The following is a 519,642-nucleotide window of genomic DNA, read 5'->3' on the forward strand; positions in this document are numbered from 1 at the left end:
CACGCTGATCTTGGACTTCCCAGCCCCTAGAACTATGAGAAATAAATATTTGTCATTTATAAGCCACCCAGTTTATGATATTTAAGTTATTAAGTATGAAATGTCAGATTTCCTTAAGGACTAAGTTTGACAGCTGATATCTCTGACATTTCACTTTGACACTTCTTGCTTTATTTTTATTGTGAAGGTACAGCCACAGTCTTGCAAATGCACCTTTTGGCTTGTGATTATCTTTCAAAATTTTTTTTAAAGTAATTTTTGTGAAACCCTGGATAAGTCAAAAATTCGTGTTATTTTCTAATATGAATTCCACTGTGGAACCAATGCAGCGCAGAGAGCTCAAAATATCAACGAAATGTTTGGGAAGGATGTGGCTAATGAACACACAGTATGTTGATGGTTTGAGAATTCCATTCTGGTGATGTTAATCTTGAAATGAGCCACCTGGGAGACCTGAGACCAAGGAGGATAATGATGAGCTGAAAGCTGTAGTGGAAGCGAATCCATGTCTGCTTATGCGTGAATTAGCAGCAAGGTTTGACATTACATTCCAACAATATTGGGCCATTTGAAACAAATCGGCAAGGTAAAGATGCTGGATAGATGGGTTCTGCCCATCTGCGAATGTCAGAAAAGAAATCGTCTAGAAGCTTGCCTTTCTTTGCTGTTATGATGTAAAGGTGGGCCATTTCTACACTGTATTGTTATGTGTGATGAAAATGGATTCTTTTTCACAATGGCAAGCATTTGGCACAATGGTGGGATCAAGATGAAGTGCCAAAATACAGTTTGAAATTGAATATTCATTTTACAAAGCTAATGGTGTCTGTTTGGTGGTCCAGCACTGGTATTGTCCACTATAGTTTCATGAAACCTGGTCAGTCCATTACAGAGATGTCTATCGCAACCACGTGGACAAATGATGAGGATGCTTGCAATTGAGCAGCCAAGATTGGTCAACACAGACAGACCAATCCTCTTGCAAGATGACACTTGACCACATATTGCACAAACAACGCTGCTCAAACTACAGAGGCTGGACTTGGAAACTCTCTGTCATCTACCATATTCACCGGACATTGCACCAACTGACTACCACTTCTTCCACACTTTGGACCACTTCTTGGGAGGAAAAACGTTCAATTCTCAACAAATTGTGGAAAACGCCTTTCCCAATTTCATTGCCACTTGCTCTGCAGACTTCTACACTGCTGGTATAAACAAGCTACTGTTAAGATGGCAAAACTGTGTTGATAGTTTAGGCGCATACTTTGATCATTTGTACTGCTTCTTGTATGAGATATAATAAACTACACTTTTGATTCAAAATCAGACATTTCATATTTAATGACCTATATTTTGTTATAGCAGCCCAAAAGGACTAAAACACAGAGTCAAAGTTGGTGACAGGATCTCTTTGACTCTCAGGGTCTCTGCATTTGAGTGCTATGTGTGGCTCCTCCACAGAATGCCCTATGAGGTCAGGGTTTTTGTTCATTTTGCCCATTGCTACAGTCCCAGCACCTAGAATCGTCCCTGACACACAGTAGGGACTGAACAAGTATTTGTTGAATGAATAAGTGCATAAGTGAATGAAATAAAACAAAAAGGAAGCATCAAAAAAACCATAATCTCTTTTCTGGCTCTAGAAGTGGTTGGTGAGGTGATGCCTGGAGATTCTGCAGCCATTTAGAGACCATGAGGAAATAAGACAGAAGGGGAAAAGCCAGCATACCAGGGATGGCAAATCCTAGTGTGGCAATCCAGAAGTTGGATTCCATGTACCACATTCCCCTGGATGGACAGGTGACTAAAGTAATGTTGATAGGCCTCCTGTGAGAGGGGAGAAATGGCTTCTGAGAAAGAAAGGGTATCCATCCTTTTAATACTCTATAGGTGTCTACTATAGGGACACCTGTGTAGCTTGGAGCAGTCTTGCCACCACCTCAATGGAGCATGTCTGAAAATGAAGTCTCGTAGAGGAGATAAGAAAAAGCACAAAACCTGATGACATCATTTAACTCCTGGCTAGAGCCATGCCTGAAACATCTGTCCTTCCCCTTCCAGTTATGTTAATCCAATAAAATCCCCTGCCCCTTTTAAAGTGTGACCATTTGGGATCCTTTGTAAACAAAAGAGTCTTAAGTAAAACAATGGCTTTAAAAATTTTCATTAATTGGCCAGACCCGGTGGCTCATGCCTATAATACTAGCACTCTGGGAGGCCGAGGTGGGCGGATTGCTCGAGGTCAGGAGTTCGAAACCAGCCTGAGCAGGAGAGAGACCCTGTCTCTACTATAAATAGAAAGAAATTAATTGGCCAACTAATATATATAGAAAAAATTAGCCAGGCATGGTGGCGCATGCCTGTAGTCCCAGCTACTCAGGAGGCTGAGGCAGGAGGATCGCTTGAGCCCAGGACTTTGAGGTTGCTGTGAGCCAGGCTGACACCACGGCATTCACTCTAGCCTGGGCAACAAAGCGAGACTTTGTCTCAAAACAAAAAACAAAAAACTTTTTTTTTTCATTGATTGAAAACAGAATATACTATCTCCCTAGGAGAAACCTTTTTCCTTGTAATTTTTTTGTTAATGATAAGAAGATTGTTGCAAGAATTCACAGAAACCACTAGGTAAATGAATAGAATTAACAGATTGGAGCACAAACCTAGGAGACTGGCAAGAATGGTACTAAGCTGAACCTGCATCTCAGGGCTATTGGGGAAGGTAACTCAAGCTACTTTGTTGCTCACATAGCATGCACTCTGTCTCACTTAGGTTCCCCTACAGAGAGGCTTAAGTGCAGGCTGTTATTCCAGGAAGCAATCTTAGGGAAAGGAATGAGATGACTGGAATGAGTTCACCAGGAGAAAAGAGAAAGCCAGTCCAAGAGTTTGCTATAGAGCCGGCTACTGCTGGGGCACCTGGAGCTCACCCATTGGAGACTCGTTGAGGATCCATGCATTGCAGAATTGCCCACCTGTGTTGAGGAAAGGAATACTTATCCACTGGCCCCTGTCCCCCACTGCTCCAGAGCAGGCCCAGAAGAGGTGACTTCCTCCTCGTTTCTGGTTTGCATGTGCCCCAGCGGTCCCGTGGGCTGTGCAAGAGAAGAGCAGGACAGAAAGTAAAAGCTACAGGGTGTAGCGGAGACACTGTCAGGCTACAAGCACACTTAGCTGACTGACTGCGGTAATAGGCAAAGCAAAAAGGCAAGCGGAGAGGACTTAAGACGGATGCAAAATACATCCAACCCATACTGCACAGAAAGATACGCAAGGTGCTCACCCACTCAGCAGAGCGCAAGTCAGCTGCGGTTGCAGCCCTCCCTTCTGTCCACTCAAAGAGAGATGAGCTCAGTTCAGGCCCAGATTCTTGGTATAATCAGCCTGTGTTGGGAAACCTACTTAGATTCCCTCTCAAGAACTAGGAGTCATTCTTCTGAAAAATCTAAAGGGATTTGCCACCTGGGGGACCCTGAACAACAGGGGCAGAGTGACAATGGAGGTTTCTTGAAGGATGCAGGAGACTCTCAAATGTGGCCATTTCTTATTCTGACCCTCTGTGAAAGCTGAAATCATCCCAGTAAAATAAATCCAGACAACCAGGGTTTCTTGGAAGTGAGAGTAGAAAGAAGTGGTACATAGCCAATGGGACTTAAAAATAATTAAAAATGAGTATGATGACAACAACCAAACTAGCCTGACTTTGAATCCTGGCTCTGATACCTTTTAGCTATGTGATAACGGGAACATCTTCCAATCAGTTTCCTCATTTCAGACTCAGCTTGCCAGTATTTTTGCATCAGAAATAATGGATGTAAATTACCCACACAGTGTCTGGCACATAGGAGGTACTCAGTAAAAGACAGGCAGGAAAGACTGAATGAAAGGCAGGCAGAAAGAGAAAAAAAATCATAAACCAAATGGCATGGTGTGGAGAACAGAAATGCTGATTTCACTGACGTTCTCTTAGAAGGGGAGCAAGGGGGGAGTCAGCTTTTCTCAGCAGGAGAGTCAGCACCTGGAAGGGTCCTCGGCTCACAGCTTTATGGTCGGATCAGGACGCTCAGTCCGGCTGTGAACCAAAGCACCCTGGAGATGGGGTGGGCAGCCCTTCCTCCGTACACTCAGGGTGGGAAAGCCAGCGTAGGCCAGCTCTGCCCCACAGCAGCCTCGGTTCAAGGGTTCCAGCCCCAAATCTTCCCCCCACGACTATCGCTAGGTCACTCTGCTTTGGGACATCAGTGAAGGTGGCTCCTTCCCAAGCAGAAGAAGGAGCTTCCCGGAGATGGAGAGGCCACTTCAACTGCCATAGAGAAGCCATTCTTGGCTCCACTATGGAATCCTGGCCCCGAGCAGAGCCCTGCCCCAGGTTCCGGGTGTGCTGTGAGCCCACCTGTCCTAAATGTAGGGAGAACAAGAGGAACAAAGAGAATCAGCACCATTCTCCTTGCAGTTTGGAAATTATCGCTTTTTAAAAAATGTTCTCAGCAAACTCTCTTATATGTGCTGTTCCTTTGACTCATTTCCCTGGCAACAAAGAGGTATGAAGGCACCATCAAAAAGAAGGTACAGGTTGTTTGTTTTCTCTTCCTGTGCTCAGTGGGGCGGAGGGCGGTGGCTGGGCGCAGTCACGACTCCTCCATTCTGTAAGTCACTCACAACGGAGGCATGTGGCTTCTCCCAGTTTTAATAGGGGACAGGGATGGCCCAAGTTGAACCAGAGTTTAAGGAGTCTCCAGCTGCCACAGAGAAAGGCAAGAAGCAGTTCTGCTTCAGGGGCAAAGCCACGTTGGGTATCTTCCTGGCAAATGGCACATCCATCGTGTTCTGTAGCCCCAGAACGCCCCAGGTTGGCAGTGGCTGCCAGGCCCTGTATCCACGAGGCAATGGCCAGCTCACCTGCGCTGGTCACTTGGCTCCTGGGTCTGACAGGGAGGAGGGTCTTCTGCCACCTGGGCCTTTTCCTCGAGCACCTGCCGGACCCTCTGCATCCCTGGGGAGGGCCAGTGAGGGGCCAGTCAGCACTGATGGCTGGTGGGTGGGGACGAACCAGCTGAGGTTGCTGGGGTGGAAGGAGGGAGGGCAGGTGAAGGATGAGGCTGGGGACTGGGCTGCAAGGAGGCTGCTCACCCAGGCGAAGCCGGTGGGCCTTGTCCGAGAAGACGAGGCGGAACCAGCCGGGCTCCTTACACTCGAAGGCCTTGCCAAAGGACAGCAGCACCTTCTTGTCCAAAAAGCGACGCCAGAGCAGCAGTTCCTCCTCAAAGGTGGCCTCGGGCAGGTACTGGGAGGGTGGAAGGGGTTTGGGATGTAGATGAGACCCCCTCCCGCCCCTCCCACGCTGGGGAAGACCCGAGACTCCCTCCCAACCCTCTTCTCCACCTGCATTACCTTTCTCAAGTCAACCCAGATGAAGAAGCCGGCCCCACCGCTCAGGAAGGGGACCCCCAGGGCCCTGAGCTCTTCCGAGACGTAGGTGTGTGCAGCCTTGAGCCGGGCGAGGTTTTCCGGCAGGTACACCTGGTTGATCCAGTCTGTTTGGGCGAAAGGGAAGCCAAAAGATAAATCTCCCATCAGCCCTCTACTCGGACCCGCTAGTCTAAGTGCTGAAAAGAAAAAGGCCACAAGCTGCAGGGACTGTGTGAGTCCCTCCTCTAGCTGCTTGATGGGCGGGGAGGGGAGGGTTACAGAGGGAGGCAGGAAGGGGGTGGGAATTCCATGTTTGGTGTAAAGCACCTTCAATCCAGATACGCGGCCCTGACCGCTCCAGATCCCGCACCCCGTTCAGGGGCCCAGAGTGCAAAGTCCCTCGGGACACGGAATCAAACCAAAGCTTTATCCAGCTCTAAAGTGATGCTTAGAGTCACACGGATTCAGGTTCAGATCCCAGCGTGGCCACTGACAAGGGATGGGGCCTCGGGCAACTGCACCTCTTTGATCCTTTTTGGTTGTTGCTGTACAGTTCTATGAGTTTTAACACGTGTACAGATTTGTGTCACCACCACCCTAGCCAGGATTCTGAACAGTTCCATCGTCCCAAAGCATACCCTCATGATGTTTACAGGCATGTTGGCCCTTTCCTGGCAAATATTGATCTGTTACCCGTCGCTACAGTTTTGCCTTTTCCAGAATGTCACAGAAGTGGACAGTATGTAATGTATACAGTATGTAATGTATACAGTATGTAATCATTTGAGGCTACCTTCTTTCACGCAGCAGAATGCCTCTGAGACTAATCCATGCTGTCGTGGACTTTACTGCAAGTAGCACCCCATTGTGTAGATGTGCCGCAGTTTGTGTACCCACCTATCTGAGGAAGGATATGGGAGTTGTTTCCAGTTAGGCGTGATTATGAATAAAGCAGCTATGAACAGTCATGTAGAGGTTTTTGTGTGACCATCAGGGTCAACATCTATGGGTGGGATTGCTGGGTCACTTGGTAGGTGTGTGTTTAAGTTTCTATGAGACACTGCAGAATTGTTCTCCAAAGTGGCTGAACCATCTTCCACTCCCACCAACACTGGATAAGAGTTCCAGCTGCTCCTCATCCTTGTCAACACCTGATGCTGTCACTATTTTTTAAAACTTTTAGCTATTATAGTGGGTGTGTAGTATCCGGTCTTCATTTTCTTCAACTGTAAAATAGTATGGAAAATATAAGAATTCTTGCTTCCAGGATTCTGGAAAGGCATGAATGAGATGATACAGAAGAAGCAGTTGGAGGGCTCAGCAAACGGTGACAACTACAGGTAACCTTTGCTAGCCACACGCGCTATCTGAACCTAGGAACAGAACAGATTCTTGCAGGGAGAGAGACACTTGTGTTATAACAATTGTATCTTAGTCACTTCTGCTCTATTTTTTAAGTGCTCACAGCTAATAATGAGTTCACATTGATCAAGTGCCTATTATATGCCAGGCACTAGTCTAACTGAATTACAAATCACACTAATCTTACAAGACAGGTGCCATCATGATCCTCCTTTGCAGAGGAGGAAACTGAGGCTCAGGGAAGTGAGGTAATGTGCCACACAGCCAGGAAGTGACAAAGCAGGCTACGAACCCAGTCTGGGTCCAGAGCTGCCGCTCTCAAAGGCCGCCCTAAATTATTCTCATGGGAGAAGTATCCATGGTCCCCAGTCAGTCCCAGGCTGACTCCAAACCTCCCCCCATTTTCAGGTCACCAGGCCCAGGCAGTCACCACGGTCCCGGAGCAGCTGTGCCATCTGATACTGGACCAGGCCACTGAGGCCATGATAGCGGCAGAGGGAAGCCACGGCAGTGGCCACGTCCGGGTTTTCTGTGTACAGCGTGCCAAAGCGGAGCCCAGACATTCCGAAGTCCTGCAGAAAGAAGCACCCTGGGCAGCGGCCAGCCCTCCCCAGAGGAAGCTGGTTCCATCCACCTGCCTGCCCTCCCACCTCCCTGACCCCGAAGCCAGCTGGGAGCTCACCTTGCTGGCCCCCCACATCACATGGGTCCTCTGGGGGTCAGGCAGCCTGCAGAGGACACAGCGTGGGAACAGAGTGGTGAGAAGCACGGGAGCTCACACACATTTGGTTGAACAAATAAAGAGAGGGTTGGATGAACCTGGTTCTGGTTCTGGGTCAAACCCTGGTTTCATCTCTTTGAACCACCAATTCCCATCCATTCTCTAGAGCACGATTCAGCAAGTAACAGTCCCCAGGGCAAACCTACCCTGTCGCCTATTTTTGTAAATAAAGTTTTATTAGAACACAGCTAGCCTCACTCACTGACACAGATTCTACGACAGGGTTGAGAGACCACCTGGCCTATAAAACTTAAAATATTTACCATCTGGCCCTTTACAGGAAAAACTTGCCAACCTCTGATCAGCTCCTCAAAGGGACCTTCCCTAAACACCCCCAGAGACCAGGCCAATTGGGCACCCCAAGCAAATCCTCTCACAGCTCCCTGGACTTCTCCATTTTAGTATTGATCACAGCCATAATCCAACAGCCAGCTGTGTATTTAGCAGCTAACGTGTTTTTTCTGGCTACAAATTAAAGTTCCATACAGGAAGGGCCTATGTCTTTCTTGTTCAGTGTTGTGACCCCAGCACCCAGCACAGTGCCTGGCACGGGAGAGATGCTCAAAACACACCAAGGGTTGTGGACAAGTCACTATTTCCTCTGTGTCCCACCTTCCTAATCCATAAAATGAATGGGAGTAACGATCCACACTCTGTCTTCTCTGCAGAGCTTTGTGAGGACTAGGATGAGAGGACCAATGACAAGGACATTGCCATTGTGGGGCTGAAGGTTCTGAACAAACAGCAGGAATTGTTTGAGTACCTGAAGGTCAGATCTGCAGATTTGACAGATGATCTAGTCTAAGTGTTTCCAGAGGTGTTTTGGCCACAAATTCTTCCTTGCACGAAATCTAATTTTTTTAAAAAAGCCCCATATTTAAACAGCCAGAAGTGTTTGGCACAGGCAAATGGCTCTGGAAGTACTTGCTGAAAAACTGAGTGAGTGAACGAATGAATGAATAAAACTAGAGTTTCTCCAGGAATGAAGGAATCAGCAAAGGAGGCCAGCTTCCCACCCACGCAGCCCTCCCTCAAGGAATCTTAAGGCCTCTCCTTGGAGTTCTCAGAAACCACAGAATAATTTGAAAAACACTGGTCTAGCCCAAGCCTTCCACTGTCTCACTAGGGGATCTGGGGACCAGCGGGATAAGCTGAATGCAAGAGGCCATGCCCTGGGCAAGCGAAGCCCTGTGGGCTGAGCCAGGAAGAGGCCAGAGGGGCAAGGGAGCAGGGGCAGCTGGAGGAGTCAGTCATGAGGGGGGCGGTGGGGGGGGAGCCTCACCTTTCCAGGCTCAGCACGCTGCGGTACCCAACTGCCTTCTCAAACACGGACAGCATGTAGACCTCGTCCACAACCACGTGCAGCCAGTACCTGCAGTGAGGCAGGTGGTGGGAGGAGAGGGCTTGGTCTGCGGGGCAAATGTGTTCCCTGGCGGAGGGGTGACAGAGCACCAGAAACCCAGAGGGACCTGGGTCTAGCCCAGGGCCACCAAATTTGTTCTCTCAAGAAACACCCTTCTTTTGTCAATGTTTTCAAACAAACAGGAAGCCACACATAGAAAGCAGATGACAGTGGAGCTTCCAAAGTGCTGTAGGGGAGAGGGGGACCCCCAGGTACCTCCATGGAGGGGCACGGTTAAGTGCGAGGGCTCGAATGAAAAAGACCCCGAGTCGAGTGTGGCTCCATGCCCCACGTGATTACTCTGAGGCCTGGTGAACTGGGCAGAATAACCGTGTCAGTACTTGGCGGGGGGGCGTGAGGACTGTATGAGATACATGAAGTGCTTAGCGTGGGCCCGGCCCCTGGAGCATGCAATAAATGACAGCTGTTGTCAGAGAGAGAGAGAGAGATGGCAGCCCACAAATCCCAGCTTCGCCACCCACTGCAGGAAGGGTGGGGTGAAGGGGCACAAGGGCCTGCCAGACACCCTGTGAGGGGGAGTGCGGGTCCCTCACCTCTTGGCAAATACCAGGTACTCCTGCAGCTCTCCCGGGGCGTAGACGTCACCCAGAGGATTCTGGGGGTTGATCAGGATGAGGCCTTTGACCTTTACACCCTGAAACCATCCATGGGGCAAGAGACCATCAGCTCTTCCCCAAGGCCAGAGCTGCACCAACAAAGGGGCTAATCGCTGGGCAGCTCTCGGGGGAATGTGAGGGGAACACGTTCGTGCCCCATCGGGAAGCAAATAACTAGGACATGGAAATCCACCTGCAGCATTATTGTGCCAATGATGGAAAGAGAACAAATGCAGAGAATGGGGCCCAGAGGGAGATGTGCCCAAATGCAAGGAAGTCACCTTTGTTGGTGGAATTATGGGGTGGGCCTTTTGCACTGTCAAAATTCCTACAGTGGGCACGGACAGCTTTAATGACCAAGGTAAAGAACATGAAGTAGGCAGATTTGTGAAGAGTGGACTGGAAGGAACCACCGGAGTCCTGGTCTCTGCCTCCCTTCAGGAGGTCTCGGACACCCTCAGAGTGGGCAGGGCCACCCTCGAGTCCCCGCGGAGACTTGTCAAACCACAGACTCCTGCACTCCACACCTGACCCACTGAATTGCAATCAGATGGTGCGGGGAGAGTGGGTATTTTTGGTGAAGGTCTGTACACTGGGGTTTCAGAATCTTTTTCTAAAGGGAAAACCCTCCACGGGCAGGGTCCTGCCTGACTCCTAGAGGGGTTCCGTGCCACCACCCTACCCGCCTGTCCCCATCACAGGCTGCCAACCCCACTCCCAGGTGGAGATCAGCCACAGGAAGAGGGGTCCATGCCCTGCCCAGACCCTCTCACTCCCAACCTTGGGCTGGATCTGATCCCCAGACCTTAGAAGTAGCTTCTTGCAGGGCCATCTCCAGCTTCTCCACTGTGAGCTGGAAGGGGCGTGTGTCTGTCCCAGTGACCTGGAGAAAGACCCACCAGAGCCACCAACCAAATTCAGTGATACTCTCCCCCAAAACCTGAACTCTCAGGCCTCTCCTCCCCTGTAATTTCCAGCCTCCTTGGAATGGTCACTAGAAAAACAAGGGGTGGGCGTCAGTCCCTCTTACTGCCATCCGCCCCACCCCATCACATCAGGGACACCCTCATCACTCTTAGGTTTCTGGCAGAGGCCCCAGGGCCCGCTGATTGAGGCCCAGGGACTTCCATGTTGAGGTCTTCTCTGCCCTGTCCCCACCCACTGCTTCTGGGGCTGGCTCTTGTCTTCTACATTGACCCCAGGGTCTCAGAGCCTCTGCCAAGCACGACAGCCATGTGGCAACAGAGGGCTATATTCCCTGTTCCCCACAACCCCAGGTCCCCAACACACACTTCCTTCCATGTCCACCCTCAAATTCAGACTCAGGAAACTCCCAGCCTACAGGCAGGCCCAGGTCCCACCTGGGTTGCCAGGAGCCCTTACCTTGCTGTCCAGATAGACATAGGCCAGCCGGACGTTGCCATAGAGATGGACGTGCTGTGTGATGGCTCCGTAGTACGGGGTAGGGATCAGGAAAGCCTCTGGGGGCCAGAAGGGACCAGGGCCTGTCACCCTCTGGCTGGAACACACCAGGCCCCCTGTCCATTGGCCCCACCGCCTCTCCAAGCCTTACTGAGCACCTACTATGTGCTGGGAACTGTGCCGAACATTTATTTGCATTTTATGTCATTTGCTCCTCAAAATCACTCTCCCAAGTAGGTACTATTGTCATCCTAACTTTATAGACAGAAAACTGAAGCTAATTGGTCCCTGTTCTTAATTGTTCTAGAATGGGAAAGAAATTGCCTATTATATCCTCACAATGAATCTTCCTTTTATGGATCCAGTCCTGGTTACCACCTCTCCTTGTGTCACTTTGACAAGTTGCCTAACCTCCTGTGCCTTAGTCTCCTTATCTGCAAAATGGGGATGACCATAGAACCTACTCTGTAAGGTGTTGTGAGAATTAAATGGCACATATGTGTAAAGCCTTAAGCCCATACCTAGCCAATAAATGTTACTAATATTATCACTATCAGTTAAGCCATCATGATGGGCCTCTGTTCCTTGCCATTGATAACCCCTGGCCGTGACCAGTTCTTAATACAACAGTGGCTCTTGTACTGGCACTGCTGGCCGCCTGCTCAACAGACATTCCGATTTCCTTGCTGAGAGAGCACCAATCTTTCCAGATATGATCCTGCAACATGACCAGAAGCTTGAGGGGATGAGCCACATCTGGTTTAAGGCAACCCCGGTTCCCTTCCCCAGGGACCGCTTTGGGAACAGGTTTACAGGTCAGTCCTGGTCAGTAACATACCAGGGGCCCCTGCTGGGACTCCTCTGGGGAAGAGCATCCCCAGCCCCTCTCCTGATAAACAAGAGACAGGCACAATCTTGTCCCTTTCTTCCTGCACTAAGACACGCCGTCACATGAGGATGCAACAAACACCTTGCAACCATGAAGCAAAGACAAAGCCCCGGACCCCGACATCACACGAACCTGCCCTGGAACTGCCAACCCCTGGTGTCTTGTTACACCTGCAGTCTAGCATATTCCATCATGGGCCCAAGCACACTGATGCGGCCCTGGAGGCCGGCAGCTGGGGATGCCATGGGCACAACGCTGCCCCCAGTGCAGAGCGGGGCGCAGAGCTCACTTACCCCCCGCCTCACACAGCACCGTGGCCAGAGCAGAGAAGAGGGAGGCACAGCCGTTCAGAACAACCACCTGAGGGTGATACATCCAGGGGACAGAGAGGAATCATTTGTGAGGGAGCCAGGACCCACAGCCTCTGTCCCAGGACAGCCAGGGCCCTCTCCTCCTGCCCTCCAGGGCTCTGTCACAACAAAGCCCAGGAGGACCCAAAGGCCCCTCCCGACCAACGGCCACGTTCATCATCCATGTGGACCCTGCTCCAGACGATCTGAGCAAGGTAGAGGGGGCTGGTCACCCAGAGGGTCTTGCCTGAAGGTGTGGTGGCAGAGGGGCCACAGAAGAAAGTGGCACAGAAATTATACCCAACACTCTCAACATCTAGGATTAGGGGCAAGAAGGGACAAGGTATTCCTAATTCCAGCTGGAAACAAATCAAAACCGAGTAAAAAGAGGATCCCAATCCCACCTTGCCCTTGACCAGCCAAAAGTTGGGAGGGGAGGCGGAAGGACAGGAGACAGCAGAGGAGAGGGCTACTCACATTCTCCGGTTTGAGGGGTGCCGGGCTCTTGCAGTAGAAAGACAGGAACTTGGCCACTTCCTCTCGGAGGCTGGCGGTAAGACAGGCGGGCAGTGCTTGCCAGAGGACCCCCAACCCGCGCCGCAGCCCAGAGCGCCTCTGGCCACTCTGCAGGCAGCTGCCATTACTGCTCCCCAGTTTCCCACTAGGGAGGTGTGGTCGCACCTGTCTCCACTCCTTGGTACCCACCTCCCTTACCCCCACATGCATTGCAGTAGTTCCAGGACACCAAACCCCACCTAGTCTGGAGACCTCAGGGATACCAAAAGTAGCACTCAATATGTAGATCTAACTAATCATCATAATAAACACTATCATTATCATAGCTGTTATTGCTAATATTTTTTGAGCATTTATCTTATGCAAATGTTATTTAGAACATTTTACTCATTTAATCTTCATAATAACCTGTTATATGACTACTATACTACTGCTACTATTATTCCCATTGTATAGACAAAGAAACTGAGGACTAAAGGAAGGAAACCACCTGCTGGCAAGAGGCAGAGTCCACACTGAAGCCCAGCAGAACACAGTACTTTGCAATCAGTCTTGGGATCAAGTCTTGCTTGGCCACCAAGCTCTGAAAACAGCGTCCCCTAGTAAGTGCTCAATGAGTACAAACCATTCATAGTAATATTTCCCACCTCCCATCTGACCATTCGAAAAAGGCCCCAGCAAACTCCCCCAACCCCAACGCTGGATCCTCTGAGCTACTGAGACAGCAGGAACAAAGACGCCTCACCTGACGGCCCTCTCCATGCCTAACACCCAGGGTTGCAGAAACCAAGCTGGGGCGCTCCTGGGCTGGGGTGGGACCAGCCGGAGACACCAGTTCCCTGCAGTTGCTCCAGAAGACCCCGCACATCGCCAGGTCTTCAGGACTAGACCCTCGGCCCACGGCAGGCTTTCCCAACCTGCCACTGTTGAGACTTGGGGCCAGATAATTCTTGTTCTGGGGGCTACGCTGTGCACTGTAGGAGCTGCAGCAGCATCCTGGCCTCTACCCACTAAATGCCAGTAGCCCCCCCCCTTCCAGTTATGACACCCCAAAATGTCTCCAGATGTTGCCACACATCCCCAGGGGGCCAAACTCGCCCTGTGCTGAGAGCCACTGGCCTGTGGCAGCTACTTACAACAGGTGTCCCCTCCAGTCAGGGTACTGCAGCAGGGACGGCTCCACCCACTGCATGTCGGGCTGAGTCAGCTGGGGACAGAGAGGGGAGAGCGGGGCTGAGAGCCGGCACCGCCGCCTGCATGCGCAGCACCGAGGCCTGTGAAGCCAAGCGCTTGTTCTGCGCACCAGAGGCACCAGGTAGCAGAGCTGAGACAAACACCCGGAATTTCTGACTTCTAGTTGAGTGTTTTGTATAACACTGCCACCCGAAAAACTGGAGGGCAGCTCCGCAGAGGCAGCAATTGGAGACCACACCACTCAGCTTCTCCATGGGGTGGCAGAAAAGGCCCCAGCAGTGGGGGCCGTCACCTCAGTCCCACCTCCAACTTCTGGAGGGACTCAGGCTACCGTCTTCCCACAGGCTGAGCTCAACCTCACATTTTGGAAAATGTGGCAGCTTCCAGACAACGCACTCTGTGCCCAGGTTAGTAACTCCTTGGGCATCACAGGCACAAGGTCATAAAAGGGCCAATGCAGGGGCCTTGGGCAGTGGGGCTAGAAGCAAGAAAAGGAATCAGCCACTTCTGCACAACTGGGTCCAGCCTTTCCCTCTCTGTGTCCCTCCCGCAGAGCTCCGCCGTCCAATATGGCAGCCGCTGACCACGTGTGGCTATTGGGCACTGGAACATGGCTGGTCTGAATTCAGAAACACTAGCTTTTGAAGACTTGGTGTGAAAAAAGTATGTAACATATACCATTAATAATTTCTTTTATTGATTACATGTTGAAATGGTCATATTTTGAATATATTAGGCTAAATAAAATACATTATTAAAATTAACTTTACCAGGGTTTTCTTTTACCTTTTTAATGGAATACTTGTAATTATATATGTGGGTCACCTTTTATTTATTTTGGCGCTGAGCTTCCATAGGAGGAGGAGTGGGCTTTAGGTTACGCAGGTCTTTCAAACCTACTCCCTGCAGCCCCTGCCCCATGGGGCTTGGATTTTTCACCTTTGGAAATAATATTCCTTTGGGTTAACCCTGCTATCTCTATAAACCCAAACTCTGCTGCTATAGCCTTGGGAGACATATTTATTGGGTATTTCCAGTGGTTTGCTAGAGATGGTTCACACCAGTTCAAGAAATCTGATTGTGAAATTTTCAGTAATTTCGCAAGCTGTGTTAAAAACAGCTGCTTTTAAAAATTAAATTAATATAAACTTAAAATTAACTAAATTATCTTAACAACAAAGGAAATAAGCATTCTTAACATCACCGCTTCCTGATTTGTTACTACATATCACTGTCTATGCTCTTGTAGTCATTTCTATGTGTCTGTATGGTGGGAAAATGACATAAAGTGCACCAGTGCACCTTTCTTCCAAGTCCGCATGCAGTGATGTCACGTCAGTAGACCCAAATTGGCCACGGTGCCAACTGACACCATAGAAATTGGGAAAGCTACAAATTAGGGCTTTTGTTGTTATTGTTCCCCAGAAGAGCCAGTCGCTAAACACTGACCACATAGCACTGTCCCCCGACCCCGGAGATCAGGGACCCAACATGGCAGGAGGCACCGAGCAAGGGAAAGAGTCTGAAGAGGACCACCGTGGGGGAAGTGACTCACTCAAGATCACACAGAAAGTTGTCCCTGAGGAAGGCCTGGAACCTGGGTCTCCTGACTCCCAGGCCAGCGCCACTAAGGCAAGCAGCAGGCGCTTGTGGCGAAAGCATTCCAGGGAAGACAGCCCCTCAAAGCTGGGGACGCCACCCAGAGTACCCCAGGACTTACCCTCCTGGACAGCAGGTCAAAACAGAGTTTATTCTCGCTGGTGCCCAAGTTAATGATGCCCTGGAGAAGAGAGGTACAGAGGCAGGGTGAGCATGGCAGGGGAGCGCCAATGAAAGGCCCAAAGGGCCTGGGCACGGTGGCTCACACTTGTAACCCTAGCATTCTGGGATGCCACGATGGGAGGATGGCTTGAGGTCAGGAGTTCAGGACCAACCTGAGCAAGAGTGAGACCTCATCTCTACTAAAAATAGAAAAATTGAGCGAGGTGTGGTGGCGCATGCCTACAGTCCCAGCTACTTGGGAGGCTGAGGCAGGAGGATCACTTGAGCTCAGGAACTGGAAGTTGCAGTGAGCTATGACGATGCCACTGCACTCTAGCTCTGGCAGCAGAGTCTCAAAAAAAAAAAAAAATTAACAAAATTAAAAAATTTTAAAAAATTAAAAAAAAAAGGCCCAAGAAGCCCACAGAGGTTGCAAAGCAAAGTGGGAGCTCCCTACAATCCTGCCCTTCCAACCTCTGCCCTGCCTCTGCTCAAGCTGTGCCCTCCACTCAGCTTCTATTTCTGAAGCTCTGTCCAAATGCCATCACCTCCAGGGAGCCTCCCTGAAACCTAACCTGGAAGGATCTTTTCTTCTTCTGAATCCTACAGGTCTTGATCTGTCCCCTCTAGAGCACGGGTCAGATTCTGCTCCAGGTCGCGGGCGCTGATGTATATGCTGTACGTCCCTATGAGGGTAAGCTCCCGGAGGCCACTTGCATGCCAAAGACACCTCTGTATCTCTCAAGGGGCTTAGCGGAACTCAACGCATGTTTACAGGATGAAAGACTGTTCACAGTAAATTGGCACCCTGGCAGGAACAGGAACAGGATGGGTGTAGATAAAGAAGAGGCTCCTGTGTCGGTGTAAACACTCCCCAGGAGATCTGTGCAACATCGCACAACAGCTAGATCCTCAGCCGGCAGGAGAGCGAGAGGCTGGAAGCCACAGCCCAAGCTCTCCCTTTCAGAGTCCCCAGAGAGATGGCTGCAGGCCCCCCGCACAGCCACCTCCCGGCCCCTGAGCTAATGCAGGGAAGTGAAGCACGGAGGGAAGATGAAAATGTAGAATTTGAACGAGCTCAGATTATTACAAGGTAAAAGGCAGTGCTGCTTCCTCCTCTGGGAAGCAAACTGGGAGGCTCCTCCACGCACGGCCAACGCATCCGAACATCCTGGCAGGGATGAGCTCCCTTCAAAACGCACGCACGGCCCAACTGCTTTCACCCTCCACTGCTGAGCCCGGGTATGGGCCACCGTAATTTCTTATCCATGTCATCGCAATAGCCTCCCTACTTCCTCTCTTGCATGCTCTCTTATCGCTACACAGTGGTCCAAGTCACCCTTTAAAAACTGAAATCAGATCAAATTCCTCCTCCCTTGACTGCCTCCTATCCCACTTTGTCTGAAATCAGAAGGCTCACCACGTCTTGTGGCACCCTACAGGACCTATTACCAATGCCGCCCATTATCTGTTTTTTGGAAAATCCCGTATTTGCTTTATTTTTTAATAGAATTTATTTCTCAGAGCAGTTTTAAGTTCACAGCAAAACTGAGTAGAAAGGACAGGGTTCCCATATACCCTCTGCCCCCACATATACTTTCCCATATACCCTATTCCCCACTGTCTTAGTCTGTTTTGTGGTGCTGTAACAGAAGACCACAGACTAATTAATAAATGATAGAAATTTGTTTCTCATGGTTCTGGAGGCTAGAAATCCAAGATCAAGGGACTGGCAACTGGTGAGGGCCTTCTCATTACCTTTCTGATCTCACTGTCTGCCCACCTAGCTTCACTCCAGCCCCAGTGGCCCCTTTGCTGTCCCTTGATCTCATCAAGCATGGGTCCACCCCAGGGCCTTTGCACTGCCTATTCCCTCTACCTGGAATGCTCTTGCCCCCGATATCTGCATGGTTTGCTTCCTGGGGTGGGCAGCCTCCAAGATCCCCACCTCCTAACATCCAAACCCCTTGAGTGTGGGCTGGACTGAGTGACTTGCTGCTAATGAACAGAACATACAGAGGTGATGTCCCTTCCAAGGTGAGGTTATAAAGAGTCTGTGGCTTCCATCATGATCCCTCATTCTCCCTTGGGTCACTTGCCCTGGGGAAGCCAGCTGCCATGTCATGAGGCAGTCCCGTGGAGAAGCCCATGGTGGGGAGAGACTGAGGCCTGCTGATCACCATGTGCGTGAGTTTGGAAATAGAAAGTTCAAGCTTTCAGATGAGACTGCAGCCCCAGCTTCTCGGCAACTCCGCAGAAGATCTTTTGGATTCCCTAGCCCCAGAAATTGTGAAATGTTTGCTGTTTTAAGCTGTAGAGATTTAAGATAATTTGTCTCACAGTAATAAATAACTAATATAATCCTTCATGTTTTCCAGGTCTCTGCTCAAATGTCACCCTATTAAATTTCCTTTCTGTGACCTCCTATTAAATAGCAATACCCCCAGCCCACCCATCATGCACCCTCTTTACCCTGATTTATTTTTCTCTGTAGTACTTATCACCATATACTACACTTTTTTCTCTGTTCACTGTCTCCTCACCTAGAATATAAACTCCGTGAGGACAAGAACTCTGTTTTTGTTCACTGCTGTAACTCCGGCATCTACAACAGTGCCTGGCACCTGGTAGATACTCATCAAATAAAGATTATTAAAGGGTTATTTGTGATAGCTCTCTGACTTCTGAAGGTATAAATAATTAGGACAGATTTTATCAATAATAATAGCAGGTACCCTTTATTGAGTACTAGGTGGCAAGCACTGTGCTAATAATAACCTCATACACCTGCTCCCATTTAATCTTTACCCTTCTGCAGGGCAGGTATTATTATCCCATTTTAGAGATGAACTGAGATTCAAAGAAGCTAAGTAACTAGCTCAACAATACAGAACCTACATGTGAAACATTTGTGACTGGAACCCTAGTTCTGTCCCAACTGCAAAGTTGGATAGTTGACAGATTGTGGGTCAGAATCCACAGAATAGCATTCTATGGGCCGATCAAGGTGGCTCACACCTGTAATCCTAGCACTTTGGGAGGCTGAGGATAGAGGATTATTTGAGCCCAGGAGTTCAAAACCAGCCTGAGCAACACAAGGAGACCCCATCTCTACAAAAATTTTAAAAAATTAGCTGGGTATGGTGGCACACAACCGTGTGCCAGCTACTCAGGAGGCTGAGGCAGGAGTATTGCTTAAGTCCAGGAGTTTGAGTTTGTAGTGAGCTATGCTAACACCACTATACTCCAGCCTGGGCAACAGAGTCAGAACCTGTTTCTCAAAAAAAAACCAAAAAAAGAGCATTCTCATTCTATTGTTCGTGAACTCCTCCCTCACAAATCAGGGTCTATTTTACTATTATTATGATGATTTTTAATGTTTACTTATTTTAAATTTTCTTAAATTTAATTTTTTAAAATTTTTACATATTTTTTTTTCCTTTCTCTTTAGTCCCCAAGAATGGCATAGATAGGGTCTACTTTATTATAATGGGCCATTTTCTGATCCAGGCAATAAATGGGGGACTCTCTGAGCTACATCAGAAGCCCTCTTGAAGGTCAGAGGACGGTAACTCCAACTTGGCAAGCGCAAGCTGGGTGCTGTCCTATTGGGTCAGGTAGGGTACCCCACCCTGCAATCCCTTCTTGGGTCCCGGTGGGAGGAGAGCCTCACTCACACTGGGGTTCTTGTCCTCATCATACTCATCCATGTGGTAGGTCCTGTAGCCCTCCTCAGCTGAGTCCCAGAACCATTTAATCATTCTTCCTCTAGAGGACAGATAGGAGCTGTTGGAGGAGAACATGACGGGATCACCCACTCCATAGAGTTCCGGCAGCTTCTGGTCTGGCTTTCTGGAGCATTCTCCTTGCAGACAATCCCCATAGCTACTGCCCAGGTCCTGTGTGGAGGCCGGGCCCGCACAGGTGGTAGGTGTCCCAGATTCTGTCTGAGCAAGTGTGGACATCTGCAAAGAGACAGAAGCATTCAGTGCACAGTCCTCAAGGCTCTCCCTCGCACCAGGCACCAAAAATGAGTTGGAGTCATGCGGTTCCCCTTTCGCTTATCTGCCCCTTCCTTTAAGTTCATGCAACCATCACTTCCTGTGACCCTTCCTAGTTGTAACCATGTGTGCAATAAGTAAAATCTGATGAGGACCTACTATGTGCCAGGGGCTGTACCTGCTACATTGATTTAACTTTCATATATTGCTGCTTTAGCTTGTTACACTTCTGCAGAAGTTTTTCATTCTGCAGCCTAAGAGGTCATCAACGTTCTTTTTTCCATCCTTGCTGACCTCAATTACAAAAAGCCAAGTTAAAATGTTCTGAGTTAATGCAGACCATTGCCCAGAAGTCCTGCACGTCTTTTGGCATACAGGGTAGGATGAGATTGTTTAGTGATCTAGAACGGATGGTGGGTGACAACGGGGCGGGGGGAGGAGTGAGGGCTTCCACAAGTGCAGGTTACCCGGGGTGCATCTTCACTCTGGACAGAGGGAGGCGTGGGCACCGGGAGAGAGTGGTCTCAACTCGCCGATGTGAGCTCCTTCACCTCTCTAAGCCGTGTATACCCTCATCTGTACAGTGGGTATAAATGTAACCACCTCGCGGATTAGCAGTGAGGATGTAAACATAAGAGATAATGAAAATAAAGTATAGGATAAATCCTGGCTCATAGCCAATGTTAGATAAAATGTGAATCATCATGTCATAACTCCTCACCAATTTTCCCAGACCTGGTGCACAAGCTCCGACACACCAAAGGATGGGTGGTGATCAGTGGGCGGTCCAGAAACCTAGGGGCAGGGGCGGGAGAGGGGGCGGTTAAATTTTGCTCCCTGAAGTCTTCTCAGGGGTCCTCCCCCAATTGGCTGGGCTCTCCCAACAGCCCAGGTCTGAAGAAGGGCAGCACAGTGGATGGAGCCCGAGATGGGCCACACAGCCTGGGACCCGGGGGCGGTAGCGTTCCAGGCTTCGGGTGTCCAGCGGGGCAGTGACAAGTCCACGGCTGGACACCCGTGCCCCGACCAGGCCTCGGAATCCCGCAAGCCCGGGCGGCTGTCGCGCATTGCAACCCCCAAAAGGGCCCTGTGCAGGGCGCAGGACGCCTCGCGAGAGACGGCTCCAGGGTTCCAGGAGGAGGAAGTGTGACCAGTGCCAAGGGCTTCCACACGGAAGCGCAGTGGCTTTTGCTGATGCACAGAGGGAGGCCCGGACGGCTGCCCTCTCTGCAAAGTGGGGGATCACACCTACTTGGCGGAGCTGGGGGAGGCAGGCGCTGGCACTCGGCAGACGCGCGATAAGTGTCCGTTTCCCGTGCCCGGAAACGCCCTCCGGCGCTTTACGGGGTCAGGACAGCCGTGGCCCCGCGCCCCAGCGCGCCCGGGCTCGGGGACCGAGGGCCGCCCGCGTCCGGCCGGGCTTCTGGGACTGTTGGGGACACAGCTCGGCCCTCGCCACCCCAGCCGGAGGACGCCTAGATGGGGCCTGCGCCTTACCGGGCGCACACGTGGCTGCGCCGCGGGACGGGGAAGGGTACCGCGAGAAGGGAAGGGCCGGGGGGCGGAGACCGGCGCGAGGCGGGGGCGGGGCGCAGCTCCAGCCGCGGCTCCCGGTGGCCCGAGCGCGCGGGCCGCCTCCCGGCGGGTCGGCCCCAGCTAGCACGTGGGACACCCCGCCCTGCGCCTTCCGGCCTAGTGCCCCGGGATTTCAGAGGCGATTGGAGCCACAGACGTTTCCTGGCACATGCTGCTTGGCTGCACTTTTCGGAAAAGATTTTCCAAATTAGGGTGAGAGCATCCTTAGGTCTTTCACCAGAGCTTGTGATTTGCAAGGGATTTTCTTCAACCCTCATAGATTCTTTGTTGGAAGGGACTCCTATTACAAATGACAGATTAACGAGAGAAAAACAAGTTTATTATCATGTATATTTCACATATACTTGGGAGACACCATGGGATGTGAGGGACTGAGTCCCGAGTCGTTCTCAAACAGGTGACTCTGAATTTCAGCTTACATAGCGTCTTCAACAAAGAACAGTAAATTTTTTAAATGACAAAATAGGACTTTGGATCTCTACAGGTGGCAACTTGTGGGAAGGCAGATAAATGGGAGACAAAGGCCAGTTAGTAAAGCTTGTTCATGTCCCTTCCTCTGGTACCATCTCCAGGCCATGAGGGGCTAGCGTTGCCTTCAGTGGTTAACTTTTGTTCTCCCTGGTAGAGACGGGGCAGGATACTTCTGTGTTTGTAGATCTATGTCCTACTTTTAGGCAAATAGGGCCAGGGCAGAGAGCTTTCCTGAATCTGCTTCTTGTCTTCAGCTCAACAATCCTGCATATGTGGGGGAGGCCTAGTCTGGTCTCCCGCGTGTTCTACGCAACATTCATTGACCTCTGCCATGAGCTCTCCATATCCTGGCAAGGGGTGCAGTGGGCAATGGGCTCCTGGTGCCAGGGGACCAGGAGCTAGGTCATAAATCTTTGAAAATAAACCATGACTGTGGACTTCTCACTGAGGACAATAGGAGATAGGTAGATATATATTTTGAGGACTGAAGCACTTTTTATCACAGAAGAATAAACAGTATAAAAAAAATTTTTTTAACCTTTCTTTAACACAAAACTGGCATGTCCACACACGCAGGGCCCCTCAGCTGGGTTGGACTTGGTGTGGGCAGGTAGGCTTAGCCTAGCCCCTTGGAATATATATTGTAATCCCGAGGGCTAACAATGTTTTTTAAAAAATCAAAAGGTATAACTAAACCCAAAAAAAGCAATGACATACTAAATAATACTTGATGAATCTGAAAGAAGGAAAAAAATGAACAAAGCATATGGCACAAATAGAAAATAGCAAGAGAGTTGATGTAAAGCCAACCATATTAATAATTTCATTAAATGTGAATTGACTAAAGATTAATTGAAAGATCACTAGACTGGATAAAACAGCAAGAATCAAGTATATGGTGTTTATAAGAGACACACTTTAAATATTAATATAAAGACAAATGATTATAAAAGTGAAAATGGAAAAAATATATCATGCAAATAAGCTGAAGTATCCACGTTAATATCTGATATATTCGGCTTTAAAATAAAAATTACCAAAAATAAAAACAGGCCTTTATAATGATAAAATGATCATTAAGATGACAATCTTAATAGTTTATGCCGATGATAGCAAGGCTTCAAAATACACTAAGCAGAAACTGACAGAACTAAAGAGAGAAATAGACAAATCCACAATTATAGTTGGAAAATTTAACACCCTTCTCTCAGTAGTAGATAAAATAAATAGATCAAAAGACACTTGGGCTAAAAAAAAAAAAGGTGCTGGGGATCAGAAGATTTAAACATTATAAAACAATTTAACATGATTGATGTTTATAGAACACCATACCCAATACTGCAGAATACACTTCTTGTCAAGTGCACATGAAACACTGACTGAGACAGACCATATGCTGTAAACAAATCTGGCCATAAACAAGTCTCAATAAATTTCAAAGGATTGAAATTACAGAGTATGTTCTCCAGTCATTAAGAAATCGAAGTAGAAATCATTAACAAAGAAAGTTGAACAATCCCTAGATTTTTAGAACCAAAGTAACAAATGCTAAATAAACTATATTTTTAAAAGAACTTACAAGGAAAATCAAAGTATTTTGAATTCATCATAAAAAACCAGCATCAAAATTTATAGGATATATTAATAGCTAAAGCGATGCTTAGAGAGAAATGAATAGCTTTAAATGCTTATATTCAAAAAGAACAGCTTAAAATGAATGATTTATGCTTTCATAATAAGAATCTAGAAAAAAGAATGAATTAAACTCAAAGGAAATAGAAGGAAATAAAGGTAATAGTGGAAATAGAGAAGAGAGAAACAGTAAAGAAAATATATGAAACCAAAAGTTGATTATTTGAAAAGGTCAATATAATTGATACACATTTAGATTGGTCATAAAACCTCATTTCACTATTAGGGAAGAAAAAGGATATTAAAAAGATAAGGGAATAAAAAAATTATGTCAATAATTAAACTTAGATGAAATAGACAAATTTTATTGAAAGACACAAATTACCAAAACTGAGGCAAGAAATAGAAAACTTGAATAGTTCTATATCTGTTATGGAAATTGAATTTATAAGTGAAAACCTTCCTACAAAAAAACCTTCCATGGGAGGCTGAGGCAGGCGGATTGCTGAATGAAGGTCAGGAGTTGGAAACCAGCCTGAGCGAGAGCGAGACCCCGTGTCTACTATAAATAGAAACAAATTAATTGGCCAACTAATATATATAGAAAAAATTAGCCGGGCATGGTGGCGCATGCCTGTAGTCCCAGCTACTTGGGAGGCTGAGGCACCAGGATTGCTTGAGCCCAGGAGTTTGAGGTTGATATGAGCTAGGCTGACGCCACGGCACTCACTCTAGCCTGGGCAACAAAGCGAGACTCTGTCTCAATAAAAAAAAAAAAAACAAAAAAAAAACCTTCCAGGTCCAGATGGCTTTATGGCTGAATTCTACCAAATATTTAAAGATTAAAAAAAATTTGTTTTGACACAAACTCCAAGAAATTGAGAAAGGAACACTTCCCTAAACATTTATGAAGCCAATATTAACCATGATACCACAACCAACAATGCATTCCAAAAAATGAAAATTATACAACAATGTCCCTCATGAATATAAAATTCTTAAAATATCAAACCAAATTCAATGATATATAAAAGGAGGATACATCATGGCAAAAGGGGGTTTTACTGCAGGGATGTAAAGTTGGCTTAATCATTTTGATAAAAATCAATTTACCACATTGATAATCAAAAGAGAAAAACTCCATCTCTATAGATGCAGATAAAAGCATCTAACAAAATTCAACCCCCATTCATAGTAAAACTCCCAGCAAACTAGTTGTAGAAGGAAACTTCTGTCAAAGCGTAGGATAAAAATAACAGTAACATTACACTTAAGAGAGAAAAGACTGAACCCAATCCTGTTAAGATTGGTAGCAAGGCAAGGATGTCCTCCCCCATCATTTTTATTCAATATTATGCTAGAGGTTCTGGGCAATGCAATTAGAAAAGACAAAGATATTGAAAAGAAGGAAAATACTCTTTATTCACAATGTGACTGTGTATGTTGAAAATTCAAAGAAATCCCCCAAAACTATTAATACCAGAGTTAAAAAGTGAATTTAGCAGGGAGGTAGGATACTGTTGGGAGATGTTTCTTCATAAATCTTTCACACTTCTGGCTGTCCAACAAGCAGAGGCACTGACTGCCTTTGTTCTAGGCTATCTTTCCAAGGATATGTATTAATATATACAGCAAACAGCCTTGGATGATAGCAATGGTGTCTCCCTTCAGACCAAATGGTAAGTTTGTTTGGCATAAAGATAATGCCTCCTTCAGGGCTAAAGCTCAGGCAGGCTTACTGCTCATCATAAAAGAATCAGGTTCCTTAAGCTTGGGCTTCCTCCTCTGACCTCCACTGCAGGTGCAGGCATCACTTGGTCCTTCCTCTCCACTTTGCCGTACAGGACAGAGCTTGGGGAACTGGTATAAAAGCTGATACTCTGATTACTGCTATTGAAATTAATAAAATTAATAAAGGGCCACAAGGTGGCCAACTGTGGTAGGGGAAAAAAAAAATATATATATATATATATAAAACCAGCCATTGTGTAACAGAGATAAAGGTGGAGAAAAGGGCAAGGAAATGTTTTACAAGTTGTCTAAGACCCCCACCCTTTTGGGGAATTAAAACCTACATTCCTTGCCCCCAAAGGGGCAGGAAAATGTTCTTCGCTGTTTCTTTTCTAGTATCTTAAACTACAGGAGATGGTTCAACAGAATTGCCTGGACAAGGGTCACAAGACTGCCATCACTGGAGATAAGGTCCACCGAAACCATCAATTATAGTTAAACACCAATAGCCCAAAGCCACGACATTGACAGTGGTCACATAGACCTGAGCCCAACTGCCCAAACCCCCCCCCTTTTAAAAAGCTCTGTATTTCTGCTTAAAGCCAGGGTGGCAGTGTTTGAGACCCTAGTTCACTGCCCTCCTCGGTTGCCAGCAAATTAATAAACTTCTCTTTCCTTTATCTCAAACCAAAATTTCTGCTATTAAGAAAATGAAATAAGTCATGGATTGGGAGAAAATGCTTGCAATACATCTGACAAAAGGCTTGCATCAAGAACATAAAAAACTCATAAGGCAAAAAAAGAAACACTCAATTTTTTAAATGGGCAAAAAGTGTCAGATATATTACTACACACACAAGAAGATATGAATGGCCAATAAACACATGAGAAGAGGTCTATCATTAGTCATCAGATATGACTTAATTTGTAAATTAAAAGAATGAAATCTATACACTTACCAGAAGGACTTAAATTTAAAAGAGATTGACATCGCCACATGTTGACAAGAATGTGAGGTGCCCTGAACTTTCATACATTGCTGGTAGGAGTGTGAAATAATATAAACACTTTAGAAATCTACTTGGAAATTAAGTGCATATCTACCTATGATCCAAAAAATCCACTCCTGGATATATACCTGAGGGAAATGGAAATATGTGACCAGAAAAAACGCTTGTGTGCAAATGTTTATAACTTTTGTTCATAATGGCCAAAAACTGGAAACACAAATATCTTGACAGGTAAGTGGATAAACAAGTTGTGACATATTCATGCAATAAAATACTCCTCAGTAATAAAGAGGCTAAACGACTTATATATGTGACAACATGATGAATTTTTATGCTAAATGAAAGCAGCTGGGCACAGAAGACTTCTCTGTATCAGAGTTCTAAAACTGGCAAACTAATCCTTAGGGGAGCATGGAGCAGGGATTGGCTGGGAATGGGCAAGAAAGAATTTTCTGGAGTGATGGAAATGCTCTATACCTTGATTATGGTGTGGGTTACTAAAATGCAAATTTAAAACTTAAATGGTACATACACTTAAGATCTGCGTATTTTATTGCATATAAATTATGCCTTTTAAAATAACTAGTGCCAGGCACACGTATAGCCACCTTCAAGGAGGCTTTGCTGCCATTTGGATTGTAACTTGGCCAATCTGAGTCAGAACCAGGAGATCTGACACACTATCTGAAAATGTGTCTCAAAGCTTTTGACTCCAACAAACACATATATGTATATCAGATCTTCTGATACCTTCCCCAGTTTACAAAGCATGCATGAATACCTCCACAGTGAAGTACTTCAGGATCATCTCACCCTCTTAAATAAATACCAAGACACCACCCATAAGCCTGAGATGCAGACATTTGTTATTGTCTCCTGGTTTTTTAAAAAAGAAAAAAACTCACATATACAATACAAACATTGAATTCTTAGTTGAACTCCCCCTCCCCCCTGAGGTCATATGTTTCAGGTTTATTTACTCAGTCTAAGGCCTGCACTTGGCTTGACATTCTACCATCCAGATCCTGAGTGGAGAAGAAAATAGAAATAGCCTGTCCCTTCTGCAGAAGGCAGGATTCCTTCCATCCAGGGGACAATGTCAATGAGATTGTTAGCTTCCATTACAGATATCCCAAGAGCATCTCTGGTTCCCTTCTTTTGCCTCTCTTCTGGTCCCAAAGAACCTTGTCTGGTACAAAAAAAAAAGGAAGTACCACCTTGAAATTTGTTAATTTAAAAAAAGAATTGTCATTGGAGAATAAGAACCAAACCCGGACCCAGGAGCGAGAGTAACTAGCCAAAGTCAGTTGGTACCGCAAGCTCTGTCATCATCTATAAAACGGTGGCAGTCCCTGCTCTGCCCATGTCACAGCAGCCGTGCTCAGATAGGCAAGGGCTTTGCAGAGAAACTTGCGGGTGGGTGTGATCTGAATGGCTGAAAACACGAGAGGTGGAAATGGAAGACCCCAGATGCTATGCACTGAGTGCATGTGTCCCCCAAATATGTTGCAATTCTAACCCCCAAGGCGATGGTAGGAGGAGGTCTTGAAGACAGAGGAAGACTTCTCACCCTTTTCCCCACGTGAGGTTAAAGTGAGGCAACGAGCCCTCAGACACCAGATCTGCCAAGGCCTTGATCCCGGACTTTCCAGCCTCCAGAACTTGTGAGAAATAATTTTATTGTTTATAGGCCACCCTGTCTATGGGATTTTATAATAGCAGCTTGACCAGACTCAGATACCAAAGCTTGTCAGATTCAGTTTAAATGCCTTTTGGAAAGGCAAAAGTGGGAAGAACTCTGGTATTTGGAAGCAGGAATACCCACAATTGCACCCCCACCCTGCCACTTAGGTGGGTGTGACTTCATAAGGATGCTATGGAACACTGCATCCAATGCCTGGAAAGTGCTCCCTCAGTTAGGAAGTCACTTCTTCCGTTTCCCGGCCTACCCCAGACTATTTTTCACATATAACCTGCCTTAGAATTTAAAAGTAAGAACAGAAAATCATTGCTTCCAAAAATGATTACAAAGAATCTGAAGAAATAAAACAGACCTGGAATTTAAGAGAATATGGAATTTATTAGATATTGAATATAAAATAAACCCCAACCCCAATAAAAACATTTTGCATACACAGTGACAAGCAAAGACTAAAAAGATGCAAAGCTTCCAAAGATAGCAGATGTTCAGCTGAAGGAGGTTGATGACCAGGTGAGGTCAGACTGTTCCTGAAGGTGCCCACCGTTTGCTCAGTTGCAGCACTAGGTCAACACTCCAGCCTTCTGGACCAGAGACCCAGTGGCTTCCTGAGCAAGTGACAGGCTGGAGCTGCTGGTTGGGGTGGCAGATGGCCTACTCCTTCATTGCATCTGCCAGTTGCTTCTCTTTCCAATCCTGCTTCTGCTCCTCTAGCACCTCACAGAACCGAAGGATGGCTACAGGGGCCAGATAGGGACAAAGAGAAATAAAGATATAATGAGTTTGCAGGCAGGTGCCAGACATACCCAGGAGCATGGTCGACCACCAGAGCCTCTTGTTCAGAGATCCTTAACTTCAGCCTTCCATCTTTGGGATGGATTTCCAAGTCTGTTACATCCCTGATGGTTCTTTCTTGAATTTCATTGCCAGATACCTCAATATCTCATGTCAAATCCTGTATCCTGGCTTATGGCCTTGGCCTCTAAGATTTCTATATGCCTCTAGTGTCTTCTTCACTCAGTCTGTTCTTTGCACAGAAGAATAGCCCAAAAGATTTCTGCAACATAAACCTTCACGAGAATGATTCACTGCTATATTCCCAGCAGATAGAACAGTGTCTAGCATCTAGTGGGATGGATAGTTGTTAGAATGAATGCTGTGTTTTCCATAACCTTCAGGAGGAGGATCTAAACTCTATAGCATGACATACAATGACTTCCATGGTCAACTACCCATCCATCTCACCTACCAGACTGCCAGCTTCACAAGGACAGAGTACCACTTCTTGTTAGCTCATGGTCCCGATGCCTCACTCAATGGCAGTCACAGAACAGATACTCAGAAGGTACAATGAATGGATGGGTGCTTGAGATACAAGTCAGTATACAAAGAAGCTTAAAGATGAAAATGGAAACAGGTGGTATAGAAGGTCTGGCACTGCTAAAGGCAAACAAAGATTCCTGTATTCAGTTATAGACGAGATGACTGGGTGTTTTTAAAGAACACCAGGATTGGGAGGTCAGCCCCACTCACCTAGTTTTAGCCGGAGGGGCCTGTCTGCAAAGACGAGGCGGAACCAACCAGGCTCCTTGCACATGTAGGCTTTGCCACAGGACAGCATCAGCTTGTTGTCCAGGAAGCGGCGATGGAGGAGCCGTTCTTCCTCAAACGTACATGGATTCAGGTACTAAGAGAGGCCAAAGAAGCAGAGCTGAGTCCAAGACCCATTTGGCAAGTCTGCCTAAGAATACCTGTCCTCCTTCCCAGAACACACCTTTTTCAAGTTGATCCAGATATAGAGGCCAGATCCACGACAGAGAAAGGGGATTCTCAAGCTCTGCAGCGTGTTAGTGATGTACGCATGAGCCTTCTGGAGCCGGAAGTGATTTGTAGGCAGGTATATTGTGTCAATCCATTCTGGGTGGGTGGAGGAAGACAGCTGTCACAGATCTTGTGGCAGAGACCTGCCAGCAGGTTCCTTCCCAAATGTTCCCCATCTGGGCTTCATGTAAGCTATTTCTAACGCTGTATTATATTTGAGCTGATGGCATCCACACCCAACATACCCCTCTTATCTGGTAGAGACATAGGGTTTTTTTAAACAGCCCAGTAAGAACACTTCCTTTGAGTTCATATATTAATAGCCAAGGCAAGAAGTCAGGATATCCCCCAAAGAGGGTTAATGCTGCTGTTGTCAACCAGGCAAGTAGCAGGTACTCACAGCTACTCTTACTTCCTGCCTTCTAACCTCACACAAGGGACTTGGAGGAAGCTAGGTATATCCAATGGTGACGCACTTAGCCCACTTGCTCTCAGCCTTTGCAGCACAATGTAGAGCCACTTGGGGATCTTTTAGAAGGCCTGATAACCCCTAGATTATCTAAACCAGAATCTTTGGTTATGGTACCCACGAATCAGTATTTAAGCTCCCTGGGGAACCCTCCTGTATATCCAAGGTTGAGAACCGGTGTCGACGGGGCTGAGATCTGGTTTCTGCCAAATATCAAAGGGCCTGGCACCAGATAGGGAAGCATTCTGTTGGACTTCTCCTATTTACCTCCTTTCCTACTCAGAACTAAACACAAATTGTTTTCTAAGCCAGTTAATCTAATGACAGTTTGTTTTGCTATATCCTAGTTATTAATCTAAACCTGCCAGCCTGGTATCTGTTCTATTACAGGGAGTTAAAGGGGGCCTCTTCTAAGCATAGGCCAAGACCTTAAAGGGGGGAGTCCCCTGAAGCCAGCATTCGCTTGATCCAAGGGGGAAGATGAACCGAGGTGCCACAGGTCTAGCCACACCAACCCACCAATATGGCAGCTCTCCTTTGGACACCTCGGAGGATGATGTTAAGGTATATTAGAAGAATCAGGGTGTTTCTTTGTAATGTTTGCCTGAAGCAAGTGAGGCATTAGGGAGGGAAAATACATATTCACATAAAGACTGATTTCTGAGGTTCTTACCTCCAGGTCTTGGAGTAAGATTGACTATCCCCTTTCCAGGCAGGGCACAAGCTCCCCAACATCCAGAAATTAAAGCCCATTCTGTGTTTTTGAATAGCACCTCCATCTTCTATCTACACCCTACTATACTATTTGAGCTGTATCCTGCCCTCCTTCAAACTTCACATCCTGCCATGGTTAAACCTGAGACAGTGGATAGGGTCTCAGTGTATTGAGGGCATGCCTGAGGCCCCAGCAAATCCAGAAGTTCCCTGTGGTCATGAGGTCTGGTCAAGATGCTGGCCTGGGATGGAGCTTGGTACCTCTGTCCCGGAGCAGCTGACACAATTTGTGCTGGGTAATGCCAGAGATACTGTGGAGGTAGCCAAAGGAGCCCACGGCAGAGGCCACCTCCTTGCTGTGGGTGTATAGAGCACCAAACCGGAAGCCAGAGATGCCGAAATCCTACAAGAAGAGAAGGGAGGGAACATCTGGTTGGTCTGCCTTTTATTGTCGGCTCCCCTTCCTTCTCCACCCAAGGACAGGCAGCTGGGGCTCACCTTACTGGTACCCCAGATCACATGGGTCCTGTTGGGATCAGGCAACCTAGAGAATAAATGGGGGAGAGGAGGACCCAAGATTATGGAGGAATATTTGAAGGATGAAGACTTGGGGTCTATAAGGGAAAAGTAGACTTGAGGTTCTTCCTAGATAGCAGGGTCTACAGGGCCCAATGGTCAAGGTTATCCTAGTTAAGGCAGGAAGTCAACATGAGGTATCCCTGAAGAGCTAGATGGAACAGCTCCTGAGTGCCCACTGAAGTCTGGAAACTTTAGCCTGGCCTGTGGCTCTCCTACGGCTGGCCCAAAGCCACCTTTCTTGGCAGTCAGCTCTTTAGATGTGGGCTACCCACCATTTCTAGAACATTACTGCCCCACCTTTGGTGAAGCTACTCTTTCCCTTGCTCTGAGTGCTGGAATCCTACCCTCCATGGCTAAATACTGGCTCCCTTAGGAAAGAGCTTCCTTGTTTTTATTCTTTCTCTGTGCTCTACTCATCATGGAAGTTCCCACCCTGACCTTCTGTGGGGCTTTATCTTGATCTTTGACAATATGCTTTCTACCTTGCCCTCATGTTATCTTGTATATACAATGGCATTTTACACTAGGAGACACTTGGGAGGAAAGATGATGCTTTGCTCATATTCATAGCCCCTGTTGGCACTGAACTCAGTTTCCAGCACCTAAGTCAGTTATATTTATGTCACGTGAACTCACCTGCAAAGCAAGAAGCTTGTGGTTCTCATTCCCTACTCCAGCTGGGACCAACTCACCTTTCCATGCTCAGAACACTGTGGAATGTGATAGATTCATCAAACACAGACAGCATGTAAATCTCATCTATGATCACATGTAGGTCATTTCTGTAGGTTGGGCGAAAGAAGGATATCATCATCTAACATCTAATTTTAACTCTTTTATGGTCTCATCTGGACATAGATCAGATACTCTTACTGTCTAAGGGGCACAGTAAGGTAGGAGGTAGCACACCAGTACATTTAGACCTGGATTGAAAAGGAATAGGACCCAAAAGAATGAGAATGTATCTAATCTTGCAACTATCCAGCAGAGAGCAACGGGAAGAGGCTGGTGTCCCAGAGGGCTTGTCTGGTACAGTCAGAAACTCCCACCCAGGGTCTGAATCAAGCCACCAAGTGGGCCAAGTGCTTACATGCATCATCTCATTCTACCAACAATCCTCTGAGACAGCAGTACCGTCATCTCCATTTCACCGATGAAGAAACTAAGGCTCTGAGACGAGAACTCAATTCCCCCAGACAGCAGGCGCTAGAGCTGGGGTCCAAACCTGCTTTTAACCAATTCTAGCCCACGACCTCCAGCATGCTTCCCCCCGTCCCCATGCCGTAAATGAGGCATGAAATTTGAATAAGTCTGTTTCTTCTGGAAAATGGAAGTTTATCTGCCTTAACTAATAGGCTGTTTCAGGATTCCAGAGGTAACTGATATTAGCATTCTTAGGAATGGGATAAGAAAGTTCTACAGGAACATATCTTCATCCCATGGAGCCTGAGAGTATCTTCAGCCCAAGTAGTTTGGGAAATGGGTGCTGGAGAAAATGCTTATGTCTTAAGTAGAAAACCAACAAAACTATATTTTGACTTTTATAAATGTCTGTTCATGGGCAGAGGCTAGAAAGGAAATGGCAAGAAAGTTTAAGTGTTAAGCATGTGGATGCATTTTCTTTCAATTTCAGTTAGTTGTGTATAACTCTAAGAATATTTAGGGTAAATTTCTGGCTTCTTGACTATAAGTGATGGGAACCCTTTTTACAAACATCATCTAGCCTTAAGGGGTGGAACTCATACCTCTTGGCAAATTCCAGGTATTCCTTCAGTGACTCTCGGGAGTAGACATCACCCAGAGGATTCTGAGGATTGGTCAGCACGAGGCCTCTGACCTTTTTGTCCTAAAAAGGATCCAAATATAACTGATTGAACACATCTATCTCAAATTCATCCAAGGACACTTTATGAGTCAGGACACCCAATGTTTGGCACCTACTAAGGCCTAGATGGGATCTTGAAGCAGCAAGTACCATACTGCCCAGGGGGAAGGGGGAGCAAGAAGTCTGGGGCTGCCATGGTGTCCCCATAGGGCCTAGGACTCCTGGAAAGACATGGCCCCTGGATCACTCTTTCTTCTGGCTAAAGACAGCCCACCATGCCTTGGTGAGCAAGTTACACAGGACTCTCAACACTCAACCCCTTTTTGTACTGGGAGTGGTCACCCTGAAAACAGGGTTCCCTCCTTACCATAAACCTGGCTTGAAGTAGGGTGTGCTCCAGTTTGTCCACAGTGAGCTGGAAAGGATGGGTGTTTGCCTCAGTGATCTGTAAGAGAACCAATATCTGAGAACTGCCTATCTGGAAAGCTTTTAAAAGCATTGATTTCTTATTCCCTTGAACCCCAGACAATTCTTTGCCTTCGTACCAGGGTACCAGTCCCATATGCAATCTAACGCTGATTTTTACCTTTATCCCACCATTCCTTATATGGGTAGAAAGCAAGGCTCCTTATATCTTCAAAGTGCCCCCTAGAACATTCCATCACTTAAGCAAACTGAGCAGGGATATGGCCCCCTTCTCACCTTGCTCTCCAGGTGAACGGGAAGCAGCTCGACTTTCGCATACAGGTGGGAGCTAAAGGCAAAGCCACCATAGAAGGGAGTAGGGACCAGAAAGGCCTCTGGAAGGACAGGGAGACAACATTGTCAGTCCAGGGTCTCAATCAGAACCTGCCAGGCCCCCCAGACTAGCAGCAAAGCTACCCACAGAGAAGGTCAGTGTTGGCAATCCCACGTACCTAGAGATTAATGTCTTGGGCTCAGGCTCTATAAAAGTTGTCTATTCTTATAGACATTATTTGTGGAACAAAACTTTAGTTTCTTTGGGGGTATGCTAAAGGAGGAAAAGGAATATTGCTCAAAATCCAGGACACAAATCAAGCGAGGCTCACTGGCAGATGGAGAACTGGTCATTAGGAAAGTCTCATCTGCTCCAGGGCAAATATGAGAGATCAGGGTCCATGCACAAGGAGAGTGCCACTTAGTGGACCTGGTGATCTATATGTTCTTGTCTCCCCATCCATTTGGCCTAATCCATGAGCTAAGCAAGGAACCACTCCCTTGAGTAAAAGGGGCCAATCTTGGCCACTTCCTTCCATGCAACCAGAGGTCTTTAAGATCTAAGCCTCTTGCTTGGGCACTGTTAAGAGGGAGACTGAGGACAGCCTTTTCAGCCTTGTTTGGTCCAGAACTAGTTAGCCTTTTTGGTAACCTTTTAGTCTTTTTAGTAGGTCATCTATGCCATTGCCAGGACTCTATCATATGATTGAATCCCAAAGCCCAGCTGTTAACGTGATAGATTGGCTCCCGTGGTCATCGCTCTTGGGGCATAACTCCCTGAGGACTATATGTTTCTCTTCCATATGAAAGGGGGAGTCCAAATCCCTTGCTCTCACAGGAAGGTGTAGGGGCAGGAGCCAGTTGAGTGTAGGAGGAGAAAGAGGAGGGCTCAGGGGCAGACGCCAGTGAGGTAGAAGGAGAAGTCAGTGTAGGAGAAGTCCCAGCACTCTGGGGAAAAGACCTTGAGTCAGGATGTTCTTCCCCAAAGCCCTGTGCCCGTGTGCTGCTGCTCATGTGCCAGTATTCCACTGGGCAGGAAAGCAGAGCCCACTGACTTACCACCGGGATCACACAGAACCATGGCCAGCGCAGAGAAGACAGAGCAGCAGCCATTGAGAACCACCACCTGAAGACAGCACACAAGAGGCAGAGTTCAAGCTAACATCCACGTAAGAAGGTGTAGCCACTCTGTCTCCCTTCCCCTGGGAGGGACAGGCAGCTGGAGCCCACTCAGCTGGGCGCCATTGGTCTGTGCTCTGTCCTAGCCCTGAGGGTCTCTACTGGTTCTCCCTGTTCCGAGACAGGTTTTTAGGGACTACAGTCCTCCAGGGTGGCAGCAAGGCTGGGAAACTGACTCACATTTTCTGGATCAAGTTGGGCAGGTGCCTTGCAGTAGTAGGTCAGGAACCGGGCCACTTCTTCCCGCAGGCTGCGAACAGACCCAGAGACCTTGTGGTGCCTAGACCTCCTTCATTCATGGTCTAGACTTAAGTCTTTTTCAAAGGGCAGAGTTGTCCAAACTACAAGGGGTTTTTGCTGCCCAGTTCAACTTCATTTTTTAGAGCTATTGACTAAGGCTATAACTCCCTAGGTCAGGGATAAGTGAGGTAATAACCCAGACCTTTTGAATTATAGGATAATGCAATTTCTACTATACCAGGCTGCCTCCTGAGCTTTTGCTGGAGGCATTTTTTAGAAGTTATTATCCCAAGAAATAGGGAGATAGCCAACCAACAATCTGGTGCCTTTGGTCCTCCCCTTGGATACAGGCAGATGCGTACGGACCAGGAGACTCTAGATCTGGAGGGTCACTTACAATGGCTGCCCTCTCCAATCGGGGTACTGCAGAAGGACGTCTTCAATGCAGTTCATGTCACTCTGACCCAACTGTTGACAGACAGAACGTGAAGGCAGGCAGACCAGGGAAGACCAAGAGGCCTCATCCTACTCCTATTCTGTGCATGAGTTTTGCCCTCCACCTATGTGGCCTTCCAGAAGGGAAATGGGTAAACATACTGCATGCTTTTTAATCAGTGGAGGCCACCTTCTTGTCACAGATTACAAAAGGAAATGCTCAACAATCTCCCCAATCTGGAGGCTCTCCTGGCAGCCTACCTACCATATACCCAACCAGAGAACACCTCTGGACACGGTCAGCAAGGCCGAGAGGTTAGACATGCCATTCTAGAAGCTACCTTTCTAGTCCCTTTCCCAAACTCCCATATCTCACCCCTGTATCTACCACATGCTGAGGAACATTCTAGGGGGACTAGGCCTGGATGGGATAGGTCCCAGCACTGCCCAGAACGTGGCTTACCCTTTCAGTGATCAGATCAATGCAAAGCTTGTTCTCACTGGTACCAAGGTTAATGAAGCCCTGAGGATAGAAGGAATCTGAGATCAGTCCTCCTTCCCCACCCTACATGGACCCCTTTTTAAACATGCCGATAAGTACTCATCTTGGATTGGTTCAAATGGAGATCTCACTGCCCCATCAAGCAATTGGATCCACATTTGACACTTTTAAGTGTTATGGAACTTTCCACAAAATCTTACAAATTCACCCCTTTAGAGGCACATAGATATGTAATAGTTATATTATGTTCCATCTACCAGTTATTGAGTTATTATGTGCCAGACACTAGACTAAGTGTTTTGTGAGAGTTGCCTTTACTCCTGACAAAAGGTTCCATATGATCCCTGACTTAAGGAGTGAAGTTTTAACAAGTTGAATGATCTGCTAGGCATGTGACCTTGGGTGAAGGGTAGAACTCTATCTACCTGACCCCAGAGCCTGGACACTGGTACCCATCTATGCTACTTCCCCACCTGGTATCCATCTATGCTACTTCCCCTTGCACGTAAGACCCTCCAAGTTACTGGAAGAGGTGCAGTCCCTCAGAGGCCAATGGAAATGCCCGACTCAGCCTCCAGAAAAGTTGATGGCCATTGACCACACATGTTTTGGATGGGAGCAGAAGGGGAAGGTAAAGCCAGTGTTGTCCTCTGTCCTGTGGCTATGAACCCTCTTTGCTAGAAGTCTTTTGTCAATTCCCTATCGCTTAGGGTAAATCCACTGCTTGCCACATGGGCTTCCTTTATCCAGTCACTCCAAGCCCTTCCCACCTTCCTGGGGGACCACCACATGTCTGGCTGATTCTGAATTTAAGTACTTCCCAGACCACCTGCAGTGGGCACCTCTTTCATGCTCTTGGAAAGACTGTTCCTATGGTTGACTACACTCTTGGCTACACTGAGTTCCACCAGGGCAAGCTCACCACTGTGACCAACAGCGATTAAGGGCTTGGGTGGTTAAGAGCTTGGGTTTAGGACAGCTGGAGGGTGGGAAGAGTTCTTCAATTTTCTGGAGCATGCTACCTTTTCCTGTGACTATACCCTCATCCATAGGAGGACAACAGTAGCCATTTCACAGGGCTGTAAAGAAAAAACATAGAACTTGGCACAGGATTGAGTAAATCCAAGTGACTGTGGCCTTTGAGGATGCCCCCCCCCCCCATTCTCACCAAGGTGTTCTTGTCTTCCTGGTACTTGTCTCCTTGGTAGGCATTGTAGTCCTGGAAGCTTGAGTGGTATAAGACACAGATTTCAGACCCACGGTTAGAAAGGTCATGGCTGACAAAGGCAGGTTCAATGTCACTCCACTGAAGAACTAGCTGGCCAGGCTGTCTGGATGACTGGGCCCTCTGTGCACTTCTGACATTGCCCCTACACTCCAGGGAAAGGAGAGACACTTGTTGCTCCAGGCCACCCGTGGCCCTAGACTTTAGGAAGTTGACCATCTGGCGTATTAAGTGGTCCAGGAGGGCTTCCTGCTCATGGGTAGACTGAGCCTGCTTCTGTTTTGCCAGGTGTAGCCTCTGCCTGGTCGTCGGCAGCTGCTTGAGGTGCTCATCCACGCGCCTTTGCAAGTGCTGTATCATCACCAGTACCTGGATGCAGATGTTCCGGTCTTTGAGGACCTGGCATGCCTTCTGGCCACAGGGCGCAGGGAAGGTGCCTGACTGGTGACTCATCCTCCAGATATTTACGCTGGCCTTGGCAGGCTGGCTGGAACCTACAGAGAAAGAGACCATGCCCTGGAGCAAACGATACTCTCCCTTGCCCTCAGGTCCAGCATGGCTGGGGACAGGCCTGATCTCAGGCTGGCTCCCCCTGCTTCCATGCCTCAGTCATAGACCCAGACTGGTTCAGGAAGAGTTATCTATTCATTCAAGAGCAATGTCTACGTGGCCCCAAGCCCAGACGCTAGAGTGTTCTACTTAAATGGCATTAGAATGTATTCTGCGGAAGAGCCTGAAGGTCCACTTTGAGTAAAGGGGGAACTGCAGGTAGGTTCTGGTTTTCCACCCTGTGCTTCCCAGAGCAGTTCCTGCCATATCAAGTTCTAAATAAGAAAAAGGGGTGTCTGCTGCTTACACAGCGATCCACCGAGTAAGTCATTCTGATAGAACAGGGGTCAGTCAGCTACTGCCCCGTGGCCAGATCTGGCCTGCCACCTGTTTGAGGATAAAATCATATTGGAACATAGCCATATTCATTTATATATTGATTATGGCTGCTTTTGTTCTATAACAGCTGAGTTGAGTAGTCGTGACAGAGACCATATGGCCCACAAAGCCTGTTTACTGTGTAGCCCTTTACAGGAAAGGTTTGCCAACCTCTGTTCTAGAACATCAGCCCTTCTTTTTGCGTATTCTTCCCCAGGTTGGCTGTACCAGATACTCAGACCTCTCAGTTCCTCCATCATCCTACCTCGCACGGCTTCCTATGAATGCCTTGAATCTATTTGCTGTGATGCTGCCTTAGGCTTCTCTCACTAGTACCCATGGGGGCTAGGTACATGGTTCTCAAACCTTACAGTCCATCAGAGTCATCTGGAAGGCTTGACAGGACACAGAGGGCAAGACCTCATTGTTGGACTTTGATCCAGTATGTCTGGGGTGACACCTGAGAACCTTCATTTTCCGCAAGCTCCTCAAACTGCACTTGGCAAGCTTTTAAAAAATTTATTATACTTCATTTTTGTATTTTTAGCCAAAGCCTAATCCAGAGCAGGCAAGCTTTTAACTTTTCAGATCAACCTTTCTTATGAGAACCAGCCAAAATACTGGATAATACCAAGAAATACCTTTTTTTTTTTTTTTTTTTTTTTTTGGAGACAGAGTCTCGCTTTGTTGCCCAGGCTAGAGTGAGTGCCGTGGCGTCAGCCTAGCTCACAGCAACCTCAATCTCCTGGGCTCGAGTGATCCTTCTGCCTCAGCCTCCCGGGTAGCTGGGACTACAGGCATGCGCCACCATGCCCGGCTAATTTTTTATATATATATCAGTTGGCCAATTAATTTCTTTCTATTTATAGTAGAGACGGGGTCTCGCTCTTGCTCAGGCCGGTTTCGAACTCCTGACCTTGAGCAATCCGCCCGCCTCGGCCTCCCAAGAGCTAGGATTACAGGCGTGAGCCACAGCGCCCGGCCCAAGAAATACCTTTTTAAAGCCTCAGAGAATGAATAAAACATGACAGCAAGAATAAGAAAGCTTGAGGCCAGCGGCTGCCTCGACTTCTTAAAGATAATCCTCATATGCCCAGACACCAAGATCCCTTTCTCTAAAAATCTAGACATATGGGCCGGGCGCGGCGGCTCACGCCTGTAATCCTAGCACTCTGGGAGCCCAAGGCGGGCAGATTGCTCGAGGTCAGGAGTTCGAGACCAGCCTGAGCAAGAACGAGACCCCGTCTCTACTATAAATAGAAAGAAATTAATTGACCAACTAATATATATAGAAAAAATTAGCCGGGCATGGCGGCTCATGCCTATAGTCCCAGCTACTCGGGAGGCTGAGGCAGTAGGATTGCTTGAGCCCAGGAGTTTGAGGTTGCTGTGAGCTAGGCTGATGCTAAGGCACTCACTCTAGCCTGGGCAACAGAGTGAGACTCTGTCTCAAAAAAAAATCTAGACATATGCCCCTTCCACCAAATGCTACAATTCCAAGTTCATTTTCCACTAAGTAATATCCTCCTACACATACCAAACCTGGTTGCTTCTTTTATAGGTTTACCAGCACTTCAGAGTATCAAACACTACCACCCAACCTCTCCAAACTCTTTTCAGTCTGCTCGTGATGTTCCCATAGCAACCTACACTTCTCCTTCATGACATTTCATATATCATTACTTATTCCATATCTGCCCAGGTCAGCCTTTGCTACATCCTTAACACCATGCCTGGCACACAGGCTACTACCAGTTAATCCGAAGGAGAGATACGACCAAAAGGATGTTGCCAAGTCAGTGAAGATATGAGCCAGGAATGGGGACTTTGGCCATGGAAAATGGAACAATGGCCAGATAAAGCCACAGGGCAAAGCTGTACCAAGTCCTAACTTAGGACGCCAACCTATTAGTGATGCAAAGTACTTTACTCACCAGTGTTAGGAATATACTATTAAGAAACAAATTGAACAAATAGGAGTGTTTATGCCTAGACCAACCCTCTGTTCCACAAGCAAAAGCTTTGCCCTGACCCAAACTCCCTCCCCTAGAGTGGGGTTCATTTCAGTGGGGCTACCAACTCTGGTGGTAGGCAGGTTACCCTGTCCTTCCAGATACTTGGATATCAGAGAGAAGTAGTTTGAGGGACAGGTGAGAATACTTTGGTTTTTCCTACCAACAGGTGGTACCCATCATCCCTGTTGGTCATGAGGAGTGCTGGTGGGAAGGGCCAAGATGGTGGTGGTCACCTCCCTTCCATGGGTAAGAAAACATCATCACAGGGGGCTTCTGCCTTCTCCCAGGACTGGGCTCACATATTGAGTGTCTTTGACAGGTGTCACCTTAATAACAAAATCAAAGATGTGACAGCTTTTTTGATGGCTCTGTAGCATCAAAGACCAGCCCATGAGCTCAATATTTAAGCAGTTATTTCATTTCAGCTGGCTTAGAGGCTCTCTGAGACTTCTTACCCTATAAGGTCTTGCTATTAACAAGATCCCACTAGTCTATCCTATCTAGCCAGCCCTCAGCAGGGGACTCCACGCACTCAGGAATCAGGGATCGGGACGGGGCAGAGAAGCTAGAGGGCATCATGGCCCAATAGGCCATGGAGGAGGAAGGATGTTTAAAGCAGTTAGAATGAGAACCTCTCTAGGGAGGTTTATGGAGCAGAAGATGGGGGCCAAGGCAGGTAACTGAAAGAAATGTATGTTCTGATAAGGAAGTGAATACATGGCAAGGCCAGGAGGAAACCTAGAAGCTGGACAACTGCTAAGACTTGCCTTTTCTATAGGAAAAGTCTACTGTAAATGACACTGTTCTGCAAAGGCAATGAGGCCTCTGAGCTTCAGCCCTTAGCTGTCTGGTCTTGAGGTGCACCAACCCTACCCAAGTCTTCCTGGCTATGCCTTGGGTTTTAATATTCCTCAGCTGCCCACCATTTACCTTTTAATCCACACTCAGGTGCCTTCTATAGCAGCTGGAAGCAGGGCCTCGGGACCAGCCCAGCTGGTGCCAGCAGCCTTCTAACAAGAGCTGAAAGACATACCTTGAGCAGTAGAAGCTGAGAAGTGAACATGGAAGTGAAGCAGGAACAGGCTGGCCTCCTAATCACGTGTGCTGCCAGCACATGGGTGCACCATTTATACCAGGATGCTTTTTTTTTTTGGTTGTGCAAAACTATTGTATTTACAAAAATGGCACAAAAGTGAATTCAACAGTCGATGCACATGCACACTTCATTCACATCTTCAACAACAAAAGGCATTCTAAAACTACAGAACTGAATAAGAATACTAGCTTCACCAGGAGCTGTTAAGCACTAGAGTCACATAAATTACACCAAGGCGGCAAATATTGCCCGAGTAAAATTCTACTGTTAAAGCTGAAACAGGTTTAAGGCCATTCAAGTTCAAGCACAGAGATACAAATCTTTCAGAGCCCCATCTATTTGTGTTTGAAATATGTGACCTTCTTCCAACTTGTGGTCTTAAACATCTGTTTTACAAAATCCAAAAGAAAAATACAGAAGAAATCAATACAATAGAAGTTATATTAAATAAGAGTAACATACAGAGCTATAATTAAGATGAAGTAATGAAAGCCAAAACATTAAAACTTTAAAACTTGCTTGTTATTTGTTGGGACCAGCCCTACACTAGGAGTTAGGAAATATATACAATTATTTTCAAGTAGATTACTTATGTAGCTCTAGCATGTTCTTTTCATCAGTGCACTGTCAAACTAATCAAAAACTCTACACATGTATATTCCTTTGACAATAGCAGCACACCCTACTGCTGCCTGCAAAGCTGTCGGTCTCAAACGACTTAGTGAAAGTAAATAAAAAAAGGATAAGTAACATATTAAGGAGAAATAATGGGAATTAGAAGATTCATGCAGTTCAGCTCTTTTAATCAGCCAGCCAGCTTGCTAGCAACAAGGGATGGTTTCCGCTGAGGAAGGTCTTGTGGAGTGGGAATGTGGTCCACCAGTGACCTCCGTCTTATCCGGGGCTGCAGCAGGAAGTTGCTTGTTCTTCATTTTTGCTTTAGCCATGTTGTAATCCCCAGAATCAAAATATTTTTGCCCTTTCTGTAATCTTTTCCTTAAGAAATCAGAACCTCCAGGCTTTTGTCCCAGATGAGGATATCTTGCTTTTAAATTTTGCCTCTTCAGCTTTCTCTGGACTGGTCACTTTATCTTCCATTTCCTTCTGCTCCTCCGCGGAGGCTGCCTCGGGGACTTCCGCAGACATAGTGCTCCCTCTGACCCTGCTTCTCCGGCTCTGCGACGCCCGAGCACTTCCTTCCCAGGATGCTTTTAATGTCACTTTTTCTGGTACCCTACAAGCCCTTACAGCTCTACTCTGCCCTTCAGCCTTCCTTCTTCTTGCCATACACCAGCTTCCTCTGGTGTCTCAGTCCTCTAAACGAGTTCAGATTCTTCTTTCTTGATATGGCAAGCATGATAGGGATTATAGAATATTTACATGCATGCAGGGGAAAGCCAGGTATTTGGGGATATAGATCCCTACATATAAGGAGCAGAACTGAAAGCTCAAGTAAAAGTACCCTGGAGAGGCCTGGGTTCTATTCTATAGTTGCTACTCATTAATTGTAGGATGTTAGAAGAATTACCACCCTCTTTGGGTATCAGTTTCTCCATATGTATGATAAGAAGGAACTTATCTCAAGTAGATGTGATAAAACTAAAGATCAATGAAGATAAGTAACTCCTAGGGTCCCATAGTAGAGTCAGAATTTGAACCCAAGACCTCCCATTTTAGCTCTGGGAGGAAGAGTGAACAGGCAGAAAGCAAGTCTTCGTATGGACTGCAGTCTGGCTTCATGTCACATAATGCCCAGAAAAATCTCAATTTCTGAAAGTGAATTAAAAATCATCCTGTATTGTTGGTGACTCAAAGTCCCTGGTAGAAGCAAACAATTACTCTGGAAGCTGTTACTGTAGACTTTGAGTTTCTCAAAGAATCATTTTTCAAATATTATATCCAGCACACAGAAAATCCAGGCAGGTGAGTAAACTGTATGAGCTAAAACCAGCACGGACAAGAGAAGACCAACCATACTCCAGCTGCTAGAAGTAGATTAGAGGCCGGGCACGGTGGCTACACCTGTAATCCTAGCACTCTGGGTGGCCGAGGCAGGAGGATCGCTTGAGCTCAGGAGTTCGAGACCAGCCTGAGCAAGAGTGAGACCCTGTCTCTACTAAAAATAGAAAGAAATTAATTGGGCAACTAAAAATATATAGAAAATATTAGCCGGGCATGGTGGTGCATGCCTGTAGCCCCAGCTACTCGGGAGGCTGAGGCAGGAGGATCACCTGAGCCCAGGAGTTTGAGGTTGCTGTGAGCTAGGCTGATGCCATGGCACTGTAGCTGGGGCAACAGAGTGAGACTATCTCAAAAAAAAAAAAAAAAGTAGATTGTAAAATAATTGCTTCTCTGTTGAAGGTGATAAAAATCCAAGTTTGAAAATTGACAGTAAATTAGAAGTTATCAAAATGACAGATTTGAAAGAAAACAGGAGAGTCTAGAGGTTCACATACAAGGACCAAAAATGAAAAATCCCAATGGAAGAGTTTAGCAAGAGATTAGATACAGCTAAAGAGAAAATTAGTAACCTGATAGAAGCTGAAGAAACTTTCTAGAATGAGGCATGACAAGAAAGTAAAAGGTAATAGAAGATCTAAAATACCACTCACACTCTCATTTGGAGTCCCAAGAGAAAAATGGGGCAGAAACAATTTAAATAAGACATATTAACAGTGCTAGATAATCAAAAACCAAAGCATGGATTTGAGAAGCCCAAAGACGAACTAGGAGAAAGAAATCTACACTTACAGTGAAGCTATTAAAGACAAAAATAATACCTCAAAGCCAGCCCAGGAAAAAAGTTACCTTTAAAGGAATAGGCAGAAGCTGACTTTAGCAATGAAAGTGGAAACCTGAAGACAGCAAAACGTCATGTCCAATGTACTGAAAGAAGATAACTGCCAACCTAGAATCTTGACCATCACAGGATCAATAAGGCAGCACCAATTTCTGCAAGCAAGCTAGATTCACTCCGAATACTCTACTGATTGTAGCAAGTAGATTTGTCTTTAAAAGCGAAGGCCACTGAGTGAAGGAAACTGGACATGGCACATACTGTGCAGCTCTGCTTATGTGATAAGCAGATGTTGGCAGTGATAAAAATGAGAACAGTGGTTGCCTGGGGAAAGGGGTGGAAAACTGACTGTGATGGGGCCCAAGGAACTTTCTAGGGAGATGGCTGTGATCTACATCTCGATGGGGTGGTAGGTTACATGGCTATAGCTACTTGTCAAAGCTCCAACTCTACATTTATGAATTTATTAGACTTAAATAGGGTTTTATTTTGTTTGTTCATTTCTTGTTTTTGCTCTGTTGCCCAGGCTAGAGTGCCATAGCGTCAGCCTTAGCTCACAGCAACTTCAAACTCCTGGGGTCACGTGATTCTTCTGCCCCAGCCTTCCAAGTATCTGGGACTACAGGCGCATAACACCACACCTGGCTAATTTTTTCTGTTTTTAGTTGCCCGGCTAGTTGTTTCTCTATTTTTTTTTTTTTCAGTAGACACAGGGGTCTTGTTCTTGCTCAGGCTGGTCTCTAACTCTTGACCTCAAGCAATCCTCCTACCTCAGCCTCCCAGAGTGCTAGGATTACAGGTGTGAGCCACCAGGCCTGACCGTAAGTAGTTTTTTGAAAATACAGCTATAGCTAAATGAAGTCTCTGTTAGGATATAAATAACCAAATAAAGTTTGTTTTCAATGCTAGCCCTTTAAGTGGCAAGATCAGGATGGGGCCAGGCCCCAGGTTTACACGAGGATATTTGCTTATTTTACAGTAGGAAAAAAAATGAAGATCCCGTTCCAAAAAAATGACCACAAGCTAATCTAACAAAGACAAAACAGGAGAAAGTATATATAGAGATATAAGATGAGCTAAAGATATTTTGGACCATTCCATGGATACACTTAAGTCTGGATGAAATGAATAATTTAATATAAAAAAGCTTAATTAGTCCTAATCCCAGATGAGAAATAAAATCTAAACAGATCAGTTTCCATAGACATTGTCAAAGAGCTAACTCCCTAAGCAAGTACCTGCCCAGATGGTCTCAATGGGCAAAACCTACCATATATTTAAACAAGTACATTATTCCAGTGCTATTTAAACTGTTGCACGTAGATGTAGCCAGACTTTGGTAGTAGACACTAGACCAGCATTTTCAACCTGGGTCACTTAGCTAGTGAGTGCCCAGTAGCTCCATCCAAACAACTTCGTTTCCATTTAATCCCAACAACTGCTGTGAGGCAAGAATTACCCCCAACTTTCAGACGAGGCAATTAAGGACATAATTCATGACAGTCCGTTGAATTTAACCACTTCGGTGCAGCACTCACTGGCCGTGAAACATTGCCCACAGCCGGCACTCACAGTCTGCACGACAGTCTGTGCTGTGCATTGACAACAATTCCGTTTTGCTCTTGTGTGACGAGGAAAGCTTTAAAGCACTGAAAGCTTGTTTTACTTTACAGGCAGCTTTACTTGTAATGTAAATCAGAATAGGTAACATGTACATATATGTTTCCATTACGTTATTTTTAAATGTTCACAATTTTATTTTGATAAATGAAAAATTAGAAAAGTCATATCATGGCTGTCGGCTAAAGTCACTGCACGTGTTCATCTGTGGCTGTCGACTATAGTCGATGCTAGTACCAAAGTGGTTAACGGTCTCCAGATATATCCTGAATGAGCGGACAGTGTAAACTTCTGTGGGGACAGACCCCGCTGAATCACAATACCAGCAAGGACAGCTAGCATTGGTTGGCACTGCGGCAAGTCAGGCTCTGGTCTAGGTTCTTTGTACCTATTCACCTGCCTTAATCCTCAAAACCGTTCTATTAGCATTGTGCCACCACTCGCCTCCCTTCACAGATAAGAAAACAGGCTCGGAGGAACAAAATGGATCGCGCAAGATGGCGGAAGTAGGATGTGGAAAGGGAAGCTTTAAACCCAAGTTAGCTAGCGCCAGGCCCCGCTGCCCTTTGAACCATCCCTCACCAAGACCTCTTCCTATAAAGGTGCACGTGCCCCCAAAGCTTGGCATTCACTTTTGGGGCTCTGCAAGCCTCCTAAGTCTGTGGGGGGCCCACCACACAGGGGGTCCAGGAGCCCCAAGCAGTGCTCAGTCCAAGGCACCTCTCAATCCACACCCCACAGCTCTCCCCACCCGGCCACCTCGCACTTACCCTCGTCTCTGTCTTCACTCAGCTCTTCTCCAGCCTAAAACCTCATGCCCCAGGAAACCGCCCTTGACTGTCGGGGCTCAGAAACCTGCTCCACAGCCCTCCTCGCTGAACGTGCTACTGCTCTGGCCTGCGCACACTGCTTTTAGCAGCCAGGTGGTTTCGGAGGTAATAATAGGATTCACCTTTGCCCTTCCAGTGGGTTCTTCCCCAGGAGCTCCTTACGCAAAATGGCCTTCCTCTGCGCCATGAAGGAGAAAAGCCTTAGCAAGGCCCACCCAGGGAGAACTAGCCATTGGAACCATGGCTCTCCAACTTTGGAGGGTATTGGCATCGCCTGGAACGCTAATAGGGTGCTAGTAAGGGCCTGGGCCTGTGTGCTTGATCAAGATCGCCAGGTGGTTCTAATAATTACCAACGACTGAGAACTACTGGAGCAAGGGAATCCCAATCCAAGCATGATGAGTTACAAATTGTCGCCCCGGCTTCTGGGGAGGCCACAATTTGAGAGCAGGTCGAGGTGGGTTCACCCAGGGCAGGAAGGACAACTTGACAAGGAAACTCAGGAAGGAAGCATACCCGGGAGGGCTGGGTCCCCATCCCCTCAGGCCCACCTGTCTGGTGGCTTCGGCAAATCTACCTAGCCCTTCAGGGTTTCAGTTCCTCCCTGTGAAAGAGGGAGGTAAGGAAACCTAGCTCTCAGAGGGGGGTGTGAGGACTCAGTGGGAGGACAGATGCCACGGTAAAAGGGCAGGTGGGACTGCCAATACCCGTGTGTCATGCGTCTATTAGCTTTGCCCTGGGCAGCTCTTACAAGGCCAGGAGCAGCCTGTGGTCCCAGACTACTCTTCCTGTGACTTTTCTCAAACTCTGATGGGGGCTTGTTTGAGATACAGATTCCTGGACTCCACTAATGGATGCCGATTCAGTAGGTGTAGAACTGGGCCTGGGAACCTGCATTTCAAAACACGCAGGGCAGGTGCTTCTGGACTGCTCTTGGAGGGAGACTGCTGCAGTAGGTGCCACACTTAAGGAAAGAGTTAGCTGCAGGCAGGCACCTTGCCCCAGAGGGCAGGACCTCACCCATCCCCCTGCACTGACAGCCATCTCTTCTGTCATTTATTTGCTCTTTCCCCATTCCTTAAAAACAAAACTAGGGAGTGACGGGAGTAGTAAAAAATAAAATAAAAAAAATTTAAAAACCTAAAAATACTCCACGCAGCACTTATTAGGTACCAAGCACTGTCTTAGCCTCCAACTATCAAAATGAGGGAAGAGCTCCCTAACTTCAAGGAGCCCCAGAGTAAACTTTCCAATGGAAAAGTCTGACCACATATTTCCTTTGCTCAAAACCCTTCCATGGATCCCTTTCACCTTACAGAGGTTGCAAATTCAAATGCCTTCAGAGACAAAACAGTAGTGAATGTGCGAATCTGACCTAAGGAAAGGGGAAAAACTGGGGAAGACATAAGCTAACAGCAGCCTGCATCCTCCTCCTATATGCATTCTTTTTTTTCAATGCATTCTTTTTTTTATTTTATTATTATTTTTTTATTTAAAGTATTTTTTTATTTAACATATCAGCAACATTTTTTTTCCAGCATATTATGGAGGTACAAATGTTAAGGTTACGTATATTTCCCTTGCCCCCCCTCCCCCCTCGAGTCAAAGTTTCAAGCGTGTCCATCCCCCAGCTGGTGCACATCACACTCATTATGTATGTATATACCCATGCCCTCCCCCACCTGCCCGACCCCCAATAGATGTTATTCCTATATGTCCACTTATGTGTTGATCAGTTCATACCAATTTGCTGGTGAGCTCCTATATGCATTCAATTTTTTTTTTAAAAAGTAAGTCCTGCCAAGCTAAATGGTTTCACAGGTGATTTCAGCCCTATAGCCATCATTTACAACCACTGAGTCGAGACCCTTTAATATGGCAAATAAGAGCTTTAGAACAAGCACAGCCTGGCCCCAGTGTCATTCTTTGCATGCCTCTCCCCCTCACCCTATCCTCCAACAACCCACATCATGGAACCTCCCATAACCCTCCCTGCACACCATGATTTCTTGTTCCCCGGGCCTTTGTGCGTGCTGTCCCCTCCACCGGAAAGCCCTTTCAGAGCCTTGCCCACTCTGTGGACTCCTGCTCATCCTTCAACTCTAAGCTCACTTGTCACCTCCTCCAAGGAGCCTTCCTCCCTAACTCCTCAGGCAGATTTAGGGAACTATGCCCTATGCTCCCATGCACGTTGTTCATGCATGCAATGTAAAACACGAAGTAGGCAGTGCTCCAGGGCCTTGGCTCCAGTGCTTGGACTACTCTCCCCCCTGACCCCATCCCTGCTTGGCTCACTCGCTCACCTCCTTCAAGTCTTTGCTCCAATCTCACCTTCTCCCAGAGGCCTCTATGTCCACCTACTGAATTCTACAACCTGCTCTTACCCCGTCCTACCTTTCACTTTTGATAGCACATTGCTCCTTCAGACATACTATATAATTTACTCATTTATCATGTGCATTGTCTATTTTTAACCCTCTCTCTAGAGAGTAAACTCTGCAAGTGCAGGTGTCTTCAATTTTTTTGTTTACTGGTGTTTCTCAAATGCAGAGAAGGGTGCTTGGCCCATGGAGGAGCTCGATAGTGTTTGTGAATGGACAAGTGAGTGGATGGGTGGATGGATGGATGATACCATAATGCGATTATCTGGTTCCCCCAATGATCTGTAGGTTTCTAAGGTTCTGCCAAGATGGGGTTCTTGATTAATGTTTGCTGAATATTCATTCCTAACTAATCCATCAGTGACTGAAGACGAGAATGAAGGAATCAGTTCATTGTAGGCACTTAGTGAGTGTTGACAGTAGAATAAACATTTGCCCAGGGGGAAAAACTCATTTTCTACAGCTTGACAGAGCTGGGAGCCTCTCTCCTGTGGGCACCCCCTCCCACCCCAGCAGCTGTAACATGGCTTTGCCAAGAGGGGTCGCTAAACACTTATTTTCTTGCCTGGCGCAGAAAACTGAGGGCAGCCAAGTCTGCAGACTCGGAGAGGCAGCGGTGGGAGAGGAATAAAGGCATGGCCGGGTCACTCTTCGGGTAGAGCGGTCGGCGCCGCGTCCGCACGGTGCGTGACCGCGGGAGGGCGGGAAGCCAATAGAGACGCTCGCTCGGCTGACCGCGGGAGGCCAGTGTGCCCGGGACACGCTAGGGGCAAGCAAGTGCAACCCCGTTCTGCTCACTGCAACCCCTGGTGGCTCCTAGGATCTCCGTGTCACAGATGGGGCTCGGCTCAGAGAGGTTGGGTACCTTGGTCAGAGTCACGACTGGAAAACGTCAGTGATGGGATGAGAACCACCCAGAACTGACTGACACTGCTGTTCCCACTCCCCTTGGGGTCTCTGCTCCGAAAGCGAACAGGATTCCAAGTGCAGCGTCCGGCTCGGCCCAAGTTAGGAGGCCTGTGTGTTCTAAAGCAGGGGAAGTGGAGGGAGGCAGTGGGCTGGGGGGAAGGGAGGAGAATTTTTCCTCCAAGAAAATGGACGCAGCTGCCCTCAGACCCCACCTTCCCCCCAGACTGCATGACCTTTGCTCCGTTGACTTCAGTTCCCTGGGCTCCTTAAGTAGCCACTGGGCACGTATAAATCCCCTTCTGAGAGGGGCCTGGCGGGCACAAGGTGAGGCCTGGTGGGAAGAGACTAGAAATGTGGTGGGAAGAGACTAGAAATGGTCCTCTGACCCATCAGTGAAGCCAAGGCCCAGAGAGACAGAGAGACCTCCCTGAGAAGACCCACCCTGGCCTGTCCACGCCTATGGGCAGAACCCGGGAGTTGATAACAGGGCCCTCTTTGTTGGCTCGGGCCCAGGGTTCCAAATAATGGGCCTCCCAACAGTTCAGTGAGGAAAGTGTCCTTGACCCCATTTTACAGATAACAGCACTGAGGCCCAGCGAGTTTCCTCAACCTTGTCCAAGTTCATGCTACTTGCTTTGGCCTGGCTGCAGGCCCGTCTGAATGCAGGCCTGGCATGTTCTCTTCCCAGATTCCTGGGCCACAGTGACAGTACCCTAACAGTCCCGTCAGGTCTGGCCTGGGCTCTAGGTTGCATGAGGTGACCTGCAGTGGGGAGCCAGAGGAGGAGGCATGCCATGAGGACCCCGCTGTGGCTCTGGCCCACCTTCCTCCAGCAGGGACCAAGGGCCGGTTACCCAGTTGCTTGTTGCCCTTTGAGGAACCGTCTTCTTCAAACTCCTTACCCTGCAGGGCCTGAAGGTTAAGTAGTACCCAAAGGGCACTGAAGGTGTCCACTTCTCTAGAAAACCTCCCAGCCCCCTTGGAACTTCCACTATTGCTCTTCTGAATTCTGGGCAGTTGCTTCCTGACATGTCCTCCGGCCTTAGCCCTCACTCAACCAGACCGGGGAGACCTTGAGGAGAGGGGAGGATCATTTGCTGGTCCTTCCTTTTAGCCTACAGGGGACTGAGCATACAGTAGGTGCCAAGCAATTGCCTTGTATTTATTTATTTAGTGTTTACATGGGAAAACAGATCCAAAAAAACCTTTCCCTGTTCCGGGGGAATTTTTAACCAAATTTGAAAATGACATCTGTGTCCTGTTGGACAACAGAGAGGAGCAAATTAGCATTATTCATTCATTCAGCAAATATTTATAGAACCACTGCCACATGTGAGACACTGCTGTAGGTGCTGGCGAGACAGACGGCAGCAAAGCAGACACGGCCCTCTTGCAAATTTATCTTCTAGCGCAGGTGACAGAAAATTAACATGTATAAATATCATCAGGTAAGTGCTATGAAGAAAGCTCAAGCTGGGTAGGGGAGAGAGAAAGTGGGGGTGCTATTTAGATAGGGCAATTGGGCAGAGAACCACAGGAAGCGAAGGTGCAACCCACGTGGATCTCTGGGGCAATAATATTCCAGGCAGAGGGAGCAGCAAGTGCAAAGGCCCCGAGGTAGGATCATGTATGTGCTGCCTCTCAGGAATGCACCCTGTAAGTTTTCCTGAACCTTGATAAGGACTTCGGCTTTTACTCTGCATGATGGGAAGCCGGTGCAGGTCTCCTAGAGCTGTTATGTGAGTGACTAACTGCTGTCTGGAGTTGGCTGGGGACCCCAAATCAGTCAGGACGCCTAGGGCCGTGTGAGGTACATTCTCTGTCTTGGATTCGCTTGTTCTCATTGCTAGAATAGAGCACCTAACACCTTCGCTCCTCGAAAGCTGAGGCCTTCATCTGGGGTTCTTGGAGCCCCAGGGCAATATTCTCAACTGGAAAGCTTTTTCCAAAAACCAATGCCAAGTCCCACATCTGCCTCACTGCTCTTGTCCCTGGGGTGGGCCATGGGATAAGCGCCACTCACTCAGACCCGCTGGCCTGGAGGGTGTGAGGACGGGCCCACTCCAAATTGTGTCTGCATGTACCTTTGGTGTTAGAAGGATGATAAGGACTGTAGCTTTCATCAGACACGGCCAAAGATCGAGAGTCACACACCGAATGCCACCAATGCACAGTTACAGCTCCAGGCCCCGGTGTGTCCACTGCCCCCTCCTGCCAATGCCTTTAGCTGGGCTCCTCCGTCTCATTACTCGGTTTAGATTTATTCTGATGGCAGGTCTCTCTTCCTTCCAGCACTCAGGATGCTGCCAGCATCTAATACCTCTTTAGATTCGAGCAGGCCGTTTTCCCTGCCAGAGCTGCAGCTTGGTGAAGTCAGACTTTTCTGGGCCGTTTCTGTTTGTTTTCCCCCAAGGTCTTCCTGCTTCGGGTGTCAAAGAGGAGCTAGTTCCAGCCACCCATTTCTCCCCCTTGCCCAGGACTTGGTTTACTGCTTGGGACACAAAGAAAAGCATTTTGTTTCATTTTCTGTGGCCACTGTCTAGTCTTTCATGCACACTGCAAAGCCCAGGGGCCCCTTCGAGAGCCTTGGTGCTAGGAGGGAGACCAAGCGACCTCAGCCCTGGGCATGTGGGAAGGGGGGTGAGGAGGTAGGAAGCAGCTGCAGCAGGTGACTCGAGCAGTGGCCTGGCTCCCCAGGAGTGGGGGGAAGTGGGGTGCCGCCTGGCTTTGGCAGGCACTGAACTCATCCATCCTGTTGTCTGGGCCTGTTTGCCAGGAGTCCCTGAGAAGTTCCTATCATTGTGTGGAGTATGGTAAGGCATGTGGTGTCTGATATGGAGTTGTGGTCAAGGGTCTGGGGTTCAAGCCACAAGTTCAAGTCCCAGCTCAGCCACTTGCAAACTATGTGGCCATGGGTGAGTTACTATGCATCTCTGGGCATCCGTTTCTCATCTGCAAAGGAGGGCCAGGGAGGAAGGATTGAGACAGATTTTGTGAAACAATGAATATAAACTTGAACCACCCCCTTCCATATTCTCTTATCTTTTGCTTGTTTTTGTTTGTTTGTTTATTGAGACAGAGTTTTGCTCTGTTGGTCATCATAGCTCACTGCAGACACGAACTCCTGGGCTCAAGTGATCCTCCTGCCTCAGCCTCCCGAATAGTTGGAACTTTAGGCATGCACCATGCCACCTGACCAATTTTTCTATTTTTTGTAGAGATAGGGTCTCACTATGTTGCTCAGGCTTGTCTTGAACTCCTGGGCTCAAATGATACTCCCACCTCAGCCTCCCCAAGTGTTAGGATTACAGATGTGAGCCACCACGCCCAGCCCTCCCTTCCAAATTCTGCCCTGCCATCCATCAAACCATTCCTCCACCTGATCATTTAAACTAGGCATCCTTAAACTACGGTCCATGGGCCACATGCCGCCCGCCTAGGACATTTATCCAGCCCGCTGGGTGTTTTTGCTGCCGTTGCCTGTTCTGCTTAGCAGCCGACTCGTCCCGGGCCCACAGTGCACACTCTCCAACTGTCTGAGGGACAGTGAACTGGCCCAGTGTTTAAAAAGTTTGAGGACCCCTGATTTAAACTTTCATTCTCTCAATGATATTTTTTTGTTGAGCCCTACCCAACTGCACACTCATCAGTGTCCTAAGACTAAAGCCCTTACAGGAATATTCCAGAGGGAGTTCTTGCCATCTCCTCTCACTGTCCCCTGGGAGGCCTGAGCTCACAGAGAAGCCTCACCCACGTCTCCCTTGGGGGAGCATGTAGGAGATGAGTTGAGAGTTTCCATGACACTTTTTCTCCCAGTCATACCACGTTTGTGATTTCCTTCCCACTGGGAGACTTCTTGGCAGGAGGACTTCTCCTTGTCCCCTGAGAAGCCCACTTTGGCCTCTTGGGCTTCTGTTGACCTGGGTCTTCCTCCCAAACCAGACTCTGTGAATTTGGTCTCCTCTGTTTCCTTCTTCCTAGGAATTCTTGGGCAGGGACAAGGCCCACGTATCCCCGCTGTACCCACCACCCATCCCCCTCTGCCATGTCCTCCCAGAGCCGGAGAGAGCTCCTTGAACCCCTGCTGCCTTTCAGAGAGCAATTTCATCATGCCCCAGCCGCTGTTTATTGGGCACATTTATTGAGGCACACGAGACATTGCTGAACACTTAGCAACATTCTCCTCTCATCCCCCCACACCCCGTGGTAGCCTGTGACACAGCCGACCCACAGTGAATAATGCCTTTTGGTATTTGTGCCCTTGCACATGGACTCTGGCCTTGGCCTTGTGACTTGCTTCCGTCAGTGGGACATGAGCAAGCACGCTGCAGACGGAGCTTGATAAGGGCAGTGGGGTGGTCCTCGTGGAATGCTTGCCTTAGAAGCCAGCCGCCCTGCTGTAAAGCTCAGACTAGACTGTGGGGTGACAAGAGGCCACGTGAGGAGAGACCCTGCGCATTCCAGCTCTGGCAAAGCACCGTCTGATTGCAGCTACACGAATAACCCTGGCAATACCGTGTGATGCAAAAGAACCCACCCCCACACACTGAACCCCATTCACACACAGAATTGTGAGGATTAATACATCATTGTTGTCTTAAGCCACTGAGTTTGGGGATGGTTTGTCACACAGCAGTAGGAAAACTGAAATAAGCCCCCCAGACCCAGATGCTATTATTATCATCCCCATTTCACAGATGTTGAATCTCAGGTTCAGATAGCTTGAGTGAGTTTCCCAAGGCTGCTCAGTGAGTCAGCCAATGTGGTGGCCGTGAACACGCACCTCGGATGTCCTGCTGGGAGGAGCCTAATGGACTGACAGCCCCAGCTACTACTTGCCTGGATCCACCGCTGCATTCCCGCTGAGCCACGCCCCCCAGGCCGCCCCCAGCCCGTGAGCTAGCACAGTGGGACGCTAGTCCAGCCTAGTCCTGGGAGATGTGCCATGTCCTTCAGCCTGGCTGAGCTTTCTTGGAATTCTGCTGCAGTGCAAGACGCTTCCTGTCCCAAGCCCCTTCCTTCTTTCTTCTCTTTCTGGGTCGCACAGTCTGAAGGCTCTCCCCTCCTCCTCCTGCTCCCTCCCTTTTATCCGTCACAGGTGTTTCCTGCAATAAATACGTTGCATTTCTGACCCCACACGGTGGGAAACCTGAGGTGCAAAGGCACGGAACCTCTGCCCAACCAACACCTTCCTTTGTTTTCCACCAGACACTTTCCTCTTAGGAAACACAGGCATCTTCGGAATCACCACCATCAAGAAGTTCTAAGGCCTCATGAAAGGAAAGCTCCATGGACAAGAGAAACAAGGTGCAGGAACCTCCACAGACATGCCTGGGGGAGCAGACAGACGCCTGGTGTTCAGGAACTGGTGCAGCCCAGGAGCCCCCACAAAAGAAATGGTGGGAGGCGGGACAAAACGCTAACATTTCTTTTCTTCTCTGCTCCAAGCCCTTTACCTGCATTATTGAATCCTCCCCAAATGTCCATAATCCAAGTATTACAATTCCCATTTTACAGGTGAGGACACGAGCCTCAGAGAGGTGAAGCAGCTTGCCTTGGGTCACACAGCTACCATGATCAAGGCTGAGACTTAAACCCTGGTGGAGGGAAACAGCAGTCAGGTGCTTTCCAAACCCTGGGTGTAAACCCCTACCCCTCATGTGTTCCTGAAGGACCTTGGGCGAGTTGCTTAGCCTCTCTGAGCCTCAGTTTCCCTGTGTATAAAGCTGGGGCACTCATGGTCTCTCCCTTCTAGCAGCATCGGAAGCATAGAGAATGGAGTCGTGTGTGAGTGTGTGTTTAACACGCATTAGCCACATTAGTTCTGACCCCAACTCCCACCCCTGTCTCCAGGGTGGCCAGTTTTCCATTACACTGAGTTGTTTCCATCCCGCTATTGACATGACCAAGATAAGGGGTTTTGTTTTTTCAAAAACCCAAACTCCAGCTGATCACAAATTGCACAGGAGTTGATGTCCAGGCCTGATTCATAATCTGGTGTTGCCTGCGTTCCTATAAAAAGAAAACAACATATCAACAACTAACCCCCCAATACATTAGTGGGGGATGCACAAAATGGAAGGCTCCAAGCCAAGACCCAAAAAAATCCCCTGGATTCTTTCCCCATGAGGGGAGGTTTTCCACAGGGACACAGCCCCGTGCCTTGGCTCAGGGACTTGGGCTGCTTTCTCCTTGAGAAAGCTCCTGGGATAAATATAGCCAAGCAGCAGGCGGCCCCTTCTGGGGCTTGGAAAAGAGGAGGGGTGGGGGAGGGGACTTTGGCTCCTGGACGCCTGTGTCCAGGAGGAACAGGAGGGAGGGAGGGGCTCTGCAATCTGGGGTCTAGGACGAGGTGGGGAGATGGGGCTGTCTGGTGGAGGGAGAAAAAAAGTGGGTCAGGCCTCCCCATATTCATCAAGCTAGGGAATCCTGAAGAAATACTACTTGGGTTCTCAGATTTACAGGGGAGAGGGGAAAGAGCCTGGGCAGGGGTAGACAGCGATAGACCAGGAGGAGAGAGGCAGGTCACCACTGTTACCAGCAAGAAAGACTAGGAGGAGCCCTATTAGTACATTTAAAAACAAAACAAAACAAAACAAAACACAAAACACCTGAAGAAACAAAACAATAAAAACAAGGCCCAAGGAACCCTGATTTGACTGTTTGAAAAGAACCCAGGCCAATGGAAGAACTCAGTTACTTCCAAGAGGCCTGTGTTCTGCAGAAGTTGTCCCCTTGCCCTTTCAGTCCCTGTCCCAGACTCCATCCTTCTCCTTCCTAAGCGATACCTTGGCTAGCCCCTCTGCAGGGCCACCTCCCCAAGCCAGCAGGCAAGCACACAAGCAGAATTAGGGGCACTAAGGAACTTGGACTTGGTCATGGACTCTTTGAAACAAAAGGGAATCTTCAAGAGTGTTCAGTCCCTTGTTTAGGCCTCAACATCCAGATAGGGCATCTGAAGTCCAGAGAGAGTGAGCAGCTTGTTCAAGTCACACAGCAAGTGTCCTAACTGCCAATCCAGTGCTGCTTTATCGTATGAGCTGCCGACGATTCAGGATGGCCAGGATTCCCTTTGCTCTGCAGTAACGGTGGAGCACCTGCTCTGTGCTAGGCACTGTGACGGGCACGTGGGTGTGCGAGGGTGGGAGGCAGCCGTTTTATGTCAGGTGTACAGAGAAAGCCTCTCTGATAAGGTGATGTGTGAGCAGAAACCTGAAGACAATAAAGGGTAAGCCTTGAGGATATCCAGCAGAACATTCTAGGTAGGGAGAACAGCAAGTGCAAAGGCCCTGAGGCTTAGCCTGTACAAAGAATAGCAAAAAGCTGGGTGGCCGGAGCGGTGTATTTGGAGATTAGGTCAGAGACAGAACAGGAGGGACTCTAGGCCCCTGGAAGGATCTTGGCTTTCTGCTGGATGAGGCAGGAAGGCTTTGTGGGGTTCTGAACAAAACTAGGTCTGACTTAGCATTTTAAAAAAATCCTTCTGATTATAGTGTGGAAAAAGATGCTGCTGTGGAGGGTCAAGGGTGGGACCAGACAGGAGGGCACGGCGATAACCCCATGGCGGGGTGGTGACAATGTGGCTCCAGGTGGTCGTGGGAGGGCAGTGAGAAGTGGCTGGACTCTGGGTGGAGGTCAAGCCCACAGGACTTTCTGCCTGATTAGACACCGGGTGGGAGGGGGAGAGGGGCATCAAGAATGGCTGCAGAGATGTGGCCTGAGCAACTGGAAAGATCGAGTTGCCATTTATTGAGGTGGGGAAACCTCAGGGGGAGTAAATGTGGGGGAAGGTGACGGTGACGACTGAGTGTACAGATCCACCCTCAGGTCAGAACGAGTGCTGTGAGGGCCTGCAGGAGGTCACCTGGTGCATTTAGTCTGAAACAGCCCACAGCTGAATTTAGCCCCAGGCTGTGTGGCTGCAAGGAGCAGGCTAGGTCAAGGCCGTAGCATGGGCCAGATTCCATCACCCCAAATTCACTTAGACCCTGTCTCTGCATCCCAGCCCAGCCTGAACACAGCTGTTCCAAGAGACTCATCCATTCCAAAAATAGCATTTAAACAAACTCTTTCATTTCTCTACTATTTAATACTTTATGGTTTACAAAACAGTCTTTCCTGTGTTACTCCACATGATCCTCATCACGAGCCTACGAGATAAGTGGAGAAAGCATTATTCTTACAGATGAGGAAACTGAGGCAAAGAAAGGCTAAGTCCCTGAAGTAAGGCTGCTCAGTCATGCATCCAGGATTTGATGCCACACACACTGCTCAATGAAGGTGGACTCAAGGGTGCCCACAGAATGCCAGTAGCCCCTAGGGGCAGCTGTAATGAAATTGGTCTATGGCAGAGATGTCCAGTACACCAGCCACTAGTCACAGGTAGCTGTTTAAATTCAAATTTAAATTAACTGAAATTAAATACAATTAAATAGTCTTCAGTTACATTAGCCACATTTCAAGTGTTCCATGTGGCTAGTGGCTACAATACTGGACAGCATAGACAGTAGACCATTTCCATTATCACAGAAGATTCTAGTGGATGTGCTGCTACAGACATCCTTTCATTCCCTCTCCTACCCAAACTCCCAATGTCAGAGTTGAGGGCTTATGGGTAGAATGTGGTGTCATGCCAACTTCCATCATTCTCAACTTTGGCCCTGAAAGCATAAAACTCTATCGAATGATTGTTTTTAGATTGACTTACTTTTTAAGCTTAAATACTTATACATGCATTATCCTAAGCACAAAGTCTTGGGTTTGGTATACAAATTATACACGTGCACAAACATGTGATTAATGTTGTTGAATGATTGTATACATATTACCTCAAATTATCTCATGATTGGGAAATGCTGGTATGGTGGAGAGGAATGGACTTTGAAATCAGAAAAGGACTTCATCATTTAACCAGCTGTGTGCCCCTGGAAACATTCCTGTACCTCTCTGAGCCTCAGTTTCCTTATCTATAAAGTAAATTTTCCAGTAAAGGACCAACTGAATTCTTATGAGAATCAGGTAGAGAGCTTTATAGGGAAAGCTAGCACTTTGCCTGGCACATAGTAAGTGCTTATCAAGTATTGGTTCTTTTCCCCTCCTCCTTCTTTCCCTTCCCCCAGGCCAACTTAAGGCCAATGACTTAAAAAATGAAACCAGAAATGGAATGTCCCAAAGGAGGCTATGTAAATACCAATATATTCCTGGAAATCTAGAAGTCCACATGCATGTGCAGGGGTGTGCACATACACACATGCAAGATCAAAGGCGGCCCAATTTCTTTCCTCTCGCTGACTCTGGGCCTCTGTAAGAGGAGGAAGTAAAGGCTAAGGCAGAGTTGTAAACTGTCTGCCAGAGCATTAAAGGTATAAACACACAAAATTCCTCCTGACAAAGGCTGAGATTCTTATTGGATCAAGGCACTTAAGGACATCTCTGTCCAATCATTAGCTGACAAGTAAACTAACAAGCAGAGACTTCAGGGGCCACACATGATAAAGAACACAGACTTTACAGAATTAGTCTAGGCAAGCCACTAAATAAATTGCAACAATAATAAACCCTAGTAAGGGGACAAAAATCTGATTTCTACAGTTGCCATATTATATTATTTAATGTGTCCACACTTCAACAAACTATTACAAGACACGCTAAGAAACAGGAAAATATGGCCTATACATAAGAACAAAAAGCTTTCAATAAAAACTGTCACTGAAGATGTACAGATGTTGGATTTATTAGACAAGGACTTTAAATATATAAATATGGTCAAAGAACTAAAAGAAGCCAAGTATAAAGAATTAAAAGAAAGTATGAAAACAATGTCTCACCAAATGGAGAACATCAATAAAGATAGAAATTATTTTTTAAAAAAAGAAACCAAATGAGAATTCTGAAGTCAAAAACAGAGTAACTGAAATAAAAAAAAATTATTAGAGGGGCTCAATAGTAGATTTGAATAGACAAAATAATCAGAAAACTTGAAAACAAGTCAATTGGAATTATCCAGTCTGTTTAGCAGAAAGAAAATAGAATGAAGAAAACTAAACAGAGACTCAGAGACCTGTGACACATCATTAAGTATACCAACATATGCATAATTAATGTCCAAGAGGAGAGACAAAGAGGTAAAAAGAATACATGAAGAAGTAATGGCTGAAAAGTGCACAAAATTGATGAAAACATTATTTGCACATCCAAGAAGCTGAACAAACTCCAAGGAGCATAAACTCAAAGGGTTTCACACCTAGACACATCATAGTCAAATGGTCAAAGGCAAAGAGTCTTGAAAGCAAGAAGAGAAAAGTGGCTTATATGAGGAATTCTCAATAAGATTAACAGCTGACCTTTTATCAGTAACTATGGAGGTCAGAAGGCAAGGGGATGACAAATTCAAAGTGCTGAAAGAAAGACTTTTGAACATGGATTCTAGATCCAGCAAAACTATCTTTCAGAAATAAAGGAGAAATTAAGACATTCCTTTTTTTAAGCTGAGACAGCCCATTACTAACAGACCTAGTCTACAAGAAATATAAAAGGGAATCCTTCAGGCTGAGATGAAAAGGTACTAGACAATACAAATCCACATGAAGAAATATAGAATATCAGTAATTACATAGGTAAATATAAAATACAGTATAAAGGTATTTTATTGTTTATAACTCTTTTCTTTAACTATCTTATTTAAAAGACAATGGCCTAAATCAATAATTTAAAAACTATTGATGGTCTTATAATGCATAAGTATGCAAGTTGTATGCCAATAGTATAAAGGAGGATAGTACTGATGAAGCTATAGTAGAGCAAAATGTTTGTATATTATTGAAGGTAAGTTGGTATTAATCCAAACTAAAGTGTTTAAGTTAAGGCATTAATTGTAATTCCCAGGACAACCACGAAGAAAATAACTAAAAAAAAAAAAAAAAAAAAAAAATAGTGAAAGAAACAAGTGAATTAAAATCGTATATTAGAAAATATCTATTTAATACAAAAGAAGGCAGCAATAGTGGACTGCAGAAAGAAAAAGACATAAGACACATAGAAGACAAATAGCAAAATGGCAGGCGCAAATCCTACCTTATCAGTAATTACAATAATGTAAATGTAAAAAATGTAAATAATGTAAATGTAAAAAATGTAAAATGTAAAAAAAAAACACTCCAATCAAAAGAATAAAAAATATGACCCAACTATATGTGGTCTATAAGAGATACACTTTAGAATCAAACACACAAATAGATTGAAAGTAAAAGGATGGAAGGAGTTGTCTTATACAAATAGTGCCTAAAAGGTGGCTGGAATGGCTATATGCTAATATAAAACAAGATGGACTTTAAGACAAATTTGTTATTGGAGACAGAGAAGGGAATTTTATAACAACAAAAAGATAAATATATCATGAAGACATAACAATTATACCCATATATGCACCTCACAACAGAGCCCCAAAATACATGAAGCAAAAGGTGACAGAACTGAAGGGAACAATGGACTATTCAACAATAATAGCTGGATGCTTCAATACCCCATTTTCAGTAATGGATATAACAATGAGGCAGATCATCAGCAATGGGATAGAACACTTGAACAATATATAAACCAAGTAGATCTAAAGGGCATCTATAGAACTCTCCGTCCAGCAACAGCAAAATACACATTTTTCTCAAGTGCACATGGAGCATTCTCCAGTATAGACCATATGTTAGGCCATAAAACAAGTCTCAATAAATTTAAAAGGATTGAAATTATATAAAGTATATTTTCTGATCACACTGGATTGAAATTAGAAATCAATGTATTAAGGTTCTCCAGAGAAATAGAACCAATAGGAGATAGATGATAGATTAGATACAGATATAGACATAGATATATAAGAGAGAAGAGATTTATTATGAGGAATTATGCAATTATGGAGGCTGAGAAGTCCCATGACCTGCCAGCTGCAAGCAGGAGACTCAGGAAAGCTGGGGATGTAATTCCAGACTGAATCCAAAAACTGGACAACCAAGGGAGCCCATGGTATAAATCCCAGTCCAACGGCAGGAGAAAACTGATGTCCCAGCTCAAGCAGACAACCAGGAGACAAAAGGGTGAATTCTTCTCTTTCTCCACTTTTTTTCTATTCAGGCCCTCAATAGATTGATTGATGCCCACCCACACCAGGGAGGGCAGTCTACTGAGTCCACTGATTCAAATGCTAATTTCATCCAGAAATAACATGTATTCTGGACACCCCTTGCTCCAGTCAAGTCAACAGATAGAATTAGTCATCACAATTAATAACAACAGAAAATTTGGGAAATTAGATATGTGGAAATTAAACAACATACTCCTAAATAACCAATGGATTAAAGAATAAATCATAAGAAGAAGTAGAAATGCTTTGAGACAAATAAAAATGAAAATGTGGCATACTAAATTTATGGAATGCAGCTAAAGTAGTATTTAGAGGGAAATGTATAGCTGTAAACACTTATATTTTAAAAAAGAAGAAAAATCTCAAATAAATACCTAACTTTCTAATTTAGGAAATTAGAAAAACCAAACCAAATCTAAGACAAGCAGGAATAAATAATACAAATAAGAGCAGAAATAAATGAAATAGAGAATAGAAAAGTAATAGAGAAAAATCAACAAAACTAAAAGCTGATTATTTGAGAAGATAACAAAATTGACAAACCTTAAGCTAGACTGATCAAGAAAAAAAAAACATTTGAATTACAAAAATTAGACATGAAAGAGGGAACATGAGTACCAACCTTGTAGAAATAAAAAGGATTATAAGCGAGTACTATAAACCATGTATTTCAAAATATTATATAACAGAGTAAAGGGACAAATTTCTAGAAAGGAACAAACCACTAAAATTGACCCAAGAAGAAACAGAAAATCTGAATAGACTTATAATAAACAAAGAGACTGAATTCATAGTCAAAAAACTTCCCACAAAGAAAAGCCCAGGCCCAGAAGCCTTCACTGGTAAATTCTACTAAACATTTAAAGAAGAAACAACACAAACTGTTCCAAAAAATAGAAGAGAAAGGAATGCTTCTCAGCTCATTCCATAAGGCCTATATTATCCTGATAACAAAATCAGACAAAGGCATCACAAGAAAAGAAAGCTATAGATTCATATACCCTTTATGAATATAGACACAAAAATCCTCAATAAAATACTGGCAAACTTAACCAAGCAACATACAAAAAGGATTATACACCATGACCAAGTGGAATTTATCCCAGGAATGCAAGATTGTGTTAACATCTAAAAATAAATCAATGTAATACACCGTATTAATAGAATAAAGGACAAGAACCACATGATCATCTTAATAGACATGGAAAAAGCATTTGACAGAATTCAACATCCTTTCATGATTAAAAAAAAAAACACTAAAAAAACTAGTAATAGAAGAAAACTTTCACAATCTGATAAAGGACATCTATAAAAACCCATTATCATTGTTACTGGTGAAAGACTGAAAGTTTTTCTTGTAATATCAAGTACAATAAAAGGATGTCTGCTCTTACCACTTCTATTAAGCATTGTACTGGGTGTTCTATTTAGGACAGTTAAGTAAGAAAAAGAAATAAAAGACACCCGGAAGAGGTGGTGGGGAGAAGTGAAATTATCTCCGTTTGCAGATAATATGATCTTATATACATAAAATTCTGAGTAATATACACACATATAAACTATTAGAGCTAATAAATGCCACAATGTTACAGGATACAAGATCGATATACAAAAATCTATTGTATATTTCTATACTCTATACAAAAATCTAGACTACATTTCTATGCTCTAATAAACAAAGATGGAGGACTCACACATTCCAATTTCAAAATTTACTACAAAGCCACAATAATCAAGACAGTGTGGTTCTAGAATAAATGTAGACATATAGATCAATGGAACAACTTGAGAGTCCCTCAATAAGCCTTTACGTTTATAGTCAATTAATTTTCAACAAGGGTGCCAAGATAATTCAGTAGGAGCAAGAATAGTCTTTTTAACAAATAATGCTGAAAAAACTGGATATCCACATGCAAAAGGTAGAATTAGACCCCATCCTTTTATCATTTGCAAAAATTGACTCCACAGGGATTAGAGACCTAAATGTAAGTGCTAAATCTATAAAACTCTTAGAAAAAAAAAAAAGATAGGAGTAAATCTTCATAAGCTTGAGTTAGCTAATGCTTTCTTAGCTATAGCACCAAAATACAAGTAACAAAAGAAAAAAAATACTTAAATTGGACTTCACCAAAACTAAAAACTTCTGTGCTTCAAAGGACACTGTCAAGAAAGGAAAAATTTTTCTCCCCTCAGAAGGGGAGAAAAATAACAAAGCATATATCTGGTAAGGGTCTAGTATTTATAATATATAAAGAACTTGCAACTCAATAATAAAAAGACAACCCAATTTTTTCAATCAGCAAATCATCTCAATAGACATTTCTCCAATGAACAAACACAAATGTGCCAATAAGCCCATACAAAAATGCTTTCAAAACCACAATGAGATATTACTTCACACTCACTAAAAATGATGGACAATAACAAGTGTTGGCAAGGATGTGAGAAATTGGAAACTTCATACATTGCTGGTTGGATTAGAAAATGATGCAGCTATTTTGGAAAACAGTGTGGCAGTTCTTCTAAAAAGTTAAACATACAGTTACCATATGGCCCACCAATTCCACTCCTAGGTATATACCCAGAATGAAAACATGTGCAGACAAAAACCCGTACACAAATGTTCATAACACTATTATTCATAATACTCCCAAAGTGGAAACAACCCAGTGTATCAATTGACGAATGAATGAACAGAACGTGGTAACTGCATACACCGGAATATTATTCAACAATAGAAAGGAATGAAATCCTGATACAAGTGACAACATTGAAGAACCTTGAAAACATAGGCTAAGTGAAAGAAACCAGTCACCAAAGACCACGTAGTGTATGTTGCATTTATATGAAATGCCTAGTCAAATTCAGAGAGACACAACATATAGATTAACAGTTGGCAGGGGGTGGGGCAGAGAGGGAATATGGAGAGTGACTATTAATGGGTAGCAAGTTTCTTTTTACAGTGATGAGAATGTTCCGGAATTAGATCATTGAATGATTCTGTGAATATACTTAAAACCAAAGAATTGTGTACTTTTAAAGGGTGAATTTTATATGGGAATTATATCTCAATAAAGTTATTTGCTTTTTAAAATGAGTAGTTATTATCATGACCCTGGCCCCAAGCCTAGAAGCCCTTCTAGAATGGGTCCTGAAGGGTCAAGGGTGCTGGTGCCCCCCCCCCCCAGGCCTGAAGGCCAGAGCCCCTCCATCCCTGCTGCACAAGCCACGGGGAGAGGAAGTTGAGCCTGGGCTGCGCTTCTCCCCCGACTGAGCACCCGCTCCCGCCAGTCAGTCGACTCCTGGGTCAGGAAGACAAGCCTGAGCGGGGCAGGAGCGCGGTGGGGTCTCCTGCTGCCCAGCCCTGTGTCTGCACGGCTGGTGCGGGCAGGCGGAGGGCAAGGGCGGCCGACACAGACCTCACCGCCGTGGATTCACACCACCGTCTGGCTGAGCTGTCTGCCTGGAGTCGTGTGTTTCCCCGGAAGCTCAACCTCTCCCAGGCACCCGATTCTTTGGTCCCCTTCACTAGTTCCCAGGTGGCCAAGGGGCCCGGCCACTGTGACGTTCCTTCCCCCAGCGTGGGTGGGGGACCAACAAAGGCTCAGATGCAGGGAGTGGCCCAAGGTCCCTGATAGGCGAGGAAGAGAACTCCAGTCCCCTGGGTCCCTGGCTCCAGTGTACTCGGCAAAACATTTTTCCTAGAACAGTTCTCCCTGCAGACCCTGCTGGTGTCCTGGGTGCCATCCAAATTTATGATTTATGGCCAAATCATTACTCTCTGGCAGTGGCTCATCCCAGCCCAACCACAAGCCGCTCACCTCCACCCTTTCCCTCCCCTACACCCAGTAGCTTCCAAGAAACCACCCCGCCCAGCCTTTCTCTCTCTCCCCCCCCCCAAGGTCAGTTATCATAACTCGGATCATTTTTCAAGCCCAGGGCTAGACACTTTACACACATGATCTGCTTTCATCTCCTCCCCAATCCCATGGGGCGGGAACTCCCGTGATGCCCACTTTCAAGGAGGAAGCCAAGGCATGGAGAGGTGGTGTCAATGCCCAGGATCCCACAAAGCACTGGAGGAAACATCTGCACCTGATCTCTTTGGCTGCACTCTTTCCACCACCGCCTGAAGCCTTGTTCAGAGAATGAGCAGAGCTGACACCCCAAAGCCGGGAGAAGAGTACCCCTCACAGGCGAGACGGGCAAATGGGCAGCCCAGGGGCTACTCTTCTCTGCCCCTGCAGGCCTAGAAGACATCATTCATCTATGCCAGCACTTTTTCCAGGGCTTTCCTGGAAGGCCACACAGGTTGCACACAGGGAGTAGTGTCACACAGACTTTGATGTGAAAGTTGCCCCCTGGAGTTGTACAGTGCACACCCCACGTAGCTGTATCTGTGAGGCCTGACTTGCCACCAGGCCTCGCGTGGGACACCCCACTCCCTTCTCCTAATCTAGTGAATTCTGCCCATCTTGCAAGGCCGGGCTCAAATTCTACCTCCTGCAAGGAAGCCTTCCTGCACCAGCTCAGGTCATCTTGATCTCTTCCTCTGGACCCCGTAGATAAGTACCTCCCACTGGGTACTGGGTGGCTGCTTCTGTGCTTGCCTGAGAATACCTGAGTGTCCTTGAGGATCTCCAGGAGGGCAGAGGCTTCTGTGGAAATTACTTGTTTCTACCTTAGCTGACAAGACTCCAAGAGCTCTATAAATATTTGCTCATTGGCAGATCTCCAGATTCTGAGAGATGAGGCCAAAACCCCAGAAATGAATCAGAGATTTTCAGAGCTGCGGGGGTGGTCTCCAAGAAAGCACGACCTCCTTATTTTATAAGTAGGGAAACTGAGGCTCAGAGAGGGAAGTGGTTTGCCCAGAGTCACAAGGTCAGTTGGAGCGCTGACTCCTTGTCCAGTGCTCTTTCCATTTCCTGGGCCTTGTCTCTCAGCCTGCTTTTCCCCTAGAAATGCCACCGCAGGTTTGCCCATGGGGCCCCCATACTTGTGTACTTGATCTCTAGAAAATTCCCTTCAAGGCCTGGTCCAACCACCCTTAGGTGCCTGAGGACCACCCACCCTTTGCCCCGAGAGGGCCTCCCCACCAGAATAGATGCTATCCTTCTCTGGTTCTATTAAACCAACTATTTTTGAAAGATCAAACTATAGAGGCCCGATTTCCCTCCCAAACCTCGGGTCAGAGCAGCTCAGAGGATTTGCGACCCTTTCCAATCCTGTTGTAGGCTCGCTGAGTGACTCTACAATTATCTGCTCATCCATCCCCCTCCCCCAGCGCGGCTAGGACAGAAGCAGCTACTCCCCAAGGGACCTCGCTTGCTGGAATCCAACCACCTCCCAGGCCACAGTGACTAAGCTGGCCAGCAGTACTGCAGCAGCCACCACCCAGCAACCTGGGGTTTTTCCACTCCAGAAATACTGCAGGATCTGCCCCCGACTGGCCCACCAGAGGAGCAGTTGGCTGAAATAAAGCCAGCCGTACCAAACTCCCATTTCCCCGGGGGCTGCAGGTCTGGCTTTACCAAGGCAAGGAAAAGAAAGCCCCCACAAATGCCGTGGAGGTCTTCATTGGATGGAATAAGTGCTTGGGGATGTTAAGGCCACAAGGAGAAAAAACCTAGCAGGCTAGAGTCAGGGTCCCCTTTTCACCCTAAGAACATTTTTATTGGCAAGAGAGTTGGAGCTTCTGCCATATGATCAAAAAGGACTAAAGAAAACAAAGAAAGGAATATGGTCTAGTACTTACCACACACCAGGCATTTTCACTTCTTAACGTTTCACTTATTCCCCACACTAAGAAATTGGCATGACTGTCCCATTTTATGATACAGAGACTGAGGCCCAGAGAGATTAAATACTTACCCAAGGTCAGAGGAGTGGGATTTGAATGCAGGTCTGCCAGATGCCACAGCCCCGGCTCTTTCGTGTATACCATCCTACTAGAAATTAGCTCCGACCTTAAAAATGAACCCGACCTCATTCCTATTGCAGAAGTCTTTTTGCATGAGCTGGTATGGGGACGGGCTTCCATGTAGACAGGAAAGACGACTGGTCTGGCTCTTAGAGGCTTTGGGTCTGGGTTCTGTTCCCCACTCAAACAGTAAAATTGCTTCTTGTCTTGGGACTGCACCTTCTCCACCATTTTGTTTAGGAAGGAAGGACTTGGAGGTCTCTAAGATGCCTTCCAGGTGCCAGGCTCACATCCTGCCTGCTAGACGGCCCCGTCTCCCACTGGAGGAGAGTGGGGAGAAGGCAGTGCAACGTTGGAGGAAAATGCAGAGGCTTTGGAGTCGGGCTCATGTGGGTGTAAGTCCTGCGTGGCTTTGGGCAACATGCTTAACCCTCCCAGCCTCAGTTGGGGCTAATGTTATTAGAGTATTTAGTGTGTATTGTGTTATAAGTGTATGGTATATTTGGGGGGAAAACAATGATATAATGCACAAATTGTGCCTAGCAAAGGATTTAGCATGTAGTCAGCATTCCATTTAATACATATGCTCAGAAGAGGAGTCACTGGCCTGTCACCAACTGTTTATGGAGCACCTACTGCACGGCCAACTTGGTGACATCCTTTGCCCAGAGCAGCTGGCTCGCGCTTGTGACTCCTGGGCTTCCCCTGCATGTGCAGCCACATCCCTGAGGGCAGAGAAAGGGGAAGGCAGTCGGGCTGCCATTGGCCCTGGGTGCCGAGGCCCAGGAGGTACGGTGACTTGGCATGATTCTTGGGGTTAGAGCCGGAGCCCAAGCTGGGGAACCGCTTTGGAGGCCCAGGCCCACACCTTTTCCTCCCTGGCAGAGTCTCTCCATGGTGCCTCCACTGTGCTCCACGACTCATCCTGGTGGGTCCTCCCAGCCTCCCACCCAGGGGCCACCCAACGGGTGGAGTCCAGGCTTTCAGAGTAAGGCCCTGCCAGGAGTGGCCCTGGGGTCACCAGCCTCCAAGATGGCCCCAAGTGACCCCTCATCCTAGTAGTTGCAGCGCACCTTGTATAGGACCCTCCCACGCTGATCAGGCTTGGTCTGCAAGACCAATAGGACACTGCAGAAGTGGTGATATGTCACTCCTGAGATTAGGTGATAAAAGACTGTGGTGTCTCCCCCACCCCCTCACTCTGAGCTCACTGTTCTGGGGGAAGCCAGCTCCATGTCATGCGGACCCTCTGGCAGCCTAGAGCCCACCCAGCAAGGGCTGAGCTCTGGCTGGCTGATGGGAGGCACCAAGGCCCGCCAATGAGCACAGAGTGAGGCCGGAAACCCAGCCCAGGCTTCAGAGGCCTGCAGCTCCAGGCGGACAGGAACCCCAGGCTAAACCCTTAGCTGGAACCCCAGCTAAGCCCCTCCTGAAGCCCCTGCCCTTGGAAACTTTGAGGCAATAAATGTTTGTTGTCTTAAGCTGCCATTTGAGGGTGCTTGTTTCATAGCAATGAATACCTAATACCACCCCTCCACCACCAGCACCCGGGGAGTCCAAGCAAAAAAGGCATTTTTCTGCTGTATCCCCCTTGGCAAGGCACTGTGATTATTTGGGCCTCAGTTTCCTTAGCAATAAAAAACAGTGCCAAAGGCCTTCTTCTCAGGGTTGATCTAAAGACCAACCAAAATGAGTTCAGAGCCGGGGTGGTCTGTGGTGCAGCAGGCTCCTCTGCAGGCTGTGAAAACCCACCTCCGGCTATTACTGGCCCAGGAGGCTCAGGCTGCGTAGCCCCAAATCCCACTGGTTACATTCGAGTCCTATGGCAACCACAGCGGACCAGGCAGTCCTGCTCTTTTGTTTTTGTTTTGTTTAATTTTGAAGCAGAGTCTCTCTGTCACCCTGGGTAGAGTGCAGTGGCATCATCATAGCTCACTACAGCCTCAAACTCCTGGGCTCAAGTGATCCTCCTGCCTCAGTCTCCTGAATAGCTGGGACTACAGGTGCACACCACAATGCCCAGCTAATTTTTCTATTTTTAGTAGAGACAGGGTCTCGCTCTTGCTCAGGCTGGTCTTGAACTCCTGAGCTTAAGTGATCCTCCCACCTCGGCCTCCCAGAGTGTTAGAATTACAAGAATGAGCCACCGCATCTGGCCTTCTGTTTCTTTATTAAACTGGGTTTGGTGGTGGTGATGGCAGTTGTTCTAGAATCTGGAATGCTCATGATATATAATTAACACAACTCAAAACCTATGATATAGGCCAGCGTGGTGGTCCACGCCTGTAATCCCTGTAATCCTAACACTCTGGGAGACCGAGATGGCAGGATCGCTCAAGGTTAGGAGTTTGAGACCCCATCTCTACTAAAAATAGAAAGAAATTAATCGGCCAACTAAAAATATATATTAAAAAATTAGCCGGGCATGGTGGCGCATGCCTGTAGTCCCAGCTACTCAGGAGGCTGAGGCAGGAGGATTGCTTGAGCCCAGGAGTTTGAAGTCACTGTGAGCTAGGCTGATGCCGCGGTGCTCTAGCCCAGGCGACAGAGTGAGACTCTGTCTCAAAAAACAAACAAACAAAAATCTAAGAAATAAAAAGTATCTTTCCTTTCCCTCCACTCTGAGCTCTGTTCCACTCACAGAGATAACTATTATTAAGACTTATGTTCTTTTACATATGGTTCCTCTGCAGAGATAAACATATTCACTTACTTAGGCCTGTTTCTTTTTCTGGGGGGGGATTTCCCCAAAGGAATGCTTTATTGACAGGTTACCCATTATTCACTTTAAGAAGATACACCACTTCCTGCCCCTGCAGACTGCCTTCTCACCGCACCCACCACAGCACACCACAGCAAGCATCCCCCTTCCCTGGCCCCTGCACCCCGCCGTGTGTGGAGTGTCTGAGATGGCCTGGGACACTTGGTTATCAGAGGACACCTTGAGCCCGGCATCCCGTCCCCTCCAGGGCGTGCAGAGCAGGCAAGGCTTCGGTGCCCTGCTAACAGCCACTAAAGGCACAGAACTGCCCCTCCAGACCACACCTCCTGACACACAGGGCCCTGCTGGGAGAGGCTGGGGGCGTGACAATTTAAAAACTGGAAAGTGATCTTTGTAGCTCTTGAGAAAAAGTGACAGCAGAGTCCTGGCTGATCCCAACATCCACCCTGACCTGACGTTTGGGGTCAGTTCTGCTTTTCATTCATCCTGCGGGCAGTAAACAGGCAGGCTGGAGTCAGGGGCCAGTGGGCCGGCCTGCCAAGGCGACACTGTGATGGGGGCCACGTCTCTCCTGGAGACAGAGGCTTTTCCCGCTCTCGCCCCTTCCCATCCCCAGGGGCCTGGGAGCCCTTTAGGGCAGAGCGGGGAGCCAGTGGGAGCTGCCGCAGTCCTGGAGAGAAGCAGGTTTTATGCACTGGGATGGAGCATGCTACTGAAATAAAATACACCAGCCAGGCAGGCTGCCGCGTGCACTGGACATAAAATTCTACACAGTGCTCACAGCCCATTAAGGAACCCCCATTTTTATATTTTAAAAAACCATAAACAAAGCATAAGGCAATGTAAGGCTTATATTTCAGCTTGAGTCCAAAGAAATAAAATCCTCTATGAGGCTAAAGTTGTTTGCCTAATTTTAATTTTGAAAAGTCCGCTGCATTTAAAAAATAATAAATTTGCTTTCGTTAAAGCTAGATCATTAGTGTAACAATCAGGCAGCTGCTGTGGTAATCAGTTTCCCCATTCAGCATTTTGAGATAAAAAATTTCAATCAGCCAGGGCTTCTAGGTGAGTGTATTCTTTCTGTGAGTCAGGGAAGGAGGAGGTGGTCAGAAAATGCCACTTATTTCACAGAAGTGACTCTTCTGCCCTTAGACATTCTGATGAGCTAACAAGAAGGCCCAAGGGAGCCTGGGCTTTGGCTCGACACCCCTCCACATCCTCCACCCTGTCCACTTCCTGCTCCCTAGGAAGGATGGCACAGTGCTCTGTTTCGTCTACAAACTTTAGTGCAAAACATCTGTGTACAAGACCGTGTTCTCTAATTCACGGGGACGCAGCAGCCACATCTCCACGTGGACGGGCACGACTGTCCTCCTTAGGCCTGTTTCTAACCCAAAAGTAGTAATGATGGACACACTGCTTTGCACTTTGCTTTCTTACAGTGGATCTTGGACTTCTTTCTTTATTGGCGCACATGGATCTACCTCATTCTCTTTCCTTCGATCATTTACCGATTATCTCTTGAGCACCTACTATGTGTTACCCCTGTCCATGAATCACATATTTAATGCGTATTTATTGTGTTCCAGGTACTGTGCTAGCCCAGGGTTTTTCAGTCTCAGCACTACTGATATTTAGGGCTAAGTAATTCTTTGGTGTAGAGAGGAAGTGAGCCCAGCAAGGGACACTGGGAAGGAATGCTCTTGAGTCAGGAAGCAAAAACCTAGAGAGTGTGATATGGAAAAAGCCACCTTGCAGCTTTATAATATTCCACCTCACGGATGGACCGCAATATATTAGGCCATTTCCTTATTGTTAGACATTTAATTGCTCTAACTTTCGCTAGGATAAATAACACTGCAATGAACATCTTTATATGTCCATCTCCACACACAGCTTCAAGTGCATCCAGGAGACGGATTCTTGGAAGAGAATCTGCCACCATCCCGGGTAAATGTCTTTAAATTTTTGATAGATATTGCTAAATTATCCTGCAAAAGTTGATCAAATTTATACTCCCAAAAACATCTAGCCAGCACGAGGTGCTTCTGGAAGACTGAGCACAAAGTGGGTATAACCAAGAGCCTGCGTCGAAGGCCAAACACTAGCCCCACTGACCACAGCGGGACTCTCCAGGCCGTCACCCCCTCCAAGGAGCCCACAGGGCCATCCAGGAGCAGACCTCGGCAGGATGGACAGAGAAAAGGTTGGGAGGAAGGCGCTTCTCTTTTCTCCCGCGTCCTGTCATAGCGTCCGCACACGGGCAATGATTCCCTCGCAGCTGCACTCATTACACAAATATTTAGCAGTATTTGAACAAACACTCACTGCACAGATACTTAGTATAAAGCTCCAGGGGTCTAGGTGGGATGTGTTTGTATTTGAATAGATAATCAGACGGAGTCCTCACTGTCTTCCTCTTTTGACTCTCACTAGAGAATGCTCTTTTAACTCCTCAACCACACACGTTCGTGCGTGGGCGCACACACACACAGACACACGTGGGGTTTGGTGGGGGTTTGTCAGGGTCTCGACCACCCATATGTCAACACTGAACAGGCCAATGTGTTCTTTCAAATGAATTTTCTTGAACGACTTCTCCAGCATTTGTTTGCTGGGGGAGGAGAAGAAACTGATTTCATATGTGCAAAAATTTACTTTATCTCTTTTTGATGTTTAGAACTCCTTTATTCATGTATCCATTAATTGAACAAATATTTACGGGGCACTTCCCATGGAGCAAGATAGGGAGAGAGAAAGGGTAAGTATAAGGCTAGAGCTGACTTATATGGACATGTTTACAAAGCATGGGTCAAAATATGTTTCGAACTCCTTCTTCCTCGCTTTGCGCTAAGTGCAGGCGACAGAATGATGAGCAAAAACAGATGCGGTCTCCCTGCACTCAAGGACTTTATAATGAAGCGGGGGAGGCAGCCATTATTTAAACAAGCTCGCTAATAAATCCGTCGTTAGGACGGTGACAAGTGCTGTGAAGAAGTGCCAGCGCCGGCCATGAGGGGACCTGCTCTCGTTGGCTGGGGGTTGGGAGGTGGTGATCAGGGAGGGTGCGCCAGGGAGCAGACGTCCAGGTGAGAGGAGAAGGCAGCAGGGGAGGTGGGAGATGTGGACAGATCCTAGAGGCACTTAGGAAGTAAGAGCACAGCGGGGCCAGGAAAGAGAGATGCAGGCGACTCTTGGGTTTTGGCTCATGGTGAGATCTTTTCCAAAGGGTGGAAATATTGGAAGAGCCCCAGGTTAGAGGCCCCGAATGCAACACAATATTTTAACTTATTTGGACTTTTATGTCCCAGCTTTTCCATCATGCAATCTGCTTGAGTCACCCTCACTGACTGAGGTTAGAGGTAACTCACACGGATGTGTTTACAAATTCTTGTTAAAATATAGTGCAAACTCCTCAATCCTGGCTCTCATGTCAGCAAAACCCTACTTGGTTGTCTGTACTTGTTGTTCCCTCTTCCATTTTTCAATTTTCTTTTGCCATTTTCCAGACCACACAATTTTTCAGGAGGCCCAGAAAAGGGTTTTGAGTTTGGATAACAAAATAAATCAGTTGCTCCCAGCACCATACCACGTACAATTCCATTTCAGAGTTTTGAATACGTGGGGTTGGTGATGTCAGGACACTATTGGTGGGTACACATGAACATAGTAAAACCACTCAGCAGGGAGAGTTCAAGAGAGAAGGGAGTTTTTTCTTCTCATATTATTCATGTAGACAAGAGAGGGGTCAATTCAAATTTTGCCAGCCATATAATAAGTCTCCTCTGAAAACCTGAATTAACACGACCATATGCCCATTTTATTTCAGGGACATTCATCCTTGTATCTCTAGCACCCAGAGAAGTGCCTGCACATAGTAGATGTTCAGTAAATATTTGTTGCATGAATGAATAAGAGGAGGTTTTATTTCTCATCTATGTATCAGTCCTTTTAGTCTAGTTCTTCCATCACCAAATAATTGTTTAGAGCAGGCAGCTCTGATCTCACATTTAGCACCACTTAATAAGAGAGAAGACCTTTATGACCAGGAAGGACAGAAGGAGGAGAGGGCTGAGGGGTGCAGATGGTGACTTGTCCATTCAAAGTGACAAGGATGCCCTGTCTATGGGCATCCAGAGTCCCTTGATTCCAAGACGTACAAGTTGTTCACATATCAATAGTCTGGATATCTGGATGGGGCTTCTGATGGATACACACATTTAAAAGGCAGTGCTGTTTTTATACCCTCCAAAGAGGATAAGGACGATGGTTTGCTGTACAATTGATGGAAATCTATAGTAGATTCATTTTTAAAGCACTATCCCATCACTGGGCCCATTTCATCACATCCACCCTACAAGGACTACAGGTACCACCCTACAGGTATGGTGGCCCTAGTGGGTCAGCTCTGCTGTCTGCTCCCTAGACTGCTCATATGCCCTGTACTTGTCCAGTGGCTCTCAGCTTTAATAATCCCTGCTTGGCTGCACCAGTTGCAGCCTAAGAGACTGATCTCAAACTCCCAAAGTGCTAGGATTACAGGCATGTGCTAGCATGCCTTTGGCCCAGACATTGATGGGTCGTCTCCTGCCCTAGCAGCCCTGGCCCCCAACTCTCACTGCCCAGCAGGGTTGCCTAGAGAGGGGCTTTGCTTCAGAACACACCAGATGCAACAGAGACCTCTTTGTGTGCACCACCCCTGGGAGGAGTCTGAGTCCTCTCTTGATCTCAGAAGGCCAGAGAACAAGGGAGGGTGTGGAAAGTTTAGTCTCAGCAAAGGGGAAGGCACCCATGAAATGTATCAAGACTCAAGTATGATTTTGAGGCACCAAAAGTCAGCCCTGTCACTTAACTTCCGGAGGGACAAAGAGCTCCCCGAGGCCTGGGAGCACATTCACTTTCAGTGTTGAGTGCAACCCTGCTGATGTCAGGATGCACAGGCCCAGTCTCTAAGTGACATTGGATTCAAATAGCACAGTTCAACAGTTAGCAAGTAATTTAATAGATTTTTATTCTACTCACATTTCTTAAAAGATGCTTGAGGGAAACCAATCCATATGCCCTGAGCAATACTTTTTATGTGCAGTTTTTTGTTTGCCCAAGTTTTGTTTTACACACTGTACTCTCTGGCACTCCTCTCCCAACTCTGCTAATCCTTCTGCAAATCCTAGGTTTGGCCCAAGGAACCGTCCTGGCAATAGTAGAACCCTCTTGTGTGGGTGAAGAAGAGGAGGGACTGAGCCACATCGGCATTCTCTTTAGCAGCTGGGGGAAGCAACGGCCTGGGGACACTGATACCACAGCCACTCTTGTCTTATTCAATAACAACGGTAGCTCGGCATTTATGGAGCACTAGCATCGTGCTAAATTTTGATAACAACAACAGCAATAATAATACAAGCTCACATTTATTTGTTAAGAATGTGGGCTCTGGGCTCGGCATGGTGGCACATGCCTGTAATCCTAGCACTTTGGGAGTTTGAGACCAGCCTGAGCAAAAGTGAGACCTCATCTCTACTAAAAATACAAAAAATTAGCCAACTAAAGATAGAAACAAAAACTTAGCTGGGCATGGTGGCTCACACCTGTAGTCCCTCCCAGCTACTTAGGAGGCTGAGGCAGGAGGATCGCTTGAGCCCAGGAGTTTGAGGTTGCTGTGAGCTAGGCTGACGCCATAGCACTCTAGCCCAGGCAACAAAGCAAAATTCTGTCTCAAAAAAAAAAAAAAATGTGGGCTCTAGAGACAAACACTTTGGCTTTGAATCCTAGCTCTGATATTTACTAGCTATAGGACCTTGGACCTCAGTTTTCTTATCTGTAAACAAGGTCTAATACTAGCACCCGATTCCAAGGGTTATCAAGAAGATGGCATTAGCTGATGCAGGTGACATGCTCAGGCTATGCCCGGCACTTGGTAGGTATTCAGCACATGTTACCAGGTGCCTCAGACCATTGAAGGCTGTAAACCTACGAGACAGGTGCTATCATCACTGTCATTCTACAGACAAAGAAATTGAGGCCCAAAGAGGCAAAATAACTTGCTAAGGTTGACATAGTTCACATATGGAAGGACTATACTTCAACTTCATGCAGCTGGCCCCAAGCCCTCCTTCTTAACCACTGTGCTCACTGTCCCTTCAACTCCTCTTTCCTGATGAGGAAAATGAGTCAAGTCCTGTTCACCCCAACAGAATGAGGATGGCCCCTATGGTGCTGATCAGTTCTGACATTATCCTTTGCCCCGAGAGCCCCAGAAGGTCCCTGAGAGCACCAGGAGGTCCCTGAGAGGTAAGCTTTCTAGCCACCAGAGCATGACCAGAGCCCTGCAGTCCAGCACCAGCCCAGGACCATGCTGCCCAGGGCTGGTGTGTCATCTCTCCTAGCCTTCTGCAGTCTGGTCCTATCCCAGGGAGGAAGCGTCTCCTTCTCACAGTGGTTGGGGGGACACCCCCAACCCGCCACCAAAAGCAGTCCCTGAGCATCTGTTTGTGGCCTGGAGCAAAAGGCAGTCTCAGAAGGTGAATTGTCCTGGGGTATGAAACACACTTCGGAGATGCCTTTTGGGTACAGAAGTATTAGCATGTCCAGGTCAATGGGGACAATGACAGAAGCCTGGAAATTCAGCTTGAGAAATAGCCACCGTATCCCCCAATGAGGCTAGACCAGTGTCCTGCAGACAGTAGCATTGGGTGGACACTCTCTAATACTAGAACCTTCTTCCTACCCTTAAGTTCCTGTCCCACCTCAAGGGAGAGCTGCGCCATGTGTGCAGTTTCTAGGAGTCAATGTGGATCTCGTTGCGCCATCCAAACTCCCTCACATACCGTCTCATGACCAAAGGAGTCAAGCCGAGCATGTGCAGAATGCCTACTGTGTGCTACCCCTGAGCCTCGTCATTTCATCCTTCCATTGTCCCATTTAATCCCATTTCTTACAATACTTAGGTGCATTTTTTTGGAATGACCCAAGGCCTTGTCTCTATGAGGCAACAGAGACTTGGTATAAAAGGACAGCTTCCTTCTAGGAGAGAGAGAGGACCTAGGTGGCCCATCACTGCTCAGCCACCTCGAGGTCTGTTTCTATGGGAGACCTTGAAGCCCCCAGCTTTTACACGGACACTCCCCAGAAGCAGTGGCTCCACATTCCACGTCCAAGAGGGAGGGACATCTGGGAAACCTCAGGCCTTGGGGCCTCTTTCTTATTCAGGCTCTGGTGTGTCTGGCTGGGAAGGGGCCTGGAGCAGAGGGCTGCTTCTGTCTCGAAGTGATTTCAAATAAAATCCAGTCCCCAGAGAGTCATCAATCTGAGCAAGAAGGAGCCTGTGACATTCCTGGGGCCGCCCGGGGCAGATCTGGCAAAACCCAGAGCAGGCCTGAGGCAGTCCGCCCTACAGCTCCCCGCCCAGGGGACTGCTAGGTGGCACAGACTCTGGCCTTGTATGGGCAAAATTGTCCCGCCAAGCCTGGCTTTGGAGTCGGCTTTATCTCTATTTTAGGCCCTGGGGGTAGTGTCGGCCTCTCCCTTCAGCTCTCATTGGCTCAAACACCAGCCAGGCCTGCCAGGACCCTTGATGCAGCCCTGGTGGTAAGTGGGAGTGGGGGGTTTAGCTGGAGTCCCCAACCTCAGGGAGGAGGAGATCACTAAAAATAATAACAACAATAATAGCAACAACTAGCTATTATTTCCTGCCAGGCATCATGCCAAGAGCTTTCCATGGGTGGTATCTTTAGGACTAACAAAGTGGGCAACATCATTATTCCCCCTGTACCAAGCATCTTCTAGAAGCTAGGTAACTTGCCCAAGGCCACGCAGTCAGCAAAGGGCTGCAGAACTGGGGCACTCTGGCTCTCAGCCCCTTGGATGCGCTGTATCTGTTGATACCCAGAGCTGAAAGGGGCCTGCATGCGAGCCAGCCCTCCACCCACAGGCAGCCTGGGCTTCCTGGGCCCCAGTGGCAGGTCCAGGCCTAGATCACCCATGCCCCAAGACTAACGCTCTGCCCCTTCCACTGAGCACTCTGCCCCTAAGGATCTGGCCCGACGCTGACTGTCGGAGGGGGGCCTACACAATCCACCCCTGCTGAGAGTGGTCCAGTTCTGGGATCCAGGAGAAGCAGTGTGCACAGAGAAAGGCCGGAACCCTGTGGGCAGCTGGGGGCAGCATGGAGGTGGGGGGCTCTGGGCCTAGACCAGAGAAAAGATGGGGTGGGGGAGCCCACTGCAAACTTGGGCCCTCAGACCAGTCCTCCCCTGCACTTTGGCCTTCAGGCAGATTCCTTGCATCATGGACCTTTAGAGAGAATAGTCCTAAGTCAAAATCCAGCTTCTGCCACCGTGCAGCTGTTTGATCCTGGGGGCAAAATCCTCAATCCCTCTAAGCCTTGGTTTCCTCATCTGTAAAATGGGGGTATTGGGTCCACCTTCTCTCCCACTTGTTGAGAGAATCGGACGTAGTATGACCACCTGTCCAGGTTTTCCTGGGACTGGGGAGGTTCTAGGGACGTGGGACTTTCAGCAATAAAGACTAGGGTGTCCCAGGGAAACCAGGATGAGCTAGTCTTCCTGGGAAACCTAGTATGCAAAGCACGCAGCTCAATGCCTGGCAGAAAACACGCTCAATGCACAAAAACCGCTATTGCACGAGCAGGCCCACTCCTCAGCTGCAGCTCCCTGAATCAGCCCTGCCTCACTACGGGAGGTTTGCCACACAGAGCCCCTGAGCCCCGGAGCAGAACAAAGCCAGTGCTGCCCTCAGTGTCCCCCTCCCCGCAGTGGAACCCCTTTGTCCTCAGAACCCTCCCCTCCCCCGCCCCAGGCAGGCCGGGTGCCAGCGGCAATTACAGACTGGCTTATTCACAGAAGCCGCACGTGCAGCCCACGATCAGCGGTAATTAGGCAGCTAAAGGGGTTTGAAAGCCCATCAGCCAATGGGGGGAGGGGGTGCTGAATGGCACAATCAGCCTCACCAGGCAGGGGTAGGGGGAGATTGGGGCTCTTGGGGGACAGCCATTGAAGCAGTTCCCCCCACCCCCTCTACAGCTGCCGCGTACAATGGCAGGGTGGGGGCGCATTTACTGGGAACCAGAAAGCACAGGGCAGACTGGCACAGGGAGAAGTGGTGGGTGGGCCGGGCGGGGGTTTTAAAGACAAGGCCAGCCTCCCTGGCAGTGTGCCTCTGCAAAACACATCTACTATGAGCAAGCCAGCAAGCCAGAGTCCTTAGTCTGGGGTCCGCCCTTTGCAGGAGGAATCCTCTCCCTGCCAGGAAGTTGCATCCCCTTCGCAGAATAGAGCTTCTCTAAAGTGATGCTTCTCCAACTGCAAAGTGCTAGGAAATCACCAGGGCTCCTGCCGAAATGCACACTCTGGTTCTGCAGGTCTAGGGAGGGGCCTGAGATTCCGCATTAGCAACCAGCTCGCAGATGCTGCTAGTCTGGGGCCCCACTTTGAGGAACAAGGTTCAGTGCAGCTCTAGGGAAAGGGTGGGCAGAGGGAAAGGGAAGACCCTGGGGTCATTTTCCTGCTGTGTGACCTTGGATAGGCCCCTCAGTCCCTGATGCTGGAAAGAGGGTGTTGTGCCTGCATTGCAGGGCGGGGCTGAGATTGCCATGAGAAGATGGCTGTGGACGTGCCCTTGTGCATTGCAGAACGGCCTCCGTGGCGAGGGGGCCAGACCTCAGCTCGGTCAGCTTGGCCTGGGAAGGCCTGGATGGGGGTTGGGGAGCATCCTGAGCTCAAATTTTAGAACATGTAGTGAAACTACTCATCTCCTGATTTTGGAATCCCTGGGTAGTGTGGGGGTCTCCCAGGGGGTACATGGGGTGGGCAGACATCAAGAAGAAGAGTTTGGCCCAGAAAACCTTCTTTGTGCTTCTCTCCAGACTCGTGTTCCTGACTGACCTTCTGACCCGGGGTCTCTGTACTCCAAGCCTCTGTGCACGTGACTCTGGCCACCTGGGACACCTGCCTCCCCCTCACCTGACTCACTCCTGGGAGCTCCCTGGCCTCAGTTTTCCCATTCTACCTGCAGGCTCAGCCCTACCCTCACCCTCAGGACCAATCAGAACTAAAGGTTGCAGGTTGCTAGGCAGTCTTTGCTCAGGGGCCCAGTGCCTGGTTCTGATGACCCCATCTCCTCCCAGGACTGGGGTCTGGCTTTGCCCTGCCTGCCATAGCCTCTCCCAGAAATGCTCACCTTCCCTCCCTCTGGCCCGCAAGGTAGAGGGAATAGCTCCTGCTGCTGGCTGCTGCCCAGAGGTGGAGGGCCTGGGGTGAGGTTCTTTCCATTGAGGGTAACAGGTGCTCCTGGCAGAACCCAGACCCGCATCCTGTGGGCAGCTGTCAGGTCAAGTTCCTGAAAACCTCCCGTGCTGCTCTCCAGGCTGGGAAGCAGAGGGCAGGTGAAAAGTCAGAGGGCAACGGAGTGTCAGTGTTTAATGGGTGCAGAGTTTCAGATTTACAAAATGAAGAGCTTTGGAGAGAGATGGTGGTGACAATTGCCTGACATTATGAATGTATTTAATAGCACTGAACTGTACACTTTAAAAAATGGTTATGAGGCCGGGCGCTGTGGCTCACGCCTGTAATCCTAGCTTTTGGGAGGCCGAGGCGGGCGGATTGCTCAAGGTCAGGAGTTCGAAACCAGCCTGAGCAAGAGCGAGACCCCGTCTCTACTATAAATAGAAAGAAATTAATTGGCCAACTGATATATATAGAAAAAATTAGCCGGGCATAGTGGCGCATGCCTGTAGTCCCAGCTACTCGGGAGGCTGAGGCAGAAGGATCACTGGAGCCCAGGAGTTTGAGGTTGCTGTGAGCTAGGCTGACGCCACAGCACTCACTCTAGCCTGGACAACAAAGCGAGACTCTGTCTCAAAAAAAAAAAAAAAAAAAAAATGGTTATGATGGTAAATTTTATGTTATGTGTATTTTACCACCAAAAAAACAAACAAAAAAAAAAAGGGTGGGGGGAGAATCTGACAGTGGCTGAAAAGCCATGTCCTCACACTGAGGTGGCTTCCACAGCGCTTTTTTTTGCTTAAACTTGGAACATTGTGCTACACTTTTTAATAATAATTTTTCTCTTTTTTCTCTCTCACTCCTTTTTAAAACAGGTTTCTCATAATTTAATTGCTTTTCTGCAAAATGTAATAACATTTTACATTTTTAAATGTTCATTGTGAAACATTTCAGATGAATCGAAAGCCCTCACTCAAGTCTCCCCCCACCCCACCAAGCTTAAGCAATAAAATGTCACCAGGGCAGTTGCAGCCTCCTGCCCCCTGCAGGGTGGCATCTTCTCCCTCCCTACCCCAAGGCCGCTATCCAGGGTGTCCCATCCAGACCCCTTCTGCCCTGAGCAAGGCCATAGCAGCTCTTCTGTCTGAGGACAGCTTCTCTACCAGACGCCTTATGAGGGGCTTTTGCATATTGCCATGTATCCTCCACACAAACATCACCACTAGGTAGTGTTACTGTCCCCATTTTCTGGTGAGGATTCTGAGGCTCAGAGAAGTTAACTATCTCACCGGAGGTCACTCAGCATTCAGAGAAGGCAGATTCCCAAACTGTCCTTTTCCAGAATGCCAGTGAGGACCTTAAAGTGGCTACAGCCTCCGGGCTCACTGGTGGTTCCCAATGCCCAGTCTCTCGGGGAAGTGAGTGGTAAAACCTTGAGTTGGTTGCCAGGGACAACTCTGGCCCTCCCGCATCAGGATGAGTTATAAACAGAAGCCAGAGGAAAGATGTTTACTCAACTGCCAGAGAGACCCTCACCTTTCCCTAGGAACCATCTAGGGGCTTCTTAAAGAAACTTCTTCCAAAGAATGGGACATTCCTTGGGGGCCTGATTCACTCTCCCCAGTATAAGCAGGCCAGCTTGGGGGGGGGCCTGGGGAAAGGCCGGGAAGTGGGGGGGCATGAATCCTTCAAGGCCAAGTTCAGAGCTCAGAGCAGTGTGGGGGGGCTTGATCCCAAACCTACGCGTTCTCCCCACCAGCATGGCCCCTCAGGTGGTCTGGGGCCACATAACACACAAGTGGGGAGGGCCTATGTGCCCTAGGCCCAGGAGTGAGGACAAACACTTTCCCTACCTCTTTGCCTATGGAGGAAAAAAGCCCCAAGAAAACAAAGGCTATAATTGGGAACCCATTTCCTTCTCCCTGATGGGCTGTCACCGAGGCCCCCTCCTGAGCCATTAATACTGGGAGCAGTCGTTCTGGCTCTGAGAGGACCTGTCTGCAGGGGGCACGGGGGTGAGGACGTGCTGGGAGAAAGGCTCAGAGTCCCCTTCCCCTTCAGCCCCTTGGGGGAGGGGAAGGAGCCCATGGGGGAGTCGGGCTTAGCCTTTTCCTTCTTACACCCCACCCTCCACACACACACACACACACACACACACACACGCATGCACATGCATAGATACACATGCACACACATGCACACACGCACACACCCCTTCACCTCCACTCCCCCCACCCTCCCAGCCCAACCTAAGGCAAAAGCTCAGCTTCCTTTTTCATAGTGCCTCCTGCCTGCTCACAGTTGGATTTATAACCCAGCTCAGAAGGCGAGTGAACAGGATCTCACATTTTGCTTGAATAATGCAGGAGTGCATGAATAAACCTCCACTTAACAGACGAACCCACCGAGGCCAGACTCTGCCACCGACATTCGCCAGCAGAGGAGCCGCCAGACTCCTGTGCTTTTCCACACACCGTCTTTCCCTAGAATCTTAGAACATTCCCTGATTTCGGTCACTTTAATACTTCTTCCCCTATTTTTTTATAACTTGAATGCCTGTTGCTATTGTCTACTAACAAAATACTGAACAGAAATAGCCAGAAAGACTGGTGGGGAAACTTGGAAACAAGCCACGACCCAGAGCTGGGCAGCTTGATTCGCTCCGGAACACGAGCGCGGCTCTTGGTTGTGATTTCGCTTTGCGTGCAGATCAGGAGCTCTGTTCGCCAAATTTTCTGCCCGTAAAAATTGCTTCTGGTTTCCATGTTGCTTGGTATCATGTGTCTGTTTATGTTTCTGTCTCCCACGTGAGACTGCAAACTTCTGGAGAGCTGGAGCTCTTTTTGAATGCATCTCTGTGACCCCTGTACCCAGGACAGAGCCTAACACAAAACAGGTGCTTGGTAAATATTTGAATGATAATAATAATCACGTCTACCATATATCAAGGAGGCATAACTTTTAATATAAAAGTTATGAGGATGATGTCCAGAATCACACTTTCTGGAATAGAATCCAGGCTCAAATTTCTTAACTTGACTGTGCCTCGGCCTCCTCATCTGTGAAATGGGCTTATAGCTCAATCCCCATGGATACCCAAATCCACTGATGTTCAAGTTCCTTATATAAAATGGCATAGTATCTGCATATAATATATGCATATCCTCCCATATACCTTAAATCGTCTCTAAATTACTTATAATACCTAAATCAATGTAAATGCTGTGTACGTAATTATACTGCATTGGTTTTATTTGTATTATATTTTATTGCCATATTGTTATTTATATATATATATATATATTTTCAATCTGTGGATGCAGAGCTCATGCATGCTGAGAGCTTACTGTACCCCACAGGGTCAAGTAGATGATTAAATGAGTGTCCCCAGCTCTAACTTGGCCTCTGATTATCCCACCTCCTGGTATTCATGCCCTTATATAATCCTCTGCCCTTGAGTGTGGGCTGGACATAGACACTTACTTCGAGCCAATGGAATACAACAAAGATAATAGCATGTCACTTCCGCAGTTAGGTTACTCCATAGCAGACCTCCCTAGCTGGCTTTGAGAAGCGGGTGTCATGTTGGAGGATGCCACGCGGCAAGGAGCTGAGGGCAGGCTCCAGCCAACAGCCAGCTAGGCACTGAGGCGCTCAGTCCAGAACCTCTCGGGACCTGAATTCTGCCCACACCAGGCTGACCTTGGAGGCTGATCCTCCCCTGGTCCAGCCTTCAGATGAGACCTAACCCCAGCTGCACCTTGATTGCAGCTTTCTAAGAGACTCTGAAGCAAGGGACCCAGCTGAGCTGTGTCCACACCCCCCACCCACAGAGATTGAGATAAGTGTGTTGTTTTTAGCCTCAAAGTGTATGGTAATTTGTCACACAGCAATAAATAATGAACACAATGTCTTATGCATGTGACATGCCTAGAACAGGGCTGGCACACTGCAAGGGTTTGTTCTGGAGTATGTGTTCTGGGCCAGCACTCTGCCTTAAGCACCTATCATTCGATATCTCATTTCTCCCTCACTGCCATACTGAGTTAGGTTATCATCACCCTCATTGGGAGGGTGAGGAAACTGAGGCATGGGCAGGTTAAGGAGCTCCCCAAGATCCCGCAGCTAACAGTAAAGCCGGGATTTAAATCCAGGTCTGTATGACTGAGAAGTCATGCGTGTCAATGTAAAAGGCATAATCACAAGGAATGAATAAACGATGAAGCGAAGAAGTGAATAAATGAATAAGTGAAAGGGAAAACACTGTGGCTAAATAAACACTTATTTAGCAAAGAAAATCATTAACTATCACTTTGCCAGGCCCAGTGAAACCAGAGATGCTGAGGATCCAGTTGGTGCCTGGCCCATGATGGGAGCCTGCCGAGCTGGTGGCCACCACCCAAGGGACTGGGAGACCCTCACGCATGTGCCCACTGTTGAGAATGTCTGATCCAGGGCTTCCCTTAGAGAACTAGCCATAAAGGTTCTGGTTTCTTCTGGGAATGGAAAAAGTGGGGACAAGGGACAGAAAACCAAAGTGGCCTGGAAAAGAAAATAAAGGTACTAAAGAAAGATCTGGAACTCAGGAAAGAATCTAAGCCCCATCGGCTGAATTCTATGAACACGCTTGACCTCCAGTTCAGGAAACATTTCCACGGGATAGTGACACTGCTCTAGAACACCTGCATTTATATAGCCCCTACTATGTGCCAGTCCTGGCTGAACACCTGACACACTTTGTCTCATTCAACCATCACGACAACCCTGGTCAATGACATCTATGGGAATTTGAGGCCAAAACAACTCAGGAACTGGCCCAAAGACACCCAGCCAGAAAGTGGCAGAGCTGGGATTTGAGCCATTTTTGCCATGCTTATAAACCACCATGCCATGCTGGTGACAAATTGATGTCTGAGACAGCGTTGGGTGGCTGACCCAGCACCCACTGCCCACCCTCTCCCTTGCCTGCTCCCCCAACAGAAGCTATAGAAGGGAGACCTTCTCTTCCCACAAGCCAAGGCCAAGAGGATTGCAGAGTGCTGCCACCGACACTGTAGAGCCCCCTAACCAAAGCTTTCAGCTTCTTAATTCTAGCTTCTCCTGTGGGGTAAACAAAGCCACATTTGTTTTAGTCGCTGCTGATTGTGGTTTCTACTACATGAAGCCAAAACCCTTCCTGATGATACACTGGCAAGAGGGAATCTGTATCTCAAGGTGTTTCGCACACGTTTCTTGGCCAGGCAAAGCTGGAACATGTACATCTACTTTTGATTCCTCCCCAACCTCACTGAAACCACAGTCCGGGGATGTTCTTTGAGGCATAAAACTACAACGAGAGGGAGATGAGGAGAGGAAAGAACAGCATGAAAAATTGTGCAACTGGAAATTAGCCAAACGGGTTGGAGCTTACCTAGGAGACCCTAGAAAGCGGAATCCTAAGCCGGCACTTGGGAGAAACTGAGAATGAACCTGGTTCACTCTGCAGAAGCCCCCAGAGGTTTTGGAATTGACAGCTCCCACGACATCTGGAAGTGGAGTGAGGGCCTAGGGTGGAGGTAAACTAAAATAAGAGGATCGGTTGAAAGTTTTTAGAGAAGCATTTAGATTCCCAAATCTCTCCCTCAATTCCTTGCAGTTGGGCAACCCCCGTCAGCCCTCCACGTCCTGCCCAACCCCACCCTAGCAGAAGACAGGAAGAAACTGGAAGAATCTTCTCTGGAACTGACAGCCCAAAAGAAACTGACCCCAGGGGTTTTCAAAAACAGTCCAGCCAGACCATCTCATAATGAAGTGGTAACACGGTGCCCTCTGGTTAGGTTTAAAGTACATGCATACTCACATACATGCATACTCACATACATGCACACTAACATACATGCATACGTACACACACGCATGTTAACATACATGCATACTTATGTACATGCTGGTCCATCCCCCTGAGATTCCAATTTCATTGGTCTGGGGTGGCCTGGACACTGGGATATTTTTAGACTCCCCACATGAGTATAATGCAGAGCCAGGTCGAGAATCTCTGTTGAAGAACATGAGTCTCCCCACCGAGGCCCATCAAAGCTGCCCCAGCTGAGGCTTCTGGAAACATCTGGAATGAGGGTCCAAACTTTATCTTCAAGCCAAACTTTCCTCTGGGAGACAGAACCTACAGCCCTACTGGGTGCCTTAAAGCACCTCAAGTTCAGACACAAAGTCATGCCCTTTGTCCTCAAGCCCGGCCCTGTCATCCCTGTCTCAGGCACTGCGTCGCCGTCTGCTCCTTGGCAGAAAGAAGCCGGCGTCCTAGCACTCATCCCTGACGTGACCCACGAGCTCCATCTTCTAAACACCTCCCTGTCTGTCCCCTTCCCGCCACCTCCATCTGCCCCGCCCTCACCAAGCCGCCGTCAGTTGTCACCCTTGACGGTTCTCCCCACACTAGCACGCCTGCCTCAGAACACCAAATCCGGTCACGTTACTCTCGGGCTTAGGGACATTCATGGTGCATTAGTCTCCGGGGACTGCTGAAACAAAGTCCCACTAACTGAGCAGCTTACAGGACAGAAATGTATTCTCTTATAGTTCTGGAGAGAAAAAATCTGAGATCAGAGTGTCCACAGGGTTAGTCCCTTCCGCAGGGGTGAGGGGAAATCTGTTCCGGGCCTCCCCCCAGCTTCTAGTCCCTGAGGCCACTTATCCTCAGGCACTCATTGGCTTCCTGGTGGCATTCTCCCTGTGTCTTCACGTGGTCTTCCCTCTCTGTGTGTCTGTCTCTGAGTCCAAATTTCCCCTTTTTTATAAGGACACCAGTCACATTGAATTAGGGCCCACTCTAAGGACTTCATCTTAATTTGATCATCTGCAAAGACCCTATTTCCAAATTAAGGTCACATTCACAGGCTCAAAGGGTTAGGACTCCAGTATCTTCTGGAGAAACACAACTCAACACATGGCTTCCCATTGTTTTTAGGGAAAAGACCGAAGTCTTCCCGTGGCCATCTTAGCCACACTGTGTGCTGTGGCCAGGCCACTTCTCGTGCGTGTTGTCTCCCTTACTCTGGGCTCCGCACGCTCACTGGCCTCCTTCCCCTTCCAGGCACTGGGCTCATTCCTGTTCACCTACTGCTGTCCCTTGGGCACAGAACTCTCTCCTTGCTGCCTCCTCAGACACCAACCCCTACCTGCCCTCCCTGTCCCTGTCCCAGCCTTCCTGTCCCCAAGCCCAGGTCAGGCCAGGCTCCCCAGCCTCCACTCTCCCTGTCCTCTACCCGTGGGTAGAACATCTACATCATGATGCACTGTTTGCACTCACTCTGTCTTCTCCGCTAGCATGTCAACTCCATGAGGACAGACACTCAGGCAATCCTGACGACTTCTGCCTTCCTAGGTCTCACGTATGTCCTCCCTCTGTGTCTACTGTCGACTGCTTGGTGCACACAGCAGTCACGGAAGATGTCCTGCTTCCAAGTGGAGGCACAGCAGCCTCCTTAGTGGCTGTGGTATCAGAGTCCTGGGTTGGAATCCCAACACCACAGCTTGCCACCTATGTGTCTATAGGGCAGGTCACCCAACCTTCCTGAGCCTACCTTCCTGAGTCCTCATTAGGCCCCAAAATGGCCCTAATAGCACCATCTCCCTCCGCTATGAATACCCAGCACAGTGCCTGGCATGCAGAGGCTCTCAGTGGAAGTTTGTTCTCCTCTGCCTACAGAGAGCACTGGATTAGGAGTCAGGGCACTGAGCAGAGACACACCTTGCATACCTTGCATAAGGCATTTTCCCTGACCAGGTGGAGCATTTCACCTGCACACTGAGGGGACCGGACTAAATCAGTGGTCTCAACCCTGACAAATGCAATGTTCCCTTTTTAATAAAGAGTATTTAGTAACACCCCCTTTACCTCCCAAAATTAAATTCTTAGAAACAAAAGATTCCTCACTCCCTAAATGGAAATGCTTGTACGTGCGTGCACACAAACACACACACAATGCTCTAACTATATTATAAAGGAGAAATAAAAGGGAAATAACGCACACTGAAGTCGCGGGCATTCCAGCCCTATTTGAGTAGCGGTGTGGCCACGCTGAAGCCATGACGAAGCAGTCAGAGGCTGGCACGCGTTTGAGGGATCACCACGAGCATCACAGTGCCACTGCAGACTGCACAGTGTCACCAGTGGTACTGCCGGTGAGGATTGTATTTTCTGAGGTGGCAAACAGCTCCTGGTAAAGGTCCAGCCAGAACAAAAAAGCCTGATCTACATAATGGTCACAATCCAGGAAAATTAAGTGAATATAGAAATGCCAAACACAACACAAGAAACACCTTTGCACTTAGGCATAGAACAGAATTAGATTCTAGGCTCAGGTATTTCAAAACAGATTTCCCTCTTCAACAGTGGTTTCCCAAGTGTGGTGTGCAGACCAGCAGAATCAGAGTGACCCGGGAGCTGTTAGAAACGCACATTCTCAGCCCACTGCAGACCTGATGAACCAGGAACTCTGGGGCGGAGACCAGGGTAGGTTTGAGAATATGCAGGTGAACACAGACTGTGCAGGATGCAAGACAGTTCTTTTTGCACATCCCAGAATCTGTAGCATCCTCGGCATCTGCCCATAAGTGCCAGTTCACTCCCCAGGCACCGGAGCAATCACGATGCCCCCACTAAGTTGCAGACCTACCCACCAAGGCCCACTGGACTAGGCGGTTAATAAGGGTCCTTCCTGCTCAGGTTCCCCAAGACTGTTGGCCTTGGTGCGGGGCTGGAAGAGGAGGGAGCAGCCCAGAGGTGGGTGTACAGACGGCTAAGGAGCCATCCAGGTGCCTGTTGTTCTGGCCGAGTGATGCTGCTCACCCAGCAAGGGGTGGCCGGGGGGGCTGGTTTCTACTTCCAACAGCTGAGAGTGTTGGAGGGAAAAGGAAGCTGGGCTTTCAAAGAGTCCTTTCAAACTGCAGCTGAGTGCACTCAGCCATGGAAGAAGACATGGTCTTAGCTCGCTGGATGGTGCTGGGGCCACAGATAGTTTTTCCCTAACCAGCTGTGACCATCTGAAAGGCCAGGATGTCACGTAGGACACAGCCCAGCCCACTCCTGGCAAAGGAAGGGGAGCTGCAGCCTGCCTAGGTCTGAACTCCTGTGGCTGCAAAACCGAGTCCCAGCACCCTGAAAGACCCCTCGGGCCCCTGAGAAGAGTGCTTGACTGGGTACCCCAATGCCATGGGCTGCACTGAGCTACCCCACCCCCTCGCTGACCAACGGCCAGCCTCACACTCTGTCTGCCCAGTGGAGCAGGAGGGGCTATAACCCATGAGTTTCCCAGGTTGTTCCAGCCCAGCATGGTCTGGCAAAGTGGGGGCAGCTGGGCCAGTAGCCTGGCCCCCTTCACCGAGGCCCAGGGGGCTGCCCACAGCCTCCACGCAGGCGGCAGCTAGAAAAGTCTGTGATTTTAAGCCCTAGCCAACGGGACACGAGTAAAAGCAACATGTACCATTTCAGAGCCAAGGCTTTTAAGAGCAGCTGTGCCGCCTCCACATTCTCACTTTCGCTTTCTGCCAGCTGGATGAGGATGACAACAAGGCCCTAAATAATGGTGGAGCCACAAGAGAAAGCGAGCTAGGATCCCCGAATTACCATGTGGAGGAAAGCCACATGCAGACCGGGAACCTTCATCTCAGACTCAGATGAGTGAAAAATAAACTTCTATTGTGTTTATTACTGTTCGTTACTGCACCTATGCTAGTACATTCCATGACACTAGCATGTAGTCACACTCAGGTGATAGCTGCTGAGGCTGGCAGTGGGGGTAGCTTTTGCCACGGCCTTTCTCTTCCAGTGGGAGCATAAATCTCTAACCCCAATCACACCTTCCACTTGGGTAAACTAAAGTCAATCATGAGAGGTATCTTAGCAGACATGCAGGCATTCATCAAATACCCGTGGGGGCCCACAATATGCCAGGCCAGTGCTAGGCTCTGAGGACACAAAGATAACTGCAACCCATTTCTGCCTGGTGGCTGCAGGGACAGATCTGTGGCCACACAGTAATAATAGACCCTGGGAAGGTATGCACTGGAGGCATGAACACGTGGCAGGAAGAGCCCAGATCTAGGAGGGATTTGTACCTCCTGGGAGGCTGGAAAGTCTTTACCTGCAAGGGCAGGTAGATGGAGCTGCCTTGAAAAGAGAGGGAGGGAGGTGATTGTTAAGAAAAGAAGGGGGCCGGGCAGGTGGCTCACGCCTGTAATCCTAGCTCTCTGGGAGGCTGAGGCGGGCGGATTGCTCGAGTTCGAAACCAACCTGAGCAAGAGTGAGACCCCGTCTCTACTATAAATAGAAAGAAATTAATTGGCCAACTAATATATATATATAAAAAATGAGCCGGGCATGGTGGTGCATGCCTGTAGTCCCAGCTACTCGGGTGGCTGAGGCAGAAGGATCGCTTGAGCCCAGGAGTTTGAGGTTGCTGGGAGCTAGGCTGACGCCACGGCACTCACTCTAGCCTGGGCAACAAAGCAAGACTCTGTCTCAAAAAAAAAAAAAAAAGAAAAGAAGGGGATAGAAATTCCAATGGAGAACTGTGTGTGCAAAGGCAAGAGGTTTGAAAGGATTGAGTTGTCTGGGGAGACTGAGACACCTGGGGTGGCCCAAGTATCATGGAGTCATTAGATCCTGGGCTGATGGGGCTCAGGGAAGGCATATATTGAATCTAGAGCATGGACAGCCTTGAATGCCATGCCCAAGCCCAGCACAGACCATGGAAATTTATGAGGACTAGAATGACACCATCCTCACCATTCTCACCCCAGAGCAACCTGGAAAATGTTTCATATTCTTTGTGCATTGAGCTATGTGCTCTACAAACAGTATCTCACTTATTCCTTGCAGCAAGCCCATGAGGCAGGTTCTCCATGATCCCATTTTGCAAATGACAAAATTGAGGCTCTGAGAGGTTGGAACTTTCCCAAGGCCACCCAGTAGTGGGAATGGGATTTAAACACACTAGAATACAAGCTTCAGGCTTTGTTTAGGGCACTGCCATATCCCCTCACTCAGACCAGTGCCTGGTATGTAGTATGCTCTCAGTAAATATTTGTTGAGTGAATATTTGGAATCTATCTGATTCCAAAACCTGTAACACTAAACAGAATTTGTATTTAGAAAGACATCCCTGGCTTTAGTGGGGTGGAGAGGAGGATGGTGAGGGTCTGTGGCTCTTTAAGAGAGGCTGAAAAAAAAGAAAAAAAAGAGAGAGAGGCTGGACTAGGAGAAGGTTGAAGAGGTTGAAGAGGCAGAAGCAATGTCAGAGAATTGTAGTGCAAGGAGCTCATTGACCAATTAGAGAACAAGAGCTAACATTTATTGAGCAATTACTATGTGCCAGTGCTATGGTCTGTGTCCCCCCACCCAAAATTCATATGTTGAAACTTAATCACCAATACGATAGTATTAAGAGGTGGGGCTTCTAGGAGGTGATGAAGGCATGAGGGTTCCACCCTCATGAATGGAATTAGTGCCCTTATAAGGAACTAAAGATACCAGAATTCTTCCCTTCCACCATGTAAGGAAACAGTGAGAAGAAGCCATCTATGAACCAAAAGAAAAAGCCCTTGCCAGACACTAAATCTATCTGTGCTTTGATCTTGGACTTCCCAGTTTCCAGAGCTGTGAGAAATAAATTTTTGTTATTTATAAATTACCCAGTCTAAGACATTTTGTTATAGCAGCAGGAAGGGACTAAGACAGCCAGGCATGGTCCTAAGCACTTGGCCAATATTAACTCAATATCTCTTCCCTATAGGCTCGTGAAGTAGGTGGGTGCTCTCCTTAACTCCATTTTACAGATGAATAAATTGAGGCTCAGAGAAGTGAAAGGTCACAGATCCAATAAGTGACAGAGGTGGGGCTCGCAGCCAGGCCCGCTGGGGTCAGAGCTCTGGGCAGAGAGGAGTGAAGGAGGGAGAGGAGTTGAGTATGGCTCCCAGGTTTCTGGTAGCTGAGGGCGTGGGGTGTCAATGCTTCCTCTGTTGACCTGGGACTCAAACAAGCCAGGCGACAAGCCAGGGGGCTGCCTGACCTCCTGGCCAGCCAACATTCTGGGTGGCTATTCTCTGTGCAGGACCCCAGAAGGCTCTGAAGGAAGTCCCCCTGCAGTGATAACTACGGCTAGTGACTGGGGGCACTGAAGCCACTGAGAGCAAGGTTCTGTAGAAGAGGGGGCTGGGTGGGCCAGTGCCAGCTCCCCACTGTCCCCATATTGTAAGGAGGTGACCAGTCCCCTGCCCCAAGTCCCCTTTGGGCCCCTGACCTCCACCCCTGCTGGGTGGGGGCTGTGGTGCCTGGGCTGGGAGCCAGGATGTGGAGCCCCACGGGGCCCAGGCCCTGAGGAAGGGAAGGGCTGGGAGTGAGGGGCAGAGGAAGGACAAGGTCAGGCTCTCTGGGCCCATCCTGTGAGCAGAGACCCGCAGCCACCACATGGCCCCAGGCAGGAAAGGAAACAGGAGGCTTCTCAAAATAGACCAGGAGTGTGCAGCTCGGCTGCATTTCCCAGCTCCCGCCATCTGGCCAAGCCTGTGCCGGAAGACGGGCGGGGGAGGGGAGAGCTGGCACTTGGAGGGGCTCCGACTGCCTGTGGAGCCCTGAGCAAGCAGACTGCCCACCTCCCACCCAGCGCCTTCCCTGCCAGGGTGTGCGTTCATCTTCTCTGGACTCTCACCGCATCGCTGCAAGGCCAGGATCGTCGTCATCGGACAGATGAGGAAACTGAGGCTCACAGAGGTAAAGTGACTCATCCAAGGCCACACAGCGAGTAAGCGGCAGGCCTGAGTCCAGCGCTGAGCCGTCTCCAGGGCGCCTTGCGGGCTGACCGCAAGGCCTGCCTGCCCGTGCCCAGCTCCCACTGCTAGTCTCCTGCCTTTCGGCTGAACCTCACCCTACACCAGCTCCCCCTGCAGAAAACCCAGTTTGTGATTCCCCAGTTATAGCCCAGGGACGACTAGCTTTTGGCACTGTCCCTCCTGCCGTGCAGCCGCCTGTGACGGCCATGGTGGTAGGAAGTGTGGTGGGTGAGGAAAGGCAGGGAAGGGTGGTCTTGGCACTCAGGCAGGCCCTGCCAGGATTCCGCCTGGGGGTGGGGGAAATCGGAGACCCCAACACAAACTTTGCAGACTCCACGGGCCCATCTTCCAGCCCCAATGCTTGTCCCAGGTCAGCACTGCCCCCACCCTGCTCCCATCGTCACTGGGCACCTGCCGGCATCACCCAGGCACCTGCCACCGCGGGGCTCTCCATCGTGAGGGCGCTTTCACTGCTGCCCGCCACACCTGCCTTGAGGGGGTGGCGCGGGCCAGGCGGTTCCTGAGGCTCAGACAGCCACAGGGATGCTTCCAGGTGAGGCAGCCAGCCAGGACTTCATTCAGTCACTCAACAGACGTGTGTCGGGTGCCTGTGGAGCCTGGGGCTGTAGCCGGGGCCACTGTTGCAGGAACTCAGTGTGCGGGCTCCCCTAGGCTTCCCTTGCACAGCTGCCCAGGGTGGGCGGCCTCAGCCCTATCAGGTGGCCTTGGTTCCAGTGCTGGGCCCGGCAGGGTCGGGGCTGGGGATGTGGGTCCTGGGGCTGGGTTTTGCCCCCAGCGCTGCCCCTGCTGGGACACTCAAGCCCAGGAGAGGAGCCAGCAGCACCTTGGGGCTAGCACTGCCCTTGGCGTCCCCATCCACAGGTGCAGGCCAGTCTGGACGCCTGGCGGTCTGGGGGTTTGCCCCAGGCTGCAGTGGCCTCAGATGTCTCACGGAACAAGTGGGAGTCAGGGAAGGAAATAAAGGGGGAGAAGGAAAGAAGAGAAAGAGAGGGAAGAGGGAAGAGGAGAAAAAGAAGGAAGAGAGGGTAAATGAAGGATAAATGCGGGAGCCTCAGTATGGGAAAAAGACTGGAGGGAGGAGGAGGAAAGGAAGGGACTGTGATCTCAAACTGGCCGCCCAGTTCTGAACCAAATGGAACCCAAGTCTTTCTTTCCATCTTTTCCCCCTGAGCAGCCAAAGCGAACCGTGTGGGGTGTGTGTGGCCTTCCAGAGCCTGCGGGAACCCCAGGAACCCTGCCACAGAAGCCATGCGACCAGGGTGGGGCTAACCAGGGAGGACTTTCTAGAAGAGGGGAGCCGGGACAGCGGCCGCCACACCAGCCTCTGCAGACAGACACACACCCCTCAGCTCCTCCTCTGCGGGGTTTGCCCAGGCAGCTTCCTTTGCAGTGAGAGCTTCGGGCCCCAGAGAGAACCAGCAACCAGAGGGGCTCCCGGGCCAGCTCCCAAAACCACAGCTGCCATTTGCTCAGGACCTGCCTGCGCCAGGCCCAGGGGACCCTCTGGGGAGCCGCACGGATCCCTGCTCTTGTGACGCACACTCTGTGAGGGAGACGGACGCGAAATGAGCAAAGACGTGATTGAACACGCTCTGCTGAGTGATCCTCAGGAAATACCTCGCCTTGAGGCGAAGGGAAGACGGGGGCTTAGAGCACACCCACGGCGAGGCTCCCAGTGCTCCAGCAACACGTGGACCTACTAGCCTCCCTGGGACCCTCCGTGAAGCTGGCATCCCAGGAGCTCCTGCGGTTTTCAACAGTCAAGGAGGAGCAAGAGAAAAGGTGGGGAGGAAAACAGCATCAATTGACCTCTCTCTGCTCCGTTCCCGAATCACTGGGTGTGATTTGGGGACTTCCTGGAATAAACTCCCACCTCTTCCTGCTCATGGAAGCCTATGAACATGCCTAAAATATGAACATGCCAAAAATATGAACATGCCTAAAATTCCACCAGTCGAGACACATTTGGGGGAGGGTGGGGAGGTTAAATGTTATCTTATAAAACAGGATCTTCATAGAGAACCTAATTAATCTTAATTCAGACTCATCTAGCTTGTTGGGTTAAGAGTGCACATTTTGGTGTCAGACAGCCTTGGTTTGAATATTAGCTCCACTGCTGTTAGGTTTTGGATAAGTTAACTTCCATGAGCCTCAATTTCCTCGTCTGTAAAATGGGAAGAAGAACAGTAGCTCCCACATGGGATGAGGATTAGATGCGGTGATATACGTAAAGCACTTACCAGAGTGGCTGGCATTGAGAAAACACTGCTAACTATTAGCTCTTCTAATTTATCATTGCTAGTGATGTCATTCTTTGTTGTTATCTACACAACACTAGCTTTGTACCAGGCCCTGTGTTTGGCCCTGGAACTACAAAGAGGAATAAAATAGAGTGCCTGTGCTCCAGCAGTTCAGTCAAATGCCAAGAGCAGGCAAAAGCCAACAGGCAGTTGTTCATACCTTAGTATGAATTAGTTTTATAAAGGACTGTCCTTAAAAGCAGGGAGGAGACTTTCTGGGGAGAGAACCATGGAAAACCCTCGCCTGAGGCTTGGGCACGGGGGAATTCGCCCTCCTGTTGTGTGTTGTTGAGTAGGGGTGGGGGGTGCAGCTCTGACCCCTGGGGCAGAAACCAAGGAAATCATTTTCCACGAAGAAGATTCTTTCAGGGTCTGCTGGTTCTTGGCTCAAAGAAAATCCCTGCAGGAGGTGGGGGAAGAAGCGTTGCCTGAAGTGCCTGAAAGGAAAAATCCGCTGCGCCTGCCAAATGCACATTACTGTTCCCACCACAGCCCGGCTCAGACAGCTTCTGCCGGGATTTCACCCTGCCTTGGTCTTGGACCCAGAGTGTCGGATTATCATGACTCTGTTCACTTGGGAAGAGACGCGGGCCTGTCTTGGGAAGTCAGCCAGGTCTCGTGCTCTGCGCTGCGTCCTGCTCCCACGGCTGGGACAGTCACAGAGGGCCTGGGTGACTGGGGCTCAGAGGGAGGCAGAGCCAGCGAGGGGGCGGAGGCAGGGGAGTGGGGGAGGCTGGGTGACCCAGATTCCACTTCCTGTCCCGCTTCCCTCCATTCCCAGACACCAGCTGCAGCGAGACGCCAACCACAGGCCTGCGGGGAACTCAGGCCGCCTCCTTGCTGGAAGCCGAGACCGGACTCGAGTCGGGCCTCACTCCAGCTGGGGGCTCCAGCCCTGCAGCCCCTTCCCACGGCCACGCCATCCCACCTGGGCCACGGAGCCACCCACTTCCTGCCGGAGTCAGGAAATCCATCCGTCCCCCTAGTCCGGCCCTCACTCCCACTTCACGCAGGAGCGGGCTGAGGCCCAGAGCAGCGGAGACCTGCCCACAGCCACACGGCGGGCTGGTGGCAGAGCTCACACCTCCACCCAGGTCTTTCAGCTCCAGGTTCTCAGAAAGTTCAGGAGGTATTTGCTGAGTAAGCGGATGAAGGGAGGGATGGGTAACGGAATGGAAATCCTGGTCCACGCGCCCGCAGGGCAGTGAAACGATGGGGGCATCAAGAATCCATCGAACCAGCTCTTCTTGAAGGAGACGGCAGGGCGCCAGGACACTAGGGAGAGGGACCAGGGTCCCAGGCCCTGCTGTGCCCACTGCATGCCAGTATTTGGAGTGCAGTCACCACTGGAACCTGCTTTCCAGGGTCCTGAAATCACACTTTCTCTGGCTCTTCCTGAGGAGATACAGCTTGTGGATGAGGGTGGTTGGTGAGGGAGCACTGTCTGTCATTCAGCTAAAATTTACAGGAGGCAGCACATAAGGTGACGATGGCATTTGCCCTGCAAATCCTGAAGACCAGGTCCCTGCCCGTGGGGGAGACAAACTGCCGACAAGCAAACGCAGGAATGTGTGACGACCAATTGGGACACTCCTGTAACAGGAGCAAATATTGCTGAGATGCATTCGGTGGAGAGAAGAGCTGGGGAGAGGGGTCTTCATCGCCTCTCTGGGGAGGTGACATTGAGGCTGAGTGCAGGAAATAAGAAGAAACCAGCCTGGTGAAGCTCTAGGGAAAGGACTTTTCTGGATGGAGGAAACAGCATGTGCAAAGGCCCCAAGGTGAGCAAGAGCTCAGCATTGTTATCAGAGAAAAGGCCACGGTGGGGCCTGGGGCACCCCAGGGGCAGAGGAGGCCCCAGGAGAGCTCTGTGAGGCTGGCCCAGGGCAGTGCCGGGGCCTGGTGGGCAGGGTGCAGAGGAAGATTCAATCAATATTTGTCAGTGACAAACTGAATGGGCAGAGGCCACTGGGCATGCAGGTGGAGCTGGAACGACAGTTCTACCTACAACCAGCAACAGACCCTGGCCAGGAAAATGGTCCAGGCTGCACCCCTAGGAAACTTGGCCCTGGGCCTCAGCTTGCCCATCTCTCCCTTTGTTCTCCTTCCCTGCCTGCCTGCCCACTTCCCACCAGAAACACAGCCCCCAGGCGTAAATCCTCGACCAGAACCACCTCTTAAGCTGGAGCTGCACTTCTTTTCTCAAAACACTTTGCCTTGCATCATCCTGGATAACCCCGAAACCACCCTGGGAGGTAGGCAGACGCAGTGCCCCCTGCTCCCCACCGGAAAAGAAGTTCCTGAGAAAAGGAAAGGGCACCTAGGGGCTGGTGCAGCAGGGCAGGAACACGGGACAAGGACTCACTAAGGGCCTGGCAGCCCTCTGCTCCCCAAGGACATTGCATTTAAAACAAAACAACAGAGAAGCACCTAAAAAGAAGGAATGCGTCTTAGTTCGTCTGAGCTGCCATAAATAAAATGCCACAAACGGGGTGATTTATAAACAACAGGAGTTTATTTCTCAGAGTTCTGAAGGTTGGGAAGTCCAAGATTAAGTCACCTTCTTGCCGTTTCATGGAATGGTGGAAGGAAAGAATTTGGGTCTCTTTGGCCCCTTAGAAGGGCACTACTGTGTTTCCCCAAAAATAAGACCTACCCATAAAATAAGCCCTAGCAGATTTTCTAAGCATTTGCACAATATAAGCCCTACCCTGAAAATAACACCTAGTGATAGGCATGGCTACACAGCATATCTGCACAACCCATGCATTTCGTTGTGGAGCGGTAAAGAAGATGAGCAGCCCTTCTTATCTGCCCCATGAGAGCTCTATTGCTCGACATGAGAGATTGGGGCCAATGGTTCTAAAGGAAGTAGAGTCATAAGAAATTCAGGGTGGAATTTGGGGTTTGGAGAGTTATGGTGATGCTCCAGAAGACGACGACTTAACTATATTTGAATAAATGTAGATTGTTGTACCGTACTTAAAAAAAATAACACATCCCCTGAAAATAAGCCCTAGGGTGTCTTCTTGAGGAAAAATAAACATAAGACCCTGTCTGATTTTCGGGAAAACATGGTAGCCTCATTCATGAGGGCTCCGCCCTTATGAGATCTAGTCACCTTCCAAAGGCCCACCTCCTTAGCACCATGACCTTGGGGACCAGGCTTCAGCATATGAATGGGGGCGGGGGGCAAACATTCAGACTGCAGCAGACCATGCAGATGCAGGCATTGTGGCATCTGGGCATAGGAGAATGCCAGGCTGGGAAAGCCCTGGGCACACAGGCCCGAGGGAGGGGACCAAACTCCCTATGCACGGCCCTTCCCCAGCTCGGAACAAGATTCCATGGGAAAGCCAGCCTCCCTCTACGGCAGTCCAGGTTCCAAATGTTCCTTGCTCCAGGCCCACTCTCTACACGACAACAACTTCCACTGGTACCGGTGGGCTCTGGGGAGGAAGCTGGGAAGAACTCACTGCACTGCCTTGGCCAACTCCCTTCCTCTCCCTGGGCCTCAGTTTCCCATCTGACAAATGGGGAGTTGGATGAAATTTGACAGGTGCCCTCCAGTCCTGCAGTTCTCTGAGTCTCCCTCTGATTCAAAGTTTCCAGCTCTGGACTCCCCTCCGGAGGCTCTAAAGTCTGTGATATGAAGGTCCCCCACTCCCTGCCACACTGCAACTGCCCAGGCCACAGGCGCCCCTGGCCTTTTCCCAGCATCCTCTGCTCCATCCAGCAGACACACGCCACCTGCTCTCTGCATCCAGACCCTTCATGCCCAGACTTGGAGCAATTTCCCTCTGTTATGCAAGGCTGGGACAGGAAAGGGACAGGACCTGACCCCTGCTCGGGAAACCAATTGTGCAACACTGTCCTATGAAGACAGGCACACAGCCGACGGGAAAGGCCGCCTGAAAAAGCCAGGGCCTTCTTTGAAATGAACTTCTTGGCAAGACCCACAGAGAAATGTTCCTTTGGACACCACTGACTCTGGGTCACTGCTAATTTATGCAGAGTCTGGCTGCAGTGTCTCATCCCAGTGTTCCTGGATGCAGAGCCCTACTAGGCCATTGCGAAGTGCACAAGGAGCTGCAGGGGCAGTGGGTAACCTGCACCCAAACCTCCTATGGGTACCTAGAGGAAGTCTGAGCCTACATTCCATTCACCTGGGCCTCCTCGCCCTAGACTGGCAATAACATTTACAGCAGTGAGTAAAAGTTACTTGGAAACAAGTCTAATAAATAAAGCCCATGGTGGGACAGAGAGATGGGGGAGAGATTTCAATGACGTAGCTACATAAAACATTTTTTTCTTAGAAAGTGATTCTGAAGATAATGAAACCATTGCATTGTTGTTTGGAATAAGTGCGTGATAATGACCATGTGTATTGGACGTCTACCTTGTGCCAGAAACAGGGCTGAGAATTTTATGTATATTATCTCTGATCTCACAGTGTCTTTGCGAGGCAGATTTCCTATCAGTTTCAGGGACAAGGAAACCGAGGCTTCAAGGGGTCATGTGATCACCTTAAGCCACAGGTAGCGGGTTGTAAAGCTGGAATCCAGACCAGGTCTGTCTGACTCTTCCCTGCCCTCCACCAGGTCCCTCATGACTACTTTGAAGAAAGAAAACATTTAAGGAGTGATTTGCAAAAGTGATACAGGGGGAATACCTTGATCTGTTCAGTGAGTTCCTTAAAAAGTTGCTTGTGGCCCCCATCATCTCAGCTCAGGTGTTCTCAGTGTCCCCTTGCTGGACGGCCCAGGGCTGGCGCCTGCCCTTCACCAGGTCTCCCGAGAGAGACCCCCACACACCCCCAATCTCTGCTGCGCCTCCCGCCTCCATGCTTCGCGGCGGTGACCAACATCCAAACAGGTCTCGTACATTCACTTGGTGATTATCCGTCTCCCCCTTAGAATGTTCCTTCTTGAAGGCAAGAACCACATCTCCCACACCAGGACATAGTAGGTGCTCAGTAAATATTTCTGAATGAAACCTAAATGCACATAACATAATTCTTTTCTTAAGAATAGTTTCTAATTCAAACTTGGCTTCCTGTGTCTAATTAATTCCAAGTAATCGAGTGTTTCCTGGAGCACCTTTGCCCTAGAACCCCTTCACCTGAGCTTTCATCCTGTTTGCCTTCCCAAGTTCCTCAAGAGCTCATGGGACAGGCACGGGCCATATGGGGCACCCGGAGCTGTGGGTGGGCTCCGTGACGCCCACTCAGATCCTCCTCAAGGCTGAGGGGCTTGCTCCCCACCCTCAGCCAGCGGCCACCTTTGGGGGTACCCACCTGGAGACAGCCTCCTCACTGGCTGTTGGCCCCTTCTTGGGACACCTGCACTCAGAGGCTGACCAGAGGGTCCAGGCCTGCCCTTGGCCCCTGAGTGGGACAGTGCTGTAAGGCCACCCCAGCCTGAGTGACCGGGGTGGGCGGTCATCTGTTCCACAGCCCCCCAGTCCCCGATCCATTCCTGCTTCCTTCTCTCCCCCCACAGCGTGAATCCCAGAGCACTCGCTGACTACAGCCCTGCACACAACTCTCCTTCTCAGAGTCGGCTCCTGGGAACCAGATCCGGACAGGAGGAATGACTTCCGGTCCTCCAGGAATTCCATGGCCGAGCTGGGATCAGAGCCCAGGCCCCTGACTCCCAGGCTGCCGTTAGAGCGTTCAGGCTACTGGGAGCGAGATCGGGGTCTGAGCGCTCAGCAGACGCATCTGTGTCCTTCTCCCCTCGCAAAACATCCACAGCAGTAAAGGACGCAGATAAAGTGGCGACACGTTGTATTTAGAAAAGTTTAGAAACAGGCAAGTGGTCATGAGGCCTTGGGGTGGGTGGGGGAGGCAGGTTAGAGACGTTGTCCCCGGAAGACCTCTCTGAGTGAGATAAAGGGTCGGGTGGCAGTTGAGGGTCCCACCACCTTCTCCAGCTCGTGGGCTGCAGTTAGACTGGCTGGGGCTCCAGCTCTGTCACCCTGCGACTGAGGAAGGGGGTTGTTAGAACCCCACTCAGGTCCTCAGGCCCACGGACAGATCCCCCCATGCTCCAATGAGCCGAGTATGTCACCGAACTTTACCAAAGCTTTTTTGGCAAGCGGACTCTGCCTACTCAACACCTTCAAAGTCACAGACCGGGACCCAACCAAGGGTGGGGAACCCGCGGCCTTCTGATTTCATGATTGTTCTTTTTTAAGCACCAAAGGAGGCAAGGAAAGCGTCATCTTTCTCTGCTGCACCCTTTTAAATAAAAGGATTTGTTCTGCAAAATTTGTATTCAGTCAAAAGGCCACACTTAAGCACCTAGAAGGCCTAGAAGGTTTGCCACCCCTGCTGGCTTTCAGCTCCTTTGCAGGGAGAATGTCTCGAGTGAAGGTGGAAGGGACAAAGGAGGCAGCTGCGGAGGTGCCCGGGCAGCGAGAGGACAGCCACAGCAGTCGCCAGGGTGCAGGAGCGCCAGCTTGGCCCCTCAACACCTCAAGCGGAGCTGACGCGAGGCATAGCCACCACGGTCACACCCTTCCCAGCCTGGGCTTTCTGCCAAGACATCCGAGAAGGAGGCAAAGGTCCCCAGAGCTTAGCTTCCCGGCTGGCCTCTTGGACCTCTGAAGGCAAACTTCCCAGAGTAAGGACAAAGACAGACAAATTCCTTCCCACCCAACACTCAGGGACCATGAGGTGGTAGGACGGAGGAGTGGCTAAAATTGGGAGGGACCTGCCGGGCGCCTGTAATCCTAGCACTCTGGGAGACCGAGGCAGGCGGATTGCTCGAGGTCAGGAGTTCGAGACCAGCCTGATCAAGAGCGAGACCCCGTCTCTACTATAAATAGAAAGAAATTAATTAGTTGGCCAATGCCAACTAATATATATAGAAAAAATTAGCCGGGCATGGTGGTGCATGCCTGTAGTCCCAGCTACTTGGGAGCCTGAGGCAGGAGGATTGCTTGAGCCCAGGAGTTTGAGGTTGCTGTGAGCTAGGCTGACGCCACGGCACTCACTCTAGCCTGGGCAACAAAGTGAGACTCTGTCTCAAAAAAACAAATAAAATAAAATAGAATTTAGACGGACATAGATAGTGTTACATTGGGAGAAAGGGGTTTTCCTTGAACATATAAGCATTGATCAAAAATGTCCATTTTTTTTAAAAAAGACAAACTTGGCTATGGTAGCAGATCTTGTCCATACCCTGGCTTTATCCATATACCCTGACTTGCAGCTTTGCACTGTGAACACCTGTGGCTCTCCGCCCGGGAGTTTCTTCCAGATGCCAGGAAAGCACTTGCCCGGTGTCCAGGGTAGGTCCGAGGTGGCAGGGAGCTAATGCCCTCTAGCAGCTGATCTCAACCAGCGATGCCAGGAACTACTGGATAAATACCCCTGTGTGTGGCCCTTCATGAGGGATTATGTGGAAGGTTTGCTACCCAGAGGTCCCCAGGTGGGCTGAGTCCCCAGATGGACTGAGTCCAGCTGCCTACGTGAGTGATCTGCTCATTAATGCCACCTGTTCTGGCTTCCTTCCTGCCCTACCTCATTTCCCCACTGCCTCACTGCTTCCTGGGATCACATCTCAGACAAACTGCTCTCCAACCCTCGCTTCAGGTTGCCTTCTGGGGCTGCCTAAAACAACTACGAAAATGTTCTGTGAGGGAGGCCATGGAGCGGTGCCTGGGCTCAAATCCTGGCGTCACCCTTTACTATTTAGGCGACTTAAACTTCAGAGCTTCGATTTCTTCACCTGTTAAATGGGGATGATAATAATAGTACCTACCTCAATAGTCTGTTGTCAGGATTGATTGCAATCATTCATGTAAAGCAATTTTCACAGTACTTGGTACTTGGTAAACACTCAAAACTACTAGCTGTAATTAATACCCATAAAATAGAGAGACAAATGACAAATAACAACTTGTGGGGACGATATTTAGAATCAATGACAAGCAAAGTGTTATTATTCCTAATATACAAAGAACTCTTAAAAAAAGAGTTTAAAAAAAGACAAGACAGTCCGAGCACGGTGGCTCATGCCTGTAATCTTAGCAGTCTGGGAGGCCGAGGTGGGTGGATTCTTTGAGCTCAGGAGTTTGAGATCAGCCCGAGATCCCATCTCCACTTAAAATAGAAAAAATTAGCCGAGCGTGGTGGTGTGTGCCTGTAGTCCCAGCTACTCAGGAGGCTGAGGCAGGAGGATCACTTGAGCCCAGGAGTTTGAGGTTGCAGTGAGCTAGGCTGATGCCACGGCACTCTACCCAGGGTGAGAGAGTGAGACTGTCTCAAAAAAAAAAAAAAAAAAAAAAAGAAAAAGACAAAACAACCTTGCAGAATAGCAGCAAAGGACACAAATAGGTAATTCACAGAAGAACAATGAAAGCACCCAATAAGCATATTAAAAGATGTTTGAGTTAAATTCACTAATAATTAAAGAAATGATAAGAAAACCATAATAATTCAATCATGTAAATATTACCCAATTGGCAATATATTTTAAAGACTGATAATATTCTGTGATGATAAGGTTGCAGCAAAACAGACAGCTGATGAAAACATAAATTGTTCCAATCTTTCTACAGCGAGGTGTGGTAGTTCTTACTCAAATTCACAAATCACTTGTAAGAATTTCTCATACAGAAATCCCACACTTGTGAAAAAGCTTTAGGTGCAAGTATATTCATTACAATATTTTGTAAAGAAGAATTAAAAACAACCCAAATGATTGATAGGAGATTAAATAAATAAACTATGGTCTATCCAAACAATAGAATTCTAGGCAGCCATGGAAAGAATGAGAGATTTACACGTACAGCCAACAAGAGATGACTGAGATTTATAATGAAGTAGAAAAAGAAAGTTGCACAATTCTATAGACAGCAAGATTCTGGTTCTGATTAAATAATACTTTTATATATCCTTGTAAATTTTTGCAATTGTATAGATGAATCTGGAAATAACATATCAAGTAGCAGTGGTTATTTCTGAAGTTTAAGATCACAGAAAATTTTTATATCTAAGTTACACATTTCTAAAATGTTTGAAATTTTGCAACAGGCATATAATCAGAAACCATGCCAACCCCTGTCACACATACCCTGTTTCTCTTGAGCCACCAGGAAGCTTAGTAGGTTCCATGCAAGAGTCACCACCCACCTCCCAAGACTGTATGGACAGTCTATGTAATTCTAGACAATGATGATGGGTCTGGCCCCACTAATGGAATAATCGTAAGTGAAGAAATGTCATAAAATAGCACACGCACTGTAAGCTGAAGACATAAAATTATTTACATCAAGGGAAAAAAAAAAACTAGAAGAGGAAAAACAGCTAAATTTTAACAGGAGAGGTACATTGGTGGCTTTTTTTTGTATTTTGGTGATTTTCACATTTTCTACAATGAGAAAATATCTCTTTTATAATTATAAACAAAGCATATGGGTCTTCAAGAGATGACGTCAAGTTGCAGTGGTCTCAGCTTGCTATGACAGAGACTTACCTTTCAGGAGACGAAGTGAGAATGTTCTGAAAAATGTCCACGTCATATCAAAATGTAGATCAAACAGAGAACACTTTACAGGTGGTCTAAACCTCTCTGAGCACCTGTAGCTTTAGTTTTTTTTTTTTTTCCTTGTAGTAAAAAGCCAGGACCACCACAAACCAACCAGGACTTCATCTCCCAGCCCCATGCAGATGTGTCTCATCAAGCTTTGGTCTAGATTGGGTTTCGATGACAGAGAAACCATGGCCAGACATAACCTAAACCTGTTCGTGAGGGCTCCTCCCTGGCCCCTTACCCAGATTTCAGAGAAAACAACTGGAAACATTTCTTATCCAGAAATAATAGTGACAATAATTAGCACCGTGAGGCTTCCCCAGTTAGACCCCAATTCACAGCCTCTCCCGCCCATTCAGAGTCAAGGTTGGGCCAGGTAATTAAAGGAATGGAAACTCCTTACCAGACCAGTTGACGTTGCAGAGCGCAAAGAACACAGAAACGGGAGAACACCCGTCCTCCTTTTTATTGGCAAAAACCCCACCTTCTCCATCAGGAAATTCTATCTACTTCATCTGGGTTTTTGAAGCATTAAGGAGATGAGGTGTTTCACCAATCCCAGTGAGCCCTGTCTCAAGCAAGGGGAGAAAAACAAGTCTTCCCACCTCGGACGGATGGGAGATGGGAGATACGGTGCCTCCCTACCTGGGTGGGAACAGAATCTCCCTAGAGGTGTGGACAGAAGGGATCTTGACGGTGAGTAAGCCAGGGAGGGAGCCGTCCAGGGCCCTGCACCATGCTAGGGTCTCAGAAGAGTCTCCACCACTCATGCAGCAATCTGAAGGAACCTTTAGTATACTAAAGTTTTTGTCTTCTAGCTTATATTTGAGGAGTGCCTTAAAAAAAAAAAATTAAACAAAATGACAACCCAAGGACAGGCCTTGACCAGCCCGGGCTAGAGCTTCCTGGAGAAAAGTGAAGGGACAACTCTGCCCACCCAGTGACATGTGTGGCCATCATTAGTTGACCATTACACAGGGAGCATATCCTACATGTTGTACGAGCATGACGTCATTTCAGAGCCACACGACCCTAAGAGCCCTTGGCTTCCCCATCTTAGGGATGAGGGAACGGAGACTCTGAGAGATGAGGTGACTTGCTCAAGGTCACACAGCTGGGAGCTGGTGAGGTCAGGATTCGAACCCAGGTCAGTCTGACTCCACAACCAGAGACTGCTGCTGGATCCAGAGAAAGAAATGTCTCCAAACCACCCAGGTGGGACCCTTGCACAGGACGCTCAGTATGTTAGTTTCCTATAGCGGTTGTAACAAATTACCACAAATGTGGTAATAAGTGGTTTTAATAGGACACAAATGTATTCTTTTAGAGCTCAGAAGGAGGTCAGAAGTCTGAAACAGGTTTCCCTGGGCTAAAACCAAGGTGCTGGCTGAGCTGCATTTCCTTCTGGAGACTCCAGGAAAAAATCCACTTCCTTGTCTTTTCCGGCTCCTAGAGGCTGCCTGCATCCCTTGGCTTGCGGCCCCTCCACCACCTGCAAACCCAGCAATGGCTGGCCGAGTCTTGCTCACCATGCCTCCTCTTTAGTTCTCTCTTCTGCCACATTCTTATCCCCATTTAAAGACCCTTACATGAGGCACCCAGATAATCCCAATCTCCTTATTTTAAGGTCAGTGGATTAGCAACCTTAATTCCATCTACAACCTTAATTTCCTCTTGCTATGTAACATAACATTATTCACAGGCTCTAAGGATTAGGACATAGACCTCGCATTATTCATCCATGCACACTCAGAGAGGCAGCAAATTCAAGGGGTCACCAAAATTCAGCATCTGGTTTTCATTTTTGCATGGGGATTGAGAAACGAAATCACTTTGACCAAAATGTTCAAGAGCCTGAAATAACAGGCTAAGCATGGTTTAACACAGTGGGAAGACTGGCCTTTCAAGAGGACATTTCCATTCAAGGCACCCCTGTCCTGGTCCTGATGGGGTCAGAAAGACTTGATATGAGGATTATCTACTCATCTTATTTATGACAAAAGTAATCCCTGCTTGTGTAAGATATTCAAACACTACAGAAGTGTGTGACTGTGAGACATTCTTATGTGTTCATCAGAGCCTGTTTCCTGCTCTCAGCACACACCAGCCCTCTTTTCCCAGCCAGTGAAGTGAGCAGGAGTGAAGGGCGCCCCTTCCAGCCTGGGCCAATGTTGTAGGGTCCTTGATTAAGAGTCAGTCCTTTTGAAAATAAAATAATGGGTATGGGTGCAGGGACTCAAACCTGTAATCCTAACTGGGAGGCCAAGGCAGAAGGATTGCTTGAGCTCAGGAGTTCAAGATCAGCCTGAACAAGAGTGAGACCCCATCTCTACTAAAAATAGAAAAATTAGCTGTGCAACATGGAACACGCCTGTACTCCCAGCTATTTGCAAGGCTGAGGCAGGAGGATCACTTGAGCCCAGGAGTCTGAGGTTGTAGAGTGAGACTCTGTCTCAAAAAAAAAAAAAATTGATACGGGGAAGAAAAAGACTCAGTCACACTCCTGTCGAGAAGTGATTCCCAATAAAACAAGACCCCAGATTGCCCTTCCTCAATAAACATTGTTTCATGCTTGCAAAGAAAAGAAAGAAAGAAAGAAAAAAAGAAGTGATTTTCCATGACTCTTGGCTGCACCCTCTAATTCCACCTTTGAGGTTGTTTTTTTTTTTTTTTTTTTTTGAGACAGAGTCTTACTCTGTTGCCCGGGCTAGAGTGCTATGGCGTCAGCCTAGCTCACAGCAACCTCAAACTACATAAGGATCTAAATTCCAGGAGGGATCCTTAGGTTCAACCTGGAGGCTGGTGTTGGGGGTCAAATGGTGCATCTCCCCAAAAGATATGTCCATCTGCAACCTGTGAATATGAACTTATTTGGAAAAGGGGTCTTTGCAGATAGAATTAAGTTAAAGATATCAGACAGGTCATCCTGAGGTATCCAGGTGGGCCCTAAATCCAATGACAAATGTCTTAGAAGAGAAGACGCAAACCAAGAAGATCAGTGGAGAGGAAGGTAGAGATAAGAGTGATGTGTCTACAGGCTAAGGAATGTCAAGGATTGCTGGCAGCCACCAGGAGCTGGGAAAAAGGCATGGAATGGATTTCCCTTGCCACTCCTTGGTAGCAGTCATAGTTCACTGAGAGAGGTGGCTACCACAGAAGTCAATTCATCGATGTGATTCTCACTCTAAATTCAAAGGTGTGGATCTTAAGGTCTCCTGCTATCTTGGCCTTGTGGAATCTCATGACAGCCACGTCACAAATATTTATTGAACACCAACCATTTGCCAAGCGCTGTTCTCAGTAATAGGGACACAACAGTAAACAAGAGACAAAGATCTCTGCCTTCGCTCTCTACCTGCCACATTCTAGTGGCGTTCACTAAAATGGAGCTTTCATTCTAGTGAGCACCAGTTCACTATCTTGAGACTTTGGTTCCTTCAAATTCCCCATAGTATAATGATCTTATATATCCAGTGGAAGAAAACTAAGATAAAAAGTTCTGGGGCTGGAGGTTGCATTTAATAAATGAATAAACAGAGAATTCTACAACACTGCCTAATTCAAGAGAAACATGGGGAGTAAATTATCCTTAAGCAGCTCGGCCCACAAACCCTCATCAAATCCTCATTCTTTAAGTGGGATTCAGGAACAGCTGCCCCGACACTCACTGAAGCCCCCTCATGTTCCCCTACCTTGTGCATTTCATTAGATGTTTCTCTTGTCTTTCTTGGTCTGGGAGACCCCTTGTATGGCAAATGTGATCAAGTTGCCCTACCCTAGCCCACCACAGAGGTTGAGGGAAGACCAGACTAATTATTTAGACTATTGAGAAGATGGGGACAGTATCTGATTAAGCATTAGGACCTTGCAAATTATTATTACAAACATTGACCTTTTTTTCCTGTGTGTGTGTGTGTGTGTGTGTGTGTGTATTTTTATATACGAACCAAAGAACAGGGCATCTGCATTAAAAAAAAATGCATGATATATATGTATATGGAATCCATAAATGGAACACTCACACTAAAAATGCCACTCAAAATCATTTTGTGCACAGAACATATTACACAACAGTTACTTAGCTGCCTAGGGTAGTGTTGGATTATTTCACAAAACCTGCATTCCCAGCTGTATATTTGGCACTGGAAGTGTCTCATTCCAAGTCATGTTCCATGGTCTTTTCTCTAACACATTGGATCTCAACACATTGTATGCCAGTGTACATAAGCACTACTTTGGGTGGATAAATGCTTATAAAAGATAAAAATTCCTCCTAGAAGTGGTGATTTGACATTACTGAGGCAGGGTACTAGGGTCTGCATTTACCAGCTCCCTCAGGGACTCTGATGCACAGAACCCCTGATCGTGGCTAGCCCCCTGCCCCCTGCCCAGGGTCATTGCTTGGGTTATAAGTGACCTTTGACTTTTAATTGACATGCACCCTCTTCTTGGCCTTATTGGTAAACCTGATATAGACACTCCTTTCCGGTCAGTGACAGCAAGTCACCTGTGTCCTAAAGAACATGCCCTAATCTGCTGGGCTTAGCCTACGATTACAGGTGGGTCCAGCCTTTCCCAGGAGTTGTGAAAGGTCTTCCCAGAAAGGTCTCCTCTGGTCACCTGTGGGACCATACAGCCAAGCATAGCTGTCAGTTTCAGATGGGTTCTAGGGCCACTCCTGGTATCGACATGAATCACCAGCAACATCTCAATCACATACATTTAAAAACTAAGTTTCAGGAATATGAACTGCATTTTCTGAGAACTATTTACCATCCAGTGTCCCCTCTCTTGGGTTTCCAGAAGCCCAGAGCTACTTCCATGGGTCTGGGAAGTGGGACACCAAGTGAGGGCAGTGGGGACACGAGCACACAAAGGTGGGATGGACATGGTCTGGGTTCGAGCTCTGCTCCCTGCCTGGGGCAGGATCTTGGAAACTGGCCCTTTCCTCCTCTGAACCATCCACAGCACCCTCATTCTTTATAGCTGAGGACATGCTCTTACAGGACTCCTGCCAAAAGGCAATGCAGGAATGGATGAGCAAGTGAAGGACTGCAGTCACTCAGACATTCAACGAGTACTTATTGAGTGCCTACAGTATGTCAGGTAGACCCACGAGACACAGTGGTGACAAAGCAGACATGCTGTCAGTTTTCATGGAACTCAGAGTCTATCATGGTGAACAGACCCGAAATGACTAATAAAACACATTTCTGCAAAATTGCAATAGTGATAAGTGCTAAGAAAAGGGCCAAGGTCAAAGTCATGGACCAGCGGTAGGGAGCTAGGTGTCAGGGAGCACTTGCAAGGGCTGTGACCCTGAGCTGTTGGCCGAGTAAGCACAGAGGTTGGAAGGGTCTGGCTAGTGGAGGACAGCTCAGATCAAGGAGATGACATCTAGGAAGCCCGGTAGAGAGGATGATTCACACCTTGTACTCTGCCATCTGCCTGACATACGTCAGGCTGGTCCTTCTGGATGTCTTTCCAGCCTTAATCTATCAAAACCCTTCTTATTTTATAGTCAGCAGTGTATCTGTCTCACTCACATAGCATGCAAGGGGACAATATGACACAGTGGTCAGAGTGCAGGCTGTGGAGCAAACAGACCTGGGTTCAAATCCTGGATCCACTGCTTATTGCCTGGGGGAGGCTTCATCTCTCTCAGAATCAGTTTTCCCTTCTATTAATTGAAGAAATAATATTACTTACCTTATAGGATCAGTGTAATGAATTAATACATTGCAAAAGTTTCAGAACAGTACCTGATACATGGTAAGTGAGGAATAAATATCAGCTGTTAATATTACTCATATTCTAAGAACTTTATATGTAATAACTCATTTATCCTGCAAAAACCCCATGATATTACTATTATTACTGCCATTTTACATATAAAGGGTTCATTCACTCATTTAGAAATATGTTAGGTACTGTGTTAGGAACTAGGATTGGTGGTGAGCAAAACAAACACAGACCCTGCTCTTTGATGCAGGAAGAGCAGTTAAAATGCTACTAGGCTTGCCCTGTCCAAGTCTGGGGAACTTGAGCTTCAATATAAATAATGAAGCCGGGCGTGGTGGCTCACGCCTGTAATCCTAGCTCTCTGGGAGGCTGAGGCGGGTGGATCGTTTGAGTTCAGGAGTTCGAAACCAACCTGAGCAAGAGCGAGACCCCGTCTCTACTATAAATAGAAAGAAATTAATTGGCCAACTAATATACATACAAAAAAATTAGCCGGGCATGGTGGCACATGCCTGTAGTCCCAGCTACTCGGGAGGCTGAGGCAGAAGGATCGCTTGAGCCCAGGAGTTTGAGGTTGCTGTGAGCTAGGCTGACACCACGGCACTCACTCTAGCCTGGGCAACAAAGTGAGACTCTGTCTCAAAAAAAAAAATATATATATATAAATAATGATAGTAATAATTATAAGATGGTAAATAAAGCAGGAATCCACGAGTCCATACTGATATAAATAAATGAATGCACAAATAAATAAATGAGGGGGGAGAAAATTCTTCACTATGTTGTAATGCCAACTAATAAATGTAGAAGACACAACGTGGAGTTTTTTTTTGTTGTTTTTTTTTAATCACAGATTGGCAAATAGCATGGTAATAACTGATTCAGGAAAAACCATTGTTGATGGATACTAAAACCACAAGGTGAAAGTTTGATGATGAATGGGATATACCCTCAAAATATTTATTACAATGAGGAAAATCATGACTTTGTAGTAGCGAACTCTGACAAATACCACCTTAACCAAGTGATTAAAGTTTACATAGGAGCTGGGCACAGTGGCCCATGCCTGTAGTCTCAGCTATTCAAGAGCCTCAGGCAGGAGGATTGCTTGAGCCCAGGTGTTTGAGACCAGCCTGGGCAACATAACAAGACCTCATCTCTTAAAAAAAAAAAAGTTAACATCACCAGCAATGGGATAAACTGACATGTGCCTCCTGATTCAATGTAATGAGGAAGACACTATCACTTCTGTGGTATTCTGCCAAATATGCGTAACCTGAATCTAATCACGATGAAACATCGAGAAAACTCAAATTTAGAGACATTCTACAAAATGACTGACTCATATTCTTCAAAGATGTTAAGAACATGAAAGACAGAGGCAGACTGAGGGACTTGTTCTAGATTTGGGATCTGATCACTAAGTACAACATGTCTTTCTGGGCCAGAAAAGAAACACTATTGGGACAACCAGGAAACTATGAATGTCCATAAGTTACATCATAGTATTGTATTCATGTTAATGTCCTGAATTGCTAATTATACTGTGTATATAAGAAAGGATGTGCTTGTTTTCAGGGATACACACTGAGGGGTACTTAGGGGTAAAGGAGCTGAATATTTGCAACTATCAAATAGCCCAGAAAGCAATTATCATAATCTGTGTGCATAGATGTATGGACAGATAGACGACTGAATGACAGATGGAAAGCAATAAAGCAAATAAGGTAAACTGTGAACATTTGGGGAATCTGGATTAAGGACATACAATAGTTTTTTGTAGTATCCTTGCACACTTTTCCTCCTAAATCCGAAATTATCTGAAAATTAAAAGCTACCAAAACATCACGAAAAACTCCAACCCTCCCCCCCCCATACCTATTTGGGAGGAGGGGACAGGGTGTGCAGGGAGACAGAGACAGAGATTGGATGGCAAATGGTGCCTCTCTGCAGAGAGGGTCTTCCTGGCTGGTTGGAGCCAACAGTGAGATACATTATTTCTGGCTGGTTTCCAGTGAGGGAGGAAACGACAAGGGAAACAGAGAAAGCTGTGTGTGGCTGAGGGGCTGGTCCCCAGGGCAGGGAAGGGAGAAGGGGGAATCAGGCCTGGGTGAAGGGGTAGGTGGGTCCTGGCCCCTCTGCAGTCATTGTCCCAGGGCTCTCTCCCCACCAGGGAAGGGCAGGAGAGGACAGGCTGGGCAGAAGGGAAGGGAAGAAGCCAGCGTCCTAGTTAGTTTCCGCTAACATACTATGTGCCAGGCATTGTTCTGGGCGATTTATATATACTACCTCACTAATCCTCGCAAAAATTTTTGAGATAAACTCTGTTATTATCCCCATTTTAGAGATGAGGAAACAGAGGCTTAGACAGGTAAGGGCAGAGATTCCATTTGGGGCAGTATAGTAGAAGAGATACGCTAACTGACACTCATGCTGAAAGCAACTAAAAACACTAGTTATTAATAAAATAAGAAAATTTTTAAAATATCAATGACAAGAAAGTATGGGACATTCAGAAGCCAAAAACTAAGTGAAAGTGGGAACCCGGAGAGGGAGACAGGGCAGGAAGCAGCCTTTGACCTTGAGGGCATTTGCAAGTTAAGCAAGCCTTAGCTTTGTTACTCAGGGACTCAGAGATTTTGTGGGACACAGGAGTCAACTCCCAGAGCCTTGGAGACTAATAGGACACCCCAACCCACCTCCTGCACAAGGCTGGATCTCTAGTAGTCTCCACTGTCAGGTCAGCAATAAACTAGGAGTGGGTTCCAACACGCACCATCCCCACTAACATCTACAAAGAAATCTCAGCACAGAGTTGAGAGTGAAAACATTTTCCCTGAGATTTCAGAATCCCAGTAGACTCTCGGTGAGTCTACTGAATTTGAAGCCTGAATTCACATTCCCTCATTAAACTGAAACATCTTGAGCTGAAGTTTTATATTAAAGTGTTCCTTGCGAGATTTCGGTATGGATGCAGAAGCGGGAGGCGGCAATTCCCTCTTCTTTTCCTGGATGTTCAAAAAGCAGAAAGGTAAGCAGAAAAATAATGCAGACTTCGTTATGTAAACTGCAAACTCAAAAACACATGAAGACTGGCAAAAGCAATTCACACAACAGCCATGAAGGTAAAGTACAGAGAAATTGCTTAGGGTAGCGAGTGAGGGAGGGGGGATATTGAATAGCAAAGAAGCTCAGGAGTGGCCAATTTCAGAGAAATTCCAGCATAAATACTTTACTTGTAGCTGAGGACTCCTTCTAAAGCAGAGGTCCTCAACCTTGGCACTATTGACATTTTGGGCTAGATAACTTCTTGTTGTTGGGGGCTGTACTATGCATTGTAGGGTGTTAGCAGCATCTCTGGGTTCTACCTACTAGGTGCCAGTAGCATCAAACCCCATCCCAAATTGTGACAACCAAAAATGTTTCCAGACATTGTTAAATATTCTCAGGGGTTTGGGGAGGGGGGGTGGCAAAAATGACCCTGGTTGCCAACTGCTGCTCTAAAGTAATAAACCTAGATACCTTGTATACAACACAAGCTATAGATCTGAGGAGCACAGACCAGAGATGAAGCCTCGTTGTGGCTGAGGGTGGCTGGGGGCAGGGAACAAATGTGCAGAGAAAATGGTACAATAGCCCAGGGCAGCGTATCTCAGAAAGCACCCACAGAATCACACTTGCTTAAAGAACCTACGAATAGCTGGGCATGAAAATCCAGTTCATCCATAATGTTTTAAGCTGAGTTAGGACAGAATCAATACAAAGATATTAAAGGAAAAGTGTGGGAAACAGAGAACATTGGCCAGAAACAAAATAGTTACCATGGAATAGATGAAAAATCTGACCAAACAGTGTTCCGTGAATTAATAAATCTTAATTAAAACAACTGTCCCTGTGAGGGGAGGCCACAAAGCAGAAATGCAACAACTTGGTGAAGAAAGGCAAGACAATAGGAGGAGATGACATGAGAACTGGAAGAACGGAGGGAAGAAGTGTAAGAGCAAACAAAATGATTTCAGAAATGAAAAGGCGATTGGCAGGAGAGCCTGGGACACAACACAGCAATGGAAACGGAGGATAGGAATAGGAAAGTGAAGAAAGTGGTTTTTTAAATAGAGAGAAAATAATAGATATAGAAAAAAAAAGACAAAAGAGCAACAACATATACATAATTGGAATCTCTAAAGAAGAAAAACAAAACAATAAAATACAATAAATACTTAAAAAAATAGAAGGTAACTTTTTAAAAATCAAAGATGTGAATCTACCTAAAAGGTATTCTGTGTGCCAGGGAAAGTTGTCCTAGAATAGTCAACTCCTAGGCTCCTAATAGAAATCATTAGAAAGACAAAGAAAATATCATTTGCGCAACCCAGCCAAATAAAAAAAAATTGTCATTTATAAAGGAATTATTCCCAGCAATATCCAAATACCAAACAGAGGCACAAAAATCACAGCATTTTAAGCCATTTGTATGTCTTCTTTGGATAAATGTTGGTCAAGTCCTTTGCCCAATTTTCAATTGGGTCATTTGTCTTTTTGTTGTTGAGTTATAAATGTTCTTTATATATTCTAAATACTAAACTCTTATCAGATATATAATTTGAAACATTTTTTCTCATTTTGTAGGTTGTCTTTTCACTTTATTGTGTTCTTCTATAAAGAAGAAGAAAGCTTCTTCAATTCTGATAAGTCCAACTTATCTATTTTTTCTTTAGTTGCTTGTGCATTTGGTGTTATATATAAGAAACCACTGACAAATCCAAAGGCATGGAGAATTATCCTTATGTTTTCTGTTGTAGCCCATTTGCAGGATGGAGGATGAACACAGAACACAAAACACAAATGCAAAACACAAAGAAAAACACAGACACACATACAGACGGTTGACTCAAGTAATAATACACTGGGTCAGTTTTATTTTTATACTCTAAAAGATTAAAATTAGTTCCTTGTACGTAAGCACCCAGGCGTGGCAGCGATAGCCATAAATTCCAGAATGTGTAGCCTTAGGGAAGCAGATATCCATCCCCCTCCTCCCAACTCAGAATTTCAAGGTGGTTGTTCTAGGCACTAGGCATAGATAAAGGACCAAGATTAGCAAGGATGGGCAAAGTGAGCCACAGGGGGCATTTCTCATCCCCAGCTTCTCTTAGGGTGACCCCCTAAGATCTTTGGCTGAACCTCAGCGGCTGTGCCTGGCTTAGGTCGCCCCTGCCTTGAGGGGTCTTACCCATCATTGACTAACCAGCCATCTTATGGGGTGTTTATCGTGTGGCCTCCAGACCCCCAATGCCGTGGGGGGGGGGTCACTCTTGCTACTTGCAGCTCAGGTGCTTTGTTATCCCTCTAGGCAACACCTTTGTTTATCCCAGGAGCCTGTTGGGAACACATTACATTCAAACACTCTGGGCAGAACGCATACATTACTCACTAACTTTAATTCTTAAACTAGGAAAATATATGTCAGTCCCCTACATTTTCTTATATGAGTTTTATGGTTGTAGCTCTTACATTTAGGTTTTGATCCATTTTAAGTTGATTTTTGTATATGATGTGAGGCAAGGCCCCAACTTCTATCTTCTGCATGTGGATATCCAGTTGTTCCAGCAACATTTGTTGAAGAAACTATTCTTTACCCATTGAATTGTCTTGAGACCCTTGTCAAAAAACAACTGGCTATCAATGTATGGGTTTCTTTCTGAAGTCTCAATTCTATTCCATCATCTATTGTTTATCCTAGCACCACATTATTTTGATTACTGTAGCTTTGTAGTAAATTCTGAAATTGGAAGTGTGTCTTCCAACTTTGTTTTTTTAAAGATTGTTTTTTTTCTGTTCAGGGTCCCTTGCAATTCTACATAAATGGTAGGATCAGCTTTTCTATTTCTGCAAAAAAAAAAAAAAAAGTCATTGGTATTTTTATAGGGATTACATATATTCAGTGTAATTGAATTCAATGTAAAGTAATTCAATTACAGATTCAGCAGATCAATTTCAGGAGTATTACATTAAATCTTCCAATCCATGAACTTGTGATATCTTTTCATTTACTTAGGTCCTCTTTAATTTCTTTCAGCAATGTTTTGTAGCTTTCAGTGTACAAGTCTTGTACCTTCTTGCTTGAATTTATTCCTAAGTATTTTATTCTTTTTCATGCTATTATAAATGGAATTATTTCCTTAGATTCCTTTTTAGATGGTTCATTGCTAGTGTATAGAAATACAACTGATTTTTGTATGTCAAATCTTATATCTTGCAAATTTTCTGAATGTGTTTATTACCTCTAATAGTGTCTGTTGTTATTTCTTTAAGATTTTCTATGTAGAAATAGAATCGTGTCATCTGTGAATAGAGATAGTTTTACTTCTTCCTGTCTAATTTGGATGCCTTTTATTTATTTTTCTTGCTTAATTGCTTTGGCTAGAACTTTCAGTACAATATTGACTGGCAGTAGCAAATTGCATTTGTTCCTTGGTCTTGACCTTAGGGGGAAAGTTTTAAGTCATTCATCATTGAGTTTGATATTAGCTCTGGCTTTTTTGATAACTGTTCTTTACCATATTCAGAAAGTTCCTTCTATTCCTAGTTTTCTGAGTGTTTTTATTATGAAAAGTTGTTAGATTTTGTCAAATGCTTTTTATGCATCAACTGAGATGATTATGTGGTTTTTTCTTTGTTCTCTTAGTGTAGAATATAACATTGATTTATTTTCTTATATTGAACAACCCTTGCATCATAAATCTCACTTGGTAATGCTGTATAATTATGTATTGTTCTACTTTAATGTATTGTTCTACTTGGTTTGCTAGTGTGATCTGAGAGACCAAAATACATGCACCTGTATCAATTAAGACGGACCCTAACATTAAGGAAATAAAGTTCTGTATGGGTTGGGGGCTCAGGGCCCAGCTGGCTAAACTACCATGGCTAAAATAAAAACCACACTTGCTAAATTCCCTAACACTAGGAATTATCAAATCCCTCCTAACTCTAATTTACAACCCTGACCATTACAACTCTGATTGGACAGAGGACCAGCCTTACAAACATTTTTTTAAAGAGTAACTGCAGTCCTTAAGTCAGTTTCAGCCAGTTTATAGAAGTTGCTCACAAACTGTCTTTGTTGATAGTTCACCTTTTGATGTAAAGAGCCAATTCTAGGCCGGGCATGGTGGCTCACGCCTGTAATCCTAGCTCTCTGGGAGGCCGAGGCGGGCAGATTGCTCGAGGTCAGGAGTTCGAAACCAGCCTGAACAAGAGCGAGACCCCGTCTCTACTATAAAAATAGAAAGAAATTAATTGGCCAACTAATATATATATATAAAAAAAAAAAAATTAGCTGGGCATGGTGGCGCATGCCTGTAGTCCCAGCTACTCGGGAGGCTGAGGCAGAAGGATTGCTTGAGCCAGGAGATTGAGGTTGCTGTGAGCTAGGCTGACGCCACGGCACTCACTCTAGCCTAGGCAACAAAGCGAGACTCTGTCTCAAAAAAAAAAAAAAAAAGAGCCAATTCTACCTCATTTTAATGCTAAAACCCTGCCCCAAAGTGAACATGGGTTGTATGTTACATATATGTTTACCCATTTTGCACATGCTCATCTCCTCTCATAAATATGTATAGCTTTCTTCCCAAAACCTGCTGAATATGTATGACTCTATTGTGTAATATGAACCTTGTAAAGTATAAAAACCCAACCTGCCCCTTCCCTCCTCAAAAAGAATGCACCTTCAGCACATGCCGAAAACTGTCTCTTCCTGGTATGTAAACAGATATAACCAATAAAGTCTCCTTTATACTATTTAGCCATCCTAGTGCTCTTTTGGATGCCACTAGTAATTTGTTAAGGATTTACGCACCTAATGCATGAGGGATATTGGTCTACAGTTTTCTTGTGGTGTCTTTGGCTTTGGTATCAGGGTAATGCTGGCCTCCTATAATGAGTTAGGATGTGTTCCCTCCTGTTCTATTTTTTGGATGATTTCGAGAAGTATTATTAATTCTTCTTTAAATGTTTAGTAAAAATCATCAGTGAAGCCATCTGGCCCTAGACTTTTCTCTGTTGGGAGGTTTTCGAGTACTGATTCAATCTCTTTATTTTTTATAGGTCTATAATGCACTTGGTTTTTAAAAAGTATTTTTGGATTAAGTCTCAAAATAAAATCCAACTCTATATTGTGTGCAAGAGACACACCTGCTATACACTCAAGAGGTTGGAAACTAAAGGACGAGCAAAGGCATACCAGGCAAATAAAAATAATAATGATGTCATGATGTGATTACCAAACAAGAAGCAATTCAAGCCAAAAAGCACTAATCAAAATGAGAAGGCACTATGTAACATATCAGAGTGCCACACAAATTAAATGCAGATATGGCTATTATGAATATCTGTGCAACAGGTAACCTAGTTGTTGTATTTGTCAGCATTAATTATAGCAATGCAAGGAGAATAGGAGGAGACTTGAATTCACCTTGCATGGTGATCACGTGGACAGCAAAGCTAGGACAGTGTGTGGTTAGGTAAGGCAGCTCGGCTGCAACACAAGAGACCCACAGCCAGTGCCTGTGAGAAGACACAACTGTATTTTTCTCTGTTATAACAGTGCATAGTGGCAGCTTTGTTTCATTCAGTAGTTCAGAGACCCAGGTTCCTTCCAAGCTTGGGTCCCCATCAACCTTTAATGCCATGTCATCATCTCCTTGGAAGAAGCCAAGTTACTACCTTATCCAAGTTACTCCTGGCAGAAAGGAGAAGAGATTGTGAAGCTGGAATGTTCACGATCTTGGGCCTGGTCCAGAGTGGCGAATATTATTTGCACTCACATATAATTGGAGAAAACTTGTCCCTGGGAAAACCTAAATGCAAGGAGTAGAGTGGGCTGAGAGTGGTCTAGCTTCATGTCTAGGAAAAAGGATAGGACAGATTTTAGGGCCTTGGAACCAGTCTATGCCCCAGTCTCTCCCTCTGGCCACTACACAACTGGGTGTGCTCATTCCCCCATGAATAGAACACATCTGACCATTCTCCCTGGGGGACAGACCAACATCTATCCAGTTACTGTACCCATGGTGTCTGTGTGATGCACAGACCTTTCACAGGTTCAGACATGTTTCCTCGTGGTCTGATGACCTATAAGCTAAAAAACAATTCATTTGTCCCACCCACCTGCCAAATACATGGCAGTGGAACATGGAAAGGAAACCCACAATAATACCCCCATTCAGAAGCGAGAAAGCATGGGCAATACGGAGTAGTCACTGGGCAGGAATTGTGAGGACCCTGGTCTGACAGGGGAAGATGTCTGGCTGCTCTGGTTTTGCCCTCTAGAACATTCTGCCTTGTCTGATATATTCATCTGAAGTAGGTATCAGAAAATATGTCTTCCTTGAGGGCCGTTTGGGGACCTAAACAATTATGGGCTTTTATAGTTTCTTTGGAAAAAACAATTCCCTGGAAGATTTATTAGGGTGCAAGTCTATTTGCTTCCAGTCATTGCATGAGGCAGTAGCCACACATTGTGCTATTTTCTCACATATTTCTCAAGCCTGTCTCATTTGTTTGCTTCCTTGTCTAGCCACACCTCTTGTCCTCACATTAATGACAGCTATTTTGAGGGCTCCTGCATAATAGGCTTTCGAGAGAGGCAACACCCTCAGTCTAATCTAGCCTTGGGGCTGGATCCCTTGTATAGATGTTTTGCTTAATTGGATAGTGTTTGAGAAAGACTCTGGGCAGAAACTGTCTGATCTGCTGTTTGGGTTACAGAAGCCGGAGGTTTTTTCAAGGAGCCCCTAGATTTCTAGACACTTCCCTTTCATCTCTGTTTGAAATCTGGCCAGTACTTGCAGAAGTTATCTCTTTTCTTTGTATGCCTTCCCAAAAGTATCAAGAAACAACTGTTAATAATACTAACTTTTTAGCTCTTCCCAACTTCTCCTTGAGTTACAGCCTTGGAAGGCACAGGATCTGCCTTTTGGGCTATTGCAGGAGAGAATTTCACCTATTACTTGGCCAAGAGTCCCCAGATTTTCAGCCTATAATATCTGTGTGCCTGCTTCCTGCCCGCTAGGTGTCAGTTATGGCAGCACCAAACTCTTGGAGCCAATCTTTAGATTTCTTAGGATGAGGACTGTTGACTCTGAGAGAACAAGAGACAGAGTGAGACAGACAACAAAACAGTGACTTAAAGAACAAAGAAGTTTCCCTCTTTCTCACTTGGTAGAAGGAGGTGAGCATTGCAGGCTGGCAGGTTCCTTCTAAACAGCCAGTGCACCATCTCTAGGGCTGTGTCCTCATTGGCGTGGTGGAGGCTGAGCCCCTGGTAGGCAAGGTGTGTAAGATACTGGGCTATTAGGACAACAGACACCTTCCAGCTTCTGTTTACTGCTTGCTTGCTAACCACAGGCATTATGAGTACATTATGGGATGCAGAGGAGAAAGACAAAGAATGCAGAAACCGGAGTCTCCCAGCTAGGACCTGGAACAGGTTGGAGCCTATCAGGGGCAGGATGAAGTAAGAATCACTGTGGGGGCGGATGCATGACCAGCATGTAAACAGCTTAGGCATAAAAGGCTCAGTAGCACACGGGGGGGGGGGGGGGTGTCCCTGCCCGAAGAAGAGGCCAGGGGACTCTGGGGGCACTCTGGGGGGACTCTGCTGGCACTCTGGGGGCTCGGACCCTAGCTCGAGCTAGACAATAAAACTCCTTTTGATAATTACAGGCTCAGTGACTCTGTCTCTCTGTCCTGCGGCCCTGTGAATCTCGACTATAACAGGTGGAAGTGGCATGTTTACAGCCTTAAGACCTACGTCTAGAAATGGTACAGACATTTCTACTCATATTCCATTGAACAGAACTTAGTCTTGAGAAATAAAAATAAAATCCTAAGCCTCCCATAACTGATTGCACAGACCTACTTTTGGCCAAGGGGACCCCAGAGAAATGTTTAAAGCAGCTCCCAGCTATAACTAGAGAGGAGGTCAGACGTACACCCCTCTCTTGCAAACTGCCATTAGGCTTTCTTTACTAAAAGCCAAACAGAAATCAGCCCTTTGGAAGGACCTGCTCACCGCTGATTTCAACCAACCTCAAGACTGCCCCTCCCTTGTGCAGTTTTTTTTTTTTTCTTTTTCGGCATATTGTGGGGGTACAGATTTTAAGGTTTCAATAAATGCCCATTTCCCCCCCTCCCCCCAAAAGTCTGAGTCTCCATCATGACCATCCCCCAGATGGTGCACATCTCACTCATTATGTATGTATATACCCGCCCCCCTCCCCCCTCCCACCTGCCCAATACCCTATTACTGTAGTACCTATGTGTCCACTTAGGTGCTGTTCAGTTAATACCAATTTGCTGGTGAGTATATGTGGTGCTTGTTTTTCCATTCTTGGGAAACTTCACTTAGTAGTATGGGTTGCAGCTTTAACCAGGAAAATATAATATGTGCTATATCACCATTGTTTCTTAGAGCTGAATAGTACTCCATGGTATACATATACCACATTTTATTAATCCATTCTTGGATTGATGGGCACTTGGGCTGTTTCCACAGCCTTGCAATTATAAATTGTGCTGCTATAAACATTCGAGTGCAGGTGTCTTTTTTGTAGAGTGTCATTGGATCTTTTGGGTAGATGCTCAGCAATGGGATTGCTGGATCAAATGGTAGATTCACTTGTATCGCTTCAAGGTATCTCCATATTGCTTTTCACAGAGGTTGAACTAATTTGCAGTCCCACCAGCAGTGTAGGAGTACAGAATTTTTTTATTTCCATCTTGATTTCTTCGTTTATGAAGTAATCATTTAGTAGGAGGTTGTTTAATTTCCACGTTTTTGTGTAGAAATTTGAGTTTCTGTTAGGGTTGATTTCTACTTTTATTCCACTGTGATCTGAGAAGGTACATGGTATGATTTCTATTTTTTTTAAATTTCTTGAGATTTACTTTGTGTCCTAGGATATGGTAATCTTAGAGAATGTCTCGTGAGCTGATGAGAAGAACGTATATTCAGTGGATTTTGGGTAGAATGTCCTGTAGATGTCAGTCAGACCCGGTTGTTCCAAGGTTTTGTTTAAGTCCATCATTTCTTTATTAATTTTCTGTTTGGAGGATCTGTCTCGTGCCGTCAGTGGGGTGTTGAAATCTCCGGTGATTATGGAGTTGCTATTAATCCATTTGCTTAGATCCAATAAGGTTTGCTTTATGAAACTGGGTGCACCTAAGTTGGGTGCATATATATTTAAAATTGTTATCTCTTCTTGTTGAACTGTGCCCTTCACCATTATATAATGACCCTCTTTGTTTTTCACTACTTTTGTTGGTTTAAAAACTAAATCGTCTGAAATTAGAACTGCCACGCCAGCCTTCTTTTGGCTTCCACTTGCCTAGAATACTGATCTCCACCTTTTTACTTTTAGTCTATATGCATCCTTGCAGGCTAGATGTGTTTCCTGAAGACAGCATATACTTGGCCTGTATTTTCTTATCCATTCAGCCAGCCTATGTCTCTTGAGTGGAGACTTTAAGCCATTCACATTTATTGAGAGAACTGATAGGTAAGGTAGATTACTGTTCATTCTGTTGGTTTGGATGTTGTTGCTTTGATTCCTCTCTTGAGCCATTGTATTATCTGGCCTTTAATCTTTGGGTTTTGGTTGTTTTTATATTCGTGAGTTTTTATTATGGTGTTCCGTGCGTAACACTGTTTTGAGTACTTCTTGTAGGGCTGGTCTTGTCTTGGTGAATTCTCTGAGACTTTGCTTGTCTTTATTTCTCCTTCATATATGAAGCTTAGTTTTGCAGGGAATAAGATTCTAGGGTGGGCATTGTTTTGCTTCAGAAGAGTGAGAATGGGGCTCCAGTCTCTCCTTGCTTGTAAAGTCTCATTAGAGAAGTCTGGTGTTATTCGAATTGGCTTTCCCTTGTATGTCACTTGCTTCTTTCATCTTACAGCTCTTAGAAGGGCCTCTTTAGTTGATATTTTGGTCAGTCTGATGACTGTATGTAGTGACATCTTCTTGTTTGCATTGAATCTCCCAGGGGTCCTCTGAGCTTCTTGAACTTGTATATCGAGATTTTGAGCAAGGCCTGGGAAATTTTCCTCTATTATATCTTCAAATAGCTTGTCCAACCCTTGGGTGTTGTCCTCTTCCCCTTCTGGTAACCCTATGACCCTCACATTAGGTTTCTTCACATAATCCCACATCTCTTGTAGGCTTTGCTCTTTTCTCTTGTTTCTCTGCTCTATCTCTGTGATGGTTTTATTTAGTTGGAGGGTGTTATCTTCAATCTCTCAGATTCTTTCTTCTGTTTGATCTACCCTGTTCTTGAGACTTTCCACTGTATTTTGTAGTTCCCTGAATTGATTCTTCATTTCCAGGAGTTCGGTTAAACTTTTCTTCATTGTGTCTATTTCTTTAGTGAACTTTTCTTCTAGGTCCTGGAGGCTTTTTGTGGTTTCTTTGTGTTGGTTATTGAGTTGTTGTTGCAGCTCGGTGAGTGTTCTTATGATCCACATATGAAATTCCTCTTCTGTCATTTTGGTTGCCTGATTTTGGTTGGTGTCCGTTTCTAGGGGGCTGGTGCTCCTCTTTGGGGGTGTGTTTTCCGTTTGGTTCTTCATATTTCCTGAGTTCCTTCGCTGATTTCTTCCCATGTCTATCAGTTGTTGTTTCTTTCCTTTAGGTTTTTGTTTGGGTATTCACACGCCTTGTTTAGTTTCTGAGCTGTTAGGTGGTGTCTGTGGGTGAGATTCGACCACTCCCCTTCCCGCTGGTCTCCGGGCTGCTCCAGCGGTCTTAGCTTCCAGTTCTCCTCCGCAGCCTCCTCCCGTGGAGTCTCCCGGGGTCTCAGGTACCCCTCCTTCCGGCCCTCGTCTGCTGTATGCTCGCCTTCTTGCTTCTTTTTTCTAATTTCTGCTAGAATCTGTCTTTTCTGCAGAGACACTCTTTCTGGCGGTGTTTCTCGTCCGCCATCTTGATCCTCCTCTCCTTGTGCAGTTTTGATACAATGAAGGGGCATTCCTTCCTGGGAGGAGACCACCGACCTTGCAGTGGTTCTGGCCAGTCTACAGAGGCTGCACGCAAAGGGTTTTCATGTCCTCTGCTTCAGCTTTTGATGTCAGAGGGTTGAAAACTCCACTGTGGTAACATGTTAATGTTGTCAATTGGTATGAAGCCCAGTTGCACATGCCCAAGTTTCTCCTGCCATAAATATTCATGACTCCTCCTATAACTTACTAAATATGTATATTTGGCCACGCTGCTCTGCTTAAATTCCTGAATTACCCCTCCCTCGAAGTGTCTGTCGCTGGTCTTTGGTGGAGGTTACAGTTCTTCCCAGCCTGCAAGATGGCCAGCCTGTAGGCTGCAACCTTTAATGAGAAATAAAGCTCTCCTTTCCAAATTTATAAACCTTGTCATTCTTCAGTTGACAGTCCCATGGGCCCACCAATCTATAAGAAGGGCTAGTAAATGTAGTCTAGTCCTGTCCCCAGGAAAAATATGAGGGCAGTTTGCAGTAAATATCTATTGGTCAGTATCACAGATACAGAGGATATAAATAATATAACTTATTAGGCAGATCTAATATAGGAAAAGAGGAAGCACACCATATTTTCATGTGACCATGGGACTTCTACAAGGTCACAAAGAATAATCTCAATAACTTTCCTAAAAGAGTAGTACTATAGAAAATATTACCTGCCATAATTAAATCAAAGAAAAAAATTAATAACCGAGTCAGAAAAGAAATATATTCTTCCACTTGGAAAAAAATTACAACTTGTATTTAAACAACTTTCGGATCAAAGAGGAAATGCAAACTAAAACTGCAGTATACTTATAAAATAGTGAAAATCAAATATAGTTAAAGAAGTACTTGGAGGAAAATTCATAGCCTTAAATATCTACCTCAATTAAAACAACAACAAAAAAAGAATAGTCCAAAGCAGGTTCAGCTGGCCCAGCCACTTTCCATGGGGTTTGCATTCTATGGCAGAGCAAAGGCAGGTAATTGAAAAACCTCAGAACACACAACAGCCAATACGATGGGTATTACAGGGCATGGGCTAGGGGTTGCAGGCGCCTGGGTCTGGCCTCTCCTGGAATATCTCACACATTCTGGACAATGGGGGAAGGAGGCATCTCTGACAGATCCTTCCCAGAAGACCAAAGGGACAGTCAGAGGTTTCCTACAGGCCAGCCAGCTGGTCCCAAAGGGCTCTAGTGGGGACAGGAGCAGGGCTGCAGGGCAGGGGCACACGCAGCAGCACGGGGGCTGCACTGGCAGGGGTTCCAAGCCTGCTGTGGGATGGTGCTCAGGCTGGTATTTTGAGTTTAGCATAAATTATTCAGCACAGAACAGTCCAGCCCAGTTTCTGGGGCTCTCCCCAAGTCTAAGAAGAGGAGTGGGGTGGGGACGCTGCAGTCTCAGAGAAGGTTCTGCCTCTGTCACCTCATCTGTACATGAGGGGGCCTGAATGCCTGGTCTCTATAAACACTGCCTGCCTGCACGTCCCCTAGGGCCGAGATTCTAAGACTTTAAGTTAACTGCGGAATTCAAAGCTTGGAGGGCCCTCAGGGAAGGAGAGGGAAAGTGATTTGTTCAAGGCCAGACAGCAAGAGAGGAGCAGAGCCCAGGCTAGGGTCTGGCATGTCCCAGTCCCAGCCAAAGACTCTCACTATGTCACTTCCATCTCCCCTCCCCTGCACCCACTGCTGGTAGGGAACATCCTCCTAGTCTGAAGCAGATTGAGGGAAAGGACTTTGCACTAGGTATGTCAATTCCAAGTGCAATAACCAAGAGACCCAGCAGGAAAGCACTGGTTTGAAAAGAAGACAAATGTATTTCTCTCTCGGCTTGAGGCCATCCCACACCCACAGGCAGCTCAGTGTCATGAGGCCCTGTGGGCACTGTCGTCATGCTTGGTCAAAGGCAGGCCACAGATATGCCACGATCTGTCTTTTGGGAAGAACAACAGCTTAAGGGTGACATGCCCACAGTCTCAAGGCCTAGGCCCTGTGCAGTACGCACTGCCTGCCTGACCCGGTCCCCTGGGGGAAACTTAGGCCCACGCTATGGCTTGAACGTGTCTCCTCCCAAATTCGCATGAAATGTAATCCCCACTGTGGCGGTATGAACAGGTGAGGCCTTTTGGGAGTCAGTTATGCCATTAGTGCTTCACCCTCGGGAATGGATCAGTGCCTTATGAAAGGGCGGGAAGGAACTAGCTCAGGCCCTTTTCTGTCCTTCCCCTTCCATCACGCGAGGACAAGGTGTTCGAGATCTCCTCTGGAGGGTGCAGCAACCGGGCGCCATCTTGAAGCAGAAGGCAGCCCTCACCAGACCCCAGTCCTGCAGGCACCTTGATCTTGGCCTTTCCGGCCTCCAGAATGATGAGAAATAAATTTCTGTTCTTTATAAATTACCCAGCCTAAGGTATTCTGTCATAGCAGCCCGGGTGGGCCAAGACAGCCTATGACCATGCTCGCCACAAAGGAAGGAGGCTGCGGGATGTGGTTTAGCCTTGTGCCGAGGAAGATGGATTTTCGTGGACCATTTAGCAGTCTCCACTGCGGTTGGCCGGCCTGGCAACCAGATTTCCATGTTAGCCTTCTTCCCACAACAAAACAGACTCGCCCCTCTTCAAGGAAGTCAATCTCCAACTCCACCTAGTCCCACGCCCAGATCAAAGCGCAGGACATCTCAGAGAGAGGAAGTGCTCTCCAGAGCCACAGGTGGTTCCTCATAGTCCAGTGACATAAACTGCAGTACAAGTCATCTGTCCCCACCCCCACCCCTGGCCCCCTCACACACAGCCAATACAGCAGCGGACAGGGAGAGGAAAACCACAATAAAAACTTTTATTTGGAAAAGGGAGGCATGGAAGCACTGAGAAGGCCCCGGTGCACAGCCACAGGAAGACTCTGCTGGCAGGAACGGGGAGGACCCTGCTCTAGCCAAGGAGGACATTCCCCAGGCGGCTAATCTGGCCAACTGCTGCTTGGGAGATTCTTTTCCCCTCATTCCTTGTGGCCACATCTGCAGCAAAGCAGATACTAAAAGGGCTGGCCTCCTTGGGGTTTGTTTGGGGGTCAGTCATAATCACTAGCTCCTATTCCTAGTTTCCTTGGCAATGAAATTCCCTCAAATACTTAAAAGACTTCTTCTGGTCTATGTGCCTCCAGAGGATTCCAGGTGCCAATAACCACACCCAAAGATGTCTTCTCCGCAGAGGTCTGAGGCCTTTTTTATTACTTTGTTCCTGCTCTGGCCCAGCCCTCTGAATTTTGGCTACCTTGGGGCTATTCTAAAACAACAGATTTGAGTGGGAAGATAATGCCCTTAATCTAATCTTGCTCCAGGCTGGATCTTTTGCTGGGCTTCTTGGGTGGCCTTTGGGAAAGGCTCTAAACAACAACAGTTGGAACCTCTGCTTTGCGGGTTACAAAGGGAGGTGGCTTTCTGTAAGGCCCCAGGTCTCTAGATACGCTATTACTTTTTATCTCTCCTTTCTTATAATAATTTGCTAAAAGCCACAAAGAGGAGCTAATGCATACTAATATAGAGGCTCTAGGCTGAGCATGGTGGCTCATGCCCATAATCTTAGCACTTTGGGAGACTGAGGCAAGAGGATTGCTAGAGGCTGGGAGTTTGAGACCAGCCTGGGCAATATAACAAGATATCACCTCTATAAAAAAATTAAAAAATTAGCCAGGCATGGTGGCACATGCCTGTAGTCCCAGCTGTTGAGGAGGCTGAGGCAGGAGGACCACTTGAGCCCAGGAGTTTGAGGCTGTAGTGAGCTATGATCGTTCTACTGTGCTCCAACCTGGGTGACAAAGCAAGACCCTGTCTCTAAAAAGAAAAAAATTCTTGCTCTTTCCAACCACTTCTAGATCTATGGGCTTGGTTAACGCATGATCAGCTTTCCAAAGTGTCACAAAAATGGTTTTACCGAATGCTTTGCCAAGGGAAAACAAGGGTCTCCAACTTTCTAACCTGTAATATATGTATCCTCCCTGCATGCAGCAAAACCACTGTCAATGCCTTGTATTTTGGGAGTTTTGTTAGGACAGCACCCCACTGCCAGGACTGTACTAATTTCTTTTTATTTATGGTAAGGGAAGTCTGTTATAATAAAGACCCCCCCAATAGTGGCTCAGAGAAGCCAGAGGTGCGCGCTCTCGTGTGTCCATGGTGATCATTCCTGACTGACAGGCTGTTCGGTTCCACAAGGCCATTCAGGGGTCTGAGGTCCTTCCATCTTGTTTGTCTGACATCCCCTCGTTGGGCTTGTCAGCTTGGTCACCACTAGGTTGCAGGCAAACCGTGTTCCCACTTGTGTTCCCAGCCTGGCAGGGGGTGGGTACCCCGCAGTCTTAAGGTCACACAAGAGAGTCTGGCACAGGGCCAGCAGACCATCATGACATAGATCTATATGATAAACTTTGCCATCTTCCTACATCTTCCCTAAAATAGTGCCTACCATCCTCCCCTGTGCCAAGTGGGCACGGGAGCACTGGGGACCTCCCTAGGGTTAGAAGGGTTTCTTAGCCCTGGTTCTCCAGGAAGTAGACACCAGGATGGGATTAAACACCCAAGGGTCGCATGAGGAGACATGTCCGTGTTAAACAACATAGGGAGGGAGCCAAGAAAGGCTGGGGAGACCACAGGCTGCAGGGCAAGTGTGCCCCTGAGTGATGGAGAGAGGGAGGGACGTTGTCTGTAGACTGCTCTGCAGGCTAAAAAAGCTTCAGCAGAGCCACTAGGAAATCTTTGAGCCAAAGGCCACCAACAGAGAAATCTAAGAAATCTCATGTCTCCCAGGAATGGCTCTGCCTCAGTAACCCAGCCATGCACACGTTGGTAGGGAGCGGCCCGTGGAGGGTTCAGCCTCAGCCAAAGAGGGTCGTGGGTTTCAAAGCCCAGCCGCTGTCAGTCAGTTACACTCCCTGTAGCAGGAGATCTGCAAAGCTCATTATTCTCATAGCTACCACAAGGGGTTACAGTAAGAAGTTGGGGTTCATATTCTAGAAAGAGCACAGACATTGGGATTAAAAAAATGCTAGGTTGCAAGCCAGCTCACCACTGACTACCTGTGGCTATTAGTCAAGAAACTTAACCCCTCTCATCCTCAGTTTTCTCATCTGTAAAATGCCTGCGAAACTTTATCAGGATGGAAGTGGACTACCCATAGGAGCTGCCCCCTGAATGGTGGCCTTTATCCCCCACCCATGTTTCCAGAGCCCAAAGGGCCTAGGGGCCACCCCAAATGTGCTTCAGGAGGAAAGACTCCCAAGCCCACAGCGGACACGATTTCCCGGGATGGCAGGCGGGCCTTCCCTCCCAACCCCACTCCAGGCGGGCCCAGAATCGGATGCAGCGGGCTGCAAAGGCCAAGCTGGCTTTTAAATCAGTCCAAGCCAGGCCCTGCTAAACATCTCCCGCAGGGCCAAAGGGAAATATTTAGGAGAGGCTGTGGCCAGAGCTGGGATGGCCTCTCCTTACCTCTGCCTTGCCTGGGCTCCAGCCTGTTTGAAAGCTCATCACCCAGGAGAGGATTGTGGGCTGAGGCCCAGGCAGGGGAGGGAAGGAGGCAAGCCTGTAACTCCTGACGCCTGGGCAGGCGTCCACCCACCCAGGCTCATGCCTGCTCTACAGCTCCTGACCCTCTCTCCCCCAGCCCCTACTCTCTAGAGCCCTTTCTTCTACTCCTTCTCTTCTTCCTATCTACATGCCCCCCCCTTCCCTGTCTCTCTCTGTTTCTCACTCTTTCCGACCCAGGGTGGTGAGCCCGTGCCATCAGCACCTAGCAAGGTTTCCACTCTAACAGGTGGTCCTTGTGCTTTTCATCCCTTCCCGGTCTCTGGCTCCTGACTTGCTCTCTCCATCTCTTTCCATTGCCTTCTCTCTGTGTCTCTGAGACTCTGTGTCTCCCTGAGAGACCTCCTTCCTCTCCACCTCTCTGGCTCTCCTGCTCTCTCTTGCTCCCTCACTGCATGTCTCTCCTGCGCTTTCCTCTTCTTCCACCACTAGGCCACCCAGCCCGGCCCAGCCCACCTCTCCCTGGAGCTGTTGCCTTAGGGCACAGGGAAGAGCCTGGCCCAGCAGGTCCTCAGGGACCTTGGGGGGGAGGGGCTCCCTACCCGTCAGTCTCTCCTGCTCTGTGCAGGGCAGAGACATTCAGAACCAGAGAGCACCCCCAGTGTGGTGCAGGGGCCACGGCCCCTCTAACACTGCAGCACCCCAACCTCCCCCCCCCACCCTCTCTGCATCGCTGCTCCCACCAGACATCTTTCCACATCAACCCTTAGAACTGCCAGTTACAGGCCAAACTGAGAAACTGGGACAAATAGGACGTCACTTTTATACTAAGCAGTGGGGCATCAGCTTAATTAAATGTGGAGTATCTGTTCAACAGAATTTGTAAAAAACTATGATGAAGATCCTTACATACTGATATTAAATACAAATGCAGTGAAGGGAAAAAGCAGGCTGATAATGGCATGTAGAACATAAACCTGTCTTATAAAAGAAAATAAACATGCATATATTCCAAAACGTTAACCTATTTATCTCTGAATGGTGGGACTATAAGTCACCTGTTTTATATTATAATGAACAAATGTTTCTTGGGCAATAAAAAATTAGAAGAATAATTTTAAAACAAACTAAGAAGTAGGCAAGATGGCTGTTGATCTTCTCCACTGCCTCTTTGTTTATTTTAACCCAACAAACATTTCAGAAGCACCTCGTCACTGCTGGGCGCTGCCTGCAGCTGAGCAGGGAGCCGAGTGGTGGCACAAGGTCCCAGAAAGAACCCTCCATACTGGCCAGGGTGATCCAAGGAGACCCTAGGGTAGGCCGTCAGCTGGGTGGGGGTGAGAGGGCCGGCAGGACAAGGAGGTTCTTCGGCAGGACAAGGAGGTTCTTCGGCAGGAGAAGGCGTCCAGGGGGAGGGTCTCAGCCTGAAGGGTCTGGAAGCCCACTGGGGGAGGGGAGTTCCAGATCCTTGGGGCATCTGGCTCTTGAGGAGTAGAAACAGGAGCCCCTGCAGAGGAGGTACGGGCGGGAAGGATGTTGGGGTCCTTCCCTCTGCCCTTGGCGAGTCTCTTTGGAGAAAGAAGAGCATGGCGCTGGGCTCTGAGGGTGTCCCAGCCCCCCTCCTCCTGCCCTAGGGAGCTCAAAGCAGCCCCGTGACGTGACGGCAGCTGTGGACGGGAATAAAGCGTCAACCTGACGTGGCCTTTGCAGACGAGGACCTCCTGTCACGACCGTCCCTCCCCCACCGCCACAATGGAACCCCGTCGCTGGGGACTGCCATGGCCGGTGTGTCCTCAGGGGCTGGGACAGGGGCCAAAGACCACAGCAGCCAAGGTCACCGGCCTGTCCTCCTCTCTCTGAGCAAGTGGGAAGGACATCCTCTCAGGCCCTGCGGTTCTATTTTTGTTTCTTTGTTGTGTTTCCTCTGCTCGTTCTTCTTCTGCGAAGCCCAGGGCGGCCAGAGGTGCGGCGCGAGGTGACGGGGCGCAGGCAGTTCCCACCCGGGCCGGCTGGGCTGAGAGCACGGCTTTGCTGCAGAGACGCCTGTCCCCGCCAGCCCCACCACCAGAGGGCGCCCGAGCCCGGAGCCGCGCAGCCCGGAGCCGCGTGGACGCCTCTGCGCTCTCCAGGCTCCGCTCCGCAGCCCGCAGCCTGGCCAGGGGTCCGCCTGGAGTAATCCCGGAGGGGTGGGCTGGGAAGAGGCCCCTGGTGTGCGGACCCGCCCTCCTCAACCAGTGCTGTTTGTTACACCTGCCCGGCCGCTGCCAGGGGGCACGGCTACACTGCTAACCGGAGGATTTAGGGTGCCCCTGCTGACCAGCCCTGCGCAGACGCTCCCGTGGGGGAAGGAGCGGAGGACCGGGAGTCAGGGGCACTGGCTGCGCCTCCGCTCCTCTCCGTGCGACCTTTCCCTCGCCGCTGGCCTGGTCTCCTCATCTGTAAACAAAGGCAGGACTCGGTGGTACCCAAGCGCCCTGCAGGCTCGGACCAAAGACACGCCCCACCCTCCTCGAGGAACCCCAAAGTGGGCAAAAGAGAAGGGCTGGAAGAACGGACCGAAGGACAGAGCCGCTGTTTGCTCCCGCGGCACAGGTGTGGCTGAGTTAGCTGGGGGGGGGGGTCACCTGCAGGCGACAGTGAGTGCGCACCCACACTCCCGCCCAGCCCAGGCGGGCTCCTGCCCCTCCCTCGGGTCCCACCGCCCAAATAACCCCGCCCGGGTCTCGGGTCTCGCAGTGCTGGCCCGGCATCTCCCCACCCGCCGCCAGGAATGGGCTCCATCTTCTGCGGCGGCTGTGGGGCGGGGACCCTAACCCCTGAAAGGTCAGCTGAGCCGAGGAGGGGCTGTCCAGCCTCACAAGCCGACTTTGCCCTACCAGCAGTTTCACTCCAACCTCGACGCGGGCCATGGGGGTGGGGAGGTGGGGCAGGAGCGCTCTGGGCCGGTGTGGGTCCATTGGAGAGGCTGGTGACGGACCCGCGCACCGGGGCGCGACCTCGTCCTGGTGACTGAAGCTAGTGGCCGCACCTCCACCCGGGCTCCCTAGCTCCCCATCCCCGCCACCACCTCCCTCGCTTCCCTCAGTCTTGGGAAACTGGGCCCCAAATGTTCAAGAAGTCAAGAGCCTGGAGAAATGCACTGTGCAAATATATTGACTTTATTTGTCTCCGTTGGGGAGCCTCACAGACATATTCAGGTAAAAAGATCGTTAAATAAACGCCTTCAGCCATCGCAATGCAAAAATAAATATCAATCCTCCGGCTGCAGCAGCAGCTGCGCTGCGCCCAAGTCCCATCGGCCGCGCCTAACAATTATAAAAGTGTTCAGCGAGAGTGTGTTGGCGTGAGTGTGGACGGGTGTGCGCTGGGGCCACGGTGCAGCGGTGTGCAAAATCGGAGTTGCAAACCATTAGACAAGGGCGTGGAGCGGCGACCCGGGCGGCCCGGGCGACCGGGACCCGACTCGGCGCGGGCGCGCCTCCCCGCACACACTCACAGAAGAGTTCGTACTGGGAAGAGTTAAAAAATAAACATTTACAAGGGCAAAGAAAGCGGCCTCCCTCCCCGGCGCCCCGCGCGCTCCGGGCCAGGGCGAGCGCAGTGGAGGACGCACGGACCAGCTCGCAGTCGGGCGGTAGTCCCAGCGCGCGAGGGACGGCGGGCCCCCGGCCTCAGGGGTCCCCGGGACGGCAGGGGCCCTCTCGGGGTTCGCCCGCTGGTCCCCTGGCGGGCCGCGGAGGCGCGCGTCCCCCTTCCGGGCGGCGCCCCTCACAGGGCCGAGTCGGAGTCGCTGGAGTCCAGGCTGTTCCTCAGTTTGCAGCTGCTGAGCTGCTCCCTCTGCAGCGACAGGCTCTGCGTGCTGCGGCGCAGGCACTCCAGGCTCTGCAGGAACGACTTCTTGGCCTTCTCCTCCTCCATGGGGGACACCCCCTCCTCCTCCACCTCCTGGATCTCGTCGAAGGTCACCGGCTGCGTCTTGAAGCGGGACTGGCGCGGCCGCCGCAGCCGACCCTTGCCCTTGGACAGCTTGGCGGGCCGCACGGGCTGCGGGAACTCGTCGGCCAGGCACACGAAGTGCGGCATCACCGCCTGGTAGCTGGAGCAGATGCCCATCAGCTCGCCGGGCTTGGCGGCCGCCATGGCGCCGCCGGCGTCTGCGGGGCCGGCCGGCGGGGCTCCGGGACTCTCCGGGGGCGGCCGCTGCGCCGGGGCCCCCCGGGAGGCAGCAGCCTGGGGCTCGCCGGGCGGAGGATCCAAATCTGCTGCGGGGTGGCGGCGGCCCTCGCGGGCCCGGGCCGGCGCTCCTCGGGAGGGCGGGCGAGCGGCCCGTCGGGGGGCGCGGGGCTCCGGGGACGCTGCTCCGCCGCGCTGCGAGGCGCTCGCCGCCGCTGCTGTCGCCGTCTGCCCCGCGGCTGCCCGGCTCGCGGCTTATATAGCCCGCTCCTGCCCACACGGCTGCGAGCTCGGATGACAGCGAATGCCATTTAAAGCGTGCGCGCCCCGCGCCCTTCCGCCTGACGTCGCCCCGCCACTCTGGGAAAGTAACGGCCCCTTCCCCGGAGCCGCCCGCCCCCTGCCAACCCGGCTCCGGAAGGCAGGCCCCGCCCGCGGGGGTTCCGGGAGGATCCGAGGCCCCGAGAGCACGCGGCGCCGCCGAGCTGCCCCCGGGCCAGGGGTCCTCGGATCAGCAGGACTGGATGGGTGGGCGCTGTCGTCTCTGGGATCACCCCACTCCCACGTCTGTAGCAACCCGGCTCTCCGCGGGGACGCAGGTCCCCCACCCCCCAACCCAGATGCACACACTCAAGGCGCTGGTTGTTCCGCCGCGGGTTCTGCGCGGGGCGCCAGGCAGCTCCCAGCTCTCCTTGGAGCCGGGAGAGCCGGGCACCAGGCTCCGCAGAGCTGAGCTCGGAGGAAGGGGCGGGCTTGTCCTCTGGATCCTCGCCACCCCCTCCCCAGACACACACACGCACACACACGCGAGCGCGCGCACACACATGCACACACACACACGCGTGCGCGCGAATACAAACACACCCCGATTATTCTGTTTCTTCCCTTCCCTGGATGTCTTCTCTCTGTCTCCTCACTCCTCCCCCCACCCAAGTCACCCCCATTCATGCTCTGAAGAATGACACTTAGATAAGGCACTGACAACAACAATAATAGCTACCGTCTGGAAAGCTTACTCCAAGCCAACAGTGAGCTGTTTTACATATATCATCCTATTTAATCTCCCTAACAGCCCTGTGAGGTAATTGGTATTCTCTCAGTTTTACAGATGAGAATACGGAGGCACAGAGGGGATAAATAGCTAGTCCTCTAGTCACTGATGGAGCCAGGGGGGTGGACCCTAAAGTTCGTGCTCTTACAGCCCCCTGCTAAGGGCTGAGACGCCTGAACAACATCCCACCAGTGCCCCGAGGGTCTCCAAGTGCAGGTCCAGAGGCAGCCCCTGCCCGGTGCCCTGGGACTCCCGAGAGCAAACTGGGCCTGAGATGCCCGCACAGAGAGCAGTGCCCTCCCTGGCATCCGCAAAGGAGGGAATTGGGGGGTGGGGGGTGGATTTGGCCCCATGCCTTCAGTGTCCACTCAACAAAGACTTACTGAGAACCTACTGTATATCGGCTCAGCACAGAAGTGAACAAGCAAGATACAGTCCCTGCCCTCCTGACAGTGACACTCTGGTGGTGGGGGGAAGGGAGACAGACAATAAACACATCAACAAGAACATGCGCAGGGGTGGAAATAAAATAGGGTGGTGTGTTAGGGGTGCAGATGGAGAGATTCACAGAGTAGGTGGCCAGGAAAGGCTTCCCAGAGTGGAAGATATTTAAGCTGACACCTGCAGGACAATAATAACCCTGCTAAGTGCTTAATATGTGCCATGCTCTGAGTACTTTTTATGCATTAACTGATTTAATGTAAGTGTTAGCTATTTTATTTAATCTTCTCAACAACCCTGGGTAACAAGTGCCATCCATTTACCATTGCCACTTACAGACAGCAAAACCAAGGCACAGAGAAGCCAAGCAGCTCGTCCCAAGGTCCCACAGCCAGTAAGTAGCAGAACGGAGCAGAACCTAGGCAGCGCCACTCCGGAGCCCACACTCTTGCCCACTGCGCTGAAGTGGTTGCCCCATGGTGGACAAAGGAGGAACCAGCCACGTGGCCCCTGCGAAGAGAGTGTTGGGCACAGGGAGCCCTAGTGCAAAGGCGCTAAAGCAAGAACAAGATTAGATTATTAAAGGAGCGGCAAGGAGGCCTGTGTGGCTAACACATATGAGAGGGATGGGAAGGTCACTTAAGGCCTTGGCCGCTGTGTTACAAACATGGAATTTCATTCCAAGGGCGAATAGTAAGGCACTGGAGGGTTCTGAGCACAGGGAGCTACATGCTCCCATTTATGTTTCTCAAAACACCGTGGCTGTCATGTGGAGGGGAGCCTGGGAAGAAGCTGGGAGCCCACTTGGAAGATTGTTACTCCACCCCGGAGACAAGACAGTGGGGGCTTGGGCTGGAAGGGAGGCAATGGAGATGCAGGAAATGTCAGCTTTGGGATTTGTCTGAAGACAGAATTGAGAGAACTTGCTCACAGATTAGATGGGGTGTGGGGCAGGGTTGGGGGAGGAAGCAAGGTTGGCTTCTGTGTATTTGGCTTGAGCAAGTGCTCTAAGGTGGTGCCACTGATAGACCTGAATGCCTTGGGGAAAAGAAGGGTGGCCACCCATCAAAGCCTGCCTCCCACCTGGGTGAGGCCTGGAATGCTCATGTCAGAACTATATCACATGAGAAAAAATCAACTTCTATAATTTTAAGACCACTGTATTTTGGAATTTCTCTCTCTCTCTTTTTTTTTTTTGAGACAAGGTATTGCTCTATTGCCTAGGCTCAATGCCTGGGCTCGAATGATTCTCCTGCTTCAGCCTCCCAAGTAGCTGGGACTACAGGTGCCCATGCCCAGCCACTTTTTCTATTTTTTGTGGAGATGGTGTCTTGCTCTTGCTCAGGCTGGTCTTGAACTCCTAGCCTCAAGCAATCCTCCCACCTCAGCCTCCCAAAGTGCTAGGATTACAGGTGTGAGCCACCATGCCAGGCCTCGAGTTCCTTTTAACGGGAGCTTCGGAATACCCTAACTAATACAGAAATTGGTACCAGAAGGGGAAACTGCTGTGTATAAAACCCCTAAAACATATGCCACTGGCTTAGCCCATAGGTGGTGAGCAATATAGAAACAGATATTGGAGGTTGGGAAGCTGTTGACCCTTGTTATGCTGGGACAAAACATTTATTGCAAACATCACCTGTGATAATTTGGAAGACAGCCCACTTGCCTATTGAGCCTATAATTCTAGAAATTGAAAAGAGAAAACGTTTGCATGTGTTGGCTGCTTGATGCTGCTTTTGGCAAAATATTACAATGAAGAGATTGGCTAGTTTGCAAGAAAAGATGGACAGAAACAAAAAGAATCTAGAAAACTGGTGTCCTCTGGGTTGAAAAAGCCAACTGGTTTTTTTAAAGGGCAGGAGATCACACTGACATGGCTCCGAGCCTCTCTCAAAGCTTGTCTATTAGGCCAAACGAAATCATCCCTGTGGCAAAGTATTATTTATGTTAAGGGGATTGCCTTGTTATCCAATTCTGTTATTTCAATGTCCTTAGGGTAACCCTCATTTCTAATGAGTGAGAAAGAAATAGGTTGGGCAAGGCAGACAGACTTAATAATTGTCAAGAAAGGAACTACCTGTGTGGTTTCTGGCACATGGAACTGACTAGAACCACCTAGAACTGAAGTCTACTGAGTTTCTGAAGGAATTATTATCGCCAACAAAATTACAAGGGGACTGCAAAAGCCCACGATTGTTTAAGCCCATGGTTTTGGGCAATGACAGACAAGGAAGAGTTCTCAAAGGGCAAAGCCAAGGACCAGGGAGACATGGGGCAAGGGGCTCACCCCCGGAGAACTTCCCCTGCTGCCAGGGCAGGGGAGTCCTCAGTGTTCTAGAGGGTGGCTGCAGCCAGCTGCCCACCCAGCTGGGTCACATTTCCCAACGTTCCCTTGAGGCTTGGTGGGTCATATGTCTGAACTCTCATCTGTGGAACACAAGCAGAAGTGGTACTCTGCCTCACTTGGTTAAGCAGACATTCCTGCCCTAGACATCTGTGTTCTTCCCCTCACACTGGCTGGAAGAGCGAGATACCCAGAGAGACCTTGGGAGCGTCATGCTAAAGACAGCGGCACCGTCATTAGTCCATCCCTAAATGACCACATGGAGCAGAGCGACCTGCCAACCGGAAATGCTTCCCTTAGAACTATTATATGGCAGAGGAATCAATTGAATATTTTAAAACTACTCTGATTTGGGGTTTATTTATTATATCAACTTAGCATTGCTCTAAGAGACCATTAGACATCCAAGTGGAGACATTAAGCAGGCCACGGGCACTCAGGGGAGAGCGGGGGGTGGAGGTGGAAGTTTGGGAGTCATCAGGGTATACATGAGGGTTCGCAATGGGGGGCAGAGGAGGGCTGGGAGCCAGTCAAGGACTCAGGGAAGCAGCGTCCAGCAGGGTGAGAGGGAAACTGGGAGAACATGTCAGAACCCATGAGATGGGTATTTCTAGTAGGAGAGAGACCGTTAGTATGGGAGTCCAGAGATGGGTCCTAGCCTGGTTCTACTTGAGCTTACTGTGTGGCCTTGGACAAGCCACTTGTCTGTCTGCCCTGCAGAGTTCTTGGCTCACCTGTTCCCTCCTTGGGGAAGCTTTCCCTGGCCACACTACTTATGGCTGCCCCTAAGTCAATATCCCCTTTTTCTCTGAGGCATGTTTATCACCAGCCGAAGGGTCCTCTTGTTTGTTGTTGACTCTGTAGTATCTGCCTCGCCCACTGGGAAGTCAGCCTTGACCACTGCCTTTCCCAGCACCCAGCATAGAGTTGGCACATAGAGGAGCTCCTGGGTCCCTGTGGTGTAGACTGTCACCATGTTCATCCTGCTCCCATGGCTCCTGGCAGACCAGCATGTGGGGGGGGGTAACACTGTCTCCAACACACACAGCTCCTCTGGACCCCAATTTCCCAGGCCAGGGACTGGTGTGCCCTAAGTCCTCTCTCTCCACTGCCCTGGATGGGAGGCTCCCTGACCCCAGCCCAGGACAGTGAAAATAGGAAAAGAGGTGTGTACTCCACAGCAAGGGTCCCAAATTAGTGATGAGATCACCCCCTCTTTGGGCTTGGGCTCTGCTCACAGGGGGCCTCTAAGAAGAGAGGGCAGGAGAGGGGAGGGTGGAGAAAACCAAGCTCCCGGTCCTGCTGCCGACCTTTCTCATCTGTGACCACCCCCCCCCCCCAACCTCAGGAGGGCTCTAGGGCCAGCCTGCACCCTGGGTGGCCTTTTGGTGCTTTCTGTGCCCTTCCCTATTCGCAAGAGCCAGCTAAGGGCCACTGTCAGGTTAAGAAAACACAGCGCTAGATTCTAACCCAAGCCCTGCCTTGGACTCATTCTGTAACCTTGGGTGGGTCACACTCTTCGAGACCGGCTTCCGCACCTGGAAAGCATAAATACTGCCCTGGGAGTCAATGATGTAATGTATGAAAGCACCTAGCACAGTGCCCAGAATGTCTTAAGCATAAAATAAAAGTTCCTTTTGCTTTCATGATCTCATCCTCAAACCTACCCAGCTCCCCACTTGGTTGAGAATATATCAGGGAGAGGTTCCAAGAAATTCCTGCTCCAGAGGGCATCTGGGAGTTTTGGTGGCTTGTACCTCCCTGTCTGACTCACAGTTTAAAAGCAGCAGCCAGACGGAGCAATGCTGAGCTCGAAGTAATGTCTCCGGGGTGGAATTCCACATAGCAGAGGGGAACCACTTGGGGTGTTGTTACTGCTAGTTCCCAGAGGGGGTCTCAGGCAGCCTCAGGGGACCCTTCTTTCAACAGACCCTCCCCCACACCCATCCTTCCTTCAAAGCCTGGAGGGCCAAGCCCTTCTAGGTGCAGGGGGTGAGGAGAGTGGGCAGGGGTTGGGGGGTTCAGTAGTGGGGTCCCCTGGGCATCAGGTCCTGGTTTCTTTTGCCCTCCAGGCCTAGCTGGGTTTGCAGAGGCTGGGAGTGCTGGGAGGGGTCAATGTCAGCTTTTCCTGCCTCACCTGGCCATCCTGGGGCAGGGGATGGCCATGAAAGGGGAGGCAGGACAATCTTCCTTAGCAGGCCTGTAGCCCTGGGACTGCAGAGAAAGAACAGAGAAATGTCATCTCTTGAGCACCTACTACGTGCCTGGCACTGTGCCGATCATGTCTTGCACACACCGCCTCATCTAAACCATCCCCACTGCGTCCTCTGAGGAGCATCCTAGGATCACCCCTATTTTACTCATGAGGACTCTGGGTGCTTGGCAGTTTGCCAGGGTCACACTATGTACTAAATGCTCAGGCCAGAATGCAAGGCCAGGCCCGCCTGACTCAGAAATCAGTGCTCACCACTTGCACCTCCCTCCCACTGTCTCCCTGATGCTGTTCCGGGAGTCAGACACCCAGGCTGCAGCGTCAGCTCCATCCCCCACACACTCCGTGGTCCCAACTAGCTGCTCCCCATCTCTGAGCCTCAGTTTCCCCATCTGTGAAGCAAGGAGGCTAGACTCTGATCTGCTTGGGTTCCCTCTATCTCTAATGTTCTAGAATCCTCGGGAGAGTGAGGGGATGCGGGGAGCAGCCCGGGCTGCAGGGAAGCTGGCCTCCAGGAGGGGCTGCCGGGGAGAGAGGTGGGGCAGGAAGACGGAAGCAGGTAGGGTTGGGGGGTGTGCACCTCCTGCTCCACCATTCCCACCCATGCTTTAGCTTTTGGGCAAAGCTGGGGTTTTAAAAAAGCAACCACCAATTCTTCACCCATTAGCGGGGCTCCGTCTCTAAGCAAGCCTGCAGTACCCTGGGCCTGGGTGGGATGGAAACAGGGATGCAGTGGGTCCAGGGATGCAGGGGCCGTGAGCACAGAGGACGCCCATCGAGGCAGGAAGAACCGGGTCGGGCGGTTCTGTTCACAGGGCCTCCTCTGCTTTCCCTGGGAGCTGGGCAAGGGAGTCAGGCCCCTTCCCTGACTGCTCTGCTGCCCTGGCACAGACCCATTGCCAGCTAGAAGCCTTGGGCAGCTGGCTGTCCTCCTATCTCACCCAGAGTCTCCCCACAGTGGGTCTCAGGGTTCCAAGCATTGAATGAGGTGATAAATATTCCAGATGGCTCTGTTTGGGTCAATCTGTACTTTGGGTGCTTTTGGCCTTCCACCACTTGTGTGTGTGGATAATGCAAATGTGAATGTGGCATAAGGAGAGGGGAAGGGACAGCAACGAACACATCTCCACTCCTGGCAGGCCAGTGACTGGGCCTTTTTGGGGTGCTCCTACCTCCTGGCAGAGCGCTCACCTCCCACTTGCTGCTCACCCTGTCCCCAGAGGGCCCTCCACACAAAGCCTGTGACTTCAGCATCCTACCAACTGCTTCAGCCTTACTCAGAATTAGCACTTCGTCTGGTATGACTGGGAGCATAAAAGTGTTTTGATAATTTTGCTGGAGGGTTGCCATGACAATCCCCAGCAAGCTCCAAGATGGGGTGTCACTGTGCACGAGAGGGAGAGACAGAGAGGAAGACAGTCCAAGAGACACAGAGAGGGAGGGAGAGAGAGAAGGGAGAGGGTCCAGGGAGACCCCAGTGAGATCCCCCCATTGGGCCACCAGTCCCCAGCATGGTTCCATTCATGCTGTGATGAGCTCACTGTCTAATCTGGGCCTCACTGTAACAGTGCAACAGATACCAGCTGCTGGCAGGGAGACCGAGGGAGCTGCCAGGGCCGGGCTGGTCCCTCTGCCCCCAGGGGAGGCACTGGCACCCCACTCCCAGAATGAACCCCAGGGAACACCAGGCTGGAGTTGGGGGCAGGGAGAGTCTTGGATACTCAGAGGGAGCCAGAGCCCAGGGAAACCTCCCGAAAATCTTGCCCAGCCTGTGCCCAGCTATGCTGATGTGAGTAATGGGAGCTCGTTTCCTTGCAAAGGGCCTGCTTTCTGCCCCAGCTCTGCCAGCCCTGGGTCCATAGCTCAGTTCTTCCCACAGGCTTTCTTGCAGGCCTGAGTGTCATCTCTCTTCTGGCCCACCGATCTGAGAGTCATTAAGTGGCTGAGGACAAAATCCCACACAATCTGCGGCCCTTGAGCTTTGCAAAATAGTTTCCTCTCTGTGACTTCAGCAAAACAGGTACATCTTTGCTGTCTTTTGAGATGAAGACAGAGAAAGCCAGAGAGAGGAGAGAACTAGACCAAGGTGACACAGCAAGGCAGAGCAGAGGCAGGACAGAACCAGTCTTGGACTTTACCCTGAGCCTCGCTGCCTCCTAGGGGGACAGGTTCTCCGGAATAGGTCCATCCGACACTGCTCCCTCATACACAGACAGGGAAACTGAGGTCCAGGGACATCCCCCAGCTAGTAAGCATAAAGCCTGGCCTTGCAGCCTCTCATCCTGAGAAGCTTTCCTGCCTCAACTGAACCACGAGCCAGTACCAGGTCTTCCATAAATCAAGCCTGAGTGACTTACTGTATGCTCCATGGTTAAAGTACAAGTCTCTGGTGTGGAAGCACAGTCGTTTGGTTATTGGCAAAACAGAGCAGAGGGCAGCTGGAGCCAGGAGCGCAAAGGCAAGAGGCCCAGGCAGTACCAAGTGCCAGCTGCATAAGGCAGCCCTGCAAAGGGGCTCCAGCCTCCCTGTTAGGGCTGTGTGGCCCTGGGCAAGTCACTTTGGCTCTCGAAGCCCCAGGTGCTACAGCTGTCAAGAGCTGATGTGACAAAGTATGTGGCTACTGAGCCCTGGGAGCCCTGGGAGGAACTGCCTTCCAAGTTCTGGAAGCGTCCACCCTGGAACAGCAGTCTCTGGAGATGGAGGTGCCCCCATCCCTGGTCTGTCTCCAGCCTGGTTCAAATCCACCTTCCAATAATTTACTGTCGTGGGTGGCACCATAAAGAAAGTGCTGTGGGCTCTGAAGACACCTGCACAGATTGACTCTCTTGCAGCCTTGGTCAGGGGAAGAGAGAGAGGATAAGCAGTCTCGAGACTGTCTGCTTGGATACCCTGTTCTGCTGCTTGCTGAGAACTCCTTGCTACCCTGGCACTGCGAAAGTCTCATGCCTGCCCCCTCCTTCTGGCAGGGTGGTGGTTATGAGGATCAAACCAGATGATTTATGAGAACACACTGGGGTAAAACTTGAGGCCTTTAAGTAGGAGGGTGAGTTTTTAAATGGATTCCAAGAATTAGGGTCAAAATGACACCCTGTCACATAATGTTCTATGCTTGGCCCTGGGACAGGACACACCATCACCCTTGGAAATAGCTACTGGCCCACTCTTGGGGGCCCAGAGAGTCCGTGCCCTCCAAGCCCTGAGTTCCTCCCCAGACGCTGCCTCAGGCCGCCCTGTGGACACCAGAGGTGCCTGCTGTGCCTCAGTCGCTGCACTTTGATGACATGATAGGGGTGGCTAGGAGTTACTTCCAGGGCACCTAGCTTACGAAGCCTCTCTCTGATGTTGCCCCACCTGTGGAAGGCATCGACCCTTCTTTCTTCAAGGTGGCAACAGGTACCATTTCTCCAGGCATTCCCTTAAAGGGACACATGGGGGATGGGAGTTAAAGGGACGAGTTTTTCCTGAGCACCTAACTCATGTCAGGCACCAATGCAAAGCACTTTGTATCAATCATCTCATCCTTAAGTTTATCCTCCAAGATGAGTATTATCATCTCCAAGCTTTTGTTGAGGAGAGAGGCTCAGAGGTGTCAGGGAACTTTCCCAAGGCCACACAGCCAGGCAGGCGAGGAGCTGGGATGTGAACTCAGGTCTGGGCTGCTAAAGCTCTTCTCACCCAACAGCACCTCCCACGGGGGTGACCACTAGACCTACCAATGGAAGGGTTCACGGACAGGGTGAAGAGGGAGCTGGCTGGGCCTGGGAAAGGGCCCAGAAGTCTAACTGTTAGCAAGACTCCACGTCCCAACAACATTCCCAGGGGCTAGACTGGTGCAGTAGAGTCTTGGGGTGGGGCAAGCAGGGAAGTGTGGAGCCCACTCTTCCTTTTCTCATAGTGATGGGAGGAGCATGGGGTCCCCTCCCTACTCATGACACCCCAGCACTTGAGACGGAGCAGGCAGCACCCCGCCAGGGGACCTCATGCCTTAAACTCAGGCAGGAGGGGTGGCACCCCCAGCACCTGGCCTCGTGACCATGCCTTCAGACCAGAGTCTCTGACATCTGAGATTGGAAACCACCATTTCAGAGAGTACAAAGAAGAAACCACAAAGGCTCAGCTGATGGGGGTTGTGAGGCCTCAGGAAATGGAACAGAACTGCTGGTTGCCAGAGCAGGAAGGAACCTGGTAGATGAGCTGGGTCAGCATTTTCAGACCATGGAGTGTGGCCCATTAATGGGCCATACAATCAGTTTAGGGGGCCGTGACCAGCATTTTTAATGATATACAACAGAACACAAAATATCACAGTAAACGTCATAAAGTATTGTTTCATGAAGCTTTAGTTTTAGTTGTGTGTGTGAAAACTTTTTTTTTTTTAACCATAGGTTGTAGTCAAAGAGCTAAAAAAACAAAAACAAAACAGAACAAAAAACAAAACCCATTAAGTTGGTTCCCCCTGCATTTTACCTATGGGAAAACCAAGGCCAAGGACAAGAAAAGGCTTTGCTCGGGAGCCAGAGATGGGACAAGGACCAAGACAGTCTCCTATGCCAGGACACAGGCCTGATTTCTTACTGTCTTTACCCTTAGACACCAACCACCATTCAACCCTGAACCCCGGCTGGTTCCCAGACTAGAGAGGAAGGATCCAGGGCTTTTCATGGGGCTGGGGATGGGGAGGGAATCCAACACTGCCTCCCTCCTCTCTGGACTGCTCCTTCTCTGTCTCTTTCACTGCTTTTCCTCCTCCTGTCCCTCCCTGTGGGAGCACCCAGAGTCCGGTCCCCTGCACACCCCTCATACCTGTCCACACAGCCCCTAAGCACATGCCTCCCTGGTGTCTCTTGGCCAGATTTGGCCCACCCTGCCCCCCAGTCCTTGTTCTAGACATGTCTACACAGCAGTCACTCCATGGCAGTGAGACCTGCCCAAAGCCCTCACAAGCTCTTTCCTTCACATCTATCTACATGCCACTCCATAAGAACAGCTGCTGCCACTGGGATGGATATAAATGGTCTCCCCCAATGTTTTCCAGGTAGCAAAACTCAGGCTAAGAAATTTGCCAAAGGCGACACAGCAGTAAGTGGAAGAGCTGGGACTAGAACCAGGGCGCTGAATGGTTGCTGGTGGCCTTTCCTTGGAAGCATCTTGGATTGGGCCAGGAAGGAGGTGACAGCACCAGGGTTGGGGGCGGGATGCATGGCTGCAACTCCCACCTTACATTGCAATAAGGAGAGGAGCGTTCCACTCCCAGGAGGGAAGAACACTGGAAAGGTGGCATCCACCCTCTTCCTGCCTCCTCCCAAAAGAGGAGGAATGATTTGTCTCATAGGGGACATGGGAGGCCAGCCCTTTCCTGCTACTCAGCTCCTGTGTCTCCCCCCCCCCACGAGTGAAGGATGCCTGAGAAGGGCCACCAGCCTCCACCTCTGGAAGCAGGCCCGGAGCCCCACCTCCTCTGTTCCCCACTGGCAGCTCCGGGCGGAGGCAGTGACCCCCTGTGCCTGCAGCACAGAGCGTTTCCTGGGACGGCGTGCGTGAGGCCTAGACTTGGCGAGGGGTACCAAGAAGTCTGACTGTGGCCATGGAGGTAAGCCAAGGTCTCCCAGCTTTATCAGTAATACCCTTGATATTCTGACCTCACAGCTGAGTCCTGCGTCTGTTTTTCTCTTGCTTCAGCACTCACAGGAAGAAGGGATGTTACTGGCGCCAGAAAACCCAACGTCTTTTCTCCTCACCATTCGCAGAGGTGCCTATTAGGCCACGTCGCAGACCTTACACTTGGGCTCCTGCAATGGGCTCCCCCAGGTCCTCTCACCTCCAGTCCCATCCTCTCACTCCATCTGATAAATCCACTTCCCTGAGAATCACCCTCCCAGCCCTCAGTGGCTCTGCACTGTCTGAGCCAGCCCCTACCTGATCTGGGCCCATCTTCCTCCCAGCTCAACACCAGCCACTGACAGCCCCTCCCTGTCAGCCGTGCAGCTGTCACTTCCCAGGGTTCTAACCACCCCCTCCAGCCACTGTTCTCCAAATGACTCCTCCACCCCAAAGCCTACCCCGACCACCACCCCATACATTCTACCAACTCTTGTAACTCCCATTGTCAGAACCCCTCGTTTCACTTTCACCTCATTCTTCAAGTGTGTGTCTTGTTTTCTCAACAAATGACACAAAATATAACAAATAACAACAACGATGCTAATACTGGCTGAGATGTACAGAGTTCTTGCTTACTCTGTGCCAGGCTCAGAACAGCTTCTCCTTCAAGAAGGGAAGCATTATAGAATACTGAGCCTAGGGCCTGGCATACAGTTGGTGCTCAAGCATGGCAGGTGTTTCTCAGATATGCTTAAACACTGTTGGTAGGAGGATAAATTGGCATACCCTTTCTGGAAAGCCATTTACATTATGTATTTAAAGCCTTAAAATATGCATAGCCTTCCCGGTCTGGGACAGTGACCCCACTTTTAAGAATTTATTCTAAGAAACAATCCTAGATGTGCACAAAGGTTTAGCTACAGGACAGCAGCACACAGCCATGCTGCTGCTACATGGAGGTGCTATGCCTCTGTTTCTTTACTTGTAAAATGAGAATAAAAATAGTGCTTCGTCTACAGACTATTGAGGGGATTAATAAATCAGACATCAAAATATGTATAAGCACTTAACACAGTGCCTGGCATATATCCCGGCTCTATAAAAGTGTTACCTGTTCTTTTTATGATTTAAATTGAGGTCCAAATGAGGTCACAACCTGAGCTCTTAGCTATGATACCTCCCTTCCTCCCTCCATCCATTCTTAAGATTTCCAAAATCAACAGGCGGCTCACTAACACCAAAAACAATAACGACATCAGCAACAACCTAAATGCCCAACGCAAAGGGACTGGTTAAATAAAAATCTGACTATATACAACACTATATAGCCACTCAAAATAATGGAGAATAATGAATGTCATGCACCAATGTACATAAATAAAAAAGGAGGTATAAGACTGTAAGTTCAGTATGATGTTACTTTTTTTTTTTAAAAAAAAGCACACAAATATGTAGAAAAAATATACTGCAAAATCTGAAGAGTTGTCATCTCTAGCTTGTGAAGTTACAAATGCTTGTTGTTTTTCTTTTTATCTTTAACTTCTTGCAAAGAACACATACGCCTTTTGTGGTAAGGAGAAAAAAGTAATTTTGCAAAAGAAAATAAAAGCCATGTTGCGTTGCTTCTATCTGCAATGGAAGGAATTGTGTCTTCCTTTTGTGTATCTCCCCCACCGCATCTGACACACAATCTCTAGACATAAAAGCCCTGGTTTGGAACAGAGTTCCAGTCTGGCAATCTTGTTTAATCTTCCAGGCCAAGGCGTTCCGTACAGAGTTTAGAAATGGCCTTCAAGAACCAGAAAACAATGCAGACTGGCAGGGGTGCATCTGAGCCCGATCGTGACATGGCCACTGGCCTAGGAGATGCCTCGGACTGACCTCAGAGGAAAGGCGATAGAATCCTGGAATCCGTCCAGGGACGGTGCATTAGGATGCCAATTACCTGGGAGCATGTGGTGGGGCTGCCAGGGGTGAGCTGAGCATCAACACGAGGCCACTTTGGCATCTGGGAACCCTCTTCAATTTGTTCTCAAGAACTTCCGAGGGGAAGCTTAAGTGCAGCTGGATCTTAATATGATCAGCTCCACTCGTGCACAATTTTCATTTCGGCCATCCTTCCGAAAGCCTTTGGGCCCCCCCTTGCTGACTGTGACAGACTCGAGGGCACCAGGAGAGCCTGCCAAGGGGAAAGGCAGGGTCACAGGGCCATCCGTCAGCCACAGTGGGACCGCCCACCCAGAGTAAGAGTAAAGGTTGGGGTTAGCAGGGCATGTGAAATGGTACACTTAAAAAAATTGTTTGCTAAGTATGCTACTGTCAGGCGTGTTTACATGCATGATCTCAAGCCCCACAAGATTCCCCCAAGAAAGGGCTGCTCCTGAGTCTATTTCCTAGCTGAGGAAACTGAGGCTTGGAGGTAGACTGGTCCAAGGTGACCCCGCTAGTAAAGGCAGAGCTGGGATTCAAGCCCAGGTCCCCCTGACTCAAACTGAGGCTCCTTCCACCTCCCTACCAGGGCTCTGGCAGTGATTCCAACAGATGTGGAGGCTGGGCTAAGGGTAGGGGTGTCAGAGCTGCTCCCTAATTCTACCCTTGCAGGCAGCACTGACTATAAGAGGGGGTCAGTCTTGCCTGAGGTTGTCCAGCTCATTCCCCTCAGGGGCTGGTGCAGTGCTCAGCTCGTGCTATATTCAGCAGGACACCACCGCTCGCTGCGGCAGGGATCCTGGCCACATATTGAGCCACCTGGCTGGTGTGGTGCAGTCATTATCAATACCACTGCTTGGAGGGCTGCCCCAATAGGCACTGTGACCTTCTGCAGCTGCCTGTCCCTTGTGTTCCTTTTTGTCACCAAGTCTCTCAGGGTGGCAGAAAGAACACTGGCCAAGTCACTTGCTATGGGTCTTCCTCCTGGTGCTGCCTCATTCCTTGGGTGGGTGGGCCTTCAGATGCTGTGTACTTAACTCCTCAGTTTTCTCATCTGTTCAATGGGGAGAGTGGTCCCTAACTGACACTCCCACAGGGCTTTGGGGAGAAAAGGGGCAGTGTGCACACAAGAGTTCACCAGCTCTCCTCTCTGGCCAACTCCTCCCAGCACAAGAGGAGAGGAGGGCTCCCTGGGCAGAGTGCAAGGGGAAGCCCCACATTCAGCTCTCCAGGTAAAAACTTCCACTAGATTTTTATCTCCAGGCTAGCTGTCTCCCCTTCCCTCTCACTCCAGGTGAGCAGAGGCCAAAGGTCAGAGAGAGATGGTGCTGGGAAGAAATCGGTGGCTAATCCCTTGATGCATTTTCAGAGGAAACACCCCTGGAGTGGGCCTGAGGAAGACACTCCTGTGGGGTTCCTCTCCTCCCCCTGACTCTCCTGAGTCCTATCTGGGTGGTCCCAGTAGCCTGAATACCCCTGGGCTGAAGCCTCCTGCTATCCCACATTCTTTAGGCAGGGAGGATACAGCTGCAAACCCAGAATTGCTTTTGGAGGGTGTGGATTCATCCCCTGGACTGTCCCATGGCCATTGGGCTAAGTGCAGACTGATGGCAGAGGCTGGAGTTCCCGATGGGAGGCCCCAGGAAGGCGCAGTGCCTCCCAGGGTGCCAGGGGCTGGGGGCTCCTTCCTGCCATGGCCCTTGAGTCTGGCCACCAGCGCCTCAGGAACGGGTTTGGTCAGATGCAGCCCCAGCAGCTCGTGGCTCCTTGGCAGGCCTGGATCCCAGCAGGCACCCCAGCGGCAGGCGCTTGTCACAGGGGCCCCCATGCCCTTCCTGCACTGGGGGGGGGCGCTGATGGCAGCTCCGCAGCCCACCACTTCCTCCCACCCCCGGCCCTGGGTCCTCAGCCCTGGGCAGAAGCGCCGAGCTCGCAGGAAGGGCTGAGAGGGCGCATCCTCCAGCCCTGGAGGCCCCGCTGCCCACCCGGTCCTTGCCCGCTGGCAAAGCTGACCACTCAGCTCTCGCCAGGTCCACCAGGGCCACTGGATCCCGGGATCTGCTAAACTCTCAGGGTGCTCAGCTTCCTTAGGTGTTTAGAAAAAACAAACTCAAAACATTGCCTTTAGGAATAAATCGGATTATGGAGGTAATGGCCCAACAGAGTACTCTGTAAACTCTGTCCTGACTCCCACCTTTCCTTCCCTTTCAGATACCAGAATTTGCATCCAGAGCAAACGTCAGTGGGGTCAGAGGCCAGGGCCATGCCTGAGCAGTGCAGGCACGTCCTCGCTCCTGAAGGCCACATGAGAACAAGGACTGTCCCTGTGTTGAGGGAGTGTGACATCACCATTCCAATGAGGGGGAGTGATAGCATAGAAATCATTCTAACAGGCCGGGCGCTGTGGCTCACGCCTGTAATCCTAGCTCTTGGGAGGCCGAGGTGGGCGGATTGCTCAAGGTCAGGAGTTCGAAACCAGCCTGAGCAAGAGCGAGACCCCGTCTCTACTATAAATAGAAAGAAATTAATTGGCCAACTGATATATATATAAAAAAATTAGCCGGGCATGGTGGCGCATGCCTGTAGTCCCAGCTACCCGGGAGGCTGAGGCAGAAGGATCACTCGAGCCCAGGAGTTTGAGGTTGCTGTGAGCTAGGCTGACGCCACGGCACTCACTCTAGCCTGGGCAACAAAGCGAGACTCTGTCTCAAAAAAAAAAAAAAAAAAAAAAAAGAAATCATTCTAACAGCATCACACGTACATACTTCTGCCAGCTCCAAGCAGCTCACTTGAGAAAACAATCTTGTTGGTAGTGCTGGCTACCAGGTACTATCTAATGTATCCTGTTTTCCTGCACTGTCCTCTGACACTGCCCTGCCTGTTGCCCACAGCTTTATGGCTAACCTGGCTCAGCCCAACACAAGCTGGAGAAGGCCTTTATAACACGCAGGCGCGTGAGACCAAGCCAGCTGGAAAAGGCACCATGAGCCTGTGTTCCACTCTGGTAAACAGACATGGAAGTCATTTCCCTACTGACACCCAGACACAGCAATCATGTCTAAGAACGGATTCCAGCAGCACAAATTCGACAGGGGTCTCATATGGGGGTTCCTTCCAAAGAGAAAATGGGGAGGGGGGAGGAGGACAGTTGTAGATTAGGTCCCTCTGAGGAGAGTATGTGGGTGGAATTATGTATAAGTAAAGACTTAAATAAACAGAATGCATCACTATGGAAACATTCGGCTTTATCAAAGGCACCCTTAAGAAAAATAATCAAGACTTCAGATTCAACACCACAAGTGCTTATGACCAGAAAAGGCAAAGTGGGTCTTAGATATTCTGCAGCCAAGTAGAAGTTGCCAGAACTCAGGGAAGAAATATTTCCAGCAGGGCAGGGAACCATCATTTGTTGGGACTTTCTCTGAAACCCTCCAACTGGAGCAGTCTGCTCACTGCAGCACCTACTTAACTCTTTTGGGGTTTCAATGACACAATTCAGGAGACAGTTCTAGTTACTGACTAGGTCCAGACAGACATGCCATGCACGAGGGCAGGATCATGTCAGCCACAGAGGCAGCAGGGAGTGGGTGTCACAGGGAAATGGCAGATTTATTAGCTGTGACTCAAACTTATTAGGAAGCATCTATGCCACCTGAGTTGGTGGTTTGGTTATTGAAGGATCAATGAGGATCCTGATTTCAATACTGGGGACACAATTGGATGCTGTGTCACAGTGTTCCAACTTGTGCTTGGAGGCAAGTTGTCCTTGTAAAAAAAAAAAAAAAAAAGACAGTTTTAGTTGAGCATGATCTGTTTCTTCAGGCTCTCTGCTGACAGGAGTAGTGGTATTGGCAAATATTGTGAAGAAGCCTCATACTGAATTTGGGTGTCATTCAGCGTCTGCAAAAGTACTCACAGATAAGAATGGGGGAGAAGGGACCACAGGGGAAACCTCATTTACTTCTCAAAGTTTCAAAGTGTACCTACTTGGATACAGTGAGGATATTGCCAGGAAGTCACTTGCCAGGAAGGTTGGCCAAGAATTTGTCTAGCACCAGAAATTGCATTCTGTCCCCCCAAAATGAGCTTCCCCAGTTAAATGGCCAATTGCCAGTCTAGTCAGCAGTAGTTTCTGACTAGGGGATGCTAATTGTTGATTAAGAGGAGATGAGATGCAGACACTTGCCCAGATGCACAGGAAAGCCAGGAAACAAACAGGTGGCCTGTGGTCAGCTGTGACCAGCTCTACAGGAACAAGCCCTGAGTGAGGCTCAGGCTTCCAAGGATGCCCAACAGACTATTCCACCAAAATTCAGCACAGTAGAGGAAAAAGCACACAGGTTTAGGGACTAGCCTGTGGTTTGAATTCTAGCTTTGCCACTACAAGTTCTGTTAAAGTACTTAACCTCTTGGAGACTCAGTTTTCTAGTGTCTGCGAGAGGAATAGCATCTCTTTCCTGCATGGCTGTGGGGAAAATTAGGAATCATATGTATAAGTTCCAAGGACAGTGCCTGGCAGGCTGCTAAAGCTCAAAAAAAGGGCAGCTAAAAAAACTAAACTTGCTTTTCTTCATGCTATTGCTGTTACATTTGCTTCCTCTGCTTTACATGTAAGCAAAAACACTTCACCCCTAATTCCTAGCTCAGACCTACCATCAGTATAACACAGCAACCGGTTGATGCAGTCACAGCGTATGGCTGTCTTTAGCCATGGTCTGGAACTCCTGTCCATTATTAAACCCTGCAGTTTTACTCTACAGCAAGTACCTACTTGATGTTTCAGAGGGGACATTATCTCAGTGGTGGAAAAAAATGTCAGTTCTGGCATACAGTATTTACAGCAACAGCAAGAAACAAAACCTAAGATTTGCTGCTTTCAGACCAAGAAACCCAGGTGGCAGCCCACCCTGTCTGTTGTATAGCAGGAATTTGTTTCCCTGACAGACAGGGGTGTGGCAGAGCGAAGAGATCAAACGTACAGCTGACGAAAGGGGAGATCATGACCCTACATTAGGAGGGAGGGATGCTGGAAGACCTGGAACCATCTGCCAGTTCTTTCATTTGTAAGGAATGGAAGAGAAATTTCCTAGTGTCACGCATCAAGCTTATAACCAAAGTTGGCTATACCACCTGGCCAGGTGTTGTTTGCTTTAGTAGAAGAACAGCTGGAATGAAAAAGAGTATTTATTTTATTTTTATGGAGATTTGTACCTCCGTCACCGGAAGGTTTAATGTGATGCTCAAATTTTATAAAGCATTTAGTATTTCTTAGAGAAAGGAGCCTGTTTTTTTTTGTTTTTTTTTTAAATAGGGATAACAATGCAAGGAACCTGAGAGCTCGGGAGAAAACAGAGTGTGGCCAGGCGTGGCAGTACACCTGGGGTGAGTAAGGGCCCGCCCAGCCTTCGGCACTTTACCCTGACATTCAATCCTACAGCATGGGATGGAATCAGGGCAGAAAGCAAGAAGGTGCTGTAAATTTCCCCCACAGGCAGACAGGGGAACTCTAACTCTCTTGCCCTATTTTCATCCATTTAAATTCGTTTTCTTTCTCTCAGGTTTTCCATATCTTGGTTTGGAATGAATCTGGCACACTGTTCCTGAGTCGAGAGGTCAAGAAGACATGTGCTTTGATGATGCAATAAGGGGCAGCACTCTGTTTTGTTTTGGGAACCTCGGTGACATCACAGCCTAACCCTTGTACCTTGGGAACTTGTATGTAAGAGAACACTGAGTCAGAAGAGAGCCTTAGTCATCAGGCCACTGAAACTGAAGGTGAAGAGAACTATTAGGCAATTGAGTGTATTCCCCACAGGACTGCTCCCGCTTCTATCTGGTTGAGGTTTAAATGACTCAGTGATTCTCTAGGGGGATCCAATCTATGTGGAACAGCTGTCATTAGCAGGCCATGTGCTGCCCTTCTGCCTCTATTTCAGCCTGCTACTTATCATGACATCACCCAGTTATTCCTCCCTCTAAGGGTACAGTAGGCTCTCATATTACAAGTAGTCCAGGTGATTGCCTGCAGGTGGCTGGACTCGAGCACCCTGCTTTCATTCTTTATTCAGAGGCCTGTAACCTGTCTGTGTTGCAGGAAGACTGATGGGCAAGGAGACTGTTAAAGCCAGTGTTCCCTGAATATGCAGCTTTCCATTACAACAACACACAAGCCAGCATGAAACCACCTCTGTTTGGGTTTCAGCAGCTGTCTGCCTAGGGAAGGCTCCAGAGTCACTGAGACATATTTATATCTCCACTAAAGTCACATGGACAAACACGAGTAGATTTTCCCCAGAGGCACAAGTCCATTCATACTTCCTCAAATGAAGGGGTAGGGGAAGGCAGGAGAAAAACTGCTTATGGACAAAATCATCCATGAGCACAGCCACATGGATTTTAATTTGCCTAAAGATAAGATGCAATTTTGCAATGTGGTTAGTGATAACCATTCCCAGCATAGACATATTACCAATATGAGCTGCTGGTTCTCATTTAATAAGAGCTGGGAAACAAACCCCACCATCTTCCAAACATCCACACCACGTGATCAGCAGGAACTGGCCTCTTGACGTTTATTCTCAGTCGAAGGGTTGCTCAGTCTCAGTGCGGCTTCTCTCTCAGATCGATCCCGCATCACTGGGCTGCCCCTCTAGGGTCTGGATAAACTGTCCGAAAGGTCAGGTTTACTCTCGGTTCTCTAGAATGGTATTCTTTGGGCACTCGATGCTATAAGGAAATATACATAGCTTTCTGACATAAATACACAGGCATACATTTTAGTTCAAAGCAATTTAAGACTTATTTATAAGAGTATAGAAATATTTCCATTTTATCTCCCTTTAAATGAGCAGTGATAAGTTCTTTACAGTCTTGTGGACAAAGGTCTCCTTCTCTGAAACAAATTCCCACGCCTGCCCCTACTGTGCTATGCCAGCATCCTCGAGATGAGATATTTTCATCTTTTCTAATTGTTGCTCTTCTTCTAAGACCCCTGCCATTTTTTCCAAATATCATAAGAAAAACATAAATAGATGAGACCAAAGAGAGGCATGTGATTCCACTCTCATGCCACGTGTTTTTACATTAATATGCATACCATAAAAATGATCTGGTCTAAAAATGGCCTGGCCTTGCTGTGCAACTTTTGGTCCAGTGAGACAGTCATTAGTTACTTGAAGCTATTTAGATTTAAATTAGTTAAAATTAAATTAGAAATTCAGTTCTTTATAGCACACTAGCTACCTTTTAAGAAGTAAACAGTCATTCATGGCTAGTGGCTACCACACAGAATACTTCCATCATCACAGAAAGTTCCATCAGATACCGCTGCTGCAGAGGTACATTTTTATTTATTTATTTATTTTTTTTTTTTTGAGACAGAGTCTCGCTTTGTTGTCCAGGCTAGAGTGAGTGCCGTGGCGTCAGCCTAGCTCACAGCAACCTCAAACTCCTGGGCTCGAGCGATCCTTCTGCCTCAGCCTCCCGAGTAGCTGGGACTACAGGCATGCGCCACCATGCCCAGCTAATTTTTTGTATATATATCAGTTGGCCAATTAATTTCTTTCTATTTATAGTAGAGACGGGGTCTCGCTCTTGCTCAGGCTGGTTTTGAACTCCTGACCTTGAGCAATCCGCCCGCCTCGGCCTCCCAAGAGCTAGGATTACAGGCGTGAGCCACCGCGCCCAGCCCCAGAGGTACATTTTGATTGTAAGTATCAAAACTCCTTGGAAATAATGTCACCCTATTGCCTCTTGCTCATAATAAAAGGAACCCACTTTTCACGTTTACTTAGCAACTACTAATCCTCAGCGAGTCAGGAAACTGCCTCCATGTGAGAGTGAATCCATATTACTTGCGTGTTCTCACCTGCCAGTCAGCTTGTGTAGCGCCTTCCATGATTAACAAGGTCCCGTGATCCAAGGGTATCTTCACTCTTTCCACATACGTGTAGTCTCCATTTTCTTCCTAGAAAACAGCATTCACTGCACTGAATTTTTTCCTTGTGTGATCCAGATGCAACAAACCTGACAGCAGTCAAAAAATTGGAAACCTCTACTCCTCAGCCAGTCTGCGGGGGTTCATGTACTGGCTCTGTCATTTGGCAGCTGCTTGGCCGTGGAAAAGTTATCTCACCTCTCTGTACCTTGGTCTACTTATTTGTAAAATGGGGATGATGACAGTATCTGCCACCCAGGGCTACTGTGAGCCTTGACAGAATACGTGGAAGTCACTTGGAGACCAGCACATCATAAGGACGGTGTAGGTGCTGGCTGTTATCACCATCATCTGAAATCCAGAAAAGCCCATTTTGGCCTGTGAAGGAATTAAACATCACATATACAAGAATTCTTTACATCTGCCTATGTTGTGCTCTACATTTCAACATAGTCTGTGGAAAATATGGTTTTTTAACCAAGATTTGATATGATGAATTCTGCTTCTTCTTTTCACAATTTATGCTCTTTTAATAATTGGCACCGATGCTAAAAGTAGGCACAACTCTTCCTATGGCTACTTTGGTGTTTTGGAGATGTCCTCTTGCCTCTTTCTAGAATAGACAACAGCAAGGTTTCCTCAAAGAAGGGAGCTCTGGCTTGACTGGAACAGTGCTGCCAAACTGAGATTGGCTGGTTCATCCTTTAAGGATGGATCACAACTCCTGAACAAATGCCTTGTATTTATATTGCCACTTTCTTCCAGAGAGCTCAGAATCTATTTATGTCCAATATTATCATGAGTCTTCTCAGCATAGCCTATGAAGCAATCCATAGGTGGTATTACTCCTCCTTCACAGCTGACAAAGGGGTACGTTAAACAACTGTCTTGCCCACAGCAACAAAAAGCATGTCAAGGTTGACACTAGGACAGACCTGAGCTTCCATTTCTTCACCTCCATTCAGGCCAGAATTGACCGGCCCCTCCATTCATCTGCTTCACTTCCCATGCAAGGGGTTACATTTGGGTTACTGCAGGATTGATTTCAGTGCAATACTGTGTTTATGTTTATTATTGTAGGGGTGCTTCTGAGAACTTAACTGTTTACAATGACTTTCCCCAGGAAAATCAAAATCAAAACAATAATGAACTTGCATAAACAGTCTAAGTTCCAGGCCCCAACCCTTGGCAGTGACTTTGTCAAGCACAGTAATAATTTTTATAGGCAGAAGACAGAAGCAACATTTGAAATAACTTTTGGCTTCAGTGATTGATTTTAATTGTGTCTGCCACCTTTTCTCTTACAATAATAAGCAGGCACCAAAACATTTACATCTGACTCCTCAGCCAACCAGAGAACAGCGGGAGGGTGACCCTGCCCTCAGGGTAGCCCAGCTCCATCTCAGAAAAGCAAAAGACTATGCTCTGGAAAAAAAATATGCCAGCCACAGGAGATATATGTCCTACTGGAGAAAAGACATCAGAAGGGAGAGCATTGTATTATCCGTGAGATTAGAGAGTCCAGGGCTTCTTAATTTAGGTTGTAAAGTCAATTACCAGATCAAGGTTTAACACAGCTAGAAGCAAAAGAATTTCTGCTACCTTCTACATAATTAGGCAGTGCAGGAAGGCCTTAATCCATAATTCAAGTACAGACACTAGGACAGGAGAGTGGAATGAAGCATAGAAGAAAGACTTAACCACACGATGACGATCTCTTAGAATATTAAAAACACTATTGGGAAGGAGGGGGTGCTAACCCCAATGGAAGAGAAGAGGTGAGCACTGTACTTCCTGGAAATTTGAAGAAGGAGTATCCCTCGCAAGTGAAAAACAATTCCAAATGCAGGAGAAAAGTATCAGCATTGATGGAGAGTGATGTTCAACAGATCCACATTTCACTTAATGTTCCCAAGATCTGAAATTTTCAAATGACAGAAAGCCTCAGGTTGGTTTGAATACATTACGCCCAATATAATGATTAGTCATACCAAAAAGTAGAAGAGAATGAGGCTTCATTTGAGAGGGAGCCACTTGAATCAGTCCACAAAGGAGACAGTGATACACAGTCCACCCACTGTGAGAGGCGATGTCATTAATTTGCTGCTTGTTTATTCCTTCCGACACGCTTGGCTTAGGAAGTACATTCCTAATTTGCAGAAGGAGGTGGACAGGAAAGAGGACAAGGGATCCTACCAACACAACAGACCTCACAAATGCATCGTTCTCTTGGGGCCAGTGACCACAGACCACGGTGCCACCCTTTAACTCAGCCAAGGTGCATGGAGACCTTTTCCACTTAGGAAGCAGATAAAGGTCAGAGGAGTTCACGTGGCTATGCACAAAGGCTCAAGTTGATAAATGGGTAAGCAGCAGTGGAACCACGGGTCAGACTGTTTAGAGGAGTGCCTTTGCAGTCATTAAGCATGGCTAAGTTACCAAAACAAGTCTCTGTAGACCTGATTTACTCAGGACTTTGTTCAAAACAAAACAAAACACACCCCCAGAAAACCATGGCTTAGGATAAAATTTTCCATCCCTGATCCTGGTTAGAAGAAGCTTTTAGGGTCACAATGAATCTACAGGGCAGGTTTTGGTGTTGGTTTTCTATACATTGAAACCCTACAAGTACATGAAAAAAGTGTGTGTATATACATATATTTTTACATTAATGTTGATCAACATTCTCCCTCTCTCTCCAACCATGGTCAGTTCATTTGAATGTTTAGTTCTGCTTTTCTAAGGTTTGCCACAACTCTTACCTCCACCTCACCAAGATATTAACTTTCTCAGTTTCCTTTAGAAAAATGCTATTTAGGAAAAAAATTGGGGTGTATTTTTTGTTATGTCATTACTACCCATCCAACAGACAGGAAACTGAAACATTTTTCTTTTCATTGGAAGGGTAATTCATATTGTATGAGATGTGGATTTTTCTTATAATCATCCCCTTCTTGTCCTAAAAGGGTATCTTGGAAATTACAAACAATCATTGATTGCTTTAAAATCATCAGCGTCATAGTTTTTCTTTCTAGAATATAAAAGTAACAAGTTCACTAAAGTAAATGATGCATTTGTCTGTAATTACTTATTCAATGTCTGCCTTACTACTCTGTTAGAAACTCCATGAGGGAAGGCCTATGTGGCCAGGCTCCTAAGAAACACACATACTGCCCATCGCACATATCAAGAAATATGTGCAGAATGACTGAGGAAAAGTCCCCAGAAAATATAAAAAAATCACCTTTAATCCAGCATTCACACAAGACATACATGTGAAATATTCTATGTTCCATATTGTAGGGTATGATTGTGTACTCTACATTTTTAATGTTATATTGTGAGCATTTTTCTACATATTTAAATATATAATCGTTCAAAAATATGGTTATGTAATATTCCTTCATATGAACATATCCTTCCTTCTTTAAACTCATAAATACTTTTTGACCACCTGTGTGTGTCAGGCCTTGTGCTAGTGCAAGGATACAGCAGTAAGGAAAACATTGTTGGAGACTGAAATTTTAATATAGTAGTAGTATTTTTTAAAAAAACAATAGAAAATAAAGAAAAAGCTACTGCAAGTAGATTTAGGGGCAAAACATTTCTGACTATATTTCTAGAATATATATGTGTTCTAGAAAATTACATAGATATTTATTTTTAGACAGGGTCTCACTCTGTTGCCTGGGCTAGAGTGTAGTGGTGTAATATTAGCTCACTGCAACCTCAAACTCCTGGGCTCAAGCAAGTCTCTTGCCTCGGTCTCCAAAGTAGCTGGGACTACGGGCATGTACCACCACACCCAGTTAATTTTTCTATTTTTTGTGAAGATGGGGTCTTGCTCTTGCTCAGGCTGGTCTTGAACTCTTGGTCTCAAGCAATACTCCCACCTTGGCTTCCCAAAGTACTAGGCATGAGCCACCACGCCCAGTCTCTAGAATACATTCTTAAAAGATGAAATTACTGGAGCCAAGGGTACAAACGCTAAGGCACTTGATTTACACGGTCAAATTGCTTTCTTGGGAAGGCTACAGCAATTTATAATTCCATCGGTAAACAATGACAGTACCTATCTTCTGTCTGACAAAGATGAAAAAAATTAGGGGAGAAATGGCAACTCATTTAAATTTAGAATTCTTGGGTTACTAGCCCAGTTCAACTTTTTCTTACATGTCTATTTGCTGTTTGTGTTTCTTCTACTGTGAACTTTATGTTCATGTCCTTTGTCCATTGTTCTATAGGGATGTTAACATTTTTTCTTATTGATCTATAACCACAGATAGTGAGATATTAGCCCTCTGTCATACTTTTTGCAAATACTTTTCTTATTTGCTATCTGCCTTTTAACTGTGTTTATAATAGTTAACATAGAATAGCTCAAAAATTTTAGAGTCAACTCTCCTGACCTTTCTTTGGCTCTCCTTCATGGTTTTCATGCTTAGAAAGCTTTTTCTCATCCTGAGGAAAGTTAAATATACAACTGCATTTCCTTTTAGTTAAAAAAAAAACAATACATTTTTTAGATTTAACTCTTTAGTCTACCTGGAGTTTTGTGGTTTTTTTCCCCCATGCTGCTTTTTATAACAATTTCTAAGTACTTAAACCAAGGTGTCCTGTTGGACTTTTTGGACAGGATTACCTATGGTATATGCTCAGGTGCCAAACATGTTAGGTAACTATTATATATATACATTATGGCTAATCCTCACTACAACCCTGTAAAAGTAGTAGGCAGGGGACAATATTCTCCATTTTATCATAAGTGAAGGGAGCTAGAGGGAGAATACCTGTCGAAGGCAAAAGGCTAGCTGGAGGCCAAGCTAGCATTTGAACATAGATCTGCCTGGTTCTAAAGTCTATATTCTTTCCACTATATTGTGTTCTCGAAAGTAAGCTCTATTCCTTCTGAAACCCTATAATATTTCCTGTCTTAATTATATGGCACTCCGACTATACTGTATGGGTCACCAACACCAGCAAGTAGCATACACGAGAGGCACGGGCTGGGTGCAACACAGTGGGCAGTGGGGGCCGTGGGGAACCGGGGGCCTCCATACAGTGCTAGTTGTTCTGCCAAGGAGCTGCTCCAGCTCATTGTTCCCCAGTGCTGCCCATCTTCTGGGTTTTCTAGGGAAACTGAACAGTGGGATTTTCATGTGAAATCTCCTGAGTTATAAATTTTGGCAACGAATTTGGTTTCTTTAAAACACAGGCATGGTGGCCCACACCTGTAATCCTAGAACTTTGGGAGGCTGAGGTGGGAGGATCGCTTGAGGTCAGGAGTTTGAGACCAATCTGAGCAACAGTGAGACCTTGTTTCTACAAAAATAGAAAAATTAGCCGGGTGTGGTGGCTCATGCTTATAGTTCCAGCTAATTAGGGGGCTGAGGCAGAAGGATTGCTTGAGCCCAGGAGTTTGAGGTTGCAGTGAGCTATGATGACACTACTGTACTCTAGCTGGAGTAACAGAGTGAGATACTGACTCAAAAAAAATAAATTAACTAAAAAATAAACAAAATAAACACTGGGCAGTATAAACAAGTCTGAGGGTCAGATTCAGCTCCAGGGCTGCCCTGCTATGCTGCTGATGGACCCGTGACATGACTGCCTTCCTTTATTCCCAAAGTCAGCTGCCATCCACCGGGCTTCTTTGATCTCCCTTTGCCATTCCACACAGTAGTGCCTCATAGAAAGCTCAGGACACACATGCTACTTCATCTTCAAGTATCATATTCTTCATTTTACCCACAACTCAATCAGAAAAGGCCACTCAAAGAAAAATATGCTTCCAAATGACTGAGCTCAGGTAACAGTGAGACATTTAGTTGTCCAAGTCATCTCCGATCTCTTGCATGAGCTAAACAGAAAAATTCCATCTTTTTACTAAGAAGATACATATAAAAACAAAACACAGATGAGCAGAAAGAACAAACGAAACAAAGTAGAAGCCTGCTACCTGTTTCTCATTTCCTAAGCTCACAGCAAGCCCCTGACACACAGTGACTATTATTAATTACTGCACTGGATGCAGTAGGGGAGGTTCCAGAGTCACAGTGGGTCCCTGAACTCTGAAGAGGACTTAAGCTAAGAAAGTGGAGGGCGTGCCTAAGGGACAGCACAGAGGTACTTTAGTAAAATGGAGTAACCGTAGAGGGAACGGTGAGAGACCAAAGCTGGTTGGCATAGATTATTTACATCAAGATTTCACAATCTGGCTAAGAAGTTTCCATTTTATGCTTTGTTCCAGTAGAAGCAAATCAAGACTTCTGAGTTGGAAAACAAAATGATGAATGCAGTGAACTCCATCTTCGCTCTATGTTCCTTTTTCTCTATGCTCTTGCCCTAAATGATAATGTATAATTCATAGTTTTACATACTGTCTATATTATTAATTTTCATTCAATTCAACACAGTTGCTTGAGCCAACTTGGGCAAGTGATTTAACCCTGTGTCTCAGCTACCTTATCTGTATAATGGGAATAACAACAGAATCTATTTCACAAAATTATTGGAGGATTCAATATAAAGAACTTAGAACAGAGCCAGGCACAGAGTTAGCACTATACACTTGCTATTTATTATTAGCATTTTACTGTTGTTATTCTAACAATTCTCAAACGATGACTAGCCTAGGCCTGTGTCTGAACTCCAGACTTATATAGCCAATGGTCTATCTTACATTTGGAAGTCTCAGGCATCTCTAAGCATGTGGAAGAAGGAACTCTTTAAGCAAGAACAAAATCACCACAGAAATCCCTGCTTCCCCTCCGTCTGAGTAAATAGCACCTCTACTCCCACTGCTCAAGTCAGAAACCTGGCAGTCATCCTTGATTCTTACCCTCGCATCTAAAGTATTACTGATAAACTCTCTTGGTTCATCCTCAAAACATACCTCAAATCCACTCACTTCTCTTCATTCCCACTGCCACTGTAGTCCAAGCCGGTATCACCCACAAAGACTAGTACAACCACCTTTTATTTAGTCTTCTACTCTTGCCTCTCCCCAAACTATTCTTCACACAGCAGCCAGAGTGATCTTTTAAAAACGTAAACCAGATAATGCCACAACCCCCTTTATTCCCATTACACTTAGAATCAAATCCAAACTCAGAGCTTTAACAAGTGGTAATTATTTCTCTGTTTATTTGATTATCATATAGCTCCTATAACCTCCATGATGGCAGGGACCATATGCCCTGTTCACTGCTCCATCCCAGAGCTGAGCATAGTACCTGACATAAGGTAAGTGCTTGGTTAATATTTGGGGTAGGAGAGGGAGAGAAGATAGAGAGAGGGGCAGAAAAGAACTATTCCTGAAACTATCTGGCATCTGGGTATTAGATAGAACAGAGGGAGCAAAGATTGGCATTAAGGATGTTAGGGCAGAAAAAAGTCATTTTAGTATTTTAGGCTTGTGGTAAAAAGAGCCTAGGATAAAGATGGTTGCTGTAAAAGGGATGGGCTCTTTAGACATGTCAAGAAAGAATTAAGATGACTTGGGAATTGATTATATGTGAGAAACAAGGGAACAAGAAAGAACTGAAAATAACCTGACCAGGAGAATGGTGGCATCATGAACATAAATAGACTTATCAGCAGGTGTGGAGCTTTTTGAGAGAACAATAATGAATCTGATTTTATAATTTCAGTTTGGGAGTCACTTGTCTCATGAACATGTAGAAAGTGATGACCGGAAACTTGAGATAAAAGTTTAAGCTGGAGATAGGGACATAATGATAAACAAGAAAGAAAGGGACCTTCCCCACACAGCATTTACAATATACTGCCAGTTTATAATCTCTGAAAAAATAACGTAAAGAAAAATAACAGAATAAAAGATAATCTTGAACCTCCATATTTAAGGGATTGAATTTAAAGAACAAAACCTCCTTTAACAAACCTTAAAGGAGGCAGAGAAATAGTGATGAAAAAGTACAAGAATACCAAATAAGACAGATTTCAGAAGCCAATAGGAGGAAGAAAAGGCAGTGAATAGAGGCCAAGTTTCACGCACAGTGGTGACAGATCCTGGTGACTGATATTACAAGGATGACAGAGAGGCCCATGTACTTGATTTGAGTCCATGATAATCACGAGAATTTTAGCAGAGAGGTGGGATGGCGCTAGAGAGCAGGTGTGTCAAGAGTGAGATAGGCTGTGAGGACACTATACACGTAGACAACTCACTCCCAAATATGTGCCTCAAAAGCAAGAAAAAAACCAAGATGTCAGCATGTCTGCAGGGCCAAGCAAAAGGTTTTTTTGAGATGGTAACAGATTTCTCTAGCCCTCTGGGCCAAGAATCAGATAGATGGTGGCATTACTTGGCAAGGAGAGTTAAGGCTTTTTTGCAGACCTGAAATGATATTTGAAAACTAAACACTAGCCCCTGCTACAGCTACTTACCTGCTGAGGTAACTTCTCTTTACTTGCCCTGTCACCCAACTGATAGCTATGCTAATAATGTCCTTTTTAAAAATTAGTTCTTTACAGCTTGCTCTCCCAAATTGTGGCACTAACTTGTGCTTGAGAACTCAGGTGGGTTCCAGACTGCTTCATGGATCATCTAAGCTTGCAGCTATATCTGGGCTGCAAAGTTGTTCCTCTAGCACTGATATTAATAGAAGAACATGGTTGGACTTTTTGTTCATAGTGGTAAAATATTTGTAAAATCTGACATAAACACAACATATTAATTATGGAGATTATAGAGAGAGACTAAAGGTGGGATCCCACAAAGTTATCTTTGCAGAGTTATTCTGCTGACTCAAACCACATTTTAAATAATGGCATCCTAAGCATCGATCTGAAATACTTCACCTTTAAAAACAGAAGGAGCTATTTCTGAAATAAGATCTGGTAAAGGAAGAGGCTAGCTAGAAAAGCATAGATTTGAAATCACTGAGGTTATTAGATCAAAATGGTTTTAAACTCACTGCCACATACAAAACTCTGGGTTTTGATAACAGACTTAAACCTAAGGCATGAAACCATAAGAATTCTAGAAAAAAAATGTTGGAGAAACTCTTACAGACATTGGCCTGGGCAAAGAATTTATGAAGACGACCCAAAAGCAGTCACAGCAACAAAAAAATAAACGGGAGCTCAATAAATTAAAAAGCTTCTGCACAGCCAAAGAAACAATCATCAGAGTGAATAGACAACCTACAGAATGTGAGAAAATAGCTGCATGCTACACATCTAATAAAGGGCTGATAAACATAATCTACAAAGAACTCAAGCAAATCAGCAAGAAAAAATTAAATGACCCGATTAAAAAGTGGGCAAAAGACTTGAAAAGAAACTTTTCAAAAGACGAAGGACTAATGTCCAACAAACATATTAAAAAGTGCTCAACATCTCTAATCATCAGGGAAATGTAAATCAAAACCATAATGAGATATCACTTAATTTCAGTAAGAATGGCCTTTATCAAAAAGTCCCAAAACAACAAATGCTGGCACGGACATGGAGAGAAAGGAAAGCTCATACATTGTTGGTGGGACTGCAAACTATCACAATCTCTGTGGAAAGTAGTATGAAGATACCTCAAAGAACTAAAAGTAGACTTATCATTTCGTTCCAGCAATCCCACTACTGAGTATTTACCCAAAGGAAAAAAGGACACCTGCACTTGAATGTTTATAACAGCATAATTCACAATGGCAAAGATGTGAAAACAAGCCAAGTACTCACCAATACATGAGTGGATTAATTAAATGTAGTATATGTATATCATCAAAAAAAAAATGGTGAACTACTTTTTGTATTATCCTGGGTAGAACTGGAGACCATTCTTCTAAGTGAAGTATCACAAGAATGGAAAACAAACACCACATGTATCATTTATCATACACCACATGTATCCAATTGAATACACCACATGTATCTAATTTATCATTAAATTGGAACTAATCATTCAACACTTATGTGCACATATGGAAATAACACTCATTGGAAATCAGGCAGGCGGGAGCGGGAAGGAAGGGGTGGGGAAATTCACACCTAGCAGGCACAATGTAAACTATCTGGGGAATGGGCACACTTATAACTTTGACTCAAACAGTACAAAAGCAATTCATAAACCAAAATATTTGTACCCCCATAATATTCTGAAATAAAATTAAAAAAAAAAAAACCCAAACAAATATTTGGGCTTTTATCAAATTCTTTCCTGATTTTTGGCATTCATCTGGCTTGGGAGGTTCTGGTGAGGCAAATGAGAAAAGCAAGCAGAAAGGACAAGTATGTGCAATCAATCATCCAGGCACACTCCATGATCTTAAGAGCTCAATCATGCAGGACTTCACCAATACCTCACTAACTTACAGAAGAGGGTTTGGGAGGCCTGAGCGATTGCTGGCTGCAGCAGAGGCTCTCCCTGCAGGCACTGAAAGCACAGCACTGTAGCCCAAACTAGTAGATAGACTCCTGCCTTTCCTTCTGGATTATATACATTGAAAGGTAGATGAAATTTAGAGTGAAATACCTGCTGACAGTGTATATTGTTCAGATTTATTATTGATATAGTACTGGGGGTAGGATGGGAGTGAGAAGTTAATGAATTTAAGCAAAAACAAACTCAGCTCTCCACCCACATTGTAGCTGTTCCAGCTTCACTGAATGTGCATTTGAAATCAGAAGAGTTAATGTGATGAAGATCCATTCTTGGTAATATAATATTTCCAAGAAATGCAGCTTAAAAGAACTGCTATCTTGAAAGAGCTTCCACTCTAGACCATAGCATCAGAAATAAACGCTCCCCATCCTCTAAAAGCATATGAGAACAAATTCCACCATGCCTCACATCCAGCTGAGCCCAGTCATTAGCAGAAGCACAAGCCTCTCCAGCCATCTGTTAATACCAGTATACTCATTCCCGAACTGTTCCTGGGCATAATCTGATCACACATAACCCCTCACCACTTTCCTTCCTGTACCCTTCCACTATGTCCTCTGGAATTCTCATTCAGAGATGAGAAAACTCACCTATATCCTCAATCTCCATGAGCTCTGAAGGCTCCCTCTGCTTCCTTGTACTAGCTGAAATCTGGCTATCTCCAGAAGATTGCAAATTCCCTAAAACCCTCTCATGTGGAAGGTGATCAAGTCTCTTAATCCAGTGGATCACGGAGCCAGGTGACAGAGTATTCTCCTCACTCCCCATAGCACTTTCAGATTATTATTCCCATCACTCCCTTAAAAATCCCTGCTCATCTGAGCTCATGCTCCCTTCTTTCTCCTTCTCTACCTTGGTCCCAAGTATATAATACAAGGTCTAACAAGGTCTCCTAATTGATTTCCTTGTTTCTACTCTTGTTCCTTTCTAGCCTAGGCTCCATGTAGTAGTAATAGTGACCTTTTAAAATTGCCAACCAGACCATGTCACTCTTCTGCTTAACATACCTCAATGGCCTCTTCATGTATGTAAAATAAAACCTACTCCTTCCTGAGGCTCCTGAGTCTCTGTATGACCATGCACTGCCCACTTTCTCTGTCTCATCATCTGCTACACTCCTCACACTGGCTCACTCTGCTCAAGAGCAGGGCCTCCTTTCCCTTCCTCAAACACATTTACCTCTTTTCTGCCTCAGGCAGGCAGCCATCCTCCATGAAATGTGACTTGTGAAAGATGAGAAAATCACCAGAAGGCTTAGGAATGGTTCTTAAAGAGTATGGCCAAGGGGAGAAAAAAGTCTACCACTGGGACAAGGTCTAAAAGCCAGGTTTGCAAGCCAACCCCATCCTAACCATGGCGCACACAAAAACACAATGAATCACTTTGCAAAAGGTTGTCCTGCTAAAGCTAAAAGTGCTGTTGCTAGCTATACAAAATAGGGAGGCTTGTTGCAAAAATTAATTATTGAGATTTGGCCCCCAGGGAAACAAATGATTCCAACTCCCAAAGGATCTCAAGTCTGAAGATAATTCAAGTCCTACCGGGACTACCCATCTTCATCTGCCTAAACACACATACATATACTCATTTATCCAATCACTCTCACATTCTCCAAACCAGTAAATGGTCCTAGAGATAGGAGCTCAAAAACTTAATCACCATTTCTCATCCACAGGCCGCTTCCCCCTCCCTGAGACTTCCCTGTACTCTCTCAATGAATACCCATTTTGCAGACCACTGGTACCTTAGATTTTAGGAAATGCTATTCATTTCCTTTTTCAATTTCCAAGCCTGAAAAGTCACCATGGCATCTACCATTTATGACAGCTTAAACATTCACTGAGTACTTCAACAATTTTCATGGGAAAACTTTTCAATGACTCCCATGAAGTATTTAGCAAGTATCATTCCCATTCACAGAAAAGGAATAAATATAAATGAGGCAGTTAAGTGCTTTTTAAACATCAGGGACAGAAACAAGAAACAAAACCTGATTTTTAAAATTTCATTAGGGTATGTTTTAAAATCATCATAAAATAATTTCTTCCAAGTATTTCTTGTACTTTTCTCAGAGGAGATGCTATAATCAGCAGATGAATTAATAGGGTGGATGATTGGAACAGCAGCAGTAGGAGATACTAAGGTGGAGGTTTAGTCCCTACTCTACGAAATGCTGCACAGTTCTAGCTTATCCAGTTTCCAAATTTAAGCTAGTCAGTATCATATTGTTTTGGATTCCAATATCCTCATTTTTTCTAAAGTCCCAGAAAAAAAATAACACTATTTATAATCATATTGATCTTTTTATACTCCACTCTTCCCAGTAGTGTGGTAAAGAAAACCAACCGATTAGAAAGGGAGGTACTGGGACCTACAATGCACTGGGTGCTCTCAGAGTCTCTACCAGCAGATGTGCTTTCACAGCTCTCCCTTCCAGAGATACAAACAGGGCTCACATCCTTCAGAAGGACTAGAGAGAGGAATGGTTAGAGAAAGGCCCAACTTTCCTCAGCTCAATCACTTTGAGCCCCTCACATTCGCGGGATTCAGCTGATGAAGGACACAGTTTATCCAGGGGTAATTCGCTAGAAAAACAAGGCTTTTGGCATCGAAACCTCCAGTGCATCACAAACTTCCTGCTATTATCTAATAATACCCCCCCAGCCATCACTGTTTCCATAGTAACCGACAGAGAAATAGCAGCCTGCCAAATGGCTTTTGTAGTTCCTTTTCCAGTTTGTTTTTCAGTAAAGAATTAAAGCTAGCTGGGAAAAGAACCAGACTAATCTTTGCAAACAGGGACACAGTGTGGTTTGGAAAGTACAACCAGGTTTGGGAAAAGAAGTGTAGAAAAGCTCTGATGAACCCCACCTGACAGAATAATAAAGGTCTACTTAAATATATTTGGTAAGCTTTAGCTTGGTCTTAAGACAGTATAACCTGACTGGCCAGAATACAGATACGGAAGATCACTTAGCCTTTGATTTGAACTAAACAAAATAGGGACTGCAGAGAATGGAAAAGCAAGCTCCAGCAAGTCTACAATGTCCCCATATGCTTTACCATCATTAAAAGAAATGGCAATTTACTCTAAAATCAAAACAAATATGCAGGAGTCGGCAGACTTGGACTAAAGGACAGTGAAAAAAGGATCAGCACCTTGGAGGAATAAAATGTTTAATTCCAGGGATGATGTATGCATGAGGCTGACTGAGCCAAACGTATGAATCAGAGGGGCACTGGTGTTTAGGAAACAAAGATCTCCTTACCATCTCAGCACAGGGAGAAATTGTTAGTAATACAGTGTGTGGAACTGGGGCAGCTTTCAGAAGATCAGCAGCTCCAAAGATGTGCTCAAGGTGCCAGATTGCAAAACAAATAGCTGCTGCAGGAATGGAGGAGTTTGAATTTTTTAAAAAGCATGACTAATTCTCTTTGAAAGTGGCCCAAAACAAATGCTTTTCTGTCTCAAAACTGCATACTTAAATGAAGTGCAGGAAATCTCATGACTCTTCTATGTCTGCTTCAGATGAGAAAGTGTGACTCAAGTTAGCCAGGTATTAGCTTCTCCACTGATGGGTCAAAGCTAATAGGAGTTTGAAAGATTCCCTCCCACAACCTCTAACATACTCCAGTGTCTTGTCAACAGACATGAAAATTATAGTCTATAGTGGCATACTGAGACAGGTCCCTAAGAATTACAGGAAGTCAGACTCCTACAAATCCCACACAGAAGACCAACCTAATTTATAGTTTTTAATTTATGCTTTTACCTTGAGTTGTATGAATCATGAGTCATGTTCTCAGAGTTAGAGTTTAGGGAAAAAAGTAGACAAAGACTTGCAATAACTATTTCCTTTCAATCCTTCAGAAAAAGGACCATTTATAAGATAAAGATGATGTACTCTAAGATATTTCCAAGGCTGTCAACTCAAAGAAAGGCTTCTGAACTTCTAGTTTAGCTACATTTGTGGATTAGGATTTTTGGAATCTATAAATGAAACTTGAAGGAATCTTTTCAAAAGTTTAAGCTTGTGTCCTGTTTACACAAGAATGGAACTTACAGGTTCTGGGGGGAAAAAGGCTTTTTAAACTGTATTTACTAATATGTGATTATAATTTCAAATATATTAACATTCATTTTCCCCATCATAGAAGCCATAATTGAGAGGATATACAAAAATTGCATCAAATTCATAGTTAAGACTAGATGAGAAGCCAAAACTTACTAGAGACAATAACCTGAGGTACTGACATGTTTATATTTCTTTCCAAATCTGTTTCCTCAGCCAACTTTATTTGAAAATCTCAGATAAATTTTCTTACTTATTAGATCTGTATTTTCATCAAGTCAGCTACCATAGTTACTCTGCATATTCCTTTGCTACCAGTAAATAATTAAGGGGACTTTATTACTTTTTGAGTGTTTCATGGCCTGTGTTTTTCATCTGTGTTCATCAAAACAGACTCCAAGGAGACTGAGGAGAAGAGAAAGCTTTAGTGTGGAGTACGGGCAATCGCCCCCTTAAACACAGATTCTGTTCCAAACAGTTGCCCACAGAAACAGTGCTGGATGTGGTAGTTACATTCTCTGTCTACACATTAATCTATAACATAACTGAATTACCAAAAAGTAGCTCTTGACCACCATGCATTATATATTTATATGAGAAAATGAAGAGCTTCAGCTGCCTGGAGGGGAAAAGGAATGGGGTATTTCTGGGCACCAGAAGATAGCTAATGCTTACTAGTTGGAAACTGTTTCTATAGTAAAACTAATTTTCCAGAAAGCATATTTTGGGGATTCTTAAGCTCCTAATCTATAAATAGGCCAAAAATGTTTTTAAAAGGGGGTAGTGGTGGTGAATGTATGTGTGTAAAGAAACAGTAATTGAATACTTAAATACTCAGCAACGGAAAAAATAGCTGCAAAGGACCTAAGACCAGGATTACACTGAAGATTATACACCCTATAACTTGTCTGCCACTCAGAAGGAATGAAAGCTATCTCTAGGAGGAAGGCACAGCACTAGCATGTGCTAGATGAGCTCCAGGAGGAAAGCTCATCCACTGCTCAGGTCCTACGACCACACCTGGCAAAAAGCTAATGTTCCATATGTCTGGCTTGAGAAGAAGGTCTGCACTTAAATAATGAGACACCCAGTGTTTCTCTGCTTTTATATAACAGGAGCTAAGGAGGGCAGGATGAATTCTTCACATGTGTGAACTTGGTATTTAACTGAGTGGAAGGGTATGTACAGAAGTATAACCACACCTAAAAAGAATATAGCACAGCTTGGGTTGTCTAATTCTCAGGTAGTGCTGCTCCTTGGTACACGAGAAGGCTGCTTGCCAATGTAACTGTGAAGGCTATCCATAGTGCCCAGGGAGCAACAATTCACTCAATAAGACATGACAACTGATAATCCATTACTAATAATGATGAAAGTTTCTGTGTAAACAAAAGCAGAGAAAACCTAATGAAGGGAAATTATACCCACAAAAGGAGCTTAATGGCATATATGCAAAATAACGCAACATGCTTCAAAATGCCATGCATGGAAACTCAAATACACATGAGGAAAACACCCACTCTGTTAATGGTATTCTCAGAGATATATATCTGATGAATAACAAACATGAGTACTGACTGACTAATAATGATGTGTTCTGGATTAGGTCATATACAAAAAACAGCCTACTGGTTGGCTTTCCACACTGACTGGGTCTAGTTTAATGTTATAAGCCGAATGGATCAGGAATTTTGGTTAGGAAAATTCACAAACCCTGGAAATAAAATAATTTGGTAGAGGTTTGCTCTTTTCTTGGAGTTCTTTCTTAGTCCTAAGTCCTTAGTCCTAAGGTACTACACTGTTGATTCAAAAGAATTAATAACCCTAGTATCCCTCAAATGTCATGCAATCTAGGTAAGAGCTGGGGTGGAAAAACTGAAGTTATTTATTTATTTATTTATTTTGAGACAGAGTCTCACTTTGTTGCCTGGGCTAGAGTGCTGTGGCATCAGCCTAGCTCACAGCAACCTCAAACTCCTGGGCTCGAGCGATCCTTTTGCCTCAGCCTCCCGAGTAGCTGTGACTACAGGCACGCATCACCATGCCCGGCTAATTTTTTCTATATATTTTTAGCAGTCCAATTAATTTCTTTCTATTTTTTTAGTAGAGACTGGGTCTCGCTCTTGCTCAGGCTGGTCTCAAACTCCTACCTCAAACAATCCACCCGCCTCGGCCTCCCAGAGTGCTAGGATTACAGGCGTGAGCCACCGCGCCTGGCCTTTGAGTGTAGACAGACCATCACCTCTGATAATCTGGCTTGAGTTTCCTCTCTCTGAAAGAGTTACAGATCCATCTGTGTTTCAGGAGAAGGCTAAGGAACGAGGATGCACATAAAGCTCCCTTACAGAAAAGTGGCCACATCACTGTGAAGAATACCTAAAATGAAGGCTTCCTCAGGGGCATCTTCCTTGTGCCTTATTCCCCATTTCTTCCCCTTCTTGCCCCCACTAGCTTGAGTCATCCTTCCATAATCTTTCTTTCTTAGCATTTACCATAATTGCAGTTATTTGAATAATTAGCAGTACCTATCCACCCCTATTAGACTGTATCTCCACGAGGACAGGGACTGTATCTGTCCTTTCTATCAGTGGACATGAGCCCCCAGCACCAAGTACAAGGCAGGCAATTCCTGCTGGACAAGTAAATGAACGGGCAACTTTGGAAGCCAAAAGTTAACCATGGCGTAAGCAATTAGTTGAAAATGTTTTAGCGATGAAATGTGTATTCCTATCCTCTAAATCTGAAAGTAGGAGCTCCACTTTTTTCATAGAATAATAGAAGGAAGGAATAGCATAAGAAAACGAGAGTACTCACTGGCGGTGGCTTCTTCCTCATCTCAAAAGTGCGTGTGGCACCAAAACTGAGTGAAGCAATGATGGGGCACCTCCCGAGTGAGGGTTCATCATCGCTGTGCCAGTCCACACTGTCCTTCTCATTTCGGTAAAGGTTGCAGAGCAAGGAGTTGAAGGTGTGGCCAGTATTCTCTTCAATGCGGTGCTTTAGTGTGCTCAGCACAGGATGCCACTGCAACCAACAGGCCGAGCAAAGGGCAGAGACAGTCACGTAAGACACAGGGTGGCAGCCACATGGAAAAACAGAAAGGGCAAAATCAGTCAAGTTATAAACTGGGACATGGAATAAGCAAACTGCCTGGAATGCAACAAACAGAAGGCAAGAAGAATAGTTTAATTCCCTCCTATCATTTCTACTTTGAAGAAAGTTGACCTCTGCAATTTTATAGAAGTATTAAATTTGGCATAGCAACATCATGAGGACCAGGGTCTATCTACCCATCTCATCCTTTCTATGACCCTTGCAAAGAAGCAATGTCAGTACATTCAGGTCAGTGACCTTGATAAGTCACTAAGGTAGTAAGTGCAGCAGTAAAGCGGACACATTGCCAGGTAGTGAGCAGACCCAGAGTGACGTCTGAAGAGTGAAACAACTTTCCTACCGGGTGGCTCTCTGTTCAGTCTATTCCTATTTTATCCTGAATGGCAGAATTGCTTTTTTAAAAAGATATTTAAAACTTCCAGAGTGGCTAACTTCCTAAAAACAGAATCTGAAAGGGAAAAACATTCTTCTCTACAGAATGGGAATCATGACATGCTCTTAAGAGCATGGACTGTGAACTATAGAAGACCTAAACATATCCCATGGCCTCACCTCCTGGGCATTGAGTTCACTGATGTAGTTTATATTTCCAACTGTCTTGCCATGTGTACTACAGGAAGCTGTGATCAGTGACCTTGGGTTGTACTTGGAAGCTACAAAAAGAATAGCTTGTATTGGTTCTTGCTAGAATTCTGTGTCTTTCTTTCCAGAAATCAAGTGCTTTATAAAGCTTCCTTTAGAGCAGTGGTTCTCAAACTTTACATTATTAAAAATTATTGCGAACCCCAAAGAACTTTTGTCTATATGGGTTATACCAATTGGTAGTTACCATATTGAAAATGAAAACTGAAAGAAGTTTAAAATACTGGTTAATTCATTTAAAATGCAATAACAAACACAAATATTTTTTGAAAAATAACTATAATTTCCAATACAAAAAATTGATGAGAAGAGTGGCATGTTATGTAAATCTCTTTAATGTCTGACTTAACAGAAGAGAGTTGATTCTCATATCTGCCTCTGCATTCAATCTGTTAAAATAGGTTGTTTTGTTGAAGCATATGAAGAAAACTGGACTCATACACATAGTTTATATCCTTTTTCAAATAATTGTAAATATTTTTCTTTGATATTGTACCAAAAATTATCAAGTGCTGATTTCTTAGAGGTTAGCTGAAATGTTGAATCTAAAACCATATTAAACTTTTCATATTTTTTACATTTAAATCCACTGGTCCATACTACTGGGGACTTCATAAAACAAAAAAGTAAAAAAAGAAAAAATATATTATAAAAATAAATAAATAAATCCACTGGTCCAGTTTGCAATTTTGAAATGATCTTTAACCTTGTATGGTTTTATAACATCAACCATTGGTCATCTGGAAAATATTAGTTCACTGAATTATAGGGATCTTCTAAATGCTGACGCGTTTCTTTATACAATAACAAAAAATTACATCTGTTATTACCACTGATCATCAGAAAAGTATAACTGAAGAGATCACGCTCAAAGTGGCAGATACCAGTTTTCTAAAATTCTAATTTTTGCTTGAAAACTCAACTTTTATCATTAGTAACAAATCCTGTCCACTGTTTTCCTTGAAATTACATTCACTTCATTCACTTATGAGAAAATATCTGCTAAATACTCAAATTTTAATAATTATAAGTCTGTTTGCCAGTTGTCTTCTAAGTAAAAATGGTCCATGAAAAAAATAGCTAGTTCAGCTTACAGCTCAAATGATCACACCTTGATTTCTATCAAGAGTGCTTTAGGCATACTTCTAATTTCATCAGAAAACTATTAAGAAGACATTTACTCAAAGACTGAGATTTAGTAAAACTAATAATGTTTACTGCTTCATCAAGGGTCATTCTTAAATCAAATAATCATTTTAAAAATTTTAAACTGGAGGTGCATGGTGATGAAGAACACAATGACTACTAGTACAGTTTGATGAGAAGGACTTCATTCATGCTAAGGTGCCAGAGGTTTCATCCATTATTACTTTTGCACCATCAGTTCAAATTCGACACAGTGAAAATGTCTTATTTTCTTAGTATTGTTACAAAAATTTTATTTACAGATTCCCCAAAAGGGTTTCCTCCAGGGAATCGGAAGATTACACTGTAAGAACTGCTACTTTAGAGAACTCCTCCAATGTCTGACTATGTTATGTGTTTGGTAGTGAAGGAATGGATGTTCAGCAAAGGAAAGACAATGTTAAGTATGTCTCATGGCTACTGTCAGGCAAAACTGCTGGGGAAACATACATGAGAATCACTCAGCTTTACTATAATGTGAAAACCATGGTTAAAACTGGAATTCTTGTTGTGGATATTAGTATTACATTCTAAGCAGAGGATTTAAACCTGGAGAGACTCAGGAAACCTCTGGAAGTTGGAAGTTTCTGGATCTTTCTCTATTGTGGTAGAAAAAAATATAACATGAGATCTACCCTCATAAAACAAAAATGTTATTAAACTAACCTATGTTCAAGAGAATAAATTCCAAAGTGAAATTCCAATAATAATGTCAGTAAGCTGTATTTCCTATTTATTTTACAGCTTTAAATTTATCTTCATGGAGATAAAGATCAGATGCTAGAATTATACACTTCAGGAGAAAAACAAGAATGAAAAAGAGAAAGATAGCTTTTCTACACTGTGACTGTGAATCTAATTAGCACTTCCCTGACTTGCTTGGGGACTAAGCACTATGATAACATCAAGTTTGCATTATGTTTCTAAGTAGGTATTTTTTCTCTTGGTTATTTTTGGTAGTGAAGTATAGAGGAAAGGGAAAAAAAGAGGGGGATAATGAAGTACAGGATTAATTTAGACTCTCCAACCAATACTCTACATACAGATCCCTCAGAACTGAACGTCTAAATTAAAATTCAGCATCATCTCACTGTTCAGTGAAGACATTCTATCCTTAAAAGACATTTGAGGAAAAGAGTACAAGAAAATATGAATCACAGAAATAAAAGGACCTATTCAGTGGATTTCAAACAATGTTTTATAGAGCCATGGGTACCACAGTGGTGCCTCCAGGTCTATAGTAGAAGAAAGGAGAGGTCATGCTGGTAGAACTCCCAGCCAGTAAAGGCTTTGGTTAGTTTTACACATTGGGTTCATATAAGATTTAGTTTGAATAAAGACTAAAAGAAATTTTAAAACCTATGGTTGAACCTGCTCCTCTTCTATGGCATATTAAGCTTGACGTAGTAACAATTTTTAAATTAAACAAGTACCCCCAACAAACATACAGACAACACACACATACACTAGTGCATCCTCCTTTAAGAAAATCTGAGAAAGGCAACTCTTTTGATTTTGTTTAAGACAGCATATAAATGAACTAAATCTATTAACAATAAATACAGAGTTATAAGCCAGTCAAATCCAAATTAAAGAATTCTAATTTGACCACCTTAATATCCAACTACAGATGGTTGTTTGAATAAATTACAGTAAACATCGATTACGGCATACTATGCAGCTATTGAATATGATGTTGTAGAATATTTAATGATACATAATTAAATGAAACATCATATACAGAATTTATTTTATTTTTATAGAAAAAATATTTTGTAGACATATTTTTCTAAAATAAAAAGATTGGAACTAAAACATCAGGTGCCAACATTGTTAACAATTTTAATATTCTTCTTTATGCTTATCTGCAGTTTCTAAATTTTCAATAAGCATATATTATTTACATTATTTTTTTTAAGACAAGGTCTTATTCTGTTGCCTGCAGTGTTGTCAACATAGCTCACTGCAACCTCAAACTCCCAGGCTCCAATGATCCTCCTGCCTCAGCCTCCCAAGTAGCTAGGACTACAAGTACGTACTACCATGCATGCCTAAGTTTTTCAGTTTTTGTAGAGATGTGGTCTTGCTATGTTGCTCAGGCTGGTCTTGAACTCCTGACCTCAAGTGATCCTCCCACCTCAGCCTCCCAAAGTGCTGGAATTATAGGTGTGAGCCACCATGCCTGGACATTATTTACATTTTTTAAAAAGGACTGTCATAAAAAAATTCTTGTAGAGTTGTCAAAATGTTCCCAAAGTATCAGAAAAGAGGTTACTTTACTCAGCAGATCCTGTGTACCTTAAGTTTATTCTCAAAGAGGTAATTTTTCCCACCACCCAGCAGATGTTTGATGTCTGGAGTCAGTTTTAGTTGTCATGACTGGGTGAGAGGTGCCACTGGCAACTAGTGGATAGAGGTCATAGCTACTGCTAAACATCCTACAATGCACAGGGCAGCCCCAATTAAAAGAAAGAATTATCTAGCCCAAAATGTAATAGTACTGAGGTTGAGAAATCCTGTTCTAAAAACTAAACTAAAATGAATGAGAAAGGACTTCTTCCCCACACGTCTGTTTAATCCTCAACTTCTCTGCTATGACTGTTGACAAGATGATAAATGAATTCTGACAGAAACAGGGAAGCAACCTATGTTGGACTGGCCTAATTCAATTCTCTGTTTCCAAATCAATCACAGATATAAAGGGTCTCAACACTTCCCTGGATCAAATTTTAAATGCAGCCCTAGAAACCAAAGCACACAACTATCTCCCCTTATGTGAAAAAGCCATGCAATTTCAGTGAATATTTTATCCCTGAATATCTTAGTAAGGTGGTAGTCTGTGATTACATATTACTAGAAGCTTTGAAATGTGTCACAGTTCTGTGTATCGCAATGCCATAAGCAAAACTTCATTTTCTTCAAAGTCTCTTTCAATAAAGCATAACATTATTTGCCAAAGGCAAGATTCCAGAGACTAAACAGGGAGCTATTTCTTGGACCTTAACTCCATCCTCTGGACAAGCTTAATTTATATACTAGAATATCTTTGTCTACTGTCATGGAAATTTTTAAAAACAAAAGAAGCAGTAGAAACAAGCCAAAGCAGTAATAAATTGGAAGTCTGAGAACTGCAGCCATATAATGAATACAATGTCAACAAGAAAAACACTAGATTTTTTTCTCAAATAGCAAAAGAGCCTGAGAAATGGAAAAAGACATTCTGACCTTACTGGCCAGTCATAAGGATGTAGTCCCACAGCAAATGCATAGCACAGTGTACACAGAAGGATTACAGCCAGAGAAGCTAGAGGGAGGGGGATATTAGGAGGAGAAATAGTTTATTTTCCTGAGATCCTGGCTTCTGGTTCCTGTTTACACTAGCTCCAGTTTTTTCTCACCCTCTGAGTTCATTTGTGGATCAAAAGCACATAAAGGATGATGAGCACAAAGACTCATGTTTGAACCCACGGGGTTTTCTGAACTAGGAACCAGCATGCATCTCTACAAGGTAATTTATTGTTATTTTATAGCACTGAACACTTATAGTATATAATCTATAAAACCATACCAACAACAATATTTCAACATACGTGAGGATTTGGTTCCATAGTGACTCTTGAATAAGTGTAAGGAAGTTCTCCATACCATGCTGTAAGTCTTGGTTGCTGATAAGTTATATCTAAGAAAGAAAATACAGGCCTTTGAAATGGTTTAGTGCTACTGAAGGTATACTGAGTGCCAACTCTGTGTCTTACAATGTGTAAGAAGTTACGAGAAATACAAAGGAAAGGTAAAGATAGGCTCTGACCTAAGGTTCCACCTTCATAGAGGACATGGAAGAAAAGGTAAGAGAAGGCATGGCAGACACAGCATAGGCAAATGCTCCAAGATGAGAATGTGTGTGACTTGCTTGTGTCAGTGATAACATAAATAAAAGAGAAGGAGTCACACTTGGGAACAGTAGGGCTCAGATTAGGGATGATCTCAAAAAGCAGGATATGGAGCCTGAACCCGTGCCACAGGAATTTGTGGCACCAACATTCATACAAGAAACAAGATCTAGGTGTGCAATATTGTATAAGCCCTTTTGATTCCAAATAAAGGAGAAAGTGCTCTGACCAACTGTAGCATGTTGCAGATTTTAGTCAGAGTTTTTGATGTTCAAATTTGTATAGAGAGGGATCTGCTTATCTATAGATCTGCTATTTTCCCAAAACTGTTTTGTTTTGGTTTTTTTGATACAGAGTCTCACTCCATTGCCCTGAGTAGAGTGCCATGGCATCAGCCTAGCTCAAGCAAACTCAAACTCCTGGCCTCAAGCAATCCTCCCACCTCAGCCTGCCAAGTAGCTGGGACTACAGGCTCACACCACGATGCCTGGTTAATTTTTCTATTTTTAGTAGAGACAGGGTCTCTCTCTTGCTCAAGCTGGTCTCAAACTCCTGAGCGCAAGCAATCCTCCTGCCTTGGCCTCCCAGGGTGCCAGGATTACAGCCGTGAGCCACCTCATCTGGCCTATTTTCCCCAAACTGGAATTAGCCAGAACAACAATAAGAACAATAATAATAAAAGCAGTTAATGTACACTGAAGGCTGACTCTGTACCTGGCATTCTGTTAAGCACTCATCATGCTTAACATGCTTACCTCATTTAATTAGCACAACTTTATAAAGTAGACATTATTATTAGCTCAGTTTTACAGATAAGAAACCAAAGATCTGAGAGTTACTTAACTGTAATTTGCCTAAAATTAACAATTACTTAGAATGACAAGCTGACGATCAAAGTCAAGTCTGTCACCAAAAGTCCTCTGAAGAAACCGTTGGGAGTTGAGAGAAGGCTGCCCTGAAAAAGCTCTCATTCTGACATGTAACAAAAATGAAGTCAGTAGAGTTGGCCCTCCACATCTGAAGGTTCTACATCTGCAGATTCAACCAACTATGGACCAAAATATTCAAAAAAATAAAAAACAAGACAACAATAAAAAATACAAATAAAAAACACAGTATAACAACTAATTATATAGCACCTACACTGTATTAGGTATTGTAAGTAATCCAGAGATTTAAAGTACACTGGAGGATGTTCACAGGTAATACGCACATTTGGTGCTATTTTATATAACGGGACTGAGCATTCTTGGATTTTGGTATACACAAGGTGTCCTGGAGCCAATCCCCCATGGATACCAAGGGACAACTGTATATACTTTGCCTGTTTCTTTACAGAAAATTTAAATTCATTCACTGTGCCAGAAAAGAAATTCTACGCTAGAGCACACACGCCCCCCAGTGACCACCTGGGGTATAACAGGCACTGGTGGTTTGTGGATGCCCACAGAGGAGCAGGTTCAAGCCAGGTAATAAACTGCTGTGTCACCTTTACAAGCTCAGGAGTGTACAGATGCTGAAGCTAAAGGAGACTGGACTCTTCTGGGGAAAGTTAAATGAGAATAAAAAGTAAGTAAGAAGGATCACAAAAGAATATATGCAAAACAGGATCAGAAAAAGAAAACTCTGGAAGTTTCTATAAAGAAAGAGGGAAATCGGCACCATTTGAACTAATAGAGGCAGTAAACAAACACAAAGGGAGATAAGTATGTTAACCACAGTTCAGCCAAACCAGAGTCCTTTGTTTCCTTGAACTCTCACCTCTCCACTTTTGCCAGGTTCTCTCTGATCTCTGGGCCTTTCACCTATTGTTCCTTCTGCCTGGAATATTCTTCCCTGTCCCCTCTGACTGGCTAATTCTATTCATCCTTAAGGTCTCAGGTTTTGAAACTCTGTTTAAGACCAGCTGTGGTGAGCAGAGGCAATAGCATTAGAAAACATTCTGGAGAGGAAGACCAGGCAGCAATAACTGCAGTCTCAGAAATCTACTTACCTTCTCTAATGCCGGTCCTCTGTTTCCAGGGAACATCTTGACAAAGCTGTTTCAGTATCCAGTCCGCTTCTTTTACGTCAACAAAGCCAGGATACAAACACACCCTTGATGCAAAAAGAACCATTAATAACCAAAGAACATGGAAAAGATGACTTAGACTCTCTAATTGTTAGCAGAAAATAAGTTAATCTGGATGTATCTTCCAATGGGATGATGAAATCATCTTACCACAGCTCCCATGGTAAGCAGAGCCTAATATTACCCAGGTCATGATGTTCCTAATGCAAAATAAGCTTCTTTCACGTTAAGACAAATAAAAAAGAGGCAGTGAAGGATAAAGGGATGATGCATGATGGCTTTTATAGATCATAATTCAAATACTACTCCAGCACTGCTTAGCTGTGAAACCTTGGGCAAGTTATTTAACCTCTCTGAACCTTGGTTTTCTCATCTGTAACCTGAAGAAGACATCTACCTCACAGGGTCACTGTGAAAAGTAAATAGAGTAACTAATAAGATGCATGGCCCTGTGTTATTTAAATAATTAGTGATATTCTGAGACTATGCTGATTCTAGGGAAAGTTCAAGATCATTAAGACTGTATCAAGGTAAATACATCTGATGAGGATTCTTTTTCCCACTGAAAATAAGCTTATTTTAACAATCCCAATTCAGCTTAAAAATAACTTTGGATATCTTTCGTAAGAAATGTTCTGAAAGCCCACAGAATATTCTCTTGAACAGTCTTGGTGGTAGCAAATCTTCACTTTTTCAGAGTGCATTTGATTTTCTGAAATAGCCAAAGCTCACCTGAAGCCATACCTGGTTAACAATGACATGTGACCAAAATAATGCAACTGGTTTTCCTGTGTGACTTGCTTTAAAGGGGAATTCCAAAAAAGGCTGTAACAATGTTAGTGCCAATGGACTTCATAGAGCCAAGTCCAGCAGAAGCTTTTTAAAAGCAATTCATTCAGATGTATAAGTTCTAATATATTTGTTTTAAATGTCTCATTATTTTATAGTGACAATTTGTATACTCAGGAATAAGATGATGCTTTCAAAATGTTTTAAAAATAATGACTAATGCCTAATATATCCTCAATAGTATATACTTTAATTTTATTGCCATCCACCCAAATGTAGCAAAACAATACACTATATAACATATAATTAATACAATAATATATGTATTCAAATAACATAATACATGCAATATAATAAAAATATACCATAGCACAGCATAGATTCCAGGCTAGACCCAATTCTAACATTAAATTACTACGTGGCACTTGGGAAAAAGTCCTCACGCTCCCTAGGCCTCATTTCCTCTTCTAAAAAACTGGGAAGTAACAGTTACTATATTGACAGAAAGGCTGCTAAAATGTTTTGAAGCTAGAAATACTATATAAAAAGGTGATATTACCAAATTTTTGCTCCCCAAGAATTTAAGGGGCAGAAATTACCTTTTCAAATAAGGGAGTAGACTATTTTAAGAGAATATAACTTGGTAATAATTATAATCACTTTCTAGTGAGGATTCACTTACCTAGATACACCTGTAGGTGATAAGCTGATTTCATACACACCTGCTCTGCTAAAGCAACAAAGGAAACAGACTTGTTAGTTTGAAAACTAACAAGTTAGTTAGTAAAACAATACACTCCAGCTTTGGTCCAGTGGAAAATTCTAATTCACCCTTCAAAAAACTCAGCTCAGCAACACCTCCTCTAAACCGTTCATTACCTTTAATCCAGGAAAGTAACATTGACCATCTCATTCTCTGCACTACTAACAGACCTTAAATATAAGGTCTACTGTTTCATAACGTACAAGATTACAATTTATCTGTTTACATGTCTATTTCATTGACTAGACTGTGAGCGCCTTAGAAGCAAGGGTTATTATTCTATTTCCTAGTGCTGGCACATAGTAGATGGGAAATAAAATGTTACTGAATTACATCAAATGTAAATACATCTAAACTGCTACAGATGTGCCAGGTAGTGAGGTCCATGATAAGAAAAGTGACACGGACTGGATAGGTTCATCTATCAAGACCACTGTGTCAGATTGATCCTTCTCAGAGAGAGATTACATTATAGAGACTAATATAAAGAGACAGTTTTCATATCATCCTCTGTCATGGGAGTTAGCAGTTCATCATCTCTGAGCTAGATTCTTAGGTAGGTGTCTGAACCTCTTTGAGCCAAAATGTAGGCATAGTTGTCATACATATTTACCACATTTCTACCTAAGTTGTATATAAAGTTTTCCAGAGTATACAGAGAATACAACACTTTAATGTGGTGTATTTTGGCCCACATTTAGAAACTGGCTCTCTTCGAATGTGCAGGATGTTTCTGGCTATTAAAAAAAAAAATCCAGCATAGCTACCTTTAGATAACCAGAATTAATAAACTCTAGGGCCAAGTAAGAATGGGTTCTGTTATTTTTGTCTGACTTGCAAACTCAACAATTGCCAACTTTTTCAGCCTGAATGTCCCATCTATACCTTGTAATAGGCATCATGGTTTTTGATTATTGTCTTTATTACCAATGAAGGCAATACCACACTGGTATTCTTAAAACAGTCAAACACTATCAGAGCTACATAGGTCTTACGTGATTATACAGCCCAAACTCTTAATTTTACAGACAAAAAAAATGAAATCCAGAGAGATAGAAAAAACTTACTTAAGGACTAGTTATATAGCTAACTCGTGGCAAGGTTAAGACTAGATACTTTCTTTGAAAGTGTATTGTCATTTGTGTTAGTTTCAAATTTTTCTAAGATATACAATCCAATCTGCAAACAGCTAGACAGCATGACAGATTACTCACTGGCAAGAACATATAGCTAATGCTAATTTGCTAAAATAATAGTTTCTGCTGACAATTTATCTATGTCAGATGGAAACTGACCAGCAGGAAAAGAATCTCTCATCAATTCTGGACAAGGACATTTTAGACACAAATCAATATAAGAGGGATATTTACTATCATTTACATTGTTCCCAAACAATTATGTGGTTTTAATAAATGGATTGTAGGGTCATCTAGATTGCTAGCAGCTTTCATAAGCATTGCTAGTAAAATGGTATTTAAAGGCTTCTCATACAGCCATGTTTCAATGACTCAGGAAAAAAATTCCCCTCTGTCTTTACCAGAGATGTGTTAGCTTACTGTTCACAGATATCAGTGACATAGGGCCAGGAAATCTACAGAATCAAAGTTTAATGTACAGAGAGATCTTGTTGCATTTTCTAAACTATAAACAAATTCAGAAAGTCTTCTCAAAAGATCAAATTTAAAGACGTCTCAGATGGGAATATCTCAGCCTAAAATTAAGACACTTATTGGGTCATTCTCTTCCAGATGGAGAAAACAGGGTGAGGGAAATAATCCAGGCTTTCCATTTCACTGTGGGCAAGTTACAGGAAGGCAGTAAATTACTTACTCAATCACTCGTGGCTCTGGAGCTCTACGTACTACCTGCAAAGAAAAAGGCAGATCTTATTTCTAGAATAATTCCTTATCCTCAGGGAGACTGATTTACCATAGCCTCCCATTTCTGGTCAAAATAAAGCAGGCTTAAAATTATCCCTTTTTTTTTATTCCAACTTCTCACTATCCCATTAGAGACCCTTGTTTCTGCTGTTCTTAGAATTACTTCACACTGGCTGGCAGACAATAAAAGATGATATAATTGATTTTCCTAGCAGCTTGCAGCTCTGGAAAACCCTTCTTTACATAAAGAAGATTTTTTTTTTAGAAATAGAAGATAAATCAAGCATTTTGCTGTAATAACTGAAATTTCAATCCAATTCCAAAGACATTTGCTGCAGTAGCACTGAAGACAGCATGGTTTCAGGACTGTCAGAACTTAGATAACCGATGTAAGCTCTAGTTATGGTAGTGCCTCTAGCCTCTAATCACAGTATAGCCTCCTTTCCAAAAATAAATGGGGAATAATATATGACTATAAACTGGGGGAGGATTAGGAAGAATCCTCAGACATATGAAGGAACTGAAATACATCACATTTCTTTATTATTACAGTCCTTTTGCACTGCTATTTATTAGTGAATTTATTCAGTCACTATTTGAGCATCTACTATGTGAACACAGTTTTTATAAGCAAATCTTTGTTATTGTTGAAGGAGAAACAAGAATTTACCTGCTGAGGTTCTTTGAACACAAATTCTCTGTTAGACACTTGGTCCTTGTTTCTCCAGGTCTGACCAGGCATCTGATGGAGATGGCTCTTAGCAGTGGTGGCTAAAACAAGAAAGAGAACAGCCTCAAACCAGGTGAAAGTCTGTTCTCATCACTTCTACGGAGCAAGGGCCAATGAAATCCACTTGGGGATGACCTCTATGACATTTAGAAATTAACTGGTAAACTCAACACACACTGAAAGGTTTGAGGGTATTAACTAAATATGAGGAGCACTGAAGACCCACCCTTAGCTCATGATCAACAAAATCAGACAAAATACCAGCCACGTTTTAAATAATTTTTTTAAGGCAAGCATGAGGCGAAACTTACTGAGGGTGAACAAGATAGGCTTATAGAGCAAGAGCAAGATATAAGTTGAGAGAGCAAGATACAGATACCACAGATGATGACCAGACTCCTTGTCATAGCAAAAGAGCCTCTCAAACAATTCTTTAACATCAGTTGAAATGGGAGTCTGTTATAAACCAAAAGGATATAAATAAGAGGATAGCTGTACACACACACACACACACACACACCCATAGGTTCTTGCCTGGCTGAGCAATGGCCTGGCTCTTAGCAGGGGCAGCCCATGCTCCCTGCACCCGGGCTCGTCGTCTCTTTTCCTCCATGCTGGCCAGAAAGGCTTCTGTTCTGAGCTTTCAGAAGATTTCGTTCCTGATTCAAATTACACAATGGTATCTGTTTAAAAAAAAAAAAAAAAAAGGTGATTTTAGTTAGGGTTGTAAAAGTTAATACTTTTAGGCAGAAGAGATGAGTCCACGGTAATCAGAGCTTCTCTGTGAAATCAATTTCTGTCATCACAATATCTCAATCAAGGGAACCTAAGTCATTTGGGGCTGTTGGTTTTAGTGTTCATCTTTTGTAATCTTGTCCTAGCACTTTTGCTTCTTTGACAAGAAAGTGCATGTTAAGAAATTCCAAAACCAAAATCTATCACAAACCACATTATTCGTATTAGTCAAGGGCCTAACTTAAGGGAACTGTAATACTCCCATTTTCACCTCCATGGACATTGAGAAATAAGCTAAGACTCAGTTTCCAAGTGTAGTTCCATATTCCATTATCACTGGCTGCATTACATTTCCCTGGAAGCTTGTTAAAAACACCCATGGCCCAGCTCCAAAAATCTGATTTAGGATGGATATAGGCATTTGTCTTTATAACAAGCACTGTATGGATTTGACAATATTCAGCCATGTATGGGGACCACAAGGTTTAGTAACTCACCCAAAGTCACTCAGGAAATCAACAGTAGGTAGATTAACATTCCATTTTTATTAAGTTCTTGTCTTCAGCTAACTGAAAAATCCAACTCATAATGGCCAGTAATACTAATTTGACATTTTACCAATAAAAGTTTAGCCCATAGCAAATACAGTAGTATTCACACCTGCAAAAAAAAAAAAAAAACTGAGGAGGTTCAGGCCACATGTTCCGAATCTGTAATCTTTTTATTTATGGGTCTATCTCAAGTTCTCAAAGGTAACAAGCTTATTTCATAGCTTGTTTAGCCTATAAATTCCCAGGCCCTACCTCCCACCTCTTCTGATCCAGGAGAACTGAGCAAAGCCCAGGAATCTGTATGTTTATCAAGTGCCTCCAGGTGATAAGCATGTAATTCCTCTCACTTAATTGGTGGGGAAATGACAGAAGCTGCCATGCGCCCAAAAGAATCAATGACAGAATCAAATACCAATTCTCCAAACCCAGGAGGCCTCGTTTGTTTTCTTTCAATTGAGGTCTTAAAAGCTTAACAAGACAATTAGCTATAGTCCCCAGAAAGGCTATCACCTGCTCGCCTTCTTGCTCCGCAAACTAGAGAGCGATATTTTATTTCTCAGGCAAAAACTGTTGAAAAAAAATATAGATTCCAGAGCCCCATCTCAGTCATTTGTGGAGTTCCAGAATTTGTTAACTAACGCCACCCTCCATCCAGGAATTCTTTATGCAGATAAAGCTTGAGAACTCTGCTGTATTGTAAAGAATAAGGACTCTGGCACCAGCCAGGACTCGCTTTGAATCCAGATCTGTCACTTCCCGGCTGCATGACCTGTGCAGCAAATTACTTCACCTTTCGGAGCCCCCGTTTCTTCCCCAGTAAACAGGATAATCAATAATACCTCCCTCACGGTTGAGGTGTAGATTAAGGGAGCCTCGCAGGTGAAAGAGCCTGGTCCTGAATAAGGGTTAGCTCCTTTCTCTAATTTAGACTCTTCTCTTCCAGGAGGCCCCGAAGGTCGTTTGGGAAGAGAGACCTCAGGAGTGGTCCTCACCCCCCCAGCCCCGGTTACACAGCAGTAAGTCAGGAGGGCGCACCTGCTGGCGGAGCCTGGAGCGCGGGTCCAAACCCGGTACGCCTTGGAGCAGACCCGGCTGCCCCCGCCGGCTCTGCAGCCGGCGGACGGGGGAACCTTAAGAGTGAGACACCGACTCCAGCAACTTCCAACCACAGGCCGCGGCATCAGGCACTTCCTCCCGTCGCCAAGCGCCGCCGTCGCCACTTCCGGTGCGCCGCCTGGAGTCCGGCTGCCACACATTCCCCGCGCCTGGAAAACCTAGTCACTGGGGAGCTGATGAGGGGGGCAGGGTTGGAGCGGAAGACAGGGTTGGAGGGTGTGGTGGAGCGGCGGTATGAGGGGCCGGGGTATGGCACAGGTGGACGTGAAGACGTGCCTCCTATGCAGAGGTTCTTGGGACGTGAATTCCCTGAAACTGGAGGCATCAAAACACTGGCATCTTCGATCTATGGAGGAAAGAGCGATCCCAGCGGGGCTGGCGGAAGGGCGAGGGAGTTGGGGGGTCCAGATCGTGATGTGCTAAGCAAAAGGATTTGCATTTTATTCTGGAAGCCATGGAGAGCCTAAGATACGCCTCCTTTTTGTCTCCATTGCAGCCTGTGAATTGCACTTACGACCGGACATAGGACCATGCCTTAATTCGTCTTGGCTCTCCAGTGCTCAGCAAACTTTGCTTCAGTGAACAGACCTACTTTTCGGTCCAGATCCACCATTTACTAGGTGTATAATTTAGGGCAAGAACATAGCTCCTGTTGAGAGGATTAAATGAGCTAATGTATTTAAAGAATTTGGCACAATGCCTGGACCACAATAGACTCAATGTAAAGAGTGTTAAGAGTGTCTTCTCTTCACCCCATTTAAGCTCTTGAGAAACATCTTTGAAGTGTCCATGTTAAACAATATACCTCACAATGTGAAATAGCAGAAGTAGTACTGAACTTATTTTGTGCAAGTCATTCTCTAAGATCTACCAAACCATAATCACTGTGGAAATCTTTAAGCCTGGTATTAGATAGTGCTTACCTGCAGGAAGCTCAGTGTATGTACCCAATCAATGTACCTATATTGTTGTTACTATCAAATCCATTTTCACAGCATATATTATTATTTATTCTACTTTGTGACATTGAAGAAAAAATGATTTATCCTAGAACTGAAAGAAGAGAAAGTGGTAAGGCCAGACTATAGTTTTTATCTTTTTTTTTTTTTTTTCTTCCATGGGCTAGTCATTTGTCAGTGTCTCCTTCTGGCTCAGGAACCTTGGCTGTGTCTTCCAAAAGATGTAATTTCTTTCTTTTCAATGATCATAGTTTTGGAACAGGAACAAAGAAGTCTGGATTGAAGAGGTCTTAAAAGTAGTGATTAACACCTCTTCAGCCTCCAAGTAGAGCATTTCTCAAAAATCAGTCCATGACCCACTTTCATCTGAAATCACTGCATTTTTTAACAGGATCACTTGCATTTTTAACAAGTACCCAACTGATTCTGATGCACAGAAAGTTTGAAAACCTCTGGGACACATGTGGGGTGACAAATTGCTCTGGTTTATCTGGGACTGAGGGGTTTCCCAGGGCACAGGATTTTAAGTGTTAAAGCCAGGATAGTCCTAGACAAACTGAGATGGGTGGCTACCCTGAATACATGTATGTATGTAGTACTGGAAAGATGTTCTTGATGGTCTTGGCATCCTCATTTGGGTCTTGGTTTCCTTATTTCTATTTGGAGTATTTTCATCAGGAGGTGGTGGTAGAGACCATGGGAGAGGGAATGAAAGTGAAGTGCATTGCCAGTTATCAACCCATTGATTCTCCATTCCAAACTCACCCTTCATTGCCCTGCTTGCAATATTGGAACATTTCTCCCTTGCCATTTGGCCCAATGAGTAGTAAGTTTCATCAGTGGAGGGTGCGGGAGGAATATTAGAGTAGAAAGGGGCTCTTTGTGGTTGCGGTGTGCTCCTCTCAGCTGGGTCTCCAGTGCACAGTGGCTGGTAGTGTTTGACTACTCCCTGTGGGCTGAATTAGAAGGTTAGTTGAATTTACAGCCTTGCTAAGTTTCTCTTGTGAAAGTTAAGGCATGAATTGGGAAGGAATGGAATCCTGTAACTTGAAATAAGAACTCTGCTTGGATCCAGATAACTGACAGTCTTGAACAGCCAAATCACCCTGTGCCTGCCTTGGCGGTGGAAGTAGCTTGCCCTCCTATGTCTGGGGATACTAATCATCCTTTGCTTGAAAACACTGCTAGACCCTCACCTGGAGCAAATGACTTGAAAAAAGAGGCTCATTCTCCACGAGACCTACCACAACTTACTGCCCCTCCTTCCGCCCTATTGCCACCAGACCCATAACTAGGTTCAAATCTCATAATGTTCCCAGTGAGCAGGTGCACACTGTGATAGAGGACAAAATCACTTGCACACGAAAAGAATTATACTACTTTGCTAATGTATATCTGTAGGAAACCCGGGAATATGCATGGAAATGGATTCTGTTTTAAACAAAGTAAGGCAGTTTATAATACTAGATTAGATCAAATTAATTTATGTGGATGCACTTACAGACATACTGTGTTGACTCATACAACTAGATGTGACTCCAACAGCTTACTTGGTGGATTTACTGAAGCTTTAATTCAGCAGTGGTCTATAGTTAATGTTATTGAGATACCAAATAATGATGTGGAGGAGGGAGACCAAAGACGGCGGGGAGGCGTAGAAATGTTGGACTGGATTTATTACGTATGACCTTCACCTGCACACAACAGACACAAACACAAAAACTGTGTCCCCCAAAAGGAAAAGTAAAAACCCAGACCTTTTAGGGGTTATTGAACACTGTCTCTGAACTGTCCTTAATTCCTGGGAACCTAAGATACTGTGGTCCACCAGTGAAAATGAGGGCTTATGATGTTCAGGTGATAGATGGAATCTTAGCGCAAGTTTGACTCCCAGGGGACCTATTTGGTCCATAGAGCCATGGCTATTTCCCCAGTTCCTGAATGTATGCAGATGTACCTTGAATTATAATAGAGTTATACCCAAATAAACCCATTGTAAGTTGAAAATACCATAAGCTGAAAATGTATTTAATATACCTAACCTACAGAACACCAAAGCTTAGCTTAGCCTACTTTAAACATACTCAGAACACTTACATTAGTTTATGGTTGGGCAAAGTCATCTAATGCAAAACCTATTTCACAATAAAATATTGAATATCACATGTAATTGATTACTGTACTGAAGTACAATTTCTACTGAATGTGTATCGCTTTCACATCATCATAAAGTCGAAAACTCGTTAAGTGGAATCATCATAAATCAGGGTCTGTCTCTAATTGGATTAGATGTATTTGGAAACTGGCAGAATTCCCACATTGACTCTCTGACCCACAGGGTAAGAGCCATTTGGTAGGAAAGGCTAGGTGAGAACTCCTGGAACTTCCCTTCCCTACCAAGATTGTAAAACAACAATAGCAATACTATATTCCTGGAGGAATTGCAAAGATTTATACCACAATCAAAGACTTGACAGAATCAGACTGTGATACCTATCACATTCTCATCTAATTTTCTGTTGACCTGTGCAGAAGTCAAATGGATCTTGGAGAATGATTGTGGGCTATTATACATTTAATCAGGTGCTGGCCTCAATGCCACTGCTATCCCAGATGTATTATCTTTACTGATCCAATTAACATGACCATTCGCATTTGGTATGCAGCCACTGAGCTGGCTAATGTCCTTTTATCCATATCGATTTACAAGAAACATTCTGCCTTTACTTGGCAGGGCCAACAGTATACTCTCATAGTATTGTCTCAGGGACACTTTAATTCTGTTGTTGCCATAGTAGAGTCCACAAATCATTCTGATATTCCACAAAATATCACACCAGTCAACTGTAATGATGACATAATGCTGATTGGATATGATCAGTAGAAGGTAGAAAGTGGTTTAGGTGCTTTAATAAGATGTGAACTACAGTATGAGAGATAAACTCCGTAAAAACTCAGGGGCCCTCAACATCAGTGAAGTTTCTGGGGGTTCAACAGTCTGAAGCATGTTGAAGATATTCCCTCTAAGGTGAAACACAAATTGCTGCACTTCACACTCCCATTACAAAAAAAAAAAAAGATATATCACACTTGTTAGGCATTTATGGAATTGAGGGGGAATGTGTGCCACATGAGAGTGAACAGCTCTATGGAGTCATCCATAAGGCTGCTGACATTGCACTTGATATCAGCAGATATAGGACCAGACCAAGAGAAAGCTTCGCCGTCAATTCAGGTTGCTGTATGAGTTGCTTTACCACTTGGACCTGATGATCCAGGAGATCCAGTGATACTGAAATGTGTCTCTGGCAAATAGGGATGTTGTATGAAGCCACTGCCAAGCGCTAAGAGGAGAATCACAACTCAGACCTACAGGATTTTGAAGCAAATCTATGACCTCTTCTCAAGAAAACTGTTCTCCTTTTGAAAAATTAGCTCTGGCTTACTACTGGAGCTTGGTAGAGAGTGAATTTCTAACAAGGAGACATCAGGTGACCATATGTCCTGGGCTTCTCATCATGAACTCGGTGTTGTCTGCCTTACCTAGTAATAAAGTTGGCCATAGGCATCCACAAGCTATTATCATTTGGAAATGGGATATAAGAGACTACACTCAGGCAGGTCCAGGTTTGAGTAAATTGCATGAACAAGTGGCTCAGACTGCTTTAACACCTACTCCTATCGCACTGCCTTCTCTCCCTCAATCCATGCCTTTAGCCTCTTGGGGTGTTCCTTACCTTCCTTACAGCCAGTTGGCTGAGTAATATTTTCAGAAACAGGAAGTGGAAGACTTGTGACAGGAAGTCTGGGGAAGAAGGAAGTGGATGGCCCAGACTGTGAAGATATTGTGTCCTATGTGAATGCCTACCATAGGAAATCCATTGCAGAGAAGGCTTTTTAAATAATCAGGTGGACAAATGACACACTCTGCCAATGCCAGTCAGCCTTTTTTGAGGGCTTGTTCAATAGGCCCATGAACAAAGTAGCTGTGGTAGCAGGGATGGATACACATGGGCTCGACAGCATGGACTTTCCCTCACCAAAGCTGATCCAGCTGCTGCTGCTGCTGCAAACCTGATCTATAAATAGCCAAGACTAATCCTGAGCCCTCCATATGTCACCTTCCAGCCAGCCACTTGGTAGCAGATTGATGACTTTGTACTTTTCCCATCATAGAGTGGGTAGAGACTCATGCTCATGGGAATATACACAGTATCTGCATGAGGACTTAGATACCTTCCCTGTCTATACTGCTTTGGCCAGTGCCACCATCTGTGGAATCATCAAATGTCTTATTCACCATTACAGTATTACTCATAGCATTGCTCCTGATTAAAGAACTCGTTTCACAGCAAAGGAAGTACATAAATGGGCTCCCGCCCGTGAAATTAACTCCCCACCAACTGGAAACGGTTGGGCTAATTGAAAGATGCAATGGCTTACTGAAGACAGTTATGGCCTCAGTTGGGAGACAACACCTGAAAGGGTGGAATTCATATTATGGAATGCAGTGTATGCTTTGATCAGAGATCATGATATTGTGATCTCTGCCTCTTAGCCAGAATACATAGCTCTGGGAATGGGTGGAAATGAGAGTGACTCCTCTCATTAATATACTTATTAACACACTTGCTTCCTGTCGCAGCAACACCAAGCAGTGCTGATTTGGAGGTCTGAGTTCCCAGAGTGGGAATGCTTCCACCAGGAGGATCGTGCCTGGAACCAATGGGATTTTCACGGATGACTCTTAGTACTTTGTGTCCAGTAACAAACATTAAGAGAAAACTATAGCGGCAGCAAGAACAAAATCTGTTCCAGATTTGTTCTTTCCTCGGTGTTCTGCCTCAACCTATAGGTAGACAGTGGCTGTTCCCTGCATTCGCTAGACCTGTGTAGTTAAGGTTCTCCTTTCCCCCTCGTAGGTAATCTATTATGATTAATAATTCTTTATATTTTTCTGTGAAAATTACTGTGTTGTTTCTGTCTCCTGTTTGTTCTGTTATGGAGTGATTGTGATACTGGGGCTTGGCAGCAATGGTGAACAACTGGCCAGCCCAGGGCTGGCCTCCACACATCATTGATTTGCCTCTGATTTGGGCCTTTACTGTCCCTGGCCCTTCACGCTTGTGTTGTTCCCTCTCGTTTCTACCTCCCTGAGACCACCCTCCTAAAGTGGATGTTGCTGGTGGCGTCACCTCCACTCTAAAACCAGCATTTATGAGCCTGTAGTTGGAAGATCATCTGCATCAGAATCACTAGGGGATGCTGTAAAGAGGCACATTGCAGGTGCCCATCACGATTCTGAGTTATAACACACTAAAAATTATACCTGTTTGAGATTATGGATATGCTAATTACGCTGATATGATCACTATACATTGCATGTATCAAAATATCACCATGTACACCATAAATATGTATGATTATATGTCAATTTTATGTAAACTAAAAATAAAATAAAAAATAAAACTTTTATAAAAGGATTCTGGGTTAGTAGGTCTGGGGTAGGGTCCAGCAATTTGCATTTTTAACAACGATTTGTTTCATTTTGTAAGAACCTGCAGAGTCTCTGTACGTACTTTTCCAGGCCCCTGTCTTCTGCAGGTGATTGCTTTCCACTCCACAGTTATCTCATCCCCTGGATGGCAAAACTGATAGATGCTTTCAAAGCTGGTAGCTCTAAAAACTGATTCTGAGTGAGCTACACACTGCAGCCTATTTTCAGTTGCCGGTTTTCACACCAGTCTCTTGCCAAACGTCCCCTGTTTCAATCATGTGCAGCTTGTGGAGCACCTGCTGCTACAGTCCTGAGAAAGTCCAACCCAAGGAAAATAATGGCACATCATGCTGATAGCTCTCAGTGAAGGTGTTGCACAGAGAGACTCCCAGCCTGTATCTCACTGCCAAAGGTTTAGCAGTTCCCAGCATGAGAGAGGAGGGTGGGAAGGGAGCCTGCCAACTCTGGAGCATGTTTGCTGCGAGGCTCTCAGGTGTCTGCTAACTTTACACAACATTGAGGGGTAGAGGACGCTTCCTCAGACCAAGACAGGAACACCTTCTCCTCGATGCCCGGCACGACTGTAGATGCTGCAGGAGGTAACGTCTCCTTCCACTGAACCACAGGGTAAACTATGTGAGGTTCAATTTTAAAAAAGCATAATTGTGAAATTGTGGCGAGCAGACAAAAATCCAGGGAACAAGAGAGATCACTAGAGGTTACAGTCATTACCAAAAGCTTTATGGAGAACAGGGAATTATGTCAAGGTTTTAAAGTATGTAGCATTTCAATAGCTCAAAGATATGCTGATAATTATGTTACCGCAAAGGAGTAGGCAGCATTTAAATACTCTTATGTCTAAATAGTAGCAAATAATATGAGTTAACATTTCTTGAGAGTGTTCTGTGTGCGAAGTGCTGTTCCAATCACTTACATGCTAATCTAATTACAGAACAATCCGATTGTGTAGGCATTATTACTATTAGCCCTTCTTTATGGAGAAGACTGGACCAAAAGGCCAAGTGATGCCACCATGGCACTTCTCTGTAAATACATGACAGAATGAAAGCCAAATTAGGAAAGACAGGACTATCTCTAAAGTAATAAAGCCATTTCCTGAGACCTTATAGCTGGTGTCTTTCAGTGACTTTAAAAGTGAAGGGCTGGGTGAAGTGATGTGCCTAGGTTTTCTTTTGCACTGAAAGAACTAAACACAGCATGGCTGTTAAATTGAGTATCCATGTGAGGTCATTCACAGCTTTTCCACAGCTTGGCAGTCACAACCATTGGTTTGCCCAATTGTTGAATGCAGCCAAAGTAATCCAGGTTATAAGTCATTCTTGATGGCTTTATCTAGACAGCTTCACAGATCCATCTTTAGAGCTACTGGGTCCTCAGAATCACAGGAACTGTGTCATTTCAAGTGTATGAACTGTGATGTCAGACAAGTCTTGGTTCAACTCTCGGCCCTATGACTCCCTTGGTGGGTAACCTTAGACAAGTTACTTAAGCCCCTATGAGCCTTAGTTTTCCTTATATGTTGGGCTGTGTAAAGATTCACTTATACAGTCACTGATTTGTTCATTTAATCAACAAATACTGAGCACTAGCACTGTGCTAGATGTTTGTGGGACAAACCAGTGATCAAGATAGACACTTGATTCCTGTTCTTATGAGGTTACAGTCTAGCAGGGGAGATAGACATTTAACAAGTATTGCAGTTGTCATATTTGCTATGAGACTCTATCATGGGGACCTAACTAATGAGGCAATGTCCCCCCAGTGTATGCCGAATCCTAGCTTGGCTGAGAGTTCTGCTGATCTGGGTCAGGTTCAACAGGTGGGTCAGCAGCTGGGGGTTAGCTGCTCTAGACTATCCTTGACTCCATATGGTCTCTCATGCTTGAGCAAGCTTACCAGGCATCTTCTAATTGTGGTGGCAGAGAAAGAGAAGTGGATGGGGGCAGGGAGGATGGGTACAAACATGAGAACTCTTGAGGCCCAGACATGGAAGCCCATCACTTCCACTTCCTTTAATTGGTCAAAGCAAGTCAGCCCAAGATCAAGGAGTGGAGAAAACAGACTCCACCTCTTTGAGTTGTTGCAAAGTTACATTGCAAAAAGTATGAATACTAAGACCAGTAGAGTGTTGGAGGCATTTTTGCAATCCATCTATCAAACTAAGTGAGAAACTGAAAAAAGGTTCCTGTGGGAATAGAGGGTGAGAGAAAGAGCTGTGAGATGAGGTAGAAAGGAGCCAGATCCCACAGGCTGTGAGAGGCATAATAAACATTAAATGTTAACTTACATATGGCAGGAAACATATTAATAGGATAAGCATAAAACACTCATTCTCCTTTCCTCCTGTCTTCCATCTCATAGGATGATGTTACTTTGAAATTGTTGTCAAGCCCATTAGTTTTAGGTGGGTGCCTAAGACAGGGATTGTTTTCTTTTCTTTTCTTTTCTTCTTCTTTTTTTTTTGAGACAGAGTCTCACTTTGTTGCCCAGGCTAGAGTGAGTGCCGTGGCGGCAGCCTAGCTCACAGCAACCTCAAACTCCTGGGCTCAAGCGGTCCTCCTGCCTCAGCCTCCTGAGTAAGCTGGGACTACAGGCATGCGCCACCATGCCTGGCTAATTTTTTGTATATATAGTAGTTGGCCAATTAATTTCTTTCTATTTATAGTAGAGACGGGGTCTCGCTCTTGCTCAGGCTGGTTTCGAACTCCTGACCTCAAGCAATCCACCCGCCTCAGCCTCCCAGACTGCTAGACTACAGACGTGAGCCACCGCGCCCGGCCAAGGGATTGTTTTCTTTCAAGTGGTTAGGATGCCTGTCAACAACTATTCAATAAAAGTTTATTACTAAATAAATAATAAAGTACCTGAGATTATTAAGTTAATGACTACTGGACCATTTCTCCTGTGCTTTAGAAGTAAATTATCAACCTTCTGGAAGCAAATCCATATGTAGAGAAGCATGGAAACTAAATTGATGTGCCTAGGTTTTTTTCTAAACACAGCATAGCTGTTAAATTGAGTATCCATCTGGGATCATTCACAGCTTTTCCACAGGTTGTGTGATGCTTGGCAGTCACAGCCACTGGTTTGTCCAATTGTTGAAGGCAGCCAACATCTGCACTGTGGTGGGTGCATGAGTAAAAAACATAAGCTCAAATTATTCCCATGCATGCAGTAACGTTGTAGATAAATTGGAGATTTTAAAAAAGTGGCCTTATATCTTTCAAGTTTCTAGTACCACTTGCTGGGAAGAAACCACATTTATAAGATGTGAGTGTGAGAGGATTTTTCCTTGTCTTGCACCATGAACCTCTCAGGAGCAGAACAATGGCTTTGCAATGATGAACTAGTCAGTGCTAGATTACGGAGGAGAATCTGACCCGATGTACTGAAGCACATCGAGCTTCCACTTCTAGATATGAGATAGGCTGGAGATCCTGAAGATTGTCTGATACAAAACAGCTACAGAAGAGAAAATACCCTTTTAAATAAATGAAATAGCCTATGCAAAAGACATTTCCTCTGAGACCAGGACCAATATGGGAACATGAGTCCAGAGAGATGAGTAAGCTGGGACATAGAGTGCTCTCGGGTGGCCTAATTGCTTGGATATTCCTGGAGGAGGGGGTAGATGGGTTGAGATAGAATGGGAGACAAAGCCCACAAAAGGGAGTTGCAGCAGACACATTGTGCGTAAGCTGGGACCCAGGAAGGGCTACGTGCAAGTAAACTTTTTCCTCTTGGCTTAACTTGAGGTAGAGGGAAAAAGTCTCCTCTGAGAATTTATGGCCATCAGCCTAACTTTACCTAGGTTTAGGGGATGAACTAATACCATTTGTACAACTCTTGCCCCATCCCTAAAAAAACAAAAACAACAACAACAACAACAACAAAAAAAAAACCCAACACCAACAACTGCAAAAGCTGAGAATTTTAAAGCAGATCAAAATTAGTAGTGCCCCATGTCTGATGCAAACACAAATCTTCCCATGAAAAATTTGCACTTAATAAGGCCTTGAATAATTCATATATAGTTCTAATGAAATAAACTCACGAATCATGAAAAATACAGGGAAATAAATCACCATTAGTAAGAGTCAGCAGAAACAATAGAAACAGATCTACAAAACTCATTGGATTACTAGAACTATCAGATCCAGAACACAGTATAAGGATGTTTGATATGTATAAATAAAAGAATGAATTAAAAACATGAATATAGCTTAAAACCATTAAAATGACAATGTATTTTTTAAAGAATCAAATATAATAATTAAAATTGAAAATTTAACAGGGCTTTTGCTTTTGGGACATGGTAGTAGTAGGCTATTACTCCATTATAACTTAGGAATTAAATAATTATTTTTTTCTTTGAAGACACTACAGATCTGTGGAAGCAATGGGGACTAGCTTAACTAAAATTTTTGAGAAGGAAGAATGTTTCCTAAATGAGCTGGCCATATTCTTCTCTGGGGACATTTTCCAAGCATGAGAGTTAAGGACTGGGCTTGCCAAAGGCAGTGGCATCTCTACTAGGAGAAAAAAAAACAACAGACCTTTTGACAGCCATTAGGATGGCATGATGGATTGGAATCTAGAGGAACCACCAGATGCATGGCCAGTTTGCCCTATGGGATGTTTGCTGAATAGTAGGGCAGCATGGAAGGGTGGAGGGCAGGGCTGGAAAGACAAGGTGAAATCTTTCATAGTCTTGATGTGCTTAAAAACAAAGTTCTGAAAAATACAAGCCACAATAAACACATGACAGGTCTCATTCTGTAGACATTTGAAACAATAAGGGTACTGAATCTAATCCAAGGGGCATCCTAGCCCTAGTCCAGTTCAATTTCTAACTGTCTCAAAGTGATCAGTCCTCATCATGTTAAAAGGGAAAAGACAAACTATCTCTGGAGGAAAATAAGACTGACTTCAGTTTTTACGGCTCTTTTAAAATAGAATGTCTGCCATACAATTTTAAAAAATTGTGGGACATGCAAAGAGGCAGAAAAATATGACTGATCAAGAGAAAAAACAGACACAGAAGCAGATCCACAGATTATCCAAATGTAGGAGTAAATAGACAAGGACTTTATAAAACAACTATTTATATTTTTAAAAATAGTGGAAAATTAAAAACAAAATGTGTGAAAATGGGACAGTTCTGATAATTGGAATTTATATAAAAGAACCAAACGAGCATTCTGGACATTAAAAGTACAATACCTGAAATCAAGAGCTTGTTGGATGAATTTCATAGCAGATGGGACCCTTAATATGATGCGATTAGTGAATTTAAAATATAGTCAATAGAAAATAAGCTAAAGTAAGTTAAACTGAACAATCTTACCATATGATCCAGTAACTGTGCCCCTTGGTATTTCTGCAAATGAGTTGAAAATTTTTGTCCACAAAAAAACCTTGCATGCAAAATGCTTTTAGCAGCTTTGTTCATAGATGCCAAAACTGGAGGCAACCAAGATGTCTTTCAATAGGTGAATGGATAAACAAACTGTGGTACATCTGTACAATGGCATATTATTTAGTGATGAAATGAACTATCAAACCTTAAAAAGACATGAATGAACCTTAAATGCATAGTGCTAAGTGAAAGAAGCCTGGAAAGGCTACACACTGTATGATTCCAACTATTAATATATAACATTCTGGAAAAGGCCAAAACCATAGAGACAATAAAAAGATCAGTGGTTGCCAGGGGTCTGGGGGATGGAGTGGGAAGTATAAATAGGTGCACAGGGGATTTTTAGGGCAATGAAACTATTCTAGATGACACTGCAATGGCAGATGCATGACATGTGTTTGTTAAAATGTACAGAGAAAAGGCTGAACCCTAATGTAAACTATATACTTTAGTTATTAATGACGTAGCAATATTAGATGATCAGTTGTAACAAATGTACCACACTAATGCAAGATGTCAATAGAGAAAACCATGGTGCGTGGGGGCAACATGGGAACTCTGTACTTTCTGCTCAATTTTTCTGTAAACCTAAAACTGCTCTAAAATATAGTAGAGTTTATTAATTGTTTTTAAAGACCATCAGTAGAAACTATCCAAAGGTGGGAGGGAGGGAAGGAGGGGAGAGAGAGAGAGAGAGAGAGAGAGAGGGAGAGGGAGAGGGAGAGGGAGAGGGAGAGGGAGGGAGGGAGGGAAGGAGGGAGAGAAAGAGAGAGAGAGAGAAAGGAAAACTCAAGGGAGGCTTCTGGAAGTATAGCTGAATAATACTAGATTCTGGCTAAATTAGGGCAAACATAAAGAATGGCCACAAAGTCCCTAAGAATGATAGTTAGAAGCTGTCTGTAGTTCTTCTACGTTCTCTGTAGAAATTTAAATTTCTCTGTTGTTTTATCTTATGTCTGTCTGATATCATACTGAATCCCTCCCTAGAAAAATGTAAAAGAAGTAATTAGCTCAGCATCCAAATTCCTGCATAATTAATTTGTTACCACTTTATACATCTTAATGCAAATCTAGATTCACTAGAAATAAGTGAAATCTCCAAGGACAAGAAAACAAACCACACCAAAAGGGAAAAGGAGTATAAAAAATTGAAATCAGAGCTAGAGGCAGTGAGCAGCAGAAGAATAGGAAATCAGTGGTTGCCCCTTGGGGATAGTGCCAAAACCCATCAAAATCACTAGAAGGTGAGAGAACTAAGCCTGAGACTCCTGCACTGGGGTTAAAGTGGTGGCTGGCTGACAGAGGCTCTAGGCTGGTGAAAGAAGCAAAATAAATTAAGTGTATATCTGAAGAAGGATGTCCCAAGTTAGCCCTCAGAATGTTACCCCAGATCAAATTAAAAAACAGGGCTTCAAAATACAAATATCAAACGAAGAAAATAAACCACTTTGAGTGAGAGTCATCACAAGTACAAACAATTGATTTAGACTCCTACGAACTGAAGATACTGGAATCATCACATATGGACTATAAAATACCTATGTATTAAATAGTTACATAAACGATTAACACTGAATTTTAAAAATGAGCAAGAAATAAGAAACTACTAGGATTGACTGGGCAAGAACCAAATAGAACTTTTAAAAATGAAAAATATAACTGAAATTAAAATGCCAGTGAATACCTTTAACAGCAGATAAGGCATTTGTGAAGCATTAGATAACTGGAATCTAGATGTGAAGAAATTATGTGGCAAGCAGCTTGGAAGACAAGGATGGAAAGTATGAAAGAGAAATTAAGAGACGGAATGAAGACATGGCACTTGTAATTTGAGTCTCTCAGATGGCGACAATAAGATAATGTCTGAAAAGTTTCCAGAAATGATGAAAGACATGAATTCATAGATACAGGAAACATATTGTAAACCAAATAGGATAAATAAAGAATATCCACACTTAAATACACTGGTATGAAATTGAAGAACACCAAGTGAAAAGGTATTGTAAAAGAGGCAAGAGACATATATCACCTGCAAAAGAAATGCCATACTGATACTGTACTGAACACCAACAAAGGAAGGCAGAAGTCAGTAATACAATCCAGTATTTCAAATCACATCACTAATTTATATAGCACCAAGAAAGAAAAAAAGGTGTCAATTAGACTATGATATGCACCAGAAGATCTGAACTGTAACAAGGTGTGTAAAATATTGATAAATGGGTGGAAATTTATTTTATATAAAGATGTGTGTATAGGCCGGGCGCGGTGGCTCATGCTTGTAATCCTAGCACTCTGGGAGGCCGAGGCGGGCGGATTGCTCAAGGTCAGGAGTTCAAAACCAGCCTGAGTGAGACCCCGTCTCTACTATAAAAAATAGAAAGAAATTAATTGGCCAACTAATATATATATATATAAATTAGCCGGGCATGGTGGCACATGCCTGTAGTCCCAGCTACTCGGGAGGCTGAGGCAGGAGGATTGCTTGAGCCCAGAAGTTTGAGGTTGCTGTGAGCTAGGCTGACGCCATGGCACTCACTCTAGCCTGAGCAACAAAGCGAGACTCTGTCTCAAAAAAAAAAAAAAAAAAAAAAAGATGTGTGTATAAAATAATGAACATATCTAAATTATAGGGTTTTAAAAAACAGATTAGAGACTGGGCATGGTGGCTCATGCTTGTAATCCTAGCACTCTGGGAGGCCGAGGCGGGAGGATTGCTCAAGGTCAGGATTTCGAAACCAGCCTGAGCAAGAGTGAGACCCCATCTCCACCATACATAGAAATTAATTGGCCAACTAAAAATACATAGAAAAAATAATTAGCTGGGCATGGTGGTACATGCCTGTAATCCCAGCTACTTGGGAGGCTGAGGCAGGAGGATTGCTTGAGCCCAGGAGTTTGAGGTTGCTGTGAGCTAGGCTGATGCCACAGCACTCTAGCCCGGGCAACAAAGTGAGACTCTATCTCAAAAAAAAATAAAATAAAAAACAGATCAGAATACCTGTCCGTAATAGTATAAGTCAGGAAAGGGTTGATCGAAATTATAATGTTTTAAAGTCCATTATTATTAACGAAGGGGTTATGATATAATAACAGATAATTTAGATTGTATTTAGTATGCATTGATAAAGTTCAGGAGAAAACACAAGAAAAATATAGAGCATAAAACTTCCAATCTATTATAGAGGGAGAAATGGAATTAAAAAAAAAATCAGCCAATCAAGAAGATAGAAAAATGAAGCATAAAAGAGAAACAAATAACAAAATAGAAAGAAGACTTTGTTTTAGAAATTATAATAAATAAAAATGGAATAAAATTGCCTATAAAATGTAGATTGCCAAATAAAAAAATAAAATCCATGTTTATTTGGCTTAAAATAGACAAAGCTAAACCATAAACAGATGGGAAGATAAGAGGTAAAAGGATTGAAAAATAAACATTACTGGTCAGGAGCGGTGGCTCATGCCTGTAATCCTAGCATTCTGGGAGGCCAAGGTAGGAGGATTGCTCAAGGACAGGAGTTCAAAACCAGGCTGAGCAAGAACAAGACCCCGTCTCTATAATAAATAGAAATAAATTAATTGGCCAATTAAAAGTATATAGAAAAAATTAGCCTGGCATGGTGGCGCATGCCTGTAGTCCCAGCTCCTTGGGAGGCTGAGGCAGGAGGATCACTTGAGCCCAGGAGTTTGACATTGCTGTGAGCTAGGCCGACGCCACGGCACTCTAGCCTGGGCAACAAAGTGAGACTCTGTCTCTAAAATAAAAAAAAATAAAAAAAAATAAAAAAAAATAAAAAAAAATAAAATAAAATAAAAATAAACATTATTACTAAATACTAACCAAAACAAAACATGGGTAGCTATATTGATATCACAAAAAACAGCTTTTAAGGCAAAAAGCATTAGCAATAAGGAAGCCACTACGTAATAAAAAGGGTTCAACTCACCAGGAAAGCATAATAACTCTAAATTTTATTCACTCAATAAAATGTGTAAAGTAAAAATCGATAAAACAGGAAATTAACAAATCTATCATTTCAGTGAGAGAATTCAAAACACCTTTCTCAATTATTGATAGGTCAGGCAGACAAAAGTTAGTAAAGGTATGAAAGATTTGAACATCACAATTAACAAGCTTGATTTAATGGACATATATAGAAAACAACAATTAGAAAATAAACATTCTTCTCTTTTTAAATTTTTTTTTATTACTTTTTTTTTTCTTCCTTCTGAAAGTAGTGATCTATTTTTTTTTTTACTTTTTTTTTTTTTTTTTTCTTTTTAAATTTTTATTTTATTTTTTAGAGATGGAGGTCTCACTATGTTGCCAAGGCTGGTCTTCAACTTCTGGGCTCATGCCTCCTGAATAGCTAGGACTACAGGTGTGCACTTCCGAGCCTGGCTAGAAAATAAACATTCTTTTTTATTTTTGAGATAGAATCTTGCTCTTTTGCCCTAGCTAGAGTGCAGTGGTGTCATATGGCTCACTGCCAATTCAAACTCCTGGGCTCAAGCGATGCTGCTGCCTCAGCCTCCCGACGAGTAGCTGGAACTATAGGCATGTGACACCATGCCCAGCTACTTTTTCTGTTTTTTGCAGAGCGTCTTGCTCTTGCTCAGGCTGGTTTTGAACTCCTGGGCTCAAGCAATCCTTCCATCTCAGCCTCCCAGAGTGCTAGTAAGATGACAAGGGTGAGCCACCACACCTGGCCAAACATTCTTCTTAAGGACACATGGAACACTTTAAAAATTGGCAGTATCTGGATATAAAACAAGTCTCAAAAAATTTCTAATAGGTAATAAACAGTTTATATTTGTATTAGTTTCCTAGGGCTGCTGTAACAAACATCACAAACTCAGTGGTTTTAAAACAACAGAAATTTATTCATAGTTCAATGGAGGCCCAAAGTCCAAAATTGGTATTACTATGCCAGAATCAAATTGTTGGCAGCACCTTCATCCTCTAGAATTTCTAGGAGAGAATCTGTTCCTTGCCTCTCCCAGTTTCTTGTGGCTGCTGGCATTCCTTGACTTACGGCTGCAACACTCCCATCTCTGCTCCCTGGTCACATTGCTTTCTCCTGTCTGTAATCTCTCTGCCTCTCTTATTAGATACGTGTGATTTAGGACCCATCTGGATAGGCCAAGAAAATCCCCCCATCTCAAGATTCTTAATCACACTCACAGGGTTCAGAGATTAGGACCTGATGTTTTGGGGGGCCATTACCCAGACTACCACAACATTTATCTGTGTATGTATGTAAATAGAAATACATATACATACAGACATATATTTATACTTTGTGGCAGGATGGGCTCTAAGTAATTTAAATGTGTTAATTTACACTCACAACAGTCTATGACACAGCTGCTATTGTTTCCATTTTTCAGATGGCAAAGCTAAGGCATAGAAACGTTATAATTTGCCCAAGCTATATCATACATGTTCTTTGACTGCAATGCAAGTAGTTAGAACCAGTAACAAAAGATTTTTTTTTTTTGAGACAGAGTCTCACTTTGTTGCCCAGGCTAGAGTGCTATGGTGTCAGCCTAGCTGACAGCAACCTCAAACTCCTGGGCTCAAGTGATCCTTCTGCCTCAGCCTCCCGAGTAGCTGGGACTACAGGCATCCGCCATCATACCCGGCTAATATTTTCTATATATATATTTTAGTTGGCCAATTAATTTCTTTCTATTTATAGTAGAGACGGGGTCTTGTTCTTGCTCAGGCCTGCTTCAAACTCTTGACCTGAAGCGATCCTCCCGCCTCGGCCTCCCAGAGTGCTAGGATTACAGGTATGAGCCACCACGCCCAGCCCCAAAAGATACTTTTTAACTTTGTATTTTGAAATAATTTCAGATTTACAGTAAATATGCAAAACAGTACAAAGAATTCACACATACCTTCACCTAGATTCTCCAGATGTTAAGATTTTATCACATACATTCTACCATTTCCTCTCTATGTAATTTTTTTCTGAAACTTTTGAGATTCAGTTGTTGCTATAGTTTGGATGTTTGTCCCCCAAACCTCATGTTGAAATTTGATCCCCAATGTTGGAGGTGGGGCCTCATGGCCTAAGGTGAGGAGTTTGGTTATGGGGTGGATTCCTTGTGAATGGCATAATGTCCTCCTTGAGCTTATGTGTTAGTTCTTGCTCTATTAGTTCCTGCAAGAGCTGGCTAAAAAGAGCCTGGCAACAACTCCCACCTTGCTTCCTCTTTTACCATGAGATCTCTGCACATGCTGGCTCTTCTTTGCCTTTTGTCATCAGTGGAATCAGCCTGAGGACTTCACCAAAAACCGAGAAGATGCCAGCACCATGTTTCTTGTTCAGCCTGGAGAACTGTGAGCCAAATGAACCTTTTTTCTTTAGAAATTGCCCAGCCTACAGTATTCCACTGTAGCAACACAAATGGACTAAGACACTTGCATATACACTGCTCCTTTATCCCTAAATACTCCAGCATGTATTTCCTAAAAAACAAGGACTTTTTCTTAAATAATCATGATACAATTATTAAAATCAGGAAGTCACATTGACAATGCTAATTAATTTACAGACCGTATACAAATTTTACCAATTGTCTCAAAAATGTCCTACAAAGCAAAAGTGTTCTCTTGGCTGGGTGCAGTGGCTCATGCCTGTAATCTCAGCACTTTGGGAGGCTGAGGTGGGAGCACTGCTTGAGGTCTGGAGTTTGAGACCAGCCTGAGTAACAAAGTAAAACCCTGTCTCTACAAAAAAATAAACAAATTAGCTGGGCAAGGTGGTGTGTACTTGTAGTCCCAGCTCCTCAGGAGGCTAAGGCGGGAGGATCACTTGAGCCCAGGAGCTCAGGGCTGCAGTGAGCTATGATTGATACCACTGCACTCCAGCCTGGGTGACAGAATGAGACCCTGTCACCCTCTCCCTGCCACCCCTCCCAAAAGTTTTCTTGACCAAGATCCAATCCAGAATCATGTGTTTCATTTAGTTGTCACATCTCTTTAGTCTCCTTTAACTTGAACCTTTTGACTGGCTAGTAATTTTGTACAATACTCCTGAATTTAGGCTTTTCTGATATTTCTTCTTGACTATGTTCAGGTTATGAATTTTTAAAAGAAATATAAGTGATGCTGGGTCTTCAGTGCATATCAGGATGCATAAAATTGTCTTTTTTTTTTTTTTTTTACTTTTTTTTTAAAGACAGAGACTCACTCTGTTGTCTGGGATAGAGTGCAGTGGCATCAACATAACTCACTGCAACCTCAAACTCCTGGGCTCAAGCAATCCTCCTGCCTCAGCCTCCCAAGTAGCTGGGACTACAGGCACACATCAGTACATCTGGATAATTTTTTCTAGTTTTTGTATAGATAGGATCCCACTCTTGCTCAGGATGGCCTCAAACTCCTGGCCTCAAGTGATTCTCCTGCTTCGCCCTTCCAGAATGCTAGGATTATAGGAGTTAGCTACTGCTCCCAAAGTTTTTAAAATCTAATGTTTGTGTTCATGCTAGATACAATATTATACTTGTAGATGTCTCTGAATACATCTCAATACAAAGAAGAATTACATTTCCACAAGGGAATTTAAATTGTCCAAATTTCTATGTTTTGTGTCATGACACAAGTGGTATAAATATGTTGATCTAAAAATAATAGAATATCACAAAGTAAGAATTTATAAACAAAATTAATTTCTGACATACATTTGAAAAGCTTTGATCATTTGTTTTGACAGTGGTAAACTACAGAGCAAAGTAGAGAACCAATCACTGAAATCTCAGATAATTTTTGGTATCAATAAAGCTAAGAAATTATAGCCCAACTTAAGCTCATTTCATTTCCATAAGGTATTATCACAATAAATCTCTTCCACAGTAAATCAGCACCACTTATATTGGTATTGGCATTAAAGTTTGTGCTGTATAACGTTCAGTTTTAGTGTATTGCAATACAATTAGTACCACATGAGAACTCAGAGTTCGTCTCTTTAAGACAGGACCAATTGAGGAAAGGGATACCATCATATCTTTAGCAGTTACCTATTTCAAGTGCATATGACATTGGCATGAGGGCAAATCAGAATGGTACAAATCATTATGTGTGTAAGACAATTTCTCTAATGTTCCCCCATGCTTATTTCACCAAAAGGTCAATGTAAGAATAAATTAAAATACAGTTTTCTATGCTGTGAGGTCAGCTAACTCTACACATAAAATTAATACTATCTTTTAGTGTACTCCTTTTGGGTTCAAATCTTTTTCTGTTTTCTTTTTCTTTTTAGACATAGTCTCACTCTGTCACCCCAGCTAGACAGCAGTGGCGTCATTGCAATCTCAAACTCTTGGGCTCAAGGGATCCTTGGGCCTCAGCCTCCTGAGAAGCTGGGATTACAAGCACACACCAAGATGCTCAGCTAATTTTTCTATTTTTTGTAGAGTTGGAGTCTCACTCTTGCTCAGGCTGGTCTCCAACTCCCGAGCTCAAGCAATCCTCCCACATCGATCCAGAGTGCTAGGATTATAGACATCACCCCCTGCACCCAGCCTGGGTTCAAATCTTATTTAGTCCATATCAGAATATAAAATCAAGTCAACATAAAGTTAGGTCTACATATCATGCTTCACTATTTTGAAGGTTTGGAGTCTATTATTTTCTTCTTTAATATAAATTTTCATGTTCCTGGAAAAATACATTTTCATGTCACCATCTTGATCACTGTGTGTCAAATACAAGAGGATACTTGCCAAGTTGAAGCAATCAAAGACATACAGAGAAGTCTTAAAATTGCTAAGGGATTTTCTAGTTAGAATTACAAGTATTTTCTAACTGCGATAAAAGAAAAAGTATGTTGTATCTTGCAAACCAATCTCTCCCCATCTACCACCTCTCCACCAAAACCAACCACCAAAGCAAGCATGCAACCAACCAACATGTGAAAGCAGATAAAATACTGCAGAGGCCACTGTGGTATCACCATTTCTACAACAAAATGAGAAGACAAAAGGCAAATAATGTGTTTTTCAAAAAGCTAAATTTATTCCATTTAAAGGACCCTCCTTTATTCTGAGATTATGTTCTTGCTACATTTTTGGTGCTAAAATATATTTTCTCTTACATAATGATGCTAATAGCAGATGGTAGTTTGTTTATTTCCTGTTTTTGTTTTATGTCCTTAGCTGGCAAAATTAAAAGCCAGGAACACTTAAATGCCCCAATTTAAAAATTCTCTTTGATAAATTTACTGGTGCTTAAAACTTATAGCCTAGGAACCACAGCCTAGGTAAAAGCCAACCTTCTGTGTTGCATATTTTTGTAGTACTGAATTCTTTTTTGGCGCTTTCCCCACACAAATTATATAGCAAGATAAAAGTCAGTATTAATTTATATTAAGCCAGTACAAATATGGTCTTAATTTCAAGCACCAAAGAAATATATTTTCATTCAATACCATGGTTATATCATGTTTTAATATAATTATAGCAGTACCTACAGGGGACCAATTTTAAAAAGCATGCCATTTCTATATCATTACTTTTACAGGAATAGCCGGTGTCACATTTGTGAGCAGTATTGGTTCCGTGTAGAAACAAAGGTGGCTGGGCGTCCAAGCAGGTCACTCTTGGGTTAGGGTTTCAGTGGCACCATAGATGGCTGCCAGTCTCGACATATACTTTGGTCCATTTACCTTTATACATAGTACCAGACAGCTTTCAGTATTTATGTATATTTAAACTGATAGGAAATGTATATTACAAGAAAGCATAGTTTAGTAGGCTTTATGTGTTAGAAATAACTCCACATTTCACAATTATTTTTACATCATTAGCTACCTTTGAGAAAGAATAGTTCCATATAAATGGAACATACTAGCTGGAACATACTTTTAGAAAACTTTATTATAGAGATCTTTGTAAATTGTAGTGTGTCCTCCCATAAGCAAATCAATTAATCTCTACTCCCTCAAAGGGTTCAAAAGAAAAAAGAATATCTAGACATTACTTTTAGTAATCAGTTTCAGAGAAAATACAATAATGATCAACGGCATTTTGGACCAGATAAAACTGTTGGGTTTTATGTTGGACTCTATCATTCCACGATTTGCTATCATCATGCTCCTTCCTATTAAGTGTTTTTGGTAATATTAGTTCTATATTCATCTGATATGAGCATTTATGTAAAACTTTAAGATTACTTCTAGTAGTAGCCAGAATGTCAGAAACTCCTAAAAACAACTTATGTTTTCCTCCCAACTGAGACAATATTTAGCCGTGTTAGTATTGAAACTGTTCAAAAGACAACTGCAGATTTTAAATCCAGTGGTGCTTTGTAGTGAACACACACAGACTGGAGCATGTGGCCACGTTATTCAACACATTTATCAATGCTTAGTTCTTCTTGGTTTTCTTCAGGTAGCGAGCCCGTGTGGACTTGTTGAGACCCATGGCTATTTTAAAATAAATCCAAGAAGGCAGGATTGAGGATATTGAGCTCTAAGGGGAAAAAAAGGACAGATATGTAATTAAAGCTTATAATTTAGGCTACATTGAAGCATGACTTAACATTTTATTATATTGTTGTTTTATTTATAGGTAGATTTTTAAGTTCTTGCGTATACAGTTTAAAATAAAACATAGATGCCTTTTAGTACGTCTAGATAAGGTATATGTGCTAATATATCACATACTATTTTGTGACTCAATGGGAAAGAAAACCCCAAACCAAGAAAGTACTGATTTGGGGCTTAAAAATCTACATACCGTAAGAGAATGGATCGGGTATCCATTGGTCCGGGATTGCAAGCCTACTGTTTTAATTGCAGACTTCACAAACGTCTCCGAAGATGGTTTATCAAAAGTTGGCTTCCGGATTTTAGCCAGTTTTGTGGCTACGTAGTATGGCAGGACAGACTAGAAAGGCAACACCCCCCCAAAAAAAACACATGCCACTGATTAGGAAGGCCACAAACTCAAAATTCACAGTGGGGTGTGACTGCTCTTAGTGGCAGAAACATCCTGATGAAACTTAATGTGTGTAACTAGAGAGAGAGAGAGAAAAGAAGAAGTACCTCTCTACAGCCAGCTTGACAGCTTAAAACAAATTCTAACAAATCAATCTATCAATAAATCAGAATTTGAGACTAGGAAAACTATTAAAAAGAAGCAGAAATACGCCAGGTGTGGTGGCTCGTGCCTGTAATCCTAGCACTTTGGGAAGCTGAGGCAGGAGGATCACTTGAGGTCAGGAATTCAAGACCAGCCTGAGTAAGAGAGAGACCCTGTCTCTACTAAAAATAGAAAAAATTAACTGGGCATGGTGGTACATGCCTGCAGTCCCAGCTACTCAGGAGACTATGGCAGGAGGATCATCTGAGCCTAGGAGTTTGAGGTTACAGTGAGCTATGATGACACTACTGCACTCTAGCTGTGGTGACAGAGCGAGACTGTCTTAAAAACAAACAAACCAAAAAAATCCAGAAACATACCTTTTTGAACCTTTAAAAAGAAACATATTAAATAGAAATCTAGAAAGCAAAGATTCAAGATAGGATACCCTTTCTACCCTGACTAAACTGAACATTGCTACAGAACCACCAAGGAGATTTTTGACATTTTATCTTAAGAGATAATATTAATTTTCTCCATAATTTACAGTTAATGAAGGTTGTTCTATCAGCTTGGTTCTTCTAAAATAGATATTTTCTCAGCCTTGGGCTACTACTTTTCTGCCCTAGTTATTTACCATTCTTTCTGCTTCTGAGTTTTATAAATTTTGCTATTGATAAGATAAAACCACCACCCTCTTTTTTTTGAGAGGGAGACAGCTATCAATATGGAAAGAGACTGGGCGTGGTGGCTTACTCCTACAATCCCGGCACTTTGGGAGGCTGAGGCAAGAGGATTCCTTGAGGCCAGGAGTTTGAGACCAGGGTGGGCATCATAGCAAGACCCAGTCTCTAAGGCCTTGCTATATATTTTGGATTCGACATAGAATATAAGGAAATCATATTACAATGAGTCCTGAGTCATGATATGAGAGGTCCCTTCTATAGTCTGAAATATTAATAACTTGGGCACGGTAGTTCATCAAAGAGTGGATATATTCTGTTTATCTCACATGTGTGAAAGGAAAGGGTATAACTTACAATGATACTTCTATTAACGAAGAGGATTGGTTCCAACACATGTTAGTCAAAATCAAAAACTTCCTGACTAGAGGTAGAAGTAAAATTGAGATCTGTTCCACACAATGTATTTCTTTCCTACTGACACCTACCACAGAGTGCTCCCATGTCTCTTTGGGGTTTTTTTTTGTGTGTAGGTTTTTGTAATTTTGTGTTTTATATTTTTTCCCACTCCAAGTAAGAGTAAAGGAATACAACCCACCCTCCCTGACAGGTGGGCTGAAACTTCGGCTTGCTAGTTAGAACTAAGAACCCAAGGCCTAACCACTATTATCTTCCACCTTTCTCTTTCCCAGTCCCTGCAGCTACAAACCCACAGTAAGCAAACTAATGTCACGACATACTTCAATATCTGGGGGAACTCTGATTAGGTAACCTTGGATTTTTGAAAATCTTTTTATTGGAATGATTGCTATACATTTATCCCTCACTTAGTAAGCAAAAATTTTCTTGTCAAAAAGGTCTTTAATTTTAAAACTATTTTGCTGCAAGGATATAGTATGAGAGCACAGACCAAAGAAAGATGTCAGACTCATAAAAGTATGAAATTGCAGAGTTCAGTGAGGCTGTAACAATGGGTAGGGAAATTTTGTTCACCAAGCAAAGCAGAGCAGCAAACAAAACACAACAGAGGACACACACATACTCTGGTCTCAAATAACGAAGGAACATAAGCAAACCATTTCTCATCTCTATGATTCAGGTTTAAAGGTCACAAAAATGTAAAGATTAAAAAAAAAAATTTCTATATTTAGATCACAAGCCTGCTAAGTATTGTAAAGTTTTGAGCTTCTTGAGATAGAGATGGTCTGATAATTACATCTTTCAATTGTATTATAATTCTTTGTCCCCTTCTTCTACCCTTTCTCCCCCCTTTATTATATATACGGCATAAATTGGATTCTTTGACCTTGTAGGAGAATTAGGTTGCACCGCCTGACTGAACCACTTGATGGTGCCACAAGTTAAGTCATCATTCAGCTAAACCGTGGCCAGCCTAAAGAAGCCCCTGGTGCTGGAGGTGGGGAAAAGAGAGGCATACTCTCAGCAATTCCATGTCAGTTCCGTTTTTCCAGCTCAGATATGTAAATTCTATTCTGTAAAGGGTATTTATTTCCAAATGGTTTAAAATCAAGGCAGTTAACATGGCCTAGCAGAGGATGGGAAGGATGCAGAGATGAAATAGCTTTTGAGCTTAGTCTTAAATGAAGTGGAAGTGTTTGCCAGGTAAACAAATAAGGGAACAGCAGGAGCCAAAAAAAGGAGACATAAAAGAGCATGATGTTTTCAGGGAACTGCAAATAGTTCAGGCTGGTTCAAACATCAGAAATGTGTGCAGCAGCCGCAGGAGGGACGCAAAATGACACAGAAAATGAAGTCCAATCACTGGACAATGTCAATTTCTAGAATACAAACACCATAAAGACATGATCCCATTCACCACTATAACATCAATGCTTAGAACAGTAGCTGGTACATAGCAGGGGCGCAATGAATGTCTACTGAATGAAGTAGCCAAAGAACACTTCATTATGGATAGCACTAAAAAAGTATTGGGCTCTGGGAGGCCGAGGCAGGTGGATCGCTCAAGGTCAGGAGTTCGAAACCAGCCTGAACAAGAGTGAGACCCCGTCTCTACTGAAAATAGAAAGAAATTAATTGGCCAACCAAAAATATATAGAAAAAATTAGCCAGGCATGGTGGCCACATGCCTGTAGTCCCAGCTACTTAGGAGGCTGAGGTAGAAGGATTGCTTGAGCCCAGGAGTTTGAGGTTGCTGTGAGCTAGGCTGACACCATAGCACTCTAGCCCATGCAAGAGAGTGAGACTCTGTCTCAAGAAAAAAAAAAAAGAAGAAGAAGTATTGGGGTCCCCTTTCCACTGCTGTGGTCCAGAAAATCAATTACACCAGGAAGTTGATAATATGAAAGTTTAAGTGAAAATTTTAGATATTCTGAAGCTTAATCAAGATCATCTATTTAAACAAATGTAAATTTATAGATCTTGCTAATTGCCAAGAATTTAAAAAGGAATATTTCAAGGTACATAAAAGTAAAGAAATACTTTACGTGTCAAAAAGTCACATAGGTACATCCTTAAACTGTTAAACAAAACCCAACAAGTGATAATTAATCCATTTCCCCTGCTTACTCAGGAAAACATTATGGGAAACAAGTCAAGAAGACATTCATACTTTTATAGGAAGCATTTTGGGCAGAACAAACCTTTAAAGTTTGCTCAAGCTCAACAAGTTGCCATTACAAATATCACTAGTTTAGAAATAGCTACAGATGTGGGCAAGTGTTCTGGTCTTCAAATTTAGAATCCCAAACTGAAAATAATCAATTAGTTCATAAAACAAAGCTGTTGGCACTTTGTTCTTGCTCAGCCTATTAAAAAAAAGAAAAATCACTGGAGACAACTTGGTATCTTTTCCTCACCTGCTGGAGCATATTGCTTAGATATCTGGACTTCATAAAACAATTTAGGGGGTCTTGAGTCAGAACAAGAATCAATTCCATGGAGTAGTGGGATGAAGGATGCCCAGAGCTGTGTGGCGGATATTCAAGAATCAAACAATGGACCTTGGAACTTCACATGGTAGAGCATCTTTCATTGGTGGTCATCTGTGTACTAAACATGCTTTCTCAATTTAAAATGAGCAGAACAACTCACAACAATGATTTGGGAAAATGTAGATCCAGAAGACACCTGGTTGCCATCTATTCGTATAGTATGGAATTCTAGACATGGTGTCTAATTTGCCTTTAATGAGCATTAAATTCACCAGTGTAGGCAGAACACATTCTTAAGGCAGAGGTTGGGGCTCCTATGAGATATATTTGGGAAATTTCACTTCCTTAAATCTGAGTATTCATTTACCATTTCAGGACTTAATATCCTCCCCCAAATCTGAATGATTATATATATATATATTCTAGTTTTGGAGTTTGCATTACTGTATTTGCAGGCCTTGAAATGAAAATTTCCACAAAAAATCCCTTGATTATCTAATTGGTAGACACCCTAGCACTTTCTAGAAAATGATAAGAAAAAGGAATTGTTCTGATGCTGCAGAGATCTGTGGTTACACAGCAATGACAAAATGCCCTATAACATTAGGCATAAATCTTAGCACCTAAAGTCCAAATGAAGGAGCTCAAAATATTGTGCTCTGCACAAAGAAGATCCTTGATAAATGCTGGCTAATGGATAATCCCATAAATGACCTACTTCCAAACATGTGGAATTTGTATGCTAACATTCAAGAAACAAAGGAAAAACAAGGCCGGGCGCGGTGGCTCAGGCCTGTAATCCTAGCTCTCTGGGAGGCCGAGGCGGGCGGATTGCTCAAGGTCAGGAGTTCAAAACCAGCCTGAGCAAGAGCGAGACCCCGTCTCTACTATAAATAGAAAGAAACTAATTGGCCAACTGATATGTATATAAAAAATTAGCTGGGCATGGTGGCACATGCCTGTAGTCCCAGCTACTCGGGACGCTGAGGCAGAAGAATCACTTGAGCCCAGGAGTGTGAGGTTGCTGTGAGCTAGGCTGACGCCACGGCACTCACTCTAGCCTGGACAACAAAGCGAGACTCTGTCTCAAAAAAAAAAAAAAAGGAAAAACAGTACAATCTTACAAAAAACATTCACTCAACAACAATTTCCTGAGCACCAGCTAGAACGTTTTAGGAACTGAGAATACAGCTGTGAAGAAAAACAGAATCTCTAATCTTACAGAGCCAACATTTTAGTATGGGCACATAGGCCACAAACAAATAATTAAAAATACATACAAAATTGGCAGGTGATGACAAAAAGGAAGAAGAAAAATAAACCTAGGTAAAAGACAGAGATGACAGAGGCTCCTCCTGCAGTTGGGTTGATCAGGAAAGGCCTCTCTGATGTGGTGACACAGAAGCAAAGATCTGAATGAAGAGGAGGAGTTAGCAAAAGGATATCTGGGGGAAGAGCCTTTTGGACTGAAGGAGCAGCAAGTGCAAAGGCCCTGAGGTGAGAGTGTGCTCAGGGTGTTTCCAGAACTGCAAGGACATGACAGAAGTAGCGGGGTTGGGAGGGGGCAAGATAACGTACAAGTTTGAAATCAGCACATTGTGGGTCATAAGAACCCATGGTTTCACTATAGAACAGATGAGAAGCCATGGGAGAATGTTTAGCAGAGGGGTGAAATAACAAGATTATGTCTTAAAAAGATCACTTTTGCTGTTATAAGCCAGGATGGGAGTAGTGATGTCAGAGGGGGAGATATTGCAAAATGCCCAGGACAAACTGTAATGGTGGCTCAGATCACAGTGGCAGCAGTGGAGGTCATGAGAAGTGGTCTCAGATAGTGGATGTGCTTCAAGAATTAACTAAAGTCGGTAGCATTTCCTGAAGGATTGAATCTGGGATGTGAAAAATAGGTATAGATAGGGTAATAGGGGAAAAAAAATCAGCATTGGTTGAAATCAGACCAACTAGGATTCAAATTCCAGACTGAACACTTAGTAGCTGTGTGATCTTAAGCAAAATACTCAATGACTGAGCTTTAGTGTCTTCCTCTGCAAGTAGGGGATACAGCATCTTCCTTATTGTACTATTATGAGAATTAAATAAAATACTGTCAAAATGTGTGTAGTTTGAACTCTAGTATATATTAGCAATTGCTTTCTAAGTTTTCTAGCATTTATATGTTCAGAATGAATTTGGAAAGAACTTGGCTGAATTTTTATATTCTGTAAAAGGTGTAAGAACGCCGTTTTCCATAGAGAGTCTCTGACTGTTGAGATAACCATCTGGATAGCTTAGTCCTTCTGGACACAGATTTAATGGTTTGGAGGGACCTCTTAAGTTTTTAGATCTTACACCGCTATAAAGGGCCAAGAAAAAAGATATTATCACTGAGAAAAATGTAGATTCACCTGGTTGGAAGGAGTCTAAGTCCAATCATCCCAACAGGAATAATTTTACTATTCTTAGGGCATTTCTCAAAGTTGGTGCAGTTGATCAGAAATGAAAATTTCCAGTGAGAGAGAATCTTTAAATTGCTTTAGTTTTCCCTATTTAGATTCCACTTACACTCAAGACACACTCTATTACCTCCTTTTATTTTCATTGGCAATTAACAAGAAGAATGGATAGAGACTTATATTTTTATTCACAGTTGCCGTTTCTTGATAGTTAGCTTTCTAGCTCTTTGAAATCCAATAGAGCTACATGATCACTCTAAGCAACAACATATCATAACAAAACATAAAACAGGAATACCTTCTTTCATTTAAAAAAAAGAACGTTGAGTTTTGTTTCCTCCCTTATCTCAGTTTTTCCTATTTGTTTTCTAAATTTCATAGATTAACCCAAATCTATTCTGATTAAAAACTACATTTTTAACTGAAGTAACAAAACCACCCACTGTCATCACCAAAGAGGACAAAAGTACTGGAAGGTAGTAACATAAGGGAATGGGGCCCAAAAGATTTCTTCACGATGGCAAGTTCAAGTTTAAATGGAGTATTGTAATCTCGTGCTAAGAATGAGAAAACCCACTTCATTTCAGGGCAGCTGAAACCTACAGCTGCTCTCTCTGGGCCTAGGTGGCTCTACTTGCATCCCCACCCTTCCTCTGGTACAGTCAGGTAAAGTAAACCCTAGGGGACGGTTTCAGTTGGCAAATGACCTCTTTGTTGACAGCACTTCCAGAGACCTGGCTTGCCAGGCCAAAGGAGGACAACTGCACGGCACAGAGCCACACCTCCATGAGAAGCAGGATGGCACCGCAGGCAGAGCTGTCCTTGGAGTTAATAAACCCAGGTCACAAACCCAGATCAGTGCACCCCCCACACTTCCCAACATTCTTGAACACATCACCCTCCTTTAGTTTCTTTGGCAGTTATCACTGTATAAACTCATCTTATTCACATATTTGTTTACTTGTTTACTGTCTGCTTCGCTCCCACTAAATGTAAAGTCAACCACAGCTAGGTCTCTATCTTTTATGCCACTGTATCCTCAATTGCCAGACTACTAGGTACCTTCTAGATATTTCTTGACTGAAGAACTGTAGAACATGATATATACCTCTTGTTTCAGACTTACTGTTGGTATAATGTATTTCAATATCTGCCTTCTGTGTGCGTACCTTGAGGACACAGACTTTGTATTTTTTTTTTTTTTTTTTATGAGACAGGGTCTCATTCTGTCGCCCAGGCTGGAGTGCAATGGCACAATCATAGCTCATTGCAGCCACAAACTCCTGGGCTCAAGTGATCCTTCTGCCTCAGCATCCTGAGTAGCTAGAACTACAGATGTGTATCACCAAGCCCAGATAATTTTTTAAATTTTTTTGTAGAGACGGAGATCTTGCTTGGCTGGTCTCGAACTCTCAGCCTCCCAAAGCACTAGGATTACAGGCATGATCTACCATGCCTGGCCTGTGTTTTATTTGCCTTTGTTTCCTCATCGTCTAGCTAAGGACCTGGCAAAGTTTACCCAGCTGTTTGGTAAACTGAACTGACCTTAGGCAAGTTACATAACTCTTCTTGATCCTTAGTTTCCTATTTATAAAATGGGACTAGGTTAACACTGATCTCAAATGAGATAACAAAATAGGTGAAAACATGAAACATATCATAGATATTCAATAAATGCAAGTTTTTTCCCTTCCTTCTTCAGACTTCCATATCATCTCCCAGTTTACAGTGTTTTTATATATGCCATATCATTTATCCTACTTGCCAGAAGAGGAGATTAAGGCTCAGAGTAATGAAGCAACGTTCTGTATATCAGATGATAACTGAATGGTGAAAGCAGAACTCAAATCTTGGTCTGCTGACTCCAAGCTTAGTGCCCTTTCCTCATTGCCTCTACATACACCAGTGACCGATGAGGTCTACACAAAACCACAGTGTGGATTGAGGAAACTGACCACACTTTAGCTGTAACCCTTTGCTTTTAAATGACTAAATATCCAGGCAATGACTAAATGACTTTGAAATGACTACATATCAAGACAAGAATGTCATGAATTCTTTAGCATCAGAAACCTCTTTATAAGGCAGGTTTGTTGAGGAGACATCACTGGATGCTAAACCTATGGGAAATGATGATAGGGAGCAGATAGGATATCTGCATGGGCTCAGTGTCTCCTCACAGATTGCTATTAGTGCAGGGGACAACAGTAACTACCCAGCAGAGAAACTGGGTAGCACCTTAACTGGAGAGCCAGAATCAACCACCAATGAGGGCAGATGGATCTGTGTGTCTCCTGATGAGATGCCCCAAGAAGGACAAAACATGATGCCTGTAACATTTGGGCCAGGAAAACATAACCTGAACCTCACCATGAGGAAGCATCAGATAAACCCCACAAGAGAAATGTATAATTAACAAGAGCAAGGGAGTACTATGCTCTTCAAAAATGTCAATGTCTTAAAAGACAAAGAAAGGTTGTGGATATATTCCAGATCAAAGGAAACTAAAGAGACAGAACAACTAAATATAATATCTGATCCTAGGCTGAATTCTTGACTGAAACATAAAAAATTCTATAAAGAATTTTATATGGTCAAAAATTGGGCACAGATCATACATTAGATAAAAATATTATGTCAATATTATATCCGAGTTGGTAATTGCCTTGTGGTTATATACAAGAACATCCTCATTCTTCGGAAATATACACTTCAGTATTTAGAGGTAAAGGATGTAGGCATGATGCCATGATGTAGGCAACCTACTCCCCCAAAATAAGACAAATATGATAAAATGTTAATAAGTTATTCTAAGCAAAGGGTACTAGAGTGTTCTTTATAATTTTTTATTCATGTAAATTTGTATAGATTTGAAATTATTTCCAAATAATTTTTTTTTTTTAAATCGAGAAGGCTTGTGAGAGTTGCAGAATTTCAAGAGGTTTAGTTTTAAGATTTAGTCTTAGTCTTAGCTGCTCCATACTTGCTCAGTATTAATTGCTGGTCAGTACAGGGCAGACAGAAGGAGCCCTGGAGTAAGGCCCACTACCCGGCCAGTCAGATTACTTAGGAGTTTGCCCTTTGAAAGATTTAAGCATACTTTTCTTTTGACTAGGTTTTAATTATAAGGTAATAATGAGAACAAATAGTCCTCATCAACAAAGCACACTTTTGATAAGGTTTGTTCAAGAATGTGCTTCTTACCCTCTATTCATAATCAACAGACAGAGTCTATCAGGCCCATAATTCACCCCCAGGGCATTTATTAATATATCAACTTGTTGCTACTGCCCACTGCATTTCTAGGAAATGCTTATATAATGGCGAATCTGAATTCTTGAAGGGAATTTTAAATGTTAAAAAGAAAGTTAAAAAGAAAGAAGTTGAGGGAAAGATGGGTAGACAAAAGGAAAAATATTAACAAAGGAAGTAATATAAAACAATCTGGAACTTGAAAAACATACTCTCTTCCTCCCCCAAAAAGAGTGATCTGATGTACATACACATGGAGGTAAACCTAAAAGATAACTTTCCTTCCAAAGATTAAAAAATAATAATAATAAACTTGGTCGCATAGCATTAGTCTAGAAGCAATTCAGCTATAGAAGGTTGAAAATTCAAGATCATGAGCATCTGGGAGCAACAGAAGATGCTCAAAAATCCTGTGTACTGCAAAGCCTGACCACGCAGCACCACCAGAATCCTCAGTGATGTCACACAAAAGGCAGGTCTCCAGTGTGCTATGAATGACACGTCCCATTAACAGCACAGAGACAAACAAGATAAATGGCCCTGTGCTCAAGAATACACGGAGGAGGGGGAGAGAAGGAAAGGCCAGAGAGTAGCAAGTAGCCTATATAACCTATAACAAGAACAGAAGGAAAGGTGTAACTAAATGTGCCACGGTACTGAGAGAATGTTTACCAGGGCAGGTGAATGGTGGCCTCAGCCCTGAAAGGTGGACAGGGGTCGTAAGGCTCAGGTGTAAATGCAGCTGGGAGGAAACATGGCAAGTAGATTCACAGAGAAGCTGAGGAAAGGGATGCCAGCAGAGGAGCCGGTCGTGGATGCTATGCTTCACAGGACAGAGCACATACTGGACACACAATGTCCACTCTGGCCTGAACGCAGGGGAGGGTGATAGAGTGGCCAAGAGAAGAGATGGCCTCATGGAGTCTGAATTTAATTCTAAACCTTACAGGCAGCTACTGGAAGATTATGGAGGAAAGCAACATAACCTGATTTGTATCTTAACAAGATCACCCTGGAAACGTATGTGGGATGGAATAGAAGGGAGTCAGCTGATAAATATTCCTAGTCCAAAAAATTTGCTAGCATAAACCAATCATTTCTAATACTGATCTTCATTTAGACCAATTTTTTTTGCCCTTTTGATCAGAATGAATATGAGGTTCTCTTTCTATCTACTTCTGATATGTGTCCACAGAGAATGACAACTGCACTTTTCCTCACAAACATTTGAGTCTTCATTTTTTTACCAAATTCATTGTAAGTTTAAACCTAGAATGAACTCCTATGAAGAAAGACAATGATCAATGTAATCACATAATTTATAATTCATTACTAGGGAAAAATAAAAGTTGATCGCAGTAAAATGTTTTAGAATATAAATGCTAATGTGTTTTTATAGTAGCTTCTAGTCACACCAGATTAATAGAGAATCTGGAGAAAAGATCTTTGAGGGAAACAAGCTGTGAGAATGAGAGAGGACACACACTTGTCTATTAACAGAATTTTAGAAATCGCCCATCTGCGCTCACAAGGCCTGATGCTACCTACCCCTTGTGTCATTGAAACAATTGCAGCTTCTGCTCACTCCCACCAATGGACCTTTAGGATTCCTGCCTAGTCTCAGTAGGTGTTTAAAAATTATGAAATTAATAGCTTGATGACAAAATTTCCTTGTTACCAAAATACAACATATTCTACATAACAGATTCAAGCTCTGGTGTCAAGGAAGGGGGAAAAGGAGAGTATGGGGGTTCAGTATAAAATCCAGGATTCTAGAAAAGCTTGTTCTCCCATACATAACCTATACATAGATGCCATAAGTGAGAATAATACCAAGTGGCTGTGGCATCTACAGGACCCTGGGGTGAAAGCTCACGTGGGGGGTTTAGAGGAAGCAGGCTCTACAGTTGACCTTGGAAGATGAAGAAACAGTCAACTCATCCTTCCTTTCATTATAATTCTATCTCACAGGAGGTGATTTAACTGCCACCAGTATCTACTCAGATTAAAAAGGTTTAAAAGCTAGATCTAGATAACACTCACTTAGACTCATCTTGACTGTCTACAGATATAAAGGAGAAAACAGAACTTAGCAACCAAGCACCTCCAGGTTCCATCACTGCCTGAGCACAGATAGATCCAGTAAGTGTTCAACACTATCCTACACTCCTGGAGCAAGTAGCCTAGTGGTTAAGAACACAGGCTTTGTTGCCAAATAGGCCTCGATTTAAGTCCCGGTTCAACATGGGTAAGTGGTTTACCCTCTCTAAGCACCAATTCCCACAACCTTAAAAAAGATGATAATCGCACTATATTGTGGAATTGTTATGAGATACAGTGAAATGACACATATAAAGTGCTTACTACTTAGCACTGTGCCTGAAAAAGTATCCATTCAAATACTCACTATTATTTTGATGAAACATTTGGGGCTTCAGGGTGCAAAAAGTGAAAAACCAGGTTTACAGGAATGAAAGCCACATGAACACCCGGCATGTGTAGAGGTAGAGCAGGTGATGGGCAGGAGCAGAAAACAGGTAGTAATTGCAACTTCTCCCAAGACATTTTTAAAAAGGTGTCTAAGCATGGCAATGTTTATTATTTCTTTGGGTTGAACAACAGCTAATTTGAGACTGACACCCATAAAAACGCTTACATTTGCTTCCTCTCTTATTTTGTTTTTTTTGGATTTTTTTTGAGGCAGAGTCTCGCTCTATCACCCCAGGTAGAGTGCAGTGGCATGATCATAGCTAAATGCAACCTTAAACTCCTGTGCTCAAGTGATCCTCCTGCTTCAGCCCTCAGTCTCCTGAGTAGCTGGGACTACAGGTGTGTACTATAACACCCAGCTAATTTTTTTCAATTTTTGGTAGAGACAGGGTCTTGTTCTTGCTCAGGCTAGTCTCAAACTCTCACCTCAAGTGGTCCTCCTGCCTTGGCCTCCCAGAGTGTTAGGATTACATTCCTCTTGTATTCTGTATTGTATTTTCACAGCATTGCATCTGCTAGCTACATAGTACACTCAAAATTTACTCAAAAACAGATCAAATACTTAAACATAAGAGCTAAAACTAAAAAACCTCTTAGAAAAAAACAAGGAAAAAGCTTCAGGACATTGGATTTGGAAAAGATTTCTTGGATATGACTCCAAAAACATTAGCAATGAAAGAAAAAATAGATAAATTAGACTGTATCAAAATTCAAAACTTTTGTGCATAAAAAGGCACCAATCAACCAGAGTGAAAAGGCAACTCATAAGTGGAAGAAAATGTTTGCAAATCATATCTTTAATCAGGGGCCAATATCCATAAAGAACTCCTACAATGACAACTTGATTTAAAAATGGGAAAAGGACTTAAATAGACATTTCTTCAATGATGATATACAAATGGCCAAGTAAGCACATGAAAAAATGCTGTCTTATTAAGCATCAGAGAAATGCAAATCAAAAATACAATGAGATACCACTTCACATCAATTAGGATAGCTATTATAATAAAACAAACAAGCAAACAAACAGAAAATAACAGGTGTTGGTAAGGATATGGAGAAACTGGAACCCCTGTACTGCCATGGGAGTGTAAAATGGTGCAGCTGATATGGAAAATAGTTTTGCAGTTCTTCAAAAGTATAATTTCTGTATGATCCAGCAATTCTTTTTCTGTGCACATATCCAAAAGACGTGAAAACAGGGTCTCAAAAAGATATTTGTACACCCATTTTATATCAGCATTATTCACAATAGCCAACAGGTAGAAGCAACCCAAATGTTGAGATGAGTGGATAAACAAAATGTGGAATATACATACATATACACATACACAAACACAATGAAATTTTATCTGACCTTAAAAGGGAAGAAAATTCTGACACATGCTTCAACATGGAGAACCTTGAAGACATGCTAAATGAAATAAGCTATTCACAAAAGGTCAGATTATTTGTATAATTCCACTCATTTGAGGTATAGAGTAGTCAAATTCATAGAAAATGGAATAGTTAGTGATTACCAGGGGCTAGAGGGAGGGGGAAATAGCAATCAGTGTTTAATGGGCATAGAGTTGCAGTTTTGGAAGATGAAAAAAGCTCTGGAGATGAGTGGTGGCAATGGTTGCACAACAATGTGAATGTACTTAATGCCCTGAACTATATACTTAAAAATTACTAAAATGGTGGGATTTTATGTTATGCATATTTTACCACAATTTAAAGAAGGAAGGATATTGATGGTATGAGTTTCTTAAAATGAAACCATAAGAACTTAAAAATAATTATGCTGCAGCTATTTATACTGTATTTAGTTCTATTTTAGGTATCCCTACCTAAAAATTCTAGGGAATATTTTTTAAAATCTAGATTTAAGTGCATAAAAGAAAAAGAAACCATGTCTTTAATGATGTGCTAACGTCACATTCACTTACTTAGAAATGTGACTTTCTTTCGTTGCCAAGACAGCAACAGTTGCTCTGGAAACCACACAAAAACAGGGATACTTAACTGAAACAAACTCCACTCACCTGCACAAAAATGCCCTTGCTCTTATACTCCTCATGGAGGCACTGAGAGAAGAAGTCTACAAAAGCCTGGGAGGGTGGTGGGAGTGAGAAGAAAACACACACATTACATCAATCTTCTTGATTTGTAGCCATGGAAACAGAAAATAATAAACTAACCATTTAACGATATCATTTCTAATCATATTTTTTTCATTTCACATACAGAAGAGATCTTAAAAAAACACCTCAAAACCTCAAGTTGTTTTTAATCTGCTAATAATCTGCTAATAATAATAACCTCAAGTTGTTTATAATCTGAAGTATTATATTACCAAATATAATATCCAGATCAAATTTTGATTTAGCTAGAAAAGGATCTTCTTATCCTTTTTTCTCCCCAGAAAATTACACAAAAAATTTTTATTTTATGTGATAAAGGATGCATTTCTTCTCTCTACTTGTCACTCAAACAGAAACAATATGAATTCCGTTTAACTGTTCTATGGGGATTTTGTTGTTGCTAAAAAGAAAAGAGCAAGCATTCTCTCGGTGTTTTGGGATGGTGGGATCCAAGAAGTGTAGAGATGAATGTGATAGGCCATTTTCTTCTGATAACACAACCATAAATCTATCTGTAAAATATAGTGTGCCATTTTTTCAAATGTAGACTCAACCTCAGGCTTGAAATGTGAAGTATCAATAGTGACTCTATAAGGGTACTGATTAGTAACAGTCTTGTGTCCATGGAGCAGAACAGATAAGAAGTTGGAATTCACTGATCCCTTCAAGAAACATGGCATCCATTTTAAACATGCCTACAGTATGTTCCACAGATACAGAAAGCAAGTAGATTGCAGGGTTGAGGGGTGGTGCCAAGTTTTTTCAAAAGATAGTAGTAACTGTTTTTTCAAGTGAAAAAGAAGGCAGATGTTTTACTCTTTTCCTTCCCTGACATATTGCACATTCTTACAGTATATTATACTTTGCTTATTTTTCCCTAAAAGCTTTACACATCTAAATGGTCATTTTCCCTTCAGAGATATATTCCCATGCTTCAACAATGTATCTGAAGATGATGCTCCTGACCTGCAGGCAGTCGGAGATGCATTCTAAATTATCTTCCTAGCAGTAATGTGAAGAGATGAGTGATAATGTTGTATGAAATTATGACATCTTACCAAGAGTTCTGGAAAATTCCTGTCTCATCCCCAAAGCAATAATGATTATCTATGAATTCTGGATAATGTGGCAAAATATTCACACTCTCACCTAGTCTATCTTGCGCCCACTATGCACATTTATGCGCTGACTGGATGCATTTCTTCTATGCTGTGCGAAGTGGACTCATATATCTACCAAATCTTTAACCTTAGTCATTAACATCATGGTCTAAACAACTGAGCTAACTGGCTTAGGGCAGTTCTCTATGGACTAGTATCACTTTTAAAATCAGTCAACTACTGGGAATTTAAAGAAAGCGTCTATGGATCTGATATCCCGAGGTCCTATTTGTAAGTTTACACGCATCAGTATGTCTCCAGCTGTGGTTCTCCTGAAACTCGTGTTGGGTATTTTCCCCTCTCTTTTCAGGCCACTGGAAAACTGCCAAGAGTATAACTTCAAGAAAGTTAAATCCATGTTAATTTCTGAGACTGAAAATGATTCCTCATCTTTACATGGACAGGATTTACTAGAATATCACTCACCTTGGTTGCAGAGTAGATGGTCAGCAATGGGACGGGAAGCACGCCAGAGGCAGATGAGATGTTCAGAATCACTCCTTTCGATCTAAAAGGGAAATGTACCAAGTAAAAGGAGTGAAATCATATACACAGTTGTTTGTGAATTACAGATTGAGATATTAATATATAATTATTTGAAACAGAATAACAGCTGTTTTACTAACACACGTCTCTCCCTGCATTTCATCAGTGTGTGATCTGCCTGGTCAGTGAATGAGGCATAATTCAATCAACTAAAAATAGCTCTTCTTTATGATTAGCTCATGTCCCACTCTTAGAAACCTGGGCCATGACCAGATCACATCTCTAGTCTCCTCGAGTTGATCTCTCCCCTCTGAGGTCTTTCTGGTCCTTTCACTAAGAGATATTGTTATATTCTTTGCATACACCTTTATTTTAGCACATACTATAGCAAGGACGACCTTGCTATAGTATGTAATCATTCTATGTGTATAAACATTTTTTCCCCCTCAACAAAACCATAAGCTTCTAGACATAACAGCAAACACTCTACACAGTACTGCGCACGTAACAAACGGGTAGTCAATAAAACCTTCTGGCAATGAGTGAATGTCTGTGTCCTGCCCTCCTACCTGCCCTGGGTTGTAGATATCTGGGCACCAAACCAACAGTTGACCCTAAAACTATGCAACTCTATAGTTTATCAAACTGTATACTTTTGCCAAAAGGCAAAGCTCAATTCCTACTGGAATTTTTAGAGACAATTGAAAGTTAAAAGTCAGAAAGTTACCCTGAATTTCCTATTCTACAAGTAAATGAAAATTGGATTGAGAAAAGAAATGCTGTAAATATTAATATATCAGTTGTTGGGAAGCATATATAGGTTACGTAAGTGTGGGATTATAGTTTAGGAATCTCAGAACTACCACCCCTTCCCCTCAAATCCATTTTTTTCAGAGGGGTCCCCTTCTTCAGCTAGTGCAACCTGACCTACCCACCTTCTTTCCTCTACATTAGATTCCTTTCCTTCAACCCAGTTTCTCATTGTTCTTTGTCTGAATTTACTTCCCTAAGGCCTATATTTTTTTCAGCACTAAAAAGGAACCATGTAGACCCCTTTTATGCAAAATAATAAAGGAAACATGATTAAATGGCATCTAAGTTATTTTAGACATAAATCTGAAAAGAAATAATCCCCAAAGGTCACCCGCCCCATCTGCCAGCCTCTAGGCGAGATGCCACTTCAACCATCAAAGGAAGTCTGGATCCTCGGCTTAATGTGTGTCACTGGAAACAAGTTGTTGTTTTTGTTTTTTTTTAAACAGAAGTCCTTATTAGTAACACATACTTTCCTAAGCAATGAAATCCATTAACATTTTCATGATTGAAATCAAATTTAAAATTAAAATATTTTATTAAGGTTTTGAAGGAAGTTGGAAATATGTAGTCAATGGATTAATCACATCATTCTTGTATTTTCTGTGTCTCAGAAACAGAAAAGCCTTTTCTTTTTTAACTTTAAGGTAAAGAGTTTGTATGGGGAGTTAGAACCCAACCTCTCTAAGAAAAGGTGAATTAGTAATGAATATCTAGTCATTTCATTTTATTTATATTTGTGAGCAATTCCTTTGATTAAAAATGGAATAAATGCCACTTTTGTTACAGAAGACTTTTAATATCATATTGATTTATGATGTTTAAAGTACCTTATTCTTTTTGGGGTGCTAAAAATGTTCTAAAATTAGATTGTGGCAATGGTTGCACAGCTCTGTGAATATATTAAAAGCCACTAACATATACACTTTAAATGGGTAGATTTTATAGTATATGAGATATATCTCAATAAGTCTGTAAAAGTGGGAGAGAAATATATTTACAATATATTGGAATGTATCACCTTTAAGCTGAGAGCGGATCCCAATCAAGTGGAAGCAAAGAGAGCTATTGTATCTTATGCAACACAATGCTTTCTGAGAAGTGACCCCAAATCCTGACAAGTTAACCCCCTCCTGTATCCCAAGCATCCTTGTAGGTGTGGGTAGTGTTTTACTTTAATCCTTTCTCATATAACCAGGAATTGCTATGTCTTCACTCATTGAGAGTAAGTTAAGTAAAAGCCAGTTTGAAGTAGATGCAGGTGACGTTTCTTACTGAACCTGCACCCTATCATTACTGGTTTGACCAGCTGGATTATATATGCTCCGATTATATATGCTCCGTTATACTCAAATTTGTTTGGGTGTTGTATGTGCCCTTGAACCAAAATCTTACATTTTTTTATTTCATTCCTTACAAGTGAAATGCAATTTAAAAGTCTTTAAAAGTTAAAGTTTAACGTTATTGAATACATTTTAAAAATTAAATCCTGACCTCATCAAAACAGATTCTTAAAACTTCACTCCCCAAGCAATGCTATCAATACAGGAAAAGATAATAAAGCCTTCTTTCCCATTTTCAAAAATAACACAGAACAATAATCCAATATGTCACACTTAAATGCAGTCATGCTCCTTTAGACAACTGAGATCTTTGTTTCTCAAGTATTCTACTCTGATTTCTGGGGGGTAGAGCTACTTTGAATCAGTGAAAAGTCAGAATTTAGGGTACTTTATACAAAAACAGTATTTGCACTCTAAAATACATTAAAATAAATCTAAGACCAACAAAGGACAAAGTGAGAATGTACCAGATCTAAGTAAATAAAAGGATAGCATTTATAACTGTACCAAAATGATACAGAAAACAGCCCCCCTACAAATCTCTGTCCCACCATCAAGCACACATATTTGTCAAGCCAAAAACCTTCCTCCCACATCCACACACACAACAGCATACAAATCTCTCGCTCTTTCTTTCCAAGGATAATAATATTCAACTTAGTTTTGTCTGAATCATATATAACACACTAGTCTAACCTGTCTTAATCCTTGTACTGTATACAGTATCTAAAATATGTAGAAATGGGGCTGAACATTGGGGACTGTGAGGCACAAAGGACTCGCCTTTAAAAATCAACCACATTGCCTAGCTCTAATCCTCCATCTAAGCAGAATTAGTGACGTCAAACCAGTTTCCATGGCACAGCCAGATTCATGACAACTCTGTTATATCAAGCAGAAGGACAAAACGGGCTGTGCTTAATTGCACACAGAAACAAACATAAAACCAAACCCTGGTTAATCTCTCATTTTCTGGGGACTTGGGAACAATTCTAAGATTGAAAGGTACATTAGGAATTTTTGCTGAAGTTCTATAATGAAGACTCAGTTGCTCATACTTCAGCATATTTCCTAGTTTGTTATGACAAATATCCAAATAAACAAGTAACATTTTCCGTGATGCAACATTCTTAATTCATCATACTGCTTACTTGCTAACAACCACACAATGGTGTCTCACTGGTACAAATTATGAGGATCTATTAAAACTAAAATACTGCAAAAAACAAAGCAGAAAACACCAACGCTGATAAGAAAGCACTTTTTCATATAAACAAATTCTCTGTAATTACTAGTCTTCTCATAAGCCAACCATTAAACTCACCCAATTCTATCAAATTCAGTACCTTGCATTTATAGCTTCCTATAGCTATGCTCTTGGGTAGAATTCCTCAGACCTGTGAAATTCCCAGTAAGACTCTCTTTAATTGCCACCTGGATAAAAAAAAAAATTGCCAAGCCTTTCTTTTATAAAGGCTCCAGTATTCCATCAGACTGTTGCAGTACCCTTGTCCACACCTGTATAAAAATACCACTGTCATAGAGAAAGTAATAGATCACCTTTGAAACAAGTCACTGATTTCTGCCTTCCTCAGGAACCTCTTCACTGCCCCACACTGCAGGTGAGAAGAGGTGGGGCAGGGGATGGGGGGGGGGGCTGGAATAAATGCTGCTGTGAAGACTGGAACCCCAGGGTTAATCCTAGTGTGGACAGCTAACTGTATACACAGTTTGATGGCAGACAAAGGAGAATGTGCAAAAAAGACTCCATCCCAACTCTTCACGTATTTCTACTTCATATCAGGGAGTACATAAACGTGCTCTCAGAAGGTCATTATCCTTTTTTTTTTTAAAGCTTAAACATAATACTGAAATTGGTACAGACAGTTCTCTAATAGACTCTCAAGAAGACTGAGAAACATATCAAAATAGAGCTCTATGTTGGAAAAGAATCCTGGAACACAAGGGTTAGGTATATAATTAGAATCAGCAATTCAAATACTTATATTATACAAATAATGCTTTGTTGAAGAAAGTTTGCAAACATTTAGCACATGAAAGAGAATTACCTGCCCTAACACACCATAACATGTCATAATTCCACCTTAAGCAATACAGTATGAAAGAGGCTATTTTTAGCTTTTCCATGGTTGTTATGGCAACCACCTCCTGGCTCCAGCTGTACACAATGTTTATAATTCCAGGGAAGTGAAAAGAGCAAGTTTCCTCTATAATGTAATTATGCACTTTCTACTTCTATGGTAATAATACCTTAGTTTGATTATAGATGCTTGTTTAGTGATAGTCACTTGGCCCTAGGCTATAGTTCTAGAGGGTTTGGAAAATCTCATACATCAGAGGTAGAATCAGTGAAAGGAAAACAACAGCAACAAAGGATATTTATAAAGGACTCTGCTGTTACTCAATTGAGATACCAATCCCATGGGAACCAACCACAGGAAATATGCCATTTTGGGGCAGTATAGAGAGCAGGCTATCATGAAACCACTTATAAAGTGTAAATAAGAATGCTTTCAGGCCAGGTGTGGTGGCTCATGCATGTAATCCTAGCACTCTGGCAGGCTGAGGCAGGAGGATTGCTTAAGATCAGGAGTTCAAGACCAGCCTGGGTAAGAGCGAGATCCTATTTCTACCAAAAATAGAAAAAATTAGCTAGGCATAGTGGCATGCATCTGTAGTCCCAGTTACTTGGGAGGATCACTTGAGCCCTGGTGTTTGAGGTTGCAGTGAGCTATGATAACACCCCTGTACTCTACTTAGGATGATGGAGTGAGACTCTCTCGCTCTCTTTTTTGTTAATCAGAGGTCTCAGCTTGAAAACATCAGATCATAGCCACAGATACCCAAACTCCCACGAATCAAATCCCTTTGTGACTGAACTGTTGGATGCTAACCATGGAGTCGCCCCTGGGCTCACCAAGGAACACAGAACAGGGACATCACAGAGTGTCAGCTGCCCCTCTGCCCATCACAGCACTCCTGGAGCCTGACAGAAGAGAGGTGGCTGAACAAGACATTCTCTTAAAAAAAAAAAAAAAAAGCATGCTTTCAGACGATTTGTTAACTTAGGAGTTTTTCTTTCCGGTTGGGCATACAACTAACATTTCTGGCCTCCCCTGCAGTTACCTGTAGCCTCTGACTAAGGCTACGACTCTTAGGACAATGAAATGTGGGCAGAAGTGATGTATACCACTTCCAGGACTGGCCCATGAAACCTCCCCTAAAACCATCCTTACTCTCTCTTCCCTCATCTGCTAGCTGAATGCAGAGGAGAATGCCAAGATTCTAGAGAATGATGGAGCCCCTAGATGGCAGAAGCCTCAGATCACTGAGTGACTAGGTAGAGATGTGAGGGAGAAATAAACCTTTATAGTGTTACGCCACTGAAATTCGGGAGTGGTCTGCTATAGCAGTTAGCCTACGCTAATACACCTACTAACTCTTTTAATTCAAGTGGAGATAGATGTTCCTTCTTCTCCTAACCAAAAGTACTGATTTATAAAACCCATGTACATTTCTTACTTGTTCTTAGCAAGTACCACAATCACCCCCACAATGCCAGGTTCAGTACATAGCTTCTTGTGACTTTCCACTAGATCATTTCTCAACCACACCTTAAAACCAACTTGCTTTCTTAAAAGGTAAGGATCCAATTCTTTGTCTGTATATTCCATGATAAACTTTACTCAGTGAATGTCTGTTGAATAGATGGATTCTCTCCATTGCACCATTTGTTTGTATCTAATGCAATAATGGCTGCCAGGTTGACAGAGATAGCAGTGAAGTTCCTAGCTCCTTCCCTTTGTATCATTTACTAACTAATTATGTAGCTTTAGTACTCATCTCTTTGGGCCTCAGTTTTTTCATCTGTCAAATATGGATGGTTACTTTCAATTAATTTAAAGTACTAGATTTCTATGGCTCTTTGAATCCAATACCTTATGCTCTGCAAAATGATTTCACAACTATATCTCTTTTGATAGGGTTTTCACCAACATAATTAAAAATTCCTTTCACAATACCTCTGAGGTTTTTACATCTTTCTTTTTTAAAGGACGGATTTACTATCCTGAATTAATACCATGCCACCTGCAGTCGTCAAGACCAGAATTAAGGTGGTGGCCCAGGTTTTCATCCCTGCTGGGTTCTACTTCGACTGCCCCAACTCTGCTATCTTCTGGGGTTCTGATTTGACCACTGCCATTTCCATATCTGACCCATCAGAGGCCCACTCCCACCATCAACCAACATCAAGCAGTTTGAAGGTTTTAAAGGGCAATGTTACTAAATAAAGCAATTAAAATCTACAAAATAGTGCAAACAAAACAAAATTACAAAGAGCCTTGCTGAGAAACAGTTTTTAACCAGTCTCTGTAGATGCTCAACAAATGGATTCCTAACTTCAGTTTCCTCATCTGCACAATGGTGGGAGGCTATCGAAGATAAATGAGTTAACACATACTAAGCTGGTACACAGTATGTACTAAATAAACATAAACTGTAATCCCTGCCTAGAGCTGGTTATAGAGGTTTCTAACAGAAGTAGGGCCCTTGGGTCTTCCCTTTTCAAAACTGTGATTCCTTTGAGTCTCTTCCAAACTTAAAGCTATTTTGCAGATGAAGGATCTAGCAAAGATGAAGGACCTGGCAAATGATCGAGCTAGTTCAAGATGCAAGCCCAGCTTTTGGCAGGTTTTCTTTGAAGGTCTAGATATCATTCAGGTTTTCCCAAGGAAGAAACAAAGCTTAATTACAATTTTACACTTCATTTTATTTCAAATAAATAGAACTCTACAACATATTTCTCAATAAAAAAATGAAGACATCCTGCATATCTTAGTAGAACCCAATTCAATCTGGAACATAGATGGGACCAGTGGACATCACCTTTTCCTCTAAGGATTAGCTTGATATCTTATAATCACTTTATAACATGCCTAAGTTCCTCCCACATCCATTCTACCAGTAAGAACGGAAAACCAGAGGATGAAGTCTTGCTTCACGAAACTTCACTGATTCTGGCTCTGTGAGGATACAGCTTTAAGAAGGTATTCCCGGGAATATCCCAGGAACTCTATCTGCCCCCTCAGAATAGCAGGCAATTGAGTTAGTGACGGTGACTCAGGCAGGCTTTTTAATCCTGAGCTAAAGGAACCACTACAAGCCTAGAGAGGGAAATAAAAAGGGAATCGAGTGGAAAAGGCCTCCACCACTGATGACTCACGCTCCACTGTGTGACTCGCCTGGCACGTCGCTCTGTGGCTAAGATATGGAGGCTTGGTTCATTAGTCACTTCAATGAATTTTTCAAAGAAAGGATTTTCCCTATAAATAATAATGAGCTCTGCCTCTATAGCGTTTGTGTGTAAGTCCGTGACTCACCTTTCTACCATGCGGGGCAGCACCAGTCTTGTCATCTGCAAGAGAGAAAACAACACATTCACGATGGCCGAGGATGCAGGCAACAGATAAAGGTGAAGAAAAATCCACCCAAACAAAAAAGAAGGGAATCACGAAACCACTCATCACCTCTACAGACAACAGTTTATTTTATATACTCTGTGTTATAATTTGACTGTGTCAAGACCCCAGTGAGAATGGCCTTTATCAAAAAATCTCCAAACAATAAATGCTGGCGTGGTTGCGGAGAGAGAGGAACACTCCTACACTGCTGGTGGGACTGCAAACTAGTTCAACCTCTGTAGAAAGCAATATGGAGATACCTTAAAGTGATACAAGTGAATCTACCATTTGATCCAGCAATCCCATTGCTGGGCATCTACCCAAATGATCCAGTGACACTCTACAAAAAAGACACCTGCACTCGAATGTTTATAGCAGCACAATTCATAATTGCAAGGCTGTGGAAACAGCCCAAGTGCCCATCAATCCAAGAATGGATTAATAAAATGTGGTATATGTATACCATGGAGTACTATTCAGCTCTAAGAAACAATGGTGATATAGCACATCTTATATTTCCTGGTTAGAGCTGGAACCCATACTACTAAGTGAAGTATCCCAAGAATGGAAAAACAAGCACCAGATATATTCTCCAGCAAGCTGGTATTAACTGAGTAGCACCTAAGTGGACACATAGGTGCTACAGTAATAGGGTATTGGGCAGGTGGGAGGGGGGAGGGGGGCGGGTATATACATAGATAATGAGTGAGATGTGCACCATCTGGGGGATGGTCATGATGGAGACTCAGACTTTTGGGGGGAGGGGGGAAATGGGCATTTATTGAAACCTTAAAATCTGTACCCCCATAATATGCCAAAAAAAAAAAAAAAAAAAAAAAAAAAAGAGTACATAGAAAGGAATCAGATGAAATTATTGGAGGTGACACTGGGAATATTTTCAGTGAACTTGGCTAAAATTAGTCTTGCCCGAAATGTAATACTGGCACAGGGATCTTCAAATAATGAAGGGTGAAATCTACGTCTCCCAAAATGCGCAGAAAAGGACATATGTTATCACAAGAAATATCCTGTCTACCAAGACTATGTAAGCCTTCTAATCTAAAGATCTCAAATAATCTTTTCCAATCAAAAAAAGCCTTTAGAAGAACACTATAAAGTGACATGCTGGTAAATATTAAATGTATCTTTTTTTTTTATTTTTTTATTTTTTTTTTTAAGATTCCATGTCTAAGCTTATAAATGTATCTTATCATTCATTTGTCTTGCTGGTCTAGCTAGTTTGAGTAAAACTCATCCTTAAAGAGAGTTAAGGTTATCTATGATCTCTAGTAACCAACAACGAAAAAGTAACACCTATATTTTTTAAGGACTTCATAATTATTTACTAAATACACATAATGAGACAGGCTACTTCTAAACTCTGCTTTGAGATATTAACCAAGAAAAGTCCAAAAGTCCAATGGGCTTACTCAAGATCACATTATAGTTAAGTACTGAGGTTGGAACATGAATTTCTGACTCCTAGATATCATCAGTTCTCTAAGAAACAGATGCTGTTTTGGAATAATAAGGTTTGAATGCATTCCAAGCATAGAAATTTTAATCTTTCTATCTTGAATATTACTATTTATTAAATAAAATAGACAGTATGCTGATGAGAAGAGGATTTTTTTTCCTGGAAATATTTTGAAAAAAGAAAATGCCATCCAGACTTTACAAAGGTAAACTTTGCCATGTGGACATCCAATCCAGATGTCAACTCCAGAGCTGTCACGTTGTTTTCAGTAAAAACATGAGTTCAAGCTGACACTGCATCATAAAAGATAGGCTGACACACTGCCAACTTCGAAACAAAGAAGTGTCTTCAACGTGTAGGGGAATCATTTCAACAGAAGTATCTGGATTTGGCCCAGCCCAGATAAAAAAAAGAGAAACCATAAGAGAGAGTCTGGCTTAAAGCATTCCATATCACCTTCCTTCTTACATACAAGTGTGTGTGTTTTCCATATTAAACTCACCTTCATGGAGCAATGGGGCAGAAATTGACAATTGTCCTCCAATATTCCTTCCTTCCTTCCTTCATACATAGTAGTTGATTTTCAATTGGACACAAGGCCTCTTCTCCACCCTCAGTGCCCTCCATAAAAACCACATTTTCTATGACCTATCATGCAGTTGCATGTAGCTTGATGACCACATTCTATCTAATAAGATGTGAAGAGAAGTAATACATATGCAACTTCTTGGTCATAACCTAAAAAAGGGAAACAATCTATGTTTTCTCCTTCACCTTTTCTTCTTCTTGGTAGCTAGAATGTGGATGTGATGGAAGGAGCCAAACCAGCCATCTTAGAACCCAAGATGAAAGCCATGTACAAATGGTGGCAGAAAAGTGAGATGAAGAGAGGCAGGATCCCTAATGACTGCAGGGCTATGATACCAGACCTTGATTACATACCAAGCTTTTTATCTGAGAAAGAAATAAATTTCTATTTTGGTTAATCCACTATTGGGTCTCCGTTACAGAAGCTAAACCAATATTCTAACTAATATGATTGACCATTTGTGTTGATAAAGACTGACCAACTTAATAATTTTAAAACTTAAAAAAAAAAAAAAAAGAAAATCCTCAAAGCAAACTCAATCAGAAATTATGCCCACAGTCCAAATAACCTCAATATTTTATTGTTTTTACAACATGGTCCTAATCTTTCTTCCTTCTAGGTTTGCTTGACCCAATTCAAACGATGGCCACTGGTTTCTTTTTTTTTTTCCAATTAATTAATTTTTTTCAGCATATTATGGGGGTACAAATGTTAAGGTTACGTATATTGCCCTTGAGTCAGAGCTTCAAGCGTGTCTAACCCCCAGTTGGCGCTCATCACACTCATTATGTATGTATATACCAATCCCCTCCCCCCCCACCTGCCCGACATGTGATAAATGTTATTCCTATATGTCCACTTAGGTGTTGATCAGTTAATACCAACTTGATGGTGAGTACATGTGGTACTGATTTTTCCATTCTTGGGATACTTCACTTAACAGAATGGGTTCCAGTTCTATCCAGGAAAATACAAGAGGTGCTATATCATCATTGTTTCTTATAGCTGAATAGTACTCCATGGTATACATATATCACATTTTATTAATCCAATGTATTGGATTAATCTATTAATCTAATGTATTGATGGCACTTTGGCTGTTTCCACATCTTTGCAATTGTGAATTGTGCTGCTATAAACATGAGTGCAGGGGCCACTGGGTTTCAAACCCAACTTTAAGAACCAAGTCAAAGAAAAAGCTGATTTCAGAGTTTATCCTTTCAACAGTCACCTTTTCTCTTCTTAAATTAAATAATAACTCTTGAAATTTGCTCACACATTTCCTAAGATTTCTCTTTTCATAAAAGCACACAGTAATTGTTCAACACATAGCTATTGGATGTTTAAGGTAAGCGTGGTATGTAGTCAGGGCAAAGTTCTATTATACTTACTAGTGGTATGACCTTGAGTTAGTTCTTTATCCTCCTCCATACAATCCTTATGTATTAAATGAAGAAAGTGTCTATATTACAGGTCATTATATTCTAAATCTCAAGCGTAGTAATATACATAATGGAGCTAGCACAGAGCACATCACAGAGAAGCTTCTGAAGGGAAATCAGTGCCCCTTACGGCCAGCCTGCACTATCCTTTTAGGATGTAGCAGCACTAAGTATCTAGGCCTACCTTTCAGCATGGTCTGCCCAAGACAGTGTAGAGCCAAAAACAATGACACATTTTGAGGTCACCTAGTTTGATTCACCACATGAAGTTTCTGGACAGTTCCATCAATATTTTTAAATGCCTCAGTTAAGATCTTCTTGGGGTAATAAAATTGTTCTATTATAAAATTGGACTATAATGATTGAATAACTATAAATTTACTTAAAAATCATTGAATTGTACACTTAAAACAAATGAACTTTATAATATGTAAATTAATCCTCAATAAAGCCATTTAAAAATACCTGAATAATCATATGGATAAGAATTAAAGAACCAGAATCATAAAATACATTTGATGTCACTTCTATCAAACCCCAGAGATAAAAGAGCACTCAAAATGCTCTATAAGGCCGGGCGTGGTGGCTCACGCCTGTAATCCTAGCACTTTGGGAGGCCGAGGCGGGTGGATTGCTCAAGGTCAGGAGTTAGAAACCAGCCTGAGCGAGACCCCGTCTCTACCAAAAATAGAAATAAATTAATTGACCAACTAAAAATATATATACAAAAAAAAAAATTAGCCGGGCATGGTGGCTCATGCCTGTAGTCCCAGCTACTCGGGAGGCTGAGGCAGTAGGATCGCTGAGTCCCGGAGATTGAGGTTGCTGTGAGCCAGGCTGACGCCACGGCACTCACTCTAGCCTGGGCAACAAAGTGAGACTCTGTCTCAAAAAAAAAAAAAAAATGCTCTATGCTTTATGCTTTATTGCTTGGAGTAACATGCTGTAATAAAGAGTCATTCTTCTATTTGGTTGAGGCCAGGTTATCAGCCAGAACCTGGGAGGGTGGTAAGAGCATACCATCTAGAACAGATAAACAAATAAATTATTACAAGACAATGCTATGTGTGAAAAAGAGGACTCTGATGCTTAGGAGAAAGCCCATTTATGTCTGGGGAGTCAGGTAGAGCTTCACAGATTATGTTTCAGTTAAGTTCTAAAAGAATAAATAAAAGTTTACTTGGAAGAAAAGAAATCCCAGTAGAAGAAATAGAATGCAAAAAGGCAAACAGCTGTGAGAAACTGCAATGTATGCTATAGAATTGATGCATTTTTAAAAACTTTGTTGGAAGAATGAGTTAAACATACAGAGAAGTAAAAAGTATATGCATCCTGTTACATATGTCATGGAACGTGCATTTGCATATAGTACTACATCATGGACAGCTTCCCACGCTAGTACAAACAGATGTACATCGGGCATGTTAACAGTGGTAGGGTATTTTATTGTAAAGAATAGATTATATGAATTAACATATAATTGTTATATGTTATATATGTTAATTGTTATATAATTGAAAATTTTTTTATTTAATATATTTCATCAGGGGATCATAATGTATTACAAAGAGGTCCCCAAGCATTTTGTGAAGAGGAGCTATTATTCAGTTCCTCAAAGCCCTGAGATCACCAGAAACAGAATGAGGAAAGAGACTGGTAATAAAAATGTCCTTACTAAGGTGCATGTGTGTGTGTGTGTGTGTGTGTGTGCGCGCGCGCACATGAACTTGTATTAAGGAAATGAGATTTGTTAACTGCAGCTAAGTGGAGTCCAGAGGGGTAGCCACTGCCCATTGAGCTCTCCTAAATAGGTTCTCTTAAATTTTTAGTTGAAATATTGAAGAAACACAAATGCACATATAGGGAGCTAGTTTTTCCCTTTCACCATGTGCATGTTATATATTAAATGTCTCCTTTCTGAATGGTAAAAATTATCCAGACAATGATCAGAGATCAAAGGAAACTCCATAAAATATAATCATACTTATAAAATTATATCATTAGCATGTTAAGTATTAAATGTTTTCTTGATGGCCTTTTATATATGGACATGTTCAAAATATATTCTTTATACATGTGACTTAAAACTCAAGAATTTTCAACAACATAACACAAGGGAAGAAACACTACCTTCAGATGTCTAGCTACTTAAAAGACCAGAAATACTTGTTGAATACTCAACAACCAAATGATCCATCAGCAAAGACATAAGCTTCTCATGTAAAAGTTAAATTCTTTCTCACAGCTCATTGATTTCCCCTTTTAAATTCTGACTCTAAATTATTTCTCCTTGTCATAAAATGTAACATTTTTTAATCTGTCACATATTAACAATGAAAAGCCTGAGAAAAGTTAATCTGAAATCTGCACACTTTTATAAAATTGATTGTCTTCACTTATATTGAAATTATCATTCCTTCTAATCAGATTATAAGTCACAATAAATTCAATTTCAAGCTTTCTTTGCTTGGGTATATATATATATATATATATACTGTTCTTAATATTCTATGCATAAGTAGAGGCTTCATTATGTTCATATCAAATTAAATTTTCTTTAACACCAAATTTTACATAGGATATTTTAACTAAGCTATTAGTAGTCTCATTTGTATGCATCAATTGGTATCTTGATATCTGGTTATTTATACCAATATACCAAGCATTTCTGTGAAATCTCACAGAATCTATCTGAACTCTATTTCACAGCTCACAAGCTGTTTCTGGAGTTAACTCAATGCTAATTTTAGACCAGCCGCAGGTGATAATTGCTATACCAGGAAATTTTTTGTTCCTTTTAACATAATTATAAAATAAGGCTACCATAACTTGTAAGTTCAGTGGTTAGGAATATTAGACTAGTGATAAATATTATTTCTAGACTAGTTTTCTTCCATATTGAGATTATTTCCAAAAGTATACAATAATAATTCTTTCCTAAAATGTAGATAAAAGTTGCCGGAATATTACTTCTACAACAATGGGAAAAGTGTTTCTTATATATATATTTATACATATGTGTACGTGTGTATTTTTTTTTAGTGACAGTTTCACTAATCCTCACCATAAAAAAGTCCTAGATGCCTAAAGTCTAAGGAGGACAGGTCAATATATATGTCATATCACACTTAGATACTATGTTACTTTATATGCAAGCTAGCCATAAAGTATACAAATATATAAAGATTTAAAAAAAAGGCTTGATGACAGCTAAATTTAGAATTATTCCAGGGGATACCACATATTCAATTTCAAGAGTGAAATATCTACTGGCATTTACTGGTACCGCTATGTATATTCTGGTTGGGAAACAAATAAGATGCTCATTTAGCTCATGCAAAATCAAAATTAGCATTAATAGAGCATTTAGTTGAGATACATAACTCAAAAATACATTGGCTGGCCTAGAAAATCCTTGAAAATGTTACATTAAAATGTAACCATCTGTGGGTAGGATTAAAAACGATTTATTTTCTTCTTAGTGTTCACATATATTTCTCATATTTTTGGCAACAATCTCGCATTGCTTTTATAATTAGAAAAGCTTCCATAATCTTATTTCTACCAAAAAAAAAAAAACCTAATGTGAGTATAATTTTTTCTCTTTTACCTCTGATGCATCAGTATTTAATAGTTTGTAGAAAGAACTTTATTTTATACCCAGGAATCAATGTAGATTCTCCCACTCATTAGTTTAGTATAAAAATGATCTATACTAAAACAAGCAAGTTATTTTTGTATCGTGTAAGCTCTGACGCTTGGTCATTTTTTGGAAAGAACAGTACAAAGAAAACGTTACTACATAGTGTTTGAAAAGATAACCAAATGCAAATGAAAAGATTACATTAAAATTCAAGATTCTTTGATAAAATAACAAATATCAATATTATCACCTGTATCACCATTTTATATAAGTAAAGAATAAAGTATAACAACTTGCCCTAAAATCCAGGCGAAGCCCCAACAACACAGGCTATTCATACATGGAATTGGAACACTACAGTCTACGGTCATACCACCCTGAACGCGCCCAATCTCGTCTGATCACGGAAGCTAAGCAGGGTCGGGCCTGGTTAGTACTTGGATGGGAAAATTGGAACACTACAAATAGCCATTTTGCCTACCTCTGCCCTGCCTCTATCCCAAAGAAACCTGCTTACAGTAAACAGGATCTGAATTCAAGTAACTGAAAATGAACCCACACAACTTAGAAGGAAACAATTCCTTAAATGCAAATATCTTAAGCAAGTTTTCAACCGTAATCATTAGCAATACTTTTTGAAAAATCATAGTACAACCGTGAAAAGAATTACAGAAAGCATCATTATACAATGTCTATTTTGCAGAAATTATTATAGATGGTAACTCCATTGGAAGTCATACTAGAATGACACAGCACACATTTCCTGTGGCAAACTGTATAATTTGAGCTCTGTGGTAGTGAGAACACAACTTAATTAGGAATTCTTAGAATTTCACCTGTATAGCTAACAGAATATTTAGTGCACAGAGGGTGGAAAGCTTAATTAGATAAAGTTTTTAGAGTGGTTTGAGATTTCCAATTATTATTTATTTTCCTTTCTATTAATGTTAAGTCTTTGTGGAAGTTAGCAGTCCTCCTAGCCATTTTCCCCACCCGTATTACTCAACCTAAAATTCAACCCCATACCACAAAAAAATAGTTTTTCCTTTTGTAATAAATTCTGGCTTGCTCTACATGGAAATAATTTAACAAAAGAAAAAGAAAAGAATTTCTAGAACAGATTAATAATAATGAAACTAAAGCCAAAATTTAGAAACTCTAAACAAAAATTTAAAAAAATAAAGCATATACCATTACATGCTGTTTTTCCAAGTTTAACATACTAAGTAATAGCTTAGCTTACAGTACTTAAATTTTTCCAAAATAAGCTGATTTCTCAAAAATGACTGGTATGGGGAGAAAATAATCCCTAAAGTTCCCAAAGAGATTTTTATATTTTCACCCATATATAAGGCATTTCTCCTCTAAACTAGCTTCACTTTGAGCTGGAAAGAATCTTAAAACCAATCTATAACTATTTTCCTCATTTTGTAAAGAAGAAAACGGTGGAAAGAGGGGCTGTCATGCAGTTTGGCAAAACCATCATCTTGTAGTTATGTCTGAAGCAGCCTGTTTATTATGAGACTCTAAGGGCTAAATCTACCCAATAAATTGGAAATTTTTAAGAGCATAATGATAGCTGATTTCAAAATGGATTAAAAGATTTTAGACATTAACTTGGAATGTCTTCATCTAGAAAAGCCCTGGGTGGGGATCACCAGTGAGGATCAGACTCTTCTTCCCACGATTTATTAATTTTCTAATTCTGTTAACTTAAATTCTTGGGGCAGGGTGCTGGGATGCATTCTTAGCATAATCCCTCAATTAAATACAACTATTTTAACAGATTGCTGAGGAGAGATTATGCTCATGGATTTCCAAATTAATAAAGGGCTCCCCCTACTGGTACCATGTCACATGCCAGAGGCAAACCCATATTAAAAAAAGAAAATAAATGTTTCCGTGCTTTTCATCCACCTGTTTCTCCATTCAAACATTTATCATCTACTCCAAGTCACGGCATTAGGTACTTCTGGCTAAGTGAGGTAGTATTAGTAAAAAAAATAGCTTTTCAAAAGCATGCAAAGGGCTTCATACTCTGATTCTGACTTCAGAGAATCATAGGGGTTGAAGATACTATAGTCTGCATGTTTGTGGTTCTCCCTCCAATCATATGCTGAAATCCAATGCCCAATGCAATGGTACTAAGAGGTGGGGCATTTAGAAGATGATTAAATCACAAAGGCTCCACCCTCATGAATAGGATTATTGATCTTAAAAAAGAGTTGGCTCAAAAGATCTTGCTTGCCCCTTCTGCCATGAGACAACGCAGCAAGAAGGTGCCATCTATGAGGAACAAGGCCTTCACCAAATACCGAATCTGCTGAAGCATTGATCTTGTACTTCTCAGCCTCCAGAACTGTGAGAAATAAGTTTCTGTTCTTCATAAGCTACCCAGTATTTTGTTACAGCAGCCCAAACAGACCAAGAAGAAATTGATCTAGTCAATGCCATTCTAATCCCTCACCTTTGCCAAGCAGTTTAAGTAGACTGAATACCTGGAGCCCCCTGGAACAGGGAGACTCTAACTCAAATGCCTAAAAGGGCCAGGCAGGGAATGTAAACTAGGGAGATAAACAAGAGGGCCTAGTGGGAATGTGGTGATCTGGACAGTTGCAGGCCTAACTTCTTATCATATTCAGAAGCTACTCGGCTCTAGTCACTTTTTGCCATGCAGTAGTTCAAGTCTGTGTTACACAATTTTCAGATTTTTCCTAAGAGAAGCTAGAAATCTGGGTGTGAAATTTCCTAATTTTGAAAACTGAGCCAACCAGAATATGTCGATAGGCCCACCTGGCCAACAGACCATTGCTTTGCAACCTCTGACCCAGAATCAGAAAGGGAACTTACCTGCCCATTCCACTTTTGGCAGATCCAAAGATTAGGAAGTTCTCACAATTTTCTTCAGTGTATAAATCAATTGAGCCAAGTTCAACCTTCTAGGGCCACATATAATCAGTGTGATCCTTATTCCCAAAGAACTTGAATTTTCAGTTTTTAAGATTCATTCATTTCTTCAAAAAACATTTGTTGTACACCTGACATGTGAGCCCCAGGGCTAGGATAAAGCAGGAAAGGAAAAGGACATGGTACTAACCCTCATAGTGCTTACAATCTGTAGAGAGGCTCGAAAGTGAAAAAGTGACTCAATCTGACAGAGACTGTAAACTAAAATAGAAATGCTCAGTGAAGGGAAGACAGGCAGTGTGCATTGGAACCGCATGAATGAGAGACCTAATCCAGTCTGGAGGGGTCATGAAGGCTCCCTACCCAGCCCCACCCCTAATAAAACATGGTTTCAAGTCTCCACCTTGGATGAATATCTGATTAAGGAAGAACTAAATTACAACTGCCTGCTTGAGATTCCTCTTCCCCATGCCCCCATAAAGAGAACAAAACTCAATGGTATTTCGCTATAAGTGGAGGTTGTTAAAACATTTTACTTTGGGCCACACCCCCAACCATTTCCTTCTCGGTGCTAAGGAAGTTAATAAGGAAGGTCAAAACACCCCCACTATTTGTCCGAAAGGCCAGGATACCTAAGAGGTACAGCCTAAGCTGTACCTAAGAGGTACAGCTGTAGGCAGGGCCATTCTCTAGCTTCTAGCTTATTCACCAAACCCAGCAACAGCTTCAGAGTTCAGTATTATTTGCAGGCATGGTTTTCCAACCTTTACGTAGGGGCTGCAGGCAGCTCAGCTAATATGGTTTGGGCAGTGCTGAAAGGAAAAGAAGTAAAGAAGAGTTCATGGTCTCTTGAGGTCCAAAAATTATGATTAAAGGAATCAAAGAACAGCCTGGCCCAGAGAAGGGAGGCAAACCCAAATTTGCTAGGTGTTAAAACAAGTGACTGAGAATCAGAAAAAAACAGTACAAACAAGATCTATTTTAGAACTTGTCTTTGGATTGATGTGAAAATCAGTATACAACCGTTTGAAATTAGACCTATATTTGCCTGCTTCTGGAATTGTGGTACTTCTCCAATTTTCCATGATTTCCCTAATAGTAATCAATAGCAGTTCAAGAATTTCATTTGCAAACTCTCTGTTTTGGGATAGAAACACCTCTAGGCATAAAACTGGAACTGTTTTAGAAAAGTGTGCTTTAATACCTTGAGGTTTGTCTCTAAACTCCACCATTTCTGGAGTGAAGGTCATCACTTTTGATGAAAAATAAGACTTAGATTTTAGTCACAGAGAATCGGTAATCATAAGAAGAAAACCCTATCTATAAGGATTTCTCTTAAAGTTGAGACTGATCTACCTGCCATATTGATCACCTAAAAAGAATTTCTACACCACTTAACTTCTCTACAGGGAACAAGAACAAGACTAAATTTATTCCTGAAGGATTTGAGAGCAAAACTGCAAAAGCAGGCAACACGGCTTCCAAACATCCCTGGTAAAGGGAAAGCCCAGTTAAGTAAGCCACTGAGAGAAAGAAATAAACCCAAAACATTGGGTAAGATTAAAAAGTGAAACAATCAAATGGAACTGGAGAGCTAAATGGCCTAGAAGAGCTGTTTATGATTAAACATCAGGGCTAGGCCAGGTATGGTGGCTCACACCTGTAATCCTAGCACTCTGGGAGGCAAAGGCAGGAGGATTGCTTGAGCTCAGGGGTTGTAGACCATTTTGAGCAAGAGTGAGTCCCCATCTCCACCAAAAATGGAAAAAAAAAACAACAAAAAAAAACCCAGCCAGGTATTGTGGTATATGCCTGTAGTCCCAGATACCTGGGAGGCTGAGGCAGGAGGATCTCTCTCGAACCCAAGCGTTTGAGTTACAGTGAGCTACGATGAAGCCACTGCACTCTACTCAGGGTGACAGAATGAAACTCTGTCTCAACTACAACAACAAAAAGACAAGGAAACTGAACAACCCTCCTCACAACCACCACCGCCCCAATTAAAAAAAAAAAAAAAGGAAAACTATTTCTCAACATTTAAGAACCAAATGGAAAATGTTTATGTTTCTCTCTGTCTCATCATATGTCCATGTATATATGATTATAAACTATTTGTTAAATGTACATAGAGAAGTGACTGGAGAGGAACACATTAACAGAAAACATCAGGGCTATTCTAATTAATATTTCTTCCTCAATATTCCTCTGGACCATATAACCACCACTTCATCTGGCAATGACCTGTAATTCCTTTGGTCTCAGGATATTTCACTTTTATCATTCTTCTACTGAAATGTGGGACTTATATGATTTTTATAATCATCTGACCTACTAATCCAGGACAGGAATACGTGCGCCTGAAGGAATGTAAAGGCAGGCCATTCAATGTTCAAGGCACAACACAGAAGCAGGGGCCCTACCCAGCAAACATCTCCAAATTAGGGGCACAAGCCCAAACCTTCAAGGGCAAGCTGATTTTACCAGTCTCTCCTTCACCTGTTATTCCCTATCATGTGGCTTGGTGAGAAGATAAAACTTGGACCAGCGTTGATGGTGAGAAGAGGTCTTTTGTATATAAGACTTTTTCAGTGAATTAATTATGGCATTGGGCTGCAGACATCCATACCCTAGGTTCTCCTGATGTCCAGCTACCATAAAACCTTCTAAGATTTGGTAGCCAGACCAGTTTTCATCTTTTTTAAAGTTACCCTAAGGCTCCAAACAGCTATTGCTACTGAAAATGTGGTCCTGGCCCTGGGAACGTAACACAGTCAACTAAAAAACAACAGGCACAATTCATCCAAATATACTACAGGGCAAATCACAGCAGCACCAAAGAGCCCTAAACCTGGAAAGTCACACACAAACGGTAGAGCACCTTTCACTCAGTATAAATAAGATAAACACATATACCATAAAACACATATTGCCATGTCACTCTCTTCCTAGAACAGCCTTTCTACAACATAGACTGGATCACACCTTACTTCTACTTGAAGGTTTTCTATGGCTCCCCATCCTTCGGAGCCCAGCACTCAAGATCCTATACAATCATGCCTTAACTTCCTCTTCTTGCCTGCTGGTTAGTCACTACACATTGTTTGCCCCCACTACTCCACTCAAACCATTTTCTTTTTCTTCTTTTTTTTTTTGAGACAGTCTTGCTCTGTTGCCTGTGTTAGAGTGCTGTGGCGTCAGGCTAGCTCACAGCAACCTCAAACTCCTGGGCTCAAGCAATCCTTCTGCCTCAACCTCCTGAGTAGCTGGGACTACAGGCATGCGCCACCATGCCCGGCTAATTTTTTCTATATTATTTTTAGTTGTCCAGCTAATTTCTTTCTATTTTTAGTAGAGACGGGGTCTCACTCTTGTTCGGGCTGGTCTTGAACTCCTGACCTCAAGCAATCCTCCCACCTCAGCTTCCCAGAGTGCTAGGATTACAGGCATGAGCCACCACACCTGGCCCACTCAAACCATTTTCATAGCTAAATGGTCACTAGCAAACTGTGTTCAGAGATGACAACTACATTGATCCTGCCTATAGTACAACAAAAACTAATCGGCTATCTTCCAGATGGTGTTACTTCCATGATCTATTTATTCTCTAAATGAATTGTTTTTCCATCAAGAGTGCACATCACAAAGGTACAAGAAAATTCAGTTTCATATTAAAGAAAAATTAAGAGATGATTATTTGGCTTAATGAACAAATATTTTAAATAGCAATCTCCCTTAATACTTTAAAAATGCGATTTAGTTTGGAAGAAAAAAAGCTTACGTACAAAAATTTGAAGCACATATCCAGTTCTCCTGCCAATGATACTTCCTATCAATATGGCTCACAAGTGTTTAATAAATTACCGCTTCTCCACTAACTCATTTCATAGGAACACATGCATATGACAACGTGAAAAAAGAAAGAAGAGGAGGAAGAATGAAGACGTGGGAGAAGCACTTTATAATTTGTCAAGATATTAGGAATGATATCTCATTTTTGTTTCATCATTTTTTTAAAAAAAACTGAAAGATACTCTGTGGTGCTTTTGGATTTCTGCTGTTTTATCCACACCTTCCCTTTTGCACTATTTGGTCTTTAGGCAGGGGCAGGATGTGAGGGCCACTGCACATGCTGATCTGTGCTCAGATGCTGCTTGAAGGGTGCCGGCTGCGACCATGGAGCACAGCAGGCTGACCGATTCTCACAGATTAAGGGCAGGACCGTGGCCTTTCATCATTAGTATTCTGCAGACTGCCAACCAAAAATGCATGTTCGAGGAGACAGAGGGGGCCAGTGTTTTACACTATAAGAGTGAAAAAAAAAAAAAAAAACCCACAAAAGTGCAGACAAGCAGGAGGTTATAAGAGAAAATAAGAGTAAAAACCTTATATAGTTTTTCTGACATAAGAATTAAAATTATCAGGAGACTAATTTTAGCTAATATTAATAATCCTATAAAACAAAATTGAAACACTTGAACACATTTTATCATTAACTCAGTATATTATGAAACACATGCACATTGATTTAACACTCATTAGTTTCAAGCATTTGGCCAAATGTACCAGCAAAGATATATCAAAATAACAGTACATATCGGTCATTTCAAAAGGTAAAAATCACAAAATATTTGTAGGCTAGAAGTGATATTAATTTTGATCAAAAAAACTTTGCTTGCTAAAAAAGTCATAGTTGCAAATGTTTGCAAAAAATGTTTACCAGTCCTGAGTTTAACAACAACATTTTGGGAGCCCTTACTATATGATCTGGGCACTATTCTAAGAGTTTTATACACGTTACTTTGTTTAATGCCTCACAAATCTGTGAGGCAAAGAGAATTATCCTCAATTAACAGATGAAAAACTAAAGTGCATAGGTTAAGTAATTTTCCCAAGGTCCAATATAACTAGTAAATGGTAAAGTTATTTAATTAACTTGAAGCCTTATACGGATTATTAAAGAATAATTGCATTTATATCAATATGCTAAGAAAATGCTTTTCAAACTAGACAGATATATTCATATTAACCATGTTTTAAAAGCATCAATGTTGTGCATGTGGGTCTTGCTGCACGGTTCCACTTGTAACTCATTTACCTCACTTAAACTGAATCTTCCATGACAAAAAAAACTTGGTTAATACAACAAAGGAAAAGATACAGTGGGAGTGATTATTTGTTTTACAAAATTGTCATTTAGTTCACTTAAAGTGCCTTTAAATAGCAAGCTACCAAGTGTTATTTGCCTCCTAAAATTGAATTAACATTTTTAAACCACATATATGTCACACAGGCATATGTGTATGCATAGCGATACACGAAAAATCGGGCAAGGCATAAGGCTGTGTTCTTGGATTTGAAATAAACATGTAAGGGTTATTTATAGTTTCTCTCAGGACATGAAAACACAAGGAAAATTTTTCTTTAAACATTCACAATAGAGAAAAAGACCATAATGCCATAAGGTGAAAATTAATAATTAAGTTCTTATTTATATTTATCTGGTCAATTCTAACAGTTTTGAGTTAAACATTTTTTGATTTCCTTAAATAAATGAGTATATATGAGTAATTGAAAATGGATCTAGCTTTCTATAGGTATGTTCAATTTAAAGTATCTGACACTACCCATGGGAATTCTGTCTCAGGCAATATTTTTCACTGCTCTGGTATGTATAATCAAGGTATGGTATCTTTTTGTAGTTACTGTTAAAATATAAGGAAAAATAGTGTTAAGATGCTCATGTTTGCTGTGTATTCTTTCTATTGGCAGATAGTGACTGTGTTGGCTTTTGTTGTCATATAAAGTTATGCAGCTATAAAGCATGTTTATCAACCAGCAACTAGACTAGTTATTATGTGTGGCTTACAAAAATCACCCTTGTTACTTTATAGTCCCATAGTCCCCATACAATGCTTTACCACAACATTTACCAACTCAAATGTATCACAGAGGAGACAAAATGGAAATAATTTATCAGCGATGAATAGCATGTGGATGAAATCTTTGTAAAAATCAATCTCCAGCCTAAGTTGGTTTTTGTAGTCCCTGTGCCTACCATAGTGTTCATATATGGAAGGCATTTAATAACCGTTCAGTTTTAAAAAGCAAAATAATACAGACACCTGTTTGGTGTTCAGTTCTTTCTATTTTCTGAGGACATAAGTAAATAGGCCACTGGAATACATACATACATCTAAACAAGAGTAGACTGAAGTGGACAAGTTGATTATGTCAGTGTTTTTAAATAGAAAGAACCAAAAAAGGATAGCATATTTATAAGAAGCTGCTTACCTTACAAACTGAAAGAATATTAACATTTATCAGTTTCTTGATGGTCTGTAAAAAAATTAATAATTTTATATAGATTTCATCACAAAAGTGACAATATTACATACTTAAATAATCTAGAGATGCATTGAAAGTCTCCCCAGATATTACAGAGACTTTGCAAAATGACAAGAGTTGAGGTGGAGAGAGGCAGATTTTATTTTACTTTCAGTATTACAGCATTTTTCTAATAAAAGTAAATATGCAAAACCCAAGGTATATGTGTAGCTTACAAAAATCACCCTTGTTACTTTATAGTCCCATATTCCACATACAATGCTTTACCACAACATTTACCAACTCAAATGTATCACAGGTGTATACATTTATAAAACCTGGAAGCAAAAAGATACTTTAAATCTAAAATAAATAGAACACTGCAATTTCCTCTCTGCTAATATGGAGAATAGAAATTCTTGAACCTAAGATTTTCTATAATTTAAAAAAAATTACATAGTCCTTCAACGATATACTTTTCTAGTTGATAGTAAAAGATTATGCACGTGGCAACGATGTAGCTTTCATTTTGGTAGAGCTGGTTTACCTGAATGAACCACGTTGCTATATACTAACATATCTGCAATTTTTAAATTTATGTTTAGAATCATATTAAAGTAGAGCTGTTTTGCTATAATACAAATAAAAATAAGAATAAAACTAAAGCTATTATTGAACCTGAGACTGTATAAATGAGGTTGTAAATATTTTCTCATTCAATCCTTCTAACATCCCTATTTGCCTATTTTATGAACAAGGAAACTGAGAGTAAGTATGGTTAGGATCATCCCCAGGGCTACTCAGGTAGTAAGTAGAAGACTCAAGGTGTGAACTTCAGGCAGTTGGAATTTAGGGCTCATAGTCTGAATCATTATACCATATTGTCTCACTAAGACCTGCATACATTATTTTTGCTACCATAATATACAAAGAAAGACTTACATTGTCCAAGTCAGGAATGTCCAGAAAGTATTCGGGATACTCATATGACATTCCCACGTTGTTCACTGAAATAGAATAAGACCATTAGCTGACTAATATGTGTATATTTGAAAGATTTATTGAAATAATTGCATTAAAGATATTGAGGCTAAAATGATACATACAATTATATAAAATACCATTTATAGCTGGAGTGACCTTTCCCATACCTTTCTATCTAAATCTATCCATCCTTAAAGTCCAGTTCAAATGTCTCTTCTTTCCTTAAGTCTTTCTGTACCTGTCATCCAACCCTGACAAAAGAACTTATACTTGCCTCTCACTTTTCATAGCCTTTTGGGATGTGTGTATTCTACCTCTGTAATAAGGCATTTGTAGATATTACTCTAGATCTTAAATTTTCATAGAGTACTAGAAAGAGCAGAGAGAACTGTAGCATAGGAGCCTTGAAACTTGAGTTCTACTTCTAACTGTTTTCAGAAAATGCGTGAATTGGGATAGGTCATGTACAATAAGCATCTCAGTTTGTTCATCTCTAAAATGAGAACTGACTTAATCATTCGACAAATATTTACTATATACTTTTGGGCAAGACATGCTGGGAACCCAAAAAAAAAAAAGCAGGAAAAAAAAAAAGTTTTGGCATCATAACATATAATCTAGTAGGAAGAGAAAGGCACGCAACAAAAAGAATCACACAATTATTTCACTACAGTGCAGAGTGCCAAGGGAGCCTGTCCCTGAAAAGCCTGCTTTCATCTCGAAGTAAGAAAGAAGGCATCTTTCTGGTGGCCAAGAGAGTGGGTCACACTAAATGTCTTTAATCAACCATCTATCAAAAGTTAGGCTGAGGTGATGTCTTAGTTTTCCTTACACCCCCCTATCTGCAATCACCTAACCTAAGTTTGGGGCTATAAGATAATTGACAAGATATGACTAAATTTATATATAGTTAGGTATGTAACTTTAATACTCAAATATCCTATGGTTTTCCCTAGCCCTGGAAAGACAAAGACAAACCTAGAATAAAGAACATTTGCAGGAATCAAAAAATAAACAAAATATCTTAGAATTTAACTAAATAAATAACTCATGAAATGCATTATCCATCTAGCTATCCATCTACATTTAATTGTCACAACAGCTCTACTAGGTAGTTCCTATTATTATTTCCCTTTTACATATTAGGAAACTGAAGTTCGAAGCAGTTAAATAACTTGCCCAAGGTCATAGAGCAAAGCAGGGCAGGATTCAAACTCAGGAAATTTGACTTAAGAGGCTAGGCTCTTAACTACTACATTAAAGCATTCATATGCCTTCATCTAGTATTCAACTCAGAAAAAGAAAATCAGTAATAATTGAATAATAAACAGAAATCTGATAGCAATGTTTAATAAAATTGTGAAGTATTTTTAAAAAGAGAGGTTTTGGTTGCAAAAAGATAATGAAATTATGATCTGTCTGCTAAGGCTTATAAGGAATTGTGCTAGATAAACCTGATAGTAGTAATAGTAACTTTTGAATAGACTAACAAAATTAATAGTTCAAAGGAACTCAATAAGGGCTCTAAATTTAACTGTAAGCCAGTCACTCGAGGCTGTGAGTCTCAAGATTCTACTTGCAAAATTCGGTCAGGATGCCTTGAACAATACCACTGAAATCTGTCTGACAATATGTAAACAAAGGACAATGCCAAAGCAAACTGTGTTTAAATTAGTACTCATGCTCATCTGAATAGGGATAGTATCAAAACCTAATTAATAACAGCAGGTCCAAATCCATTTTTATTTTATTCAATAGGTTCTCTACCCACCAGGGGTCCTAAGAATCAATACTATAAAAGATCAGTTAATAACTAAGCCAAAACTAGTTGAAGGTTTATGTTCATTTGACTTTGCTTTAACTACTATAGAATTATAAAGGACAAATAACTTATTTAGAGTATAACTAAGAGAAACGGCAACACTCAAAAGACCTGCTAAAATGTTGCATATAAACAAAATATTCTTTTCAAAGTCAGTTTAAGATAACAGAATACTCAAAGAAAGGCTTTGCCAAATTGTAACATTCTTCAGGATTAAACAAACAAACAAACAAAAAATCTGTGACATACAGCAAATTCTATCTCCCTCCACTCTTCCATATCTAGAAAACTTACTTTCTTCAGATTTCTTTCTAGCCCATGGACGTACTAATGCTATATTTTAAAATGCTAAGGAAAATTGAACAGTATAATTATAAATCTTTTAAAGTCCAGAGTTGGTTTTATAAAGACAAAATCTGACTTTTATAAAGACAAAATCTGTCTTTTATAAAGACAAAAACTTCGTAAGCAGCAGCTGACTTTGTAATCTTACCACGTATAAGTACAAAGTCAAGCTAAGAAAGTCCACAAATAACTAAGCAAGCAGCAGTGTTATTCTGGTTAAGGCTGTATTAACAATACAGAGTCTTCAGATCTGTCTCTGCTAATTGAGCAAAGAAAAGCTATCAAAGCTATCTATTCACACAATGGAAATGTGAACATCTATTTAACATAGCTCTATAAGAAAACATGTTCAACTAGAAAGCTTCTGTATAGCTACAGAAACAATCAATAGAGCAAAGAGACAACCTGTTGAATGGGAAAAACATTTGCAAATTATTCATCTGACAAGACACTAATATCCAGAATATCAAGGAATTTAAACAACTCAATAGTAAAAAAATCAAATAATCCCATTAAAAAGTGAGCAAAGGATATGAATAGACAGTTCTCAAAAGAAGGTATACAAATGGCCAACAGGTATATGAAAAAATGCCTAACACATAACTAATCATCAGGAAAATGCAAATCAAAATCACAATGAGATATCATTTTACCCCAGTTAGAGCAGCTATTATCAAAAAGACAAGAAACAACAGATGCTGGCGAGGATGCATAGAAAAGGGAACTCTTATACACTGTTGGTAGAAATGTAAATTAGTATAGCCACTATGGAAAATAGCATGGAGGTTTCTCAAAAAATTAAAAACAGAACTACATACAATCCAGTCACCCCACTACTAGATATTTATCCAAAGGAAAAGAAATCAGTATATCAAAAAGATACATGTACCCACATGTTTATCACAGCACTAGTCACAATAGCTAAGATATGGAATCAACCTAAGTGTCTATTAACAGATGAATGGATAAAGACAATGTGGTATATATATACAACAGAATACTATCTGGCCATAAAAAAGAATAAAATCATATCATTTGCAGCAACATGCATGGAATTGGAGATCATTATGTTAAGTAAAAAAGGCACAGAAGGACAAATATCACATTTTCTCACTCATATGTGGGAGCTAAAAAAACTAGATCTCATGTAGATAGAGGGTAGAATGATAGATACCAGAGGCAGGGAAGGACGTGTGGGAGGTATGAGGGTGGGAGGATGAAGAGAGGTTGGTTATTACAGAGCAATGCGAAAAATTTAAAAAATTTAAAGAGAGGTTGGTTAATGGGTGCACATACACAGTTAGAAGGAATAAGTTCTCATGTTTGATAGCAGAGTAGGGTGACTATAGTTAACAACAATGTATTATATATTTCAAAATAGCTAGAAGGACCTGAAATGTTCCCAACACATAGAAATGATAAGTACTTGAGATGATGATACTCTAATTACACTAACTTGATCATTAAACATTCTGTGCATGTAACAAAATATCACATGTATCCCATAAATATGCATAAATATATCAATAAAAAAAGAAAATGTTAAACACTGAGAACTTTAGACCAAAGAAATAAATGATATCATGTAGAAGGGTTATGCTTTTATAACCAAAAAGTACACACAATAAAACAATGTTACAGCTGGTATAGGCCATTCAGAGCATCATGTCCAATTTTATGAGGGGAAGTATATGCCAAGGTCACACTGGCAATTTGTCCTATACTAGGGATTAGGACTCTTAAATCCCTTCCTGTTTTATTAATTTTATCTTTTGTTTGTGGAATGTATGCTACCCATAATCTCCCCATCATAGGTAATCATTTTAGAGTGCTATTATTATTATTATTATTTTCTTTTGAGACAAAAGTCTTGCTCTGTAACGTGGGCTAGAGGGTCATGGTGTCAGCCTAGCTCACAGCAACCTCAAACTCCTGAGTTCAATCAATCTTCCTGCCTCAGCCTCCCGAGTATAGTAGCTGGGACTACAGGCACTCACTACCACATCCAGCTAATTTTTGCTATTTTTAGTAGAGATGGGGTCTTGCTCTTGTTCAGGCTGGTCTCGAACTCCTGACCTCAAGCAATCCTCCTGCCTCAGTCTCCCAGAGTGCTAGGCTTCAGGCCTGAGCCACCGTGCCCAGCCAAGGATGCTATTATTACTTAAGAGTATAGAGCAAAACAACTGTTGCTCTCAAATAGTTATTTCCATAAACTGCAGAATAGTGCAAATCTTTTGGAAAAGGCAAACCCACTGCAATTTTATTTTGAGACATTAGGTGGCAGCAATAGCCAAACAGCAGGCTTAAAGCCTTCAGGGAACTGCAAAAGGAAGAGAACAGGCTTTGGGTGGGAGTGAAGGATGAAAATACTCCCATTGTAATTAAATCTCATTAAGAACGGGTGAACGCCATGCCATCTCTACATATTACAGGATTCATTATAGGATTCACCAAACAAAACAATGCCACAAGTTGTTCCAACATTACTCAGTTGAAAATCTCCTTTAAATGGTAGCATCTTAAATTAGCATTAAACATGTTTATTAGTGAGTTTGATTGAATTCTTCAAGTGAGGTACCAGAGACAGATTGAAATTTTTTTTTCCAGTGACTTGCAAACCCTTTTGTAACGTCTTTCAGAAAACAAAGAATATCTGTGTAATCGCAGAATTTCTACCAGTATCCCAGTAATCACTGAAGGACCCTAAACAGTAATATAAAATCTTTCCTATTAGTTTCTGACTGGGGTTCTAAGATGGGGAAGAGTACGTGAGAAGGGACAGACAGAGAACAGAGGTGAAGACAGATCAAGAACAAGGACAAGGGAAGTGGAAAAGGAAAGTGGTGGCAGGCAGAGGAGCCATCCTCTTGGAGTTGATCCTGGCAGGGAAGAACTGACAAGGGAAGTGGAAAAGGAAAGTGGTGGCAGGCAGAGGAGCCATCCTCTTGGAGTTGATCCTGGCAGGGAAGAACTGACAGTGAGCTGTGCTTAGCCAGGCTCTCCTCTGCTCCCAACCACAACTTCACAAACACTAATATTGATGTAAGTGCTACATTTTAAAGACTCAGAAAATCCATGGAGTAATTCTTAATGTTTTGTAAATATATATTCTAAATTACATCATGCTACCTTTTAAAAATCATTTCCACAGCTCTACTTAAAAAAACAAAAGAATATACACAAGATTTCTGTTTTTTCTACGTTCATTTGCTGCTGATCACACTGGACTGACTTTGAACCCTCTATCATAACCAGCTGCTCTAGAGATATAATGATGTCATCAGAAAATTAAATTTTCAGTATGTGGGTTGGGCATGACTGAGGAGCAAATAGCAATAAATTACTAGAAACTAAAAATCCATTTGAACAAATACAATAATAACAGATACGGGTAACCCAACACAGACCACCTTCAACCTGCTTCTCTTTCCAGATTGAAGACTTAAGAAATTCATTAATAAAAACTGATTTGAAAAGAATGCTATCATCTCATTATATTTAAAAATAAACTGAATTATTAAAATGTAGGCTTCAGTAATAGTGTATATTCCAAAAGTGGGGGAAACCCCTCCTTTCTTAAATTTTTGTGCTAAAAGGGCACAGATCTCAGAGTCCAACAGACCCAGGGTTCAGTTCTGGCCCCACCACCACTGGCTCCTACAAGAGGCAAATATTTCACTCTGATAAACCTCAGTTTCCTCATTGTCTTTATATATTAAATAGAGACAATTCTTCAAGGATTACATGAAATAATATGCATAAACTCTTTAAAACAGTGCTTGGAACATACTAATACATTAATAAATGGAAGGAGGAAGAAGAGTTGTTATTTTTGTGTGGTCATTTATTCAACAAAAATTTATTGAACTCTTAGTTTGTGCCCAACACAAACCCTGTTTTTAAATATGACCAACACTGAAGTGGAGAGATCCTTCTGAAAGAGCTCTGAGCAGCAGTTAAGCAGAATAGCTGTTTATACTGATTAAATTTCTCCTAATTGCTCCTCTATCCTCTTTATTTCATTCAAGTATATCTGTCTAGTTTTACAGTCTATAGAGAGAGTTTGGAAAGTGATGAAAATTCCTTCTTTGCCTTATTTAACATATTGCTGTAGCTAGCACATGTTCATACTCTGACAGATGATATTTGGAACACCATGTAAAACATTTTGCAAACTTTACAGTTTTCATATACTTGTGAGTAGCAATTTCCAAATAAAAGAGAGTTTACAAAGCTTTAAATTTGGAGTGCCTTTCATCAGAAATTGAAAAATTAAGACTGAGTCAGAAGCAACACAACAGAACATTTCATTTCCACTGTTTAATTATAAATGGCTATGCAATATTCATTACAAAACTAGGTAAGATTTGCCATATATAAAATTAGAAAAGGAGATGAGGAAAGGATGACATGAGGTTGGTAGTTAAATGTTAGCTAATAGGAAGAACATTTATCAATTTCATGACTTATGGTTCTATTTACATTTCTGAAATCACAAAGCTAATTATCCAGTTTTAAGTTAAAGTTTCTGCTTTAATTAATACTATTAGTGGTTTTCTGAGCAAAAAGAAATAAATTTAGATCAAAACTTTTATGCTCGCTTTACAAATCCAATCTCAGTCAACACATCTAATGGAACTAAAAGGCACCATACTTAGTCGGATGATGTTTCTGATGAATCTCCTAGTGTGTGTGTACATACACATAGATAAGGATAGGTAGGTAGGTAGACAGATAGAAAAACCCATGTACTATTCTGTTTGCCATGATTGTCTATACCAGGCTTCTGCCTCATTCAACACCAAGGTGGCTCCCTTCCAGCAAAGAAGGGCATTTGTGTCCAGTGATCCAACTGTCTGTCTGAATCTCCACTAGGATTTCTCACAGCCATCTCAATTTTAACATACCCCAATGTGAAATCATCATTTTCCTCTACAGCATTTGCTCTTGATTCAGGGTTCCCTGTCCTAGGGAAGTGACATCCAGTGACTCAATAAACCTGGAAGTAGTTTATTACCAGTTGTCTCATTCTAGACAGTGTCTTTAACCTCTGTAACTCTGTTTCTTGTCTGTAAAATGGGCATAGAAATATTAGTATCTACCTTATAGAGTTGTTGAGGATTAAATGAAATTCATTAGCATGGTATCTGACATATAAAAAATACTCACTGCAGGCCGGGCGTGGTGGCTCACGCCTGTAATCCTAGCACTCTGGGAGGCTGAGGCGGGAGGATTGCTCAAGGTCAGGAGTTCGAAACCAGCCTGAGCAAGAGCAAGACCCTGTCTCTACTAAAAATAGAAAGAAATTAATTTTCAACAACAACAAAAATAAATACTCACTGCAGGTTGGCAATAATGATTTTAAAATAAAATAAGACTGTTACTATCATTATTCACTCAAGACTTCTGATGAGCACCATCAAAAATAGGTCCTGTTTCTATTTCCTAAACATCTCTCTTAGTCAATCCATTTCTATCTGTTCCCATTGCCATCCCATCTTATGTGTCATTGCTGAAATAGCCTTACTGGTCTCCCCGTACCAAATGTTGTCTTCTTCCCCTCGGGAGTCAGAATGAGCCCTCTAAAATGCTTAATGTATTGTCAATTCATGCTTAAAATTCTACAATGGCTACCCATTGTACTTCCAATAAAGTCCAAACTTATTAACTTGGTTTTCTAAGACTTTCAAGATCTGGCTCTGCTTAATCTCCAGACTTATCTCTTGCTACTGTCCCCTTTGAAAGCCTCGCTCCAGACTCACAGGTCTTCTGTCAGTCCCTCCAACATGCCAAGCACACTGACTTCAGTGCTTTCGTACATGCTGTTTCTTCCACCTGGAAACCCTTCCCACATCTCTTCTCCCGGCGTTAATTAGGCTTCAGGTTTCAACTTAAACATTACTTTCTCAGGGTGATCATCTGTGACACCCTTACCATTATCAGTAACATACTCCTTCATTATATACAACATATTCCCAAATATTTGTTCAATGGTTATTGTCCATAAAAGCAGAAACAATGTCTGTTTTGTTTAGAATTTTACTTGTTTACTTAATATACGGTTGATTGAATGAATCAACCAACAAACAGGAAAGGAAAGGTGCTGTATAATAAAAAATTTGCGTGCTCTTTGTTAATAGGATGGAGGTTCTACATCATTGGAATTTCCTGAGTGATAGGAGTGCCTTTTTTATTCATGACAGGCCAACAATCACACCTGATTTTGGTTTTTTTGAACTTTAAAAATTAATACATACTAGATGTACATATTTTCAGGGCACATATGTGATCATTTGATACATTCATATAATCAAATCAGAGTAATGAGATATCCATCATCTTAAATATTTATCTTTTCTTTATGCTAGGAACATTCAAATTATTTTCTTCTAGCTGTATTGAAATAATCAATGTTAACTATAGTTATCCTACTGATCTACTGAACATCAGATCTTATTTCTTCTACCTAAGTGTATATTTGTACCCATTTATCAACCTCTCTTTACCTGCCCCACCCACCCTTCCTAGCCTCTGGGTAACCACCAATCTACTCTCTATCTTCATGAGATCCACTTTTTTAGCTCCCACAGATGAATAAAAACAGGTAATATTTATCTTTCTGTGCTTGGCTTATTTTACTTAACATATTGATCTCCAGTTCCACTGATATTGCTGCAAATGACATGATTTCTTTTTTTATGGCTAAATATCCCATGGTGCGTATATATCACATGTTCTTTGCCCATTTATCCACAGATGGACATTTAAGTTGATTCCATATTTTGGCTATTACGAGTAGTACTGTAACTAACATAGGAGTGCAAATATTTCTTTGATATACTGATTTTCTTTCTTTTGGATATATACCTGGCAGTGGAATCAAGATAACTCAGGAGGGGGGTTGGTCACCAGAAAGACCAACTATGTGACTAGACAGCTAGGGCTTTGAGCTGGACCAATTTCCAGAAAAGGGAAGAGGGCTGGAGATTGAGTTACACCACATGGCCAGTGACTTACTCAATCATGCCTACCTAATGAAACCCCAATAAAAACTCTGGAAATTGAAACCTGGTGCGCCTTCTTTGTTGGTAAACACACAGACGTGCCATGGTGAGGTGTCCCAATTCCATAAGAAGGCACAGATGTTCTGTGTTTGGGACCTTTCCAGACCTTGCCCTATGTGTCTCTTCATTTGGCCCATCCCAATTTATATCCCTCATAATAAAACTGTCATCTTTAGTACAGTGCTTTCTTGAGTTCTATAAATTATTACAGCTAATGACTGACCCTGAAGGGGTCATGAGAACCTACAAATTTGTAGCCAGTTGGTCAAAAGTGTGAGTGACCTGGAGACCCCCAAACTTATGGCTGGCATCTGAAGTGAGGGTAGTCTTATTGGGGACTGTGTCCTTGAAACTATAAAGTCTATGCTAACACTGTGTGGTTAGTGACAGAATTTGATTGTAGTATTACAAAAGGGAAGTTTTAGAAGGGTCCTAAGCCCTTAAAAGGCACAAAAGTTGTATCCTGGCATAACAGAGAAACCCTACCTCCTTCCCAAACCACCATCCTATCACCTCGGATGATAAAATCCTTTCCTATATACCTAGGCTAATGGCCTCTGCCCTGTCTTAAGTTTGAGCCTTTTATACTAGGGCTACAGAAGAAAGGGCCAGGAGTAATACTTCCACATACATGAAGTTTATCTTTGATGCTCTCCCAACTAACTTTATTTTGCCTTTCTGCTCTTCCCCCATCGGAGCACTGAGCACCCCACTCATCACCAACCTACCATACAGTTTCCTCTTTAAGCCTTTCCTTCTCCATTTCAAAATGAGTTTCCCATTCCCTTTACTAACTAAAATAGCCATTTTCTCAGGGTAGCTGATCCAGCAAGAAGTAAACAGGTAATAAACTGAATAGACTAATCCCAATAAGATATAAATGACAGATGCCATTGGCCCTTTCAGAGGCATTTAAATTTCAAAAGAGGGCAATTTAAAACTAATTTTTAATTTGTAAAGTTCTTGAGAACAAGAAGAAGATAATCCATTGCTCTATATATTTCAAAACCCTCTGAAGTAATAAGACTCTTCTTTTTGTAACTTCCTTAATCAACAAGGACTGGGAAGCTGCATAAGTTCCTAGTATGCTCAACTCCCTTCCTTCCAAGCAATCCCAGAAAAGTTTTCCTCAGCACAGCTCCTACGGCCCCTTGGTTCTCTCTCCTAGGCCTGTATCTATTCCTCTTTCTCTGATCCTTTACAGATGAACTATAAAGAAGCCCTCTCTGGATCCTAAACCAATTAACTAGCAGTTTGCCAACTGGAAGTTAACTAGTCATTTCCCCAAGAAGCTAATAATCTTTGAGGTCTTGTGTTGAGAAACTTTGAAAACTTCAGCATACCCAGAGACAGAGGTGACTGATCTTAACTCTGATTAGTATCCCTGTTCAAACTATCATTTAATTTAGCAAATATAACCTATTTGACCACTCTCTCTTCCAGAACATTCTGAGAAACACTAGGTTTTAGGGGAGAAAAATGGAACACAAATGCTTCCCCAAATCCATAAACTTTAATGAGGAAAATAGGAGCATGGGCAAGGATAACAAAGAGTTTGCATTTAGCTGAAAAGGGAAGTACAGTAATTAAAAAAATAACTCACCAAGTATATTAGTGGAGCAAGTATCACTTATAAAGGGCACAGGAAGTAAAGAGAATAATAAAGTTTATTCCAGCTTTGGCAATCGGCGATTCTCTGCAATCAATTGACCCTTATTATCTATACATACGGTTGTTAAAATGAGGTCTCTTAATATTCTGGACAATGTATGGATAGGACCAAAAATGTCAATGGCTAACAGATAGTCCTGAATACACTAAGCCACCATGGCAACAAAGGCCATCCTGTACCAACAGATTCTATTCCTTCTACAGCTCATATACACCATGACACTGTGGGTGGAGACTTTGAGAGCATTTGGCATGGGAAAATTATGGTCTAGGATAAATTAAAAGTTTGCATAAACCTATGGTTGATTATTTTTAAAATCAAATCACAAACTAAGTAACTGTATTTTTCCAAGAGGACCTTTCTACTTCTAGAATAAAGAATCTCACTCTTTTTTAAAAGTTAAAAAAGTCACAGCAGAATTTGAAAAAAGTATTATCTGCGGCATACTTCAAATCCAAGGCTACTCCTTTGGCCTTGGTAAATTATGTCTCCCTGCAATGTATTGTGCAAAGCTCTCCAAACCAATCTGGAGCATACCTGAGAGTCTCTCCTGAGGAATCAAGTAAGCATTATAGCAATCACATTTTGTTAACCAATTGTTTGCTTATTCAAAGCAGTAAGGATGTCATTTTCTCTAAATAGTTGAAGTTTTTTAAGCTTTCTGAAATCTGTGTTTCTTGGCATTTGCCTGAAAGAAGACAGCAGATGCTTACTTTTTTTTACATAACAGGGTTAAGAATCCAACTTTTCAACCTTAAGCATTTATAGCCTCATCAAATTATGGTGACCTTTCAGTATAAATTCACACAATTCCGTGGCTGTTTTCTTTCCACTTATCTTATTGAAAACTTAATGTTTCTTTCATGACAAAGGGCTTTAGCATTTTCTTTTGAAATTCTGAAAAATATTAATTTTCTTTATTAAGCACTGACTGTAATTTGGTGTGTAACATTATTCAAACAAATAGGGTGTATCCTGGTGATGTATTTTTCTTTTTATCATTTCTAGTTTCATTAAAATTCAGTAGAAAAACATTACTTCCTATGACTTAATATGGATCGCTAGGTTTTACCAGAAATCAATCTATACATAGAATATTTTAGGGAATGTTATAAAGGTGAGACTTGCCTTAAATGGAGGAGGAAGGAGAATAAATAAGATTATTTTGTCCTTACTAGACAGAGGCTGGGGTAAGTGGGATCTGGATGGGGATGAGAGAGAGAAGAAAGAAGCTGAGGGAGCTGGAAACCTAGGTAATCATAACAGAAAAAAACATATAAACATCAGATCTCCCCATAAGTTATAAAGGGTTATACCCACACTAGAGAAGGAACTATAAGATTAGAGTTGAAATATGGCTTAGTAATAAGATCGAATTTTAGCTTACAAAAGTGTTTTAATAGTTTCCTCAAAAATCTTGATAAATTAAAATTACTGTGTGTAAAATATTTGCTAATAAATGTCAATAATAATCAGGTAAAGCTTACAATTAAGGAGATAGTTGTGGTAAAGTAGGAAGAAAACTAAAATTACCACCTAGCTAATGAGATAAAATACATGAGAGTGCTACTATGCACTTTAAAGGATTACATAAACATTAGCTATAAATACTTTTTTTATTGATCTGTAACCATCTAAAAAACAAAACCAAAGTTGCATATGTTTCAATAAGTATTCAATCAAAACCACCTAATGACAGTATAACAAAGCAAGGTTTCTCAACCCCAGTACTACTGACATTTTTGGCCAATAATTCTTTGCTCTGGGAGGCTATCCTATATGCATTGTGATCTGTTTAGCAACATCCCTGACCTTTACCCACTAAGTGCCAGTAGAACCACCCTGCCCTGGCCAAGGAGGACAATCAGAAATGCCTTTGAACACTCCCATACATTGCAAAACTGCCCTTGGTTGAGAACTGCTGCTTTAAAGCACAAGAAAAATCTAGAGACTGTATTTATGGCTCTCCCATACAAACAGGGGGTGAGAGATGGCCAAGATGAACTAGAGCTGAGACGTCAAATATAGTAGCCACTAGCCACATGTGGCTATTGAGCACTTAAAATGTGACTAATCTGAATTGAAATTTTCTGTAACTGTAAAATACACACTAGATTTTGAAAACTTAGTATGAAAAAAAATGCAAAGTATTTCAAAAATTTTTTATATTGATTACATGTTGAAATATTTTGGATATAGTGGGTTAAAATAATTAAAATTAACTTCACTTGTTTCTTTTTAAGGTTTTAAAAATGAAACTATTAGAAAATTTAAAATTACATAGGTAGCTTGTGTAATATTTCTATTAGATATGCTGAACTCATGCAAAAAAACTATCCCTCCTTGATCCTATATACTCCAGGCAGCCTTTGATGGGAAGGAAGAGAACTCAAAGGAGCTCCGTCTTCAGTTTTTTCTTTATATTCTGTACATTCTCCTGGATCACCTCCAGTCTCACTGATTCAATGAGATTGCTACTCATAGATGGCTAATCTCCAGACTATACCTCCAGTCCAGAGCTCTACTGAAATCTAGACCTATATATCCAACTATCAACTTAGCAATTCCACTTGGACATCCTTAGGGAATCCCAAACTTAAGCGATCCTCACTCCCCACAAAAGGCTCATTGTCAAGGATTCTCCATTTCAATCAATGGCAATATTGGTGCAGATGCTTAAGCCAGAAACCTGAAAGTCATCCATGAATCCATGAGTTCTCTCTTCTTCATCACACTTGCAATCTATCATAAAATCCTGATTTACCTATTTCCTAAGATTTTCTGGAATCTTCCTTTTGCCTACCACACTGGCTAGGCCAAGTCATTAGTTCTCCCTGTATCAACTCCCTTTTCCCCTATACTCTTATTATACCCTGCCCTTCCCTTCTCAAAGCACTTACCCCACAGATAACTATTTTGTTCAATGTTGTTTTTCCTATTTTGTGTATAGCTTTCTTGTTCATTGTTGTATCTCTAGTTCATTGGTTGTTGAATAAATAAATAAAGAGGAGTATAAATCACCAACTCACAGCAACTTACTAAGGAGCTAGACAACAAAAACAATGGTTCATTTAGCATACAAGGCCTGGGAAAACATCAGTCTTTCTGTCTAAATATCAGTGCTTATGTATTGACACAAGGATTCTAGAAATTGGGAAGAAGTGCTTGGGGATAATATGTCCTATATACTCTCATTGTTAACGTATCTATCTATCAAGCCCACAGTGAAGCTTTTTCATACACTTGACACTGGGTCAAGAATGAACAGCTAAAGAGTGCTATGCATAACTCTCCAGCCCTTCAGCAACCCAATACCCAATATTTTCCAGCTCCAATGCCATAGTCCAACAGCATCTACAGTTTCATGGTCACCTACCAAGAAGCAGCTAAAATTTATGCAAACTAAGGACAACTGTAATGAATTGAACTACTTCTCAAAGTAAGTCATTCTCTAAGAACACAAGTTTTAGACAATAAGACTTTCTTCCAGTCTCCTCTTATTAGGGATTCTCTATCCAACCTCCTGCCTAAGCCATCCTTCCTTCCTTCGTCAATCACTAGATTGAAAAGAGGTTAAGATGGACCATGGAAGTGTCAATACTGACTAGTAAGTTACAGCTGCTGATTTAAAAGTTTAAAAAAGTCAAGATTTATACAGTTGTCAGTGGTACTTTATAGATTCCAGATCTAGGCTAAGGAAGAGAAACTTTGAAAGATTCTCAGCAATATATGTCTTTACAGAAGAATGTGTAGACACAAAGGTAAAAACTAGACCTATATTTTCATTCATGTTTTGCCTACTGGTTCTCATATAAGTGGGGGATTAGTGGTATGGGAGTATGTATATGATATGGACCAGACAAGTGCTGAGAAAGGATAGCATGTCAAAACCAAGGTTAATCCCACATCCAAGGGTACTATGTGGGGCAAAACTTGTTCAATTGATTTTTTGAAATTGCCTTATCTAGTAATTACATAAGAGACCATTCTTGGCAGACATGGTGGCTCATGCCTATAATCCTAGCACTTTGGAAGGACTAGGCTGGAGGATCACTTGAGACCAGGAGTTTGAGACCAGCCTAGATAACATAGCAAGAACCCCTATCTACAAAAAATAAAAAATTAGTTGGGCACGGTGGATTATGCTTGTAGTCCCAGCTACTTGGGAGGGTGAGGTGGGAGAATCCCCAGGAGGTCAAGGTTACAATCAGCTATGACTGGGCCACCACATTCCAGTCTGGGTAATGGAGAGAAGTCCCTATCTCTTAAAAAACAAACAAACAAACTACAAACCATTCTTTTATAGTATGAGGAAGGGAGGTGGAATCATTATGACTAAAGAAATGTAAGTTTATCTGAACTAACTGCCCTCCTAGTTTCTTTCTAGAAATGACTCAAAGAATGGTAGAAACTTATCAAAGCCCCCCTTTTCCCCTGAAAATCTTCTGGTGAATCTTTTCTCTAACAAAGTTCAATACTACCATTATCACAGCAAATGCATCTGTTTTTGGTAATAAGAGCAAGGTAGCTAGCTAAGGTATAGCAAAAGAGAGTCATAGACTTGGAAAAAACAAATATAAGACTGAATCCCAGTGGTACTACTCAATCTTTATGTGACCTTAGGCAAATCACTAATCTCTTGTCTAAACTATGCATTTTCAACCAGGGCATATCTCCACAAAGGGGACAAAATTTGGTGGTGGTGGAGAGGGATTTTATTCTTTTTTGTATAAATCATAGATATACATACACTAAAGTACCTAAACAAATATAGTGTTTTTCTGTGGTATTAAAATTTCATGGGGGGGTTATATTGGCGGAAATATCTAAAAAGGTTTCTTGGGGGGACAAAATGAACAAAAGGCTGAGAACACTTTTCCAAGTCTTCATTTCCTCAACTGCAAATGGGTAGACGTAAGGATTCAACTAAGTGTAGATTGAAAATATTCAATCTGGGAATGTTCAATTCAACGTGGGAAAAAAAAATACCACAATTCCAAAAAGGAAAACTTTAATCTGTCACATGTGTAGTACTACATTAAATCTATACAAATGAAGTGACGTGTAGGTATTGTATTAGGTATAAGTAATCCAGAGATGATTTAAAGTACTCAGGAGGCTGTACATAAGTTATGTGCAAATACTATGTCATTTTTTATAAGGGACTTGAGCATCTGTGGATTTGGGTATCAGCAGGGGGGTCCTGGAACCAATCCCCTATGGATATTGAGGGATGACTGTAACATACACAGAAAGAATGAGATTGAAAATGAAGCAGGAAGGGAAAATTCCCAAAGTTGTACATCCTTAACATATAACTAAAAACACACAGATTTAATCATACATAGATTCATATCATCTAATAATCAATTAGATGATCATTAATGATCAATAGGACAATTTTTTTCTCACTAGTCATTTTACTACTGAACATCTAACATCCAAAGAAAAAATGTAAAGTCATAGTGAAAAGTTAAATAATAATACAAGAAGAACCTGTAAATGTGGCAAGAATACAAACCTAATACGCCAATTTCAAGACCAGCCAAGCCTGTTTTAATTTTATCATAAATATCTTCTGACGCAAAGTCAACAGCAATGGTTCTTGTCTCCACTTTGAATTTTTCTTCTATGGGAAAAAAAGAATGGGGAGAGATAGGGAAAATTAATACATGGTAATTAGGACTAAAGCATTTGATAACATTATCCTTTCAAACTCTTTCCCCCTGCCCCAAGTTGATATGAAATTTAGACCAGGATAATTTTAAGTAGTCATGAGACCATCTAAGAGATGATAAAGAATGAACAGAATGGTTCTGCAATAAAAATTCCAGTGTTGTCACAGAGCTGGATAAATGTTCCTCTATCACTTCTCTTTTTATAAATCAACAATGACAACTACATTTTAGATCCTTAGGTACAAATAATAAATGATTCATATCATGTTATATACTCTTTACATATCATCACTTGCTTTGCAATTTTAACTGTAAATTGATGTTTCATAATTTCAGGAAGAAATCTTTATGTTGTATTTTAAAGTACAATATATTTTAAAAGTCCATCTTATTAAAATAGAAATAAAATGTGATCCTATTGTAATTTGGGGACTTGGTTAACAGTTAGCAGTCACTACATTTAAAACTCTACACACAAAATGCACAGTAATAAAGCTATAAAGTAACAAAAGAAAGACCTCAGTGTCCTACTTTGCACAAGATTATTAAGGTCCAAAGAGAGCTGATGAAAAGAATAGCTTCAGAAATGAGACCCTGGAGAAACGAACCTCATCTGGGGGAAGGTATAATGTTTACTTCTCCCTTCACCACCCAGCCCCTTTGAAGAGAGAGCACAGGCATTGAGGTCACACAGACACGGGTACCAATTTCATTTCCACACTTATTTGCAAAATGACTTTGAGCAAGTCGCAAATCCTCTTCAAGCCTCAGCATTCTCTTGTGAAATTGAAGTTAATTCTACCCAATTTATGATGTGAGGATCGTGTGACACCCACTGGCACAGAGAAGGCACTCCATGAGTGCAGGTCTGTTCTTGCCCTCCTCAGCCATCTCCACTCTTGCTTCACTTGGTGAAGTCCAGAAGGCTAGGAATGCTTATTCTTTGGAATTTGCTGAAAATTCAAAAGAATTAACTTAAAAATCCTGTTTCCAAAAATAAATCTTACTTCAGTGCTAGTCAATGTCAGCTCATCACAGAGCATGCAGGATTAATCCTCATAGGAAGTATCCATTCTTGATCTAAAAGGATTTCTGTCTAAACTTCAAGAGCTGGTCCACAAGAGATTGGACTCTTAGTTAGAGTCAATAAAAAGTATTGACCCTAGGTAGAAATCCATAATAATAAAATCCATAAATAATCTGGAAAGAAGAATTGACCTAGAAAATACCTTATTTGGTGTTAAAGGTATACTTACTGTTCCAATGTAAATTAGTGATGTGTGTGTTCATGTAATGGAGAGTCAGACACAGAGCTGTGATTTCACAAGAGCTGGTCTAACAATGTCATACTATGGTCCATAGAATTTACCAAAAAGTAAGTAAAGGACACTGACTCTATTACAGCCATAGATTCACAGGAAAAAAAGCCCCAAAACAAGAGGCTGAAGGATACTACTTAGTAAATAAAAAACTTTATTCAAGAATAACATAAGATGTATTCATTTATTTTAAAAAGTAAAGTATTTTTCCACACTAGCACTATGTACTGACATTTAGGAGAATTTCTCTTTAGTAATAAAAGCCACTTCACAACCCCTAAACCAAATTCACTCTTGTATCTCTCAAATGATTTGCTACATGTACGTATATTGTAGAGTCTCGTATAGATCTGCTGCTAAGAAAAATTCTATGACACTTTTGCAAAGAATGTTATTTAATAATGAACCCCCAAGTAAGCTCATTCTTTGTATTCGTACTAGGATAAGTAAAATGGCTTCAGGTGCAAGTTTTCCAAATAATTAAAATTTTTGATCTTGTACCTGGATTACCCAGTATCATGTTCTAGTTCAGTTAACATTTTTAAAAAAAAAAACCTTTACTTTCACTGCCAGAATTGTGTGCATTTCCTTTTTTAACATAGGTCAGATCATGTGACCCCCCCCTTCACAAACCTCCAAAGATTTCCACATCACTCAAGAGCAAAACCCAAATGTCTTTGGCAACAGGCTAATGATCCTTTGAACTCATTTCCAACTACTCTCCCTATTGCTCATCCCTTGTCTCTGTTGGGTACTTGAGCAAATGTTACCTTTTCAGAGAAGCCTACCTTGCCCATCCTTTAAAAAAGTGCAAAACCCCTCCCCACCAGCATTTTTCATCTTCTTCCCTGCTTTATTTTATTACATTATTACATTGCATTTACCACCTTCTAATATACTATGCAGCATATTTTAACAATATATGTTGTTTATCTGCTCTCACTATAATTAAGCTTCAAGAACACAAGGAGTTGGCTCTGTTCTATTCAGTTGCTCAATGGTGTGTCACAAATGATTGGGGATCTTTCCACCCTCCCTTAGGTTGGCTTCTCTCCTGGTTTCAACAGAGCCACTGCTACTCCATACACCATATGCAGACAAACAACAATGTTCAGAGGCAGAAATGGTATGTTTCTGTGATATGTCCCTTTTATAGTGTGATGAAAATTTCCCCAGAAGAATCCAGTAGACTCCCATCATGTCTTCTTTCTGAGGATTATGGTGCATGCATGCTATTGTCCAGACCCATGGATGGGCTTTGAGGATTCCATGAACTGCCTCTACCTCCACCTTCAAGTTGTATGAATCAAAATAGCAATGCTTATATAAGAATGGGACAGGAACTGCCTCTCTCTGGACCCAGACAATCAGATGAGGATTATCACTGGTGTTCTCAAAGGCTGGGGTGGGAGGTAGCTGGCTTCCTTAGAACTGGGGAAGCAAATTTTGGTGTCTTCCCCCTCCTCAAAGCCTATCATCTACATGTGACCCTGCCCACAAAAGGCAAGACAAATGGACAAGAATCTTCTAACTTTCAACATCAGCACAAGAGTGAATTAAACACCTGGAACAGAAGCAGATAACAGACACACACAATACACCCTGGTTTTTACCTTCACTACCTCTCCAACCCAAGATTTTTCATAAGACCACAAGTTTACCGCTCAGCAACAGCCCACTGCTGCCACTCTACTAAAACCTTTGGAGTGGCACCTCTTCTGGAACTCTGATCCTTGCCCCACCTCAAGGGCCCAAAGAATGACATCGCTTCTGTCTTTTTCCCAGAGTAGGAGCTGAAATAAGTTAAAATCAATACCCTATAGGTGTATAGGATAAAGATACACAAACAACTGAATTTGGAAGTTGCAATGAACCCAAGAGAAGCCACTCAACTGCCCCTTCCAGGAAACTCTTGTTGCCCCAACTGTGGGAGTACCACCAGCAGACAGCTTTCAGGTATCAGCCCCTTGGGGGACTGTCTCAGCTGCAGAGTTACCTTGTCCAAGATTATGCTGTTCCGGTGGCATCCTCATCTAATGGCTGATCAAGGTAGGTGTATAAAGCCATCAGACAGCTTGTACCTACCAGGTTCTGATTCCAGAATTCCAGTCTGTTTATTGTCTTATTTTTCTGTTCTTTCACAATGCCCTAGTTTTAGTTATTCTAGCTTTAAGATAGGTTTTACTGTTTCTAGTACTGCAAGTATCCTTTGTTCTTTTTTTCCAAAAATTTATTGTTTATCCTAACATGTTTAGTCTCAGTTTTTACTGATGTTGCATTAAACGTTTCAATTAAATTTATGAGGAGACTTATCAGGGCCGGGGAATGGGTGTCTCCAAATAGCACGGCTGTCCCTCCTCTTCCTGAGGGCCTGCACGTGATACCGGAAGTGGGCGGAAGAAATATGGAGGAGTTTCCGGTAGGCCCCAGTGACTGAAAGCCGGGGCAGAAGTGCTGATCCGGATGGAGATTCCCGGTCCCGCCAAGGTGGTGACTGCAGTAGGAGGAAGGAAGTCTAGGACGCATTGGGCCACCACTGCTATACACTGCAGCCTTATTTCAGTTCAAAATGAACTATATGCCCGGCACCACCAGCCTTATCGAGGACATCGACAAAAAACACTTGGTCCTGCTTCGAGATGGAAGAACACTTATAGGCTTTTTAAGAAGCATTGATCAATTTGGACTTGGAAAAGGAGAATGACACACCCCTCCAACAAGTATCTATTGAAGAAATCCTAGAAGAGCAAAGGGTGGAACAGCAGACCAAGCTGGAAGCAGAGAAGCTGAAAGTTCAGGCTCTTAAGGATCGAGGTCTCTCCATCCCTCGAGCAGACACTCTTGACTCATATTAAGTCCTTTGCTCAAAGGCTGTTGTTCTTGAAGAGCAGGGCTGTCACTGAATGGAAGTCACATCCTGGTCACACATTGGACCAGAGACTGTAGAGTTTTGAAAAGTCATTTTTATTTTTAATTCTTTCACATCAACATGAAGAAATCATGTGAGGTTGTTTGTTTTTTTAAACAAAAAAAATAATTGTTTAAAGAAACAGTGGCATGGACTCCTTTCATACGTCACTGTGGAGCCGGCAACTGCTACTTCTTTATATTGCTCTTCTTATCCCAAATAGAGTTTACAGGGGACATTCTTTATTTACTTGTAAATAAAACATGAATCTCGAAACTGTCATGTTATTTCCCAAGTTTGAGCTGCCTCCATTGAACAAAGTTAGATTTCTGCTCTCAAAGGTATAAGCAATCCACCCGTTAGGGTTTCCCCCATCAGTCACGATTCCGCATAGCTGGCTACTCCTGAAGGAATATTTTAATACTAATTATCCTGGGGGTCCTCCCCTTTTCCCTTTTCATACTTTTATCTGGTAAGAAATGAAAATGTTCAGGCTTGAGCATGGAGCTTCCAGTTAAGTTGTCCAGTGACTGGTTACAGCAGATGCCTCATGCTTGAGAAACAGCATCACTGCTGATACTGCTTCACCCAAAGCTATTTCAAACTAAGTCCGTATGAGATCCAGCTTTGCGTAAGGCAGCTTATTCTCTGAGCCTGCTATTAATGTAGTTGGTTTTCTAGTCCTTTGGATTGAGTCTTGGAGCCTTTCTGCTCTGATCATCAAAAAGGAACATAAATAGTGTTATAATTCCTGACGACCCACAGTGATGCCCTTTTGTGGTATAATTGTTGAAGAGTGATATTGTGGAAGAACTATAACAGACTGTACTTTAAGTAGTGTGAGGCCAGGCTTGTGCCTGTAATGCCAGCACTTTGGGAGGCTGAGGTGGGAGGATCGCTTGAGGCCAGCAGTTTGAGACCAGCCTGGGCAATATAGCAAGACCCCATCTCTATGGCTCATGCTTGTAGTCCCAGCTACTTGGGAAGCTGAGGTGGGAAGACTGCTTGAGGCCAGGAGTTCCAGACCAACCTGGACAACGTACAGAGACCCTGTCTCTAGAAAAAAAATTTAAAAATTTGTCAGGAGTGGTGGCACATGGCTGTAGTTCCAGCTACTCAGGACCATGAGACAGGAGGATCGCTTGAGCCCAGAAGGTTACAATGAGCTATGATTGCACTGTTATCCTCCAGCCTGGGTGACAGAGACCCTATGTCTAAAAAAAGTGTGGTTTAGCAGACAGTGGAGTAAACTAGCAGTTGAGAGAGACAGTGTAAAATTGGCTTATTGGCACATTAGGCTTGAGTAAGTCAGTCTCTGATTCTAATTTTACCTGTATAATTATTCCAAATAATTCCTTTTTATCGTCTGTTCGGCAAAGATGTCCTTTTCATAAGATATTTGTCTAGTTTGTGTGTGAAACGTTTTACAGTATTAAATAAATTTAACATTTTATGAGCTCAGAAAAAAAAAAATTATGAAGAATGACAAGACAATATGGCATTCCCTCTAGGCTCTCCATTTATTCAAATGTTTTTTAAATGTCTCATAGTAAAATCTTGCAGTTGTAAATACTTAAAGAATTAAAGAATTCCACGATTAGAATACTACACACCATTATATACTCAACACCGCTCATGACGTCTATTGACAAATCATTCAGTATTTGAAATTGGATAGGCTGGTATCCTGCAATATACAGCTGTCACCAAATACAGTCATGCCCTCTCCCCACTTTTTTTTTTTTTTTCAGACTCAAATGATTCTCAGATGGTCTTGAGAGGCCCAAAAACCAAGAAGCAAAAAACTCTGATGATTGGTATGAACTGTTCAAGGCAGTCAACTCATTAGAAATGGAGGCGGAAACTCAGCTTTGGCTTGAAAGATGGGGAATGAAGCTAAGAAATAACTGAGCTGATACTGTTCATGCCCTTTTTATCTATTGCTCCACTGATAACCACATAACCACAATTGCAGAAAAACAGAAAGCAAATACTACTTATAACTATGGAGCCACAGAATAATGAACACAGTCATCGCCTCGGCCATCCCATGACCTCCAAGCACGGGTGTCCCATTCCTATAGTCATGTTGCTGTTTTTGACTCAGAGTGTCCCGAATTAATTCAAAGTCAAGTCTGGAATTGACAGAGAAGGAACTGAACCCACAGGCAGTCTCCAGATGCTGCTCAAACAACCTCTCAATATAAAAACTAACACATTTTTAGGTTCAAGCCAAGAAAGGTCACAAACATATTTAGAATAGCTGTTATGTTTACCCAACGTCTAGGCCCAAACATTATTATTTTGATTTTGCTCAACAACTTGGCATCTCCTTTTAAATTTAAGTCTCTAAGAATTATTTTGTAGATTTTGGAGACATTTCCCTCAAATTTTTCCCCTACATGGCTGGGGATACTAAGTCCAAGAATGTTGGAAAAGAAGTCTAATCTACATAAGCTTGCATATTATTTATAATTTTTCTATTAATAAAAACAAATACAATTGATTCTACTTTGTTCCTATATCTGCTCCAAATACACAACCTGCTTTCCCCTGCTACGTTTCAGTTACTACCCATCATGAAATTTTGTTACATTCACCCTTCCCCATCTTTTTCATATTATAACATCCTTTAAGATTCAAGTCATGTCACTGTCTCTGTGGACGTATTTTTCATGATTCCCATTTCCTCCAGGGTAAAACGACTTACTCTCTCGGCTGTGTTCCTAGAGACCTTCTGTATAAACCCATTACACACTTACCATAATAGATATTTCTCAACAGAGATCATGCTTTGTCATCTTTGTAGTCCCTGCACCTAGCACAGTCTAGCATTAAGCAGAGGTCACTCTGCTAAATGTCTGTTAAGTGAGTAAATAAATCCAGGCCAACACAGCTGATTTATTAAAATCATCCTCTCAATACTTCTTGAACACCTACCTGTAGAAATAAAATCACATGCTGGTAAAATATGTCTAAGATACAACAGCATGAAGTATTATTAAGCACTTTAAAATATAAGATAAATTGAGAGACAACTCAGTTCTTCCATTTGTCCTGCATGGGTTTGGACTATCATTCTCATAAAAATTCAAACATTTTAGAGTTATAAGAAGCCTTAGAAACTGTCCAGTCTCACAAATAAAGTACTGTAGGAGCTTAACTCAGGGGCACACATCTGAAGGTTGACTATCTTAGTGATGGACCACTCTCCCTTATCCCAGTCCTCAAAAAGATAATGAGGGGGAAAGGAGTGACTCTTGGGGAAACAGCACTGTATTCAATGCTTACCAATTTTAGCTTCTTAAATCTAAATTCATTAAATTCAGTTTATAACTATAAAAATGTCTTGCATGTTTTAAACTCTCTATTTTCACATAAAATTATCATGTTTTACATTATTTAGAGAGATAAAAATGTACAACGAGTCTTTTGTACTTACTCTAATTTTAAGTAGAAAACAAAAAAAACAAAAAGTCCCTTAATCAAATTCTCACCACTTCCCTCCTTTTCCTGTCTTCTTTCCCTCCTACCCCCAGGCATTACCATCCCCTTCCATCCCCACCCATTGGGGTGAGGCACCCCCACAGAGAAAGCTGGCCTTATCTAGCGCTGGAGAAAAGGTGATTGTGCCCTAGAAGGGAATAATTGCTCTGACTCCGTTTTTTAAAGGCCCATTTAATTACAATTATCAGAGATGCTACACAAATAATGGTCCTTCTTTTTTTTTTACATTGCCCTTGAAAATATATTCATGATAATTTTAACCTCATATGAAGAGACCCACTTTCAGTCAAGCCAAAAAATTAATCATAGCTCATCAGGATTCCATCCCAAACCAAGTATTTCTTTATTTTAAGCCAAGGTTATTATATTTTATTCACCACAGCCTCTTTAACTAGAACAACCACCTGCAATAAATGAAAACCTCGTACCATGTGAATCTGTTCTATTGATAGGACATGAATAGGTTCCATTCTTTTAAAAGCTCTGAGTTCTACACTCGGTTCAGGTATTGTGGACTCTTGGACAAATCACCCTTGAAGAAATTTTCATACAAGGATGTTTATTTTCCTCAGTTGGAAAACAAGAGGCCTGTCAATGGAAGCACCTGAATTTTATTTATTTATTTTTTTTTGAGACAGGGTCACCCAGGCTATAGTGGCATCGTCATAGCTCACTGCAGCATCAAAGTCCTGGGCTCAAGTGATCCTCCTGCCTCACCCCCAGTAGCTGGGACTCACACATGAGCACCATCACACCCAGCCAATTTTTCTATTTTTAGTAGAGACAGGGTCTTGATCTTGTTCAGGTTGGTCTCAAACTCCTGGCCTCAAGCAGTCCTCCCACCTCAGCCTCCAAGAGTGCTAGGATTACAGGCATGAGCCACCATGCCCAGCCTGAATTTTATTTTTTTGAGGGAGAAAAAAGCAAAAAATTATTTGTAACATTACCACACTTAAGATTCCAAGATGATATTGCTAGTAATATGGAAGCAGAGTTTATTGGGAAGAGATGGGATGCAGTTAGATGTAAGTGCCAGCTCATTTGGTTGTTGGCAGAGGGCCCCTCACTCAAGCTTTTTAACCTTCCAGAATTCCATTTCTTAGTCTGTAACCCACAATAACTAATACCCACCCTGCACAGTTCTTATGAGGATTACATGTGATAGCAAATAAGAATATATTTCAGGAAACTGTAAAGTGTTATACAAATGTTTTCTTATACAGTAGTTCTCTCTTATCTGTGGTTTTACTTGCCATGGTCAACCCTGGCCTGAAAATATTAAATGGAAAATTCTAGAAATAAATAATTCATACATTTTAAATTGTGCATCGTTCTGAGTAGCATGATGAAATCTCACATTGTCCTGCTCCAAACGTGAATTATTCTTTTGTCCAGCATATCCATGCTGAATATGCTACCTGCCCATCAGTCACCTGGTAGCCCTCTTTGTTATCAGATCAAAAAAAACATAACATATATAGGGCTCGGTACTATCCGTTTCATGCATCTACTGGGAGTCTCGTATCCCCCCACAGGTAAGGAGGGGACTACTGTATCTGCAGTCTCTACAAAGATGGCTGCTTAACATACAGGTATTTTTTCCTTTATACTACAGGCTGCTGTAGGTATTACCTGTATCATTAACTGTTATCTCTTTGCATCAGCTGTGTAAATATTCTATTTCAAGTTGATCATGAACATCCGCCTCTACTTTAAAAAGTGGTTATCATATCATCCATTGAGTCAGTGGTCATGCTGTACTATTTTTAGCCTTGTCTTTAGTGTCCATGTATTTCTTTGACTCAGTTTGCTTGTGATTAACCTTTGAATTACTATATTTTATCTATTCCAAGATACCCATTTTCATTCACATTTTATCTTTGAAATCAAGGTGTTTTACAATCAATGGCATACCAGTTTAATTGGCAAATTTTCTTTCTAAATGGTTATAAGCTGCATCATTGTTTCATGATCAGCGGTGTCTGAGATTTGATGAAGAAAGCCTGGGAACCCTGCTGACATTGCCCACCTCCACCGCCTTTTTTTAATGCCACAAAATAACCTAGGACAGCTTCTAAATGCAAAATTCCCAGTACCTTAAGGGCTCACAATATTCCACCACCACCACTAGTCAAAAAGACAGAAGATTTCTCATTCTAAACGAAGACTGAAAACGTTAGCATGTGATCATTCATTTATTCAGAAGCACAGGCATTTGCACCCAGGCATGGCATCTCCCTAAACTGTTAGCTCTATGAGGGCAAGATGCATGTCTGGTTTTTTTTTCTTTACCATTATATACACAGCCCAACAGTACCTGGCACTTCATAGGAGCTCAGTAAATGTTTTGATGGAATAAATCCAAGAAACACATACTGAGTAGTGCCCGTGTGTCAGACTTCACCCAAGGACAATAACAAATACCTTCAAATAGGTCATATTTTGATGAAGATGTGTGTAAACCCAACTGCTGCTCTAATAAATATGAACAAAGCATCAAAGAGAAAGCAACTCACTCTTGCAGAGTAGTAGTTTAAAAAGGAGGTAACCTTTGTGTAGAGTTTTTGAGGAAGAATAGGAAATGGCCACACAGAGAAGGGAGAAGTAGGCAGAAGGTGGAAAAAAAGAACAGCATGGTGTAAGAATCCCTGTGGATGGCATTTATGGTACACAGGGAGAAGTGAAAAGAAAAATCTTGTAGAAGGAACCTTGTGGAGGTTGTATGTGCCAAGATAAGAAGCAGGGCCAGCTATGTAGTTTGCGGGGCCAATTGGTTCAAAAGTTATTACGTGTTACAAGATGGCGAGAGCAGAGCATTAGACCAAGTATGGGCCCTTCTAAGTGTGAGACCCTGTGCAAATGCACAGGCCACAGGCCTATGAAGTTGGTCCTATAACAAGTTTACATTTTATCCTGTGTGTTGTAAGTACTTAGCAGAGGCTATTAAGCTGGGGAGTGACAAGATCACACTTGTTTTTTAGGAAGGAAATGATAGTGGCAGAGTAGAGGATACACAGCCTGTTATAAAAAGCGACAGGTGGCAGGGAGAGGACAAAGCAGGTGCCTCATTAGTCCCATGAGAGAGGAGGGCCCGAAGGAGAGAGACAGCAGTGGGAACAGGGAGATAGGCCTGGCTGGGAGGGATTTCTGACTGAGAGTCTGCAGGACTGTACAAGTGAGTTGATACACAGCTTTAGGGAAAAAGAGGATACAAAGCTTTTATCCATTTGCTTCAGAAACCTGGTTAGCAAGCTATCATATCTTAAAGTCAAAATGGTCTTTCTAGTTTCACACATGAAACAATGTTCCTATGATTATGTCTCAGCAATTTTAAATCATGAAATGCTTCTCTGTTATTTTGGAGTAAAATGACTCTTTTCTTAAAGTATCTTACTTCTCTCTGTTGGCTTGAAAAATTAAATGACTACCAAGGAGATTTGGGCCAGAGCTGACCAACTTTCCATGCAGGATAACTGTGACCTACAAATCAAGTTAGAAAGCAAAAAGAGATATTTTTGTAAGCTGTCATAATTTTCTTCCCTTCTTCTTTCAAACATAAAGATAGCTAAAATTAATTAGAAGCCAAACATCACATAGTACCTTTCTTCTAAAAATGCTGATTGAGCTAATTTTTTTTTAAAGCAACCTCTTTTTATTTTAACCTGTCACTTTGTTCTTACAAGATTCTATTTTGGTTTTGTGAAATCTAGACACAGGAAAAAAGTATTATTTTCAAGACCTGGGTCTCGCACTTGGGTATTTAGAAAAAAGAAGCTTAACAGCTGATTTTATTTCTTTTTTTTTTTTAGAAAAGGAACTTTTGGAAAAAAAACATAAAATTTAAAACAGCTATTGAAATGCGTACTTTATTGCAATTTACAATTTTAGCAATATAGTTCAATAACATTTTGCCAAGAGTAGAACCATTTTTCTGTTCAACATAAAAACCCCCTCTCTTCATTTAAATTGTTAAGAGAGGATAGTTTTCACACATTAAACCAAAATAAAAGCAAAGGTGACTGACACACTGTCTTGTTCTCCAAAACCCTGAGAACCAAGAACAACAAGTTGACACAAATCGTTCTGACCCTGGGATGCCCCAAAGGACACAGAGGTACCATATAAAATGTGTAGAACTGTAGTTAATATTCTACCAACAAAACAGGAGTAATAATTATTATAGTTATCAATTACTGAGCATCAATTATATGTCAAGAACTGTACTAAATGACAATATACCATTTAATCTGCATAAGAACTTACTGATATAATGCTGAAATTTGCAAATCATTATTCTTATAATTGTCAGTTTTCAACATCTGAAAGGCCATCATTTGTTATGTTTTTTATATTTTAAAATAATCTAAAACAAGGAGAGTTGCATATATCGTATAAGTAGCTTTTTTCCCCTAAATTATTTTATATTAAATTGCTGCCATGATATGCCCAGAATCCAAAAATATTTTAATGTACTAGTTAGTTCTTAATATGTGGTCCATGACCCCTGAAAGTCCCTAAAAGTCAAAAATATTAAGACATTCTTTGTCCTCTTCATTGTGTTGACAAAAGCAATAGTGGATAAAACTGTTAGGACCTTAACATGAATCAAAGCAATGACACCTAACTGTACTGGAAGTCATTATATTCTTCACATACTTCTAGTAAAAAAGAAAAAAAGTTAATTTAAGAATGTCCCTAGGCCGGGCGCGGTGGCTCACGCCTGTAATCCTAGCTCTCTGGGAGGCCGAGGCGGGTGGATTGCTCGAAGTCAGGAGTTCGAAACCAGCCTGAGCAAGAGCAAGACCCCGTCTCTACTATAAATAGAAAGAAATTAATTGGCCAACTAATATATATACAAAAAATTAGCCGGGCATGGTGGCGAATGCCTGTAGTCCCAGCTACTTGGGAGGCTGAGGCAGGAGGATTGCTTGAGCCAGGAGTTTGAGGTTGCTGTGAGCGAGGCTGACGCCACAGCACTCACTCTAGCCTGGGCAACAAAGCGAGACTCTGTCTCAAAAAAAAAAAAAAAAAGAATGTCCCTTAATGAAGCAGTAGAAATCATTATTTTTATTAAATCTCTACCATTGAGCACACATCTTTCTGGGTGAAAAAATGGGAAGTACACATGAAGCACTTTTTCTGTGTTCCTAATACAGTGACTGTCTTGAGGAAAAGCATTTGTGCAATTGAGTTGTAAACTCAATTAGCCCCTTTTTTCATGCAATGCCATTTTACTCAAAAGAATAACTGACAGAAAAACTACACTTATTTAGATTTGCCAGACATATTCTCAAAAATGAATGAAGTGAATCTGTCATTTCAAGAAAAACAAGCAACAGTATCTGTTGTCCATGATAAAATTTAAGCTTTAAAATGAAAATTAGAGTTTTGGAAAACTTGTGACTATCACCATGGGCTCTGATGAGATTGGGGGTGATATTAACAATTGTGATTTTTTTTTTTTTGTAATGTCTTAACATTTGGAAGCTCTGCAAAACTCAAGAACCAATATTTTCCAAATAACCAATGCATAAAGTTACAAAACTATGATAGAAAAAAGACTTATTCAAAGTGCAGAATAAACTAAAGGATTTTAATGTAACTGAGTATGAAAAATTCATTGATATGGTTTTAGATTCCATATTCCAACTAACCTTTAAGAAACTTCCACTTAGGGAGTTGTAATGTACAAAAAGAATATCCAAATTATCTGAAGAAGCTATTAAAATATGTTTCTCTTTTCCAACTACATATCTGTATAAAGCCAGATTTTCTTCCTATACTTCAACCCAAAATAACAAATTGCAGCAGATTGAATGCAGAAGTAGATATGCAAATCCAACTATCTTTTATTATGCCAGATATTAAAGAGATTTACAAAAACATAAAACAATGCCATTCTTGTCACTAAATTTTATTTTGTTCCAGAATATCATTATTTTTCCATAAAAATGTGTAATGTTAACATGTAGTGGTTAACATGTAGTGGTTTTATTGTTATTTTTAAATGAATTAGATAATTACTTTTAAGTTTCTCAGTTCAAATTTATAATATAATAAACATTGACAGTTATATCCCATATAAACACGCTCTTTAGAATCCTCAATAATTTTTAAGAGTATAAGGGGGCTCCAAGACTAAAAAGTTTTAAAATGTTGCTTTAGTATGTATTTCCTACAAAAACAGTCTCCTAAATAATAGGACCATCAAATTCGAGAAATTAATATTGATGCATCACTACCTTCCAATCCTCAGGGCCTGTTCTATCTGTTGATAATTGTTTTCAACAATTATCCCAACAATATCCTTTACAGCAAAAGGATCCAAATGAGAATCACTCAATGCATTTAGCTGCCATCCTGTTCAGCCTCCTTCAATCCGGAGCAGTCTTTCAGTCTTTTCTTGACCTTTATGTCCCTCACAATTTGAAGATTACAGGCCAAGTACTTTGCAGAATGTCCCTCAGTTTAGCTTTATATGTTTCTCCATGATTAGATTTGGGACGTACACCTTTGGCAGGAATTGCATATTAGTGTGCTTCTCATTGCATCTCATCGGGTGGCACACAATTTATATCTGTCCTATTATTGACGATAACTTTGATCTCATATTGAGGTGGTGCCTGCCAGGCTCCTCCATTATAAAGTTACCATTTTCCCTTTGTAATGCACAAATTTTTGGTATTTTATAGGAAGGTACTTTAAGACTACGTTAAATCCCAGTACTGATCAAAATTTAATGTCATTCATTTATTTATCTTTATCAGTATGGGCTCATGGTTTCCTATTTTATTCAAGATTATAATTCGTTTCCATCATTTTAATTTTAGTGCTCAATTTGTCCAGATTTGGTTAGTGGGAGTCCTGTCAAGCTGGCTTCTGTGTCTTTTTGACATGTCCCCATTATTCTTTGAATATTTTCCTGCTTTCTGGCATAATGAGTTATTGCAGGCTCATTTTTTATTCTCCCTGCCCCAACCTGGAACTGGCCATTTCTCCAAGGAACCCTAGTTAGAAAACAGTTTATAGAAACCATCATCTGGGTGCTGAGCTTGCTCATTGTGATTGGAGTATTGCTGCTCCCAGAAAGACTAGAAGCTTTAGTACCCAACTTTTGCAGTGTGCCACAGGCACAGTACACATACATATTGGGTAGTGTCCCAAAGAATAATTAGTTGCTGGCTGAGAGAAGAAGCTTCAATAGAGAAACAAAGATGCAGTAAGTAGGGTTGGGGTCCCTCTAGAGGTTGGGAACATTGTCAATCATTTTAGATACTGAACACACAAATATCTTTGAGATACATATAGCACATAATAAAGGCTGAAAAAAATATTGTAATTTAAGCCTTGGTTTGAGAAGGGATAGCTTTCCCTTCCCCTCTTTCCTCCCAATAAGGAAGGAGTAGAGAAGGATAGCTTTATTTGTGACATTCATTTGGTGGATAAAAGTCTAAACAAAAATTTGAGCTTTGTAGGGGCAAAACAAGCTCCTGGTTGCTTACCGAGTTTTATGCTAATAATATATACACAACTCCATATTTTGCCCAAAGCATTTCCGGAAAGTGTACCATACAGATATTGGAAAGTAGATCCCATTTGCTTACAGAAATAATTTTATAATTGGAATTTGTCACTAAAATCAATTGCGACTAAGCCCAATAACCATAGCATAAACACACACACAATATCATTAGCCTCTATTATAAAATATTAATAGTAAAATTATGTTCATAAATACTAATTGTCTTGAGGGCCCAATATACTAAAAAGTATATACAGCATATAAAAAATGTGACTATCGTATCATAAATTTGGCCTTAAAACACATTAGTTAATCACACTAAATATACAATAAAATTGTCTTCTTAGAATTCAAGAGAATAATTTGGACAGTAAGGGAGGTTCCTGAACTCCCTAAAATTATTGGCAAAATATCCTGTACATATTTTTATAGGAACATGCTTTATATTATTTGGATTTACAAGAAGGTTTATGACCCTTGAAGAGTAAGCAATTTTGGTTTCCATACTCCCAGAGATAACCACTATGAGTGCTGTAATCTTGCAGACCTTTTTATGATATATATCTACATATTATCTATACACAGAATTGGTTTATGAATTTTGGTATTTGTGTGTATATATTTTTCTTTTTTAAACAAAAGGCCAGACTTTTTCTAAATATGCTATCCTGGCAACTTCCCTTTGTTCACTAAAGATGGCCTTCCTTGTCAATAAACACAGGAAACATAATATTACATAGAATAGCTTGGCCATAATTTATTTAGTCAGTCATCAAAAACATAGTGGGCACACATCAAGGGAAGAATTCATTGCATTGGAGAAAGGGATTGTATCATGGCGAGTTAAGAGAAACAGAATAGGTGAAGATGGTGAATCCAGAAGAACTTTTATTAGTAACAAAACATAATGGAAAAAAGAGACAAAATAAGGACAAAGAAACTGCAGAAATGTTGTTACCACCAAAGCCAAAAGCACAGTTTGAGCAGAAGGAGTTATGGGTGCAACTAAGGCTGCCCATCCATATGCCCCAGTCTCCAGGACTCTACCCTGTGCCAAAGAGATGCTATAATAATATAGAAAACAATAAACACACACAAATAAAGCATACAAAATAAGTCATAATCCAAGGCAGCTCCACATGTAAGGCCACCTTGGGGAAAGGTCCAGGATGAAATTTGGGAAAAACTGTACCACAGGCACATGACAAAGGCATGAAGTCACACAGGAAAGAAATGAGTAATGTATTAAAGAGCCATCCTGAGCCAAAGCATTCAAGAGCATTCGTGTTCCCTATTCTAGTGACAAGGGTCAAGACCGGTGATAAATAATGTGGCTGCAGTTCTAATCACCCATATCTGGGTCTGGAATGACACACTGACCGCTGCCCTATATATCAGAGGGTCTGGTGACACTGAGCAATCTAGGAGCTCTTACTCTCTCCAGTGAGAGTCGGGCCCACCCTTTGTCTCTGTTCCAAGAGAGGAATGGAAGAGGGAGTCACTGGCATCAGACATTTAGTTTCCTGGTTTTTCACTACTATAAACACTACTGTGTTGAACATCTTGTGCATAAGTCTTTGTGCAGTTAACTAGTTTTTTCTCTAGGATAAATTTCTAGAAATAGAAAGGTCAGATCAAAGGATAAGTGTATTTATGGGATTGGGTACAGAAGCAAAGGGTATCAACTTTTACTTTTTGTTGTTTTTTTTTTGAGACAGAGTCTCACTTTGTTGCCCAGGCTAGAGTGAGTGCCGTGGAATCAGCCTAGGTCACAGCAACCTCAAACTCCTGGGTTCAAGCAATCCCGTTGCCTCAGCCTCCCGAGTAGCTGGGACTACAAGCATGCGCCACCATGCCCGGCTAATTTTTTCTATATATATTAGCTGGCCAATTAATTTCTTTCTATTTATAGTAGAGATGGCGTCTCGCTCTTGCTCAGGCTGGTTTCAAACTCCTAATATCGAGCAATCCTCCTGCCTCGGCCTCCCAGAGTACTAGGATTACAGGCGTGAGCCACCACACCCAGCCAACTTTTACTTTTTACAGTCCTACACAGTTTGAATTAAGTGATTTCAGAAAACAAGCTTTATAAAAACAAATTTTATAATTTTAAAAGAAAAAAGACTTCCTTTGGTTAGGATTCACTTCCATGCCTATAAGAACAAGAAAGAGAGCCAGACTACAGGTAGTAAAATATATAAAGTAGCCAGGTGTGCTGGAGACGCCTGCACATAGGAAAAATGTTGGAAATGTTCACCCACACACAGACAGGGGGAGCTGGCCAGAGCTATCAAACAGTCAGGAATCCTGGCAAGGCTGCTCCTGCCATGGATATGGAGGCACTAAACTCTTTGTTTGATGCCCTGAAACCGTCAAACCCTCTGGGTGGGGACGGCCTGGTCATGAAGTAAGCTTCTGATTTTATTCTGGCTTCCCTTGTACATCTGCCAACAGGGACCTGCACTACAGTTTGAAATAAACAAAAACCAAGTATTCAATTCATTTATCAACATATAAAACTTGGTTTCATGTAAGTTCACCCTTGAAAGACATGTTCTCTCTCAGTATCCTGACTAAATCAGGTTTTAAGGCCTGCAAAGTTTTATACCAGTTCCTAAATCTTCATTAATTCTCCAGGAGCTCCTTTTGAACCTAACTGTGGAATTTAAGCTTTCTGACTTGGGCATGAAGGCACATTGACTCTCCCTCCCACAACAAGCTAGTGCTCTCTGCCAGCCCTCATGAGTGCATCACTACACAATAATTCTTTAAGATGAGAATTTTTTCAGCAAAGAAACTACCTATTCCAAATTTGTTAAACTGGTGCAACCTTCTGTTTAAATTCCTATGTCAAATCCTAGTGTGCAACAAGATAATCAATGGATCCAATCATACAACTTATTGAATGCTGAATCCTTAAGAAGTGAATTTCAGGGCATAGTGGCTGATACCTATAATCCCAGCACTTTGGGAGGCCAAGGTGGGAGGATTGCTTTGAGACTAGCCTGGGCAACATACGGACACCCTGTCTCTACAAAAAAGTATAATAATTTTTTTAAATGTTTAAAAATAGGCTAGGTGTGGTGGCTCACACTTATAATCCTAGCACTTTGGGAGGTTGAGGCTGGAGGACCTTGAAGCCAGGAGCTCAGGACCAGCCTAGGCAATACAGCAAGACCCCATTCTCTATAAAAAGTAAAAAAAATTTAGCCAGGCAAGGTGGTACGTGCTTGTAGTCCCAGCTACTCAGGAGGCTGAGGCAGAAGGATTGCCTGAGTCCAGGAGTCTGAGGTGGTAGTGAGCTATGATGACACCACTGTATTCTAGCCTGGAGAACAAACTGAGACCCTTTTTCAAAATAAAAAAAGTGAATTTTTATTTGTTTTTGCTGTACTTTTTGACTATTTCTATGCAAAAAATGAATATATGGAATTTTTTAAATTGATAAATGTCACAAAATTTAGTATAAAATATAATGTACCATTAATAAATTCCATGTCTCTATATATGTATTTTCAAATTTTTAAGAAGTCTCGTAGTTTAGAGGAAACCAATTCATAAACCCTAAAGATAATAATAATTATCTAAAGGTAATTAAGCCAGGTAGCTTCTTTTTTTTTTTTTTTTTTTTTTTGAGACAGAGTCTAGCTTTCTTGCCTAGGCTAGAGTGAGTGCCGTGGTGTCAGCCTAGCGCACAGCAATCTCAAACTCCTGGGCTCAAGCGATCCTCCTGCCTCAGCCTCCCGAGTAGCTGGGACTACAGGCACGAGCCACCATGCCCGGCTGATTTTTATATATATATATTAGTTGGCCAATTAATTTCTTTCTATTTTTATGGTAGAGACGGGGTCTCGCTCAGGCTGGTTTTGAACTCCTGACCTTGAGCAATCCACCCGCCTCAGCCTCCCAGAGTGCTAGGATTACAGGCGTGAGCCACCGCGCCCGGCCAGCCAGGTAGCTTCTTCATAGTCAACAAACTGTTCTCTCAGCCAATATTCTTCTGTAGCAAAATTCTGTAGCAAAATATCCTTTTTTCCCTTAGAAGCTTCAATAATGACCACGAAGCTTCAATATCACTTCCCCAAGGAGTTCCCTTGAAAAGTAAGGACCAATATTTTTTCTTCCTTTTATCCTCTCCTATTCCTCATTATTAAATGCCACCAGCAAACAAGAATATAACACATTTCATTGGGAGGTTACATAAAGCACTTCTTATAGAGAGTTTTGCTTAAAAAAAGAGAAGTTTCTAAATCTATTCCTTCAAAAGATTAAGATAATACATATGAGATGATATCCAGAGCAGCCTAATTTGTGTATAATTACATACTATATGTATGATACATACATATATTACATATGTAACATATGATAATATCATACACACAAGATGACATGCTGAGCAGCAGGGAGTATATGAAGCAATATGATATTAAGTAAAGGGGAAGGGGGAGGGGGATTGAGGGATGGGAGGGAGCAGATCACCTGTATCCTGCTACCAATACCTCCCATGAAATCTCAGAGATTTTATCTCAAATAACCAAGTCAATAAAATTATTTTGCAAATGTCAATGGATTTCCAAATTTCTTAAAGTGGCAGCCAATTGGGATCAGAAATGGGGAAAGAGGCAAGTTTTCTTTATCAGTAGCATAAAAAGCAGAAAGATAAACAATACTCAGGAATACTCCTCGAGCATCCTACCCAATGGGAGCTAGTGGTGCATCATGTGGAAGATGTTTTGCAGACTGTCGAGGGCAGACAGCTGTTATATTTCTCATTGTGCCCCAAGAAAGGAATGGATATATTGTACATGCAAAGACTAATATTTAAGCTTTCACTTTACATTCAAAAATTTCTCAAATATATTCTTGTTTGATCCTTATACCAATCTTCTCCATTAGCTATAACAGATATTCTTCAATCACAGACGCGAATATACAAGTTTTACACAAATACAGTAGACAGTCAAGAGTCCCAGGTCACAAAGATTCACAGTGGAGGACCCAAGATGACTCTGGGTCTCCTAATGACTAATCCGTGATTACATTATTGCACTCTGGTAACAGTTCTTGGTATTCTAAAGAACAATCTCGAAAAAAAAAACAATGTTATAAATTTATTTCCCATTCTAAAATATTACTTTTTTTAGTTTAGATTTCAGCCCATTTAGGAATCTCAATAACCATTAAAAATGAATAACTATGATGCATTCAAATTAATGCCTATAAATAGAAATGATAAATGTCTATTAGGTTTTCCCTACAGTTTTTATTGCTCACACAGTAGATTATACTACATTCCATGTCCTCTCTACTGCTTTGGGCAGATCTCATTTCACATTCACATATTTAAAGGTAGATGAAGGTAAAGTGAAAAGAAATTCCATCTCATGATTTTGAAATCTATGGCAAGCCATAGATTTTGAAGGTCAAAATCTTTGAGATGAACTTCATTAATTAAACTGCCAAGTTCTAAAATATCCCATCCTCTTTAAAAAATTTGAATCAAGGAAAATAAGCTTTCTACAATACCACAAATAGCTTTCAGTAAATACTTTATTTACATACTCTAAAATGCTCAGTATTTATACTTTTATACCAAAGAGATTAGACAGAAAATATTAAAATTAGTTCAAAAAACAGAAAAAATATTACTTTCTAATAATTTTTATATATTATATGCAATTTAGAGAAAAAGGTGAATAGAATGGAAATAGTAAATAGAAAACTTCAAGAAATAAGTTTGAGTTGCCAAAACAAAGTGGATTTATGAAGCAGAACTTCATAGTGGAATATATACCTCATGTTCACAAAGGACAGAGATGAAATGAAGATTGCTTCCTTTATTGATTGATTGATTGAGACAGAGTCTTACTCTGTTGTCCGGGCTAGAGTGCAGCCGTGGCGTCAGCCTAGCTCACAGCAACCTCAAACTCCTGGGCTCAGGCGATCCTCCTGCCTCAGCCTTTGGAGTAGCTGGAACTACAGGCATGCACCACCATGCCCGGCTAATTTTTTCTATATATATATTTTTTAGTTGGCCAATTAATTTCTTTCTATTTTTAGTAAAGATAGGGTCTCGCTCTTGCTCAGGCTGGTTTCGAACTCCTCACCTTGAGTGATCCGCCCGCTTCAGCCTCCCAGAGTGCTAAGATTACAAGCGTGAGCCACCGTGTTAAAAAGCATTCTTACAATTATTTTGGTTCAGAGAGCTCTCTGGATCAGGAGCTACCGAATGATCCCCCGCAGGCAGTGAGCTCTGTAGGTGGGCTCATCCAAACCCAGGTTCTATCACTGTTTAGCAATGTGATCCTGGGAATATGTATTAGTTTTCTATTGCTGTATCACAAATAAAACAACATTCACTTATGGTCTCACAGTTTCTGTGGTATAATTGGCTCCTCTGCTCAGGACCTCACAAGGCTGTGATCTCATCTGAGGGTCAAGCCCCTCTTGTAAGTTCAGTGATTATTGACCAAATTCAGTTCCTTAAAGTTACAAAACTGGGGCCCTCTGCTCCTGGAGGCCTCCTGCTATTCCCTGACACAGGAACTTCCCCACAATGGGGCAATTTGCTTCTTCAAGGCCAAAAGAAGAGCATTTCTGTTGCTTCAACTCTCTAACCTCAAGGAAGATTTGGACCCTCTTTTAAAGGGCTTGCCTGATTGGATCAGGCCCACTAAAGATAATGTCCCTTTAGATTAACACAAAGTCAAATGATTAGAGACCTTACTTATATTTGCAAATTCCCTTAACCTTTGCCTGGGTTCATTCCTATCACCTGCCTGGTTTCTATATGCATAAGCATCTCTGACCTAGAATCTAAACAGATCCCTTGCATTCTATGCCCAATTTACAACAGAGAAACAGAAAAGACAGGCATATAGTAAAATACACTTTATGAAGACATTTAATGCTTAACTTAAAAAAATAAAAGGGCAAAAGGCAAAAAAATAGACTTTTCTATGACATTTTCAAACAGTCAAAGGAGAATAAGCTAAGGAATCCAAATGCAGTCTAGGAGAAACGTTTTATAGGCATCACATAAAAGAAAAATTTGAAATTTATTCCTTCCAGACCATTAAAAAATTTACACTGCATTATAGAATTTACATGTTAATGATGTGTCAATATAGGTTTATCAATTCTAATATATGTACCACTTGATGTGGGATTTTGATAGAAGAGGCTCTGCATATGTGGGGACATGAGGTATATGGGAAATCTCTGTACCTTCTGTTCAATTTTTCTGTGAACTCCGACTCCTTTCAAAAATAAGGTCTACTTTTAAAAGAAACAACCTACAGGCCAGACGCAGTGGCTCATGCCTGTAATCCTAGCACTCTGGGAGGCCGAGGTGGGCGGATTGCTCGAGGTCAGGAGTTCAAAACCAGCCTGAGCAAGAGCGAGACCACACGTCTCTACTATAAATAGAAAGAAATTAATTGGCCAACTAATATATATAGAAAAAATTAGCCGGGCGTGGTGGTGCATGCCTGTAGTCCCAGCTACTCGGGAGGCTAAGGCAGCAGGATTGCTTGAGCCCAGGAGTTTGAGGTTGCTGTGAGCGAGGCTGACTCCACGGCACTCACTCTAGCCTGGGCAAAAAAGCAAGACTCTGTCTCAAAACAAACAAACAAACAAACAAACAAACAAAAAAAACCCAAAAAAAACCTACAAAATATTTTTCAAATCTGGCAAGACAAAAAGTTCTTAATATTCTTCAAGAAATTTCTGAACATTTTCAAAATGGCTTTTCCCCACAAATCACAGAAGAATCTATTAACTTAAAACCCATTCACAAAAAAGATTAGAAACAGCTCACATTCCCATGATGCTCTCATGATGAATAGAATCAAGAAAAAATAACCACTTCTATGGGTTTATTCTCCATTCATACAAGATCACACGCTAGTACATAGACATTTTACATGGTTTTTAAATATATTAATATGCCTAAAAGGCAGTGCAGTAGCACTTGGTTTCATTCATCTACTATAAGCAGCTGCATTGTATAAAAGTCCAGAGGCAATGTTGCTATGTAAAATGATGATTTAAGTAACATTAAGCTCTTCTTGCAAAAGCTATCTTGTAATTGTGCCAAGAGAAAATTCAATTAATAATGTTTCAGCATTTTGTGAATGGGTGGTAGAAAGAAAGCAATGCCATAAAAATGACAAAAATATTTTAGTGCATGATTTGCATAGATAGCACATGCCAACTTATATGAACACACCTATCTGAGTTCTATTACATTTTTAAAAATCAACTTTTAAGCAATAACAGGGGTGAGGAGCAGGGGGATTTTACAATGACTTATTTTCTAACTAATGCAGTAATTGCAGCATATTTAGTCTTCATCAGTAACATGATCTTTAAAATGTACTTTATTAATATCTCCCCTCTCTATTAACGGCTCACCAGTCAGAACCATGCCAAATGAAGGCAAACTTCTAGGTGAACCAATTTATAAAAACTTTCTTCTTAGTACTTCTTTTGCTGTATCCCAGAGGTTTGGCTTGTTGTGCTTCCATTTTCGTTTGTTTCAATTAGTTCGATTTTTAAATTTCCTTATTAATTTCTTCATTAACGCTTCAGGAACATATTGTTTAATTTCCATGTATTTTTAGAATTTCCGAAGTTCCCCTTGTTATTGATTTCTAGTTTTATTTCATTGTGGCCAGAGAAAATACTTGATGTGATTTCAATTTTTTTTTAATTTTTAAAGACTTGTTTTGTGGTCTAACATATGGTCTATCCTTAAGAATAATCCATGTGCTAAGGAGAAGAATGTGTTTCCTGCACTTGGTGGATGAAATGTTCTGTAAATATCTACTAGGTCTATTTGGTCTATAGTGCAGATTAAGTACAATGTTTCTTTGCAGATTTTCTGTCTGGACGATCTGTCTAATGTTGAAAGTGGGGTATTGAGGACTCCAGCTATTATGGTATTGGGGTCTCTCTTTTTAGCTTTAATAATATTTGCTTTATATTAATACATGTAGTTGATGCAGTGTTGGGTGCATACATACTTAGAACTGTTATATCCTCTTGCTGAATTTACCCCCTATCATTATATAATGACCTTCTTTGTCTCTTTTTATAAATTTTGTATTGAATCTATTTCATCTGATGTAAGGATATCTACTACTGCTCTTTTGTGGTTCCCATTTGCAGGGAATATCTTTTTCTATCCCTTTATTTTCAGTCTGTGTGTGTCTTTATAGGTGAAGTAAGTTTCTTGGTGTTTGTTTTTATGTTTGTTTTTTGTTTTGAGACAGAGTCTCACTGCGTTGCCCTTAGTAGAGTGCTGTGGCATCAGCCTAACTCACAGCAACCTCAAACTCCTGGGTTCAAAGGATCCTCCTGCCTCAGCCTCCTGAGTGGTTGGGACTACAGGCCCACGCTACCACACCTGGCTAATTTTTAGTAGAGATGGGGTTTTATTCTTGCTCAGGCTGGTCTCAAACTCCTGAGCTCAAGCAATCCTCCCACATCGCCTCCCAAAGTGCTAGGATTATAGGTGTGAGCCACCCACCATGCCCAGCCATAAGTTTCTTGTAGGCAGCATATAGTTGGGTCTTATTTTTTTATCTATTCAGCCATTCTATCTTTCGATTGGAGAATTTAGTCTATTTAAATTCAATGTTCTCTTTTCCATTCCTTCATGAAAAGAAAAAGAAAAAAAAAATTAAAAAAAAAAATTCAATGTTATTATTGATAGGTAAGGACTGACTTACTGCCATGTTGTTATTTGATTTCTGGTTGTTTTGTAGTACTCTCTTTCTTCCTTCCTAATTTCCTTCCTTTCTTCCTTCCTGTCTTCCTTTGTGGAAAGGTGATTTTCTCTGGTAACGTGTTTTAATTTCTTGCTTTTATTTTTTGTGTATGTACTATAGGTTTTTTGAGTTGAGGTTACCACGAGGCCTTCAAAAAACATCTTATATCCAGTTATTTTAAACTGATGCTACTTAACTCTGATTACAAAGAAATAATCAAGCAAAAAGAAAGCTAAAAAACTCTACACTTGAACTCCATCCTCCCCACTTTTGACGTTGTTTCTTTTTATATCTTTTTATACAATCTATTTCTTAAAAGTTGTTATGGTTATTATTTTTGATAGGTTTGTCTTTTAGTCTTCCTACTCAAGATATGGGTGGTTCACACACCACAATTACAGCGATAGAGTATTCTGTATGTTTGTGTACTTACTGGCATTTCTTGTAGGACAGGTCTGGTGTTGATGAAATCCTTCAGCTTCTGTTTATCTGGGAAAGTCTTTATTTCTCCTTCATGTTTGAAGAGTATTTTTGCAGGATATAACATTCTAGGATTAAGGTTTTCTTCTTTTAGCTCTTTGAATATGTTACACCACTCTCTCTTGGCCTACAAGGTTTCTAGAGAGAAGTCCTCTGCCAGACGTATTGGAGTGCTTTTATACGTTATTTTTTTCTTTTCTCTTGCTGTCCCCCCAAGGATCCTTTCTTTATCGGTGATCTTTGAGAGTTTGATTATTAAATGCCTTGAGGTAGTCTCCTTAAATCTGCTAGGTGTTCTATAACCTTTTTGTACTTGAATATCAATATGTTTTTCTAGGTTTGGACAGTTCTCTGTTATTATTTCTTTGAATAAACTTTCTACCCAATCTCTCTCGCTAGCTCCTCTTTAAGGCCAACAACTCTTAGAGTTGCCCTTTCAAGGCTATTTTCTAGATCTTGTAGGCATGCTCATTCTTTTTTAATTTTTTCTCTTCTATGTATTTTTATATAGCCTATCTTCAAGCTCATTAATTCTGTCTGTTCCATCAATTCCACTGTTGAGAAACTGATGCATTTTTCAGTTTTTCAACTGAATCTTTCAGCTCCAGAATTTCTGCTTGACTTTTTAAAATTATTGTAATCTCTTTGTTAAATTTCTCTGATAGGATCATGAATCCCTTCTCTGTGTTGTCTTGAGGTTTACTGAGCTTCCTAATAAAGACAGCTATTTTCAACTCTCTGTTGGAAAGGTCACATATCTCTGTCACTCTGGGATTGGCCACTGGTAGCTTATTTAGTTCATTTGGTGAGGTCATGTTTTCCTGGATGTTCTTGATGCTTGTGAATGTTCGTCAATGTTTGGGCATTGAAGAGTTAGGTATTTACTTTAATCTTTGCAGGCTGGGTATGTTTGTACCCATCCTTCTTGAGAAGGTTTTCCACATAGTCAAAGGGAATTGAGGTTTGTGATCTAAGTCTTTGGTCACTGCAGCTGTATCAGCACTGGGCATGCCCCAAGCCCAGTAATGCTCTTGCAGACTCCTGGTGGTACGACCTCAGTGTATTTGGGTTAAATACCAGAGAATTCTCTGGATTACCAGGCAAAGTCTCTCACTCTTTTCCCTCACTCTCTGTGCTGGGCTGCTGGAGTTGGGGGAGGCAGGACATGGGCACTCCCTTGTGGCTACCAGTGCCACATCATACCATGGGTGAGAAGCCATCCCAATCTCACCCAAAGCCCATGGTGACTGTTGCCTGGCTGATGTTTATTCAAAGCCCAAGGGCTCCTTAGTCAGTAGGTAGTGAATCCTAATGCCCAAGGACTGCAGTCTGTGTGGCCTAACTGCCTTTCAAACTTATTCTGGGCCCCAGGCCACTTTCATTAGCTGATAGTGGAACTAGCTGGAACACAGGTTTCTATCTGTAGGGTGGAGGATTCCCCTTCCCCTCCGGCCTGGGCTGCTCTAAAACCTTCCTCAAAGGGTACCACCTGAATTCTGCCCTGTGTTATGTTCCCCTGTGACAAGGCAGCACTGAGTTCGAAGGCAAAGTCCCACAATCACGTCGCTTTCCAAGCTCCGAGCACACAGATTCTCTCTCCACATGGCACTGGCATGGTGCTGCCGGGTGATAGGGAAGGGGTAGTATAGACAATGCAAGACTGTCTTTCCTGTCCTCTTCAGTGCCTCTTTCCTTGATATGATGTTAAAACCACATACTGTGATCACTCATCTGATTTTTGGTTTTTATGAAAGTGCTCCCTTATATGGAAAGCTGTTCAATTTGGTGTTCCTGTGGAGACAATGATCACTGGAGGGTTCTGGTCAGCCATCTTTCTCCGCCCAGTCCTCAATTATTATTCTCACATATCCTTTCAATGATCCTACATGGAAAGCTGTTCAATTTGGTGTTCCTGTGGAGGCATGATCACTGGAGGGTTCTGGTCAGCCATCTTTCTCTGCCCAGTCCTTAATTATTATTCTCACATATCCTTTCAATGATCCAATGATAATAACTCTAATAGGCAACCACACTCAGAAATAGTTGTGCTGTAAATTAGTTTATTTCTTATTCTTTTGATGTTATATAATTTCTGACATTATATTTTTGGAATGTACCTTCCAAAAATTACCATTCAGTTACCCACGTACAACATTTAAAGTATATTTAAGAGCATGGAGTAAAGGAGAACACAGCATAAGATGCCAAAGAAGATCTGGACTCTGTCTACCTCTACCATTAATTAGGTATGACTTGGTCTCTCAAACTTAGTTTTCACATTTATAAAATGAGAATTTTAATCCATCAGTACTGTGGTTTCTAAACAGAGATGCCCTTTAAAATCATGTGAGGAGTGTTTTTCAAACTACATAAGCCTAAACATGATTAAACATTCCACAAAAGTGAATATATTTACATTTGTGGCTTAATACTTTTATCAGAATCATGTTGCAGAGTGATTCCATCTTAGATTTTGTGTGTCTCTATAGCATTAAACAGAATGAAGGCACAATAAAAGCTAATTCCATATCAAATTTTTTCTACTAGTAGTGACCTGATATCATTAAATATTAATTCTATTGGTTGTTTTATAATAGCAAAGGAATAAGATAATTCAACATTTGTGAAAATTCCTCTTGGTTTTAATGGATTTATCTTCTTTTTGATACTAGTATTAGATATAGTAGTAGGTTATTTAAAGCACCTAAATAATTGGTTTGTAGTTATTTTAAAGATTAGTATGTAACAAAAAATGTTCATTTAATAAATAATGGTAAAATGAAATTATCAAAACAACTGATAATTGACAAGAAAATACATAAATTCACTTGAAGGAAAAATCAAGTTCAAGTGAATCTTTTCAATAAAAGTTTCAAAGTAATTTCTCTCCATGATGAAAAAGGAAGCAATCCCTACACAGAACTACTAAACTTTATAAATGTTTCCAAGAATATTATAATTTACAATTATCCACTTAGAATAACAACCTCAAATTACAATTATCCACTTAGAACAACCAACAATTTACAAGTGGGAGGAGAAACACTAATCATCTACTTAAATGGTACTCATTTCATAATACCTTGGTCCTGCATTTCCCAACCAAAAAAGGTGTTTTTTGCACAAAAGTCACTGAACCATCGATAATCCAATTAGAAAGACCACTTACTGTTTTAAAGAAACTATACATACATAGGCAAATATGTTAATTAAGAGGTACAAGCTAGTGTCTGGCCATGGTGCAGTACGCTCCCACATGCCTAATGCCAGCTGTAGAACAGCAACATTCAAGCAGCTGCCTTAATTGGAGATGCAGACCAACACATGCTAATTTAGCTGGGCCAACTAATTGGTAGGTATGCTACATTTCTAACAAAATATCCACCCATATTACAGATGTTGTTCTTTACCAGAGTAAATGATTGGTAACAAATAGTAATGAAGCTGAAATAAGCTACACTTGGAGAAATTGTTAGTTGGACGCTTTAAAACAGGGTCCGACAGTAGCTTAGAAAACCATGTGTGCCAAAATTAGGACATAAGCTAAATTTCAAAAATATTTTTCTGTGCAAAATTAAGCATACAGTGAAGTTTTACAACAGCTCTTCAGTCACCAAAACAATACTTTCTAAGTGCCCACATTCTTCTCCTAAACCAGGCGTCCTCAAACTATGGCCCTCGGGCCACGTGCGGGTGTTTTTGCCTGTTTGTTTTTTTTACTTCAAAATAAGACATGTGCAGTGTGCATAGGAATTTGTTCATAGATTTTTTTAAAACTATTGTCCGGCCCTCCAATGGTCTGAGGGACAGTGAACTGGGCCCCTTGTTTAAAAAGTTTGAGGACCCCTGTCCTAAACCATGCCAGGCCTGGTTCAAACAAATGCAAAAGTATTGGGTACTTTTCTGTCTTTAAAGTCTGATGAAGACCAAACATCTGTAGACATGTGCAAAGATATAATAATTGTATTTAGTAGCAAATCTATTATAGTCAAAAAAAAAACTAGAGGGGGGGCTTCTTGTTCCACCCGCAGTGTAACAGAGACTAGATTTACTCTTTTGCCTTAAACTAAAAAACTTGACATCATTTGACTAGCATAAAAAAAAATACTGGACAAAATATGTGAATGATGGTTTTCAGATATTAGAAAACAGGCAATGCAGGGAAGCAATCCCTAAGAGGAGGAAAACAAATGAGGCGAGCCCTATGAATGCTCTGGTTCATAGCCTGGTGGGATTTTCTAGACCATGATGAAGAGAGGAGGAACTCACGTAGAGCCCCGCAGTTCACCCTGAGTTGAGAAATTAGTAGGCAAAACATTAAGACAATTATTATTGGTATATTCTACATGTTCAAGAAATTAGAGAGTAATCGTTTTAAGAAGAGATAGGAAGATATAAAAATGGCCTAAATTTTTACATATAGAGAAAAAATACAATGTCTAGATAAAAAATACACTAACAAGATTAATAGCAGATTAGACACTGCAGAAAAAAGGTTAATGAATGTCAAAGCACATCAACAGACACTACTCAAAAACGAAACAGAGAGATAAGAAACCAACAGAAAATTGGAACACAATGTGAGAGACAACTTCAATCAATTTAGTATGTGCTTAACTGAAGTCCCAGAAAAAAGGTGTGAGACAGAAAAAAAAAAATTTAAAGAACTAATTGCCAACATTTTTCCAAATATGATGAAAACTATAAACACATAAATTTAAGATTAAGAAACTACAAGTAGGGGAAACATGAGGAAAACTATACCAAGAGGCAAAAATAATAAAAAATCTTAAAACCAGTGATAAACAGAAAAATTTTGAAAGTAACCAGAGGAGAGAAAAAAACCCACATTATGCATGGTTATAAAAAGATAAGAACAAAAGAAAACTTTTTGTAAGAAACAATAAAAACCAGCAAAGCAGTGGAAAAGTAAAACAAAACAAAAACTGCCAACCTAGAACTTTGTACCTAGAAAAAATACACTTCAAAAATAAAGGCTTTTTTCAGACATACAGAGAATTCAATAACAGCAAACCAGTTTGTAAGAAATGTTAAAATAAGTCTATTAAAGAGGAAAAACAAACAATATTCCTGATTGAAATCATCTACACAAAGGAATGAAGAGTATCAGAAATGGTAATATGTACATAAATATAAAAGACTTTATAAAAGAAAGATATATAATCAATAAACCATGGAAGTAACTAAAATGGAATTATACAAAGCATACAATCAATCCAAAAGTAATGAAAAGAAAATTTCCAGAAAATAATGAAAAAAGGAAAAAGAACAGATGGGACAGACAGAAAAAAAACAAGGAGCAAATGGGTAGAATTTAGTCCAGTCAGCTCAACAATGACACTGAATGTAAATGGTCTGGACACCCCAATACAAGGACAGAAATCACTAATTTAGATTAAAAAAAAAAAAAAAAGCCCAACTTTATGCTGCCTACAAGAAACACATTTTAAATATAAAGTACTTACAGATTTAAGGTAAAAAGATATACCATGCTAACACTAATCAAAGAAAGCTAGACAAAGTAAATTTCAGACAAAATATTAATAAATTTCAGAGCAAAGAATATAACCAAGAATAAAGAGGGCCATTTCATAATAACAAAAAGTAAATTCATCAAGAGGACATAACTCAAAACGTTAATACGTCTAATAACAGATAAATACAAAAATTGTAAAAGACAAATCTATAACTATAGTTGGGAGTTTAAAATTCTCTTCTCACAATATTTGATGGAGAAAGTAGACAGAAAAACAATAAAGATACAGACTACTTGAACAACACTGTCAACCAGCTCTCTCTTTTAAATTTAAAAGAGTCCCTGTTCTGGATAGTTTGTAGAGACTTATAATTTAAGTGCTTATTTAAGTCTAAGAAGAAAAACCTGAAGAATTATCAGAAAAGGTCAAACTTCTGACAATTTAAATGTGCTAGAAATCTCAGAAAAATCATTCCTCCACAGAAAGGCCAGCTCAAACAGTGATAGTTTAAAAAATTCAAACAGATGTTTGGCCAACAATTTATAGTTATTTTAAAATGTACTAATACCAGCACTGTAGGAAGCTGAGGTGGGAGGATTGCTTGAGCCCAGGAGTTTGAGGCTGCAGTGAGCAATGACTGTGTCACTGTACTCCAAGCCTAGGCAACAGAGAGAGATCCTGTCTCTAAAAATAATAAAAAAAGTACTAATATAAACTTTTGAAACATTTTAATAACTGGTAAATAAATTCAGAGTTATATAAGAATCTAAGTTTCATATAATACTTCTAATTAACATAAATCTTCAGCCAAATTAGAACTGGTTTGATAATTTTAATTTTTAAAACAGCTATATGTCTTTTTTCTGATCTTATCACAGTATGAAATATAATGCCAGTGTGACATTTCATTCTTTGAACTTTTAAATTTTCTACATAGGTTTTACCAGTTAGACATATTATCATTGCTTCAACAAACTATTTTAAGTTGTAAGAATTGATGTCTTTATAAAAGGCTTGACTCTTCTGAATTCTGAACAATGTCCAAATCATTTGAACGTAATAACTCTTCCCTCCATGTGTGGAAAACTTTCAAAACTTTCTCTGACAAACATGTTATCAGTAACAATTGTGTTTCTCTACAATGTCAACTTGAATATAATTTCTTAACTGACTTGATTCTTAACTGACCTTAAGATACCATACAAATATAGTGAGTTAAATAAAGAGGAATCTTTAGTTACCTGGACAGTTTCTAAAGATTAAAATTTATGAAGAAACCTCCACTGAGCTCAGGAGTTCGAGACCAGCCTGAACGAGAGAGAGACCCGGTCTCTATTAAAAATAGAAAAATTAACTGGGTGTCCTGGCACAAGCCTGTAGTCCCAACTACTCGGGAGGCTGAAGCATGAGGATCACTTGAGCCCAGGAGTTGGAGGATGCAGTGAGCTATGATGATGCTACTGCACTCTACTCAGGGCGAGACATCAAGACTCTGTCGCAACAAAACAAAATAAAAAAAAAACAAAAAAAAAGAAAGAAAGAAAATTCCAGTTAGGATGGCAAACTCAGTGTGGTATGTGTATTATCTTATAACATAATAACAGAACATAAATTTAATATATTTTACACTAAAGTTGAAATGGTTAACTTGTCATCTAAATATAAGTATAAATGGGTATGTAAAATATATTGAAATTACAAAAAAAGCTTATGAATTACACTGGTTTGCAACCAGTTGTGGAGAAGAAAATTGATCTTTGAGAATATAGTCTTCTATTAATAAGAAAGCTAAAAAACAATAATCTGTCCCTTCAGTATCCAGCTTGGCTAGCAAAGGTTCCTTATCTCCCGAGAACACCCTTACTTCCTAAGAGCCTGTTAACTCTTTGAGCTTTTGTATTGACTTTTGTCATGCTGTTGAATGATCTTTTAACAAAAGTTTGTTTCTTTAAAAGCTACAACTCCTAATAATTATTCTTATAGCTATACTTCACTTTAATTACTGTCATGCTAAACCAGGACTGTGATCATTTCTTGTCTTGGACACCTATGAATTAATGCTTGTATGTTAGTAGAACAACAAGTCTTCTGGCAACTCTTTATGATCCTGCCTTCACAAATTTGGGCCTCAAATTAAGAAAAATAAAATTGTTAAAATATATTTTATACCCAAACTCTCTTCAATGCTTCTCAGATAGCCACTATATAGCACTATTGAGGAAGGAGGATATTAAGGATATCTAGATATTAATATGTAGTGTATTCTCTATATCTTTAACTAGTTCAACTCTCTTATGAGAGTTGCTCTGTTTATCAAACCCACAATGTGGGAAGAGCTATTAAATCAATAAGAGAAGTTCAACATCCTGGTCAATTATAAATAGTCAAGGTATAACTAATAATGAATATGGCTCAACACCTGCAATACTTTTCAAAATGGACAGAAACATATTCATGATCCTATGCAAAGATCAGCACAACTGTGAACAAAATTATTTCTAAGATTATGTTTCTAAGTATAAAATACCCTTAATTGGTGGTACTTTTAAATTGTACTTCATGGAAGTCCTGGGAGATTTATCAATGCCTTTAGTGTCCATAATAAGGTTCATGCTCCCAGGATGATCACTGACTAAATCATATTAATTAGTTCTATATTACACCCCAATAGGGGATTCTATTCTGACATTGCTAATTACTATAATAAATTAACCATCAGTCTTATTAACAGGTGGTTCCTATTTTTCCTTCAAGCTTGTCTAAAGGCCCTGACCATAAACTGGAGGTTAGAAAATTGAGTCTTTAAGAATCACCATCAAAACAGTAATCAGCCTCAGTAAAGTCTGTGTCAGTACTCTTGGCCATTATTGATGCTGCAGAGAATCTACTCATGGGTCAGGTTTCCTTCGCTGTGTAACTCAACATTGTCACCCAGAACAGACCATCAGACAGATTATACCAGGAAACTGAGTCAGTATTTTATGGGTCACTATATTCCAAAATTAAACATTTTATAAAGGCATACTATCGACCAATGCAACAAGAATTTTGCAAGACTGAATGGACCTGATGAGAAAAATTTAATGGTTATTTTGAGAAAGCATCTTTTCCTAATTTTTCACTAACCCTCATTGGGGCTGGCTACATTTCAGCAAATTAGAATGAACATTCTTTGAATGATATGTTGTTCCTACTGATCCCTCAGAATTCAGGAAAAATATTTTCTGGGAAACATTAATATAGCTTATAAACTGTAGCAGATTCTATTTCCCAAATCCAGACTGTATCTTCCAACAGTGTCTCCCCCATCTCATATGTTCTTTGCCAAAGTTACTATGCTACTCCCCCATCAAGAGGTAGAATCTATTCTCCTCCCCTGAAATCTGGGCAGACATGACTGTTTCAACTAACAGAGTATGGCAGCAGTAATGCAATGTGAATTCTGAAACTAGGTCATAAAAAGACATCAGCTTCTGCCAGGTTCTCTTGGAGAGTTCACCCTTGGGGAAGGTAGTTACCATGTAAGAAGTCCCGTTATCCTGAGATGGCCATGCTAGAGAAGGTACATGTATAGGCACTTTAGTCAACAGTCCCAGATGAGTGCAGCTTTCCAGCCATCCTCTGCCATAGCACTAAACCTGTGAGAGAAGCCATCTTGGATCTTCCAGACCAGACCATCCACCAGCGTGAAATAACACTGAGTGACTGCAGTAATTCCATGAGAAGCAAAAGGATTGCCCATCTGAGTCCTGCCAAAGTTCCTGACCAGCAGAATTTGTTAGCATCTAAAATGGTTATTGCTAAATAAAAATTTAAAAAAAACATAAATAAATAAAAAAATAAAATAAAATAAAATGGTTATTGCTTTACCTCAATAAGTTTGGGATGGTTTGTTATGCAGCAATAGTAACTGGAACACATACTAGTAAACTGTTAAAGACGGTGATTGTATAGAAAATATGACATAATATTGATTGTTCTTATCTGTAAAACTAATCAGAACAATGGCCAAATATAATGCAACATGTCTTTATTGAGTTCTTTACTTTACATGGCAATGTAACTATCTGCATTGGCTCAGTAAGAATCTATCCTTCTCCCTACCAGGATTTAATTAGATTAAAAAAAATTTGTAGCCATGACCACGACAGAAATGTTTCAGTTAATGGTAAATCTCATTTTATTAGGCATGACAAGCCCACCAGTAAGGAAAAAGGATTGCACTCTCATATGTGGAAACAATGCTTCAAAGACCTCCCAGAAAACTATTTTTGGATTTGCTCTATGGCTTGTGGAGTCTTAGTCTTATAGGTAGTACAGAATGTCACTTTCTGGAAGGCCAGGAGTATTGACAAATTTGGAGATCTTGGAGTTAGAGGATTCCTCTACAGTTACAGGTACTATAGGCAAAAGCAGAAGAGGCAAATTGGATAGGCTCTGTATCCTGTCCTTGGAATATATGAACTCTAAGGGCAATAAAGATATTTCTGGCATTACAGAAGTGATTTACAAAATATGACTCTAGGGACTGTATCAGATGAACTCTCTAATCTTACCATCATCTGGATCTAGTTTTATTAAACATAAAACAAAAAGGTCCTTATGTGTTTACACTAATGCCTCTTCTTGCCCTTATGAAAATAAAACAGGTTAAATATAATAACATATCACATTAATTGATACCATTACTGTCTCAGAAAATTTTGGAACAAACTTACTTGGTCAACTCCACATCTTAACTGCACAGATTTGATCACAAGGATTGAAAAAGTAGAATGGACATTTTTTACCTTACCCTATTACTCTCTTGACTACAGACCAGTAAGATTTACATTTCTAAAAGTTTTATATATCAAAAGATGAAGCCATAGAGTTATATAGGGCCATTCAAAAGCTTTATACCCTGAGGCAAGTTATAAAAAAGAGTAACATCATGGTTTGATTTTTTTTTTTAAATCAAAGACAGAAACATGGGGTTTTTAATCAAAGCTGATTAAACTGCACCCAATCAGAATTACCAACTAATGCATATCAATAATATGAATTGTAAATATCACCATCTCTATATTCTGTGAGCCAAAAGATGGTTCTGAAAGCTAGTGTCCTTTGTATTATGCTTTATTGCAAATAAAAACTCAGCTCAGCATTCAAAAATTATATATAAGGTTTTTTTCTTTGACAAATCAAAATTGACAAAAATACTTAACATATGAATCCTGGATAAGAATGATAATAAGTTTATTATATGTGTGAGGGCTTTCGCTTGTCTTAATTAAATGGGTGACAGGTATCCTTACAAGGAACTGTAATTTCATCAAAGCAGTCAGTCAATCCTGACAAAGCACTTATCCATTGTTGGTGAAACATTTAGTTCCCTGCTAAACTATATATAATCCATTTAAAATTTGTCTGAAGAACTTTGACATTATGAGTAGGCTACCTCCACATTCAAAAGGAATTACTTCTAAAGACACGAAATGCTGAAGTTTACATGACAGGAGAGTTAGAAAATTATAGCAGCCACAAAGAGGTCCCGTACTTTTCATGGAAATAGGAGGAATGAATTTAGCCCACTGGAGAGAGTTTAAATGCTGGACTGGAAAAGACAAGTTAGTCTAGTTAAACTAACTTGTATGACTTCTGTTTCCTGACTAGACTCTGACTGATAAATTAGTAACAATAGTGGGATCCCAAGAAATAGAACTCAAAGGATTTTTGTACTGGTTTGATTGTGTCCTTAGGCTTAAACATAGTGCCAAGTTCCTTCCCAATGGGAAACAAGATGCTAGTGATCTGTGATGCAGTAAGTAGTATCACGATTAATCACATTAACCCTGGTTGCTGATTGTAAAGAAGTATCTATTGAATAAGTGCCTTGGGACCAAGTGGCTGCTACATTGGAGTCTGGCAGACTGTGGTATGGTCTGGCTTCTTCTGAATGTACTGGAACACTTACAGAATGAACATGATAAGCTCCAGTCATTAAACTTTCAGTTCACATTTACCATGAGAGAATCAGAGAACTTCTATGGTTACCCTAATAAAAAAATTTTATGCCTTATAGTCATAGAGCTTACCTTGCTAACATCAGATTTAAAGGTACCAGTTATAGAATTACAATGTAAGTTGAATTCTACAGATTCACTATGTCTCACATGTGAAAATAAAAGCACCAAATGAGAAAAAGTAAGACCCCGAGATTTGGGATGGATGGTCTCTGCTGAAACAGAGAATCTTGAATTCTCAAGCTACTCTGAGCCTCCCCTGCCAGCAGAAACAGAAATAGCCTGTTCTCCTTCCTGTGTCTGAGGAGATCAGTGTTCCTTGGCTTGAGGATCCTATAACAACCTCACCATAATAGTAAGGGCAGTTTCCTTGCAAAAGAATTCCTTATCTCCTCAAGATCCAGTGCAGCTGGGCATGGGGGAACACACCTGCAGTCTCAGCTAGATACTCCAGAAGTTGAGGCAGGAGGATCCCGGGAGCCCACAAGTTCAAGGCCAGTCCAGACAGTATAGTGAGACTCTGTTTCAAATGAACAAACAAAAAAACCCCAACTCACATCCCTTAACTGCCATCCATAACAGGACTAGATCACAGTACAAAGTCTGATCCATAAACCAATAACTTATACACAAAAATTATCACAAAATTGCTTATTTGTATGGGTAGAAATCTGGGAAATACATGTGGATTCTAAGAGTGTTAGACCAAGGGAAACAGAATATAACACCATATAACACCAGATTGAGCCAAATTTTATATGATTCACGTACCAGAGATTTAGGATTTAAGGCGAACTGAAACTTGCACTCCATGAGCCTATACTTAATGAGACTGGGAGGCCACAACTTGGCTGGCATAACATAGAAGCAGTATCCAAAGGCTTAAGAAAACAGAAATGTTGCAGTAATTTATTAAGTGCAACTTGCACATACACAATCCCTTCACCATGACACCCCAAAGGGGCTCAAAGGATATGGCCTTCACTGAGGCTCCAGCTTCATTACTAGAGTCCCATTATGGGCAAGAGGCCATTAGTCTGGCCCCCTGATGACTACATCAATTGCAAAACTCACCTTGTTGCCACAAAATAAGAACCTCTCTGTTATTAATATTTTCTCTCTAGCTCTTTGTTTCCTTTGTGGCACTCAGTATAGACTGCAACTATTTATTTGTCTGATATTCTGTTTTGCTTTGGGTTTTCTTTACCCATTTGTTTTCACTGTTTCCTCCACTAGAATGTAAGTTCCATGAGAGCAGGGACTGCAACCACCTTGTTCACTATTGTTTCTTGACAGCCTAGCACAGTACCTGGTACATAGGAATTCAATAAAGATATGCTAAAGACATAACCAAAGAAATGAAGAATTAGTCTGTTTTTGTTAACCATTAAATCCTGGTCCTTCCTTCTGGAATAGATGTGTTTGTGAAAACATTATCTTCCCAAAGAGATGATATACAACTCAGTTAAAAACTTATCCTAACTTATACATCTCCTCCGTGCATTTCTTCAACTTAGAACAAACAACATAGTCTGCTGATATGACCTCTTCTACTAAATGTATATTATGCTCAGAAAAACATTTTTCATAATTTTTCACAAGGAAAAATATTCCTTTTAATAAAGGTCAATTCAGTGCCTTTACCATCTGTTCCTTCTTAAAAATGTTTGAACAGGATCCTGTCTTTCTCCAGAATCACATTTCTGCCAACAGTCACGTGTCATAGCATATCACAAGTTAACCAAATTCTCAAATATCATTAAAGTATAGCTTCTGACTCATTGAGCAATTTTTGCACAGACTGTAGTACTTGCAGAAAGTGTCATGAGATTTTTTGGTTTCTGTATCAAGTAGATGGTAGATTCATTCATATAGCATTTCAAAATTCAACATTCCATTTAATTAAAAGTTTCTGTTTTCTGTGTATGAACATTTATGTCTAGCAAATAGTAGTTGCTTTCATTAAGAATCAATTTCTGTGCACACATACAAACACAACATTTTTATCACTTTTAAGAGTTATTCTATACATGACTACAAGTAGCTAACAATTAAATAGTCCTAAGATCCAGGAGGTATGTTAAGTTCACCTACTATCTCAGCAACTCCTTTAGGCTCTATAGAATAGCTTAATTCAAATTCACACCTCAGCAAAGCTGCAAAATACTGTATGTCCTGGCCTTTCAGGGTTGCGTTTACATAGTTGAAACCTTGAATGTTAAAATCCTTAAATGCCAAAGATCCATTGTATATCTACAGATCATATGCTCAGCTCTGTAAAGATCTGTGCTCTCAGCAAGGCTAAACAATTTTTATAAAGATTTAACATACTTATTAACAATATTGAGAATCTTCGATAAAGCTCTGTTCTATATGTAAAAATGAAGTGCACTTATATGTAATCTGTCCAATAGGACCAGCTAAATACTAACAAAAACATATGCTTCACAAGGATGTTGGAGGGGTCAAAGGAGATAACACATATGAACGAATGAATAAATAATAAAGCACTATAGAAATGTTAGTAGTGAGTGGTAATGTTAATAATAATAAAAAAAGAAAGCTTCTCTCATCAGAAAGAATTGGGACAATTTGTTAGTTGCTACTCAGAGAAGTTAGTTAAAACAAGGAGTCATAGAGACATAATACATGTTGTAACCATTTTAATTTAAACCATATATAAATGTATTTCATTCAGCAATCCTCTGTGTAGAGCCAAGTCCTTATCTTTGAGATTGGATCTAGAGACTGGAATTCCATAGTCTTTCCTGCATGCACCACACCCATAATGCATCCTTTATGACTGCAGTTTCAGTTCTTATAAAGTACAGCAAAAAACTTGAACATATATGAAACAATCAGTGGAGCAAATTTCTTATTACATTTTATAAGTTTTTCCAATATTTTATATTTGTCTTGGTCACCACTAATTTGACAGCCAATTTCGGAAAGAACTCATTTTACTCACTTTTTCCCAGAACATTCGACTTAGTTTCTATAGAAATAACTTCTCCTTTTATACTAATGATTCGCCATTTTATTGAATATTTAATAACCAATGTACCCAGCAAATGTAAGTTTGGAAAAAAACACAATTGACTCTTAATAAGTAAACAATTTGACTTGTGACGGTTTCATAAGCATCATACCATAACAAGAAGCTTCTCGGTCACAAATAGCATACTGGGGACATCAGTCCGTATGTTTTATCAAGGACCTGAACGGCACTGGCTTATCCATCTCATTGGTTAAGTATAAGTCAGTTAAGACAGTCTTTGCCATATTGTTATGCAAGTCTCAATCATAGCTAAGAAGAAAGTTTAAAATAGTTGCCTTGTCACAAGTGTATTTGCTATCTTTTACATTTTTCATTAATCATGTATTTTATACATTTAGAGACACTGAAATCAAAATGGTAAAAAAAATTCAAGAATATTGAAATGAAGCAACAGAAAAGGAATTCAGATGTTTTAGTAGAACCTGATAAAATAATCAGAGAATCTAACTCTTGACAATAGAAACTAAATGAGACAGTAAGATATTTTAAGCAAATTACAACAGGCCTAAAACAATTTTTAAAAATTGATGATCCATCTTTAAAACATGCCATGAACAGCATGAGCTATAAATAAATGTCAGTGCTAGCTAACATTAAACTTGTCAATGCTTTAAAACATTAAACTCAGATTAGTTATATTCCTTTTGTAATCATGAGGCATTTGATGTGAGAACTTACTTATTTCACTGGAAACCTGGTTCAGTTTATCCTGTGATCTGCTGATAAGGACAACCTTCATTCCACGCTTTGCTAACTGAAACAATAAAAGATTTGAATCACACCTGTGTATTTCACTTGAAAACATAAATCAGATATGGTCCCATTTTAAGAAAACCTGACTAGATGATAATAAAATTTTAAAAAATAAATAAACCTGAGTGTATGAATAGGCAATCCAAAATAAAGACTTTACCCAAAGGGTTATCTTTCTAAATCAAGCTAGTATTTAAAGGTCAAAGGGTTTGCTAAGAAGGGAGACTTTTACTTTTCATTTTGTACCATCTATACTATTTGGCTTTTTAAAATTAAGTGTCTACTACTTCATAATTTAAAAATTAGCTTTAAGAAAGTTTTTGTTGCAGACCAGATATATAAAATACAGACCAAAGGACTGGCAAAGAAAACTACAGTTAAAATGTTAGGGATTTCTATAAATATAATCAGTTTTTAAATTTAAATTTGGGTATTATACTTTATAGACAACCAAGACAAACTAAGGTAGGAAACTGAATAAATTAATATGTTTCCCTACCACTGTATTACAGAGAACTTAAATCTTTTGCCTGTGTCTGTCAATATCTTTCTGTTAACCACAATCCTTCTCGTGAAAATGATGCTATGGGCTGGCCTGGAAATATAACCACCTATGGTAATATTTCTATTTTTTTTAGAAAATAGTTCAAAATAATTGACTTTAAAAACTGAGGACTGTCCACACTTACATGATATAAATAAAATTACACTAAACTTTTCCTAATTTCAAATAGTAGAAAGCATAGAAAGTTAAACTTTCAGCATAGAAAGTTTAACCCTTTGCACTCGGATGTCAAATGTGACTTGACAAGGTTAGCAAAAATTATAGAGATTAAAATTACTCTTTGAATGTATCAATAATTTGAAATATAAAAAAATCCAAATAAATAAGTTTGTATGAAAAGAAACTCCAGGTTTTTATTCCACTGCCTCGCTTTGTAAAATCTGGGGTATTTAAAAAATTAAATCCCGAGTAGAATAAAGGAATCGAGAAAAAAGCAAGCGAGTGCAAAGGGTTAATACTTGTTTTGCACAGAAATTTGCTTAAAATATTTTTATTTAAGCAAACAGTATTTCTGACAAGGTAGAAACAAAGAACATTTATTGTACTATACAACATCATATTTGTGTTTTTAACTTCAAAAATCAAAACTACTCTAAGAAATCATTCCATATTTGTTCTCTTTTTTTAAATACCAAAAATAAGGTCTTGAAAGTCACCTACCTCTTCTGCATATGATTTTCCAATTCCATCAGTACTACCTGTGACAACTGAGAAAGGAAAAAAAAAAAGGAATAGTTTATTTTAAGAACTACAATGAAGAACTGGTCATAGTTACGGCTCACCAATTATATACAAGAGGACGTGTGTAATACTGTCTATATCTTTTCAGAGTGACAGTTACCACTGTGTGTTTGTGTGTGTGTGTGTGTAAATCTACTGCACTGTACCACTTACGTATATACTTACTGTGTATGTTATATCTTAATATACTAATTTTTAAAATTAAGGGTAGTAAAAAAGTAATTGAATAAGATATAATTCTTCTGTGAGAAACCATATTTCTTTTATAACCTCAACAAGTTTATGTGGTAGAAATATTTGAAAATTATAATGGGTCAGATTATGCACCATGGTATCTTACCTCTGGAACACTAGAATCATGTTTGTTATAAGTTCAGAGCATAGGTGTCTCCTTCAAAAGATCAGGGAGCCCATCTCCCCAAATTCTCTAAATATGAGTTTTCCAAGCCATTTACAGATTATAAAAAACAAGTTATGGGTAAAATAGGATTTTCTTGTATTTTTCCTAGAACCACTTCTTTCAAATTATCTAAGATGGTCCCTAATTTTTCTATTCAGAAATATGGCAAACACATCCATATTCTTTCTAGCCATATATTTCATAATCTCATAGACTTTCATAATGTTCCTGCTCAGCTGTCATCTTTACAGAATTTTTTAAAACTTTAGATTTAAAAAAAAATAAAAAATATACAGAACAGTATGACAAACACCCATGTACCCATGGCCCAGCTTCACCAATGATCAACTTGAGGTTGATTTTGCTTCTTCTATACCTTCATCTACTTCCTCTCATCTCATATTATTTTGAAGTGAATTCTGAACATCACATCACTTCATCCATAAATATCTCAGTAAGCATCTGCCATTAAAAATAATCATATCATTATCACATTCTTGAAATTGTAAATAATTCCTTAAAAACAAATATCTAATCACTATAAAATTTTCCCAAATGTTTCCAAAACTTTTAACAATTTGTTCTAATCAGGATTCAATAGGTTCCATATTGAAATTGGTTGTCTATTGAACGTTTTAATCTATAGAGTCTATTTACCCACATATCTACCTATCTGTTTCTCTCTCTCCTCCACCCCTAATTAATTTGTTGAAGATATTAGGTCATAGCTTTGTGCTTTCACAGCCTGGCATTTACTGAATGCATTTCCCTGATATCATTTATCATATTCCTTTGTCCTATAATGGTGGATATAGATGCTTGATCAAAGACAGGTTTGATTTTTTGGTAAGAGTACTTCATAAGTGATATTGCATATTTAGAAGAGGAAGCACATGTCTGGTTACCTTTGTTACATTAGCAGCCACTGATGATCACTACTGAGATTCATTATTTCATAAGGGGCTACAAAATAGTGGTTTTTGAATTCAATCATTTGTCTTAGCTATTAGCTGAAGTATTTCCATAGAGAAATTACTCCTTGTTAGTTGATTACCATGATATATAGCTTGCGCAAGAACATAAGATAACCGTGATTTTTTTAAAGCTTTATCAGTTTTCAAAATAAATCAGTTCCCTGGCATCTTCCAAAGGTAATCCATGTACTTTATCATTACAGTTTTATTTATAAGAAACATCATTAACTCATAGATTTAAATGATTGTAGTAGAACCTAGCTACATGAAATTGAGCACCATATGAAAGTTCCTCCAACCTCATAATCAATTTGTGCTTTTCTGTAACTTTTCGTCTCCTGGTTTTGGAGCCATGGGAATTCAATTTTATACCATATTCTAGTTAACTGATTCACTAATGTTTCACAAGCGAAGGATAAACATATTCTAATTGCATTCAATTCCCTACTCTTCCTTCTCTCTGTGGTAAACTTTTCTCCTCTCTCCAAGATCCCAGAACCTCAATGCCTGCCTTCTTCTGTCAAAGCCTGTTGAAGCTCCACCAACTCCACTGTTTCAGATCAATTCAAACAAAAGAAAACTTTCTCTTTTCTAAACTCCCATAGCACTTTACACATCCTTATGTCTTATGGCACTTTACCAATCTATATTTTAAATTGCATTTCTTTATGTCTACACATCTTAATTCTTCTATCAGATTCTAGGTTCCTTGCTACGTGACATGCTCAAGGTGGCTGCTCAGCAGGCAATTGCTGAGTCCATGAATGATGCTCAAGATTTAATTGGAGCATCCAATTACTGCAAAACACCCAAAACTTAGACTGTTTTCCTGAGAAGCTGGTTTCTCAAAGGTCTTCACTTTACAAATACAATATCTTATACTTTCCTACCCTATCATCTATTAGCCACTGACCTACCTATTTACAAAGCCTTTTGTGCCTAGATTATTCTATTTAAGTCTACAACAGTGGAGCCAGCAAACCATATACAGTCTTGAGCTGCATAATGAACGAGTTTGGTGAACATTCTGCAAAATTACCAGCCAGTCAAAAGTTTGAAGTTTACTGTTGTCACTCTGAATAGAAAAAGAAAAAAAAATAAAAGTTTGAAGTTAAAGGAGACTAAAGAGATGTGACAACTAAATGAAACAGATGATTCTGGATTGGATCCTAGTCAAGAAAACTTTTGGGGAGAGGAAGGTAAGGGAATGGGGGTACAGGGTCTCTCTCTGCTGCCCAGGCTGAAGTGCAGTGGCATGATTAGCTCGCTGCAGCCCTGAGCTCCTGGGCTCAAGTGATCCTCCTGGCTCAGCATCCTGAGTAGCTGGGATTACAAGCATGCACCTTGCCCAGCTAATCTGACTATTTTTTGTAGAGATAGGATATCACTGTGCTACCCAGACTGGTCTTAAACTCCTGGCCTCAAGTAATCCTCCCACCTTGGCCTCTTGAGTAGCTGGGATTACAGGCATCAGCCACCACTCCCAATTTATCTTGTATACCATATTTTTACTGTACCTTTTCTAGGTTTAGATACAAACATACCACTTTCTTATAATTGCCCAAGGTATTCTATACACACCTAGGCTATAGATATAGCTTTTTTGTTCCCGAGGCTTTTTGGATTATTAATCTTTAGGATTCTGTTGTGATAATATATCTTGGAGTAATCTTTCAATTTATTGGTGCTAGGCATCGATGGGCCTTAAAATTCATGACCTTTGATTCTAGGAATTTTCCTATGTTAATTCTCTGATTATATGTTCCCCACACTTTTTTCTCTTTCTAGAATTCCTATTAATCAGAATGTGGACTTAACAATTTCCCTAATAATCTTTCTGTAACTTTCTTCAACTATATCTTCCAAGCTATTTACTTTTTTTTTTTTTCTTTTTTTAGCTGTTACTTCTGATGGAACAAGCTATTTACTTTTTAAATTTAGGTTGTCAATTTTTTAATTTTGAAGAACTCTTTCATATTTTGATTGCTCTTTCACATGCTGCCTTTTTTTCTCTCAACATTATCATGTTCTTATTACAGATCCATTATCTTCTCTTATCTCTGAGAACATGAATCATATTGTTTACATATTTACATTTTCCTCTACTCCTTAGATTCTCCTTCCTCTAAGTTTTTCCTTGATTGTTTTGGTCTGTCTCATCTTGGAGGCATTAAAATGTCGATTAGAGTGCATAGATGTGGTGATTATATTGTGGTCCGTACTACAGGGCAATCAATGGGCAAACCAATTTTTTTATTGGGAAATCCACAAAAGTCAGTATCTGCCTTCACTTCATTGTCTCTTAAAAAGTGTTCCCCAATTTCCAGTCTTCTGGCTGCTGGGCAGTTGGGCAGCTATTAGTTTGCAGGCATTTACTTGTGCCCTGTTTTCAGACAGGTGTCTTACCTCTGCCCTCTTCTCCCAATCCCCCTGAGTCTTAAACACATGTGGCTCGGTGCCCTGCCCCACTTCTGTCTTCTCAGTTATCAGATACATCCAATTCTTATGCTGTTCAAAGGTGCAAGGGACAAACTTGCTTGTTTCCTAATGATGGCCCCTCTATGAGCAATCAGGTGTCTGCTCTGTGAAGTCACTTACCACTGCCCTCCTTTCTTTTGCTGTGACTGTAGATGAAGGATGACAGAAGCTCCCTAGTTACACCAAAATGGAACTTTCTGTTTCTCATTCTCCTATTAATAATTTTTAGGGAAGATTTCCAAAAAAGGCCAGAAGTATTGTTACTTTGTCATTTTAAAACTAGAAGGTCTCCAGGCTCCTCTTAAACATATTATACTAAAGTAGACTAACTTTGGTTGAGAATGAGATACTAAACATACTTCTCAAAAAGATTTCACTTTATGCTCCTAGCAAGAACATTTTTTACTATCTCTTTCAAGCAACTATCAAATTTAAATCAAACTAATAGTCTTTAGAAACTATTATGTGTGTGACTATGCAGAATAATACAATGACGTATAAGATCACTTTGGATATTAGATATTCTACAAATCACCCATTTCGCGGTTAGGACTTTAAATATTCAGCAGAAACAATATGACTTTAAATTGTACAAACATTAAAAACTTACCCTCTGAGATTTTTAGGTAGATAAAATTATTACTTTTTCATTTTCCAATAGTCTCAAAACCAAATCCAACACTGCACAGTTGCATATAAGTCAAATATTGCCCCTAAAGTAAAATTTTTCTGAGAAAATTAAAGTATGAAAATTAGTTATGGGTACAAAGAAATAAAAAATAAAACAGGAGGCCAGGCGTGGTAGCTCATGCCTGTAATCCTACCATTCTGGGAGGCCGAGGCGGGCAGATTGCTCAAGGTCAGGAGTTCAAAACCAGCCTGAGTAAGACCCTGTCTCTACCAAAAATAGAAAGAAATGAATTGACCAACTAAAAAAATATATATAAAAAATTAGCCGGGCATGGTGGCGCATGCCTGTAGTCCCAGCTACTCGGGAGGCTGAGGCAGGAGGATCGCTTGAGCCCAGGACTTTGAGGTTGCTGTGAGCTAGGCTGACGCCACAGCACTCACTCTAGCCTGGGCAACAAAGTAAGACTCTGTCTCAAAAAAAATAAAAAAAATAAAAAAAAACAGGAAACTCAGAGCCTCTTTTGGCCATCTCTATGGCACCACCATAGTTCTACAATAATCAGCGAACCACAATGGCCAGGTAACGGGGACCAAGTATCACTTCCCCGGCAGAGGAAATGACAAATCCCTTAGTTCTCCAAGTGACAGGGTACATAATGTATTTGCAAAATATACAAACATAATCAAGTTATCTGTCAAACTTCAGCCAATTATAAAAGAAAAATTTTACTCAATGAATGTGGAAAAAATGTAAATTTGTCTATTTAAGACTGGTGTAAGGGGGACGCAAATTGATCTGCTTTTGCTTTTAAAAATATTTTCTTTGCTTTAAGCTGCATATCTTCCAACAGTAAAAGCAGAGATAGCAGCTATAGTTGGATAGACAATCTCTCAATCAAGTTCTATAATTTTTTATTTTTATAATATAATAGTATGATTCTCACTATTAAAATGATACTGTAGTGTCTGGGGAGTCAATTCTTCATCCTTAATTTCAGAAAGCTAACCAAAAAATACCATCTAAAATCAAAAGTCTGTTGGTAGTTGCTGTTGGGGGATTATAGAAATGCAGGAAAGAGTTTTTTTTTTCCTTTTTACTCTTTGTATTTTTTCTAACCATGTGCATGGACTGCGTTTCCAAAAAAGAATTCCTTTCCTACTATGAATAGAAAGATAGTGTAAACTGAGCCAGTAAACTTTTCATCTACTCCAGTTTCCCCAAAATCAGTGTAGCACTGTGTAAATCAGTGCGTCCCAAGGTCACTTCATAATTTCTTAAAACTGATCTTTTCTTCTTAAATAAAATTTAATGGAAAACTTGATTACATAATTACTATTTAATTATTTGAGTCTTATAAAAGACCACCAGTTTCAATTAATATATACTATTAGTACAGAAATATATATAAATATTAAAATTTTAAAATATTCATCAGTGTAGTACCTAAGATCATCTCTTAGTTTATCTTTGGAAAACAATGATCTAAACACTCCCACCCAGATATTACAACTTTCAATGAAAACCAAATGAAAAAAATACCAGCTTCCAAGTCATCCAAATTAGATGTACTGCTTGTTTTTGTGGTTTCTCAAAATGAAAAATCTAAGCATTCACAGAACACTGAAATGTTAAGATACAATGTGCAAAACCTATCCTGGGGACCCCATCCCTCATGTGTTAAATGGATGTTCGGGCCAAAGCTTGCTACTTGCCTTCCTTAATATCCGTTCTTCCCTTCCTCCTTTGCAAGAGAACACTGACTTTTAACCCAGCACATTGTGGCCTGGAATAAAGACTATTTTCTAACCACCCTAGCAGCTAGGTATGACCATATGACTAAATTCTGGGAATAAGATACACACGGGGTTGTGAGGGACTTTGAGACAGGCTGCTTGAAGGAAGCTGACTCAGCAGACAGAGGCCCCCTTTTGCCCTTTGTCTGGCCAATTCAAAAGTGATGGCTGTAGCTGCAGCAGTTCTTGAACCATGATGTAACCTTGAAGGTAGAAGCTAGAATGATGGAATAGAATCATAGGAATAAAGGTCTCTAATGATACCACTGAATTACCATGCCATTTTTAAGCCAATCATTTCTTTTTTCTTTTTAATACTTAGCATAAAGAATGAAACATACACAAAGTTCTAGTCTTTAAAGTGAGTGGAAAAAAAACTTCTTATTGAAGTCACTATATATAGACCCAGAAAATAAAGAATAAACTACCAGTAAATTGAGAACAAAACAAAATATTTAGTATTCACATCATTATAAGACTATTTGCTCAAGGTACTTCATTCCTATTATCCAGTTAATTCTCACAACTACCACCCTAGTCTAAGCTATCATCCCACGGACTTCTGAAAAGAATCTTTCAGTCCCTCTTCACTCGATTCATGCTATTCACAGGTAATTATCTTTCTCAAACACCATTTTTGTGATCTCATTACTTTGCCAAGAAGTGATATTTCCCTATTGCCAATTTTATAAAACCAGAAACACAGATCTATTCACTTTGTCCCACTGCCACCACCTGGAGCTACCATCATTCATATCCCATAAGAATTATCTATAACAGCCCTCTAATGCATTCACCGGTCCCATTCTTACTCCTTTCCTATTCATTCTCCACACTGTAGCCAAAATGATCAAAGTGCAAATCTAAACATCCCGTCCCTGTCTAAAACCTGTCAATGGCTTCCCACTCCCTGTATTCTTTACAAGGTCTTCCATGAGCTGACCTTACCTCCCACCACTTTCCTTCTTCTACTTAAACATGCTGGACAGTCGTGCTGAAATTTTTCCATTCCTCCAAGGTAACATGCTTTCTTTTCACAAAATATTGGTCCCTAAACTCCCAATATACACTCTGCTATGGTTTGAATGTGTCCCTTCCAAAAGTCAGGCATTGAAACTTAATGTCCAAAGTGATAGTATGAGGGCTCCTCCCTCATGAATGGGATTCAGGCCCTTATGAAAGAGTCTTCATGAAGCATTCCTTCAGCCTTCTAGCCTTTCTGCTTTTTATCATAAGGACACAGCATTCCAAGGATGCAGCAACAAGTGCCATCTTAGAAACAGAGAGTACTGCTCACCATAGAACTCCCAGTGCCTTGATCTTGGACTTCTTGGCATCCGAAAACATAAGAAAATTAATTTCTGTTCTTTGTGTATTTTATTATAGCAGCACAAATGGACTAAGACACACTCCTACCTGTGTTTCTCTACCATCCTTGACGTTTTCACTCGAACTTCTTCTCTCTTGCTAAGCCTTCCTCCTTGACCTCTAGACTAGTTTAGGACCTCACAATTCTCTGCCCCCACAGTACTCTGTACATGCCCTTAGTGACATTCATCACACAGGTTTCCAAAGGGAAGGGTCTCTATCCGGGTTACCACAGTCTAACTGCTAGCATAGTGCCTGGCAAAAAGCAGACAAATTCATGAGGTTTTGCTGGATGAATTGATGACTGAATGAAGGAAAGGAGATTATGAATGGAAAACTAACCTCTTACGACACTATCCTGCTTTTCCATGTGGTATTTAGAAATACTACACAACCCCATACACTCTTCAACCCCCTCTCGACATCAAAACTCAGTGTTCTAAAATAAGATTTAAGAAATTTAACAAAAAGAAGTTTAACTTTGTTTATGATGAAACTGTAGATTTACATTTTCAAAGGATTCCAAGAATGTCCTTGAAAAGATATGATTTTCAATGCCAGAGAGAACCACTTCACTCTAATGTGCCAGGGTGAATATGAAGTGAACTCTAGTCCAAAACAAGATTGGACAAAGAGGAAATGAACCACTTTGGTTTAGTAAAGCATGCTAAATGACTAAAGTAGTGACAGTTCACTATTCTTGTCACTAAGATTTACTTCTTGAATTAACACTGGGTGTCCTCGGATTCCATTTTGCTATGGAGTAAATGAATAAGTTAAGGCAGCTGTTAACAATACACAGAAATAAGCTACAGGTATCACCCATAACCTGGCAGGTTGGAAGAGTACATATGATGATCATGGGTAGAATTGAGATAGAGGAAGAAAAGAAGGGAAGGCGGAAAAAAGGAGACTAAAAAAGGCTTATGTCTTCATATATAAATATAACACCAGAACCCAAATTTACAAGCTTTTGAGAAGACAGAAACTGACAACTATAAAGAATATCCCAACTTGGCATCCAGAAGTGTCTAGCTTGTTACAGATTATATAAAATACTGGCAACTGACCAGGGCTCCACTTCCAGATTTTATACAGTCAACAAAAATACTTTAGTTTGTGTAGGTTAAAAATATTCTACTCTTTTTTGTCCTCAACTTGCTAGGAACAGATATTTTTAGTAAGAACCCAATCAACCTTATCAAAATCAAACATCAAAAATAGACTAGAGGAACACTGGAAGCAAACACACTATTTTTAGCTCCTCTGTCTATTCCCTGCCACTACCCACCAAATTCTGACTGCAGAGCCCATGCATAAGAGCTTAGTTATTCCAAGCAGGTTCCTTCTCGTGACCCTTTTTCTTCCTCCAGAACACCTGAATGCAGAAAACACTTGATTGATTAAAGATTAATACTGCCGCAGACCATGACAGCTGCCTCTCCTCTGAGTGCTTGGGGTGGGGTGGGGATGGGGGGAATAGAAAATGACAGAGAGCCTGCATCAGTATTCCTCTTGGGGATCTATTACATGGAAAGAAAATTGCTATTTCAATTCCCTTTTGTTGCTAAAAATAGCAATCTCAATTGATTCAAGCAAACAGTGTAGGGGCTTAACAGTGCTGAATTTAGAAACCACTGAAGTCCCTGAGAGCAAATGCTAACGTAGCCTTAACATATGCCAGCTCATATTTAACAAAGAACAAAGAAGAGAAGCGTGCAGGGTGCAAGTTAATAAAACAGCAACAACTTCCTGCATTTGTTTTAAAGACAAACAGTGAAAGTGATGCAAAATAAGAAAAGACAACTATAACTTGTTCTACTAATCATATTTTAATAAAAAATAATTTTACATAAAAACAAAGTTTATGCATAAATCCAGATATTGTGGGCATTTTCCCACATGATTCAGGGAAGTATATATCTTTTTTCAAGGACAGTAGATTATCATAGAAAAAAAATGCCCAGTTTACAAATGTCCTGTCCCAATAGAGTCCCCTTTATCCCACTCAGTCTTTTCAGGTTCCCCACTGAGCAGCCCTCTCCCCTAAATTTCACTTCCTTCTCTTGACCCAATCAGATACTGTAAACAGTTACACTTGCCACTTAAAAAATTAATAAACAAAAAACAAACCACACCAAAACAAAATTCAAAGCATCTAAGGGTTTGGATCAGAGAAATGTTAAGAAACTGTGAAAAGCAGGATATAAAGGCAGCTACTGCCCTGGGCCAGCTTCCAGGCAAGGCTCTGTGATTCCTTCTGGTGGCACCATAACCCAAAAATATCCTTTGCCTGAATTTTTCACTTTATTTGGTTAACTGAAAGCCTTTCCTAATAATGATTCATTTTGGTTAATGCCACATCGTCTTTAAAAATGCAAACCCTTGTATAAGAATTAAAAGGCTATCAATCCTTATGCCTCAGTGTGATTTAGGTGACTCAAACTACTTGGTGGCTTTCTTTGGGAATACCCAAAATGTGAGGGTAACATGGAAGGGGCCTCTTGAGAGTAGGGATTCTGACTGGGGACAAACAAGTTACTAATTTTTAATTGCATGGCCTAGTAAGACACCATAATGGAAAAACTTAGGCTTTTGCTATTCTACCACAAATACAGTATAGGGAACAGTTAAGAACACAAGCACTAAATATCAGACCAGCAAGGTTGAAGTCTAGATTCAGACCCCAACTTTGCCACCTATCAGAGGCTAGTTAACCTCAGAATAAGAGGAACCTAAGTTTGGGTTGTTCCCAGGGATAGAACAGCCTTCTTCCATATATCTAGATTTACTAAGTACCTAACAGGTGCCAAACAAGGTAGCAGACACTTTACAGACACCATCTGTTAATTGTCTCAACACTCTATGAGGTATAATCAGTAGCTGCCCAAACAACTCTATGAGGGTTGTAGATAATAAGACCTGATTATAATATCTAATTTTATGGATGAAGAAACAATCTCAGGTTAAATGACTTGCCAATTGTCACATCATCCTAAATCTAATCACCAGAACATAAACCCACTACACAATAGACTATTGCTTTCACATTTAGCAATGATGCACTATGCATACACGAATACTCCAAAGAGTACCTTCCTCATAATCTGATAATACAGAATCCAGCTTTATTTTGCATTATTCCTTAACCAGCCTCTTAACTCTGGCCAAACAGTCTTGTGTTTCCCAATTACAACGTGCCCGGTAATCAGCTCCATGTCATGCCCAAGTCACTCCTCACCACTGAGAATGATGTTTATCTTTATCTCCCATTCCCATCAGAAACTATTTGATAACTTGAACTTCTAGGCTTTACAGGCCACAACAATCATTAAATTTGGCTGGTTATCTGGCTTCTAGCCTGTCAAAGTCCTGAGTAATCTTCCTATCAGCAGAGGCTAAATAATGTACACAAGTTAAAAATAACTGGAAGCAAACAAATAGGACCAAATTTCCCTGACTTTTTATCTGGTGCTTAGTCCTAATGATTAAGTCATGAAATAAAGCAAAGAAAAAATGAGATGATGATATAGTTGTGAGACTCTTATCTCTGATTGAGTTATAATATATAATCCATGCTTTATCTTCTTCTTAATATGGAGTGGCTAACTTTCAAAGGACAATTGTCCATTCTATGCAACTGTTTAATGTTCAACATAAACCATGACATTCCCTCTAGCCCTATGTAAGAAATTTACACCTAGTTAATGCCTACAGGCTTGAAGTTACTTCCACAAGTCCAAATTGGAACAATATTATAGCTCAAAATACTACTAGCTTTTGACCTATCTCATGATCATATGCATTTAACTGGTAAGGTAATGATTAAGTTAAACATTTCCTTAGCTAATAAACAGTATGCAAACACACCAGTAGGACAATAGTGCCTACCACTACTAAGTACCGTTGAAATACTATATATAACTTAGGTCTGATAAAAGTGAAAGAGATGTAATGAGATCTACCTGGTAATTCCTCTAATTAACTTTTCAGCGATTCGAATTTATATACACTAAGGTAGATAAACATATAGGGAGGGTATTTGGCTTACTGCAACCTGACTTATCCAGCTTAAGATTTTAATAATATTCTTCAGATAAGAAGTGGGTGAAATCTCCAAAAACAAAGAGACCCTGGATTTTATTTACTCTGTCCCTCCTAAGAAGCTATTCTCCTTTAAGCCACCAGGCTTATCACAATTACTACAATAAAATCCTATTTTGAGCCAGAGTCTCCCAGTGAATAATTACATCTTGTTTAAGGATTAAATACTGCATTAAAAGCATGTATTTAAACATATTGATGCTGCAGCTTGGGCCTCCCCATCCCCAGGTATTTTACACCTAGGAGAAATCAAGTCAATCTACTTGTCATGCCTAACTCAGTCCTCGCCAAGAACTTCAAAAACCGCTTTCCCCAAAAGATAGTTTGATGAATGGCAGGGGCAATACATGTAACCCTAACAATATTTGTACCCCCATAATATGATAAAATAAAAGTAAAAAGATAAAAATAAAAAAGATAGTTTGATAAACAATATACTATATATTTCATATATCTAGGCTGGGCACAGTGGCTAACACTTGTAATCCTAGCACTCTGGGAGGCTGAGGCAGGTGGATCGTTTGAGCTCAGGAGTTCAAGACCAGCCTGAGCAAGAGCAAGACCCCATCTCTACTAAAATTAGAAAGAAAATTAGCTGGACAACTAAAAAATATATAGAAAAAATTAGCTGGGCAGGGTGGCGCATGCCTGTAGTCCCAGCTACTCAGGAGGCTGAAGCAGAAGGATCGCTTGAGCCCAGGAGTTTGAGGTTGCTGTGAGCTAGGCTGATGCCACAGCACTCTAGCCCAGGCAACAGAATGAGACTCTTCTCAGAAACATACATACATACATACATACATAAAATATCTGGAAACTGAAATAAATAATGGTAGTGTCAACAAAAAATTCGAGGAAGAAAAGGAAGAATACCCATGTATTCTGGCTTAAATTTTTTTCCTCATCCCTGAAGAGCCAAAACCATGGAAGCTCAACACAATTTCTTCTTATTATAGAACATCTGGATGGATCCTCCTTCTGCTTTTTAGGAAAATCCAAGACTGCCAATGAAATTATGCTAAGCAACTTAACAACTAACACACTTTTCAGAATAAACACTCAATGAAATTCACTTTCAACTGAATCTTTTTAAAGAAGCTTCATGTAATCCAACAAAATTTTTCTCAGTTACAGAGATTATACTATAACACGAAGCAGTGTGGGTTGACCAACAGTCAGAAAACCTATTTTATAGTCCTGGTTCTGCTAGCTAAATGAACCTGGACCAGTGGTTAACATTTCTTAGCCTTACTTTCAGCATCTTTAAAATGTAGTCACAAACTAAATGAACAGCCAAGACCCTATGATTCCATGACTATGATGAATATAAAATCATAGTAATGGCTTATCTTTAAGTCTTTTAATTTCTTTAAAAATAAATCTACAAGTTTCAGAAACAGTATAAGTAAAGTCATAGCTGTGATTTAAAATAATAATTTGAAAAAACCCTACAGCTAGCTCTTCTTCAAAGCAGAAGAAGACAGAAAGAACATGAGTAACTGAATTTAAAAAATAACTTTTAATTATTTTCAACTTCTCTCCCAGACCTTTAACAAGAAAAGAAAACTTGAGGCTAGTTTCTCCTATTAATCTTTAGGTGGGAGTACTAAAGACAGTGAAATAATTTTCTGCTTGTCATTTGAAGCTGGTCTTATTCAAATTCATAGATAAGCTACTCTCCTAGATGCAGTGGTTGGGGAGCAAGTACAGCTGGCTGGGAGCATGATGGAATCAAAGGAAGCTACTACCTCCTCCCTTCTAGAAGCTACCTCTCACAAATAGAACCTCTAATAAAAGGCTGATCTAAAATGTCATCTTAACTACTTTTCAATGACCTCATTTATTTACTTAAATTTCTCTTTATTTTACAAAGCCATGTTAGAAAATTTACTGATCTATAAGGAAAGTTTCTAATGTAAATTACTTAACAAAGTTTCCCTATCTATCTAGACTAGAGCTCAAAGAGAGAAATGATTAAGTTCTTTGATGCCTGAAGTTGTAGCTGTACTGTTTACTGACTGCTCACCTACCTTGCAGGTATGTTGAAAAAATTAATACTATCTGCTATTTAAAGTTTTGAAAACACTTTCAATTCCTCACAAGATTAGGACACTGCTAAACTCACAAATTCAGTATTTTATTAGATTCTATTAGATGTACAGTAGTCCTTGTTTTTTCTTAATTTGTCATTGATCTTTAAGATGCAAGGACATCTGAAACAATTCTTTAAATGTCACGTCTTTCTATGCCATCTGCCAGACCTTACTAACTTACTACTCTATTGCCTTTCCTTTTTAGTTTTTCAGAATGAATATGACCTTTAAGATGCAGGTATATGACAGCACTGTTTACAAGAGCAAAACTGAAACCATCTAACAATATTAAATATTATATATTCTAGCATATCAATACAATGGAACACAGTGCAGCTATCAAAATTTAAGGCATCAAAGAACAGCAATGACTGGCAATGAACACTGTCTATGATACATTGCTAAGAGAAACTGGAGCAAAATAGATCATTTTTATTTTAACAATGTTTATTTCTTCAAAAGACCATTAATTGGAATTTCTAATGACCATCATCTAATGATGAACCAAAAGAAGCTTACCAATAATCTAGCTCATAAATTAGCCAATTTCTAGATGCAACAGGAGTAACAAGTACAGTAGCCATGTTTTGTATTTAGAAAATAATCTAAAGAATCAAAAGGGTCATACATAGACCAGAAAGTTGTTTGTAGCTATCTCTAAATACAAGAATATAAGTACTTTTTGTCATCCTCTTTTTTTTTTTTTTTTTTTTTTAAGACAAGGTCTCACTCTGTTGCCTGGGCTACAGTGCAATGGCGTTATCATAGCTCATTGTAACTTCAAATTCCTGGCCTCCAATGATCCTCCTGCCTCAGCCTCCCAAAGTGCTAGGATTACAGGTGTGAGCCACTGCACCCAGCCTAAATGTCTTTCTTATATAATGTTTTATAAAGTTTAAAATTCAAATAAAGCTATTTTCTGTAAATGCTAACTTAAACAGAATTATGCTATGCAAGCCCCCGTGCGGTTACTGCCACAAATATGTTTATTTAATTCAATTAGTTTTAAAGCCTAGTATAGAAAAGCACTTAAATTAAACCTACTGTACCACTTCTGGAGAAATGGGAGGCCATTGCCCACTGTATACTTACTGCCGTAGTCCATAGCTCCTAACCTAAGACCAAGAGGTACATTATGCAAAGTGTAAGAGAAAAGGTCTGCTCAAAGACCACAATGGATAAAAGGGTGGAAAAAGGATGAATAATTGTAGTTTTTCTACTGCTTTACCATAACACGAAGTACTTGGAGAAAGAGTTATAAAGCTCAGCCTTAAGAGAAGGTGGTTTGTTTTATGAGGGGAATTTATATCAACAAAATGCCTTATAATCATGAGTTATTTCTCTAGCATACTAAAGATGCAAATGACTCAAAGTTCACACAAAGTTCCCTCTAAATTGGATCTTCCCTGAAGCCTTTTAAACTCAGATTTCATGTAAATACAACAGAGGCATTTTCATTGAATTAGTTGATACTAATAACATAAGAATAGTCAGGGAATCATCTACTGGAAATAACAAGGACTGCTATAATATTTCACATTGGATGTTGTGTGATGGAATCCACTATTACTTCTGACAAGGGCTCAGTCTAACAGGACCAGCAAGGCCACACTCTGCTTTAGCAGACCTCTTGGCCTGTGACAGGCATCAGTCCTTTCTATCATATGCTATCTGACTTATACAATTGTCCCCTTCACTGAGAATGAGTATGACATTGTATCGTGACTAAATCCGTAATATAAAGTATACTGAAGTTTACCTTTTATGTAGTAACTGTGGTATCACATTTATATACTGTATAAATAAAATCTGTTCTTTGAATCATTACATAAAGCAAACTTCCCCAATTAACTTAATGGAAGCCTTAAGAACTTTTTTTAGGAATGCCTATATCCCCCCCCACAACCATTTTAGCTATTTTATAAATGTATTTTTTCTTACACCAGGTTTTAAGAGTAGACCACACCTGTATTCTGACAGACTGGCAGCTTCTAATTTGGGACAGAACATGTACAAAAACCTAGACAGAAATTTTAATAGACAGGATGCGTCATAACATTTGTTCTATAAGAGCTATTCATATACAACTTAAACGTGCTTAATCTTAGAAATTCGGTCCATGTGTGGAAAGTGGGAAATTCCTCCTTCATTTAAGTCAAGAGATAACCGAACAACAAAAGATACTTTCTTCATAAGCAAAGGATTCCAATGGCACCTGTTGAGTAAATCAAAGTATATGCTTGATGATTGGCAATGGGAAACCTGCCTCTGAAATATGACAGAGCTGTGATCCAAATCACATCTAGTGGCAAAATTCAACCAGGCTTGTGGAAATCAGGTGAACTGTTTATATGAGCCGTCTCAAGCTCAAATAAACAAGCTCAACTCATGCCCTCAATTTCTCCTTATTTCCTTTGCTCAGAAGTTAGGGATTCAATCTACTTATACTCCTTAAACATTACCTCGCCCACTCTATCCCCTAGACTATGGAATGAAATGCTATTTCTCCAGTTACCTCTTTTCTTACTGTCCTTAAAGACTAACAACCCTGGCCCAAGGTACTTAATTATGTAAATTCATTCACCTGTAAAATGGGACTAACATTAGTACTTGACTAAGAGATTAGGATATGAATATACCAAATCCTTAGAACAGTTTCTGGCACATAGCATTAAAAGTATCAACTATTAATAGTATGTTTTTATTATCATTAGTATTATTAAGTGTTTAGAACAATGTTTTAAAAAAGCACTACATATTCGTATCATTATTATTAGTTTTAAGTATCACATTGCTAATTGTTATATAAAGTAAACATAATAACAATAATGGAAAAAAGTTTTAATTTAGAAATCTTACATTCATGGCTCCTGACTACTTGATGACTAATATAGCACTCGCACAAAAAATTCATTTTGAGATGGCTCCTCCATCCTTTCTTACATCTGTTCCTCTGTTGTGACTTTCATTTATCTAGCCTTCATTTACTAAAACTCTAATGTTCCCTTATGGCCTAACTTAAATGGGTTCTCCTCCAAACAAAGTAATAGACTTATATTTTTATATTAGTTTTCTTTTTTAACTCTCTCTCCAGTTAGAATATAAGCTTCATGAGAATAGGAATAATTGCATTTTATTAAAAGATGAATCCCCTGTGCCTAGAACAGTACCTGGTATATAGATTATCAATAAATATTGTTGAATAATGAATATTCCATCTGGCCTACCCCAGACTTCTTGTTAGATAAATTCTTACCTGTTGAAGCCACCATAGTCATGCGCTTTGTTACTTACAGCTGAATACATTCCTGACTGTTAAAGCACTTAGAGAATACTAACAAAGTATTTGTTATCATCCCCACCATTGTTATTTACTATTATGAATTAACCAGCATTTATTATGTACTTACTATGTTCTAGGCATGATGCTGAGTATTTTTAGCACATTACTAAATAAGCATCATCTTTTATAACCTTTACAGTAACTTCTGAGGTCAATATCAATTTTATAGATGAACAAACTCAGGCTCAGAAAAGTATTTGCCCAAGGTAACACAATTAAGAAATGACAGTTATAAACTCTAAACCCAAATTTCTGGCTTCAGTGCCTACACTCTTACCTAACATGCTATACTGCCATGTCTGTGAAATATCCATATATAAGTCTTTTCTTCTTAAAATAAGCTCTACAAGTAAGGAATCCTGTTCTTCAAGCCATGCTATCCACCAAAGCAATCAATTAATACATTAGGCCCAAGCAACTACTCAGTAAATATTTATTACAGAGATAGACAAGTGAATACCTGCCCTGCTTTGGAAATCTAAGCTTTTGTAAAAATGAGATATGAATAAACGTTGCTAAACAAATTTACTATATTTATGAGTATGTGCTCCTACTTTCTCTTGATTACAGGGATTTTCCTTCTGTTTTGATTGTATTTGCCATTTAAGCATCTGGAATCTAAAAACTGTCTCTGCTATGGTTTGAATATTTGTTTCCCCCAAAATTCTTATGTTGACATCCTAACCCCCAACATGATGGTACCATGAGGTGGGGCCTTTGGGAGGTGATTAGATCATGAGGACTGATCCCATCGATGGGATTAGTGCCCTTTTAGAGGCCAAGGAGAGTTGATTTGCCCCTTTGGCTATGTGAGGCAATAGAAAGAAGTCGCCATCTAAGAACCAGGCCCTCATCAGACACTAAATCTGCTAGGGCTTTGATCTTGGACTTCATGGTCTTCAGGACTATAAGAAATTAATTTCTGTTGTTCATAAACCATTCAAGTTTATGGTATTTATGGTTATAGCAAAAACAGTCTCCTAACAAATTAAATGATTGTTGTTTTACATTCTACATATTAACAGGTAATGACAGATTGATTTTCAACCCAAGCCAGTAGGCTTTCAGCCACATATGGTAACCCCTAGGCCCTTTAGGCAGCTTTTTTTTCATGCAAAATAATGCCAGTCTCTTGTTGGGTAAGATAAGTAAATAATTAAAAACACACAGAGAGGGCCGGGCTCACGCCTGTAATCCCAGCACTCTGGGAGGCCGAGGTGGGTGGATTGCTCGAGGTCAGGAGTTCGAAACCAGAGCAAGAGCGAGACCCCGTCTCTACTATAAATAGAAAGAAATTAATTGGCCAACTAATATATATAGAAAAAATTAGCCGGGCATGGTGGCGCATGCCTGTAGTCCCAGCTACTTGGGAGGCTGAGGCAGGAGGATTGCTTGAGCCCAGGAGTTTGAGGTTGCTGTGAGCCAGGGTGACGCCATGGCACTCACTCTAGCCTGGGCAACAAAGCGAGATTCTGTCTCAAAAAAAACACACACACAGAGCATATACATAAAATATCATATGTAGAAGGCAGTCAAAAACTGACTGGACTCATGAAGAGAACTTCCAATGCATGCATTTCTCTTTTCCTTGCCTTCAGCTAAGTGATCTACAACAGTTTCACGTTTCAGACAATAAGCAGAGATATACACACAGCTGCAGATAGATGAATGAACTGTGTGATGCTGAAAATCTGTGAATTGAAGTATCTGATACATGAATTGAAATAAAAAACATTCTCCTCCTCCAAATAGTTGTATGAACAAATCAAAGGAAAAAGAAGAGTTGGAGGGAAAATGAGAGGAACAAAATCTGGTCTATGTGACACATTTATAAAACTGATGGCCTGTCAGCAAGATACTGATGAATATTTTTGCAGGATAAAAATGGCAACTCAGGTCTAAAAATAAACCACTGCGCTGCAGACCTGTCTGGTTCAGCTACACCACTGGAATACAAACACCCTCACTCACTAGTACATTTTGACTCAAGGTTTCACAAAAAAGGAAAAGCTGAACAATTCATTAATAAGATATGTTACATGGTTTTAAATCACTTATGTTCTTTATATATATACTAAGTTTAAGTTTAAATGATCTTCATTTTCCAAAAAAGGTAAAATAAATGGTAATAGCAATAAACCATTAACTCACCTTTTATAAGAAATTATTTCCTCTCAACCCAATTATAATAAAAGAGTGGTATTATCACCATCTCATGATAATATCCTAAAATAGGAATTTAAAAATAAAATTATAAATTATTTCTAAGCCATGCTGACTTGAATGGCAGATCTAGTCAAAATGCTATCTCCAAATGACTCTGGAGATAGGATTTAAAATCTATTATCTCATTTTGTTTCTGAATTTACAATAAAAAGCTGTTAGCTAAAATACAAGAGCAAATTTACTGTCCTTTATAAGCAGCACTTTAATTCATTAAATCCATTCACCTTACTCAGTCTTGCCTTACATGGTTGTGATTCTGGTCTTAGCTAAATGATTATTTCAATTCTAAGAAACCTCTGGAAGGCTCTCCTAGAATATTGTGAATACTATCATACTACCTTTCTTAATAATAAAAATGAATCAATTCTCTATAACAATAAAATATGAATAAGTTACATTTGATCCCTTATGACCATACCCAATTGGAATAAAAAGAAAAAAGGAAAACAGATCAACATTTCAAGAACCAATGAAGTTCTCACAATAATACAACACACACTGATTCTTGACAGTAGATAATACACATTAAAATATAAATACACCCTTTAATATACATCCACATACTCCCTCTAGTACAGCCTGTGTCTCAATCTAAATAATGGCAAAGTTTTCTAATAGGGGAAAAAATATATATAAAGCCATAAGATAAAAACAATTTCATTTTAGGGATTTTTATTATCATCAATCTTATTTTTGTAGCAGGCATCACAAACTTAATAATGGTCAAGATAAAACACCTGATTTCCATTTCAAGCTTGCTCCTCTGTCAGAACTCCCCATGGGACTCCCCATCTATTCAGCTGCACAAGCCAAAAGCCTCAAAGTCAGCTTTGATTCCTCTCCTTCCCATATCCCATATTCAAACCATCATAAGACCCGTCTACTTTGTCTCTCAAATACACACCATGTGTGACCACTTCTCACCCCCTAAAGCACCACCCCCTAGTTTGAGGCCCCATCACTCATATCTCCCCTACATGACTAGAAGCCTCCTTAATGTCCATCTTGCTTCTACCCTTGGACACTACAGTCTATTCATCACACAGCAGCCAAAGGCATCTTTGCAAAAAGTAAATGACATCACATCACAACCCTTCTTCAATTCCTTCAATGACTTCTCATTACTCAGAATAAAATCCAAAGTTCTTCCACATCCTAGAGGATCTTTCATGACCTCATCCATGCCCTTCTACCATCTTCTCTTACATGTTCCACTTATTCACATAGCACAGCCAAAGGCTTTGCCTTTCCTCAGACATATCAAACCCAGTCCCACCTGTGGGTCTTTTCACTTGCTCTTCTCTCTGCCTAGAATGTTCTTATCCCAGAGCTTCACATGATTGGCTCCTTCTCATCACTAAACTCCACTCAAGGTCATGTCTTCAGGGAGAGGCCTCCCTGACCACCCTATCTAAAGTATCCCCATCCCTCTACTCACACACCAGTTACTTCCTATCCCAGATTCTTGCTTATTCCATCTCCACTTGCAATTATATTATCGGTCTAGTTGATTATTGTCCATCTTCCCCTACTTGAATGTAAGCTCTAGAGCAAGGTAAATGTGCTGTCTATCATTGTATTCCCTAATAAAGCTAATGTATAAATTACTAATCTACAGCAGCAAAGGTGGCAAACTCAAATATCTATAGGAGCCAGAGGTAATGAAAGTGAGTAAAGCATGCAATTTCCAGCTAATATAGAAATGCAGGCTCAATACGACAGCAGCTTACTATTTTTCAAGAGAGGTCTGATATCAACCTTCTTGGTGAAATCTTCATTTGCTTAATATTGGCAAATCACTGTCTTGGTTCTTTAAATTAAAACTCTACACAAGTAAACGATATTTATGAGTCAGATACATACGTAGGCCAACACTTGTTAACTTCTCACCTATAGTAAATCTCCCAAATTTAAATGTATTAGGTGCAACAGATTATTCTAAAGATGACTACAATAATCTCTCCCATTTCACATGTCCTCTTGCAATGTGAATTTGCCATTCCTCCCCTCAAGAGATGCAATCTATTTTCCCTCCTGTGGATTTGTGACTTGTTTTGACCAACTTGCTAAAGGGAGATGTCAAAAACAACCACCTAAATTATGCAGCATTGGTTTTGGGACCTGATGGAAGGCAGAAAATGGGAATGTGGCAAGTAGGTTATTAGCAAAGGCCAGAAGAGCCATGACAAAATTGCTATTAGAGGCAAGAAAAAGTAACTCATGTTATATAATGGTGGAATGTTTGGTAAGATTGGTGCCTGCAATAATATTTACCCAACCTAATAATTATGTAAGATAGAAATTTACCTAATTAACTTATGGAACTGGCTAACAATATTTCCAGGTAGAACATTAAAAGTGCCAACTGGCTCCTTTTAACTGCATGTGATAAAGTACTGGGAAGAGAAAAATAAACTAAAGAAGGTCATGGACTAAAGAAGTAGTAGAATTTAGGGGAAGTACAGAGGGCTGAGGACAGTCTCTACAACTGGCAAAAGATTGTCAATTTAACAAATGGGCAGTCCGAGGGGCCAAGGTGGGAGGATGGCTTGAGGTCAGGAGTTCAAGACCAGCCTAAGCAAGAGCGAGACCTTCCCTCCCTACCCCCTCCCCACTAAAAATAGAAAAATTAGCTGGGTATGATGGCATGCACATTTAGTCCCAGCTACTTGGGAGGCTGAGGCAGGAGGATTGCTTGAGACCAGGAGTTTGAGGTTGCAGTGAGCTATGATGTTGCCACTGCACTCTAGCCGGGGTGACAGAGCAAGACAGTGTCTCATAAAAAAAAAAAAAAGAAAGAAATGGCCTCCAAGTAAGTATCAATTCAAGAGTTTGTCCATAGATTTTTTTGTTGAAACCTTGAAAATACAGATCCCTTAATTAAAACAAAGCATCATGAAAAAAAAAAAAAATACAGATCCTTCTCATCTGTACAAAGGGATTTCTAAGAATCTTAAGGACTTTTTACTTAATAGACTGATAGATCCAAAGTAAAGAGATATCTGTCTTGGAAAGGAATTATGGATGTGGCTTTTGAGACATAAAAATCAATCCCTAAGCCGGGCGCGGTGGCTCACGCCTGTAATCCTAGCTCTCTGGGAGGCCGAGGCAGGCGGATTGCTCGAGGTCAGGAGTTCAAAACCAGCCTGAGCAAGAGCAAGACCCGTCTCTACCATAAATAGAGAGAAATTAATTGGCCAACTAATATATATAGAAAAAAATTAGCCGAGCATGGTGGCACATGCCTGTAGTCCCAGCTACTCGGAAGGCTGAGGCAGGAGGATCGCTTGAGCCCAGGAGTTTGAGGTTGCTGTGCGCTAGGCTGACACCACAGCACTCACTCTAGCCTGGGCAACAAAGCAAGACTCTGTCTCAAAAAAAAAAAAAATCAATCCCTAATAAAATTCAAAGAAAACTCTCAACGTTTTAAAGAAAATTACAGTACTAAACTCATCACCAGTTTAGACTAAAAGAGACTGAAAGAATTCAAAATGGGGGAAAAAAAGTGTTTCTGTGGATCCTCAACTTCATATAGATAGGAAGCAGGTTTAAAAAGCTACTCAGCTACAGGCCGGGCGCGGTGGCTCAAGGTCAGGAGTTCGAAACCACCCTGAGCAAGAGCGAGACCCCGTCTCTACTATAAATAGAAACAAATTAATTGGCCAACTAATATATATAGAAAAAATTAGCCGGGCATGGTGGCGCATGCCTGTAGTCCCAGCTACTCGGGAGGCTGAGGCAGGAGGATTGCTTGAGCCCAGGAGTTTGAGGTTGCTGTGAGCTAGGCTGACGCCATGGCACTCACTCTAGCCTGGGCAACAAAGCGAGACTCTGTCTCAAAAAAAAAAAAAAAGCTACTCAGCTACAAATATGACCTAGTCCTTATAAAAAAGAAAAAAAGCAGCAAAGGAGAAAGCCAAGAGTCCAAAGGATAGAGCTAACAGTCTTAGAAAACAATGTACTGGGGAACAACTCCCAAGAAGCAGAACAGGGCACTAACCAAGGTTCAGTCTCGATATATGGGGCAAGATATATGGTAACATGTGCCCAGCTGAATTTCAAAATTGCTGTGGAACAGTGATGGCTACATTCTTCCCTTTCTTCCTCTTTTCAAATAGGAAGGCCCACTATAGTTTTCTTGCCCTCGTCTCACCACTGTATGTTGGATAGCGGGGAGTAGGGAGGCAGCAGAAGTAGTTAATTTGTCTTTTTAGTTCACAGATATCTTGATTCTAAAAAGCTGCACCAGAGCAGCTGTGCCTGAGAAACTCCATAGACATCTGGACTTTAGCTAGTTGGTAAGACACTGGACTCTAAGTTAATGCCATAAAAGGATGAGACTTCTAGGGGAAGTAAGCTTATTTTGCACACGGAAGAAATGTGAATTGCTTTGCTTAGAGGGCAGACTGTGGTAGACCATTTCCAAAGATGTCTGCAACAAAGATGTCTCCTGTCTTATGACATTTTGCTATGGGAATTTGACATTCTCCCATCAAAAGGTGGAACCTTTTCCCTTCTGCTAAATCTGGGCTGTCCTGTGACTTTCTTTGACCAATAAGATGTGGTAGAATTCGCATTGTATGACTTTCAGATAAAGACTTTCACATACCTTACAACTTCTGTTTTTACTTTCCTGGAACAATCTCAGTATCATATAAGGAAATTCAGCCTAGTCCAGTGAATGATGAGAGACCATATGGAAAGGCCACATGGAAGAAAACTGAGGCTTCCCAGGTAACAATTGGTATCAAGGCCCCAGACATGGAAGTAAGACCCTCTTGCCTCTAGCCCCAGTGGAGCTGCCCCAGCCAATACCATGTGGAATAGAGAAAAGATGTCTCCACTGAGCCTTGCTCAAATTCCTGATCCACAAGATCATAAACAATATATGACTGGTTGCTTTTTTAAGCCTCCAAGCTTTAGGATAGTTTGTTATGTAGCAATAGGTAAGTGAAACACTGGAGAAAAGACCAGTCTGAATAACGGAAATGTTTGAATTCTTGAATTTTTAAAAAATGGATTTTTAATACACTTAAACATTCATAGTGACTTTTAGGATAATAACTTAAGATTCATTCCTTCATTCACCAAATATTTATTGAGCTCCTAATATGTGCTGGGTACTGCTGAGGCCCTGGGAAAACAGCAGTAAATAAAGCCCTTATGGAGTCTATATTCCAGTGTGGGGAACAAGGATAGGCCTCCAGGAATCTGCTTTAATAAATGAAATGATTTCTAATTAGCACATCAATATTGTAAGTTGTTTGCCAAATAACTAAATCTAGTTTTAACTTTCTCCTTGAAATTGTTACTTGGATGCTTTATCACTCTACCAGGAGCTATTTTTAGACCAGCCTTTCCTCAGACTGAGCTAGAAGAAAAACAAGGTCAAGATGATATAAAACTACTAGTAAATTTTGTGCACCTGAATTTTCAGGTATCTCCTATGTACTAAATTTATTGCTTGATTTAGTATGTTAGCACTTTCACACCTCTGCTTTGCTGGAGTGCCCTTCCCCTGCCGTCCTCACCTGGTAAAATCCTGGCTTGCTCAGGTCTCACTGCCACACCTGGTATTTCTCCTTGTTCTCCCGCTGCATCCTGTGCACACATATAGCACACTACTGAGTATTCCAAATTATTATTTCTTATTTCCTTGTTGAATTGTACACGCTAGATTATTAGTTCCTCCAGGGAAGGAACTGTTCTTTCATTCATTCCTAGCATAGAGACCTACATGAATACTAAATGATAATAAATGTTTGTTGAATGGATGGGCCTTAAAACCTTAATTAAGTCATCGTTCCCTCATCAGTAAAATAGGGCTAATATCCCAAAAAGAAGATGAAATTATAATTGCCTAGGAAACTATAAAGCATTACTCAAATATTTTATCATTAATTATCAGACATGAGCACAAATTGCCTATTTCCAATACTCAAGTTTACCCTCAAAGTAGGAAGACTTGCTACATTTAAGGACACTTGGAAAAACATACCGATTTCCAAAGTTCCTATGCAGGTATAAGTAAGTTTTGATTTGTTGTTGCTTTTGTTTTGTTTTCATCAGTCATTCCATTTTGCAGTCACCTGCCATATTCTATCTTTTTTTTTTTTTTTTGAGACAGAGTCTCACAGTGCTGCCCAGGCTAGAGTGAGTGCCATGGCGTCAGCCTAGCTCACAGCAACCTCAAACTCCTGGGCTCAAGCAATCCTCCTGCCTCAGCCTCCAGAGTAGCTGGGACTACAGGCATGCACCACCATGCCCGGCTAATTTTTTCTACATATATTTTTAGTTGGCCAATTACTTTCTTTCTATATTTAGTAGAGACGGGGTCTCGCTCTTGCTCAGGCTGGTTTCGAACTCCTGACCTTGAGCAATCCACCTGCCTCCACCTCCCAGAGTGCTAGGGTTACAGGCATGAGCCACCACGCCCAGCCATATTCTGTCTATCTTTATCTTAACTCAAAAGCACAAAAGAAAACCTTCAGGCTTTGAGACACATCCAAAGGGCAAACACAATTAAATTTGTGGGGTTTTTAAAAAAAAAAAAAATCACAGAATTCTAGGTCTAGACTTATCAACTTAGTTTTCAAGACACAATTTCTATTTTCCCATAAATGTGGTTATTTGAAAACAAGGTGTTTACATGTTATAGTACTTTAGGAAGGATTATAAAAATACTAGGACTAAAGGTATGCATATGCACCATGAGGGTCATAATTCTATCTCTGATATATCTATCACTGGCCAGAGGGACTTAAAATCTGGGCTTTTCAACACAGTAGCCACTAGATACATGCAGCCATTAATTTTAAGTTAAAATCAAATAAGATTAAAAATTCAGTTCCTCATTCACACTAGCTACATTGCAAGTGTTCAATAGATGGTGACTACCAAACTACACAGTGCAGATATAGAATAGTTCCATCATCACAAAAAGCTCTACTGGACAATACTATCTTACATGAGTGAAACATAGGTTTCATATCAAATTACTGAGAGTTCTGATATGGCTCTCTGACTACAGTAATGAAAACAGTGTGATATTTCAGAAGAAATGTTAAACAATGACATAGTCTCTGGAAATACAACATTTTTCATAGGTTGATAGAATGGAAAAGTTTACATTAAAATTCATTCTTTGAAGTGACTAATATTCTAATTAAATACGATTCATTTTGTTTAGCAAAGTTTAGTCTCTGTATCAGAGATGTTTTTGTTAATAAACATCTTCATGTATTTATTTGTTTATTTTTTTGAGACAGAGTCTCACTTTGTTGCCCAGACTAGAGTGCGTGCTGTGGCATCAGCCTAGCTCACAGCAACCTCAATCTCCTGGGCTCAAGCGATCCTACTGCCTCAGCCTCCCGAGGAGCTGGGACTACAGGCATGTGCCACCATGCCCGGCTAATTTTTTCTATATATATATTAGTTGGCCAATTAATTTCTTTCTATTTATAGTAGAGACCGGGTCTCGCTCTTGCTCAGGCTAGTTTCAAACTCCTGACCTTGAGCAATCCGCCCGCCTCAGCCTCCCAGAGTGCTAGGATTACAGGCAGGCGTGAGCCACCGTGCCCGGCCAATAAACATCTTTAACATCACCATCTTTGGAGTTTGGGTTAAGGGAGCACTTTTCTAAAAGCTCCCCCATCTTAAAAGTCTCAAATATTTTCTTCAAATTAATATATCACACTATAGTTTTAAAGTATTCTACCTGCTAAAATATACAAAGCATACATTACTTGGGACTCTAACAGCTAAATGTTAATTCCATAAAATCTAACTTTAGAGTATACTTTTTGAATAGCTTCTAAAGATAAAATAAATATCTCTGCAAACTTAACTAAATTTAAAAGATAATAAATTATAACTACTAAATTTATATTTTATATCCATGAAGTAGGTTATTTTCTTTTGAAATATTAAACAAGCTTTCAAAAGCAACATTCAAAGGTAGTGTACAGAAAGTCCATAAATTCAATGGAATTTTCAAATAGTTTCAAAGTACAATGGGAAATTAATCAATTTTTATTTTTTTTATTTTTTTTTTAATTTTTTTTTTAAAACCTTGGTCACTCTTTGAGTAATCAATTTTTAAAAACCAAGTATTTTGCTCAGGGCCTTCTTGGGAGGGCAAAATATTTGTTTATTTTCAAATAGATTAAACCTCAAAAGAAATTTCATTTTATTTTATTTTATTTTTTAATGTTGTCCAGGCTGGTCTTGAACTCCTGGCCTAAAGCAATCCTTCCAACTGGGCCTCCCAAAGCACTGAGATTACAGATATGAGCCACTGCACCCAACCAAAACTTCATTTTAATAAAAATCACCTTCAGTGATTGATATACATGGTTGTCAAGTGAAAAAAGAAAAAAAATGAAAAAAATAAAAAATCACCTTCAATATAAATTTTTAAAAAGTCTTTGGTGCTCATCAGCACCCTCTAGAGTCAGTTATAGTTCAGAATGAACCAAATCTTAAAACATAGTAATACATTATTAAAAATAAAAACAAAATATAGGTAAAGAATTTGTAAGTAACTTACATCATAGTCATATCATAATTTCCCCTCAAAAACTTCAAAATTTAGGCCAGGCATAGTGGCTCATGCCCATAATCTCAGTACTTTGGGAGAGTGAGGCAGGAGGATCCCTTGAGCCCAGGAGTTTACGACCAGCCTGGGTAACACAACAAGATCCTCATTTCTACAAAAACGTAAGAAAAAATAGCCAGGCATGGTAGCATGCACCTGTAGTCCTAGGGAGGCTGAGGCAGGAGGATCGCTTGAGCCCAAGAGGTCAAAGCTGCAGAGTTACGATTGTGCCACTGCACTCCAGCCAGGAGACAGAGTGAGATCCCATCTCTTAAAACAAATAATAATTTTTTTAAAAAAAAAAAGAACCATGTTATGACATTCTGTTGACTAAAAGAAGTAAAAAAAAATAAAAAGAAAAAGAAAAAAAAAATAAAATAAAAAAAAGAACCACTTCAAAATTCACCTCTAAAAGTCCACATATCATGCTGGGGGTTTTTCCAGCCTAGCAGTGTCTCTTTAAGATATTCATGTTGTTTTGTGAAAGATTGTTCAAGTGAAAGATACTATGCATTTGAAAGTTTACAATGCAAGGATTCCTACTTAAAAACCTTTAAGTTATATATTTTTCTGTCTAATTGCTCTGTTTATGCCTAAATTTTAAGAATCACTCTAACTCTAAAAAGGTTTTCATAGTACATACTCCATTAAAATACGATAAAGAAGGAAGCTTATATTTCTGGAATATGTAGAAAACTTCAAGTGATAATTCATTGTAAGGATAGTTGGCCCAAGTTTTTATAAGCACTAAGAAAAAAAAAAGCCCCTGCTTACTGTTTCTCAAAAATCATCCACTAAATTCTTTTAGTGAAATATATCTCCAAATTTCCACCAACACAAAACTATCAAATCTCCTTTAACATTTCAGCTTCAACTGAGCTATCCAGTTCTCCCTCCCTAGAAGGGCAGAGGAAGAGAGGAAGTGCCTGTGACAATGTCCACATCATCACCCTGCAGATTCAGCATACCCTAAGGCTGACTCCATTCCCCAGCCCAGAGTTGCACATGTAGCAGCCCATGTTCTGAGCACGTGCCTCTGCAATGCTCTCAGGGACTCAGTCACAGGCAGTCCCCATTCACGCCAATGAAGCCCAGGGTTCACAAAGTCACAGAACAAGACAACAGCCTATTCAAAAAAGAGGGAAGCAGTACTCAATTCACAATCTTCTGAGTGCTTTGATTATACATCGGAATAGCAGCAAAATGTTTCTTGTTTACAGCCACTTATTAATCTAGGGTTTTCTTTGGTCTTTTCAAACAATTTAAAGATTAAAAGTTACCATTTGAGTTCATTCTAGGGGACAAAATCTAATTACTCCCTACTCTCAACTTCTATTAGACTTGCCTAACGTTTCATATACTGAATATGTCAAAACATATGACAAAGGGGATCAAAAGCTATAAAGCACTGCATCAAAGGTGTTAAGTCAAAGTACTGCTAATATATCCCTCTTTGGATCATCAACAAACTCATAAGGAGGAAGATTTATTCATAATAGTCTTGCATACAAAGGGCGAAAACTACTTCTTTCATGTAGAAGTTAGTTATGCAGCTTGAATCTTAACCTGGCTGTGCTATGTAATCTCCTCTCTGCTGCTTACTACCTGAGCTATTTCACTGCCCTGTGTTTTCTCCACTGGAGGGCACAGTTAGCTAAAAAGAAAATTTCGTGACATCTAATTTCATCTGTTGTACAGTTCCAGAAAAAGTATGGATGAGAAAGAAGGTTAAAGCTGCTATTGGGAAGGATGTTTCAGTAATATTCTGGAATTTTGTTTATCTCTGTTCTCCTTGAAAATCATTATAAAAGATAATCACTAATTGGCTAGTGGCCAATTACACTCCAAATACCACTATCTATAAAGTATAAATAAAAGATGAGGTCAAAAGCAAAGGAAGATAAAACATAATGGTAGAAATGACCCAGTTTAAACACAGACTTACCTAAAGAATACATAAAAATAGAAATCCTCCTTTTCAACAACAGTACACCTGGCTACTACATCCCAGTAAGATATCTCCATGAACATGTGGTGTAAAACCATTCAGTTCTTTTGCAATGACATAATTCATATACTCAGCAAAAAGTAGGTTTATTTTTGTTTTTTGCATAATCATTTTAAAGTTAAGCCAATGGGGGATGCCATTTAGCAGCAATTCATTCAGAACTGCCTTTTCTTTATAACCCTAACCAGTCCTAAGGGTGTAGCACAAAATATTTTCAACATGTTTAGGGAAAAAAAGATTAGTAGAGACACATAAATACTGCACTTCTAGATAAAGTCAATAAATGTACAGTTTTCAGAGAAGCTTATAATACAATAGCCTTTTGTTGTTTTAATAATTGCTTTAGTATAAAACTATCAGGCTTCAACTTACCAGTTAGCTTTCTAAGCTTTTATTTGTGTAAAAGTAACGTAATAGGACAATTCTCTATGGCTATTATCCAGGATATCATGTTTGATTAGGTCGACAAACTACTACAATTTATGCTAAGGACTGAACGTTCGTGTTCTCCCAAACCCCAATTCATATGTTATATAACAGCTTAAACCCCCATGTGATGGTATTTGGGGGTAGAGCCTTTGAGAGGTTATTGGGTCATTTAGGGTGGAATCCCCATGAATGGGATAAGTGCCCTAATAAGAAGAAACACAAGCATGTGCAAATACAATGAAAAGATAGCCATCTGCAAACCGAAAACAATGCCCTCACCAAACATTGGGAGCCTTGATTTTTGTACTTTCCAGCCTCCAAAACTGTGAGAAATAAATTTCTGTTTCAGTCCTCCATTTTATGGTATTCTGTTATAGCAGCTCAAACTGACGAAGATAGCTCAGTTTCTTGTTATAGTCAAAGTTAATTTTTGTTTGTTTGTTTTGAGACAGAGTCTCACTCTGTTGCCTGGGCTACAGTGCCGTGGCATCAGCCTAGCTCACAGCAACCTCAAACTGCTGGGCTCAAACAATCCTTCTGCCTCAGCCTCCAGAGTAGCTGGGACTACAGGCATGCTCCACCATGCCTGGCTAATTTTTTCTATATATATTTTTAGTTGGCCAATTACTTTCTTTCTATATTTAGTAGAGACGGGGTCTCACTCTTCCTCAGGCTGGTTTCGAACTCCTGACCTTGAGCAATCCACCCACCTCGGCCTCCCAGAGTGCTAGGATTACAGGCAAGAGCCACCACGCTGGCCCAAAGTTAATTTTTGTAAAGTAGCAAGTGGGGCAAAATAATGTGGGGGGCGTGGATTGTTTGAGCTCAGAAATTCAAGACCAGCCTGAACAAGAGCGAGACCCCATCTCTATTAAAAATAGAAAAAATCAGCCAGGAGTAGTGGCATGTGGCTATAGGCCTAGCTACTTGGGAGGCTAAGGCAGGAGGATTGCTTAAGCCCAGGAGTTTGACGCTGTAGTGAACTAAGATGACACCACTGCACACTAGCTGGGGCAATGGAGTGACTCAGTCTCAAAAAAAAAAAAATCATCTAAAAATAGTCTATATGTAAACAAATTATGCATGTTATTTTAACAGTGACTCATTAAAGAAACCCAAAAGTCCCAGCTAGGGTCTTCTACATAATTCAATGGCAGCCAGACTTATCCTCTGCAGTTCTAATGGACTAAGGAATTCCATTTGACTGATAACACAATTGATTGTCCCCAGTCCTTCCCCCTATTTAAATCTCGGCTATCTATAAAAAGAGTATTCTAGGCAAAGGAATAAGTTAATATAAAGTTTGTGCTGTAGGTGCACAAGAAACAGCAAGGAGGCCTGTATGGTTGCAGTGAGTGAAGATATTCCTTACAGGTCTCAGCCTAAACACCTTAATGAGAAAAATCTTCCCTAACCACCCAATGTAAAATAGCAGAGAAACAAACTTTGTCCCCTTTCTCCTCTGTCATTTTCTGTTACTTATCTTGCTTTATTTTTCTTCTTAGTATATCTCACATCAGACTTACCAGATATTTGTTTATTGTCCATCTTTCCCCATTAAAATACAAGCTCCATGAGTGAAGACTTTGCCCATTTTGTTCATAACTACACCTCTAGCACATTGCAAAGTGTCTGACACACTGAAGATGATAAAATATTTACTGAATTGATTAAATAACAATAATTATGGGAGTATGGGGAGAACCTAATAGATGATATAACCTCTCTGCTTTTCTATCTTATCCTTGACAATATATCTGTGATATATGCCATATCCCTATATGAGGTACCAGTATCAAATAAAGGGCAGAAACGATAGTATATAAAAATGTAACAAAAATAAAGAGGAAAAAGATGAATAAAAACCCCAAAATTAAAAGCAGTAATAATAGCTTTCCTAACCTTGTATTTGCCTTTGACCCATTATCAGATTCTCTTACTAGTCAGCAATAATACTGTACCTTAAATACAGAGGAGTTGTCTTTCCAAAACCAGTGAGTGCCTGTCCTATAAAACAGGAAGGTGGCCGGGCGCTGTGGCTCACGCCTGTAATCCTAGCTCTTGGGAGGCCGAGGCGGGCGGATTGCTCAAGGTCAGGAGTTCAAAACCAGCCTGAGCAAGAGCGAGACCCCGTCTCTACTATAAATAGAAAGAAATTAATTGGCCAACTGATATATATATAAAAAATTAGCCGGGCATGGTGGCGCATGCCTGTAGTCCCAGCTACTCGGGAGGCTGAGGCAGGAGGATTGCTTGAGCCCAGGAGTTTGAGGTTGCTGTGAGCTAGGCTGACGCCACGGCACTCACTCTGGCCTGGACAACAAAGCGAGACTCTGTCTCAAAAAAAAAACAAACAAACAACAACAAAAAAAAAACAGGAAGGCAAGAAAAGAATCTACACCACACATCCCCCTTCATTCACAGGCAAAGTTTGGCTAAGTTATTGAATCTCTCTTATCAGAAGAGATACTCCCACACAAAGAAGCACAGTTTCCCTTAAACTCCCAGTGACAGTGAAAGATCAGAGTCTTCACGGACTGAGAGGATTAATTTCATATTGTCCTATAGTCCTTTTAGACTTTGGCCTTATATTACTGGTATTCAAGATAAACAATCTCTGTCTCCTTTGTAAAGCAATATTTATACACAAACATTAGGCTCTCCTGGTTCTTAAAATAAACTCAGCATCAGTAAGGCCACATCCCCAGCAGGGATAAAAAGCAAGTCCATGTTCCTGAGCTCCACATACTTCGCTCCAGCTTTTCAGTAACCCAGATGGCACATTTCTCCATCATTTCAATTTTTAAAATAAATGAGTTTAAATAACATGGAATCTCTAATCTTATGCTTTCCCACCAGGAATATCTGAAATGGATTATATATCCTTTATATTTAATACATTAATATGGGAAAGGGCAGGGTTAAGACTGTACCCCCAGGCTAATGAACATCATTAAATTCTTAATGGCTTTGGAATGTAATTGGAGAGAAGTATGCCCTAAGGACAGCAACATACCCACACATATATGTACCCACCCTGCCATCACTTCTTCATACCCTGTCCTGATCCTTTTCAAATTCAGGTGAACTACTTGGGCCATAGTCCCCAGATTACCAGGCACTTGCTAAAAATAGTTAGAGTAACTTAAAGTAGCCCATCCTGAGAAACTTACTTCAAGTTAATTGAAAAAAACCAATATTCCTAAATCATTTGTTAACAGTTCTCAAAGAAAAATGGCAATAAGACAATTCCCACACATGCCTACTCTTTGGCTTTATAAACTGTAGACCTGGGTACTAAAATCATTTAATGACCTAATATAGACCAAAACTCAATGACCAGCATAATCAAGAATGAGACTTTATTTAGTGAGACTTGCAACCATATCCCATACAAAAGTTTTCCTCCTTTCACCCATTTCAGTATTCAAACGAACAGTTCACTCAAAACCATACGACTTTAAAATCAATCATAAAATGTTATTCAAAATAAGAAAATTTCCCCCCTCTTCCACTGAATCTGTAGCTTAAGATGCTTTCAGCTGCAAGTAACAGAGATCACTTAAGAAAAATGGGATTCATCATTTCAAAACAATTGGAAGTGTAAGGCACTTCCAGAGGGAGAATTCAGCAGCTCAGTGATAGCATCAAGGTCCCACCCAGGTGCTTTCCCTCTTTCCGCAATCCTCAGTGTGTTGGTTCTTTCCCCAGCTTGTTTCCTCTAGTCTCAAGGAGGGCTCCAGGCATTACATCCTCACATAATAACACCCTTTCTTCTGCCCTTTTTAAGGCTAAGGAAGCGCTCCTGCCAGCAGATCTCTCAAGTTTTGTTTGCCAGAACTGCAATATGGCCCATTCATTCCTAAGTGGAAAGGAATCTCCAAGGTGCGCTTAAACAAACCAAGATTTGGTCCTTGGGGTTGAAGAGGGGGCCAACTTCGCCTGAAGTATATGGTTATCCAGTACCTAAACAAATTTGGGATTCTGTCAATAAGCAATCAACTATTAATAATATATCTGCCACAACTTCCCCAAGTGCTGTACTCACTCTGCACTGACCATGTGGAAATTATCACTCATTCAGTAGATCAGAATAAAATTATGTAGAGGAAGAGATTAATTCGTACTTTAACACAAACACAAACCGATGAGGTCCATTCACTATTTAGTCAGCAAAGGGCAGAAATGATAGTATATCATTTCTGATATTCCTATACTTATAGAAAATGTTAAAATACTTAAAATAGGCCAACCCATCAACCACTCTGAAAGGTGGCAAAACCTCCATCCACATAAAAGATTATAACATACATCAACTTATGCCTCAAATCATTATATTTCTTCTATTATCTCCTGGAATAAACTTCTTTTCTACCTTTTCCTCAGGCTTATTTGTTGGTTTAAAGAAAATGAACTCAAGTGCAAACATTGTGATGGGAATTGCAGCTAAGCTGGTGGTGCCTTGCCCATATGCTCTCTGACCATACCACAGGGAACATATTCTAAATGCATCTCTATGGCCAAGGACTTTCTCTGATGACTGATGCTGCAACACCCAAGTGCACAGCAGACTAAAAGCACTAGGGAATTAATGCTTCTTCCTACCAGCAGCCTTCATCCAATGTACTAACGGTCACTGGTGTATAAATACCTAAGATTCCCAGCTCCTCAGGTGAGATAACTCTGAAACTTGTGTTCTACACTAGCTCCAGAGTTCCACAGTGGGATTAAGTGCCAGTTGACTGCAGTGTCTGATAATGCCCCCTTTATTGGTCAAACTTCCTCCTCTGTCTCACTCCTCACTGGTGTTTCTTGGAATCACATTCCAAATAAACTGCTTGTACTTGAATGAGTCCCAAACCTGCTTCTGTGAGAACCCAAAGTAAGACAGGAACACAAAAGGTGAAAAAATTGAGTTTCCATTTGCAGTAATTTTAACTGCAGTAATGTTAAAATTAATTTTAACAAATAATTTGAAAAACTAAAAAGTAATTCACAATTTTCAAATAAGTAATATATGTTTTTGAAGCAAATATAAGATTTTGATGTTTATATATAATCCTAATCCTTGCTGTATTTTTAAAAATTAGATTCAAAGTACATCCGGAAGATAGTTCCTCATTTCAAAGATGAGAGTTTTGCTATAGATATCTAAAAGGTACTGTTATGTCATAACATAATTCATAAGAACTTTGCTTAAAAATGAAAACAATAAAAAATCTTTAACTAAAGAAAAAGAACTCTCTAAATATCTTTTAGCCTGAGAAAGGAACAGTGGGATATTGAGTGAGAAATGACAGGAACTTATAATCATCTCTTATAATAATGCTTATAATATAATAACAGTACTTTAAACAGTTATGTCAAGCTATTAAAGTCTTCCAATTACACCACAGTTGAAATGACACCCCACTAGCAATAATTTAACTATATCCTTAATCCATTATAGTACCTCACCATACATTTTATGTAGGTTAAAAATAAATTTGAAGCTTAAGGTATTTCTTTAAAACTAACAATTAGTGGTTAAATCAGATTAATTTTTAATTTAGAAACTCAGCTTACATTAACAAAATTGTAAAAAAAAAATCCATTTTAGGTATATTCTAAATTGTCATATATTAGATAATCACATCAAAAGAGACTCAGGTGTTGCCGGGCGTGGTGGCTCACGCCTGTAATCCTAGCACTTTGGGAGGCCGAGGCGGGCGGATTGCTCAAGGTCAGGAGTTCGAAACCAGCCTGAGCGAGACCCCGTCTCTACCAAAAATAGAAATAAATTAATTGACCAACTAAAAATATATATACAAAAAATTAGCTGGGCATGGTGGCACATGCCTGTAGTCCCAGCTACTCGGGAGGCTGAGGCAGGAGGATTGCTTGAGCCAGGAGTTTGAGGTTGCTGTGAGCCAGGCTGACGCCATGGCACTCACTCTAGCCTGGGCAACACAGTGAGACTCTGTCTCAAAAAAAAAAAAGAGAGACTCAGGTGTTGATCACAACAAAGTTGCAAGAGATCCCAAAATAAATCTTGAAGCAATCTGAATCTTACACAAACAATCTGATCAATTTAAGGGGCAATTCTGTTTCTAGGTTCCTAATTGAAACCTTTTGTACTTTCTACAGTGCTTCCAAAGACTCTTAACAACTTAGACAAAGTGAGCATTTTTAAATACATTTGAAAGATGAAAAAAACCAGAATGGCTGACCAAATATTTCACGGCTAATAAGTGTTATAGGTGGAAAGGTGGGAAAGTTGAGATACGAACTCAGGATGATCTTGTGATAATCCAGAGCATTTGCCACTATACTTCCTGTCCAAAAAGGAAACAGCAAACTGATTTGCCAAACTATAGCACAAAGTGCTACCTGGGATACACTCAAACTATTCAAAAACAATGTTTTCCCTTTCCTAAACTATGACATGCTGAGGCACCAAACTTTTCTGTAGGCTATAAAATATAGCATATAATTTAGGACAGCTATAAATGATAGCTGGAGAACTTGGGCAAGGAACTTAGAACATCTGGCTCAGTATGGCGTTAATTTATAGGAAGGTTGCCTGACAGCCACACAGAACCTGTCAGAAATCAACCTCATTATTTTCTTCCCAAAGCTGGCTGCTTCTCCTTGTGTTTATGTCAGTGCCCAAGGCTCAGACACTTCACAATCCTTCTGGACTTAGCTGCTTCCCACACCCCCACAACCATAAATTTATGATAAGGGCCCCTGACTGCCACCTCCTCTCTTGCCTGACTCCCTCTGTCAGTCCCTGCTGCCATTACCTTAATCCAAGCCACCATCACCCAATGCCTGGTTTACAACTACCAGTCTCCTCCTGTTCTCCCCACTCCTGGGCTGCTACTTCCACATCCATTCTCCAAAATGCCAGGGGAAACTGTCCAAAATATAAATTTGATCATGACACTTTACTGCTTAAAATCTTTCAATGGCTTCTCATTGTATTTCCAATAAACAAACCCCTTACGGATGGCTTCTAGGTCCTGTAGGATCTGGCCCCTGCCTGCATTTCTCTAGCCTCTCCTCTTGCTTCTCTCCTCCCAAGACTCTCAGCCCCAGCTGCCCCAACCTTCTTTTAGAAAAAGTTCCTGAAATGTTTACTTCCCTCAGGTCTTCAACGCAAGTTGTTCCCTCTGCTTGAAATTCTCCTGTCCTCGTCACCCCTCACCTGCCTTTCTCTAATTCATCAATGCAATTTAGCACAGTGGCTGAGAGAAGAAGGTGATGAGACAGATTTGAATTCAAATCCCTGGTGCTTCCACTTACTAGCTATGTGACTTTGAGCAAACTCTTTTTGACCTCTCTATATTTTTAGCTTTCTTTCAGTAAAATGGGATATTAATAGAACCCACCTTATTGGATTAGGAGCAGATTAAATGAGTTAATTCAGATATACACAGAAGTATCTTTCTACTTTTTCATCATCATCTTCCTACTCTTCTTCTACATCTTAAATTAAATGTTACTTCTTCCAGAAAACTTTCTCTAAGCCCCTAAACTACATTAGTGCCCCCATAGCTGGTTCCTAGTACACTTTTTAGAGCTGCCTATGTAATGTCAGTGTCCTCTGCCAGACCAGTGGAGACAGAGATTATGGCTTTCTTGCTTACCACTATATCCCCATACCCAGCACTGTGTCTGACACACAATCAGCACAGTAAATAATTATCTGCTGAATGAATGAATGAATGACCCAATTCCACTGTATAATCATTACAAAGGTCATTCAGATAGCCAACTAAAGTGTAAATTTCTTATGGTTGAACCTAAGCCCATTTTCCTTCTTACTCATCATTTGGAGGACTTAAAAAAAAAAAATTAACTAGACCATCTTCTTCAGTCTATTGGCTCTTTAAGAATCATCATCAAAGCATATCATTAATATTATTTTCCCAATAATTTTTTTCAAGTTCATACTGAAATACAGTATTTTTTTAAAACCCACTTCTAAGAATAGAAAGCAGACTTAAAACGTTCTTTTCTCTAAATATAATAAAAATAAACTAAGATATGGGCCAGTAAAAAGATAAATAAATAAGAACAAAATACTATTCTCTCCACTATTATAGTTAAGTTTCCAAAGTCTTCACCTATGCTTCTACAGACCTACTTAAACCAAAAGCAAATTAAAATTCTATTATTTTGCATTTACCAAACCCATTCTAACTGACTTCCCTACCTTCACCAGCAATCTCCAATTGGTGGGAAATACTGGATGTGCTGTGTGTGGCTTTCACTGCATAGCAACAGACTGAAGTTCCAAGTGTTATGTTTTGTTTTTAATTGATTTCAGAGACACACATATAGAACTGGCCTATAGCAGAATCCCTATATAACTGTCAAAATTATGAGTAAATATTTAGTATAGAAATCATTGGATGTTTGGCTGTTTTTTGTGGGATTTTGGGGTTTTTAGAGCACTGGAAGTTTTAACACTATTATAAACCATGCCCCGGTATCAAGAATAGATAGCTGGCTAAAAAGCTTGCATGGATAATCCACTGTCTTCTTCTAGGGCTAGTCCAGTGTTCCCCAAAATGCATGACATTAAGACTCATCTAATTTGTTCAAAACACATGGTCCCATGTTCTTCTCTTTGATTCACTACATCTGTAATGAAGCCCTAGAATATATATTTAACAAGCACACTGGACTGATCCATAGGATCCATGTGAGTTTGGATACTGCCATGACATAAAAAGATTTTAACTTTCAAGCAACATTTGAGGAATTCTCCAACTTAGAAGCTCCTATGCAAGTATTCCAAATTGCCTTAAAGTCACTCTTATTCAGAAACTTTGGCAGTAAATTGGAAAGAACATGGAGCCTAAAGTCAGAAAACCTGAATTTCAATTTGTTCTGCTGTTTTATTAGCTGTGTAATCCTTACAGCATCACTGCATCTCCATATCGTCTTGGTATATTATGTGGAAATAACAAAACCAATCCTAACCTGCTTTGCAGGGTTGTTGTGGAAATCTTTCAAGAATACTTGAGAAGGACTTTGTAAATTAAGATGTCATCATCACAGTAACATTTTATTAATTCAGGCTCTCTAATTCAAAATGTGTGAATGCTGTTGTCTAGCCCAATGTGGTTTTTTTTCCCACATTATCTATAAAGTGATCATCACCTCCTTTCACACAACAGGCAATGATAGGCATTGAACACACAGATAAGCAGTAGCTCACCAGTCCACAGCAAAATTATAAGACTGAATGTGCAAGATCAAGGGGCCCTGTTTACTGCATAAACACTGTTTGTGACAGAACTGGCATCTCAGCTATCACTAAAGCAAGGCTGCTAATATTTCTACTGGAAGGTAGTTTGGTTGTAAGCAGTTCATGCCAAAGTAAAACCAATCTGGAGAATGAGTTTTCTACATACTAGGAATGTTAAGGGAACTTTAAAACTGGTATTTAAATTTCTAAAAAATACTGCATCCTTTCCTGGCCACCTTGAGAAGCATATAGTAACATAATACAGTAATTCCTTGGCAATTCAGTGTCAACATAAACAGCAGTTTGAGGTATAAGCACAGCTGAGACTACAGGTAAGTAGTATTCAATCAACCAACTTAGCTTGTACCACTATGTACAATGAACAAGTGCCCCCAGTCTTAATGTCTATGTAGGGTGTGCTAAGAGCACAGCATAATGGTGCCCTCAAGGGTGACAGAGGTACTTGTCATTTCTTTGAGAGTTCAGGCTCTTGTACAGAGAGGGCTGTTTTTTTCTCATACCAGTTGAAGGAATGTGTGATGAAGTCCAGTTCTGCCAGCATCCTCATCGTTACTATTAATCACCTCTCCTTTTCCTCCTCACCAGTTTTCCTCTAATTCAACCCTGACAAATCTCTTCTCTGTTGTCAGCCTGCTGCTCATCACTCCTATCACTGCTTTTAATCAATCTATGCTAGATGCATCCACCATCTTCTGCCCTTTGCCACTGACCTGTCTTGCCCGGCCATTCTCTAATTCAATGCATAATCTTCAGCAAGTCATTATCTCTTCCAGCACATATTTCCCTAATATTTGAAGAGATTGCTAACACCTCTTCTGGTTTTGCTATTCTATCATTATTCTCTTCTGCCTCCTGATGAATTGTCCATATTCTCAGATTTCTCACAAAATGGCTTTTGCAAAGACTGTCAACCAACTATAGGATTCATTTCTTTCCATAAGGCAAATAAACTATATACTCAATGTTCTGTGGTTAACTTTCTATCAATTATTGGCTCTACATACTTACCATTCAATGCCTTTACTACCAAAGATTTTCCAGGGAATTTGGTTCAGTTGTCTATGACAATTCAAAAAGTCTGACACAGTTATAGATTGCATGGATTCATTTTATCAGGCCTTCACAATTAAAAACTACATTTTGGCCAACATATCCTAGAATTTTAATTTTCACAAATTCATCTCAGCCTTACCAATTAGCAGCGTTTTACTGAATTTAATTGGAAAAATCTTTCTTACTAAAAGAAAACCTACTTGCAACAATTTTGTAAAGAAGACTTAAGGATGAATAATAAATATATTACCAAAATTCTACTAATATTTACATGTTTATTATATGTGGCAGAGTGCTCAGTTCCCTAAAACAATTTCCTAAAACCACAGATGAAGAAAGATCAGCTTGTTACCAATGCTACTCAAGGACATCTCTTTGATCTCACTGCATTTCACACTTTCAAAACTATTATCATGGCTGTGCTATCAGAACCCTATAACCAGTCTTTGTCTAACCAGCCTTGGTTTATTTTCAATCTAGCCTTTTAAGGTGTGTAGCACTTGAGGTTTTAAAACAAAGAGGAAAAAAGGTGTACAAATTATCTTGCAAAGTAAAACAAAAAATACAAAACCAAAGCAAAAACAACCCACCCCCAGTTGAAACACACCAGAACTTCAAGGAAAAAACATTTATTCACTAAATATTATAGTACACTCTGGAACAAATGAGGTAATACACATGCACACACATTTCTAATAAATTAAAGTGTGAAAAGGCCCACAAAAAGAGAACAAAACAAGTACAATCAGAGTTCCAAAAGCGCAAAATCAGTGCCATCTGGGTAGCCTTCAAGGAAAAAATTCATAATCTGCATTCTGAAAAACAGGTAGAATTTCACAAACAAAAAGAGTGAGAAAGAGTATGGAATAGGAGAAGAGCACCTCAGGCACGGTGAAATCAACATTCAACCACCGGTGAAACCGACTAAATGCCTCTGCACCAGCAAGGCCATGGAAGCAGGAAGCAGGAAAGCACAGGCACATTTGGGACACAGGAAGTCATCCAGGGATGCATCCAAGGAAGGTGTGTAATAAGGTGCATAACACCAGAAATAGACACAGGAGCAGGATCAAAAAGGGCCAATAAGCTTGATGTCTGCAGAAACATGAGGAAACTTCTGAAGTTTTTGTGTAAGATAAAAGGAAGGGGTAACTTATTTAGAGGCTTTCCCGGTAGATTAAATTTGCACAGGAGTGCATGTAAGATTTGGTAGGGATGTGATATATTAGGTGATATGTGATATATATATTCATACAGATGAAAAGACGGATGGATGGATATGAGAGAAACTGCAGGGGTAGATTCAGTAAGAGTTGGGAATTTCCTGTCTAGATATGGAACGGAAAGTGTGATTCTAAGACTTTGAAATGATGGAGCAAACTGGCCACTTGCGCACTGGGCCCATTGACATAATTTGTTTGGCCGACAGAGTAAACTTGAGAAATTTGCATCAACCTTAAAATGAAAATTCCCACATGAAAATCTAAATTTGAGATTCTGGTGAAAAATCTGAAAGGATTGTGCCATCATTGCCTGAACAGTGTCCCAAAATGCGTTTACACCTGGCCCACTTCACTCACTCACTTTATCTGCCTGAGACATTTGAATTTGCCATCCCTGATTTAGGGCTGGATGACTAGCAAGATGATGACATAATTAGCAAAAATAAGTCCAGAACAGGTTGGAAGAATAGAAAAGCTAAATTTTAGACATGCTAGGATTGAAGTCTTTGATAATCATCCAGAAGAGATACACAGTAAATTGTTAGAAATTTGAGGAAAAATCTGGAAAAGATGGATATAGATAAAAATAAGAATCATGCCCACAGATAAAAGTGACAGCAGATATAACAACAGTAATAATATCAGTTAGTATTTCTAAAGCATTTACTACAGAAATGTCAGGTATTATTCTAAGTATTTCACATTCATTAAATAATTTAACCTCATTTAATCAGTACTTCCAACCTGTTATTATCCCCATGAGGAAACTGAGGCACACAGATGTTGAAGTGATAGAGCTTGTAAGTGGCAGAGCTAGGATTCAAAACCAGGTAGAGCATGGCTCCAGAGTCTATAGTAGAAGAACTTCTTTCTGAGGTTATAGTCTATTTTGGTTTTACGTAAATAATTTCATTTTTAAAGGTTGGGGTACTGCTAGTATTTCTTAGATTTCTAATAAGAGACTATAGAAAGGGAAGATAACCCACAAAAATACATTAACTCTTAATCTCAAAAATACTGGAGGCCAGATGCAGTGGCTCATACTACAGTCCCATCTGCTGGGGAGACTGAGGCAGGAGGACTAACTGAGCCCAAGAGTTGGAGGCCAGCTGAGGCAACAAAGCAAGACACTCCTCACTTAAAAAAAAAAAAAAAAAAGAACACTGGAGTCTGAGCACAGTGGCTCACACCTGTAATCCCAGCACTTTGGTAGACCAAGGCAAAAGGATTGCTTGAGGGTAGGAGTTCAAGACTAGCCTGGGCAACATAGCAAGACTCTCAACTCTACAAAAAAATAAAAACATTAGCTGGGCCTGGTGGCATGTGCTTGTAGTCCCAGCTACTCCGGACCCTGAAGCAGGAAGATGGCTTGAGACCAGGGATTCGAGGCTGCAGTGATCTATGATTGTGCCACTGCACTCCAGCCTGGGTGACAGAGCAAGACTCTGTCTCTTTACAAAACAAACAAACAAAAAAACACTAGAATACCTTACTTAATAGATATTTTCATTCATTCAACAAATGTGTACTGGTACTATGTGTAGGCCCTGCTCTAGGTGCTGAAGATACAAGTGAACAAAAAAGACAAAGATCCTTGCATTTATTATACTTTACATTCTAACAGGGGTAGATAAACTAGAAACATCATGAGTGAGCAAAGTATACAGTAGGGGAGATAGTGACAATTGCTATGACAAAAAGGAAAAGTAGGGTTGGGTCATGGGATCAGATTGGGGATAGGGGAAAGAGAACTATGAGTTTAAAGGCAGAAGGGTTAGTTCTCTTGAGAAGTTGATATCTCAGCAAAGACCTGAAGGAGGTTAAGAATCAGCCACAGAAGAGAATTCTGTGAAGAAGAAGAGGCAAAGGTCCCAACCTTTGCTTTGCAGCAATGCCAACCCTGTTCAAGACACAGCAAGAGGTGAGTGTGGCTGGGAGAGAAGTAAGAGGAAAAGTGGGCAAAAATAAGGTTAAAAGTAAAAGGAGGCAGGAGGCAGGTGATTTAAAGCCTGGTTTAAAGCCTGGGGCAAATTTTGTGTTTTAATCTGAGTGGATGAGAATCTGCTGGAGAGATCTGGGCAGAGCAGCACATGAGCTGACTGAGGTTTGTCAAGGATCACTCCGGCTGCTGTGTAAGACCCAAGTGTAGGGGAGCCAAGGTGGAAGCAGAGAGACAGGAGACTGTTATTGTTATCATGGAAGCAAGAGATTTTGGTGTCTTAAAAATGATTGGATTCTGGATATTCTGAAGTTAGAGTCAGTGAGATTTCTTCACAGACTGTATGTGGAGAAGACTCAAAGATGACTCTAAGGTTTTTTACAAATGTAATTGAAAAGTTGCATATAACCAAACTTTTCTAAGTCCATCCTATGTTAGATTCATTAAGGAGAACCAAATATAAAGGAACTGCTTAGTAAATCTTTTCAACCAAGCAATGAATTCTTTTACAGTTGTACTAATCACCTCTAACTGATCTGTTCATAACTTCAGATTTTCAATAGTATAACTGCTGAGTGAAGTATGGCCAATAATCCCTTTTCATCAAATAAGAATAACTTATACAAATAAAAGATGTTCGGAGTGGTGGTTCATGCCTATAATCCTAGCACTTTGGGAGGCAGAGGCTGGAGGGTTGCTTGAGGCCAGGAGTTTGAAGTTGCAGTGAGCTATGATGACACCACTGCACTTTAGCCAGAGTGACACAGTGAGACTGTGCCTCAGAAAGAAAAAAAAAGTGCTCTATTAAGTATATCTTACTTGATATCCCTAAAAACACACAAAGGACTACACTAGAACTTCATTTACATCTCATTTCCTCCACTTAAGATTCCTGAAGAAGAAAAGTATGCTTAAAGGTTAACTATCTTGGCCTAAGGTCAAATGGCTTAGTAAGCAGCAAAGCTTGTCCTTGCCCAACTGACTCAAAAGCCAATCTGTTTGTTAGCTCTACTGCTTACCAATTTAATACTCTCTAGGTACACTAATTGTTCAAATTCTTAAATTGTCTAGCCTTTCCACCCTTCCTGCAATGACTAGAATGACTAGGTTATTTCAATAGAAATAACTTCACCTAATGGTGGCAAAGATAACTTTCCAGAAACTGGATAGTCTCCCTGGAATTGCCAGTTAGAGGTAAGACAAATGCCTTGTTTTGCTAGACAAAAATCAATAAATAAAACAAAGCATTCCTTCTGATACAGATCTGCAGCAAGCTTTTCAAGTATCACACCATGGTATTACGTTACCATGAGAACCAATAACCCAGTTTCTGGGTTCATTCAACAACCCTATCACTCAGTGCCTGGTAAGAGAAGAATTTCTCATATCATAGTGACTAAATTCTTCCCCCAGAGAGAAATGGTCTCTGAGAGGTGATAACCAAGAAGTGCACAAAAGTGGCCACCCTTACTATAAAATCGCATTTTTTTTTTCTAAAGGCAATTTTAACTGAGATTATTTGAATGACTCATACTGGTATATCTCTATATGGCAATGTTTTCTCAAAGAGGATGGCCAAAAACTTCAGGGAGATCACAGAAACAAGAAACTCTGTTTATAATTGCAAACTCGACTATGTTATCCTTCTGCTTAAAATCCCCTTTCATTTTCCATTGTTCTTAGGATTAAGATTAAGGGACCTGCTTACTGGCCAGCCTCTTCCTACCTCTCCAGTCCCATGGCACATTGTGCCCACCCTTTGCTGGCTATAGCCACTCAGGCCTTGTTTTATGAACACCTGCTCTTTCCTAGCTCTGGAATTTAGCACACGTTCTCTGCCAAGAATGTTCTTCCCTTTGCTATGCCTGCCACTCTTCACCTGGCTAACTCACACTCAACCTTCAGATCTCATCACTTCCCTGGGGCAGTTCTAGGACCTTCCCACAGCACGATTTGTTCATTTGATTACTGTTTGCCATCCCTCTGGGCTATCATAAGATCAGCACTCAAAGGTATTTTTGCTAGAGGGATATACTTGTACTCTTCCAGAAGCCCAGCAAAGGCTTTTGCTCACCTTAATCTCAATCTATCCCAGAAGATATGCATGTGAATTGCTACAGTTTGATTTTTTGCTAAGGCTGACAAGAGAAATGAAATAAAGGATCCACTACTTTAAAAAAAGTTTCAACTTATGCTTATCTACAAACAATATTTAACAGCACTGGAACTGATTATTCAAATACCCTTGTATTCTGAACTTATAAAGTTCATTATCTAAACCTTCTGACGAATTTTTTCTGAAACCAAAAAAGAAATAAATTATCCTCAATTCAACCAACCAAAACAACTAGTTTTAAAATCTAACAATCTCTGTTGTAAGGAGCAATGGTAATTTCAGTTTTCCAAAGGCATAGTCACCCAGATATTAACTTTTTCTTACTAAACTTTATCCTGGCAATTAGCTCAAGTGATTAGAGCATAATGCGACTAAGACTAATAATACTATTAATAATACCAAGTTATTAAGCACTTACGTACTATCTGTTTTACAAAGAATAAGTATTCTCACTTACCCTTACCCTTCACAATAAGCCTATGAAACCTGCTTCTCTAGTAGAGAAGCTAGAGAGAAGCTAGAATTCAAGTCTAGGTTTGGGTCGCCAAGATCTCAGGTTTGACCTCTAAATAGGAAAGTTAGTGTTGCATAGAAAGAAAGGAGAACAGAAAAAAAAAACAGGGCAGGGGAGGAGAATGGGGGCTGATGGAGGGTTGAGGGGAGAAGATAGATATTCTAATTTGGGGACTCCAGGGGCTGAATCTATAATCCCAGGAAACCTCCCTCTTTGGTTTTTCCTCCAAATCAGGTCAAGTAATGCTTTTAAGTCTAATCCTTCAGCTGCATCTAGCCCTGCCAACTCCAATCTAGAGAACTTATTCCATTTAAGCACATGGACTCCCTTTTGGAAGCTGAAGTGCTGAATGAACAAATATTAAAAAACTTTTATGACTAAATTTATTTGTTTCTTTGTCCTCCTTCACTTACCCTGTCTTTTGAAAAGCATGGTCTTTGTAATGACTACTGTGATCAACATCAGCTCACCAGCAAGAACAAGTATTTACACCCTAATACTAGAGTTTCCTGAATGTCAACAGGAGCACGTTACATTTACCAAACTGAACCTCCAGAGAGTTGTTAAATCCATTCAAGAATGCCAGAGTGATAAACAGAAAATAGCATTCAAAGTCAAGTCCAGACAATCTGATGACAGTCAAACCCTTTGATTTGTTAAGCACCTCAGTGACTTTCTACCATTTTCTCAGGCAGCAACAAGATTCATGAGTGCAAATTTGAAGAAAATCCCAAGCTACTTGACCCTAAAATGTGCTGACTATTCTGCAATGCTTCCAGAAAAGCCACACATGTGCAAATTTGAAAGTGTGCCTTCAATCAAAAAGCTTTTAATGAAGTTCACAGAGTATAAAGAAATCCACTCCCAAGTACTTATCCTGTCTATAAGCCAATCACCAACATACAATATGTGAATGTTGCAGAATAGATGACTTGGCTTCAAATCCTGACTCTGCAATTCACTAGCTATGAAACCATAGACAAGGGAAGTAATTTACTTAAGCCTCAGTTTTCTCCACTATCCACTGAGGATAACGGAGCACGTCTCAAAGAGAGATTAAAAATAATCTGTCAGGTATCCAGCACACTTCAAGCATTCACTCAATAAATGGTAGTGATGCTGGGCACAGTGGCTCACACCTGTAATCCTAGCATTTGGGAGGCCAAGGCAGGAGGATTGTTTGAGACCAGGAACTCAAGACCAGCTTGGGGAACATAGCAAGACACACTCTCTCTTAAAAAAAAAAAAAAAAAAAAAAAAAAAGTCTTATACTCAGAAAGAGTCTGAGGCAAAAAATAAATAAGTAAATAGTAGTTACTAATACTTCTCCTGGGTTTATCAATTTAAATAATTAACATTTCATATATAATTTTTCAAATCATGTCATACCTCAAAACCTAAAGAAAAGTACCTACTATTAATAGTTACTCAAACAGTCTTCAGCCATTTGAGGTAAATCCTGTGCAATTATCCAATGTGAAAACAGAAATTGTGATCATACCTGTGATTTTGAGAATCCTTTGATTCTAGGAGGTTGGCTATGCAAAGCGTTTTAATGAATGGCTTTTCCAGGAGACTCTCACCACCCTACTCCTTTTTTAAGACCTCATTATCCACTGAATCAGGGAAACCATGGAATAAAGGAGTTCCATGGACACCCAAAGCTGCAACTTCTTAGGGAATTACAAATGTAAATGTGAAGACCATTTGTGAAATCTAACCTCACTCCACAGAATAGAATATTATCCAGAAATAAAAAAGAAATGGAAGTACTGATTCTATGCTATGATGCACATGAAACTTGAAAACATTATACTAAATGAAAGAAGCCAGTCACAAATCTTCATAGAAAGAGATTACTGATTGACTAGGGCTGGAGTGGGTGGGGCTTGCGGAATGAGAGCTAATGGGTACAGAGTTTCTTTTGAGGAGGATGAAGATGTTCTGAAATTAGAGTTGAGGATGGTTGTACAACCCCATGAACCTAATAAAAACAATGAATTGTACACTTTAAATGGGTAAATTGTATGGTATATTAGTTACATCTCAATAAAGCTGTTTAAAAAAATCTAACTCACTGATTAGTGAATCCTTTATTATTTGCTGCCTGGAGCAATATCCTCTCCATTAAAAACTAAAAATAAGCGCTCTGAGTGCTGTCTTGTATTTAAACTTATAAAATATTTTGACTTTGGAAGTATACTTACCTTGCCTTTGCATCTATCATCTCCACTTTATTTCGGCAGCAATCATTTTAGATGAACTCCAGTAATGGAAACTGCTCAAATAAATGCAGATTTATTTTATCTATGCTCAAACCAAATTCTACAGATTACATTCTTTATTGCTCTACAGCAAAGACTGTTCTTTGCTTTATTTTGTACAAACTGCCTTAGTTAGCAATCTTCTTTTGATTTCTTGCTACACTGACCTTCAAACAACTGACACTCTACTTTCACAGGATCTTTTTGTTCTCCTAAGAAATACATGAAGTACCTATATAACAATGATAGGCAAAGGAGTCTTACCTACTAAATTGGCTATACCCACCTGCCAGGGGTCTAAACCAAGCTGATTCACTGGAGAGGGAATGCTACTGGAAAGAATTTAGACAAAGAGATGACCTAGCTCTTGATCAGAAGATAGAGATAAATTAGAGTATGGGCCAAGTAATAGATGATCTTAAAAAGCTAGTAAGACTAAGAAATCTGCTATCCAGAATATTTTTACTAATTGCAAAGCATACCTGTATTTCAGGTTTATTCAAAGTTTTTGTTCCTAAGTTTAGAAGAACTTATCTGATCAATATACCATTTACTGTGGGAAAAGACAAAAAGTGAGACTCCATGGTCCCTGCCCCTCAGACCACAAAATCTAAAATAAAGATCCTAAAATAAAGTGGAGGTGATAGATGCAAATTAGACAGACTCACATGAAGAAACTAAATAACAAAACTATGCTATCAATTCAACATATTAGTATAGAATATTTAAAATATTTAATTGGTTATGGAGAAGAAAGTATTAAACTAACATTAGTACTAGAAAGGAAGTAATGCCTCCCTTAATACTACTTCGCACTAGCATTTATTCAAAGGAGTCTGCATGGGAATAAACAGAGCCTCGGGAGTAAGATAGCAATTTAATAGGCAGAAAAAACTTACTAGTGCTATTTATATACAACAATTAATTCTAAAATCATAACTTTAGTTAAATAAATTATCTATTTTAATCACATTTTAACCCTAATTATTCAAGTGTCATCTCTGCTAGTTTGTGTTTTTCTAATTATTTCAGTTCACCCCTGATACAAAGAACCTGTTAAGATGAGCTGCTCTTAATTTTCTTCGTTTTTGAAAGGAGTCCCCGAATTTGGAAAAATGAAGAAAGCATTTTCTTTTAAGATGCAGGCCACTTGCAATTTTTTTTTTTTTTTTTTTTTGAGACAGTCTCACTTTGTTGCCCAGGCTAGAGTGGGTGCCATGGCATCAGCCTAGCTCACAGCAACCTCAAACTCCTGGGCTCAAGCAATCCTTCTGCCTCAGCCTCCCGAGTAGCTGGGACTACAAGCATGGGCCACCATGCCCGGCTGATTTTTTCTATATATATTAGTTGGCCAATTAATTTCTTTCTATTTATAGTAGAGATGGGGGGTCTCGTTCTTGCTCAGGCTGGTTTCGAACTCCTGACCTCGAGCAATCCGCCCACCTTGACCTCCCAGAGTGCTAGGATTACAGGTGTGAGCCACCACGCCCTACCCACTTGCAATATTATAAGTAACAATTTGATCACTTCTGCTTAAGCACTTAAAAAGAAAGATTTTCCAAAAATCCACGGTAAACTGAAGCCATCAATATTTCACTTCAATTATGACAATATGATCCTCTCTGCTGTCCCAGCGTTCTAGTTCAAATTTCATATCTAAATCTTACAGAAACATTTCCCTTAATTTATCAACAATCCATCCTCTGGGGCCAAATCTTTTCAATACAAATGTTACTTATGAGATGACAATGTCACATCACTTGACTTTTACTATAGACTCACATATACATGACTTGGACTTACTTACCATTTGAACAATTAGCCAGTAGATAGATAGTTCAGTCTTTGCTTACAAATTACAAAATGTTATCCCTATGGCATTACTATCTTGTGTAACTATTGCAAAAGTCAATAAATTTTCCAAAGCTGACGAAAAGAACTTGGGCAAGTCAATTGTGAAATCATACATAATCTTATTATAATCAAGTTGAACACTTCACTTCCTTTATCAGGGAATATCAAAAGATAACAGGTGATTGTGAAACAGAAGTATTATACATAATGTTGATAGTGACCTCGTATAATGGAAAGATCTCACATATATATGCATTACTACTTGAGATGTTTTCTTTTAATGTGTATGTTAACATAAACCCAAAAGGTTAATGTATTAAGTCTTCCCTACTAAGTTGTTTAAATGTTTTTGAATGAACAACAGAAAGAACATGGAGTAACATTATTCATGTATCTTACTTGAGCTTAGTCCACAAGCTATGCCTAACCACCCCAAAATTAAATAAAATGCTTAGGAAGTAAACATTCAATTATAAAACATCAAAATAAACAATCACATTAGAGAACAACCACAAGCATATCATAGGCAATCACTTAATTTTAAAAAGCCAAAAGAGACGAAAAATAAAGCAAAGAAAGAAACAGAAAAGGCACAAAAAGAAGAAAAGTGAGTGCAAAACTTCCCTGCTGGTAATTTTCCCAATTTCTCCAGTCTGACTTTTGTCCTCCATTTTTAAAATCCTCCGACTGGATAGAAAAAGATCCATGTGTTTAGCTCATTCTTTGTGAGGTTACTTTTTCCTACAAACGTCCTTCTGCAAAAAGTAGTGTTTTTGCTATCTACAGGAGTTATCAATTTGCGGACTGGGACTCCAGAACGGTTTAGCGAGGATCTTCTTTCTAAGGGCTTTGTAAATTATATGAAACAGCCCAAATCCAAGTAAATGAAAAGGTAAGGTTCCACAGAGCAAAATGACTTTTGAAATTCCACTCACCCCCAAAAAGCCAAGAGAATACTATATGCATCCTTAGCATGGGGCCAGTATTCACACCCAGGGAAAAACTTTATTTTACAAGCACAAGTGGCGAACCAGGTGGGTCGCGTGTGACCCACCTGGAGGAGGAAGCAAGGCGACTGACTCTGGGCCACGAACCCGGAACGCCTTAAGGGACACAAGCTCCAGGGACTTAAGTTCTCTCCTGCACCCACCGAGCAGCACTTCTAAGCAAGCCGTAAGATGACTAAGGGAGTGAGGGCGGGTGCGCGAGACGCGAAGCCTCAGAGAGGAGGAGAGAGCCGGGGAGGGGAAGGCCAAGCGCCGGGCCCAAGCCGCGAGCCGCAGCAGGAGAGAGGCCGCGGCGCCGCGTCCAACTCACCTGCCCATTCACCGAGCCCGGGGCCAACCCCTGCCTCGTTACCCACGCCCCAGACCCGAAAGGCCGTGAAGAGCGAGTACGAGATGCGCAGGGCCAGGTAGGCCACGGTGCCCGCGCCCACCCAATACAGGAAGCCGGCGGCCGGGAGAAGGCTCTCCATGGCTTTCGAGTAGGCCTCACTATCTCCGTGAATGAAGGTAGTGAAAGATGAATGAATGAAGCCAGAGGGAGGCGGAGGCGCCGCCAGTGACGGCGAGGACGGTACTAATAGGCGCCCCTCTTACACCACTTTGGGCCGAAACCCCGCCCACGGCGCCATATCCGTGTCGCCATTGGTGATTGCGCGTAGTGCGTCAGGCATTGGCTGACTCCGTTTCAGTGCCCCGCCCACGCCTCCTCCAAGCGCACACCGTGTTGGGTTTCCCTTCTGAGGCGGTGGATAGCCCACCTGCCAATCAAGCTTCAGTCCCACCCTAGCGCGTCACCACTCCCCAGGGTTCCGCCAGCCAGCGGCCTGTCTCACCCCACCAAAGTGCCCCGGTCTCTCATTGGCTGCAGCCGGTCCACGCGACTGCGGAAGACTGCGCTCCGATTGGCCAATCACACCCAGCCTGCTTTGAGCTCTGGTTTGAAGAGGGAATGGGATTAGTGAAGGCGCTAGTGAATGGGAAGGTGGTAGTAGGAAGTGGGCGTGGAGCCTTGGTTTTGTTTCCCTCCTTTATTAAACACTAATATATCACTAAGTGTGCTGTCATTTGTCCCATCAGCTTCTCCGAAAAGCGCTTGCGGTCTTCTGTCTCCGTGCCTTCCCTGCCGCACGCATTCGCCTGGGTAACACTCACTGAGGGCCCTCTAGGTGCCGGGCCTCCCTCCCGCGCTGAGCCTTAACAGCACCGAGTCTCCAACGACTCGGAGTTCAGGGCAAATAACCTGATGGAGTCAAATAACTATACTACACAATGGCATAAGAGCGGTAAGATGAATGAAAAGTAGACTATAGGAACACAGCTTGCTGAACTACTAGTTTTGGAAAGGGAGTCTATCTTTTAACTGTTCCTTAAAGGAGGATAGAGAATTTGACTTTTTTTTTTTTTTCTTTAATTTCTGTTCGGTGCGGGGAGGGGATTGTGGAATGGAATTTCGAGTGGGTACAAAAGTGTGCAGTCATGAGAACTACCTCAGCAAAGTTCCAGAGGAGGAAGACTACAAGGTAAGTTGAAGAATTGTGTAAGGTAAAGAAGTGCTTTACACTTACTCTGTCACCTTCCCTTCAAGAGTTTTTGTTTCCTTTTCTTGCAGGTGTTTGTAGTCACATAGGTACCTAAAATTTATTCTTAGCTAGTAGGAGCTGCTGATTCAAGATTTAAGAGTTTTTGTAAAGCTATAACTTAAGGGTAATAATTCTAAGGGTAACAGTTTTAAAATATTTAGTTTGAGCGCTCTCTCTTCCTGCCCAATCCTACCTTCTCTATCATGTTATCAATTAGGTCCAACCCTAAGGCTGTAATGTTCTTATAAACTGTCAATTGTCCAGCAGAATTCAGCCATGTGAGCTGAGCTGCACCATATTTTCTTTTAATTGATTTACCAACTTTGGCTGAGGCTGCGTCTTCAGTTCAACCAAAGTCCCACCACTCCTCTCCCTCAGCTTCTCCCTCTTTTCCAAATCTTTGCCAACAGTAGTGCCCCAAATTTATATATCACTGCTCACCAAAAAAAGTGCCCTCCAGATATTCAGGTACATCCTCCTTAGAATAGGGTAGAAGGAGCATAAGAGAGTTATTATACATGAACAATACATATTTTTGTTACATAAGTATGTATATGTCTGTGGCCCCAATAGAATCCATGATTACTGGGGACAGTATGCTGTGAATCCATAGGACATAGAACAGTAGCTGGAACCTAGAAGAACCCAACAAATATCTGACAAATAAGTAGAAGTGAAAATTCATTCAATAAATACTATTGTGCTCTAACTGTGTGCCACTCACTGAGCTAAGTACTGGGTATACAACAGTAAGCAAACGGTCAGTTCTCAGTCCTAATCCTTCTCTACCATTCAATAGTGGGTGGCCACTGTTTTCCTCACCAGCTGCTCCTGCTCAGTCTTTGCTGGCCCTTCCGCGTACCTCTAAACGATGCAATGCCCTTGGGCTCAGATCCCAGCTCTCATTACTCCATCTCCCTATGTGATTTTATCCAGTTGCTTGGTAAGCTGATGACTTCCAAATGTCTCTGTCCAGGCTCACCTTCTGCTTAGGGGTCCAGACTCCTCTACAGTGTGTGTGTGTGTGTGTGTGTGTGTGTGTGTGTGTATCTCCACCTGCCTACTCACATCTCGACTCAGATGTAAAATAAACATCTCAAACTTAACATGTTCAAAATAGAACTCTACCCACAACACAAACACACCCTCTTTTCTTTCCCATTTCTATTAATGGCACCGCCATTTACCCCCTTTCTAAGGCCCCAAACCTAGATATCAACCTTGATTCTTTCCTTTCCATCTTTCTTTTTTTTTTTTTAGACAGAGTCTCACTTTTTGCCCAGGCTAGAGTGAGTGCCATGGCATCAGCCTAGCTCACAACAACCTCAAACTCCTGGACTCAAGCAATCCTCCTGCCTCAGCCTCCTGAGTAGCTGGGACTACAGGCATGCGCCACTATGCCTGGCTGATTTTTTCTATATATATTAGTTGGCCAATTAATTTCTTTCTATTTATAGTAGAGACAGGGTCTCGCTCTTGATCAGGCTGGTTTCGAACTCCTGACCTCGAGCAATCGGCCCGACTAGGCCTCCCAGAGTACTAGGATTACCGGTGTGAGCCACCACACCCAGCCCTTTCCATCTTTCCATAACCAATCCTGCAGCAAGTCTTGTTCACTCTACTTCCGAAAGATATCTTGACAGACCACTTTTCCCATCTCTGCTACTACTAACCTAACGCAAGTCACAAGCATTTCTAGTCTGGAATATGGCAATAACCTCCTAACTGGTCTCCCTGAAACCTGTCTTGGTTTTTTTTCCCTCCACGCAGCAATGAAAGTGTTTTGATTGATTGATTGATTTGAGACAGGATGTCATTCTGTCACCCAGGCTGGAGTGCAGTGGAGTGATTGTAGCTCACGGCAACCTCAAACTCATGGGCTCAAGCAATCCTCCTGCCACTGCCTCCTGAGCAGCTGGGACTATAGGCACACACCACCACACAGCTAATTTTTTCTATTTTTTATAGAGATGAGTTCTTGCTCTTGCTCAGGCTGGTCTCGAACTCCTGACTTCAAGCAGTCCTCCCACCTCTGCCTCTCAGAGTACTAAGATTTACAGGTGTGAGCCACTGCACCTGGCCAGGTGTTTATTTTTTTTTTTTTAAGTAAATTAAATATCATTTCTTCTACTCAAATCCCTGCAAGGACTTTATGTCACATTGAGAACAAAATCCTCCAAAACTAGTTTATCTGCCCTGACCTCTTCTGCAGCATCGACGCCCTTTCTCATGTGCTCACTTGATTCCAGCCACACTGACTTCTTGAAGTTCCTCAAATAAGTCAAGTTCATTCTGGTCTCAGAGCCGTTATACTTCCTGTTTCTTCTACCTGGAACCTCTTACCTTCTATCTTCCCAAGGTTCACTCCTTTATATTATTTAGGTTTTTGCTTACACATCAACCCCCTTAGAGTGGTATTCTCTGATCACCTACATAAATATCCCAAATCGCTTCCACTCCTCTGCCCTATCAATCCTATCCTCTTACCCTACTTTGTTTTCCTTATAATACGTAATGCTTTCAAACTGTCTATATTCTATTGTCTACCCAATAGAATATAAGTTCATAAGGACTGTGACCTTTTCTTGTTCACTGTATCTTTACCTAAGATGTTCACCCAAGAGTCTTAGTATAATAGGTATGCAATAAATACCTATTGAATGAATAAATGAAAATAGACTGTCTAGTGGGAGAGACATTCAGCAAACTTCCAACTAATCATCTGATAAAAACTGTAATAAATACAAAGAAGAAAAGAATAGGAGCTAAGGAAAGAGGATAATAGGAGGATATAATTTAGATGAGGGAGAAGAGACTGCCCCAAAATGCCTAAGGAAGCAATATTTGAGCTGGGATCAGAGAATATGCATAAATCAAGTGGGGTAGGGTGGAGGAGACAGCAACAAACACCCAGTGGAAGCTCTGTTGTGGTTTTGCAAAATACTCTAATGTGCCTCTTGCAAATACCATAGCATCTGGCAAAAAATTAAATAGGCAATAAATAATAATTGTTGATACAGGATTTTTTAATAAATAAGAACAGGTACCATGGAACTAGACTTTGCCCTGCTGTTAGAATTTATTTTGAGTGTATTATTTTAACTAAAAGGAATATTAACAATTGAAACCATCTCTTTTTGGTATCCATTCTTTTTCTATAATGTCTAGCTATAATCCATGCAATTAACAAGACTATTTTTTATTAAAAATTGTACATATGTATGTGTACAATGTGAAACCATTAATAGTTCTCCAAAGAGGAACTAATACTATGTAACTCTGGGCTTTAGTGTCAGGTAAATCTGGAACCAGATCCTGACTCCAGCTCTTATTAGTTGCATGATCTTGTATAGATTTAAGCATTCAAACTCTACATTGGTAAAACAGGGATAATACTACTTAAACATTTAGCAGTGATTGGCAGATATTAAGTGTTCAGTGAGTAAGGTACTAGTCTTACCCCCATTTTACAGATGAGGAAACTGAGGCTTAAAGCATTTAAGTAACTTTCATATAGAGAGTAAGTGGCAGAATTGGGATTTGAATTAAACAGGTGTGGCTATGAAATCATGTCTCCAGAACCAGCTCAGAGAAGGCAGTATTAAAAAATGGACAAGGGAGAGTAAAAGAGTTTCTAGTAACATTTTGTTGTTACACAAATAACATACACAGACACAACAACATTGGATTTCAGTCTCATTTATTAAAAATATGTAGAGTTTATAATAGTCTTTAATATAAAAAATTAAGCAACAATATGTTATATCATATTAGTATACAAATGTTCCCATTTAATTTGAAATTCATTTTCAGTATTTCTGTAAATCAAGTTTCAGATCAGATTTTTGTGATGAAATTATGAATAGTTCAATATGATAAAAGAAAATTTCATAATTAGGGTATTTCATAGAAGCTAGGAATTTTTAAGCATACCATCTTGGTCAACCCTTTGGAACACAGAGCTGAATCTTTCATTTGGCTCTATAATAAAACTTTTTAACAGTTCTGTCTTCTTCTTTCTCATCTTCATTTAAACACAGTTCAACATATGGAACTTTAATTCGTCTTTAACTTCGGTTGTCCAATCCTAGGTTAAAAAAAAGAAATGCTGTGATGAACAACCAATTTAAAAGAAACTGAATCTTCAGCATTAGAAATTGGGAGGTTTCCAAAAAGCTAATATTTAATTTCTATAACAAACAATATTACCATAAGAAAAAAACACTAACATTTATTATGCTTCAATATTGCATTATCATTTTCAAAGCGATTTCACATGCATTACCTCATTCAAACATCACAATAATACCCCCATTTTTCCAACAAGGAAACAGGCTCTTTAACTTGAACTTCTTGCATAAGGACCACTTTAGTACAGCAGGCCTGTTTCTAGAACCAAGTCTGTACTAAAAAATCCAGGGTTCTTTCTACTCTATCACCTATTTTATAATAGGACTTACATTCACATTTCATGAAGTCTTCGATACACATATTCCTCAAATAAAACAAAAATCAGTCATTTTGAAACAAGTAATTTGAAATTATAGTTTTTATTTTATTTTATTTTTTTAGAAACAGGGTCTTGCTCTGTCAGCCCAGGCTGGAGTTCAGTAGAATGATCATAGGTCACTACACTCTCAAACTCCTGGGCTCAAGTGATCCTCCCGCCTCAGCCTTCAGAATAGTTGGGACTACAGGTACTTGCCACCACACCTGGATAAAATTATAGTTTTAATATTTCACTTATTTTTGAGTTGCAAAGGCTTACAAAATTATATAAAATGAAAAGGTATCCCACCCCATCTCTTATTCCCACTAATCATGGTTGGCAGTTTGTAGTGTATTCTATTTTTTTTTCTATGTGAGTATAAAACTATATGATATATATAACATGACATACACATACTTTTTTAAAACTAAGAACTGATCATACAATAATAATCCAACAACTTTTTTTCTCTACCCAATAATATACCACAAAAAATATGATAGTGAGGCCAGGGGCAGTAGCTCAAACCAGTAATCCCAGCTACTCAGGAGGCTAAGGCAGGAGGATCTCTTGAGCCCAGGAGTTTGAGACCAACCTGGACAACATAGTGAGACCCCATCTCTACAAAAACATTTAAAAATTAGCTGGATGTGGTGGTACATGCCTGTAGTCTCAGCTACTTGAGAGGCTGAGGCAGGAGGATCCCTTGAGCCCAGGAGTTTGAGGCCACAGTGAGCTATGATGATGCCATTGCACTCTAGCCTTGGAGACAGAACAACACCCTGTCTCAAAGAAAACAACAACAAAAAAACCATAGTGAAATCATGACATATCAATATTACACATTAACTGGTTTTCTTTATTGTATCAGCAGATCTAATAATCCTTCCAGCAAGCCTACTCAGAATACTTTTGCTTAAGAAATTAGTGCCATGGCAAACAAACCAGTTTAAAAGTAGGTGAAAGGGAAAGTAAACCACGATAGTTTCCCAACAACATACTTCCAGCCAAAAATAAGAAAACCTTAAGACAATTATGCAAGCAAACTTAAGGTAAATAATATAGCAGAATTTCAGGAGAAGTTTTTCTTCACCTGAATGCTTACTTCAGCAATGGACTCAAGATTTGCTATCTTTACCCATATTTTTTTCTAACAATCATAGCTAATTTAGCTAGAATCTTTTTATAACTTTTTCCTAGTTCTTGCCTTCACCATATTATCTTTGTAAATATATTTGATGCATACCAAAGATTAGATGAAACACACAAGTTATAAAACACAATGTAAGGAAAAACTAAACTTACCACCCAACTCAAACACCAAAAAGCCCCAAGAATCTACCCTATCCCATTCTCCAAAGGTAAGCACAGCCCTAAATGTTGTGTATCCTACTACCGCTTTTAAATATATATATATATATATACTGTTATCACAAATATAAATGAAATAATAATATATTGTTTAGTTTTACTCATTTTTGAGCTCTGTTATGAAAGCATAACACAGTGGTGTTTGGGAAGGCAACAAAGATCGCCCCTTCAGGACCAAGACATTCCTTCCCGCATTTGCTGAGCATGCTGGTTACTGAGGGCTCACAGCTGTGTCCCTCTATGGGCCCTGTCTTTGGCCAAAGGGAGCTGCCTTGCCCCCTCGCCAGGGGCAGCCTGCACCCAGTGACTGGTTATGTAGACGTGCAAAAGCCTGGACCATTTGCCTCAATTATAAACGTCTCTGAAAAGCCTTCCCAGCTTCAGAGCTCCCTGTGGCATTAAAACTGCAAGGCAGTTCCACTTCTCTTTCAACTCAATTCTGGTTCCCTCACTCCCTTAAGGATGTTGTTCCCCAGAGTGCTCCAAAATATATCCCCTGCAAGCAAATCTCAATCTCAGAGTCCGTTTCCTGGGAAACCTGACTGTTATGGGCTGCATTGTGTCCCCCTAAAAGATATATTCAAGTCCTAACCACTCCCCCAACGTGTGATCGTGGCCTTCTTTGGAAATAGGGTCTTTGCTGATATAATCAAGTCAAGATGAAGTCATACTAGGTTAGGGTAGGTCGTAATCCAATGATTGAGTCTTTATAAGGAGAGAGAGGTTTGAAGGGAAACAGAGAGACAGAGGGAAGGAAGCCAGTGACAATGGAGGCAGAGATTGTAGTGATGCAGCTACAAGCCTAGGAATGCTAAGGAATTGCCAACAAGCACCAGAAGCTATAAAGAGGCAAGGAAGCACTTTTCCCCAGAGCCTTCCTCACCTTAGGTGAAGTGTTGGCCCTCCAACACCTTGATTTGGGACTTCTCGCCTCCGGAATGGTGGGAGAATAAATAAACTCCTGTTCTTTAAAGCTACAACATCTGTAGCTATTTGTTATGGCCACCCTAAAGAAATTCAAACATGGACCTTAAACATATACTTGGGTAGCCTTCTGAAACTTGCTTTCCCCCCCCCCAATATCATGTTTCTAAGAATTATTCATAATGTTGACTCTGTGATTCTCCAGTTCTTTTTTTCTTCAACATCAGTGGCAATATCCCATCAAAGATATATTAATAATATATACATGAAAAATCCTTAACTCTATTTTTTCTAAAATGATTATGCCTCTGGTTTGGGATACATTCTCTTATATTTTTTTATGTTTCTGTATTTTATTTCAAATTCTTTGAGAAAAATTTCTATATAAATTTGAAAATCCATTACATATCTATCTTTATACATGGAAGTGTATGTTAGATAGAATAATGACCCCCAAAGATATCCATGTCCTAACTGCTAGAACTTGTAGATGTTATCTTGTAAGGCAACATAAACAAATATGATTAAATTAAAGACCTTGAGATGAGGAGATTATCCAGTGAGCCTAATCGAATCACAAGGGTCTTTAAAATTGTTTTTTTTTTTTTTTTTTTTTTTTTAGACAGAGTCTCACTTTGTTGCCCAGGCTAGAGTGAGTGCCATGGCGTCAGCCTAGCTCACAGCAACCTCAAACTCCTGGGCTTGAGTGATCCTTCTGCCTCAGCCTCCCGAGTAGCTGGGACTACAGGCATGCGCCACCATGCCTGGCTAATTTTTTATGTATATATCAGTTGGCCAATTAATTTCTTTCTATTTATAGTAGAGACGGGGTCTCGCTCTTGCTCAGGCTGGTTTTGAACTCCTGACCTTGAGCAATCCGCCCACCTCGGCCTCCCAAGAGCTAGGATTACAGGCGTGAGCCACAGCACCCGGCCTTTAAAATTGTTTTGATCAGAAAAGTATATATGACCATGGAAGAAAGATCAGAGAAATGCAGCATTGTTGGCACTTTTTTTTTTTTTTTTTTTTGCCATTTTTTCAAGGCATTTCTTCTGTTAAGTTTGAGGAGAAGGAAAGAGAAGTTTATTAATTTGCTGGTAAATGAGGAAATTGGCAGACTCTTGTCTCAAAGTACCAATGTCCTGCTTCTGAGCAGAAATACAGAGTTTTTAAAGGTTCTGCTCAATCCCCTCTTTGGCTAAGACAATCTTGTGACCTCCACCCAGAATTAATTTCATCTTTAGCTAAAATGACCAAATGACCTCCCCCTAGATTAATCCCATCTCCTTAGTTTTGCTGTCAAAACCACAAGGGGGTTTCAGCATAGGTCTAGTTGCTCGTCGCACAAAGACCTGTCGGGTCGTAGTTGTCCGTTCTTGGTTCTTGGTGAGAATGACCAGACACACCAAAGGCAAGGCAAGTGTGAAATGAAGTTTATTGAGGAAGGGCAAGATAGGTTTACAGAGCAAGAGCAAGATACATTCGCCACAGACAATTAACAGAACCTCTGTAGTAACAAAAGGGCTGTTGTCTTTGAAGATGGAGGAAGGAGTCCAAGAGCCAAGGAATGTGGGTGGCCTCTAGAAGTGGAAAAAGCAAGGAGATGAACTTTCCCTTAGAATCTCCAGAAAGAAATGCAGTAATTGTAGCCCATTGAGACCATGTTAGAATTCTAACCTGTAGAACTCTAAGATAATAAATGTTATTTCAAACCACTAATTTTGTGGTGATTTGTAACAGCAACAACATAAAACTAATACTGTGTGTATATGTGTGTGTCTGTGTATGCATGTGTGTGTGTGTTTCCCTTAAGGGAGTGTACCATGCTCTGGCCCCTGCCCTCCTCCTTTGCTCAGTATGGTCAACCCATAAGGGCTTCTCTACAGTTCTCAAAAGCACCAAGGTCCATCCTACATTAGGGTGTTTGCACATACTGGTCCCAGGCACACTTTAAGATCCATAAAGTCCTATTTGTCTTATTCACCATTGTAACCCTCATATACATTCAATAAGTACAAGTTGGGCATCCCTGATCCAAAAATTTGAGATCACATGGCCTGAAATCTGAAACTTTTTGAGCACCAACCTGAATGATGCCATAGTGGAAAATTCCACACAAAAGTACTTAACACAAACTTTGTTTCATGCACAAAATCATTTAAAATATTGTATAAAATTACCTTCGGGCTTTTATATAAGGTATATAGGAAACACAAATAAATTTTCTGTTTAGACTTGGGTTTCATCCCCAATATATCTCATTATGTATGTGCAAATATTCCATATCCCCCCAAAATCAGAAATCTGAAACACTTCTGGTGCCAGGCATTTTGGATAAAGGATACTTAATTTGTATTCACTAAATGAACAAGTGGATTATTATTGTAGAAGAAAAACTTTAGTTAGTTGCAAGGACCAATAACTTCTAGTTGAAAAATACAATCAGTCACAATTTTAAAACTATATAATTTACCTTGAAATTCACTAAGCTTCTTCAGGACAGCTATTTTGAACTCATTGTCTGAAAAGTCACATATGTCCATCACTCCAGAATTGGTCACTGGTAACTTATTTAGTTTGTTTGGTGAGGTCATGTTTTCCTGGGTGTTCTTAATGACTGTGGATGTTCACCTGTGTCTGGGCATTTAACAGGCAGGTATTTATTTTAATCTTCGCAGTCTGGACTTGTTTAAACGCGTCCTTCTAGGGAAGGCTTTCCAGATATTCAAAGGGAATTGAGTGTTGTGATCTAAGTCTTGGTCACTGCAGCTGTATCAGCACTGGGGGTGCCCCAAGTCCAGGAATGCTATGACTCTTGCAGGCTCCTGTGGTGACAGCTTGGTAGACCTGGGTAAAATATGGGAGAATTCTCTGGATTATACCAGGCAAAGTCTCTCTCTTTTCCCTCACTTTCTTTGCTGGCCTGCTGTAGTTAGGGAAGTAGTGACATGGGCAGTGCCTCATGGCCACCAGCACCAGGTGACACCTGAAGCCAGCCAGCCCAGTCTCACCCAAAGCCCATGGTGACTGTTGCCCGGCTACCTCTGATGTTTATTCAAAGCCCCAGGGCTCTTTAGTCAGCAGGTGGTGAATCCTGCCAGGACTGGGTCCTTCCCTTCAGGGCAACCTGTTTCCTTTTGGCCTAGCGTGGGTCCAAAAATGCCATCAAGGAAGTAAGGCCTGAACTCAGGGGCTTCAGGAGTCTTCTTGGCACTTTATTTTTACCGTAGCTGAGCTGGTACCTGGGTTGCAAAACAAAGTCCTCTGAATTTTTCCCTTTCCTTTCCCCAAGTAGAAGACCCCCTGAGCTGCACTGCCTGTAGTTGGGGGAGGGGGAAATGGCACAGGCATTGGCTTGGCTACTGCGGCTGGTGTCTCACTGGGTCACATGCACCCAAGTCCACTGGTTCTGAGCCAGCACAGCCACAGGAATTGCCCAAGGACTGTACCCTTTTTGTCCTGACTGCCTTATGAATTTAGTCCAGGCTCCAGGTTGCTCTTTGTCTGCCAGTGGCCACGGGGCTAGTGAGAACTCAGGTTTCAGGCTGGAGGATTTCTCTCTGGCTGGGCTGGTCTAAAGCCTCCCTCCAGGAGCACTGGCAGAATTCTGCCTTGTGTGTGCTCCCCTGTGCCAGGGTGGCCCTAGGTTTCAATGCAAAGTCCTACAATCACTTCACTCTCCCTCCCCCGAATACACAGAGTCTCTCTTCACTCCACTGCTGGCACGGCACTGCCAGGGGATGGGGAGGGGTGCCATAGCAATGCAAGATTGTCTTTTCTGCCCTCTCCAGTTCCTCTTTCCTTGATATAATGTTAAAACCAGGTAGTATGATCACTCACTTGATTTTTGGTTCTTCTAAAGGTGCTTGCCTTCTGGGAGGCCGAGGTGAGCGGATTGCTCGAGGTCAGGAGTTCGAAACCAGCCTGAGCAAGAGCAAGACTCAGTCTCTACTAAAAAAACAGAAAGAAATTAATTGGCCAACTAAATATATATATATAGAAAAAATTAGCCGGGCATGGTGCCACATGCCTGTAGTCTCAGCTACTTGGGAGGCTGAGGCATTAGGATCGCCTGAGCCTAGGAGTTTGAGGTTGCTGCGAGCTAGGTTTATGCCACGGCACTCACTCTAGCCCAGGCAACAGACTTTGAGACTCTGATTCAAAAAAAGAAAAAAGAAAAGGTGCTTGCTTGTGTGGATAGTAGTTAAATTTGGTGTTTGTGTGGAGGGATGATCACTGGAAATTTCTATTCACCCATCTTGCTCTGCCACCTCCCTTTCTTTTTCTATTTCTGAGTAGTATTCCATTTGGTTATCCATTCTTCAGTCAATGAATGTTTGGGTTGTTTCCAGTTTTTTACTATTATGAATAAAACAGCTATGAACATGCTTGTATAAGTCAGCGTGGACATAAACTTTTATTTCCCTTGAGTAAATACTACGAGCAGAATTGTGGGTTATATGGTAAATATTTAATTTATAAGAAACTATCAAACTGTTTTCCAAAGTGGCTGTGCCATTTTGCTCCTGTTGCCCCACATCTTTACCCCTACTTGGTATTGTTAGTCTTTTTTATCTAGTTTGATATGTAGGGGTATCTCAACGTGGCTTTAGCATTAATTAATTCATATTTAATTAGCATTATTTTTACTGGAAAGATAATGAGGATCTTTTCATGTGCCTGTTGGACTTTTTTTAAATCTTAGTTTGTGACGTATCTGTTAAAATCATGTAGAGGGTTTGAGGGTTTGGGGGGCTGATCAAGGAAAAAGACAAGAAGCAGTAACACACAACAAGCTATACTGCGCGGTGCTTGGACAGGGTTGCATGAGAGAGGAAGTCCTTCACAGCAGGATGCTTTCTGGACTAAGTGGGGAGGTGCCAGAAACTCCCCAGGGAGAGGGAAATCACAGAGGTAGCTTACATGTCTAGGTGATATCACTCCAGCAGTATGGCAGAGCGTCGCTGGGTCAGAGAGCTTTGAAGAGAAGCAGTGATGTGGGGCCTGGTCTTCTCTATTGCCAGCAGGTGTGGGGTGGTTTCAAGGCTTATGCAAAGCAGGCAGGTTCTAAATTACTAAAAATCACGTTTTGGGCTACTTTTAAGATAATTGGATGTTTATAAAATGGACTTTGGCATTGGTGGGCTTTTGAACAAATAGGTCTCAGCCTGCTGTGAAGAAATAAAAAAAAAAAAACCAGGAGGCAATACACAGAAGCCATCTTTGGCTCATTTATATAACAAAGCTTTTGCTCATATTTCTAATTAGGTAGTCTGTTTTATTACTGGATTATAAGAGTTCTTTATATATCCTGGAGAGGAATCTTTCATCAAATGTCTTGCAAATGTTTTCCCCAGTGTGTGGTTTGCTTTTCATTTTCCTAACAGTGTATTTGGATGAGGAAGAATTTTTGATTTTGATAAAGTCCAATTTATCAATTTCTTTCTTTTATGGTTCCTACTTTTTGTGTCTTATCTAAGAAATGTTTGTATTATCTAAGATTTTTCTCCTGTTTTCTTCTACAAGTTTTATAGTTTTAGCTCTTATGTTTAGCTTTATGACCCATTTCAAGCAAATTTTTGAATATAGTATGAGGCAAGGGACAAGTCTCATCTTTTTGCATATAGATATCCAAGATTTCCAGCACCATTTGTTGAAAAGATTATCTTTTCCCCACTGACTTACCCTTGGCAAGTTTATTGAAAATCTCTTGATGATATATTTGTGCATATCCATTTTGTTTTGTCCTATTGTGATATTGAGACATATATATACATATCCTTTGCATTGCCATATATATGTTTTTGTTCATGGATCCGTGTTCATAACTCCCATAGCCCTTGTTATAGTCTTTTGTTATAATTTTGGGTCTCTTTAGGCCTCAGAAGCAGGTCTCAGAAAACAGAATCTCTCTCTCTCTAAACTTCCCCAGCCCACCTTTCACCAGCCCAGTGAAGGACTCTAATCTCCGCCCACCTTTCTGATTGTGGATTGTAAGACTCTCATTTCAGAAGGGTCCTGCCCCATACCCTGGAGAAAGGAATGCTGCACAGAAAGGCCAAGAATAATCTGAACAGACAAGCCTTGCTGGGTTTCTCCTTACAGCCTATTAATATTAGATCATATCCTTTTTGTTCAACTACATTTTTGCATGGTTGTCAATCATGCCTATCCCATGAAGTTTCCATAAAAGGCCCAAGAGGACAGGGTTTGGGGAGCTTACAGACACCCAAACACGTGGAATTTCCAGAAGGCTGATGCACACTGCGAGTACATGCAAGCTTTGTACCCCTTCCCCCATACCTCACCCTATGCATCTCTTCATCTGTATCCTTTGTAATATCCTTTATAACAAACCAACATACATGTTTACCTGAGTTCTGTGAGCCACTCTAGCAAATAAATTGAACCCAAAGAGAGTGTCATGGGACCCTACCTTGAAGCCCATTGGTCAGAAAGTTCCAGAGGTTTGGACTTGTGACTGGCATCTGAAGGCGAAGCAGTTTTTATAAGACAGCCCTCAACCTGTGGGATCTGATACTATCTTCAGGTAGACAGTGTCAGAATTAAGTTGGAAGACACCCAGCTGGAGTCCACTGCAGAATTGACTGCTTGGTGTGTGTGGGAAACTCCGCATACATTTGGTCACAGACGTTTTCTGTGTGTTGATTGTTGTGTGGTATGAGGAGCAGAGGAAAACTGGTTTGAGTTGTTTTTCCTTTCCCATTGATTTACCTACCTATCTATGTCAAAATCACACTGTCTCAGTAACTACAGTTAAAGTAAGTCTTAAAGACTAAGTTGTGTAAGTCCTCTAACTTTGTTTCTTGTCCTGGCTAGTCTAGAGCCTTTGCATTTCCATATAACTTTTAGAATCAGCCTATTGAGTTTTGTATATGTATATATAAAAAAATCCTCCTGGTATTTTGGTTGGGATTGCTTTGATACTATAGGTCAATTTGAAGTTGAAATGTTAATTGAGTCTTACAATCCATGAACATGGGATCTCTCATTACTTAGGTATTAATTTCTCTCAGCAATGTTTTATAGTTTCAGTGTACAGGTCTACACATTATTTGTTACATGTATCCCTACATGTTGCATGTTTACTGGTGCTATTTAAGTGGTTTTGTTTTCAATTTCAATTTACAATGGTTTATTTCTAGGATATGATAATTTTTTTTTTTTTTTTTTTTTTTTTGAGACAGAGTCTCGCTTTCTTGCCCAGGCTAGAGTGAGTGCCGTGGCGTCATCCTAGCTCACAGCAACCTCAAACTCCTGGGCTCAAGCGATCCTCCTGCCTCAGCCTCCCGAGTAGCTGGGACTACAGGCACGAGCCACCATGCCCAGCTGATTTTTATATTATATATATTAGTTGGCCAATTAATTTCTTTCTATTTTTATGGTAGAGACGGGGTCTCGCTCAGGCTGGTTTTGAACTCCTGACCTTGAGCAATCCGCCCGCCTCGGCCTCCCAGACTGCTAGGATTACAGGCGTGAGCCACCGCGCCCGGCCAGGATATGATAATTTTTAAGGACCTTGATAAATACTGTCCTATATAAAGTCATACCAATTTGCCTATCTAACAAAACATGAGATTGACTATTTGACCACTCTATTGATTTAAAAATTTGTGGCAGCTTTAAAGAATAGTTCTATTCTTCTACTTTACATTGATTATTTGACAATAATTTTTCTCTTCTTGGAGGGAGGAAGCATTGTTTGATCTCTGGCACAGAAAGTTTGATTAATCACAGGCCTTGGTTCACTGCACACCATCATCACTGGCCTTTTTATTTAGTTTTTTTTTTTTTTTTAAATCTCATGCTCCACTCCTGTTCTCTCCCTCTTCTTCCATGGTCAATACTTTTCATGCCCTTAGGTAACCATTCCAATGTTCTTGACACATCTTTTTGAGCATTTCTAGATTCCATTATTATTTTCACTAAATGCTGTATTTTTAAAATATGTGTTGTACATATATGTAGTCTTTTGCTTCTATCTGATTCATAGTACAGTAGCCTCCTTTACTCCTCTTGGAATGCCAAGACTCCCAGTGGATGTCTGAAACCAACAATAGTACTGAACCCTATATATACCATGTTTGTTTGTTTTTTTCCATCTGATAACTGAGATGGCTACTAAGTGACTACCAGGTGATCAGTGTGTACAGTGTGGATACATTAGACAAAGGGATGATTCACATCCTGGGTGGGATCTGGTAGATGGTGTGAAATTGCTTATTTCTCAGAATGTCACAACATTTAAAACTTGTATTTATTTCTGGAATTTTCCATGTAATATTTTCACACTGCAGCTGACTATGGGTAACTGAAACCATGGATAAGGGACGAATACTATACTACATGTGTGTACCTACCATGTTTTACCTATGTATTCCCTGAGGTATGAAGAACCTCAAGCGGTATCTAAGCCTCTGCCATCAAAAACAATGTGATGAATATCCTCATATTTGTTCCTTTAGAGACCTGCTTAAGATTTTTTGAGGCCACATACCTAGAAACAATTTAGTATGTACATTCAACTAAATTCTGCCAGATTGCTCTCCAGAATGACTCCACCAGTTTACATTCTCACCAGCAGTGTATAACGGTTCCCATCCCCCAAGCCCCACCAATACTTGGCATCATCCATCTTTCTAATTTTTGTTAGTCAACTGGGTATAAAGAGATATTTTGTTTTTGCTTCAATCTGAATCCCTCTGATTAATGAGTTTGAGCATATCTGTGTATGTTGTAAGCCTAGATTTCCTTTTTTAAAAACTGTCCATTTGTAACCTTGACACATGATTCCAATTGGGGCTCTTTTTTGTTTGATGATTTAGGCATTCCTTGTCTATTGTAGATAACAGTTCCTTATCAGATTTAGACGTGCAAATGTATTTTCCCATATTTTCATCTATTATAAAATATAAACATTTCCCCCAGTATTTGTAGCAGTTACCTATTGTTATATAACAAACCACCCCAAACCTTAGAAGCTTAAAACAAACCATTTTCTTTGGCTCATGATTCTATGGGTCAGAAATTAGGAAGGGCTCCACTGAGTGGTTCACCTGATTTACACAGCAACAACTAGGGCAGCTGGGGCTGGAGGATCCATTTTTAAAATGGCTTCTTCACTTACAGTTCTGCTTCTTTGGTGCTCCTTGGCCTCTCCACTTTATGTCTCATCTAGCTTCTTTGGGTTTCTCACAACACAGTGATTTCAGGCCAATTCTAACATAATAGTTGGCTTCCAAGAGGCAGGAATCAAAAGTTGTTAGGCCAGGTCACAACAATACCTAGAACTGGTACATTATTATTTCTACCACATACCCTTAGTCAAAACAATCAAAGGGCCTACCCAGATTCAAGGAAGTAGAAAGACTCCACCTTGCGACAACAATGTCACATTTTCAGAAAAGCATGTCAAACTGGGAAGCCATCTTTGGAAAACACAATCTGCCACATTGTTATTGCCATTTTAATTTTTTCTTTTGTGAATTGTCAACCATGGCTGTGCCTTTCCATTTTTCCCTACCAATTTATAAAAACTGTATTACATATCTCAAATATTTTGTGCTGATAAAAGTTATGTTTTTTCCAAGTTTTAATTTTAGAATAATAATCAGCTTCATTTACTTTACTATTGGCTTCTTTTTAGAAATCTTTTGTTAGGATGAAAAAAACTATATAACCCTATGTGTCTAAAAAATTAATATATGGGATCTTATCTAGGAATAAGCCATTTCACAAATATTTTTAAATTAACTCCATTATAATGTATTACAAATTCAATCAGAAAATAATTATAACAAATGGCACAGAAAAGTTAAAAACCATTGTCTTCATTTTAACTCTCTAGTACAATGGGCTCTTTTTCCTTTATAAACTGCATATACTCTATACTTTTGTTAATAGTAAAATAAAAAGGAACAAGTTGGCCAAACATAGACTTATTTCAGAGTTTAAAAAAATTATGAAAGTGGTTTACAAATAATTTTTTTTTTTTTGAGACAGAGTCTTGCTTTGTTGCCCAGGCTAGAGTGAGTGCCGTGGCGTCAGCCTAGCTCACAGCAACCTCAAACTCCTGGGCTCAAGCGATCCTTCTGCCTCAGCCTCCCAAGTAGCTGGGACTACAGGCATGCGCCACCATGCCCGGCTAATTTTTCTATATATATTAGTTGGCCAATTAATTTCTTTCTATTTATAGTAGAGATGGGGTCTCACTCTTGCTCAGGCTGGTTTCGAACTCCTGACCTCGAGCAATCCACCCGCCTCGGCCTCCCAAAGAGCTAGGATTACAGGCGTGAGCCACCGCACCCGGCACAAATAATTTTTTAGATTAGTAAACACATATAGAACTGTGAATTCAGTGATTTCTTCTTACACTGTGCTAAGAAAATTTTAGCAGTGTATTTCATGAGAATGTCAAGCAAGGAATGCTTTCCAGATTCCTTCTGAAGAGGCCAAGTCATATATTGCTCTTCATTGCTAGACTGTTAATCACAAAAAAGGAAACTACACCTATACCTACTGGATTTTTTTTGCAGGCCAAACTCTGGAATTTTGTGGTGAGGTTTAAGGAAGTCAGTCATTGGCTCATTTTTTCCCAGGAAAGAAATTCAATATTTATAGCATTTTAATTATAAAAACTATAACAATAATGCCTATTAAAATGATACCCTTATTGCGAATATTTTAGGTGAAATTTTTTTTAAGTTGAAGCAAATAATTTGAAAAAAGATTTCTAAAATAAACAAAAATGTAATTTAAATTCTGGAACCACACAGATACACTGAGGAAGAAAGTTGAACAAAAAGTAAAATAAGGAAGGCAGAGGACAAAGCAAAATGATCTTTTATGATTTTTTGGCGCTTTAAGATATAGAATCCTTTAAATGGCAGGACATATGCATATAATCTTGCTTTCTTTCCAATGGAAACGAATGAATAACTTTTAATCTACATTCAGTATTTTGAAGTAACTGGTGGTTTGATCTGTCCTGCTCGTGAAAATCATATGACAAATTCTCCAAATTCAAAAAATAAGGCCCAGCATAACAAAGATAATGTATTCTGCCCTGGAAATACATGTAGGAAGAATTAAAAAGTAAAATTCATCATTGATAGGCATGGAAGTTTTAAAAATACCTTTCCCCTTCATCCCATAAACTTTATTATCCTCCAAGAGGGTGGAGTGGTGGAGTGGAGATACACTCCATGTTTAGAAGTATTGCAATCTAAAACCAAATGTATTTAACTTAAGAAAACCACATATAAGTGCATAAACTACAATTAATAATTCTTCCTCTTCAAATAATATAAATGAAAAATAAGGTCAAATCCTGAATGGGTGATTTGCTATCTTGCATATGTAGTTTTACCACTTATAAATGTTCATAGATGCAAAAATGCATTAATAGGAACTGATTATTTTCAGCAAAGTGAACAGATATACAGGAAAACAACAAATGAGAAAGGACCTGAGTAAAGGCCCCAAATATAATAGATATACCACTCAATTCCCTTCCCAGTGTCTCCAAATTTTGGCTACAATCTAAAATGAAAACTTTAATACTTTGCCATCTTCCAAATTTTATTATTCAGAAGTTTGCATTTCTTTTTTGAATGAACACCAAAACTAAAGGGTTTTATTTATAACACCTTGGACAAGAAAGTTATCCTTTGGTGTTATGTCTCATTGAAAGGAGTTTCGTTGAAACCACGCAAAGTTTAGGTTTCAAAGAGACAGCTTTTGACACCTCTATCAAATATGTGTACACAACCTTAGGAATCATATTCTCCAGAAAACATAAGTAGATCTTACCACTTAAAAAAAACAAACAAACAAATACTGTTGCCTTTGTATATTACAAAAAACATTTCACACCAAGAGCAGAATTGGAGTAGTGGAGGTGGAAAACAGAGTACCAAGTAATGGCCTCAGGGATTAAAAGCCAGAATTCTGGGGTGTAAAACCTCACCAGTTTGTAGAGAGATACGTCTATTTATAAAGGTCCAGAAGGGCTCTGTACAAATGCAGAGATAAGTTTACCTCTACACTTACCAAAAGTTAAGTACGCTTCCACTCTCAAAGCACTTTCTAATGAATGGTTGGTTAGTTCTGCTTAACTCAAGTCAGAGGTAACTTGGCAATTAAAAACTTAGGCATCTTCTTTCAAAGCCAATTAACAGTGTACCTGTGGTCAGTTTTGAATGATCCTACAAATCTACAAATTGTAGCCATCCAGTCTTTCTAAGATACAAAACCAATTCACCAGAAAAAACAGTATTTTATCACAACAATAATAACAAATTTGGACAAGATGGAGCACTTATAAAGGGGAAAATTTCCCAATCTTTTTTCAAATGGAGATTAGTTAATATTCTGAGACACATGAGGGCAGGGTCAGAGGGAAGGAAATACTTGGCTGAGATCTGACTAGCAAGAACAGTATCTGTCTATCAGCCTATACCTGAAATCATTTTCAACAAATCCCACATAAACAAACCCAGCTAGCTTTGCTCCTTTCTCTACCATTACACAAATCCAGACAAGAGGGAAGTTATGAAAACCCCATTCAACACAAAATGCCAAAGGGCTTTTTAATGATACATAAAAGTGGCCCAGTTTTTATATGCTCTAAAATATCAAGAAAAACAGAATATTATTTTTTTTACTCTCTCTACAAATCATTTCTATCACATAGCCACCCCTAAAACTAAAAAATAGCTGATTTTCAAAACCACTGTTGTACCTTATTTCAAATTCCCTACTTTACCAAACTTGAATGAAAAACTTTCTAGATGCCAGTTCTACTTGTGGGGAAAAATGCTTTTAAATACATAATAATGCTGTCTGAGAAATGGCTTTCATGACCAGTCGGGCCTCAACATAGACAACATAGCCTCTGTTACATAGACAACAACCAGACCATGGAAATAAGGCAGAATTTATGGGGCAGTACAGGGTGGCAGAGACAATGAGGTCCAAGTTTCTGTGAACAGGTAAAACAGGTACTGCTTTGCCACCTAGTGTTATCTTGATATTCTGATACATGCAGTTACATGTTAGTGCTCCATTTTGCCTCAACTGTTGAAAGAGTACCCAATACCAAAGATCAGTGTCCTGACGTGCAGAGAAACACTATGAGCCCAAAGTTAGGTAACACAACTCAAAGCAAACCTGATTTTCATACATGAACCCAAATAACTTCACAGCACCAGGGAAGCCCAGGGGGCTTGCTCCCTAGAACTAAAAGGTACTGTGACACTGGCATTTGCTTTAAATTCAGTTTTCCACACATATCTTTCTACAAACAGTTGCAAAAGAGTCCTCTGGAAGATCCCAAAGAGTTAAAAATGCATCCAAGTTAACAAAAAAGCATTTCACAAGTAGGAACTGCCTGACACTGTCTCTCAGCATTTACAAATAAGGGGTAAAGTTCACCAAGAGCAAGAGAAAGCCAACCACACACTCAGGGCCACGCTCATAACTCATGCAATTTCTTACAGCCCAGACAGACAACACCAGTACATTGCTCTACACACCTTCCAAACTTCCAGATCTTGCATCAGTCCCGCTAGGCCTAAGAAAAAGATCCCCAACTAACCCCAAACAGGGTCATGGGTACCAACTGCTACATGGACCGGGCTGAATACTGTAAACAGTGGAGGGTGCAGGACACAAACCACAACATAAAGCACACTCCAAAACATAGGCCCTGGTCATCCAGACATTTCGAAGGTAGAAAGTCAGACAACCAGCGTCCAGCCGGCTGGGACCCTCCTCACCAAGCCTGCAGTCTCTAAAGGCCCCTTGGCCGAGTTAATGACTGCAAACCCCAACGTTAACCAGTCAGGCCGCTCGTCCACCTCCCAGGAACACAACTAACAGGCCCTTGGCAACCTGAGGGGGCTGTTGGTGGCCTTCTGACAGGACAGCCAGCCCCCTAAACCCTCCAGAAAGCCAGAAACCCCCAACTCCCAGATTCAGGGGCGGCCATCACAGCAGGAAAGCAGACTTTTACGACAATTCCCACAATGCTTGCGCCCGCGGCCTACAACTCCCAGAGTGCATCGGGCGCTACCGCCGTTAACCCTGTCGTGGCGCCAGGGCTGACAAGCTCTGCTCCCCTCCCCCTCCAACACCCAACTGTTGCACTTACTTTCACCCTTACAATCCGAAACTAACTTTGGGAATTTTATCAAACAATTACAGTTATGATATGTCGCCGCCTTCCCTTACCACACAAACAACCTTAGCTGCCCAGAAAATTATCCCTGACAGAGTACTACTTGTTAATCTCCAGAGCACTCCTCTCAGTGTCAAATGTTTACTATTTAAGGGGTATACTTAGCTTCAATCCTCCCCTTCGCCTTTATCATTTTCCAACATTTTCCTAAATTATTATAGCCCAGAGATCGTGTACGCCACACTATTAATTTAGGATCTATTTTCTAAGTTCTGGGAATCAACATGAGAGAAGTACTATCCTATAACTGACCACAATGTTCTACATCTCTCCATTTTATAAGACAAATTTCCTCCAATTTATTGGCTCAGAAAAATTCATGCAACTCCAAATAAGTACTAATAAGAAAAATTAATTGTAGGTAATATATTTTTTCAATTTCAAGTTCTTTTTTTTAAGGGAAAAATTCTATCGTGCCCATATATTTTGCCTTTCCTTTCTCTCTATTGATAGAAAGATAATCAGAAATAACATATAATGCTGCTTTATTCCTTCATGACTTTAAAATGCCAACAAACAATAAATAAAGAAAAATTTTACTAACATTCAAAAAATAAGCTAAAAGTTCATTCTTTCAGGAAACTGCACAATCACATATTTTATTCGTGAATGAACTCCAAAGTCTTTCTCATTTTAATTAAAAATAAGAGTTTTAAAAACGCATTTCTTTTAAATATTTTGCCCATAATTTCAGTAAAGATTAACAATCATGTTTAGAGATCACTGAATCATCAATATAAGTTAAATATCCAACATGTACCTACACAAACTGTAACATGCCCAGACGTGTAACTGATTGAGACAAAATAATTGTTTAGTATTTGATGCTTGCATTGAAACAGCAAGCAGAATTCTCCCAAAGTATCTGTTATTTTTCTCATACCCAAATATAAAATAAAATGTACATAATGTCTGATTTTTCCACAGAAACATTTTGCAATTTGAAATAGCACTGAAAATATATATCATGAACACAAACCTCAGAAATCCTAATATATACAAAAAAAACCCCAAAGCCTTGTTGGAAAGATACATCTTCAGTAAAACTCTACAAAATTCTATTTTAAATGTGTCCCTTAATATTTCATTTAACTTACTAGTAAATTTTTTATCTAGTAAACTATGATGAGAAAATACCTCTCCATCATTTATTTTTTCACTCATGTATAATATGTAGTTTCCTAAACAATGAAGACAAATGCTATATGCCAAGATATAAAAAATTAAATACATATATATTTGGAATTTTAGTTGATTATACTATTTTAGCTTCTGTATTTTTCTAATTTTCACCTAATACTTTAGTTAGTATTTAGCTAGGCAAAGTTGTATTTTTCCCTCTATTTTTTAATAGCTGTCAGATCATAAAAATTTAATGCATATTTTATATATTATTCTCCAGATATTAAAATATATGATAATCATAAGAAAGGCTCAAAAACAAGTCAGAAATGAATGTGATCTCATAAATTTATTACATGCTTATAACTCTCTTTTTAGTGCTATAAGATTACATTTTCTATTAGGAGGTTAGTCATTTTTTTCTTTTATATTAACCATCAAAATATAAGATTTAAAAACTGATATAATAAAGGGATTTATGTAAAGATTACATTAGAAAAAATGTATAATTTTTCAGATTACCATAATCCTTCTTTTAAAAATAACTTAGAAGTTTAGTATATCCTACATCAGTAATTTAAGTAAATCTTAACCTACATACTTAATATTAACATAAATGTCTTCATAAGAAGAAAACATATTTATTCTAGAAGTGAAATACTTTAAATTCATATCAAAAATTTAGTATTTTTCTCAAAATTTTTAGATTCTGTTTTACCACATGATTTTTAATGTGTATTTTTTAAAACCCTAAACTCTATACTAAGATTTTTAAAATATTCATGTGTAACAATAATAATATATTTAAAATCAGGAGAAATCTTGTGTACTTTTGAGAACATACACATGTTAATAGAAGACAAGCATTGCAATCTATTTCTTTTTCTAAATGTGGTATTGGTGACAAAGCTAGAATGTAAAAATTTGCATATTTATAATAGATTCTATGTATAATTTCTGTAACTACTTCTTTTATTCTTTTAATTTTATACAATACTTCAAAACATTTAAAAGCTTGTTTAGATATTTGAATTGCATTTTTAGTTTATCTGCTCTAAAGCATCTGATTTTCATATTTGTAATTTATATAGTTCATGCAAGTAAACTGCACTAATAGGATTATTACCAAAAACAGAATGAGTTGCTAATATTCTAATATCCTTAAAAAGTTTGTCTTTGCTTTTCTTATGTTACCAGTATAACACATTTACCAAAAACTGAAAAGAGGTTGCACACAAAGTACTGGTTCTTGCCTGATTAAACAAATTGTTTATATTTACCTTCTTGGCCCTACAAAACAACATTTTCCCAGCATGTGAGTATATCCCAGAGATTAAGCTTCTCTGATACTGCACTAATTTTAATTAACTTTAATTCACTGGCCTGCTTTAAAGCAATCACTAGTTTTTCAAATATATCAAAATGGTCTATTGTTTATTATCATGTTGGTTTACATTTATGTTTAGGACTATTTTAGGGCTGAAAAATCTCTTCTTTCTGATTTTATTAAATAGTATTTAAAACTTTATCACCAGAAACACAACTTTTCATTTTAATTTTGTTATGTCTTAAATACTTAAAAAAGATGTATCATGGGAATCCTATTATTATATGTCAGTCTAAGACAAAATGCCTCATTTTTTCCTCAACAAATTGATGTTTTTAAATGAAAAATTTCTAATTATTTTGTTTTATTTAACTTAAAAATATTGCTTTCTATCATATTTATAATGTTTTACATCAGTTAGAATAGACAAAGTTTAAGTACATGTTACTTCTTTCCTCTAATTGAATTCTCTTTTCGACCCATGGATAAACAATAGAAAATGTTTTCTTACCTAAACAAGAAAAGTTTCACCTTTAAAAGAATCTAAAAAAAAATCTTCAAGGTTCTTTAGGAGATAAAATTTTGGGTATCTTCCTATAGAAATAAAAAAAAATAAGTAAATTATTATCACTTCTACTCTGTAAAACATCATAATGTGCATATTAATATTTGTATTTTTTGAGTCCTACTTTTAGGTAGCAAGGCTTAAATATAATTAAATTAAATTAATGCTGCAATTAAAATATTCTGTTTTAAATTTTATCACAGATAGCAGTTTCTTATATACTTAGTTTTTCTGCATTTTATTCTGCCTTTAACATAGTTTGGGGATCTTATTTATGACTCAATAATTTTAATACTTTCAATATATTTAAGTCATTAACTATCCTTATTTATTTTAAGATTTTTCTAATACATAATGTCTATTTTATACATAGTTATAGTCTCAACTTCAAATAAGCATGTGAAAGAAAAAAAATCTAAACCCTAAAATTTCTAATTTTTGAAAGGCTTTGCTACTATTAAATAAATTTCCCCCAAGAAGAAATATTTAAAATACTACATAATCTAAAGTGGAAATACTAAATACTCTAAGACAGAGGACAATTTAGTTTCAATTTTAAAAAAATTTATCCTGCTTCTCCCTCTCCCTCTTTCTGCTCATAATTTTCTCTCCATTTTAATGCAGGTTTACATTCATTAAGACACATGCCGTCTCTCCAAAGAAATATTATTTTCTGCTTAGAAAATTTTCAGATTCCTTACACATCCCCTTAATTTCCCATAAGGGTCTACTATTAATACTTCAAACTCTAGAGTGGGGAAATGAGTATTAATTATGCTGTTTCCACCCCCTGCCTGAATTTTTTTCTCCAAACCTATTTTCTAATTCTTCCCTCCATGTGATTCCACCATTCCCCACTTAGCTTTTTTTTTTTTTTTTTTTTTTTTTAACAAATCAGGATTTGCCCAACATTCTTCTACCCAATATTCTTCTCCCCAACATTTGAGGGCATATTCTGATTTTGTTTTTACATTTTGGTGCATAATCACAGTCTAGCTAAGGTTACCTTTCTATACTCCAAACATAAACAATTTTCACTTCCCTCTAGGGACTTGTGGAATTTCATTTGCCAGACCCTGGCAATTTCTCATTCTTCACCAGGGCATCCCTTTAGGGTTGTCATACAGATGAATAAAACTGGAGAGCACAGATAGAGTTAGAACCAGGAGAAAGGATGCCAGCCACAGACACCACCCCTCACATCACTGAAAGTATCTTGTTCAGAACTGACATCGGTGCCGTAGGGCAACATGGAACGCATACAATCCACATGCACAGACACTAAAACATACCGTTTCCTAATGTCACTCTTCATGACCTTTGATTTCCTAAGCTGTTTTTGCCCCCAAAGGATGTGACGTTTGGGGTACCAACAACTTTGGAAGGGACAAGCAGAGGTTTATTTTAAGGATAGAAGGGTTTGCCACTCATAGGCCTAGCCAATTTCTAGGACAGAAGCGCCATGTTCTACTAAGTCTCCACCCAGACTAAAAGCTTGAGTTCTGTCCTTTTGCCGTGTAAATGTTCCTGAGAGAGTATAACTCCACTGTGCCTCAGTTTCCTCATCTCTAACTTGATTCCATCACACAACACAACATGCAAACACCAAAGTGGGAGCAGCCAGTGGAGACTGACTCAAAAGGCAAAAAGAAAACAGAGAGACCTAAACCAAGGTGGCATTTATTTCCTCAGCTCCACCCATTTCCCCCAAGCTTTTCTTTCAGCTACAGAGGTGGCTGTGCTATTAGGCAAGGTTGAGTCCTCAAATATGGACAGCTCCCAATATCCCCAAACCTTACAATGGCGCAGACAATAATATGGGAAGAAATAAGTGAAATGTTTTCCCTCTTTAATAATAATAAAAAAAATTGCCAAACTGAAAGCCTCTTAATAAAATACTTAACAGACATGGTAGGTAAATGCTTTTTACAAAGAATAATACACAAGTAGGTACAGAGCCACCCAAATCTTATCTTTGCTTCACCCTCAGTGACATTGGCTGCTTCTTCTCCATGTAAACAGACAGGAGACACAGACAACCCAATGCTATCGTGACTGGAGAGCAAGCACAGTGGGGAGCCTTTAAATCTTCGGAAAAACTCTCACCCAGCACCCCCCTGGCTCTGGGAATTTGTAAAGGAAACTTAACAAAGCATTTTTAGTGCTCCAAAAGAAGATTTCTGTCCCCTCCTTTGCTCAGAATTCCATGCCAAATTAACCTCATTAATTCCCATTGAGAAACTAATGATTAGTTCCTATTAAAAAGAAAGCACTAAGCATAAACTTAGTTAAAAGTGATTATTTAAAATGCCAAGATATATTCATCCTAAACAGTAACAGATTAACAGAAACGGCTTACCAGGTTCAATACCAGCCGCAAACGGAGTCTTCATTTGCTGGAATCATCAATGCCGCCAAACTCTCCCCCAAACTTCCTGTCCATTTAAGGAAACCAAGTTCCTGGAAATAATTAAATGAGAGTTTTCCTTATCATCAACTTTTAAACATTAACTACAAGTCCAATCTAAAACTGTTTTGCATAAAATTAGATTCTCTCTCTTTCTCTCTTTTTCTTTTTCCCTACCTCCTTCCTTCTTTCTCTCTCTCTTTTTTAATGGATTTGGGAAAATTCACTGCCTTCCCTACTCTACTCTGCTACCTAGGCATCACTCTACAATCTAAGGAACTTTGCTTTCCCTATATCCTTACTTGAAATCCCTCTTCAAACACACCACAAACCTCCCTGGTTTCACTGTACTGAATTTCTGGCCAATTTCACCAAACTCTATCTTCACAGCAAAGTGAAATGGAAAATGAGGGGGTTGTACCAGACAATCTCTGAGGCCCCATTTAGCACAAACATTCTATATGTGTCTATGATGATCCAGAGAAACTGGAATATCTCCATATAAGCACCCAAATTTGGACCTCATTTCTATATGTGTTACTGCTGTCTCTCTCAGTCTGCTTTCCCTCCCCCTCCCAAACACTGATGACTTAGCAGAACCTTTATTGAAAATCTGCATTCTGACTAATGCCACAGAGCCCAGGTCTACCTGTGACTCGGCCAGAGGACCCTCAAGTGCAGAGGGCTATGGGTCAATTTTGCTAATTATTATTCATTGGCTTGCCCCGTGTTAACCTCCTAAATAGAACCCCCTCCCTAGCCTTGATGGTATTCACATATTACTTTTTCTCTTACACATTATTTAAATTTCACAGCTTTAAAGACAACCTGAAAAATACATGCACCTATGCAATTCATGAACACTGCGTTTCTGTGAATTTTTTGCTGAATTACAACTTAACGCATACTTTTCTTTGCTCTGCTTCTTCAGCCTAATTCATTTCTTTCTCTAAGAAGCCATTCTGTATCACTGATGATCATAACAACATTCTTTCCATCAAGACCAACATTACCACTAGCACCTCTTTCTGACCCAATTGAGGAGGTCTTAAATACTACTGTAATACATTCTTCTAAGAAAAACAATAGTGTCTGCTTATCCAATTATTGCTATCATCATTCTTATCCTCATCATTAGCTGTGATAACATTTACTGAGAGCTTCCTAGGTGATGGGCACTGTTCTAAGCACTGCACATTTAATCTTAACAACTTTATAATGTAGATTCTATTATCTCCATTTTACAGATGAGAAAATTGAGGCAAACAAAGGTCAAGCCATTTGCTCAAGGTGTATTCCTAAGGAGTGAAAGATCCAGGTTTCAAAGCCACACATTTGCACCCTTAACCACCAGGATGCACTGCCTCCCAGATTAAATGATTTCCATGGCCCACCACCTGAAAATCCTCTGAATTCCCAGCACTTGATTATCTCAGAATATCTAGTCTCTTAATTATTGAATTAGGTATAATAAGAATATTTATAGAGTCATTCTGAGGATTAAACAAATTTAATGTAAGGCATTCAAAATGGTGCCTGGCACAGAGTAAAAAGTTTGAAGAAATATTAGCAATTATTATTTAATGAACATCTCTCAATTTGCTGATGAAGACACTGAGGTCAGTCCTCAGCTAGTGAAAAAACTAGGACTGCAACCCAAAAGTAGTACACCCTACTTCTTTTTTAAAATATTATTCATTAATGCAATAGTATCTTCAGAAATACCCTTACATTTTAAGACGTTAAAATATTCCACATCTCATGTTTCTTAGTCCAGGACTGTATCTATTGAATTATGTTCCTTCTTCTCTTGCTAGAAGGCAAATTCCAAGGAATCAAGGACTATGGATTCACTTGTCCTTTGCTCCTAGGATCCAGCCCATCTTTGCTACCAGTAAATCTTTGGTAAGCTTGGAAGAGCAAGCTTACCAAAGATTTCAGATGTATTAAAATCACCTCCATGCTGAGTATAGGTTTAAGGTCTTATCAAATGGGGATTTTGATTTGGGAAAATGAGCCCATTTTATATTTAATTAAAAAACAAATAGATGTCCAGAAGGAAAGGTCTCCTTCCCTCTATAAACAAAAGTGGGGTTTAAAAGGGTTGTGCAGGTAATAGTTTTATTTACATATATATTTTAATAGATCAGTTTTATTTATATATATATATTTTAATAGTGAGATCAGTTTTATTTATAATATATTTTTAAGAGATCAATTTTTATTTCAAAATATTAAGGGGGTACAAATTTTTTTTACATGGATAGCTTTTGTAATGCTTGAGTCAGGGCTATAAATGTGCCCATCACCCAAATAGTGTTCATTATATCCATTCGGTATATATTTTTAATATAGTAGATTTGGGCATGAATTTCTGTACAGCAAGGAGCCAAAGGACCTAAAGTCAATGCCATTGGAGCTGGGATTTGTACCCCGGGATATTGCATAGAAAATATCCTTGAGGGATATTTTCCTTCTGTATGCCCGTGGCAATAAATAAACACACACACATTTTGTGATAAACAAATGCTATACTAATATATCAACAAAGTATTACATTACTTGGGTAGAACATAGCTACTGTAGTAATAACCATTCAAAAGACAAAATCATTTTTAAGAAGCCTGTTAATCTTGTAATTCCAAAGGTGATTAAAAACAAATCATCTCAGTATAGTTTATGTTTTCATAACTTACATCATTATGTGCAGACTTTCAGTTAGCTTATACCATGGTAGTGGCTACTGTAAGTTCCCACCCATGAATTCAAGGTCCTCAAACTCTTTTGTGTTTGCAGCCATCTTCAAGGAACTTGCCTCCTAGCCTTGGGGTCAGAACCCCAAACATTTTGGCATTTAGCTCAGATAAATAATGATTATGTCTTTATTTTTTTATGTCTGCTGTGCTTTTCTTACAGATTGAATTCTAGAATTTAAAATGCATTTTAAAAATAAAACAAAGAGTACTTTTTGCACAGAATTTTCATTTTATATTGGCATAGGTGTTACCAACCATACTCTAAAAATTAAAGCCCCACCTCAGAACACTGAGTTTGCCTATCAGTCCAGAGAAAATTTTTTTTTTTTAGACAAGAGTCTTACTCTGTTGCCCGGGCTAAAGTGCCATGGCGTCAACCTAGCTCATAGCAACCTCCAACTCCTGGGCTCAAGCAATCCTCCTGCCTCAGCCTCCTGAGTAGCTAGGACTACAGGCTTGCGCCACCATGCCCGGCTAATTTTTTCTATATATTTTTAGTTGGCCAATTAATTTCTTTCTATTTTTTAGTAGAGACGGGGTCTCACTCTTGCTCAGGCTGGTCTCGAACTCCTGACCTTGAGCTATCCTCCTGCCTCGGCCTCCCAGAGTGCTAGGATTACAGGCGTGAGTCACCGCACCTGGCCCAATCCAGAGAAATTTTAAATCTATGCTTTCCTTTTGTGCATGCACATAAAATACTATCTCAATAAGATTTTATCTTATTATTATGTGTGGTATTTTTAACATTAAAATATCGGATTCCAAGGATTTTTTTTTACTAGTATTATGGAAATTTTCAAACAAAGTGTACGTAATAGTAATTTTCAAAACTGTTATTATTATTTTCAAACTGTACTTAATAGTTATTAACATTTTGTCATATTTTCTTCATCTGCCTCTTTTTTTTAACATTTAAAAGTATCTATTGTGACTTGTAAATAATATCTCCCTCTTTTTTTTTCCTTTGCTGAGTGCTTTAAAGGAAATTACAGACATCATGGCATTTTACTCCCAAATACTTCATTTTGCACATCTAAGAAATAAGGACATTTTCCTATATAACCACAAGGCCATTATCACACCCACAAAATTAACAATAATTCTCTCATACCCAGGGCATATCCTAATTTTTCTACTTGGAATCTAATTTTCTTGACAATATACTGGTCTCTATTCTGTCATCAGTGACAGTTCACATATATTCTTAAATAGAAGCCACCTCAAGTGGCTAATTCCAGCCAGTTATGCTAAGGAATCAACGCCCCACTGAACAGCTCCATGCCTGTTTTCTGTTGGACCACTAAGCACCATCCAGTCTTGCCCTATTGGGGATGGGATGTCACTTTAAATCAAACACAGATTCTCATCTGTGTAAAAGATGGGTAAAAGATCCTGGTGAATTTCAAATAGATATTTTTCCTCAATAATTAATATGCATTAGGGAGCAAAGAGAGTGGAAAAGGGGGAACCACAAAACCTAAGTATAGTCACATAACTGAAAATGGGGTGTTTTTGCCTAATAGCTCAGTACTGGTCTTTGTAATCCAGTCTACACTGGATGAAAAGGAGGTAATTTTCTACAGTCAAATTCACCGAGGCTCAGAGAAAAAAAAAATCACTTTTCCTTTAGTCATTTAGTTTATTCAGAAAAAATAGAATTATATAGTTTTAGGGAATGGATCATTGGGATTTTTCTAGAAGTGAGGGATAAAGAAAGAGGTGCTTGTGGGAGAAGGAGCAGAGCTCGACCTGACTTATATTTTAAGCCATGCTTAACCATTGAGACCAGGGTATAAGGTATCCCCTGCCCTGTTGTTAGAAACGCTCAGAAGAACAGGATAAACAGCTAACCTAGAAAAGATTATCTTTTCTCTTCAATTCCATCTCTAAACTACTGTACTTTTTTTAAAAAGAAATACTAAGGACTCTTATATACGATTCTTTCAAAAAACTGATGCAAACAAGAGAAGACGGCCAAAGCTTTTATGATCTCTGACACCTAAAGATGTCTTGGTGACGATTCTTCCATGCCGTTTAGGGTGAGAACACTGCTTGGAACAGCTAGACAATATTCCTTTTCCACCTCTACCTTCAGTCATTCCCCTCCTCCCAGAATCCAGAAGGCCACCTTAAAAATGGGTGCTATGTTGTTGTTTTCAAATTGTGATTTCACTGATTCACATATGACTGAGCCACTTAAGGAAACACAAATTTTAATTTTTCCCTGAACTAAAACTGTATAGGGAAAAGACAAAGATACTCTCTTTTTCCATTATAACCAAAGCATGGCATAATATGCTTTTCTCTATTTTTTTTCTTGTTTAATAAGAGAACTATAAGAAAAGTATGAAGTGGAGAATATTTACGGGGAGTATTAGAATTGAGTGAGGCATGCCCACCAACTCTCAGATGTAAGCCACTCCCTTACAAACCTCATTCTAAAAGATACGCCAACACGCTCAGATGTACATTTACAAAAATATAAGTGTAGAATGTTTAAGTTTCTACATATGATAATTTATCTACAAAAATAGTATGTAGAATCAAAGCGAACTGCTTCCAAAATGGTACCAAAACCCAGCGTGGGTAACTAGAATCCAAAAACAGTTCTCAATATTTTCCTGTAGTCACCAAGAACTTTCCAGAAAAATCAGTAAATAAGTTAGTTTGTTGGCTACCTCCCTTTACCCCTCTCCCGAATAAATCCTTTAAAGCAAGAAGAATGTCAAATATGCTAGCAGTAAAGAAGAGCCACACAGAGTCTATGGTGATCTAAAAACTAGGAAATTCACCCCTGACCAAGAACTTTGGCTGCAGAGTTACCCCCTCTATGAGCAGATGGACAGACAGCCTGTGCACATGTCCTCACACGTGGTGGTCATGCCTACTGATACCGTCCTGCCAATCATTCAATGGGATGCTTCAAGAATCAACCTCAAAACACACACACACACACACACACACACACACACACACACACACACACACCCAGAAAACTTTAAATGCCTCACAGGAAACGGACTTTTTTCCTCTAAAAAGTTTCTTTTAAAATGAAGTTTACAGTATAAGCTGTGCCGTCCCACCCTGTCCGGGCATTCCACTGTCTGAGAAACAGAATGTCAGTAGCATCACTTACTCATCTAGTCAGTACTTGCTGACTAGCTCCACATGCCTATTACTAGAAACTCCGGTCTTAAAGTTAGAAGGGTCCTCAGAGGTTATCTAATTCAATTCATTTACTCTCGAGATGAAGACAAGAATGGTAAAATGACTTACCAAGGCCATATGGACTGCTGAATTGTTCATCTTCTTAAATAGATGACAAAGAGGGAGCTGCCAAATGGTAAACCATGGTCGTGGTAAAGAATAATCACCAAAATCCAAGGATGAAGGACTGTACCTTCTGACAGCTTTTCAGAAGAAGAAAAAGATTCTGGCCACGTGTCCCCCCCCTCCTCCCCACTGCCCGCTCCTTCACACACACGTGCACACGCACTGCTGGGTGGTCACCAGCCACTGCCTCCCAGAGTCCTCTCCAGCCCAGGTGTGGTCCTGAGAAGAGGGACGAGAGCCCAAAGAGGAAACAGAGCGACGGAGGCACAGGAGGAAACTGGCAACAGGAAGTGGAGGTTACTAGTATGTAGTTCAGGAAAAGTGCCCAGGTCCCTACAGAGTCAGCTCTAAATCAAATACCAATAGTCTAGTTACTTTATATGAGAATCCATAGTTCGTTGTAATGTGTAGCTGCATGATGGCTTCAGACCAGAGCAGCTAAAGGTTTAACAGAAAACAATTCTTACAATGAAAGAAATGAAGGGAAATGAGAGAGAGAGAGAGAGAGGGAAAGGAACCATTTCTTTCTTTCTTTTTTTGAGACAGAGTCTCACTCTGTCCCTTGCCCAGGCTAGAGTGCCATGGCATCACCCTAGCTTACAGCAACCTCAAACTCCTGGGCTCAAGCAATCCTACTGCCTCAGCCTCCCGAGTAGCTGGGGCTACAGGCATGCGCCACCATGCCTGGCTGATTTTTTTCTATATGTTTTTATTTTCTATATATTTTAGTTGTCCTTTCTATTTTCTTAGTAGAGACGGGGTATTGCTCTTGCTCAGGCTGGTCTCGAACTCCTGAGTTCAAAGGATCCACCTGCCCCAGCCTCCCAGAGTGCTAGGATCATTTGTTTCTTCATTCAGTCATTCAGCCTCCTGTTATGGGTCCTTACTGTCTCCCAGCATTAATTTTAACAGTCTCCTTTTACCAGGTGGGTTAAAAGGAGCTGGTGTGGTACCTATTAGGACTGACAAATTAGAATTAGGGAAAATATTTGGGAGACCCTTTACTTACTTGGAGCTCTCTTGTTAAATACTTACAAAGAGACACCTGAGATCCCTTACTTTCTGCCCATTCTGTATTTGTTCAAAAAACCTTACAAATTTTTTTTTTCTCGCCAAACCACCCACCATCTCTCTTCTGATTGCACCAAATTTTAGTCTCCTTTGTGGTCTAAGTCATATGTCCAAGTAACCAACAGCTTCCATATATAAAAGACAAAAATTACATTTTTTCAAAAAAAAGAAATCTATCAGACTACTAAGATTTCATTTTAAGACCAGTGCTTCTATAATGACGATATATTAATTAAAGCAGTGAAAACTCAACCATATTGAAGCTTCATTCTTTTCACTCTTTCATTACTAAGCCATCCAGTTAAGTTCTTAAGAGGAAATGAACTTCATAGAAACACAGGAGTTGATGTGGCTGAATATCCAACCTTCCCCCACAATATAATCCGTGGCAAGATACCTCATTGCTGGGCATTACGACAAAAGTGGCTGTCAGAGATATCTGAATGCACGGGAGTTTGCCATGTCTTGGAGTACCCTCCAAGACACTATTCTCCCCAAAAGTCAGAGGTATGAGAAGCAAACCGAAACGTAGGGCATTAACCCAGGCACAGAGAAAAGAAAAGTGCACCTATTAACCCCCACTTTGAGTGTAGCTCAGCTCCTTGCATTTTTGTCAATGACAGACACCTGTCCTAACATTCCTCATCCTCTCGAAACACAGATTGGCAAAGCCACAAGAGGACTTAGAGATCATCTAGTCCAATTTTCACGTTTTGTGGATAAAGAGACCAACATCCAGAGAAGGGAAATGATTTACCCAAAGTCCCGCAACCAACACGCTGAAAATCCAGGACCTTTGCCTCCCTGTCCAATTCTGTTCTCCATGGACTGGAATTTCACCTTTCCAAAATGTTTACCCACATGTCACCTCATTTAATACTATTAGGAACCCCGTGGGATAGATAGAGTTTTAGCCCATTTTTCCAGACAAAGAAATTGCTGTAGAGGTTTACACCAAGAGTCACTACCAAACCCAGAATCAAAGTAGGGTCTCCCGGCACAGAATCAGATATTCTCCCAATTGGTGTCTGACAACGACAATATTGCTTCTGTTTATTCATTGCCCAGACTGCACTTTGTATATTAAAATTTTTCTTTGGTATCCCAATAAAAAACAAAAACATATCGTTTGAATTAATTCCAACACTGCATCCTCCCTACTTAACATTAAGGAGAACGTATTGATTTGTAAATTCCTTGCTGGACCTAACATAGGTTTTGCCATGGTTGGAAGTCCAACCTTATGGGCTTTCCTATCTTAGAGTGATAATCCAATACAGAAAAAGAAGCTGCTGTCACCAGGAATTCACCAAATGAAATTAGTGCTAAAGTCCATTGAACTGGTGGCTAAAGTAGTATGTCCTTCCAGACACCTGAGGAGGGGGGACTTGACCAGAAAGGCACAATAAACTCCACAAATGGGACCACCAAGTGGTTTTAACCATTTGCCATTGGACAATTTTAGACTAAAAACACCTTAATCCGTATTGGTTAGAGTCACACAATACATTTAAAGTTCAGATGCAGAGAAAAATTCAACAAATATCAAGGACAAACAGAAATATAATAGTAACTTTCTGAAGGTACATTTAGAGCTCATGAGCCACACATACTCCTGTTATAAACAAAAATACCACAGGTAGCCACAACTTGAATACCAGGTCCTTACAGGACCCCATTGAGATCATTTGACTCTGATCCTTTGGGATATTATAATATCATAAAAATTATTATATTTTGTCAGGAAGTCTATCTGAAGTTGTTCAATGCATTTGGGATCGAGCTGCTGCAAATAAGTCTTGTCAGAATCAGCAGTTAGTTAACCAGACCTTTCCAGATTGCATGGACAGAGAGGAAAAAAGATGTTTCTTCAGATATAATCACCCTGTTTCCCTAGCAAAATACTCCTGGGTAATCAACTTCCAAATCCACCAAGGTGGAGAAAAATTGGTGGGGATGGGATCATGTTTGGCCAAGTAATTGCTTTATATCAATTACAAACATAGATCTAGACATTAGGTGAAATATGGTAACAAGATAAATCGTATGGATTATTGGTCAGGAAGAGGAACATTTTTAAATGCTCATCATATAGGGCATAACACTTTTGATTAAAACAGTCAAATGATGTTGTAAAAGTCAACAATGCTTGTTTGAAAATTACTTAGATGAACCTCTGAGCTTTTTGAAAAATTATTTATTTTTTAAATTAAAGTATAGTTGACAAAAATTGTGTATATTTAATTTAATTGTATACATTTAATTTATATTTAATTGTATATACAATGTGATGTTTTGATACCTCTGAGCTTTTAAAGAGAGGTCTGGGATAGCACTACCAAACAATATTATAGTTTAGATAGAGCCATGAATACAATAAACATGTAAAAATAAAAGTATATGAATGTCTGCTTCCTTACATTCCTTCATTTCTCATTGCTTTGGCCATGACTATAATGCAGGTTTTAAAAAAAGATTTAGGAAGTTAACACAGCTCTGCAAACTTACCCTAATCCAGCCAATTCTGTATTAGGACACAATGTTTTTATGTCAAAGAAGCCAGAAAAATTGATTGGGGGTGAAGTGGTCTTGTTGCCTATTTTTATTAACATTTATATTTGCTGAACATCTGTTTGAATAGCTAATTTATTTTCTACCTGTAAATTGCTCATCTGAATGCCTGACAAATCTGGAGAATTAAAAATGCTTTTAAAACTCCTAGTCAATAGTGACAGTGGACAGAGATGGAGGCCACAATGTTTTTTGTTTGGGGTTTTTCTGTAACATTTGGACAGCAAAGGAGAGAGATATAGGTGATAGTTGCCAAGCAAGAACCAATAATGATGTCATTGAGAATCCTTAAATTAAATCTTTTTAATTTGGGGTAAGTTGCAAATAGAAAGTTCTTCAGCAAAATGGAATATCAGTATTAAAACAAGACAAAGGAAGCTGAAAAACAAAGAAAATAAAGAAAAATTTTTGTTTATAAAAAAAAAGAAAGTTTCATGAAGATGGGGTCCAATGTCCCTAGCAATTAAAAAAAAGTATTCTCCTTATAATATTTATTTTATGTAGCATATTGTAAAATATTTTAAGCCATAATTTTATATTCTTACATGGCATTTTGTGAAAAAAATAATAATAACATCATGAAGACAAAAACTCTGGACATACTGAGAGTTTTCAAGCATTATTATTATTCACATTAAAAATAGCAAAAAGAAGATCTTGCCATTGCATTGAAATTCTTTCTAATAATTCTATTTCAACACAGATAAAAATTTTTATAACAGGCAAAAATCAAAACTTAAAAAAATTATTTATCATGATCAAGATTTTAAGGATTGGCATTGTATCAGAATTCTTTAGTCAAAATCTAAAGCAAAGAATATCATTTAGAGTATCTGAAAATATATTTTAGAAATAAACACAATTCAATTGTTAAGCTTTCATTGAGATTGGCAACTAATTTAAGAGATCAGAATACAGATTTTGAAGTTTTAAAATATTAATTAAAAATTACATGCTAACAGATCTAACATCATTTTTTGAAAATTGTTTTTAATATCTAGTGAATGAAAAATAGTAAGCAATAATAAAGCAGTAAAATGTCATTTTAGTTTTTATCTATGGCTCCTATTTAATAAGGTATTACTAGAAATTTTTTTGTCTAATCATGTTGCTTTTATTTTAACTTAGAAACATAGATATATATTTTTTTTCTTAAGTGCAGTTCATTGTAACCAAGTTTTGGTTTTTTTTTTTCAAATCTAGGACAAATACTTAAACATTTAGATAGCAAATCAGGAGATAATTTGGCTTATTCCTAACATTTCTAATAATGTTGGTATAGTTCTATGTTTTCACCATAAAACCAATTACTATGCCTTCGTAATGTCTATATGTCTGGATGAAAACCAAAAAAATGCAGAGGACTATGTTGCCTGAGTGATGCCTAACAATTGGATGTTTGTAAACCTCACGAAGATAGAGCTGAGTCATATAACCTTTTTAGCACCTACAACTAAGCTATCTCTTCTTAAATATCAAAACTGTGAAATTAGTTAATTAACGTAAATGCAACTATTTAGCTAAGGATTTGAAGGTTCTAAAATTGTTTTAAAAATTACCTTTAATTGATGATAGTTCCTATTTTCTGTGTGATATCTTCTTTTTAACCCCATAGGATATACGACATTTATTTCTACCTTAATGTAAATATTTAATTTAGTAAGAAGTGATTATGAACTATATTTTGAGTTATATTTTGCATCAAAGTTGTAATTGGCAGCAGCTGTTTTATTTGTCTAAAAGTTGGTAAAATGGGAAGTTTGTAAAGGGTATTATGATTTTCCTTTAAAAACATTACTTAAGGTACCATGGGTCTCAGATAAATTAAAAATATTCCTTTTCCAAAAATCATTGTTTCAGCAATTTAAAAAAAATAAAATGCCAGAAAGTTGAATATGCCATATAGTTTCTGTTTCTTGCTACTAGTTCATTTATTTGTATGTAAAATAAAAAATGCATCGTTTTTATATGCATTTTCAAAATCAACAAATGAATATGTGACAAGTTCTAGAATCTGTGTTCTACATTTAGAATTTATAAACAAATTGAAAAAAATAGGAGGTTTATATTCCAACTAAAAGGTACAAAAATCTGAGCAATAAAATACCAAATTATTTAAAGGATTGGCATTCAAAGTAAAATTTTGTTATTTTGCTTTACAAATCTAAAAGGAGCTTAATTAAAATAATTATTCAAATTTTATATTTAGGTAAGATTGCTTTTAGCTTGTTTTTCTTTTTTTTTTTATCTTATCCACTTTCATGGTAGATTGCTTTTAGTTTTTAGCAAATGTTTTAAAATAGCATTTCTATCCAGCATTTCTTTCCCATTGTCTTACAAGTGGTTACAGAATTTTTTTAATTTGATGTTTTTTAAAAAATTTAAAAATTAAAAAAAAGTCTTAAACAATTAATGCCATCTCAGTAACTTTTTGCTTTTCATGAAAATAAAACTTTTGACTAATAAAACTGGTTCATTTTCCTTTTAGTAATTCATATATGAGTATTTCAAATATCAAGAATTTAAGCTGTTTTAAAAAGCATAAGAAGAATTTAAACAATAATTTTATTATTAAGTAGAAATATTTATGAATTAGAAATCTTTCATATTAAAATTTAGAATTGCCAACAATTCCTTGTTTGAGAAAATAAAGAATAATATTGGGTTTTACTAGTAACATATGTTAACTATTAGACCAGAATTGTTTGTTTGGGTCTTTGTAACATTTTTATGAATTATTATAGACCGAGATACCAGGACTAAATTGATAATAAACTTCTGTTGTTATCAGTTTGCCTTAATCAAAATGTTCCTACTTGGCAAAAATTTAAACAATGTAATTTGTAGGGATAGCATACTTTATATAATTTGGTTGTTTTAAAATAAGGTTCACATAAACGTGTGATAAAATATCTTGTAAACTTACAATATATTATATCTGATTCTTTAAAAAATATCTTTTAGTCGTATCTGCTTTTTTGTAAACCATAAATCAATTGGCATATTACATTGTTAATAATCAAAGTTTAGTTTTTCAGATTATTTTAGAATTATCTATTTTACTTTAATTCTGAAAATACATGGAGTTAAAAAATAATTGTTTTTAATAATTGTTAAATAATTTTTAACAATGTCATTAGTTTAGCATTTAATGATTAAAGCCAGTATGTTGCCACAGGCTTTAAAAAGCTTTATGTTAAGAATTTAAAATATTTAAATATGTCATCTTGAAAAAATTCTCAAATATTACAAAATTATAATAAAATATCTTAAAATTTAAATTTGGAGAACATTTAATTTTTGGTTTTTTCTTCTTATATTTTGTTAATCTTTTTTTTTAATTTAATAAGTTTTAGGCTTTTTGTAAACATAAAACAGTCATTTCATGTCTGATATCTGGAAGCATTGTTTTGATAATATTTTTATTTGTAGCTCTGCCCTTTAAATACTGTGTGTACCTGAACATTCCCTTAAAGCAGCATTAAAATTAATGTGATTCCAGTGAATATATTTTATAAATCCATATTTGAAGAACAAATGAGATAAATACTAGGCTTCCTTTGTATAATCATCTAACTATTCCAGATTTAAGTATTATGTTTCTGATTTTCCAATAGAACATATGACAGGCCTTGGCAATAGTAATTCTGACATGAATGAATTTCAAATTTTATTTTAATTTAAATACCTAATATATTTCATAGACTATTAGTCTACTTGATTTTTACCTCAAGATTTGCTGCCCAATTTAGTTTTATTAAATATGTGAATATTTACTTTTTAAAGTTTTAAAAAATATATTCATAATGGGTTTTCAAAATATTTACAAAAGATCATCTATATTCAGTTGACTGGATTAAATGTACTTACTTTTGAATTTCTGAACCATTATAATTTCATGGCTTGACTGTTATTTTAGCATCTATCAATAACTGCCTTAGTGTGTACTAGACACACAGGTAACAATTCTTTCCTTTATTTAAATTATGTAATTCACTTGGCTCATATAATTATGGAAGAAAAAAATAAAATAAAGAAAAATAAAATAAAAAGTAATTAAAATATATATACAAAAAAATAAATAAATTTTGTAATTCACAAGAACATACAAATATCATGTGAACTGAACTGCAAGGAATCACAGCCAGTTTATAGACAGCTTAATGAGTCTCTTTTCTCTTCTGTTAAATCTTGTCCTCTTATCTGAAAAAGAAAGGTACTTAGAGAGTTAGTCTTCAGAAAAAATTTTTTTGGGGAGGGGGAGTCATCGCTAATGCAACTTTTGTCTATCCTTTATAAAAATAATTTTATATTTTCTTGAAAGAGGAGTTCCCAAGAGTCTTGCTTTCTTTTCCTTTATATTATACAGATTTCATTGAGGCTAAATGCACAGAAAAAAAATGTTCATGAAATTCCTCCCTGACTCAAATCCTGTGGTCCTCTCAGACTCTCAAGGTGAAATGCAATTATCTGGTGAATTGATCAGTGAGGACAAACAATCCAGATAGCTTGGGCTCCCCAAATCTTCTTTTTTCAGTGAGTAGATTTTTTTGTTCCTTTGAATTATCTGAATAATTGCCTCAACTCTTCACTTCAATTTGCATGTCTAGACAGGAAACTAGACTGAACTAGGCTTGGAAGGACTGTAATTTTTGAAACTGCGTTTTGTTGTTTTGTTTTTGGGTTTGTTTTTTTTTAACTACAATTTTAATTGTAGTTCTTCCTGTCTTCGACATGTAACTTCACTGATGGCTTGCATCTGAGGGCTTCCAGAAATCTTGTGACATTTTAAGCAGTCATGATCCAGGAATATGTATATAGGTTTTAAAACTTACCAGGGCTTTACCTTTCCTCTTTTGAAAGCCCACCACAGATTTTCTTAATTTGGCATTTATGTGCAGGAAATTGTGAATTACTGTCTCCTCCTTCCATTACCCCGGGTTTTTATGAACAAATAAAAGTATTTTACCCCCATTATACAAAAATTAAAAGAAATTTTTAAAAACTGTGTTTTTAAAAATATATTGCTGGATTACTACTTAAAGGTAATTCTTTTAGACAAGAAAACTGAATGCAGGAATGGTTTAATTTGTTAAATATTTGTTCAATTACAAATTGTTGAAACCTTTAAAAAAGGTATTGATCATTGTATAACACAATAAATAAAGGTTATCCTTTTAAAAAAATCATGTTGTTTGAGAATATGCAAAAAATTAAAGCATTATTCATCATTCTTTCAAATGGCTAATGGCAGACTAGAAAACGTTAAAAATATGATTAAATCAGAAGCTCTAATAAATGTCAGCTTATTACTCTATCAGTTATTATTGCTATACTGATAAACAAAGACTTTCATGGAATCCTTCATTTATAGCCATTTTAAATAAATTATTTTCTCTTTCTCCCAATTAAAACCTGGAAAATGAAGCTTTAGCCACAAGATCTAAAAAAACCATACACCTACTTTAATTTTGTTAATCAATTGGGCTTAAAACATTACACAAGCAACATTGTTTTTCCTTTTTGTTGATATTGTTGTTGGTATTGTAGAACCCACCAAATGGTTGGTGAAAAACATGCTCTTTGGCATCACAAATGGGACCTGTTAATCAATAATCAAGTAGAGCTAACCCCCGCCCACAAAAACAAAAAAACAAACAAAAAAAAACATCATAGGCCAGGGGAGGTGGCTCATGCCTGTAATCCTAGCTTTTTAGGGAGGCCAAGGTGGGAGAATCGCTTGAGGTCAGGATTTCGAGCCCAGCCAGGGCAAGAGCAAGACCCCATTGTCTACCAAAAATAGGAAAAGAATCACTGAGCACGGTGGTACCTGTAGTCCCAGCTACTCAGGAGGCTGAGGCAAGAGGATTGCTTGAGCCCTGGAGTTTGAAGCTGCAGTGAGCTGTGATAAAACCACTGCACTCCAGCTTGGGAGAGAGAGCAAGATAGTGTCTCCAAAAAAAAAAAAGTTGCTCTTAAAGCTCATATAACTGTAGTCTCCATCCCAATGTTAAAATTCATGTGGTTGCCTTTTGAAATGGTCTTTTCTTAAGCCATTTTGCTTTGGGCTCACCTCAACTATGTATTCTTATACTCCTACCCCCAAAAATTTCCTAAGGGGATTAATTTCTTTATTTTCCATGTGATGAAAAATAAATTCTTATTCATGCCTTCTTTTCTCTTCCAAGTGCATAAACTAGTAAAATCAAGGAGAAAGGAAGCGGGGCTCATAAGTCTACAATATCACCTTTCAAAAAAATTGTAGATTTGATCAATTAGTTGCAATTCTTTTCTTTATAAAATCTGGTCACCTTTTTAATCACCTCTTCTATTTATTCTAAAAGTAATTTTCAATATTCTGCCTGATAAAATGAAAAGTGAGACTCCAACTTTAGATAATAAAATCTATTATTGAGTAGTCGGGCCACAGGGCTCTGGGAAGTCAACAGGATCTAAACAGTGAGACTCCTCACCCCCCTAGTGTTGTACGACACGTTCAGCTCTCTCGTCCTGTCCTCCTCCCTAGGGTAATCCATCTCTGTATTACCCTCTCGAAGGACAGAGCCCATGCAACTTTTCAGGACCACTTCAAATTGTTTAGGGTGCAAACCGTTTTCTATTTTTGGACAAAAGGGGAAAGTCTGGTGCACCAGCTACGTAATTGATTCTGTGACTCAACCAAACCTGTAGGAAGGGGCAGAGTGGTTTTCGGAAGAGCAGGCTTCACAACCCAGCAGATGGAGATCTGCTGAGATAACCTGTAAGTATGGAGACCATCCAGCGTGGATTTTTTTAGTGCGGCCCCAACTTCCGAAAATGCTATTCTTTTTTTCATAAAAATGAATGATTAAACATACACTAAGTGTGATGCAAGTTTATAACTCTGAAAGACTTTTTCTATCAATAGACTCATAATTTGGGAATAAAATCATCTTCCAGATCAAATATCCCCATTTCTAGTTGGGGAATTATTGTCACCTTTAAACTTAAGATTTTGTAAAATAGTTCTTTTTTTTTTTTTTTTTTTCCTGAAACAGAGTCTCACTTTGTTGCCCAGGCTAGAATGAGTGCCATGGCGTCAGCCTAGCTCACAGCAACCTCAAACTCCTGGGCTCAAGCAATCCTCCTGCCTCAGCCTCCCAAGTAGCTGGGACTACAGGCATGCGCCACCATGCCCGGCTAAGATTTTGTAAAATATTTCTTTATGAGAGATATAAGCATGAATTTCAAGTTTTCAGTCCTCAGGTTCCCCAAAAGGTACAATCTCTGGTAACCAGGGTATGGGTTTGCATTTCATATTGAGATATACTGAGTGACCACAGTCCCTTTACCTTTGATCTACCTATTATTTATATTCATATCTGTCTGCACAACCCTAAAATAACCAACCGCTTTAATCAACTCCATCAGTACTATGGGAACTAGAACAAGGCAAGTCAGTTGTTTGAGTCTGTTAACAGGCTTGTTTGCACAAAAGATTCCATCTGCTTGGCCCATGTAGCCATGGCCTTCCTGCTGATGACTAAGGGGTTCTCGTTAACTCCCTCAGGCAGCCAACAGAAGGAGGGGAGGGAAGGACCCCAGCCTTCTCTTCTACTTCACGTACCACCTGTCAATGATAAAAGTAGAATTAACTTGACATTGTGTCTGTTTTATTGTGGTGGTGATTTCAGGAACATCGTGTCTCAGTTTCACAGACTCTGATTCTCTTATGCCCTACAAGTAAATAAATAGCACTTTTTATATCACTGGTAACCTACATTATTGTTCCTGGGGGGTGGGGCTGAACTGCTGTGCAGATGTCTTCAACCTTTAGCAAATAAGTAAACCAGTGCAGCTCGGCTCAGAAGGAACAAATGGATCCGAGTTCTTTTCTTTGTCCTTTAGGCTGCTCAGCCTTCTAAAGAAGGACTCAGTTTAAAATGGAATGGTCATCCATCCTGTCCCGATTTACGAGATATATCACATTTAATATTTTGATGGGATACTGTCAACAAAAATAATGCATTCAGGAAATTCTAAGTTGGTTTACATAGAACTAGTAAGCTCTGGTTTATAGGCATTTGAATGTACTTTTCCATGACCACGTCATGTAGCTATTTTTCAGTTTTCTCTTTTCTTAAATGATCTCATTCTAACAATGATAACACCTTACATGCGTATATGACTCTTTTGTGCTTTTACAAACATTATCTCTTTTGATCCTCACAGTGTCGATAATGAATCTATTATTAGCCCCATTTCAGAATAGTTAAAAGCTCAGACTCTGAAGTGAGACTGATGAGAATTTAAAATTCGGTCCTCTCATTTTCTAGCTGTGTAATGCCGAGCAAATGTCACAGCCTTTTGAGTCTCAGTTTCCTCATCTGTAAATAGGGGGTGATAACCATGTTTACTCCATGGGATTGTTGCCAGGTTTAAATGAATAAAAGGCCAAATATAGTGGTATAAATGCTCAGTAGATGGTGGTGTTTAAAGGGGAGGTAAATGAAACTTAGAGACATTGAGAAGCCTGCTCTCGGATGCAGCCAGGGCCAAGTCCTAGGTCTGCTGACTTCAGAGCCAATGATCCAGCCCTCTCTCTCCCTTTGTTTGCAATGCAGCTGCTTTAAAGTGTGACTCAGCATGGTTTCTAACTACCTTCTGTACTGATCAAACACAAAAGCATTTTTCCTTTCTAACCAGTAGACTTCAATACCTTCCATAGATGCCTTCGTGAAAGTCGATTGACAGCTGGACCTTATCCTGGTACAGGAAAAATGTAGCAAGGTTAAAAAGGCAAATAAAGGCAAATCGCCGAGATAAAAAATATTTTACAAAGATGAGCTTCGGTGGTAGCTCATTGCCCTAACGGGGAGCTGCTTCAAGAAGTAACTTGTTAAGCAAGATTGAGGAAAGGCTCGAGATCTTTACATTGACATATTTTAGTCTTTTAAAAAATGGACATTCTTAGTACACATGATCCAGCTATTCTGTTGGTTTAAAAGGAAAAGTGCATTGGCTTGACTGTATGGGGAAGTACCCAGGAACTTCCAAAACATAGATACCAGTCCCCTTAAATCACCATACACATATTGTTTTCCATGTCTGTCGAGAAAGCTTATAAATGAAACTCATGTTGGTATTACAGCTCTTTGAGTTTTCTAACGAGGTTCTCTCCCTTGTGTTCTAAGTGGGGTTGTCAGAAACGAAGTCCCTTGTTAGCTCTGTACGTCTTTGCTCCCTGGGTGCCTTCTGAGTCACTCCAGTTTAACTTATTTACCCTTTGGCTGCCTTCGATGCACATTTGAGCCCTACTGACGTTCATGTGGAGCATGTCATAATCAAAGGCGATAAAACAGTGGTCTTCTATTTTTAACCTTGGAGCCAATACCAGTGCAGCTTGGACGTTGCATTCCAGGCCCTTGAGCCCTACATCATGAAGTTTCTGGTTGACTTCTAGTTCTGGGATCCTCAGAAACTGATGGTGATGTTTCATTATTTCAAGTTCAGCATTTTATCATGTGGGACTTTGCAAGCAGTTTGCTAGAAGGAGCGATGCCCTGCTTTGTTTTTGGAAGAACTAAAATGGGGAAAGAGATGGGATAGAGAAGTAGAAACAGAACCAATATTTAACTGACCCTTCAGTAGGACATTTTTTGAGTTCGTTATTATTACTGTGGGTGACTCTCAAAACAATAGCTCCCAAATTTAACTAAAAATGTATAGTGTAAGGTGGCTCAATTTCTTTGTTTGGTGAAATGTCAGTTGGAAGATATCTTTAATAAACACAGTATAAAAGCATATTTCATGGTTTTATAGGAGGCATAAGTTGTCAAGCACCACCTGAAATTCTTCATGAAATAAATAAAAAAACAGCATCAGGGTTTGAGATTCTTCTTCAACCAGCACAAGGAAAACAAAAAATTCTAACTCAGATTCTCTGAAGGAGACACATATTTTTTGTATGGAAAAAAATAATGAACATAAATAAATAAAGTGAACTCTATCTTGGTGTTATTAGTCTTAGAGGAAAATTCCCTGGAACTTATGCATCTCTTTAGGTTCTTTCTTCAGCAGGAGACTCCTTCCAAAAAGAAAAGAAAAATAACAATTATATAGAATAATTGCAGAACTATAGTTGACAAGAGAAAAAAGGCACTAGTTTTCTTGTTCTAAAATTGGCCCAGGTAGATCTATTCAAACCCAGGTCTCCCCAGTAAATAAGATGTTACATTTCCAAATACAAACTCCACCTATTTTTCCTCATAAACTGTAATTGTCTAATGTAGTTTCATTACAAATAAAACATGATATTCATAACACATGGCTCCATCCATGCAAAAAGATATATAGGGAGATGATCCACTAATCAGGAAGTTTGTAGACAGAAGAGGAAACAGACAATGGCACCTCCTGTCTATGAGGACATGAGATTTTATGACCTGGGATGATTTCTGTATAACGGACACTTGAAGGTCCACATTCACTGCAAGGGCTGGGTTCTGGCATCACTTCTGACCCTATTCATTGCCGTCCTCCTGCTGTGTGCTGGGTGACTCAGGGGCTTGGTTTTGGCACACACAGACACTCTCCTGTGAATTTCAAAGGCAGTTTAGTTCAACAGCCACTGAATTGAGTAGTTTGTGACTCAGGGAACAACTGTTTGGTGGCCAAAGAGAAATGATCTTGCCATAATAATAGTCTGCAATCTGCTGTCTCCTTCCTTCCTGAAATCTCAAGGATCACAGGAAGAACTCATTTCAAGGAGATCTCAACTCTCAGATAAACAAGTGGCAACAAAAATCTTAGTGAGATCCAGTGCCTCTAGTTTGGATCCCTATCCACCCTCCCAATCTCACTACCCCAAAGTCAGAAGCAGAACTAGGCTGAAATTCTCCTGCTGTAAATAATTAATTTTTTAGGAATTAGCTAGGCACTGAAAATCTCCCTGAGTCACTCATCAATTTTTATCCATACTTGAAGGTCACTTGACCATCAAAAGAGTACTGCCAACTGAAGTCAATGAAATGGAAGATGCTAAGAGAGCCAAATGTGAAAAATCTGTAAACCAACACTGTGTCTATCTCTTCAATTGTCAAGCATCTTTCACCAGCCCCAAGTTCCAGTAAGGTTTGTATAGCTCACCAAAACTTATCATGGAATATTTTTTAGTTTGGGTATAGGGAAGTAGTGTGGGAGGACAATAGTATGACCCTTCTTTAATTTGAAGGAAGTATAGAGGTTAAAATGTAGATTTTTGGGTGCAGATTACCTGGGATCAAATGCCAGCATCTACTTCTTAACCATTAACCTTGGGCAAGTTATGCCATCTCTCTGTATCTCAGTTTTATAATCTGTAAAATGGGGATAAAACAGGCAATGCCTAGTATACAACAAAGAAATCACTAGCTCTATAAAAAAAAAAAAAGGCAAAAAAAAAAAAAACCCAGAAAAATGTGATCCATAACCAAGGGGGAAAAATAGTCAAAAGAAAAAGACCCACAGATAACACATTTGTTGGAATTATTATTCAAAGACTTTAAAATATATCAAGAACTAAAACAAAAATCTAGACATAATTGGTGAACAGATGAGAAAACTCAAAATAGAAATAGAAACTATAAAAAGTACCAAATGGAAATACTATTAAAAATTATGATGGCCGGGCGCTGTGGCTCACGCCTGTAATCCTAGCTCTTGGGAGGCCGAGGCGGGCGGATTGCTCAAGGTCAGGAGTTCAAAACCAGCCTGAGCAAGAGCGAGACCCCGTCTCTACTATAAATAGAAAGAAATTAATTGGCCAACTGATATATATATATAAAATTAGCCGGGCATGGTGGCGCATGCCTGTAGTCCCAGCTACTCGGGAGGCTGAGGCAGAAGGATCACTCAAGCCCAGGAGTTTGAGGTTGCTGTGAGCTAGGCTGATGCCACGGCACTCACTCTAGCCTGGACAACAAAGTGAGACTCTGTCTCAAAAAAAAAAAAAAAAAAAAAAAAAAAAATTATGATGCCTAAAATTTTAAAAAAATTACTGAATGGGCTCAAGAGCAGATTGAACACTGCAGAAGAAGAGGTCAAAGAACTTAAAGCACAGAAAATAAAATGTCTGAAAAAATGGACAGATCCCAGGGAACTGAGGAACAATCAAAAATGGTCTAATACCAGCCTGAGCAAGAGAGAGACCCTATCACTACTATAAATAGAAAGAAATTAGCCAAAAACAACTAAAAAGTAGAAAAAATTAGCCGGGCACAGTGGCACATGCCTGTAGTCCCAGCTACCTGGGAAGCTGAGGCTGAGTAAAGAGAAATTGGATTATAAAAAGTATTTGAAGATCATTCCCCATCTACATTTGATGAAAAATATCAATCCACAGATCTAAGAAACTCAACAAACCTTAAGAAGCAAAACTACAAACAAAACCACATGTAGGCACATGTAGTCGCATTGATGAAATCCAAAGATAGATAGAAAAATCTTTACTAAACAGCCAGGCACTCATACAGAAGAATAAAAATACAAAAATCGATGACTTTTCATCAGAAACAATGAAAGCCAGAAGACAATGGAATGACATCTTCAAAGGGCTGAAAGGGAAAAAAAACTTAATTGAAAATTCCATATCCAGTAAAAATCTACTTCAAAAAATGAGGACAAAATAAAGACTTTTTTAAAGATAAATATAAGCTGAGAAAATTCATTACCAGAAGACCTTCACTACAAGAAAGGTCAAAGGAAGTCCTGTGGGGCTGAAGGAAAACTACATACACAAAAAAGAAGGGTATCATATAAATCTGTGGATTTCCTTAAAAGTAATTGTGTAAAAGTATGGCTTATAATATATGTATAAGTAAAATGTATGAAAATATTAAATTGCAAAATTCTTACAATATGTAACAAGTGAAATGGCATCATTAATACATGGAAGGCTATGATAAGTTAAGAATGCAAATAATAATTCCTAGAATAATCAGGAAAAATAAAAATAGAATACTCATAGCCTTTTAACTGGTCTTCCTGGTTACATTTTTGCCTTTCTTCAGTCCATCTTTCACCAGCAGCCAGAGAGATGTTTTTAAGCATACATCAGAGCATATCATTCTTTTGTTTAAAACCCTCCAATGGCTTTCTCATTGATCTTGATATAAACACAAATTCCTGACTGGGGCTAATAAGCCCCTAAACAACATGGCTCCTGACTACTTTTCTGGTCTCACTACACTTAGGCTACACTGGCCTCTGTCCCTCAACTGTGCCAATCCCAATTCTGCTTTGTGGTCTTGATGTTTATTGGGACACTTGTCTCCCAGATCTGGATGTGGTTGACTCCTCCTCTTCGTCCAGTCTCAGAGCAAATGCCACCTCCTCAGAAAGGCATCTCTTGACCACCCTATCTAAAGTAGCCACACACTGTGCTCTACTTCTTAACTCTCTTTCACTTTAGCCATCTGCATTTTCTTTATTCCCCAGTTCAATCTGTAATTTTACTTATGTGCTATCTGCCTCCTTTGCTAGACTTTACCTCTCTCATTTACAGCTGTTTTTCTTTGACTGAAACAGTGCCTGGAATGTAGTGGATGCTCATTATACTTTTGCTAAATGAACAAATGAGTCCCACCCTATCAGACTATATGTCTTGCTTGAGTTGCCACTGAACCAGACTTCCTTTGGGACAGCCTAAACCAAACCCAGACTTTCTCACAGATCCTAGTCTACCTTTTAAAGCAAGTAAATGCAATTGTATTATGCACTATCTATCTATCTATCTATCTATCTATCTATCTATCTATCTATCTATCTTTTTTGAGACAGAGTCTTGCTCTGTCACCTGGGCCAGAGTACAGTGGCATTATTACAGCTCACTGCAACACCAAACTCTTGGGCTCAAGTGATCCTCCTGCTGCAGTAACCCAGGTACCTGGGACTACAGGCCTGTGCCACGATGCCTGGCTAATTTTTCTATTTTTAGTAGAGATGGTGAGCCACTGAGCCTGATCTATTCACAATATATTTATTAAACATCATCTAAATACCTGCTCTGTGAATTCAAAGAATAAGACAAGATTCCTACCCGAAGGGCTCACAATGATGAAGACAGACCAATAATAATAACTATTATTATTATAAAAATAACTAAAATGAATTATATCATTTGATACCAAGGGAGTTATCATCTTTTTCTGTCATTATTTTCAGCCAGAAGGAGGCAAAGGAAAGAAGATAGGACCACCCAGATATAGTGGAAAGAACATAAAGAACATAGAGTTTGGCATATCTTAGAAGATCTGTACTTATGACTTTCAAAAATAACAATAATGAGAATAATAGCAACCACTATTTGCTAACAACCTACTATGAGCCCAAGCAGGCCTAGATTATGCCACACAGTTAACTCAGAGTCAGTATACAATGAGGTACCACCTGGGTGACTTTGGAAAAGTAACCTAACCTCTTTAATTCTCAGTTTTTCATCTCTGACATGGTGGATATTTGCATGGTTGTTGTCAGGATTTGAAATAATATATGATGGGTACTTGGTATGTGAAAGGAACTAAAAAATATTCACTATTGTTTTTAATAATTTACCCCAATTCAGATACTCCAGAGGGGTCTGTTGACAACAAAGGAAAGTGATGGCTCCAATCCAACTGTCACTTGCTCCTGACCAGAGCAATTTTGGTTGCTGGGGAGATCTATATCCTTGCCAAGCTAGAATCAGTGAGGCTCCACTATCAGGGAGTCTGCAGTTATGAAGAATTAAACTATAAGAACAACCCTGTTAAACAGACGTTTCATACAGCAAATTCTTTTTATTTATTTTTATTTTATTTTATTTTATTTTTTGGGAGACAGAGTCTCGCTTTGTTGCCCAGTCTAGATTGAGTGCTGTGGCGTCAGCCTAGCTCACAGCAACCTCAAACTCCTGGGCTCAAGCAATCCTACGGCCTCAGCTTCCTGAGTAGCTGGGACTACAGGCATGGGCCACCATGCCCGGCTCATTTTTTCTATATATATTAGTTGGCCAATGAATTTCTTTCTGTTTATAGTAGAGACGGGGTCTCACTCTTGATCAGACTGGTTTCGAACTCCTGACCTCAAGCAATCCACTCACCTCGGCCTCCCAGAGTGCTAGGATTACAGGCGTGAGCTACAGCAAATTCTTAATTATGTATTTTACTCACTTAATGAACAAACTGATATCATGGAGCTGTCACAAAACTGGCCCTAAGCAAGAGCTGGTCAATGAATCTGGAATCAGGGGAAGGGAGGACTTCCTTAAAAAAGTATCATTTGCACCAGACCTGGAAGGATGGGTAAAGTTTGCCTATTGTCCTATGGGATGAGTAATTCAAAAGCACGGGGTAATGCAAAATATTTGGGATCCCATCTAAATATTTTTAAAGTAGATTTACTCTCCTGGTACTTTGCTATTGTTTTTGTTGCTCTACCTTTTTAAAAATAAAACAACAATATTAAAATAATTTGCATTCCCTGATCATCTACCTATGAAAGATATCAAAGGTTTTTTTGGAGTTATTTTAGATGTCAGGAAGAAAGGAGGCTGGATTCATGGTCTGACATACTGTATATGTATGCAGGCCTACATACACATTCCACTGATGGAGGTAACAATAAGAAAAAATACTACTCTTTGGTGTCATTAGTTCAAATAGGCCCAAGAACAAAATTTTCCAAAGATCCTACCGTTGCTCATGGTTTCCCCCAAGGAATCCTGTAGCATATTTTCTGAAATGAAACTCATCTTTAATGAGTCTCTACCACTTGCTATTACTATATATTTCCATGACAATGATGTAGGCATTATTATCTATATTTTGCATATGAAGACACTAAAGTTTGGGCCACTCAACTAGTAAATGTCAGAGCCAGAATTTGAACCCATATCTTCTGACTCCACTAGGCTTTCTCCTAAAGACCTTGTAACTTCCAAGTACTTCTTAAGACTCCTATTGAGCTAGTTGTCTTAAAACCAAGAATTGACTAGAGAAGTCAGATATGGTACCTGCCATTCTGTTTTGACCCCTGTCTGCTCACCACTCTGCCTTTAATAACAATGATCATTAATCACCAATTATGTGCCCAATATTATGTCAGATCCTGGGAATATACAGATGCATAAAATATCCCTAGTTTCAAAGATTTCATGATGTAATAAGAAACTTACAGTTTCACACTGGGTCTCTGTGACACCAAATATTTTTTCTAAATCTTTATATATGAATCAACCTAACCAAACAATAATGAAGCAATCCAAGTAGCTAAAAGGGAAAAATACATTGCAAAAGGAATTCTTTAGAGAAAGGGGGTGGGAAAACCATATTCTGAATTTCTTTTTCTAGTAGCTATCAGGAAACATGATCCTCATTTTATCTCTTCCTAACAGCCTTGCAGAAAGAAGCAGGTGAAAATAGGCAACTGTAGGTATAGATCTAACCTTTCTTGATCTTGTTTTCTTCATGGGACTAATAATTTCTGTTCGGAGTCTATCTCAGAGTTGCTAATGAGAATCATATCAAAATCTTGATGATGGAAGCCACGTGGTACAGCACCCCTCATTTTACAAATGGGGAAACTAGTTCCAGAGAGGGAAGGTGACTTGTTTAACTGGTCATGGCTAGTTAGTGGCAGATCTGGGATTAGAACTCATGCTTCCTTGCCAAAGGTCTTTGTCCCTTTACCAGAGGTACCACACCTTCAGGGGATTAAATATATACTGAATTATATCCATCATAGCTCACATGTGTAACAATTTTCACTGTTCTAAAAAGGGGTCATGCATATGTTTTCTTAATTTTGAGATTCTAAGCCTCAGAGGGCTTCTATGAGGCAGGAAGGGGAGATGCTATTATTCCTATTTTACTGATGAGGAAAGTGAGACTCAGAGAAACCATAAGATTTCCCCCCATGTCACACAGCGTACAGCAGTGACAGAGCATTGATCCATGATTTTCACTCCGATCCACTACTCTCATGACTCCTACACGCTGAGCTTGGGGCAGGCAGAGAAAGGAAATAATACACAAAACCTGCTCTTTGAGGCCTTAGAGAGCTAGCAAGACCTTACAAACGTGGTTTCAGTGAGAAACAAGATCTTCCTCAATACGACTTTTCCAGCTAACTGGAGCAGACTCCATTATCCAGCTTCCCTTGCCCCCCACCCCCTTATTTTAACTCTCATTTAACTGTTTTTGATATAAGGCCTTCCAAAGAGCTTCACTATTTGGAACAATTTTCTGAAAAGCAATTTGACAATAATTTAGTGTAAGAAACAATTAGAGGTATTCACAAAGATTCAGCTACAAATATTTTCATTGCTGCATTACCTGCAATAGCCAAAAACAGTTTTAAGTTGAAAATTTTCCAACACTATAAGGGATTGGTTAAATACATCACGATACAGGTATATACTGGAGTTCCACTCAACCATTAAAAATTATATTGTAGTGAATGGATATTACATAGAAAACTGTTCTCAATTTAATTGAAAAATGCATAAATGAGCCTATTTTTGTAATACAAAGTGCACGGATGCGCACACTAAGATGTTATCCCTGAGTGGTAGGATTATGGGTATTTTTCCCTCTCTCTGATTAAATGTACAGTCGACCTTTGAGCAACAAGGGTTTGAACTGCGCAGGTCCACTTCTACTTAGATTTTTTTCAACCAAACACAGATCAAAAATACAGTAGAGGTAGAGTGCGAAATCCCCATACAAGGAGGGCCAACTTTTCCTACACGTGGGTTCCGCAGGGTGGACTGTAGGACTTGTGTATGGGTGGATTTTGGTATACGAGGAGAGTCCTGGAACCAATCTCCTGTGTATACCAATGAATGACTGTACTTTCTAATTTTTCTCCAAAGAAAGGGCATTGCTTTCATTTTTATATTTTTAATTTTTATTTCAGGATATTATGAGGGTGCAAACATTTTGGTTACATTTTATGTCCTTGCCTCACCCAAGAGAGGATCAGAGGCATGCCCTTCCCCTCTACAATGCTCACTGTGTTCATTAGTTGTGAGCTTTCGGACCACCCCCCAACCCCTAATTCCTGGAGAATATTACTACCAGGTGAACATCACAATGTTGGTCAGTCTGTAGGGCATTGCTTTTTAAATTAAGAAAATGTTACTTTGATCTTTCAAACGTGTATACATTTGGCTGGATGCAGTGGCTCATGCCTATAATCCTAGCACTCTGGGAGGCTGAGGCAGGAGGAGGATCGCTTGAGGTCAGGAGTTCAAGACCAGTCTGAGCAAGAGCGAGACCCATCTCTACTAAAAAATAGAAAAAACATTGCTGGGCAACTAAAAATAGAAACAAACAAAAACAGTTAGCTGCGTGTGTTGGCAAGTGCCTGTAGTCCCAGGTACTTGGGAGACTGAGGCAGGAGGACCGCTTGAGCCCAGGAGTTTGAGGTTGCTGTGAGCTAGGCTGATGCCATGGCACTCATTCTAACCTGGGCAACAAAGTGAGACTCTGACTCAAAAAAAAAAAAAAAAAGATCTATACATTCCTCTTCAGAAGAACATCACTTCATCTTCCTGATGGCCCAGCTATCAGCATGAACCCCAGTGATAGCCCAGACAGGAGGTATGCACTCAGGATGTACTGAAATGTGTAGGATTTGTTTCCCATGCATTAAACAGTCTCAGACCAGTGTGCTGAGTTCTCATAACTACATTTTATAGTCTATCTACTATCTCAAAATCAGCTCTTCTGTCTTGTAACCATCAATGTCACTCCCAACATCTAACCCACAGCTTGTAATCTAACGTGGCCTAGGAGGCCAGGCATGGTGGCTCACACCTGTAATCCCAGTGCTTTGGGAGGCCAGAGTGGGAGGATCGCTTGAGACCAGGAGTTCAATATTAACCTGGACAACATAGCGAGATCCGTCTCTACACAAAATAACAAAACTGACCAGGTGCAGTGGCTTGCCCGTAGTCTCAGCTACTTGGGAGGATCGCTTGAGCCCAGGACTTTGAGGTTACACTGAAGTATGATTGCACCACTACACTCAGCCTGGGTGACAGAGCAAGACCTTGTCTCTAAAAATAATTTAAAAATTAAAAAAAAAATTTTTAAATTGGCTGGAAAATTAGATAATCAAAATTTAGAATCCATTTATAAAAGAATTGCATGTGGAAGTCATTGAGAAAATATGTAATACTATACAAATATATGATAGAATTATGCTTTTTATATTATTTTATATATACATTTATATTAATATTTATGTTATTGTGCCTTAGTTTCCTCATCTGTTAAGTTGGTGTATTATTAGTGCCTACTTTATGTGATTGTTGTGATGATCAAATGAGTTATTATTTGTAAGGCATTTATACCAGTATCTGAAACATTAAATAATGAGTGTTTGTTAAAGAAAAAATTAAAATATCAGGGTAAAATGAAATCACATGGGTTCTGAATCAGAGCTTGAGAAGCTTTCATATGAGTAAAGTGCTGAGCTTTATTGAATAATATATTTTCTCTTCTTGGCAATTTTGGTTTACTGTGAGGTTCTTGGGCCTTACCAGGTGGTGCTACACAGTACACACACACACACACACACACACACACACAGAGGTACTCATGCCAGCACACTCATTGTCCTTTCTTCTACGAGAAGAGATCTCTCTCTTCTATGATCCCCTGTACTCTCATAGTAAAAAATTCACAAAAAGAAGCAAGACAATTTAGGATATGATATCCTACCTAGAACATGTCTATAATGAAGAAAAAATCTCAACACAATAATAACTAAGATAATAGTATATACTATACATGCAACATACTCCTATCTGAGCTAAGCACTTTACATAGACTAATGCATTTAACTTCCACAACAGTCATCAAAAGTAGGGGCTACTGCAGTTTTATAGATACAGAAAGCAAGGCCTGGGGAAGACAAAATCTTGCCCAAGATCACACAGAACTATTCACATTGATTTCCAAAGCAATGCTCAGAAGGTATGTGTTTTCAAGTCACCCTGTTGTTATGTGGGTGCATGTAATTCCCCGTAAGGGCTACAGACAAAAATGAGTATTAATTGCTTAGCCTCAAATTGAAGGCTGTGGTGACCTGTTTGACTTCTTCTCCCTTTCACATAGAGCACTAGCTATCCTAATTTGGTTAAGGACTCAATGGAGACATATGGGAAACTTCTCCAGGGACCTCTGCTTAGTGCTCTGCACTTGGAGGCAAAAGTCCTGTGTTTGAGTTCTGTCTTGATCCTTCATTGCTTGGTGAATGCAGTGATTCAAGTCAAAGTCTTCAAGCATCAGCCTCATTATATTCAAAGTAAAGACAGTGACAATCGAGCTTGTGAGGGCAAAATGAATTAATGTTTGCAAAAGTGTCTTATAAACCCTAATGAACCACATCGATAGGAGGTAAGATGATTGTTTATTGAAAAAAAGTCTTCCTGATGCCCTCAGCTATAATGGCACAGTGATCGTTGACTCCATTTGCACACAAAGGCACCCTTGGCCATGAGCATGCCTATACCTCAGAGAACATTGGAGTTGGGCCACTTTGGGAGTGATGTGCACCCAGAGTTAGATTAGGGTGCAGCTGATTTGTCCCCCATGTCTTCAAAGCACCCAGTCTTCAGAAATGTGCTTAAATTGTAGCAATGTGAGTGTAGTCAGGCATCATGGAGAACTTCTTCGGTAAGTAGATTAAATTGATTAAATAATACCATACTACTCCTTTCATGGGAGCTCCCTTTGTGGAGACAGTTACAAATAGAATAGGTTCTTCCACATTGAATATTTGAGGAATTGACCTGACCAGGGGCAGAGGTCAGTGACCTCATAGGGCCTTTCCCACTTCTGTCTTGCTAGGATGTTGTAGCATTAACTTTGCTCAGTGTTGCCAATCATCCTCATTTAGACACTCTGGGCTCCTCTGCCATGAGATCAGCTGCATTCACAATACCAAAGGCAACTCATTGAGACTTTCTAATTTCTTTGGTGTATTTTCAAGCATGCACCGTCTCCAAGGGACACATGTACACTTTTTACCTCAGAATGCAAGGGACTGGGGCATGCCATTTCTCTAGAAAAGTCTGTAATGATTACTTATGATGATAATAAATTCCTTATATTTAGATAGTGCTTTATATCCCCCAGTATATATACTCCATGTTATTAGATCTCAGAGCAATGATCATTGGTACAGATTGGCATTTTTTTTTTTGAGGACAAGGAAAAGGGAATTTATTAATTTGCTGGCAAATGAGGAGGTTGGCAGACTCCCATCTTAAACTACCTATGTCCTGCCAGATAGGCAATGATTATGGTTGATGTTTTAAGACAAATAGAAACAAAGAGGTGTAGCAAGTTGACTGAGACAACACAGCCTATTAATAACTGAATTGATTCCTGGATCCAGAACATTTTTCACCTCTCCCAGAAAAAAATCCACTTCCATTCCATGGACCATCTAAGATAGAGATGGAATGACAAGGGATAGATAAGCCCAGGCCAGGGCACACGTGGTTATTTATCCTTCCAGTGCCCAGAAATCCCAGGGAATTATTTCTAATGACCTACTGTTTTTCTGTAACAAGACATCCTGACCACAGAAAACCTGGCCACGTATTACTCTTGCCCTACCTGGGAGCCTTCCATACATGACAGCTCCCAACAGCAAATCCTAGAATCTTCTTGCAGAGACCACTGCTAGACAGACGACCTAACTCTAGGAAGCCCAAGTTTCCACTCTGCCTTAACGCTCACAGTTAGTAGCCTGCTAAGTTTACAGAAGGGTAGTTGTAACTTGACTTGTTATAGGAAATATAAAACCACATCACTGTCGAGCGCATTATAACTACTAAGAGATTATTGCAAAGGTTCTCATTTTTGAGGACGTTGGTACTTTAAGATGGGAGTCTGACAACCTCCTCGTTTGCCGGCAAATTAATAAACTTCTCTTTCCTTCTCAAAAAAAAAAGTTCTCATTTTTAAGCAATTTTCAAATCACATTTAGGAGGTAGAAAGGTCACATAACTATATTCAAAAATAGAAAGCTGAAGTTCATATTGTAGTGTGAGCTGGTACACATCCCAGATCCCGGGGCTTGTGAAATCACAGCATTAGAGTGTCATTAGGAGAATCCTGTGTTTGGTGCCAGTAATGACGATAGAAAATCTTAGCGTTACCTACTTTTCCCAGTTTGTGTTTCAATTTTTGACACCATTATTTCATTAACAACAGTAGCTGCCTTCAAATTACTTTTGTGGCCCTTAAAAAAAAAGCATATTTAAAAATCACAAAAACAAGCTAAAGTACACAATTTTCAGATAGGTCTAATTGATAAAATAACAAAATTCAAACAACAGTATATAAATAAAATGGACTTTCCCCCATTTAAACCCATTGCTGCTATTGTAATCTTATCCCCTTTATAAAATAAAGCATATCTAGTTGAAGATTATTTGCCCACAAAATTTCAAGCATCACCATAAGCCAGTCCAGGCCAAAATAAGTATCTATTTATATGTAATAAATCCTCAATAATTTAAAAGAAGAGAAATAAGAAATTATTCAATATTCACAAATATAATTTATTTTAAAAGAATACATATTTTTTCATGTACAGTGCATACTATAAGATAAATCTGGGAATTTATAAGGAGAAAGAAACATGTAGTTGAAATATTACAATTCAAAATAAGCCCATGTTACATAATGATGAATTTTGAACACAAAAGCTACATGTTATTTCATTTATTTTAAATATTTCTCAAACAGTATCACAATTTTTAAATGTTGGCCACAAAATTATCAGGTTAGTATATCAGTAATATATATTACTCTGTATTAACAGATTATGTCTACATTTTAAGAGGCAAATTTAGATTAAATTTTAATGTACTTTACCACTGAGCTAGGAATAAATATGGAAAATACTGGTCTGATTCTTCAAAGGAATTTTTATTAGAAATGATATACTAAAATAAAGTTGTATGTAAACTTAATATAGCATAATTGTATGTGATCCAAAAACCAAAAACTCAATCAGCAAAAAATGAAAACAAAATAAACTTTTATTTTTTAAGACTAAGCAATGGAATTTCAAAACATAAATAACAATTATTCCAAATTCATTTCTATAACCCATCATTTACAATATCTTTCTTCAAGCTGGCCAATAAATGTGTGTGCTTTAGGAATCCCAGCATATGTATGTATCTTTCTGCATCAGTTCTTCTACTTAGAATGATTTTCTTTCTAAATTAATATAGTTCCTCTATGTTTTTTTTTAAAAAGAACAAAAAATGCAGCACTCTAACAGGGCAAGGTGCTTGGAAACCACACTCAAAAAGTAAAATTACAGCCTAAGCTTTTTAAATATTATGGTTAATATAAATAAAATCACATTAGTATAGCACTTTTCATTCAAGAAAATATCAAAGCTCTTAGTGAACTAAGATCAGTTCACTCATTACTGATGTGTGTTTGTTCCTGCAGAAGAAATATGAAATCTGATTAACAGCAAAAGTACACTTTAGATATTACTGCCCTTCTGCACCAAGAAATAAAAAATAAAATAAAATAAAATAAAATGTCTCAGAAGAAACTATTAAGTGACATCAATTGCAGTTGTACCTCCTTAAATTCACTGAACTAGTATTTTGCCAGTCCTGATGCATGGAACTTTTCTGCATCATTTTTCCAGTGGTGGAGCTGGGTAGGCACAAGGCCATGCACAGTCTCACACTCAGCCTCCCTGGGCCTGCAAAACAACTTCCTAGAGAATTTGATGATGAAAGTCTTGTCTTAGAAATGAAACAAGCTATCCAGGGTTGCATCTGTAATCCTCACTAGTATTGGGACACAATGAACCTAAAGAAGTGATTCCTTCTGCTTGACAGGGAGGGCGACATCATGGCCCAGAATCAAACTTCTATCTCAATCCGTGTGCCTGTGTTTTTTTCCAATCCACCTCTTGGTGCATAAACCCACAATGACAATAACCAAGATGATACAGCTGGATTACATACGTGAACTCAAATAGCCTAGAGCTATTCATATTTTCCAGGCCTTATCTGGTGCCCTCAAATGGTATAAATGCCTTTCAAAATAAAAATATCCGAGGCCTGTTATTCATTCATTTGCTTATTTATTCAACAAAAATGTACTGAGTGCTGTTGTGTGCATGGAGTTGCCGTAGGCAGTGAGGATATAACAGTGGGAGGTGACGGGGGGTGGGGAGGGTCAGCCCACATTCCCTGCTCTCATGGAGCTTACACTCTTCCTCAAATTATTATCTCCCAAGACCGCAATGGGAACACTCCACCAAATTAAGCAGGTGTACCAAAGAACCAGATTTGTGCATGCACATTATTAGTACAATAGATTCACACTACACCTTGATTCTAAAGGGTTCTTGTGTTTTTAAATGCATTGCCTCCCATATCCAAGCTGTTATCTCACAGCAATGAAAATGAGGCACTTGGGTGAGGGGATGAACTTTGTATTTATATATCTTTGCATTATTTAACTGGTTACAGTGAACATATATTGACTTCATAACTAAATATAATTCCATAAAAATATTTAAACTGTACTATCAGCCCCTCAATATTCCTGAGAGATTGAAGCAAGACAGATGGAAGTGAATGAAGCCCAGAGAAAGACCCAGAGTGAAGAGAGAAGAATAGTACTTCCCTCTTTCTGTTCCAGGGAACAAAACTCCTTCCCCAAAACCTAATGAAATAACAACAAAGTTCACTAGTAGCAACTAACAAGGACAGGGGCATGGCCAAAACTATAAGGCTCAAAAAGTGTCAGCTGAGAAAAGAAATCCATTCTGGGGTAGAGTGGGGCAGCAGAATGGCAAGGTTCCCATCTGTTCTAACTCCTCAAAAGCTCTAGAGATAAGTCAAGACAATCCTGAGAATTCTTATTGAAAATCCCAAACCTGGTGAGAAGTAAACTGAGATGATATCCTAGTGTTTTTCTTCTTCACAGAGAAGTATGGAAACAGCTGTGAACAGCTGCTTGAAAGAAACAGAGCAAGCGTACAAGGAGGCTGACTCTGGCAGATGTGGAGACTCCAGAGGTATGGCCTAAATGGGGCATGGATCTGAGGCCAGAGGTTGTCTATCCATCCAAAGGAGATACACCCCCCACCACCCAAACCAGGCAGTGTGAACTCTGGTCCTAGACAATGACAAAACCTCCAAAGGGAGAGGCAGGGCCCAAGCTGTCTAACAAAGACAGCCTCAGGTGAGCCCTCCCTGTGCCCGCACTCTCAGGCTATATAAAAAATTGGATAGTTCTTTAACTATAGAGCCCTATGTAGGAAAAACCAAATGATATTGTGAGATGTGAATCAAGCTGTCACTAAGACTATAAGAATAAATGGGAAACATAGTATGGCTAGAACTGCCAAAGCATAACTAAGAAAAAAAGAAATCGAGGCCGGGCGTGGTGGCTCACACCTGTAATCCTAGCTCTCTGGGAGGCTGAGGCGGGCAGATTGCTCGAGGTCAGGAGTTCAAAACCAGCCTGAGCAAGAGTGAGACCCCGTCTCTACTATAAATAGAAAGAAATCAATTGGCCAACTGATATATATACAAAAAATTAGCTGGACATGGTGGCGCATGCCTGTAGTCCCAGCTACTTGGGAGGCTGAGGCAGAAGGATCACTTGAGCCCAGGAGTTTGAGGTTGCTGTGAGCTAGGCTGACGCCACGGCACTCACTCTAGCCTGGGCAACAAAGCGAGACTCTGTCTCAAAAAAAAAAAAAAAAAAGAAATGGAATGACATAAGTGCAAGCATATACAAGACACACACACACACAACATGCAAAAGACAAACAAATAACCACCCTAGAAAATATAACTCAAGAAACAGAAGAAAAATTCTTCGCATGTGCATTTAACTAAAGAATAACATAATAAGAACATGAGTTCATAAGATGATAAAAAAAAACATAATGAGATAAAGAAAGAAGTAGCAGCTCTAAGGAGACAAATGGGTGCCAAAACAATATTATGAAAAATGTAATAAATAAAATACCAGAGAACAGAACAGACACAGTGGAAAATAAATTATGGCTATAGAATAAAGGATTGAAAAGTATGTATATGAAAAAGACAAATTAAAGCAAATCAGGGAGAAGCCAGTAGACAGGGAGGATAAAGATGATCAATAATAATAATAATTGGTACCTTTAACGCAGCAACTCAACAAATAAAGTGGAAAAAATATGAAAACAACTAAGGCCTATTATAACACAAGAAAATTTTCCTAAAACAATAGGAACCTTTTAAATAGTGCTTATTATGTGACAGACACTGCTCTATGTAATTTACATATATTAACTCAAATCATTCTAACAACTCTACAAGGTAGATGTTATAATTATTTGTATTTTACAGATAAAAAAAACCTGAGGCATGAAAAGGTTAAGTAACTTGCTGTGGTCTTACAGTTAAGCCAGGTAGAACTGAATCTGCCTATTGAAAAGTGCATCCTGGATTCTAGAAATATTGAATGTAAAACTCACAACACCAAAATATAACATCGAGGATAAGGAAGACATTTTTCAGATACCTAGTTAGAAAATATAAATATCTACAATGGAAAATAGTAATGCTAACAGTTTTCTCCACAATAACATTCAATGTCAGGAATATAATGGAGAAATAACTACCTAGCTCCTCAGAAATAAAGGGTGACCCAAGAATAGTATCCCTATTTTTTTTAAAAAGGCAATATATATAAAGAACACAGTGAAACAGTACTAATGAGCTATTTTAGAAGAAAAAAACTGTTTACAATGAAATTCAGTCAATTAAACAATAATCTAAATAAAGAACTCAAAATAGAAAAGCTGTGCTAAAAGAATATAGTAAAAAGAATGAATACTAAATGAAAGCTACAAATTATGGCCATTTAAAAGAAGAGAAGTAATATAAAACTTGATAATGTACAAATAAAAATAATACAACTAAATATCAATAACAAAGTGATGTGATAGAACAATAAACATCAAAATGAGAAAGAAGGAGGTAGAAGACAAAAAAGAGTGTTAAGTTCTTAACGTAGATAGCAAGAAATAAATCAACACTGCCTAAAACTGAATCATTTAGGGTAAACGATAGTGACTACAACCTTTAAGGTATTTCATAATCTCGTCTTAACATTAGAAGGGATATTTTAAGAAATGACATCTTCCATAAAAAATAAATGTTTATTTGAAGTTTAGTAATTCCTTCAATTCTTTTTCTTCTTTCAATTGAAGTAAAACTAAATGTAGTAATTTTGTTCAAAGATAGCAGGTAGGCCAGGCATGGTGGCTCAAGCCTGTAATCCTAGCACTCTGGGAGGCCTAGGCGGGCGGATTACTCAAGGTCAGGAGTTCGAAACCAGCCTGAGCAAGAGCGAGACCCCATCTCTACTAAAAATAGAAAGAAATTCATTAGGCAACTAAAAATATATATAGAAAAATTAGCCAGGCATGGTGGCACGTGTCTGTATTCGCAGCTAATCGGGAGGCTGAGGCAGAAGGATTGCTTGAGCCCAGGAGTTTGAGGTTGCTGTGAGCTAGGCTGACACATGACACTCTAGCCTAGACAACAGAGTTAGACTGTCTCAAAAAAAAAAAAAAAATAGCAGGTAGAGTATGATCCCATTTTGTATAAGAGTAATAATATCTTGAATGTCTGTATCTATCCATACATCCATCCATTGTTCTATTTCTATGGACCTAGGAAATCATTAAAATCATAAATTATTTTTAAAAACATCAACTATCTTTAAAAGTAAAGACAATAAAGTAATTTTTTCCAGAAGAGATTTTGGAATAAAAAAAATTTTAAGTAATTTTATATAAATAAAAAATAAAGAAAAAATCATGGATTTGGGGAGCTGTATGGAACATTCAAAATCTCCTCTTTTACAAGGTTAAAAAAAGGAGAAAGAGAGAGATTAAGTGCTACACATCACATGGGCTGTTGAGATCTGAGCCAATGTTGACTCTATTCCAGGTATTGTGATTTCCTATTAGGATATGAAGCAGTGCAGAGTAGTATAAAAAAGAAAGCTTAAAAAAATCACACTAAGTAATTTCCTTTTGAAATAACTATTATTGAAATAACCATTATTGCCATTAGGTGAACATTATTCCAGAGATTTCTTTTATCCAGATATAAGAAGTAGTAGATGGATGGATAGATGGTTGAGCAGATAGATATAAGTAATATCATAAAAATGGAACAAGCTAGATGTGGTGGTTCACGTCTATACTTTAAGCACTTTGAGAGGCTGATACAGGAGGATTGCTTGAGGCCAGGAGTTTATGACCAGCCTGGGCAACATAGAGAGACCCTGTCTCTACAAGAAATAAATTTTAAAAATTAGCCAGGTGTGGTGGCATAAACCTGTATTCCCAGCTACTTGAGAGGCTGAGGCAGGAGGATTGCTTGAGCCCAGGAGTTCAAGGTTGCAATGAGCTATGATCATGCCACTGCATGCTAGCTTGGGTGACAAAGCAAGACCCTATCTCTTAAAAAAAATGGAATGAGATTATATGTGCTATTTACTAACAAAAGGATTCCATTTAATTCCTGAACTATGATATTAAAATCCAGAGTTTTCAATTCTGGTTTAGGGTCTATATCCAGAAGGACACTTGTTTTTCTAACACATACACCACTGGGTGGATGTGCAGATGTAATATCGAAGTCCCACTTCCACACACATCCATTTATGGCCTACATCATCCTGAGGTCTGGCTGAGTCTTGTCTGCACCCACAGAAGGGATTTTCCTTCCCTGACTTGTGAGACTGCACTCTGACATGGAAGGCACCGCGGAGATGACAGAGCAGAGACCTGTGATGCATGCATAAGAAAAGTTTCAGAAGGAAGGGCAGGTGAAGCCAAGAGGATTAAGAGAGGAAGAGAGGCTGGGTGCAGGGTGGCTCATGCCTGTAACCCTAGCACTTTGGGAGGCTGAGGTGGGAGGATTGCTTGAGGCCAGGAGTTCAAGACCAGCCTGGACAATAGAGAGACTCTGTCTCTACAAAAAATAAAAAATTAGCTGGCTATTTTGTTAGGTATTCTTAACATAAAAGGTGCTGAATTTTGTCAAATGTTTTTTCTGCATCTATTGAGAGGATCATAAGGTATTTGTTTTACTTCTATTTATGTGGTGAATTACATTTATAGATTTGCCTATGTTGAACCATCCCTGCATCTCTGGGATGAAGCCCACTTACTTGATCATGATAGATTATTTTTTTAATGAGCAGCTAAATTCAGTTTGCTAGGATTTTATTAGGAATTTTACATCTGTATTCATAAGGGATATTGGTCTGTATTTTTTCTTTTTTTGTTGAGTCCTTTCCTGGCTTTGGTATCAAGGTGATGTTGGCTTTGTAAAACACGTTGGAGAGGATTCCTTCTGAACAAAACAGGCAAAGACAGGACTTACTTCAAAATTATAAAAACCGTATGCTACAAACCTACAGCCAGCATCATACTGAACGGGGAAAAATTGAAAGCATTCCTACTTAGAACTGGAACCAGACAAGGTTGCTCTCTATCACCACTTCTGTTCAACACAGTGCTGGAAGTCTTAACCAGAGCAATCAGACAAGACGAAGAAATCAAGGGTATCCAAATGGGGGCAGAAGAGGTCAAACTATCACCCTTTGCTGATGATATAATCTGATATCTAGAAAATCCCAAAGATTCTGCCAAAAGGCTCCTGGAATTGATAAATAAATTCAGCAAAGTCTCAGGTTACAAAATCAGTGTACACAAATTAGTAGAATTCATAAATGCCGACTACAGTCAAGCTGAGAACCAAATCAAAGACTCAACACATTTCACAATAGCAACAAAGAAAATAAAATACCTAAGAATATATTTAACTAAGGAGGTGAAAGATCTCTACAGGGAGAACTGAGTAAGGAAATAGCAGAGGATGTAAATGGATGGAAAAACATATCATGCTCATGGATTGGCAGAATCAACATTGTTAAAATGTCTATAGTACTCAAAGTGATCTACACATTCAATGCAATCTCAATTAAAATATCAACATCATTTTTCACAGATTTAGAAAAATAATTCTATGCTTTGTATGGAACCAGAGAAGACCCCGTATAGCCAAAGCAATCTTAAACAAAAAAAAAAACAAACAAATTGTGAGGCATCACCATTACTAGACTTCAAGCTATACTATTAAGGCTATAGTAACCAAAACAGCATGTTATGACACAGAGACATAGACCAATGGATCAGAACAGAGAACCCAGGTATAAAACTATCCTCATATTGCCATCTAATCTTTGACAAAGCAGAAAGAAACATACACTGGGGAAAAGAATAACTATTTGATAAATGGGGCTGGGAAAATTGGATAGCCTCATGTGGAAGACTGAAACAAGAGCCGCACCTCTCCCACTCACAAAGATCAACTCATGATGAATAACAGATTTAAACCTAAGGCATGAAACTATAAGAATTCTAGAAGAAAATGTTGGAAATACTCTTATAGACATTGGCTTAGGTAAATAATTTATGAAGAAGACCCCAAAAGCAATCACAACAATAACAAAAATAAATAAATGGGACCTGATCAAATTAAAAAGCTTCTGCACGGCCAAGGAAACAATCCATAGAGCGATTAGACAACCTACATAACGGGAGAAAATATTTGCATGCTGTACATCTAATAAACAGCTGATAACCAGAATCTACAAAGAACTCAAGCAAATCAGCAAGAAAAAAAATCAAACAACCCCATTGAAAAATGGGCAAAAGACATGAACAGAAGCTTTTCAAAAGAAGATAGACTAACTGCCAAGAAACACATGAAAAAATGCTCAACATCTCTAATCATCATGGAAATACAAAGCAAAACCACAATGAGTTATCACTTAACTCCAGTGAGAATGGCTTTTCCCAAAAAGTCCCAAAACAGCTAATGCTGGCATGCATGCAGAGAGCTAGAAACACTCATACACTATTGGTAAGACTGCAAACTAGTACAACCTCTATGGAAAGTAGTATAGCGATACCCCAAAGAACTAAAAGTAGAACTACTGTTTGATCCAACAACATCACTACTGGCTACTTACCCAAAGGAAAGAAAGACATTTTATAAAAAAGAAAAAAAAAAAAGATGCCTGCACTCAAATGTTTATAGCAGCACAATTCACAATTGCAAAGATGTGGAAACAACCCAAGTGCCCATCAATACGTGAGTAGATTAATAAAATGTGGTATAGGTATACCATGGAGTATTATTCAGACATAAAAAAAATGGTGAACTAATACCTCTTGTGTGTTTTTTTTTTTTTTTTGGAGACAGAGTCTCATTTTGTTGCCCAAGCTAGAGTGAGTGCCGTGGTGTCAGCCTAGCTCACAGCAACCTCAATCTCCTGAGCTCAAGCGATCCTACTGCTTCAGCCTCCCAAGTAGCTGGGACTACAGGCATGCGCCACCATGCTCGGCTAATTGTTTTCTCTATATATTTTTAGTTGGTCAATTAATTTTGTTCTATTTTTAGTAGAGACGGGGTCTTGCTCAGGCTGATTTCGAACTTCCAACCTTGAGCAATCCACCCACCTCAGCCTCCCAGAGTGCTAGGATTACAGGCGTGAGCCACCGCACCCAGCCTATACCTCTTGTATTAACCTGGATGGAACTGGAGACCATTCTTCTAAGTGAAGTATCACAAGAATGGAAAAACAAGCACCACATGTATTCACCATTAAACTGGAACTAATCAATCAAGACTTATGTGCACATATGAAAACAATATTTGTCAGAAACCAAGTGAGGGGGAGGAGAGCATGGGTAAATTCACACCTAATAGGTACAATGCACACTATCTGGGTGATGGGCACACTTATAACTTTGACTCAAATGGTATAAAAGCAATTTATGTAACCAAAACATTTATACCTCCGTAATATTCTGAAATTTAAAAAAAAATTAGTTGGGCATGGTGGCGTGTGCTGGTAGTCCCAGCTATTCAGGAGGCTGAGGCAAGAGGATCTCTTGAGCCCAGGAGTTTGAAGTTGCAGTGAACTATGGTGATGCCACTGCACTTTAGCCTGGCTGATAGAGAGAGACCCTGTCTCAAATAGAGAAAGAGAGGGGGGTGGGAAAGAGGGCTTAGGGACAATGATGTGAGTCCTAAGGGACGGAAGGGAAAATTGGCAGACACAGAGTGCAAGAAAACAAAGCAGGAAGAGAAGAGAGCTGTATGATGGCATGAAGTAAAAGAAGGATTTGGTCCCTACTCTGAGACCCTCAAAAAGATACTTTCCTACTGGCATATACTGGTGTGAACAGAAATGGGAATGCAAGAAGAGTAAATCAACTTCCCTGAGGTCAAGTTTGGCAGGAGAAAAGGACCCAGCACAAGAAACAAGATTAAACAAGATTAAAAAACAGCTCTTCTCATTGACGCCCACATCTAATACACCTGTGGCGGGATGGTGCATAGACACTTGGCAGATTCAGGGGGCTGAACAAAAGGAATCACTCCGGGGGAAGGAAGTATCATCTTATCTGGGGAAACAGTTCGAAAGGATCACAAGGGACTCAGGAGACCACACATATACGACACATAACTCTCGGTGAAGATATAGGTAGGATATATGGAGGTCATTCTTTCACCCAACCCAAGAACCTTCCCTAACCCAGGAGGGACACTTCATAACACACACGACGGCAGGATACACAATAACCTGGCCATGTGAATGGTGTCATCCCACTTGAGTTTCTATCAAGCATTGTCAGAGCTCTCTTGACTTCCCTCGAAGTGATACAAAAAATAAAAGCAGAGGGTCTTACTTAATGAACAAGACTAAACTGAATCACTTGCAGCCCCCCTCTTTCCATTTTCTTCCTCTTCCAAACCATTCTTTGATATTATCACCAGAGATGGACTCTGCTAGTCTAAAGCCTTCAGTGGCTCTCTAAGGCCTGCAAAAGTTAGTCCAAAGTCCTTTGCTCAACATGCAGCTCCTCTACAATCTGGAACAAAATTATCTTTGTAGTTTCCTTTTCCTCCTCCTCCTTCTCAACACCCAGTGTCCCAACCACAATATATTCCTCAACATTTCCATAATATACCATGCACCCACCACCCCAGACCTTTACTGTGGACTCCCCACAGCAGCCAGACACGCCCTTATTCATTATCTTCCTATGAAAATGTTACTCATCCTACTAGGCGCGGCTCACATGCTCCCCACCCCTTGACCTGCCATCAGAATTAAGCATTCTTTCCTCTCAGTGCCACAGTTCTTTGTTTTGACCTCTAGCTAGCACTTAATTCATTTTGCCTGGAATTAGCTGCTGTTTAAATCTGTCTTGACTTAAGTCCTTATAGGTAGTAAGTAAATAAACATTTATTGAACATCTACTGTGGGTGTCAGGCATTTTCGTAGAAAATGTAACCAACCTTGTGTTGCTATGATGTGGCAGAGCGCTCACACCTTTCAGGTGTTCATAAATGTTTGTTGTGTCATTCCAAGAAGAGAAGGGGGATTGTTTAATTTCTGCACTTATTCAGATGAGAGGTCACTAAGCTATGTCTCTTTGGGAAGACTCGAAAAAAATGAGGAAAAGAATTAGACTGATCAACCAAGAAAAAAGGGTCACAGATATTTAGTCTTCGATAAGTCTGGCTTAGAAAAGTGCCCTACCTAGGAAATGACATCATCTTTTTTTTTTTTTTTTCCCCTGCTTGTTTTTCTTTGCTCTACCCAGGAACTTAACAACCCATCCCTACTCTGCCCAAAGTCTGATCTCATCAGGCTAGATGGTTTCTAACCCCATGCACCACTAATTCATTAATTCTCTGTGGCTTTGGGCAAGATAGTGCCCCCTTGCTGCCTCGGTTTTTCCCTGTGTAAAACAAAGAGTTTGGGCTGGATGTTCTCAAGGGCCCCTGTGAGTCTTATAAAATCCTAACATTCTGTGTGTTGAATGAGCGTAATCAAAAATGACTTGGGAATTGGCCCATTCTTTGGGCCAGCCTGAAAACACCAAAATATGGAAGATTATGTAAACAGTGAATAGATCTCTGTCACTCTGTCTTTGTCTATGTCTTCCTGTCTCTCTTTCTGTGCATGAGTGTCTTTTGTGAATGTCTTCTCTGTGCGCGCAGTCAGGGGGAGAGCTGGGCTGCTATCGGTCCATAAGAGTATATTTTCAAGAATTGTCTTTCCTCTATTCAAATGAATACCTAAATAGTGAAAACATTACTTGGTTACTCCCCACTAGGGGCTATTGTTTATTTTTTGTTGTTGTGAATAAGGAGGTTAGTTAATAACGAAGGTTAATTCTAAATACATTAATCTTCCAGTTGAGGATCACTCGAAAAATAATCCACAAACCTATAGAATCCAATGAGCAACGTTAACAAGTAAGTTCTCTTCATTTACACCTAACATCTGACAAATCATTCAGAAGGCTATTCTGTTAGAGAACTGAAGGGATAGATCAACAGTGTTGCATCAGCCTCTGCAGGGGTGAGGGACCACGTGACAGTTGATTTTAGTCAGATAACCAAAGAAAGCATTTCACTCACCAGTTGATTTGAATTCAACTATTGTTTTCAAAGCTATCAATTAGACTGGACTAAACCTTCCCTCAGACAGATTTGGGCGAAAAGGCACAGGCTATATACAAGGCACATGCATATACACGGTGCAACATAAACTCTACTTTAGGTGTCCCCATGAAAACCCGAGAACCTTTAGCTGGGTGTTGGTGGGGCCCACGCTGGATCTCAAGGGTACATGGAATCCTTTAGCCTCTCTGCTGTCAGAGAAAACCAAGAATAAACAGGGGCTTCAGCGCTGCTAGGGTCAGGATCAGTCTTACACTTTTGTTTATATCAAATGTCTGTGCCGTTCTGATATTTCACCAAGACTGTTTTACTCAAAGTCACATAATAGGCCTAAAATGTAAAAATACCCACCACAGTGGTTTCAATAAAAAGAGCTCTGACTACGTAAGGCTTGTTAGTTTGCTGCAAGCAAATGGTATTTGTTCTGCAGAAAAAAAAAAATTTTCTACAATAAGAATAAGAAAAAAAGAGACAAAATTTATTTTTGATTGGGTACATTTTGATGGGAGGGGGAAGGTGATGTGAAATTCTGAAGAAAAAATATCAAGAAAGAAAAAGAAAAGCAAGTGACTAATGCACTCCACAGGGTAAAATATTTTTCATGCAAACAGGAGGAGCATGAGGGCTCTTCTAAAACAGGGGCCATCTAGCTAAATGCAGTGCGTTCATTAGCCCTTAGAAGGCCAGACTAATAGTCTGCAAGGAGTAGCACAGCTTTGAGATCAGTGTCGTTATATCAATACAATTTTTAAAAAGAAACAAACAAAAAAAAAAGCAAATCAAATTGCTTCATAAGATTTTGAGCAAAAAAATTCAATAGAATATTTTTAAGATTCAATTTCCTCATAAAAAATATAGTGCCCTTTTAAGAGTATTTTTTTTTTACTACATTGAATACTGTTCCTAAAATCAAAAATTTACTTTCTATTTGCTGAGGATTTCCCCTAAAAGAACATTTCCCTCCAAATTTATATTTTCAATAATATGTCAATAAAATAGATTGAATCTTCTTGTTTGTTTTTGCAGAAATTGCTAGCATTTTTTTGGAGAGAGTATCCTTCCCTGAAGTTGTATATATTTTTTTACATTCAGGATATTTAAAAATGACTACTATTTTTTCAAGGATTGTGTGATTATGGAGTAATTAAGATTTTTAAAAGTTAACCATGGTTATGACACAAAAAGCCCTTAATCCAATTATCAAAGTGAAGGATGTACTGACATTTTCTCCCTCTCAATCCTATTGCTAGTTTGAGAAAAAGAAATCTTTTTCAGAAAGTACTACTTTGTATATTTACCAAAATATGGTGGCAAATCTAACAGCAGTGAAGTCTTAAATAAGCTTGACATCAATTCAAAAATATTTATGTATAAATGTTGGGTTTATGCCTGTGTGTTCTGCAAGAGGACAGTAGCACAGAATTTCATTTGATATTTATACTATATGTTTAATCTACTTCATTAGTCCTCCAAATTTGATTTGCAATGATCATATATTTTTCTTTTCTTTTTATATTTTTTCTTCCTTTAATTATCCTGGCCTTTTCTTCTTCTTTTTCTTTTTTGCTCATTAGCAATACCTTTTAATAACAAAATCATCAGTAAATAATGATGGCTACTGTAACATTAAAAGTTATGATTTTGTCTACTGCTTTCCTTCTAAGGATCTCAAAGTAGTTTACAAATATAAAATCAGTTTTCTTTCTCTTTCCACAGGTTTTAGAAGTTTGAGAATTGCAACTTTTTTTTACATGATACTGATGCTAAACCATTCTACATAGTGCCTCTCTTACATCATAGTTAGGATTTCCCTATATTCAAAGCTGGAGATTAAAATTGTATTTAAATATATTTTGATTTAGCATGGCCAGACACAGATACTTGCACAGTTCTATAATCAGTCTTTTTAAGGAGGCAAAAAAAGTTCTGAGGTTTAGTTTGGATCTGAGAGTAACCTCTTTTGATCAAAAGACTATCCCATGTCAAAAATATTGTCAATATTTACTTTATTTATGTGGCAGATAGACTCCACTTTAATTTAAATGAAACTTAGAGGAATTCATATCTTCTAGTACACTGATCAGCCTGAACCAGCATGAAAGTATGTTTTAACATTAGGGTACCTTCAGATACAAATGGCTAAGCTTGATCTTCTAGGTGAGAAAGATGGCTGAGGGTCTTTGCTTGTGCATACGTGTGTGTGTGTATGTGTGTAAACACGTATGCAAGTATACAAGCAAAAGAGCCATCATGAAATTAACAACATGTAGACAGACATGGAGCATACAATTTTGGGGGTTTTATCACATCGCTGAGCTAAGATGTTGGAGTAGGCCCCCCACATCTCTCTTTACCCTGCCCTATATGAGTTGCTTCCTAGCTGGTGCCATATTTCTCCCTCATCCATTGAGAATCCTTTGAGATCACAGCCTCCCTCCTTTACTCTCAGTAAATGTCTGTGAGCCTCCAAGAGTGCATGACATCAAAGAAAAGATCCTGACCCCTTTGAAGAGAAAGAATTAACAGACATCAATTTCCCTTCCTGACGACCATAAAACCTCCATTAAAAAAATTGCTCTATAAGCCATATTTTCCCCATTAGGGTACACATTGCCAGCCAACAGGAAGAATGGAAAAAGACTTGTGAATATGGAAAGATTGTACCCCAGGTTGTGACTGCTCAGAAAAATAGAAGTGAGAAGGAAGTAAGCAATTGCACAATAAATTTCATCATTTTAATCACCTTATGTCTCGGCTTCTGTGCAGACATAATATATTTAAATGCAACAGGTAAGTGATCACAATGCAAAATATGAGAAACAATTGAATATTTGTGAAATTTTTGAAAAATAATTTAATTTGGAGCAATTCTGGGACCCAGGTTTTTATACTGTTTTTGTTTTTCTTTTAATATTCAGTTGTTTGAGTTAGAATCATTTCTGGAAATTTTCATAAACTTCATTAATTCTATAATATGATTCCTCAAGGAACTGTCAGAATCTACTTCAATTTATTATAGGGCCCTCCCACAATTAAAAAAAAATTTTTTTTGCCAAAAAGCAATGCAGTAAACAAATAATAGTTACTATTTAATGTCTTGTATCATCCCTTTATAATTATAAATATTATAAATATAACAACCTATTCTGATGTGTTATATTAAGATCAATAAATTTTATAATCTATGAGCTTATACCAAAAGGAAAAAGAGAGATGAAATCAACCTAGTGCTAAAATACAAACTCTTAAGAATTAAATTGGTAAATAAAAATGCTCTCAGTTTAAAATTGTATCTAGAAAAATATTCTGACTAAAACTACATTTCTAACAAAAAATATTAACTCAAAAAGAAGTCTTCTTTTCAAATTAAGGAATAAATTTATGAATAGTAGAAGAAAGTAATGCTCCTCCCTCAAATAAACATGTTAATGAATTATCATATAACTCTCTGTGGAAATTTATACTTTCTTTGTGTCATATGAAAAATGAATATTTTATAATCATAAATAAAATATATTCTTATATATTTGAGCTTTAGTTAAATGATAATCTTACTGGAATAAATTATCTTTAGTGTTGTACAGGTTGACTTTATAGAAAACAAATACAAAAAAAGGAAACACAAAATTTCATTTTAAATCTCAGATTAGCTGAGAGCTATCTCACTAAGAAATAAGATTTTAAATTACAAAATGAAAACAAAATTATATGTTTTATTTTAAAAAGGTTTTCCTTCTTTTAAAAAGATTTTCTTTTCTCCCAGAATTCTAAAGCATCATTAAAAAATAAATTCAAAAGCTAATAGCTAATCCTTAGAAAAGCAATAAGTTTCTATTTGTATTTTTAAAATCTTATTTGTTTGTTATTTAAAATGATAGCCACTGTTTTTATGACTGCTTCATATTTAAATGTAGAGATTTCTTGTGGAAAACTACCTAAGGCAGGTTTTTTTTTTGTTCTGGAAAAACTTCCTCAAGGATAATTTTGAGAGGGAAATATCTATGATTTAGAAGGTTTTATAAACCTGAAAATACTCAAAAACACTAGATTAGGCACCCATTTATATTACAGCCTACAATGTTTTCTTAAATGTTTGTTTTATAAACAATACTGAGCACATTTTAATTCAGGATACTATCAATAAAAATGTTTTCTTTCTTTAAAATTTTTTTTATTATAAATGACAACTTCTCTGCTCCATTACCTACATGTTTTTAATTTTAAAAATTGAGCATAAGAAAATTCACTAGGGAAAAAACTATTTTTTTTCTCTTTTATTTAAATATTATTTCATTAAATGTGCTATTAAGGTTCAGAGCTGATAGAGATCTAAAATAAAGGATAAAGTTTGGAGGGCTATATCTAATTCACTCTTCTTTTTAAATTAATTTATATACTTTCATTTTTTTTTTTTTTTTTTTTTTTACTAACCCTTAATCAGCTGCGAATTATAGGATTTTCCAGACAATTTCATTTTGGTTCATAGAACCCCCAGCTGTGGCAAATAGGTTTTCTATCTTGTTTTCTTATGCCTGGCCCAATGCCTTGTTCCAAATTCAAAAAGTAAAAGAGACCCCTTAATTTAAAAAAACAAAAAACTACTCCACCTCAAAATAAATGCTGAATTTATTTCTTTTCTTGATTGTTTTTTTTTTTTTTTTGTAACTAAACCTAAAATCTGGCCTTAAAGAAAACTTGACCCTGAAGATCATGACTCCCTTATAGTGTTATGCTAAGTAATTTGCCAGTTGAGGTATTAAAGGTTCAATGTGCTCTGTTATTGTGATTTAACTGACCAGAATCTACAACTTAGAGACGAGGAAACTCCAAGCAAGCTTGCCTTAGACTACTACTATTTGTTTGGCTCCAGACTAATTCCCAGCCCAATTCACAACATCTGGAGAATCTTGGTAAGATCTGGACACTTGCAGGGAGCCCTAGACTTTAGATTTCTCTCCTATCTCATGACTCTGAGTAATAATATTACATTCACTTTTCTGCTTCCCTAGCCCAGGTTCAACTCCCCCAACTACTCCAAGGCTACATCTAGACCTGGGTCTGCAGGGACACATCTTAACAATAATAGTACTTAATCTCACTTGAGTTACTACAGGCCTGAAGCATTTGTGTGTTTTCTGACATCCCAATTCATCTTCCCAACAATCTTATGTGGGTACTTTAAATATCCCCCTATTACAGATGAGAAAACTGACTCAGAGATAGAACATACTCCAGGGATGCAACTGATAAAGCTTGGTCTTTGAAGCCCACTCCTCTTGACCGTTAGGTTTCCCTGCTTCCTTCCTATGCTGCCTTTACCATCCTCCCCTTAAAAGGCTGAAAAGAAGGGATGACAAGACCACTATCTAGGCTGTGTTTGACATGCCCCTGAGCTTTTAAGAAAGAAGAAGAAAAGGAAAAGTCACTGAGCGGAAGCAATACAGAGGCTCTGCGTTGAAATGTGGGAAAGTGAAAATGTAGAGAGGTCTGTGGAGAGGGCTTCAATTTCATTTCTACGAAAACTAAATAAAATAAATTTTTAAGAAATTTCTTTAAACATGAAAATATCTTTTCCTTGTCTTTGGAATGACCTCAGATGTGCTTGACAGGTTCAGGGTACAAATGATGGCCTTGGCCCTTTTTTTCCTAGTGTTACCCAGAAAATGTAAAGACCTAATCAGATTCTTCCTATGACCACCCCTGCAGTTTGCAGCCAAGACTTAAAAAGAAATACCTGATAGGACAAGTTAAGTGGCTCAAAAGGAGAGGAACAAAGATTTTTTTTTTGGGGGGGGTGTAAGAAGAAACAAAAAGATTTATAAGACGTTGACAAGTAAAGTCAGAAGAATGAAGAAATGAAGATAAAATATACATGAAAAGGAAAGTGAAAACATTATTTATAACAGTAAATAGTGTTATATATTCTTGCCCTTCTATTTTCTTTACTCTTTCTTTAGTGAAAATTACCTAAGCTATGAATATTTAGGACTGAATATAAGCTAAAAGTAAAAAGTGAATGGCAAGCATCCTTGGTGAATCACTTTTTCCCCCTGATCAAAAAGTAAAAAAAAGGAAAGGTAAAAAGAGTGATTTGGTGATTTCCAAAAACAATTGTGATTCAATTCAATAGATTTTTTTAAAGAATGTGAAAGCAAAGAATTAAAGGGAGAATGAAACTAAAAAGAGATAATCTTCATGTAGGAACACATAAAGTAGAGAAAAAGATTTTCCTATCAGCCCTTGATTTGCTCCCAGCGGATAATCCTGGGCACTGGCAGGCTATGGAGCAATGGGACAGATGCTTCCAGAAAAGATTATCTTTTATCTGTCACTGGGAATAGCTCTGGGCCTATGGCTGCTGATTCTATGATCTAAACCTTGTATGGCATTGCTATATGTGTCAAATAGGAAATAAAACATAATAATAATAACTAACATTTATTGAGTACTGAAGAGATAGAAAGCACTTAACATGCATAATCTAATTTAATCCTCACTAGCACCTTATATTGGAGGGTGTTATTATTATCCCCAATTTACAGATGAGGAAATTGAGAAAATTTTGCATTTAGATGGATTTTCCTCTTCTTTAGCCTCAGCAGCAACAACCCACTGCTTTCTTACTTAAGCAGAAATTTCCCATACTTCACCCTATTTTCCCGCAATCTAACACAAAGCTTTTACAAGTTCAGATCCTCATCTGGCCCTTTCAAAGACAGATCACTTCACTTCCAAGGTCATCTTCCAGCAGTGACTTCCACTGGTTGTTCACCCTGCAAGTGTCGAATAAGAGTCTCTAACTCTCCTGCAAAGTATGGTTTGCATTAGTACCTGATTAGTACTAAGGTCAGTATGTGCCCCTTTGCCCGAAATCAAAAAGCTCAGGCCTTTCTCATTGCAAGAAAGAATTCTGAGGGTACTGAAAGCAGTGAAGAAAAAAGCTCTGTAATACTCAGAACTGGGGCAAAACCTTTTTCACACTGACCTCTCTGCGTTCATTTTGAGTCTTTAAGACTTCCAATTTCTCCTTCACTAAAGATCTCAACAGAACTACCTGCCATAAAGCACCTTGCTATGCTACGTGGAAGTAGTCAGTCTACCAACCCAACAGGGCCAGCAATGGACTGGTCTTTCCTTCTCAAGGAATCCCTGGCCTGTCTAGCTGCAATTTTGCCTGGTGGCCAAAAGCACCATAGGAAATCCATCTTTGCTGTCAGCCCTGACATTGTGACCTTACAATGTCCAGCTCCAATACAAACCTTTCTTCCCTCCATGGAACTACCAAACATTGCCAAGAATGCTTAGTCTAAAAGATGGATTGTCCCTTTGAAATCGTGCAGGACCAAACTGGGTTTGGTCATCAAAGCTTCCCATCTGCTCTATCCTCAGCTCCACGTCTGCCTTGCCGCTCAGTTTCTGATTTGCTGTTCAGCATTTATTCTAGCCACTTGCAATATTAATTAAGTTCCAAATATTTGTTCTCCAAAAAAGAGATCAAAATCACAATAAACATGCAACAGAATGGTGCTAGGAAAAGAAAACAAAGGAGTGACTAAAAACCAAGATTTGACCATACAACCTAAACTCAAATCTTAATATTGTAAAATGTAAGCCTTAGAGACTAGACGAAAAAAATTTTAACTTGGGGTCCCCAGAGCATCAGTTCATGAACTCCCTGAAATTGTATGTAAAATGTCTGTGTTTTCTTTTTTTCTTTTTGCTGGGGAGAAGATCCATAGCTCTCATAAGATTACCAAAGGAAGACTGATTTACTTACATCTCCAATGTCTAGAATAAGGCCTGATACATAGTACAGGGACTTAATAAACGTTTGTCAAATAAATATTCAACATTTGTTAAATAAATGCATTAATGGAAGGGGTCTGAGCTCCAAGGCACCTAATTTTATAGGTAGAGAAATTTAGGCATAGAAAGGATATAATTGCTTCCTCAAGTTCATAAGCCTAGGTAGTCAGGACTAGATAGAATTAGCTCTTTTAATTCTTTCCACTGCTTGTCAGTCTTGTTTTGCTTTTTAACCTATTTGTATCTTTTGCCCCATGCCATTTTTCTTCCTCCCAATCAATTTATTTTTCAGTGGAGAAATAAATCTTATTTCCTAGTTAGAAGTTGTCAGCATGTGCATCTCCCAAAGAGAAGGTGAAGGAGCAAAGAGCATGAAAAGTCTATGAAAAAAGCCACCGGAATAATTTATTTGTGATAACACACACAGCATGGCTACTACTCCCATGTTCTGAAGATATGATTAATATGGCATTGAAATGGCTGTCATTGGTAGAAACACGTAAAACTGAAATACTGAAGTTGGATCTAGGGATTGGCAGTAAATCTCAAGCTTAAAACTGACCAGACCAAGCAGCTGTCCTACAAGCAGGTGATCTGTAGCATTCAAAAAAAAAAAAAAAAAAAAAACCCTGAGAGACAAGGATCAAACAGATTTCCACTTGAGTTGAAAGATCTACACTTGATTTGAGGGCCTTCTTGCTTATAAAGGAGATACTGAGAGAATTTAAACTGGGCCTAACTACCCTTTGAACAGCTTACAATCAAGCCCAGCAGGCAAGAAGGATGAGAATCAACTGCCAAAGAGGAGACAGAAGTAAGGGAGGGGGCCCCATACCTTCTAGAGCTGCTTCATGCTAGCAGAGGTTTTAAAAGAGAGCAATACGAGGATTCTATGACACAGCAAATTTCTGCTGATGACTTCCTCAGCAGACCAACGCAACATGCCAGCTCTGAGGTCTAGGCCACGTCAGAGGGGAGAGATGAGAGACTTGCCTAACCTCCCAGAGATGCCCCTAGAATGCTAATTGCTAGCAGAAGAAACTATAAACCCTTCTTCGAACCCTTGAATTCTAAATGCAAGTCATTTGGGAAGGGAACCTGTTACAATGCCCTGGATCATGTTTATGGATTATCTGTATTATTTGGTAGTGATAAGAAATATTTAGTGGAGGGAAAAAATACCCAGAGTAGACAATAAACAACCTAGGTTCGAGCCCCATCTGTATGACCTTGGTAACCTCTCTGAACCTGTTTCTTGATATATAAAATGAAGAGATCAGTCTATATATACTCTATATTTTATTCTAGCTTTTGCATGCTACGTATTATATTTAAGTTTGAAGTTTAACCCATTGAATGATTTTTCAAACATAATTAGAAAAGGTTTACCCTTCGGGCAAAAAAATTACACACCCCCCCTGCAATTATTTTCTTAGATTTCTTCATAGCACGATTGAAATATCAACTAAGGAGGGGAAGCAGAGGCATTAACCTCTTAGAATTAACAACTCTATTGCCCAAAGACAGGTGCTGCAAACTTTAGATCCTTATATTCCAAAGGGAGATTTAGAAGAAGTTATGTTCAGTTAATGATTTGATGACCTCATCCTAACTTTTCACAGTGGGAATTACAGAGTATTCCACTCAATTTACTTATTAAGTTCCACTCTTGAAATGTAAACTTTTTTTAAAAAAAATCCATGTGGCAGTCAATTAAATAACATAGCGAATAGTCTGTTGTATAATGACCAGAAGATCTTCATTGTAATATGCTTCTGTTCTGCCACAAGCCTCGAGTTTCCCTCTAAAATTTCTGGCAGCTTCTTACATTTGGCTCACATGACATCCAGGGATTAGCCAGGTAGCTCAGTTTCTCCCTTCCTCACAAATCTAATAGCCCTGGGGTTTCAAAATTCTCTGCCAAGCTCCGAACTGAAATCCCCAATAAGAATCACAGTATGACCTTGAAGCTCAGAAAGGCAGCTAAACAAAAGCTCTATAGCAAGAGATTTTGCTGGTTAATAGGAAAAGTAAATGTATTTAGAGTTTAATGCCTTACCCCTCAAAAAGAAAATCAAGAGCCTAAAACTTTCCTAGGTATGCATCCTATGCTGAACTCCACTTAACAAGACACAACAATGTTTAATATCCTCAGAGAAACCAGGCTCAGCAAATGACCCTTCAACTCTGCACATCCACAGCCCCCTAAGAGGCCTAAAATGGTCCAGAAAGTAGGGGTGGAGAGGGAACACTGGGTCTCACTGAGTAAGGCCTGCACCCCTCATTACTGAGGGTTTGGGAGCTTCCAAACACCCAGGCCCAAGTGCTGCCTAGGTAGGGGGCAGGACAGGAATTGAGCCTGCCTCATGTGGTACTGTGTCCTTCCTTGTAACCTCTGTGATGGTTGCCTTTCTTAGCCAAGGGCTCAGCCTTTGAGGACAGTCCCTAAGCACTAGAACCCTAGCTTCCCTGTGTCTCACCACCAAGTGGGGAGTGGGTGTGGAGGCCAGGCAAAGGGGCACAGGCTGATGTATCTTGGCACTCACCTGGGACTCCTAAGCTCATTCGTCCAAGTTCTTCATCTCCTGTGGTCTTTGAGACCTCCTTCTTCAGTGGCCACCTCTCCTGCAGACCTCTGGGTGTCAGGACAGGTTGGACTCTCTGAAAAGGCCAAAAGATGGGCAGGGTTACTCCGATGGCTCAGAAGGAGAGTGGGAGAGATTGAGGGCTGGAACATTTCATAGGAAATTAAGGAGTGGAAAGGCTAAAAGGAAGGGGAAAAGGGTAGAGCATCACATCTGGGCCAAGAGCGACCTAGGCATGGGGTGCTGATGCAAGGACAGAGCTTTTCAGAGATGCCCACGGAGCCCTCCAGTTTGAGAAGTCCCTGGGACACAGAGAGGGTCCTGGTCTGAGATCACAGCAAGTCTGCCAGAACCTTTGAAGCAATCTCTGCCCATCTGAGGAAGACAAGGCAGAGTGACTTAAAGGAACTGCGGGTTCTAAAAAGAGGATAGGAGAGTCAAAAAGGCCAGACAAAGGGAGGGAAGCTGGCTCCAGACTTGGGGAGTGGGGAAGAGGAGAACACATTCGGAGCAGCAGAGTGGGCCTGAGGAAGAAGGCATGCAGAGCGCCTTGCCCAGCCACCCCCCTCTCCCGTCCTCAGGCTGGTAACCAGGAATGGGCTCCGGGGCCCCTTTACCCTTCCCTAGCTCCAGAGGTCTTGATTTTTAACGCAGGCAAAAGTTAAGCTACTTGGCTGGGCTCGGGGGGACCAAGTTACCCCAGGTACCCCCCCAACACTGCCCACACCGCAGGGGAGAAGTAGACCGGGGTGAGGAGGGGTCTCCTGGTGCTCTCCCCTCTCCTATAGGGTCTCCAGGGGTTGGCATCAGACGCAAGTGCCTAGAAGTTTTCATCAGGTCCCTGGCTCCCAAGGCGAGGAAGCTTTTTTTCCGAGTGGGATGTGCATTAGCTGTTTGGGGGTTCAAAGAGGTTACCCCCCTTTTCCCTCCTTCGTCAGCAAAGGCAAAGTGGGGCGAAAGGGAGAGATCAGCTCCCACTGGCCTCAGGCTGACACAACCACCCTAATGAGGGAAGAAGGAAAGACACCAAAAGCCACCTATTTTTCACTTATTGTGAAGGGCGAGGGGAAGGGGTCTTCCCCCTCCACCATGCCCTCCCTCTCCGCAAGCTCCCAGCCCGGATCAAAAGTAAGCAGCCTCAGCCCCAGGCGAGCAGCCGCCCCAGCAGCTGCTGCAGCGGCAGAAGCTTCTTCGAGGCAGCAACAGTTGTCTGGCTGAGGCGAGGCGAGGCGAGGACTCGCTCAGAGCCGCACGACGCCGGCTGCGGCCGGCGCTCCCGGGCCCTGCAGCCCCAGCCCCACACCTAGCCTCGCTGGGGGAAGTGAAGGGGCTGGGGGCGCAGGGACCCTCAGCCACCTGAGCTCCGGTGGCTCAACCTCCTCTGTGCAAGTTCACTTCTGTTGGGTCAACTCTCTCCCAAATCTGGTGAAGGTTCAGGCTTTTGGAGAAAGGAGGGCTTTCTGGCTGGGGAGAGGAGGGGATGTAAGAAGCAAAAGACAAAAGAGGAGCTGGAGGGACACAGGGTGAAGCTATTTTTAATCGAATGTAGCTCTTCCGCCTCTCGCTCCGCAGAGCTACCGCTCTACAGACGGCCCCAGGTGAGAGGCAGGGAGGAAAATCCCCAGAGCTTTTTGCTTTTGCTCCATCTCCTTTGCAGATCTTAGAGACTCTTTTACTCTTTCAGAAAACGCATTCAGAGAGGGAAAATCTGCTTTATCTGGGGAGGGGGACTTTGATTTAGCCCCAGAGCTGGGAGAGCTAGCCGTCAGTGCCTCCTCACGGGCTGAGCTGTGAAAGATTGCCTCTGTCCAGCACTGTCGGACTCCGCAGTCCTTTCCTGCTTCTGGGGAGGACGGAGTGCGGGTGTTTAGCTAACTGACAGGGGGATGGCGGTGGGCGTTTAGTTTGCTGGAAGAACGGTGGTTCGGGTGCGGGGGAAATTCAGGCCCTCCCCGAAAATGTGAAGCTTCGCAGCCCTCGGGTCTTGGACTGTTGTATCCCTGGACCCATCCTCTGTCCATTTTTCCACACCTCTGGGCACTGATGTGTGTCTGTGTGTCCTTCTGGCCCAGTCCCTGAGGGCAAGGGCGTCTAGCAGTGTTCCTAGCTGGCGAAGGGCACGGGGCGCAGAACGTGGTGAGGCCTGATTTGTGCCACTTGTAACCGAGGTGGTCACGACTGCAATGAGCGGAGCGGGAGGAGGGGGACCCACAGACTCCCCCTACTCCTGCCGCTTTGCTTCCCTCCCCAGGACTGGGCGCCTCGAGAGGCCGGGATGGGGCTGCTGCTGCTGCTGCTAAGCTAAGCTAAGCTAAGCTGCTGAGTCGGGCACAACCGCGCCTCCCAAAAGCGCCTTCCCTGCGGGGGCTTTCCCCAGTTTTTGCCTGTTTTACCCCCTTCCGTGCTACTTAGTTTTGAAAAAGAGGAGATGGGGGAGACCTGAGGCTGTAAAACGCCCCAAATTGGGTTGCAAGCAGGCGCGGGTGGAAGAGACTCCGGGGAGCGGGCGGTGCCTGGGTGTTTTCCCTCTTTTTCGGAGCTACCTAATGCACCGCGGCTCCCCTCTCCTTGGGGTCCCGGCATCGGGACAGAAGATACTGAGGGCCTCCAGCCCCTCCCTCAAGGGCTTCCCCACCCCCATATTGCAGAGTCGGATTACTAGGGTCAAAAATGACCATAAAATGTCCTAAACTGATTCATATTCCAGGTACGGACTTGGCACTAAGACCAGATCCTTTTTATGCAATGAGTGAATGGGGTTATTTGGGGTGTGGGTGAGGGCTGGGGGGAAAACACAACTTCTGTAAACTTTTATTGTATTTTAGCTTCTTTTCACTTCTCCGAAGACACACGTACCCCACCCGCTTCAATTCCCCCTGTGATACAAAGTCGGTTCAAAAGTTGGGGGCGGGGGACCCTCGCGGAGGGAAGGCGGGTGACCAAAGCCTCGGGGAGCTCGGAAAGGACAGGAGGGAAAGGACTGATTCTTCCGTGGAAAACGGGGAAAGGGCCGGGGAAGGCTCGGACGGAGCCGCTTCGGGAAGGTGCGGGCTTCGGTGATCGCTGGTGGCTGCAGTCTTCTCGACGAGTGCGCCCTCCGCAAATGCTTTTTGGGGTAAGGGCTTCCGGCTATTCAGTTATGTACAGCAAGCCCAGACCGCAAAAAGATTCGCGAAGGGCAGAGTCTGCCGATTTCTTCAGTTCGCCGTCGCCGCCGCCTTCAGCCCAGGATGTCTCCGAACCCCGGAGCCGAGCAGGCTGGGTCGCCCCAGCGCGCTCCATCGCGGCTCAGCCTCGCCACCCCGCGCGCCGCCCGCCCCTCCCCGGTGCCAAGCCCCTTGCCTCCATTTCTCCAGACCGTCCGCGATCCCCCAACTCAGCCCGGCACAGCCCGGAGAGAAGTGTGCGGAGGGCGAGAAGGGGACCGCGGAGGGGGACCGGGTATCTGGGAGCCCAGCCTCCACCCCTCTCCCTTCGCCCAGCACCCTGAGCCTCTCCGCCTGTCTGTCCTATCATCCCATTCCCCTGTCAGGGTTCTGACAGCCCCCAAGCTGCAAGGTCGCGGATCTCCGAACAGGTACAGTTCGGATTTCCCCCGAATCCCCTCTTATTCCTCCTAGTCCCCTAGCCGAGGTTCCAGCCGTGACTACAGGCGCTGCGTAAAGAGAAAAACTCCCCCAGAGCACTAAATAAATACAGACGAGGCCGCCAGCTCATTGGTGCGGGCTAAAATCGTCACCCACCAATCAGAAGAGAGCTCACATTTCCCTTTTTTTTTTTTTCAGAAGGGGGAGGGAGAAAAAATATTTCCATTTCTAATTATTCAACAAAACCTAGACTGGAACACGTTAAAATATTGTTGTTGCAAAAGAGCTGTCAGGGACCCCCTCCCCATTCCAGCCCAGGTGGGGGGTGGCGCGATATATTGGGAAAGAAGGGTTCAAGAGAGCGACCTCTCCCCATAGGACCCAAGACAGAAAATCCAGACGAAAAATGACAAAGATGAACATAAAATAAACCCAAACTCTACACTAGTCAGCCTATTTCTAGAAAAATGGGATTCCTACCCCCACCATCAAAAAAAAAAAAAAAGTTCCCATTGCTCAATAGGAAGGTGAAGCTCCTCCCTGCGCACCCTCCCCGAAACCCGTCTGGATATTGGGCGTCTAAGGCCCATTCGCCTCAGGTGCCCTTTCATTGCTGCAGCGCCCCCCCAACTCCCTACCCATTCTGCAGACTGTTGGGGGAACAGCAAGGGGCGAGCCCGTGGATGACTGCCAGCTCCCCCAGCGACGTGAGATTCCAGCTTCGGCTGGAAGAAAGAGGGGAGGAGAGACTAGAGAAGGAGGAGGAAGACCTCCCCTCGCTCTCCCTCCTGCCCTCTTCCCTCCTTCCCTCTAGTCTCCCCTCCCCCACCCCACCCATCCAAACTTTGAGGGGTTGCCCTTCTTTGCAGTGCAGCGCCACCCTTCCCATGTCCTCTCTTGCGCCCCTCTCACCCTATTGGTACCTAAGAAGGGTGTGGGCAAAGGGGACGTTCTGGCCATCAACCTCCCCAGCTGCGTGGGAAAACCTCGGCCAGGGTGGGATACTGCAAACATTGCAAGAACTTGAGGGGAAAGTTGCCATATTTGTTCTCTGCCACCCTGAAATCGACGTGCAGGGCGCGCGCGCACACACACCCCCTCGCCCAAGCACGCCCGGAGAACACGTCTCCAGACGATGGAGTCGCTGTGTACGAGTCCCTGTCGACCCACCCCCTTCGCCCATCCATCACCCTCCCGCAGCTCTGCGACCCACCCATCCTCCCACTGCATCCCCTCGGCTTGGCGACGGACAGACGCAAGCACACACCCAGCGAGCGTCCGCGCGCCCGCCCGCCGCGCCAGAGGGGGCTCCACAGTCCGCGCCCGCCGCCGCAGCGGCGCGGGGCAACTGGGAAAAAAAAGTTCTGCTGGGCGGACTAGTGAGCCTGCCGACCACCAGCCGACCTGTGCACCAATCCCCTTCTCCTTACCTCGGTCCGGGGGCCACTGGAGCGCGCCGGTCCCGTCCGCGCTGCAGCCAGCTTAGAGGAGCCCCTCTCCGGCCGGCCCGCTCCTCTCCTGCCCCTCCCCGCCCCCATGGGTGTTTGCCCCGCGGCAAAGCGGGCTCTTCCAGGTAAGTATATAAGTTACTGTACTGTGTGGGAGGGTCACGATCTTGGTAATTGCGGCTTCCCGAGCTTAACCCCTGCGCTCCTGCCTTCTTCCAACTTGTTGAGGACTCCTCGGGTAGCGGGGAGAGCGAGCAAGCGCGCCCGGGAGCGCGGGCCGGGCGGGGGGACAGAGGTGCGCGGGGCACAGAGGGGAGCGCGAGACAGACAGCGGCGGAGTTCAAATGCCCCCCTGGCAGCGGTTTTCATTGGATAGGTCTTCCCCCCACCCCCGTTCCCCTAGGTTTGGTGCCCCCTCCCTCCATCTCCCATGTAGGGGACGTCTCTAGGCGAAGTCACGATTCCTTCTCAGTTCGGAATGAACTGTGACTAGAGCCATGACGCAGCCAGCGCGCATTACTCACTTTTTGCAGTCACGACTTGGGAATCCGTGCTGGTTCCAACCAAAATTACACCGCTACCATTGAATTATTTAATAGGATCCAGTTTAGGGGGTAAACTCGTGCATTGTGCCAAGCAATGGGGAAGGGGTGGGGAGAACGGGGTAAGTGAGGACATGGGGCATCCCCTCGCCCCCTTCTTGACTCTTGGAACCCACTACCACCACCACTGCTCCACGTGTTGCAAGTGCTTTATTGCGCTTACCACCCCTCCCGGCCCGGCGCCCCCACTCTTTTCCTTTGCAAATGTAGCAGAATTTGTAAACACAGCCACGCGACTTGCACGGCTGAGAGAGGCGAGGCTTGGGAAAGGGAACGGGTAGGTCCGGGTGAATGACGAGGAGGCCGAGGGGTGGGCTGAGAGGCTGTGAACAGCTTTGGTTTGAGCTGAATTGTCAAGACAAAGTGTGGGTTGCAGCGTTATTTGTGTTATTCTCCACATCAGTAACAGCCCTTGTTACTATTATGAGTTGAATACTCAGTCTCAGCCAGGGAACCTTCCCAGAGAGGGACTGCTTCTGAGCCCCGACCCCAAGGGCTGCACCCTGGTTGCCCTGAGTGGGTGTCAGGTCATTAAAGCCAGAAGTTGTTGCCGGTTGGGGAGAAAGTAAATGGAACAGAGAAACCTGGTCTCCCCTTTTCTCTCTACTGAAGGCTAGCCCCCCCATACTTACCTCATCGTCCCGAGTTTATTAAAAAAAAAAATATATATATATATATATATGATTCCTGTATGCACACAGCTTACTGCAGATCTGCAAGAGTGCTTCAGTTCCCTCATCATCTACAGCTCATTCTGTGGGGCAGTTTGAGGATGCATTTTTATTATTCCTCTCCAGGGACTGAATCAGTATGAATGTCTTTGTGTGCCCATGAGATTCATCCCCTCTCTCGCCTTTGAGAACCTTCCTCCCTCTCACCTGTCTGGCCACAGGTTCGGCCAAAGTGTTTGGAGCTGATCACAATGAATCTCAGTCTGGGTCTAGCCCACAACCCTAGGGAGTTGATGGTTTCCCCAGTAACATTTGGCAACTTGGAGAACATCTGCTCCCCAGTTTCCCTTGGAGCTGGTTTGGAACCCTTTGGCTTTTGGCTTTAAGGTGCGGCGTGATGTTTCCAAGCCTGGATTCTCTGCGCATCGCACCAGTAACTCCTGGGCTTTGGCTTCTAATTCGCTCATTCCACAAACTCATTTTGGGCTTCTATGACTAGGACGCGAAGGGAGGGGGAATAATGAGATAAATGCCATAACACACTACCTTACACACCTCCTGGGAATTGCAGAATGTAGGTGTGTGGGGGTGGGGTAAGGAGTGGGAAGGGACGAGGGTCCGAATAAAGCAACCTATAGCCTCTTATTTTGAGAATCACCATCACCGGGGAGAAATATTTCAAACCCACTGGCGGGAAGGTACAGAAGCCTAGAAATGGAGACCCAGATAGTGCCTGGCCTCTGCAGGGAAAGCCGGTGAGCCACTGGCCTTCCATTCCTGGAACGCTGGGCCTTGGCTCATCCTCGAATCTAACACTTCACTCCCCCTCCTTTAAATTTTTTCCTTTCCTTCCCACTTACCCCTCCTTTTCCCTAAGCTCTCACCGAAGTCACGACTATCCCCTTTGAACATCCTTAACCCCCTCCTCCCCGTATCCTTCTTCTGCATTCAGGGCGGGGCTAACTGCTGCTGGCTCCAACCCCGCCCCCTGGCGCTCGGAACTGAACTCACTGAGGACCAAGGAATTTTCAGCACCTATCTTCGATGGACAGCAACCGAGTGCTGGGCCAGTCGGACCAGGGTCGCGGTCTCGGGTTCCCGGACCGGAGCAAGCGGAGAGGTTTGTCAAAGGAATAAGAGATTTTCCCCTCTCTTTACCCAGCTCCTTCCATGCAATTTTAATCTATATTGCACCGTTAATCTCCCAGAGAGATGGCCCATTAAGTCGTGTCTAGCCACCCTTTAAGACAGAGAAAATGGGGAAGGGAGGGGGGCCATCGAGAGAACCGAGCTCAACAGCGCCGACCCATAACGAGAAAGAGAGTTGCAGCAGCTATTGATTCAGAGATTCGTCAGGGTGATTCCCGGCTCTGCAAGAATTCCCTCTCTCGGTTCCTTTGCATGCAGCCCCAAATTCATCATATATATATACACACACACACACACACAGCTATGCCCCTTACCCCCTACTCAGTCCCACTCTTCTCTATAGAAAGGGGTACAAAGGCAGCCAAAAAAGAACCCAGAGCATGCACAAAGTAAGCATCAGCTCATACTCACAGTCTGCGGCATGCACATGACATAATATTACTTACCCAAACGGGAACTCCTTAAGAGAGAGAAAGAGAAACATAGGGGGAGGAAAGAGAAAGTGGTGGAAAGAGGAGAGAGGAGAGGAAAAATCCAACAATTAATTTCCAGACATAGTTGTGGGGGGAGGAATGCGGTGATGTCCAGGTTTTCTTCCACCCGCGCTGGCTTTTTATCCCAGTACAGCCCTCGGTCTATTTCTGGAACACGATCAAACCCTGATGCTATTTTTAGCAAGTACTGAAAAAACCTCCACACACAAAGGCATTTCGCTGGAACGTTACGTCCAAAACATTAAATGTGCATTAAGCGCCCCCTCCCCACTTTTTTCTGCACCAGCGGACTCACTTACATTACTGCAGAGGATGTTTTTCAAAGCAGAAAAACACCCAAATATTTCTTATATTCTCCCTCCCTCCCATTAACTCCCATCTGCCTCTGCCTGTTGCAAGCTCCTCGCAGTCTCCCCGAGCAGAAGGCGTTGGAGCGGTTGTATTCTTAGAGCTGCAGGTCTCCATTGACCAGACTCCCTGCATGCTGGGGAAAGGGGGAGTGCTTAGCCCCTTCCCCAGCAGAGCTTCCCAGGAAAGCGCTAGAGTCTAATGCTATCAACGATGGAGATTCCCAAATCAGGGGGAAAAAATCATCTGTACCCTTCCCACGTTTCCCACCCACGCTCTGTAAAATCGCGTTGTGTTTGCAACACACCGCCTTTGGAAATGTATATTTTGAAAGCTGCATATGTGTGTCTCTGTGTGTGTTTTGCGTTCTAGTAATTCACTACGAGGGGGTTGGAGAAAATAGACTCATGAAGGCAGCGCGGCGCGGAGCAGCCGCCTTGAGTCTCCTTTGCCAGCCTGCGTCAGTCATCAGCTACTGACGTCACGTGCAGATTCTCCTCTTTGGTGGGTCTGGTTCAGCCCAGAAGAGGCTTCTGCTCGGAGACAGCGCTTTGTGTTCGGCGCAGCCACTGAGCAAACGAGGCGGCCGAGGCGGGCGCCACCCCAGGCTTGGGCTGGGCAGCTGCAGAGGAGGCTGCAGCCCAGTCTGCATCGGGCGTGTGGGGGCTCCCAGGGGCGTGCCCCGCAGGACAGCCCCCTCCCCAAACGTCCCCCGCCGCCGCCGGGTGCAAACTCGGCTGTGCACAGAATCCAGCGCGTGTCCTTTCCCCGCCCTTTCGCATCTGGCCACTGTAGCAGAGACAGCTTCGGCTATAACTCGGATTAATTCTGTGTGTTTGTCGGGCACATAGCCCCGGCTCCTCCAGTGACGCAAATAACAGATTCTAAGGCTCCCGCTCTCTGTCCTGCTCCCTTTTTTCCCCTCCCTCCTTCTTTCCCTTCTTCTGTTTCCTGCGCCCACGCATCCTGCTTGGTCTCCCACGGAATCAGCCAGCTACAGCTTCCCAGAGAGCAATGATCCGAGTTACAGAGAGACGGACAGACTCCCAGAGCAGGAACAAATAAGCCCGCAATTAAACACACACACCCAGCCCTTTGCAAATGGCCAGCAGCCGTTTAGGGGCTCCCCTGTGTGGGGGAAGGGAGGAGCTGATTCACAAATCCATCGGCCTCGGAGGAGTCGGTGCTGGCGGTGCCGGCGGCGGAGAGCACCCAGAGGGGAGGGTCAGGGCTTCTTGCTGCCGCAGCTTCTCCCTCTTCTCGCCACCGAGGAGGAAACCCACCTCTATAAATACCCACACGGCAGGGTATTAGCGAATAAACAACTTTTGCTGAATGGTAGGAGGAGGAGAAAAATTCAACAAAGACTGCAAAGGCTTTAGTCTCCAGCGACATTATCAGGACTTTTTAAGGCGAGGTGACGTTTACCCTTTCCCAAAGACCAGATCTTTTTTTCTACTTAAAAAAAAAAGGTCCCTGAAAAATGAGCTCAATGGATTAGTGCTATTTTTAAACCAATTTGAATGCAGCTTGTTTCATGAGGGTGACAAAGTCTGTGTGTGCGTGTGTGTGTGTGTGTGTGTGTGTGTGTCTCAGGGTGTATAGGATGTGTCTGAATCTGAGGTTCTCAGCAGAAGAAATGCCACACCTCAGCATGACAAAGGGTTTATTGATTGATGGAGTGACGGAGGTGGGGAGAATTCTTGCAGATTGGAAGATCTGAACAAAACCACATGTACACAAATCGCCCTCTCCAAATGCACATAGCATTCCAGTCCCACTTGGCATAACCTCTGCCCTGAGAAGGGGAAAAATCCAGAAAGCAGAGAGCTATTGACAGCCGTGGCTGGATGCATGGTTTATCTCCTTTCTTAACTCTAATTATCAACTTTCCCTGACAATGGTTTTCCTTGATGCCAGTAAACAGTTTGCCAGAGCGCTGGCTCGCTGGGATTCGAGGCACAAGGCCTGGGAGAGGATGATCTCAGGGCTCAGCCTGTATCACATCTCCCTCTTCGGGCCCTCCCAGCCTTTGTACCTTGCCTTGGAGATTTTGGTTTAAGCTTAAGCCTGTCCAGTATCCTCAATTTCTGTCTGTGGCTTAAGCTGTGCCTACAACAGGGAGACAGAGGACGTCTGCTCAGTACGGAGGACACCCTCTGGCAACCCATCAGCGGCTGTTTATTTTTAGCTCCACAAATGCATGTATGTATGCATGCCAGAGTGTGGCTGAAGTGGGAGGCGTGCAGTCAGGAGAAATATCAATGAGACAGAGGTGGCCCTGGTTCTTGCGCTGAAGATGGCTTATCACATGGGGTCATCAGATGTGGCCAGACAGACAGGAAACACCAGTAGCGTTTCAATGAAGTCATCTTGGATTAATGAAAATGTCAGGCTAAGCATGTTTTTAAAAGCACAGAGTAAGTATGTTTTCAGATATGAGATTAGGTGTGTGTAAGCATAAATTTATGTATGTGAGCACATTCACGGAAGTTATGTAGTTTCTGTGTGGACTGTATAAACTATATAGAGAGAAGAGGGAATTTAGAATGTAACCTGCTTCCTATGTTACATTTGGTGGTTGGGTGTTACTGTGTCTGATGTCGAGACCAAGACAGAATTATTTACCGTCACTAGCAGCTTTAAGCAAACCTTGAACACAGCCTTAACAAATAAGGTAGAGTTGGAAAAGGAAGAATTGTACTGAGGCTCTGAACATCAGAACTTTTGAGGGCAGCAGCCAAAATTATACGAATGTAACCCCAGCTGCCTGGTGAATCCAGTGTCTTTGCTCCTCCCTCCCAGAAGAGGGCGCCTCTCTGCCTTGTTTCTGTCTTGCTACAGTAATCAAGCTGACTGCTTGGAATGAGCGAGCAGGGCTGGGAAGCTCAGCAGAGATATTTGCAGAAAGTTAGCCCTCCATAGCCAGCATCTCCATTTTCCCTACTCCTCAGTCAGGTCCTTTGATGCATGTCTGGGCTGGAGCTGGTGACCTTGGCTTCCCGAGCTATCCCACCATCCTTTGCTGAGGATTGTGGTGCCCAATTCCTGTCTGAGCAGTCAGGCTAAAGACCCAGGCAATTAATAGACCGACGTGGAACCTGTCCAAGACGAAAACTGCCTTCCACGCTGCCAGCCCATCCCTGGGCGTCCCACGCATGAGGCGGACTCGTTTCCCCTAATGCTCCCCCAGAGGGCCCGTGGGAGTAGGCTGCTTGTCACGCAGCCCTTGAAAACAACTGAGCCTCTTCTCTTTCAAGGTCAGTGAAGCCCAGAACATCCCGCCTGTGTCTATTGTCTCCTCTCCAAGCACCACGAAAAATGCCAGTAGGTAAAGTACTGGGTTTGGAGGAGGAAAAAAGCCCAGCTCCCAGGAAATCAACCAAGGGGAATCAGGGAGGAAGTCTGGGAAAGGGATATCTCTTCGCTTGAAGGTGTCTTGATCAGGAAGCACAACTATTTTGGCCTAAGGAAAAGGGAGAGAGAAGAAACCAATGGTTTTCAAGCACCAACTATATGCCAGATACTGTGCTGGACATTTTTACATGAATGGCCTTATTCAATCCTTAAGGCAATTCTATAGGTGTCATGATGATAATGGTACCTACCCCATTGTGTTGTTGAGCACAGAAATCACTCTGAAAACATTAGTTATTATTTTTCCTATTTTAAAGCTGAGGAAATGGAGACCAGAAAGTTTAAGCAACTTGTCTACAAGTCTTAGAGCTTGAAGGCATGAAACTAAGAACCAGATCAAATTCATGTCTGCGTGGCTCCAACACTCAGGCCCACACAACTCCCTCATGCTGCCTCTATTCCATTCCAATCTCTGGTCTTTAATATTCCAGTTCTAGCCATCATTCGGAGTTGGAGGCGTCTGGGACTTTCTCAAACACTTTCTGGCAAGAACAGGTGCGTTCAGGGTGGTATGGCCATAGACCTCAAATACTTTCTGAGTAATGAACTTATTTCTCCTACAGAGCCCTTTAGCCAATAAATGCCCCCCCTCCCCATGCAAGGCTGTCTGCCTGTGAGTAGAGACTTCTATCTCCTATTTCAAGGAAAGCTCCATCTGGTTCAGCTTTATCCAAAACTCGAGGGATTTGTCTGGAACCAGACAATTTGGAGTGGAGATGCAGTGATGGCTACTCATGTCCTTGATGTCCATTCAGGCTGCTGCACCTAAACATGTTTCCACTCCCACTGAGGAAGCCCCTTGGGTGGCACTAGGAAAAAGTTGGGAACTCCCTGGTCTACCAAGAAAGTTGTCTTACAGTGAGAACAGCAGCAAATCTGCACTTTGAGTTAGCTAGTCATTCTCGTCTTCCTTCATTTCTTTATAAACTGGCATCTCTGATTATTTTCCTGTTTATGAAAACTTTACAGGCCGAGCCATTAGCATGGTGGGGGTATATAAGTCGCAGCATGCATAATATTTGCTATTCCATGATCCTTTTTCCCTGTTAAACACATGGTTTTGTCACTTACCCTGATCAAAAGTACATTCAGTCTTGGGAAACACTTCTTAAAAGCCAGCATATTTGGAGGTTTGAGGGTGAATGTTTTTAAGGACCAGTGAAAGCTAGAGGAAAGTCACTGGAATTTCACTCTCTTTCACAACTTTTTTTGGTTGCTATCAGCAACTCAAAATAGTCCCAACTCTCTGTTCACTGAAAGTAGTTACATTGTTCAACTTCAGAACAGTTAAGATAATATCCGTTCTTTGTATAACCCCATTATCAAGGAGCATACTCTTTCAAATGCCTCAACCCACCCCACCAACAATTCTAGCCACTGAACACATTGGAGAACCAGATGATAGGTTAGCCCATGCCTCACATATTTGGGAGAATGAGGACCTAGAGAGTCACCGAGGAATATCTAATTGGGTTTCATGGCGAGCATCTAAGCAAAGACAGGGAAGCCAGAGCAAGCACATGATAGGAGGCTGAGGCTGAAGGGACAAGCTGGGGTGGGACTCAAGATCACAGGGTACTTTAGCAGAGGCAAGCTAGAAAAGTATCAGAGCTGGAAAAGCACGGACCATAGAGAGAAAAGAACAATCTAGGGGATGCTTAGCGATACCTGCATGAGTTTAGCCTTTATCTTGTAGTTGATGGACAATTGTCTGCCCCACCTGAATTCAGCAGGCAGAGAGAGCTCAGTTATAAATTCCTGGGGGTCTACTGGGTCTTAATTAGCAGAACCTTTTATCCGCTCACTATTAAAGCAGTCTTGCCAGTAGTTGCTAATATACTAAGCTTGGATTACTATGTCTGATTGGCCAAGAGTAAAGAATGGGGACTGTATTTCCTTAATTCCCAGTATAGGCTGTAGAACATAGAGGAAGAATGGACTAACCATATCTGCTGGGTTGTCCAGTTTTTTGTACTTATTAGCAAAGCTATTAAATAATGAACTGGATCTGAATCTTGTCAGTGAGAAGAGATACCTTCAGCTCACATGTGAAAACCTGGCATCTTGGCCGGGCGCGGTGGCTCACGCCTGTAATCCTAGCTCTCTGGGAGGCCGAGGCAGGCGGATTGCTCGAGGTCAGGAGTTCGAAACCAGCCTGAGCAAGAGCGAGACCCTGTCTCTACTATAAATAGAAAGAAATTAATTGGCCAACTAATATATATAGAAAAAATTAGCCGGGCGTGGTGGCGCATGCCTGTAGTCCCAGCTACTCGGGAGGCTGAGGCAGCAGGATCACTTGAGCCCAGGAGTTTGAGGTTGCTGTGAGCTAGGCTGACGCCACGGCACTCACTCTAGCCTTGGCAACAAAGCGAGTCTCTGTCTCAAAAACAAAAACAAACAAAAAAAAACTGGCATCTTTCTTTGGTCCTAGATTACCCATAAAGGTAGAAAGAAAAGGGTAGGGGGAAGAAATACACTTTCTAAGTATAGTGGGTTTTCAGAGAGCCACATTTCTGTAGTGATTGTCTTTGAGAAAGGGAGTGCTATGACATCAACAAACCCTGGTTTGGTCAATCCTCAGGGTCTGTTTTGTTTGCACAGGTGTAGATTAGCATTGTGAGGCTAGACTAACATCTATGGCTGGGCTGGGGATCCCTGAAGGACATTTGAGTCAAGAGGGACCAATAAGAGGATAAATCTTAGGGCTTAACAGGGTGGATCTGACTCAACATCACTGGTGTTTTACCCTTGACAGTGCCGGCAAATGCCACTTACCTCACCATCCAGGAACCTGTGGCTCTGGACCCATGAAGAGAAGCCTTGGGTCTCGAATGAAAATGTCTAAAGTGAAGCCATTGCAATGTGGTGAATGAAATGCAAATTTAATTGGAGGAAAAAAAAATCTAGATGATTCCATCCTGTATTTAGGGGTAATCCAATTCTGAGGTTCTTGCTCCTCCTACCTCCACATTCTCAATCAGTCCGAACAGTCATGAGTAAGCTCTTTCACTGTATCTGACTGGGATTCAGGAATTTCTGTTTTTTCCATGTGATTCCAATAACATCACACTCAGATATATCTTGGGCCCCTTCATTGAGTGTGACTGCTCTGGTAGAATGTCTAGTAACTTCATTTTGGAAGAAATAGGATTTGCTATGGGTTTCTTGACCAGGGGGATGAGTGTTTGGCCGAGTTTGGCAAAAGTCAGGGATGAGAAAGAGGGAAACTAACATCAGGCATCTGGATATAACTTAAAAGGGAACTTGCCAAACAGAGACTAAAGCCACTGCCCATAAGAGGGGCACCTCAGAGAAGGAGCTGAGTGGGTGGTGAATGGAGAAGGGATGGTGGTCAGGAAGGGATTATTATGGCAAGGGTTAGCAGGAAGATGAACGTGAGCAGCAACATTGCAGAAAGCGTGAGGCAAAGGATGAGGTGCGTCCTCGGTGTGTGAGGACTGCTTTGGAAACTCATCTGGTCTCCTCTTGGTCTTTGGCGCTCCTACAACAAGCAAGAGGAAAGGGACGTGGGGTCAGCAATCCATATTCCATCACTCGCGATTCCCTGTGAGCGTTCAGTTCCTGGCTCTCCCCTCCCCCTCCACAGGGGCTATATTTGGGCTTTCCTGGGGATGGGAGGACCATGAAGGGCACATGCTCAAGGCTGCCATTGGGGAAAGGGTCTTACCAGCAGGTGACCAAATATGAGTTCACTCCAAATTGGCAGGTTTGGACCGACTATTCATCAAGAAGTCACATTTCTGGCAAAGTGGAGTTTGTGGCATTAACAGGTCAAACCAGAAAGAGCTGCTTCCAGCCGTAGCTCAGGGCCAGGAGGTTACATCGTGGACAAATATCTTTAACCCAGCTGCTCTGTTTAGACAATGACAACCCAATCACTCACTCAGGAGGCACTGCAGAAAGTCTGTTCTTATTATCTCCGTGGTGTTACCAGCAGGGACCATTCTGATCCATTATGACATCACTCTGCCTTTAGAGGAAGGGACAGCTAATGGGAGGCCCTAATCAGGGGTCAGAGAGCTGGATAATATCAGGTCATCCCATTGTGTAGATTTAGAGACACACTGGCAGTAAAATTGGAGACCAGAACCCCACCCAGTACAGGAATGGGAATCCTGTTACTTACCCACATCTCAACTCCCCAAGAAGAACCAATATGGAAATGCTTTGAGGTTCTCCTCGGTGAGGTGAAAAGGCTTACATCTTCACATAGTACAGGAGAACTGAAATAATATTTGAGGTTCTCCCAGGAGCCTAGATACCTCTAAAATATGGACTGGCGAGAGACCGACAATGCAAAGATGAGTGGCTATGTAATTCCTAATTCCCAAATGGCTCTGTATCAAGGGAGTTCAATGATGAACCAACCCAAATGGAAAGGAGCAACTCAGGAAAGGATCTGTAGGTAAAACATACAGACGTAAGGAGGTAATTTCACAATCTTTATTTTCTGTAATTAAAAAGCCCAACCTAGACCTCAGTTCCAACCAACACCAACCAGGAAGTCAGAACTTAACCTGATGGTGACCATTCTGGTCTTGATTCTGCCATTTGCCCCTAAGCAGAGCCTGGAACCAGTCACTCAAGATCTTAAATTCCCAACCTATAAAATGTGTGTGCCGCTACATGCCCTACCTACATCACGGGATTTTATTTTTAGAAAAATAGGTGTGAGCATGTTCCACAAATTAAAAAAGTCCTCATCTCTATAATGGAAATTCTTCTTAGTCACTGTGGTAGTTACTCTGCTTTCTTTGGCCCTCGTTTCACAGTTGGTATCACAGTGAGAGCACAAACTGGACAAGCGTTGCCATGTAATTAATTGCCTCATAAGCTGAACTTAAAAAAAAAAAAAAGAACTGAAATTATCTAAGACCCACGAAGTTTATGGAGCAATTTCAGAGCCAGCTCAACCTGTTTATATTAGATGATTAGAACAAGTTCCACCTCCAATCTCACGTTGTTCCTTGGTTCTTGCTTTTCTTGAGCTGTCATTCAGGAGAATCATAAAGATGATGAGGGTCACTAAGGGGGTCTAGTCTCTGGTGACACCAGGAACTTATATAATCTCTTGAGGTCTCAGCTGCCTCACCTGCAAAACCCTGCTACGTGGGGCTTATGGTGAGTATTAAATGAAATAATGCAAATAAAATGTTTACCACTGTGTTGGCACCCAATAAACATTAGATGAAATTATCAGGGAGGCAGAAGAAACCAATATCTGGAGTTTTATTTTGCCTGTGCCTCAGGACACCTGTTTGCTCCTTATTTCAAGGTACCAAGATGCTCAGATGGTTCGAATCAATGCCCTCAGGGCAGGGCGGAGTAACTGCTATGGCATTTCTATCAAAGAGCCAGTAGAGGGAGCTCCAGAGTAAAACCATTCTCTGGTCCAACAGTCCCTTCATTTCTTGTAAAACAAATCTCTGCCCAGCGGCCACAGATTGTTTTTCTCCACTAGAAATAATTTACTTAGAGAAAACTGGAGCCCTCGGTAAAGGACCTGGACCCTGTCCTGCCTTAATAGAGCCCAGGTGTTCTTGGAATTTAGAGACATCTTCAGTCCCATGCAATCCTTCAGTCCCATGCAATCCTTGAGTTCCATTTGCAAGTTGGAATAGAAGGACTAGTTCTTACTGAGACCTATCCCAGGATATTTGGGGCTGAGATGGAAGCTAACACTTCTCTCACCCTTGGCATGTTGACTATGTTCTAGCTTGAGTCACAGCCACTAAAGGACCTTCCCATAAACTTGCTAAAGAGTCGTGGAGCCTGGACATCACTTCTCTCCCAAAAAGATTTGCATCAGCTGGTTGTGTATCCCATTTAACAGCAGCAGAGGGAAGGAAAGAGTCATTGCCTGCTCTCGGAACCTTTAGAAGCACATATCAGATAAACTAAATGATGGACGTGGAATCTTTCTCTGATAAAAGACCTAGCATGGCCCCTGAAAGGTGCAAGATAGACTTTACGAAGGCTCTGAACAAAACTTTCCCCCAGCTCCTTCCCTGCTTAGTCCTTAGGTCACCCAGTTGGCCTACCTATCAGTGCACAGATCTTTTTTTTTTTTCACACTTATTTTTCTGGCTCACGGTTAATCAATGCAATAGTAGGAGCACCAAGACACGATGGGAGATCTTTCTGATCTTTCTTACAATTAACATTTGCTCACTGCCTCGTTCAATTAGCAGTGGCCTCGTTTCTTGTAGGGTACTCAAAAGCTCTGTGCCTCACCAACTCACAGAATGATACACAGCCAGAAGGAACCCAGAATAAGGCAAAGTCTTGCCATTCAGGGCAGTTAAAAATGATTGATGAGAGCTCTCCTTCCCTTTTCTGCTAGCATGATATCAAGAGTCACAATAGCTAATACTTGTTGGGTACTGTATTTACTAATTTCAGTACTGTGCTAAGAGGTATGTATACATGATTCCACTCAATCCTTACAACAACTTAATGAAATAGTTCCTATTACGATGTCCATTTTCAAGTTGAAAAACTGAGGCTTAGGTTAAATAACTTGTCCCAAGTCAAACACAGTTGTTAAATGTAGTAGCTGGTATTCTGATATACAGAGCTGCCCTTGGGCCCTGGCTGGGTTCTCCAGAACAGACAATAGTGGAGTTCCCCATTCACCATTGGGAGAAGTTTTAAAGGTTCAGGGGAACCTGAGCATTGGGGTACACCTTGTTAAGCCCCAACCAGGACCTATGGAAGCATCTGGTGTTGCTTCTCATTCCTATAGGACAAGTGCAACCTGTCTTAGGACGAAAAAATTACCTCCAGGATGAAGGATTTTACATCCTTTTTCCACTCTTAAGTTGGTCAAGCCACACAGAACAAAAGGGACTCGTTACATCTTTGGAAATGCACTGGACTTTCATAATTTGGTGGAAGTGGCTAAAGAAGTTTTCAGGGAAGGGTAGTGGCTATTTTGATCTTCCCTTATGCTTTATATGACCTCCCTGAACCATTTCTGTTTTCCAAATGCATGCAAATACAGAAAAGCAAGTAGAAGCAAATAACCTTTTAGTGAGTTGGGATCCTAACTCCTGCCCAAGACTGAGGCTAGGTTGAGGCTACTCCCTACAGAGCAGGTCTTTGCTGGCTCTGTAGTTCTTAATACTCAGGATGTGGTGGTCAGGGTAAGTCCTGTAGTTCTGTGACCCATGAACCCTAACATAATAAGTCCATGGGCTTCTAATAGAATGGACTGCCATAAAAGCCTGGTCTCCTCACCAAATACTACCTGGATCTCTGCGGCTGAAAATCTGGATCTTAATGGATTAAACTTGTCCTTGTTTCCCAATTGGTACATCTACACCAATTAACACACATAAATTTGTGAATGAAAGGATTCCTAATAGAATGGGACATAGGACAGATAAGTTTGGAATAGAAAAAGGGAGCCAATGGTGGCTTATGATTCATCAAAGGGCTTTATAATTGTGTAAGAATCTATTGTTGGTTAGGGTATCACCAAAAGAAAAATGTGGACTGTTAAAGGCCTCTTTCATCCCCTGGATTATGCGTGCCATGGTGCAAGCAGGATTGGTGTTTTAATTACCACTGGATCCTCAGAGCCTAGTGTTTCAGCTTCTATCTGGTCCACCCTCTGGTCCACTCAAATTTTTGTTGAGTTTCCAATTTTAAAGAGACCATAAGGACCAGGTGAGGGATTACTTTATTCTGTTCTCCACTAGGGAATGAGGTCATTGAAACTCAAAATCGGGATGAGGAGTAGATAGTCATATTTAATACCTGCCTCCAAGGAATCACTGAAGGACTCTCACAGAGTCCAAGGAGGACTTGAAACATCTCCCTTGGTGGAGAGAAGACTCAGGTCTTGACCTTAGGTTCCTGTAAATCAAATGCAGATGATCTTCTCACACCCATACTCTAGAGGTTGAGACCTGGGCTAAACATTGACCTGGGTCCCTTTTTTCTTACCTGGATGGCTCCTCTTTCAGGCTTGGGATAAAACAGGTAATGAGCACTGAGCTGCAGTGGATTCTCCAGGGAAGTCGCCCAGGCCTGTCCCTTGCTTGGTGGGGGTCAATGGACAGCCAATCCTTTGGCTTCAGTAGGGTATGGAGAAGAGAAACTTTACCCAGATTTCCCAAGAGGAGTCCCTGTACATGTGTACTCTGCTAGCTTCAGAAAAGAAAGAATCTTCCCAAGTAAGAAAGGCATATGGTGGAAGTGCCACCCCAAACCAAGCCTCATGAGAAGACGCTCTCACGTCACTTTGCTGATGCTTCCCTGGGCCCACCAATGGCCAAAGGCATAATAGTAACAATACGAAACAAAACTAATATATTAGACAGTGGGTATATGCCAGGCACTGTGCCAAGTCCTTTGCAAATACCCATTCAATAAGTCATCACAGCAACTCTTTGAGGTAGGTATCCATTAAATGTCAAGAAACAGGCTTAGTGGGTTTAAATAACTTACCAAAAGTCATATAAACAACCAAATATAGAAGCCAGGATTTGAACCTAGGTCTGTTTGGCTGCAAAACCTGAACGATTCACTGTTATACTGTACTCAGGATGCTGTCAAGCCTATCAGAGGCCTGTGCCTACTTCTAGTGCTGAGTCATATGGGAAAGAGAAGAATGCTAGATTTTTAAAAATTTTAATATCTGCCTTTGTATACACACATGTGCACAAGCACATATATCACGAATGTACCTGATGTGCATTTTAGATGAGCCACCTCATTCTCATTTCATTCTCAAAATAACTGTGGGGAAGGTATTATGATGTGAATACTCAAATTGTTGAGGAGAGGTGAGCAGTTCACAAAGAAGCCAAATAATTTGCCCAAGATCATAAATCCATTTGATTGCTTAAATCTACATAGTTTGATGCCAAATCCATGGCTCTGTCACCATAATATATTGTCACAATAATGAGACATACTCAGAGTGAGCTAACATTTATTAAACACCCACCATGGGTCAAGCACGACTGTGTTAGGCTCATTCATAAACAGTAAATAATTAGTCATTGATTGGTCTTCCAGTCCACTCACTAGCCTGTCACTGTAGCAGCCTCCAGGTCTAGTAAATGTTATATAAAAGAGAAACAAGAGTAATTCTTTTTCCTCCTTTTTCTAGATACACTCAGCAGCTTAGGCCATGCTAACTATTTCACAAAAGGGTGTTGCTGTCACCCAAAGCACCAGACAAGAAAGGAAAGCTACATAAAGCCTGAAAAACACAACTCTCATAGTCCCTGAACTAACGATGGAAGGTCAACAGTGTCTTCCTTCTCTTGGTTGTATGCATTTTTAATGCTATCTTATTTCCACACTAGACCACCTCACATCTCTAACATGCCCTCTAGCTTTGCTCTTTAGCAGGTAAGGAGCAGGAAGGCGGTTGATGAAGGAAGGAAAAATTCCCTTTTTATTGGGTCCATCAGGAATATAGGACTGTCTTCACCTTGACTCTTTAAGCCTCCAGCCCTACTTCTTCCACATCAACATCAATTGAGTTTACTGCCAAGTATTAATAATTTCTGAGAACCTGCTATTCCGGGCCAGGGGATCCCTGGACAGATTTCAAAGCAGTGGTGAGATAAATAATAATTAATAAGCACTAAATAATTAGCACAATTATTCATGAAGCAAGCTATTATTTTTATTAATTTTAGATGGTGAAACCTAAGTACAGATCTGCTTGAGGGAACCCAGCTCAAAAGTGGTAGGTGGGGATTGGAACCAGTGCTTCATTTCTGAGGCCTGGGCTCTAACCCAAGGCTTCAGCAGACCCAGAAGAGATCAGCAGATGAATTTTCACAGCTGTGACACTGTCTCCAGGAAGTGGTAGGCTTTTCATAGAGTGAGACTTGGTTAGAGAAGAAAGTCCCAATGGATCAAAAATGGGGGCAGCTAAGGTTTTTTGCTGCAGATGGGATTATTCGCTTGATGACGGAAGATGAACAGCAGGGTTCTCAGACTGGGATCTGGGTTACTTCTCCCTTCCTCCCGTCCAGGCTGGCTTCACGAACGTGCAACCTATCTATGTAAGGTCCTGTACTCAGTAGGGCGCCATGCTTGCTTTAAGATGCTACTGTCACTATCTTGAAAATCATAATAATTTTATCTTTGAACTCGTGTTTTGTAAGTGAAGTCTATGGGACAATGGAGAGTGTGTGTGCCCACAAATCCCTGGCAGTGCCCTGTGAGTACAGAATTCCGGTGGGAACTCAGGGAGACCCCAAGCAAGTAGAATGTGAGTCTATGAATGAATGGGGACACTGACAGTGCCAAGCAGTCATGCCTTCTGTTTGAACCAGGTGCGTTGAATGCAGAAAGGTGGCAGTGGGGTTCTAAGAAACACTAAGGACCATGGAACCCTAGCATTTCATTTTTTACTTCTGTTCCTTTGTTGGATTTGCAAACCGCCTATGCTGAAACTGATGACAGAAGGAAAGGTGAAGATAGAGCAACCACAACCAATAGCTCTTTTTTTTTTTTGAGATAGGGTCTCGTTCTGTCACTTGAGCTAGGGTCCAGTGGCATCATCATAGCTCAATGCAAACTCAAACTCCTAGGCTCAAGTGATCCTCCTGCCTCAGCCTCCCTAGTAGCTGAACTATAGGCATGTGACACCATACCTGGCTAATTTTTCTATTTTTTTTGTAGAGATGACAAGCATCTCATCTTTACTCAGGCTGGTCTCAAACTCCTGGCCTCAAGCAATCCTCCCACCTTGGCCTCCCAAAGTGCTAGGATTACAGATATCAGACACTGCGCCCAGCCTCCTCCTCTTTTCAGTCTCTCCCTACTCAACAGCAAGCCGAAGGCAGACGGTGCTGGTAGAACATGCTCATATTGAGAGTTAAATAAAAACAGCTGAGTTCATTTGGTTCACTGTTTCCATTGTTCTGGTAGGAACAAAATACCTATCCATGTACAACCTATGAAATAGGAATTGTGTGATTTCGGTGATTCTACAAATGAGTTAAATGCTCTCATATTTACATTTACAACTGGCATCGCACAATATGACAACGAACGGTAAAATTCATGCTAAAAATTTAAACTTTTAACTTTTATTTAGCATGACATTAAACAGCAAATAAAAGACACCATGAGACGTCTGTAGAGAGACTGTGGAAGAAAGAAGAAAGCTTTGTATGCTCGTACCTTGAACAGCACTTTTTTCCTGCTTTTTGAACAAGGGGCTCTACATTTTCATTTTGTACTGGGCCCCACAAATTCCATAGGTGGCCCTGCTCCTTACTTTTCTTTTGAGAAATGGGAGAAGCACCAGGGCTCATCCAAGGTGATGAAGAGAAAAGCTGGACTCCATTCTTCCCATAAGTGGGTTGACATCTGCCTGCCATAATGCTCTCCAACGTCGCCCGAAGGGGCAACTGACACTCCTGAATGAATATGAGGAAACCCAAGGCAAATTCAGGTTCACCACATACACTCAGGGACGTCAGATCCACCCCTAAATTGGATGTGGCATTTTTCAACTGGCATCTTCAGGCTTGACAGAGAGGAAGAAGGTCCGTCCCCTTGTGTGTTGCTTGTGAGCTCATATATGAAAAGAACTCCGGGCACCCATATACGCACGTATGCTGCACATATGTGTCTGCATGTGACATGCACTTGGACATCTCGTAGAACCTGACAGAGGTGGTCTTTTACGTGGATCTCAGGGGGTTGAAGGACATGAAACACTTTTATTTTTATTTTATTTTATTTTTTTTGAGACAGAGTCTCACTTTGTTGCCCAGGCTAGAGTGAGTGCCGTGGCGTCAGCCTAGCTCACAGCAACCTCAATCTCCTGGGCTCAAGCGATCCTCCTGCCTCAGCCTCCCAAGTGCTGGGACTACAGGCATGCACCACCATGCCCGGCTAATTTTTTGTACATATATTTTTAGTTGGTCAAATAATTTCTTTCTATTTTTAGTAGAGACGGGGTCTCACTCAGGGTGGTTTCGAACTCCTGACCTCGAGCAATCCGCCCGCCTCGACCTCCCAGAGTGCTAGGATTACAGGCATGAGCCACTACGCCCAGCCACGAAACACTTTTAATGGTGAAAAAGATGGCAAGGAGTATATATTGGGCTGGTGCCCTTCTAGAACCTGGTCCTCAGGAGACCACAGCTGGAAGCAGAGAGAGATACTGATGGGTGGACTATGGAGGAGATGGTTGTATTTCCAGAACCAGATTTTTTCTTGTAACAACTTCCCTCTGCCTTTATATCCAAAGGAGGCAAATACTTGTTGACTTAAGTAAAGAACAGAAACAATTTCCTTCTGAGAGGAGTGTCACAAGGAACCCAAAGCCTTCTAGGCTGTGAAGGATTATCCCCCTTCTTTCACTGGCCAAAAAGTGATGGAATAGGACCTTCAGAGATGTGGACAGTGGGTGTCAGGCAAGTTGGCCTGGTTTCCTCCCCACCTGCAGGTCCTAAGGATGGAGTCATGCACTCTGCTCCCTTTAGCTAGACAATGCTTCATCCTAACAGCAGGCTTACTGCCAGTCTGCACTCACATTTCACCGCCCATTTCTATGTGCATCTGTACTTGTTGCCTTTTGGTTATTCTAGTACCAGGGGGCAGCATAGCACCCATGTTGATTCTAACTTCCAAGCACCCTCCCCAAATACCCCACCTCCCTGCCAACAGAGATTCCCTTCTCATGTTAATTGGTGACCTAGCCAGACCCCCAGGAAGAAAAAGCCACTAACTTACTCCTTCAAAAACCACATGCCACTCAGGTAGTCTTCTCAACAACCAATCCAGTCCAAAGAACCTTGTCTTTCATCATCCCCATTCATCCCCAAGTTCATTTTAACCAGGCATTCAAGTGGTGCCCCTACATCTATATTTAAAGGCCATGGTGGGGGGGCGGTATTCCCTCCTCCACTTTGTGTTCCACCTCCCAGGAGTGACTGCTCTTCAGAGTGGAGGTGATTCAGCTTTCCTAGAAGATCATTTGCAGGAGAAAAAAAAAATACAGTACTACAGCTGAGAGTGCTGCCTGCTTCCCTAGATTAAAAAAAAAAAAAAATATCCTGCTCTCAGACACATGGAATTCCCATTGATGAGGTTTGGCCAACACCAGGCGCTGAATTTTCCCCATTAAACATAAAGCTCAGGATGAAAGATGTAGGGGCGGGAGAAGGGATAAAGATACCTTTTCAGCCTTTTCAGCCCTCCGGAGGATTTGAACTCTGGCCCCCAAGGTCAAATGGCTGATGTTCAAAAGCCCCCTCTCTCCATCCGCCCACCTCTCTTCGGGAGGCTCCTTCCTAACAAAGAATGACTCTCTTTGTTACACACAATAAAGCCCTGGTGGATTTACCCAGATTAAAAAACCCCTTGAAGTCCCTGTCAAAACTAATCTTCTCAGGAGAAACACTTGTTGATAACCACCTCGATTTGTGCAGCATCAGGGAGGACCAGGGCCCGGCGGAAAAACTGGCCTCTGACCTCCCTATGGCCACATGGCACCAGGCACCCTACCATCCCTAACCTCACAGAACGCCACCCTCCCCAGCCCCTACGCCCTGTAACCGCCCCCCCCCCACGCACAGACACTCTGCAAGCCCCCGCCCCATTTAGCTTCTCCACCTCTAGCTCAGCCCATCTTAGCACCACCCCCAAGGCAGGGAAGCCAACCCTGCAGCTCCCCGGACCCGGAGAGCCTGGCTGAGCGCCACCCTTAGAGATTTAACCTTTCACCCTGCAGCGCCCAGCCGCTCTTCCCTTCCTGCTGCAAACTTTGCCAGGCGCCTTTTCAGGCTGTTTCCCTCTACACAACCAGCCCTAAGACATCATGCATAAAGATTTCCCTCTACAGGTGGTTGTGAGCTGTAGCAGTTTTTGCTCTTGCAATGGAAACAGTGTTTTTTTTTTTTTTTAAATTTCATTTTACCTAATAAGGTTTTTAACAAAAATTATTTTGTTCACACTAAGACTTAGCATTTTCTCCAAATAGTGGGAAGAGAGAAGACTAAATTCTCTATGCAAGCAGTGTTACCACTCCCACCATCACCACCATGCCCTGACTCTCTTTATCTCCCCCACTCTGCTCTGACTTCATGAAGCCTTTTTGGAACTAAATTTTCATGTGCCAAATAATGACAAGAATGAAGACATTTAGTGAATGAGAATCAACCCAAAATATGGCAAAGTGAAATAAGCACTTCCCCACTACAGAAACCCCTTCCACCCTTCCACCCCCACACCACAAAACACTAGGGTGGGGGGAGCCAAGACGGCATCCCCTCCCCAGTTTAACACTACAGGATTGCATTCCAACTGGCATGCTTCCTGCAAAAACCACACACACGAGACCCCAGGAAAGCCTGCCCAAGAAGTCTAGGCAATTTGTACAAATATAATTGTTCAATGTAAAAGACAGTAATCATGGCCAGTCATACAAATCCACTCCTCCAAACATTCACCAACTGACATCATAAACTTTGCAAAAGCCAGACACAAGACAGTGCATGGTATAACCTACCTTGGCGAGCTCCTTCACTTTTTGTGCAAATGTTTTCCCCTCCGCACGCTTTACATAGATTTCTAGGGAAATCTGGAAGGACTGGTGAGGGGGTGGGGGAGGTGAGGGAATGAGGGTAATATAAATAAGGAAGCATTTTAAATGCACCACGCAAAAAGCTCGGGATCTCACGTTGTGTGTCTGCACTCTTCCCGGAGCAAAGCAAAACAGTTCGCGTTCAGTGCCAGACTTGGAGGGAGAGGGAGAAGGGAGCGGGAGGGGGAGAGAAGGAGGGAAGAGACGGAGGGGGAGAGAAAGAAAGAGGGTGGGGGGATGCTGAAGGAGGGAGGGAGAAGAAGGCAGAGAAAGAGGAAATGAGAGAGGGATAGAAGGAGAAGAGGAGAGGTGAGGGGGAGGGAGAGAGAGAGAAAAGAAAGGAGGGGGAGCCAGAGGGAAGGAGGAGAGAGAGGAGGCAGCCCCCCTCCCACGCTCCCACCCCCACACATTCAGGCACCTCCTGAGTAACTGTTCAGAGCGAAGAACTCATCACCCACGTTCGAAAACCCCGTTTGGGACTAAGTCCCAATGCACACACGCTCGGGTCTATTTATAGACAGACCCTAATGATATGTATTGCATTCTGAACGTAAATGTGTGTGTGCCGATTACATACGGTTCCTTTGACAGGTATTTTTTTTTTTTTTTTGGCACTGCAGTGCGCCTGATTATATCTGTTTGGATTTCCTTCTTTCTTCTTCTTCTTTTTTTTTTTTTTTGCATCAGGAAAGCATGCATCAATTTCAAAGGTGTTGTGGGGTGGGGCGATGGTGGGGGTCTCAATGCTTACAAAACCCTGCCTTTTTCCCCCTGCAAAGCTGGGATATTTGCAGAGTTGGGGCTGTTTGAAAAGGCTCCAGCTCTGGCTCCGTGTAGCACGCCCAGTTCCAGCGGTGTGTGCTATTGACCTGCATTGACGTCAGTGCGTCATTAGGTCTCCCTTAGAAACACTGACTTTCAAAAATAGTATCAAATTAATTCAGCTGGAGCCTGGTGAAGAAAGGATACTAGCTGGAATCAGCCATAAAACTCCAGAATTTTCAGCCCTAGCTCTCCTCTTCTTTTTCTGGAAGCCAAACAGAAATCAGATTGTATGGAAAATGCCATTGATGGTATTTTTTTTTCCTTAAGAAAAGGGACCAAATTAGATTGCAAAACCCAGAACTGCCTCTTTTTTTTTCTTTCCCCCTCTTTCTGATCTAAAAATAACTCCCTGCTTGAGCTGACTGCAGTATCTTTTGTGTTGCAGCTCTCTGTTTTTAGCAGTCTGGTCCTAGTGAAGGGTGGAACACAAGTGCAGATATTGATCTATTGATATTTGCAAAGCCATGAATTAATTTCAGTAAAACAGGTGTGCCCTATTGTGGTGGTGGGTAATAAGAAAGAGGCGGCGCCATGGGGCAGATTTATGCCATTCACACTTTCCTGTTTCATTTTTTCCAATTCATTTTTTTAAAGTCATAATTCCACCCCATGTGTCTCACGTGGCCTCTGACCAGCACACGCAACCCCCATTCATACAAACACAAAGCACTGGAGCATTCACACTTAGCAGAGACAGTACATTCATAAGCAAGGGCTCTGGGATGTTCCTTCCTTTCATGGCTGCTTGGCAGAAAAGGCACAGCAGTCCACCAAAATAGGATTATGTTTAATCTGGGGGACTTAAATATGCAATCTGATAATTAGATTGTATTTTTAAAATCTGCATTTAATAAAAATCTGCTTTTATGTTGGGGGGGGCAACTGACCCCGTCATATAGCTGACAATTCAATTTTCATTGGTCTATTTCACAACTCTACGTTTTTATGTATACCTACAAATTATATATGTGAATACAGAGTGCCTCCCCATGGAAGCAAAGTGGGTGAGATATGCCACTTTTAAAGTTTCTTGGGGGGGGATGTTAGATTTTTCTATTTTTAGAGGAAACAGTTTACAATAGTTTTCGTAAAGTCTTCATTTTCCACGTTTCTTGCTTCCCAGCCCTCTTTCCCTGACTCACCTTTCTCAAATGTGCTGCACTTGTGCCTCTGATTTTAGAAGAATTTGGTTTCTTTGACCTATTCAGTCTTTGGCTTCTGCTGAGACTATTAATGAGGGAACTAATTAGGGCCATTGTGTACAGGGGCCCTCACAGAGGCCACTTGGATGACAAGGGATGTGGGGGGCCTTGGGTGAAGGAGAAGGAGAGCCCCAAATGTATTTAAATCGCATGACTTAAAATTAAGTGGGTTTAAAAATTTTTTTTGATACACCCACGGTCAGGCTTTCAATTCGTCACCACATAATCATTTTTTGCTTATCACTATTTCCTAAAAGAATAAAGCCCTTCCTTTCATTGCTTTAAATCTGGCTGGAAGAGAGAAGGGAATAAGATCTTATCAACCGCAACATTCAGACAAGGACAGAATATGCATAATTCTACCTTGCCAGGCTAGTAGGTCAGGGGAGTAGAGGTCAGAGAAAATCAAACCTCAGCTACTACCCATCTGCACCCTGCTCAGCCCCAAGGAGGAGCATTGAGGGCTAGTCAGGAGGATACAGGACTAGAGTTTATCTAAGGACAATTCCTGGTGGCTGCAGGAGCCTTCCACTGACGATAGACTGCCCACGTGTTTTCCCTTGTCTTTTCCCCCTTTCTTTTCTTGGGCTTCAGGGAGAACAAGGCAATAGCCAGTGGTTCATGCTGCTATGGCAGCGGCAGTGGCAGCACCACCACCAAAAAAGAGGTGCTGTGATAAAACTGAGTATTCTTCCTCTTCTGCCATCAACCCAACACTCATAGACTTTGGTAAAGGCGGGGATCAGTATGAGTATGCTTCCAGGCAGCCACCCAGGCACCTGCAAACCACTAGCTGGGCTTGCAAAGGATCCCATACACCCTTCATCACAAATGCATTCATTCAGAGAAACTTACAGTCATTCATGCACCTGCACACCACCACATTCATTCATATTTTAGCCACACTGAAGCCACACATTCGTCTGCAAAGGCAGAGCAAGTGTAAACAGCAGGAATATGCCTTCAGAAGGCTGTATGCTACCCTTGTCCCCTTACCCACACGCGCGCGCAGTGCGCACACACACACACACACACACACACACACATTGCCCTGCCTCCTTCCCTGGGGAGGTTTTAGCTCTGAAGTATGCAAAATCCCAGCAGGAATAAATTTCTGCCATTCAAACAGTCAAATCTCCAGCCTGTATAAAAACCCACTGACCTCGGTCCATGATTAGATCATGGACAAGATGCCCAAGAGCTGGCAGAGCTGCAGATGCCTAGGTAGACGAGGGGGGGTGCAGTTCTTTCTCTGGCCTGGTTTTCCTCACTTGGCAGCCCAGAGAATAAAGAGAGGGAGGGCCATGGGAGGGGCTTGCAATGTGGCCCAAGACTGCACAATGCCCCACTTGGCCGGTTCAGATCTTGTCCTTGAAGGAGTGGTGAGAGCTGTCATGAGCTGTCAGGTACTGCAGGAGCCAAGACTTGGCATTCAAAGGCCTTGGGAATTCTTGTTAGTCTGCGCTGGTGCTGAGGATGATAGGCTGGGGGTTCTCCATGTGCCCCTCCTTGTCACTCCCTCCACTCTGTTCTGTGCCCAGAGAGGTTAACCTCTAGGGAATTCAGTAACAGACTCTCTTGACCCTCGTTCAGCCAGTGGGGTACCTGGGAGGGAAATCCAAAGACAGGAGGAGGGCATGGCAGGGTATCTATTCCTCCTCTCCCTCCCTGCCAAGCTGTGGGTTGTCTGTGGCTGTGTCCCTGTACAACAACCACAGCTGTCCATCAGGCTGCCATTAGGGAGCCCTCTTGGGCAACTTCAGTTACAGCTCTCTCCAAGTTCTGTGTGTGCATGCATGTGTGTGAACACATCTAGACCAGGGATTCTCAAACTCTTAAGCAGGGCAACGGTCCACTCACCTCACTGGTGCCTACTGGCTATCTAAAAACATCTCCCATTAGAATGCTGAGTAAGTACTGTCTATCTTATTGATATAAAACAAGGGACCTTTCTCAGGTAAGTACATGGAATTCAAGAACAGTCGCTGCTGGAGACATTGCAGAGCAGCAGTTAAGGAGAGCTCTGGAAGTGGGCTGTCAGCTTAGCTGTTTACAAGCTTTATAGGCAAGTTACTTAATTTCTCTAAGCCTCAGTTTCCTCCTCTGAAAATGAGAATAATAATAATAGCGCCCTTCTCTTAGAATTGCGATGAGGACTATATGAGATAATGTATGTGAAACAGTGTAACACAGTACCTGGCACAAAAGTAACCCACAATAAATGCTGGCTACTTGACCATTAAGAGTATAAGCATGCATTCTAGAAATTATCATCTATGGGTATCTATAGCTATCAAAGATTTTGGACCATGGCCAACAACATTCATTTTATCTTTAAGATAGACACAAACAACTCAAAGAAAATAATACCCTTAAAACCTGCAATGCACTCTGATATTTCCTCATGTGCTCTATTTCATCAAAAAGTGTGAGTCACAACCCATTAATGACTTGAGATCCAGAGTCAGAGAAATAGTGATCTGGTTGACCTTTTGGGGATCAAGGTGACAAAGACTGGGTCATCTTTGGTGGAAAAAGGATAGGTAAAGACCATGTCCTGAGGTTTTCTGAACAGGTAGAGTTACATAAATGGGGGAAAGTCACTGAAAAATCAGTGTTCTCTGTGCAATTTGAAATTCACTTGTCAAGCCAAATGCATAAAACATGGTGCTTTCCCTCAAGGAGTGTATTTATAGTTTAGTAGTAGAGTTAAGAGTCACTCACTCATTTATTCATGCCTTCATTTAGGAAACTGAGCACCTACTATGTGTGAGGAAGTGCTATTTCTGCATCAGTCAACAAGAACGTGAGGTGCTGAGATCGAGTACTCAATGTTGTGGAAACTCAGATGAAAATTACATCTGGCTGGGGGATGAGCTGGCACTTGAGCTCTGTTTTCAAGGATGAGTGGGCACAAATGTGGTGGAGGAGGAGAGGACATTCCAAACAAAGGGAAAAGCATACAAGCAAAGATACAAAAGGGGAAAGTAGAGGGCACATTCGGGGCTTCAGGGACAGTCTGTGGATATGGTGAGCCTGAAAGGGTGGAATAGGAGTAAGGCTGAACAGGTAGGTTTGGGATAAATCATTAAGGGCCTTCCATGCCATGACAGAGTTTGAGCAATGAAGAGCCACTGCATGTTTCTGAGGAGAGTATTATGTGCTCAGAGCTGAGCCTTAGAGAGTACTGGGCAACTAGGGGCTGCAGGAGAAGCTGGAAACCTCTGCTTCCAGTAGACTCATTTGTCAAGTAGGTCATCAGCATTCCCTGATCCTTTGTTCCAGCCAAACTAGCTTTCTCCCTGACCAGTGTGCTGGCCACCGTCACCCCTTCCTCTCCGCCTTTGCTCGTGCAGTTCTCACCACCTAAAGCTCCTCTCCATTTATCCAAATCTTCCCCATTCTTCTCTGGCTCCTTGGCCTGTATCTTTGTCTCTCTTCTACCAAAGCATGTGTCTACACCACCATGTTGGCTCTTAACCTCTTATATACATTGGCATTTCATTAAATATACACTCGAGAACACAGAACTTCCCCATGAGATATAAAGTCCTTTCCATCAGAGACCTTACCTGGCAATCTCTTTGTTTTCTCCATGGTGTCTGCCACTCAATAGCCAATCAATTAAATAGACCACTCCCATTCCTAATAAAAAGTGAGTGCCCAGAGCAGAGTGCCCTGCTGGAGAGCCAAGGGTAGAATAGCAGTTGTCCAGACACACTGACATCTGGACACGTAGATAAAGGCGACTCACCTCCCTGCCCCATCCCTCTTCCCATTCCCCCATTTCCTGGCCATCCCAGAAATGAACACACAGGATCTAGACACAGTTAGGTTTTGCCTTCCTTAGAAGAACTGTCCTTGGGGAAATCACCCTTGCCTAGGGAATATAAACCCCATTCAGATGAACACATCAATCCCACCATTTTCTCAGGGAGACAGGGAAATGGGACTGGGACAGATTCAGTGTCCTCCCAGTCCAGTTTAGACCCTTGCCCCTCCTCCAGTGCTTGGTTTTTGGTTGGCTGCTGGCTTCCCTGGCTCCTCAATCCCAGGTGCCGTGCCACACCATCGGTGGCTTTTCATGGAAACATTTCACTTCCTTTAGGGGGCCTGTGCTCTGGAGTGCTAGTCCCAGGCAGCCCCCCCTCTGGATTTCACCAGGGATTGCAAACAGCAACCAGTGGAGACAATTTCAAGACAGCAACAGGCTGCGTGGACTACCTCAGCACCTGACACCCGACACCTTGCGGGAAAATGGGTCACTTAAGGACACACATTGCAAAGGCACAGATAATGGGTTTCCTTCTCTTCTGCTGCTGCAGACACTCAGTTTGGTGCTTGGCCCGTCCTTGGCCTCTATTCCTCACTGATTATTTCCAAATGCTCGGCCATTTCCGGGAGGGGGTCTGGGGGAGTCAGTAAGTCGCTGACCCAGGAGGAATGAAGGGTGCTGGATTCTCGCACGTGTGTTGAGCTCTGTGCTGTGCCCAGGTTCCCACAGGCCGGGGCACTTGACCCAAACGTCACGGGTGCCGCGGTGGAGGCTGAAGAGTGCTGTGGGGACCCCTCCCCGTTTCAAAAGCTCTTCTCCCCGTCCCTCCCAAGCTTAGGCTTGAATCTGGAAGCAACGTGGGGAAGTCCCCTCGCCCTGCGTCCTCCCTCGCCCAGTGCGGGTGCAGAGGGGAGGGCCGCCCTCCACAGATTCCATCCCTCCTCCCCCCATCCAGGCCGGCTCGGAGACCGCTCGCCTCCCTCCACGCCGCCTTCCCGCGCCCCCAACTCCTAGGCAGAGGGGAGGGGGCCCGGGCCTGGGGCGGGGGCGCGGCTGCCAGGGAGGACTTTCCCGCAGCCTCCCCAGGCCGGCCCGCCCCCGCCGCCGCGGCCTCCCTCCCACGCGTGGAAGCCGCGCGACGGCGGTGGCGGAGGCGGCCGCGCGGGGCCTGCCGGTCACGCGGGTGGCACGCGGCCCTGCTCCGTGAGCACGTGAGGGGGCGGGGCCTGCGCCCAGGATCCCCTCTCGCGGCTGCTGACGTAGCAGCGCGGCCCCGCCCCCCGCTCCCGCTCCCGCTCGCTCCCCCGCCCGGCGGCCCCGCCCCCGCCCCGAGAGCTCCCGCGCGGGGGCGGCCGGGGAGCCGGGAGCGGGAGCTGGTGGGGGAGGGAGAGAGGGAGGGAGGCGGGGAAGGCAAAAGAGGGGGTGGGGTGGGGGTAGGGAGGAAGGGCGGCTGGAGCCCGAGCGGAGGGCGCCCGAGGCTGCGCGATGCCCCTGTCCCGGGAAGCCCCCTCCCCAGTCCCTTCAAAAGGCTCTCCCGGACGCTCTGTTTTATTTTTTTTGTAGCTTTGGGACGAGAAGAAGCAGGGATGCGGGACGGAGCTGCGGGCTGGAGGCGGGAGGGTGCAGTCGGATGCGCGGACCCCCCCTCCACCCACGCGCGCCTGGTCTCTCGGCGCCGCCGATGTCCTGCCCGCTCCGCTGCTCCGGCTCGACTCGTGACTCTGCTTCGTGCTGGCAGAATTCCGCAGCGTGCGCTCGGGGTGTGGGCGGGGGGGTTGCTACTGGCCTTGCCCCTCGGTCGTGTCCACCCTCGGGCCTGCCAGGTTGCGGGGCACCTCACTTGCCTGCTCCCTCTCTCCCCCGCTCTGGCTCCCCAAGCCTGGTCATTCCTGGCCCAGCCCCTCTGCCCGTCTGCCCCACACGACTCTGTCCTGTGTCTCCATCCTGCACCTGGTTGTCCCCGAGACATTGAAAGCGACCTTGTCTTCCTGTGGGCCTCGCACCCCCACCTCCGGAGTCGCCCTGGGTGCTGACAACACAGGGGCGTGGTGGGGTAGTGGGGCTACACACAGACTGTCCACACGGCCCCTTCCATGTGCACCTTGGAACAGCGCAGTGGAAAAACAAACAGGAACTCTGCCGGACGAGATGGAGTCAAAACACCAGCTCTTTTCCATCCTCTCTCGGTGTGGATCGCCCAGCACGTGTCGGGCCCTGGGGTAAATATTGTGGTTTGCTTCCGCTGAGCGCCCAGAAGACGCACTTGCTGCCCTTGGTAACTGGGCAGCAAGGCCTGGCCCTGGGGCTCCCTCCCCTGGGATACGGTGCTTCTGACGCAGGGTCCCAGATAAGGCGGTGTGTGTTGGACACACAGAGAGAGGTAGGGTGAGAAAATAAATATTATGAAAAGCAAGGGATACTCGGAAATCAGAGTCAGTGCCCTCCCCGGGTAACACCCTGCCACAGAGGGTGTTGGCTCACTGTGAGGGAGGGAAGGCGCGAGAGCCCATGTTTTATGCCCTGCCCCCAGCCTGGGGCTGCGATTCAGACCTGGGACACTCTCTTTCAACCGGCAGTCGCCTGGGCTGGAGTCTCACTAGGGGAGAGGCAACAGGACCAGGCCTCTGAGCTGTGTGCTGAGAATTCCAGGTTCCAGCAACAAGAGGCTATCTAAGAGCTTGACCTGGAGAGGCCTTAAAACTGCCTCGCAAACAAGATCTCTCAGCCCCCAAAGAGAAGTCTGAGCAGATGGCTCAGTTTCCCCTGGTCCCTCTGGTGGTTCAGCCTGATGGATATGTTAAAACTGGTTGCCAGTAACATTAGAAACTTAAGGATGTATCTACCACCATGCCACACTCTCTTCTGAGAATTCCTGTTACTCAGGATAGCTGTTTCATACAGTTTAGTAGCAGCTTGTTTTTTGACTTTGCTTGATTTTGTTACCTAATGTCACCTTGAAGACAGAGATTTATGTGCAACGGGCCTCAGGAGAGGGCTGCACTCATTAGGGAGGAGAGGAGAGTGCAGAGCTTTAGGATCCTTTGGCCATTTATTCATTCATGTTTTTGAGGCCTACTGTGTTCCATGCCTGTGCAAGGTGCTGGGGGAACACAGTTGGAATGACCTGGGCTCTGGTGTTGGAGAGTTTTGGGTCCACGGAGAACACAGATAGTAAATGATATCACAATGAGGTCATTAATAATAACTGGATTGCTCATGAGCTGCAATGAGAACATAAGGGAAGAAGCTGCTAAAATTGGCCCTAGGGAGTGTATCAGTCAGCTTGGGCTACATTATGCTGCAGTAACAAATGGCTCCACCATCTCAGTCGCTAAAAAACAATAAAGGTTTTATCTTTTTCACATTCACATCTGCCAGAGTTCTCCTGTGGTTCCACTTCATACTCTCTTCATTCTGCGGCCAAGGGGTCCCTCCATGGGACTGGCTGACCTCATGGCAGAGGGAAAATAGAGATAGTAGAATGCAATGACTTCTGCTCCAAAGTGGCATATGTCACTCCCACTCAAGTTTCATTGGCCAAAGCAAGTCCTGTGACTAAGTCTGCCATAAATAGAGCAGAAAGTCTAATTCTTCCACGAGATCACCCCAGTGGGAAGGGGTAGCGGGTATCTTGACCCATAATACAGCCTACCACAGTGTCCAAGGGGATGTGGTGCTTGGGCTGATTGCAAAAGCAGATTAGAACGGGAGCAGGCAGGCAGACAAGGGAGGGAGGATATTCGTGCAGAGGGAACTTCGTAGGCCACGGTCACGGAGGCATAAAAACTGCCTGAGAAACCAGCCATCTCCCATTACACAATCTTTCCCTCCCAAGTCCACATAGTGTAGGGAAACATTCTTTGTCTACCCTACCCTACTCCCCCACTGTGTTTAAATCTTTTCTTTAAATTCTTTTTTAATTCTTTTTTTTATTTTATTTTTAGAGACAAAGTCCACTCTGTCGTTCAAGCTGGAGTGCAGTGGTGCCATCATAGCTCATCGCAGCCTCCAACTACTGGGCTCAAGCCATCCTCCCACCTCCTGGTGGCTGGGACTATAGGCGCATGCCACCATTGCCTGGCTAAATTTTTTTTTTTTTTTATTTTAGAGAGGAGGTCTCGAGGTGTTGCCCAGGCTGGTCTTAAACTTCTGGCCTCAAGCGATTCTCTTGCCTTGGGCTTCCAAAGTGCTGGGATTACAGGTGTGAGCCACCACCCTCTTCCCTGAATCCCTTTTTAAGGGCTTGCCCCTGGCCCTGTTTCAAGAGTTGTCACTGGGGGGGATGTTGAATTGGTGGTTGTATATCTTCCCAGAGAAAATGGGCCCAAGTTACCCAAAAAGACTCTTGTCTTCCATGAATACTGGAGTATCTCTGGTAGAGAGGTGCTTTTAAAAGGACCAAAAACCCAACAGGTCCCTATGATATTCTAATCCTCGAGGCCTTAGAGACTGGCTAATGATGGGTCTGGATGGCTGTGTATGGGGGCTGGGGACTCCCAGAGTGACTTTGGCAGGTACCAAGGCTTCTTAGATTTCAGACTGTCTTTTTTTTTTTTCTTTTTTTTGAGACAGAGTCTCGCTTTGTTGTCCAGACTAGAGTGAGTGCCGTGGCGTCAGCCTAGCTCACAGCAACCTCAAACTCCTGGGCTCAAGCGATCCTTCTGCCTCAGCCTCCCGAGTAGCTGGGACTACATTCATGTGCCACCATGCCCGGCTAATTTTTTATATACATATCAGTTGGCCAATTAATTTCTTTCTATTTATAGTAGAGACGGGGTCTCACTCTTGCTCAGGCTGGTTTTGAACTCCTGACCTTGAGCAATCCGCCCACCTCGGCCTCCCAGAGAGCTAGGATTACAGGCATTAGCCACCGCACCTGGCCCAGACTGTCTTAATGGGACAGTTTGAGGGGACATCTCCAGAAAGTTCTGATGGCTGCTTGGGTCTCAGCAACCCAGCCTCTCTCTCCTCGTGAGAAAGGCCTCCTCCCCACCCCCTCCGTTCATTTTCTGTCCTGCTTTAAGTGTCAAAAGAAGGATCCCTCATGGCCAAAATGCCCTGGTGGCCCCTCAAATGCTGCTAAGCAAGAATGAATACATGTTATTGAGTCCTGGACTTTTTTTTTTTTTTTTTTTTTTGAGACAGAGTCTCGCTTTGTTGCCCAGGCTAGAGTGAGTGCTGTGGCGTCAGCCTAGCTCACAGCAACCTCAAACTCCTGGGCTCCAGTGATCCTTCTGCCTCAGCCTCCCGGGTAGCTGGGACTACAGGCATGTGCCACCATGCCCGGCTAATTTTTTTTTTTTTTTATATATATATCAGTTGGCCAATTAATTTCTTTTCTATTTATAGTAGAGACGGGGTCTCGCTCTTGCTCAGGCTGGTTTTGAACTCCTGACCTTGAGCAATCCGCCCGCCTCGGCCTCCCAAGAGCTAGGATTACAGGCGTGAGCCACAGCGCCCGGCCTGAGTCCTGGACTTTTAATTAAACCTTTTATAATTGTTTGGCTTTTCCCCCATGACATTGTAAAGGCCTTTCCCCCCTCTGTACCCCCTGATTCCCTAGGTACCACAGCTGCCCCAGGAAGATTTGTTCATGGGTTGGTTAGTTGAAAGACAACCATGTCAAGAGAGTCAGGAATCTTTCAGTTGCAAGTGACTAAAAATCCAGCCCAACTGGCTTAAAGTGGATTTTTTTAGTTCATGGGACTGTCCCTAGCGCAGATTTGCCTCCACTCATGACTTCACACAGGGGCTTAAAGTAGGCGCCTGGTTTCTCTCTCTCCATATCTGGGCTCTGCTTTCTTCTTGTCTGGCTCTATTCTCAGAGAAGCTCTTTCTGTCTAGTTGTCAGATGGCTGCAGAACTTCTACTCTTACACCCTCCTGGGGTGAAGTCCACTAGGAAAGGGTGTCTGTGCCTCTCCCGGAATTCCTAGCAAGAATTTCATTGGGCGCAGGTCTTTCCTGACCCATCTGTGGTGGTTCATCACCTTAAGCCTAAGTGAGCCTGGGTGGAGCCCTACCCAAAGCAAGGGATTGAGAAGAGGAGAGGAGGTAGTTCCCAGAGGGAATCCAGGGGCAGTGAGGGGTGAATGGAAGGTGGAGGACAAATACAGCAGGTGTCCAGTTCACTGACGAAGGTCTGCATAAGCCAGCTATTGCTATGATGATGCTACATAACAAATTGCTCTAAGACTCTCGGTGGCTTATAATAAGCATTATTTTCTCATGGGGTTGTGGGGTGGTTCAGGCATATCAGTTTTAGGGTGCAGGTTGGCCAAGTCTGGTCCCAAGGCATGGGGTGGGTTCAAATCTGGTCTATTTTCCCTCATCCTCCTTGGAACGGGTGCATGTTCTCATGGTGAATGGCTGGAGCACATGGGAGGGAGAAAAACACACCAGATCGCTAAAGCCTTGGCTCAGAACTGTTACACAATTAGCTCTGCCCACCTTCCTTCGGCCCAAACAAGTCACGTGGTCAAGTCCAACATGAGTGGGGCTGAGAAATATACTGAAAATAATCCAGTTTATCACAGTGTCACAGAAAGTGAGATCAGCAACAGGATTAGAATGGGCTGCTCCACATTTCCCAGACTCCACCTGCCCGTAGCTTTATTCACAATTGTCCCACGTCCCAGTGGATATGCATTAAAAGGTTCTGCTGAGTAGATCACATTTCAAGTGTTTTGTCCTCCTTAACTTCCCCTTATGCTGACCCCAGCCTTGAGTCTTCCTCAAGATTTTCCTGCACCAACTCTCTGTGATTCATTTCACCTCTCTTTGCAGCTGTGAGTGCTGATCCAAGAGCTATGGTTGGTGGTTGTGGATAACAGGTGAATGCCCACCTGTTGTAGGTAGCATTGTTGTAGAAGGCATTTCTACTGAGTGTGGGAGATTGGGTAAAACAAGATTACTTCTTGAGCTCCTTCCCATTGTAAGATGCTCTGATTCTAGATATCCCATGTCAATTTCTGACCATGTATAGTTGTATTTTAGGACAGTGGTCCCCAACCTTTTTGTCACCAGGGACTGGTTTCATGGAAGACAAATTTTCCATGGACTGTGGTCGGGGCAGGGATGATGGTTTTGGCATAATTCAAGCACATTACATTTATTGTGCAGTCAAACCTCTCTGCTAATGATAATCTGTATTTGCAGCTGCTCCCCAGCGCTAGCATCACCACCTCAGCTCCACCTCACATTATCAGGCATTAGATTCTCATAAGGAGTGCAACCTAGATCCCTTGAATATGCATTTAACAGTAGGGTTTGAGCTCCTCTGAGAATCTAATGCCACCACTGATCTGATAGGTGGTGGAGCTCCGGCGGTGATGTGAGCGATGGAGAATGGCTTTAAATACAGATGAAGCTTCCCTTGCTTGCCTGCTGCTCACTTCCTGCTGTGTGTGGCCCAGTTTCTAACAGGCCACCAACCACTTCTGGTCAGTGGCCCAGGGGTTGGGGACCACAGTTTTAGGATACAGCATTTGACCTGTGAATCTTTGGTCCCTTTACTCCCAATGACCAGAATCTGGGATGCATCATGACATGAGACCAGTAGGCTCATATGCTCAGAAGACCACTGTTCTATGCTCCCTGGGGAGAACCTGTGAGGACCAGGCATTGGAAGAAGGCAGCCACATTTCTTTATGATGCTTGCAAAGCTTTGCCTCTGGACAGCCTCAGGTGGAAAAGCCAACCTGGAAACATTAGTCTGCCCTTCCTTTCTTCTTGTTTTTTTTTTTTTTAATGGATCTCCAAAGAAAGAAAGAACAACTTTATATTCTCTTTCCCAGTGGCTCCAAGCCCTCAACGCCAGGAAGCTCTGGTTAGTGTCTAACTTGATTCTCCGTGGCTACAGTGGAAGGCTGTCCTTTCTCCTTTCTCATCTTTTACATCTTTTCGTATGGTGGAGTCTCTCTCTCATGTTGGTGTTGAGGAAACCTGTTCATTTTGAGGTTCCAGGAGAGAAACTGGTATTACTTTCTCTTATTTCACATCAACAAACAATTACTGAACGAGTGCGATCATTCTCGTAAGCACTGCAGTGTTATAAGCATCACCTTTGGAGCTAGACCGTCTGTGTCCTGGTTCTGGCTCTGCTGCTTACTAGGTGTGTGACCTTGAATGACATAGTTAGCCTCGTTTGTTCATAGTCTTCTCGTCTGCGAAATGTGATTATAATAGGACCTCTCTCACAGGGCTCTCATGAGGGGTAAATGAGTTACTAACTGCAAAGTGCTTAGAATAGTGTCTGGCACATATGTGCTCAATAAATGTTGGCTATTATTATCTTTATTTTGAGACGGAAGACTGAGCCACTGTCCTCAAATAACTCAGACCAGGGAGGAATATGGCACTGACCACATGTGACTGTTCTCTGGTTTAAGATGACAAGGGGATGTGGGTGGTTATAGGAACACGGTGAGAAAAAGTTACAAGGAGGTAAGCTTTAAGATAAAACCTTCCTAAGAATTAGAATTTATCAAAAAATTTGTAAGTAATGAGCTCCTCTGTCATCAGACACATTCAGGCAAATCCTGAATACTCATTCACCTAGCATTTGGAAGAACAGAGTTTGCAAATGGGTGGTACGTGGGCTGGGTCTCACCTGTAAAGGTGTTTTGTTGGGGCTACAATGTATTTTTTAAAAATTTCAATGAGTCACCAAGAGATTAGAAGATTTTTGTTTACTAACGTAGATTTTTGGGCTTTTTTTGGTTTGTTTCTGGCAGAATTGGAAGATCTGGCAACACTGGGCCTACAATCCTGCATGTCAGTAACAGAGCTGAGCTGTGGCTGCTCCTTGAAGATAGAGCCCGTTTCTATAGGGATAGGGATGTCTTTTGTCCTCTTCTGGGGCCTCTTCTCTTTTTTGGGGGGACACAACTGGCACCTCTGTGTTTCTCAATTTGTAGCACCTGCCACAGAAGATTTGAAGAGTGGGTGGGAGGATGACCTGATCCAAGATTAACTCCTTCCTTGTTCTGAGAGCCTGGACTCGTGTGCTGAGACAGGGATATGTACCCTGCCACAGAGCCATTCAGTCACTAGGCCCTGTACCCCTACTCCTCGCTAAGCCTTGTGATTCATACTAGGAACTCTAGAATACAAAGCTGGGTTTCCAGGGGTCCTATTTGTATATATGCACACAAACGGTATATGTGTTAAAATATACATAACATAAAATTTATCATTTTTAAGTGTACACTTCAGTAGTATCAAGTACATTCACAATATTGCCCACTGTCACTACTATCCATTTCCAGAACTCTTGTATCCTGAACAAACAATCTACCCATTCATCAATAACCCTCATTTTTCCCCTTCCCCTCAGCGCCCGGTAACCTCCATTCTACTTTCTGTTTCTGTGAATTTGCCTGTTCTAGGAACCTCATAGAAGGGGAATCATATATTTATACTTTTGTGTCTGGCTTATTTCATTTAGCATAATGTCCTTGATTCATCCATGTCGTAACGTGTTTCAGAATTTCCTTCCTTGTTATAGCTGAATAATATTTCATTGCATGGACATGCCACATTTGGCTTATCCACCCCTCTGTCGTGGACACTTAGGCTGCTTCCACCTTTCAGCTAAGGTGAATAATGCTGCTATGAACATGGGTGTACAAGCATCTTTTGGAATCCTGCTTTTAATTGTTTTGGGTATATGTGTTCCTGTTATATTTAAATTCAAAATTAAACCATAAGCTTCCAGCTCTCTCTTCTCCTCAGTGCTCCATAGGCGATAAGGCACACCTGCCACTTGCATTGCACAGCTGTAGAAACGCAGCAGAGGCTCAGGGATGGGAACAAGTGCTGAGAGCAGGGTCCTTGGTGCGTGTCTTTCCCACTAGGCTGTACCCCGAAGACAAGCCTGTGTCTCTTGATGTCAAGAAAGTGTCTCCAGGACGAGTAACTAGAATGTAGTTGATATGTTTTGAAAAAATAAACAAATGTTTTTTGTGCTTTACACTGTAACAGAGCCTTGCCAATAAACGGCTGGTGTCCATAACCCTCTCCCTTCCCCAGTCCCCCTTTGTCACCTGTCAGACACATCACCACCCTTGGGACTTGGACACACCAGCTGCCCCTGATCCGTGTCTTCAGTGATAACAACTTCAGCCTATCAGGCCGGAAAAGGGTCGCTTTGCAAAGTGCTTCCGTCCACAGTCCCTGGGGCGCGTCTTCCTCCCACTCGTGGGTGTGGTGTCACTCCAGCTTCACCCCAGAGCTCAGCTCGCTGCCATTCCGGGAGCACCTGCCTCCAGGCTGGTGTGAGAGACCCACTGGCGGTGCCTCTGGCAAAGGGAGTGGGGGGTGCGTTTGAACCCCTGTAAGCCAGATTTTGTCAGGAAATCTCTAGTGTGCTGCTTAATTGCGGTGCTCTTATCCCACAGTTCTGTGCCGTGGGGGGTCGGGAACCTCCACCCAAATTCCTTTTGTGTTTAAAAATTGAGACAAATGTAATTTTAATGGAGTGGCGAAAATGCTGCTCTTGGGGAAACTGCACTGTTGACTTAGCGTTTGGTTTAGAAAATGGGGGCTCTGGAAGGAGTCCTTGCTCTCTTCTCCTTGGAGGAGCCTCCCGTTAGGCTCTCAGAGGAGGTAAGTAAGGGGTGTGGCTTAAATCATCTGGGGTCCTTTGTCCACTGCTTTGCGCCCACATAACAAAAGCTGTCAATAATGGCACAAAGCTGGAACGCGGAAGGCGCTGTGCCTGTCTCTCGCTCATGGCGAGAGCCCGGGTGAGAAAGAAGGCAAGTGGTGGTGACAGTCACACCCAAGGCATCCATCGCATTCTGCCCCCAAAGCCGTCTGGCTTGTGGTTCAGCGTCACCAGGGAAATTTCTTTGACTCTGGTGTGGGAAGGAAGCGCTGAGACAAAAGGTTCGGTGGGGGTGGGGTGGGGTAGAGGTGAGCTTATTCTGGTTTGGCAAAAATAGAGAACGAACTCCATCTATGTATAGAAGGCAAACAACCACCCCTCTCTCCTCTGAAGGTGGGCAGGAAAGGACAGTGGTGGGGGAGGCCGGGGAGGGGAGGCGGCTTCCCGCGGGCAGCAGAGGGTTAACCCCTTGGGGCGCCCGAGGACGTCAGAGCCGGTTCTTGTCTGTGACTTGGATTGAGAGCTTTCATCCCTTGTTATGTTTCCTGATGTCTTTGCTTTTTAATGTGTTTGGATTTCAGGGTTTGGCTTTTTCTTTTTAATGTTTAAAATATTTAGAGGGGAGGGGAAAGACATTCATTCTAGTGAAAGGATAGGAAACCAAGCAGGCCTGCAGGTGGGGTGCAGGGAGGCGCCTTGGGAGTCCCTGGTCCAGCTGAAGAGCTGGGCGGCCGCCCTCACCTGGCCCCACGCCGCTCCCCCCACTGCCCTCAACCCTGAACGCTGCAACCTGGGCAACGGGCTTCCCGCTTTGGGGACCCCCTCAGCCACTAGTCTGCTATGAGGACCGTCACCCGGGGGTGCCTCTCTGGGACATGCCATCCTCCTGTCCAGCAGTCTGAGCCTCTGCCGGGCTGGGAAGCAAGGAGATCCCACAGTCCCTGCCCACTCAGTGGGGAAGGGCACGAAGGAGGAAGATGCACTGTCCCTGAGAGGGAGGGAAGGAGCTGCCGCTGAGGAAGATGGAGATTGGGTTCAAGAACTGAGGGAAGAAGCAGCATGGGAGGTGGGGATGAGGGAAGAAGAAGCAATATGGGTTACTCGGTGACAATTTAGAGCTTCTTCGTAGTTTATAGGATATTTATAACAGGAATGTTAACACCTGGATGGAAGATGGAGGGCTCAGTCAGCCTGGGGCCATATGGGCCAGAATTTTCTGTAGCCAGCAGGCTCCACATCAGAGTCCTTGGTCTGAAGCAGAAGGTGCTGAGCACTCAGGGCAGGGGAGAGAAAGGTGAGCTGGTACCAGGCCGTGGCATTGTGGAGCCAGAAATTAAGACAGAGGCGAGGAGACAAAGCTGTTGAAACCCAGAATCCTAGAGGTGGAAGAGACGTATGAGGGTGTCCAGGGGGATCCCCTCTCTAGAGTGAGGGCAGAATTGTGCCGCTCTGCATCCCTGAGATGGAAGCTCCCCTCAGCTTGGGTACCTAGTGCCCTAGGGAGATGACAAGGGCTGGAGAGTGTCTGCTTCCCAATGGATCCTGTGACTTGGAAGCCCTGAGAAGCTGCAAGAATTGCAAGGGGTGAGTTGGGGGCTCAAAGGCAAGGCCAAATAGCGTTTGCATCTCTCTTGCATGGAGTAACAGAGAAAGCAAGCCATGGGAAGCAATCAGCTAGTGTTATAGACCAGAGCCTGGTCTTCTGAGCTAAGACTGACTTTACAACAACTGAGCTTCTACCAGGCAGAGAGCACATCTGAAGGGGATCACAGCAATGGGGCTTGGCAGGAAAATCTCCCACCTGATCAACATAACTAAGAAGTAAAATGTGAGAAAAAAGAGGGAGGGGAAAATGTCTATCTGCAATGAAAACTGGGTACCGTTGAAAATAAGCCTCAATGGCATGAGTGCAAAATAGAAGAACCAAAGAAGTTCTCAGTATGGTAGCAGATGTTCATACGGTCTCAGATTTGAGCTGGACATTTTTACTTTCTCTTTTGTCCATCCACTGACTGTTGTGCCCTGCGTTCTGCAGCCAGATCATTATGGATCCATCAGTGAGCTCTCAGGCCCGTTGGCTTCTACTGAGTTCAGCCAATCAGAGTCAACCAGCAAGAGACTGGCAAGTGGGAGGAGGGTAAAGTCGGGATGCTCCGCCCTTTGTTTTCTGGCCCCTCCCAGCTGAGTCTCCTTGCACTGGCTGCATCCCTCTTCTAAGGCCATTAGCTCTTGCCAGGTGGAGCTCTGCTACAGCTCTCTCTCCTTAATTTGGTACCTCCTCCTCCCCTTACTGCTTCATGCCTTGGAGTGGTAACATATCCCCATGGTTGCAGCACCATCCCCTGCTGGTTTCCCTGAACCCTGCCCACACTATTTAACTAGTCCTTTTATTAAACTCTCCTTCATTATTCCATCTGAGAGTGCCATCTGCTTCCTGCTGGGACCCTGACCAATACAATAATCTAACAAAGGACATAACATTGAATTTGCAACATGAGGTTAGTATGAGTGCAAAGTCATCACCGAGATTTGGTTGGCTGACACTTTGACATGAATTCTATGGTGGTAAGAATTTCCTTCCTCCAAATAAACTGGTATCATTGCAGCAACTCACTCATTTATTTAAAGAAATATTTGTTGGGTATCTTTTGTCTACCTTGTACTAACTACAGTGGGGCCTGGGAGTCTTCACGGGGCAAAACAGGCAAGGGTCCAGCCCTCATGGTGTTTTCGGTCTGGTGGGGGAGAAAGAGATTAATCACATACCACAAATATAAATATATAGAAAGAAACTATAACTACGATTTTCTCTGAGAGCCTCTAACAAGAAGCTAATAAACAGTGGAGTGTCAGAGAAAGCTCCTTTGAGGAACTGACACTTGAGCTTGGCCAGGCAGAGGGCAAGGGAGGCAGGTGAAGGGCACTGTAAGTGGAGGGAAGAGCACGTTCAAGATTCTGAGGCTGGAGGGGCCTTACAGGTGTCTGGGGAATCTAGGAGAGGCCTCTAAGAGTTGAGATTTGGTGTTAAGTGCAACGGGGAGGCATTGCTGAGTTGTGAGCAGGATGGTAGTGTGACTTAATGTCATGAAAGCTGGTGGAAGTACCATGGAGCACACTGGTGGAGATGAAAGGAGAAACAAAGGATGTTGCTCTGGGAGGTCCTGATCCCTGGCCTGGCCCCCAGTGTTGTGCGGCTTTCCTTGTCCAGGAAATGCTGAATCTAGCTGGGAGGCAAGGTGCTATTGGGCTCATGGGGACAGCCATTGGGTGCCCTCTGTCATAAACAGGCAGTGGATTGAATTCTTGGCCTGATATGCTTCTTCAGAAAGATGAGAAAGAAGGGAAGGGGCCTGTTACTTGGGACCCCATTCTAACCAACAAGAAAGAAACTGGTAAAGTAGAAGTGTCTGGAAGAAAAGGGGAGTTCTTGGGAGAAAGGGACATGTGATCCTATGGGTGTGTGTGAGAGAGAGACAGAGAGAGGGGAAGAAAGGATAGGAAGGCAAAACTCACAAATTTCAGAAAGAAAATAATTGGGAGTTACTAGCTTCCGGCTAGAGTTTCAAAGAAAGAAAGTGACTTAGGCACGGGAAACGCTACTGTATGAGTTTGCTAGGGCTTCTATAACAAGTACCACAAACCGGGCAGATTAAATAACAGAAATTTGTTGTATCATAGTTCTGGAGGCTGGAAGTCTGAAATTGAGGTGTCGAAAGGTTCGACTCCTTCTGAAGGCAGTGATGCAGGGTCTGTTGTACATCCTTGGCTTATAGATGTCACCTTCTCACAGTCTTCACGTGGTCTTCCTTCTATGCGTGTCTGTCTCTGTGTCTGCATTTCAATTGTATTGGATTAGGGTCCACCATCAGGACTTCCATTTCACTTGATTACCTCTGTAAAGACCCTATCTCCAAATAGAGTCACTTTCTAATTGAAGTCCTGCAGGTTAAGACTTCAACATATCTGTTTTTAGGAGACACAATTCAACCAATAACAACTAGCAAATGAAATTCAAGCAGAACTTACTTATTCCTCCATCAAACATGCACCAGGTGACTGTTCTGTACCGGGCACACTGCAAAGTGTGGTTTTGGCCCCGAAGGAACACTTGAACTTGTAGTAGAATACTGATATGCAAAGACATGTAATACAGGTTAACGAGTGCTAGCATAAATGCATTTACCTGTACGACACAGTAACAGATGAGAGCTGAATGCAAAAATCAGAGCTAAGTTCAGGGTATACAAAGCATTGTGACGGCACAAAGAAAGGTTGGTCAGCTCTACTCAAGGAGGTCAGGGAGAGCTTCTTGCAAGAGATGATGTGAGCTGAGTCTCCAAGGACAACAAAGGAGTGGCCCAGGCAGAGAAGAGGGAGTTCTATGCAGAGGGGAATCTGTGGAGAGAGCAAATGCATCATGTTTGTGTGGAGCTTCAGGGTCAGTGGAGGGAGGAGAAATTAGAGAAGCCCGATCACCAGGGGCCTTGTTTCTAGGACAGGGAATGTGGACTTTATCCTGAAAACCTGGTCATGTGTCTGAGGGATGGGGAGGGAGATCATCTAGGAGATTTAAGGAAGGGAATGACACGGTCAGATTGGTTTCTGTTTGGAGAATGGATTGAGGGGCTTGTGAAGGGAGTCAGGGAGACCAGTGAATAGGCAAAAGCAGAGACAGGACAAAGGGCGGGACCAGGGCAGTAGGGATAGAGAGGAGAGAAACCATCACAGAGCATTAGTGGGAGAATCAAAATCCATTAGTGGCAATTTATTAATAGTTATGAGGGACAAGGGGAAGAGAGCTTAGGACAGTTCTTGGATATCTGGTTTGAGGGTCTGAGTGGACAATGGTGCCATTCACAGGACAAGTATTTAAGAAGGAAAAGTGGCTGTTGGGGGAAGATTATTTCTGTTTTGAACACATTGAGAATAAGATATCTGTGGGGTGTGCAGGTGGAAATAGATGTCAAAAGTCCATGGGCATAAACTAGACAGTTGTTGGATATACAGCCTAGAAGTCAGGGGAGACATCTAGGTCAGAGATGTATGCCTGGGAGTGTTGGTGGTTGAAGTCACAGTCTTCAGTGCAGTTATCTAGGGTGCAAAAAAATGCAGGGCTCAGAGACAGAGCCTTGAGGAACAGAGCATTCCATGTGTCAGTGGGATAAAGAGCCTCCAATGGACATAGAAAAAGACCAACCAGATGGTCCTGGAGAATGGCCTGGGAGTGTGTTGTCATGATGGTCATGGAGGAGAAATTAACACTGTCAGGTGCCCCTGAGGGATCAGGTAAAAACAAAAGGATAAAAAGGATTCTTTGGATTTGGCCATAAGGTGATCATTGGTTACTTCAGTGAGGTCGCTGATAGTGGAGAGAGGGCCACAAAGACTAAATTGCATGAACAGAGGGGTGAATAGAAGATAAATAGTGTAGATGATTCTCTTAGGAAGCTTGGCAGTGACCCTAGCTAGAGAGAGACAAAGGATTTGGAGGTTTGGATTTCGTTGGTTTTTTTTTTTTTTTTTTTTTTTTTTTTATGAGAAAGTCTTGATGGTGTTTCTATAATGAATGAACAGGGTAACAAGAGGGAGAAGTCCAAGATACAGGGGGAAAAGGGAAGATTTGGGGAGATGGCAAAGGATTGGATCCAGAGCAAAGATGGATGGGTTGTCCTTGTAGGACAGACATGGTGGAGGTGGTGGTGGTGGGTCCAGAGACCTTAGATGGAGAGGCAGGAAGTTGAGAAGTTTCTAAATAATGTTGTCTGTGTTTTTTTCTGCTTAAAATGTAAGAGGTGAGTTCATCCCTGGGGAGTAAGCTGAGGGGTGGTTGGATAGTAGAGATGAAAATTGACGGGGGAAGAGAAATTTGAAATGGGGAGTATTGTTCAGAGATAAGTTGCAGATAACAAAGTCCATTGCAGCTATTTTAAGCAGAAAAGGACTTAATACAGTGAGTTGGGTGCTTACAAAGTCAGTAGAAGGGCTACAAGGCCAAACTCTGAAGTGAGACTCCAGGAATGAATGCAGGACATCTCATTACTGACCTCCCAGAGAAGTTTCCACCTCTGTTACAGTCAAGAAATCGAGGAGTCTAGAAGCCACTACTGCAGCTGTTGACTCTAGATATGATAATCAGGAAAACATCACTGCAACTCTTGGATACAGAGCTGAAGTTCCAAATTCAAATCTTTACAAGTGTTTCTCACTAGCAGAACTTAAGTCACAATCTAAACTCTAACTGCAAAGAGTCTGGGAAGATTTTAGTTTTTAATGTCCACAGGATAGGAATGTATACCTTTATTTCCATACTTAAATTCTAATAAAACAACAATAGCAACAGCAACATGCTCCTACCTATATAACTATCCCTTCATGCAAACAACCCCTTCCACCCATTCATGCATCCATCTATGCATCTATTCATATAGTGGGTACCAAAATCTGTGTTGATATGATACAGTAAACAGGCCATATCCGGAACAGCAGCTACAACTGAAATAAATGACAATCTGATTGCTCTTACATAACCTTCCATTCTTCTTTGAGTCCAAGATACATCTGCTTAAGCCAAACAGGTGAGTTAAATGAGAATATGATAGAAATCACCAATGGTTTTCTGGTAAAATTGCTCTCAGAATAGAAAAAAAAAGTAAGCCCTGATTTGTAGGGTTTGCCAATTCCCATGGTGTAAATACTCCTACTGTGGCTGATTTCAGACTACCAAATTGAATCCCTAAAGAAGAAGTTGTGAGGTAATGCTAAAAAATCTCATGATAACAATTCTAATGAAAAAGCTATAACAATAATATCAATTCTTTTGAGCCTGTATGAGCTGATTCCAGCACACCACTGGGTCATCAACCTTGCATTTTTCAAGTCTTCTATGGTGGCACTAATCTCAGTGATTCTCCTAGAAAGTGGAGGCATTGGTTCTGAAGCAGCTTCACCATGAATTTACACTTGGTCCTTCCTATTATGACAGTCTATAATCGATAGGTTAGGAAACCAATATGAAGATCTTGAGTATCTATGTGCCAACTACACATTTAGGACCTGCAGAACCACAAATGGATATAAATCTATTCAGCCCACTATGGAATAGTTTGGGCCCAAACCCCATTTATTTCCTGACTCCCATTAATTCCTACTCAACCTATGACCAGGGACTAGCATTAGCTCAGAGCCAGTAATAAGCCATGAAAAGTGTGGCATTTCTCTTTTCCCAGTGCACAGTCACTCTACTAAATGATCACAACTCCCTTGAGGGAAAATTAGGAGGTAGATTTACAATATAAACTTGCACTGTCATATGCTACAGAGTACACAATATTTCTATTCACCTGACTTTAGTCTGGGACTTTAGTGAAAACTTATGACCCTCTGATGTCCTCAGACCGTTTGTCAGGTATCTGGATCTTTAGGTTTGCTTTTTCATTGTACAGGTCAAGTAGGACTGTAAGTGCCCCATATATTTCAGTCCTTGGTATCCATGGTCAATTAGCTACCACCGAAAGTCCCTGTGTGCCAGCCTATTCTGACTGCTACTCTGGCCCTGTTCCCTTCTACATCCACTTCACTTGTGGTCCCCATGTGTTACTACATAGCCAATGCTGGCATCTCATTAGGATCCAGGAAAACACTCATGGCTGAGTCTCCCATCTTCATCCCAGCATATATTAGTGCTATAACAGCAGCACTTTCGAAATTCTCCTTAAAGATTTTCTCTACATCTAGGTGAAGGGAGAGTCCCCCGGTCTCTCTCAGGGGATATACAGGCAAACCTAGTTTTATTGTGTTTCACTTTATTACACTTCACAGATATTGCATTTTTTACACATTGAAGGTTCGTGATGATCCTGTGTCGAGCAAGTCTATCAGCACCATTTTTCCATCAGCACATGCTCACTTCATGTCTCTGTGTCATATTTTGGTAATTCCTATGGTATTTCAGACTTTGTTGTTATTATATCTGCGATGTAATCTGTGATCAGTGATGTTACTATTGTAATTGTTTTGGGGTGCCACAAACTGCACCCATATAAGACAGTGAACTTAATCAATAAATGTTGTGTGTGTTCTGAACACCACACCGACCAGCCATTTCTCCAGCTCATTCCCTCTCCTCTGACCTCCCTACTCCCTGAGACACAACAGTATTGAAATTAGGCCAGAGAATAACCCTACAATGGCCTCTAAGTGTTCAAGTCAAAGGAAGCCACACGTCTCTCACTTTAAATCAAAATCTAGAAAGGACTAAGCTTATGAAGAAGGCATGCTAAAAGCTGAGACAGGCTGAATGCTGGGTCTCTTGCACCAAATAGCCAAGTTGTGAATGCAAAGGAAAAGTTCTTGAAGGAAATTAAAAGTGCTACTTCAGTGAACACACGAATGATAAGAAAGCAAAACAGCCTTGTCTTAGTCCATTTTGTGTTTCTATAAAGGAATACCTGAGGCTGAGTAATTCATAAAGAAAAGAGGTTTGCTTGGCTCAAGGTTCTGCAGGCTGGGCAGGAAGCATGGCACTGGCATCTGCTTGGCTCCTGGTGAGGTCTGCAAGTTGCTTCCACTCACTACAGAAAGCAAAGGGGAGCCATTGTGGGCAGATATCACACAGTGAGAGAGGAAGCAAGAGAGAGTGAAGGGGAGAGATGTCAGGCTCTTTTCTAACAACTAGACCTTGCAAGACCTAATAGAATGAGAACTCGCTCACCACCTGCTCCCACACACCCCAGGGCATTAATCTGTTCATCTTCCCCCATGACCCAAACACCTCCCATTAGGCCCCACCTCCAATACTGGGAAATCAAATTTCAACATGAGATTTGGAGGGGTCAAACATCCAAACTGTGGCAAGCCTTGTTGCTGATACAGAGAAAATTTGAGTGCTCTGGATAGAAGATCAAACTCATCACAACATTCCCTTAAGCCAAAACCTAATCCAGAGCAAAGCCCTAACTCTCTTCGATTCTATGAAGGCTGAGAGAAATAAGGAAGCTGCAGAAGAAAAATCTGAAGCTAGCAGAGGTTGGTTCATGAAGTTTAGAGAAGGGAGACACCTCCATAACATAAAAATGCAAGGTGAAGCAGCAAGTGCAAATGTAGAAGCTGCAGCAAGTTATCTAGCTAAGATCATTGATGAAGGTGGCTACACCAGAAAATAGATTTTCAACGTAAATGAAACAGCCTTATTTTGAAGAAGATGCCATCTAGGATTTACATAGCTGGAAAGGAAAACTCAATGCCGGTCTTCAAAGTTTTAAAGGACAAGCTGACTATCTTGTTAGGGACTAAGGCAGCTGGTGACTTTAATGTGAAGCCAATGCTCATTTACCATTCTGAAAATTCTAGAGCCCATGAGAATTATGCTAAATCTACCCTGCCTGTGCTCTGCAAAGGGAACGTTAAAACCTAGATGACAGCACATCTTTTTACAGCATGGTTTACTGAATATTTTAAGTCCACTGTTTAGCTCAGAAAAAGATTTCTTTCAAAATATTACTGCTCATTGACAATGCAATCAAGTGCTCTGATGGAGATGTACAAGATTAATGTTGTTCTTGTACCTGCTAAGACAACATCCATTCAGCAGCCCATGGATCAAGGAGCAATTCCAACTTTCAAGCCTTATTATTTAAGAAATGAATTTCATAAGGCTATAGCTGCCATAGGTAGTGAGTCCTCTGATGGACCTGAGCAAAGCAAATTGAACACCTTCTGGAAAAGATTCATCATTCTAGACACCATTAAGAACATTCATGATTCATGGGAGGAGGCCAAAATATCAACACTAACAAAAGGTTGGAAGATGTTGATTCCAACCCTCATGGATGACTTTGAGGGGCTCAAGACTCCAATGGATGAAGTCCCAGCAGATGTGGTAGAAATAGCAAGAGAACTAGAATTAGAAGTGGAGCCTGAAGATGGGATTGAATTGCTGTCATCTCATGATCAAACTTGAATAGATGAGGAGTTGCTTCTTATGGATGAGCAAAGAAAGTGGTTTCTTGATATGGAATCTACTGCTGGTAAAGATGCTGTGAGCATTATTGAAATGACAATAAGAGATTTAAAATATTACATAAACGTAGTCAATAAAGCCTTGGCAGGATTTGAGAAGATTGTCTCCAACTTTGAAAGAAGTTCTACTTCAGGTAAAATGCTATCAAACAGCATCACATGCAACAGAGAGATCTTTCATGAAAGGAAGGGTAAATTGATGTGGCAAACTTTGGTGTTCTTTTATTGTAAGAAATTGCCACAGCAACTCTTAACCTTCAGCAACCACTACCCTGATCATTCAGCAGTCATCAAAATTGAGGCAAGACCTTCCTTCCACCAGCTAAATGATTATCTGAATGCTCAGATGATCATTAGCATTTTTTTAGCAATAAAGTATTTTAAAATTAAGGCACATACATTTTTCAGACATAATGCTATTGCACAATTATTAATAATAGATTACAGCATACTGTAAACATGACTTTTATATGCACTGAGAAACCAAAAAACTGTGTGAGTCACTTTATTGAAATACTCACTTTATTGCAGTGGTCTGGAACCAAAGTTGCAACATATCTGCGATATGTCTGTAGTTAAAGCATGGATAAGCCAGTCACATATGATAAATTCAATATACATACCTCCCTAAGTCTTTAGATTTCTTCTACGTTATATACCCAGGAATATAGTCATTTAGTCAATAGTCAAATAGTCATTTGACTATTACTGAGTCCAGGTTTCAGTTTACCAACTAAAGTAACAATAGAACTTTTGTTAGATCCTTGAGCTGGTATATCGGCTCCAGAACCTATGGCAAGCACAACCATACTGATAAATTTAGCCAGTATGAAAATTATGCTCTTCTTTCCCCACTCTAGCATGGTTAGAACATATTCCTATGCCTATTCTCCTGGTTTTTATTGATCTATACATTTGCATATTTTGGCATGTAAGCATCTCCCGGCTGCAACTTTATAATTGACTCCCTGGGCACGTGGAGATTGTCTGTAGTCATGCAGCTGGAGGAAGTGTGAAGCAATGGGTGCAGAGAACAGCCATAGAGTAATCAGGCAGGACCATCCTCATGAGGTAGTGTAAGAGGGATTGCCTTCTCTAATGAGAGAGCTTAGCGGAGTTAAGGGTTAAGGGTCTTTAGATTTAACCAAGTTCTCCTTAATAGCACCCTTCCATTCTTTGGGAGTGGCCTTTCCTAATCATCACCCTACATTTCATATAAGAAATCTGGTGAAGCTATGAATTCAATCTATGTTGTAAATCATCAACCTATAGGATAAGGATCTATATCTGATTTTTGGCTATATCAACTCTCTAGCTCTAAGGGATAAGATACGATTTTAGGGAAATCATAAGATATTCTTTTAGGACAGTTCTAAGAAACCCCTGGTTCTCTGACTGTATCTTGAGGCATGAAGTTCAAGTCTTGAGCTCGTTATTGTATTATTTCAAACTGTCCTGGATGATTAGATGAAGCCAGCCTCCCTCATAGTCCTTAGATTCCTCATGACTATCGAACTTTGCTACGGCTTTTGCCATTTGATCAGCCAAAGCTATTTCTTAAAACACACATACATACACACACACACACACACACACACAAAAGACTTTATTTCATGTGACCATAGGTGATAAATTAGGACAGAACCTGTTCCATGAAGAGAGAGTGAGAAGAGAAATCTAGCATGAAGTTTGGTAGCAAAGGGAACAAGGGAGTTAGATGGCATGATTCATGAAGACTTTTAGAATAGATATAGGTGTAGGCTGAGGAGACAGCCTAATGAAATGGAAGAGATAAGAAGATGCAAAGAAGATGGCAAGCAATGGTAAAGAAGGAGCAAGCTCTAACTTTGAACAGGAAGAAGAGTTTAAGTACCGGAGTGATTCTGGTGGATGGTCTGGGGTTGGATAGAAAATATCATGAAATCAAAGAGCGAGATCCAGCGGAGTGGATGGATGATGAAAATGAAAGGCTGGGTCATAGCAGAGGCATATCTAGAGCCTGAGACAGAGCAGAGAGTTCTGGATGATGCCAAGGTCCAGCTGTGGCCTTGCCTCTGGCTGGCTGAAGTGCAGTGTCAATGAGGTGGTCTGAGAACTGCAAACTGGTAAGTCCTCAGCCTGGATGTGGGAGTCTAGGAAGGGAGAGCAGGGCCAAGTCGGGGACAGACCTCATGTTGATGTAGGTATGCATGGTCTGGAAGAAGGTCCGGGTTGGAGGGGATCTCCTGTGGGCTGGTAGGTAATACAAAGGAATGAGGAGTGGGTGAGCGAGTTATCAGTGGGTGAGATGGTTTTATAAGGAAGACATGCTGGCAGAGAGATGTGAAAGTAACCATAGGGAGTCCCCAAATACCCCAATCCTTCTAACCTTCTGCACTGGGGCAAAGGGTGACTTCTGTTAGTGAGCTTTGTGAACAAATGACCTCAATGAAGAATTGAAGAAAGAACAGAGCCCAGTGCCGGGCACACAGTCAGCAATCAGGGAATGTTAGCTCCGATGATTATTAAAGTAAAGGATCAGAGGGAGGAACAGAAGATGGGCTGATGGAGGTGATAGAGAGACGGGCAGTTCTGCTAGTAATGAGGGAAAAGAAAGGAACAGCAGGAAGTCGTTTCTTCCATCACAGGATTGATGAAGGTCCCTTCTCTTCTTTTCCTTTTTCTCTTCTCTCTCTCTCTCTGTTTCTCTCATGCAAATATACAACTTGTTTTTAGTATATTCACATAATTGTTCAACCATCCCTACAATTGACTATGGAACATCATTATCACCTCAAAAACAAACACCGAAACCCTCCCATATTCTTCAGCCATCACCCCTATCCCCAGGAAACCACCAATCTACTTTCTGTCTCTATATTTGCCTATTTTGGACATTTCACATAAATGGAATCCACATATGTGATAAGCAAATTCCTCCTTAAATCGCTTTTTATTTTAACAGGAATAATACTTCAATGCAAAGGAACGACCCTCAGACACCTGCAACAGGAATGTGCATGGGGGAGGGGGTGGGGAGGGGGCAGGATTTGGAGATTCACATCTGACTCTCTCTGTGCATAAGCTGTCTTGCCTGTTTTTCTTCCTATACTGTGCTTAGAAGGGAAAATGTCAAAAGCCAAGCTGCCACAGAATCCCAGAGAAGGCCAGTGAGTCACTGCAGCCCTGCCGAGCGTTGCACGAAGGCAAGGCTGGGGAATCTCGGCCTGTGGGGCTCCCCTCTGGAGGAGGGGACGGGCTGACTGTGTGGAGGCGGGGCGGGAAGGAGACCAAACGGTGCTAATCTGGAGGTGGCAGGTGGGGTGGGGAGAGGGGACGTGATGGTGGAGCCCACAGCTCGTTATTCCTCTTAAAGGAAAGGATCAAGGGAAGGGATGGAGGACCACACAGAGGACTGCAGAGAGAGAGGTCGTCCTGAGGCCCTGACTTGTCCTTTAGTCCAGGGGAAATAGTAACCTGTACAGGGAGGAGCCAGGACTCTCCTGTGTTTCCCAAAGTGTGGGCACAGACCTTGCGACTCCCGAGATGATGTGGGTGGTTCACTGCACGCCGGCCCCGAAATAACACTAGATCTCCCAAGGAGAATAGGTCCTCCCTTTTCAATTCTCTGCCAGACCTCTTAAGTCAAAGAGAAATGATCAACTCAGTGCCTGTGCTTCTAAAACTGCACCAACACTTCCTCATTTCACTTTTAAATAAAGAGAGTGGGTCTTAGAATTAGGGTTCACGGCAGAAACGTTATCTCCCTGGGATTTAATCACATTGTTTTGTTTACAGGGAATGTATTTTCTGCGTGAAGTTGGTCTTCCAATTCTGGCAGCGATATAAAGTTTCAGTCTCACACACACATTTTTTAAAATAGTTTAATAAGTGAGTCAGTGTAAAGAAAAATATTAGTTAAATAACAGTGGGTGGTCTGCAGATGGGGCAAAGATGGCCATGGTGGTCCATGAAATGAACAGGTGAAAACTGACCCTGAAGAATGCTAAGATCAGTTTCAGCTCAGATAACCTGTGACTCAGGGCTCAGATCATGAGACGTGCTATCAAGGCCAGCCTGAGAGTCCTCTGACTGAGCCAGTCCTGGACCCCACATTGAGGGGTGGCTTCTCCAGCGCCTGGACTCCCCCCGTGTTGCTTACTTGTCTGCCTCTCTCACCAGTTGTGGGACCAGATGTGCCTGCTTTCCTTATGTCCCCAGTGCTCAGCACTGTGCCAGGCACACAGAAGTCCTCAGTATTTATTTATTGAGTGTAACAAAGGAATGAATGGGTGTCTTCCAGGTTATTGCCCTAATACACTTGAGTATTACTTAGCACATATATTTATTCATTCATTGCAATACTTCCTAAGCAGCTACTATGTGCAATATGCCCTGCCCTTAACTTCCTTGCAATAGCTTTATTTTTAGTCACTAATCAATCTACTCATTGTGCACGGCCATAGTCAAGATACATCAGTGGTTGGGGGAACGTGATCTCTTCTCAAGTTTTAAGCAGTGATACTGGAGCCTGGCAGACCTGAGATTGAATTCTGCCTCTGACACTCAATATCTGGGGCGCTCTGGACCACTTTACCTTTTTGAGTAAGTGTCTCTCTGTGTGTAACATGGTTGTAATAATATTACCTTGCAGATCGTCCTGAGTCACTTCAGCGAGTGCTGTTGCACACATGAGATAGAGTGAGTGAATGAATGAACGAATGAGGGAGGGACGATGGCCTAGCTCAGGTAGGGCATAGCCTGGCTCCTGTCCTGTGGGGCCTGTCTGCAGGCTGAAAATCCAGGATGGGTAAGAGAAATCCTGAGCCCTGAGCTTTGTTTAACCAAGCAAAAAATGGAGCAAACTGGGTGAAAAACCAGAGACCTAGGAACACTCTCTCCTGTGGTGGACCCCGAGGCTTGCCGCTAGACCAGCAGCAGGGGCCCCTGAGCAGGTGACCCGAGGGACAGACCGGCTGCTCCCTGGACTGCTGAATGTCCAACTTGTCCAAGTCCCTCCCCTCCTCCTCAGGGATGTGGGCGATGTGATGTTGGCATGGTGACCAGTCAGCCTGTCCCCCTTCCCCTGCATCCTGAGGTGACAAAGAGGCCCTGAGGAGTAGAATGGAGCCCTGACAGCTCCACAGGCTCAGCAATGGTAGGGAGGGCCGGGTCCAGGGACTGAGGGGCCTGGCACTAACTCCTGCTGTGGGAACAATGGAGCCGTTGCCCTGGTAACCACACAGGCCTCTCCCGGGGCCTCCAGGCTGAGTCTGGGAAGAGGTGTCCTAAGAAAGGGAGGTGGGAACAGAGGGGGTGTGCCCGTTCTCAGAGCTGTCTGCCCCCCAAGGAAGAGTGGTGGTGGGGGTGGCTTTTCCAGAAAAGATGATCAGAGACGGTTGGCCCATTCTCCAGAGCCACTGAGGGGACCCCACCGACTAGGCATCGGACACCTCACTGCAGTATCTGATGAGGACCCCCTCTCATCCCAGCCCCCTCCTCCCAGGCCTCCTGAGGGCTGGTTCAGGGGCAGAGGCTGTGGAATCAGGGCTTGGGGGCCGACAGCAGGCTGGGCCCGAGACCTCCAACCTGGGGGTTGTCCGGACAGCTCTGGGAGGTGCGTGAATGCTGCAGGCGCACCTGGGGAGTGTGGGGCAGGGGCTGGTCGGGGTAGGGCCACGTTCTCGGAGCTTGAGAGCAGACCCTTTCCCCGAGAGGCCCCAGGGGTTGTCTACAGGCTGCAGCTTCTGGAGCAAGACAGTCCTGGCTTCAGGTCTTGGCTCCGTCACTCCGGCTGCGTGACTCTGGGGACGTCATTTCATTCCTCTGAGTCTCGTGTCCGCAGCAGGAGCACGAGCAGCTGGGGCATGTGCGAGGTGAACAGAGGAGACACCCATGAACACAGCGGCTCGGAGTGCGTTAGCCTCTGTCCCCACCCTGCACAGCCCACTTGTCTGTCCCCAGGCGGCTGTGGCTCACAACTACACAACAGTTTGTGTAGAGCTCCCTGGCTCCACACAAACCGTCCAGATGCCCTAGCGACCCACAGACGCACCCCTCATTCTCTCTGAAAGCCCCCCTTTGCTTAGTAGCCTCCTGAGGAACACAGTGTGTGAGGGTCCCTGGCAGGACACCCCTCTCTCGTCGTGAGGAAGCTGTCTTTGAGAAGGGGTGGTTACAGGTGTCTGTCCTTTGTCTACCTGAATTTTCTCATTTCCCCCTTTAAACTTGGGTTGGTTTTTCCATTAAAAAAAAAAAAGAAAGAAAGAAAAAGAAAAAGTTAAGAGGGGTTGGCGCACACCTTGAGAAAGGCCTGAGCGCCCAGAGGCACTGGGCTGGCTGTGCGGGGCCCTGGGGGTGTCCTGGGTCTCACGCTGGGGCAGAGGCGGGGGCTGGGGGGAAGGAACCCGCCTCAGCTGGCAGGTTCGGGGCAGGTTCCTGCACGCCCATGCCTCGCCCCTGCACAGTCAGCGCCCAGACACCCTGGTCGGGGAGCCTGCGTGGGTGTCGGGTGTTGGGGGGTGGGGTGGAGGCAGGAGACGCGATTGCAGCCAGACTCCTTGTCCTTCCAGAACGAATGGGTCCCTCTTGTGGCTGCTGTTAGAGCGAACAGGCTGGCAGGAGGGTGCCTGAAGGGAGAGGCGCCCAGGACTCTGGAGGGGCTGCGGCCTGGCCCCTGTGTGCCCAAAGTAAAAGGTCATTCCTGGCCTGCCCCCCCCCCAGTCTAATTGGAGCTGCTTCTACCCGAGGAAGAGCCTTGTTGAGGGTGAAATGCAGCCATTCACTCTGCACAGGCCTCACTGCTGAGCTGAGAGGGGGGCCGAGGGGAGGAGCTGGCTGTAGGGATCTCGCCCACAAAGGTAATCTCAGAGTGGAGAAGCTCATACAAGTAGTTCACATACTATTTCTGGAAAATCTATTAGGTCATAGCCTGAGGCGGGGCTCATTGTGGGGGCTTGTGGGCAGAAACTGAGAAAACCATACTTGTTGTCCTCTAGTGCCTTAAATCTAGGTGGTGTTCACTCCAAACAGAGGTTCTTAACCTGGGATCCTTGGACCAGCTGCAAGGGGTCCATGGGCTCTCTGAAATTCTATGCAAAGTATGAACCCGTGAGCATTTTTCTGGAAAGAGGGTCAGTGATTCCATCAGGTTCTGGAAGGATTCAAAAGGTAAGGAACCACAGCTAAAGTAAATGAGATCAGAATATTCTCATGCCACGCTGTGTGGGCCTCTTCAAAACAGTCACCCCGGGAGGGGGCAGACGTGCTCACAAGCATCATGTCTCCTTCCATCTGGGGCTCCTTTGAGCTGTCCTCAGGGACAGCTTTAAAACTATGAAAGAATCTCAGGCTGATTTCTTCCTGACCACATTTCACTTTCATCCTCGGAGTGACCCAGCTTGATCACCCACCTTAGTCACCAGCTTTGGATCCAAATGACTGTTAGCTGTTTCCAAAAATTCCATCCACCATAACAAGGCAGAGATTTGTCACCCTCAGGAGTATTCAAATGAACATGACGGCCTCACTGCAGGAGTTCCTGAAACTTCCTTCAGAACTTAGAGTGGGAAAAGAGCACAGAATAGTCTTTTGAGATGACTACTCTATAGGGTTTGATAGGTCAGTAAATAGTCAGCCAGGTGACTTTACAATGATGAATTGTCACCATCACAGATTAATTAGCAATACCCAGAAGGTGAGATAGTGGAATGTGTAGAGGAAGTCAGAGAATGGAGAGGTCATGGTGACCAGGAATGTGCCATCAGTCAGACAGCTTTCAAGACATATTTACTGAGCTCCACCCTGGGATCTAGATGAATAAGGTAGGAGCTCCCAGAATAAGAGAGGAGACAGACACTCAGATAACCAACTATAGAACCATGTGGAAATATGTCATACTAGAAGGATATACAAGGCACTACATCCCTTGAGGAAGTGACACCCCCAACATTCACTCAAAGTGGCACTAAACTCACCCATAAGTGACTGATCCTTGCAGAGCCATGGAGTGAACAGAGAGCACAAAGCGAATATCCCGTTTATCTGGCCTACTGAAGGCAAAGCTTGGAAGAAGGCTGTGGTTTACTGTGTTAATGGTCCCAGTTCTCCAGTCCTCCCTGTGTCCTTGTCCTTCGCCATGTGACTTTGCAGCACTCTCCCAACAAGGGCACGCTGGAATTCCCTCCCCCCCTGGCATTGGGATATTAGCAGACATGTGATTCAGCTTGTTCTCTAGCACCCCTGCTGTCACCATAAAAAGAATATTCTGAACCAGCTCGCTAGTCCCAGGAAGAGAATGAGAGCTATGTAGAGCAGAGCTGCTCCAACTAAGGTTCTCCAGCCAAGTCCAGCCTACAGAAGAACCCCTAAGCCACCTCCAGATGCAGAGGTGACCCCAGTAAAATCAGCAGAGCCCCTGACCCCCATTTGAGCCCAGCTTTGATCAGCCTACTCCTTCCTTGTCAACCCAAAGAAAGGTAAAATATAATAATAAATGACTATTGTTTTAAGTCACTGAGTTTTGGGGTATTTTGTTACACAGTGATAGCTAACTGATACAAGGCCCTTTAATCAAGAGATTTCAATAAATTTTTCATTGTCTAGTTATCTGAAAGGCCAGGTTCTGGTCATAGAGGAAAGTCATTCACCATTCAGTGAATATTACGGAGCACCTACCATCTACTGTGTTCATGGCGCTATGGAAATTAACATGTCCATAAGAAGCTTCACATCCAGTAGAGAAAATGACATAAGGATATAACTACAGAGAAGGTAGAATGTGATTAAAGTGTCACAAAAGAGATCAGACGAGGAGCAAAGAGAGTTAGAACAATTGCTTCCAAGAGAGCAGGTGATCAAGAAAGCTAGGATTTTAATAGGCAGTGGAGAAAAAAATGGATATTCCCATGGAGGACTTTGAAAGCCAGGCCATTGGGATTGAGCCTTACTTATTCCTCAGGCAGGTCACTCTCACTTGGGTGGCCAAACAGCTCCTTCCAGAAGCAGTACACTCCCAGGCAGCAAACCCTCCTTCCGAAAGGACGAGAAATGCAGATTATGTCACATGCCTCAGAGAAAATGTTCCATCCGACAAAACTTTACTCCACACTGTGCTTGGAGCCAGGCCCCGCATGGTGACTAAATCGCAGCCCTGACCTACAGGGGTGCTGGAGCTGGGGGAGAAGGGTAGACACACATGGGAGCCCATTGTTATAGCTACATGACAGGTGCCTTGGCCAAGATGAACACTAGGCACCATGGGACCCACAGTAGAGAACACACCTCTCTGCTTGGTGAGAGTAAAGAGGGCTTCCTGGAGACGTCGGTGGGAGAGTTGAGCTGAGTCTCGAGGGATGGGGAGATATTTTCCCAGGAGACACAGGGTGAGGGACTGCAGGAGAAGATACTGGTGCTGACTAGCGTTGTGTCCTTGGACATTGTTTCTTCTCACTCCATTCACCCCCATCCCACCATATCCTTAGCCCCATGGCTTCAAGCACGTTCTAGATGTGGATGACTTCTCGAGCTGTCTCCTCAGAGCTCTGAGCCACGCCAGCTGCCTCCCAGGCTTCGCTGCATGGGGGCCCCACGGTCCCTCAAACCCAGCCTGTCCAAACCGGAGCTCCTCATTGCTAAGCCCCAAACCTCACATTTCCTTTGAAATTCTTTCCTCAGTGAATGGTTCCATCTCCTGCCCAGTTACTCGAGCCAAAAACATGGGGCTCATTCTACACTTTTCCCTTTCCTTCACAGCCAACGGATTAAAAGTCCTCTCTATTCTCTCTCTCACCGCTGCCCCCTTATGGTGGTAAACATACATATAACACAAATTTACTGTGTAACCATTTATCAGGGTACGGTTGGGTGGCATTAAGTGCATTTACATTGCTGTGAGACCATCACCACCCTCCATCTGCAGAGCATCATCCCATGCTGAACTCTGCGTCTCTTAAGCAGTAACTCCCCTCCTCCCCCAGCCCCTGGCCATCTCTATCCTACCTTCCGTCTCTGTGATTTAGACCATTCTCAGCACCTCATGGGAGTGGACTCGTGCAGTATCTGTTCCTTTGTGCCTGGCTTATTTCACTTAGCGTAACATCTTCAAGGGCCATCCATACTGCTCAGGACAAAGAAGTTCATTGCGAAGGGCTGGAAGATATAAAGCAGGTCCCTCCCGGGCAGGAGGAGGAAACAGAAGGCAGTTCAGGGAGAAAGAAGAGGCCAGCAAGTCCAGACAAGGTGATGGCAAAGTACGCAGTTGTCAGCGGCAGAAGTGGTGTCCCTCCTGGGGACGCCCACAGCCACCTGGCTCGGATGGGGCCAGGCTGAAGGGTGGCATTGAGGAACGCCCCTCTGCCTCTTCCCACTTCCCAGTCTCACTGCCAACCACTCTAATGTGCTCACTTTACCCTGCTGCCCAGATGCCAATGGAAAAGAAAAACAGGGAAAGGGGAAGAAACTCTGATTAACTAAATATTTTTCTTAAAGCAACTACTCTCTGAACCAGACAGTGAATGAGATAATACTTAAATTTAGCTGAAAAGACAACTATTAAATTGGACGGAGTATCCTGAACTAAGAGAGTCAGAAGAGGGCCTCGAGAACAAAGTTGGATTCAGTTCCAGTTCCCTTACAGGAACGGAAATGTAGGACTTTTGACCTCCGCCACGGAAACAATTAAGATCATTATCGCCAGGTTAGCGCTATCTACAGCAAGGAGATGGATGGGCTGCTGGGATAGACAGGCCCCAGGAAGCCTATTTCAGATCACGTCATGGCCAGGGAGGGCCCCTTGGAGGAGGTGACTCTTGGGCCCAACCTCGAAGGCTAAGAAGTGGCCCAGAGGACGGCCAATGTGAGAGTCCAGGCAAGGGGAAGTGCACATAAAGGCCTGAAGCTAGGAAATTGCTCAATATGTCTGAGAAACAGAAAAAATTCCAGTGTAAATGGGATGCAATGATGAAGGAGAGAGCTTTACCTTCCAACGGGATTATAACCCCCCACCACTTCACGTTCTTTAGTGATCTCTCACACATTTCAAAATACAGTTCAGATTCCTCAGCTCTGAGCCTCCTTACCTGGCTTCTCTGGCCTCACCTTCCACCACTGTGCTCTGCCACCTCCCCTCAGCATGTTCGCACACAGGTGCCCAAACACACCTGGTCCTTCCCTCTCTGCCTTTCCTCCTGCCTGGGACACCCACGCTCCCCCTCCTCTACCTGCCTAATTCCCTGCCTGTGCTTAAAGACCCAGCTCCTGCCATCTCTCCAAGAAGCTCGTCTGACCTTCCCAGGTTGAGGGGGACCGCCCCCTCCTTTGTGCCTTCACTGTTCTTTCTGGGGACTGCCACCGTTCTCTCTGCTATGACTGTTTGCGTGTCTTTCTCCCCAGGGAACCGCTTGCTCCTGCCAAAGGGGCAGGGACCAAGTCCTGTCCATTTTTGCACTCCCTGTGTTTACCTAGTCAGTGCTTGTGTATACACTGATGTCTCTCGAAGCTTTTCGGCATCCCAGTTCTTGCTCTTGAGCATTAGATCCGTACCTTGACCTGCCTTCCGAGAAGTTCGTGCAACTGACCTAGAGTGGTGGTTCTGTATCCACAGGTGTGCAACAGAATCAGCTGGAGCCAGTCCACACTGCTGTAGGGGACCATTGTGTGTATCCCTCCCCAACTCCACGTTGGATGTTCAGTGATGTCAGACTGGTGGCTTGAAGTCAGCCATGGTGGGATTAATTACACCCCAGCAATTGGCAAACACTATAGATCAGGGCTCCCTTCTCCCCCCTAGAGAGCCAGCTGTTAAACATTGACCAGCGCCACCACTGCCTGGTGCTAGAGGGTTTATTACAACCCAGATTGCTGGGCTTGCCCACAGAGTCCCTGAATCAGTAGGGTCTGGGAATTTGCATTTCTAGCGTTGGCTCCCCAAGCCAACGCTAATGCTGTTGGCTTGGGGAGCACAGTTTGAGAACCGGTGGCCTGCAGGTACCTCAAAGTCACGTCCAAAATTAAAGCCATCATCTTCCCCTCGGACCTGCTCTTCTGTGCTGCAAGGAAGGGCAGCACCATCCTCCCTGTTTCCTACGCCAGAAACCTGGGGGCAGCTTGATGCCTTTGTCTCGCTCAGCCTCCGTGGCTAATGAGCATCGGGTCCGGGCAACTCTCCTTCGTCAGCCTCCTCTAATCCTTCATCTTCCTCCCCTCCGCAGAGCCCGGGCACCCCGTGCTTTCTCCCTCCTCGTCAGCACCCCACACCAGTCTCTGGGTGGGCACCAGCTCTCCTCCTCACCCGCTGCAGTTCGTTCTCCCCTTCACTGCCGGGCGGTCCTGTGACATGTCAGCCCAGTCACATTATTCCCAGCCTGGAAGACATCAGTGGCTCCCCATTCACTGCCTCCAGGGGTGCTTCTGCCTGGAGCTCCCGTCCCTTGTCCTCAAGCGCTTGCTCGGCTTCACTTTCCTCCTCCTCCCCCTAGAAACTGTTCCTAACCCTGTCCCCACCCCAGGCCGTGCTGGGGTCTCTCCTAAGCTCCTCACACCCTTCCTCATCCTGTTGCAGGGCCGCTGGCGCCACAGCCCCCAGCTGCCTCTCCTTCCTGCCTTGCCCTTTTCACTGCAGACTCACCAGGGAGGAACTGAATTCGTGCGTTTTTAAAAAATCTCTTTTCTTCTGTGCTTACCACGGAGTCTGGCACACTGAAGGCCCTTGTCTTGGATCGAGTCATCCTAGAAGACACCTCTAAGAATTCAAGGGCAAGTCATTTATTTGGGAAGTGACCCGAAGGAACACCAGTGGGGACAGGGAAGCAGGGAGAGCTGGTGAAGACTGTCCTATCGGGTCAGCTGCCCCCATGTGTTCCTGTGACCAGAACCCGCTGCCTTGGACGGCAGAAGTGGGTGCGGAAGGGTTCTGGCAGGCCCTGATGGCTCAGAAGTGCTCGCTGTCTGATAAGTAGATCTGAAGGAAAGGGCACCCCGGTGTGGGTGACGGCATGTTCAAAGGCACCAGGTCTCATGTTGGGTGGGACCTGTAGCTGGCCTCGTCATACCTCCAAGTGCTCTCTCAGCCAGAAGAGCCAGGGCCTGTCCCATTTCATACCCAGTTTCATCTGCAGCCCTAGACCCCAAGTCCCATCCAGCCTCAAGGAGCAATACTTAATTCTCAAGAAGGAGGGGAGGAGAGGTCTGCTTTTGGGGACCCATGCTTTGGGGCCTTCTGCAGGGGTGTGCTCTAGGGATGAGTTGCATTTCAGATGCCTGGAGTCTGGGAGTTGGAGCTCATGGTCCAGGGTAGCACTATTCCATCGGCGGCACTGTGCCTCGTGCTGCAAATGTTTCATACCTGCACTGGCCGATGCGGGAGACACTGCATGCTGAGCACTTGAAGTGTGGCCAGTGCAAGTGAGGGACTGAAATTTAAGTTGTCATCAATTCTTTTTTTTTTTTTTGAGACAGAGTCTGGCTCTGTTGCCTGGGCTAGAGTGCTGTGGCGTCAGCCTAGCTCACAGCAACCTCAAATTCCTGGGCTTAAGCAATCCTTCTGCCTCAGCCTCCCAAGTAGCTGGGACTACAGACATGTGCCACCATGCACAGCTAATTTATACATGTGCCACCATGCACGGCTAATTTATATATATATTGGTTGTTAATGTTGTTGTTGCCCAGATAATTTCTTTCTATTTTTAGCAGAGACGGGGTCTCGCTCTTGCTCAGGCTGGTCTCGAACTCCTGACCTTGAGTGATCCTCCTGCTTTGGCCTCCCAGAGTGCTAGGATTACAGGCGTGAGCCACCACGCCCGGCCAAGTTGTCTTCAAGTGTAATGCATTTCTGTGTAAAAGTCCATGAGCAGACGTGGGTAGTGGCTGCGTACTGGACAGCACAGGGCTAGGAGCTCCATCCACCTTTCCATCCTCTGCAGCTAGTGCCTGTGAGCTCCGCTGATGGTGGCATCACTGTGCCTAAGGACAAATCGCCTGGAATGCTATGGGTTCCTCCCTTCAGTTGCTGAGCTTGGTCATCAGAGCCTCAGCCTTGTGTCCAGCTGCCACCTGCAGGATTTGGAGAGCAATGTGCAGAAGGCGTAGTGATCCTTTATCCCTGAGCTGGAGACTGCTGGGGCCTGGCAGCATTGGAGCCCCCCCAGTCCTCACTAACCTCACTCCAGGGAGGCCCCTCTGTGGCACCTGGCTGTATGAACACCTCGGGTACACTCCCGAAACTCTCGGAGAGGACTTAGTGGAAAAGACCTAGATTCTCATCAGCCATTTTTATGAACTTAGCATGTGGTAGGGGTCTGGCTGGGCCTTAATTTCAACAGAGGTTTGAGTCTGTGTTGGTTAATTTTACATGTCAACTTTAGCAAGGCATGCCTGTAGTCCCAGCTAGTTCGGAGGCTGAGGCAGGAAGATCGCTTGAGGCCAGGAGTTAGAGGTTGCGGTGAGCTATGATGACGCCACGGCACTCTAGCCTGGGTGACAGGGCAAGTACCTGTCTCCAAATAAATAAATAAATAGTGCCAACTTGCCTGGGATAGAGGGTACCCAGATATCTGGTTTAACATTGTTTCTGGGTGTCTTGTGGGGTGTTCCTGGGAAGGACCAAGTAAAGCAGGTGCCCCGATGTGGGAGGGCACCATGCAATCCACGGAGGGCCTGAACAGAACAAAACGGTGGAGGGAGGTTCTCTCTACTGACTGCTTGGGCTGGAACGTTGATCTTCTCCTGCCCCCGGTGCTCCTGATTCTCAGGCTTTCAGGCTTGGACTTTACACCTTCCGTTCTTTGGCTCTCAGGCTTTCGAACACTACATCACCAGCTTTCCCAAGTCTTCAGCTTGCAGACAGCAGACCACGGGACTTCTAAGCCTCCGTGATCACATAAGCCAATTCCTTATAATAAATCACATATTTTATACATACATGTATGTGTGTATATATGTAAGATCTCCTCTTGGTTCTGTTTCTTTGGAGAACCCTAATAAAGTGCACATTTCCAAATAATAAAATGTACCTCCCCAAAGGAGCTAGACATTTTCAGAGAAGCTAGGCTTTCTGCCACAGGTGCCTACAGAGATTTTGGGGTTGAGGGTACCACCCAACTCTGGAAGAGGTGAACAAGTCTGCTCTTAAGGTCGTGCATTTTTCTGTTTCAGCCCTCCTGGTGGATGTAATTCATGTCCATCAGTAGCAATGCTTCTTGCACATAGATTCATGCCCAAGAGGGAGGATTCCAGATTTGGGGGTAAAGGTTATGGCCCCTCCAAATTTCCAGCTGCCACAGCACATGGAATACACGCTGGAATCCCCCACCTCCAATTCCAACACATACAAAGGCAGGATACAATATTTTAAGACTATAGAACTAACTCAACATCAAAAAAGAGTATCAGCAATGAAGTGGGAACTGGTGCTGCACAGCCCACAGGGCCTGGGAATGACTGCAGGCTTGAGGAGCTGTGGTCTTAGGCTGCATGTATGGACAGGAATTAGCCCTCATGGATAGCTGAGACATGGAACTAGGCTCTATATGAGGCCAGGAGCCAGGGCAATACACAGACCAGAAAGCCCCTGTCCACTAGGTAAAAATATTAGGACCTTGAGCTTCCCACCTGGGGAAAGGTGGAGTCCTAATTCGCAGTCTCCATACGGCATGGAAACCTCCAGTTGAGAAACTAACATAAAAATGTGTTTGGCCTTTAGGAGATGCAGCAGATGCACCCCTAAAACTTCCCTATGGGGAGGTGTCATCAACCCCACAAAAGAAGTGAAATCGCCCCAGGCAGTAAATCCTGTGGAGTAAAGACAAAAAATATAAAATATGTGAGGAAGTTCAGTACTACTCATGTATTGATTGATTCATTCATTCAACAGTTTTCTCTGGACACCTACTACATACCAGGGCTAGGGATACATCAGGGTACCAATCAGATCCAAATCTTGCATCTTTAGAGCTTACGTGCTGGTTGGGGGTGACAGATGATATGTAAGTAGCATACATGGTAGACTCAGTAATGGTAGAGCTATGAAGAGAAGTAAAGCAGGAAAGGAGATTGGGGAAGTGTGGAGGAGGATGTCACAATTTAAAATATGATCAAGGAAGCCTTGCAGAGAAGGTGGCGAGAAGGTGAGCCAGGTGGATATTTGGGAAAAGTGGATTTCAAGCCAAGGGAATAGCAAATGCAGAGGCCCTGAGGCATAAGCATGACTGGAAATTTCAAAACACACCCAGGAGGTCAGTGTGGCTGGAGGCCAGTGTAAGCCAGAGGGAGAGTAATAAGAGATGAAGCCAGAGAGGCACGCCAGATTGCGTAGTATTTTTCTTTTTCTTTTTAGGGTTTTATATGTTATTGCAAGTCAATGGTTTTAAGTAGAAGAATGACATGATCTGACTTATGATTAGGATTTTTCTTTTTTTACCTGAATAACGATTTGGAGGGAGTTACTATTAACTCAGATGGGAAGATCAAAGTTAGACAAGAATTTTTGGGGAGATACGGAATTCCATTTTGTACAGACCAAGTGAAGATATTGAGTAGACAGTTGGATAAATGAGTTTGGAGTTAATAGAGGCTATCTATGCTGGACATGTAAATTAGGAGGGCACACACATGGAGATAGTATATGAAACCATGTGACTAGGTGAGATCACTAAGAATGTGAAAGAATATAGAGAAGAGTGGTGATCCAAAGACTAAGAACTGGGGGGTATTACAACATTATGGAGTCAGACAGCCCACACACCCAAAAAACAGGAAAACTCATTCCTAATGAATAGATCAATTGAAAAGTAGATCAATTCCTAACTAATAGATCAATTTGAAAAGTAAGTATGTGAATATGTACAAGGTACAAGCAGTTAAAAGAAAGACTAGCATCCATAACACAGGAGATATTATGAAACATGAGCAGGCATATATAATGAAAAAGAATCAGATAGAAATCCTACAAGTGAAACATGTCATTATTGAAATAAAAATATCAATGGATGGGTTAAATAGTAGACTAGACACAGTTGAAGAGAGAGTCAGCAAATTGGAAGATAGAATGGAAGAAATACACCTGATAAAGAAAAATTTCTTCTTCTTAAAAGAAATAGGTCTTTCTATTAAGTGCTTTTTTGGGAAGAAAGCTTCCCACCTTAAACCCTAAGAGTCAATGTCCTAAGTAGTCAAGTTTTTGAATCAGGGTCCTGAAATCGAACACAACTTGTGAGAAATAAAAGGCAATTTATTTCTAGAATTGGAGAAATTTTAGTGGCAGGATTGAAGGCCCCTGCTAATAAGAAGAGCTAACATTTATTGGTTGATTAGTGTGTGCCTGTCACTGTTCAAAGTGTTTTACATGAATCAGGAGCAATAGGTGGCTCAGGGGTGGGGCTGAGAGGACAGGTAGTAATTCTCCATGCACCTGCTGGAGTTCTCCCTGATTTAGTCTTCCTTCTCCTTTTCAATAGCTCCTATTCCCAGTCTCTTCTCCCTGTTGTTGCTATAGCTTCTCAGCATATTGTTGGGTCTGTTCACCATCAATTCAATAGTTCAATAACTGTTTTTTTTAATCAAGCAACTTCATTGTGCCAGGTTTATATGTTGTAAAAGCAGGGGACACAGACATTGGTTAGACATGTCTGATTGGAGACAAGATACTAATCAGTTCATTTCAATACAGTGTGATGAGTGTTGCCATAGAGATTATTGCAGGTGCCACGGGACCATGGCATTCTGAGAATGATGTATCAGAAAATCAGTAGAACTAAGTAAGTGAAAAAATAGGGGGAAGAGTGCAAGGAGTTGACCTTTCAGGTAGTGGGAACAGCATGATCACAGGCATGAAAATGTAGAAGTTTGGTGCACCTGGGAAACACTAAGTTGTAGCCTGAAGTGCAAGCTGGGCCGTGGCTCTCCATTTCACTCTGGACAAAGTCCAAACTCCTTAGCTCTGCTTATGATGTCTTTTATGATCTGGCCCCAGCCTAATCTTTCACCACTTCTCTTACCCACCTTCTAGTCTCCTACCATATTGAACTATCTGCAGTGGCCATCACAGTGCCTGGCACATAGTAGGCATTCAATACATGTTTGTTGAATGAAAAAATGAATGGCAGCAGAAAAAGCATGGAAAGGCACACAGAGCTGAGTCATGGAGGACTTTGCTTGGAGTGTCCACACCAAGGTATGTGCACCTAGAAAAGGCTACACTGTTTCAGAGGACTCAGATATTCATCAGAGAATTCAGTGTCTGAGTCTTCAATGTTCAACGTTCTGCTGGAGTGGACTTTGTGTCCTCAGATTACATCAGTCTTGTCTTTTCAACTAGATTGTGACTCTTTGAGGGCAGAGACCATGTCTAACGTCTCATTCAGTGTTAGACATAGTAAGTGCTGAATTAAATCTATTTGTAGGAAGAGCTGGAATTGCCTCTTTGCATCTCCACAGGAAGGGAAAACATGGGATTTGATATAGGAATGCCTGTCTAACCATTAGCGCAACCACAAATGCTAACTAAGAAGCCAGTTTCCCCTCCTGCTGGCTCAAACATTGCTTGGAAGGCAACAACAGGCACAGACGTCAGGGCAGTGTCCCTGGAGGGCCAGAAAAGGGTGTGTATCCCCTGAACCTGGCTACAACAGGGTTGTCCCACCTTCTCCGCAGCCCATGGTCTAAGGCTGTTGGGCAGTGATGGATAGAATAGGCCCTGTGAGGTTCACAAGAGTTCAGGCACTTTCCTCTATTAGCCTGATTGAGTCAGATTGAGTGCAGGGAGCCTGAGGCAGAAGGATAGAGCTTTCTTTTTTGCAAGTTCAGCAGCATAGCAGCAAGATATTTCACTTCGCTGAGATTGGTTTCCTAAAAAATTATGAGATGTGGGTGGAAAGCCCTCAGAACACCAACAGCAGAAAGCAGAGGAGCATACCAGTTGTGCTGCTTGTCAATCACTTAGCATTTACCGAGTACTCTCTATATACTAGGTCTACATTCAGTGCTGTGAGACACAGACATGTGACATAGGAACACAGACAGGAGAAACATGATCAACACACCTGAAAGCAAACAGGGAAAGATTCAGAATGAAGTCCTTAGTAGAAATAATTTATACATGGAAGCTACATGGTAGAGGAGTTAAGAGCAACAATCTGGGGTTAGGCAAATCCACCAGGTACTAACTGTGTGATTATGACCCAGTAACTTCACCTCTGAGCCTTGGTTTTCTCATTTGTGAAATAGAGATCATATTGTCTACCTATTTTGTACTTGTGAGGACTCAATGAGATAATGGATGTCTAGCATCATGGTCAGGAGTGCCAGCTCTAGTTAGACTGCCTGGGCTCAGATCTCAATTCCATCATGTCCTTCCTAGCTGTGGTCTTGGGCAAGTTACTTAATCTCAGTTTCCGATTTCCCATTGTGAAAAATCAGGGCAAGAGTACCTACACTACTGGGTTGGCATGAGGCTTAAATGAGTTTTATCTCACATAAAGCTCTTAGAACAATCTTGGAACATAGTAAGAGCTCAGTAAATCTTGGATGTTTCTGACAGCACACAGCCTCCTGCCTGGCTCAATGAATGGAATTCGTTGTTATGATTATCAGAAAGATGTAGATCAATCAGTGTTATCAGGAAAAGAGGCCTAGAAGGGGAGTAGAAATCAGAGAGGAAGGAGGAAGGCACATCTGATAGGGAACGGATTAAGCAAAAGCTTTGGAAATTGGACAGCGAGGCTGGCCTGACCAGAGGCTATGCCAGGGAGGAGTTGGATGGCTGAGTCTTGTTTAAAATTAACTCCCAAAAATTCTTTAAAATATTCAGTTCCTACACCATGGTGCCAAAAACAATAGCCACCCCTTACTGGGCACTTGCACGGTGCTAACTGCTTCATATTTTTTATCTCCTCTAATTCACACAGCAATTACCTGTGAAAAGTAGTAGTTCTTATCAGTCTCTTATTAGTTTTTTTCAGTGAGAAAGAAATTCAGCTCAGAGCTAAATGACTTGTTCAAGATCTCCTTGCCAGTAAGAGGCAGGACTAAGATTTGAACCCAGGTTTGCTGAACCGACTCTGGGGTTCTCTGCAGCAGGAACAGCCCCGCCACAAAGGAGTTGCTACAGGCTCCAGAAGGCCAGAGTTCTGGGGGAAGTTACCCTGGGAGCTCTGAGGCCCCTGTGTATGTGAAACAGAGGGACGCCAACAGCCACCCCTTATACTGGAGAGCTGGGCTCCAAGTTCTACTCCCAGCAAGTTGGTTCCAGTGTCTTAGTCCAGTGCAAGTCAGACCTTTAACCTGTTTAGTGAGTAAGCTCCACAGAGTTCTGGGATGGCAGCGACAGGGCAGGACAGCTACAAGGCAGGGGTGGGAAAGAGCTGCCCAGGCCTGTTGGTGCCTGTCCCCACCTGCATGCCTTTGCGTCATCACTGGGCTCTGACATGACCCGCCCTGCAGGAGGTACACACTCGTGGCCACACAGCGCAGCCTTCCCACCATGCCTGATTTGAAGCAGCATCTGAAATGAGGCTGGGAACAAGGCTATGGAAGCAATTCCCAATCATTTCAAAGGTAAGTCAAGCTCTTTCCCCTTCCTTTCAGATAAGGAGATTCACGCTGGCCCCTGCCCTGTATAAAACCGATTTGAAGCTGCCTCGTTCAGTGTTGGCTGACTGTTCCCACTTTTAAAAGGTCCAGAGCAGGAAAATAGTTGCTGACACAAAAACCTACATGTGAATCTTATTGCAGCTTTAACATAATCTCCAAAAGCTGGAAATGTCCCAGGGTCCTCCAAAAGGCGAACAAATGATGGAACACTATTCAGCAATAAAAAGGAATGAACGGCTGATGCCCATGACACGGGCGAATCTCAAGTGCCTTATGTTAAGTGAAAGAAGCCGGACTCAAGAGGCCATATATGATCTAATTCCACTTATATGACAATATGGAAAAGGAAAAACTATAGGGACGGGGAACAGATCCGTGGTTGCCCAGAGTTAAGGGTAGGGGAGGCTTGACTACAAAGAAGTGGCAAGAGGGGTTGTTTTTGGGGTGATAGTTTTATCTTGATTGTTGTGACGGCTGCATGACTCCAAGCATCTGTCAAAACCCAAAGAACTGCACACTAAAGGGTGATTTTCATTTTATCTAAATAAAAAAAACCCATAAGCAACTGATGAGGGTTTTAGGAAAACAAATTGTGGCAAGATGGGGAAGCAGGAAATTGTACCTACACCAATTTATAAGGATCCCCTTAGTGAATAAGGCTCACTTTATTAACAAATGAGCTTGGTGCTCTAAAAATACCTCTGATAACCGTAATTACTTGAACTTGAGGTGCATAAAGGGCAGAGAGTTCACAGGTTGTCTGATCACTCAGCTGCTTCTAAGAAATTACACAGTCTGTGCTAGAACCAAACTCTCCAAGTTCAGC

The 519,642-nt window shown here is 42.2% G+C and overlaps 5 protein-coding genes, 3 long non-coding RNA genes, 1 other non-coding gene and 2 pseudogenes across 17 annotated transcripts; 1 reads left to right on the forward strand and 10 right to left on the reverse strand.

The window, feature by feature from the left end:
* Window positions 1–4,674: 4,674 nt before the first annotated feature.
* ACCS (1-aminocyclopropane-1-carboxylate synthase homolog (inactive)) lies at window positions 4,675–21,261 on the reverse strand. 3 transcript variants are annotated; one of them, XM_012790454.3, is made up of 16 exons: window positions 20,960–21,261; window positions 20,429–20,502; window positions 19,384–19,671; window positions 15,666–15,725; window positions 13,888–13,958; window positions 12,713–12,782; window positions 12,179–12,245; window positions 10,958–11,055; window positions 10,380–10,457; window positions 9,512–9,612; window positions 8,838–8,927; window positions 7,457–7,502; window positions 7,205–7,346; window positions 5,395–5,537; window positions 5,134–5,287; window positions 4,675–4,996 (listed from the first exon to the last, which is right to left on the reverse strand). In XM_012790454.3, the coding sequence occupies exons 3-16, from the start codon at window positions 19,669–19,671 to the stop codon at window positions 4,899–4,901; spliced, it is 1,506 nt and encodes a 501-aa protein (XP_012645908.2). In that variant the 5' UTR covers window positions 20,429–20,502; window positions 20,960–21,261; the 3' UTR covers window positions 4,675–4,898. The 3 variants fall into 3 exon arrangements, with proteins under 3 accessions (XP_012645908.2, XP_075858132.1, XP_012645918.2); XM_076002017.1 differs by having other exon boundaries at window positions 21,205–21,225; XM_012790464.3 differs by lacking the exon at window positions 20,429–20,502.
* Window positions 21,262–28,323: 7,062 nt separating this feature from the next.
* ACCSL (1-aminocyclopropane-1-carboxylate synthase homolog (inactive) like) lies at window positions 28,324–38,026 on the reverse strand. The gene is made up of 14 exons (XM_012790490.2): window positions 37,517–38,026; window positions 36,310–36,369; window positions 35,809–35,879; window positions 35,352–35,421; window positions 35,052–35,118; window positions 33,957–34,054; window positions 33,622–33,699; window positions 33,175–33,275; window positions 32,122–32,211; window positions 31,349–31,394; window positions 31,112–31,253; window positions 29,621–29,763; window positions 29,380–29,533; window positions 28,324–28,583 (listed from the first exon to the last, which is right to left on the reverse strand). The coding sequence occupies exons 1-14, from the start codon at window positions 38,024–38,026 to the stop codon at window positions 28,501–28,503; spliced, it is 1,713 nt and encodes a 570-aa protein (XP_012645944.2). The 3' UTR covers window positions 28,324–28,500.
* Window positions 38,027–41,662: 3,636 nt separating this feature from the next.
* LOC105885725 (cAMP-regulated phosphoprotein 19-like) lies at window positions 41,663–42,804 on the reverse strand (annotated as a pseudogene).
* Window positions 42,805–134,288: 91,484 nt separating this feature from the next.
* Window positions 134,289–135,589, reverse strand: C4H11orf96 (chromosome 4 C11orf96 homolog). The gene has a single exon (XM_012790501.2). It carries the CDS (start codon window positions 135,289–135,291, stop codon window positions 134,920–134,922), a length of 372 nt encoding a protein of 123 aa, XP_012645955.1. The 5' UTR covers window positions 135,292–135,589; the 3' UTR covers window positions 134,289–134,919.
* Window positions 135,590–154,510: 18,921 nt separating this feature from the next.
* Window positions 154,511–188,848, reverse strand: ALKBH3 (alkB homolog 3, alpha-ketoglutarate dependent dioxygenase). 6 transcript variants are annotated; one of them, XM_012790553.3, is made up of 11 exons: window positions 188,702–188,848; window positions 187,613–187,775; window positions 186,915–187,063; window positions 186,321–186,421; window positions 185,601–185,635; window positions 183,690–183,734; window positions 182,141–182,244; window positions 179,848–179,936; window positions 174,131–174,340; window positions 156,773–156,871; window positions 154,511–155,631 (listed from the first exon to the last, which is right to left on the reverse strand). In XM_012790553.3, the coding sequence occupies exons 3-11, from the start codon at window positions 186,991–186,993 to the stop codon at window positions 155,539–155,541; spliced, it is 855 nt and encodes a 284-aa protein (XP_012646007.1). In that variant the 5' UTR covers window positions 186,994–187,063; window positions 187,613–187,775; window positions 188,702–188,848; the 3' UTR covers window positions 154,511–155,538. The 6 variants fall into 6 exon arrangements, with proteins under 6 accessions (XP_012646007.1, XP_012645969.1, XP_012645978.1 ...); XM_012790515.3 differs by having other exon boundaries at window positions 155,371–155,631; window positions 183,690–183,737; XM_012790524.3 differs by lacking the exon at window positions 188,702–188,848 and adding an exon at window positions 188,506–188,686 and having other exon boundaries at window positions 155,371–155,631; window positions 183,690–183,737.
* Window positions 188,849–209,684: 20,836 nt separating this feature from the next.
* Window positions 209,685–363,353, reverse strand: HSD17B12 (hydroxysteroid 17-beta dehydrogenase 12). Its single transcript, XM_012790569.2, has 11 exons — window positions 363,035–363,353; window positions 310,972–311,018; window positions 309,672–309,747; window positions 268,764–268,871; window positions 252,298–252,362; window positions 251,323–251,367; window positions 234,893–234,927; window positions 227,275–227,356; window positions 225,590–225,655; window positions 211,428–211,577; window positions 209,685–211,160 (listed from the first exon to the last, which is right to left on the reverse strand). The coding sequence occupies exons 1-11, from the start codon at window positions 363,192–363,194 to the stop codon at window positions 211,056–211,058; spliced, it is 939 nt and encodes a 312-aa protein (XP_012646023.1). The 5' UTR covers window positions 363,195–363,353; the 3' UTR covers window positions 209,685–211,055.
* On the reverse strand, window positions 232,316–232,577 carry LOC142870833 (small Cajal body-specific RNA 6). Its single transcript, XR_012919162.1, has one exon.
* On the forward strand, window positions 272,746–273,094 carry LOC142870595 (U6 snRNA-associated Sm-like protein LSm1 pseudogene; annotated as a pseudogene).
* A 9,153-nt stretch (window positions 363,354–372,506) lies between the features above and the next one.
* On the reverse strand, window positions 372,507–385,146 carry LOC105885578 (uncharacterized). 2 transcript variants are annotated; one of them, XR_012918940.1, is made up of 4 exons: window positions 384,888–385,146; window positions 380,237–380,393; window positions 373,562–373,935; window positions 372,507–372,668 (listed from the first exon to the last, which is right to left on the reverse strand). It is a non-coding gene; the product is annotated as an uncharacterized LOC105885578 (long non-coding RNA). The 2 variants fall into 2 exon arrangements; XR_012918939.1 differs by having other exon boundaries at window positions 380,237–380,344; window positions 384,645–385,145.
* Window positions 385,147–390,555: 5,409 nt separating this feature from the next.
* Window positions 390,556–471,987, reverse strand: LOC142870462 (uncharacterized). The gene is made up of 3 exons (XR_012918827.1): window positions 471,753–471,987; window positions 445,480–445,594; window positions 390,556–390,822 (listed from the first exon to the last, which is right to left on the reverse strand). It is a non-coding gene; the product is annotated as an uncharacterized LOC142870462 (long non-coding RNA).
* On the reverse strand, window positions 460,096–461,184 carry LOC105885575 (uncharacterized). The gene is made up of 2 exons (XR_001160718.3): window positions 460,923–461,184; window positions 460,096–460,736 (listed from the first exon to the last, which is right to left on the reverse strand). It is a non-coding gene; the product is annotated as an uncharacterized LOC105885575 (long non-coding RNA).
* Window positions 471,988–519,642: the final 47,655 nt, after the last annotated feature.

This window comes from Microcebus murinus, chromosome 4 (assembly GCF_040939455.1).
Source record: "Microcebus murinus isolate Inina chromosome 4, M.murinus_Inina_mat1.0, whole genome shotgun sequence".
NCBI classification, from domain to species: domain Eukaryota; kingdom Metazoa; phylum Chordata; class Mammalia; order Primates; family Cheirogaleidae; genus Microcebus; species Microcebus murinus.

What these genes read in the sequence shown, in the direction of transcription:
- ACCS (XM_012790464.3), bottom strand. Translation starts at nt 19,671, where the DNA reads ATGTCCACACTTGCTCAGACAGAATCTGGGACACCTACCACCTGTGCG. An exon ending in ACAGCTGCTCCGGGACCGTG is followed by an intron (nt 5,538 to 7,204) that starts GTGACTGCCTGG and finishes TCGCCCAAACAG; the next exon opens with ACTGGATCAACCAGGTGTAC. An exon ending in GGCCCACCGGCTTCGCCTGG is followed by an intron (nt 4,997 to 5,133) that starts GTGAGCAGCCTC and finishes GGCCCTCCCCAG; the next exon opens with GGATGCAGAGGGTCCGGCAG.
- ACCSL (XM_012790490.2), bottom strand. Translation starts at nt 38,026, where the DNA reads ATGAGTCACCAGTCAGGCACCTTCCCTGCGCCCTGTGGCCAGAAGGCA. An exon ending in AGGAAGACAAGAACACCTTG is followed by an intron (nt 36,370 to 37,516) that starts GTGAGAATGGGG and finishes TTCTATCCTCAG; the next exon opens with GGCTTCATTAACCTTGGTAC. An exon ending in TGATCTGGGGTACCAGTAAG is followed by an intron (nt 31,254 to 31,348) that starts GTGAGCCCCAGC and finishes CTCTTCTTGTAG; the next exon opens with GATTTCGGCATCTCTGGCTT.
- C4H11orf96 (XM_012790501.2), bottom strand. Translation starts at nt 135,291, where the DNA reads ATGGCGGCCGCCAAGCCCGGCGAGCTGATGGGCATCTGCTCCAGCTAC.
- ALKBH3 (XM_012790515.3), bottom strand. Translation starts at nt 186,993, where the DNA reads ATGGAGGAAAAGAGACGACGAGCCCGGGTGCAGGGAGCATGGGCTGCC. An exon ending in GAGGACCGGCATTAGAGAAG is followed by an intron (nt 179,937 to 182,140) that starts GTAAGTAGATTT and finishes TTTCTTTCTTAG; the next exon opens with ATATAACTTATCAGCAACCA. An exon ending in CTATGGAACCAAATCCTCAC is followed by an intron (nt 174,341 to 179,847) that starts GTATGTTGAAAT and finishes TGTTGGTTGCAG; the next exon opens with TGGCATCCTGTGCTGAGCAC.
- HSD17B12 (XM_012790569.2), bottom strand. Translation starts at nt 363,194, where the DNA reads ATGGAGAGCCTTCTCCCGGCCGCCGGCTTCCTGTATTGGGTGGGCGCG. An exon ending in CGGGCTCGGTGAATGGGCAG is followed by an intron (nt 311,019 to 363,034) that starts GTGAGTTGGACG and finishes TTCCTTTCTCAG; the next exon opens with TTGTCACAGGTAGTACTGAT. An exon ending in TCTTGAAATTGGCGTATTAG is followed by an intron (nt 252,363 to 268,763) that starts GTTTGTATTCTT and finishes ATTCTATTTCAG; the next exon opens with TGAACAACGTGGGAATGTCA.